Source organism: Pteronotus mesoamericanus, unplaced genomic scaffold, assembly GCF_021234165.1.
Source record: "Pteronotus mesoamericanus isolate MK-2021 breed Mesoamerican mustached bat unplaced genomic scaffold, CSHL_Meso_final scaffold_36, whole genome shotgun sequence".
Taxonomy (NCBI): Eukaryota; Metazoa; Chordata; class Mammalia; order Chiroptera; family Mormoopidae; genus Pteronotus; species Pteronotus mesoamericanus.
In genome coordinates, this window is record NW_026555313.1 from 10137152 (window position 1) to 10693139 (window position 555988).

At 35.5% G+C, this 555988-nt stretch overlaps 2 protein-coding genes and 2 pseudogenes across 12 annotated transcripts; 1 reads left to right on the forward strand and 3 right to left on the reverse strand.

Annotated features, from left to right (window-relative positions):
- The first annotated feature begins 56837 nt into the window (after window positions 1-56837).
- GRIA4 (glutamate ionotropic receptor AMPA type subunit 4) lies at window positions 56838-443128 on the forward strand. Of its 9 annotated transcripts, none has more exons than XM_054592511.1 (17): window positions 56838-57107; window positions 57634-57805; window positions 59052-59210; window positions 200644-200883; window positions 327750-327934; window positions 345686-345739; window positions 358247-358405; window positions 371700-371867; window positions 373802-373906; window positions 379272-379382; window positions 387179-387385; window positions 393364-393734; window positions 395715-395913; window positions 401897-402144; window positions 427814-427928; window positions 436390-436524; window positions 440661-443128. In XM_054592511.1, exons 2-17 carry the CDS (start codon window positions 57718-57720, stop codon window positions 440823-440825), a joined length of 2709 nt encoding a protein of 902 aa, XP_054448486.1. In that variant the 5' UTR covers window positions 56838-57107; window positions 57634-57717; the 3' UTR covers window positions 440826-443128. The 9 variants fall into 9 exon arrangements, with proteins under 9 accessions (XP_054448486.1, XP_054448485.1, XP_054448488.1 ...); XM_054592510.1 differs by lacking the exon at window positions 427814-427928 and adding an exon at window positions 434032-434146; XM_054592513.1 differs by lacking the exon at window positions 427814-427928 and adding an exon at window positions 434032-434146 and having other exon boundaries at window positions 57664-57805.
- LOC129086018 (60S ribosomal protein L23a-like) lies at window positions 92235-92736 on the reverse strand (annotated as a pseudogene).
- LOC129086017 (dicarboxylate carrier SLC25A8-like) lies at window positions 116044-116973 on the reverse strand (annotated as a pseudogene).
- A 13484-nt stretch (window positions 443129-456612) lies between the features above and the next one.
- On the reverse strand, window positions 456613-467845 carry MSANTD4 (Myb/SANT DNA binding domain containing 4 with coiled-coils). Of its 3 annotated transcripts, XM_054592551.1 has the most exons (4): window positions 467777-467832; window positions 466719-466806; window positions 458476-459118; window positions 456613-458137 (listed from the first exon to the last, which is right to left on the reverse strand). In XM_054592551.1, exons 3-4 carry the CDS (start codon window positions 458935-458937, stop codon window positions 457562-457564), a joined length of 1038 nt encoding a protein of 345 aa, XP_054448526.1. In that variant the 5' UTR covers window positions 458938-459118; window positions 466719-466806; window positions 467777-467832; the 3' UTR covers window positions 456613-457561. The 3 variants fall into 3 exon arrangements, with proteins under 3 accessions (XP_054448526.1, XP_054448527.1, XP_054448528.1); XM_054592552.1 differs by lacking the exon at window positions 466719-466806 and having other exon boundaries at window positions 467777-467845; XM_054592553.1 differs by lacking the exons at window positions 466719-466806; window positions 467777-467832 and adding an exon at window positions 461744-461821.
- Between the last annotated feature and the right edge of the window lie 88143 nt (window positions 467846-555988).

The following is a 555988-nucleotide window of genomic DNA, read 5'->3' on the forward strand; positions in this document are numbered from 1 at the left end:
CCAATTTGCCTGTAAGGGTGGAGGCGTGTAACGCCCCAGAGAAGGTATCAATAGAGACATGAATAAATTTAAACTTCCCAAAAAGGGGGTAATGGGTGACATCAGTCTGCCAAATTACTTGTGGCTCTAGGCCCCTGGGATTAATTCCAACAGAAGGGCTATGCCTTACATAAGGCCTGCCAATCCGGGCATTCTTTAATAATTTGTTTAGCCTGAGAACGAAGGTAAACTCCTTGCAAAGTGCATGGCTATTCTGATGAAAAAATTGATGAGAGGCAACATCTTTTTGAAAAGTGTCTACTGTGCTCACTAGAACGTCAGCTTGGGTGTTGCCTTCAGACATAGGTCCAGGGAGACCTGTAGGGGAATGCATGTGAGTGACAAAAAGAATATGTTTCCTTTTATCTAGTGAAGTTTGCAAGGTTAAAAATAGGCTGAGCAGAGAAGGGTCAATAGACTCCTTAAGGAGAGCTTCATCTATATGAAAGAGAGTATATACAGTATAACCAGAGTCACAAACTAAATTCAAGGGCTCATGAGGCCATTGCTGGAGAACTGTAATGGCCCCTGAGAGGTCAGCTCATTGGGTAGAAGCATGACCAAAGGAAACATAATGCTTCCATTCCTCATCCTTCTGCCTGGTAATGGCAGCTTTTCCTGTTTTCCCTGGACCTTCAATAAAAACAGTCCTTGCTTTGGGGATAGGGGTCTCACTAATTTTTCTTTTAGGTGAATATATAATATGGGGATGTTTTGTAATAATTTATCTGAGGGCAGACTAATCTCTATTTGGCCTATAAAATCTGTGATAACACATTGAAATTCTAGAGATTGACTGTGTACCTATTGTAAGTAAATATGAATAACGGATGTGAATGACAGCTGGATCATAGCCAAAAGTTTGTTGAGTTCTTTCATGTCCTTCAATAATAAGATGGCATAAAGCTGTAATATAAGTAGTAATGCTACATTGAGGTTGATGAGAGAGAAACAGCCACTCTATCATGCCCAGCGGAGGCAGCAATTGACCAAATAACCCTGTGGGGGTGCTTAGAGTTGAAAAACAGAAAAGCCTAACTGGGGGTTCATGGTCTATTCTTGTGAGCTGCCTCTCAGTGATATGTTGATTGACAGGTCTAATTCTTGGAGAGCCTGGGGGGATAAAATTCTAGGGGAATTTAGATCAGACTCACCTTTAAAGGTGTTGAATAAATGAGTAAGCTGGTAGATAGTAATTCCTAGGCTAAGTTGAATCCAATTAATAACACCTAACAGTTGTTGGAGGTTATTAAGAGTTGATGGTTCAGGTGGACTGATTTGGAGTGTTTGAGGCCAAATTGTCCGGTGAAAAATAATGTGCCCTAGGTACTTCCAAGGCTCAGATTGTTGGACTTTTTCAGGGGCAATAATTAAACCAGCATGAGAAACTGCTTCCTTTAAGTAAGCATAGGTTTTTGGCTAGTGTTTCAGAGGATGGAGCAGCAATTAAAATGTTTTACATATAATGATATATTATTGAGTGAGAAAACTTATCTTGGACAGGTTGTAAGATTTGGTGAATGAAATGTTGGAAAATAGTTGGGCTATTTAACATGCCTTGAGGCAGAACTTTCCACTGAAATCTCTATAATGGTTGAGAATTGTTAAGGACCAGGACAGAGAAAGCAAATTGTTCCCTGTCCTTTTCAGCTAAAGGAATTGTAAAAAAGCAATCGTTTAATCAATGACTAAAAGCGGCCATTCCTTCGGTAGGCAAGCTCGATTGGGAACTTTGGTTTGAAGAGCACCCATGGGCTGGAGTACCTCATTAATTTTTCTAAGATCATGTATAAGTCTCCATTTCCCTGATTTTTTAGGAACTACAAAAATTGGAGTATTCCACGAACTGCTAGAGGGTTCAATATGTCCTGCTTCTAACAGCTGTTGTACTAATTCACGGTTTTTTTCTAATCTCTCCCCTTTCAGTGGCCACTGATTGACCCACACAGGCATATCTGAAAGCCATGGGAGGGGTAGAGGAGATATTTGAACCGTGGCCATTAGTGAAAAGACAGGAGGGTGATTTTCATTCCCCATGGGTAAGGTCTTTTCCCCAAATATTAAGGATAAAATATTGGATGTTGCTCATAGCAATATTTTATTGGGTATATCTCCCCAAGTAAGGAAAACAAAAGAAAAAAATAAACAATGGGACTACACAGCAAAGGAAACCATCAATAAAATAAAAAGACAATGCATAAACTGGGAGAATGTACTCACAAATATACCAGATGAGGGGTTAATGTACAAAATTTATGAAGAATTTTTACAACTCAACACCAAAAAACCAAACAATTCAATTAAAGACTGGCAAAGGACCCAACTAGACACTTCTCTAAAGAAGACATACAGATGGCCAATAGACATATGAAAACATGCTCGACATCCCTAATCATCAGAGAAATAAAATTAAAACCACAAAGACATCACCTCATACTGATCAGAATGGCTCTCATCAATAATTCAACACATAATAAGTGCTAGCTAAGATATAGAATAAAGGGAACCATTGTGCACTGTTGGTGGGAATGCAGATGATGCAACCACTGTGGAAAGCGGTATGGTGATACCTCGAAAAATTAAAAATGGATCTGCCTTCTGGCCCAGCTATCCCACTTATGGGAATCTATTTTTAAAAACCCAATACTAACTCAAAAGGACATAAGCACCCCTATGTTTAATGCAGCAATATTTACAATCACAAAGACATGGAAGCCACTCAATTGTCTGTCAGTAGATGAGAGGATAAAACAACTATGAAACATTTAGACAATGAGATGCTACTCAGCTGTAAAAAAGAAGAAAATTTTACCCTTTGAGATTGCATGGATGGACCTGGAGAACATTATGCTAACTGAAATAAGCCAGTCAGAGAAAGACAAGTACCATATGATTTCGCTCATATGTGAAACCTAATGAACAAACTGAACTAAAGCAAAATAGAGACAGACTCATAGAGAACTGGATGACAGCTAAGGTAGGGGATATTAGGGGGTGGAGGGATTGAGAAAAAAGAAAAAAGGACTCATGCGTATGGACAGCAATATGGTTTTTCAGGGAGGAAAGCGGTATAAAAGGGATAATGGTAAGGGAAAAAATACAATATAAAAGCAATGATTAAAAAAATGTTGCACAATTTGGGAGAACAAGGGATTCCAAGCTCCAGGTCACTCTCTTCCATAAAACACAGAAAAGATCCATTTGTTCCCAAAAAGACTGAAACCCAAAACCATTCCCAGAGATCCCTTCATCCTTATCTGTTCTGCTGAAGCATGAGGCTGCTAAGCTGACAGCTGTCTGGCTCCAGTCTCCAATCCTGGAGTCTGGGTGTATGGAGCTGGTGCTGCCATCACCACTTCTGCCACAGCCACTTGGCTGGCAGGGCCATCTATGACCACTCCAGCCAGTTGGGCATGGGCTCCATATGTGGAGCCTGGTGTCTGGTCCTGTTACCTGGTCCTGTCGCCTGGCTACATGGTTTCCAGGGCCCATCAGGCCCTGTGAGTACTTAGGCCTGTCCATATGTGTACAGATCCCAGACGAGAGATGCAGAAGTCTGTCCTCCCTCTGTTTAAATCTCCAGGTACAAGCTTCCCTGTGCTCCACAAAGGTTCAGCTCCCAAGCCAATCCCATCCTTTTCCCAGGCTAGACTGGCAGGTTAACACTTCCTCTGTAGCTATGTTCCTTCAGAGTAGGAAGCCTTTTCCCCTTCACCTGGCCAGCCTGAGCAGATTCCAGTTCAGGGTCCCCTCTTGCAGCAGCATCTCAGCCAGAAGATAGGAAAATCTTTCACACACTACAGCCACCTCCAGTGTTCTCTGCAATCACTCCCTCTCTGAGCCCCTCCTCTGCCCTATGGCATGGCAAGGTCCGAAACAGATCTATCTGCATCAATACTACAAGATGTAATTAAATCAAAGTAACAAATTTTAAAATTAGAATAAAAGTTCCTGCCCTGACCAGTGTGGCTCAATTAGTTGAGTGTCATGGAGCAAAGCAAAAGGTGTTCATTTCCTTGTCAGGACACATGCCTAGGTTGCAGGTTTGGTACCTGCTCAGGGGCTAATATGAAACACAACTGACTGACGTTTCTCTCTCATATCAATGTTTCTCAACCTCTCTTTCTCTCTCCAAAAATAAATAAATAATAAAATCTTTAAAAAAGTAAAAGCTTCAAAAACTAAAGGAAAAAAAACTTCAACATAAAATTTTAAAAAGCGAAACAAACTAAAGACATCAAAAATATATAAAACATGGACAAAAGACTTGGACAGACATAAGAAGTTAGGTATCTTGATTCTTGAGGAATATTGATTTAAGAGCTTAAGATCCATAGGGAGATGTTATCCTCTCCCTTCTCATTCCATTTTGGATACAGAGTTTTTGTGTGTATGAATTTTAGAATATCGGAGAAAAAATTCCCAGAAGACTCTGATCTCCTTTCAGCACTGTACACCTTTCAGAAAAACATTAATTTCATTAATTTCATTAATTTCAACCCTGCCAGGTTGTTCTCTTGGTGGTTAGATCATCCTCCCAATATACCGAAGTTGTGGTTTTGATCTCCAGTTAGGGCACACACAAGAAGCAACCAAAGAATGCATAAATAAGTAAAAAAGCAAATCCCTCTTTCTCTCTCTGCACTCACCCCCTCTTGCTCTCTCTCTCTAAAAATGAATAGTTTTTTAAAAAGGAGAAACAATTTTAAAAATATTCATCTCAAAATTCATACAATAGATTTGCTCATATGCAGTGGATATAGGTGTCTGTAGATATGTATGTAAAAATCTAAAATCTGTAATTACCATTTAAACAAAATTATGCATTTGAGTGCATCTACGTGTGTTGGGGGAGCGGTATTGATAGCATTGTTAGGCCCTCCAAAGAATGTATTAAAACATTATGTTTTAAATATCTCTATAAATCAAATGTTTGGAGTAAAAACATACATTCTAAATAAAGAATGTGATAAATGATGGTTAGGTCATCATATAAGATTAAAGTAAAATAAGAAAAAAAATAAAATTGTTGAAGGCAAAATATATGCCAGATTTTTTACATGCAAGGGTGGGCAAAAATCTGTTACAAATTGTGAATACACAAAAGTTTATTCTTGTGTTGTTTATTTATTAATTATAGCATTCTTATTGTATAATTATTGTATTATATTCACTGTAAACCTACATTTGCTCACCCCTGTATACTATGTAATTTACCACACTTGCTTTCTTATTACAAATTGTGAATACACAAAAGTTTATTCTTGTGTTGTTTATTTATTAATTATAACATTCTTATTGTATAATTATTGTATTATATTCACTGTAAACCTACATTTGCTCACCCCTGTATACTATGTAATTTACCACACTTGCTTTCTTACATTTCAACTTTAAAATGCACCAAGGACTATTTGATCATATTTCCTGTGGGACTATATACTGTGAGTATAGTCAAAAAATGTTACTTGGAATAGAGAATTTGGTAGTCAAGGGTCTGGGAAATGCAGAATATCCTGTGTTCAGGACTCTACATGTACAGAATAAAATCCTGAAATGGTAATAAATGTCAGCCTCTTTTCTTTAGGGTTGGTGTAACATGGGGTGGATTTCCCACTGAGATTTCCTTTGAGATAGTTTATTTGCAAATCAAGTATTTGTATATTCTGACCTAACTGTAGCTGGAATTTTTATAAATTCACATGGAACCAAAACCCAATCATTTAAAATTAACTATCTTTTACTATACTTGTAATTTTCTTGCAAATAATTTGAGAAACATCTGCCCTTTATTTTTTTTATTGTTGTTCATTTACAGTTGTCCCCATTTTTCTCCCATTGTTCTCCCCTGCCCTGCCCACCCTCTTTCTCCTTCAATCAATCCTCTCCCCTGTTGTCCTTGTCCATGGGTCCTTTATACATGTTCTTTGACTTGCCTCCTTCCTGTCTTTCCCTTGTTATTCCCCTGGTCACTGTCAGTTTGTTCTTTATTTCAATGTCTCTGGCTCTATTTTGCTCGCTTCTTTGTTTTGTCAATTAGGTTCCACTTACAGGTGAGATCATATGGTATTTGCCTTTCATTGCCTGACTTATTTCACTATAGTTTGAGAAACAAATAATTTGAGAAACCTCTGTCCTTTAAAAACTAAAAATTATATTTAAAAACCTGATTTTACCATAGAGAACCAAAAGGAAACTAAAGGTAAGAGAAAAACTGGTGTAGGTAAATCGAAAGTAAAATTTTAAAACTTAATGTGTTTTAGTTTTAATTAACTTTAGAAGCTATTAGGAGTCATGGAAATTTTCAGAAGTTTAGGTTATTACTTATGATTGTGGTCATTTTTTTGGCAGTTTTTTTCTTTTTAAAAATTTTACTTATTTATTTTTAGAGAGAGGGGAAGAGGGGGAGAAAGAGGAGAAGAACATCAATGCGCAGTTGCCTCTCGTGTGGCTCCCCACCAGGGACCTGGCCCACAACTCCGGCAAGTGCCCTGACTGGCAATCAAGCCCAAAACCCTTTGGTTGGCAGGTGGGCATTCAATCCACTGAGCCACACCAGCCAGGGCTAGTTGTTGTCATTTTAGCCATAGTGTATTACAAATCCCCTGAATAACTAAATGAGATGCTTCTCCATTGGAAATGCAATTAGAATGCAGCTAAATAGGGAAATGTTTTAATCTATAGATCCCTAAGTAAAAGGGATCTATAGATCAGAAAAGAGTTATGCTTTCTAACTTTCTTACTAAATGAGAAATTATTTTCTTTTACCAGGCCAAGTATTTTTTAATTTAATTTTTTAACCTTCTTAGGAGACTACATGATCTTTTATTATATTTTCTATATATGTATAATATTTCCTTCATGTTAGCCTCTCAAATATATCTTTAATTCCTATTTTTAACTGGAATTTGAAATGCTCATCATATATGACAGTGGCTAGAACAAAACTAATGTTTAAAGATGTTAATTATGAGTGTATTAATGAAGGTAGGTACTGACACCAAGTTTAGAAAAGGTGGTTTGCACAAATGTTATTACACTAATATAGTATTCCCCTCATTCTAGATTTATCATTTTTGTACTCATCTTTACTTAAAATAATATAGTAGGTAAATATAGATCTATTTACATATATAGATGATTATAGATTATGATGACAATAGATAGATAGATGGTAGATAGTACAGATACAAATATAAAGTCCTTATTGCCCACTTTCCCACTAGAATGTTTGTCTACTAAATGAATTTTAAATAAAAAGAAGCCCATGAGATTTCAGTGATTTGAAAATAACTCAGGAATAGCAACTTCTTCTTCACCCACTTATTAAAAAAATGTGAGAAGATAAAATCCTATAACAATTCAGATAAGATTATCAATGAACAAAATATGACAATAGTTCAGAAAATATATTATAATATTCTTAAACATTGATAAAAATATTTTTTTGACTGTGTGCTTTACAAAAAACCACCTTGAATAAATTTGAGCATTATTATTTAATTTCCCAAATACTTCTGGTAAGAATAAATGCCTAGAAGAGTATATTAAATATATGTGGACATCAACTATTTTAGGAATCAAAGCTTTTATTATCTTTAAAATACAACATATTTATGGCAGAATGCAATTCAAAGTGTTCCAAATACTTCCATTGATACTGATACAAATAGAGTTTTGATCTCAATGATTTTTTTAACAGAATACTATATTTCAGAACCTATATTTATTTAATGTATACATGTACAGATATGTATATTTATAAAACTATGCACAATTATAATAAAATACACATATAAGTGCACTATTTTTCTGTAGAATATTTTCTTTAATCTGCTATCTACCATTTTTTGGATTGTAGGTTATTTTATAATAACAGGAATCATAATCTTAATTACCTAACACTTATCAAATGTTTCTATCGGGCAGAAACTGTTTTATTCTCTTTAAATATATTTCAACTGTAAGTCTGACAGAAGTATTCTTTTCATGTTGTAAATGAGAACAAAGCCAGAGTTAGTTAAGCAATCAGTACTCAATCACACAGTCAGGAGGGATGCCGAGATTTCACCCCACACAGTTTGGTACCAGGGTTTGTACTCCTGCAAATAAGCAAAGAAGAGATATTTAAAATAAAGGACAAAATATTCATGGAACAATAAGAAAAATAAGGATAATAATGTGATCTCCAAAAACTAGATTACCATTTTTTTCAGATCTAATGAAACATGCCCAGCTATCATCTATATATTAAACTTTCACTGACACTGATTCTTATTTATGAATTGCTGACAGTATAAAAAAACCTTCATCACCTGGGGTTGGAGCTAATATGTAGAGAAGTGTACTGTATATATATTCAGCCTTTTAAAAAATTTCTTCAATTTTAAATGCATTTTGTTAAAAATAATGAGATAAATATTTTATCATGTATAACCTGAGGTTAATATAATTTTTAATAGCATGATTTCATTTCTGCTTAGTTACATCATGTCACCAAATTTTTTATTTAAAAGAAAAATATGATATAAAGCCATGGTCAGCTAGCTCAGTTGGTCAGAACATCATCCAGATAGGCCAAGGTTACAGGCTCAGTCTTTAATCAGGACACATATAAGAAGCAACCAATGAATGAATGAATGAGTGAATGGGGTGGAACAACAAAGTGATATTTCTCTCTCCCTTTCTCTCACTCTCTTTCTCTCAAATCAATAAAAAAAATTAAATGGAATAAAAATTTTCAAGTTCTGACAAATCTAATATAGAATATCAAAATTAGCTCTTAAATGTCCATTTTATTACTTATGACTTTTTATTAATTGTTTTGTACCAAGTCCTTTTTGAAACCCAGTATTCATTTTGATTGCAAGACTATGATGTTATCCTTCTAAGGGAAATTCTAGGAAAATAAATAAAAATGGGAAAATTCTGTCTTTCCTAAATATGTTTTGTTTATTACTTAAAAGTTTTTAAAATATTGTACAGTATTTTCTGAAATCTTCTTAGGAAAAAAAGAATTCTAACAAATATCTGTAATTGAAAGTGTACTTTACAAAAGACTAAAGATCATAATAAAATATTAAGAAAATTTTATAGAGGATTACTTAATGTTATACTATTTCAATATTAAATTAACATTACATTTTATTTTATTTTGCATTTAAATTATAACACACTAAGTGACAGATTTCCAATGCAGAAGAGTTTCAAATACTTTATGGACATATCCTGCACTCAAGAAGGTGGAACTCCTCACTTTTTTAGAGTGGGCTATTTATACAGACTTCTTTTCTAAGAATATAGTATGGAAACATGGGGGTAGAGGAAATAATTCTACAGTGGAGTTACCTGGCAAGCACTAGCTCACCCAGGTGATCAAGGTCAACATCAACATATATAAACCATGTTGATAGTATATACCCTTGACATGATGTGATAAAAATGGCTCTTTATGACCTTCTCCTCAAAACTCCTAACCTCTAGTAATTATAAAAGAAAAAAAATATCTGCCCAGTGCTCCTAAAAATTGTCAAGGTCATCAAAAACAAAGTCTGAGAAACTGTCACTGTTAAGAAGAGCTTAAAGAGAAATGAGTGCTAAAGTTAATGTAGTAACTTGGACAGGAAAAGTACACTAGGAAAAAACTAACGATAGCTGAATAAATTAAAAATTTAAGTTAAAATAACAGATCACTGTCAGGTCATTAAGTGTAACAAGTGTAGCAAAGTAATGTAAACCAGCAATAATAGGGGAAACTGTGTGCAAGACATACTGGAACTTTCTGTATTATGTTTGAAATTTTTCTGTAAATTCAAAACCCTTCTAAAAATAAAAGTTATTAAAATATGTCCCAAAATAAAAAAGTTAACTAGAGAATAATACCATCCATTAAATATGTATTAAATATAATGAAATATATCACCTGTAATTTCACCATCCATGTATAACCACTGTTAATGTTCCCGTGTGTTTCTTTCACATTTTTTATTTATAAATAATCATAAAAATGTTTTCAATTTGGATCTTGTTTCCAATACTTAAAACTGTTTGAGCATTTAACTTTTGCACAGAACTTTATATTTTAAGTGTTATCATGCCATTGCATAGTCTTTAAAACAAAATCTTAATAAGTGCATGATACTGGTTGGGCTCATGTATTATAGTTCATTTAAAACAAACATTATCAGATAAGAGAATTTTTTTAATTTTAATTAATTTTAAATGGATAATTATTATTCTAGTATAGGGATATTTACCTACTCTACAATTATTTCATCACTACAAATTCTGACAGTGGGTTACTATATCAAAGAATAATAACATTAGACATTTGATAGCCATTGCCAAATTTCTTCCCAGAAGATTCATTTCTCCATTTACCTTTGCTATTTACGAGCTTTGTGTCTATTTTTGCATTTCTTACTAACAGGATAGTTAAACAACAATATCATATAGGTTTAATTTTTATTTCCTTGCTTATTAGTAATGTTGATAAGTATTTTTTTTTATTTCCCCTGTGGAAATTACCTGTACAAGTTCTTTGTCTTTTGTTCTTTTTGTTTTTAACTCAAAATTGGCATTTTCCTTTGAGGTTTTAGTAATTTTTTATGTAGTAAAGGCCTTAACTTCTTGAAATTCATGTTTATATCTAGCATTCTATCATATTTTTTCTTAAATTTATTTAGTATTAAATTTGTATGTATTCAAATCTGTTTTCCACTTTTACTATATCCACAAGTTTTGTGTTAACATAGTTGCTTTCATCTTAAATTTTCATAAATATTTATTTTATAGTTTTTTGCTTCACATATTTTCTATTTGTTTGTTTGTTGAATTGTTTATTTTAAACTGAGTACTTAAGTTTTACGTATCTTTTTTTTTTTTTTTTTTTTTTTTTGGCTCAGAGAAGCTATACCAAGCTAAGAATGGACAGTTTTGCTAACTAACTGAATTAATGTTAAGTGAAGGAGATGTTCAAGAGAGAAAATATTACATTTAGGTGGACAACTTTCTTTGAGTTGTCATTATTTATAAAAATTAGCCTAGTCCTTCTGAAGGAGTCAATGAAGCTGCAATTACACTCTGTCAGTAAGAGAAACAAAGGGCTTGAGGTGAGAAAGGGCATGCTTTTTAAAAAATTTTTGTTGTTGTTATTTTATTACAGTTGTCTCAATTTCTCCCTGTAGGGTAGGTGGAGGTGGCTCCCTCACCCAAATGTGTGGGTAACTGGAGGAAGCAGCTCCTCACAACCTTGAAGGAGTGTGATAAAACAGTGTTCTCACAGCCTTGAGCCCAGGTCTCATGGCCTTGAGCTGGATGCTATAAACTGCACTATAGCCTTAAGTAAGCTCGCATGCATGGCTCATGATAGTTACTTCATCTTCTGGCCTGTAGCCTGCTTTGTTTAGGGCTAGTATTTAAGGGGTAGGAGCTTTGGATGAGGTGGGGAGTTGGGGCGCCGACTTGGACATGGGCTTTGTGACCTGTGTGATTTCCCCAGACACGGCCTTGTGCCTGTGTGACTCTCCCGAATAAAGGCATGTCAAGCATCCCCAAGGCTCCACGCATCTTCTTCCATCTCCCTGAGCCTGGAGCAGACCTGCCCAGCCTAGAGAGGCTGCAACACACTCCCCCTTTGCCCTCCTCCACCAATCCTACTTCTGCTTCCTCCCATGCTTATTCATCTAAAACTTGTAAATTCCTTGATTTTCTTGTCAAAGAGCAGAATTTTTGCCTCAAAAATTTGCATCAAATTCTACTTTGGCTCTGTCCTATTAACTCATTGGATGCAGCCTTTTCATTTACTTTCTTCCAAGACAGAATGGGCAGAAATTTCTCCGGCCACAAGAAACTTCAAGTTTTCCTTCATATGATTTTCAGCCCCTGACCTAAATTCTGAAACAATATTTCAAACTTGGAAGATCCTTTCAGCATTAAATTTTGATTTCTGGGGTCTTCAATCACACATTCATCTTTTTGACTTTTGTCCCGCTCCTGCATAACTAGTAGCTGGGTCCTAGGACACAGGATATCTTTGGTCACAATCTCCAATCTTACCCTCCTACTAAGACGTACCATGCTAACTTAGGACCTATCTGTACTTTAATTAGTGGAAATTATACCTCGTTTTTGTAAAGGACAGACTGCTAAAAAAATTGATACAACATTATATTTGACATTATCCTCTTTTTATAATCTTTAAAATTAAAAAAATTTGTTTTATTGTTGTTCAATTACAGTTGTCCTTTTTTCCCCCCGTTACTCTCCCCTGCCCTACCCATTCCTACCTCCCACATTCGGTCCTCTCTGACCTCCCCCCACCAAGCCACCAGTTGTCTTTGCCCATGGGTCCTTCATACATGTTCTTTGACTTCCCCTTCCCCTTTCCCTTTCCCTATTCCTATATCCCCTTCCCCTATTTTCCTCCTCCCCTCTTCCCTCTGGCCACTGTCAGTTTGTTCTTTATTTCCATGTCTCTGGTTCTATTTTGCCAGCTTGTTTGTTTTGTTAATTAAGTTCCACTTATAGGTGAGATCATATCCTATTTGTCTTTGACCATCTGGCTTATTTCACTTAGCATAATACTCAAGAATAAAAGTGAGGTAAATTCAAACAAACATTTCAGAAGTTAATTTTGAACTTTGAAAATATTCAGTACATATTTGCATAAGTAATTCTGTGCATATAAATGAAACTGACGCATCAATATTATATAAAAATTAAAATATTTTCATATATGATATTTAAAATGTACAATATCATGATGTTGACAAATTGAAATGTGAAAGGTATAAAATTTTCATAGCTAGACATTCCAGTAAAACATTGTTATAAACACCATAAGGGCTCCAATTAGTTTCTCATTCATAATAAAACAAGGAAAAAAGGACAACTTAGAATAATATCTAGAGCTGTTTTAAAGAATTAAAAAAAATTGACATAAATTCACCCTTATTTGATCTTTTTTAATGTGTTCTTTTATGTCTGAAGTCTGACGCATGGACAGGGACAACAGGGTGGGGGGCTGAATATGAGAGCTGGGGATGGGCAAGGTGGGGGAGAGCAATGGGGGAAAAATTGGGACAACTGTAATTGAACAACAATAAAAAAATGAATTGAAAAAAATTAAATTAAACTTTGAAAAAGGAACATACAAGGACTGTTTTAATGATTTGATGCTGTTGATGTAGTATTAAGTCATATTATGCAAAATATGTGTCTAAGTAGTAATAGTATTTCTTATCTTAAATGAGTTGGTCTTTGCCAAGTTCTAATGAACCATATAGTATTTGAACCAGAAGGAATGAAACTATTCAAAAATGAGAAGGATTTGGAATTAGAAGATTCAAACAATAGTCTCTACAGGTTCGTAGGCAATAATAGGTCATCTTATGCTTTTTGCAAAACAAAAAAGGATGCTGAGAATGAGCTAACAGACAAAATAAATGCAAAGGAATCTTTAAGGTTAGTGTTAATTGAGATACTGCAATGCATTGTGTTTAGATGCTGGCAGAAGAGTCATTGATTTAAACATGAATGTTATGCTTTGAGTTTTTTTATCAGAAGTCAATTAAAAAATAGCCTTGTAAAAAATTTTTAAAAAGAAAAACATAAAATAATGAATATTTCTGATAAAAATCCTACTTATTGTTTTAATTCATTAGAATTTTCTTAAATGCAATATTATAAACTCCCATGTCCTTCATGTTCCCTGATGTTGTTTATGACATTAAATACTCCATGTTGTCTAATCAAGTAAATGAAGAAAATATTCTTTGTGACCTACTGCTCAAAAGTGACACCTTCTAAATGATGTAAAACCAAGTTATTTTTTTTAGTTTGTGTTTGATCTATAGTTCTACACGTTTCTTAAGATTAACAGTTGGCTACTCAGGCAACCTTATATAACCTGTTATTTCTCATCACTCTTTAATTACCAGTAGGCACTTGTATAGAATGATCCTGTCTAGCTTTGAAAGTTATGCATATTAAACATGTCTATAAACATCAGTTTTGTTGGCAGAGAATGTCATATACAGCACTCACTCTCTGAAAAATCTCCAATTTTCTTTTAAAATTCTATTTAAAAGTCATCTCTTCTGAAAAATTTCCTTGTAATATCTTCCCAACACATTTAATCACTTCTTCTCTTTTCTGTCCTTGTACTACACATGCATCCAATATTGCATTCATCATACTCTGTTGTATTTTATACCTATACATCTGTATTCTCTCTACTAACAGCACCTTAAAAAAGTACTATTTCATTTTTTTCTATGTATCTCTGAAGTTTAACATACATTCTAGAATAGTACTAGGTGTCTCATCTTCCTGGTGGGTAAGGCATCTCAGGATAAGAAATTGTAAATCACAAGGTTCTTTCTTGATGAACGAAAAGCTAGAGTCTCCTTGAGACAGAGCTTCCTGTCTGAAACCTTAAATTGGTAATCCAGAATCAGATAATTTCTTTCTGAATAATGCTTAATAAGTTGGAACAACTCTTTTAGTTAAAATCATCATTTTCAAGACTTTTAGAACATCTCCTCCAATCTGTTAACAAATACTCTCCTAACTATTTACAAGATACCTTATGCATTTGCAGAGGTTTCTTTTTACATGTTACTCGTTTTATGCATACCTCTTATATTAGTTTAAGAATTATGCTATCTGGATTAGATTAGGAAAAGATTTAGTCTTCATATTGAATTCAGAAATCTTGTTCTTATTGGAAGCTTGTTATCAAGTATAAACAGGTTATAAAGTATTTGTTTATATTGTGGGTTTTTTCTTTCCTGATTCATAATGTTTTTTAGATTATTGCAAAGACATAAAAATAAACACACAAAACCTTATCACATTAGACTAACCTTTTTGGGGGACTGTGGTACCTTTATTTCCTATCTCCTTTTTCTTATGTATTTTGTTTTTATTTGTGGTATATTTATTAAATCTATCTATCTATCTATCTATCTATCTATATATATATATATGCCATTGGAGCAATATGGTTTATTACCTCTATAAGTTCTTTATATATTTTAATTTCCTATCCTCAAGTTTGCAAATATTTTGGTCCAGAGAACTATTTTTTAAAAGGATCACTTTATAAATGATTAATTGATCTCATCTATATTAGCTGATGATATGGAAGATATTGATCTTCCATAATTCATGTAGTAATATTTCCTGAACATGTTTCCAAAATGAAATAACACTGTCAGGAAATGGATTATAGTATTCTAAGGACTATTTATTATAGACTTCTAATAAAAATTTTGATTGACTTATTGGACCAATTCTTTGCAGCTTAATGGAACCATGTGCCTTCTTTACAATCACCCTAACACCATCTTACACATGTCATAAAAAGATGCCAAAATTACTATACTGTATATTCCTATTAGTGAAATAAAATAAATTTACTAATTACTGTTTCTAATAAATTGTATTGTCTAATAACTATAAAGTAAGAGATAAATAATAGGATTTTAAAATGACATACATATATTTTGGTTTACTATTACTGGGTGATAATTTTAGCACATAACCATGCATACAAAAAGCTTAGATTATGTAAATAAATATTTCAATAAAGTACACAACTTTATTTCCACTGCTGGAAATATACCCTAAGAATCCTGAATCACCAATTCAAAAGAACTTATGCATTCCTATGTTCATTGCAGTGCTATTTACATTAGCCAAGAGCTAGAAAGATCCGAAGTTCCCATCAGTAAATGAGTGGATCAAAAAACTGTGGTACATTTACACAATGGAATACTATGCAACAGAAAGAGAGAACTTCCCCCTTTTGTAACAGCATGGATGGAACTGGAGACTATTATGCTAAGTGAAAAAAGCCAGTCGGTGAAAGACAAATACCATATGACCTCACCTCTAAGTGCAATCTAGTGAACAAAAAAACCTAATGAACAAAATGGAACCACAGGCATGGAAACATGGAACAGACTGAAAGTGACCAGAGGGGAGGGGATAATGGTGGAAAGAAGGGGAAGAGACTAGACAAAAAATGACTATGAATGACACATGGACATAGACAACAGCATGGGAATTGACTCTCAGAGCAGGGTGGTGGGCTGGATGGAGGAGGGCAAAGGGGGAAAAGTGGGAACAGCTGTAATAGAATAACAATAAAAATGATTAAAAATGAAGTAAAATAAATTTGGAAGTATTTATTTTTTCTTTAAAAAAATTTGAAAATGATTGGTAATAATTCTTTAAATATTTGGTAGAACTCACCTGTGAAGCCATCTCATGATAGATTTATTTTTATCAGAATATATTTGATTATTGATTTAGTCTTTTTGCTCATAATTGATCCTTTCAGATTTTCTATTACTTCATGATTCAGTCTTGGTGAGTTGCATGTTTCTAGGAATTTATCATATATTTCTAAGTTATATCATTTGTTGGCATATTACTGTTCTTGGTAGTCTCTGATGATCTTTTCTATTTCTGTGTTATTACTTGTGATGTCTTTTTATTTATTTATTATTTTATTATTTTCAGTCCTCTCTTTTTTCTTAGTCTAGCTCAGAAATTTTTAATGGGTATAACAAAAGAATTTTTAAAACATGCAATACTTGACTGTTTAGTTAGGGGCACTGAGCTCTTCTTTGTTAGGTGGCCAAGCAAAACAAATGACAATGGTCAACACAACAATAACCACCTTGTGTGAATACTCTGACTTGAACCATAAATATATATGTCATATAATAGAGTTGCATCTTATTTGTCACATAGTATAATAAGGTACACCTGATTGGTTAATTTTTAGAACCAGAAATCCTTATAGACAAGTATAGACTTCTAATTTTATAAAAAGTCACTTAGCAAAAAAGGTAGGTGATTACTATTATTTTTAAAATCATCAAAATTATACCAGGTTTTGTCAGATCAGCAAAAAAATATATTTTTGGTATGCCTCAGAATTTTAGTTATTAGTTTATGTATGCCATGAAATGAAAAATGATGTAATTCATTTGTTTAGCTAAAGATTTGCCAATTTTGTTTATCTTTGCAAAAGCAGCTCTCATTTTTGTTGTTATTTTCTATTGCTTTCCTGGTTTCTATTTAATTTATGTTTGCACTAATCTTTATTATTTCCTTCCTTCAAAAAAGTTAAGGCCTAGTTTATTTTTCATTCTCTAGCTCTTTGAAATGTAAGGATAAATTGTGTATTTGAGATCTTTCTTTTTTCTTAATGATGGCATTGTCATTATAAACCCCTTGCTTAAAACCATTTTTGTTTCATCCTATGAGTTTTAGCAGGGTTTATTGTGTGTGTGTGTGTGTATCAAAATTTTTCAAAAAAAATTTCTTTTTTTTCCCCTCTGTGATACATTGGTTATTCAGAAATATAATTTCTACATATTTGTGAATTTTCCAGTTTTCCTCCTGTTATTAATTTCTAGTTTAATACCATTGTTGAAAAGATAACTGATATGATTTCAGCTTTTTAAATTTGTTAAGACTTGTTTTGTAATATTGATCTATTCTGGAGAAAAATGTGTATTCTACTTTTGCTGGATGGAATGTCTGTGTATGATAATTAGGCCTATTTGATCTGAAGTGTAGTCCAAGACCATTATATTCGTGCTAGTTTTCTGTCTGAATGATCTATTCATTATTGAGAATGGGGTACTGAACTCCCCTGATATTATTGTATTGTTGTCAATTTTTGCTTTCAGATCTAACTCATTTTATAAGCCCAGTATTACCCTGGTAACAAAACCTGATAAGGACACTACAAAAAAAATAAAATTAAAGGCCAATATTCTTGATGAACATAGATGAAGAAATCCTCAATAAAACACTAGAAAACAAAATTTAAGAGCACATTAAAAAGATTATATATCGTAATCAAGTGGGATTTAACCTTGTGATGCAAGAATGAATCAACATATGAAAATCAATCAATTCGATACACCACATTAACAATATGAAAGATACAAATCATATGATTATCTTAATAGGTGCAGACAAAGCATTTGAGAAAATACAACATTCTTTTATAAGACAAGCTCTCAACAAATTGTATATAAAGGAAATGTACCTGAACATAATCAAGGTCTATATTTAAAACACCACAGCTAATATCAAACTTATCAGTGAGAAGTTAAGTCTTTTTTCTAAGATTAGAAAGAAGACAAGGATGCCCATTCTTACGACGTCTACTGAACATACTACCAGAAGTCCTAGCCATAACAATCAGACAAGGAAAAAAATAGTATCAAAATTGAAACATAAAACTATCTCTGTTTGCAAGTGATATAACCTTATATATAGAAAACCCTAAAGACTCCACCAAAAAACTGTTAAAACTAATAAATTATTTTAGTGATATTGCAGGACTCACAATAGATAGACAAAATCAGTTATGTTCCTATGTATTAAGACCAAACTATCTGAAAAAGAAATTAAGAAAGCAATCTCATTTATAATAACAATGAAAACAATAAAATACTTAGGAATAAATTGAACTAAGGTTGTAAAAGACTTATCCAAATAAATTGAAGAAGACACAAATAAATATGAGATATTTCATGTTCTTGGATTGAAAGAATTAATATTGTCAAATGTCCATACTACCCAAAGTGATCTACAGATTTCAGTATAATCTATATCAAAATTCCAATAGCATTTTTCACAGAAACAGAAATAAAACTATCCTAAAATTTTATGAAATGCCAAAGAACTTAAGTCCTCAAAGCAATCTTGAGAAAGAAGAACAAAGCTAAAGACATCACACTTCCTGTTTTAACCTATTTTATATAGGTTTTGCCATTAAAACTCTATGGCATGGGTATGAACACAGATGCATAGACCAACGGAACAGAATAGAGAACTCAGATATAAACCCACATATATACATGCTCTTAACAAGGATGCTAAGAACACACAATAAGAAATAAATAGTTTATTCAATAAAAGGTGCTGAGAAAAAAGGAAATCCACATACAAAAGAGTGAAATAGGACTTATATCTTATCCACTCACAAAAATTAAATTGAAATGAATCAAACACCTGAAATGGAAAACTTATGTAAATTGCTCCTTGACATTGGTCTTGACAATAATTTCTTGGGTAAGAAAAAAAAGCCAAAAAGCTAAAATAAACAAGTGGGGCTGCATCAAACTGAAAAGCTTCATTACATCTAAAGAAACAATCACCACATTGAAAGGGCAACCTACAGAATAGGAGACAATATTTGCAAACCATATATATGTATATATATGTATGTATATTTGCAAACCAAATATATATTTGATATCACTTTGTATGCTTTACATCATATTTATATCATTTTTTGTAAATTATTCATTAATGAACTTGAAAAATAAATTAATGAAGTATATCATATATAATAATGTTTATATGTGAAAATTCAAATTAATTATCCTACTACTGATTAAGACACTCAGTTCTTATTATTGAGATCACCTCTCATTTGGTATATCTCAAATCTTAGACTCCTAAGTATTTAAACCTTTATCATCATAGCCTCATTTAAGATGCTTTAAGAAGGGAAACTTGAATTAGAAAAAAAAGGTATTCTAACCATTAATCCATTTCTACATGAAACTATAAAACTGATTCATTGAATCACTTTGTTTTTAATGTCTGATAAATGAAATACTAATCAAAAAGTTGTTACTATCAACTTTCCAAGTCTGTAAATTGAAAAGAAGAACTCCAATTTTATGAGGGATTTGATCCTAAGCCTTCTTTAGAGAATTTTGAAGGACATCTTTTGAAATAGTTTAATAATCTTAATAAAATAGCTTTAATATAAATGGAATATTTTCAAATTAGATAAATTCTTATCTGTGTTTCTTTTATTTATCAATTAAAAATTCAACTCAACTTGTTTGCAAGTGAGTTTTTGAGTAAAATATTTATATATAAATATATTGACCATGATAATGCATCTTACATAGGAATAAAATTTATTTGTGAATATAATTATTGTCCTCTAAACATGTAAAACTTTAATAAGAGTGGATAATGCAGATAATATTTAAAAGATAATAATAAAGCCAACATCAGGAAGCAAAACCTCAAAATATGGCAACTTTCTTCTGACATTTAAATCCAACTAACTGATTCTGACAAAATAATTATCCACCTTATTTACAAGTATCTCAGATTATTGAAAGGCAAGTACTTCTCAAAGCAGGACATTTTTTTCTTGGATGGTTCTACATATAGAAATAAATATTTCTAAACTCAGTGAAACTATGTTCTTGAAGTGTTTGGCACACTGATCATATCCCTAGAACATGGTAGCAGCATTCAATAAAATTTATCTTCCTCATGACAGCCCATCCAGATCACTTAATTATCCTCTTCTACAGTAATTTTTCTGGACTAAACATGACTTAGTTTGCATTTGTTCCTATTTCTAGAGTAATCACCACTTTAATTGCTCTTTTAGTATATCTAGCTTATCTACATATATCTTAAAATGTGGGGTCCAAAACTGGAGACAATATCTCTTGCAATGCAGTCACATGGGTTATTACATCCCTCACATAAGATACTTTTTATGGATTGAATGTTTATATCCTCCCCAAATTCATATGTTGAATTTTCATTTCCCAATGTGATAATATTTAGAGTTAGGGCCTTTATGGAGGTAATTAAGGTTAAATGAGGTAAGAGTGGGACACTAATCTCCTAGAATTAGTGTGTTTATAATGCCATACAGAAGAGAGCGCTCTCTCTCTCTCTTTCCCTCTTCTCTCTCCTCCCATGTGAGGATACAGCAGGAAGGCAGCATCTGCAAGCTAGTAAGAGCCCATAACAGGATTCAAACTGCCAATACCTTGATCTTGCTTTTCCCAGTTTCCAGAACAAAATTAATTTCTGTTGTTTAAACCATCTAGTCTGTAATATTTTGTTATGATGGCTTGAGTAGAATAAGACAATACATTTCTTTTCCACTTAAAGTGTCAAAAGAATATACTGAATTTTTGGTAATCATATTACATATTTTTTGTAATCATATTATATTTATTAAATTAGTTATTACATAAAACGTTCAGGCATGTTCCATACATGTTACTACTAAGGTGTGCATCCTCTATTCTAGATTTATATTTGTTTATTTTCTATGGAGATCTTCTGGGTACTGACTTATCAGCCTCTATTTTTGCAAACCTATTCACATCTAATGAGTATTCCTTTACTTCTTCATCCAACTCATTAGTAAACATGTTCAGTAAACTTGAACACAGAGTTTTCTAGAATATCAGTAGAAAGTTCCCACCAGGTAGGCATCAATTGATTAATGAAACTTAAAATTAATAGTATCAAGAAGATTTTCATGGTTTATAGGCTTTTAAAATTTTGCTTATTTTTAGCTAGTTTTATACTGTCTTATGTCATGGTAGAAAGATGCTGCTGCTGCTATGGTGGTTACTATTAGTAATTGTAGAATGCTCTTGCAAAGTTTCTCTATGGGTATTAAACATCTAAAGAATAAGAACATAATTGCTAACTCTTAAATTTCCAGTGTCCGGAACACCATGGCATATAATAAGTGCTTATTAACTATTTTTTAAACTCAACTATGTGTTGGACATCTCTAATGATACTACAAAAGCAATCTAATTGGAAGAATTGGCATTTATTAATAATAGACACACAATGTGGATAATGGCAAAAGTGCCCAGAATTGTTTCTTAAGTATTTTGAAGTAGTACTTTTATTTTCAAGTTTGGCTAATAAATAGTCTACTTTACCTGTTATTATTTACTGGAAGTTCAGTGAATCATTAAAAATGCAAAATTTAATTTGTATTTATTATTTATTTTATGCCACATATTTCAAAAATGATTAAGATAGTTTACAAGAATGAAAGTAGCTCAGAAAGACATAATGTATATTTAAAATAAATAAGAAAAATGAGGCAAAAACCCCACAAAATTTACAAAAGCAATGGAACTAGAAATGAGGTCAGTGTATTACATGCATATCTTTAAGTCAAATACTTTTGGGATCTGGGCCACAATTTACCTTTAATATTGGAGCAATCAACAGAAACAGGAAACATGATTCACAATACAGTTCTGAACAACCAATTCTCAAATATTTCCTATGTCAGGATTTGGCACCAACCACCCATCCAATATGATAAAACTGGCACAGGAGGTACTTATTGCAATACCTGTCATAGTCTGCATATCTTATCTGTCCCCAGCCGAGTGATTTCTGCCTCTTAAATATCAATCTGAGTAGTGTCCTCTGCTAAAACATCACTGTCTAACCCTGAGAAATGGAATAGCTTTGCAACTGGTTTCTTCATATCCATGCTTACCCAACCCCCAGCCCTACTCATACATTTTCACATTTCAGCCACAATGAATTTTTCAAAATGAATTTTTTTAATTGTTGTCAGGATAAAGCCTCATTAAGGCATGAAAAATTTTAAGTAATGTGCCTCTGCAATGTTGAACCTATCTCATTTAACTATTTTTGTGGGGGATGGGAGTTAGCTAAATGGACCTCAGTTTAGTTCCATGAAGGTACCCTGGTTCTTCCCAACTCATATCCTTTGCACTTGCTGTTACCTCTGCTTGACTATGTGTTTCTTTTTCTCATTATAAAAACATCATATATTTACTGGTGTCCAGAATCATTTCAGGTAAACAGATATTAGAACATTCATTTATGGCAGCAATTTTCAACCTTTGTCATCTCAAAGGACACATAAATTAATTATGAAAATTCTGTGGCACACCAAAAATTATATATTTTTCGCTAAACTGAAAAAAGGTATAATTTTAATTGATTTATAAAAAATAATAATAATAGTAATTACCTATACTTTTTGTTCCAAAGTGACTTTTTAAAAAATTAGGTGCTTGTACTTGTATAAAAGGATTTCTGGTACCAAGAATAAACAAATCAGATGCAAATTTATTATGTAACAGGACAAGTAAGATGCAACTCTATTATATGGCCTATATATGTATATATCTAGGGTTTAAGACAGGCATTCACACAAGACGGCTATTGTGTTTAAAAGACGATTGTTATCATTTATTAAGTTGAGTGAGGTGTTGTATTTTTTAAAAAATTTTTATAACACACTAGTTGAAAAACCACTGATTTATGGTTTACATTCAGTTGCTTACATGCTATAAACATTTATATTTTAAAACAAAAAAATCCTTTTTAATATGTAAGATAGTTTTTAATAAACATGCAAGTGGTTTATATTAACTAAGCTGTCTAAATAACGCTAACATTTCAGAACAGTTAGCCTAACTAATATTATCAACTCAAAAAGTTTCTTTTCCTTAGCTAAAAAGTAATGTTCTGCATTATAAATTATTACTTGCCTAATAAAAACATCATGCTTATATATCATAAATATAAAATATTGAACACTGAAAGAACAGTGTAGACAAAAATATTAAGAATCCAAAAGCTGATCTTGGACATAAAGAAAAATTGACATTCTATAAAAGTAAAATTTATTTAACAATCACTTTTCCTACTGCTTATTCTACAGAGCTATACTTTAAACTTTCCATTTCATTTCTTTTCACCTTTATGAAGTAATCATCTAAAGATGCTTTGGGGAAGACAGACTGTAAAGTCTTTTAGCTCGAATCCAACAACCCTATAAAACCCAGGGTTAATTTATTTCTAGTCACCATGCAGAAATGGCATATAGGATACATAGGCATTAATAACACATTGTCTTTTGCAGAGAGAATTATAATTGTTAGAAATGATCACCCTCCTAAAGTTGTATTTCTTAAATTACTTTATAAAATGATAGTCACAGTAATAAATTATATTTATTTCTCTTTTTATAATTAAAAATGCATTCTACCATAACATAAGATGTATTGAAAACACAAAGTCAAGGGAAAATGTCTACTTTGTAAACTTTATTTTTTTCCAAATGGAAAGGGAATGCCACTTTAAAATCAAATGTTAAACACAATAATTTTTTTTTATGATGTCTGATTTTCTTATACTCTTTCCTCTCCAGAGAAAAGCTTTTTTTTAATTCTTCAAATACATTTATCTCCATTTTCCCGCAACCACTTTCGCCTGCTTGACCCACCACACCTCCCTCTCTTAATCTTTCCCCACTTTGGTTTTGTCCATGGGCCCTTTATACATGTTCCTTGACTTGATCCTTCCTCCTCTCTTCCCCCCGTTATCCCCTTCACTTCTCCCCTCTGGTTATTGTCAGTTTGTTTTTTTATTCCACTGTTGCAGTTTATATTTTTATTGCTTGTTTGTTTTGTTGATTATGTTCCACGTATAGATGAGATCATATGGTATGTGCGTTTCACTTCCTGGCTTTTATAACTTAGCATAATGCTCTCCAGTCTCATCCACGCTGTTGCGAGGGATAGTAGCTCTTCTTTCTTTCTGCTGTGTAGTATCCCATTGTGTAAATGAACCATAGTTTTTTGATCCACTCATTTACTGATGGCCCCTTAGGTTGCTTCCAGCACTTGGCTATTGTAAATTGTGCTGCTATGAACATTGGGGCACATAGGTTCTTTTGAATTGGTGTTTCAGGATTCTTAGGGTGTAATCCCAGCGGTGGAATTGCTGAGTCTAAAGGCAGTTCCACTTTTAGCTTTGTGAGGAAATTCCAAAATGTTTTCCACAGTGGCTGCACCAGTATGGATCCCCACCAACAGTGCACAAGGGTTCCCTTTTCTCCACAACCTCACCAGCACTTGTTTGTTGATTTTTTTGTGATGGCCATTATGATAGGTGTGAACTGTTATATCATTGTGGTTTTAATTTGCATCTTTCTGATGGCTAGTGATGCTCAGCATCCTTTCATATGTCTCTGGGCCCGCTGCATGTCCTCCTTGGAGAAGTGTCTGTTCAGGTCCTTCACCCATTTTTTCATTGGATTGTTTGTCTTCCTAGAGTGGAGTCGTGTGAGTTCTCTATATATTTGGAGATCAAACCCCTGTCTGTGGTATCCTTGGCAAATATATTTTCCCGTATGGTTGGTTCCCTTTTCATTTTGCTGATGTTTTCTCTAACCATGCAGAAGCTTCTTATTTTGATGATGCCTGATTTGTTTATTCTTTCCTTTATGTCCCTTGCTCTAGGGGACATAGCTGTGAAAATATTATTGGCGGATATCTCAGTTTCCTGACTATGTTCTCCTCTAGGACTTTTATGGTGTTGCAACTTACATTTGACTCTTTTATTAATCTTAAGTTTATTTTTGTATATGGTGTAAGTTGGTGGTTGAATTTCAATTTTTTGCATGTAGCTATCTAGCTCTCCCAACACCATTTGTCGAAGAGGCTGTTTTTCCTCCATTTTATGTTTCTGCCCCTTTTGCCAAAAACTAATTGACCATAGAGACATGGGTTTCTTTCTGGGCTTTCTATTCTGTTCCCTTGATCTATGTGTCTGTTCTTACGCCAGTATCAAACTGTTTTGATTACAATAGCCTTGTAATATAGTTTGATGTCTGGTATTGTGATCCCTTCTACTTTGTTCTTCTTTCTCAAAATTGCTACGGATATTTGAGGTCGTTTATGGTTCCATATAATTTTTTTTACTGTTTGCTCTATGTCTGGGAAATACACCATCAGTATTTTAATAAGGGTTGCATTGAATCTATAAATTGCTCTGGGTAGTATGGTAAATTTTGATGATGTCAATTCTTCCAATCCATGAACATGATATGTGTTTCCATTTACTTGTGTCTTCCTTAATTTCTTTTGTGAGTGTTGTGTAATTTTCTGAGTACAGATCTTTTACCTCCTTAGTTAGTTTTACTCCTAGGAACCTTATTTTTCTTGTTGCTATAGCAAGTGGGATTTTTTTCCCCTGATTTCTGCTTCTGATATTATGTTTTCGCTGTACAAAAATACCTTCAATTTCTGAATATTAACTTTGTATCCTGCTGTTTTGCCAAATTCATTGATTAGGTTGAGTAGCTTTTCGGTGAGTTTTGGTGAGTTTCGTGTAGAAAACTATAGAGTTTTCTACATACAATATGATGTCATCTGCAAACAATGACAGTTTTACTTTCTCCTTTCCAATGTGGATGCCTTTTATTTCTTTTTCTTGTCTGATTCCTGTGGCTAGGACTTCCAATACTTAGTTGAATAGAAGTCGTGAAAGCGGACATCCTTGTCTTGTTCCCGATCTTAGAGGGAAAGCTTTTAGTTTTTACCATTGAGTATGACATTGGCTGTTGGTGTTTCATATATGGCCTTCATGATGTTGAGATATGCCCCCTTTATGCCCACTTTGCTCAGTGTTTTTATCATACATGGGCATTGTACCTTATCAAGTGCTTTTTCCGCATCTATTAAGATGATCATGTGGTTTTTGTCTTTCCTTTTATTTCTGTGATGTATTACGTATACTCATTTGCAAATATTGAACCATCCTTGCATCCCTAGGATGAATCCCACTTAATCATGCTGAATGATCTTTTTGATGTATTGCTGGATGCAGGTTGCCAATATTTTGTTAAGGACCTTAGCATCTACGTTCATCAGCGATACTGGCCTCTAGCTTGCTTTCTTTCTTGTGTCTTTATCTGGTTTTGGGAGTAGAATGATACTTGCCTCATAAAAAGAGTTTAGGAGTCTTCCCTCTTCTTGGATTTTTTGGACTAGTCTGAGAACGACAGGGGTTAGCTCTTCCTTAAATGTGGTGTAAAATTCTCCTGTGAGACCATCCAGACCAGGGCTTTTGTGTGCCGGGAGTGTTTTGATTACTGCTTCAATTTCACCATCTGTTGTCCGTCTGTTGAGGCTTTCTGCTTTTTCTTCATTCAGTGTTGGAAGAGTATGGTTTTCTAGAAGTTTGTCCATTTCACCCAGGTTTTCAAATTTCTTGGCATAAAATTGTTCATAGTAATTTCTTACAATCCTTTGAATTTCTGTGGTACAGTTGTAATTTCTCCTCTTTGATTTCTGGTATTATTTATTTGGATCTTTCCCTCCCCCCCCCCCGTTTTTTTGGATGAGCCTACTTAAAGGCTTGTCAATTTTGTTTATCTTTTCAAAGAATCAGCTCCTAGATGTATTGATCTTTTGAATTGTTCTTTTAGTCTCTATGTCATTCAATTCTGCTCTGATCTTATTTCCTTACTTCTGCTTGCTCTGGTCTTTGCTCATTGTTGTTTCTCCCGTTCTTGAAGCTGGAAGGTTAGGTTGTTTATTTGAAATATTTCTATCTTTTTAAGGTAGGCCCGTATTGCTATGAACTTCCCACTCAGAACTGCCTTCGCTATGTCCCATAGGTTTTTGACTCTTGTGTGTTCATTTTCATTTGTTTCCAGAAACTTTTTGACTTCTTCTTCGATCTCATTATTGATCCTTTCATTGTTTAATAGCATGCTAGTCAGTCTCCATGAGTTTGAATATTTTTGAGTTTTCTACCTTGAGGTTGGTTTCTAGTTTGAAGCCACTGTGGCCTGAGAAAATGCTTGTTATCATTTCAATTTTCTTGAATTTGTTGAGGCTTGTTTTTGTGTCCTATCATGTGGTCTATCTTTGAAAATGTTCCGTGTGCATTTGAAAAGATGGTGTATTTTGCTTCTTCGGGATGAAAGGTTCTATATATCTGTATCTATATCTATATCTATATCTATATCTATATCTATATCTATATCTAATCTATCAGTTAAGTCCATTTGATCTAATGTTTCATTCAGTTCCGCAATATCCTTGTTGATGTTCTGTTTGGAAGATCTACCCAGTTTTGAGAGTGGGGTGTTAAAATTCCCTACTATCAGTGTGTTGCTGTCTATGTCTTTCTTGAAGTCCTCCAAGATTTTCCTTTTGTATTTGGGTGCTCTCATGTTGGGTGCTCATAAGTTTACGGTGTTTATGTCTCCTTCATGGATTCTTCCTTTAAGTATTATGAAGTGTCCTTCTGGGTCTCTTTTTATGGCCTTTGTTTTCAAATCTATTTTGTCTGATATAAGTATTGCTACCCCTGTTTTGTTTCCTGTCCATTTGTTTGGAATTTTTTTTCCATCTCTTTACTTTCAGTCTGTGTAGGTCCTTTGTTCTGAGGTGGGTTTCTTGTAGGCAGCATACGTATGGGTCATGTTTTCTTATCCATGCAGCTGTCCTATAACTTTTGATTGGGGCATTTAACCCATTTATATTTAATGTTATTATTGATAGATACTTACTCATTATTTTCCCTTTGTACCTGTGTTTCTCTCTTTTTCACTTGTTTTCTCCATCTCCTTAAAGCAGTCCCTTTAGCATATTTTGCAGTGCTCGTTTGGTCGAGGAATGTTCTTTTAGCCTTCTTTTGTCTGCGAAACTCCTTATTTTACCTTCCATTTTAGTTGAGAGCCTTGCTGGGTAGAACAGTCTTGGTTGTAGGCCTTTGCTTTTCATTACTTGGAACATTTCTTGCCATTCCCTTCTGGCTTGTAGTGTTTCTGTTGAGAAGTCAGCTGCTAGCCCTCTCGGTGCTCCCTTGTATGTTACTACCTGTTTCTCCCTTACTGCCTTTAGCATTCTCCCTCTGTCTTTGATATTTGCCATTTTAATTATGATGTGTCTTGGAGTGGGCCTCTTTGGGTTCCGCTTGAATGGGACCCTCCGTGCTTCCTGGACGTGTGTGACTTTTTCTCTCCTTCAATTAGGGAAGTTTTCCATCATTACTTTTTCAAAGAGGTTCTCTATCCCTTGCTCCTCTTCTTCTCCTTCTGATGTCCCTATTATACAGATATTATGATGTTTCAGGTTGTCCTGCATTTCCTTAAATGCCTCTTCATTCTTTTTGAGCCTTTTTTGCATTTCTTGCTCTTTCTTGGATCCTTTTTCTACTTGGTCCCCCAGCTTGCTGATTCGATCCCCTGCTTGATCTAGCCTGCTTCTGACTCCTTCTATGGTGTTCTTCAATTCAGAAGTTGTATTCTTCATTTTCTCTTGTCTCTTATTGATAGTTTTGTTGTCCTTTTTCATGCTGATATAGTTTGCAGTAAGTTCCTCGTAGTTTCCCTGTAGTTTTTGGTAAGTCTCACTGAGTTCACTGAGCTCACTGAGCCTCCTCATAACCATTGTTTTGAACTCAGTATCTGATAGTTCACGTGCCTCTCTGTCATTTAGTACTCTTTCTGAGGATTCTTCTTCTCCTTTCAATCGGGTGTTATTTCTTTGTCTTCCCATTATTTGTGAGCCTGTTCTTTTCTGCTTCTGCTTCTGCTTCTTAAATTTATACGTGATGACTTCCTGACTTTGTGGTGTAAACCTCTATGATAAGATACCTGTGCGATTGTGGTGTAGTCTCCTTGACCCCCTGAAGCAGATGCTCTTTAGATGCCTTTTATGCAGTTTATATCAACTCTCTGGAAATAATTGGTTTTAATTGTTGTTCGGTCGTTCTTTGTTGGATCCTTATCTCTAGCTGGTTGACTGAGTGTCACTCCATCTCATTATTTTTAAGCTATCTGTACTTTTATATTTAAAAATGGATTTGTAGGCAGTATAACATGTAGTTTGGTCCCTTTTTTTTTTCTTTAAATCCACTCTGACAACTCTATCTATAATTGGTGTATTTAGGTCAATTAAAATAATTTATGATAATATATTTTATTACCTATATTTTAGAAAGAACTTTCCACCAAGCAAAAGTAATATATAAAAGGTAGATGTTTATATATGTATCAAATGTTTATATCAAAATTCTATAAACAGAGTAAAATTAAATAAGTTAAAATTGTTTATACATGTACTTAAAAGATACATATTTATAATTTTTTTAAAGTTTTTAAAATTGATTAATGTTTACATCAAAATTCTATAGTCATAGTAAAACTAAATAAGTTAAAAATGTTCATACATGTACTTAAAGGATACATATTTATAATTTTTAAAAGTTCTTATAATTGGTTATTCTAATAGAGCAAAAAGAAAATACTAAGAATATACAATTCAGAAAAGTAAATAAAATGGTGCAAAATATATAGTGAGGTACTCCATTTCTAGAAAAAACACAAATTAAAGGGACAAATAGATGTGACATTATATGGTAACATTTATATTTGGTAGTTTGACACAACATTATAAAAGGTAATCCAAAGGACATTGCCAGTCAACTCACAAGCCAGCATCCCACTCTTCCCTTGTCCTTGAAATACATGTTCTCCTCCCTTTTCCCACAGTGGGAGCCATATTCAAGGGTTCAGCCCTGAGCAAGCAACAAGTTATTGGGATCATTTGGAATGAATGTGAGGCTGAACCCAGTTAAACCTCTATATAAAATTTTAAGATTCTGGTGGAAATGTGCAGAGATCTCTTATTTTGCATCTGCCAAGACGCAAAGCCTCCTAAGTTCCCTTACTTATTAAACGTGCCACCTACCAAACTGGAGTGTCCTACCTTTAGAGGTCTCTCCTTGCCTCAGTGTATGGGGGGCCAGTTTTTATTTTTATCTGGGGAGGTTCCAAGTATGCAAGCCAACACAAAAATTAAAGAATACCGCCATTTTGTACTACATAAATTAAAGATTACTAACATTGTACTGACAAAAAATGTGCTATTAAGTATTGCTGCAACCATATTCAACAACAATCTCATTACATGTATTTCGAAAGCGCCTATACAATTTGATGCACCAACCCAAGTCCTATGGTAGTATCCTGTAGGAAAAAGTGCATAAATTATATACAAGAAAATATTGACTATAACATTTTTTAGTATTAACAAAAAAAGAGGATAATAAAGGAGGAATGGAAGGAAAGAAAGGCTGGCTGTAAAGAAAATGAATGGCTGCATGAATTGTGGTACTTCCATACAATAGAATGGCAAGTATAGAGTGGTTTCTATTCTTTTTCTCTAAAACCAGAAAACCAACACTCAGAGATATTAATATACAATTATTTAATTTCTGTAATACAAACTCTGAAAAAGGTCTGTATGTGTGTTTACATACACATATATAGACATGTAGACTTATATGCATATTGTGTTTATATATTACATATTACACATACATATACACATATATACAGTATATATTATAACATATATATGCATGCATATGTGTGATAAAATGCATACTTATAGAGAGGATAGAAGGATTCATACCAGGTTATTTACTATTGTAACCTGGAGTGTAGTTGGAAGTATAGAGCATGGGAGGTGGGGGCGAGGGAGGAAGAGGGGAAAAAAGCAAAATATAGTTGTCCATTATAAGAACAGAACATATGTATATACTTAAATTTATGCATTTATATATAATTCATAAATATGTTTATGAAAGAGTATTCACTAATTTGTTGACTATTATCTCAGGAATAATTGAATTTTAAGTGATTTTAAAACTTTTTTTCTTATATTTTTATATGTTGTATACATTTTTACAAAAATTACTTTGTAATTTTTGATGTAATTTTAATCAAAAATTATAATCAAATACATGAACTGTAATTTAATCTATTTGTAATTAATTCCATTACATTTTGAATTGTATCTTGATTTCTAAAATTGTTTTAAACAATATTTTTAAATTTTAGATTACATGGTCAGTATTTTACTGATAACTGATTAATAGTAACAGCTATTTTATGACTGAAAAACTTAAAAATCAAATCTATCTCCCTTCTCTTTGGTTTCCTCTGTCTATTCAATGACATTTTATTATCTTGATATAGATTTTTCTGACTTTAAACAATTAGTTTTTAATTCTTCTAAAGTGGTAGACATTTCCATAATTTAAGCTTTTTATTAATCTTAGCCTTAATTGTATATGTTAAAGAATTCAGAAAGAAAAATTAGCCAAATTAATATTTTTCTTCAAAGTTTAAAACAAGTGAAGTTATTCCACCTAGCTTAAGTGCAATACCATTAGAAAGTCAACTCTGTACTTTGAAGTACATTACAATCTTTAACTCTTTTTATTTCATAGAGAAAATAAGATAAATATTTTAAAGTTTTGTTATCTCTAGGAAAAGGGCTGTATAGCGTCTCAAAGACATAATCTTTAATAATAGAAGTGCACATGAATATATAATGGATTATTTTTCTGTCTTGATCTACCTTTAGCCTATTGTAGTGTTTAATCCTATCATACAAATTATGGAGGGCTTGGCCTGTGAAGTCCCTCAATTCTCTATGGATGGAAAAATGAGTTGTCCCAGACACTGTTTGCCTGTCAAGGAAAGGGGAAGGTGATTCCCTCTACTGGGGAATGCCCTGAGCCACCATGCTCAATGGCTTTTATTAAGAGGGTTACAAGAGGGGGATAGGTAGCAGGAATGTATAGGTAATCTAATTATATCAGTAATTTAAGCTTAAGCAATTAGTAATTACTAATTATATCAGTAATTTACAGAGAGTAGGTGATATTTAAAGAAGACAATGGCAGGAACTCCCCTAATTGCTTGGGTCTGAGATTAGCAAACATTATGGTGCAAGATGGGATTTGGATCAGGGTCCAGGAGTTTTGCAAATTTCCTTCCCAACCTTGAACTAGTTATCTGGTATAAGATTAACAGAGCTTGAAGGAGAAACAAGGCATGCTTCAAGGAGTATAATTTACTTCTAGGCCTGATTTCCCCTTGGTGCCCTCGGAGCTATTATCAGGTCCTGCCTATCAACCGCATTACCAGTGTTCTGGCCAAGGTTTATGGGGCTTCTCCTAGGCCCCAGCCTGCACAGGACTACAGTCTCCAGCACCACTCAAAGAGGCCCCCTACAACAAATATCATTGCTAGACTCCTGATTCTGATTAATAATATTTCATTTCACCTCCTTTCTTTAAAATTCTGCTCTATGATCATCCCATTGGCCATAGTACATTTAAAAATAATCTATCTATTTTAGTTACATAACATTATTTAAGGGTTAAAGTAATGATTTCTGTATTGGGGGAGATAAAGAAAATTATTACTATGACACCAGATTAGACCCATGTTAGATTTTAATGCCTAACCTATCATAACTATCACTAGAGACAAAAACTGGTATAAAAATGATTTAAAGTAATTATCTCAAGTCAAGGGAGGTCACAGCATCAATGCTGTGCCATTCATCTTAAAATCTGACACCTTTACCTGAACACAACGAACAGTTTACTGAGCTGCTTCAGCTCCAAAGCTCAACCACTGGGGAGATAAATGTTTTCAATTATTCAGGAATTCACTGGAGACCCCGTGGAGCAGAGAACAATTAAGAAACAGATAAACCTAAGGCATAGGACATGAGCATCAATGATAAAAACAACAAGTTGTCTATAATGCTAAACAGTAAAAAAATCTCTTCATTTTATTCAAATTTCTAAATTTATCCTCCTTAAATGCAATCTTTTAATCCCTTTGTACATACATTAAAGTCACCAACTACTGCTGTTAAGTGTTCAATATTTTTATTAATTATTTGATGCATGAGATGTCTAAACTGAATCATCTAATGGAGTGAAACCCTATGAATAATCCAAGCAATGGTGAATACACATAGTTATTTTGTTTGTGTGTGCTGAAACTGTGATGTAATAACATTATGTTCTGGAAATAGAAAAAAAACAGTCTAATATTACTATCCTGACAGGGAAATACTTTTCACTTCTGTATATTCTCTTCAATGCTTCTATGATCCTTATAACCATTGCCACTTTTACATATTCTGCTGTCATTATTTTGAATTTCTATGGAGTTTCCTTTGGATTGGTATATATTATACCCACTGAACATGGTCAAAATAATGAACTCTTAAAGAGAGGAACTTAAGGGTGCAAAGTAGCAGCTGGAAACAAATAGCAGAGAAAGCCAGCACTTCATATCTGACCATTGCTCCTTACTTAATTTTTCTCACAACTCTTGATTCACATGAATGGAACTATTTTCTAGCTAGTGAAATGGCTTAGGAGATATTTTCTGCTAATGTAGCAGCAAAATATGTGATCAATATTCACATATCCATTCTGGGCATCTTCTATGTTTATTTTGCATTGTTTTTCTCCAACTAATGCTATAAAACAAATATCAGTGAGCTAAGTGAAATAAAATAGAAATAATATAATAAAGATTCATTAACATACAGACGAAAAATTTGAGTGCTAACTTTAGAGACCGCTAACACATGTGTACTTCTGAGTGTGTACAATTATTTTTACCATGTTTACTTGTCACTTTCAAAAGCAAATCCAACACCTACTATTAGATAACTTGTCTTTTTATTTTGATGAAGATTGGCTTTTGACAAAATGTCAGTATCAATAACCACAATTGTCATGATCCAGTAATTGCTTTTGATATGGCATTCAGATTGTATAAAAACATTTTCTTTGAGCACTGATAACTTTTGCTAATTTCATTTTCTTATCTTCCTCCATTCCTTTTGTACAAGCATACTTTTCAAATTCCAACACTTACTCATGCTTTTGATAATTTAATAGTATAAGTTTAATTGATTTTGTTTATTATTGCCTGATATAACATTACTCAGGTTATGTAAATTGATCAGGAATCCAATTTTCAAGAAAATTTCTTTTGGAATAAAATATTATAATAAGACTATTAAATCCATTGTGTTTAGACTTCAAGATGGTGGAGGAGTGAGTGGAAGTCACACTGACCTCCTCCCAGGGCCAATCTGGAATTACAACTAAATTGTGGAGAAATTGCATGGAAAAAAAACTGAACAATAGTGAGAGAGGTGGCTTAAAACCTCAGAAAGACAGAGGAATCAGCTTCAGCACAACCTAAATGGTAAGGAGTGCAGTAGAGATTTGAGAAGGCGGGATGGGAACCACGGGCGGCAGTGCCAGAAGGATAGTTAAATGGCCAATTGCATCCCCCTGAGAAGAGAGGGGTCTGAACCATAGGAAGGGGTCTCCATCCTATAGCACCAGAGCATGTAAAGTACTCAGATAACAGCCAGCTGTGAAAAGTGTTAGGGTTGCTGTTTGTCAGAGACAGGGAGCTGGAGACACAAAGAGCCATGTAAAGGACCTATACATAAATTTGTATTGGCAGCCACTTACCCTGGGCTCTGGCAAAGGTTGGGGCAGAGTGGGCTGTAGCCACTTGATGAGAGCCTGGGGAAGGAGGTTTTGGGGAGAGAATGGAGAGAGTAGCTGGCAGGGTCCTGGTGCTGACTCATCCCCCATTCATCAGTGACCATCTTACTCAGGGAGGCTACTCCCCTCAGTGGCAGCAGCGTGAGGGGACACAATAGCACCGCCACCAGGAGGCTGTGCCCCAGCCCAGTAGTGTGCAATCCCAACTGTTGAGTACAGAGTGGGGGTCACAGATAATAGATCCCTGACCAGAAGGAGCACCGAGAGGTCTAGAAAAGGTTGAGGAGAGCCTGGAGATGGAAGCATTCAAGAGAGAACAGAGAGGGTAGCCAGTGGGAAATCGGTGCTGACTCCTCCCCCATATGGCACCTGCCATCTTGCTCAGGAAGGTCACTCCCCTGAGCGGCAGCAGTGTGAGAGGACACAATAACCACACACACAGGAGGAACTCTGCCCTGCCCTCTGGTGACTAAGCTTGACTGCAAAGAGAAGAGTAACTAGATTAACAACTGAAAGAGAGAACCATGGAGGGTAGGTTCCTGGAAGTCTCTAAAAGACTGCTTAAAGTCAGCCAAGATCAACAGTTGACATCATCAGAAGAAGAAACAGAAGCAGCCTCAGATTCTCCTTAAAATATGCTTGTCTGTTTTGATATGTTCTATTTTCTTAACTTCTAAATTATTGATTTGGTTTTCTGCTTCATCTTCTATACTGTTGATTTTCTATTATGTAATCTTCATTTGAGCTATTATATTCTTTATTAGATTGGTTCATGTTTTCTGTTCTGTTTTTATTTTTATGTTTCCTATCTCTTTGTTGAAGTTCTCAATAGGTTCCTTTACTCTTCCCCTGTGTTCATGGAACATCTTTATAAATAGTCTTCTGAAATCTGCATCTGGAAGATTGCTTTTCTTCCATTTTGTTTAGTTCTTTTCCTGGAGTTTTGTTCTGTTCTTTCATTTGGGACATGCCTTTTGTCTCCTTATTTGACTGCCTACCTGTGTTTGTTTCTATTTATTAGGTAGAACTGTTATTTCTCACAGTCTTGGTAGACTGCTTTTTGTAGTAGGTATCCTGTAGAGGTCAGTGGCATAGACTCTCCAGTCAATCAAGCAGATCACCTCAAGTGAGCCCCCTGAAATAGACTGTGTGAACACTCCTGTTGTAGTTGAAAATCCTCTGGAATAAATTTTCCCAGGTTGATTGGCTGCAAGGATTGACTGGAAACACCATGGAGGATCTGCTGTGTATGGATGACCCCACAAAGCAGGACTTGCTTCAGTGGATCTCTAGTGACCTCTAAATCCATACCTTAAGTGTGTTGCTTGTGGAAGTGCTTCTACATAGTCTAAATCTCTCCACCAGGTGTACTTGCTCTGAGGTCTCTTTAGAGGTGCAGGCCAAGGTCAATTACCACCTTTGCTCTGTGCCCAGGAACACATAGAATGAGCTACAAAGAGATCTGCAGATGGCTTCTACATGTGCTGGGCTTGAGGTGCCCATGAGTGGCTAAGCTACAAATCAAAATGGGCTGCTGTTAATGGCAAGCCTGGGGCCACTCAATAAGAGCAGGGCACACTGAGGCCAGACATTGCTTGTTTGAGATATTTTAGGAAAGTATAAAGCCAAGACAGGCTTTTTGTATGGAAAAGACACTGGAAATGGATTGGGTGGGCTACAAGTTTGGAAGAGTTACTCCTCAGGGAATCACCAAGGCAGTGTGAACAGCATTAGCCAGGTTGATAGAGACTCAGGTATGGTATCTACCAAGTCTGTGGAGAGAGGGCTTAATAGAGGAACAATGATCTCTGCCCGTACTTCTTTTTGGGAGAAAGCTGTGCCCCCAGCTCTGGCTCTGATGCCAGATAATTCATTTCTTCTCATTATGTCCCTGACATTTTTTGGCTGCTGCCCCAGTGCTGGAGTTCAGAGAGAGTGAATCTGAATAAGTCCCTTTATTTGCCCTTTAAGAGGATCACTTGGAACTCTAGCAGCCTTTTGTCTCACTCAGCCACAATTTCCCAGGTTTTCAAAGGTAAACATCCCTGGCACCTCTCTTCCTGGCTCTGGAACCCTGGGCTGAGGAGCCTGATAGAGGGCTGGGACCCTTCACTCACAGGGGTGTGACTTCTGCAGCCTAGATACCCCTCTCGATGTTTTTTAAAAATATTTTATTTATTTATTTATTTATTTATTGTCTATTTATTTATTCATTCATTTATTTATTTATTTATTTTAGAGAATGGGGAAGAAAGGGAGAAAGAGAAGGAGAGAAACCTCAATGTGTGAGAAAAACATCAATCGGCTGCATCTTGCACGCCCCCAACTGATAGCCTGGCTGAAAACCCAAGCAGGTGTTCAGACCAGGGATCGAATTGACAAACTTTTGGTTTGCAGGCCACCACTCAGTCCACTGAGCCACACCAGCCAAGACACCCTCCCTCTTTTTAACCAACACAGGTAGTATAGTCCAGCCTATGAGGATTCTCCGCCCTTCCTATCATCTTCATGTGGCTTCTGCTTTATTTTCTCAATTATAGGACTTCTTTTCAGCTAGATTTTAGGTGGTTCTCAATGATGGTTATTCTTTAGTTCAGTTATAATTTTGTGTGGTGTAGGAGGATGCAAATATTGCATTTACTTAAACTGCCATCTTGACCTCAGGCTAAAAATTTTTAATTTGTTAAGTCTATAGGAAGAAATGTAATTAAGTTACAAGATATAAAATATCATATTTTATAATAGCAAATATATCTAACTAGCAAAGCAGACAATTTGACTACATCAAATGTTAATTTTTATTATGAAATACATTTTAACACTTAATTTATTATTTAACTATAAATAAAATGAATAATCTGAGAAAATATTTGTAGTATCTCTATTATAGTTCTTCATTTCCTCTTGATGCTTTTCTTTTTTTTTAAATTTTTTTATTGTTGTTCACTTTCAGTTGTCCCCATTTTCCTCCATTACTCTCCCCTGCCCTACCTACCCCTCCATCTTCCACATTCAGTCCTCTCCCCCACTCCCCTCCCCTGTTGTCTTTGTTCATGGGTCTTCTACATATGTTCCTTGATGTGACCCTTCCCCTTCTTTTGTCTCTTATCCACCACCCCCCTCCTCTCTGGTCACTGTCAGTTTGTTCTTTATTTCCATGTCTCTGGCTCTATCTTGATGTGTTTCTTAACAGAATCTTTAAAGGTTAATATCAATGTTCATTAAAAGTAACAGGCAGTTTCATGAATAGCAAATGTGACTGTGAAGGATTTAATGTTTATTAAAATGCATTCAAAAACAAGAAAAAAATCATTGCATAAAATGTCACCTAACAGATCAAATTTTTATTTGTTGCAAGTCAATAAGAAATCACTCAATAAATTATTTTATAAAATGGTAATATAAATATTTTATGACAAAAGTGAATATTCTCCTGCTGACAAATGATAACATCATTGTAACATGTGCTTAGATCTAAGTTTAAGGGAATATGTGGCTTAAAGTTTACCTGATTTCAATATCAAGAGCTTTCAGTAAATTTCATAGTCTTCCATGCAAACAACACAAGTTAGTATTACCCTTCTGTAAAAATAAGTTACATTTAGTAACACGGGCAATGTTTTATCTTCTAACACTATATGAGTCTTCTTAGAATACTTTGAGCATATGAATTATTGAAGAAACTCAATATTGGGATACTTTTACAATCCAGTCAGAACAAGAACTAAGAATTGTTTCATAAATGAGACTTATATTATTGGTATCCCCAGAGTGTTACCAAATTGCTGAATATGATCAAAAGATTTTTTTCTGAATCAGGAAGAAAACCACATTATATTTTTAATTTTAGGTATTTATTTACTGTCATTTATCTTTTGTAAACAAAATTGTACGTTTTTTAAAAATTAGCAAACTGGATATTGCTGTGTAAAATATGAAGAAGCTCTTGTTTGAAACTCTCATTTTATATGATGTGTTTTATACATATTTAAAATGGTTTAATTACTGCATAAATATACTAATCTTAACTGCATCCTTACAGCACTTAGTTCTTACCTTCATTATGTTCACTGTACTGTATCTTGTACCACAGTTTTATACAAGACATGTATGTCTCTCAGCAGAACCTTTTTATATATTTTGGAATTCTTCTCCAAACACAGCATCCTGGTATTGTAGGTGTCCAATGATGACATGAACTCTTGTACCTTTCAGCTCTTTATGAAAATGGCTGTCCCTCTTTCTTCTTTAGATCATAGTCTTTATGAAAAGGCTTCTGAATTCTGAATTGGACAGTGTGTGTTCTGCAGCTCGCGAATGCAATAGCTCCTGAACTCTTCCTTTGCTTCCCATCCTTTTACTTTCCATCTTTTTCCTTTTCTTCCTCTATGAATAAGATATATTGCTATGTGCTATAGAGCAGAGCTTCCCAACAGCTCAATGTCTCTGTGGAATATATAGATATGTCCGAAGATACTGACTTCCCAACAGCTCAATGTCTCTGTGGAATATATAGACATGTCCGAAGATACTGACTTCAGTCCTGGAGATGGACAAGTAGGGCTTAGGAACTTCCAGAAACTCTCTGAACAGTACCTCTGGATTAAAGTAGACTGGTCCCTGACTTCTCTGAGGAAGACTGGGATTAAACAGAGTCAAACTATACTATTGTTTAGGCTGGAAGCATATTGAAGATAATGAGTATTCACTGCTCAGATTATACTTAACAAATTAAAACAAGGCATTGAAGACAACCACAAAAGTGTTCTACCACATGGCTGTCTATCTTAGCAGTCAGCTACACAACACACACTATCTACTACAGAAGGGGGCCTGTGGAATTTCTCAAAGATTCATCTTCCCAGCCCCCATGGAGTTTGCCCCTTAGCCCAAGATACTGCCATCACCAGGGAAGCTGAGTGTGACTCCTGACAGGTAACTCTTCAGGTGGCCACTCCCAAATTTTGAGATTATGTATACTGAACAATTCTGTCCCTTTGCAGTTAATATGTCTTGTACTTGGCTGTGGAGTGCCTTCTCCAACGATGCATGGACATTCTATAAATCAAGGATCACTATTTTGAAATAACATGAAAAACTTTGATTATGTCTAAAATCCATACCCATGGTTACAAGAGAGTTCAATATAAATCTAATTAAGAAAACGTAAATATTTAATAACATCAACTCAGGAGAAGTGGTAAATTATCATTAAATAAACAGCTTATATTTTTTATCACCAACCACTAAACAAAATGTCTCAGTGGTGAGAACTAACAAAAATGTAAAGAAATCATGAATAAAAGTTGTGAAAAATTGTATTTAGCCATTCAATGCATAAAACCTGATTTGGAAAAAAAGATGTTTGCAAGAGGTCGTATCTCCTTTAAGGAGAAAATATTATTTTGAAATTTGATATAATCATAGCTTACTATTTTCTTTACTATTCCGTAATTAATTATTCTTATAATTATTTAATTTATTGAATAGTTGATTATCCTTTTACCAAGCGCACTACTAACACCTTCAAAAAGTGTGAGGTCCTGTTTCAATGACACAAAATCAATCACAGGTGCACCACTAGCTCTGAAGGATCTTCACCTTTCAGAAGTTATGTGAACATAAACTGAAATGTCTGCAAAAACGTGTGAAGCTAGAAGCACCTGGGTGCCATAGAAATGCAGACAACAGAGCAATTGTATTTAGCTGGGGAATCAGGAAAAGAGTGAGGATAAGGGGAGAGAAATCAAGGAAAAAGACATATACAGAAGGAAAAAAAGCCTGTTTTAGATTTTTTAAAAATGATGTACTTAAAAATATAGCAGCAGATATTACTTTGTCCATTTCTACTGATTTTTATGCCTTCATTTTTTATTTCCTCTACCCACCAAGACTGGTTTTTGTCAGTCACCGAGAAGCTAAAACTTCTTTTGGAACTTTACTTATAGCTTTTCACTGCTAATGAACGTTTCAGACTGCAAAATTTTATATCTCTGTTGCATGTGGCACAGTTATTATTATCTTTTTTTCACTTGAAATCCATGGCACCGTTGTCTCCTGGCTGGCCTCTTAGTCTGATTTGTCTTTATCTTCCAAGGGTATTTTTCTTTCCCCACTCTGTCTCTCCAAACTAAATCCTTGGTGCTCTTCTCTTCCTTCCATGCACCCTCTCCTTGAGTTTCCTTGTCCCTTCTATGGTGTGAAATGCCAGAAGTAGGATGACTTCTCAATTTCCCTGCCTGATCGAGGCCTCTCCGCTGAGCCTCCGATCCATTATACCATATTGTATTGCCAAGTGAACATCTCCATTATGCATCCCTCAGGATAATCAATAAATCACACATTTTTCATTTTATAACTCTTCCATTGCAACACATAGTCATGAACCTGTTCACTAAATCCTACAGACTTCTTTTTCTCTCGATCTCTAAATTCTATTTCCTGAGTCCAGCCTGTATTGTAGTTCTACCAACATTATCTCTGGAATTTGTCTGTTTCTCTATTCCAGTTCAATATCTAAAAATGACAAAAATCAGTTTATGGCGGTTTAATATATGGACTTATATTAGAGGATAAAAACACAGTCTATGTGCTAGCTGGCCATATGTCTATTCATACTTCTTGTATTTTTTTTAAAGAAAATAATGGGGTTTATATAGTCTCAAAGGGTTAATAGTGACACCATGAATCATTGCTTTGTTTTCAGCATTTCTGCGTAGCTTACATGCTGCAAGAATCTTTCAAGGTGGTTAATTGTATAAAAACAATTTCTTTAAGTAGAATATTTGCAGTTTTTTGTAATGGAAAAATGACTGCTTATACAAATCTTTAGTATATCACAGAGGTTTGTTATTTATATAGAACAAATTATTTAAAAGAGTTGGAAAAAATTTTTTAAAAAGGCAGTGCTCAAAATGTGCTGAGATGTTAGGTAAATTGTTGTCATAGGATACTACATAGAAGATTTTTAAAAAATATTTTTGTAGCAAGTATTTAAACACAATCAATTTGTCCCTTTAAAGTATAGATGATATTTTAGCCCTTGAGAAAGCAACTGCATTTTGAAAAAACAACTACACTATAGAAATATACTTTTGAAAAATAATGCTTTGAAGTGTTTCCATGATCATGTGAGTTGCTGAAAAATGTGTCTGGGTCTCCCACAAGTCAAATTTACATGCCTGAAAAAACTCAGGAATATAATATTCAAATAAAGAGTCTCCATATATTTTAAAGCTATTATAAAGTATTTTATTAGAATATAATTTAATAAAAGATTTCACACATTAGTTTTGAATAATTAGTGGATTGGATAAAAAATAAATGTGGTGATTTATTTTTTGTGACTTGTTTATCAGAACAAGTGACTTGTTTATCCAGTGTTCCATTTGGATCTATATGTCTTTATGGAGTATTTTCAACTTTGGTGGCGATTAAAACCAGTACCAAAGCAAACTGAAAATATAAGCAGATCTTAAAATACCTGTACCATAAAGTATTAAAGCAAAATTTCAAGACTAATAAAGCATATCTGGTCACACTGCTCTCATAAAAAAATAAATTAAAAATACAGTAACACAAACCACACAATGTTATCAGATTTTACTAACAGACATTTAAAATAGTATTTTAGGGAAAATCAAAATATTTAACTGGTCAAAATAAAATACACTTGACATATCTATGCCTTATTTTAATTTCTATATTTTCATGGTTTAATACCCAAATACATTAACATGTTGGGGTGATAAGAGTAAATAATTTATAAATTCTACTAAATACATATTGGAGTGTATGCTCATTTTTATTTTACTAAGAAGGCTGCATTAAAATTTGCATACCACTATCATCTCTATGCAATGTTAAAAATCTTTCATAAGATAGAGGTGTGCATAGGACAATTGTAGCTTCTTTGCCTATAGTCTACCTCACCCAAGTTCTAGCTTACACTATGCACATAGAATAAACAACCTAAGAATGAACATATAGTCTACCATTAGAAAACATACTACCACTCTTGAACTAATTTTTACAGCCTATCTGATCCTCAAATTTTTCTACCCATCTGATGTGTTCCTTCACTGTCTGTCTTACCGGAGATTTCACTTATTTGATATGGATTCTACTCCAGCCAAGATATTCTGCATGCTTTTATGTTTGTTTTAGATGTGTTTTGGTTTGTTTAATTTTGTACATTCTATTTCCTCCAATTACAAGGCAAACTTCATTTTTTCATTAATCTATTAACTTTTACATAGGGTGTGAAGTAATTTTATTTATTATATTCATAGTTTTTATTTTCTTAGAAGATATTTCATCTTCACTTATTTATGGCTTTATGAAGTGATCTCTCAAATAAAATTTTATGTTGTACAGATCAAGTACTTTATTTTTATATAGTACATATTTTTACCAGCAACATCTCTATGAGAAATCTGGTTTTGAATTTAATTTGTAGCTATACTCCACTATTTCAGATAGTAAATAAAGGAACAGTAGATATTATTAATCTATTTTCTAATAAAAACAGAAAAGTTTAACAAATTTGATATAGTATTAATGTTCATGAGTTTAAAATTTACTATTTAAAAATCTATAATTATTAATTATTGTAAAGATTTAAAGGCCACAAAAACCAGTACCATCACTACCACATAAAAACTCTAATTTGAATGGTGTTCTTTGGGAAACATTCAGATAAGGCAAAGATTTTTTTCCCTAATAATTTGAAAATGATGTTTTTATGCTTATAAAAAAAGCAACACAGATCAATTTTTTAAAGCTTAGAAGTACATAAATTGTATGCAAAAATGCAAATTATGTATTATCCCACATTCCACAAATAACCACAAATAATATTTTTGTTGAGATCCATCTAATTTTATATGTGAAATTATATTATATGTGATATAATTCATATTGTCTTACACTATTTTTTAATAAAATAAAGATATTTAGTCTAGAATAAAATAAAGATATTTAAACAATCAATTTCAACATATGCCTGGAAATGGTAGTGATAAAGCCCTTTCATAAAAGTTTATCTGTAATTTATTGCTCAGTTGACAAGCACACATCACACAACAAAGCAGACAGGTTTGTGAGCAGAGTCATCTCAAAAGTGAAGTTATTATGACTCTATGTTATTTTTATTTAAAATGTTATTAAAAAATAAATAATTTAAATGTTATAAAAAATAAATAAATAATTTAAAATTTTAAATAAAATAACCAAAATTAGTGGACATTGTAGGATGAGGTTTTCAGAAAAGGGAATGAAATTAGAATAGGAGAATGACTGTAAGTATAAGTTAAAAAGGAATAAATATAATGAGAATTAGTTTGAAGTTTTTACCCTGAGCTCCATGGAATACCTGAAGGTCAGTTTTAGGGGGTCTGTAAGCCTCGTGAAATTTCTGCAAACATTTGTGTACATGTGATAATGTAATTTTTTAGAAGAGAGAGTTCTGTTCTTTTACCAGATTCTCAAAGAAACTCCAATGACCCCCAAAGGAAAGTAACTGTGACTCCAAAGGAAAATAACTATGGTTTATTACCAATAATATTACAATTGAGTTTCATAAATTTGGGCCTCATAAACCATTTTTTTCATTAGCTAGGCACACAGTTGAAGAAGTCACTTCAACCTCTTTGGGCACCAGTGATTTCACTAACTCGTAGTGTGAGCTCCAGCTGACTGTGGTCCATGCCATGCACAAGGGTGGGACTTAGAGAGAGAACTAAATGACATTATTCTTCCCCTCCAGAATTTGGAGTCATGAACATAAAATATGTGAGTAAACAAGATGAAAACTCAATTTCATTTTATAAATTTCAATTTTATAAAAACTGGATTGTAGGAAATGGTTTAGATCTACAGACAAGTGTACTTCCTTACGCTTCATTATATTGCTTTTCATCCCAGTGCTTTGATGCATTCACCAGAACAACAAATATGCCTCTATAAATTTACTGTGAGGAGAAGCAGAGAATATATGCATCCCAATAGCACACCCTTCCAAAAAGATTATCCAGAAGGCCTTGAACCAAGTGTCCATGGTTCCTTTTCTCAATTGTATCAAAAAGATAAGTGAAAGAGTTCACAGAGACTATTCTGTTCCAGGGGAGTAAACCATCAGCTTCTTGCTTTATGTAACAGGGTGGAAATACTGGATAAAGGTAAAAAGCACTACCTTATAGATAGATGCAACTTGCTCATACAAACAGAAAGGCTGTTTAATAAAATAGCTTGAGGAAATTATTTGGGGTTAATGGATGTCAAACATTTTCTCTAAGTCCAGGAAAGTTTAATTCGATCAAACAGAATATAGTTATTTACCTTTTAAAACAAATGTGATATAACCAAAAGTTTTTATATAAATTAACATGTGATGATTATTATACAATATATTATAGTAAAAATAGAAAGATAGAAACATAACCATAAAGCTATTATACAAATAATGGTGTTGGGTGATTCCTGACTGACGGTAGTAGAAATTAAGATAAACAACTGTTACGGTGATTCACTGAATGCTGGGAACAGAAGGGCTATGGAATGAAAAGAATCCTGGGCAACTCTAAAGGTTAGGCTTTTGGAGGATGAAAACTGAATAAATCAGCAAGAAAGCTTTTGAAAAAAATGTTATGCAAAATATATTGTCACAGCCAAGGATATTTTCAAAAGAAGGTAGTTGGGTAGGGTATGATGAAATACACACAACTCAGTCCTCTTAGGTGCTAAAAAAGGAAGGAAAAAAATCAGAAAAAAAGGAGACAGGATGTCCAGTTTAGGACTTAAACCCAACAGATTAATAATGAGGGAGAGGGTAATTCTAGTATCAATAATTTAAGTTGCTTTAAGTATCAGATGGTTATATAACTAGAGTGTTTACCTGTATTTCCCTTTCTTTAGATATTTCTTTCCTAACCAAACAAATATATCTACTTGTTAAATGAAAGAAATAAATGATATTGATCTTACTTTGCTGCCATGGCATTTGTGTTAAATTACTCAGTCAATAATAGCATTTCTACAAATGCACAAAGTACTTAATATTTTGTTCATAAATGGTGTATAAGCTTCAGCGTAAGTCAGAGCCAAGGCAAAGATAACAGGTTCAAATCAATTAAAGGAAATAAAATAGGATAGTCAACAGAGCATAGGCTTTAAGCCAGAATGATGTTCCTTTGAATCGTGCTGCACTATTACTGACTGTGTGACATTGGGTTGTTTATTTCATCTCGCTAAGCTTAATTTTCTTGTCCCTAAAACAAAACTAGTATAATTTAAATTGAAGGACTGTTTTAAGAGCTGAAAGTTATTTATATCATAGTAGCTTAATAAAGTACAATTATAACTATCACTATTAAATCGTCCAAAGTCAAATAAAAAAATATTGAATATATATTTTGTGAACATGTTTAGTATAGAACTTTAAACTGTAAATCTCAGTCTAATATCTACTTTCTATAACTTGAAATATAATTTTTGAAAGTTTGGTTATCCAAGTAATTTCATAAATTCTTCAACAACTATCCATACATAAATGAAGTTAAGCAAAATTGATTGTTTGTGACTTCATTATTAGAATACAAAAATATTTGTAAATAAGGAAGAGGAGAAATGTGTAGCTGAAAACTCCATTTTTGTGTCACTTTCTAATTTATTTACCATATACTTATTTAATGTTTACATGCACCAGCCTCTTTAGTGTCTGGTTTTATTCAAACTTCTGAGCTTTACTGGATACTAATTCACATGATGATTCCAATCTCTGGGCTACTCATTGTTCTTAATGCACATCCATTTCTTCCTTTTGCCTGGAATGCTCTCCCATTTCTTAACTAGTGACAACCTTCCAGTGTTTTATAATGAAGCTCAAATATTTCTCATCACACTTTATGTGGCCATTCCTATCCTGAAATAGCTACACAGATGAGGAGCTAGCACTAGGTAGGGGGAGATCAATGATCCCTGCCTTGAAGATCACATCAGGTTTCTACAACTAATGCAGGGTTTGCAACACTTGTATGTGTGTGTTGATGCACAGGTGTCTGTGTTTGGGATCCTTTAAATGTAAGAAAGAAAGACCCTAATAGATAAACCACTTTTTTATTCCCTTGTGATATCCTGATCCTTAGTTAATGCTCTATGAACACATGGTGAATGAATGAGTGAATGAGGTAAAGACTGACAGGTCCTACTCGGTAACGCCTTTCAATTACAGTGACCCCAGAGAGAAATGAGGAGCATAAAACAAGGAAAGTAATCTTTTTTGGTAATGAGGATTCTGTGGTCCTGGAAGAGAGAATTTATCAGCATTAAAGTCACACACAGTGTCAATCAGTTCATGGAGGGACTATGTTGGATGGATAGATGACAAAAGATTAATCAAGCAATTGCCATAGGGCAAGATTAGTGTGCTGATTTCAAGCAAGGTTGACAGATTAAAAAGGTGAAGCAGTGCACTCCATGAGGCACTGGGATATTGTTCCTACTGCTAGAAAGTGCAGCAAAATATGTGAAAATCAAGAAAGTATCAGCTCAACTGGGGAAAAATATATACATATTGGGAAAAAAAGCTAGATCTTGCCAAGAAATGATTTAACTAATAAATACATAAACAAATTTATTAAATTGTTGGTATTGTTCTTGATAATGCACTGGTTTCTTATAGGGCAAATGCCAAAAGTAATATCACATATTTATATTATGTCTATATGGAAGTCAGTGTTTTCCATGCATGCAGATAATTAACAATAGACATGGCTTTTCAGTAATCACCAATGGTTGAAAACAAAAATATGATATAAGCATTCCAATTGTTTTTGGAAAACTTGAGGTTGATATCATAAGTGGATGTATTTTACTTGATTGTGCGAGAACCAGGTTTCCCACTACTGGAGAGAAATTATGAATTGTTCTTATTACATAATGGAGAGCAATGAGGCTTCTATCTGTATTTTTAAAATCATCATTATGATGGCATAAATTTAATAGTGATATTTTCTAATACAGTACAGCTACTACTCCTTTTGCTATCTAAAAAAGTAAACAAGAAAGGAAGCTAAAATTAATTTTGTAGTGCAGAATTTGAGTTGGAGTTATCAGTATGAACTCATGTTTAGCTCAATACATATATAGGGAAGCAACACAGATACACACACACACACACACACACACACACACACAGGTTAGTATATTGTCTTTGTATTATGTGAGATCCTGGAAGGAATGACAACCCAGTAACAATGAACAAACACATCAAACACATTATCCAGATTTTGATTTTTAAATAACACTCTCCAGCAAAAGGAAACGGGACTTCTTTAAGTATCACATTAAGGCTAAAACAGAAAATATACACAATGATCCATACTTCACTCATGACTCACTTCCAAAGAAGATAATAGAGATACTTCATAAAAACATTTTAACCCATAGATGAATGATATCATGACTGATGGCAATGGAAACAGCATGGATCCCCTTGTAATTATGTGATAAAGACATTTAACTTTTATGATATTACCAAAAAGTCATAACCTCAGTATAATCATAAAAAAAGGGTCCAACAAATTCAAGGTCATGAAAAACAAAGATGATAAAACTGTTGCAGGATCGAAGAGACCAAGAAGATATGGCAACTAAATGCAAGGAAGTATCCTGAGTTGGATCCTGGGACTGAAAAATATGCAAACGAAAAAACTGGTAAAATCCAATAAAGGTCTAGAGTTAAGCTGATAGTAACATGCTAGTACTGGTTTCTTAGTTTCAACAAATGCGTCAGAGTAATGTAAGATGATAACATTAAGGGAAATTGAAACTGGGTGAGGATACATGGAAACATTCTGTAGAATCTTTGAAAACCTTATGTAAATCAAAAATTATTCCAAAGTGAGTTTTACTTCTTTAAAATTATGATTTGGTTTCTTAGCATATAAAGGCAACCAAGCAGGCTTCTGTCTGTTTTTTTGTAATTATCATTTTAATGTCATGGATTTAATAGTAACATGTAATAATATAGGCATTTTTCCTTTTGATATCTTAATTTTCTGAATTTTAGCTAATTTTCTAGTTGGCTCTTGAAAACTTTTGACATAATCGTAGTATTTATAATAGCTTTACTGCTTTCTCTTACTACCAGGGGCTCCAGGGGCACCTTGTCTAATTTCTTCCTTGACTTGGAATAAATGATTTTTCCAAGAAACTCCAATGTCTTTCAGTAGGAAATAGTATTAGACACTATAAACTATGTACATAAGTGCTTATTTTTAATAGGTTATTCATGTTTTTCTAAGTCTTTAGTGTAGAGAACTAAGAAATACATATTTTGTGGAATACATTAAATATACTAAAACATCCAACCCTGGCTGGTGTGGCTCAGTAGATAGAGCACTGGCCTGCAAACCAAAGGGTCACTGGTTTGATTCCCAGTCAGGGCACGTGCCTGGGTTGCAGGCCAGGTCCCCAGTTGGAGGAGCACCAGAGACAACCACACAGTGATGTTTCTTTCCCTCTCCTTCTCTACCCCCTCCCGTCTCTCTAAAAAACAAATAAATAAAATCTTTAGAAATAAATAAATAATTATACTAAAACTTCCAGTTCAAATTCAGAATTACCAGGCTTTTTACTTATCTTTTTCAATCTTAAGGTGTATCACCTTCCTTTAATGCTTTTTCCAACAAAACCAGCATAATTCATTTGCTTTACAAAACAATATATACATAACAATTTCAGAATAGCAATATTAATACAGGTGTCAACAATATGATTAGTGAAATGCATGTATTTTTTTTGCAATTATTTTTGTCTTTAGGAGCTATCCCACTCGAGAGGCTAAGCCAAAATTTTCTTTTTTAAAGTAAATTAAATAATGCAACTCTGAATAGCAACAGAACGTTTGTTTCTTTTTTTCTGCTCTGATTTTTTGTTCCTTGAGAAAATACTTCTCCCTTTAGATAAAGGCTGGTGTGTCACACTCTTGTCTCTACCTTGTTTTTTTTTTTCTACCTTGTTTTTATCTCACATAGTGTATTCTTGAGATCACCCTGTCATGGTATGTAGAGGTGGCCCTTTTTCCTTGAATGACTATATAGCACCCCATTGTGTAGATGCACCATAGCTTAGTAAGATAGCCTCCTCTAGATGGACATTTGGGTTGTTTTGTGTTTTGCTATAATAAACTGTACTATAATAAATAGCTTTGTGTATGTACTTTTATAATTCTGTCAGTGTATATTTAGGTTAGAAACGTACAGATATAATTTTAGGGTCAAATAACTTATTATTATTTTTTTCACCTACTCATTTTTAACTTAGACTATTTCTTCAGTTTCCAAATTTCTCTCCCTATCTCCAACCTCATTGTGTATCATTTACCATGCTTATGCCAAGATTTTGGCTTTAAAATAAAAATCTGATCATTTTACCCCTTTGCTTATAGACTTCATGATTTCTCCTTCTCTGTGAGATGAATACGAAACTGTTAAGTGAGACAGTTCAAAACCATCTTGCTTTGCTTTCTAGCCTCACTTTCAGCACTTCCCCCATATAACTTTAACTCCAGTTCTACCAAACTTTTAGAAGCTTCCAAAAGACACATACCCTCTCATGTTTTACACATACTTCTCTCTACCTCATAATGGCTATACATTAATAAAAATTTAGTTCAACTTTGTGAGTCCTCTTGAATTCCCTCAAAATCAGAATTGAACTTCTTAGTTTGCTCATATGGCAAAGCACTCTGCACCTCCCTCTACTGGAGCCTTGATCACATTTTAAGCAACTCTTTATTAAAAAGAATTGTCTATGATGTACCAGAGCTGTGCTAAAGGTTTACATATATATTCTACCAGAACAAAAAAATTGAATAACATATGCAGGGTACAATAGCAAGGAAGGCAAGGCCCTGTATAATCTGAACCCAGTTGTTATTATTCTAAAAGCTTGAGATCTTTAAAGCAGACCACACTACTCTTCCAAATGTCGTGGATTCTTCCAGTTTACTTTTCAGTTTCCAAACCCCTCATTGCGCCTTAACCTCATTAACTCGGCAGATGTTAATAAAGACAGCATAGTCTCTGAAATAAGCCAAACTGAATTTTATCCCTAGCTCTTACTTGAACATTTACTAATAATAAAATCATGAAAAAGAATTTTAACCTTTAGATGCATTTCATAATCAACATAAAAATACCTAAATTTTTCTGTAGCTCAGGTGATATACGTAAGGCCTTAGCATAATTCTTGGTACATTGGTGAGGGTTCACAAACATCAGGGGTCTTCTAATAATAGCAGGGGTTTTGCTTTGTTCACCTTTAAGTCTCAAGCACTTAGACAGTAAACACGTATGGTAGGTGGTCAGTATATAATTGCATATGAGTAATTTAATTAAAAAAAGAAAAAAACTATCCCCTAGCAAACTTGTTCTTCTTCCTATTATTTTTCCTAATTGAAGATATCACCAACCTTCTCATCACTGCAGCTTCTATGTAGAAAATTCAGCTTTCAAATGTAGAGATATCACAGACCCTAAATATGGCCACACTCCCCAAGACCCCCAATCAGCTGGTGAGTGAGCCCTGTCAGTTTTGTCTAGGTAATTACTTTTCTTTCTGTCTCCCTCATCTTGTTTCTTTTCTATGTCCTACTCCAGTCCAGTCCCATATCACCCGCTTTTCAGAAAGGTCAGCCTATAAACTAATCTTGGCTCCTGCCTTTCCTGGTCTAAGTCACCAACTCATACCCTCATCTCCACTAAAAAAAAAAGCTCCCCTTTGAAAAGTGTTATACTTTAACTTCCAGTCAAGATGGAGGAGTAGATAGACCTTCTTCACCTCCTTGCACAACCACAAGAAGAATCACAACTAACTTCAAAACAAAAAGCACCCAGAACTGCCAGAAAATCTAACTGTTTGGAAGTCTGACAGCTAAGGATTTAAAGAAGCTACATTCAACCAGATGGGTAGAAGAGGCTAGATGGGGAGCCAGGGCAGAAAGGATGAAGTGTGACATCAGAGAGGTGGCAGCAGCAGTGGAATGGGCAGTCCCCAGTGAATGTGGGACTGATAAAGATCAGAGGGATACTTTGGGAGTGAGGGATCCCAGCCCCAGGCCAGACCACGCAGCCCAGAGTTCCAGCACCAGAAAAATAAAGCTTCATAACTTCTGGCTGTAAGGACCAGTGGGGGTTGGGGTGGCAGAAGAAACTACCAGTCTCCCATGAGAGTCCTTTAAAAGGGCCCAAACTATGCTGGAATGTATGCAAACCCACTCACCCTGGGGACCACCACCAGGGCAACAGCTGGAAGGGCACCAGTTGCACACAGGAGTGGGTAAAGTGACTGGATATGGGACTCGTGCCAGGCAGGTCTTCAGAATCCAGGCAGTGGCATTGTCTTTCTCCAACCCCGCTGCCGTGAAGAGAGCCACAGAGCAATTGGAGCTGTTTGCCTCCTCGTGGTGAATACTTAGGGCTCCACCCCATACAACTTAATGGGTACACTAAGACAGGGAATCAAAGCAGCTCTACATAATACACAGAAACAAACACAGGGAGGCTGCCAAATTGAGGAGACAAAGAAATATGGCCCAAATGAAAGAACAGAACACTACCCCCCAAAAAGAGCTAAACAAAATAGAGATAGCCAACCTATTAGGTGCAGAGCGCAAAACACTGGTGATCAGGATGCTCAGAGAACTCATTGGGTATTGCAACACCATAAGGGAAGAAGCGAAGTTTCACTAAGTGAAATAAAGAAAAATCCACAGAGAACCAACAATGAAAGGAAGGAAGCTGGGATTCAAATCAGTGATTTGGAACCAAAGGAAGAAATAAACATTCAACCAGAACAGAATGAAGAAACAAGAATTCAACAAAACAAAGAGAGTATAAGAAGACTTTAGGACATCTCCAAAAGTGCCAACATTCAAATCAAAGGGGTGCCAGAAGAAGAGGAAGAGCAAGAAATTGAAAACTTATTTGAAAGAATAATGAAAAAAACCTTCCCTAGTTTGGTGAAGGAAATAGACATACAAGTCCAGGAAGCACAGAGAATCTAAAACAAGTTGGACCCAAAGAGGACCACACCGCAGCACATAATAATTAAAATGCCAAGGGTTAAGGATAAAGGGAGAATCTTAAAAGCAACAAGAGAATAATGGAGAGTTACCTACAAAAGACTTTCCATAAGACTGTCAGCTGATTTCTCTAAAGAAACTTTGCAGACAAGAAGGGACTGGCAAGAAGTGTTCAAAATGATGAAGAAAGGGCCTACGACAAAGATTACTCTATCCAGCAAAGCTATAATTTAGAATGTAAAGGCAGATAAAGTGCTTCCCGGACAAGGTAAAGCGAGTTCATCATAACCAATCCCTTATTATATAAAATATTAAAGGGACTTATCTAAGAAAACGAAGATCAAAACTGTAAGCAATAAAAGGACAACAAATACAACTATCAACAAGTGAATCTTAAAAACAAAAACTAAGCAAACAACTAGGACAGGAACAGAATCATGGATATGGAGATCATTTGGAAGATTATTAGCTGGGAGGGGGAAGGGGAGAATGGGGGAAAAAGTACATGAATTAAGAAGCATAATTGGTAGGTACAAAATAGACAGGGAATGTTAAGAATACTATAGGAAATGGAGAAACCAAAGAACTTATATGCATGATTGATGGATAGGAACTATGGGGCGGGGAAGGGGCATGGATTGCTAGAGGGAATGAAGGTGCCAGGCAGAAAGGGATGGTGGGGAAATTAGGACAACTGTAATAACATAATCAATAAAATATACATTAAAAAAATAAAAAGGGTCATACCTGATTATACTAGCGTTCTCTCATATATATATAAGACAGTTTCCAACAAAACAAAGTTCACTCTCCTAAGCACTTTATTCAATTTGCTTCATAATGGTCCAACTTAACTTTCTGTTCTTATTATCCTCTACATGCTCAAGTTTGCAACCTAGAACATACCAGCAACATGGACTTTATACCTTCAGGCCCTTGGGCAACTTTTTCTACCTAGAAAGCTCTCTCTTTCTCTCTCTCTCTCTCTCTCTCTCAATCTCTTCTCACTGAAAAATCTAGACAAAGCCTTCTCTGATGTACTCTATGTGCTATTTCTCCTCTGCTCCTTGACAGTGATTCGTTGACTCTGTGTGATCACAGAGTGATCACATTTGTGAGAATTTTAAGTACAAGGTTGTGGCATGTTCCTTGTGGAATCCCCACTGCATCTGAGCCTTCAAAACTGCCATAGCAAAACTGCCAAATGATGGTTGAATTGACTTCACGGGATCAGAGGTTTGGGGAGTTTTAAAGAATCTTAGAAATCTTCTGGTATGACAACTTCATTTACTATATTAGAAATTTGCAGTTCAGAAAATTGTGAAAATATTTACTTAGAATAACACAAAAGCAATAAAATCAAACGTATATGTCTTTGGTTTTCTTAGCTAGGAATAATTCTTAGAATTTTTATACTTATGTAGCATGATCTTTTAACTCTGCCTTTACAAATGCTCCAAAGAAAGGCTGAGGTCATTGTTTTCTATATGTAAATTCACAGTTGGGGATAATAGGAGGTACATCACAAGTCATATTTATATAACGGTTCAGAGGACCATACATTCAGGATTAAAAGTCCAGGTGCTGGTTCTACCATTCCTAGCCACAGATTTATTCTTCACTATTTTGTCTTCAGCATTGTTTACTATTATTTCTGTTATTTATGAATGCATACAATCTGCTCCCATCCTTCACTTGCCTTCCTTGCTATACCAACTCCAAAATTCCATCCTTTTTGGTGTATGTAAAAGACAGGTACAACATAAGAAGATTTCTATAGGGATATTCAGAGAACGGTAACAGATTCATGAAGTAAAATGGAGATTTTAATTAAATGGAAAAATAGAAATTCAAAAAACTAGATTAATGTCTTCAAAAAATACATTTGTGTCATTTGTGGTCATACTAGCTGAGGTACCATCAAGGCAATTAGATGAAAAATAAAACTTGTCTTGCATTTCTATAGATGGTGGTGTTATACCATATGAAAACTCAGATCTTTCAGTTTGGAGAAGAATAAAAGGTAATTATTACCTCTGTGCATTAGGCAGAACTTCACTAGTTGCCCAACTAGGTGATGGGTTTAATGATTTAGTGGGCTTTGAAATTTTAATTTCACTTAAATTCAGCTTGAGTTTTATGTGGCCTATTTTATTTTATCATTTTATAAAAGAAATAGAATGATATTTACAGCCTTGGTTTTTACACTGACAAAAAAAAACAAACAAGAAAACATTTCAAGTCCCACTTGACTTGCAACACTAAACCGTTATAAGCTGAAATGACAAATGTATGATTTGTATAATCCAATTACTCACAATTAGGTTGTTTTTGTCATAACAGTCTGTGGTGAAATGTAACAGGAAAGTAGATAAACAACAACAACAAAAAAAGATGTGATTTTAAGAGCAAAATTCAGAACTTGGAAAAACACCCTGAAGTTTTAGTGGGGAATATTAAATATCATCTACAACGACAAATACAGGTGATATCTAATAAAAAGAGGCTTGAAGGAGTAAAGGTAGTACATGTTTAAAAAAAAAAAGTCTTTACCAGGTCAGGCAGATGTAAGACTTCCACATTAATTGATCCATTCTCCACCTTTCCCAAATGTTACATGAGATAAATATAAGCACTAACTCTCTTCTCTCTCTGATTTCTCAGAACCTTGTGTTGAACTGACACAACCCAACATGCTGAGCTCTAAAATGACAGGATGCAACCAATGACACCCAAAGGACTGTAAAGATTTTAAACTCTTTCTCTCACAGTTTAATGAAATTAAGCGCTTGTAGCTACTGCTTAAACCAAGAGACCTCAAACCATAGAGAGGGATAGAAACCTGTCATTCATTGCTACCACAATCATGTCACTCTGCCTTCAGACTCCATCCAATGCAGTCAGGTGAAATGAAGTCCTAAAGGTGACCCTGGAGAGGACGTGACATCATAGCTCCAAAACTTTCCAGCATAATTAATATTATTGTACCCAGGCAGAACAACTATTGACATCAATGTGGTGCTTAAATCTTCTGGGAGGGGCATGGACTAGAGTATTCCAGAGGTCCAGCTAGCGAAACATGTGTGCATAAAAAATACCCTGTTTTTCTATCAAATTCTGTGCCCCCTGTCTCAAACACTAGCTTCCCCATCCTCCTTCACCAGCCCCTGAACCGAGTCCTCAGGCTCCTGAAGTGGGCCACAGCAAAAGAGGAAAACTGTCCTCCTGAATGGAGGCTGGAAAGAGAGGAGTCTTCGATTACTTTTCCTACTTGTCACTTCTCAGTTCTTATTTCTACTTGAGTTTCATGTCTTTAAAAGAATATGTTACAGGACCTCAGTTTTCATTTCTCAGGCTCTTCTTTCACATCGTGTTCATTCCCTAAACTTTGCTATTTCAATTAATTTGTTTCTTCCTTCCTCTCTTCCCTAGGATGTTTCAACTTCTCTGGTTCTCTTCCCTAGACTTACCTCCTCCAATTCTTTCCTCCCGGGTCCCAGACTCTTACACCTGCCCGGGCTGCCCCTTTGCCGCCTTTTCTCCTTCTCTCCCTTCCTGAGTACCTTAACCTCAACCGTTCCGGTCTCAGGCTCACCAGATTCTCGGGCTGTTTGCTGATGAGAAATCTGCTGCAGCGAGGACCTGAGTCCCCCGCGCGCAGCCCAGTGGCAGAAGAGGGCGAGGCTGAGAGAAAAACGAGGGCTGTAGGAGAGGGAGGCAGCCGGTCCTCCTCGCGAGCCTGCGAGAATGCGGCAGGGGGCCGGGGGCCTGGGAGGCACGAACTCCCCGCGCCCCTGAGCCCGGCAGCCGACCTGGCCCGCGGGCCAGTTTCCTGCGAAGTGCAGTCGAGAGGCAGAGGCACCGGGAAAGCAAAGAGAGGGGCGCTGGGAGTGTTCATCCCCAGAGTAGGCCCCTCTTCGGACGGGGGAAGAAGAGAGGAAGGAGCTCATGAGTGGTAAGGAGACTGAAAAACCTGTTTCCAGAATGGCTCAGGGGCGTCGGGAGAATAGGGCGCCCGGGTGAGCACCCAAAGGTGAAGCCCGCCGGGCGGTGGTCAAGGGGCGCGCGAAGGGAGTGCGGCGCGCTCGGGGAGGGGACGAGAGGAGCACAGCAATGCTCGGGGCTGCTGCAAGCTTGGTGGGGACGCGAGGCTGTGCGAGCCGGGGAGCGCGTGCGGCGGCCGCGGCGCCAGCGTCCGTGTGTATGTGAGAAAACGAGGGGCGAGCACGAGTGCGAGAGAGGCAAAGAGAGAGCGCATGTCTCATCCCTGCAAGCAGCCACTAGACGCTCCACCACCATCTTTTGCATGTGCAACATTTGCAGCCGGACAGCAAACCTCTCCCAGGGCTATGGAGACTGCGGGAAAAATCTGGCAGCTCGCTATGGATTGCTAAAGGGAAAGAGTCAGAATTACAACCCACCCAAACATCTCTCCTTTTCCCTCCTTTTTTTTTTTTTTTTGTTATTGTTTTTAATTTTAGCGCCATCGTCTTCAATGCCTCTTTGAACAGCCTTTAGGAAGAGTGCGAGAGAAAGAGCGCGCGCCAAGGAGAGGAGAAAAGAAGATGAGGATTATTTGCAGACAGATTGTCTTGTTATTTTCTGGATTTTGGGGACTCGCCATGGGAGCCTTTCCAAGCAGCGTGCAAATAGGTAAGCTCAGCCCCGATGGGGTGTGCATCTGGGTGGCTGTAGCAGATATCCGAAAGTGAGTTAAATGAGTTGCTGATAAGCAATTCAAGGAAAGCTTCAGCGGTTCCCTTCCCCTCTGTTCCTCTCTTTTCTCCCCTTTACAAGAAAGAAAATAAATAAATAAAACAAAAGCAAAAACTACCTTTTTGGTTCAGGTTCAATTGGAATATACACAGAACTGCCCACCTTCCATCCTCTCAGCACATACTCTCCATGTCCACCTTTGATTAAAGCCACTTAAGTAGGATACTCTCCATTTCTACCTTTGCTTCAAGTCGTTTAAGTGGAATTGGAATAAGTTGGAAAAAACCTCTATGGGATATGATTACATTTTATGTGCTATTTGTTTTCATCCATTTCTCTAGAACATGAAGAGATGTCGAGTTTATTTTTAAAAACACACTTCTTCCCATGCTGGACGCCGCATCTTTCTCTCTATAATAGAAAGGCACTGTTTGGAGGAGTGGGGGGAAGCGTTTCTAGTTTCTACCTGCTCCCCCTGCCTTTGGTTAACCTAACCAAAGTTAGATCCCTTCCCCAGAATTTTCTCTCATTTTATTTTGTTTTCCTCTTGTATCTTTTACCTTTATTCCTGCATCTCGACTCTGTTTCTGGGGAACTATCCATCTTTGGCTTTCTTGCTATTCTCCTCTCCTGTCTTAATGGGACGCAGCTATTGAATTCCTTCCAGCTAAACCCAGCCTCAACACTGCATCATTTCTCGTGGACTGTGCACAAAACAGAGCTAAGTAGGCTGAGTCCACCAGCTGCAGAAAAACAAAGTTCACGTCTCCTTTCTGATTTCCCTCTTCCCTGCTTGACACCACATCCTTTCATTTCTGTATTTTAATGCAAATCCTCTGTTCTGTTCATCTGCATGCATCTTCCAAAGAAATGCCCCGAGCTGGCTGATGTAGCAGTGTGCTGGGAATCATGGGCAGGGTGAGAGAGAAAAAGGAAAACACACTAAATGGTCTCAGAGGTCATTGTGATCATGACAGATTGGGACAGGAAAAAGCTGAGCTATCCTAAAGACTAAAATACTAAGCATGTACCTCAGGGACAAAGGCCAGTCTCCCAAGATATGGCAGGGATAGGTCCTTAATTGTATGTGCTGGGGAATGGCAGTGCATTTAACAGTGCGTGGGGTGGCAATAACATTTACAAGAGGAAGCATTGAATGTGCTTTTCCTGTCATTTTTAATAGGTGGTCTCTTCATCCGAAACACAGATCAGGAATATACTGCTTTTCGATTAGCAATTTTTCTTCATAACACCAGCCCCAATGCGTCGGAAGCACCTTTTAATTTGGTACCTCATGTGGACAACATTGAGACAGCCAACAGTTTTGCTGTAACAAATGCTTGTAAGTAAAACATAAACTGTGGATAAATTAGAAGAGAATTAAAATGAGGCAATTGAGTGCCTTTCCTCTTTATTATTATTATTATTTTTTTTTTTTTTTTGGAAAGGAATTCAAGCTTCCCACATGCAGCTGGTTCCAGGGCAAATCAGAGTTAAAAATCAAGATTTAGTCTTGAGATAGTGAGATGGTCCTTCCTTCCTTCCTTCCTTCCTTCCTTCCTTCCTTCCTTCCTTCCTTCCTTCCTTCTTTTCTTTCCTTCCTTTCTTTCCTCCTTCCTTCCTCCCTTCCTTTCTTTTTCTTTCTTTCTTTCTTTTCTTTCTTTCTTTCTTCCTTCCTTCCTTTCTTCCTTTCTTCCTTCCTTTTTTTCTTTCTTCCTTTCTTTCTTTCTTTCTCTTCCCTCCCTCCCTCCCTTCCTTCCTTCCTCTTCTTTTTTATTTCTTGTCTAGATAATTCAAGTTAATTTCCTCTTTAACATTTCAGTGTTATTCCTAACATCTGAATGTCAGGTCAGTGAAAACTGTACTCAGTCTAGTTTTGGTTCTGTTCTTTTGTTTTTTCTTATTTGTTTTCACTTGAGTAAGCATATATCTTGCTGTTAAGGTAGACACATGCTCTCTTACACTGATGAAAGCAATGGAAGGTTTGTTAACAGTGAGAAAGAGAGGGAGGCAGTGATATGGAGGATATATATTCTCGACGGTTGGCTGATGCTGCAGATGATCTGGTGATGTCACTGGAGGCTGCCCTGCTCTTATATTCTGGGTTGTAAATGTTTCTTACTATCACATAATGCATGTATCCTGTGGATATAACTCCATGAATCCATACGTTGGTGCCAAATCACGTTAGTTTCCAATCCACCTGAATTCACAAAACACACTGAAACTTTAACAGGTGACCTCACCTAATGCTATAATGAAACAGCTGTACAGTGCTCCCCCATCAAAATACTGTATAATTTAATGTAATAAAATTATAATCAACTGTGGGTTGACAACTCTTTAAAATATGATCAGTCAGTATAGCATTTATATTGCATTTTCACTGTTGAAAGAAATACATGTTTCAAATATCTCCTTAGCTTTACATGCTAATTTACTACTGCTTAAAATTTATGTGTTAAGATAATGGTTATAGATTACATAAGACATTTAGGAATAGTTTCTACATAAAATTTTGCACAAGGGTAATAAAATGTTTAATCTAATTGTAGAGTATCTTTATTATATCAAGTTAAGTATATTTTAATTTTAAAAGCTCTCTCTCAGTCCTAGAGATTGTACTGAACAAATAAGTGAAATTGAAAACAAAGTTTTTAAATGTTTGGAGGATATCCATTTAATTTATTTTAATTCATATTTATTTGCTATTAATTCATCTAACTGATAATATGATCAATTTTCTTAATTTTTGGCATCTAACCATTACTTTATTTTAGAATTTGGCTTCAAAAGGAGGTCAAAGCATTTGACATTTTTGTGAAGTGACAAACTCGTATTATTTTGTGGGAATGCTGTAGTTCCTATGAACACAATTTAAAACATTCACTATTTAGTGATAAAATCAATATTACATTATAGCAATAGGTAGTTATTTTTAAGCATAAATGCACATAAATTAGACCTAGGTTTGTGGATTTTCAGTTTTGCAAATTATATAAATTTCTAGTTTTGTTTTGAAAGGTGTGTCAACAATTGAAATAATTCTAGGTATAAAACATTCTCCTTTGTATATAAATATTATGTGTTTATTTAAAATTTTTACTCATGTTTTCCCTGAGATTCTGTGGACAAAAAATTACTAACTTTGAAAACAATTTATGATCCAAGTATATCTGAAGGTATTTTGTCAACAGTAAATTACTATTTAAACAATAATTTTTGTTATTACATTTTGAAAGACTTTCTTAAAAGTGTCAAATACATTAGTTTTATTTTCTTTTGCTTTTAGAAATTAAGTATTTAAATATTCTAGAGTTTGTATTTTGTCTTTCAGCTATGTAAACCATAAAGTACTAATCCTTCCTTCCTCCTTATCGTTTGTTAATCTCATTCAGGATCATTTTAATTAGTATTATTCTATTTATGTAATTAATATATTATGTAAAATTAATTGTTACTAGTAACACTTAATAGGAAGCCGCACACAATGAAAAAGGTATAAGATATAGATAATATGTTATTCTTTCATATTTAAGGCTGAGAAAATTGAAACTAAGTAAACTTTAGGTTTGCTTATTTTGAATTCAAGTGTAACACAATGTTAGTTATACCACATTTTTTCATAATCACATTAATTGATTTTGTGTACATATTTAAAATATATTTTTAAAAAATACATAAATTTTAAAGAAGGACAAAATACATTTTCTAGTGAAGAAAATGAATTTTAGGGGTGAAATGGGTATGCTGAATGTCTGTAAGGCAACCTAAGCTGAATTTGGGAAAAATCAATGATCAGAGATCACAGGTCAGGTGACTTGTCTTTGTTGAACAGACTCTCCAAGAGCATATACAGCCTGATTTTCCATTCTATTTAATGGTGAAATGTAAGCAGTAAGTATGAGACAATGTTATATATCAAGCTTTGTTCCTTTGAGTACAAAAGGATAAAAGTAGTACTCTGGGGAATTAACATAGTAATTATTCCTCACAGTGATACACACTGGGTTTTTAGATTTTTTATGTTGAATTAAATATAAACATGTAACAATATGTGACTGGCTAGGTTCATTTGAATTGTGAATTTCCTGAATTGGATTCTTGTAAAACTGCATGATCTAGTCTGAGAATAAAGGCCATTAAAAAGGATATGTTCATTTTATGGAATGTATAATCAAAGACAAAAACAGATTAAAGGATAAAACTTATTGGTTAGCACTCTAAGATTACTTTGGGCCATCTAAACATTCTGTGATAGAGTCTATACACTGCTTATGTCACTACCTGATTAACACAATTTACCACTTTTGGTATAACTCCTAAGTATCCGAGGGAGAAAAAAATATTTTAGTTCATAGTTTTATTTTATTTTTAACAATGTTCATATAAGATTAAATTAAAATATTTTTAATTATTCACATTGTTGGAAAGTCACACTTCGCTCAATGTAAAACTGAAATTCTAGGAAATGCAGATAATATAAAATTATGACTTATTTTAATAACAAAAAAATAGATGTAATAAATAGCCCATGTTAAAATTTCAAAGTGTAACTAAAGGTATACACTTCTTTTCTGTGATCTATCCAATGTATGAGGAATAGAAAAAGATATTTTAAAAATAAATTCAATATGGTCAATGTTTTTCAATAAAATATACAATTGACCCAAAACCGTTTGCAAACAAAGATGCTAGTTCAATCGGATATGTCTTCTGCAAAATATCTGAGACAACCTGAAAGCAGGCTCTTATCTTGTATTTTTCAAATAGTTAATTAATGATGATATTTTTTGGAGGATGATGTATATTTAATTTGACCAGAAGTAAAAAACAAAATACTAGTTTATCACCAAATTTTCTAAAAGATAAAAATATTGGACATATTGAAATTACCAGTTTATTACAGTTACATTAGAAACCTGTAAAAGAACCAGTCCTTTAATAAGGCAGCCTTTTACAATATAAATTACAAATATTCAGTTTCTGAAATGACTTTTCTAAATATCAGAGGAGTGGTAGAATATACATAATAAAGCAAGTTAATTAGTCATGTATGGTCACTTTGGTGAAGTAACAGAAGTATTTTATGGAATATTTCCACTTTTTTACCTTGAATAAGAATAATCAAATAATTAATAATTGTGTTTTTAATGGTGTTTTTCCTTTCCTTTTCTGTCAAAAATCTGTCAGATCAGTGGTTTAAAATATGATGAGTTGGAAAGTTGTAACAATCACAAATAAACTAGAGACTGGATATTATATGAAAATATAATGATGAAAAGGTTTTGTTTTTTTTTTTTTTTAGTTAAATATCAGCTCTATCCGTGGTCAGTTTACTTGTCAACTCTAAGTGTCCAAGTGACTGCCACTTTGTAAAAGTAAGCTGGTTGTAAAATATACTTTAGTTCATCTAAATTCATTGAAAATGCGACACTGTATTCCATAGGTTCTGTGGGTTTTCCCACTTATATACTTAATAAAATCTCCTTGAATATAAGCGTGCTAAATACTAACAATCTTCTGGCTTTGATTAAAAAATATTTGAACATTGTACATATTCTCTTTCACAGACATGAAGCCATAAAAAGACATTCTGATTTTATTGACTGATGTAGTCATTTTAAACATGCTAAAAATAAAATTCTGATGGTTTCACTTGCAAAGTTATTAGAGATACATTAGAATTAAATATTGTTTGGCTTTTGACTATTTTTAGGAAAATAAGTGTTGTAACTCTACCATAACTCTCATTAGGTTTCCTTATTTTGAATGGATAGTAAGATTCTATGTTGATTTGAAATAATTCTCTGGTTTTAGAATATTCTCTTTTTTATTTTCCATGTGAGGTTAGTGACAAAGATGAGTCATATTCTTATGTTTCATGGTAGGATGACCTGTAATTTGCATTGATATATTTCAGAATTATCACAGGATTATTACATCTTTCTAAAACTATTAGAAAAAGTCCTTAAACATTTTTTAATCTGGATTTTTCCAAGTGCCATTAATTTCTCAAAGAGGAAAATTTTTACTTTCTCATATGTATTGGAAAATATAAATGGCTCTTATGACAGAATTTTATTATTGTTCAGGAATTTAAAATGAAAGATAAGTATACCTTACATTTTATGACATAATATAGTTTTACATGCTTTCATATACATAATGTTATTTGACCTCAAACTAGTCTTAGAGTATGACAGTCTGAGAAGAAAAAGTCATTATTTTGTAGTGCAGGCAGATTTGATTCAAAGGAGTTATTTAACTTGCCCAGGATTGTATGACTAATAAGCTGTAGAGTCAGGGTTCAAACCCAAGTCTTCTATTATCCTAGTACTCTTACCAGTAGGCCATAGAGCGTGAAAAATACGTCTATATTGATATTACTTGAATTAAGGAAGAAAAAAGCAGAGTTGTCATTAATCTTTTCTTCTAATTTAATTGCAACATTTTGAACAAAATAGAACAAGACTTTTCTGGGCAACTTATTCATTAATCATATGACATTGAGTGATATAGCAAGGACTGAAGTCATATTACGTAATGAATTTATCCATTCATTCACTAGGTTAGATAATGAATGTATCCATTAATCATTAAGCACACTCATTAAGGACAACTGTATTTAAGACTCTATGCTAGAAATGAGAATCAAAAAACTTATAAGAATAGTTGCTGCCCTCAGGAGCTGATAGTCCAGTGAAAAAGATAGAGAAGCCGGTTATTACAAGTACAGTAAGATTAAGTGCTATGAGAGAGAAGAGTGCTGTGACAAAGGCGTACACAGGAAGGATAATGACACCAAACCTGGCATGACCTCTTTGGAGGGATGTCACCTGATCTGGGTGTTAAGGATCTAGTTGAGTAATTTGAAAAAGAGGGTAGAAGGAAGGCATGCTTGACCAAAAAAGCAACATATGACAAGGCACCAAGGTGTGGGAAAGCCAGGTGTGTCTGAGCCACTTGAAGAGATTTAGTCTGGTTGTGGATTGAGTGTGAGGAGGAGAGATGTGTTAAGGGGTGAAGCTTTACAGATACACAAAGAATGTTGTAGCTGCTGTAAGGAGACTCAATTAAAAAATGGGACCCAGAAAGCATTTAAACACAACAGTGACGTGTTCAGATTTATATAATACAAGGAACAGGCTGGTTGCAAGAGGGAGAATGAACTGGAAGGAAACAAAACAGGAAAAAAAAAGACCAATTAGATGAGTCTTGAAGTAATACAATTTAGGGTGATAGACACTTAAAAGTAAAAGCATGGAAGAGAGAGAAAAGCACCTAGATATAAGAATATGGCGCTGCTGGTAGAACTTCATGATGGATGTGATGTCTGTGTGGGAGGGTGGAAAAGAAGTGTGATAAGAATGGAAGATGATTTCTTTGATTTCCAAACGAGTGACTCGATAAGATACCACCGATTAGGAAGGGTCACACAGGAGAAGGAGCAGATTTGAGTGGGGAAGGTAACTTTAGTGTGAACGTACTGATTTAGAGTCGGTTAAGAGACATCGCAATGTAGATATGCAATGTAGAGAGTTGGCCGTACGTATCTGGAACTCTGGGGCTTGGTTTGGACTCAGAACAGACATTCGGTGGTGGTTGAAGCCATCGATGTGGGTGAGATCCCCTAGAGAGAGCAAGAACTGAAAAAAATGCTGAGGATAAAATCCCAGGAAATTCTACAATTTGAGGGGCAGAGAGAGCGAAAAAGAGACTAAGGAAAAATAAGTCAGAAAATTCAGAGGAAAATTAGGCAAGAGTAACTTAACATGAGCAGGTGGTGGGGAGAATTTCTTCTAAATAGTGATCAACCTTGCAAAGGCTACAAGATTTTAAAAAATGAACACAAGGATAATTGTAACATCTTTAACATCAATCATTTCTTTTTTCTTTTCAGTGTTCTTTTGTGTTTTGACGGGGGGTGGGGTGGGAAACAGTATTTATTAACCCCACACGGAGTCTATGAATACATACTCTTGTGTAATATTGGCCTAGAATATTCTTATCTTTTATTTAGAAGTAGGAGGAGGGCATTTTTTTTTTGTATTTTTGAACGAGGTGGCCTTGAATTTATAACCCAATAATGGATAAGTCACTTAATACATTTGAACCTCAGTTTCTTCATCTTTTAACCCAGGGAAATAATACATACCACACATGAATTTTATGAATCTTAGAAAAGTGTTTGGAAAGTATTTAGCATAAAATTAGAATTCAATTAAAATCAATTGTGTTACATTTTCTATGTCATATGGAGTATTTATATCTGAGTCAGCCTTTTAATTTTAAAAGTTACTTTTATTTTCTATTTATGTTTTTAAAAGGTACTTTATGTTTTGAATAAATACATTTTGTTGTTATTTCATAGGAAGTTTCTTGACTTCTTAATGAGTTTTTAAGTGTAATTTATGTACACAAGTTTAAATTCATATTTGTCAAAATTATTTCTAAGTCCTAAAACAGGATAATTTTATCTAGGATTTATCTGGGCAGTTCAGAAAAGAATTGTTTCATGGATTAATTAAAGAGGTTGATGACTTCTAACTATATGCAAAATTCACTGTGCATGTGTGTGTGCTTACAGAGACAGTCCAAACTTTTAAACAGCTTCTCAATGAATTTCAATCACACAGAAAGGCCCAGTACCACAGCCCTAAAGAAACTACATACGAGTTAGAGAAACAAACAACATTTCATCCCTAACTTCATCATTTTAATAGAAGTGAAGTGAATTTTGTCCTTGTAACCAACCAGGAATTTTTACATAAAATCTATCTTTACTGGCTTCAGTGTGTTCTAGCAGGCAAAAGCCTTGGTTTGGTCCTGTGCCTCTCAAATTGTTCTGTTATTTTATTTATTCCTCCTCTTACTATCAAACTTTCTACATATTCCACATCAACTACTTCTATTTTTGTCATGTATTACCTTTTCCCTTCCCACCACCACTCCTGTAATCTTGTGTTCTTGAAGGTCATCAGTGACTTAAAAATTAGTAAATCCAATTGTTGTTCCTTAGTCCTCATGGTCTTTTTATAGGTCGCAGGACTTGACATTGCTAACAAATCTTTGTTCTCTGAAACATTTCTTCTCTAATAATAAAAACAAGGGCTACTAAAATGGTGTACTAGCTATGTGCCAAGGGTGTTGCATTACCTTAATTCTTACACAACTCTAAGAAGTAGACATTATTATTGTTATTATTATTACTTTATTTGGAGAAAGTGAAGATTTGCCATTAAGAAAATTTGCATAACCATAAATTATCCAGGACATCAGATCCTAACGTCAGATTTGTCTGCCATTCTGCAGAATTTTGGTTAGTACAGGATCCACAAGATAACCATCACTTGGTGTGATAGCAGCTAGGCAACTCTTAACCTAAATAGAAAGATGTTTTTCTCAAAGCTACCTCTTTAACACCTTTCACTTATGCATAGCATTTCACGTTGCTTATCAATTCTTCAATGCGATTTGTAATGCAGCACAGAAATTTGAGAATTCTAAACAGTGACACTCCCATCACTTTATATTGCCAGATTCTTGTCATATATAGCACCATGTGGGAAAATGAATAAGTGACTCTTTTAATTATGCAAATAGCAATGTATAGGTCACTGGTTGGCCAACCCAGGTATTTGTAATAGAAGTATTATTTGATTTCAGAATCAGTACAGCTATTCTTAACACATTTTCCCAAGTGCTTTACTTTAAGATTTGCTTTAGCTGTCAATCTCTTTCACATTCCATTTAAGAAGTTTTTGGATTCCAAATAAATATAGCGATGACTGCCTTAAAGAGCATCACCATCAGTCAAAATTGCTCTAGTCTTTATAGTGTCATCACTTGCCTCCAACTTAACAAAACTAACGGTGTCATCAATCAAAAGTTTAGTGTTATCTGAGAAATAAAGGGAGGAAAGTTGAAATGTAATGTTTTCTTTGAATAAGTCACAATATTTCTCCAGATACAGCAAAATTTACACCAGAACCTATAATCAGTGTTTACTTACTTTTGTTGCTTATGTGCCTATTCCAAAATGAGCAGTTTTTATCAGTAACTAAATATTTTATGCAGTGTTCCTTCCGTTTTTCATACTTTTATCTTAGAGAAACTAACACATGCTTGTGAAAATTTCAAATCATAAATCTTAACAAGTCAAAATATTCTGCAATCTCCCATTTTAGAGATAATCATAGTCAACATGGTCTATAGATCTTTTCAGACTTTAAAAAAAAATCTGTATAGACCTAGATAAAGAGTACTATAAACACAAGATGCTAATATATATTGAGAGACAAATTTAATAAACCAGCCCTTGCCAGGTAGCTCAGTTTGTTAGAGCATTGTTCCAATATGCCAAGGTTGCAGGTTCGGTCGCCAGTCAGGTCACCTACAAGAATCAACCAATGCATACATAAGTAACTAGAACAACAAATTAATCTCTCTCTCTCTCTCTCACTTCAAAAAAAATCAGTAAAATAAAAAGTAATAAAACTAATACTCAAAACCTGTATTTTAGTAATGTTTTGTTATATTTATCATAAAAAATTTTCTGTTGGTATATAAGAGCTATCTCATTTTCTTTTCCTGCCACTTTATATATCACTGTGCAAAGGTATTGTGATAGATATACTCAGTACCCTCTTGATCAATAGTTAGGCTGTTTCCACATTTTGAGTATTACAAAGAAAATAGCAATAAAACCACTTATATACCTGTGTAAATACTCTGTAGAATTAATTTCCTGGGAACAAAATTGCTATATCAAATAATGCAGATTTTTGCTATTAATAAATATTGTTGCATTTTTTCTTAAACATGCAATAATATTTAAATATACAACTACCAGGATGTGAGAAGAATAGTTTTTCTCTGACCTACCAACAGTAGCCATTATCAGTCTCTTGACTCTTCTCTTGTCCCGATGGGTGAAAATGACATCTAATTGCTACTTTAATTTGCATATTTTGATTAATAGTGAATTAATATTTTGATTAATTGAGAATATTTCCTTGTATTTTTAAGATGTGTTCTTTTTTCCTGTGAACTATCATTTCTTTTCCTTTACCAATGTTTTCTTCCTTATTTGTGAATATTTTATTTACTATAGAAATTAACGCTTTGTCATCTATGTTGCAAATTATTTTTCCACTGTGATTTTGGCTTCCAGCTTCATTTATGATGTCATTTGTTACATGGATACTTTATGTAGTAAAATCTGTGAGTCATTTTTATGGCTTCTGGGTTTTGTGCAGTGCTGACAAAGATATGTCTATTATTAAAAATGTAAGAATATTATCCCATATCTTTAGTACTTTTATGATTTTTAATTTTATACTTATAACACTAACTTTTTTGGAATTTATTTTCTTATGTGTGTTAAGAATTAATGTTTTGCATGTGTGTGTACACACTATTTATTTGAATAAGCTGTTCTTTTACATGTACTTTGAACTGATACATGTGTACGAAAGTTCTGCCCTTTCTTGATTGAATTTGATCTTGGGCAGAAATTCCTTATTTTGATTTTTCCAAAGTTCTCCTATTTGCTGTTCTTCATCTACTCTTTTCTGATTGTCCCTAGTGGATATGTTACTAGTTTTTACATTTTTATCATATGCTTTCTTGTTCCTTCTGTGACTTTCTAGAATTTTTTCCTTAGTGCTGCACACCATCTGACCAAGTCCTCTTCTAGCTCCAAAGTACATCACACTTATTGTCACCATTCTAGATTTCTACTCCACCATCCTCATCCAAGTCAATTGTACTTTTCTAATAACTTAATAATTAATTTCCTGCTTCTACTCACTATGTCTTTCCATCCACTTTATATACTGAAGCTTGGGGCATCTCTCTGAATATGTAAATCAGAGACTGTCTCTCGCTTACTTAAAACCCTCCAACGGCTTTTCATTCTATTTTAACATGGCCCTTCCTGACGTGACTCTGGTGCATCTCCTTGCCCTGTTCACAGTGCTAGAATCTGTAAGGTGTCTTTTTTTATTCCTAAGCATACTTAACTCCTTCTTTTCTCTATGTCTGTCCTTGACATTCCATTTTGCTCGACTCCTCCAATCCATTTATCTGTTTGACTAGCTTTCTCTCACACAGGTGAACGTAACCACCTCAGTAAAACTTTTCTAGCCAACTCCACTAGAATAAGCCCTTCTGCACCCAAACTACAATTACTTTGCCAACTCTATGATCCTCTTTGTTTTTAATCATAACTTGTGATTATTGTTTTAAGCATTTTTATTTATCATTTATTCTCATTAGAATATAAGCTTCCAGAACATAGATTATTAATTATCTGCCTTGTTAAACCATATAGTCTCATAACTTCACAAAATTTCTGGTACAAAGTAAGAATCAGTAACTATCCTTGTATAATGAGCTAGCAATATGAGTTTTCATTCATCTTTGAGGCATCCCTAGGATAGTTAAGACCTTTCATGTGTTAAATAAAATCAAAGGGAGGCTATAAAGGCAATGAGGTAGTGTATCCAAAATAAATGTTATGTAATTTTATGTTAAACATGTTTTATTCTCATTGTTTCTGTTAGAGTCAACTTACAGGATGGGATAAGTAAGGAAGAAAATTAGCCCTAGAAGGAAAGTAGGACTGTATATGCAATTGACATACATTGTCCTGGTCAGATTGCTCTTTGATAAATTTGAGTCTGGTAGAAGAGAACTTCTAGATGCTTTTAACATGTGATGTCTGCTGACAAAAGAAGTGGAAAATGCAGGTTCAATCCACTTTCAAAGTAGGCAAAAGCCCATGTGAGAAGCCCAGGCGAATTAGCAAGCACATTCAAGAGAATCCCATCTGTTCAGACATTGACTGCCTCCTTAGCACTTCTTAAAGTTCATGGAACTGCAAGAATTGTGAAAAAGGGAGGATGGCGTCTAATGTATGATGTTATTCCTGTCAGTTCTTGATCATCTACAATGAACCTTCTATAGAAAATTTCACAGACAATTTGCTAGTTTCTATGACCTTTTATCCCTCTTTCTTTTGACATTAGATATTTGGTTAGAATACTTACTTTCGATTACATATACAGTTTAACCTAGGTATGTTTGAGGCATTTTCCCACTTTTTACTCCAAATGTTAAAATCAAGAGAAATATTTTATTTTTTTCTTGGAAAAATGTGTATGCTTCCTCCTTTTTTAATGGAAAACTTGTAAATCAAAATGTTTCCATATTTATTCTGATAACCAGGGGGCTCAATTCTGTATTTACTATTCAGTAACAAATGATCTCTCTTTTTAAACATTGTACATTGTTTTTATGTCCTTGATTTTTCTAAAATAATATGTAACACATATATTATGTAAATAGTATGTTTTACATAAATATACCTTATAAGAGTATGCACATCACTTTAGGGCACTGGCTCTGAATAAAAAGTCTAAATGTTTCAATGAACACAGATGTTAGATTTTGCTTGAATAGTCAAATTCCTTGTTTAGTACTTCTCATATATTATATATATACTTTGGAAGGTAATAAGCAGGTAGATAGATGATAGATGATTGATAGATAAATAGATGATGATGATGATGATGATGATGACAAATAGATGGATAGATAGATAGATAGATAGATAGATAGATAGATAATCTGTGAACTCTATTAGACTGTGAGCTCCTTGAAGACACAGATGATGTTTTATTAGTACTCCTACATTGGGGGCCTATCACAGGCCCTGGAACATTTCTGGAACATAATAAATGTCTGGTTGAGAGAAAGGAGAAAAGAAACGCATTTATTGGTTGGGTATTTACAACTAATTCTTGGCCAGAATTGAATAAAGCAACACAAATCTAGTTTATTTTCTATATGACTCAATCCCTTCACATTTTTAAAAATAGTTATCACATGTCTCCTTTGTACATTTCCAAGCAAAATAACATTCATTTTCTTATGCAGCATAGTTTCTAAAACTTTTAACTCCCAAGTTCTAGCATTCTAAATATCTTCTGGACCCAAATTAACCTCATATTCTTGTCATGATCTGTACAAAATTAAACTTCATTAAACTTCACATTTATGACACTCAAGATCATGATCTGATGTGATCTGTCATGGTGAGAATATTAATTCTGATTACTTAAACATTATGCATATAAAGCATAGGTCAAGGTAATTTTGGGTTTTAATTAGTTACATCACTTTGTTCATGTTAAGCTCATAGTCAATCAAAACTTAACACTTAGCTATTTTTTTTCCACATGAATTGCTACCAGTCAACCCCCCATGGAGCCCATAGACTGTTTTAGTTTTTTTAATTCAAAATGAGAGATTTTTACGTATACACAAATTTCCACTTGCTTGGAAATATCAAGACTATATTAATTCATTTAGCTACAAACTATTTTAAATTCTAAGCAACTCTTTACTGCATGACTATCCATATTGATTAATAAAATTAAGACTGTGAGAAACTAGATACAGGATGACACCAGGTGATAAACCAATACTTTTTATGTATGTGTGGTCAGTTAAATGTTTATTCTGCTAAAATAATTTATTTGAACAAATTTCTCCATATTGTTCATAAAGATTGTCTTTTCATAGTATCTTTACTTTTTTTAACATTAGAAGAAACTCAGAAGTTATCAGTTCTTGAGAAAATATCTTATGAAACTATATTTTGGATAAAGGATAACACATGCACCTGTGTGTGCGCGCGCACGTCACTGAGATGGAAAAGGATGGACAAAAGGTGTGTAACAGGAAATTCATATTGGGAAAAAAATCTAGTAAAAAAATAGAAAATATATTTAATCAGATAAAAACAAATTAAAATGAGATATACAGTTTTACATAATAAATTAGCTAGTATTAGTGGTAAAGATAGAATTTTAAATCACTCCAGGGATAAAGCATTTAAAATTGATACAATGCTTTTGAAAATCAATTTCTTACGATTTATCAAAAACCATAAAAAAGGTGAATATTTTGAATTCATGAATCTTGGAAAACCTTTCATTATGAAAATATTCATTAAAGTATTACGTAGTAATATATAATTGTGGAATGGTTAAATTAAATAAAGTCCAGACAGACTGTTTAAGAAAGAATGTCAATCATGAGAATCCTCTAGCAGACTTATGCTAACAGTTCTGAGTTTAAGGAGTTTCTTCCATGTATATAGATGTTCTTTGTATTTTTCTTTATATTCTTTTTTTTTCTTCTTAACAGAAAAGCCAGTGTAATAATAGGGGGGAAAAAGGTATCTAATAAAATGTAAAAAAGAAAAAAGATGTCCTCAAAGTGTTATAATAATTTATGAAGTTGATAGAGCTAGTTGAATGATTTTTTTTTTTTTTTAAGAATCAATTGTTTGGAGGAGCTTGGATCTTCCCCATTAGTTCTGGCTCATAGCCAGGTAAAGATAGGTACATTGTTCTGGAGGTAGTAAACAGCAGGGATCTGTGTGGATATTTGGATATTCTTGTCAATGAATGATATGGGAAGTCACAGTTGTCGATTTTGCGCCAACCCCTCGTTTATTCTTTCTCCTTACCTCTCATCCTCCCAAGCGCAGGTGTTAGAGGAAGATTCAGAAATAGTGTGACAATCCACGTGAGTCTTAAAAGATGCATGAGATTTTGCCATGCTGTAAAAAGAGATAAAAATATTCCAGGCAGACAAAAGAGCATCGCAGGAAAAATGTAAGGTGTAGGAACGACTTTAAGGATCAGTAGTGCTGCAGGAAAATGGAAGCAGGGATGGCGCTTTGGGGTCTGTAGAGTGGACTGACCGGGAGGGGGCGATAGCACTGCAGAGGCTTGGAGAAACCTTGCAAACAGACTTGTAAACCAGAATAAGGATTTTGTTTTTTCTTCTGGGCCAGAAGACAAGAATCATTTTAAGCAGTTTATGACATAATTATGTTTCTGTTTTAGAAAGAATTCTAGCGCCACTGTTCATCATACATATATATAATAAACCGTGGTTCCTTTCCCATACCAAATGCACTAAAAAACCATTTGTTAGATAAGAAATGCCATTTGCTACTTCAGTGCTATTTGTGGAACCCATTATTGTATGTAACTCGGCCCACTATTTTCCATTTAAAACGGTTATTTTCAGCAAAAAATACTCAGTTTATCATCTCAACCACGTATCTTAAGACTGAAAAACAAGGCCTTTTATGATAATAAACAGGTTGGAAAAGAGCAGGTATTGGTGTCAGGAAATAAGTAAATAAACAGACATCTTTATAATATGTATAAAGGCAATTACATTTCCTTACAGATTAGTATCATTGCTGGTAGAATACTAAATATTTTACTCTGAAGTCAATTTCAGATTATCACTTTTTTAAAGTTATTGCTCTTGGTAGAAGTGTATTATTTCATTTAGTTAGCACAAATAAGCATCTTTATTAAAACTGTGACTTTCTACTCAATCACTGAATGTAGAGCAGTAAGAACTGGTTTAATAAAAGTGAGTGAGTTCAACAATTTTAAGACTAGAATAATAATTAGTACAACTACCACCATATATATGTATATATGTATATATACAAATAAATACATAGATGCATACACATACACACACAGACACACTCATGTATACACAGGCTTTACCAAAGGAAAAAATAGAATGAAAAAATAGAAAATATAATTTGTAAAGTGTGCTATTTTCTTGCCTTCAAAATACTGAAGTATGAATTTTCATGTACACACTTTTTCCCAATACTGCTTATGAATTTATTTATTTTTTGAAAATAAAAATGCAGCAAATATATATATCAGAACAACTTTGTAAATAAATTTATATTTATTAGTTATATAATATAGTATATACTTTAGAATCTGTTGTATACATATTGAATATAGATATGCATACATACATGTCTTTAGCATTGATTTTTATTGTTTTCACAAAATTGGTAATGATAGTGTGTTATGGAAACAAGTGACTGTGAAAATAAACTTTATTATACAGAAGTGATAAATAACATCATAGATTAGATACCAAGTGTGAATATTTAATTAAGTGAGAACTTTTGATGAAATGTTTTTATTTTCAAATAATAATGTCTTCACCTCTCCTATACTTTTACTTTATCTGTTTTATTTCAAAGAGATATTATTCATTTAGTGATAGTAATACTCTTATGTTTTTCAATCATTGCGCTACAGCCAATCTACTGTCTCCCTGGAAGAATACTATGTAACTATTAAACACCATGATTCAGAGACTTTTAATATACAAGAAATATAATAGATATAATGGAGAGATAAATTGTCTTTTGATTGTAATTTTATAATTTTATAAAAACTAAAATATTGAAGAGATTGAGAAGACTACATCAAAATGCTGGTAGTGATTATTTTTCTGTAGTACTATGCAGAATTTTAACTTTAATTGACATATTTCTGAGTTTTCCAAAAAGTGTACATTTGTACTTTTCTTATTAACAATATCTAAAGAGAAGAAAATGTAGTAATATTTTTCATTGAATTTACTGGGATGACACATTGGTTAACAAAATCATACAGGTTTCAAGTGTACAAATCAATTAAGACATCATCTGCGCACTGCATCATGTGCTCGCCACCCAAAATAAAGTCTCTTTCTATCCCCATCATCTCCCCTTTGCCCTCTCCCACCTCCCCGCTTTCCTCTGGCTACCACTGTGCTGTTGTCTGTGTCTGTGTGTTTATATAATTTTTTTGTTTAATCCCTTCACCCAGCCCCTCTTTCCCCTCCCCCCTGAGAGCTGTCAGTCTGTTCTATGTATCTATGCTTCTGTTTACATTTTGTTCATTAAATTATTTTGTTCAAAATATATGTACTCTTACCACAAACTATTGAGTTGTCTTGCTCTTTGCAAATGGGACAGATGGGAGATCTTTAGACATCTGAGCCAATATCAGGGCTTGTTGTCAGAGTATCATGTCCACTTAGCAGTTGTCATGTTTGACCTCTTTGCTTACGTACTTTCATTATTTTAAAATGATAATACCAGCCTTAATTAAAAGTATTACATTGAGTCATTTTATTTACTTATTAGAGCTCACTTAAGAGAGCCAAGAGAATGACCGGTAATGACAAGGACTTTTCATTGTCAATTGAAATATATAACATACCAAGTCTGGTTGCATATATTAATTTTAATTCTGTAGAAAGGATAGTAGCTGCAGAGGGGAGCTGATGGCTCTTGGATATCTGGTCACTTTCTCCGGGTAGTCTTTTCTGACCACCTTCAGCTGGTTTAGGATCCACTTTTCCATGATCCTGTGGCACCTTGAGCTTACCTTGCCGATAATATTATTTCATGTTTTCCTGGAATGTAAGTTCCTGGATGACTGGCTGCCACTGTATTTGTAAGCAAATCCTTAGTGTTTGACTCATGGCACAATGACTGGCACTAGATTAATACCTGCTGAGTATATATGAATATGAGAATGGAGGAATTTTGGAATTGATGGTTAGATATTAGAGTTTTAATTACTATTTTGAGCATCCAGTTAAGGACTTATTTTAGATTCTATATTAGTGACTGTAGCAACTACAAAAATAAAATAAAGAAAACAATTTTTATGGACTTCATATGAGTAGGTGACTGATAAATATTGTAAAGATTATTACTCATTGAAACACATTCCTTCAGGGTTTAGAGGCTAAAAGTCCAGTTATGAGAGTCTCTAAGTGAGAAAGGACAGTCATACAGGTTGTCCTCCATCCTTCCTCTCAGTTCAATTTCTTACAAGGATTATTTCACCTGAATGGTGATACTGCCAGGAGGCCAGCCCATGGATCGGGACACCACAGCTCTCCAATTGAAATTCTGATTCAAGCATCAACATTTCATTCTCATTTCTACCCTCTACCTTGTTTTTACACAACAACTAGACCCTCTAAAATCCTTTTGTTTCTATCCAAAGACCATTTTTGTGTGTCTACAGTACCAAGTAGTATTCCACTCTGGGGACAGAGGCCTCTTTGTTCTTAAGTAGCACACACTCTAGTGATGACTGCTGAAAACCTTTTTTTTTAAATATATATTGTATTGATTATGCTATTACAGTTGTTCCATTTATTTTTCCCCTTTATTCCCCTCCACCCTGCATCCCCTGCCTTAGTTCATGTCCATGGGTTGTACGAATAAGTTCTTTGGCTTCTCAATTTCCTATGCTATCTTTAACCTTGTCCTATCTATTTTGTACCTACTATTTATGCTTCTTATTTCCTGTATACCTTTCCCACAATTCTCTGCCCACCCCCTCCCCTCTGATCTCCATTTCTGTAATTCTGTTCCTGTTCTAGTTTTTTGCTTAGTTTGTTTTTGTTTTTGTTTTTGTTTTTTAGGTTCAGTTGTTAATAGTTGTGAGTTTGTTATCATTTTACTGTTCATAGTTTTTGATCTTTTTCTTAAATAAGTCCCTTTAACATTTCACATAATAAGGGCTTGGTGATGATGAACTTCTTTAACTTTACCTTATCTGGGAAGCACTTTATATACCCTTCCATTCTAAATGATAGCTTTGCTGGATAGAGTAATCTAGGTTGTAGGTCCTTGCCTTTCATGACTTTGAATACTTTTTTCCAGCCCCTTATTGTCTGCAAGGTTTCTTTTGAGAAATCAGCTGAAAGTCTTATGGGAACTCCTTTATAGGTAACTCTTTCTTTTTCTGTTACTGCTTTTAAGATTCTCTCCTTATCTTTAATCTTGGGTAATGTAATTATGATGTGCCTTGGTGTGTGCTTCCTTAGATCCAACTTCTTGGGCACTCTCTGAGCTCTCTGGATTTCCTGCAAGTCTATTTTGTTCGCCCATTAGGGCAGTTCTCCTTCATTATTTTTTCAAATAAGTTTTAATTTCTTGGTCTTCCTCTTCTCCTTCTGGCACCCCTATGATTCAGATGTTGGAATGTTTAAAATTGTCCCAGAGGTTCCTAAGCCTCTCATTTTTGTTGAATTCTTGTCTCTTCATTCTGTTCTGGTTGAATGTTTATCTCTTCCTTCTGCTCCAAATTGTTGATTTGAGTCCTGGTTTCCTTCCCTTCATTGTTGGTTCCCTGTATATTTTTCTTTATTTCACTTTGCATCACCTTCACTTTTTCCTCCATTTTGTGACCATACTCAACCAGTTCAGCAAGCATCCTGATTACTAGTGTTTTGAACTATGCATCTGAAAAGTTGGCTATCTGTTCATTGTTTAGTTCTATTTTTGGAGCTTTGATCTGTTCTTTCATTTGGGCCATATTTCTTTGTCTCAGCAGCCTGTTACATTGGGAGGGGCAGAGCCTTAGGTATTTGCCGGCGGGGGGGGCAACCCCAGGTCACTGCATTGTGATGCTGTATGTGGGGGAGGGGTCCAAGAGGGAACAATGTCACTTGCTCAGCTCTCAGCCGGCTTTCAGTCAGTTCCCTTACAACCCACAAGGAAATTGGGCTGTTGTAGTGCTGATTCCTGGGTGGATGGGTTTGTGTACATTCTAGGACCCTGTGGGTCTCTCCAATAACAATCCTGTGAAATTGGGAGTTTCTCCCCCTGCCGCAACTCCCGCAGATTTTTACATCCAAAGTTTTTGAGACTTTCTTTTCCCACACTGGAACCCTGGATTGCACAGTCTGTCTCACTCCCCAGCTGTTCCTCTTGGTTCATCCGCATACGAATGTGGGACCGCCCAGTCCGCCAGCCACAGCCTCACCCACCTACCAGCGGCCTCCTTGCCCCTCATCCTCTCCACCCATGCTGCCCGTCTCTGTCCCTCCTGCCAGTTCGGATGAATGTTTCTTCCTTCTTGGTTTTTGGACTTCCCTACAGTTCAATTTTCTGGCAGTTCTGGTTATTTTTTGCTTCAAATTTGTTGTCCTTCTTTTGGTTGTGCAAGGAGGCAAAGTATATCTACCTACGCCTCTATCTTGGTCCTGAAAATCTCAACAGAATGTGACAAAGTTTATGATTATATTGGGGAGGAGGCAACTAACTCTGCCTATATTATTATCTTTATAATGTATTTCAAAAAGCATTCTTTTTCTGTCCTCATGAGCCAGAAAGACAGTTTATCTTTTATAAGGCCAAGAAAATAAGGTAAAGAAAAAGAATCTATTATTACCCAGACTAATTTGATTAATGAAGTATGATTGGATTAATTTACTTACATGCCAGAATTTGTATGGAAATAATAAAAAAAAATCCTTTGTCAGGCTCCAGTTAGACTCAACACCTATGAATTGAATCACTCTTATTGTCTCAGAGAAATCAAATTACTTATCATTTGTATATTCTATATTCCTTAAGCATCTGTGTGTTTGTTACTAAGTTATTCTGCTCCTACTAATATTCAGCTTTTTAAGTGTTTCATTGTCACTTTAGTTAATTGAATGTTCATTTGGCAACTGTCTTGCTTCCTTTATTGTGTCAAAGACTTTATTGAAAAGAAATATTAGATGTGATGTTGCACGTTAAAAAGCTTATAATCTGGTAGAAATGCAGAATTAATTTAATATGAAATAAGAGAGTAAGTTTAAATTAAAAGGTACAGTGTAATCACCAAAGAATGAGTATGAGAAGAGGGCCAGACTTTATAAACATAAACCTTAATAAAGTAGAATTTAATCTTCTCATAAAAGGAATGGAGTGGAAAGAGAGAGGCATAAAGAGAGTTGCACAGAGCAAGCAAAGCGCCAGCCTAGCAAATGGGATGGGATGGCACAGCCTCGTACCTCATAGTACCTGAGAAGAATTAGAGTGAGGGAAAGCAGGTGTAGGGAAGACCATTATAAATTCAAGACTATACAAGCCAAGAAAATAATTTTCTGGCAGGTACATTTGAAAGTTTAGGTAGGGGACTGGTATTATAAAAAGTAGAATTAAAGGGCCATTATTCTGGCATGGGTATAAAGGATCAACTTCGAGAGAAGAGAGGACAGGTGTAAAAAGACAAAATGAACCCAACTAAAGTCTCACTCATCTCTCATCATGCCTCATTATTCTGCATTCCTTTTGTCTACGGCTTTAACTGATTTCTCATCTTACCTCTTCAGAAGAATATACCCTTTAGTTATACCTCTCACCTTCCAGCCTCTGTTGTTTCTCACACTCAGTTTCAAAGATAACGGCACTGCTTTTGCTGGGTGGCTCAGTTGGTTGGAGCATCATTCCATACACCAAAAAGTTGTGTGTTTGATTCCCAGTCAGGGCACACACCTAGGTTGTGGGTTTGATCCTGGTTGGGGCACATGAGGGAGGCAACCGATCGATGTTTCTCATATCGATGTTTCTCACATTGATGAATGTTTTTCTCTCTCTTTCTGTACCCCCTTCCTCTTTCTAAAATCAAGAAACATACAGTTGGGTGAGGAATAATAACAAAGGTAATATTACTGCCTTGAGCATCTTTCCCACCTTCTTTCCTCATCTAGGAACACTTATTCTCCCAAACCCAGCTCATTGGTAAAGGGAATGAGTGTAGGCTCTGGAGCTAGACCCAGATTCAGTTCCCAGGTTTTTTGCTCACTAGCTATGTGAATTTTTCATAGGTTAATGAAATCCTTTGTGTTTCAAGAGTGTAAATCACACATTAAAGAGAAATAATACTTAGCTTGGTTTTAATTAGAAATACGTAAAACAATGTGCGTTAAAATACATCATATAAAGTGTTTAAATATTGTCCTCTGAAAATTAGTGTAAGCACAGTAATCATTGAAATAATTAAATAAATCATTCACTGAGCCTCATGTGTACAAAATAAAATGCAGACTTTTATGGTCGATGGAAGAGAAGAGAAGGGGGTCTCTAGAATTATGACTTAAAATATAGTGGAATATGTTATAAATATATGAAACGAAGATGGAATAAGAAGCTTTAAAGCAGTATTATGCATTCACTTTAAATCTAATTTTGTTAGAAATTACTGTCTAGTGAAGTTCTATAGGCAGTTGAGTATTCAAGTAGCTGTAGAAATACCTGGGATGAAGATACGGGTTTTAGAATTATGGGCATGTAGATGACAGTTAAAACGATGAAAAAGAAGGAAATTGTCAGAATATATATATTTTACATTAAAAAATAAGATTTCTGGGGAAGATAACATTGTGAGAAGGAAACTACAAAAACTGTATTGTTTATTCCAAAGACTTTAAGAAGTTAATTTGTTTCCAACCTAAAATTGGTAGCTTGTACAGAAACTTTTGTATTTCTGACTTTCCTAGAAAATTATAAAATCCTTATTACAATCACTCAGAATTTCCTAATGGCAATAACTGGTTGGAGCTTAGTAAGTGGCCCCAAGTTAATATGCAATGGAATACTGCAGAGCAGAAAGAAAGAAAGAACCCCTGCCTTTTGCAACAGCGTGGATGGAACTTGAGAGTATTATGCTAAGTGAAATAAACCAGGCAGTGAAAGACAAATACTGTGTGATCTGAGCTATAAGAGGAATCTAATGAACAAAGCAAATGAGCAAAATAAAACCAGAGTCATGGAAACAAGGAACAGACTGATAGCACCCAGAAGGGAAGGGGGAGAGGGATAAGCAGGGAAAGAAAGGGGCAGAATCTAGTCAAGGAACAGAGTAACAGGTGTAAATAACCCAATGGGCATTGACAATAGGGTGGGGATTGACTGGGAGCTGGGGAATGGGATGTGCTCAGGACAGGGGAGAGCAATGGGGGAAAGTTGGGACAACTGTAATAGAACAACAATTAAAAAGTCCTAAATAAATAAATAAATAAGGTTTGCTCTCTCTATCTGGGTCTTAGAAACCCAAGGCCTACTACCTGTATTTTTATTTTCTATTTAGGTCTATAAGCATTTGGCTTTATGACCCCTGAAAAAAAGAACAAATTAAGTAAGCAAAGAGCAGTTTCTCAGAAGTCATCAGAGAACGCATGACCCTGCTATATGCCTCAGACTGGGGTGGGCCATAAGACTGAAGTGTCTTTGATTAGGGGGAGACTTCTCAGCTTTTGAGATATTTGCTGAGTCAACCTCCCTAGTACCTTGCAGTATTTAAAACAAGTCAGAATGTAAACATGGAAGCTCCTTGAGGATTGTAACTCCACGGTGTTCTAGCTTGAATTTTCTATATTATGAGAAATAGTTCAATAGTTGTTTAATGATGACTAAATACACTTTAAATAGAGGAGCTTTACTATTCCATTTTCATGTATTACTTTTTGAAATAGACCATAAACTTAAGATTTTTTTTAATGAACATACTTTTCACAACTGACAATATGTCATTTATTTTAAGATATATTTTATGTATATATATATCCATCTCGAGTATTATTTTTTCTCACTGTCAAATCTAAAAATCTGATTTTAAAGTGCAAATTATCTATAAATTGCAAATCTGCTCAATAGACTGCAAGCAAGCTTCTTAAGGACATAGTCTCCATCTATTTTCCTTGGATCCTCCGAACATAGAACACAGTATAGTGTATAAATCATAATAAACTCAGAGTAAATGTTGCTGAATTTAGATTTGGTTATTATTCAAGCTGTGAATCCACAGATCAAGTATAATTGCACTGGCATTTAGACACTATTAAGAAAAACAAACTTGTCTGCCATGACAATGCTTTCTTACAAGTGGTCTCTAGATATACTTTATTGGACTAATTGAAGCCAATAATTGGAAATCTCTTGCACCACAGAAATCCAGAGTCTCCAAGTTAAAAGAGCTATATTTCATACCTAATTCAATAATAAAATCAGCACTTTTGGAAATCACTTAAATAAAAACCAGTTTATCATTTATAAAACCTTTTATAATAGCCTGTGTTATTTAATTCTCAGTACAATCCTGAGAAATAACTAGAAATATTAGATTGGAACACAAGACTCCAGCAATAGGCCGGTGCTTTGTGTTCTTAAATTGCAAATGGATTCTGCTACATCCTAGACATCATGGCTTTAGGCAGGTTATTGAACCTTTCTGAATCTCAGTTTTCAGAAATGCAAAACACAGACAATAGTAGTAACCTGAAGGGCTGCGGTGAGCTTTGTTTGGGATTTTGCCTATAAACTATCTAGCATATTGCCTGCTTCCTGCATCAATCCAGCTGTGACTAGGGCTACATTGCTATTGCCCAATGTCCCTCAGCCAGGAAGTGAACTCCAAATTCAAATCTTTTTATTTCAGTTTCCCAGCCATTTTCCCTATTTCACAGCAGACTACACGTGCTTAAGAGTGCTACTTCTTAGTGTCTCAGATTCTGACATTCCTCAAGTTTCCTAGGTTGCCTATATTGACTTACTATGTAATACATGGGAAATATATTCCAGACTGGCTGCATGATTGTGATAATAGAAACTTGTCAGTTGTAATGTTTATATAAATGAATGGTGGAAAAGTTTTTCTTTTTTTAAATCCATTATAAAAAAAGTACACACACTGTAGAGTATGCGCCAGTATTTATCAAATGATTTTGGAATGTATAATTTTGGAGTGGAATTTGACAAATATGAATGCCTTTGTCTATATACCTATGATAGTAATCCCTCACACACATATAGTACTTCACAGTGTTTCAAAAATGAGGCATTAAGAAATTAGATGACATACAGGGTTTCTGATGTGTACTGATAGTTAAAACTATAATTTGTTTTTTTTTAATCTGCAATCATATATAGGAGCCTTGTATTTGAATATTCTCTAAAATAATGTTATCAGAGATTTAAGAAATAAATTACCTTTAATTTTCTTTAGAATGCAAAATAAAACTGAGGAAATTAAACTTTTAACCTCTCTGTAGAAAATTAACTGCTTAAAGGTAAAATAAAATGTTAGTATTTGAATTACAGTCATACTAAGAAAGTTCAGTATAAATATGTAGTTTGTGACTGAGGAACAAATGCCAGTATTTGAAAGGAGGAAGGCAGTATAAAGATCTGTCACAGTGCTGATGAATGACAGTTCCACAGTAAGTGTCAAGCATAGAATTTACATGACAAATTTCATTGGTTTTACTTTAAGAGAAGTGACTAAGTAAACTTGATATTAGCATTGTGGAAATTACATTTTGACAAAGGAAAATACTAGGAAGGACATTTTTTAATTTCTGCGAGACTCACAGGGGTGAGTCTTGTCCTAGATTAATGCCATTTCACAGATCATTAGACGCACTAGAAGACACTGCTCTTTCTCTCCATGCAGAGCCTTCCAGCCAAATGGTCCCCTCAAGTGTCCCTCACCATCACTGCACTTGAAATTGTGTTAGCGGCTAAGGGAAAACTTTGACCTTCAAGATGGACTAGTATGAAATATTTTTGTATTTTAATTTATAATTTAATTATCATAGTAAAAAATCTAACCTTACTTATTTCCATTATTCTGCATAAACTCAAACCCTAAAGGAAAAAAACATATATATATATATATATATATATATATATATATATATATATATATACACACACACAAGCATATACCCAAGGTGGTTTAGAAACAGGTAGGTATTGAAGACAATCCCTGTAGTCTGACGTGGACTATTGCCGGAAGACACAGCTGCTGACTATTCACATCAACCAGAGACAGCTCTGCCTCACATTTCTGTTACCATGCATGTGGGCAACTCTAACCGCCGGCTTTCAATTACTGAGTATATTTGTAATCCATTACACATGAATCAGTAAATACAACCTGAGCAGATTCCAGTGCAAAGAAAAGAGAAATGCCTTCTTGCTTTTCATTAATTCAGCTTTTATTCATGATTTCCCACATAGAATGTTTAGTAGTATAAAATCTTCATATTATTAAAGGCAGATAATGTTAAAGAAATGTACATATTAAGACAATTGTAAACTAAATTTGCAAAAGTGTAGATAGTATAATTTTTATGTTTTTCTTATAATTTCCTATTCTTATCCCTCAAGGATTCTTTGCCATCTTTTTATTTTTTTTGAAGTTTAGCTTTTTCAAGTACAAAGTAGGTTTTTATTGAGTCTCATTTTCTTTTGTTACCCCACGTGACACACATACCAAATCAAAACATCCTATAATTTCATTCTTTTCTATTCTCCATAGATATAATACATAAGTAACCTCTGCATTATCAAGGCTAACATGGAAAAAGCTAATCTCTCCATTTTTCCTGTGTTCCCAAGATTCAGAAGTTCATGTCGACAGTCTAACCCTATTTGGTACATGCCATAGGGTGATGCTTCCTCACTGCTGATACATCATTATAAACGTATGTCTTTGGAAAAAGGATGCTTATTTAACCCACGAACTTATTGTAAAGAGCAATCCTAAAACAATGACAGTATCTCTCAACAATGAATCATATCAAACAAAGCAGAGAGGCAGAGGCACATCGTTCTGACTGCGCGTGGCTAACATTGAATCAGCGCGCTATCTGTCACAGCCATCAAACCATCCTGTCCCCCTCCGTCTGATGTATTGGAATCTCACCACATGATGATTCAGTTTCTTGACTTTTCAGCTGGTGTTACTAGAACAGTGACCTCAGCATGTATTAATACAAAACAATGTTTTTTTCTTTAACCTGAAATCTTAAGCATAGAGACAGAGGAGAATTTAGAGGATTTGTAAGATTAAAAACTATACAAAATGCTATTTAACTTTAATATTTGTACTCCCCATTATTGTAGAAAATATAATCAACCATTTGGAAATATTTTCCATGAAGCTAGCTAATCTGAATAGTATGAAGAATAAAAAGAAGCTTTGTTGCCCTTAATGTTAGAAATGGAAATACATATCTAATTTTAATGCATGTATTAACAATAGTAGTCTATCCCTGTATCCTTTAACAAGCCTTTTGTTTACAACAGCATAATATAAAACAGTTTATTTTAATATCATTGCTGTTTTAAAAGTGGTACTTTTAAATTGCACTGAATTTCTCTGGGGAATATATCTGCATTTTGCTCAAATTGTATGATATGAATCATCTCAGAAAAATATGCATTTGTTAACACAATTATTAATAAATATTTACTGAATGTCTACCAAATACATCATATCATAGTAGGCACTATGGAGGATTCAAAGGAAAGTCAGATAAATGCTCTGCCCTCATGAAGTCTGAAGCCTGGAAAGAGAAATAAAGCATGTGAATAGATGACCATCATGTTAACCAGATAGTGGTAAGCATGCTAAATTAAACATCGTGCTTTGCAGATTCTAAGGACAGAAAAAATTCTAGTTAGGAGCATAAGGCACTGTATCTAAAGCCTAACAGGTTTTAACAATTTATATATAAGTGTTATTATAGCATATTGTTACTCTAGAATGTAGGTAAAATAAAAAGTAGTTTTAACATGAAGATTCTTTTTTTTAAAATTTTTATCTTTTGTTCAAATACATTTGTCTCCACCTTCCCGCCACCACCCTCCCCTTTCCTCACCCCCACCTCCTTCCCTCAATCCTTCTCCACTTTGGCTTTGTCCATGGGTCCGACATACATGTTCCCTGACTTGACCCTTCCCTTCCCTTTCCCTACCCCCCTCTCCTGCCCCCTTGACTCTGTTAGTTTCTTTTTTCTTTCAGGTTGTTGGTTAATATTTTCCTTGCTTGTTTGTTTTGTTGGTTAGGTTCCACTTCTTAAAAGCTAATCCATATGAGAATGATCACAAAGGAAGATGGTTCATCATCGATGAAGTACTAGTTTCAGTTAATGTGGATTTCTGAGATTCTGAATTCTTATAATGGTTTAGTTTTGCTACCAAAACAGCATGCAAGTTCGAACTAATTTTTCCGTGTCACCTGACAGACGATATTGATTGCATGTTTTGAAAGAACTGGAGTAACTCTTAGGCTGAGTTCTTATGCAAGAGTGAAATTGTGAAGTGTTTCCCCCAAAGAAATTTTGTAGTTGTCCATTGAAACACTAATGAAAGCTGTGCAATATTGACAGTGATGGATGTGAAATCAAAGCAGCAGAAAGATCATGCTGCTGTGAACAGTATGAGATGTGGAAGAGATGGATCAGAAACATTGTGTTAACTAGAACCTATCAAGGCCTGGGGCACCTACGAACACTACCCAAGAAACAGTGTATATGCAGCTACCCTGAATCTACTAAATACCTGTTGCTCTAAATCATGTTATTCCATTTCATCAGTAATACATATAGTCATTTTTAAGTAAATTTGGTTAAGTACATTAGTAGTGATGTTATCGAATACTTTTCAGGAATCTGTGTTTTTCCTCCATGTTTTATTAGGGCATATTATTTCTACCCATTTTTAAATAATATGTTTGATAATTTAGCCTTTTTTTAAAAACTAAAAATCACTATTCTTGCCCTGGCTGGTGTGTCTCAATTGGTACAAGTGTCGTCTCCTCAACCAAAAAGTTGCGGGTTTGATTCCCAGTCAGGGCATATACCCAGTTACAGGAAGACAACCAATCGATGTTTCTCTCTGGCATGGAGTTTTTCTCTTCTCTCTCTCTCTCTCCCTTCATCTCCGTATAGAAGCAATAAAAAAAATGTCCTCAGGTGAGGATTAAAAGAAATTTCTATTCTTCACGCTAATATTTCATAGTCTCTTTATAGATCTTGGTTTTTATTTTTTACACTTTTACCTCCATTAGATACCTTAAGTTTATGTCTTTTTAGAGAATTGCTTTCTCCCTTTATTCAACTTTCTTTGAATTATGAGAACTCGCTTTCTTCCTCTGACTTCCCAGGATAACATTCATGCTTCCTTTCCCTTTCTTATCATCTTTAACCTTTTTTATTAAGTGAAGTTGTGTGCATATCCTTTTTTATTATCTGTTCTCAGTTTTCAAATCAGTGTAGTGCACATAGCAGATTATCAACAAACAAACTTTTGAAGAAAAGTTTTTTTCAAGTTTATTAATGGAACTAGTAATGAATAAATGCAAAGTATATTTTTAAATTCTGTTTAAACAGATGTTACTAATTTTATTGATGAAGTACACTCATGGCATCTTTCAGTAACTGCAAAAAGGATCAGAGGCCTTTAGGCCCAGTGGAGGTTTCAGCATCACATCACAATCATAGGTCTTGTTGATGATCAGAGTCAACCATTTCTACACTTCACAGTGTTTATGAAAATAAGCAAAATAATATTGTGTGAAATAACCCAGAGAAACTCATCTTAGAAGAGTTGAGGATATCCCTCAACATTTTCCTTCAAAATTGTACAGTGTATAGTTTTAATTTATAATGATGATGCTGTCATATTTTCCACAATATAACCATGATAATCAAAGTCCATTAAATTGAAAAGGAATTATTAAATGAGGTAGTTTCTTTTATCAGAAAAGCTAAATGAACTTTGTAAAGTCATATGCCTCCTTTTTGATACAGCTGGGACTATTTGTCCAAGTCTCTTTAGTTTAATTCCAAACTTCTTCCACCGTTCGCAGTACCTTACTAATATAAAGAAAACAAAGAATCATAAAATTAGAAGATAGCAATAGGATTATGCTTTCTATGCCCTTTAGTTTACAGATGGCATCTTAACTTTCACTTAAATATGAAAATGAAAATAAGTCCATGTTTCCTGTATTCGTACATGGCTTGCATCTTATGTCACATTTGTCATGATTTGATTAATTCCATTAACAATGGCTACAGGTATTCAAAATGTTTGACATTTCGTAATTTAAAAAAAATTAGAATGATTGGAATAAATGATTAATGGAGAATATAGTTAAAGAATTCTTTATTGTTATGAGAATTTCAACATTTATATTAGTAAATAACTATATTTTAGCTTTTGAAATGTAATATAAGGTTTATTTGTAATAAACAGACTAATGTAAATTGTTCCTGAACATTCAGAAAAGGTAATGTAAGAAAAGACATTTGTTTTTACTTAAGAAGTTGGATATTTCATAAGAATTTCAAAATCATAAAAATGCAAAAAATAATTTACATTATCCTTGTAGTCTCAGAATTTCTTAGCAACACATTTAAAGTTGGTGCTTTATCCTGACAAGTATTTTAATTGAAAAAGTTATGTTACTGTGGTAGGCAATTTGAAAAATATACTTACAGCAAACTAAACTGTTAAAAACCCAGTGATCTTGCTATTGAATAATAAAAATATAAATATTAGTTTTACTTTAATAAAAACACTCATTTTTAAAGTTTGTTGTGCTGCTTTGGATTAAAATTTTATTTTAGCCATTTTCCCAATAATTATTAAAATACTATTTTAATTTGCCTGTAATAATTGAGTTTATGGATGTCAATAATTTAGTGAATTGTTTTTAAGTCTTTTATGTTTTTTCACTGTCTAACAATTGTAAATAACAATTTTATTATGTTTTGACTTATCTCCATTAGATATATTTCTAGAAAAATTACTGGGCAAGGAGGCATGGGTGTTTTAAAGGCTGTTGCCATGTCCTGTGAAGGTGTTTTCCAAATAAACATGCTTGGCCATCAATAGTGAGTGATGATGCCCTTTACATCATACTTTGTGCTGATTTTTATTCACTTTTAATTAGATAGATGACTAGTCACAGCTAATCATTTTCATTTTGTTTTGCTAACATACTTCTTAAAATTATATTTCTTTTGCTTAATTTTAATTTTCTATTCACTTAACATGTAAAAAGTGTCAAACAGAACATGTTTTGTAGCACTATTCTTCCCTTAATTATTATATTTGTTGTAAATCTCTATTTTCAAAATCATGAACATCACTTTGTAAGATTTAATGAGCACTTACAAATGTTTATGAGTGTTAATTTATCCAATATCTGTCATAATATTAAATAAGTAAAATAAAACACAGCTTTACCATTTCAATATAGAACTTTACTAACACTTAATAATTAATATAAAATAATTATTACTTCTATATGTTTAATAAAATTCCAAATTTAGCAACAATATTAACTTTTAATCTGTGAGTAATAATATTTAGATCTAGTGGTAGTTTAACCTAAATTGCTCTGTTGTATTAGTCTTTTTCTCTCCACTCACCCTTGTCATTACCTTTTCTTCAGATGTTGTTGCCTAGCTGTCTTTTCATTGATGTGCATTTTAGTAGTTACATGAGCAGAAAATTGAATATAATATTTTTGTTTACTGACTTAACTAAAGCTGGTATAGAGAACACTTAAATGGCAACAGACTTGGCAGGTAAGACATTTCTGATTTGGGAAGTTTTTTTTAAATCTCTCAAGAACGCTTAATATAACAAGATAGAGTATATTTTGCAAACATATGGGCAACCATATAATATCATTCTATGTCATTCCTAATTTTGTTGATGTGAATCCTAAGGGCTCTTTCATGTTATTCATCACTTTCACTAAAACCCATGCACTGTTAGCCGCCTCTCTATCCTTCAGTACCATGTTGGAGCAGAAATGTTCTCCAGTCCATGTTGAGCAATGTTACTTGTGGTCTGTTTCTTACAAGACATAAAACTGCCCTTTACAACCCTTTTTCTGTGCTTTCACAGGAATCCGCAGTTGAGGGAGGAGAAGTGAGCCACTTACGGAAACTTAATATTCAGGAAAAAAACTATACACCTTAACTCTGTTAAATATTATGGTGATATTCTATCCATGCAGTTGGGTGACACCCAACATTCCTTGGAAAGTTAAGGGGTGATCCTTATTCCTAAATCTTGACAGTCATATAAAAGTGGCAAAGGCATTAACTGGAATACCATCAACATTATCAATTCTTCTGCAAATACTTAACTGGTACTGTAAGACTTTCTCACCTATCCACCCAACCAGTAAAGTTCTAGAAAAAAACTAAATAAAACAGATATGTCTAAAGTGATCTGGACCACATGTCTTCATCCTAAGGAGATATAATAAGAGTACATTGGCATAAGATAAACATAAAATGAAGAAATTCTCTTTGTACTGAAAATAAGGAAAGGGTAGCCCATACCACAGAATCATAATGTATTACAGGTATTACTTTACCTAGGCAAAAGAGGATGAATGCTGACCCTTCATATATGTCACGTAAATTGATTGGAAAGTGAAATGTATAAGAAACATGAAATTGTTTCTAGAAGACTCTACTAACAAAATCTACGTAGATATAAGGCTTGGGAGCTAAGCAGTGGGTGGCCCACAGAAGAAACAAGAAACTCCTAATTTAAGACATACACCCTACACCAGCCAGACAATTTCAGGTGCAGCAGAATTGAAAAGAAGTGATGTGGTTAGGCTATTTTGGTTTGCTGATTCAGCTTCTTAATCAGGAACTGCAGCATGAAGGCAAAGCTGAACCAGGAAAGATATAAACAAAAAGAAGCAAGAGAATAAACTTTGTAGCTGCAAAAAGAGGACTGCACAAGTCCAGTTAAAAAGGATTTTGTGACATAATATCTTGCTTGATTGGGTGACTACGCCAAAGCTGAAGAGTGAAAAAAATCCAGATATGTTCTTTGTCAGATGAGTCAGCTGATTTGGAAAGAATATGGGCAGAAGTAACAACTAGAATACAGCTGCCCATTGCCTCAAGCCTTGCTTATGCCCTCCTTCAAGTAACAGGGTAACTAAATAAAGCCCCAAGTTGAAAGAATAAGGAAAAGATTCCAAGAACATCTGTTTAAAAAAGGAACGGAAATAAATGATGATCTATCAAGACTATTTTGGGACAATTAACAGGGTTGGGTGGGTCTTCCCAGATTTATCAGTAATGAATATTAAAAAAAAACAAAAGCAAAAAAAACGCAATGGTAACTCTAAAATTTTTGTTAAAAAATATGCAAAAGGGAATATAGTATAGCATACAAAAGACAAATGAGAAGTATGTGTTTAAATAGATATCAAAAAAATTAGAAAACATTATAAAATCAGGCTTTTGATTTTTAAGAAAATTAACCATGAATTCTGTGAAGTGAAGCAGAGACAAGAGACTTCAAGAGATAAAAGGAAGCAGGCAAAATTAACTAAATCACTGGATGATAAAAGGAAAATCATTTCAAAATTTAACCCATATTAGCAACACCAACAACTGTATTAGCATTTTTTAAAAGTTGAATAAAACATAAAGATAATAGAGTGGAGAAAATAGCACACAATGTAGAGTTACAGAACCTAAGTAATGATGGAGTAGATGTTATAGCTTTGAAAGATAATGTTGATTGAATACATAAATAAATGGCACTTCTGAAGACAGGAAGAAAATGCAATAACTGGCAAAAGAAACCTTATCTAGAACAATGTTCTTAAGAAACTATCTATGCAAAGTGTTTGTTTTTTAAAATATATTTTATTGATTATGCTATTACAGTTGTCTCAATCCTTCCCCCTCTACCCCCTCCACTAATTCCCCCCCATTTCCTCTGGCAATCCCTGCTTAGTTCATGTCCATGGGTCATGCATATAAGTTTTTGGCTACTTCATTTCCTATACTATCTTTCTTTTTTTAGTATAAAATTTTTGTATTTAGAATTAGCCAGCTGGACTCAGTTTAGATGATCCCAATTTTGTTGGCAACATCCAAAGCATCATAGTCTGGAGCCAGTCGAACATATGTCTTCTTCTCCCCAACAGGCCTGATCAAGGTGTTGACCTTGGCCACATCAATGTCATACAGCTTCTTCACAGCCTATTTGATCTGGTGCTTGTTGGCCTTGACATCCACAATGAACACAAGTGTATTAGTGTCTTCTATCTTCTTCATGGCTGACTCCGTAGTCTGGGGGAACTTGATGATGGCATAGTGGTCAAGCTTGTTTCTCCTGAAAGCGCTCTTCCGAGGATATTTAGGCTGCCTTCAGAGCCGCAGTGTCTTAGGTCTCCGGAAGGTGGGAGACATGCAGATCTCTTTTTTGTGTGTGTGTGGCTGTGGATGCCTTTTAGCACTGCTTTCTTTGCTTTCAAAGTCTTTGCCTTGGCTTCGGCTTTGGGGCGGGGGCGGGCAGAGGCTTCCTTCTTAGCTTTCGGCGCCATCTTCTTGAAAAGCTCCTATACTGTCTTAACATCCCCCTGCCTATTCTGTACCTACAAATTTGTGCTTCTTAATCCCTGTACTTTTCTCCCATTCTCCCTCTTCCCCCTCCCAAGTGGTAACCATCCAAATGATCTCCATATCTGTAGTTCGGTTTCTGCTCTTTTTGTTTGCTCAGTTTTTTAGATTCAATTGTTGATAATTGTGAATTAATTGCCATTTTTATGTTCATAGTTTTGATCTTTTTCTTTAATAAATCACTTTAACATTTCACATAATAATGGCCTGATGATGATCAACTTCTTTAGCTTTACCTTGTCTGGGAAGCACTTTATCTGTCCTTCCATTCTAAAAGATACCTTTGTTTGATTCTAAATAGTAACTTGGTTGTAGGTCCCAGCTTTTCATCACTTTGAATACTTCTTGCCAGTCCCTCCTAGCCTGCAAAGTTTCTTTTGAGAAATCAACTGACAGTCCTATGGGACTTCTTTGTAGGTAACTAACTGCTTTTCCCTTGCTGCTTTTAAGATTATCTCTTTTTCTTTAAACTTTGGCATTTTAATTATGATGTGTCTTGGTGTGGTTCTCTATGTCCATGTTGTTTTGGACTCTCTGTGCTTCCTGGACTTGTGTGTCTATTTCCTTTGCCAAATTAGAGAAGTTTTCTTTGAATATTTTTTCAAATAAGTTTTCAATTTATTGTTCTTTCTCTCCTGGCACCCCTATGATTCAAATGTTGGTACTTTTGAAGTTGTCCCAGAGGCTTAATTACCCTATCCTCAATTTTTTAATTCTGTTTTCTTCTTTCTGTTCCTATTGAATTTTTTTTTCTTCCTTGTGTTCCAATTTATTGATTTGATTCTCAGCTTCATCCACTCCACTGCTTATTCCCTGTAATTTTTTCTTTATTTCACTTAATGTAACCTTTATTTCTGTCTGGGTCTTTCTTCATGCAGTTGAAATACCCAGTGAGTTCCTTGAGCATCTTAATAACTAGTGTTTTGAACTCTGTGTATGATAGATTGTTTATCTCCACTTGGTTTAGTTCCTTTTCCAGAGTTTTGATCTGTTCTTTTATTTGGGCCATATATCTTTGTCTCTTCATTTCGACAACCTCCCTCTGTTCCTTTCTGTGTGTTAGGTAGAGTTGCTTTGACTCCCTGTCTTAGTAGTGTGGCCTATTGTAGAAAAGTACACCTGTATGTTGGATGGGGCAGAGCCTTATCTCCTGAGCTGGGCAACCAGTGTGGCCCAGGAGATGGAGTCTCAGATACAGCATTGATGCTTTGTGGCTCTGTGTCAGGGAGGGCTCCGAGTAGGAACAATGATTGATGCCTGGCCTCTGGAATTTTTTCTGGGAGGGAGCTGTCCACCAGCTCTTGCCTTGCTGCCAGATACCTTAGTTTCTCCCCATATGCCACTGGTGCCCTTCAAACTGCTGGAGCCCAGAGAGCATGAGTCTGTGTAAGTCCTAAGATTGCTGCAGACGCTTTAAGAGGAGACTCCTGAGAATCCTGCAGTTTTTTCAGCCCCACTGGTTTTTACAGCGAGAAGTTATGGGGACTTACCTTCCTGGCATTGGAACCCTGGGCTGGGGGGCCTGGTATGGGGCTGGGATCTCTCACTTCCAAGATTCCCCTCCCAATTTTTATCCACCACATGTGGGTGTGGGACTTCCCATTCCATGTCTCTCTCTTCACCCCTCCCACCCATCTGAGTGAATGTGATTTCTTTAATTCCTTGGTTGTTGGGCTTCCATACAGTTTGATTTTCTGATCATTTTAGTTGATAGTTGTTTTGTAGTGTAGCTGTAATTTTTGCTGTGGTTTTGCAAGGAGATGAACCATGTTTACCTATGCCTCCATCTTGACCAGAAGTCTAAGAGTTTATTATATTGTTAGAAAATTCAATAGAACGTGGCTGAGATATACTCTGGTCAACAGTTTGAAGCTGGGGTGAAGAAATATTCCTATAGGCCATGAGGAAAAATGGAGGTCACCTACAAAAAAAAATATATCAGGTTGCTCTCACACACCTTCTTAGCAATATTAGCTAAGAGAAAGCAATGTGACATAATCTACAGTTATTGTGGGAAAAAACAGTTAGTTAAGCATGTGTTACCAAGCTACGTGGTTACTTCAATATACAAACAATATCAAACATGCAATAATTTAGGACATAAATGACCAGTTACCGCTTCCTAAAAGTAATATTATAAAATGTATTTCAATAAAGTTTTATAAAATACTTAAACTTAGTAGGAAATTTATGGTATTCAAGATATGTAGATAAATATAATTATTTAAATACTATTAGTCATAAAGCTCTAATTGTTCAAAGTGGAAGCAGGTTTAGTTCTTGATATATAGTATAAACTAATATTAAATATATTTCACTATTACAAAAAGACAATATGTTTACAAAAATGAACAACAGAAAGAAAATGACAGAGGGGATGGAAGTATGATAACAGACACTGTTAATAACTGAAGTCAATACAATAAGAAATAAGCATATTATGTGGAGGTAACTACCAGATCACATTTTTCCCCAGGTTACTAGTGGAGAAAAGGCTAAAGAACGTATAAATCATAGAAAAAGATAGAAAATAAAGAAAATCAAGAAAATAAAAAATATGGAATAAGACAATAGAAAGTGGACATTTTTATTAAAAAAATTTTATATTGCCAATTATTAGGAACGGTTTCTTACAATATATAGGAATAGCATTTTATACTCTGAAAAGGACACAATATATTCAAATGTCTCAGAGAGTTTAAAAAGATAATATTTATAAAAATAGTAAGAAATACAAAGAGAAGAAAACAGGGAATAAGAGAGGGAGAGAGAGAGAGAGAGAGAAAGATTCTGGAGGAAAAAAAAGGGGAGAAGTAAGGAAGGTGGGAAGGAAAAAATTAATTATAACAAGGAAAACCAACATGGATGCACCACTTTTGTAAGCTTTCAGCTTGTGCCTAATAGCTCATTTAATTCTTTTTACCCTTTGAATAGGGTCTATTATCATTGGCATTTTACACATCACAGAAGAGAAAGCTAACAGGTTTTCCTAAGGTGTCACAGCTTATGGAAGGCAAGAATGAGGTCCAGTTTAGGCAACCTGACTTTACTGCCCATGATCCTCACTCTCATGCACATACTATAATGCTGATCAGACAAAGTGGATGTCATTGCAAACAGCATTAAATAAGATGAGAAAGGTCAAGCTAATTCCATCAGACCCATTGCACCGCCGCCGTCCGCCCAGTTACTAACCATCCCACCTTGTGAGGAGCTGTTGCCCAGGCTCCCTAGAGTCACCCTCGTTGCAACCATGAGCAGCTAGGCTGGGAGCCAGAGGCTGCCTACCCCCGACTCTAAGCAATGCAGACACCAAGCCGTGCGTCTGAGGGCAGCAGTGAAAGGACTGGAGGCCAGAGAGGTCTCACATATCTCATATATGAGGACTGCCAGGGTTGGAGGGAGTGAGAGGGACAAGATGTTCATTGCAAAGCAGGTTTTGGGAACAGTAAGATGGTTCAATGTACGAAACATATATAGTTTCATCGGCAGGAATGACACTAAGATGTATTTGTGCACCGGACTGCCATAAAGAAGAATAACCCCAGAAAGTACCTTGCAGTGAAGCAGATGGAGAGACTATGGAGTCTGATGTTGAAGGAGAAAAGGGTGGAGGCCACAAATGACAGGCCCCAATGGAGTCAGAGTACAAGGCAGTACATACGCAGCAGACTGTAACCATTATAGATGCTATGCATTACTGCTGGGGTTCTCCTCGAAATAAACAGTGGAATTGCCAGAATCGTGAGAGTGGAAAAAAGAATGGAGGATTGGAGAATGCTCCAGAAGCCCAGGCTGAACAGTGCCAGGCCTATGGCAAGTGAGGGTTCCCACCTTACTACACAGGGAGACCCTATTGGTGTCCACCACAGGATTCCAACCCTCCTGTGCAGGGAGAAGTGATGGCGGGTGCTGCCAACCAGGGCGCAGGAGTACAAGGTAGACCAGTGAGACAGAAATATGTATATATATATATTTTATATATTATATATATGGGGCTATACACCAGATTCCACAGGGACCCTCCTCACCAAAGACAGCCTAGAGAGGACAGCAATGAAGAAGATAAGGAAAATGAAGATGAGGCCCAAGGTCACCAACCACCTCAATGTCAATACCATGGCAACTTCAATTACCGATGCAAACCCCCGCACACAGAAAGAAATCCTTAAACCACCAGATGGCAGAGAGACAGAAGCAGCTGACCCATCAACTGAGAATTCATCCCTTTCCTAGGCTGAGCAAGGTGGGGCTGCATAAATGCCAGCTTACCATCTCTACCATTATCCAGTTTAGTCATCCAACAAGAAGAAATGAATATGAAATTCCAACAGTAAGAAAGGAACAAAAGATTGGAGCTGAAGGCCTTAAATGGTTGCCTTTTGCCCATTGACAAGGTAACTAGAATTATCTTCCCTATGTATGTAATCTGAGGTTTTTATTATTTTTTACCTAAAAACATCTCTTTTTGGTAAAGGCATTTTGTTTTAAGGCCTGATTTTTCTCAATGTACCTTAAAAGATTTTTAAATTGTTACACACCTGCTCAAGTTCAGATTTTTAAGAACCTTATTCTTAATTTGTAATAAAAGTTTACAACTTGATTTTTTAAAAAAGTCAGCAAACTGCAAGCACCTGTTAATAAGTATTTTTAAAAAGATAAGAAAGGTCACTTGCTAATTAGAACTCTACAAATTATAAGTCACAGTGAAGATCTTCTGATTCTTCAGACACCATATTATTGACATATATAAAGCAAATAATTGTAAAATAGATTAGAAAGAAAGAAATATAAATGCATTCATAATAATAAACCATAATAGATTAGAAAAGGAATAAATCTATAATGTATTTAAATATATAATTTTCTTCAATTTGGATTAGCTAAATATTTCTGAGACACTTTTGGCATTTTCATTTATAAGGTCTTTGAATAATTAAGGATAGAACTTAAATTCATTTACAAAATAATGTGTGTTATTGAAATTATTTCATCCAATTCTTGGCCTTTGATTATATTTTAGTAATGTTTATTATTATTCCATTTGTCTGACAGTTCTTCTATTTGACAAATTTTGAGATAGGAATAAAGCACTTTGGCTTACATTTTGTTACATATTAACATTGGCTTATGAATGTCATCTTTATTTATTGTCATAACTAAAAATAGCCTATGCAAAAGCATATGCCTATTTATAACAAATTAACTAAATTCAAAAGAAACTAAAAGTTAAGCCTTGTGAGATTTCATGCATCAGCTTAATCAATGTACAACTAGGGGAAGTTTAAATTGGTTTAAGCTTTCTGAAACACAACTTTATTATATTTATCAATAACTTTTAAATATTTATAATTTCTGGCCATAAATTAGTAAATACTTCAGCAATGTGGAAGTAGATTTCAGCATTATTTATAATATTGAAAATTTGATTACAACCTAAAGGTACAAATATAGTGGAATGACTTGAAATAATGAATCACCCACACAGTCAACTCATATGAAAAGGCAGAAAGGATGATACTAATAATTTTGTGTTACCTAATAAAATAGTTTTTAGAGAAAATATTAAGATAAATATGAGACTCCAAAAAAATGTATATAACATTATCTCAACTACATAAACAATTAAATGAGGAGTTTAAGGAAAAATTTCCAGTTTATTTATTCAATCTTTCTGAATGTTAGGAAAATAAATAAATGATGTTTCAATAAATTGTTCTATAAATGTTACAAAATTAAAATTTGAATATAGTGGAAATATTTTGCTTTTGCAAGTTTTACCTTTCTGGAGAGAGGGACTGTCAGATAAAATAAAGCAGATTTTTCTTTATTATGAAAATAATGCAGCAGGAATTCCTAGCATCTACACCACCTTTTAGGCTTCCTTATATTTAAAGTAATTCCTGAGAATGGAAAATAGGACACCAATTATGAAAATGTATAAGATTTAAATATTTTATTATATAACAACCAAAAAGTATAAAACAAGTTTCTATTATTGAAAAAGACTTGACAACAATATAAAACTCTTAAACATCAAGACAAAGTCTTTACAATCTGCACAGGGAGTTTTAACTGTTAGCATACTTAAGAATCTCTGAGTGGAGCGGAGAGACACTTTTTAATGATATGAATTCCTGGACTTTACCTCAAATATATTGATTCAGCTGGTCTGGGATAGGGCACAAAAACTATAGCTTTTAACGAGTATTTAGGCCACTTATTCAGATGGTACATGAAGCATGTTTACTTTAAACTTTCAAATTACAAGCTGGCTTTTCTTGTAGAAATCTCAGGAAAGAGAATATTGTATATAAATGTCTCACTAAAATAGATGCTGTATAAATAGTATATAAGTTATCTTCAAACAGGCCCTTCTAAGAGAAAAATTGTATCAGTCAATAAAGTAGACCCAATTCTGAAAATATATGGCTATTAGAGCAAAAATTCTACAATTTAACTGATTAAAACCAGAAACTTATAAGACATACAAATCTTATAACTTGTATATTTTAAAAATGAAATTTCAGGCAGATCAGTAAATATAAGCAGAAAAAAATCATAGCATTGGTAAACATAGAAATTCACAAAATATGAATTTTCATGCTTAATTTATAGTCAATGAAAATACTATTCTGCAAAGACAATCAATGTAAATACTTCAAATACTACTTTCTTCAAATAATGTCACACTTTGAATTGGCATGCAATGCCTTTGTAACACACAGCTATGTTGAGAGGCCTGAAGCATGTGTACTGAATACTTACGTTCTAAATTTGTGGTTCCCAAACCTGCGTCCCAATCACCTGAGATATTTATAAAAATAAACAGATATATCAATTCAGAAATGGTGGTGAGGAAATGGAAGGAAGGAGAAGGACACAAAAATCTCAACTTCTTTTTAGAAAAACGGATAATTTTGATGATCGCTCATGTTTGAGGAACACTTTTCTAGATATAACTGGGTGGGATGTACTTGAACCGTTTAAGTCCATCTTTAATGAAGACCCATATTTTGGCTTCATTAGGTAGAGAAGAGAGTTTCTCAAATTGTTTATGACACTTTGATAACACTTTATATCATTACCATTCACTGCAGTGTTTTCCTTAGCACACTTTTGTTTGCAGTTGTGTTGATTTGGCTCAATAGATAGTAACCATTTTAGTAGCCTGTTGTCATTTATCATCCCCATATCAGCTTTTCTGTAATTTGAATTGCTACAATGCCAAAAGAATGACTAATGCGAGTCTCTGAGCTAATTAATGGGGGTGTCACTTTAAGTCCAATACAGTAATTAAGTATTGCTGATGAAACAGGTCCCAATTTCACACACAAAGTGGGCCATTTTACCAACCTTTAACTTAATTTGGAGCTTCAAATAATATTGATGCCAGAGATGCATGTTCCACAAAGGAGGGGCTGTTTTGATATTTTACAGTTATTATTAGGCATAAAGATTCCTTTTCTATAAGGGACACTAAGACAATTACAGAAAAACTCTATGCCCTTAAAAAGGAATTGAAATTTAATATTATTTAAAGAGATATATTCAACATCCCATTGTATTGAGAAATCAATGTTTTTTAAAATTTTTTATCCTAATCCTTTTTTTCATTATTGTATTTTTTCCATTATCACTTAGTCCCCTTCCCCCCCCGCCGACCACAACATTCATTACACCATTGTCCCTGTCCATGAGTTCTTTTTCCTCAATCTCTACACCCTTAACTTCCCCCCACCCTTAGCTGTCAGCCTGCTCTCTATGAGTCTGTCTATATTTTCCTTGTTCTTTAGATTCCGCATTTGAGTAAAATCCTGTGGCATTTGTCTTTCTCTGGCTTATTTCACTTAGCATAATGTTCTCAATGTTTGTTTTTTTTAATCAACAAGCAATAAACATATAAAACATAGTTATCTTTCAGATGACCCTAAGTTGAAATAGGAATGATTAAAAGAAAAAAGGGAAATGGGACTATTGAGAGACAGCATTCCCGGGAAGACACAAACAACTGGGAGAATATCTCTACGTCCTCGTCAGATTCCTTATCTAGGCTGCACTTCTCAAGGGCTTAATTTTTGTCTAGATATTTTCCATTTTATCATAGGCTTCCAGTGTAACTAGTAATATGAGGACATCAACTCCTAACTCTGAGGGATTTTTTCAAATATGTTTCTTTATTTGTACTTAAGATGAATGAGAAGAGGAATAGACTAGCCACCCAACGGTCTTAGAAAATTGGTTCTCCAGGTGATGTAAAGCCTCCTCCATTCAGAGAAGTTCAGAGAAGAAAAATGGTCTATTTTTTTAATGACAATATTAGGTCATGCTTATCCGTACATAAATCCAGGGTATTGATCGATCCAATATTATGCTACACTGACCAACCAACCAGGTCATATTCAGTTGAATGTCCATGACGATTTCCCAGAAAAAGCTTCCTGAGTGAACCTAGTACAGTCAGTGCTGTGATAGAATGGTATCCAGGATGTGAAAATGGATGGAGGAAGAAAAGTTAGGAAGCATGATGTCAAGAAAAGCATCCTAGAGGTAATATATTTAAATCTTGGAGAATGAATAAAAACAAGTGGGTTGGAAAGATGGTCTGTGAGAAGTGTTTTGAGTTGCTCTTTGTTTTTATTCCATTTTCATTTGTTCAATTCCATTTTGTAGGAAAAAATGGTTTGAAAATAATAAGAATAATAAGAACAATAATGTTATCTGTATAACATTATGTGTGTTAAGATAACATTATAGACTATATTGTTCACAGTGCTAATTTCCCTCTCTACTTATTCTAGCTTTTGGGAGGGGGGTGTGGTTTAGAAGTAAGAAGGAGGACGAACAATTATGATATTGATTTTGTAAAATTACTAGTCACCCAAATCACACATCCCCAATGACCAGGAGAATGTCCTAGTCCAGGACTTTCTTCTATGCGGGAGTGACCACCAGATAAATCAGCATGGCAGCATGGCCTGCGTACATTTCTTACAAAGACTGAAAAAACCCTCAGGGGAAGTAACAGGTCTGAATATCTAGTAAGTTTCTGAACAAGAAGGCTCAGGACACAGCACAAAAATCCAAGCTCAAAAGCACTGCCCTTTGTCCTTGTCTTTTGTCCCACTCCCAAACCCCTGATAAACTCCTCCTCTGCCCTCTCCAAGGTGGAACTACTGAGATAATTTATACTTCTTTCCCTAATATATTTATTTAATTTGCATCTGGCTTTTCTCTTTCTAATGTCACTAATAAAAGGATGGGTGTTTGAGCATGGCAACCAGCAGGGGGCTTGTGCAACCAAACTTTGTAGAGATCTCTTTCTTAATTGTGACCAGAGCAATATCCAGGTCATATAATTCTCTTGGTATTCTCTCCAAATTACTATCACTCCCTTTTCCCTTTCTAAATAGGTTTTTATTAATAATAGAATTATAATTTATGAGAGACTTCTTTTTTATATATACTATAATTATTCTTTTAATACAAGAGGTTTCTTGATTCTTTGGATATTATCACGTAAGGCAAATAACTGTAAATAACACTGTGACAGAAGAATTATTTCTGCATTACTAATGTCAATGGGAGAGACCTGCTGGTTCTTCTTGCTGGCACATGTAAAGAATTACATACCTGCAAATCTTTTAATGCACAGTCAGAGTTTATTAGTGATACGCTCCCATGGAAGAGAACAGCCCTAGCTGAGATGGGGAGGGGGAAGGCTCAGGGCAAAGCAGGGCAGCAAAAGTAAGAACAGCTGAAGGCTGGGGTGTCAAGGCTCCCGGGAGGCCTGAGGCTGGGCGGCCAGAGCGCCCAGAGCGCCCAGCGCTCCAAGAGAGCGAGTCCTTTGTTCTGAGGACTTACATAGTTGGTAGGATGGGAGTAAAAATGTTACATATTGATTAACAGGTGAGTGTGGTGTCAGTTTTCTTGGGGGAATGTGACTCCCCAAACTTAGGTATGTGTGGGGGTCTGTTAGTCTGAATCCTTATCTTGCTCCAGACTCCATTTGTTCATCTTGTAAAACAGATACTTGACAGGAGGCTGTTAATTAAAATTGAGACAATTACCCAAAGTTATTTATGGGTTGCTTCTTTGGGCGCTGTGGACCCTCTCCCACATTTTAGGCTTTGGGATGAAAGCACGGTTTCAAGGCCTTCTTTCCCAGGTAGTGGAAACGTTACATAGAATTTCAAGGACTTCCTCCTTCCTTGCTGACATAGTGTTTCTTGTGATGTTGGAACACCTGGCAACATTATCAGACCAGGCTCAGGACGACTGAGTGAGTGGGTGAAACATATCTTCCCCCTCCTTCCTGCCTTGGTCTACTATTCATTCCGCCTAAGTGATAAAAGGCGTTTCCTGGCAACCAGGATGCTAGACGCTGGCCAGTAACAGCGGTGCAGCCTCAGAGTTGTTCCCATGCTGTCTCCTGCCTCACTAAGACTTTAGGTAGTCACATCTATTCTTGTGTACAGTAAGAGAAAATTTCTCTAATACTTTTAGATTTTATGTTTATTTCCCTTAAAGTATTTCCAATTAATGTAGTTATTGAGGTTTCTCATTGCAATTAGTTTATCAAAAATAGGAATGTGTTTACAGTTTGTGATGTCTTTAAAAAATAATATCCCCATGTATTTTATATTCATAGCCATCCAAAGAGGAAACAACTTGATTTACAAAGAAAAAAAATTGTATGTTAGACTGAATTGGTGGTGGAAGACTCTCTATCAGAAAACATGTACTTATTAATTCAATAATGAACCAGAGAGAAGAATGTATATACTAAAGGTACAGTGATAATTGATTGAAATGGTTTAGAGTCCTGAGTCTAAACTACCATTTGATCTGTGCATTTAAGAAAATGGGTTTATATCTCTAGGAATAAAAAAAAGGAGTATAAATTAAGGATGTGCAGGCTGTAAATCCTAAAGGCTAAGAGAGGCCATAGAAAATGTATAGAGAACCAAGGAAACAACACTGGTAGGTATGACAACCCTCAGTTCCAGCAGTTAACGCCAAAATAAACCAAATATACCTTAAGAAAATAATTATTAGTTTGTGTACACTTAAGTTTTTCCATTTCTCTTATTTGTAAGAATTATATTATTAAAAAATATTTGACAGCCCTGACTGGTGTGGCTCAGTGGATTGAGGGCCGGCCTCCAAACTAAAGGGTCGCTGGTTCCATTCCCGGTCAGGGCACATGCCTGGGTTGTAGACCACATCCCCATTTGGGGGTGCACGAGAAGCAACCACACATTGATGTTTCTCTCCTCTCTCCCTCCCTTCCTTACTCTCTAAACATAAATAAATAAATAAGTCTTTAAAAGTATTTTACAAATATGGAGATACATTTTTCTTTTCCTTGGTTAATAAAGGAATATTGTGATTCTTAGATGTATTATTGGCCTTCTGTTAATTTGTCCTTAGTATTCTTGGTTAAGAACTGTTAACATTAATGTTAGAAATGACTGCAAAACCTGGAGAATAGGTGCAGGGTCTCATCTATAACACTGCTGGAAAAAGCCATTGCAAAGGCCTCTTTAGCTACTATTAAACCATCTTTCAAAATCCCTTGGAAAATTAGCTCAGATGTATCTCAGAGAATTCTGATTGCGGCAACACTTTCCAGGTTTATAATCAGCCACCCACTAATGGTATCCAGCAATGTTTCTAATTTTCATCTGATCATAACAGTGTTTTCAACTATCAGGTTGTCTGAGATGTAAACTTTGTGATTGTATATTGCCCAGAAATTTGTCAGGTAGACACAACAATCTGAAATCTAATCAAAAGAACAGCACAAGGCTTTCTATATATAGTACTTTGAAGTTTAACGCCACTACAGTTTCTGAAAAAAAAAAACCAGAAGAGTATTGTACAAATAAATACAAATAAATAGATTCCAATACCATGAGGACATAATCTTAAAAATGGATTTTACTTACCTAAGAGATATCTAGTACATTTTCACTGTAGCATTATTGACATTGTCAATCAATTTGACATGACATTTTTATTATGAATTTGTAAGAGTCAAAAGTCTTCACACTTTAACCTTGACAATTTGTTTGCATGACTAAGATAATAATTCAGAGTGAGTAGAATTGTGTTCTACTGTTTCCTTCCATTTTTTGATTTCCATTTGTCTTCCTAAGGATCTATTTCTTAAAACTTTGACATATTCTTGAGACTTTCCACTAAATAGTAATTCATAATTTCATAAAATTAGTCCATTGCTTTCGGTCAGCAATAGTTTATCTTTCATTGGAAAAATGGAACCCTGTCAGCCAAGTAACTCAATGGCTATGTGAACTGAGAACTAGAATTAGGGAACAAATATATCTCATGTTTGATACATACATGACAGCTTTCTTCTTCAAGAGAAAAATTTTGATTTTTTATGTTCTTTTACACTCAGCAATTTCTCCTGGACTCATATCTATATTTGGAGAGCAGAGTAGCTGCTTTATCTGTTTACAGTTTGTAAATACTGACATTTTTTGTCACATAAAGCTACTTTGTAGTCATCCTGTTTTGTAAAAGTCACTCTGAGAAGGTATGTAAATTCCAAAAGAACGTATATATCTCACATCCTAATCATAGCGCTCCGATGTGTTTTGGACAGCCACAAAGTAAAGGACAGTGAAAAACAAGAAGCAATTAATTATAAGATATACAAAAAAATATGGACTTTATTGTTAAGAATATTAGAAATTATTTATTGTTTACTGTTGTAAAACTCTTCATCTATAGGAAGCTTTTAGCTTCAAAGGTTTTAACTTAGAACAGTTATGGAATAAATGATGAGATAGTGGCATATACATTATGTAGTGTGTGAACAACATATACAGTTGCATAATAGACTTTCTAATTCAGGTTTGGCATGAATATCAATTTATTTAAATTTAAATCAAAGCAGTGTATCTGAAAGGAATACATTTTGTTGTATACGAAAAATTTTAAGAAACTAAATATGAAAAGTAAAAATAAGATTCAGATATTAAAAGAAAGTATAAATAGAAATCAGTTTCCTTTACATCAAAAATAATTTTAAACTTTTATTGTCTTCTAAGATAATTATCTCTGTTTACAACTATTTTATCATTAAATAATTTCTCATTTTTAAAAATTATTTTAGATAAAATGCTACCTAGCATATTTCATAAATATAGTAAAATATAAAAAGTTAAAGAATATATAAATGTGAATGTCACATAATCTCAACTTAAAAATGTTTGAGCATCTGGTCTTTCCTAGTTTACAAGTAATCAGTAGTATTACTGGAATATGTATAGAAATCAAAATGATAAATACATTTCAACATACGAATTATGTAGCGATATTGTCATCACATCCCAGAAAAGATTAAATTTATTAAACAATTTATTCTTATTCACATAAATTTTCAACTTAGTGTTAACTAGAGAATTATTTCTAGTGGTGAAAACATTGTTGACTTGTTTGAAGAAAATCAGTAAACCTAGTGTTACAAAGTACAAAATATATTTTGTAATTTTTTTTGAAACTATGTTGAATTTATTATTTTAAGCACTTAGGGGTATAGAAATGTTTAAAAATTATACTTTATGCTGTGTATGAATCTAGAAACATGAAGCATTTGATAATGGGAGGTAGCTGAGTTTGGACGAAGTGATCCTTTGTAAAAGAGCATCATGATTTTACACAGAGGAGTACCATTGATGCAATAAGGTATTTCAATAACTTACAAATATTGATCAGTAATAATTAAGTACCACTTCTTAGGTTTAAGTCACAGTACTACGGATGAAATGTATCTTTAGATCAATTAACTGCTTGCTGTGAGTTTATAAAGTAGGTGAAAGAACTGAATTTTTAGTATTCATAATGAATAATTTTTTTAAAAGCTGTAGTCTATATTGTAAAAATAAGATTCAGAATAACAATTAACTGAACTTTAAACAGAGGTTTTAAAATAGCCTGGAACTTACAGAATGATCTACTTTATTACAAGGAAAATCTGTATTATGTCTAGAAAAGGAAAAGAGAGTTAATTTTTTTTAATATAAAAGACATAGACATAAGATTAAGAGAGGTGATTTCTGTGAGGACAAACAGGCCGAGGTCTATGAATGCAAAAGGAGTAATTTCATGCAGAAAGAAATGAGGGTGATATGGGAAAATGACTCATAACTAAAAAAACAGGTGAGCTAAATTATTTTGGCAGTGACATTCGACAATGTCGGTACAGGAAGAAATTTATAGGGATATAAGATTCAAGTATGAAATGAACAAAGACTTTCTTAGGCCTTTGTAAATTTTTCTGAGGAAGTGTCTAAGAGGTGTTTCTATGGAAAAGTAGCAAAGTGTAATGAATGTATAATTTCTTTCTTAAATGTATATTACAAACATTATGTGAGTCATCAAAACTGCTGTTGTAATTGAATTCTGAACTTCCAAGTCAAAATGATAGATTGAATTTACATATTAAGCTCTCCTTCAGAAACCCTAACAAAATGATATTCAAGTAGTAATAAGACATAAGTCCACATTGATGAAGACAATAGGAAAAAGCCAACTCCAGATCCTACGATATTCACAGAAACAAAGCCAAGAGCAAGCCAATGAATTTAGCTGAACTCCAAGGAGATTCATGGAAAAAAAATACCTGGGGGTTCCAGAATATTGATTGGTTCCTCACCCAACTGCCATGTGACAGCTGCAATGGGTTGTTTACCTCAAAGTCATCTATGCCACCTTCAAGCTTTTCCCTATTGCAAGGGCTTGTCTGTCACCATCAAGGCTTAAGGTGTCAAATACTCACTTTTGAATACTCCTTATATCTTGACAATGAGTATTTGACCCAACCCTGGAAAATTAGATGTGACAATGTCTTGGAACACTTCTGGGAAAGGTTTATGGAAAGTTAAAAAAAAAAAAAAGCCTTAGAAGGAAGCACCTTTTGCTTCACCATATTTGTCATACCTACCTAGGATACCTGGAATTTTTTATAGCCATTTTTTGAGTAAGGGACAAGCCTATGAACCTCTACTTTAAATAGCACCATTGAATTTATGAATTAAACCTGAATAACCTACCTCCCTGTCTATAGATGGTCCACACTGTTTAAGCCACTTCGTTTAATTATCCTGCCACGTGAGGCCAAAAGACTTCTGACAGACAGCCTCAAATAAAGCCTGTCAATTAGCAAGTTCCTACTATGTCCACTGAGATCCAGTATTATGTTTTTGCCTAATTCTAAATATGAACAGGAAAGTGTGACCAGGCTTTTGAGGAAAGCCTGTAGCATAAGGCTGGAGGAAGAACTGGAAGAATTACCATAAAAGCAAAAGGTACAATTCAGTGTAAAGAATATAAATGTAAAACGAAAGACTCTAATTGGGGGTGAAGGAATTAAGCAAAGGAAAAAAAGACTCCTTCACACAGATAGCAGTATGGTGATTGCCAGAGGGGAGGAGGGCTTGGAGGAGGTAAAGGTGAATAAAGGGGGTATATATGGTGATGGAAGGAGACTTGACTTGGGATGGTGAATACACAGTACATCATAGAGAAGATGTAGTATATCTTCTATATGAAGATATAATAGAATTGTATATCTGAATCCTATGTAATTTTATTAACCAATGTCACCCTAATAAATTCAATGAAAAATAAATTTAAAAATATCATTGTCTCTGGAACGTCTCAAAATTAAGAGACTGAAGACACAAATAATTAAATGTAATGTGTGTTATGTGGATCTTGTTTGGGTTCTATTTCAAACAGCCTTTTGAAATAAATAGGAAAATATAAATATGGGCTGAATTTAAGATGAAATCAATGAATTGGGTTAGATAAGATAATGTCATCATATTACATAATAAAAATTTTCATACTTTTTAAAGGAATTCTTGCTTAATTCTTTTTAGGGACTGGTGTATAGAATAACAAAATAACATTATGTCTGTACTTCACTTTTAAATATAGTCCAGTTGATACAGGGTAAGAAAGAGAAGGGGATGGATAAATAGAATAGCAAATTGTTGGTAACTATTAAATTTGGGTGACTGATATAGGGCTACAACATTTTTTTTAAATGACACAAGAGATTTTTTTGTCATTATAGAACTTTCTATTCTATTTGATTTTGGAAAAAAAATTCTTGTATATTTCTCTGAAAAAAAAAACCCTTAATGAATTAATTGTTACAGTATAACCATTAAGGAACTGTCAGGTTGAGTTAATATAAAACTTTCAACCACGCAAAATGTGTGTGTGTATGTGTGTGGGTGGCAAATGAATGTTAAAAATACTACTCAGTGGTAGTTAACAAGGGTAAAAGAATGTTAATGTGACAAGTCAGGCAAGACTTAACAAAGGAGATGAGATTTTATTTGAGTCATAAAATAATGGGTCATGTACATATTGGCTACTCTATACTTGATTAGAAATTTGGCAATCAAATATACCATCTTAACTAACCCTTATAAATATCAATTTTATGAATGAGAACACTGAATCAGGTAAGTTGAGTATTTGCCCAAGTTCAGTGATCTCTAAGTGGAACAGAAAGTCAACCCCACATCTACTGATCTGTACACCCCATGCTTTTTCCACTGCTAAAATAATCAAGATAAGAAATAAAAGAATGAAGAATTGCATTTTATGACAAAGAAAAACATGGGCACATACAGTGATGGAGATGCACCTAGCAGTTGGCAGGGAGTAGGATACAGTGGGGAGTAAAAAGGCCAACAGACGCAAGTGAAGAGGTCAACATCAGAAGGAAAGGGAAATCTGTCCAAACTATAGGACAGAGCCACAGCATTTAAGGCCATAGTCATGTGAAAGTATTGAATTTTGGGGAGTACAAATGTTATTCTTCATTCATTCTGAAGTATAATTTTCAGAAAAATGGAAAATATTACATAATAGTAAAGCAAATGCCACCTAACAGAGAAAGGATCCATTGTAGAAAGATACTTTGATGACAGTAAATGATGTAGGAGAAAGCGAAACATTTTTAAAAAGATGGCTGTTAAAAGCAGTTCCAAGCTGAGGCAGACATTTTGTCAAAGTCAGTGATAGGAATGATAGACGGGCCCTCTGTTTTATAAACTCCAGATATGCATATCATTGTAGTGGCACTAACACCATAGCTCATACCAAATTCCCTGCTGCTTTGTAGCTATAACACAGAAAACAAACAAACACAATAATAGTATCTAAAAAGTTGTGAACAAAAGCAATTTTGCCAAACACTTTACGTGGCAGAAAATCCAAAATATCCATATACCTTTATAATGAAACATTGCCATAGAATACCAATAATTAGACTCATGCCTTTGAGAATAAAAATATTTAAAAATATAACTATTAAAAAACTATATGAAATCCATCAGTTTACTCAATTTTTAATATAAAAGTTTATGTAGTATAATAATGCTGACATATAGATAGCTATGTAGATATAATGCTGACATATATCTAATATCCCTCATGCACATGTGTGAGGCATGTTAAAGGGAGCTGTTATATGTGCAGGCTCTGGAATCAGACTGCCTGTTTTAAATCCTGGCTTCAGGAATTATTAGCAGGGAAAACATAACTTTCCTAAGCCTCAGTTTCTCCTTTTGGAGATGATCAGAAGCCTATATTCAACAGGCAATATTGTGAAGTAAATGAGGTGGTCCATGTAATGCACCTAGTGTGGGACCTTGCACATAATAAGTACTTAGTGAAGGTTAGCTACTATTTTTATCATTGCAATCAATCCCTAGAGTTGGACTTTTCCAGGAACAGCATCTTTGTCTTTATATTTTGATAGGTGCTGCCAGTTGCTCTCCAGAAGTAAAACCAAGTTACACTTTCCCCAAGAGTGCAATTTGACCCTCACCTTTACTAACAGTAGATTTTTTTGCCAATCCACCAGGGAAAAAAAAGGTACTCATTGGTATTTTAATTTGCATTCTTGGATTACTTGCAAGACCTTTGATTGTTTTTCAGCCGTTTGTATTGCTAAAACATAATTGCTTGTTCAACTCCTTTGTCTTTTCTTCCTTTAGAGTTTGAAATTTTTCTTTCTGGCTGTTTATGCACATTTAGGATGTTAAATCTTAGTCTAATATATATGATGTGAATATTTTGTTCTAGCCCATCATGTGCCTTTCAACATTTTAAAATTATTGGTTTTTAGAAGTTTATATTTTTTGCGTAGTCATATTTGTGAAATATTTTTATTGTGGCTTCTGGATATTCTTCTTAGAATAGTGTTTATTCAGGATTTATGATATACATTTGCATTTTTCTGTTTAGGGCTTGGTCACTCCTGGGTTTGAGGCATACCATGCAGAGTTCCTCTTGGACATTGTTATAGACTGGGCCTCCCAAGAGCTCTAGCTATATTATATATATTATATATATATAATATGTTAATATATATATATATATAATATATAATATATTATATATAATATTAATATATATAATATATATATTATAGCTTTGATGCACTTTGGCACTATTATTACTTTGCACTCTCTTATGTGACAGAAGTAGTAGTATTCTTTTCTGTTTGTAAAATAACTTGCTACAACATCCAATTAACAATCTTATTTGGTTAAACTAGTGATTCAATTGGCCCTCTGTAAAAGACATCAATATTCTGACCAGTTCAGAAATTACTGCAGGACCAAATGGTTATATTAGTAAGCTGTCAAAGAATCTCAGGTACTTTTGTTTTTGTGGATCGAGAAATAACCTTACCTTTAATTTTTTTAAATGTGCACCTCACAACTGAACCAACTAGGTGATTTTCATTTTGTTTAATAGTGCCCCGAGGATCCAAACATTTGATTCTATTTCAAAACTGATAAAGAATTATAAGAAACACCTTCAATTAATTTATTCAAATTTAAACTGGCACTATTTAGAAGATAATTTGGCAAAATTTAGGAGATAATTCTAAAGGAATTAATTTGGGATAATGACAAAGCACCCACCCATAATTTAATTAAAACTATTTTTAACTTTATCTAGCAGCTTCTAAAAGAAAAAATATACTTTGATTTTAATAAAAAGACATTCTTGAAATTTTCTGTTATTGATTTTATGAGAATTAAATTATAATATAAGACAGCTTATTGGCTTCTTAATACTTTTCTCAATATCAAAAAGTACCATCTTGGAATTATTATAGAATTATGATTTTTTGGCTACTTCAATATTTTTATCTCTTCTTATTTTCTAATGCCTCTGTATGGCAAGAAGTTTCTTTGCTGTAGTAAATTTTTTTTCATCATTAAATACAAAGTCAGTAACAATGGTATGGGCCTAGCAACAGAGGCAGTAGGTGATTATATAACCTTTCAATTGTAATCTGTAGGTACTTATAAAGAAGATCCCTTGACCTTCTGTGACTCATGAACTTTTCTAGAAATGTGTTCCTTTAGCTTGAGAAATAAATCATTGATTATTCTCTATTATACATGTAAATAGGTAAAATATGTCCTTGTGAATACTTTATCTGAATACTTATCTGGAAAATAATGACTAAAAACTGTATGATTCTTTCTGTGTACCAAACATCATTTTCAGTGCTTTTAGCATATGAACTTAAGACTCACAACTATCTTATATTTTTATTCCTATTTGACATAAAGAAACCGAGCCTCTCTGAGTGTTTCAATAATCTGTCCTAATGATACACACATTAAATGGCAGAGCCAAGATTTGGACCAAATATGCTGGCTCTGATTCCAGGTTTTTAACTATTAGTCTATCCTGGAGGAAGGCTTAGCCATGGAGAATGAGACAGGTGGCAGACTTGGTGAGACCCTGCAAGTAACCAGGGGATAGTATGAGGCACTGGCAACTGGAGGCAGAAGGAGCCCAGAAAGTGGGAAACGCAGGTGTAACATGATTTGGCCAAGTATAGCATATAAACAAAGCTATGCCTTCATGTGCTTAAGAGAGCCAAAATAAAATATATAACATACTGCTACTACCTCAATTCTCACTGGAATATAAAAACTCCCCTTTGAGGAAAACTTTGTGTCAAAATAACCCCATAAGTATTCGAGCAACATTACGAATATGTTAACACATCATATCTATTTGTGAGACACTTACTACAATAAATTTAATGTTGATAAAACATTTACACAGGAAGAAAGTAGCTCATAATTTGTCCCCATGCCATTTTTCAAGGTGTGCTTACTTGCATATAGGTGTGTGGTGGATGGCTGCAGCTGCCCACAAAGGAGTCTGGTCATAGCTTGCATCTGGACAGGGAATAACAACTAGTGATCAGCCAAATGAAATGGAGTTATTCATCAACCAAGTGCTGTCTCAATTTGTATATATGATTTTAATGTTTTTCTGTATAGAGGCAAAGTAGTAGCTATTAATAGGTGAGGCTGTGTATTGGATAATTTTGAAACATTTCCTGAGAGTTTTTTAAATGTAGATATTAATGACAATGTACTAATAACCATTGTCTCTCTCTTAAGGGACAAAAACAAACAAACAAAAAAAAACAAATGAAAGAAGCCATTCTGGTTAAATTTAAATCTTAAAGAATAATTTATTATTTTTATTTAGTCTACCTTATTTGTCCCTAGTCAATTTAAATAATATTTGTTGCATATCTGTTATGTGCCAAGTCCCGTGTTACTGCAAAAATACATTTCTCTAAATATTTATAATATTTTTTACTCTCTATGGAAAACTGGGAGCAGGTGGAGGGGAGATGACAAGAAATAAACTATATTTTCTCAATGAGTCAATCATGTTGATAACTTAAGTGCATTCTTTCATGATTTCTTTTTTAATGTATTATGTTTATTTTTTTAATATTTTATTGTTCTATTACAGTTGTCTCAATTTTTCCCTCTTTGCCATCCTCTTCCCATCCCACACCCCACACCCTCAGTCAATCCCTACACCATTGTTCATGTCCATGGGTCATTCATACATGTTCTTTGACTAGTCTCTGTCCCTTCTTTCCACTGTTGTTCCCCCCTCCCCTCTCTCGTCCCTTTCTGTTTGTTCCATGTTTTCATGTCTCTGGTTCTATTTTGCTCATTAGTTTGTTTTTGTTCATTAGGTTCCTCTTAAAGGGGAGATCCTATGGTGGATTATATATATAAGTATGGAGGCTTATACACATAAGCCTTTCATCGACTGGCTTATTTCACTTGACCCAGTGATTCCTTCATGATTTCTGAATTGACTGGAAAACCTAATCTTTTTTTTTTTTAAATATGAGATAATGCATATATCTGACTGCCACACTGTTTAGCACAGAGTAAGCTCTCAGTAAATGTTTGCTGCCATTTTTCTGTTTTTATTATTCTAGTTGTATAATTAAATTACTGAAGAGAATTCTTTTGGTACGTGTTTGTTTTTTTCAGCATTTTTGAATTAGTCATTCATAAAAAAATAGCTTAGTAAAAGCTGTGGTTACCTTGCCTAAATTATACTAGCTTTCATTTTTTTGTTGTTGCTTTTTTTAACTCCTTAAACTGATCAACTCTTTGCCTTATAGTAAACGTTTTTTAATTTCCTCCTTTGTTTTACTTCTGAACATTGCTTAAATTTTAGTCAGGCTTAAACTTCCAAGTCCTTAAGCATCTCCCTAAATCAATTAAGGGCTTGCTCCACTGCTTGAAATACATGATCTCAGGATAATTTAGGCTCTTCATTTGCTTGTGTGGAAGCACGAAACAAAAGACATGAAGTGGTTCCTACAATGGGCTTCTCTAGCTATAGTGCTGATACTTCAAATATACATACCCTAGATAAGGTAATCCAACTTCTTAATATTTTTAAATAAGAAAAGCCCAAGGAACTATGTGGAAGGCAGTGAGAGCCTAGAAATCATAGTGCTGCAGAGTGGAGAGGGAGTTGTTAAAGTCAGGCCGAGCCCCCATCATCCGAGAAGACTGCTTTGAAAAATAGCTGAGAAAGAAGTGGCCTCTTGTTTTATTTGTTTTCTAACTCTTTAGAATTATACAAGTAATCTGTTAAAAATATTAAAATATTAAAGTATAACTAACAGTCTTTTTTTGAGCTCTACTACCTTCTAGTTTTCTGAGTCTCCCCAAAATTTGTTACAATTTTTGAATAAAAATGAGTTCATGAAATAACCTTGGTAGTACTATAGCTCTCATAAAAATGTATGTTAATTAACAATTTATATCTGTCACTTTGATCAATTCTTTATCTTTTGTGTGTATGTCTGTGCTAGCCAAAGTGGTTAAAAAGGTAAATAAGACATAAATTCTTAATTCCATAATCTTTCCTGGAGCTTCATTCATCTGTTTCCAGCCTTTCACTGGACATTGCCAGCTAGTCGTCCCAGGCACCACAAAGTCCAAAAAAATGTACCCTCTATCTTTTGCAGCTTTTTCTTAGAATTTATACATTTCAGTCACATATATAACAGAAAACTTGGACTCACTTTTATAATGTCTCCTACACTTGCTCATTTAGTCAGTCGCCAAAACCTGATCATCACTCTGATATCCCTATCGGCCCTCTTTTATTCTGTCTCCCCGCTCTACTCTTGCTTCACACTAATCACTTGGAACCTCAGTCTACTCTCCATACCAGTTAAATATCTAATTTTATATGTACAATAATAATATTATATGTACTATATATAGTCTTATACATATAACATGCATATATATATAGTGTCATACATATGTATTTATACACAGATACAGTTTGTTTGCCATACCATTACTTTCAATTATTTCATTTTCCTCTTTAAGCTGTCATACAAGACATGCTGTCACATCACAGTGCCTTGACTCATGCTGTCCTTTCTGTCTGTAATACTTTCACCAAATTTTTTTTTTAAGGTTGAGTTTTTTTTTAATTTGTTTTCTGTTTTTTGTTTGCTTATTGTTTTTAATGGAGATGTGTTCTCTGGGCTTGGAAACAGGATCTTGAAGAGCTGGGTTGAACTTTTCAAGGGACTGAGAAGCTTGGGATCCTGGCTGGCGTGAGGTCTCCCACAGTATCAGCTGGGGTCAACGCCAACAGGACCGAGAAGCAATAAGCAGATGAGGTAGAGAGGAGAGGGGAGAATGCGGGAAGAGGGAAGGGAGGCAGTAGAAATGGGAGCAGAAGTGGGGAGTGAGGGGAGGGAAGGGAAGGAGGGGAGGAGGAAAAGGGAAACGGGGCCTGGCTGGAGCGGAAGCCAAGCCAGAGGTGGTCAGGTTGGCAGCAGGGGAGGCTCAAAAGGGATCCTCCTGGGAAGTGCAGGAAGCCATGAGGGCCTGTTTCAGCTGCTCACAGGTAATGAACATCACCACATTCCAAGAACCCAGAAAAAGGAGGTAATGAACCTTTTGCTGAGAATGCTCAGGGACCCTCCTTCTGGAGCATAGCGAGGGCACAGTGGCCAGAGCTTCTGTACCGGCCCAGGGCAGAGTTCATATATCTCATCCTGACTACATCCACAAGGGAGGCAACGATGTGGTGCAGAAGCCTGTCCTAAGGCAGAAGTGAAGTGAAAAGGAAGATCATTTGTCACAAGGCTAGCCTTTAGGAGGGCATCCTTGGTGAGGTTGTAGGTCACCAGCTCAGCACAGTTGCTAACATTATGAGCAATATTGGGAGAGGGCCCTTTCCAAAGTCCCCGGAACCCTTCCTCTTGGGCAGTGGTCTTCTAGTGGGCATCAACAGTGCTTTGGTGTTTCTGACTACCTCCAGCGTGGGCCTGAGCCTGGAGCGGGAACTTTACCACATCTGGGAGCTGAGTGAGCTACAGCCACAGCCAAGGCACCTGTGGCACTGCCTGTCAGGAGGCGGCTCCCAGTGGCAGTATGCTCAGGGCCCTTGGCCTAGAACTGCTTGACAGAGTCGTAGAGGCCTATGCGGGCAGAAGCGAAGCTCATCTGGTGCTGCAGGCTGGCAACCAGCCAGTTGTAGAGGCTGCAGGGACAGTGAGTGCACACCGTGGTCAGGATGGTACCCAGCAGGCCACGGTACTGGATGCTGGCTGCAGCTCGCACTGCCCCCTGCCTTTCTCCTTCGATCTGCAGCCCGACTTTAACAGTATCCAGGGGGAAGTTGATGAGATCTGCAACGCAGGCAGCTGTGCCAGCCACCAGGAACTTTACAGTGGCAGTGGGGGGCACATCTGTGGCCTTAAGCCCAACCATGATGCTGATTCCCTGCTATTTACCAAGAGATGAAGAAAAATTGGAGAAGGGTTAGGGTCATGTTCCTCTTTAAATTCAGCCATACAGGACATGCGGTCACATCTTTGTGCCTTTATTCATGCTGTCCTTTCTGTCTGGAATACTTTGACCAAACTTCTAGATTAATAAAATCTCATACTCTCTTTCACAAGACCAGCTGCGATTCCCCAGACAGAATGTTTTGGTCATTTTTCACAGGACTAATCCCAATGCTTGTACTTCACGCGTCACTTATTGGTCTCCCCAGCTCTATCCCCTCTGCAAACTTGGATTTCAGAGACTTTACACACATGTATATGACATACATTCTTCTGTACGTCAGGAACCCAGCAGACTGCCAAGTCATAGTAGGAAAGTACTAAGTTTATGAGTAAACATTATGTGTAAAAGTGTTTTGTATTCCACTTGATTAGTATTGTTAGTCTCTACTCATCATTAAAGAACTTTCCTAGGTGGGATCCAAGATGTACATTTGTAAAGCTGTTTCCACAGGCTTCTGAATATGGATGAGTACACCTATTTTACATATTTTAAATAGATGTCTGTTTCTCTATACCCAATGGGAGACTTGTTTAAAAAACACCCTGCAGACTCCCAAATAATCACCTGTCTTTCCTTAAGATGAGATGGGGATAGTAAACATAAGGCATAATAGATGTACACAGAAAGTGGAAGTGTGTGGCTAGGGCAACCAAAGCTAAGGTCAATGATCTAGGTCTACTGTTGATTAGTTCTACCTCTATTAAAATATTTCAACTTCTCAGCAGTTACAGTTATATGCAACAAACATAATTTTGGTGAGGAAATCTTCAGTTGTAGATACCTTTGTGTGTTACACGCATTAGTGTATTTATTATAAATCTCTAACAACTTTAGCTAAAATTTTAACAGTTGAATTGATAATAACTAGCATCTTTTTCTTATGACAACTACCAGTCATATCAGTATTTGTATTCTAAATAAACAAATATAGGTGAGATCAAAGCCAATGCCTTCTATATTTGTTTTCTATTTCTACTATAACAAGTTATTGCAAATTTAGTGGCTTAAGATAGCAAAAATTTCTTACCTTATAATTTTCAGGAAAGTCTGATAAGAGGTCTTACTGGACTAAAAGTCAGTATTTCCATAGGGTTTTGTCCCTTTCGTGCAGCCCTAGAGGAGGACCTGTTTCCCTGACTTTTCCAGCTTCTAGGGACCACCCACAATCCTCAGTCCCTGGGTCCTTTTTCCAGGTTCAAAGTCAACAGCAAGGCATCTCTTTGCATCTTTCTTCCACAGTCATTTTGTCCTCTCTGACCACATCTTTAGATAAAAATTCTCTGCTTTATGGTTTCATGTGATTAGATTAAGCCCATCTGGCTAATACAAAATAATCAATCTCCTTATCTCAAAATTGTAATCATTTTTGCAAGATCCCTTTTGTGCTGTAAGATAACATAGTCACAGTTTCCCGGGATAAAAATATAGACATCTTTGTGGAATCATTTTTATATCTACCATGCCTTCTTATCAAAATAGACCCAGCAATGGCTTGGGGAAGAATGAGAAGGAGTTTAAAATGCCATGCAGAGAGGATAGTCAAAAGATGTTTCATTTTCGACCGTTATAATAGGTCAAATGACATTCAAAATAAAAATTTAAATAACTCCAGAACTAACCATATAGTTAATATCATCATATTATGGGAAAAAAAGTTAGACAAGATAATGATTGTAATATAACCTACTCTTTAGGAAATATTTATTACTATGTGTAAAGTTCTATTCCATTATGACCATTGATATTGAGGGGCTCTGTTAAAAATGTACAGACTCAGACTTCACCCACCACAGAAAGTCTTTAACAAGGTTTAGAATTTTGCTTTCTCAGGAGAACATCAGGTGACTTACATGACTGTGTTCATTTACCACCACATGTCAAGATGTTCTGCCATAGTATTTATTTCTTTACCACTGGAGCTAAACAGCTTAATTACTCTGCCTGGAATTTAAACCCCTAACTCTGGTGAACATATATTATTCAAAACTGATATTTAGTATGAAATAGCACAAAATGGAATTTTAAGTTAGTGTAAATAGAATGATTTAGAGTTATGAAAAATATAGTTTTTTGATCAATGACTATAATTCACTCACCATTCAGGTGTGTATACAATTAAAATAAATTCAATAATCATGAATTTTGCCTCTTATCCAGAAGGCAGTCATTCATTGCCCGCTGTACTCATAGACTGGGCCAACTGCTATGGGAGGCTTAAATGAGTATTCTCAGTAGTCACATCTTCAAAAAGCATATTGAGTCTTATCCATTCAGCTTAAAAGCTAAGGAAAAAAGGTGTTCTTTATGTTAATGGAAAGTGAAGTTAACTACCAAAGAAAACATTTGTTTTAATATTACCATATTTGGTGTACTATAAATATAATACAAATTGAAGGACACTTTCTAATGTTAAAATCCAACTTTGAAATTTTTCCAGACAGACAAGTCCAGTGGCCCCAGTAGAAAGAGACTGACTATTTAAACATAAAGTTGAGAACAACTTTTCAGTGCAGAGTTCAATATTAACCTGTAGTGCTAATAATAACAGCTTCCTCGAAGTGAAATGATTTGGTATAATTTTATTTTACTGCATTATCACCTGTTATTTTAACCCAGAGATGCAGACATTACCATGAGTTAGTTCATCTGGGAGTACTTAAAGAAATATAGAAGTTAATTAAAAAATTCATTATTAAATAATGAATTACTTTTCATTAAATAAAAATAAAATTACTTTTGCCAATTTTATTACATTAACAATCTAAAATATGTGGTTTTTATTCTTATATTTTTCTTATCAGTTTATCAAACACACACATGCTAGATACCTTGTTGAATACTAGCATTCATTTAACATTTTATTTTTAGCGTAGGTTGCACACTTTCTTATAGTCAAATTAACTTTTCCTAATTCAAAATCAGATTATATATTTTACTTTCCTGATGAAACCATTCTAGTCGATCTCCTTTACTTTTAGAATAACTCTAACCTTCTGAACATGGCTGAAAATGTATGTTCCATCTGATTCCATCTCACTTTTCCAGCCTGACTGAATACCACTCACCTCCACCCACCTATGTTCTAGTCATTATAATTCATTTCTTTGATGCCATATTTGTTTTTACCTTATCTGGATCTATGTGTATGCTTTTGTATGCCAAAAACACTTTACTCTTTCTCCAAATCTTTCCTGTTTACCTGTCACTAATCTTCAGGACTCAACTTTATATCCTTAAGGAAGCCCTCCCTGCCACACCACATCCAGATTCGGACCCCACCTACGTAATCCCAGGACCTCAATGCAAATAATCATATTACCTACCTCACTGTATCATACTTGCCTATATTGCCCATAAACCGTAAATTTGCTGAAGATAGAGATCAAGAACAGATTAAGTGAAAGTAGTGCTGTCCTGGGTGCTGAAATCACAGAGGCTATGACCAGCCTTTCACTTGGAATTTTGAAAAATAATAATAATAGCAATAATGATGTGTAAATACACATTAAAGTGCCAGATTGTAAATGACATTAACAAAAAAAACTATAAATGCATAAATAGGATATCTAAATCTAGATAAATTCACTGACCTTTGCATTGAAGTTGGGAAAATACAAAATCAGAAGGAATCCCTTTATTTTTTTATGTTAAATTTGAAATCAGTTTCATTTAAAAAATAATCTTCACATTGAGACAGATAAAGCATAGAACCTTATTTAATGTGAAACATTAAAATCAGATCAATTTTTAATCCAAATGCATACTGAAGAATTGAAAGTTAATCAAGATTAAACATGGCGTAGGAAGAGGGCAACATTTGATGCGGCCACATCAAATAAGAGCCGAACCTCAGATTACCGGATTAACTGCCCTTCCCCCACGCTCTGCAGGCTGTCACGCTGACCTCCCTCGGAATGATTTTCTTGATGAGATAAAAACACTGCTCATCCTTCAAGGCTCCTTCCACAAGCTGCTTTCCTGTGAGGTTCACTCGGCCTCATGACTTCTTTCTCGGAGGAAATTAATCTTCTCCCTCCTCTGGGGACTCCTCAAGAACTGTGTGTTGTCACCATAGCACTCTTTATATGGTCATATAGCTAGTTGTAAAACTGTTCTTCTTGCCACGTTTTAATTTCTGCAAGAACACAGAATATTGCACACTCTAAGTTTTGGGGTCATTTTTTCTACTATAAAAATAATATATACTCAATAAATGAAAACTTAGAAGAATGCAGAAAAGTTAAAATAAAAAAGAATCCTTTCATTGATCTATTCCTCTAATATAGCCAAAGTTTAGAATCTGAAATAACTGATGCTGATGTTTCCTGGTAGAAAAATAAATGTTGAGTTGGGAAGACATTGTTGATGCTAGAAGGTGTACGACAGTTTTATTTTTATACCGCAAAGATGTGTTGCTTACACTTTGAACACAAACCTTGAAAATTATTTACCTTGAGAAGGAACCCCTTTTTAAGTTGATGCAAATACGAATCTTTAATTCTGTATAAATAAAAGCAGCTTTACCTAGTACTCCTCCTTTCTCTAAGACTTGGAAAGGGCTTTTATCCATTCACTAGGAATTTCATTAATTATGACAAATGGCATCTCATATTTTACCACTCTTACTTTTTTCCACCTTCATCTCACATGAACTAACTGGACTGCATTTATTTGGAAGTTATCCATTTTACTTAAAAATAAAGTTTAGACACTTAAATAACATTTACTTAATAAAAGATAAAATATTTAAAACATGTGCAAAAAATATTTATTAACGTACTTAGAAATTTTATCATAGATAAGACTATTTCTTAAAGTTATCCACATCAAATTATGAGGTCTATTGAATATAACTTTAAAGACAGAAATATTAAATAAGAAAAATATATCTACCTTTTTACTGTTACTGGGTTTTAATGTGTTCCAGGACTTTTTTTAATTTACAGAGATTTAAAAAGAAAGCTATTCATAACAACCATCCATATGCAATCAATTTTAAGTTCCATTTTAAATCTAAAGTATAATAGATTACTTATCTGAAAGGCACCTAAAACATGGAGAATGCATGTGGAAATAGTTAGCATTTTAAATATTTATTTATCTTATTTAATGATGAAATATTCTACCAATTTACTATAATTATGTTTATGAAACCTGCACATATTTTATAGTCTGTGTTTTCCATGGTATGTTAACAATTTACCATGCAAATTAATTTTATAGTTAATTTTAGCAATGTTGGATTGGGATGAGTTTAGCAAAGTAGATGATGTGTGCCTGAGTCTATGAATGGGGCAGGGTGATTTCTTTTCAATTACTTTTTGTTGTTGTTCAAGTACAGCTGTTTCCATTTTCTTGCCACCACTTTCCCTTGTCCCACTCACCCCCACCTCCCACCCTCAATCCTTCCCAACTTTGGCTTTGCCCATGGGTCCTTTATACATGTTCCTTGATTTGACCCTTTCCCTTTTTTTCCCCTATTACTCCCTTCTCTTCTCTCCTCTCATTACTATCAGTTTGTTCTTTATTTCAAAGTCTCTGATTATATTTTGCTTGCTGGTTTGTTCTGTTGATTAGGTTCCACCTATAGGTGAGATCATATGGTCTTTGTCTTTCACCGCCTGGCTTATTTCACTTAGCGTAATGGTCTCTAGTTCCATCCATGCTGTCACAAAGCGTAGGAGTTCCTTCTTCCTTTCTGCTGGGTAGTATTCCATCGTGTAAATGTACCACAATTTTTTGATCCACTCATTTACTTTTGGGCTCTTAGGTTGCTTCAAACACTTAGCTATTGTAAATTGTGATGCTATGAACGTTGCAGTGCATAGGTTCTTTTGAATTGGTGTTTCAGGATTCTTAGGGTATAGTCCCAGCAGGGGAGTCACTGGGTCAAAAGGCAGTTACAGTTTTAGGGTTTTTTTAGGAAATTCCAAACTGTTTTACACAGTGGCTGCACCAGTCTGCATTCCCACCAACAGGGTTCCCTTTTCTCCACAGCCTAGCCAGCACTTGTTTTCTTTATCTGTTTATGATGGCCAGTCTGCCCGATGTAAGGTGGTATCTGATTGTGGTTTTAATTTGCATCTCTCTGATAGCGATGCTGAGCCATCCTTTCATATGTCTCTGGGACCCGTGTATATCCTCCTTGGAGAAGTGTCTGTTTAGGTCCTTTGCCCATTTTTTAATTGGATTGTTTCTCTTCCTGGATTGGAGTCATGTGAGTTCTTTATATATTTTGGAGATCGAACCCTTGTCTGAGGTATCATTGGCAAATATATTTTTCCCATGTGGTTTGTTCCTTTCCATCTTGCTGATGTTTTCTTTAGCCATGAAGAAGCTTCTTATTTTGATGAGAAGTTTCAAAATATTCTTTCTTTTATGCTCCTTGCTCTAGGGAACATATCAGTGAAAATATTGCTACATGGAATATCTAAGATTTTCCTGCCTATGTTCTCCTCTAGGACAGGGTGATTTTTAAGTTTGTTCCAGTAGTCAGGTTCACACCTCAATAACATAATAGCTGCTATATGACTTAAAAATCCATCTGCTTTTGATAATTTTCATATTATTAATTGAAAGAAAAAAGAGCACACAACCGCTGAAGATAGCAATAACACTGCAGTCAAATATAAGCTATCTTATAATTCTAGTCAGGAACTAAAGTTACAAATTTCTGTGTAGTTAGATGACATGGTTTCAATATGCCAGCAAATTTGAAATTGTCTGTATAAGCGTAAACTCAGTTATTCTAGCATTTCCATTAAAATAGGATGTCCATATACATTGAATTATTATAGTTATTACTATTGGGAATTAAAAATGTATATTAACAAGAAAACCCAATTTCCAAGTTTATAAAAGGATTATTGCACAAAGAAAATGTAAGATTAGTATCACTATCTGATAATGTAGAACAAATTTTTTACTCCATGAAAAATAAAACAAATGCTGATCAGGCAATGAGTTCTGCTGTAAAATCAAACCTCCGTGGCACTAGGCCATCGTCTTACCAAAAAAAGTATTAACCTTCTGTTTTTAATCCTCAGAGACTTGTAACGAATTGAAGATATAAGTGCCTACGTAAAAAAGGAAATCTCTGCCTGGAGACCATTTTTCAAGTACTGAAAGAGCTCCTTGGGGGATATGTTCTTACAGTAGCTGACAGGCAGACGGTTCATGTTCTTTTCAAGATGTTCATTATAGTTGAAACTCAGGAAAGCTAGTCAATTAGTGGCACAGGTTTTGAGTTGGTTTTTACTTTCAAGTATTTAGATATGAACTTATGGCGATATAGAGCAAATTCCCAAGAATAATCAATTCCTCTTATGCTGATGCTGTCGTTGTAAAAAGCTCACTGAATTTATGTATATGAAATATAGAAAATTGGTGTCAACCAAATTTTCTTAAGTCTTCTACACATTTTGAATTCCATAAAAATGTAATTACTTGAACCACCTGCATATTGACATGGTCAAGGGATAGTACTTCCAGAATTTAAGATTCAGAGCAGTTTATTAACCAGTGAACTTAATAATTTTAGAGTTCATTTTTTGCTTATTTTTAATAGAAAAGTTTGAGATAACATAACTTGACCCTTAAAAAAGTCTATCTCATGTCATATTTTGCCCCAATAAGAATTCAGTTTTTTCCTTTGAACTGTGCTTTTAAAGAATACGATTTATAATGATCTAGATTGAAAATTACAGTCATTATCCCATTAGTTTCAGGGTTTCCTATGATCTTGAATTCAGCAAATCTATGTCTCTAAATGCTCGATTGCTTGTAGTAGTTAGTAGGAATGATATACCATGTGCTGTATTTTACTTTTTCAGAATCCACAAACTATTCTAAATATTTTGTGGTTATAGTTTTTGGCAAGTCTGATAATTTAGATATTCTGATTGTTATACTACTTCAATTACACTACTTGAAAAATGAGAAATTTAGGATATAAACATATATCAGACATTTTAACCCATTTTATTCATTTCTTGGCTAACTATAATAATTTAAATAATATAATTACAGTATAAAATATCATCTATAGAAGTTGATACTCTCACATTAACATTTTCACATATATAAATCTATTTATTCAAGTATTTAATGAACACCAGTGAACCATATATTTATGATGAAAATATATTCATCATAGGGGATATGTTAATAAATAAAAGAGAATGTTTTTTTAAATATAGTGTATTACAAGCATATTAAATAATGGAATGAATAAGAGGAAGTAGATAAGTGTTTGAAATATTGATGGATATAAAAATTGTTATAGGTGCTGTTTAAAGAAGATGTAGCTTAGAAAAATCTGCACATCTCATACCCAGTCACGAGAAAACAGAAAAGTAGCCCTTATCTCAGAAGTGAGGGTTGGATTAAATGAATGTGTTTGAAATGAGATAACTACTTGTAATACTAAGATTAAAATCTCAAAGCAATGGCTCTCAGACCCCTTCCCAATTTTCTGAAAGGGAAAAAAGGGTGATGATTTATTATATAGAGAAATGTGAGAATTTTGTAAAAATTGTCTATATGATACTAAACTTTTACCCTCATTTACATCAAATTTCCCCTGCCTCTGCAACTTGACTATTAAGAACTATATTCTTCAACTTAGAAGGCACAAAAGAATGTATGTAGCCCTCCCTTTCATTGTCACTATAAGACACTGTTTAACAAACATACTAAAAATCACTTAAGTTTATCTACAAAATTGTAAATGCGTGTCATTTGACTTCAGAGTTTACCATTTGATGAGAACCCATACACTGCTACATGTTAACTTAGTGAATTGTCTGGTAGAAAAAAACTACCCCCAAAGGTGTTGTTTTTATTTTGTCCAGTGAAGTATTAACCAGTTTTGTTTTTTTTTTAGTATTAACCAGTTTTGTATCTAACCTAAGCAATCTTATTTTAGCATTTCTTTTATAGCCCTGATGTTCTGTATAAACTGCTTGTCATTCTTGTTGGAACCAATTTTACTCTCTGCCTGGATCCCTAATTTATTACTGAATTGAATAAAATCTTTGACACATATCCAAAAAAAGACATTTGGTAGTAAATAACAATTAAAAATACATGCATATTCTCTAGGAACCAGCTTCTGATGTCTGTTCTAGAAAAATACCTGCATAAGTACATAGAAGGCAGTTTCAGTATTTTACTGCAGAATTGTTCGTATTAGAGAAAATGCAGAAACAAGTCAAATACCCTTTCATCAGAAATGGCTCAATACTATGCATTATAATAATACTATGCGTTATAATACTGTGCCGCAATTTGAGTGAATAGAAGTTTCTTTTAGTTTGTAGAAAAGCCGAATTAGATAACATATATAAAAATATCTACAAAAAACAAATGAAGATTTCTACAGGTTGTGTGTGATGTAAGTGCATAGGAAGATGTCAGTAAATGTATACATGAACTGATAATAGTTACTTGTGGGGAAAGAAATGGGTATGTGGGTGATGGTAAAAGTGGATTTCAGCATTCTTTTTCATATAATAATGCCACATTTATAAAGTTAAAAATAAATAGCAAAATAAAGTTTTATGTTATGAATTTAATTATACGAACATAAAGGTTTAACATGAGTGGAGAACAGGAATTAACTAATTTTGAATAGCTCTAGAGAAGAGAAATAGTTTATACTACTAGTTCAGTAGACATTCAGTAAGCTCATATATAACCCTACATGTGTTACTCTCCACAGTATCTATTACCAATTTATATCTTTTTCCAAATTCATTTTAATGGTTTTTGAATTTGTGCCTTTGAAATTAAATTTATGGTTCCAAAGTTTTTATTACTAGCGTTAAAGAAGTAAACTTACTACCAACGTGGTAAAAATCAAATACAATATTTTTATTTAGTTCTTTTTTAGGTTTTTATTTTGTTTTATTTTATTTTTAATTTCATCCATCATCCTGACTTCCCTCACCTTTGGCAGCCATCAGTTTGTTCTCTGTATCTGTTTTTGTTTTGTTTATTTCTTTTTGTTTTCTTGCTTTGAAAGCATTTTTCTTTTTTAATTGTTCTATTATAGTTGTCCCAATTTTTCTTCCTTTTTTCCTCCTCCACTTAGACCGTCCACTCCTCCCATAGTCAATCCCAACACCATTGTCCATGTGCATGGGTCATTCGTATGTTCCTGGACCAGTCCCTTCCTCTATTTTCCACCACTACCCCCTTTCCCCGGCCCTCTGGCTGATGTCAGTTTGTTCCATGTTTTCATGTCTCCGGTTCTATTTAGATTGTTAATTTATTCTGTTCATTAGATTCCTCTTATAAGTGAGATCATATGGCATTTGTCTTTCTCCACCTGGCTTATTTCACTTACATAATATTTTCCAGTTCCATCCATGCTGTCACAAATGGTAGAAAGGAGTTCCTTCTTTCTTTCTGCTGCGTTGTATTCCCTTGGGCAAATGTATCGCAGTTTTTTGATCCACTCATATGCCTATGGGCACTTAAGCAGCTTCCAGCACTTGGCTATTGTAAATAGCACTGCTATGAACATAGAGGTGCATAAGTTCTTTTGAATTGATGACTCAGGATTCTTAGGGTACATTCCCAGCAGAGGAATCACTGGATCAAAAGGCAGTTCCATTTTTAATTTTTTGAAGAAATTCCATACTGTTTTCCACAGTGGATGCACCAGTCTGTATTCCTACCAACAGTGCAGTAGGCTTCCCTTTTCCCCACATCCTTGCTAGCACTTATTTGTTGATTTGTTAATGATAGCTATTCTGAATGGTGTGAAGTGATATCTCATTGTGGTTTTAATATGCATCTCTCTGAAGGCTAGTGATGTTGAGCATCTTTTCATATGTCTGTCTTCCCTGGAGAATAGTATATTCAAGTTTTTTGCCTGTATTTTAATTAGCTTGTTTGTCTTCCTGGTGTTAAGTTACATGAGTTCTTTATATATATTAGGCATCAAACTCTTGTCTCAATACATCAAACTCTTGATGTATCATTGGCAAATATGTTCTCCCATAGAGTTGGTTCCCTTTTCACTTTGATGATGGTTTCTTCAGCCATACAAAAGCTTTTTTATTTGAGGTAGTCCCAAAATAAACATAAAAACTACTTATTTTTTATTTTATTTCCCTTGCTCTAGGAGACATACTGGCAAAAATATTACTGGCTGGGATATCTGAAATTTTACTGCCTATATTTTCCACTAAGATTTATAGTATCATGACTTATATTTAAGCTTCTTATCCATTTTTATTTTATTCTGGGGTATGGTGTAAGTTGTGGTCTAGCTTCAATTTTTTGCATATATGAGTCCACTTCTCCCAATGCCTCTGGACCATTTATTGTGGAGACTGTTTTTACTCCATTGTATGCTTTGTCAAATATTAACTTACCATAAAGGCATGTGTTTATTTCTGGATTCTCTTTTCTGTTCCATTGATCTATGTGTCTGTTCTTATGCCAGTGCAGGCTATTTTGATTAAAGTGGTTTTGTAGTATAGTTTTATATCAGGTATTATGACTCTTCCAGCTTCATTCTTCTTCCTCAAGATTGCTGAGCTATTTGGGGTCTTTTGGTTCCATATAAATTTTTAGAGTTTTGTTCTAAATCCTTGAATTGTGCCATCGGTATTTTAATAAGGATTGTGTTGAATCTATAATTGCTTTGGGTAGTACAGACATTTTAATGATGTTAATTCTTTCAATCCATGAATAGGATATATACTTCCACTTATTTGTATCTTTATCAATTTCTTTTGTCAGTGTTCTATAGTTTCCCAAGTCCAAGTCTTTTACTTCATTGGTTAAATTTATTCCTAGATACTATTTTGTTTTGTTTTTATATTCCACATGTAAATGAAACCATATGATATTTGTTTTGAGCTATAAATTGTAGCAAGGCTTATCTTAATTAAAGTTTCATGGAGATATGAAAGAGGGTTTGTACCTTTGGTATTGTTTATGTCAGTCTCACATGACAGCTGCTAAAAACCTCTCCACTCCACCAGCCTGTCCCTACCCAAGCTGCTGCCTCTTTGGCATTCTCCTTCCTAGTCTTGTGACTCTCAAAGTAGCCAAAATCTTCTAGCTACCATACATGACCTTCCCACCACGGTGTAATTTGGAGTTAAGTATCCTATCTGGTAGCCTGCTACTTTCCACATACAGAAAAGCTCTCCCTGGAATTCTGCACAGCTGGAGTGGTTCACCTTGTTATACATTGTATCTGCTAAACATTATACTAGCTGAAGTGGCTACCAAATGAGTCAGATACAACCCATCTTCAAGAGACTTTATTTTTAGAGGAGGGAAAGAGACATACTGACTAAGAACTGGACTAGCATTGTGCAAATATATAGAGAGAAGCATGTAAAGAGGACACTGAACGGAGGGAAACATTTAAATGACAAGGATGGAAAAGGTATAAAGAAGGTGACATTTTAAATGACCTTTGAAAGAGTAAGTAATGCTTTTTCTGGGCCCTGAAGCATGAGCTGTATGGTTCAACTCAAAGGGAAATATAAGGAAGATATCTTAAAAGCCACAGAAATGTTCAAACACTTCAGTATTGCTAGAGAAAAGAAAGTCTTGGGGAGCAGAAATACAAGGAGGTGAACATTTCCCGTTGCATATCTGCTATTGAATATTTGGTTATTACAAATGAATAAAAATAACTTGCATACATAACATTTTAATAAGAAAACCTGTATTAAGTTTTCTAAATTCAGCTATATTATGTATAGAATGTATAAAAGCACAGAAGTAGCTCTAGATGATGTTATTGTCAAATGAAAGTACATGTATAAAATCATCAGGATGAAATTATTGCTTTCATGATTTCCAAATGAGTGACAGCCAAGTGATCAAACCTCTTTCTTTTATTTATCTTCAGGATAGTCACAGATTCATAATTAAGCTATAAAGCCTTAACAACAAAGTGCCTTTGAGCAATCACTGTAACTCTCTGGTGTGCTCTCTCGTGAATTAAAGAGAAGGACAAAGTGATAACCACAGTCAAGCAATGTACTCTTGATACTTGCAATGTTAATTGAGCAAGAGGTTAACTGACCAAAAATAAATTGATGTAGCATTGGCCTAATTTCTCTGCACCAGAAAAACATTCCTAATGAACTGCATGACCACTTAATAAAATAACAATAAGAAGATGCCAAAAAAGCCAGAAAACAGAAATAATAATGTAATAGAAATAATAATTTTTAAATGAATTTACAAATTCAAACAAAGAAGCTTATCCAGGTATTCATTCCCTAAGCAAAAAGAAAGCAAAACTTTAATTCAGAACAAGAGAAAGTGCTGGATATTGTAACTATCTTTCTTTTAGAAAAAATAATTTAGTCTACCACCTGTCAGACTTATCTTTCATACCTTCTATTCCCCTTGAACTCAAAGTAGCACAACCATACAGGAATCCCAGTCAGAAAAGGAGAAAACTTTTGAATGGAGACCTAAATGAGCAGAAGAAACTAGCCGTGCAAACATGTACAGAAAGAATTCTAAGTTCAGGGAAGAGCCATTGCAAACTCGATGTGGCTACTGTGCATAAACAATGGGGGTATTCCTAAACAATCATGTGACACAGATCGAGTGTGTAACTATGTGTAAATCGATAAGGACTTTGGACTTGTTGTGTTGTAAATCACTTACATGTCTGCATCTCTGTCCATGAGTTCCATGGGTGCCATGAGTTCCGTGGGTGCCAAAGGCATGTCCGTCTCTTCTCCTGGAATATCACTGAAGCTTCACACTGTGCCTGGCACAAAGTGGAGACTCAACAAATGTGGGATAAAGTGATAAATGAGCAATATCTTTTATTTAATTTGGTGCTTGCATATATAATTCCTATTTGAGTATGCATTTTTAAGAAAATATTGTAGAATATGTAATTTTTAGCCTTGGAGCAAGCTCTGCTTAAGCCAGGATTTGGGTTACTAACAATAACTGAAAAGTCCTTTATGAGTATATGTAAAGTTCATTCAGAGGCCCAGTTATGTCTGTGCGTTGTAATTAATCTATTTCAGCATTTATGATGACGCTTCCCTTTTCACTTAGAGCTGTAATAGGCCTTACCCATTATCTTGATCATTACTGAGCAAACATTTCAGGAGATTAAAGAGAGTAGTAATAGCTGAAAATTGTCTCACTTGTTTTATACACTGTAATTTTATGTTTAATTGGAGAAGCTAATGCTTTTCTATTTCAGCTTTCTGAAATTGTTGAAACAATGAACAGTGAATTCTGAAACAATTCATAACTGTTGCTCCATGAATGCAATATAGTTTTTGACATTTTATGTAGGCAGCACTGATTTTGTATTCCACACTTATTTAAACAACTCTCATAGCCTTTGGAGATTACACTTAGAACATAAACTCTATGTATAATCTCCACAGTTTTCCTCTAAATTTTAGCTTCTGAGATTAATTTGTAAGTGTTTTTCCACAGAAGCCTCTCACTGAAATTGCCATTCAGACTGATGTTAGTGAAGCGTATCAAGAAATTCTAACCAAGAGAAAGAAAGAAGAGGAAAGAAAGAAAGAAAGAAAAAGAAATTATGACCAGAGGAAACCCTGAATAAGCCACTCCAGGGTAATTTTATCAAAAGTGTGTGAGCTAAAAGCATATTATTTCCAGAAATAAATAAAATGAAGCTAATGATTAATCATGGAAAGTAAGATGTGGGGTTTTGGGAGACAGAGGTCATAAGAGTGAAGTGAAGACTGCAGTTAATTTTCTGACTTGAAGGGATACCAACTCTGTGTCATCAGAATGCTCTGGTGAATATTTTTAAAAAAAGAAAGAAAAAAGAAGATTCATAGTCTACTAAAGAAATTTTGATTTGGAGGAGATATTAGCATTCTCTAGAGAAACAGAACCAATTCTAAGGAATTGACTCATATGATTGTAGTGGCTAGTAAATTCAAAATCTATAAGATGAGCCAACACCCATGTTGCAGTTCAAGTTCAAAGGCAATTTTTTGGCAAAATCGCTTTTTGACTGGAGACCAGTCTTTGTTCTACTAAGGCTTTCAATTGATTGAATGAGGCCCACTCACATACCACCAAGGTAATCTGTCTTACACAAAGTCCACTGATTTAATTGTAATGTCATCCATAAAAACATCCTCAGAAAAATCTCCAGAATATTTGACCAAATATCTGGGTTACAGGGCCTATGCAAGCTGACACAAAAATTAACCATCACAAATTCACCCCATGTCAACATGGTACCTATATGCATCGCCTAAACCACATTTTATTTTTGAATAAAGACAATAACAAGGTCATGCTTCTGCCTATCATGATACAACTATCTTGCAACAACTGAAGGTGACTAACCCTTCCCTGAGAAAAGGATGTAAACACCACTTGTGAGTTATGTTTCTTCTTCTCTTTGATGTCCTATAACTTAAATGTTCTGATGTAAAGTTAGCAATGCTTGAATATCATGACAGGAAGTCAGTGAATCTTATGTTACATGATAAGAGGGTATGAGAGGACAGAAAACAAAGACATTATGTACATATAAACACACATAAATGTGTATGAACAAATATTCTTAATAAAGAAAAACTCATGGCAATTTCCACCTTTGTTACTGTAACTGGTCACGTTGTCTCAGCAAATATTTACCTCAGCAAGCAATTCAGCTGGTCATGATCTTTTTCCTGGTGGGGTGACCCACACTGAAAAGAAATATCCCCAAAATCTTAGGTGATTTTATTTTCTGAGAAAAAATAAGTTAAATGATACAACATAGAAAAAAGTCAGTCTTTCTTAATCTTACTTCAATGGAGAAAGGATAGAATCTGGTTAACATAAACCCTGTCTATTTTAAAAGTAGGTGCTTTGGAAATACCATTATATTTTTAAGAATTGTTAATGTTGTTTTTACTGATACATTACTATTTTCAAAGCACTGGAGAAGAGTACATTGACTGATGTTCTTATAAAGATAGTGTATTTTAAAAATATAATCAACCTTACTAACTTTGTAAAGATGACTTAATACTTGGTATATGCTTTCTTTTCCATAAGTCATGTGAAGATTCGAAATTTTGAATAACTATATGTATTGATTCTTTTTGTGGGTAAAAAAAATAATATGACTGGTCTCCTGGATATAAAAGGACAATAGTCCTAAGTTTGTCTGGATAGCAGCATTCATGATTAGATAATACATCTATTTTTTGATTACCTGCTACCTTAATTCCTCTGAATCAGTGGTTTTGTTACCAAAATCCTGAGGAGAGAGAGAATAGAGATGAATTCTCCTTCTTCACACGACCAAAAGACTGAAATACATTCTCCACCTGCATCATTTTGCCCATAAAATGCAATAGAGATTTAGCTGATCCTTAATGTTTTTACAAATGTTTATAAAGTCATCTTTATCAATATTTAGTTCTCTTTACTTTCTTTTCATTCCTATCATCAGCACCAAGCAATCCATTTGTTTATAAAGAAATGACATTTCTAGTCATCATCCAAGAATGAATTCATATGCAACTCTAAAAATAGAAGAAGTTGTGACCTTATGAAGAAACCACATAGTCCCTTAGGTTTAATTTCATTCTAAATATTTATCTCTCTCTCCTATATATGAGACAGAAAATATTTGGGACACAAATATATGTACCTGGCATATTGAACAGATCTTCACAGTCTCTGGTAAAGAATAAGAAAAGTATGATGAAAATAAAGTGAAATAAAAAACAAATCCATACTTTGGACAATATACATTAAGCCACAAATATGCAAATGATTGTGTTAAGTGCAAGAGATACCCTGTTTAAATAGAAAGTATCATTCTCGTGGTGCTTACAATTTGTTCATAATTCCTGCAGCACAGATGCATTGCGCACATCTGTTACGAGAAAGAGATTCTGTTAGCAGGGAGTAGTTAGTAAACATAATATACATATAATACAATATTAACAAAGGTGGTGGGGCTTGGAAGGAAAACTCTCAGATAATGTTTATATCAAGAGGATCTGAGCTAGTCTAGGTGATCATGTCTAATGAAGAAACACATAAGCTGACACCTGAAGAATGATTTATCCAGTGGATAAATTGTGGCAAGGACATTCTAGGCAGATAAACAGCAAGTGCCAAAGAGTGAGAGAATGGGTTAGGTAGGAGATAGAACATAGATGTTTAGATTTTTCCCTTTTATATGGCATTATTCAAAATATAAGATTTACTGCCTTTAATCAATCTCTCTCTCTCTCTCTAATCATGAAGATAGTAAGTGGTTCAATTATTCATGACCCTGGTTATCTGGAGGGCCATAAAGGAGAGATGGAATTTGATTAAATTGGAGGCACTTTAAGGACAAAAGGAAGAATGTATTAGGTTAGGGGACAAAAGTTCTCATTTAAGATACAATTAAAAGGTCCAAATGGCTTTCTCCAAGCCCTTGCTTGCTCTTTGATGCCAAAATTTAACCTTTGCACTCTAATGAAAAGCAAATTCTCCAGTAAAATGTGTGAGTTGTATATATCCTTTCTGACCCATTTTATGACCCAGAACTTGGTGTCTCAGTTCTAGTGTACAGTCATACAATTTTGAATTAAACTGAATTTCAGATTAATTTAACCCAACAGTGTATTTCTCTTACTCTAAACAGCCTTCTAAAGTTGTCATTGTCATAATTATTTTTAAGCATATTTAAAGTTGCATTGTCAAGGTATTGTCTTATTACTTACAGAAGTAAACTATAATATATATCAAGAGAGTACCACCTTCAAGAGTAAAGGTTTTCAAAAATACTTAACAGAACATTTAGTTTTCTAATTTAAAAGGCTGATCTAGTTATACCTCAATTACAACTGTATTTTCTTCTTTTTTTTCTCAGTCTCAGAAAAGTCCCTCTCACAGTAAACCCAGAACTCTCTGCTTCAAGTCCAGCTTTGCCAGCTTTTGCAGAGTAGGACCTCATGAGGTTATGACCTGTAGATACTGGAAAGCACAATTATTTCTTAACTTTGAAGCTTAGTCTAGCTTCACTGAAAAGCTGTCAAATTCCTGCCAGCAGCTCCTGGGTACCACTTTTTAATTAGTGCTTATCCTTACACCTTAGCTAACCTCCTTATCTAGAGTGGCCTTCTGCTAGCCCTGGCAGAAGAATCATTTTACTTGCATTTTCCCTAGAGCTAGCGCCTATCTTTATGTCTTTTTTTCTTCAAAGTCAGAAAGAGGGAGACAAAGGGAGAGAAGAAATGCCATGTCTCCATTCTTCTTGATCCTATGTCTTTTCTGCTCCGTCTCAAAGCAAATATACTTTGATGTCTAGGGCAACCCTGTTGTCCCTTCATTTTTATATTTTAGCAAGTTTACATTTTACCTTCCCATATATTTAATAGAGTTGATACTATTTTTCTTAACCCAAATCACGTTCATTTGTTGACAGAATCTACTTTTTAAAAAAGATCTAACAGTTTGGGGGCAACTTTAATATTTGACCAGTTTGTAATACATACATGGTTAGATTTAGATTTGCTCTGTGTAGATTAACATAGTAAGTAGTAGTCATTCACTTTTATTCTAATGGAAATTACAAACTCTAATAAGGTTACTTTTAATAGAATTAAGGGGAAAGAGGGTGTGAACAGGGTTGAATAGAAAGGAAAAAGGACTCATGGACAAGGACAACAGTGTGGTGAGTGCTGGGGAAGGGGCTGGCTATAAGGGGACTAAATGGTAATGGAAAAAATTCAGTAAAGATTAAAAAAAGGATATTTCTGAAATAAGTGTTTGAAATGAAGGGATTGGGGATGAACATAAAGCTTATTTCACAATATTCTCATGAATTCATGATCAAGATGTTTCAATGACAGAAATATGTAACTTTACATGCTCTACCTCAGATTTTTTAGACTATTCACCTACCCACCATAGATAGTCATTATCTTTCCAAAGCTGGAGATTGATCTAAGTGACCTTTCCAGAGATTAAAAAACTTTCACTTCCTAGAACCACTCATTTTTAATAAAAGTGAAGTTATGAAAGAATAATAATCAATGCCACGATTAAATATTTACATTATATGGGTTAATTATTTTGATCAACAGTTTTCTCATTATCTTTTTTTGTGTGAGTGTGTCTCATATTCAATTTACTTCTTCTCCTTTAACTGAAAAGGTTGAATTTGTCATTGGATCCTGAGGTTTACATGGAGATCAGTTAGAACCAGCCTTTTATGATTGTGTGTGTGTGTGTATACATGTGGAGAAAGAATCATTGTTACCATTTTTATATACAAATAGCTCTATCAATTGTCTTCAATATAAAGAACTTTTAAAAATTAGGCTAGAAATATGAATAGATGAATACGTATCTCAGGTGAAGCATGTCTTCACTGTATGCTAGTTCTGCACTGAAACAGACAAGGACAGAGAGCTAAGATCAAGAAGCCAAGTGGTAGAACCCTGAGGGAAATAAACTAAGTCACATGCTTCCTGGAGAGTTTGTACTGATGCAGGAGAAAACAGTCATGGTGCTCAGACAAAGATGAGAGGAAAATCACATACACCTTGTTCTTTGTGGGGTTTTATTTTTCTAGTTACTTGGTTGGTTGGTGGATTATAGTTGTCTAGTAGTTGTTTCTTCAGTTTAAGACTAGCATACTGGGAAGTGCAAACAGCATGAATCTGTGATACAGATTTTTCTGTCAGTTACAACATCCCAGTTAGATTGAGGTAGGTTTGCTGGGGGTGACAAGATGAGTAAACAAATAGACAAAAAAATTGAGATTCTAGGCAGTGGTGTTTAAATATAGAAAATAAAAGAAATAGGCAGTCAGAATTTTTTAGAAAGAAATATATTAATATTTCCCTTGTATAACTTAGCCAGAAGGATAAATTACATTTTCTTATGAAAATCAAACTTGAAGTCTATAAAGATGTCTAGATAATAAACAGTTTGCTTGCCTTTAATTGAAAAGCTTTCCATAACTGTTCCTTAGTTCTCTCATCGGTAGAGTGAAGATAATAATAGCACTTACATCATAGTGTTATTTTGATGACCAAGCTAATTACCATTTCTACTAAAGCACAGTTTGAAATGTTATCAGCTAATGTTAAATAATACATGTATAAATATATCTTGCTAGATTATAAAACCATACACTAAAAAACATACCTGAAATTAACACAAACTGAGTTATAGTTTAACCCCATAGTGCTGACCTGTTTGAAAGACACATGATCCCTAAGATGTAACAGAATTTAGGAACTGTATAAATTTGTTGGTGGTGGTGATAATGATGATCATGATGATGATGATGATGGAGATGATGATGAGAAATAAAATGTCATCATTTATTTGGTTAGATTTGTTTCAGAAACATTACATATATAATCACTTATTTTTTTTAGGCTAGCATTTATTGAGTGATTTTTTAGGTCTAAGTCTCCATAATAGACAGTATTATTGAGAGCACTAAGATTTCAATGGAGCCTCTGCCGTTAAAGCACTCAGTGCTATTGGAGAGAGATGATATGAACTAGGACAAGTTAAATATCAATGAAATTTTGCTTTAGCTCCAAAATTCTGTAGCTCCATCCCTTTGACAATGAGAATAGTGCTGTTTTTGAACTCAGATCAACCAGGAAAATATCCATCTTAACATGTTCCCTTTGAAACCTAAATCAAAAGTATAGGATATCATACCCAGTCCTGGCCGGGTAGCTCAGTTGGTTAGACCATTGTCCTGACATGCCAAGATTGTGGGTTCAATCACCAGTCAGGGTACATATAAGAGGCAGTCAATGAATGCATAAGCAAGTGGAATGACAAATTGATGGGTCTCTCTCTCCCTCTTTCTTCTCTTCTCCTTTCTCTTAAAAAATCATTTAAAAGTTTCAGAAAAAGAATATCATACCTCAAAATAGCAATTGTCTAACTATGCTTTTATATAACTTGTTGGTAACTCATTATTTCAGCCTTATATTTTAATCCCAAGGGATATAAAATTCTGAAACTGGAAACTGTATTTGTAAGTAACTCAGGGTATGAATTGAAATCATCCAAAAACACAATGGCTTCCTCAGTCATATAAATTGGGTAATTCTTTATTTATAAAGTAATATAAATAATTTAATACAACTTACTGAACTAATTTATTGTATTTTTTTTAGTAGTTTAAGCAATTTATTGGAGGAATAACTCTAGTGACAGATAAAGGAGAGAGGGTAGCTGAATGGAGCAGCGTAAACCCTCCACCTACTCTGACACCTGAAAGAACAGGGAGGTGGAGAAGGATGGAGTGTACTTTAGACCAGGATACAGATCGGAAAGTGTGTCGGATAACCCAATGGGGAGTTCTAAATCAAAGGTGGCCCATCATTGAAATCGTGAATTATTCTAACCTGCCAACTGATCTCAACCATGGCTGGAAACTGCCCAAGGACTGTTGTTTTAGGCTTATAAACTGAAGCTTATTCTGAATTTCTGGAAGTGAAGCTGTTCAGCTTTATTCTTTTTTGAAAGGAGACCAAGTGCTGCATTTCTGTGGCCTCCACAGGTAGATAATTTTATTTGAACAAAAACATTGTTTTCTTTTTTTAATTTATTTTTTCATATACATTTGTCTCCACCTACCCCCCACAACTTTCCCCTGCCCCCCTCCCCCATCTCCCTCCCTCAATCCTTCCCCACTTTGGGTTTGTCCATGAATCCTTGCTATATGTTCCTGGACTTGCTCCTTCACTTCCTTTTCCCCGCTCTCCCCTCCCTCCTTCCCTCTTGTCTCTGTTGGTTTCTTTTTTTTTTTTCAGTGTTGCTGGTCTTATTTTCCTTGCATCTGTTTTGTTGGTTAGGTTCCACTTATAGGTGAGATCATATGGTATTTGTCTTTTGCTCCCTGGCTTATTTCGCTTAGCATAATGCTCTCTAGTTCCATCCATGCTGTTGCGAAGCATAGTAGTTCTTTTTTTCTTTCTGCTGCGTAGTATTCCATTGTGTAAATGTACCGTAATTTTTTGATCCAATCATCTACTGATGGGCATTTATGTTGCTTCCAACACTTGGCTATTGTAAATTGTGCTGCTATGAACATTGGGGTGCAAAAGTTCTTTTGAATTGGCGTTTTGGGATTCTTAGGGTATAATCCCAGCAGGGGAATCACTGGATCAAAAGGCAGTTCCATTTTCAGCTTTTTGAGGAAATTCCACACTGCTTTCCACAATGGCGGCACCAGTCTGCATTCCCACCAACAGTGTACTAGGGTTCCCTTTTCTCCACAGCCTCGCCAGCACCTGTTGTTTGTTGATCTGTTTATCATGGCCGTTCTGACCAGTGTGATGTGGTATCTCACTGTGGTTTTGATCTGCATTTCTCTGATGGCTAGTGATGCCAAGCATCCTTTCAAATGTCTCTGGGCCCTCTGTATCTCTTCTTTAGAACTAATTTATTGTATTCTTTATTTCAGCTAAATGATGCAGTTTTGAGCATTGCTGAAATATAAATAAACATTAAACATTCTAAAGAAAACTAGTTTTCTAATAAACTAATAAACAATCCTAAAAATAAACAACATAAGCTAGACTCTGGAATTATAGTATGTATTCTGCTATTAAATAGTTTGGTCATTAGAATAACCAGGGAATTAGAATAACTATGCTGTAATTTGAATGTTGTAGTCTTAGAAGTAAATAAAATACTATATAACCTTCAGTAAATTATTTAACTTTTTCTAAGTTAAATTTTTTTTGTATAATGTGGATAATAGGCTCTATAGGACAGTGCTATTTTGATGATTATAAATACTGTATGAAAAATATCTAGAGCAAGGGTCAACAAAATAAAGTCTATGGACCAAATCCAGCCTGCCACTTGTTTTTCCAAATAAAGGTTAATGAGAACACTGCCATACTTATTCAGTTATGTACTGTCTATGGCTATTTTCACATTACAAAGAAGAGCAGTTGTTACTATATTGTTCACAAAGCCTAAAATATTTACTATCTGGTGTTTAAAGAAGTTTGCTGATCCATGGTCTATGGAATAACAGAGACTTAATAAATGGTAATTATTTTAAATTCTGAATATTTGAGTGATTACTTATTTTGCATAGAGCAACACTCTCCAATAGAAATGAGAGCTATGTTTTAAATTTTCTAGGAGATACATTTTAAAGGAGAAAAGAAGCAAATTAAATTAATTTAATATTTTATTTAATTTAATGTTATCATTTTAATATGTAAAATATTATTTCAACATATAGTCAATATAAATATTTTTAATAAAATATTTTACATTTTTATACTAAATTTTCAAAATTTATACTAAATTTCAATGTAGGATACCTGGTATGTACCCTACACTGACTGTACATTTCAATTCAGATGCCAAACTTTCATTACATGAAAATTTTCCCTTTTAATACTTACTGTATTGGAAAGAGCCATTTAGACCATAGATTTTATTTTTTATAATTAACAACAACAATAATAGCTACCATTAACTGGCCGCTTAGTATGTCACAAACTCTAAACAGATATGGAATTTAGGTACTAAAGTTAACAAAATAACTTGTCAAAGGTACATGTCTAGTAAGTACTGATCTGAACCCAAAATCTTGAATTTTCTTACCTTTTCTCCAAAGATCAAACTCTGAAGCCTCTAGTTTATGTACTGAATGATTAAGCACACACTGTTTTTATTTGAACTGAAAATCTCTAAGAAAAATAATTTTGCCAGCTGCAAATCAGCTTTGCAGAGCACTGTTTTGGCATCACAGATTTTTCCGTTTTGTTTTATGTTGTTTTGTTTTGTTTTTGAAAAGCCCAATTACAGACTTTTTCTATCTGCCATCTATTCCCAACCAAATGTCTTACCTATTGTGATTGTTTGCCAGCCGTGGCTCTATCAATCTCCCCCAATCCACGGAATGACTTCATGGCCAATGTCACTGCTGCTCAGCTGAATTGCCTTCTTCTCTTCTGTTGAACTCCTTGCGTTTTCATCCTGGGGTGAGGGTGAAGGAGCAGGGTGGGCTCGGGGAATGAGGGTTGAGGCTGTGGGTGTTGCCTTCTTGCTGGTCCCATTTTTCTTACTTTGTTTTGAAAAGTGTGGTCTTCTCAAAACAATGTCAGTTAATTGATGTTACTTTACCAACCTGGAGAGAACCAATCTATAACTCTTTGAAATATAGCTGTGAAGTCCTTTACTCTTTATAGCCACTTTTATTTGTTTTTCTTTGCTAAGTGACTGTTTAGTTGACAGGAAATGGGAATTTAGTTTAGGAGTTTTATTTAACTTATCTTTTGGCTGGGAGCCATTTCTAAGACCTAAAGATTATGGAATCCAAATTCTAGAGGCCTAAATTTAAATGAATTTTTACATAGCTACTAACTTCAGAACACTTCAAATATTGAATAGCATTGTATTCTTGTTGCAAATTTGCATTCCCTTGTTTAAAAGTCTTTAGGAGATCCTCATTTGCTCTCTGAATAAGAGGTAAGCAAATTTTGAGTAGCATAAAAATTTAATCCTTTATCATTTAAGTCAATCTGAAGAAATATTTTGTTCCTTGAAGGCATCAACTTCCCTGACATGACTGGACTTTATACTGGCTGCCCCTACTGCTGGGTTCATTGATTCTTCACTGTCTTCTCTCCATCGTATCTCCCTTGGGTCTGTTTTACTCACACTGGTCAACTCAGGAGTTTCTTCCTCTATGAACTTTCCCATAAACCCCCGAAGATTTGTTAGGCATTTGAACTTGATTCACACAGGACCCCAAATGCACTTTCAGAATAAGAGTTCTACTTTGTACTGTCCTTGCCTGTGCCCACCACTGGATACAACCCCAAGGAAAAGGTTGATGTCTTATTCCTATTGTACCTCAAGTCTAAGATATACTCTAAAGCCTAACAGCAAAGCAAGACTTCATAAATATGTACTGAGTCAATTAAATTGTTTGTCTTTAATGTGCAAAAAAGTTCTATTGAATATAGTCATAATGTCCTACTTGCGGGCTTTTAAAATGCAACCAGAAGGTACCAACGTGAATTTTGTCTAGGAAGTGTTTAAAATTTCATAATAATAAGCACTCTTTAGTTTCTAGGATAGTACATCTTCCTAAAATTCAGCTAATTGAAATGCTTGCACTAAATAATAATTTTGAAAGTTCGTTTTATTCTGCACAAAATGTAGTAACCAGGAGAAAAAAAGAATAGTGTTGTTTTATTGTTGTTGTTAACATATTTCCTGTTCTAAATAGCTATTGTTCATATTTTCTAGCATACTTATTACTTAGTTATTTTCTGGGAAGAAAAAATGAAAACAAGCACTTGAAAGAACACAATGAGTGGCTCTTTGTTGATATGTGAAAATACATTTAAAGGTAATTCTTTACATGTGTTGGAACACAGCATTCTTTTAAAAAATTAATAAAAGCAATAGGCGCTCTCTCTCTCTCTCTCTCTCTCTCTCCTTTCCAAAAAAAAAAAAAGTCCAAGGGCACATATGCTCACCAATTTCGCCTACAATTTTAGGAATTGTGTGTTTCATTAAATAGAAATAGGTTAAGAAGTTCTCAGCTAAAATCACTTTCAACCTATTCCATGTTTCCATGCCTGTGGTTCTAGGGGAAGGGACTAGACAAAGAACATGTATGAATGACCCACAGACATGGACAACAGTGTGGGGATTGATTGTGGGAGTGGGGGGCGGGATGGGCAGAGGAAGGCAAAGGGGGAAAATTGGGACAACTGCAATAGAATAACAATAAAAAATGATTAAAAAAATAAAAAATACAGACTTAAAAAAAAGAAACTCTCAGCTAAAATCAGTCCAAAAAGAACATGAACTCCACTGAGAAATGGAATGACAAAATTGTTAAGGAAGTTCAAGAAGCATGTAGTTCATAAGAAAACAATGTGCTATGCTTTATAAACACTTGTGAAATACTAACTAACTTGAATATTCCCTAACAACATGGCTCAAATTGTTTGGAATAAAAACACATTCACTTATCCACCCTTTCAACTATTTGGTTCCCACTGTGTACCAGGAACTGTCCTAGGAACTGAGAAAGTGCAAGGAGGTGCAACTGTGGAAGAACAGTTATTGTTTTAAACTAGGCAATTCTTCTGCATTTCTCACGTAAACTAGCAAATCATGCTAGAAATAAGGAAAATAAATTCATTTGTTTGAAAACTTCTACTTACAATGCACTGACTTTATACCCAATAACCATTTTTCATTCATTATTACTATTGATATTATGTGCAAAAACTGAACTTTTAATGAATTCTAGAACCATAAAATAGAATTTAATTATATTAATAGTGAATTACTGTGATGAAAGTTATTAATGTGACATATAATCAATGCAGTGCAGTAATAGTGTTAAAGTTATGGTTTTAAGCATTATAATGGTGTCCAAAATAGGATGACTGTTTTCAGGGAAATTTAGTGAAAAACATTGCATCGTTGATTCCTTTGAAATTATTTATCTACATAAGGAAGTCTGTATTAAGTTAACAATTAAGTTAACAGTCTGCATATCCAGTCAAACTCAGGTGGTGCTGGAGGTAATTTTAATTCTCTGTGCCATGCATTGAGATTCAGACTCAGGTCTGTTTCTCTAGTAACTCCTTCACTATGAGACCCAAGGAGAGACTTTGATCAAATCAATGTAAGAGTAATTGTGGCCTCAAGTAAACTGCAGTGAAATCATGGAAAACTTTTTGTATATAATCTGTCAGAAAACCAGAGAGGATGTGCATAAATAGGCACCCTGGAAAGGAGGACACAACACCATGAGCATATGATAATGTTATCTTTCATACTTGGGATGACACTAGGCACCAATTATGATCTATGTGCAGGTGTGGCTGAAAGACCTATTTATGAACAAGGACAATTCTCTCAGCACATGCCGTGATGATTCTTTTGATTTACAGCTGCAGATTAAAGAACATGCTGTGTTGTTTAAAGGTCATCTATTTAAAGGTGAAGTTGGTCCCAAATCTTTGCACAAAAGAGCCACACAGTTCCTGCACATATGCCATGTCATTTAGTCTGTTTTGAGTTATACTAACTTCCTACATATATATATATCATAACTTAGAGAGTATATACAAAGCTTTTCCAAGTACTCTACCCTTTACTAATAATGAAATTGACAAGAGTTGTGTTTTCATGAAAACCACTTAATTTCTGAGCATTTGTTTTCTCTTCTTCTATCCATTCATTTATAAAATAGTATTTGAAGACCTACTATATCTCTGTTGTTTTCCATATACCACATGTTAAAAATAGAGCAGGAAGAAGACAAATATCATACCTGGGCCCTATTTTGGGGTGCTCAAATAGGTTGATTTTAAATAACCTGTGAAAAAGTTGCTATAATTGCTCAGTAAACTAGGTGTACTCTGTGGGACAAGATCATATCACATGATGATTCTGAAATCTCAGCATAGCCATAACTTCAGGTATTGTCAACCTTCTATGTCATGTGAATATGGATACAACAATGATGTCATTTGTACTCCAGTTCTTAATCAGTGTTTTGTTTCTCAATCAATTCTTCCATAAATAATACCATAACTTTTTTTTCTAGACATCTGTTTTCTACCACTTTATTTCTCGTATTAAGTTTCTTGAGGGCAAGGGCTATGTTTATTTATTTTCATTCCCCTTGCACAAAACCTGCCATTTATACATGCATATATAAAACCTCTTGCTGTTCCATGCACACAAAGAATATGTTCCCTCTTTGAGTCCTTAGAGCTCCTTTACTTGCTTTTCCTTCTGCCTGAAACACTTGTCCCATGGATGTCTACATGGCTCATTCCCTCAGCCCTTTACTTGGCTCAAACATCACCTTGCTAGAGAGGCTTTCCATAACCATTCAACTTAAGTTTGAAACTAGACAACTCTTATCCCACCACTGACCATACTTTATATTCTTACCGTGCCTTATTGTTCTTCACTGAGCACTTATTACCATCTGACACTTTTATCATCTCTCTTCAACAATCAAAGCCCTGTGAAGATAGGAATTTTGTCTGTTTTATTCCCAATGTCCAGAACAGGGCCTAGAACCTAGCAGGACACTCAACAAATATTTAATGAAGGAATGAATGTTATAAATCCATACATATCATATACTATCTAACGAAGCACAGAAATGTGATAGCTTATTATATGATACTGGTAGTACTTAAAGAGTGCATGTAGATGCTCTTGTAAGTGTCCCTCTGGAATTACAACACAGCTCACAGTAGCAAAAACATTTTTTACAATGACTTACTTAATTTGACACATTAATTATGTAACTGCAGAGAAAGAGAGAGAGAGAACGAAAGAGAGAGGACTAAATCAGCTCATTACTGGTATAACAACTGAATCTTGAATAGATGAAAATATTTCCAAAATTTTACCATATCATCTTGGTCTTCTTTAATTAGTGAGACAACTGCTTTGGCAACTGCAAGCTGATACCAGGCACATCTTGCTAAACCAGAGTAGATCACTCCTGTTAGTAGTTCCAATCCCATGTGGCTTAATTAATTTCCTCCATATTTAAGCCTCACTGCCAACAAAAGTGCTCTAATCCCATGTGACAATTACTTAGACAGATCTTGGCAAATTTTCAATGGTTCTGTCTAATCCTGCATTCAATCTCTCTTTTCCTCTTCTCTCATTTGTCAGTAGATGTCTATACACTAATGGTAATACTCATTTACATACATGCCCAAGCCAGAAGCTGGGCTACCATCTCTTACTCCTCTCTTCCTCCCTCCCAGAATCCTGGCATGCAGAATGCAAAGTCAGATCTGTCTTGAAACTGTCCCTTTCTTCTATTTTATAATGATATTAAATTAGTTTAAGCCACTATCACCTCTTGTATAGACTACTTCATTACCCCCTCATATGTTTTCCTGCCTCTGGTCTTGTTTCTCTCCAATGCATTCTCCTAACAGAATACAGGGTCTTTAAAAAATGCAAATCTATATTGCTTCTCATTACTCAGAATAAAGTCAAATTGTTCAGCATGGAACGAAAGGCCATTCATGAATAGACATCCACCTCATTTTCCAGCTTCCCAACTTGTCCCAGTCCCTTAGAGCTCCAGTCATGCTGAGTTACCTGGGGAATCTCCAAAGAAGTTTTGCTCTTTCTTGACTCTACACTTTGCACATAGTATTCCCTATACTTGGTTACATTTTTCTCCCATTTTAGTAGGTTTTAGTCCCCCTTCTAGTTTCAGCTGGAAAACTGTCATAGCCAGAGTTTTCTTGATCCCCTGAGACTGAATTAGGCCTGTTTTATCTGTGTCAATTTGTTATGCTGTGATCATTCCTATCACAGGGTTTATCACGCAGTGCTGAAATTGCTTCTTCCCTTCCTCTCTACTCAGTATTTCTTCTGTGCTCAACAAAGTGCTTGGCACCTAGTAAGTGTTCAGCATTATTTCTTGAATAAGTCCTTGACTGCAATGAAAGTGTATTTATATGTCTAGAGATGGTATAGGGTATGCCTTCATATTACATCTTCTTAAAAGTCACTTTTAGAAGTTCACAGATCCCTGAAAACAATCATGGAGGTTTAGGATATGCACCTGTATGCTTTTAAAATATAGTATTTCTTTATTGCAAAGTAAGGTGTACTAATGAATGTGATCAAGAATTTAATTCCACTAAAGGAGAGACTCTGTGTGTTCATACAAATATGAAATAAGATTTATTTAAGGCATTGGCTGGTACTTTCAGCAGGTGTGAGGCAAGCATAAATTTTAATCTCCTTAAATGCAATTAAACAGTGTGGGAAAATCATTGATTAAGGTTGCACCTTTACTTGGGCTCTTCCACCTGGAAAGCGTTCATTGTTGAATGTGTGACAACATGAAAAGAAGAAGAAGAAATTAATAAGCATAATACACATTCAGAGCTGATATTATAAAAAATTTTAAGTGCCTTCCCTTAAAATAAAGTGTGTAACTTACATTGTAATTTTTACATTTATGTTTTTTCTTGAGTAAATATTTTATCGCAATAGCATGTTGATTTTATTAAAGTTACAATTGTTAAAAATACTAGTTTTTTCTTAGGCCTTAAGTGTAGCTCACAAATCTATTATTTTTCATTTTTAAACTCAGCAGATACTAGCAATTTCTTTTAAGGGTTCTTTGATTTAAAAAAAAAAGCACTTTACATACTTATACCAATGTTTTTATTTCTAGTTATTGAAGAAAAAACTAACTTTATCTGTATCTTTAAAGATAAACTACAAATATGTTCCAATTAATTGAACAGAAAATAAAACAATTGAAGACATGTATATTCAAAGAGATTGAGACGATTCTGGAGGAATGCAAGAAAATACAAAAGTAAAATGATCCATATAATTGTATGAAATTTTAAAATATAGTTATATACATATATAATTAAAGACCAAATAAATTAAAATAATAATAAAGATAGAAGTAATAAAATCAACAAATGAGAAACATATACAAAATAATGGGTGACAGAAAAGGAATGAAAAGAAGTCCAGATAAATAAAAATATTTTTAAGCATTAACAAATCACAGTAATAATAAATAACATATGCAGTGTTTTTAAAATCATATTGAGATACAATTGACATGAACTGTGTAAGGCTAAAATGTCAAACATTGATGTGATGCATTCATATATAGCAATGTATTTACCACCTTTACATGAGTGAGCACCTCTATCATGTCACATAATTATCATTTATTTTTTGCAGTGAGAACAGTTAAAACCTAGTCTCTTAGGAACTTTGAAGGTTATAATACAGCATATTTTAATTTATATAATCATTATGCTGTACATTAGCTCTCCAGGACTTCTCTGTCTAGTGTGTACTCTTAAACAAGCTTCCTTGATTCCTCATCTCTCAGCCCCTGGTAAATCACCTTTCTACTTTCTGTTTTTATATGTCTGGCTATTTTATATTCTACATAAAAGTAATACCATACAGTATTTATCTTTTGTTATGAAACATGACTTATCTTTCTTAATATAATGCCCTTAAGGTACAGCCACATTTCACAAATGTCTGGATTTCCTACTTTCTCATGCCTGTATATTTCATTACACACACACACACACACACACACACACACACACACACACACATACACACACACATCATGTGCTGCAATAAAAACATGGTAGTATAGGTATCTCTTTGAGATCCTGTTTTCATTTCCTTTAGATTACACAGAAGTGGAATTGCTGAATCATATGATAATTATATTTTTAATTTTTTGAGGAACCTCCATACTGTTTTCCATAGTAGTTGAACTAATTACATTCTCACCACAGTGCACAAGGGTTCCTATTTTTTCATACCCTCAATGATGGCCATTCTAAAAAGTGTAAGGTGACATTTCATTGTAGTTTCATTTTTATTTCCCTGATAATCAGTGATATTGAACATCTTTTCATGTACCTCTTAACAATATGAATGTTTTCTTTGTAGAAATGCCTATTTAGTTTCTCAGACCATTTTTTAATCAGACTGTTTTATTTTTGTTATTGAGTTGTATGAGTTTCTTATGTATTTTGGATATTAAACCCTTATCATATACATGGTTTGCAAATATTTTCTTTCATTCTACAGGCTGTTTTTTCATCTTGTTGATTATTCCTTTTGTTGTGCAGAAGGTTTTTAGTTTAACGTATTTCAGCTTTATTTATTTATTTATTTATTTAGCTTGTGTTTTTGGTGTCATAGCTAAAGAAAAAATCATTGCCAAGACCAATGTCAAGGAACATCTTCCCTGTTTCCTTCTAGTAGCTTTATGGTATTGGGCCTTATGTATAAGTCTTTAACCCATTTTGAATTAATTTTTGCGAGTGATATAAGATAGGGGTCCAATTTTATTTTTCTGTATGCAGTTATCAAATTTTTCCAACACCATTTGTTGAAGAGACTAGCCTTATTGAATGTTCTTGGCTTTTTACTCAAATATTAGTTGACCATAAATGTGGGAATTCATCTGGGCTCTCTGTTCTGTTCTGCTGGTCTGTGTCTAACTTTGTGCCATACTGTTTTAATTACTATAGCTTTGTAATATAGTATGAAATCAGGATGTGGGGTGCCACCTGCTGCTTCTTTCTCATGATTGTTTTGATTGAGATTGCACTGGCTCTATAAATGATTTTGAGTAGAATGGCAATTTTAACAATATTAATTCTTACAATCCATGACATGAAGTTTCATTCTGTTTATTTGTGTTTTCTTCGATTTTTTTCATCAAATACTTCTAGTTTTCATTACACATATCTTTCACTTCTTGGTTAAATTTACTTTTATATAAGTAGTTTATTGTTTTTGACACTATTGTAAATGGGATAGTTTTCTTTGCTCTTATTTATTTTGGTTTTTAGTGTATAAAAATTCAATGAATTTCTGTATGTTGGTTTATGTATGATACTGAAATATGTATATATTTATACTGACAGTTTAATGAGTGTCAGTATTTGTCAATTGCAATTCTTCTTTCTCTAGCTGTTTTTGGAATTCTGTTTATCTTTTTTATTTAAAAATGACATTTCCATTGTAATATGTCTTATAAAAAGTCTTTTTTGAATTAAGATTTGCATTAGGGTTATTAGCTTCATAAACCAAATCTCCCCAGGTTTATGAAATTCTTAACTATTATTTCTTTAAATAAAATTTCTTCCCCATTGTCCTCTCTACTCCTTGTGAATCCCTTATTGTTCTAATTTTTGTAACGAAATTTATAGATCAAATAGGCTTTCATTGCTCTTTTTTATTATTTTTCTTTGTTCTCCTCTAAATGGGTTATTTCAAACTTGCTCTCCTGTAAATCACTTAGTTTGTCTTCCATTTGCTCTAATCTACTGCAGATGATCTTTATTGCATTTTAATTTTATTCCTTGAATCCTTCAGCTCCAGAATATATTTAGTTCTTTTTTATGCTTTCTATATTTTTGATAAATACTTCATTTTGTCTGTTTTTTTAATGATTTTGTTGCACTATCTCCCTGAGTTTTCTTGTAGCTTACTGAGTTTCTTTAAAACACCTATTTTGAATTCTTTATCAGTATAATTGCAAAATTTTGTTACTTTGAACTTTGTTATTGTGAAATTATTAACTTTTGGTAGTGATATAGTACTTGATTTTTCATGTTCCTTGTAATTTTGCGTTGCTGCTTCTGCATTTGAAATAACAAACACCTACTTAAATTTTTGCTAGTTGCCTTCAGCTGTGCTTCTGTTCCCTTCATTGGTGATGTTACTTTCTGGGGATTTCTCCACCATTTTAAGCCTATATCTGCTCCATTCTTCTTTCTCCCTCTTCTGGTAGAATTCTTAACCTTTTATGTCTTCTCTGGTTCTTAGAACTCGCCAAGCTGGCTATTGGAAACCTCTCAAATTTGTGGTTTCTCCCTTACCCACAGACCCTGGCCAATTTCCTGAGTGCGCTCCCAGTCTACTGGTACACAGGCTCACTGCCAGACTCAGGAGTGCACATGAGGAGCTGGATGCAGAGTTGTGGGAATTGTGGGAGTTTGCACTCAGGGTATTGGGCTTTCCTGCAGACCTGGTAGGGAGATCCATGGGTGAGGTACTGCCAGAGGCTCATGGATGGAATTCCTGCTGAACTCCTGAGTGCAATCCATAGGAACTGCTTCTTTTTAATGCCTTTTGATATTCTTATCTTTACTTTCCTTATGCTCTCCTTCTTCCTAATAATAGAGGTCACACTTCAGTACTCTGGGGCTGCTGAGGTGAAATCGGTTTCTCCAGCTGCATCCCACACCACGAGAGTAGCTAGGTAATCATAGCTCTCCTTTTCCTGTTTTTAAGAGGTCACCACTACCTGATAGTTTAGCCTCTGGAAATGTTATCATGTTACCTTGTGGGGTCAAGGAACAGCACTGGTAAAGTTCTTACCATTTCTGCTGCATCCAGACTGACATATACACACATGGATGGGCAAACGCAGGTTAAATTACCAGCAATCATTACCTAAAAGATAAATCATAATTAAGGATACAAAATAATAACAATAGTAAGAAAAGGAAGAGGACAAATAATACAAATAAATAATACAATAATCAATAAATAATAATACAAGAGTAAATTGTGTTTCACACAAAACTAAACTTAATTTGACTACCCATGATATATATATCATATGTGTGTGTGTATATATATATATATATATGGTGGGAAAGGTAGGTTTACTGTTGTGAGTACAAGAAAGCGCTTATTCTTGTGTTATTATTCATTAATTATTGTATTGTTAACCTACCTTTGCTCACCCCTGTGTGTGTGTTTATGTATAGATGTGTGGGTATATATAGGTATGTGTGTATGTATGTGTGTGTGTATATATATAGGTATGTGTGTATGTACGTGTGTGTATATAAATAAATAAATAAATAAATAAATAAATAAATTTATTTCACCTCCAGTAGGGTGCTGGATTCTTCATTAGGGAAGCTGGACTTTTTTATTTCTTTCTCACCTGTGGGTATCGACCCAGGTGAGCACTCTCCAGGTTTCTTCTCAACCACAGCAAAAAGAGCTAAGTCACATACACTGCTTGCTGGTTCTACAGTCCAAACCTGGATCTTTCTGCCTATTACTGGATTCACAAGAGAGCAAGTCTTCTCATAAGCTTGCATTGTGCTAGATCCCACACTCTCACAAAAGTGCTTTTGTTGGTAGACAGGTGTCTGATTCTTTGTTGAAAAGGAGGAAGTGGGGGGAGGAAAAATCTTATGCTGCCATGATGCTGATGTCCCTTACACATACAGGATTTCATGTGTGCCAGGAACTCTTCTAAGCACTTTACATATATTAATGCATGTGATCCTATAAGATATGTGATATTGTTGGGTTGGCCAAAAAGCCCATGTGGTTTTTTCCATAAATAAAAGACACGTTTTTTATTTTCTCCAATAAATTTATTGATTTGGACATTTTGAGAATGTTGGGTATCTCCCACATGGTTTAACCCTGACTGTTCTGAGTTAATATCTCAATTTGATCACTATCAACTTCAACACGTCCACCCAATCATGGAGCATCGTCCAGTGAGAAATCTCTGGCATAAAACTTTGCAAATCACTTTTGACATGTTCGATCAGTCACAGCACCCTCTCCATGCACTGTACAAATCTTTTTTTTGTGCATTTCAGTTATGTTTTTACCTTTCTTGAAATAATAAAGCATATATCCCAAAAATGTTTTGTATTTCCTTTCATCTTCAATATTAAAATGGCTACACAAATATTCACCAATTTTGATGTTTCTTTTTAAATTCATGCTGATATGACAGCTGCCACAACACAATCTAACAAAATTGTTTCTAATGAAGTTAAAGACAACTAAGTGCTACTAGAGCCATCTTACAGAAAAAATAAAAATAAAAAAATAAAAACAAATGAACTTTTTGGCCAACACAGTATTATCCCCATTTAAAGATAAGAAAATTGAGGAACAGAGAATATAAATGACTTGCCCAGTGAAAACTAGCTAGAGAGGGGCAATGCCTAGATTGAATGTAGACAGGAGTTCTTTTTCACATCCAATTAAGTAATTAAAATAAAAATCAGACTACAGCGCTTGAGTGTGGCTCAGTTGACTGGGTACAGTCCTGCAAAGCCAAAAGTTGCCAGTTTAATTCCTGGGCAGAACACATACTTGGTTTGCACATTCAGCTCCCATTTGGGGCATATACAAGAGACAATTGATCAATGTTTCTCTCACACCTTGATGTTTCTCTCCTTCTCTTTCCCTCTCATTTCCCCTTTCTCTAAAAAAAAATCTTAAATAAAAAATTCAGACTACAAATGTGAAGAATAAAAGGATAAGAATAAATAACTGGTTAAATAGTGACTTCTTACAGTTTTCTTGGAGAATTATTTGATAATAAACAAAAGTATTTTATTTTACCCCGTGATTCATGTCATTTTTTATAACTTATTTTAAAGAAATAATTTTAAAATTAAATAATTAAATAGTTTTGCATGAGGATATCATAGTATATTTGGATGTGGAGGTGAGTATGGCAGGGCTTGGTAGTTGCAATACTTCTTATAAAACAAGGAACCTACAATTGGGGAATAGTTAAATAGATCAGAGATGTCAGTATATGAAATTTATATTGCCATATAAATAATGCATTTCAAAATACAAAGCAATACTGAAAATTATTTAGGAAATCACATTAAGTGACAAGACAAAATACAATTTTTAAAATGCAGTCTTATTACAACTATATTAAAGCTACATATTCCAACAAATATATATCATAAGTAAAATAAAAACAATAGTTATTTCTCACTAGAGATAAAATGATAAATTATTTTAAAGGTTTCCTTTTTAATATTCTAAACTTATTTTAAAAATAAATTCATTTTTTGATACATTTACGAACAGGAAATAAAATTAAGACTGGCGTTTTTTTTACTTTGCCAAATTATAAAACCCATTATACTTTGTGCCCCTTATGCCTTAGATTCCAAAGCCTAACTGATAAACAAAGAATGGACAGGTTTTTGTCAACTTCTAAAGGATTAATCCATTTCATTTTACATTTAAGTCATAGTACTTTCAAATGCTAGCAATGCATTTCTGTGAAAATAAAATTAAAATAGTTTTATTTTTTAATGTTTTAATAATTTTTCATATTTTAGTTACAGTTGACATACAATATTATATAAGTTTTAAAACCAAGTGATTAGACATTTATAACTTACTAAGTAATCATCCTGGTAAATTTAGTACCCATCTGACACCATAGAAGGCTATTAAACTATTACTGCCTACATTCCCTATGCTGTACTTGACATCCCTGTGATTACTCTGCAACTATCAATTCACACTTCTTAATCCTTTCACCTTTTTCATCCATACACCCTCAATCCCCCTCCCATCTGGCAACTATCAAAATGTTCTCTGTGTCTGTAAGTTTGCTTCTGTTCTACTTGTTCATGTATAATTTTTTAGATCCAGTTGTTAATGGGTATGTATTTATTACCATTGTATAATTCATTTTTTAAATTTTTTCTTCTTCTTCTTAAAGAAGGTCCTTTAACATTTCAATTAATACAGGTTTTGTGGTGATGAACTCCTTTAGCTTTTTCTTGTCTGGAAAGCTTTTTATGTTCTCACATTCTAAATAATAGCTTGTAAAATTTGTTTACAAGTGCATTGACTAGAAATTCTGAAATATGTAATGTGTATAACAGGATTGAGCAAAAATATTGTGGATATTAAGAGCTAAGTTACAAATAATAAAAAGGGAAGGGCTAGATTGAGTCCTCCAGTGTTGGGTTGAAATTAGAGGTATAAGTATGAATACATTGTTTTTAATAAAAGAAGTTTTAGATATAGAAATAAATATGTGTGTGTATGTATCCAAACATATATTTTCTGCTTCTGTTTACTGAAAGGGTTTAGAAGCAAGAACATCCTAGTAGTAACAAACATACCTGGCACCCAGATCTTAATTTCTGAATATCATTCTCTAATTAAAGGAGACAGTGATCTCTGGAAGAATGACTAATTAAAAGCTAAGTAAAGGAAAATATAAGGATTATCAGGTGGTGTCAGAAAGTAAGGAAGTGCTTATGACATGATTTGGAGAAACATTGAGATTTAGGAGACAACTTAAATAAGCTACCAATGGCCAAATGTAGGTGAAAAAATAAGCAATGGTCATAAAGTATGACAACCATAAAATAAAATATATATCAATATATCCAACAGATACAATTGAATAATTGAATAAATAAATAAATAGGGTGAAGAATCCGGTCTCTATTTTAGTAAAGTTGCAACAAATAATGTAAAAAGAAGGATGGAAACAAATATTTCAGTTAAGAAAACAATAGTCATTATTTAGGAAAGAATAACCGATGGACATTAACGTCAATAGCTAAAAAATAGGATATTGAATAGTCTCAAAGCATTTCTGTACAAAATACTCTTCGATTTTTAAGGGAAAAATTCTAACTTCACAGTGGAGAAACCTGGCAGACACCATTTTAACCAAGTGATTGGAGATAGTATCCACGGTAGTGAAACATACCAACATCATGTACTTCCTCACTGAGAAGGGCACAGCATCAGTTTTGTGGTATGTTTGCCACATGTGAAAATATCAGAAACCAAATTTAGGAAACATTCTAGAAGAAAGAGAGAGGGGGAGGAAGGAAGTGAGGGAATTGGAGGAGGGGAGTAGGGAGGAGGAAAAAGGATAACCATTGATGGTGGATGTCCACAGTAGAGATAGAGAGAGGTGGAGGATGAATTTTTTAAAAAAAAAATAATGAATTAACAAAACATGATGATCAATATAAGATGTGAAGTGGTGGGCTCTATAGATAGTAGAAGAAGGTTTATGGGTAAATGTCCAGATTTGTGGGTTGCACAACAGATGGATGATTTTCCTATTTATTAACTCAGGTACATTGGAGGTGATCAAGTTTTAGTGGGAATTATCCACTAACTTGGAAAAACTGTCAATTCATCAATACTGCCCTTCCAAATATGTAGTGTGCCCTTACTAATGATGTGTTTATTTTATTTATTTATTATTATTTTTATATTACATCCACAGGAAGCTAGATTCTGACTGACATTTCGCACTGGCAGGCCTACTCACCTTGAAACTTTTGCTTCGTGAGGCTGGGGGCCAATGCATGAGCAATCCTATTCACCCTGGTTTACCCTTTGTAGTACAAAGAAGCACTTTTTCAGCTTCTCTTTGTAACTTTGGTAATGTGTAGGAGGCATTAATGGCTTCAGTTATGTCATGCATGATACCTCTAAAATGAGTTGTGGTCTCATGGTATAAGATCAGAAAAGTCCCTGACCCCTAAGCCTACCACCTCAGAAAGTTTTCTCTCTGAAACATGTGAAAGGAATGTTGACCAAGTTAAAAATACTTTATGACAAGCATTCTGAAATTTTTTTAAAAAATATGAAAAGGTTAGCCAAAGAATATATATATGCATATATGGATAGCCATATAGTCCATGGATACAGACAACAATGTGTTGAAGGCTGGTGGGACAGGATGCTGGGGGAAGGGGAGCCAAGCAGGGGAAATGAAGGATATCTGTTATAGTGTGAACAATAAAAAATGAAGTAAGGAACTTATAGCAAGGACTCATGGACAAAACCAAAGGGGAAGAGCTGAGGGAGGGAAGGTGGGAGGGGGCAAGGGAAAGAGGTGGGGGGAAGGCAGAGACAAATGTATTTAAAAAGTAAATAAATTAATTAAAAAGAAAAAAAAATAAAGAAGTTTACATGGAAAATAATAGAATAATTAATAAATAGTAATATAAGAATAAAAAAATGAAATAAAAGTAAATAAATAATGATTAAGCTGTTTAAATCAGAAAATATTTCAGGGATTTAAAAAAATCTTTGCTGGGGCTTCCAGTCAAGATGGTGGCATAGGTAATGACGGCTCACCACCTCACATAACTGCGTCAACAATACAACTAAAATATAGAGCAACCATCACTCAGAACCATCAGAAATTGAGTTGAATAGAAATCTGACAACAATGGAATTAAAGAAACTACATTCATCCCGACTGGTAGGAGGGGCAAAGATGCAGAACAGGCTGGTCCCACATTCACATGTGTTGAATAAAAATTCAGGAGGGATACCTCAGGAGCAAGGATTCCCAGCCCCACACCAGGCACCCCAGCCCAGGGTTGCAATACCTGGAAGATAAGTTCCCATAACTTCTGGCTGCAAAAACCAGTGGGGATTGAGTCAGTGTAAGAAAATTCTGGAGTCTCAAGCACTTCCCCTTAAGGAACCCACAACTGGACTTACTCAGACTCTCTCCCTCTGAGCTCCAGCACCAGGGTAGTAGCTTGAAAGACACCAATGGCATGCAGGTAGGAACTGAAGTGCCTGGCATCAAGTGGGAACTGATTGACAGCTTTTGCACAGACAGAAAGGTAGGCAGAGGCCACTATCTCTTTCCTGAACCCACCCCACACAGAGCCACAGAGCCAGCAGGTGAGTGCAATATATGAGACTCCATCAACCTGGCTAACACTGTTTGCCCTGCTCTGAAGATGTCCTGATATTCTGTCCCACCCAACTTGTGAGCCCATCCAGACTGTTAACCATGACTTTTCCATATGAATGGCTGGTCCTGGCTCATGCTTCACAACTTTCTAAATCCTATCAAATAAGCAACAGCCGGCCTCAGTAAATCTCCAGCCTCCCTACCTCTTGCTAAGTGGCCACAGTCTGGAACTAGCAGCAGCCAGCCTAGATTCACAACTTGCCTTTGCCTGAGAATCTCCAAGCCCAACACAAATAGCAGCAATCTCAGATTGTTCTATGCCTCATACAGGGTGTGGCCACGCGCAGAACACAGATGGGGGCTGACTTTAGCCCACACCACCTGGGAAACCCCAGAGCCTGCACACCTAGTAGACAGCTACAGACCACACCATGCTCCTGTACAACTAGTCCTCCATAGTTAGTGGAGGTTGGTGGTCAGTGGTCACAGCCAGTCCTTTCAGCTGACTGGCCTGAGTAAACCCCTCCCATTGACCTGCCAACAGCAATCAAGGCACAATTACAAGAGAAGGGTATACTCAGCCCACACAAAGGGTGCACTTGGGTACACAGCTTGGGTGATAGGGGAGGCTGTGCCACTGGACCCTACAGGACACCTACTACATTAGGCCACACTACCAAGACAGGGAGTCATAGCAGCTATACTTAATACAAAGAAACAAACATGGGAGGCAGCGAAAATGAGGAGACAAAGAAACATAGCCCAAGTGAAAAAACAGGTCATAACTCCAGAAAAAGAACTAAATAAAATGTAAGTAAGCAATTTATCAGATGCAGAGTTCAAAACACTGATTATAAGGATGCTCAAGGAAGTTAGTGAGGGCTTCGACAACATAAAATTTTACAGTCAGAAACAAAGTATGCATTAACTGAAAGAAAGAACAATTTATGAGGAAACAGTAGTAGAGTGGATGAAGCCAAGAATCAAATTAATGATTTGGATCATAAGGAAGCAAAAAAGAACCAATCAGAACAAGAAGGAAAAAAATCGGCCCCTCCCAAAGAAAAACAAGGATAGTATAAGGAGCTTCTGGGACAACTTCAAGCACACCAACATTTGCATTACAGAGGTGCCAGAAAGAGGAAAACAAGAGCAAAAAATTGGAAATGTATTTGAAAAAATAATGAAAGAAAACATCCTTAATTTGGTGAAGAAAATAAACATGCAAATCCAGGAAGCACAGGGAGTCACAAATAAGATGGATGCAAAGAGGCCCACTGCAGGACACATCATAATTAAAATACCAAAGTTTAAAGATAAAGGGAGAATCTTAAAAGCAGTCAGTTATCTACAAGGGAGTTCCCATAAAACTGTCAGTTGATTTCTCAAAAGAAATTTTGCAGGCTAAAAGAGATTGGCAAGAAATATTCAAAGTCAAGAAAAACAGGGACCTACAGCCAAGATTGTTCTACCCAGCAAAGATATCATTTAGAATCAAAGGACAGTTAAGATCTATATGCTTATTTATACTTTTTGTTAGCCTTTTAATTCACCTGTTTTTAAAGTCTTATTTGTATGAGAAAATACCATAAAACTGAAAAAAAGGGTAAAGAATGCAAAATTTCTTCCCATGAAATTGAAAATTACAAGGTCAATCATTTTACTTCTCAATAAAAAGAATATCCCCACACTCAACAAATCTTATTTTCTGTGCATGATTTTAAAAAATTGCATTACTTGTTACCTTTACAACACTTAGTGAATCTTTTCCACATAGGTTTTTTGTTTTCTTAACATTGAAAAAGCTTTGAGTGTATTGTCTATGAATAAAGCATTGCAGTCCAGATTTAAAAGTACATTTGGCCTTGTACCATTTCTTATAATTAGTCAATAATGCTCTAAAATTGTGAATATAATGGCAACAAATGGAAACTAAACTTTTGGTGGGGAGCATGTGTAGTGTACACAGATACTAAATTATAATATACACATAAAACTTATATAATGCTATCGACTAATGTTACCTTAATTTTAAAAAATGTGAATATAGTATTCAAAAAAGAAGAAAAATATTTTTTTCAAAAAGAGCACTAGAAAAATGATTTTATAAAGGGAAACCATATATTAAATTTAAATATATGTAGAAAGGTAAATATTATTTAATATTTTATATATGATGAAATGTTGAATTTCATAATGGAGATATAAAAATACGTGCTTATATTTAGAAATCTAAGCAGAACTCTACTAAGTAACAGTTTCTATTACAATATAATATAGTAAAAGTCTGAATACATTTAATTGTGTATGTATGGACACTCACGCAAAGGAAATTTACATAATGAAAACACTGGTTAAAATGATGGGATTATTCCATCTTTTATTCAAATTTTTCTCTAAGGCTTTCATAAACAAAGTCCTGCTTAATTTACAAAATCACCATCATGCATTATATATTCTAATTTTACCTTCAAGTGTTTGTTCCTTCCTGCATGGTCTGTGAGGGACAGAAGCACTCAATATATTTTTGACTACTTGATTTTCTACCTTGTACAAGAAACTTTTTAATTTTAATTTGGGGTTGTTGTTGAATTACTCAGGAAAAATATTTCAGGGATTATTAATATGTGTTAATTAAGAGAAAAAATATTATAAAGATGAATACCCAGAAACTGAATGGAAATTAAGAGTAGCTTGAGGTCATTGGAGAAACAAAAGGACAATTGAAAATTATTAGTAACTGACCCAGAGGCCTGGCAGTGGGTGGCGTTGCAGAGAAAGAATGACATGTGCACTGGCAGGCTTTGGACCTTGTGTGGTACTTCGGAGAGCACAGTGCAAAGCTATTTTGTTTGTTACCGTAATAAAATAGAAACCACTAAATTTAGAAAGGTCTTGATACAAAAACTACAAGATTTAGGTTTTCTTTGAGCTTCCTGTATGTGAGTTGTAGAAATTATGCCTCAACATTCAAATTTAAATTTACAGAAACATTATTATTTTGAGACAGCATTTGACATATAAAGTAAAATTAATTATGTTTTGCTTTTTGGGAATTAATTATCTTAAGCTTATTCTAGTAAATTTTAAACTAAGAATTACAAGAACTAATTGGGAAATACTCTAAACTTTAAGAACAAATAAGAATGAAATAAGCATTTGGAGACAAAGTTATTAGTGTAATTTTTATATAAAAGATATTGTGCTAAAGAATGTCATAAAATTAGACTATATTTAATTTCTTAAAATTTTAATTTGATACCACTTTTATATAACCTGATTGACTGCTTCCCTGATAATAAATAGGTAGACAAGTTCTCATAATACAATAATTAGCAGTGACCTCAATTGACATTTGATCCTTGTACTTAAACATTATCAGACATAAGCCTAGTATAATTTATTTTAAAATAATATCAATCATCTTACAAAATGTAAATGGTTCATATCTAGTAAACCCATCTTGAGAGATGTATTTTGAAAAAAATATTTTTTCAGATAATACTTGGAACCTCTATTGCTCCAACAAGGTATAACAATGCAGATAATAATTGAACTGTGATAATAACATCTGCTTTAGAAATGTAATAAAATTATACTCTACAGAATAACTCTGGTCTTCAGCAAGTTTTAGGCTAAGTTGGAATAGGCTCAGAAATTCTGTGTGTGGGGGGTGTGTGTGTTTATGGCCATTTCAAAAAGGTGTTTTTGAGAGCCTTTGACTAATAAAGAGTCTAGATTAGTTTCCCTAATATCCAAAAAAAAAAAAAAAGGATAACAGTCAAACCATCTGCTTCTAGTCTCCAATGTAATGAATTGGCCATCAACCAACTTTCATCAAGGTCAGGCTTGATGACAATCACAATTGATTGTTGTGCAATTCTTCTTTTTTAAAAATCTGGTGCACATGAATTTTATGAAGAATTTCTAAAAAGTGTGCTGTCAAGTAACTATAAGCCTAATCTTTGGATTGAAGCCAAGAAAACAATTACATATTTACTACATACTACCTTGGCACCCCAGAGAGCTGCCAATTACCACAATGGTTATAATTAAAAGATACTATAACTTCCATACTATTACATATATTAATTACATTTGCTCTAGGCAGGTTATTGAGGATTTTTTTTTTATTATATCACTGCCTTCCCTATATGAAATTTCACGTTTTCAACACCTTTTAGTATTTAACATTAGAGGAAGCTTTCTTCCACCCATAAACTGATATGGTGTTTTATCCCCACTGGAACTAAGAATATTTAACTGTACATTTCCCTTTTTGTTTTGATGGCCAAAAAGCCTACAGATACATGTTTTATTCTCATAGACAGTCAACTGATTAGTACACGATTTCCAACCAAAAAAAAGGTCATTCACATCAAAATAAAATAATCAAAGAAAACTGTACAGAAGATACTGAATTTGAGTCAGTTCTTACAGTATGACATATATTTGGATATTAAACAGGCATAGAGGATTCAATATAAATCTATTCTAGTTATAATAAGCCAAGCTGCAGTAACAAAAAGACCCAAATACTTAAGAATCAGTAAAAGAGAAGTTTTAACTCTACATTGAGTTTTCAAATCAGTGGGGGAAAGGGTTTTCCTCCACTTGGTCTTTGGAGACCCAGGATCCTTTCATCCTGCGGTTGCTTGCATCCTACAAAGCATCCCTGTCATCTGCCTTCAGCTGGCAGAAAAAAAAAGTAAAAGTACATATGGGAGATGAAATGTGTTAAGCCTGAAAATGGCTCATATTATTTCTACTCAGTTTCCATTCGGAAGGGCTTACTCACTCAGCCACCAGTAACTGCAAATGAGGTCTATAAATGTGAGGCTGGAAGAAGAGGAAAGTAGATGTTTGTACACTCTGCCACAAATACTAAAAATAATAAGGGACTAATCAAAGAATATATATGAATGACCCATGGACACAGACAATGGTGTGGGGATTGATTATGGGATTGGAGGGCAGGCTGGGTGGGGAGAGCAAAAAGGGAAAAATTGGGACAACTGTAATAGTATAAACAATAAAATATTTAACAATAATAATAAACTAAAATTAAAATACAAATAGTCTTGGTTATAGTAAAAAGTAATTTTATTAGACAATGACTATAATTTCCCTATAAATTTCTTATTCATTATAAATATCTCTTTTTCGACATATGCAAGGACTTTAATTACATACTAGTTTTCAGAATCTTTTGAAAGATCCTAGATTGACAGGAGACCATTCTGTACTGTGGGACACATCTCAGCTATGATTAAATGCATATTTCAGTGACAGCATAGAAGAGAGACAATAAAAAAAGTCTTATTTATATAATTAAGTCAAATAATCTTTTTCTACAGTTCATTTGGTAATGTATACATTTCAAATGACTTTCAGAGGTTTTATTTTTAACTGGATTCTCAACTTTCTTAATTTTAATAATTTTAAATGGTCATAAAGTAGTTAAAACAGAATGGAAAATTTAGTTTCTTAAATTAAAATTATTGCAGTCACTGAAAATCTATAATGTCCATCTGTAACAGAAAGTGATGTACAACAGCTCTGGTTAGAAATGGATTGGTGGACAGTTTCCCAGAGACCTCTGCACGGGACATCTTCATGGTACCGATGTGTGCATTCTGCCTCTACATTTTTACCAGTATGTAAGTGCACCCTAGGACAATTCCCTAGAGAAGAATGTTTGTAACATTAATGCTTCTTTCTCTAGACATGTCATATTATGAGGTTTTATAACTCAGCAGAAATGTCTGTATATAGCAAAATGCAAAAATTATGTAAAAATGGGGAGCAATTGAAAAGTTCACACACAAATATATTGTAATTCAGTACTGAACTAGAGAAAAAACACCACATTATAATGTAAATTACCTTGTTACCTTACTTTCAGAAGAGCAAATTGTTCTCACTTTTCTACTCTATAAAATTTACTCTCAATCTTTGTTTTTCCCTACTCTCTATAATCCTTATTATTAAGTTTTTACATAGATGGGGGTTTTTTAGCAAAATATACATGGATATTTATTCATTTATAGAATGAAATACCTAAAAAAAGTGATTACTTTCTTCATTATTTTGAAAATAAGATTGATATTATCTTTAACTCCATAGAAGGAACCACTACAAAATGAAGACTGGAGCTCAGAATTCTAGAAATGCTAGTCCTAAGCCACCTTTTTAAAATTTATTTCCCATGCTAGACTATGGCAAACTCCAAGGCAGGCAATGTTTCTATGTGACAATAATAGATCATATTTACTTAACAAAAGGTAAAAAGAAAAAAATATATAAGTGGGAATTCTGTTCTTAACTGAGCTATTTTAGCAGTTCCTTTATGAAAGCATCCTTAATTATGAATCTTTAGAAAATGTGAAATAAAGCTAAAGTTCACTCCCTCCTAACGCAAGATTCTGCCTGAGAGATGTTCTTTAATTAATCCAATGACATGTTCCAAATTCCTAAAAAAGACATCATTACAAATTAGTTTCTTATCTTGGAAAAGAGGAGTAGTCATCCTGGGAAAGAGAAATACAAATGCCAATGATAATATATTGTCCCTATTTGTAAGCCATCTCACTAAGACTTGCCAAAAAAAGAGGCGATATAAATTGGAGTAAAACAGACTAAGGTATTCAAGTGTACCCATTATTCTCCTGAGAATAATGTACGCTATGGTTTACCCCATACATGAACAAAATAAATGTAGTCTTAAAACATTAAAGGATGACAGTACTTGTGAAATCAGTGTACAAAATTGTGTCATTACACAAGTATATAGAGTACATATGTTGCACTGGCTAAGGGAAAAATCAGTTGAGCTTTGCCAAGATTTCATTAGTGTAATTATTTAAAGGGGCATGATTGGATCCATGGTAAGTTCACAGATGACTGAACCTTGTACAAGGCTCCATGCAGAAGTACCAACCATACGGAATCACAAGGGTAGCCTCTCTCCCACCTCAGCTGTGATGCTTTGCATAAAGCAAAAGTCAACAAATTTGGTTGGCTGGACAGATATTCAGTTGGACACTTGAGTCAGGTGAATATTTCAAATATTTTGAAGCCAATATATATAACAATAGAAAACTATTGCTGAACCATGATAACACATGTAGAAAAGAATGAGGAAAACTGTTCAGTCCACTGCAGATGGAACAATTACCTAACAATTACCTAACACATGCAAACATGCTTCTTAAGGCATATGATGCAATGCATATATTAACTATCAGTATCATTAGTTTTCAAAGAAAGTGTGGAATATGTCACAGGCTATGATATGACAGAGCGCCATTATTCCTAAAGATTGATAGTTAGAATCTTCAGAGATAAAATATTTGCCTCTTTGAGGGACTGTGAATTTAATAATGTGTAGGTAACTCTATTAAAAACTCTTTTGTATACTAACTACTACAATGAGAAAGCAATTTATTAAAAGAAAATAGATGGCAGAGAATTAAAAAGACCAGCCCCATGAAATAGAATTGATTATTTTCTTACCATTTCTTATGCATATTTAAGGTCTGAATGAGGTCTCTATTTTTCGGTTTTGATAATAGTGGTTATTTTTTGATCTACTTAACACCTCTTTAAAGAAGCAAGTCTGGAGGCCTGAGGTTACCGGTAGCATGCGTGCTGAAGGCAGGAAGGATGCATTCAGGCCTTCCCATCCCATTGCTCTGTTGACAGCTCATTCCTTTGAGTTACCAGGGTATTGAAATGGAAAAGATCTGTGTTTGCTGAAGCTGCTGGAGCAGAATTCTTGCGCACTCTAATCAGTGTCTACTCAGAAATTTGGAACCAGTAAAAGGTCACAAGGTGAGCTGTTAAACATGAATGAGCTTACATCATAGGTATGTCTTTGAGCTTCATATCTGAGTCATTTACAGTGTTGCGGCCCTTATTCTTAAAAAGTTAATCTTTCTCCCTGTCTTCCTCTTTCTCTCTCAAACATCTAATTATCTGAAGAATTGACGATTTGAGTCATTTTTTAAAAGGAAACTGACTTATGATAGTAAAACTGCATGGTGTTGATTTCTGAAACCGACAAGCTAAACCTCTTTAGCCATTGATACCTGGTCTTTGTTCAATACTTTCAAATTGTAAATTTACAAAGTGCTATAAAGAGTGCTAGTTTTCATCAAAGGTGGAGGAATGACTCAGTAGAATTCTTCATTCTCCCCACTATTCATTGTGTTTGCTGGAGGAAATTGTGATCAGCATTAGGAATCACCAGAATGATTTAAGTAACTATAGAGTTTTCCCATAAGATGCTATATTTTGGGAAGGTAGGCTTCCTGGTCTGTGGTAGACATACCTCTCACCAAATCAGCAATTCTTCATGCATGTGTATGCTTTTAAGTTTTTGTAAATATTTGAAACATGTCATTGAAGAATTCTGAGCAAGCAGATGCATGTGTAATTATGAACCGCTTTAGAACAGGAACTCAGTAGGCTTCAGAACATGGCATACAGGGCAGCAGACACATATCTAGACAGAGGCTTTCTTTTTAATAAAGAAAGCTCTGGCCAGGTAGCTAAGTTGGTTAGAGTGTCATCCAATACCCCAAGATTGTGGGTTCAATCCCCACTCAGGGCAAATACAAGAATCAACCAATGAATGTATAAATAAGTGGAACAGCAAATCAATGTTTCTCTCTCTCCTCCCTCTTCTTTCTCTAAAATCAATAAATACTTTTTAATTAAAAAAAATGTATGATCAGTTTATACTGAAAACTAATGAGAGCACCCTTATTACTCATGGGCTTTGTTTCTTGAGGTCCCTGAGTAAAGAGATATAAATATATACCATAAAGCTATTTCATTTTTTTCTTTTTAAAGAAAAATGGGTTTTGGCTAAGTGGGAGGGAGAAAGTTGATGGGAAAAAGAACATGACTTGGCATGGATAATATTCCAAATAATGACTACTAAAACTACAAATGTTAAGGGTTTTCTGTTCTATATTGTATTTTTCACAGCAACTAAAATCCTTTAAAATTGCATTTCCTCAGATTACCGTAAAAAATCTGCCAATTAGTCTTTTACTCAGATTATTTCATCCTCAAATAACTCATAAGCAGTACTATTGTGCTTTGTTCCTTTTTTAATTTTTATTGTATTTTTTCCATTATCATTTAACCCCCTTATACTTTCTATCATCTCCACCTACCCCTCTCCCACCACAGTGACTACATTATTGTCCATGTCAATGAGTCCTTTTACTTTTTTGCTCCATCCCTCCACCCTCTAACCACCCTCCAGTACTGTTAGTCTTTACTGCATTGAGAAATATATTCACCTCCATCTGTGAAAAGAACCTCTTCTGATTTTCTACACCAAAGATGCAAAGTTGTGTCAATGTGACAAATTTGACCTCCAGAGTAGTATTTTCTTTAGCCAACAGTGTTTTTTTTTTATTTTAATTGTGGGTTAATATTTTTAAAGTTGAGGTTTCTCATAAACTTACAAGTTCCTAGATTTTCCCAGAATATTTTAAGCTGTGACATTGCTGGTCCTATATATCTGCATAACAATTACAGCTCAGAGCAAAGTGGCATCCAAAGTCCTCAGACAACCAACCAGTTTCCAGGAGCCTGGTGCCACAAGGCATCTTTCTTTAACTCTGTGTTTCTCATAAAGTAAACTAAAAAGTGAAATTTTACTTATACCTGTGATTATATCCAACATGAGAATAAAAAAGATAAGGTATAGGAAATTATGAATTTTTTAATATAAAAAGGCATATATCTTGGAAAATGAAGAATGTGTAAACAAAATGTGTCCATGTCTAAAGAGCACACTTATGCTGTCATTAAGGACAAAGCAGAGTAAGAAGTTGGCTGATTTGACTTACAAAAAAATTGCTTGACTTACTCTGCTTGCTAGGTCCCTTAAGAATATATGTTTTAAACTGATTCATTAACATAAGTCTTGGTCCCTGTACATCAAATGGGAATTCACATTTTTGAGAAGTGTGCAAAAAATTGGGTAAATAAAACTCCAATCTGTTATGTCACAGAGATACTGCAGGATTGCATGTCACAGATTTGGGCTGCGGAATTGGACCAATTTGAAATTTTGTCCCAATACCTCTAAGGGATATCAGGAATAAAGTATATTTGAGGATTTGCCTGCATAGAAGCAAGTGAGTGCTCAATAGCCTCCAGTCTTTATCCTAAGTTTTAAATAGAAACAGATGCTAGTGCCCAAACGTCAAGTGAGAATGGACTTATCTTACTTGAAAAATACAGTTTCACAGAGTGTACTGTGTGGTGCTTCTTAAGATCAGAGCCCTGTTTTTGGAATTGGGGCCTGCTTCCTAATTTCCATCTAGCATTGAGATTAGGGCTCTATGTTTAGGTAAGCTCTTTTGTTAATCAAGGGACCCTTTGAGATTCATCGCAAAAATGGCCATTTTAAGAACAGATCACTATTGAAGTTAGAACAGTTTTAAAGAGAGAGAAAATTCCAATTTTTCTGTTGGCGGTGTAGATTTATTTCTGAGTAGCACCTGACAACCAAAAATGACTTTTCCCCTCCTATTCCAGTTTGTCTGAATTTTCATTTCCCTTTCACCTCTCTCCTTCATTCTCATAAGCTGGCTGGGGAAATAACCAGATTCAAGGACTGTTATAGTTTAATTTCTATTCTCAGCATAACATTTGGACACGTGTCTGTTGTTTATAAAAATAATCTATGTACCTAGACTCAAAGAGAAACATTAAGGAATATTCTATAATTATATTTCTGTCATTAATTCTACAAATATTTATTAATGGTGCAAAGTGTTCTATAAAGATTTCTGCAGATGACCCCACCCTAGTGGGGGTTAACAGCCAAACAAAAAAGAAAAACTTAAATAAGTGATTGTACAAATTACTTGTGCAATTATTAACCCTGACCTCTATAGTTTTCATCCTTCTTTCTCGAACATTTTCCCTTTAACTACTGATGGTGGGGAGAGTTTTGGTCTTCAAATCAAAGGCTGTTTACTCCACAAAGATTATATACTCCACAAATTGTGTATTCAACCATAAAATCTTTCAGTGTTAGAAATTTAGGTAATTTTCAATTCCCCACTACTGCTGTTTTATTGAGGTGAGACAACTTTGTGTTAGTCTTTTAGGATGGCTTCCCAGGATCTACTTGGCAAGCAAGCTTTTAAGACTTTTTATTGGTTCTCATATTTTGTGTTCCTTCTAGGTTATACAAATTTATTGGCAATAAACACAAGTTCCCATCTTCATCATGTCTTTACCAATATTGCCTATTATTATTCTTTAAATCTTCTCTAATTTCAAAGGTTAAAATCATATTATTTATTTTGTAATTCTTTTAATTATATTTTATAGTCATCATAGTTGTATACAGTATATGTATTTTATTAATATATCATAACTGTACCACATGTCCATTGAATTACACACATAAAAAAGTAAAAATTGAGTTAAATATTTAAGAACTTAAATTTTAAACTGAATTTAAATGTGCAAGACATTTTTATAATAAAACAATATTGCCACTAAACCAATATTATAATCACACTCAGAATCTGCTATTTCTATAGATCAACTTATTAAAATGAATATTTCTTCTTTTAGATGATTTTCACTTAATTATTAAAACTTTTAGAGATACAGCAGCTGAGTTTTAGTCACCTTATAATTTACTTTCAGAAAGAAGGCAACTGGACACTGGAATCAGTCAATGAAAAGATTGAAGAGACTAACTGTCTAGAAGAGAAAGAGGGAGAGAAAACCCTCCTAATTACACACAAATGTCTCAGTAGTGAGCAATTATGAGAAAGGAAATGCTGGAAAAGCACTTGACATTTAAATGTCAATTTAATCAGATCATACATTTTTTAAAATGTGGCTGAGTGTAATAGGCTCTGTAAATTGTTTAAATCATGCTTTTTTAAAAAATTGTCCAGGGACTGAGCATTTAGTTTCCTCAAGCTGTCTTTTGAATTAATATCTTTAAAGAATGACTTACTGAATTATATCATACTTTCAAATTTTAAATTTTTGAAAATATAAATTTTACATTTTTTCAGTAATAAAAGATGTCAACATATCTAATGAAAAATAATGATTGGTCAGCACGTATAGTAAGTTAATAAGATGATGTTCCCCAGGACAAATTTAGAGAGTTAATGTGTATAAAGTTTAAGAAGGAAAATTATCCAGACTATGAGGAAGTCGGGATACAGTATCCTTACTCTCTACTAACCTTATTTCCCTTAATTTTAGTAAGAATTAACCTTAACCTCAACTCCCTCTTCTTCCCTAATCTAGAACATTCACTGGAGAGAGAACTATTAATTATCTCACACCAACTTCCCAATATATCGGCTCTTTGTAGAACTATCAGAAATAGGTAGAAAATAATCAGAAAAAAAATACCCAGTAAAATAAATGACTCAGTTTGGACCCAAAGATCAATAAAATTCGAGCTTTGGATCTGAATTCTAATAATACAGAGGTAGATTTTTTTCTCTCTATCTTGACAGTCAAATATAATTCTTAAGTTGAAAGGGAAAAACATTGAATAAAAATCTGTGTTTGATCACATTGCAGTCACAAAAATAATAAACAGGATGACTGTAGGTTGAATTAAAAGCACCAGAAGCCAATGTCTGGATTTTACTATTATTTCTATTACTTAGTTCTAAGAGTTTTGACAAATCTTTTCTCTTTGAGCTTTGGTTTTCTCATCTGTAAAATGTGGATAATCAATACCTTATAGGATTTGTATGAGGATTAAGTGTGATAATACATATGAAGTAATTAGTACAGTGCCTGAATAATTTAAGCACTCAATATATAATAGTTCTTTCTAACAGTGTTCTAGGACGCAAGCAAAAGAAACTAATTCCAGTTTATTCAAGTCAAAAAATAATTGATTAAAAAGGTACTAAGTACTTCCCAGAATTAACCAGCAGACCTAGTTAACTAGATCTAAGACAAGAATATATGAACATTGCCCAAACTGACCACAAAACCATCCAGTGAGGTCTTGCCATTGCCTCATTAAAACCTGCACACCACCCCATGCAACTGCTTTCACAGGGACTCATTAAGGCTGAAACCTGACCACTGTCACCAAAGGCATCCCTGCTGTGGCTACTTCACCACATCATTAACACCTGCTTGGCCTAGCAGAATCCAGATCATGGTCTGTATCAGTTAGAGTCTACTGTGAGTCAGAAAGTACGCAATTTATTCGTGGGGATGGTGGTTACTATAAAGAACTATTGGTAGGAGGAAGTTAAGAAGGAAGTAGAGTGCTTATAAGAAGATTCTAAGGTGTCCAGAATTAGCAAAAGAATAGCTAAGATCTCTAGGTTGACATAGAGCGAACATTAGGAATTGATGACTAAGAGAGTGTTCCCTGCCAAGGGTGAAATTCAGACCTCTTTGAAGGCTCTTTGAAGAGAGTGTGGCTACCATAGGAAACTGCAGCCTGAAATGGGCAGAGAAATTTGTCAGAGGTCACAGCCAGTGCTGGTTTCTAGAAGTGGCAGAGTAGATATTGTTGAGTGGAAGGTGTGAGCCAACAGGATCAGATCTCCAGAAGCATTTGAAGCTGCTGTTGTGTGGAGGATATTCAGGTTTATAGAAGAAGCTAGGAGTTGCTGAAGGTTCCTGGTGGGCTGGAGAGGCTGAGAACCTCCCGTGGAGAGACTGTGGGCTGACGTTGCTGCTGGAGTGCTTCCGAGAAAGCTGCTGAGTCTTGCATGAAAAAATAATAATGTAGGTCCAAATTCCAAAGAAAATGTCTGCCTGCTATTAACACTTTGTAGCTTAACTATGGTGTCTTCTGTTGACCAAACCTGGTGTCCCATCATCCAGCTGGCAAAGGAGAATGGGAGAATGTTCACAGGATGGGAACCAGCACAGGTATCACCCCCACCCCGCTGCAAAAAAATAGGTTTGGAACTGAAGGAAGTGAGTTGATACCTGACACATCAGTCCATAGCTGAATTTCCAGAGAAATTGGGAAAACAATATCTGGGATTTTCAGGGTTCAAGACTTAGGAAGTGGTAAATTCCCTAAACACAGGAAGCATTTCTGGTATCAGGCAACCAAAAACAAAAAATTAAAAATTACTAACATCCACTTATATAATACTTTACAATTTACGCATTGCTTCCACATTCATTATTTCATTTGATATGTCTAAATTTCCAAATTGTGTAGCTCACATATAAACATATCTTCATATCCTATTTTATACCTTCTTCTTTGTGTCCATATCAATGTTGATGAGTAAATTCAGGACATGGGCTAACTATCTTTATCAGATACATCACGTACATTAAGGCATCATTGTTAGTTCTAAACAGTTAACATAACTACCGCATTGTTATAGAGATACGAAAGTCTCAGAAAATAATTATAACCAATGATGCCTTCAGTATCACACTACTGGATGAAGCACATTATTTAATTTATTGTATTTATATATACAGAAATAGAAGTGAGAACTCCATATATGTGAAGGCATTATGAAACTAAAGTTTATTTGCAAGTAGACATTAATTGACTCCCACATAATATGTAATTGATGTATTCTTTGTATCATTAAGGATTTCTTCTTCTCATTTATTGGTTTCTCTTCGGTTGTCAGTAACTTCTTTTCCTATACTGCTTGATATCCCACCACTACCTCAGCAGCATTTCATATTAATGACTCCCTCTTTATTTTGAAGCACTTTTTTTTCTGTTGAATTAAATGATATCAGATTGTACTGATTTTCTTCTTATTCTTATAACTTTTAGGCAGAGGTTATTTTACTAGCCTCAGTCTACGTGTTTTCCCTAAATGTTTGTTTCTGCTTCTCTAACTTTATTTTTTTATAAGTCTAGAATTTCTATATCCAGCTATAGATGATGTACCAGATGGCCTAATTGGTATTTCTCTTTTAACTTTCTCCAGGCATCTATAACTCAACACGTACAACCTGGGCTCTCTAAATCTCCCACACTTATTTCACCTTAGTGAATGGTGAACACACCAGCAAGCACTTAATCAGTTGCTTTAGTGAGAGACTGAGGCATGAGTTTTGCCTAATGTTCATGTGTAAGTAATGATCAAAACCTATTCATTTACTTTACAAATATGCCTTGAGTCCATGTAATTCTCTTCACTTTCATAGTCTCTGAACCCTAAAGTATCAACAGTTTTTAGCTGGACTACTACAATACTGGCTCTCAAGTTTTTCAGGATCTAATACTAGCCCTGTTTAATTAACTTTCCACATAGCAGCTAGGATTATAAAAGCACAAAGCAGATTATTTTACTCTCCTGCTTCAGAACAGAAGAATGGCTTCTCTTTACTCTTAAGATAAAGTCAAAAAATCCACACTATTCTGTTTTTTTCATTTTTTTTTAATTTTTCAATTACAGTTGACATACAATATTATATTAGTTTCAGGGGTACAACCCATGATTAAACATTATATAACTTACGTAGTGATCATCTGGATAAATCTCGTACTCATCTGACACCATATATCATGATTAGAATATTGTTGACTATATTCCCTATGCTGTACTTTATGTCCCCATGACTATTCTGCAACTACCAATTTGTACTTCTTAATCCCTTCATCTTTTTCATCGATCCCCTCAATCACCATCCCATGTGGCAACCATCAAAATATTTTCTGTATCTATGAGTCTGTTTCTGTTCTGTTTATTTGTTTATTTTGTTTTTGATATTCAATTGCTGACAAATTCATATTTATTGCCATTTTTTTATCTTGACCTTTTTTTCTTTGTATTCTTAAAGAAAACCCTTTAACATTTTATATAATATGGGTTTTGTGGTAATGACTCCTTTAGCTTTTTCTTGTCTGGGAAGCTCTTTATATGTCCCTTAATTCTAAATGATAGTTTTGCTGGGTAGAATAATCTTTGTTGTAGGTCCTTGCTTTTCATTATTTGAATATTTCTTGCCAATACCTTCTTGCCTGCAATGTTCCCATTGAGGAATCATCTGGTAGTCTATGGGAGCTCCCTTGCTGGTAACTAACTACTTTTCTCCTGCTACTTTTAAGATTCTCTCTTTTTCTTTAATCTTTGGCATTTTAATAAATATGTATTGTGGTGTAGGACTCTTTAGGTTCATGATGTTTGGGTCTCTCTGTACATCCTGGACTAGTTGGTTTATTTCCTTCACTAGATGAGGGAAGTTCTGTCACTTTTTTTTTCAAATAGGTTTTTAATTTCTGGCTCTTTATCTTCTTCTTCTGGAATCCCGATAATGCAAACATTGGTATGCTTGAAGTTGTCCCAGAGGCTCCTTACTCTATACTCATTTTTTTATTTTTGGAATCTTTTTTTCTTTTTGCTGTAATGATTGGGGTTTTTTTGTTTGTTGTTTGTTTTGCTCCCTTATATTCCAAATCACTAATTTCATTCTCAGCTGTAAATTATACTTCATTTCAATTAGTGTATTTTTATATCTCACTGGTTCTTTTTTATGGTTTTCATGTCCTTTATTACTCTGTTGAAGTTCTAACTAAGTTCATCTACTATTCACCTAAGTTTATTGAACATCCTAATAACCAGTATTTTGAACTCTGCATCTAATAGATTGCTTATCTCCATTTTGTTCAGTTATTTTTCTGAGTTTTGTTCTGTTCTTTTATTTGGGTCATATTAGGATGGATATTTGTTGTAATGAGCCTGGGCTACTTCACAGGACTTACAGGGCACTCTGATGCCAGATGCTGCTTGTTTGAGAGATTTTACAAAAGGCTGACATATGAGACAAAGCAGGCCATTTGTATGGAAAAGTCACTGGGTAAAGTTTGGGTGAGTCCATGACTTGGGTGGAGCTTTGTCTCAGGGAATCCCCAGGGTAGGCCAACAGTGTTAGCCATGTTGATGGAGACTCAGGTATGGTACCCACCTGTGGGAAGAAGACCCAGAAATGGAGAAAAACTTTTCTCCTTTTTCCTCTGCCAACACTTCTGTCTGGGAGAAAACTATCCCCTAGCCCTTGCCCTGATGCCAGGTAATTCAGTCCCTCCCTATATGTTCCTGGCACATTTTGAGCTGCTTCCCCAGTGCTGGAGGTCAAACAGTGTGAGTCAGAGTAAGTTTGTGCCTGGGCCCTTTAATGGGAACTTTCTGGGACTAAAGGACCACCCCCCCCCCCCCCGCCAATCTCACTCAGCTGCAATCCCTGCTGGTTTTTACAGCCAGAATTTATGGAGACTTGTCTTCCTAGCACTGGAAGCCTGTGCTAAGGGGCCTGGTGTGGAGCTGGGGACCCTTGCTCCTAAGGAGGAACTTCTGCAGATGAGGTATCCCTCCCAATTTTTATCTTCCTCACGTGGATGGGTACCAGCCCTTTTCATGTCTCTTCCTCTCCTAAGTATCAATGTGGCTTCTTTTTTACATCTTTAGTTGTAGGACCTCTGTTCATGTAGATTTCAGGCAGTTCTGAATGATGGCTCTTCTGTAGTTTAGTTATAATTTTGATGTGGTTGTGGGAGGTTCCAAGTAAAGCATTTACCTGCACCACCACCTTGACTAAAAGCCTTGTCCACACTGTCCTTTACACTGTTCTCCAAGATCCACACTTCTTCTTCAGTCTTATTATTTACCATATCCTCTTCCCCTCCAGGCATGAATCAAAATAGTCTTTCTTCAATTTCTTTATTGCTCTTTGTAATTTTCTATTGTTATATCTGAAACAGTGTTTCCCCACTTTGTGACTGGCATACCCTTAGTTAATACTCAGATAAATATATATGTGCAGATAGCACCCTCATGTCTTTCTCCTTTTATAAGCACTTATGCCACTTGTTACCATTTTTTCAACGAAGCAGTAGAAATCACAGGAATTCTTTACTGGGGTTTCCCCTAGCATCTATCACATTAACTAACTCAGAATAGATACTCAATATTGTTGAAATGTCCTGATGAAATTAAATACTCTTAAATAAAGTTCTAATTTTGCATATTCCAAAAGTTAATGAATATGTTTACTTATTTTTGTTGTCTCAAACTCTAAAATAGTACCTGAACATAATATGCATGTCAGAAATTATATGCTGAATTGATATAGACCTACCTTAAACACAAAGTGTTCCTTAAGATAATTAGCTTTTAGACTAAATCCCTAGACACTATCCCATTACATCTATGAACATTAAGACAAAAGTAAAAGAACTCTGCATCTGATAGGTTGGTTATCTTCATTTCATTTAGTATTTAGTATTTTTTCTGGGGTTTTGTTCTGTTTTTTCACATGGGCCATATTTCTTTGTCTCCTCAATTTGGCAGCCTTCCTGTGTTTCTGTGTACTAGGTAGAGCTACTTTGACTCCCTGTCTTAGTAGAGTGGCCTATTGTAGAAAATCCACCTGTAAATTTTGTGTGGTAGAGCCTTAAGTAATTGCCAGGGTAGTGCAACCTGCTTCACTGCTTTGTGACTTTGTGTGGGGGGAGGGGTTAGAGAGGGGACAATGCTGCTGCCTGGTTTCTGGACGTTTGCCCAGCACTCACTCAATTTCCAGTCACTTCACCCACTTCCTGTGTGATACTGGCAACCTTCCAGCTATTGCCCTAGTGGTGAGTCCCAGAGTGGGTGGGTTTGTGTACATTCTAAGTGCATGCGGTCACTTTAAGCCAAGTCTTAGGAAAATCCAGCAGTTTCTGGATTTTCCTAAGACACCCCAACCCCCACTGGTTTAACATCCAGAAATTATGAGGATTTATCTTCCTGGCGCTGGGGCCCTGGGCTGTGTGGTTGAGCCTGGGGCTGGCGAATGCTAGCTCCCAAGGGATCTCTCCCAATTTTTGTCCACCATACTTGAATGTGGGATTATCCGTTCTACCGCTGCCACTACCTCTCCATGTCACACCATGGATCTAAGCCTCTCCATGCCTCTGCACCAATCTCCATGACTCTGCCCTTCCTACCTGTCTTGTGATCACAATGCTCAAAGAACTCATTGAGTATGCCAACAACATAAAGAAAAAAAATGACAGTAATACTAAGTGAAATAAAGAAACATCTACAGGGAACCATCAGTGGAAGGGAAGAAGCTGGAATTCAAATCAATGATTTGGAACATAAGGAAAAAATAAGCATTCAACCAGAACAGCAAGAAGAAAAAAGAATTTTAAAAAATGAAGATAGTATAAGGACTCTCTGGGACATCTCCAAATGTAACAACATCTGAATCATAGGGGTGCCAGGAGAAGAGGAAGAGCAAGAAATTGAAAACTTATTTGAAAAAATAATGAAATAAAACTTTCCCAATTTCGCAAAGAACATAGACATAGCAGTTCAGGAAGCACAGAGAGTCCCAGACAAGTTGGACCCAAAGAGGACCACACCAAGACACATCATAATTACATTACCCAAGATTAAAGATAAGGAGAAAATCTTAAAAGCAGCAAGAGAAAAGCAGAGAGTTACCTACAAAGGACTTCCCAAAAGACTGTCAGCTGATTTCTCAAAAGAAACTTTGCAGGCAAGAAGGGACTGGTAAGAAGTATTTAAATTGATGGGAAGCAAGGGCCTACAACCTAGATTACTCTATCCAGAAAAGCTATCATTTAGAATGGAAGGGCAAATAAAGAGCTTCCCAGATAAGGTAAAGTTAAATGAGTTCATCCTCACCAAGCCTTTATTATATGAAATGTTAAAGGGACTTATTTAAGAAAAAGAAGAAGACTAAAACTATGAGCATTAAAATAGCAACAAATTCACAACTATCAACAACTGAATGTAAAAAAAAAAAAAAAAAAAAAAAACAAGCTAAGCAAATAACCAGAACAGGAAAAGAATCATTGATATCATTTGGAGGGTCATCAGCTGGGAGAGCAAAAGGGGAGATCATTTGGAGACTCATTCAGCAGGGAGGGGGAAGGGGGAGAATGGGGGAAAAAGTGTAGGGATTAAGAAACATAATTGGTACGTACAAAATAGACTGGGGGAGGTTAAGAATAGTACAGGAAATGGAAAAGCCAAATAATTTATATAGTTCTTATATAGTCCATGGAAATGAACTATAGGAGGAGGGATTGCTGTAGGGAAAGCAGTGGGCATAGGGGAGCATAGGGGAAATCTAGGACAACTGTAATAGCATAATCAATAAAATATATTTAAAATAAAAAAGTAAAAGAGAAAAATCAAGTGTAAAAACAAAAATCTGCCTAAGGACTCAATATAGTGGACCATACTTATTAGCCTGTCTGCCTGTAAGAGAAGAAATAAGGAACCCATTTGCCTTAATCAGCAAAAGGAACAGAAGAACAGTTTATATAGCATAAAGTACTACTGATTAAATATTTGAGTAATTAAAATGTGCTCAGACAAATTAAAATTTTAAAAGCATTTGTCATATTCTCTGAGCTCAACAACTTCATGAAATACAGTATAAATAATACCAGGGCACAGAGAGAATTGTGTACACTTTCCTTGCTCACACATCTTTTCCCTGATCTGAAACAAATAATACACTCTGTAAGTTTTAAATATTTATTATTTTATAGGTTGGATCTAGCTATGGAATTGTTCCCCTCATTTGAATAAATTTTTTTAATCTCTAAGTTTTGTCCATGGTGAAGAGGTCTACTTTCTCTGTGTTTTAAGGCCTTAGGCAAGTGACTTTATATCTTAGAAATTTATTTTCCTCCCATGTATAAGAAGATAGTCCATCTGGATGGCTTCTAAGTTCTCTTCCAGCCACAAAATTTCATAATCCAGCAAAGAAATTGTCTCCTTAGCACTAAATAGATACACACTTACATGTACTTTTTAATACTGACAATAAACAACTCAAATTGAAGAGCATCAGGTTAAAATGAATACTGAACATTTAATTTGGCAATATAGCACTAAACCTAAATGAACAGATGGCAGATATAGCTCCAGACAACTCAATTGTAAGCAATATACTGCCCACAAATAAAATTTGTCTTTATGCACTCTAAAATAAATTACATTTTTTAGGGAAAAAAGTTCTACAAACCTTCAATCAACAAATGGATAAAGAATATCAAAAAGGCATTTAAAGCATTTTTTAAAAAAATAATAGAAATAGGCAAGACATATACTAAAACAGGTTTAGTTTCAACAAATAGTAAAGGAACAATTAAAATAACATCATTGTCACAATCAGATTAATGAGTATTAAAAATATTGGTAATATCATTGGCAACTCTGTAAGGAACTGGGTATTCATAGAAACTTTTTCTTCATCTTAAAGCAGTCCCTTTAGCATATTGTGCAGTGCTGGTTTGGTGGCGGTGTAGTCTTTTAGTCTTCTTTTGTCTGGGAAACTCCATATTTCACCTTCCATTTTAATTGAGAGCCTTGATGGGTAGAGCAGTCTTGGTTGAAGGCCTTTGCATTTCATGACTTGGAATATTTCTTGCCATTCCCTTCTGGCTTGCAGTGTTTCTGTTGAGAAGTCAGCTGCTAGCCGTATTGGGGCTCCCTTATATGTTACTACCTCTTTCTCCCTTGCTTGTTTTAGGATTCTCTGTCTGTCTTTGATATTTGCCATTTTAATGATGATGTGTCTTGGAGTGGGCCTCATTGGGTTCCTCCTGAATGGGGCCCTCTGTGCTTCCTGGACTTGTGTGACCTTTTCTCTAATCCAATTAAGGAAGTTTTCCATCATTTCTTTTTCAAACAAGTTCTCTAGCCGTTCCTCATTCTCTTCTCCTTCTAGTATCCCTATTATGTTGTAGATGTGTTGCAAATACTTTTCTATTCTATTCCTTGTCCTTTAACTTTTTTATATGTATATTACTATATAGTTAGTGTTTAATGTAGTCATATTGTCAATATTTACTTTATAGCTTCTGGGGTTGAATATTTTACTTCAGTTCATGAAAAATATTAGTTCTATTTTCTTCTAAAACTCCTTAGATTCTACATATTGATTTTTAACTCACCTGAATATTTCTTGTATAATGTGTAAAATAGGGCTCTATATTTGTTTTATTTCAAGTAACAGTGGTCCATGCACCTTATATGTTGAATAAGCCTTATTTTACCCATTGATTTGAACTATCAACTTAATCATATATGATATTGTTTGACACATATATACCTTTGTCTCTAGAATGCTCATTATATTTCATTGATATGCTTGATTATTTTTGTGCTGGTGTCACATTGGTTTAATTGCTGAGACTTTATAACAGTTTTAAATTTTTTTAATATAATTAACTTTGACATTTAAAAAAAAACAGAATCAATCTGCATTTAAGAAAGAGAGAGAGATGGAACTCCTACCTTTTTCAACAACATGGGTGGAACTGGAGAATATTAAGCTAAGTGAAATAAGCCAGTTGATGAAAGACAAATACCATATGATCTCACCTAAAAGTGAACTCTATTCAGTAAAATAAACTAACGAACAAAATAAATGACAGGCACAGAAACATGGAGCAGACTGAAAGTGACCAGAGGGGATGGGGAAAGAGGACAATGTTGGAAAGAAAAGGAAGGGACTAGACAAAGAACATGTATGAATGAGCCACGGACATGGACAACAGAGTGAGAATTGACTGTGGGAAAGGGGCCAGGGTGGAATGGGTGGAGGAGGGCAAAAGGGTAAAAATATAGACAACTATAATAGAATAAACAAGATTTATAAATTAAAAAATTAAAAAATTAAAAATAAATAAAATAAAATAAATTGTTTTAATTGGTGCCCAACATTGAAAAATGAACAGACTATTCACAAATATTTATACACTGACAAAAATTCAGAATTCTTAGCCACACTGGGCCATTAGTCTCTCTTGGCAATAATAACTTAGAGATGAGAGTAGATACCCCTTTTTGGTGGCTATGTAGTCTCAAGTTCATTGCTGATGTCACCACCCTTTCCTTGGTCTGGATCACCCATTCACATACCCTGCCCAGCCTTTGTGGGGTTGGATTTAACAGTCTTCATTTAGAGGAAGTTAATTTTAAGTGAATGATCAGATGGCCAAAGATTCATACTGAAAGAAAACTTATGAATTCTAGACCTCTAAAAAATATAGTTGGATATGTTAGAAAATAATTTTATTTGAAATGTTTACAATCAGTCTAAAAATTGTGAATCTTAATTTTATATTATTTCTGAAATATATTTGTTTCTTTCAAAGTATGTCAAATAATTAAGTTGTTTAGAAAAATTTTAGAATCTCACTGTATAATATATAGTATAATACACGTCTGTCAATCTTAACACTTGACATAAATTCCTTTATATACATAATGAAACATTATTAAATATTTTTCTTTAGCTAGAATGAATAAATTTCTCTTCATTTTATTTGCTGAGAAACAGATGTACATGCATTTGAATTTTTTTCAAAATATATTTAAAAATAAAGTCTTTTTTTTGGTCATAAGGAATTTTAACTATTCTAAAAAGGTTATTAGAAAAATATTATTTTAGTGTAAAGACAAGGAAATGTATACTTCAAGTTTAATGCTTTTAAAAGGATTGTGATTATAGTGATTACTATACCAAGGCATATTCTAATTTTACGAAACCAAAAAGCATTTTCTATTTTCATCACATTCAGATGCACACTCAGACATACACACAGATGCAGTCAGAACAAATTATTAATAGTATTCTTTGAATAATGAGTCATGGTTTAATATCATCAAGAATGACATGGCATTTTTATTAGAAATCATTCTATTTCATAATATCCTAATAATTTATAAGGAAGAAGTAAAAGGCTTTATAAATCAGAGTTTATTTAACTATGAAAACTGTGGTAATGTTTCTGAGAATTCAAAAAGTTTAAAAATATAACTTTGACAAAGTAACTAGAGTGGCTAATCATTTCTATTTTGTGTTTTCTGCCCTAGTGTACAGTCCAGATGTTTGAAAATTGTTCTTGAAATTTGAATATAGACAAAATAATATATCACAATGCACAACTAAACCAGCTATTTTGTGATCTTTACTAACATCTGGCTAATGTTTCTAATATATCTTAAAATGGAAAAAATATTTTAGCATCTCTTTTTATATATGAAAAAACTAAACCATGCAAATGTTTAATATTTCCATGTAGTTATGGTTACCTGTAAATTATCTCAGGATTTTGAGCTGTGTGTTTTACAAGGCACAGTTATACACACACACACACACACACACAAAAGAAGTTGAAACACTGGATATGCCAATTTTATTGGTCTGAGTTATGTAAGTGTTTATTCTTTATAAATTGACAGCTAAAGCTTGGTTTGCTTTAAGAAGTGGCTTTTTTAACAAGAAATCTGTATTTCATAATCCATTAAGAACTACTTCTGTTTCCATGAAGTATAAGTATTCTTATAGTGCCTCTTCCAGTAGCAATGAAGGTATAATGGCTAATATCCCTTTAGCACAGCAGGATGGAAGAAGTGCTTAGCTAGTGATTTTCTTTTCAAGTGGTAGAGTGAAATGAGCATGGCCTTTGGAATCAGACTTGGGTTAAAAAATGCTCTTTCCCCACATAAATGTATAAAGTTATACAGGTTGTATAACTTCATCAATTTTTTTAAATACAAAGAAAAATGAGGAGAATAATGGATACCTTGTAGGGCTGACATGAACTTTGAACAAAGTAATGACTACTATGGAGCCTGACACACAGTAGGTATTTAATAACTGTTTCCTTCCATTCTCCCTTTCCTAGCTGGGTACCTGGATAGCTCCCTCATGCTCAGGACATGGCATTAGAGCATTTGTAGGTGTATCCTTAGCCTATAGCACAGAGAAGGCTATCTTACTAAAAGCATGTTAATTGTGAATTCCAAATAAGTTGTATGTATAAATTAACTGTCATAAAATTTTGTCATATTAAGTACAATGAGGCATTATTTTCTTTTGAATGAAACTATGGCTGCTAGTTTCATTCAAAAGATTGGTTAGGCCAAATACCTTCACAAATCTGAAATACTTTTCACATATGACTTCTTCTTTGCCTCCAATACATTTACACAATGGAATACTACTCAGTCATAACAAAGAAAATTTTACCTTTGTGACAGCATGGATGGACCTGGAGAACATTATGCTAAGTGAAATAAGCCAGTCAGAGAAAGACAAATACCATATGATTTCACTCATATGTGAAAACTAATGAACAAAGTGAAATTGCAAGCAAAATAGAGGCAGTCTCAGAGAGAGCAAGCTAACAGCTCTGGGTCAGAGTTCAGGATTGGAGGTTACTGAGCCAAAAAGAAAAATACTCATAGACATATGCAACAGTGTGGTGATTGGTGGGGAGAGGGGAGTGAGCAGAAGTGGAAGAAAATACAAGGGGGATAAATGGTAATGGATAAAATAAAATAAAAACATTTTAATCAATAAATAAAAATATTTATTGACTAGCAACTCTGTGCCAAGCATTGTGCTGGATGCTGGAAGAAAATTTGATGATTATGTCCTGACTGGTGTAGCTCAGTGGGTTGGATGTCAGTTACATTCCCAGTCAGGGCACATGCCTGGGTTTCTGGCCAGGTCCGCAGTTGGGGGGTGCACAAGAGGCAACCAGTTGATGTTTCACTCATATATCAATGTTCCTCTACCTCTTTCTCCCTCCTATAACTTCTCTCTAAAGAATAAATAAACAAAATCTTTTTAAAAATATTGTGATTAAGGCAGAGTCCTTGCTATCACAGTTATGTCTGGTAGTGCATACAGACATTAAACAAATGTCACAAATTCTGCATCCAAAATAAATGATGACACTTCAATTATTCAGAAGCCTAATATTCACGAGAAGAGTTATTCCTAAAACCCACTCAGATATCTGCCAAATATTATTTCATTCCATTTTTAATTGAGGTTATCCACTTTCATGATGTATTTAAAGGCTTTTCAGAAGACAGCTGTGTCTACTCTGATAAAGAAAAGCTTTCAACGTATTATTTAGATTTTGAAAAAGTGTCTTTCTAGCATAAAAAGAATCCTACTGCTGAGAATCAAGATGGAGGAGGAGTGAGTGGAAGTCACACTGACGCCTTCCCAGGACCAACCTAGAATTACAACTAAATTGGGGAGAAATCACCTGGAACAAACAACTGAACAACAGCGAGAGGAGGCTTGTAACCTCGGAGACAGAAGCATTGGCTCTAGCACAATCTAACTGGTAAGAAGTTGGGTACAGATCTGAGAAGGTGGGTGGGGCACCCACAGGCGGCAGCACCAGAAGGATATTGAATTGACCTATGGGATCACCCTGAGAAGAGTGGGGTCTAAACCAAAAGCAGGGATCTCTTGCCCACAGCACCAAAGCCCAAAAAGTACACAGAAAACAGACAGCTGCGAAAAGTGGCAGGGTTGCTCTCTGCCAGAGACAGGCAGCTAGAGACGCAAAGAGCCTTCTATAGGGCCAATGCAAAATTTTTATTAGCAGCCACTTACTCTGGTCTCTGGCAAAGGCGGGGGCAGAGTGAGCTAGACACTCATGATGAGAGACTGGGGAAGGAGGCTTTGGGGAGAGAACTGAAAGAGTAGCCGGGGGTTTCTCAGCTGACTCATCCCCCATGTGGGAGCAGCCATTTTGCTCAGGAAAAGACCACTTCCCCTGAGCGGCACCAGCGTCAAAGGACCACATAGCCCCACCCCCAGGCGGGATTCCACCCCGCCCTGTGCTGTCTAAGCTGCCTGCTGGGTGCAGAGTGGCAGCCACAGACAGTAAATAGATCCCTGGCTAAAGGGGACACAGAGAGGTCTGGCGACACTTGAGAGACTGAGGATGGAGGCTTTACGGAGAGAACTGAGAGAGCAGCCAGCTGGATCCCAGTGTGGACTCCTCCCACATACGGCAGCAGTCTGAGAGGGCCCAATAACCCCACCCCCAGGAGGGACTCCGCCCCACCCTGAGCTGTCTAAGGCAGCCTGCTAATTGCAGAGAAAATAGATTAACAGCTGAAGAAGACAGGCACTGACAGCAGATTCCTGGAAGTCTGGAACAGATTGCCTAAGGTCACACAGGGTCAACATCTGATATCATCAGAGGCAGATCCAGAAAGTAAAAACAGCAGTCTCAACCATAGAAATTCACACCACAAAGTCAGGAAATCAAGACAGATCAACCTAAGAATCAGAAGCAAAAGAGAAGAGTCTCACAAATAATGGGAAGACAAAGAAATATGCCCCACTCGAAGGGAAAGGAGGAATCCCACAAAGAGAATAAATGAAATAGAGGCAGGTAAAGTATCTGATATTGAGTTCCAAACAACAATTCTAAGGAAGCTCAATGAGCTCAGTGAGCTAGAGAGAATTACAAAAAACTATAGGGAAACTATGAGAAACTTACTCCAAACTATGTCAGCATGAACAAGGACATAGAAACTGTCAATAAGAGACAAAAGGAAATGAAGAATACAATTTCTAAATTGAAGAACACAGTAGAAGGAATCCAAAGCAGGCTAGATGAAGCTAAAGAATGAATCAGTGAGCTGGAGGAGAAGGTAAAAAAAAAAGCTCCCAGAAAGAGCAAGAAAATGAAAAAAGACTCATAAAGAATGAAGAAGCATTTAGGGAAATGCAGGACAACCTGAAACATGATAATATCCATATAATAGGGATACAAGAAGGAGAAGAGAATGAGGAAGGGCTAGAGAACTTGTTTGAAAAAGAAATGATGGAAAACTTCCCTAATTGGAGGAGAGAAAAGGTCACACAAGTCCAGGAAGGACAGAGGGTCCCATTCAAGAGGAACCCAATGAGGCCCACTCCAAGACACATCATCATTAAAATGGCAAATATCAAAGACAGACAGAGAATCCTAAAACAAGCAAGGGAGAAAGAGGTAGTAACATATAAGGGAGCCCCAATACGGCTAGCAGCTGACTTCTCAACAGAAACACTGCAAGCCAGAAGGGAATGGCAAGAAATATTCCAAGTCATGAAATGCAAAGGCCTTCAACCAAGACTGCTCTACCCATCAAGGCTCTCAATTAAAATGGAAGGTGAAATATGGAGTTTCCCAGACAAAAGAAGACTAAAAGACTACACCGCCACCAAACCAGCACTGCACAATATGCTAAAGGGACTGCTTTAAGATGAAGAAAAAGTTTCTATGAATACCCAGTTCCTTACAGAGTTGCCAATGATATTACCAATATTTTTAATACTCATTAATCTGATTGTGACAATGATGTTATTTTAATTGTTCCTTTACTATTTGTTGAAACTAAACCTGTTTTAGTATATTTCTTGCCTATTTCTATTATTTTTTTTAAAAAAGCTTTAAATGCCTTTTTGATATTCTTTATCCATTTATTGATTAAAGGTTTGTAGAACTTTTTTCCCTAAAAATAAAAAGCAACAAGAAACAAGAAACCTATTAACCATGTTTTAGATGTGTTGCAAATACTCTTCTCTTCTATTCCTTGTCCTTTAACTTTTTTATATGTATATTACTATATAGTTAGTGTTTAGTGTAGTCATATTGTCAATATTTAATTTATAGCTTCTGGGGTTGAATATTTTACTTCAGGTCATAAAAAATATTAATTCTATTTTCTTCTAAAACTCCTTAGATTCTACATATTGATTTTTAACTCACCTGAATATTTCTTGTATAATGTGTAAAATAGGGCTCTATATTTGTTTTATTTCAAGTAACAGTGGTCCATGCACCTTATATGTTGAATAAGCCTTATTTTACCCATTGATTTGAACTATCAACTTAATCATATATGATATTGTTTGACACATATATACCTTTGTCTCTAGAATGCTCATTATATTTCATTGATATGCTTGATTATTTTTGTGCTGGTGTCACATTGGTTTAATTGCTGAGACTTTATAATGGTTTTAAATTTTTTTTAATATTTTATAATTAACTTTGACATTTAAAGAAAAACAGAATCAGTTTGCATTTAAGAAAGAAAGAAAGAGAGAGAGATGGAACTCCTACCTTTTTCAACAACATGGGTGGAACTGGAGAATATTAAGCTAAGTGAAATAAGCCAGTTGATGAAAGACAAATACCATATGATCTCACCTGTAAGTGGACTCTATTTGACAAAATAAACTAATGAACAAAAGAAACAACAGGCATGGAAACACGGAGCAGACTGAAAGTGATCAAGGTGAGGAGGAAAGAGAACAATGGTAGAAAGAAGAGGGAGGGACTAGACAAAGAACATGTATGAATGACCCATGGACATCGACAACAGAGTGGGAATTGACTGTTGGAGTGGGGGATGGGGGTGGGATGGGTAGAGGGGAGTAAAGGGGGAAAATTGAGACAACTGTAATAGAATTAACATGATTTATAAATAAAAATAATAATAATACTAATAAAATCACATTTTGGAAAAAAAGAATCCTACTGTAATTATGTCATGTAGTTGTATACTCTATAAATTATATAGACAAGAAATCCAATGTTTCCATTAAGGAGTCACTAAAAGATAGAAATATATTCCAAGTCCTTGAATGCTAAACAGTAAATCCAGTGGTACCTTTTCCTCTACACTGTTTCCTGATTGGAAGTTGACAAGAAAAAAAACAAATATACACCTGTTACAATTTAGGTGCTTTTTAGAATTGGTGTCTATTCTCCTCTCACCATACTTCCTTCTAAAGGCTCACTTGTTGGAGTCCTTATGTTTATATATTAGCAGTATAAAAGAATGATATGATCTTTGTAGCCCCCAAAGTACTGCTAGGAATGCCAACTTTACATTGAGTGGAATTTTGCTTTTCATGCTGAGTATTGCAAATAGTCTTCTGCTTATTCCTTTATGAGGCCTTGAAAGAAAAATGAGCCATGTGTTTCCATTATAATGGCCTGACTCTGGGAGGAAATGTGCAAACAAGCCAGTATATTTTTACTGATCTCTCAATTAGTTTAACTGAAAATTGAAATGTGCCTTCTAGCTGAGATGTCATAAAACTGAAGGCACGTGTGTGCAGGGCTGTGTGAGTGCTGCCCGTGATTGTATCTTTTTGTGATCCTTGATGGCATTACCTAGACCAGAACATCTTTGGAGCAGACGCCTGAGAAAGTGGAAGTACTTCATGTGGTAGAATTAAGGAGAAATATTTTTGTGTAATTTGAATTTCAACTTATCATTTATGGTGATTAGCTTCAGTAACTTCATGTACTGTAGCTAACCACCGTTTAGAAGTCTAAGAAAATTAGCTTTTACATATTAATAACCTATGATAACGCCTTACGGACATAAATTAATGAATTCTGGGCTCAGCGTGTTCTATCCACCATCTGATTGAGCCTTTTCAAATCTGAGCATGAAGAGCTTATCATTTAATCAGAGAAAGAAAGGAGATGTTTAACTAAAGCTTCCTGACTTCTTGTAAAGATGTCAAATAAACTGTTGATGTTTTAAGAGAAATTATTTTAAAAATCTAGATGGGTGATAAGATTTCTTTTAGAAGAAAGATAAATGGCAAGATTCTGAAAATTAACAGGTATAAATTATATAAATATAGGGTGGAAAGCAGTAATCGCACAACCTAGGACCAAAGACTGTGCAGTGGGGGGCTGTACAGGGGCAGGCTGGGCAGAGGCTGGGAGAACTGGAGTTAGCATTTCACATGCAGCTGCAAACTCTATGCTGCTGGATAAACTCACAGCTTTATGATAGCCTGTGAAAATTAAATGTATAAAAATGACAATATAACATCATCCTGATAAAAATATAAACTATGGATTTTTTTCACTTGTAAAGATGATTGTCTCATTACCTGATTTTCAATTGTTAAAAATATATTCATAATACAAAGTTATGCATATATTGGATTTTCCTCATGATGAATCATTAAATTTCTGTGTAGTAATAGCTGTCCGTTTTCAGAAACTAAGCTTTAATTAAAAGCTAATGGTGAGTTGGTGCACAGTTGAAATGGGGCCGAGGCGAATACATGAAGAGACTGGAAGTAATTGCCCCTAATCTGAGTAGAAATAAAAACTTTAACTTCGAGGGAAAACTCAGAAACCCAAAAGTAAATTTCTGTGGCTTTCAGGTAGTCAGTCTACACTCTCTTAGTATCTCTTCTTTCTTTATTTCAGAAATGAAGTTTTACCAGAAACTATGATTTCATCCATTGAAAAAATAATAATTTAGCACTTCCTTATGCCAATTTTAGAGCCTGAGAATATATCAGTGAACAAGTCAGTCAAATTCCCTCTTATACCAGTGAAAGTTGTTGGGCTTACAGTTTACTGAGGAGTGCACACTCCACCATAAAGCATTCATATTCAATTAAAGCAATTTCTTAGACACAAATAAGGTTCATATTCCCTAGATACAGGGTGTCAACTGGTGAAACTTGCTGCAGATGTACTGTAACAACTCATAAATCCTGTTACCTTAGCTCCAAAAATAGAGACTCGGGCAAATGTGTCCTATACATATACAAGTTGTATATGTATATTCAGTATATACGGATACAGTATAAAAGGTAATTTAAAGAGTTTTAACTTTTTTTTTCCTTTTCTGTTCTGCTCTCTTCTCATTTCCAAACCCAGTGTGACCGCATGCCATACATTACACCGTTAGTTCTAGGTCCAGCTTTGCATAGTGCTTTAGTTTTTATTGATTCCATCATTGACACTTTTTCCAGCTTCAGTTTCTAATCATATTTCTGTTGCAGTACATATAGTGAATTTCTAAAGAGGAAAAAATAATTAAGACACTTTACAAAAAAGAATTTTTTTTTAAATTGTACTTTTGCCAACTCAATAGGAAAAAAACAGCAGACCCAAAAAGAATAATTTTAAATGTTAGATAAATTTCTACAGCCTATCTTTTCACATACTAAGAAATAAGTAAAATTTCCTTCCTTATAAAATGTAAATGATAATAGTAACAATAATAAAATAATAATAATGAATGAGGTAATACAGGTGTTCTTTTTGAAATGTAATATCTATGTAAAGTTGTTATTCTTTTAAATCTTCTGCCTACATATCCAAAACCTTCTTAGTGTCAAAAAAGACTAAGGAAATTATTCACAACAGTAGACTTTCAGAACTGCTAGCAAGTTGGACCAATTTGCAAAAACTATCAAAGCATAAGAATGTATTTACTTTTGGGTTTTAATCCATGCAGTAATGACCGGTAGTTTGGACAAGTAAGGCAACATGTAAGTGATAAACATCTATTACGTTTATACTGAATAATCCTTGAGAAGGGAGAAAAAAATAGACCTGTAGTACCAAGAGAGTATACCCAGCACAATGCCTTTTATTTTCATTTACAATCCTTATAAATTTACCTACATTTGTGCACAAACTCATCTCAAATTCTTATTTCTATCTTCAAAGTGCAGTTGCTAGTTTACATACTGTTCTAATTACCACTTTTAACATTATTTGCATTTGTAAAATATGAAGAGGCTTATAACCATGACAACTAAGAATTGGAGCTGTGGAGTTCAGTCTATATTGAGACTTTTGTCCAACTTGATCTGGTTTTAACATATTTTTAGGTTACCTCACTGCTCTAGTAATAGGCACATTCTGTAGTTTCCTCTCATCTAGGTTCCTGCTTCTCCTTAATGTTTTCTTGACTCTTTTTTCCCTGAGTTTATTGACTCAACACATTCTCCTTCTGGTCTAAAATTAATACATTTCCCTCCTCCAATATTAATAGACAAGATTTTTATTAATATTATCCAATTGTTGCTGTAATACTTTTAAATATTATTTTTATTTTTAATTAAAGTTGATATACAATATCTTACTACTTTTAGGTGTAAAATCACATGATTAAACTTTATAACTTACAAAGTGATCACCCTGATAAATCCAATACCCATCTGACACCATACATAGTTATTTAAATATTATTGACTGCATTCCCTATGCTGTAATTCATACCCCCATGACTATTCTATAACTTTCAATTTTTGCATCTTAATCACCCTTCTTATTCATTCTCCCAATCTCCATCCATCTGGAAACCATCATAACGTTCCCTGTATTTATTAGTCTGTTTCTGTTCTGCTTGTGTGTTTATTTTGTTTTTTAGATTTCACATATAAGTGAAATCATAGAGTATTTGTCTCTCTCTGTCTGACATATTTCACTTATCATAATACCCTCCAGGTCCATCCATGCTGCTGCAGATGGCAAAATTTCATTCTTTTTTGTGGCTGAGTCATTTTTCATTGTATAAGAGTATATACACACTCCTTCTTTTTAATCCATTCATCTTTTTATGGACACTGAGATTACTTCCATATCTTGGAGATTGTAAATAATGCTGCAATAAACATATGGATATATATGTCCTGTAGGTTTAGTGATTTGGGTTTCTTCAGATAAACACCCAGCAGTGGAATTGCTGGGTGCTTTGTTGTTTCTTGTTATAGCCTTTGTTTTAAAGTCCAGTTTGTGTGGTATAAATATTGCTACCCCAGCCTTTTTCTTTGTTGTTTCCTTTTTTATGATATATCTTTTCCATTCCTTTACTTTCTATCTCTGTGTTTCTTTCAATCTGAAGTGAGACTCCTAGACAGCATAGTTAAGAGTCTTGTTTTGTTATCCATTCAGCCACCAAATGTCTTTTGATTGGAGCATTTAAGCCATTTACATTTAAAGTCATTGTTGATATATATATATATATATATATATATATAGCCATTTTATTATTCATAATTTTCTCTTCTTTTTCTTCTTCTTAAGGAAGACCCTTTAACTTACTTAGTGAGACTGAACTCTAGGTTTTCCTTACCCAGGGAGCTCTTTATATTTCCTTCTTGGTTGTTTGTCCTTGCTTTTCATCACTTTGAATATTTTTTGCCAATCTCTCTGGCCTGCAGTTTCTGATGAGAAATCAGCTGACAGTCTCATGGGAGCTCCCTTGTAGGCAACTTTCTTCTTGATGCTTTTAAGATTCTCCCTTCGTCTTTGGCATTTTAATTACGATGCAGTCCTGTTTGGTTTGTCTCGTTTAGGTTTCTCTGTGCTTCTGTATGTGTATTTCCTTTACCAAGTTAGGGAAGTTTTTCAGTATTAGTTTTTAAAATAGGTTTTCAGTTTTCTGCTTTCTTCTCCTTCCAGCACCCCCATGATACAAATGCTGGAATTTTTGAAGTTGTCCCAGAGGCTCCTTAACACTATCCTCCTTTCTTTGGATTCTTTTTTCTTTTTGCTGTTCTGACTGGGTGTTTTCTGTTTCCTTTTCTTTGAAATCACTGATTTTCCGGTGCTTCATCTAATCTACTGTTGATTCCCTGTAATGTATTCTTCATTTCAGTTAGTGTATTCTTCATTTCTGACTGGTTTTTTTTTATGTTTTCTATCCCCATTTTTATGTTTCCCATCTCTTTGTTGAAATTCTCATTAAATTCCTATACCTTTCCTCTAGGTTCATTTAGCATCCTTATAACCAGTGTTTTAACTCTGTTTCTGGTATATTACTTGTCTCAGTTTTGTTTAGGTCTTTTTCTGGAGTTCTCTTTTGTTCTTTTATTTGAGACCTGTTTCTTTGTTGCTGTTCGTTTTTTTTTGTTTGTTTGTTTTGTTTTGTTTTGTTTTGTTTTGTTTTTCATTTGGCTGCTTCTATGTGTTTGTTTCTATGTGTTATGTGAGTTTCTACATCTCCCGGGTTTGGGAAAGTGGCTTTATGTGGTAGGTGCCCTGTAGGACTCAGCAGTGTAGGGCTCAGTGGTGCAGCCTCCCAGGTTATCCAGGGTGCACTTTCTGGCTGAACCCCCCATGTGGGCTACGTGTACCCTCCTGTTATAGTTGAGGCTTGATTGCTGTTGGCATATCAGTGGGAGGGATTTATCCCCAGGCTGATGGACTGTGGTGACTAGCTGTGATTATGTAGGATCTGCTGTTCAGTGCTGCACCCCATGAAGCAGAACTTACTTTTGGGGGCTCAGGTACCTGCCAAGTTCACACCTTTAAAGTGTCACTTGTAGATGTGGTTGGGGTGTGATTTGGTGTGGTGTGAAGCTGCCCACTGAGTGCACAAGCTCTGGGGCTTCTTGGGATGAGCTACAGAGCAATCAGTAGATGGCTGCCACTAATGTCAGGCCTGGAGTCACTCAGCAACAGGCACAGTAAAGCCAGATGCTGCATGTTTTAAGAAAAGTCATCAGCATAAGCCAAGATGAGCCATTTGTATGTAAAAGTAACTAGAAAGAGATTGGGTGGACCTGCAAGTTGGATGGGACATGGTCCCAGGGAATCACCAGGGTGGGGTGAATAGTGTTAGCTGGCTTGATGGAGACACAGATATGGTGTCCTTCTGCCCAATTTGTGGGGAGAAGGTTCTGCAAAGGAACAAGACCTCTGCCAGCACTTCTGTCTGGGGATACAGCTGTCCCTCCTGATGCCAGACAATTTAGTTCTTCCTGGTAAGATCCTGATGCTTTGTTTTGAGCTGCTACCCCGTTTTGAGCTGCTGCCCCGGTGCTAAAGCTCAGAGTCAGTGAGGTTGGGACAGACTTCAGCAGCCCTCTAGCTCACTTAGCTACAATCTCCACCAGTTTTTACAGTTAGAAGTGATGGGGATTTTTCTTCCTGGCACTGGAACCAGGGCTGGGGGGCTTGGTGTGGGGCTGAGACCTCTAGTTCCTCATGGGAGACACCCACAGCCAAGATAACTCTCCTGATTTATAACTGCCATACATGGTTGTAGGACCAGCTTGTTCTTCATCTGCCCCCCACCTCCGCACCGGTCCCACTGTGGCTTCTTCTTTGTATCCTTAGATATAGAACTTTTGTTAAGATAGATTTCTGGTGGTTTCGAATGACGGTTATTCTGTAGGATAGTTGAAACTTTGATGTGGTTGTGGAAAGTTCTAAGTACCATTTATACCTAGGTTGCCATCTTGACGAGAAGCTCTGTAATATTTTTATAAAGACTTATGTAACATCTAATTTTAATTGTGTATATAATCTCAGTAGCTAAGAGTATAAGTAGTTTTATAATAATAATAATAAAATAATAGTTTCTGAAAGAATAATAGATAAGATTAAATTAAATGATACTTTAAAAATATTATTGTAGATTGTTCATTCTCTTGTTCATTCAATAAATATATGCATTAGGGAATGTAAGATTAATAAGACTCTAAGAAACTCATGGCTATTGTTAGGGATGGGCAATATAAAAAAAATTATGAGGAGTACAGTTAAGGAAATTTAGTTTTTTTAAGAAAATCATAGGATTGTCAATTCATAGGACAATAAATATATCTCAGGAGCTTTAGATGAAATTTCTCTCTTAAACTACAATATCTAAGTAATAGAGGGAGGCAGCAAAGACTCTTAGTTCCAAAATTATTACTGATTCTATAATATAAACATACTTTTTAAAAACAAAGTATTAAATTTTTAAATTACATTTTAAAACTGCATGACAAGTTTACAAGAAAGTAAATACCTAAAGGATAGAACCAGGAAACTGAAAACAATTATAATTTTAAAATGAGAGTGACACTGTGGCTTCCTTTGGGTAAATTTGATTTAAAATGATTTTCAAGTCATTGGATCAAGAACTGGCATGAGATTGGAGCCAAGATTACCATAAAGACCATGCTATGATCTTAGTGAAAAAACATAGCTTTAGTGGCTTGCCAGGAGCTCTGCTCACAGAAATAATAATAATAATGATCTCTTGTGAGAATTTTTACATAATTGTCTACTCTCATCTGAGTTTTCTGTACAAATTTATATACTCTGAATTTTCTAGGAGCCCATAACACACATGTGCACACACACATCACATACAACACATTGGGGTACTTGGCAAAATATTTCTCCAAAACAGCTTTATCTTAATTCTCACAGGTAGACTTTGCTAAAAGGAGTTCACAATTAAAAATTATGAAACAAATATGTTGACAATCCACATACATGCCAATTAGTACACAAAAATGAGTGTTAAATTACCAAGGATTTCAGATCATTGAAATATCCAACACAGGCTCTGATATGCTTAAAATGATTAAACTTATATGGAACTACAAGATTGGACAACAATAACACATATTACAGGAAGCAATTTCTAAGGTTAAAATGCTTAAATGTCCTTGTATCATTCAGATCGAGTATGGAGATAGTTATCAATATTAGAATATTATAGCCAAGATGGGGGAGTAGGAGACCCAGACCTCTATCCTTTTATAAAGAACAAAAATTAGACAGCTATTCAAAACAAAAATGGCTCTGGAAGACCTCAGGAAGCCACTAACAAAGTTTCAGTGACATGTAGAGCAAAAAAACCAAAATATAACCACACAAAAAGGGCAGGAGAGAAAATTAAATTTTGCCTCCATTGCCCTATATCCCAGGCTGGCACTGTTTAGTGCCGTGAGAGAACTCCTTAATCCTAAGACAGTTCTCTTGTCTTGGAAAAGAAGCACAGGATGAGTCACCAGCTTCCCCAGCCTTTGGGGAAGTACATGAAAGAGCCAGTTCAGTTGCACCCGACCAAGACACCAGCAAAGCCAGAACAATTAGGAAGAAGTAAGAAGGAAAGAGTCTACACAGTATCGGCCCTGCACAGGAATGAACTTGGTTTCCAGTATCTTACTTGTCAGGGATGTTTCACTGACAAATATGTTTCACTGCTGTAAACCTCAACAGCTCCTACAAACACAACAGACCCCCACAGCTTTCATCACTGAGAACCTCATTGGACCCCAGCAGATGGCTCCACAAAAGACCGTACGTTTCTCTGCTAAGAAACCAACAATTAGAGCAACCACCAGAGACACCTGTTTAAGTTTTTGTCCTACAGATTTTTACATTCAGAGATACCAGTAGTCTGAGTCCCTACCCTCACCCTTCCTTTCTCCTTCTGCTGGAACCCGTGCTCTGCACTGACAGCCAGTTCCAACCTCTGCAGCTGTGAGCACGCAAGATGCCTGCCTGGGTCCCTGCAGCCATTTCCACTGCTGCGGGCACACTCGTGATCAGCCCTTTCAGCCACACACGCAAGTGCCCACTGGCAAGCAAGGCCTCCACAGCTGCTTACGAGCTTGGATCTGGCACTGACCACGTCACTGGCCTGCACTGTGTGCTTGCTATAGCTTGTCCCTGTAGCTATGTACCTAAATGCCACCAGCCTTGACTCCCATGAAGTATATAGAAATTATTCAGTCCTCTCCCCCCGCAGAAAAGACACAGATGAATGAAACTTTAGGGCATTATGCTAAATGAAATAAATCTGACAGAATACTATATGATCTTACTTATATATGGAGTCTAAAAGAGCCAGACTTAGAAACAGAAAATTGTTGGTTGCCAGGGGCTGCAGGTGGAGAAAATAAAGAGCTGTTTTTCAAAATTTACATTATAAGCTAAGTTCTGAGATCTAATGTATAGCATGCTGACTATAGTTAACAATTTTGTATTATCTATTTGAAAGTTGGTCAGAGAGTAAATCTTAAATGTTCTCACCACCACAACAAAAAATGCTTTTTACGAGGTGATGAATGTACTAACTTAACCTTATTGTAGTAATTATTTCACAGTATGCATGTATCGAGTCATCATGTTGTATACCTTAAGCTTACACAATGTTGTATGTCAATTATATCTCAATTAATATGGGAACAATTATAAATTTATAAATACATAAAATTAAGGGCAACACGAATAAATTGAAGGATAAATATTGCACATAGAATTTTCCAAAGTGTAGAGGGGAGAAAGGAAAATTCTAAAAACTTATTTAACTAAGTGGATGGTATACGGTTGAGAAAGTAGTAAATTAGTCTGTAGCTGTGGAAAGAAATTTAGTGATATTTACCAAAAGCATTAAAAAATATTATACCTTGCTTCATAATTTCACTTCTAGCATATACCTTGCTTCATAATTTCACTTCTAGCAGTTTACCTTAATGAATAATCAGAGATGGTTGCCATGTAATTGCAAAAAAATCCAAATATTCGATATTAAGATTTTTAAAGTAAACATTGGCACAAATATCAAATAACATTGCTTAAAAATTTCTCTATAAAATATTTATTGAATACTTATCATGTGTAGGCACAACCCTAAGTACTAAATACAAAAATTGTGTCAGTTTTTTGTTGCTATGTAACATATTATCTCAAACTTAGAGACTGAAAATTACACTTATTCATTTTGCTTATGCTTTTACATTTGGGGCAAAGCTTATTCTCTAGTCCATACAGCATTAACTAGGGTAATGTAACTGAGAGCTCAAATATCTGTAACTAAGGTGATTCTTTTATATTGCTGTTAAATTCATTTTGACTGTCAACCTGCAACCTAGCTGGTGCTGAGGGACGAGAACAGTGGTTCCTTCTCTGTGGGCCTCTTCAGGTCATGTGGTCTTCCTCACAGCGTGGTGGCTGGGTTAAAAAAAGAAATGTGTCTCCAGAGAGAGGCAGCTATAGTCTCAGATGTCACATATAATCACTTTGTCATACTTTAATAGCTAAGGCAAGCAAGCTCAGGTTCAAGTTGAAAGATCAGACTCCAATTCCGAATAGGAGAGTATCAAAGTTTTGGAATATAGTGTGAGACAGGAAATACAGCTATAACCATTTTGGAAAATTCATGATGGCATGGAAGTGATGAGGTTAAGTACGTAGATCTGGAGTTCAAGAGAAAGATTTGAAGTAAATGGTACAATTGAGGGATCACGATTACATGGGTGGTAATTAAAGCCCCAGGACTAGCCATTTTCAATGGAATTATATTGAAAGTGAAGAGGAGAATTTTAAGGTTTACCAACTTTAAAGGAGCAGAGGGAAAAAAATGTTCAAAGACAGTAAGAAATATTTTGAAAGAATGGAAGAAGGCTAGAGTGTGGTGTTAAGAAAGAAAGGGAAGGAAGTATTTGAGAGACATGTCCAAAGTTTTCAAAGACAGCAAAGGGTCCCAGTAAGATAGGAGCTAGAATGTGAGATTTAGGATGTAGTTGGTCATCAGCAAAACTGATGAGTGGTTTTGGTCACTGGGGAGTGTAGGTGTCAGATGAATTGGAAATAGTATAAGTAAAAAAAGCCTTTAGTAAAGGTGACGGAAAAGGGGCAGGAAGAGGCAAGAAGCATTGGATCAAGAAAGTTCAATGTTTTATAAAATGAAAAAGAATTAAGCATGTTTAGAAGCATTTTGAGAAAGCATTTAAAGAAGAGGGAAATTGAAATGCAGGGAAAAGGAAAGAGCGATAGGTGAACAGTGGCCTGTGTCCCTCCTGTCCATGCTGCAGTGGCAATTGATGGCAGGTTCGGCACGTTGCCCTGATGCCCCACAACCTGAGAAACTTAGCTAAGACCATGTCATTTGATGTGTATGTGATACAGGGCTATAAATTATCACAAACTAGACAATAATTTCGGTTGGTTTGGCATCTGAAATATAGAATCTGGGATGAAATGGATGACTACTTGATGTGAAGACATTTAATTTTTGACACCATCAGGTGAAAGACAAATGGATTATTGCCATGTTTCTATATGTTTAGTTGCATTATACGGGATCCAAGTGATCTCATTAGTGAAGCAGAATACAGAATATGCAATTAAAATTATGGTTGGATTATTTCACTGAAAGTCCTATCTTGATTAGTGTTTGTATCCCAAAAGATGTATCTATCTAATATTATTACATCTATTTAGTGACTTAGCATTAATTCTTCTTTATTTTATTTAGCTATCTATATAAGATTCATTTTATTCTCTTTTTATACTCTGAACACATTGATATTCAGTTTAGCTTACTCTAATTAATTAATGTATGCATTTATATAGTTTAAGTTAAATTGTTTGAATAATTATTTTTATAACAATAAATATAACATATAACCAAGCAAATTTTGATTTGAGTATTTTCAAATCTAGATTATAATACTAAATATGGAAATAATTATATTTTAAAATTTAATCTATTGGACTAAAGAATACTATCCAGAGTATCACATTGAGATAGTAACATTGAATATTTGACTGACAACCTATTTACACACATAGGAAAATCAATAATCCTCATGTGCCAGTCATATAATCTACATTAAGTAGGCCGAAAGTATTTCAAAAGAATAATATTAAAACTGTTCTCTTGCAAAAGGAAACTAAATTTTGAGTGACATAAGATAGCCAGAAGCAAATTATTAATCTAACACTTACCTATAGTTTCAAAATTAGTTTATTAAAGGCAAAATAGCTGTTTTAGAGAAGAAATGCGTATTTATAATGATGCTCATGGATGAAAGAAGATGATTAAATATCATGAAAAATTAAGTTTGTTCAGTATCAAATGCAATAAATTAAGTTAAATAGTATAGCAAGCACCAAAGTAGTGGAAAGTCATAATGGTATCTGAAAACATTATATTAGGAAAAAACTGTAGAGGACCTTTGTTCAGGGTATACCAGTCATTTCTGACTTTTTGTACAAGTGTAATATTTTTTGCACATAAAATTTTATGTTGGCTCAATATTTGAAATTGGTGAAAACAGAAGTTCTATTGGGTTTTGCGGGGAGAGAGAGATGCTGTGGGAAGGGGTCCACACTTGCCCACCCATTCCTGTCTCACCAAAGGCTCTCATGCAAAGCTATACAAGTCCTTCTAGAGAATTTGTGGGGTTCCTAAAAATTCACCATCTGAACACCAAAATTGACAATTGTAAGTTCCATAACAGAAAAGATTTGTAAATCAAAAGATTTCATTATATGCATGAAAGACTTAAAGTGTCTGACTTATGAATCCTGTGTGCTTACATTTTCTTGAACAGTATTAAAACCTGTGTGTAGTTTCTGAACCAAATTGAAAGTCAGCATCTTAGATATGGTTTCTAATGCTCCTCAACTTTTTTTTTCAGTAAAGTAAAATAACATTTAATTGAAGCAGATTATTTACAATGTAAAAATTGAAAATAGCCCCTCAATTTGCATGAAAATCAAGAAAACAGAAAATACGACAACACAGAGGAGTACCTTAATTTTGCTAAGTGTGCAGCACTTAGAGAAACACATCCGAAGTCTTGATGAAACATTCACAAGGTTAAGGTCCGATCCAGCAGCTTGACTTATGAGGTCATTTAAGGTACAAAACTAAAGTCAACTGAAACCCAAGATTCCCAAATGTTGCAATACAATGTCTCCTATCTTGCAAGAAAATTACAGCCAGTCATACTGCCAGATCAGACTTTCCAAGTTGGTCAATCTACTCAATGTGATCAAATTCCAGTTCCCGGGTAAGAATAGAACATATACACTATCTCTTAGAGCACGTCCTCTAAAGAAGACCAGCAGCACTCATTTCCTGTTCATTGTTACCCTCTTACGTTTTAATTATATTTGTTAGACTCAATCTCCAATTTCAAGAGACACAATAAACAGGAACAAAAGAAACACCTCCAGGTTTTATTAATTTATTTAATTATGCTCCATAATTTCCAAAACCTATTATTATTTTAACAAAGCAAAATCTAATTTCTTTGTATCACTATGAATTACTCCTAAAATATATACCTTCAGTTTATCCAATATTCTAGGCTTCTTAATGAACTTAGCAATTACAATCAGTAACCAAAATCAGAAAACATAAAAATTTTATAAAACTAACAACTTCTTAAACTAGCTATATAAGCCTAGGAGAGATAAAACCTTTAGCCCTGTGATACGCTATAAGAATTTTGAATTCAAAGAGTCTCAGTTTATGTATAAACAGGAAAAGAGTATCCCTCGATTCAGGTTTATATCCTTTAAAATGTAAATTTTAAAAAGTCACCCATGTTTGAACTAGAAAGTAGTCATATTGAAAAAGAGATCAAAATATGACTGGGCAAGAAACTTGAGAAAAATTTTTTTTTTCTCTATGAATTTGCCCCATTGTCCTTTTAACAACTAGGAAGATGGAAAAGAAAGGCAAGGTTAGACTGGGCTCCTGTATACCTTGAGTTCTCTTACTTCAGGAGAACTTGGTTCTTTTGGATTTGAAATTTTTGTCTTTGCTTTATGTCCTGCCTGGAAGCTACACCAGTTGGCCGCTACTCCACTAAGCATGCAGAATATCCCAATACTTTCTGGACAGCATGAATTTTATTTTCTAAAATGATTCAAGTGAATTTTAAGGTCTTGCTTAAAAAATGAAACTGCTACTGGAAAAAAATAATAATTTAGGTCGAGTAGCAAGCAAATGCAGTCCATTTCAAAATAGAAAAGATAAACTTATAGCTTCCAAAAGATGGCATGCTGATAATTTAAATGTGTTCTTCTAAATATACTTAAAATTTTTCAAAGTACAATGTTATATTTTTACATGTAAGAAAAAGAGAAAAATTTGAACTTGTCACTTAAAAGATCTCCCACGTAAGATTTGTCATATTACCATGGAATGCCATATATTACTTCATTTTAGTTAAATTTCCCTTTAATTTAAATTGGCTTCTTGAGAAAGGAAGCATTTGGCACCAAGTTATCTCAATTAACTGTATACTTGACTATTACCCTTTTCTAATATTCCTGACATACCAATGATTCAGAAATACCTTTTTAATTTCATAGGCTGTAGATGTGGCAGTTAACAATTTTTGAGTGTGCTTATGTTTTTTTTTTTCTTTTCTTTCAGTCTGTTCCCAGTATTCTAGAGGAGTATTTGCCATTTTTGGACTCTATGATAAGAGGTCAGTACATACTTTGACCTCATTCTGCAGCGCCTTACATATCTCCCTCATCACACCAAGTTTCCCTACGGAGGGGGAGAGCCAGTTTGTGTTGCAGCTAAGGCCTTCCTTGCGAGGAGCACTCTTGAGTCTTCTGGATCACTATGAATGGAACTGTTTTGTCTTCCTGTATGACACAGACAGGGGTAAGTTGCAATTCTACCTCTACATAAGTAAAACTCTAGTTTCAACCAGAAATGGTCTTGTATACTTGTGATTTAGCAAAATATTTTAATCTCTATGTAGCTAAAAATCAGAAAATGGTCAGTGTGTACCATCACTACTTTTATTTTGACTCTGGAGGAAATTTTATATTAAACAAGCTTTAAATTCACAAGGTTATTCATGAGCAAACTATGCTTCGTTACGTAGTTGAAATGAAGAGAAATAATCTTTTAAAAAATTCTGTAATGACATTTCAGGTACCATAAAATAAATATGTCTTTTACTTCAAATGCAAATGATTTGATGTTTTTAAACATCTTAAAATAATATCATATTGAGCTATGGCTTTGAGTTTGAAATACAAGACTTTAAATGAGTAATTGAAGGATCCTAACAATGACAATGGATTTGGTAGTAAGGTTCTGCTTGCTGTCAAGCTTTCACTTTGTCTTTAGATATCGGCTATAATGATTAATAAGGGACATCATATGACCCACGTATTGGAGAAACAAGGTGGATAACTAATATTAAATTATTGACAATCCATATATTTTTGTAAAAAGTGCATTGATTTTTAAGTTGGAGACAGAAGTTAAGGAGTGCCTATTTTTTTCAATTCTTTTTTTAAATTGATCTTCAAGTACAGTTTTCTACATCTTCCCCCACCGCTCCCCCTGCCCATCCCATCCCCACCTCCCACACTCGATTCTACACCCTTTTGGCTTTGTTTTTGTGTCCTTTATACATGTTTACTGATTACGCCTCCCCTTTTTCCCATTATCCTCTCCCTCTTCTCTGGTCACTCTCAGTCTGTCCTTTATTTAAATGTCTCTGGTCATATTTTGCTTGCTTGTTTGTTCTGTTGATTAGATCCCATTCTTATGTGAAATTATATGGTATTTGTCTTTCACTGCCTGGCTTATTTCACTTAGCGTAATGGTCTCCAGTTCCATCCATGCTGTCACAAAGGATAGTAGCTCTTTCTTTCTCTCTGCTGGGTAGTATTCCATTGTGTAAATGTACCATAGTTTTTTGATCCACTCATTTACTGATGGCCCCTCAGGTTGCTTCCAGCACTTGGCTATTGTAAATTGTGCTGCTATGAACATTAGGGTGCATAGGTTCTTTTGAATTGGTGTTTCAGGATTCTTAGGGTATAATCCCAGCAGTAGAACTGCTCAGTCGAAAGGCAGTTCCATTTTTAGTTTTCTGACAAAATTCTAAACTGTTTACCACAGTGGTTGCACCAGTATGCATTCCTATTTAGTTCTTAGGATAATGGCAACATGTTATATTTCAAAATAAACATCAGGGACTCACCTGTGCAGTTTTGTCTCTGGTCATTTTTCCTTAAGTGTAAGATTTTCAGTTAAAATAAAAACTGAAACAGGCAACATTTTAAGACCATACTTGAATAAAATTCTATCTTTGAAATAAGTAAAACAATAAACAAGCAAGATAAATCTTTTGAAGATATAATTACCTTCAAAAGTCCAAAGCATAATTTTCTATTCTCAGATACGAAAATTCATTGAAAGAATTTCTCTCATTAAAATTCACCTGTTTAATCAGGTGGGAACAGTACGTCATATACGACATCTCATCAACAATGCTCTTAACATATTACTCATATTGCATTCATGGTAAATTTTATTTTCAGAGATAAACTCAGAAAATTTATATTATCAATGTGTTTTATATGTGAACAGAGCGTACTCTAATTCACAATTGGAAATACAGGAATATACCTATATTTTATGACATCATTTTCCAGGAATTAATAATCCAAAGCATCCTAGAAAATGTTTTATAGTTTAGAGATATCATCACTCTATTTCTAACTTTTGGAAAAGTCCTAAAGAAGAGGACACTGAAATTTGAAAACATAAATCAAAACAGTGGATAACACTAGATATCTATTAGAATGGCCAAGAGTCAGGTTGTTGAGAAAAGCAAATGATGGTAAGGATGTAGAGTAACAGGAACTCTCATTTTTTGTTGGTGGGAATGCAAAGAGGCACAGCCAGCTTTGCCTTTTCTTATAAAACTAAATATATAATTAATATATGATCCAGCAATCACTCCCCTTGGTATTTACCCAAAGAAGCTGAAAACTTGTGTCAACACAAAAACCTGCACACAAGTGTTCATAGCGGCTGTATTCATAATTGCCAAAACTTGGAAATAACCAAGATGTCCTTCAATAGGTGAATGTATAATTAAACTGGAATATATGCAGGCAATGGATTATTATTCAAAGGTAAATAATAATGAACTATCAAGCCATGAAAAGACATAAAAGAACCTTAAACACAAATTATTAAGTGAAAGAAACCAATTTTGAAAGGCTACATACTATATGATTCCAACTATATGACATCAATAGGAAAGGCAAAACTATGAAGACACTGAAATAATCAGAAATTTTCAAGGGTAAAGAGAAAGAAGGGGTGAATAGGTAGAGCACAAAGGAGTTTTAAGGCAGTGAAACTACTCTCCATGATGCTATAACGGTCCTTATATATTTGTCCAAAACCACAGAATATACACCACAAGGAAACCCTAATGTAAACTAGGGATTTTGTGTGACTATGATATGTCAATGTAGGTTCATCAATTGTAAAATATGAGTATCAAATGCAAAAAAAATTACACTTCAGTAAATTAATTTAAACTTTTTAAAAAACTGAATCATAATGTCAAGAATTATGTACTGGGATGTGGATAATAAGTTTATTCCTATGGTTCATTATGACACAGCTCAGTTTGCCACTTTAAGTAGAAGACCCTTGTTTTGTAACACCTTTGTCTCATAGGTCTCCTAGAAATACTGGTGGTATTTTTCTCTCTCTCTTTTACTCTGCCCCTGTGTAACCAACCTCTATCAAGGAGAGGATGTTGGCATTTGTGTGTCAGTCTCCCCACTAAACAGGGATTAAAAGTGATGTGTTGCTTTTGCACCCATTTATAAATTTCAGTATCCTCACTCCTGCATAGCAAGTGAGATGCTTCAACCTTGAGCCACCTCCCATTACCCCTCACCCTGGTTTCCCACTACTAGAAGCAGACATACCGTACATAGAGAGGTGGGGGGAAGGCAGAGACAAATGTATTTAAAAAGTAAATAAATTAATTTAAAAAAAATAAAGACTCTTTCTCTTGGTTAAATTCATGCCTTCAAAGTTTTAGGCCATCATGGTACAAGCACTATTTCTTCCAATATGACATCTTGTAAACTTTAATCACTTACTGACTTGCTGCACAAAACATACTTTTTCCTTGTTATTGCCCTAGAATTTAACTGTTTTGCTTCTAACTGACTAATGCAATCATTCTGGAATTTCTTAGGTTTCTCCAATAATTGCTTCAGGATGACTGGCAAGGCTTTTGTATTGCCTTCTATTATACTAATCCAACTTAACATTAAGATAAACACCTTTATTTCAAGAGGTAATTGAAATGAATGAAAAATAACATGTCAGGAAAACGGCCATTTCTTGATGCTCAGATGGCTTACTCTGCCATCATACCACCATGCTTCCCAATATTCTGGGGCTTAATGAGGTACTTATAAAAGATAAAAATAGTTTTTCTCCTTTTGTTATTGTAATCATTTTACAAGTTTACAATAACAGATTCAACTTATTCCCTCTTAGATATTGTGCTGAATTATGTATCATTATTATTAACTGATATATGAACCTCAGTTATGAACATATGATTAACTTCTATCATAAACATAATTGGCTAAGAGTAATCCATATTTTCGCATCATGAAGAAAAAAGAATATACATCAACATTAAAGGTCAGAACATTTTTAAAATTATGTACAAAACCAAGTGTAATGAAATAAAATAATATAAAACTTTTTGATAGTTTAATATTTTACTGTTACCATAAACTGCTTTTCTAAACATTTTTCCTGTTATAAGTAACTGCTTTAATTATGACCCTGAATTTCTCCACAAACTTTAGTAGTACATGGCCTTCTGATGTTTCATAAATCCTCATTTTGGAGTAAGTTATTTCATTGATCCACTCACTTGTTCCTAAAATCTTAATCCCTGTAGTAATATAATGAACTCTTAAGATACAAGAGCTTTATCATCCTAACTTAAAAAAAATAGTGTTTTTATGTTGAATTACAGTCAGTAAAAGGAATGACATTTTATTTCCTTTGATATAAGACCTGTGTTCTAGTCCGGGTCTGCTATTGATGATCTGTGTAAATCTGCCTACATTTTTTCCACATCAGAAGGAAGGAAGGAAGAAAGGAAGGAAGGAAGGAAGGAAGGAAGGAAGGAAGGAAGGAAGGAAGGAAGGAAGGAAGGAAGGAAGGAAGGAAGGAAGGAAGGAAGGAAGGAAAAGAAGAGGGGAGGAAGAAAGTTGAACTGCATTATCTTTAAGTCCCATTCAAAGGATCTTTAATGGGGTTTTTTTATTATTGTTTTACATTCCAAATATTCTTTTCCTTTCCTGGAAATATTGTGCAGAAAGAGATAGTAAGTGGCATAAGTGATATCTGTATCATCAGGTGACTCCCTGCTTCTGTTCATTTGACTGCCTTCAAAGAAAAAAAAAAGTTTTCATTTAATTCAATTTATTCATTTAGTGTTCAATAAAAATTATATTGTTCACTTTGTATCAGGCACTTTGATAGGTATTGCAAATGCAATGATGCAAAACACTATGGAAAATAAATTAACTCACTTGCTATGACTGTATTAGGAAATAGTACACAACATTCTACTTGACAACCAGAAAGTTGTCTTTGATACATAGCTTGATGTTTTTGCAATATTAATTTGGAAAACAACTGTTCTCCAAATATAACAATGTCTCTGCTGAAATAGATCATTTAAATACAAACTTGATAAGATTTTTTATTTGATAAATATGAACTACTGAATGTGTGAAATGTGGTTTATGTACCGAGGAATTAAATTTTAAATTGTTTCATTTTATGTGGTTAATTTAAGTAGCCACATTTGCCCAATGGCTACTGTATTTGGACAACACAGCATATCTAACCACTGAACTCATATGAAATAATACATTTCACTTTTTGTGAGCTTTCCAAACCTCCTCTTAACTCATATTTTACTAGTAAGAAAACTAATAAAATAACTTAGAGAACACTTTGTGCATAATCTTTTTATAGTAATTTTCACATGCCTTGTGTATACATTGACATATCTTTTTTTCCCCAGAAATAAGCTCTTCTCCAGTAATTATTGTATCTTCTCACATTTATACTGCTTGTGTCTAGCACAGTGAGCCCTGATAGGCATATTATATAAATATGGAATGAACTAATGAATTAATCAAGTGAAGTTCTTGACAATAGGTATCAAATAATTTAGTTCTCTAGTAACCAATCATATAATTCATTTGAAATAGGTATTTTTAAAGAAAAATATTTGTTACCTGTGTCTGTTGCCCAGAATTTTAAATACTTATGATATGTTTATCGCCATACCTAACACCACAGGTAACGAGGTGAGTTTATGATTAAGGAAGAGATGAGGAGATATCAACCTAACATTTTTAAACTTTTAATAATCCCTGTCATTTTTTTCAAAACTGTTATGATGGCCAGCAATTTTGATCTCACATCCAGAGTAAGCTACTGTCCTTGTTTTATTTCATCTTGGTTCTCTTTAATGTTTAATGCTCACTATTTTACTCGGATTAGTGTTTTCCAGGCTAATGGTGTTATTTCACAGGTTGTTAACTATCTTATATCCAATATCTTAATAAGTATTATAATATGATGTTAATTGCTTTTAGGAAAGATATATTTGGCAAGGCCATAGAGAAAAAAAAAACTTTGACTTATTTTGGCTTGTTTCCTTTGATCTTTTTTTTTTAGCAGATTTTAACAAAAAGAAAATCTATACATCACATATTTTGAGAAACCTAGGAAACAATGTTGCAGAGGGCGTAATATGCATATTCTGTTATTCCCTGCTGAAATCAGTGCAAGAAGTAATGAGGAGATGGAAAGAGGAGTATATTTGTGGTGAGAAGGAGGGATCTTGCTATTTTGTTCCTACTTACTGAGTTTTACTGTTTATATGCCTTTTATTTTTAAACTGCCTTAAATCCTTTGCAGAAAAAAAAAGACTTGAGATTTAAATAACAGATGAAAAGGAACAAGTGAATAAGAAAAGGCATGAAACCTTTAAACGACATTTCCTTTTTCCCCAATAAATATGCCTGTATAAATCACTCCAAAGTACTGTCCTATCTTCCTCTTTGGTTCTCAAATCCAAGACTCTTCCCTATTTTCTTCCTATTTTGTGCCGTTCCATTGTTCTTTCCCACTTTCTCTTCCTTCCCTCCGAACCTAGAGAGGATAGGCTACATGATCTCAGGTGCACCGGGAATCTTAATCTTCTCTTGTTCATTACCACTTGCAGACTCCTAAGAGTCTCTTAAGCTTGCATCCATAAATTACATAGGGGGATGACAGAGCAGATAACGCTAAGGAAAAGAGAGCATAATGACTTCAATTCCTACCAAAGTAAAATTACTGATATCTGCTGCGTCTTTGAAATCGCTTTCAGATAGGAGTGGGATAAGGAGGATCAAGGGTGCACTGTCAACCGGACTTGGAGCCTCTCAGAGAGGAACACTCCGTGTCTAGAGGGCTGATTATAAGCACCTTTCATTTCCTTGCTCTCCCCACCTCCAGTTCCTAATCACCACACATGCTAATACTCCGCCAGCGCATGTCTGCCATTGATTTGTGTCACTTAAAATGCTTCTGGTTGACTTTTTTTTAATTAAAAACAAAATTATAGAGACGATAGCAAAACAGAGTTAATTGACATACAAATTTTGGAGAAATAATAATCTTTCACATTTTAACCCGTATTATCCAAGAGGGGGTGAATAATTTATCTTTAATTCTTGATAGTATTAAGCCCTTATTTTCACCTTATTTGTTAACCCTGAAAGAAAAAAAAAAAGTTAAGTCTAAAACCCTCAGCAGAGTGAACAGGAGTTTCCTTTTTGCAAACCTCCCATAATGACCCTCAGGCAATTATCTGTGTTTATAGTGAACCCATTAGGATTTAGACTATTTTATAGCTCATTCAAACATATTTGCCTACTGACTTTTATTGCATTTATGGTCAGGCTGACAACACCAACTATTTACTTACTGTCAGTTGCCCAGTGTGAGCATAATCCATTCCACAGGGAGGACAACCTCACTTAACTAGATCTCTCAAGCATGTATCACTGCCCTCTCGCTGGAACCAGGCCAGCCGGAGAGCAAAGAAAAATACAGGTATAAAAATAACAATGGAGCTTTCTATGGAGATTCTCACTTGTAATTGAGGGAGTCACAGTAATCAGATACAGGCAAGGCAGCTCCTGCTCCCTTCACAGCCTCTGTTTGATGGCAGTGCAATGCTCACTCCCTACCCTCATTAACCCAGCTTCCACAGGCTCTTCCCACTGTGGGTTAGAACTAAGAGGTGATTGGATGGGATGAAGGAGCACCAGTGGGTGTTTATAAAGAGGCTTCTGGGTTGGATCCCTTTTGCCCTGGTGAGAGGAGGCAAAGGGAAGGCCATGTCTGTCACCTCCCACTTTCCCTCGTTACAGAGTGAAGGATTGGAGGTCAATGCTGGAAGCCACAGTCATATTCTGAAGGACTGGTGAAATCAAGCAAGGAGAATGAATCAGGACAGGACTGCCAACTGAGGGGATTAGCAAAGAACAATGATATGAAGCTAAAACAAAGGTAGTCAAGGAAGGCACCAGAACAAGGAACAGCGGGCTGACAAAGTGGACAGGAGATGAGTACAGAAGCCTGCAGCCGCTTTGGGGGTGCCAGCAGCCTTCCAGATTTTCATTTGAAAGTTGGAAGAGGCCCGAGTGTGATGGGCAGGGAAACACAGTATGCAATTCTCGAATACTTGTGCTGGGTTAGTTACTTGTCACTAGGCACTAGATAAACATTGTTGGCTGACTGACATTACCTGTCTCGATACTCTACTTTTCCTGTTTCTTTCCTACTGTCAGTGTTCAGTCTCTGAATAAATGATAAGACCAGATGTGGATAAGACCTTCAGAAGCCCTGCTCACTAGAAAAGTGATCATGTGATCGTACCCTGACCCATGGAAATTCAAACAAACAAATTACAAAATAAGGGAAGGGAAGGGGAAAGTCGGGGAACATATAGCAAGGACTCATGGACAAAACCAAAGGGAAGACGAGGGAAGAGGGGGCAAGGGAAAGGGGGGAAGGCAGAGACAAATGTATTTAAAAAGTAAATAAATTAATTAAAAATAAATAAATAAATAAATAAAGATAAAAAAAAAAAATTCTAAAACTTAGGAAAAAAAAAAATAAGATTTAAAATAAAAATGAATCATACAGAAAAAAAAAAAAAAAAAAAAAAACAAAATAAGTGTATGGGAGTCCAACAGAGTTCTGATTTCCCCCAATGGTGATCATTTCAAAGCTTTATTTGGAAATATTAAATTTTTATTAAAGATATTTGCTATGATAAAGTCTAGAGCATATGCTGAAGCTGTCAATGGAATTATTCAGCCATGCCTACCGAGCAAGGGGCAGCGGGGGAAGGGAACATGTTCCTCGAGAATCAGATGGGTGGAGGGTAGGTATAATGTTTTAGTGATCTATTTTATCCAAAAAGGACAAATGACAAGAGCTTTCTCACTGGTTTTATATTTTTAGTGACCCAGACTTTTTTAAAACAATGAATTTCCAAAAGACTTGTAATTTCCTGAGAACTTCTTCATTTAAAAAAAAAAAGTTGCTGCTTATCTGAAGATCTGGGGGAGAATCTCTCTTTCAGAGCTCTGATGAACATATTGGTTAAAGATAACTTATGTTGTGTCAATGAATTTTCCCACAATTATAAAAGTGGAACAAATTTTTACATAATGACAACTCACAATTAAGGCTGAAATTCTAACAATGTAAAACATGTCAAAGGTAAAGTTTACTCAACTGATGTGTTTTGTAGTATATTCACCATGTTATAACACACATGACATAAGGGTTATGGAAAGAAAAGCATTAGCTTATTATTTGATGCAGAGGAAAAGAGTTCTTAGATATCAATTCCTTACAGCTTGAGCTATGAGAGCCCTGCTAATCTTTAGCATGTCGAAATAGAAATACATAGTGCCCACATTCGTTCAGCTCTATAGCTCAGATGTTGACCGTGGAGGACAGTCATAAAACCACACTGTTATGTGATTGGATGCAAATCCAGCTGTACCACTTATTACATGTTTGACCTTGAGTAAGTTCCCTAACATTGCTAGATCTCAATTTTCTAGTCTGAAAAATAGTACAAATAGTCTAATATACCAGGTCACTATGGTCTAAATGTGAAGTGCTTATAAAGTTCCTGGCATGGAGTAAACTCTATATGTTACAGTTATTACCCTCTATGTTATTATCATTATAATTATCATCATCCTTACATTTTAACTCCAAAAAATATTTATCATTTTAAAATTATTAACCATGAATCAAAGGATCAGTTAATACTTATATAATGAGAAACAAACTTTCATAATACACAGGCATTTCTGAGTATGAATGCTAAGTTGATGAAGAACAAACAAGCATGCATTTGTGATTTCTTATGCTTACTTTCCTTCATAGTCCTTTCTTCCTCTAACTTCTCTTAAAATACGGGCACTCCCCTTGGGCTCTGTCCTCAGCCACTTTGCCTCTGTAAACTTCTTAAATTCAAACCTGCATATGTTCCATTCCTATCAGATTGATTTCATGACTTTTATTACTCTTACTATAAAATCTATTCTTATGTGATGCTCCACAATTCATCTATTTTTATTGTATTTATTGGGGTACAGCTTTTATCTCTTGATGGTTTCTGCAATCTCATGAGATAGTCCGCTTCCTGCAAAACACCAAGCCCCAGTGAAAACAACCTTTCTAATGATTTTGAGCACTCTAGATTCTTTCCCTGGCCAAGACAGCTCTCTGCAAATGCCATTCTCTCAACAGCAAACGTTCAGTGTACATCTCCTTTTCCTAGAGTAACCCCTATTCATCCTTCTGAGCAAACCTTCCTTCAAGAAGCCTTTTTCTACACAGTTACACTCCGATGAGTTAAACCCCCTGCTGTGTGTTCCCACAGCACTCTGTACTTTCTCTATCAAACACAGTGTTCCATTTGTTTCAGTCCATGATTTTGTCATCAGACTTTTTTAGTTCTATTATAGCAGGGACTATTGCTTAAAATTATGTATCACTATGATGATAGTTGAATGTTGATACTATTGCTAAACATAGTACTCACTGCCGTAGAAAAGATTACACTCTATTTTCCAAACTTTATTTTAGTGGTTTTATTCTGTTTTGATAGATGCCAGATTAAGATCATAACAAGTAAGCATTCTTCCCCTGTAGGAGAAAAACTGCATAAGTACCCATCTTTATAACATCCTGTCACTTTAAATTGAAAAGTAGAGAAAATAATTTTGTGAGGGATATTGCTTTCTGGGCCTTTTGCATTTTTGCCAGCATATACCCTGCCAAAACGAATTCCATGTCATGGGGAAATTTACATGACTGCACATTTCTTGCTCACTCTCACTCTGTTGGGAACCACTTAGCTTTTTCAATGTGGATTTTAGAAAAGGATATGTAAGTGGTACACTTCTATCAATTCTAACTTAGGGAAGATTTGAACTATGATTTGTTTAAAAAGTTCTTCTATTTTTAAGTGTCTTAAAATACCCCTGAATACAACTTTAAAAGGTCAATTCAGAAATAGACAATAAGTAGAGTATAAAATTAAAACTTACCTTTTTGTCAGTGATAAATACTGAAGAAATTATTTTGTCTTTTCATATTAAACTTAATGATGTATGTTCTCATGTACATTTTTACCGGAAACATATCTTATTTGAAGTATTGTAGTTACTTTATTTTTTAATTTTATATTATCTATATTATATTAAGTTTTCACTCAAGTATTTAGAAAATAAATATAGAATCATAGCCTCCATATTCCTCTTAAGTCTAAAAACACCTTTCTAAAGTAAATTTATATTAGAGTTCCTCCCCCACTTCACCCCCAGTATCTGCATTGGTGTACATAGTAACTATAGGATAGTGTACTAAGGAGTTAGCAGGTTTTAAATGACCAAAATAGCTGTGTAGCTAGAATGACAAATTTGAGAGTGAGTTGTGTTCTTCTATATGAAGTATATGTTGCCTTCATATTATTGTAGTGAGGGAAAGGCAGGTTGTTTTTGAAGGAAAGAACAGAGAGAAGAAAAGGCTTAAAGAAAGAAATTTTTACTTTCTTAAAACAGTCTTCTCAGTAGCACCTGGACTGGAAATCATTGTTTATTGGTTAAAAACATGGGACGAAGATTCTTTATACTTACTAAATCCAAGAGCTCTATTACAGATTAGCAGTTTTACCCATTGGGCAAGATGTTGCTATAACCACAGAGTTCAGCTCCAAGCAGAATGTAACCAATGGTACCTTCTATGCTTATAAAGAATCTAAAATGTTTCCTCTGAGGGAGAGGACCATAAAAGAAGTACAACCTTGAAAAGTGGATTCAAAGAGCATCCTATGTTAACAGAGGCTATGATGCAGCTAAACTCAGTACAGATTAACACAGGGTACAAAGTGAAACAGACCATGGAATAGTCAACATTTTTCTGATCCTACATAAAGAAATACTTGTATTTAGCACTGTAATTTTGTACACAGATATTTAAATTAAAAAGGCATAAAGTAATGTTTTCAAAAATAACAACGATAGAATTTCAATGGGTTTCTAGTCAAGAGGGCAGCATAAGTAAATGCAATATCCAAATCATTTCCCAACTACATAAATATTACAACTAAACTACAGAAAAAACGTCATTCAGACTCAGATGAAATCTAGCTGAAAGGAAGCCCTGCAGCCAAGGATATGAAGAAGTCACACCAAGACTGGTAGGAAGGTCTGAAACAGCCCAGTCCCATACCCACATGGCAAATAAAAATTGGGAGGGACAACTCCACTATAGAGGTCCCTCTTAAGGAGCAAGAGGTCCCAGCCCCACATCAAGACTCCCAGCCCAGGGTTCCAGTGCCAGGAAGAGAAGTCTCCATAAATGCTAGCTGCAAAAATCAGCCGGGATTGTGGCTGACTGAGACAGAGGGCTTCTGGAGTCCCAGACACTCCTTTTAAAGGGCCCTCGCACAGAAACACTGCAGTGCTGGGAGAGGAGATTGAAAGGAACCAGGGACATACAGAGAAGAACTTAATTGTCCAGACAGTTTTTTTTCCCATACAGAAGTGCTAGCAGAGGCTAATGTTCCTTTGCTAAGCCCTCCACCAACAGAAATGGGCAGACAGGCACTATATCTCAGCCTCCATCAACCTGGCTAACACCATTTGCCCCACCTTGGTGATTCCCTGAGACACTACCCCATCCAGTTTGCAGGTCCACCCAAGCCCTTTTCCGTGGCTTTTCTATACAAAGGGCTTCCCTTGACCCATGCTACGGACTTCCCAAAAAACTCTCAAACAAGAAGTATCTGGCATCGTGGTGGCCTAGGTCTGGCAGTAGTTGCAGCCAGCCTCAATTTTGATCTTGGCCTCCCTCAGACACTTGCAAACCCAGCCAAAGTAGCAGCCATTTATAGACTGCTTTGTAGCTTATGCCAAGTGGCCCTGGGGCAGTGCACAGGCAGTAGTAGATCTTGGCCTGCACTTTCTGGGAGGCCCCAGAGTGAGTGCGCCCAGTAGACAGCTTCAGACAATGCCAGATTACAACTCAACCATGTCCATGAGCATTATGTTCAAGGGGTGAACTTGGTAGGCACCAAAGCCCCACTGAAGCCATTCCTGCTCTGTACGGTCAGCCCTTGCACAGTAGCTTCTCCATTGTAGTTGCAACTGGTTTTCACAGGTGAGGGGGCCAGGGATCAGTCTTCTCCAGTGATGTGCCAAAGGCAGTCCAGTCTCAACTACAACTGGAGTGTTTACAAAACCCTTGAGATAGGGAATGCATACCGGGAGCCGAGCTCAGATGACTGGAGAGTCTCTGTCACTGAGCCCTACAAAACATCTACATAAAGCCACTCTGTCAAGACCAGGAGACTCAGCAACTCTACCTTGTACAAAGAAACAAACACAGAGAGGCTGCTAAAATGAGAAGAAAAAGAAACATGTCCCAGATGAAAGAACAGGATAAATGTCCAGGAAAAAAGAATTAAATAAAATTAAAGCAAGCAAATTACCAGATAGAGTTCAAAACAATGGTTATAGGGATGCTCAAGGAACTTAGTGAGAACTTCAACAGCATAAAAAAAGGACATCAAACCCATACGAAAGAACCAACTAAAATGAAGAATACATTACAGGGAATCAGCAGCAGAGTAGATAAAGCAAAGGATCAAATCAACCATTTGGAAGATAGGAAGCAGAAACAACCCAATAAGACCAGAAAATAGAAAACAGAATCCAAAAAAAAAAAAAGAAGAAGAAGAAGAAGATAGTGTAAGGAGCCTCTGGGACACATTCAAGTATACCAGCATTCATAACACGGGAGTACCAAAAACAGGATAAAAAGCAAGAAATTGAAAACCTATTTGAAAAAATAATGACATAAAACTTGCCTTACCTGATGAAGGAAATCTGAAAGGTGAAAACAGAAAATTTGCAGGTGAGAAGTGATGAAAAGCAAGGACCTACACAACCAAGATAACTCCTACTCAGCAAAGCTATCATTTACAATCAAAGAACAGATAAAGAGCTTCCCAGACAAGGAAAAGTTAAAGAATTTCACCACCAACAAGCCAGTATTACAAAAAAATGTTAAAGGCCTTTTTTAAGAAGAAGAAAAAGAAAAAAAAAACCTGAAAATAAAGGGATGGAAAAGGATATTTCATGAAAATGGAACCACCTCAGCCAGAGGCAGCTGCAGCAGCTACTACCCCTGTCCCTGCCACTGCCTTAACAGCCTTTCTGTGATTACCCTTCCAGCTCCTAGGCACTGGCAAGACCGTGAAGGAGGCAAAAAAACTCCCACTGACCCATGAAGACAGAGATCCAAGACTGTGGAAGAGTAAGTGGAAGCTACACTATCCTCTTCCCAGGACCAATCTAGAATTACAACTAAATTGTAGAGAAATCATCCCAAATTGCTAACTGAACATTAGCTGGAGAGAAGCCTTATAACTAAGGACAGACAGAAGCAACCACTTTACCACAACAGGACCAGTAGGGAGTGCAGAGGAGGTACGAGGGGGCTGACTGAGTTCCCACAGATGACAGCTGAAGTTCCTGAGGGATATTTGAACAGCTGGGGGTTTCCCCTGAGAAGTGTGGTGTCTAAACCCCAAGCTGGGCTCCCCAGCCTCACAGCACCAAAGCCAGAAAGGAACCCAGATAACATCCAGTTAGGAAAAGCAACAGAGTTTCTGTCTGCCAGGGAGAGATGGAAGAACATGCAAAGAGCCATTTAAAGGACCAGTGCACAAAATTTCATTTGCAGTCACTTTGCTTGGGCTCTGGCAGAGGAAGGGCAGAGTGGAAGAGACTATGGAGGAGAGTCTGGGGTTGGTGGGTCTGGGGAGAGAGCTGAAGAAACAGCCACCAAAATCCCTGTGCTGAGTCATTCCCCATACTGTAGAGGCATTCTCCCCAGCAGAGTCCTCCTCTCAAAGTGACATCAGCCTGAGAGGTAACGATAGCCCCACACAAAGAAAGTAATCTACCCCACCTTGTGGAGTTTAAGCCCTGCTGCTTATCACATATTGATTAGTTTAATATCTGATCAGTTTAACAGATGATTAACAACTAAGTCAGAAAACACAAAGAAGCAGCCAAAATGGGAAGACAAATAATGAGACAAATGAAAGAACAAGAGAATTCTCCAGAAGAAAAACCTAGATGAAATAGAGGCAATTGATTTATCAGAGAATTTAGAGTAATGTTTATAAGGATACTCAACAGCATGAAAAAAGACATAGAAGCCATAAAAAGACTAGTCAGAAATAAAGAATGCAATATCTGAAATAAATAACATGCTGCAAGGAATAAAGAATAGGTTAGATGAAGCAAAGAACTGGATCAGTGATTTGGAAGACAAGGTAGAAAACATAAGCCAGGTAGAGAAGTAAAAAGAAAAAAGAATTTAAAAAACTGAGAAGGGCTTAAGAAACAATTTGGAATGTTTCTTAACATTCCACATAATGAGAATACCAGAAGAAGAGAGCAAGCAAGGGCTCAAGAACCTATTTGAAGAAATAATTACTGAAAACTTCCTTATCTGGTAAAGCAAAAAGACATACAAGTCCAAGGAGCTCAGGGAGTCCCAAACAAGTTTGACCCAAGGAGGCCTACATCAAGAGAAATCATAATTAAAATGATAAGGCTTAAAGACAAAGAAAAAAACCCTAGAGCTGAAAAAGAAAGCAAGTAGCTACCTACAAGGGAGCACCAATTAGACTGGCACCTGATCAATCAACAGAAATATTTCAGGCCAAAAGGGAGTGGTGTGAAATATTCAAGGTGATGAAGAGCAAGGACCTGAAACCAAGGCTACTTTACTCTTGACAGCAAGGCTATCTTTTAAACTCAAATGAGAAATAAGAAGCTTCTCAGACAACAAGCTAAAGGAGATTGTTAACACCAAACAAGTACCACAATAAATGTTAAAAGGATTGCTTTAAGAAGAAGAAGAAAAAGAGAAAGAAAAAAAAACAGAGGAAAACAGTCTAACAATAAAATGGTACTACATATGCATCTATCAATGATCACCTTAAATGTAAATGGCTTAAATGCTCCAACCAAAAGACAGAGGGTAGCTGAATGGATAAGAAAACAAGATAGATAGATAGATAGATAGATAGATAGATAGATAGTCTGCTACCTCCAAGAGATGCATCTCAGATCAAAGGATAGACATATAATAAAAGGAAAGGTATGGAAAAAGATATTTCATGAAAATGAAAAAAAAAGAAGAAGCTGGGGTAGCAGTACTTGTATCCAACAAAATAGATTTTAAAACCAAGGCTATAGTAAGAGACAAAGAGGAACACTATATGATGATAAAGGGAGCAATCCAAGAAGAGGATATAACCCTAGGAAACATTTACTCACCCAACATAGGAGACCTAATATGTAAAGAGAATCTTGATGGACATAAAGAGGGAGACTGACAGAAATACAGTCATAGTTGGGGATTTTAACACCCCACTGACTACAATTGATAGATCTTCCAGGCAGAAAATCAACAAAGAGACAGCAGCCTTAAACAATACACTAGATCAAATGTATTTAAGTGATATCTTCAGAGCATTTCACCCCAAAGCAGCAGAATATACATACTTTTCAAGTGCACATGAAACATTTTCTAAGATAGACCGCATGTTAGGACACAAAACACGTCTCAATAAATTTAAGAAGATTACATCATAACAAACATCTTTTCTGACCACAATGCCATGAAACTAGAAATCAATCACAAGAAGAACACTGAAGAATACACAAAGACATGGAAGCTAAATAACATGTTATTAAACAATGAATGGGTCAACAACAAGATCAAGGAAGAAATCAAATGATACCTTGAAACAAATAAAAATGAGGACAAAACAATCCAAAATATGTAGGACACCAGGAAAGCAATCCTAGACATGTAATTCATAGCATTATAGGCCTGTCTCAAAAAAAAAAAAAGAAAGAAAGAAAAACCTAAGTAAACTATCTAATTTTACATTTAAAGGAACTTGAAAAAGAACAACAAACAAAGCCCAAAGTGAGGAGAAAGAAGTAAGGAAATACTGAAGATCAGAACACAAATAAATGAAATAGAGTCTTAAAAAATGATACAAAAGATCAATGAAACCAAGAGCTGGTTCTTTGAAAAGATAATCAAGACTGACAAATCTTTAACCAGACTCATCAAGAAAAAAAAGAGAGAGGACCCAAATAAATGAATTCAGAAATGAAAGAGGAGAAATAACAACTGATACAAAAGAAATACAAAGGATTGTAAGAAGATACTGTGAACAACCATATTCCAAAAAACTGAACAACCTGGACAAAATGATTAAATTCCTACAAACACACAATTTTCCAAAACTAATTCAGGAAGAATCAGAGAATCTGAATAGACAGATTAGACCTCATGAAATTGAAGCAGTAATCAAAAAAACAGCCAACAACCAAATGCCCTGAACTGGATGGCTTCACAGGTGAATTTTACCAAACATTCTGAGAAGAACTAATACCTCTCCTTCTCAAACTCCTTCATAAAATTCAAGAGGAGGGAAGGCTCCCAAACTCATTTAATGTGGCTATGATTATCCTATTTCAGAACCAGATAAAGACACTACAAAGAAATAAAATTATAGGCCACTATCCCTGATGAACATAGATGCTAAAATCCTCAACAAAATATCAGCAAACCCAATACAGCAAGGCATCAAAAAGATTGTACACATGATCAAGTAGGATTTATTCCCAGAATGTAAGATTGGTACAACATACAAAAAAAATCAATAAATATGATTCACCACATAAACAAAACGAAGGATAAAAATCACATGATCATATCAATAGATGCAGAAAAAAGTGTTTAATATATCTAGCACCCACTTATGATAAAAACTCTCAGCAAAGTAGAAATAGATGGAACATACCTCAACATAATAAAGGCCATATATGACAAAAGCACTGCCAGTATCATATTCAACAGGCAAAAACTACAAACCTTCTCCTTATGATATGGAACAAGACAGGGATGTCCACTTTCACCTCTTATTCAACATAGTACTGGAAGTCCTGGCCACAGCAATCAGTCAAGAAGAAGAAATAAAAGGCATCCAAATCGGAAAAGAAGTACTAAAACTGCTTTTATTGGCAGATGACATGATACTGTACATAGAGAATCCTAAAGATTCCACCAAGAAACTTCTAGAACTGATAAATGAATTCAGCAAAGTAGCAGGATACAAAATTAATATTTGGAAATAAGTTTCATTTTTATATGCCAATAAAAAAACTAACAGAAAAAGGAAATTAAGAAAATAATCCTATTTACTCATTGCTTCAAAAATAATAAAATACCTAGGAATAAACCTAACCAAGGATGTAAAAGACTTGTACTCAGAAAATTATAAGACTGAAGAAAGAAATTCAGGAAGATACAAATAAGTAGAAGCACATACTATATTCATGGATAGGAAGAATTAACACCATTAAAATGTCCATACTACCCAAAACAATTTATAGATTCAACTCATTTCCAATCAAGTTTCCAATGATATATTTCACAGAACTAGAACAAATAGTTCAAAAATTTATATGGAACCACAAAAAGCCTCACATAGGAACAGTGATCCTGAGAAAGAAGAACAAAATTGGAGAAATCATGCTACCTAATAGAAATTAATACTCTAAGGCCATAGTAATCAAAACAGCATGGTATTGTCATTAAAACTGACATATAGATCAATGGAACAGAATAGAAGAGCCTGCAAATAAGCCCACACATTTACAGTCAATTAATATTTGATATAGGAAACAAACACATACCAATGAACTAAAGATAGTTTATTCAATAAATGGTGTTGGGAAAATTGGACAGATACATGCAGAAAAATGAAACTAGACCACCTTCTTACATCACACACTTGAGTAAATTCCAAATGGATCAAAGACTTAAATGTTAGACCTGAAACCATAAAAATTGTAGAAGAAAAAGTAGACAGCAAAATCCAGGACATTGTAGCGATATTTTACCAGATATATCTCCCCAGGAAAGGGGAACAAAAGAAAAAAATAAATTGGACCACATCAAACTAAATTTTTATTCACAGCAAAGAAAATCATCCACAAAATAATGTGTGTGCAATCATATGTGGAATCTAATAAAGAAACTAAACTAACAAGGAAAATGGGGACAAACTCATCGATGGACAGAAGGATCACAGCTAGTTGTGGGGGAGGGGTTAGGGGTTGGAGGTATTGAGCAAAAACGAAAAAGGACTCATGGACATGGACAGCAGTGTGGTGATTGCTGGGAAAGTGGGGTATAAGGAGACTAAATGGTAATGGAAAAAAGCAATAATGGTTAATTTAAAAAAAGAAGAAAATGGAAAGTAAAATAAATTCTGAGAAAGCAATACTTATACCAGACAAAATAGACTAAAACAAAGGCTTTAACAAGAGACAATAAGCACCCGGCAATGCTTCTGCTGGGTATCTGTCTGAAGAAACCCAAAACACTAAACTGAAAGACATACATTCCTATGTTTATTGCAGCATTATTTTCAATAGCAATGATAAGAAAGCAACCTGAGCATCCATCTATAGATGAATGGATAAAGAAGAAGTGGTGCATATATACAATGAAATATGAGTCTGCCATGAAAAAGAAAGCTGTCTTGCCTTCTGCAACAACATGGATGGACCTAGAGGGCATTATGCTAAGTAAAATAAATAAAACAGAGAAAAACAAATGACAGATGATTTCACTTGTATGTGGAATCTGAAAAACAAAATAAATAAACAAGCAGAACAAAAACAGACTTATAGATACAGAGAATATTTTGATGGTTGCCAAATGGGTGGGGATTGAAGGGATTAGTGAAAAAGGTAAAAGGATATAGAAGTACAAATTGGTAGTTCAGAATAGTCTTTGGCATATAAAGTACAGCATAGGGAACATGGTCAATAATATTGTAATAAGTGTGGTTTCAAGTAGGTAGTAGATTTATCAGGTTGTTTACTTTGTAAATTCTATAAATGTCTGATCACAGGTTGTATACCTGACATACAATTATATATGTTGCATGTCAACTATAATTTAATAATAAAAAAAAGAGTTATGTTTAGTTAAAAAAAAAAAAAAACTTGTTTCAACCACCATAGCAGGAGCAAAATACCAATAATTCATGTATATTAGACAAATCAGAACAAGGGCGAAGAAGCACTGGGGCCAGCACATTACTAAAGAAATAACTGATGAGAAAATAAGCTGCTTAGTAGAAGTAAATGTGGAACAATTAATCTGAAGAACACAGACAGCACCATGTCTGAGAATTGTGCCCATGGGCACTCATAATGGCTAGAATTGACCAGTTACCACAAACTCTCATAAATTTAAGCTTTTCACTACTAGCCTCTAGAACAGAAGTCAGCAAATTATAACAGACGAAAAGATCTGGCCAACATTTTTTTTTTTTTTAGCAAATAAAGTTTTAAGGGAACACAGCCACACTCACTCATTTATATTTCCTCTGTGGCTACTTCCAGAATACAGTGGCAGAGTTGAGTAGTTGCAACAGAAAGTGTATGGCCTGAAAAGGCTAAAATAATTACTACCTGACCCATGACAGAAGCTTGGCAACCCCTGACTTAGAACTTTCAATGGAAATTGATTACTTCAGTTGAATCATCTTATCTAAAAAAGGTTTAGATAAACTTTTTTAAGTACCTAAAAAAGGTACTTAAATTTGTGCTTGTTCTATGTATGCTTTCATTGCTAAGTAAGCCAAATTTTCATAATACAAAAAAAATTGTTAAATTATTCATAATAGTAACTCAATACATTTTTATGAAGTTGATTTAAGTATTTACGTAAGAGTTTTAATGTGAATGCCATGGAAATAGTATTACTGTATATTCATAATATCATGAACATAGGTGCTTGCACCTGACATGTTACTGACCTAACAAATTCTTAGTTTTCTTACCTTTCACAATAATCATGAAGCATCCTTTTCAACTACTGAATAAATAGGAATCCAGCTTTTCTATTTAAAGACTATTTCCCATTCTTGATCCCATTACCCTGGAATCAAGGCCTGATCAAAGTCTCTAATGCAGAATATTAAACTAGAGAATACATGTAATGCGAATTGTTTGTTTGCTTTCATGCAAAAGATGTGTCCATAGAGGGGAAAAACTATTTCCCAAAGGCCCTCAAGCATTTAGAAATTTTTGCTGTTTTTTATACCTGGTAGTTAAAGTAAAACTTTACAAAATATGAGTTTTCACTTATATCATTTTAGAGTTTTTTTGTTTTAAGCTGCCTTATATTTTATGTTTACTAAATAGTAGGTATGGACTTTGTAAATTAAACTTATAACCACTGTAATATAAATACACTTTTAAGTTTAGTATAAATGTAGACATTTCGAAATCCTAATTAGGTCTGTACATATGGCTTAGTTCTGTTTGATGACTTACATAATTACTAGCTCAAATGAAAAATAGATCAAAGGCAGAGGCACCATCATCTCTAAACTGGATTGTTACCATATCCTCTGAACTGATTTCTCTGTTTCTGTCCTTACTCAAATCTGTACCTTCTCACCACAAAAACCAGAGTGAGCCTTCTAAAACATCCCCTGCCCAAAAGCTACCCTGGCTTCCTACTCACTCAATGTAAAATCAAAGTTTTTTTGATGGCATTCCAAGCACATTGTATAATGATTTTTGTTCTGCCTGGAATACTCTATGCACATATAAAAAGAACTTTTGTTTATTTATTCACTGCTGTACCCCAGAGTCTAGAAATGCACCTAGCATATAGAAGATTCACTATATATATGTGGGTCAAGTGAAATTTTATAAATAAATTGAAAAATTGGCAAGAATAATAATGAAAGTAATAAAGAACTGGAGCATGCATAACCATCTAATTATTATCACAGGAGAGGGTGCTAGTCTAGAGGTCCTGAGGCCCAGGAATAAATGACTAGGAGTGCTCAGCATCTTACCTGTGTGGGATTCATGGAATACCTAACATCTCTGTCTCGTATTTAGTTGTTTATACCTGAACCAGAAAAACAAATTTTAATTTTAGCACAATAATTTGTTACTATTTAAATAATTGGTATAATATGTTCTTAAAATATCCTAAAAGAGAACAAAACTCTACATTTTGTTCTAAATTCACCAGTGTTAGGCATAAGCCCAACATGTTTTTGATGATCCTTATGCATTTTTTTGATAAACAAAAAGCATATGCCACAAAATTCAACATGAAAAAACTATGAACAAAGAAAGTGGCTGATCATAGTTATTATGAAAAATCTATGAATATACTTTCAAGTGATATCTGAAGTTTTTCAAGAATTTAGAATTTAATAATAATAGCAAGTACTTACATAGTGCTTACCATGTGAAGATATTGTTCTAAAAACTCTCTATATAAACTCATTTTATCTTTACAGCATTCTGAAGTAGGTAGTATTATTGTTCCCATTTTACAGATGAGAAAACAGAGGCCTCAACAAGTTAAATAATTTGTTCAAGATCATACAGCAAATAATTGACAGACTTCAAATCAGGGCAGTTTGACTTCAAAATTTATCCTTTTAACCAATATAATATGACACCAACGAGAACCTCCACCATTAATTTGAGTCAGAGATAGCCAAAGATTACAAAATGAGCAGGCTCTATACGTTTAGCATATATCACTATGCAGCACTGGGAAATCCCAAGAGTTCCTGAAAGCCTCAAAAAAAGAACCAGTCACAGATCCAAATATTTCAGCTTTAGAAATTTATTTCAGCATGGGTGTCTGGGCCCTGCAGCTGCTGTGTATGGGCTTTTGTGTGGTCACAGGTGTTGGCTGTACCAGCAGCACACTTAATGGAGGATGACAAGGCAAGCTTAGTGGGGACTGCCAGCCCCAGGAGGTAATGCCAAGTTTAATACTGAAAGTCAAACATATGCAAGTGCCAAATTTCTTCTAAATGCATTTTTATTGAAGAAAACAAAGTTGTCTTCTAAAAAACATCATCTGTGGATGGATAAAGGAAGATATTGGCATAAAAAATAGTATCACTAGCAGGCTTTAAAATTAAAAAATGTTTTAAAACTGGAGATAATAGAGGGATGAAATTAGACAATTATATTAAGAAATGGTCACTCGAATACCAAGTAAACAACAATCAGAACCTACATATTTAAAGTGTAGGAAGTCAAAGTGTGGCTACATTTTAACATAAAAAAATTACAAAAAAAACAAAGACATAAACCATACCCAGAGCCTTAAAAAATAATACTGCTGGTACTTTCTATGAATGGATGTTTCAATGACCATAATAAATGATGCTTTGGTGAATGATGGCTAGAGCTTTCCTTATATGAGTTGAGTCATTAAAACAAATTAAGCAAATGTTTGTGGATCATCAGGTAACTGTGCCATAGAAGATAAATATAAACATAACCTATAGAGTTTGATACCAAAGAGAAAACGGGACACAAATCACTGTAAAAAGTACATTAGGTAAGTAACATAAGAGAATTACAAAGAAAATTCTGGGATTCAAATAAAGAAGATTTCATATCAGATTTGGACTAAGAATGAACCCCAAGGGTAAGGTAGAATTTGAATTGGTGCCTAAGAAGTTAATGTAGGTTTTCTTTTTTTTTTTTTTAAATTAATTTATTTACTTTTTAAATACATTTGTCTCTGCCTTCCCCCCACCTCTTTCCCTTGCCCCCTCCCACCTTCCCTCCCTCAGCTCTTCCCCTTTGGTTTTGTCCATGAGTCCTTGCTATATGTTCCTTGACTTTCCCCTTCCCTTTCCTTTCCCTGCCCCCCCCCCCTTCCCTCTTGTCTCTGTTGATTTCTTTTCCTTTCAGTGTTGCTGGTCATATTTTCCTTGCTTCTTTGCATTGTTGGTTAGGTTCCGCTTATAGATGAGATCATATGGTATTTGTCTTTCGCCCCCTGGCTTATTTCGCTTAGCATGATGCTCTCCAGTTCCATCCATGCTGTCGCAAAGTTTAGTACTTCTTTTTTTCTTTCTGCTGCGTAGTATTCCATTGTGTATATGTACCATAATTTTTTGATCCAGTCATCTACTGATGGGCATTTAGGTTACTTCCAACACTTGTCTTAATGTAGGTTTTCAACGAACAGAGAGGAAAAACATTCCAGGGAAAATAAATTGAATGAATAAACAGGCAGAGATGGGAAGGTAACTCAATATAAATGGTGAGCTGTCTACATTTTCTGGAATATAGATTCCATAACCTGAGAATCTTAAGCCTAGTAAGGGATGTGTGGACCAATAGATAAGAAATAAGTCTTATTCTAACTCCCCAAACTTCTCTGAGTGACTGGCATATAACAGGTGTTCAATTAACATTAGATGAAATGAAATTGCATGTAGGTGAAATGGAATGGTTAGTGAAATGTAGATGAAACACAATGTATAATCATATCTATGCAGATAACCATTACACCATGTAAACCATGCTCTAATTGAGACACATACAAGGCAGTACAGAGGTACAGAAAAGGCAGATCATTTTACCTACGGAGTCAGGAAAACTTCAGAAGGGGTAGCATTAGAGCTGAGTAGATCTTAAAAAAATCACTGAGAGATTTCAAGATGAAGTAGAGGGAGAAGGGCATTTCTTGGAGGTAACATATGTCCAAGATATATGTCATGCAAATGGCAAATAACTCATTACAGCTTAAGAAGAGAGAGAATGGGAGATGACTGGCAAAGAGAATGAGCTGATAAGATTGTTTAGGACAGATGAGACAGACAACATGGAATTGTGTAATCCCACTTAAGAATTTAGATTCTGTGCACTAGGTAACGAGATGCCAATAGTTATTTTAAAGTAGAGTACTGACATGATGAAGGTTTATGCTTCAGAAATATACACTAAAGCAGTATGGAGATGAACTGGAGGTGGTGAGATTTGGCAGGCAAGAAAAAGCAACCAAGAAAAGTACAATTTGACACATAAACAAGAGAAAATAAGCATAGTAAAACCTATATGCGTAAATGCTAGGAAAGTGTCAAGTACATGAATCATCAGAGTAGGCTGACTTTAGTCAAAGTTTGTCACTTGAGATTTAAGGCCAGATCTTATTTTAAAGATTCCCCACTTTCCCCACTTTAACTTAAAAGTAAAAACAAGATATAAACTACTGTTTACTTTTACTCAAAAATTTCTTCATCTGCTATTTTTTCAATATGTGGTAAATATGCTAGTAATATCAACATATAAATTTTCTTTATATCATAATACATTATTTATATTACTATTTTGTATATTTACATAATATGACATGGAACATAGATGATAGAGTGCTCTAGTTTGTTACAGTCTTATAATACATATAACATCCCGATGCAAGAAGGATTTAATCTGTGATGACTTCTTTCTTGTATTTGAATGTCCCCTATTTAAGGACAGATTTTAGTTGGAGTTTTCTGATTTGATTGTGTAGCTCTGTAAAATTTTGAAATTTTATGAAAAAATTAATTCCTTTTCAAGGCCCTTAATATAAAAAGTGTTTTGATCAATATCATTTTCCATTTCTGATGGTATATTTTTGACAAGTTTTATATATTTTTTCTCTTAGTTTTTCTAGATAAATATTTTTCAACCCCTTCCCCACCTACACAAAATTTAACTGTTTTAATATATGGTTTAAGAATAACTTCCAATTTAAAAACTAAATAAGTTTTTAAATAAACCCTATCATCCAAATTACTTCCTATTTCCAGTCCTGGAGAAAGACATAAAACAGGATCTTTTTGTTTCATTACAAAATGACTCAGACCCTCGCTTCTACTGAGCAATTCTTCTACTTACCTCTAGTTAAAATCCCATTTGTATCCCCAAAGCTCTTGTTCAAAATGTTTTTCCAATTTTTCCAAATACCAAACTGGACTTTTTCTACTCCCTTAATTTTCTTGAGAAAAGAGTACTTTTACTAAAACCATTTATATAGTTTTACAAACCATTACAAAAACCATTACAAAACCAGATATTAAACCATAATGAACTCCCTCAATAGTCTTAGAACATATTCTAGGTGCTCTGAATACTCATCATTTCCTCCTCTGTTCTTTCTGCCTTCAGAAAATATCCCTTACCTATGTGATGTATTACACTTATTTATTTGCAAATATTGAACCATCCTTACATCACTGGGATGAATCCCACTTGATCATGGTGAATGATCTTTTTGATGTATTGCTGGATGCGGTTTGCCAATATTTTGTTGCAGATTTTAACATCTATGTTCATTAGTGATATTGGCCTGTAGTTTTCTTTCTTGTGTCTTTATCTGGTTTTGGGATTAGGATGATGCTGGCCTTAAAAAAATTGAAATTCAACCACCAACTTACACCATACACAAAAATAAACTCAAGATAGATAAAAGACTTAAATGTAAGTTGCGACACCATAAAAGTCCTAGTAGAAAACATGGACAGGAAACTCTCGGATATTCCATGCAGGAATATTTTCATTGATATGTCCCCTAGAGCAAGGGACATAAAGGAGAGAGTAAACAAATGGGACTTCATCAAAATAAGGAGCTTCTGCATGGTTAAAGAAAACATCAACAAAATGAAAATGAACCCACCATATGGGAAAATACTTTAGTCGATGATACTTCAGACAAGGATTGGACCTCCAAAATATATAAAGAATTCACACGACTCTACTCCAGGAAGACAAACAATCCAAATGAAAAATGGGCAAAATACCTGAACAGACACTTCTCCAAGGAGGACATAAACAGGGCCCAGAGACATATGAAAGGATGCTCAGCATCACTAGCCATCAGAGAAATGCAAATTAAAACCTCAATTGACATACCACTTCACACCTGTCAGAATGTCCATCATAAACAAATCAGCAAACAAGGAATGCTGATGAGATTGTGAAGAAAGGAAAACCCTAGTACACTGCTGGTGGGAATGCAGACTGGAACAGCCACTGTAGAAAACAGTTTGGAATTTCCTCAAAAAGCTAAAAATGGAACTGCCTTTGACCCAGAGATTCCACTGCTGGAATTATATCCTAAGAATCCCAAAATACCAATATTCATAGTAGCACAATATACAACAGCCAAGTGCTGGAAGCAACCTAAGTCCCCTAAGTAAATGAGTGGATCAATCAACTCTGGAACATTTGAACAATGGGATACTACTCAGGAGGAAGAAAGAGCGAGCTACTACACTTTGAAACAGCATGGATGGAACTGGAGAGTATTATGCTAACCAAAATAAGACAGGGGGTAAAAGACAAATACCATATGCTCTCACCTGCAAGTGGAACATAATCAACAAAACAAAGAAGCAAGAAAAATATAATCAGCAACACTGAAAGAAAAAGCAAACTGACAGTAACAAGAGGGAAGCAAGGAGGGGGGTAATGGGGAAAAGAAGGGGAAGCGTCAAATCAAGGAACATGCATAAAAGACCCATGGACAAAGCCAAAACGAGGAGGGATTGAGGGTGGAAGGTGGGGGTGGGTTGGGCAGGGGATAGTGGTGGTGGAAAAATGGAGGCAAATGTATTAGAACAATAAAAATTTAAAATTTTAAAAAAAGAAAATATCCCTTGTCTTCAATCAAGGTTAACCCTCCAAGTGAGCCAAAGATGTTTTTCTTCAAGTATCTACACTTCCTCTTTGACGTTCAGTTTGTTCCCCTCTTCTGCCTATACACATAACCAAAATTTTCCCAAACTATAAATAAATACTCAAATACCCTTTATAATCTGAATTTCCCTGCTCCACTATTCTAAGTCTCTCATTATCACAATTATTGAACCATAGTCTACAAAGATCCTATATTCTTACTCCTTCATCCTTTGCATTTTGGATTTAATCTACCCCCACTCCACAGAATTTAATCTCTTCAAATATTAACCTTAAGCTCTCTAAATCTAAAAATGTTTCTAATATTTCACATTCTTAAATGTTTCTTATTCTTTATCCCCTTAAATTTTTCTGTAGTATCTGAAACTATTTTGTGTTTCTTTCTGAAACATTGCATTCCCACAATCCTCTTCAATGCTGCATGGACTGTGCCTTATATACCTGATCCTACAGATAGTATTCTCTTTCTTCAGTTTTACTAATACTCAACTCAGCTCTCTCAACCTTCTTCCAGAGCCATTGCTATTTTTGCCACTGCTCTAACTATCATTTTAATCTGAAGGATTCCAAAATCCCTATCTCTATGTAAACATGCTAAAGCTTCCATACTTTTTTTTAAACAAGTTCTGCTAAGAGTGTATAATTAACATTTTTTAATAAATCAGATATGGATTCACAGAATTGGTATATGTGTTTGGTTAATTCTTAGGAAATAGCATTAAAATGATTAGGAGTAAAGAGTTATGATTTATACATTGTGCTTCAGAAAAAAATATATACTGCCTATGGAATATTTACAATGTGTATTTTAGATAAATAGATAGATATGTGTATTTGTATGTGTAAAATGTTAACAATACACTAATTTGTGTAAAGGGTATAGGGTTTTTTCTTGTCTTATTTTTTCTCAGATATTTCTAGAAGTTAAAATTATTTCCAAATAAAAATTATAAAAATATGTGGGATGTAACTAAAGTTTCAGGGAAAAGGGATTTCATAGCTTTGAAGACATTTATTATAAAACAAAGAAACTGAATAAAAATAAGCTAAGTTTTCAGCTCAATGAGCTTTAAAAAAACAGACTTCATAGATCAAAATCAAACATGGTGAAAAAATTAAATAATGCAGATAGGGCAGAAATTAATATATATGATTAATAATAAAGCCGCAGGGAATTCTCACCTACCCATTCATTGCTAAATAGATCCCCATTCCCTCCTTCACCCTCCTGTACTATTTTTTCCCCTCATTCCTTTATATGAGAATAATTAACTATGCTTTAAATGTGCTTTTCTCTGTATTTACTATTGAAATTGCACCATCTTTAAAGTACAAGGCACTGAAAGACATATACTAATAGACATATACTAATGGGGAGATATGACCTAGTTTTGAAAATTAAAAACAGTCTTTTCTAAGGCAGTGAAGTGAGAACAGTCATTTAAATGATGAATAAAGAGTCTCAAGGCAAAAAGAAGAAAGGTATAAGATGAGCATGTATAAAAGTGTTGAAATAAAAAAGTGGGCATTCTCAAAAAGTAGAGCAGAGAAAAAAGAGGTAAATTTAACAAAAAGTAGCAATAATTTAAAAAAGAGTTGAGCAACTATTTAGAAAACCAAACAAAAAATAACAGGTATATATTAATTTCATATAAAACAATCAATTATACTAAAAAATTTAAATGAAGTTTTATAATAATTGAATTTATAATTAATATAAAAATGATATTATCCAGGAAATGATACAATATCAAATTAATATATAATCAGAAAGCAATAAAAATAGGGTTTAAAATATTACTTTTAAATCATTATTTTACCAATAATTATTATTATTTTATAAATAATAATGAGTTTCAAAATAAGGAATTTGAATATTGTAATATATTTTGTTTAAAAAACAAAATTAATTACTCCACAAAGAAAGTAAACATTCTTTTATTTTCTTTTATAAATGTTCATGGGTGGGGTGGGGGGTGAGTGATGGGGGGAAATGGAGACAACTGTGCCTGAACAACAATAATAAATAAATGTTCATGGAACATTTATAAAAATAGAATATATTTAAGCCCATGTATAAGATGAGAAATAATAGATTTAAAAAAATTATAGAAGCCATATTTGCTAATATACTGTGTAAATGCATATAGTATATTAATAACAAAAACGTAAGGCATACAAATCAAAATTTATGTAAATTTATAAAGTAAAAATATGCAAAAGAACTTGTGAAAACAAAAAGAACTACTAAATTTCATGACAGCGTGGATGGAACTGGAGAGCATTATGCTAAGCCAAATAAGCCAGGGAGCGAAAGACAAATACCATATGATCTCACCTATAAGCGGAACCTAACCAACAATACAAAGATGCAAGGAAAGTAAGACCAGCAACACTGAAAGGAAAGGAAACCAACAGAGACAAGAGGGAAGGAGTGGGAGGGGCGGGGGAAAAAGGAAGGGAATGGGCAAGTCAAGGAACATATAGCAAGGACTCATGGACAAAACCAAAGGGGAAGGGTTGAGGGACGGAGGGGGAAGGGGGCAAGGGAAAGTGGTGGGGGGAAGGCAGAGACAAATGTATTTGAAAAAAATTAATTAATTAATTTAAAAAAAAGGATTCAGTGTCAAACTACTATCAAAAATAATAAAAAGAAAACAAAAAATAATAAAACTTTAAAGATGAACCAGAACTATACTGAGATGTAAATTATAGCCTAAATATTTTAGTAAAAAATAAAAGATTAAAATAAATCTACTACATATAAAATCTACTACATATAGAAAACAACAGTGCAGAAGAAAACGTGGCAGCATAAAATAATAAAGATAAAAGCAGAAATTGAAGAAGTGGGAAGAAAGAATAGCTCTTAATTTCAGAACTGGTTGCTTCAAAAAAGCAAAACTATTTTAATGCTCATCTTGAGGTAGTATTAATGTTTAACGCTAATGAAAAAATTTAAGAGTGTTGGCTGGTACAAAAGAGTTTGGCAGGAAGTGGATGCCTCCTTCTCAGATGTTAAAATCTGTAAGGCTAAACTATTCTAAATAAATACACCCCCAAGTCAATAGATAGACATGTAGACAGATGATATATGTAAATGTTATATAACAGATCAACAGCTATATGAAATATTTTTGACCTCATAGTAACCAATTAAAATGAAATACTATACATTTCAAATTAGAAAAGATCTTTGCTAATAGTTTTAACGGGAAAGAAGCCTTCTTAATCATTCTCCATTATAAGTGTTAATTTGCACAAATTCTATTGTACAAAATTACTTTAGAAAATTTGGTAATAGAGATCAGAATTTGGTAATATAGATCAAAGCCTACAATGAGAACTTTCACTTGTCAGGTTTTTGTAAATTGCAGAACAATTGAAATTTGTATAAAGACCAATATTAAAGTTGATGTGTGGCAGAGGCTCTGTTGTTTGAAGAAGAAAGTTAAGTAAGACAAATAGGAAATATGCCAGGAACCTAGGATATCTGATAATCTAATAGATTATAACTTCTATTTAGTGGGAAGGACTATTATACACATTGCAAACTAAACAGTATATGTTTCTTTAATGTAGATATAAACTAAAGGCAAAAATTGTTATTTTTGAAAGTGGAAAACCTTACTAAGAGTAATGTCTTTTTCTTTTTGTTCTTACTATTTTCAAATGAACATGTTAATTTCTATTACAAGTTTTACAAGATGAAATAAAGGAAAAATAAGTATAACCATAATTTAATAATGAAAAATTATATACTTTAGCCTGCAGGAGCTTGGTACACTCAGAACACTAACATTCTTTTCATGCCTTTCAAATACTTAAGCATCCAATTTCTACAGATTTGAACAGTGTAAAATGACAGGAAAAAACAACAGGAGACTGCTTTGTTGTACCTATATTTTTCACATCCACATATCACATTTGAAAGTTCAACTTCTGATTCATGTCAACATTATCTAATTCATGTGATCAGTAGCCATTAAGTTTGACTCAAGTTAAAAAATGAAAGACAAAAATAATTATTTGATTTCTAAATCAGTTAAGTTCAATCTATATTCAAATTGCTAATAACTGCTATTCTTTGTACTGGTTTAATTATGGTAATTTTAAAATTGACGTTTATCCTTTCTAAATTTAACATTTGACACACACCCTTTGGAAATGTTAACATTAGTCGGACACAGTACCTGGTCTCCCCATGACCAATTTCATCATTATTTCGCTTCCCTGGAGTTTTGACAGTACCCTGTTATAACCTGCAATGCCATCACACAACACTCCCTTGACTGTAACAAGGACATCTTAGCTGTGTATCTCCTGGTTCTGCTACTGCCTTTATTCATACATACACACTTCAGTTCTTTTCTTTCCCACAATGTAGAGCTAAATTTTGTTTTTATCAGAAATGAACTTTCTAGAAAAGTAAATTGCATACCTAATATCTTTTTATTTTTGTTCCCCAATTTCTGGGCTACATTTCATTTTATATTGGTAATTATTTTGTTCTTCATGGAAAGTAAAAATTAATGTCTCTGTATAGGATTAGTTTTAGTCTCTAGAGACAAAGCTATTTTTTCATTGATATTCTTGCCATCTATAGCCAGGTTTAATTCAACTCACAGTTCTTTTATTTCATTTATGTTTTGTCTGTCGATGAGGCTGTTTTTTGTTTGTTTTTGTTTTCTGCTTAATCACTTCATCTACAACTCACAGTACTTTTAAAAATCACTTATAATCCCTACAAGAATCAGACAGGCAATAATATACAATGTTAAAGTCTGTTTACTTTAAAGTTCTAATGAATGCAAAGGTAATTCATACCCAGGGGCCCCGAAAGAATGGTTATAAAAATAATATCCCCCACCTTACAAAAAGAGAGGCATTTATTTCTTCCCTATAAATGTGTTTATTTTGCAATTAACAAAAAGATATTACACTTTTTAAGGATTTTTTGCTCAAAAAGGAGACAGTGCCTTCTTGTTAATTGTAAAATAAACAAATATGAAGCAGAAGAAGATATGTAGGAAAATCACAGGTGAAAACGTGTACTCTTCCCCTTAATGAACTTAAGAACTGTTGTATTCAGGTCTCAAGAGGAATATTTGGGTCTGAGTTCTCTCATCAGTTCCTGTATCAATAACTTTCGACCTGCCAGTGTAGATTTCTTTCCCAGAGGGAAACTTACCTGGCCTATGCTTCATTCCCTCAGAATTGTTCTAGGTATTTACTAATTAATCTCATAATTTAATCAGTGCTAACTTTTTAATGAATGATTCTGACTAAATATGTCATCTGCCAAGATATGTATGTGACATTAACAGAATTATTACAAATAAAATTTTGTATCCCAATGTTTCATACTAAGAAATTCTCAAGTTTTTATACTGAGAACTTCTCAAGTTTAATAAGACCTTATTAGATATCAACTTATGACCAAGTAGGACATGATATCAATGAATTTTTATTCTTCATTACATTGGTATCAAACCATAAAACAAGATATAATGTTTAGTTTTAAAACTGGCATTGCTAACATTAGAATGTGAGGTCCTGGAGATCTGACGATACCTTTAGTTCTGTGATTTCTCAAGTTTGAGAAATGCTAATTTAAGTTGAAATCTGAACCCATTAAGAAGGACATGGCCACGACTGGTGTGGCTCAGTTGGTAGGGCATTATTTCGCAAAGTGAAAGGTCGCCAGTTTGATTCACAGGCCTAAGCTGCAGGTTTGGTCCCCATTTGGGGTACATCTGAGAGGCAACCATCAATGATTATCTCTCATATGGATGTTTCTTTCCCTCTCTTTCTCCCTTCTTTCCCCCCTCTCTAAATAAATATTTTTTTTTAAAGAAAGGGGGTATGGATTTAAGCATCATAGTAGGTAGGCCTTTGCATCTTTCTCAGATGACACTGAGGAACTCCCACTCTTCCTCTACACAAGCTCAACGTAACTGTTAACAAACAGAAACAGCTATGCTAGTGTGCTATAGAAAGGCCAAAGAGCTTAGGGTTCAAACAAAACTCCCCAGGTTTGTGTTCTGACGATAGCACTTATACTGGCTGCTTAGTCAGGTAGAGCTGAGGACTGAATGAGATAATAAATATAAAATTATATCAATACTAAATACCTGGCTCAAAGTAGCTGCTCAATAAAGTCTATGCCCACCTTAGTTAGAAATGAGCTTTAAAATTGTGATCTTTTCACACTAAACCTTATGGTTTTACCTTTAGAATGCTGTACTTCCTTGGAAAATAAATCAAGGTTAAATTACTTCAGGGAGAAATGTCTTTTGCTGTCTTTATTTCCCAAATATATGTATTAAAAGGAAATATATGTATTTTCTTTGCTATTGTTATGTTTTAAAAAGTACTTTGAACTCATCTAATATGAACAATTTAAGGTCTGCTGTTCCCAAACATTTGGGAAAGTTTAAATACAAAATTAAAGGAACACAAAGTCACACAATCTCCTTGTTTCCAGAGTCACTTTCAGTCAGCTCCACACAGCTGTTACACTGGGAATTATCCAATTGCACACAGATAGATCTCTTTCCATTCATTCAGATAATTCTGAATTCCTTTCAGAGGAAGCAGAACGCCAGAGCAGAAGTACAAAGACTCAATAACCGTCATCCTAAGGACAGATTCAACCAACTACAACAGCTGCTCATCAGAAATGTTGCAAAGCTTCCTTTTTCACCCATATGTTTCTTCCTGAAAGTTGAAATTTCAAATTATATTGAATACCTTTTGTTCAGACATAGTATTGAAATATTTTCTGAATTGTGCTATTCAAAATATGCCAGACCTTGAAATAAGAAGAGGTAGAACAGCCCTTGTTGTTTGTGTATGTGTGTGTGTCTGTGTGTCAAGGATTAAAGTTCTTACCACTCTCTTATAGAATTGAAACTATAAGGTACAAGGTCAAAAGACAAACTTAATTTGAGAAAATGCACCGGCATCTAGCTTCACATTACTCAACTAGATTGAAATAGATTAATCATTTAAATGATGGTTTATAAGTAACAAAATCATTAGAGCATAGTGGACTTAAATGCAAGTCTACCTGGATTATATCCTGACTTTACTTCCTCTATCTGTCTGATCTTGGGTTGCTCCTCTCTTTGAAACTCAGCCTCACATGCCAAATAGAGACAATGATACCACCTTCCTTGTACAACTGTTTTAAAAGGTTAATTGAGTCCATTTATGAAAAATGTTTAGAACAATGCCTGAGTCATCATAAATATAATATGTTATAGTTGTCATCATTAGTGATATTAATATTATCCCAGACATGCATTCCTATATTGTAAAAGAAAATTTATTACAAAACAATTTGATGGTCTTGTAATCAGGATTAATTTAGAAGACATTTTAAAGCATTTCTTTTAGATATCCCAACATTTCTATAATTTACATATAGCCTAGATCAATAGCTATTAAAATTTATTTTTATTAAAAAAATATTCAAGTCAATATTAAATCTTAAATGTGAACATTTCACTCCTTATGTGGCATGATTATAGGAGTCTGGCCCACCTTACTCATCTTTGTAAACCTGATAATTAGCAGACTGCTTCACACATGTGTGTGTCAGTCAGCATGAACAGAAGGTATGTGAGCTATTTAGTCAATAATGGGGATTGTCTCACTTTTTGAAATTTCTTATAATTTTTTTTACAAATATTCGTTCTGCTGTAGTACAACAAAAAATCAATTTTCTGTGGTAAGTTATGCAAATTTTTAATTTTATAAGGTTTTCTTACAATTAAAGTTCTGGCCATACTCATTTTGCTGGCATGAATAAGATTTATGTTGTTTAAAGAAAATGACCTGTTAAAACTCACTATAACTTCTTTTGCAAGGAAAAATAATTTTTAAAGGAGGTCAGTATCACTTATTGGAAGGACTACAGCAATTCTCAAATAGAGATTCGGATTCGGTACACATGGGATGGGGCCAGATACCTGTGTCTCAGGCACCCTAGATGATTCTAGATACCATGTGTTGGGAAACACTAAAGAAACAATAAGCAGTAACATCTTGAGCCCATACTTACTATTCTAGCTACTGTCTAAATGCTTTATATAAATTAACTAATTTAATATCCTGACACACCCATGTACCACAATTAGAACTCAAGCAAACCAGCCTCAAAAATCCATGTTCTTGTATTGTATACTGTAAGACACTGGGGCTCAGGTAATCAGGGAAATCAGCACTAGTCTTTTCATTTCTTCACTTGCAAATTCAAAGTGTATTCATTTGGGTGAGAAATACATGAGGTGAAATTCACCAATACATGCTTTCAGTGGTTTGTATGTACTATAAAGTATGAATATATTAAATATTACTATTAAATAGATCAGTCATATCAGTCCAAAAGACAATAACTTTTGTTATGAATATCAAATGGAGAAAAAGAAAGATATCACTAAGGGAAAAAAATTTTTAAAGATAAGCAAATAGAACATTAGTTAAGATTGATTTAATTTATTAAGTTCTAAAGTGACACAATGTGTTTCTTGGACTATTGGGACTAATCAACATCAGACATTTCTCTTATATCTTATACTTTAGCTCTTCTTCAAATTATAGTCCTTTCCATGAGAAAGTTACAGTATAAATCAAATCATGCTCATATCTTTAAGGTTACATGACAACAAAAAAATCATTAGTTTCATATTTAATATCTGATAGTTAACTTTTCTTAATGGTTGTTATCTATTTTTACTTTAGTACTCAAATCAAATTATTGAAACAAAAGAAATAATAGAGTACCCTTGTCATTGGTATCAACTGACTGGGATAAAAGTGTTCATGCTTAGAATGAAATATTTGCTATTCACCAGCAATATATAACAATATCTTGAAATATAAATGCTCTAGTTATGATACTGAAGATCACATTATTAAGTAGACTCTTTTATTATAATCTTTTGCCTTAAGCCATGATGGAAGTTAAGACAATAAATTGTTGTTTCTTTTAAGGTTCATTCATTATAACAAATTTCAAAGTCGAATCCTTTGATTTCTAATAATTGATAATCTATTATTATTGATTTTTGAAGCATTTATACTTCTTTTGCTTGAATTTCTCCTCATGTGATTTTTTAAGGTGAAGCATAGCATATTAAACAGAATCTAATACTGGTGTATAATATTCATTAATTCATTTAACCAAATATGGTCATGTGCTGATGTCTCATGGGCTAGTTGCTGAGGATTAAACGATAAATAAGATAAAGTGAATACTCTACTCTTTCTCTTCTAATTCAGTAGGGGGGAAAAATCTTGCCTGCAGGCAAGGTCTTTTATTAAATGTGGTTCTTTTCCTTTTTTTGTAAGGTGAGCTTAAAAGTAATGTTGCTATTACTCTGCAGGAGAAGCTCTGTAAGAATCTTTAATCTACAAAACAGTGGTTTTAATTGAACCACTAGCAATTCCACTGTGAATTAGACTGTAAACATGCTGTTATGGGTATCTTGGACTTTCAGAAAAGAGAAATGGACCCCCTCATGCAAAGAGAGAATTTGCCTTCTTTGCAGAGGTAAATAGAAAGCTGTCAGAGCCCCCACTCACCCCCAAGGAGATGGAGGCATTGTTTCTGACTCCTCAGCTTCTCAGAAAACAAAGCTGAAAAGCAATCTTTTTCTCAGTGCATGTTTTAAACATTACAGTGATTTCCATTCCTGCTATTCTGGTGAATAGAATACAGAGACTCTAATGTGGTAGTTGAAGCCAAAGACAATTATATTGAATATCGACCTCAGTTCATTTCATAACTTTTCAAAACCTTTTTCTGTGTATAAAAGTATTGAACTCAATGATTAGTTCATACTCAAAATAATTAATAAATGATCATATAAAGCTTTATTCTGTAAACATGAGCTGCCTTAGTAAATGAGCAATGGTGATTATTTTTCCCCAATCAATTAAAAGTACATAAAGCCCCATTGTTTGTGTAGTGCTGTATTAGACTCCTTAGAGTACACATAAAGCATGAAACTTTGTCCTGCAGTCAGAGAGTTTAGGGAAATCTAACCCAAGGGAAATATTATGTAAAGAACATAATATAGTCTATAAAAGGTGAAGAATTCTGTACATAAAGCTGTTTTACAACTTCTGAAATAGGAAAGCTGATGAAGACTGGGAGAATTATGCAAATATTATTGATATCATGCAAGTACAATATTTTAAAATGTCGCTTAAGTACTACTTGTAAAATAAAAAGATGACTTGTGATAGTGCTCTTAGTTCATTGTATTTCATTTTATCTGTTTTGTTAGTATTAGCACTAAATAGAACATCTTTGATCTGCCACTATTTAATGAAATGGAATAGATTGATTTTACATTACAAAGAGGAAATTCTCTCCCCAAATCAAAGAAAGAAAAGTACATGAAATTAGTCTGTTTGCCCAATAACATAATACTAAATATTATTTTGACAATAAAATAATATTTTATTTAAAAGTCAAAATTGAATGACTACTTGACAAAACTGTCATTTTAGAAATTGCAACATGTTTTATTTAAAATGACATTAAATTCTAAACCAGCCCATTAGACTCTATGTGAAGGTTCTAAAACTAATAGAATTAAGATAGTCTTCAACATCACAATTACCCTCTAAGAGCAGCTGCAAATATCCATGCAAAGAAATGGTAGAACAAGAAAGACTTTCCACTGTTTGTCAGTATCTCCAGTATTGGTTGGATTAAAAACTAGAAATCAGTTACTGAAATAAAGACAATCTACTAAAGACCTTGAAAATTCTCATAGTTCTCACAATAATATATTAATATAAAGACTAGACAGTGACATGAAAATTACACTAAGTTGAATGACGAATGCTGGAATTCTTGAGTCAAGGAGAGTTTGGGCTTAGGACTAAATTGTCTACAGTTAAATGTGGGAGTTAAACATTTCTAGCCATACAGAAGTAGATGAAGGCATTTAATGGGCTCTACCTCATTCTGAAGGTAAATCTGATGAACGTAAGCATTTTGGGGGACAAAGAACATAAACTTTGTACTATCATAAAATGAAATTTATAAAGACCAAGAATGTGTAAAAATCACGTAAGACAAATTAAGATGTTAATTCTTTGATGTGATAAGATATCAATCTACAAACATAGTAACAGGCTTCTAGTCTAACCAATTGCATCTATAAAAGACCACTAAGTATAGAACCTTATTAATGGTTCAAGGTTTATATTAGATCTCAGACTGCTGATGAAGCTTGAGCTTTCCATGACTACTTAAGCCCCCATTGATTTTTTTTCTCTGAATTCATGTAGTACATAAATAACATAACACCAAATGTAGCATGTGTGTATGCCAAGTAAAATGCATATTTAAACAAATTTTCTGAGTGCTCAGAGACAGGGTGTGCCGGTCCTACTTCTCCTGTAGTGCCCTGGTAATGGGACCTGCCTCCCTGCAGACTCTAAGGCCCTTACCTAACTTGCCATGTGGCCATAAAGTGCTACCTTTTCCAACCTTATTTTTTCCACCTGGGAAATGGTTGGAATCAATCATATCCCGGTTCATTATAGTTCCAACAGTCCAAGTTCTGTTATCTTATTTCTGTTGACATTACTTAAAAAAAGAAGTTAATGTTTTGACCAGTTAAAGTGAAATTTAAGCTTTCATAAGCAGATTCTCTAAATGAATGCCTTTAATTTCATTGTTGCTCAGGGTGACTTACTAACCAAAAGAAGCAGCACAAAAAATAAAATTGCTAAGTGAAGTCATTGTAGTATTCTTAACAGTCCTAAATGCCAATCTGAAGAATAGGCTGCTTCTTCTGAAGCACTCCTATTTAAAACAGAGTGGACAGCAACATTGATGGATGACCAAGGCAGTCTGAGTCACACAAGGGGACTTTATGTTTCTGCAAGTAAGGACGAAGATGCGGAATTTTTTTCTATCACTCTCACACAGCTATGAAATGCTACTAGCTATTCAAAATGCAGAACTGTCTACCAAAATCTGAGAGTAGATAAACCATTCTTTCCTTCCACCTGCATTGGTAAGAACCACAGGCTGGGTGGGAACTTCTCCAAATTTCTTTATTCTGTCTCCCTTTTTACATCCTTGTACTATACAAACTGTTTTCTCTAGCTAACCTGTCGGAGAGACATCTGCTACCTTTACAGAAGCCAATGCACATGGGTGTGTGTCATGCTTTGCTTATTCAGCGCCAATATTCTGGGGCAAATCTTTTAACCAACTTTTGTCTGGAAACTCTCTTTAGCTCTATCAGGCACTAGAAGCACACCTATTGCCCACCCTCAACTTTAGACACCAAGTAGCAGGTGATCCTTGAGCTTAGTTATTTTCTCCCATGCTGCCTCTATAGCTCTCTTGGCAGTTTTAAACTGCCCTGTCAAGCACAAATAATTTAGAAAAAAAAGTGAAGCATCCGTAATATAGCCTTAACGCCCTTGGGCACCATTCTTCCATTACTTTTCATGTCTCTGTCTCCAGCCAAGAAACTAAAAGGATTAGATATAACGCTATAAATTGAAAAATGTGGCAGTTCACGGAGGCCTTACTACACATTTGCAAGACAGAGGAGAATTATCATGTGACTACTAACACTTTAAATTTAACGCTTTGATGTATCAAAAATAAAGCTTTTGAGATCCAAAGAAGGTGAGAAAAGCTAGGGCCTGAAAAGGCAAGTTAACATGATGATCATTGCATGTGAAATCATGTGTACTTCCATTTACTTTTTATGCAGCTTGATCATTTGCAGGCTTTTCTGTCCCAAAGAACCTTTGCTGCCCATTGCAAAACCCTCTTCACATTGACAGCATTCTACCCTATTTATCATCACCCAGCGTCTGTGTCAGCAGATCCGGTGACCTCTGTGAGTGTTCCCCTCCCACTGGGTGGATGATGAGCTTGACTGTTCCATCCTGAAAGTGCTGAGGGAGCTTCCAGCCCAGATGGCCTTCTTGCTGATCATGTCTAAGGGTTGTGCTATTTTGTTATGTTTTTCTCCTAAGCTGGCTCATTTAATACAGAATACATCCGAGGCAGTTTGGCTGAGACAACAAAAAATAATAATATAGTTGACTTATGAATTGCAGTGCTGCCTTACAAACCAATGACAGTCACCAAACTTTAAAAGTATTTTCTCTAGTGTTACTGTGAAAAAAATGTGATAGTGCTCATATATATCAATAATAACAGGTCAAAGTGTAGTCTGCTTTGTTGTTTGGTATCAAAAAACAATGATTATATATTTAATATGTACTTTGCTTCTGTAGAATACCCTTGGATTGTTTTTCTTATTCACTTTTTAAAGGTTAAAAATACTGCGCACTCAATATACACATGAGGCTGCCACCGTCATTGTTAGGGAAGGTGCCCCCATTTCATTCCTGAATCCTTAGAGGTTGTTTTTCTTCAACAATCACTAAGTGTGCCTTGGAGTGGCACGTTCTAGCCCTGCCCAGTTTTCTCAACTACCTGGAACATGTGTCTGCACAAAAACTTGTTCATAGTATTATTAGCCACTCAGTGTTCCTTTTAACTGTTCAAAGTAATAACTGTCTCAGCTAATAGAGAATGTGTCATCATAAAGGATGCAGGAAAATGATATATTTGGGGGTCAAAAGATGCTACAGCAATATGAATTTTGCTATCAGTTGAATATCCATTTGAAATTAAAATTCGATATTTAATTCCAAAATGAATTATACTTGAGCCGTATCAATGACCTAAAACATTAAAGCTTAGTAAAAGAATTTGTCTCGATATGATCCATAGCAGGTATAGACAGCTGAAGAGGTTCTCAAGGAATGTTATGTAAGAAAGTTGATTCACATGGAATTGATCTAATTTTGGCTGAAATGAAAATAGACTGAAGCAGCAGCATCACTTCCCCTTAGGTAGCTGAATGCTTTAAAAATATTATTTATAAATGCCATATGTTAAAGGCACTAGAAGAAAATTTAGGAGTGCCAAAGAGCAAAACTATACTCAGTTCTTCTCATATAAAAAGCAGAAATAAAATAGTACTGAACTTCATATTAAATTTGTAGGATGAAAGTCAACACCAGGCTCTGAAATACGAAAAAAATAAACATAAAGCAAACAAGAAATAAACCAACACCAAAAGGTAAAAATAAAATATTTTTAAATTTAAATGTATTCAAATATGGAAAATAATTTGCAAGTGGAATAGCCATAGTCAAATATGCAATTTATTTTGTTTTATTTATTCAAAGAATTCCCATGAGAGAAATTTGACGTTAACAGTAAAAACAAAATTCTTGCACCTTACAATTAAAGTGTTTGTATATTTATATCATAAATCTTTTTAGAGATATCATGTCAAAAATAAATTATGTACTTTTCATATGGAAAATGAACACAACTCACAATAATAAATTTGATAATGTTTAATCACTCCAATATAATTTTGCATTCAATATCTGTATTTTGAAGACACAAGCTTTTAAAATTATGCTTAGGATACCTGAAAATATTTCCTTAGTTCTTCCAGCAATTATCAGTAAGACGAAGACACTTACAGCTATACATATTGTTTTTCAAATCTATCAGGTTTAATTTTAATTTTTAAATAAAGTCCGCATCTAAACTGTTTTGTTCAACAAATTTAGTTGGGTTAAGCCACTACCTTCAATATGGTTTATAGTCTAGAGCAGGAGACAGACACGAAATTGATATTTAAAGTTCTACCCGGGCATGTAGTCTGGTCTAAGCCAGTTTGTCCATCATGCCAAGATAAGTTGGGTGTCATCTCTATTGTTTGCATGAGATATTGAAGTGTTAAGACTTTAAACAATACAGCCAAACTTATATCAGACTTTCAAAGGTCCCCTTCATTCTCTTGTTTAAGGAAAAGTTCTCAAAAGTGTACAGAAAAAACAAGTTCTTGTGCCAACAGGCTTGTAAGTCTCATAATTTCATTAAAATCATTTTGATTCCATTTAGGAAACATTTACAGACAACTACCATATTCTGGGCACTTCTAACTCCTGGAGATGTTTATAAGATTTTGTAGCATGGCGAGCGGGTCGAGGGAGAGCTGCGGCTGGTTGCCGCTCTTCCTAGGTCCCGGCAGCAGCTGCCTCGCAGGGAATGCAGCACTCCGGGAGCTGAGGGTCACTGTCCGGGGCCAGCTGAGAAAGGAGCAGGGCTCTGGATGCCACAGAGCCCCTCCCGGGGTTGTCACAGCTGGGGGTAATAAACGCAGGTCATCGCAAACACGTCTCTGTTTGCCAGGAGAGGGGACGTGGCACATCCTTCTAGTGGGGGTGCCAGAATCCCTTTGTTGAAAAGTTTTTTTGAAAAGGGTATCAGTGGGGCTAGGTAACAGGAATGCACAGGTGATCTCATTACATCAGTATGTTAATATTCACAGAGAATGGGTGATGTTTTGAAGTAAACAAATGGCAGGAACAAAGCACACTTTAAAGAATTTACTTTTAGGCCTGAGTTCCCTGGGAACCAACAGATCTGGTTTAGGACTGTCTCCGGTATTGTTTCGAGCCTGAGCCAGGAGTGGGGAGGGAGCCACCAAGGGACCAGGAGACTGCTTTCGGCTAGAATGAGGACTCCGGCCATGTCCAAGCCAAGCTGAGGGGTGCGGGCCCTTTTGCTTTTTCTCCATGTTCCCCAATTTCTTGTCTGCTGCCAATACTCGATCAGAATCTGTCTTAGGTTGATATCTCTTGCATGAGATAACTTATCCGTCATGGAGTACCGATCCTCACGCAGCAAAGCAGAGGCAGGAGCATAGGTTGCATCTCCTCAGGAACATGTTTCTCCAAGGCCTCCTTGATTATTTCCAGCCGTGGGGCCCTCCAGCCTTTCAGCAGGGTTACTGTTCCTGAAACCAGACAGGGTGTTTCCCAACAAGATTGGGCTACTAATCCAAAGAGGTCCTAGGTTAGACAAAGCAGATATAAGTATGGTCCAGAAAGTCTCATTAATGCATATCTGAAGCCAGTACCATTTCCCTTTGTTTTAAAGATATTGACAGTAACAAGATAGACACATACCCTGTCCTAGCACTTACTCCAGGGAAAATAGAAGAAGGCAAATAATACAGGTAAAGCATTAAATATTAGGATCACCATATCTAGACACAGTCCCTGCCAATTCTTTCTCCTGCGGGGAGCTAGTCCCATAGAATACCACTGTAGGGAGCTCAAAAAGTGCACATAATGCCACTCTTGAAGGGTTCTGAGAGATCCAAAATGCAGGTACTCTGCTACCTCTCTTAAAATTGACCTTTGAACATTCTTAAAAGCAAAAATGGATATTCTCAGACTTAGAAGCCTCTTGTAAGGATTTCCTTCCCACAAAGAATTTGGAAGTAGTGTTTCAGTTCAGACAGCAATATGTTTGCTTACTGAGGCCATTGTAGCTCTAGCAGAGAAAAAGGGTCACAGAGTTTAGAGGAAGGAAAATGAGGACATGAATACACAGGCAGATAACTTCACTCCTGTTTGTCAGCTGTCCAAAAACAGAGATATACCTAAAGCACTACCTGAACACCAAAACAGGATTCTTATCCATAGTCATGAAGCTGTGTGAGGAAGAGCAGAGAGGTATCATCTCAGAGTGATATATCAGTCTCGAAAAGTTAGTAGTTCACCAGGAGCACAAAAAACTCAATAAAGGAAGAATTGTATTAGTAAGGACACGGAGATGTAGGAATTAAAGTTCAGTATACTAAGGAGCCCTGCATGTAGCAGGCAGTTATGAAAATGTATATTTTAATGGGTAATAACAATCTCTCCCAATTTTTAAATGATCTCTTGATTATCAGCCAATTATTTCAGAACTTCAATACCTGATTCTTAAAAGAACCGTTACTGTAGGTGTTCAGAGGCAATTTAATGAGATCTTAGAAGAGGACAAAGCAATAGAACATTCAATTTCATGAACAATATGGGTGCCTGTGATTAGTTAGGCACTGCTTTCCCCTCCCCCTGGAATAAAAGCTCCATGACACATGTGTTTTGGGGGTTTTTTTTATTACCCACTGTTGTATCTCCAGCACCTAGAATAAGAACTGGTATATATAATTATGGTTATATGGTCATATAGTAAAAATTTGGGATTTGAACAAAGGTCCAAATTTGAACAAAGGTCCAAATTTTTGTTCTTCATAGGATGTGTTCATTTATTTGGGTCTTTTTTGTTGATTAAATGTTAACCTGTTGTTTTCCCTCCTTTCTAAACCCTTGAGGCATGATATAACTTTCATTTTTAAACATATGATTATTTTGTTTTTATATATCATTCATATATGATTTTTTAATGATTATCTTGGAGGCAATGAGTGACGAGATATAGAAACTGTGTGAGTTGGCCTTAGAAAGCATCTAGTTTCCACTGTGACCAGCCTCATGAATACCAATGCTCATTATTGTCATATATTTCAACATTTGATAAACATGTGTTTTCACTCCATTTACCTTTAACCAATATCTTTTGTTGTGAGGTTATTTCCATCAGTGTTCTGGTTCTTCCATCATCCTGTGAGGTACAAGAGAATACAAGGAGCCCTGGCTGGTGTGGCTCAGTCGATTCAGTGCCGGCTTGCGAACCAAAAGGTCACCAATTCAATTCCCAGTCTAGGGCACATGCCTCGGTTACAGGCCAGGTTCCCAGTAGGTGGCTTGTGAGAGGCAACCACACATTGATGTTTCTCTCCCTCTTTTCCTCCTTTACCCTCTCTCTAAAAATATATAAATAAAATCTTTTTTAAAGAGAAAGAAAATTTATCTTTTTTATAAAATAAAGTAATTCTTTAAGTAAGTCAATAGAATCTATTTTCCTTTGAACATATCCAAAATAGTTGTACCAAACTTACACTGAGCAATAAATTATTTTATAGTCATTGATATTTTTGTCTTTTAAAAATCTCATAGAGGTTTTATCATTTGCTTTTTGTTTCCATACAATTTAAACTTTAATATCTTATTTTGGTGATAAGATGAAAGAAGGCCAAAATAAGTTAGAGACTATATAGTAGACACTGTATCAAAAATATTAACTTATGAAAATACTAAAGAACTTGTGTTTAGATGAAAAGCAGGACACAAACAAAACTCAAAATCAATGCACGATTATAAAATAAAGGCTTAATTAGTAAAGGCATAATTATCTTTTAAAAGATAATTATGTTGTATGCGTAACAAAAACCAAAGAATTTTAGTTCTATAAATATGAATAATCATGAAACCCGACTTCATAGTGAACTTTTGGGTCTGTAATTACACCCTGACTCTCAATTTACCACTGCAAAAAGTTTCAACTCTCCTGTATTTTTCTTGGGATACCACTATAATATTATAATTTATTCTCCAATTTTACTTCTAATTTATTATAATTAGGTCTCCAGTATCTTTCTGATCTAACTAATGCTTTGTTCCTATATCCCATAATCTGGTTAAATATCACCCATCACTTAAATCAGTTAGTCACACTATGTTTTTAAAACCATAATGGATTCTTTATATCTTGCTCATTTCCCTGTTTAGGATTTATATCCTGCACCACACCATTAGCAATTAATTATAGAACAATTTTTGCTATTTACTATTGGCTTCGTTTGCTTTCCAGCAAGAATGTAAATTCCATGTCAGCATGCATTTTAAGGCACAACACAGAACTCAGCACATTTATTTAGATAATTGCTAATTAAAACTCAGACAACAGAAATGACATTAATTTTTGGAACAAGATAATTCCAAGTCTGAATTCTGCCTCCTCTGTATATTTATTTGCTCATCAAATATGTATTGATCACCCACTATGTGCCAGAACTATTCTCTGTTTAGCAATAAAAGCAAGACAAGTACAATTACAATACACACACACACACACAAAACCACATGCACATGGCAACACTACCTATACTCATGGAGTTTACATTCAAATTGGTGAGGTAGAATAGACAATAAAAAAAAAAGATGTTTTGGGTGACAAATTGACAAAAAAAAATAAATCAAGGAACAGAGATATGAAGTGTTAGAAGGAAGACACAGTCACCTGTGGAGATAATTCTCATGAAGATCTGAAGGAAGTGAGGGAGTTAGTCTTATGGGAGAGTATTCAAGCAGGAGGACCATAAATTGCAAATACCTAAGAGAGTAAGCATCCTTTTTTTTTTAAATTTCTAAATGCAATGCCTATCTTTCTAATTAAATTTATTGGCATGACATTGGTTAATATGGTCATATAGGCCTCAGGGGCATTACCACAACACGTGATTTGCCTACCAGACTGTGTGCCCACGCCCAAAGTCAAGTCATCCTCCACCACCATATATTAGGCCCCCTTTACCCTCTACTAAATCCCAAACCCCTTTCCTCTCGTAACCACCATACTGTTGTCTGTCTGTGTCTATGAGTTTGTTTTATACCCCACATATGAATGAAATATGGTTCTTAGTTCCTGCTAACTAACTTACTTCACTTGGTATAATATTCTCAAGGTCCATCCATGTTGCTGCAATGGAAACAGCAGTATTCCTTTTTTTCTTATGACTGAATAGTATTCCATTGTGTATATGTACCATATCCTTTTTATCCAGTCATCTGCTAAGAGACACTTTGGTCTTTTCCCTGTCTTCATCACCATGAACAATGCTGAAATGAACATAGGAGTACATATATCTTTGCAAATACATTTTTTTGAATTTTTTCAGGTGGATTCCCAGAAGAGAGATTTCTGGATCATATTATAGTTTTTTGAGGAACCTCCAAACTGTTTTCCATAGTGTTTACATTCCCACCAGCAGTTAATGAGGGTTCCTTTTTCTCAACATCTTCTCCAACATTTGTTATTTCCTGTCTTGTTGATCATAACCATTCTAACAGGTGGAAGGTGGTATCTCATTGTAGTTTGGACCCCAAAGGCAAGGGGAATAAAAGCAAAAATAAATGAATTGGACTATAACAAACTAAAATGCTTCTGCACAGAAAAAGAAACTGGCGACAAAACAAAAAGACAACCAACTGAATGGGAGATCTTGTTTACAAAAAACAGCTCAGACAAGGAATTAATATCCAAAATATATAAAGAACTTATACAACTCAATACCAAACAAACAAACAATCCAATTAAAAAATAGAGGACTTGAACAGACCTCTCTCCCAAGAAGACACACAAATGACCATTAGTTAATTATGTGAAAAGATGCTCAACTTCACTAGCTATTAGTGAAATGCAAACTAAAACTACAAGGAGTAATCAGTTTATTTAGAGTGTTTGAGGTATAGTGACAAACCAATATGGCTAGAAAGACAAAACAAGTAGGAAAATAGGTAGTTACCTCAGATACACACATGAGACTTTGCAGGTCATAGTAAGAATTTCATTTTTAATGAAAAGAGAAATGACATAACCTGATTTACATTTTCACAGGATCTATCTCATTACTGGTTAAGAATGGGAATGGGAAGAAACACAGAAGCCATTGAAGAGACTATAGCAATAATCCAGGCAAGAAATGTTTGTCAGAAGTGGTCAAATTCAAGATATATTTTGAAAGTAGAACCAATAGGGTTTGTTATTATGAAGTGTGAGGGAAAAGATGGACTCAACAATTACATCAGACTTTTAAAATCTAGCAACCAGGAAGTAGAATTATCATTACTGAGATGAAGACAAACAGGGGAACCTTCTTGAGGAGTTGAGGATAGCTTAGATTTTAACATGTTAATTTTGAGGTGATTATTGTTAAACTTCTAAGTGAACCTGTTAAGTGTACAGATATGTTGGCCTGGAATTCACAGAAAAGAACCAGGGCAACTTGGGAATTATTAGTAGTAAGATGGTATTTAAAATCATCTCTAGATAATGTCAGCACCTAGACGGTGAGACTAGAAAAACAAGAGAAATCCAGGTAACAAATTCTGCTTAAGGGCACCGTAACCTATAGAAATGGGAAGGAACCAGCAAAGAGACTGAGAATGAATGGCTAGAAATACAGAAGGAAAACTAAGTAAGTGTGGTAGTTTTAGATGCAAAGTATCAAATGGTTTCAAGGAAGAGTGATCAACTAGGTAAAGTGCTATTTATAAATTGAGTATGATTAGTTCTGAGAAATTTCCATTGGGTTTAACAACACATTGGTCATTGGTGACCTTTACAAGAGCAGTTTCACAGGAGGGGGTAAAAACCTAATTTGAGTGTGTTCAAAGGAACAGAAGGAGAGAAATTGAAGACAGGAAAGATAGAGGACACTTTCAAGGAGTTTTGTTCTAAAGAGAAGAATAGAAATGAAGCAGCAGATTTAGGGAAAATGGTATCAAGATATGAGAAAAATAACAGCATTTCCTTTATGAACACTAAAGAGGGGAAAATGGTGATGCTGGAAACAAAGGAGAGAATGCTGGAAATGTCCTTGAGTAGCCAAGGGCAGATGAGATCCAGGGTATATATAGAGGACTTGACCTTACCGAGGAGCACAAATCATTCACCCATAGTAACAAAAGAGAAAAGTAGAATATTTTCACACAGGATAAGATGCATGGGTAGATATAGTGATAGAAGTTTGTGGAAATCCTTCCTGAAATCTTCAATTTTTAGTAAAACTAGAGTTAAAGTCATCTGCTAAAATTGAAAATGTGGAAAAGTTGTGGTATATTTGAAGAGAGAGAATAACAGATTTAAAAATCATCTAAGGTAGTAGGAAAGAGTTGACTAGGGATACAGAGCAGTTTCCAAAAACCATTAAAGGGAAACTAGTTGACATGGTTGTGAGTTTTAATCCACCCCATTCAGCTATAAGGATATAGGCTCAGACTAATGAAGAATTGAATTTAATCTGGGTTGTAACTTTGTTACATGAATACAATAAACTGAAAGGAGGTAAAGGATTTGAGCAATTATGACTACTCATGATGAATTTTAAGCTGGTTTAAGAGGCAATAAATCCCATTGCACAAAAGAAGTAGAATGAACAGATTGATGGTCCAAATGGGAAAAAAAGGATTTTTGGAGTCTGGCTTTCGAAGCAATTAGTTAGAGGGACAGTAGGTAAAGTTTAGAGGGTGACTAATTGAAGCTGATTATGTAGAGTTTGCAGTTTTTGTCAATGTCAAGACTATAACCATGGGAGAGAGTAGACAGGGAGTGACTGAGTGAAGTCAAGGTCATGGGGAGAAAAGAAACTAAACTGAGCTAGCTTATTTTAATATTGAATTACAATTTACTAACAGTAACTTTTGGCAAGTTACTTACACTTTCTGACACTTACGGCTTTCTTTCCCCTGCTATATTATTTTCCATGGATAGAAACATCTTTCAGTTCAAAACTTTGAGTTATAAATAATAACACTACTATTTATTATATTTATTAATAATAAGCCATTGTGCTCATTGTTAGTGAGTCCAACTAGGGAAAAAACTATAGGAAGGTGGATTTTGACTCAAAATAAGAATGAACTTTTCAACAGTAGGTGTAATTAAAATGAAATTGAATTCCTCAGTAAATATTGTTCTTGTGATCACTGGAGTTGTTCAGGGAAGATTTCAAGAGAGCTAAGTAAAATTATCTTTAGCACTAAGAGTGTGATACCTAGATATGAGTCACAAAGAAAAAAAGCAAGGTTGAAGAAAAGGCCAGCATCTGTAAAGCCAATTCAGGCAAAACTAGACAGGCAATTAGTGGATATCCAAGAAAGGGAATGACTTAACAAAGGCCCAGATGAGCAGGTGACCTGTCTGGGTCCAGATGGGCAGATGCTTCCACATCAAGGAGATTCATCAGTTTGATCAGTGACCCAAAACATACTTACAAACCCAAGGTGTCTGAGTTCCAGAGACTGGCAGTGGAAAATGGAATATAAGAACAGAAATCAGGAGAATGAAGGTGGTGGCCAACTGGTGGAAGCTGAGTTCACTTGCTTTTGCACTAATTTCAGACACTTGCCTAATCTTCCAAAAAATTAACTGAACATTCAGTGGAATCCTAGGTGATATGAATTTTGAAAGCCAAAGAGTGCAGAAGACACTCACAGTGGGTGGTAAGGAGATTTTATAAGTGGAAGGGCAAATACGCTGTGCATGGCGCCTGCAGCCGCAGACAGCCTGGTCAAAGATAACAGTTTTGCAGCTCCATTCTTTCCCAGAACATGGAATCCCCAGACACGGGCTTGGAGTGACTTGGATACACAAAGTCAAGGAGATACAGGCTACATACATACACAGTGAGCATATACCCATAGCAGCAGCAGCAAATGCCAACCAAAGGGTGCCAGGGAGAGAGGGATACTACCTGCCCCTGGGTCAGGAGGAGGAGGATGACAACAGCCAGCTGTGACTTTGGAAGACTCTTAACTTTTGGGGAGAGGTGGTGTGTACAGGAAGCCAGACGGTGACTCAATGCTGCAGTGGGAGTGCGCAGAGACTTTTTAAAAGGGGAGCTAAGGCATGGTGCGCAGGAACACCATGAACAGCTGCCCTGCAAGCAAAAGGATTGAGGGCACGGTTTGCCACTTAGTGCATCTGGGCAGATTGATCAGAAAGGTGCAAAGCGAGGGGATTTCTCAGCCCTAGTATGGCACAGCTGGCATGGCAGACAGTGCAGAGTAGAGAATGTGGGCCTCTGTACGCTACTAGGGCAGTGGGCTGGGACCTATGCTCCTGAGATTATTTAAAGCCAGACAGAGCCCCCTTCCCTGGAAGAACCTCCAAGAAGGTTGTACCCAGCCCCCACCTTCTGCAGGAGCAGGGAAGATCTGTAAAACAATCAGAGTAAGTTCAGGAACACTGCAGGGTGCATTTCCACAAGAGAAAGACAGCAAGAACAGCAGGAGGAATGCCTCAAGGGTCCATTGTGAACTTCTCTCAGGGAAACAAAATGCACTGGTTCCTAGGGCCCTATTTCAGTGAGGCCAGTAAAGCTGGGAGAACAGAAAGTGATGGAGCAAGGGGGAGTCAGGGGCCTGCCCAGCCTTGGCTTGCACATAGTGGTGCTGTCAACACCAAGCGTGAGTGAGCAGACTGTCTTACAGAGATTGCCCCCACCACATGAAAAGGACCGCTAATTAATCAGAAACAATACGTTATTGAAAATAAACTCAGATAGACCAAGACAGGTGGTGCAAAGTCAGGGTAACACACCCACAATTTTCCCAGAAGACTGAACAATGACCCCCAGGGGAGACCTTGGGTACCATCCTCCTAATGGCAAACAGAAGCTCACTTGAGAGGCAAGTGAACATGATACAGGCAGTGTTGCCAGAAGTTAGACGACACACCCCGGGACCTTGAACTGATAAAAAGCCAGATGCAGATCCAGAGAAGTCGGAAAGCAAACACCAAATGGCTGAGATGAATTTCACCTGACTCTTATTCACAATTTGTGTTTTTTTCTTCTTTTCACATAGCCTTTTCATATTTCTTCTTTTGCTTCAATTGTATACCAAGTAACTTACTAATCTTTGTCTTTTATATTTTACTCAGATTTTATATTATTTTTTATTTTCTGTTACTTCAAATCTCACATTGCACCCTTCCCCTGACCTACTTAATTTTGTGTTCCTCCCACCCTTTCTTATTTTCACTGTAAATTTTATTTTCTCCAATGCTATGCTTGTTCTTATTACTTACTCTTACCCTTATCTCCCTATGTCCTCTCAAAAGCATTCTTTCTTCCTTTAATTGGCTCACATTCTTCTTCACCCTCTTATAATATTATTATTTTCCGTCCACCTTTATAACTGTGTGGCTTATTGAGCATGAATATTACAGTTATTGCTGTTCTTCATCAACAGTATTCCTATTTATTCAATACTTTTTGTACTTCAAATCTCAATGGTTACTCTCCCCCTGTTTTACTGCATTTGCCTTCCTCCTGTCCTGGCTTATTTGAGTTAGAAATTTTTTTCTCTTTATTAGCCTGGATTCTATTCCTTACTCTTATATTTCCTCCCTCATCCCCTCAAAATCATTTTTCTTTACTGTGAATACTTCATGTTCTTTTTGATCTTTTGTATAATATTCTTATTTCCTTTCCACCTTTATTAATCTTTGCTCAGCTGTTGTTGATATTGACCCTGCTGTGATTTTCCTGCACTTTTGTTCCCTTTGGTACATTACCTTTCTATTTTTATTTCTAACCTCAGAGTATACTCTTCCCTTTTTTTACTCCATTTTGCCATTGCCCTTCCCTGTTTTATTTATGTTGTAATTTTATTCTCTCCCTTTTTTCAACTTGTTTCCATTCCCTACTTTTATTATTTCTTTTCCCTCTTCCCACTCAAAATCATTTTTCTCCCCTTTTTCATATCTTAAAAGATTCCTTATATCCCTCTACCTTTCTTAAGATTTGCTTTATTGCTGTTGATACTAATGATGTGGTACGAGGTATTTTTGTTGGACAGCGTTTGGTTTCCTGGTAACATTTCTTTGTTAACCGGAACCTATATAACAACATACAAGATGTGGTGGGAGTTTTGACTCTCAGTCAGCAAGTGAGCCACCAATAATAGAAGCCCAAATACAACAAGAGAGCTCACATAAACTGCATAAAGTGCAAACCTAGAGCATCCAGATCATGAGATCAAAGAGACTGCACCACTGAGTCCCACAGGACTTTTACCAGAAACGGCCATCCCATGAAGACAAGTAGGCAAAGCACAGCAACCTGAGATATAGAAACTAAACAAACGAGTCACCTAAAATGGAGAGACAGAGAAAGGACCCCCATTTGAAAGGAATGGAGGAATCCCCAGAAAAAGTGCTAAATGAAATTGAGGCAAGCCATCTCTCAGACGTAGAATTCAAAATAATGGTTATAAGGAAGCTCAAGGATCTCAGTGATAAAGAACTACAAGGAACTTAGTGGAAAACACAGCAGCATGCAGAAGGGCATAGAAACTATGAACAAGAACCAGGAAGAAATGAATATAATATCTGAAATAAAAAATAACACTAGAAGGATTTAAAAACAGACTAGATGAAGCAGAGGACCAAATTAGTGAACTGAAAGACAAGGTAGAGAGAAATGCCCAGTCAGAGCAAAAAAAAAAAAAAAGACTCAAAAGAATAAGGGTGGTTTAAGGGAGCTTAGGACAACATGAAACATAGCAACATTCACATCATAGAAATATCGGAAAGAGGAAAAAAGGAGCAAAAGATAGAAAACCTGTTTGAAAAAACAATGTCAGAAAACTTCCTTAAGTTGATGAGAGAAAAAGTCATGCAAGTCCAGAAAGCACAGTGGGTCCCAATCAAGATGAACCCAAAGAGGCCTACTCCCAGAAACATCATAATAAAAATGGCAGATTTTAATAACAAAGACAGAATCTTAAAAGCAGCAAAAGAAACTCACATAACATACAAGGGAGCTCCAATAATGCTATCAGCTGATTTCTCAACAGAAATGCTACAAGCCAGAAGAGATTGGCACAAAATATTCCAGTTAATGAAAAGCAAGGACCTATGAACAAGACTACTCTACCAATTAAGGCTGTCATTTAAAATGGGTGGTGAAATGAAGAGCTTCCCAGAAAAAAGAAGGCTAAAAGAGTACATGTCCACCAAGAGAGCACTGTAAGACATGCTAAAAGAAATGCAATAATAAGGAGAAGAGAGAGAGAGAGCAAGAGTGAGAAAGAGAGAGGAGAGAGAGAAACATAGGTATGGAAAAAATGGCAATGAATAAGTACCTATCAATAATAACCTTAAATGTAAATGGATTAAATGTTCCAATCAAAAGACATAGGATAGCTGGATGGATAACAAAACACACCCCACATATATGCTGTCTACAAGAGACCCACCTCAGAACAAAATATCCACATAGGTTGAAAGCGAAGGAATGGAAAAAATATTCAAAGCAAATGGACACAAAAAGAAAGCTGGGGTAGCAAAACTTATGTAAGACAAAACAAACTTCAAAACAAAAGCTAAAAAAAGGGATAAAGCAGGTCACTACATAATACTTAAAGGAGCAATACAACAGCAGGATATAACTCTTGTAAACATATATACACCCAACATAACAGCACCTAAATATATAAAGAAAATCTTGGAGGACTGCAAGAAAGATATCAACAACACAGTCATCATAGGAGATTTTAACAGCCCACTGTCAACAACGGAGAAATCTTCCAAACAAAAAAATCAACAAGGATATTGTGGCACTGAATGACACTCTAGATCAAATGGACCTAATTGATATATACAGAAGAATTCAACCAAAGAAGCAAAATATACATTATTTTCAAATACACATGGAACATTTTCAAAAACAGACAACATGGTAGGACACCAAAAAAGCCCACAAACAATTCAAAAAAATTGAAATCATATCAAGCACGTGTTCAAATCAAAATGAATTAAAACTAGAAACCAACTTCAAGAAAAAAACTCAAAACATTCAAGTGCATGGAGACAGAATAACATGTTATTCAATAATGAATGGATCAATGAGATCAAGGAAGAAATTAAAAAAATATCTGGAAAAAAATGAAAATGAACACACAAGAAGCCAAAACTTATGGAACACAGGGAAGGTAGTATGGACAGTGAAGTTCATAGCAATACAGGCTTACATAAAGAAAATAGAAAAATCTCAAATAAACCATCTAAACCTACATCTAAAAGAACTAGAAGAACAACAACAAACAATGCCTAGAGAGAGTAGAAGGAAGGAAGGAAGTAATCAAGATCAGAGCACAATTAAATGACAAATAGACAAACAAACAAAAACAAAATAGTTCGAAGGATCAAAGGATCCATTAATCCAGGAGCTGGTTATTTGAAAAGATAAATAAAATTGACAAACCATTAACCAAACTCATCAAAAGGAGAGGGGCCCCAAATAAATTAAATCAGAAACAAAAAAGAAGTTACAACCAATAACACAGAAATACAAAAGTTTGTAAGAAATTACTATGAACAATTATATGCCAAAAAATTGGATAACAGGGTAAAATGGACAAATTTCTAGAAACAATCTTCCACACCTAAATCAAGAAGGAGCAGAAAGCCTGAATAGACCAATAAAAATGAGTGAAATTGAAGCAGTAATAAAAAAAAATCCAGGGACACAAAAGCTCTGGATCAGACAGCTTCACAGGTGAATTTTACCAAACATTTAAAGAAGACCTAAACTCCTATCCTTCTCAAACTATTGAAAAAATTCAAATAGAGGGAAGACTCCCAAACTCTTTTTATGAGGCTAGTGTCATCCTAATTCCAAAAACAGATAAAGACACAACAAAGAAAACTACAAACCAATATTGCCGATGAACATAGATGCTAAAATCCTCAACAAAATATTGGCAATCTGGATACAGAAATACACCATGATAAACTGTGATTCATCCCCGAGATGCAAAGATGGTATAATATATGCAAATCAATAAATATAATAAACAAAACAAAATGAAAGACAAAAACTGCATGTTCATATCAGTAGATGCTGAAAAAACATTTGTTAAAGTAAAGCATTCATTTATAACATTCAGCAAAGTGGGAATAGAGGGAGCATACCTCAACAACAACAAAAAAGCCATATATGAGAAATCTACAGCCAACGTTCTACTCAATGGGCAAAAACTAAAAGTTTTTCCCTTAAGATCAGGAACAAGACAAGAGTGCCTTCTTTCACCTCTCTTATTCAACAAGTACTGGAAGTTCTAGATACAGTGCTCAGACAAGAAAAAGAAATAAAACTCATCCAAATTGGAAAGGAGGAAGTAAAATTGTCATTGTTTGCCGATGATATGGTAATGTACATAGAAAACCCTATAGTCTCCACCAAAAAACTACTTGACTTAATAAGTGAATTTGGCAAAATAGTGGATACAAAGTCAATATTCTGAAACCAATGGCATTGTTTTTACACTAACTATGAAATAGCTAAGAAAATAAACCCATTTACTATAGCAACAAGCAAAATGAAGTACTTAGAAATAAATTTAACCAAGGAGGTAAAAACCTGTACTGGGAAAACTACAGAACACTGAAGAAAGAAATAAAGGAAGATACAAATAAATGGAAGCATATACCATTTTCATAGACTGGAAGAATTAACATCATTAAAATGTCCATACCACCCAAAGCAATCTAGATTCAATGTAATTCCTATTAAAATACCAATGGCATGTTTCATAGAGCTAGAACAAACATTTCAAAAATTTATATGGAACAAAAAAAGAACCTAAATAGCCTCAGCAATCTACAAAGTAGAAGGTAATACCTGATATCAGACTATACTACAAGGCCACTGTAGTCAGAACAGCCTGGAATTGGCATAAGAATAAGCACATAGATCAATGAAACAAAATAGAGAACCCAGAAATAAACCAAAGTCTCTACAACACTCAACTGATATTTGACAAAGAGGGCAGGAGCATACAGTGGAATAAAGATAGGCTCTTCAATAAATGGTGTTCAGAGAACTAGACTGGTACATGTGAAAAAATGAAACTAGACCACCAACTAAAGCATACACCAAAATAAACTCAAGATGGATAAGAGACTTAAATATAAATCACGGCACCACAAAAGTCCTAGAGGGAACGTAGGCAGGCAAATTTCAGATAACCCACATAGCAATATTTTTGCCAATATATCTTCCAGGGCAAGGGAAATAAAGAAAAAAAAAAGTGGGACTACAGTAAGTTAAAAAGCTTATGCACGGCTAAAGAAAACATGAGCAAAATGAAAAGGTAACCAACTTCATGGGAGAACATATTTGTCAATGATACATCAAGCAAGGGTTTGATCTCCAAGATATATAAAGAACTTGTATGACTCAACACTAGGAAAACAAACAATCCAATTTAAAAACTGGACAAAAGATCTGAATAGACACCTCTCCGACAAGGACATACAGATGGCCCATAGACATATGAAAAGATATTCAACATCACTTGCCATCAGACAGATACAAATTAAAACCACAATGAGATATCACCTCACACCTGTCAAAATGGCCATCATTAATAAATCAACACACAAGTGCTGACGACGGTTAAGAGAAAAGGAAAGGTAGGAATGCAGACTGGTGTAGCCACTGTGGAAAACAGTATGGAATTTCCTTAAAAAACTATAAATGGAACTGCCTTTTGACCCAGTGAATCCACTGCTGAAATATACCTTAAGAATTCCAAGTCACCAATTCAAAAAAACTTATGCACCCGTATGTTCATAGTGGTGCTATTTACAATAGCCAAGTGTTTGAAACAGCATAAGTGTCCATCAGTAAATGAGTGGATCAAAACATTGTGATCGTTTACACAATGGACTGTAAGTGTCAATGACTATATTTCCTACGCTGTACCTTATATCCCCACACTGTTTTGTAACTAACAATCTGTACTTCTCAACCTCTTCACCTTTGTCACCCATCCCTGCAACCTTCCTCCCATCTGACCACCATCAGTCTGTTTTCTTTATCTATGAGTCTGTTTCTCTATTGTTTGTTTGTTTATATTGTTTTTAGGTTCCAGATATAAGTGAAATCATATGGTATTTTTCTTTCTCTCATTGACTTATTTCATGTAACATAATAGCCTCTAGGTTGACCCATGCCATTGTAAATGGTAAGATGTTCTTTCTATGGCTGAGTAATATTCCATTGTATATATGTACCACAGCTATTGTATCTACTCATCTTTTTATGGGCACTTGGGTTCCTTTCATAGCTTGCTTATTGTAAATAACTGTAATTAACATAGAGGTGCATATATTTTTTCAAATTAGTGATTGGGTTTCTTTGAATACATATCCAGAAGTGGAATAACTGGGTTATAAGGCAGTTTCATTTTTATTTTTTTGAGGAACTTCCATATTGTTTTCTATAGTGGTTGTACCAATCTGCATTTCCACCAACAGTGCATGAGAATTCTATTTTTCAACATCTTCACCAACTTTGTTATTTGTTGTTTTATTGGTGATAGCCATTCGAACTGGTGTGAAGTGATGATCTAATTGCAGATGTAGTTTGCATTTCTCTGATGATTAGTGACATTGAGGATCTTTTCATATGTCTATCAGTCATTTGTATGCCCTCTTTAAGAGAAATGTCTATTCAGATCTTTCGATCTGAAGTGAGTCTCTTAAGGATAGCATATTTAAGGGTCTTGTTATGTTATCCATTCATTCAGTCACCATATGTCTTTGATTAGAACATTTTATCCATTTGCATTTAATAAAGCACTTGTTAATAGATATATATTTATTGTCATTTTATTTTTTATATTTTTGATCTTTTTCCTTCTTCCTAATGAAATCCTTCAATATTTCTCATAATACCATTTTGGTGGTGATGAACGCCAGCCTTTTCTTGTCTAGGAAGATTTTTTCTGTCCTTCAATTCTAAATGATACTTTGCTGGGTAGATTAATCTTGGTTATAGATCCTCATCTTTCATATCATTGAATAGTCTGTTCCAATCCCTTCTGGCCTGAAGAGTTTCTGCTAAGAAATCAGTTGACAGTCTTTTGCGAGCTCCCTTGTCAGTAACTAACTGCTTTTCTCTTGCTGCTTTTAAGATTTTTTTGTCTTTATTGTTGGCATTTCAATTATGATGTGTTTTGGTGTGGGCCTCTTTGAATTCATCTTGTTTGAGATTTTTTTGCAGTTCCTGGACTTTTATGTCTATTTTCTTCACCACGTTAGGGCAGTTTTCTATCATTATTTTTTCAAATAGTTTTTTAATTTCTTGCTCTCTCTACTTCTGGAACCCACATAACCTAAATGTTGATACACTTAAAGTTGTCCCAGAGACTGCTTAGACTATTCTCATTTGGGGTTTGTTTTTTTATTTCTTTTTGCTGTCTTGACTGGGTGTTTTCTGCTCCCTTACCTCCCAAATCACTGATTGGATTCTCTGTTTTATCTACTCTATTGTTGATTCCCTTTAGTTTATCTTCACTTCAATTAGTGTACACTTTATTTATAACTGGTTCTTTTTTATGGTTTCCATGTCCTTTTTTATGCTGCTGAAGTTCTTACTAAGTTCCTTGAGCATTCTTATAACCAGTGTTTTGAACTCTGTATCTGATAGTTTGCATACCTCCATTTAATTTAGTTTTTTCTGGATATTTCTTCAGTTCCCCATGGAGCAAAACTCTTTTTAGTGTGGCTTTTGTGCTCACTGAGTCTCCCCCTTGATGTATTGCTCATGGAAGTGGCTGGGTTGTAATCTTATGTGGTCTGAAGTTATCCATTGGGTGCCCTGTTTGGCCCAATCACCCAAGATGAGCTACAAAGCAATCTGCAGGTGGTTGCCATTTGTTCTGGGCTGGGAGGTGCACAGGGAAGGCCAGGCTGTGAACCAAGGCCAGCTACCACTACTGCAGGGACTGAGGCCACTTAGCAGAGGTACAGGGCATGCAGGTGCCAGATGCTGATGGCTTAAGAGGTTTTAGGAAAGCCTGAAGCATTAGCCAAGACAGGACTTTTGTATGGAAAAGCCATTGGAAACAGCTGTGTGGGTCCTAAAATTAGGTGGGGCAGAGTCTCAGGAAATCACCAGGGCAAGGCAAACGGTATTAACCAGGTTGACAGACGCTTAGATATAGCAGCCACATGCACATTCTCCAGGCTCAACAAAGAAACAATAGCCTCTGCCAGAACTTTTGTCTGGGGGAGATAGCGACCTCACCAGCCCTTGGTGAACAATTCAGTTCCTCCCTGTATGCTCCTGGCACCTTTCAAGCTGTTCCCTCTGCTCTGGAGCTCAGTGAATGAGTTCAAGTCAAAGCACAGGGTGCTTTAAGAGGAATGCCAAGGGCTCCAGAAACCCTTTGTCTCACTCAGCAACAATCCCTGCTGGTTTTCATAGCCAAAAGTTATAGGAAATTCTCTTCCCGGCACTATCACCTTGGACTCGGTTGCCTCATGTGAGGCTGGGACACTCTCCACTCCCATCCCCTGCCTTCCTTAGGGTGGACCTCTGCATCCAAGATACCCCTCCTGATTTTTATCTGACACACGTAGGTTTGCATTCACCCTTGTCTGCATCTGCCCGCTTCTCACCAGCTTCATTGTGTTTTTTCCTTTATATCCCTATAGTGTAGGGGGAAGAAAAATCAAAAACCAGAAAGCCCGATGCTATTAACCAGCTCTGCTCTCCCTTCTGTAAATTTGCTTAGCCCAGGAACCGCCATCAGCTGCAATAAGCCCCCAGACAAAGGGCTGACCGTTCCAATCTACTGCCGCATTCCGATCCTTTTCCCGCCCAGCGCTAAGGCTTACTCCATGACCTCAGACAAAGCGGGGAGTTGAGTCAGACCCAGTACCTAAAGCAATTGGGCAAGAACCCCGGCCTAACCCCAGTTCGGGGCTCAGAATTTGGAGACTGCCTCCTCTGAGCCCGCGGGAGCGAATAAAGGCTTACTCCGTTCCCTGAATCGTGTCTGAGTCTGTTTTCCCGCAACAGTAGGACTCCCGTTCAGCTAGATTTCATGCATTCTGAATGATGTTTTTTTCTGTGTTTTAGTTGTAATTTTTGATGTGGAGGTGGGAGTCTCTGAGTACTGCATTTACGTATACTGCCATCTTGATAGAAATCTATATTTTTACTATATTAATATTTGCATGCCTTAATGTATATTTACCCTAGTATATTGCTTATAAAAATAACTTTTATATATTTACTGTGACTTTCTCATTTCTCATTTGTTAGACTGTTCTTATATGTAGCTCTATATCTGTGGAAGATTACCAGAGCCTTGCAAGAGGCAAGGGAGGCATTTGGTATTATTTCCATATTACAAAAAAGACAGGCTCTGTGATTTTAGTTTACTGTGAAGTCTAGAGGTGTTTTTTTAGCTAATGACACATTTATGTGTAAATAAATACATCTGCAATATACATACGTATAGATGTACATATGTAATATTTTATATATATTAGAGTGTTATGGGTGATATGCTTCAAAAAGTATAGCATTTATTATATATTAATGTGAAAAAATTATAATCAAAGTTATTTACTTCAACTTCGTTACATCATAATTGTGGTAATTAAATTCATAGATCTTTCCAAGCAATATTTTAGATCAATGTTCATGAACAGCTAAATAAATTGAGGTGCTACTTCCATTAAAATTTTTAATTAAGTTAGCAGTGCACATTGTATATTTTCCAGAAAAGAAGACTTTATGAACTCCTAATGGGCTTAGTTTGAGGTTTTAAAACTGTAGAAGATGTGGTCCTAGTCTGAAACTAAACTTACAATAAAATTGGTAAATTGGATATATAGGTGATTGTAATTGGTGCTATACCAAAAAAAGTAAAGAACTATGATTAGTAATATTTTGAGGGTCACAACTGAGAACAGCTCTGTTTTGTATGTTCATTATTTCCTAAATTTGAACATGAAAATTTGGAGAAGAATGAGGAATTTGAGCATGAAAAATTAACAAACCTATTCACCTGCTAAATAGAGAAACTTTATAGAATGTATTGTTACCAACTTATTTTCGATGTTACATGTACTTAGGTGTAGACTAGTAATCTGGTGGTTCACTCTTACATTATACACATAGAAAATGTTAACTAAACATCCTAATTAACAAATTTTTATATAACTTCTCAAAATAAATTCATCTAGACTTTTAAAAATATAATCCTGATTATTAAAGTCATATTATGATTTAAAGCTATCTTCAGTTTTCCCTAACAAATAATCACAGTTTTCTGAACATCAAGTATTCTTGCTTTCATTTAATTAAAACACACACATACCATATCATCCTCAGGAAATGAAACATTCCTAATTTAAAGAGAAAAATACATAGCTTCCTTCTTAATATATTTTTAAGACATGAATTGTATTGAAAAGAGATAAAATGAATTCTGGTTTTATACACTTGCACAGAAAAATGACAGTAGACATGAGAACATCTTTGTAAGAATTGTTAAAGATGTCAAGAGGGTAACAAAGTAATAGCTAATTATAATTGGTTGGAATAAAGGAGAAAATTATTATAAAAATAAATAATTTTTACATTGATGATTGCACAATTTTTAAATTCTAAGTGCAATGTAGTAGCTGGCGGTAAATTAATGTCTTCATTTTTTCAATCACATTCCTTTTCCTCTTTGAATGGTTGAAAAGTATGCTTTACTTGAAAACTATTCCTATCAAATGTGAAGATCATTGCAAAGGTACTTTCAGTTAAATGACACAGTAGTTTTCCTTCTTCCAAGGAGGACGTATCTGACTCTATCAAAAAAAAAAAAAAATACTGCTTCACACATGTGAGTATATAATAGAAAAATACACCTTAAAGTCTATCTGTATCCTCATAAGCTAATGCAAATTATTTTAGGGATTTTTACTTTTCAGCCACAAAATTTTTACATTTGAAACAATTTTTTACTGGATTGAAAATTCAGTTGCTAATATTTTAAATTAGCACTTTGTTTAATTGATTACTTTAAGCTAGCCTCTCCTTATTCTATTTCTGTAATGCTGATATTATGATATTTATTTAGGAATAAGTAAGAGTGTTCAGTGTACTGTTTCATAAACAATCTGTATTAATTAATGTGACTCATCTGTGAAAGATTGTTCAGGGAACAGAAAATAGAGTTAGTGAAGAGGTCATCCATAATCTAGTAAAACAGCCCAGTCACAAGCAACTGCGGTGTAAAAGGGAAAGTAAAAACAATTAAGTCTAAAATGGTTTTCAAGTCAATATAAATTTTCAAAATGTCCAAGTAGTGTAATGCTTAAGTGGATAGGAAGAAATTACAAAAGTAAAAGAAAATGGCTACAAAATGAAAAACCCATTTCAGAAGCCATATTTTTGAATAATACAAGCAAAAAGCAATCACAAAAATCAAAGCATTGTTATAAAAGAAATGGCTCAATTAAAGAAATACAACATAAAAGCCAAAAACAAAAATTCTAAAAAGTTAAAGGTCAGTGTATGTGATCAGCTGTACTTCCTTCTGGCTCTGGGCTTTCTTGACCATAATAATTGCTAATAGCTTGAGAGGTTATCCCATCTGTAGACATTTACATTTTAATAAGGATTTGTGATATTTTAAAAGCCTTTTAGACACAAAGTTTATATTCCATTATTAAAGGACAGAATGTCAGACCCCATTAAGGTTATCTTGTGGCAAAGAGCTATCCTTAGTAACTCATGAAAGTGGCCTAACTGGAAACCAAGGATCTGACTTAAGAGTTCATTTAATCAATAAACTTAGGGGGAAATTGACATTATCTAAGAAGCAAGGTGAGAAGTAAAGGATCAGAGAGACCTTAAAATAGTACAAAACCAAAGAAATCTGAAATTACAGAAGACAAATCCAAAGCTTTCGTGATTGTTTACTCTCATAAAAGCAATCTGTTTTTTCTTTGTCCTCCATAGGCCAAGAATTGTAGGATTCTATTTTATTTAAGTTAAAGCATTTAAACTTCTAATTAAGTGAGAACTGAACTTATTACTTTATCATTTCTTCCAAAACCCTACTAAACTGACACTAAAAATGATAAATAAATGATGAGCTTGTGATCATAGACCCACATGAACAATGAGATTAGGAAATGCAAAACAGGGAGATTCCAAATACACAGCTTATAGAACAGAGGAAGTTGATGCCTAGGTGGCAGCAAGAAGGTTGATCAAAAGAGGCACAATTAGAAACAAGAGAGCCCATCAGAAAGGTTCAGGAATGGAGGCACCAATTTCAGTGAAAAAGTAATACCCAGAGCTGGAAATAGGTATATTGTGTGAAAGTCTATTTTTTATAAAAATTTCAAACTCATCATTTCTTTCCTAAGAAAGATAACTGGCATTTCTTCATCTCCCACCCCATGTAATACGTTTTAAAGAATATAAAGTAAAGATGTTCTAGGCTTGAGGACAGAAAGCAGAGTTTAGGGCAAATGTGCCATAATGAAAACAGCCAGTGAGCTGAAATTCTGAATATTGAGTAGTAATCCCCTTTTAGGTTTTTTAGTGTTTTACTTGCAAATATAAGCAAACGCTCCATAAGAAATTTGGGAAGCAGCCCAGCTGGAAAACTATTCACCTAAATGAAGCACAACAACAACAAAAAAGATAGTTTTGGTGTGAAAGATTTTAGTGCAGGAAACCAAAGATTGGTTTCCTTATATACAAATGAGCCAAGAACGGGAGACAATTAAAAAGGAATATTTAAAGAACAAAACAAGTTCTTGAAAAGTAAAAATAAAAAAATAAAAACACCAATAATATATGTATGGAAAAGAAATATAATACTGAAGTGGAACATTAACAAAAATCTCTTAGAAGGTGCAACCAAAAGACAAGAAATGAAAAATAGGAGTAAAAAACTAAAGAAAATTGAGATTTGGTCCATGACACCCAATGTCGAAATTATAGGCATTCCTAAAAGACTACAGCAAAAACTAAAAATTTCATAGACTCCCAATTGAATAGACCCATAGGTGCTTCAGAACAATGAATGGGGGTCCGGGTCAGAGGTGGAACTTAGTCTTATTTATGTCCTCTTTCAATGAAGAGCACTGAGAATGAAAAACATGTTAAAAACTTCCAGAGTTGGTAATAAAGTTGCCTAATACAAATAATTAGGAATAAAAAACACTATGCATTGAACTTACTCCAAATTATAATGATTTTATTGGAAGAGAATGGAGGTGAGCATGCATTGCAGAGAATCAGAATAGCTTAATCTTTACTTTTCATAGCAAAAAAACCAATAGATAATATTTAGCGTTGAAAAAAACCACAAAACTAGTAGTATAAGTAGGAAATTTAGAACTTATATATTTAAGTATTTAGAATACAGTAAAAATCTGTCAGGAGTTTCAGCTGCTTACCTCTGAGGAATAAAAACCTCTGAGGTTAGAGAGGAAAGAGTTTTTTTTTCCTATGCTTTGCATAACTAATTGTCCTATTAAACTGGCTCTATGCATAATTTTTATTTATTTTAATGAATAGGTATGTTTTGATGTTAATTTCTAATGGCTTGGTATTTATAGAACTCAATGAGATCTGTAACATCTAATTTAAGAATCTTCAGTTCTGAAAAGTTGATGGGTTTTTTTGTCCTACTCTATCACTCATTAATAAAATCTAACTATGCTCACTATTATTTGGAGATTTTGGTTATTCATAAAGTAGCATTTCATGTTCATTCCTTCACTGATCACCTTTGTTCACAATTTTTTGGATTATTTGTTTACCTCCTTCATTTTCTAGGTATTTTAAAAAAAATTTTTCAATTACAGTCAATAATTATTATTATATTATATTAGCTTTAGGTGTACAGCTGAGAGTTTGGACAATCATATATTTTACAAAGTGTATGTGCATCACTGATGGAGTAGTGATGAGTATAGCTGCCTTCCAAAGTGTTCCCCCCAATATTTCCAGTATCCACCTGGCACCGTACATATTTATTACAACATTATTAACTATATTTTTTATGCTGTACTTTACATCCCTGTTAATATTTTTAACTACCAATTTGCGCTTATTAATCTCTTCACCTTTTTCATCAGTCCCACAAACCCCCTATCATCTGGCAACCATCAGTTGTTTTCTGTATCCATGAATCTGTTTCTGTTTTGTTTGTTCATTTATTGTGTTCTTTAGATTCCATATATAAGTGAAGTCATATGGTATTTGCCTTTGTGTGTCTGACTTATTTCACTTAGTATAATACCCTCTGGGTCCACCCATACTTCTTTATCCAATTGTCTATTGATGGGAATTAAGGTTGCTTCCGTATCTTGGCTATTTGAGATATTGTTGTAATGAACACAGGGATGCATGTATTTTATAAAATTAGTGTTTTGGATTTTTTTGGATAAACACCATAAGCAGAACCTCCGGGTCATAAAGTAGTCCAGTTTTAAACTTTTTTGAGGAACCTCTATAAGGTTTTCCATAGTGGCTGCAGCAATTTGTAATCCCACACAAGAATGCACAAAGGTTCCCTTTTCTCTGCATCTTTGCCAACATTTGTTTGCTGATTCATTGATGATAACCATTCTGACAGGTATGAAGTGATATCTCATTGTGGTTTTAATTTGCATTTCTGTGGTGAGTAATGATGTTGAACATCTTTTCATATGTCAATCGGCCAAATATATGTCTTATTTGGACAAGTGTCATTTTTTAAACTGATTGTTTTTTATGGTGGTGTTGCATTGTATGAGTTCTTTGTAAGTTTGGAATGTTAACTCATCAGATGTACCATTGGCGAATATGTTCTTTCATTTAATAGGTTGTTTTTTTTCATTTTTTTGATGGTTTCCTTTGCTGTGCAAAATATTTTTAGGTTGATATAGTCCCATTTGTTTATTGTTTCTTTTGTTTTCCTTGCCTGAGGATATACATTCATTAAAAAAGTATTACTAAGAGCAATGTCAGAGATTTTACTGCCTATGTTTTCTTCTAGGAATTTTGTGGTTTCAAGTCTTGCATTTAAGTCTTTAATCCATATTCAGTTTATTCTTGTACATGGTATAAGAAGATGGTCCAATTTTTTGCATCTGTGTGTCCAGTTTTATTGAAGAACTGTCTTTACTCGATTGTATATCTTTGCATCTTTTGTAATAGTTTAATTAACTACATAAGCATGAATTTATTTCTATGTATTCCACTCCATTGTTTCATGTGTCTATTTTTATATTAGTACCATGGTGTTTTGATTACTCTAGCCTTGTAATATAGTTTGATATCACATAGCATGATATCTCCAAGATTGCTTTTCTTTCTCAAGATTGCGGAGACTATTTACTGTCTTCTGTTGTTCTGTATAAATTTTAGGATTATTTATCTAGTTCTCTTAAAAATTCCATTGGTATTTTAATAATTTTCTTGATATTTTTTACAATTATAATTTTTATAATTTTTTTCTATATAACTTAAGATCATCTCTACTGCCTGTTACTTTTTACTGTTTTCAGTGTTAATTTTATTTGGTCTATTTCAAATTACATATTATGGTCCTTACATTTCTTATTATATGTCTTGTTCAATTTTTAAAATAACTATTTCTAATATGTATTTATTAAATTTAATTAAGGAGATACATCCTCCTCCACATTTTCCCATTGTTGTCCATCTTTTTATGTGTTCGCTAAGAATATTTTCCATGAACCTATGATTATTTTTTTTGTATTCATCCATGAGTTCAATTTATTGTTTGTTTGTAAATTTCAATTTATCTTCAGAGCTAGTTTAAACCCCCTGCTCCCCAGATTCTTGATTGAAATAAAAAATCTTACACAAGTCTGGGGCCAGTTTGGGGGGAGATAAACAATAAACAGGGAGAACTTTAATATTTTCCCCATATGGCCTCTTTTCTCTGGATCCAAGAAAACAAACTAGAAAAAACTGCAGGTAGAGATCCATTTCTACTGGGAAAAGTTATGGTACTAAACCCTCTTAGTATTGTAACAATCCCTATTTTATTTCCATTATTGTTGCTTGATCTAAAGTATTTAAATTTTGATACAATAATTGAGGAATGGTAAGGTGTATGTGCATACCTATAATTCACTCATTTCCCAAGAAGTGATAAAACCAGATCAATAGACTAACAAATTTAAACTAAGTTGATAGATATTTTTGATAAAAATATAGTTAACTCACCTTTTCCCCAAATATGAATAAATGCCAGTGTCTACCCTGTCTCATACATAGTAAAATACAGATTCAAATTATATGCCCTGAAATTTAAAATAACTACTGAAAGCCTGCTAGCTAGTAAAAATAAAATATAGATAACAACTTGAGAACAAAAATAATCTGTGACCAACTCATAATAGAACAGCAAATGTAGAATTAATTCCAAGGGAAAACAAATATCTTCACAAATATATGGTGTAAATGCGTATATTTAAAATTTCTTATTCAGATAATGATCAAATAAAGGTGATACTGGATGTATTAGGCACCATTTCTAATAGTGTGTAAAGAGCTTGCAAGGATTTAGCTAAGCTTTGTTATCTTTTATAAGAAAGTGCAACTCATTGATTTTTACTTTTACTCAGTCTGTTCTGCTGATCTGTCACTGTTGACCTATAAGGACAGGACAGGCTTTCTTTTGCCTTGCCTCATACCTTTCATCTGCCCCACCTGGAGGTCAGCTTGGGTCTTCCATGTTTGAACATTTTGTCTTCTTTGAACCCAAACAAATAACATCCATATGTTTTTATTTTCCACCTGAATTAATAGCAATAATAATAATCATCATGAATATTCTGGGATAAGGATAGATTCCTAAAAACATAGCTACATGATAAATGTAAAGCAGTATAAGATTTGTCACTAATATCTTTAAAAAATTAAACATAAAGACAGATGAAGAGAAACACTTCTGTTCTACGCAAAGAAAAAGATTAGGTTTGTTACTGCACTCTTACCTAATGGATGAATTAACAGTCCTAACAGCCTGTTTTAGTCATATAACTTAGTTTTATGTCTGGAACACAGAAGACAGCTTGCCAATTGCCAGCCTCTTTCTTTCCTCTCAGATTCAGAAGAAGAGTCGGGAGCCAGACCTTGACCTGACTGAGAGCCGGGTCTGTGCTACTTTCTCTAGCCATCTGGCCACCTACTGAAGGTGATTTAAAGGACCCCCGGCAATGACACCTGCCACACAAATCAGTTTAGTGAACCTGTCATAATGAGAGCCCATCTTTAAAAGCCCATTCCATTATGTCTTAGCAGCATCAGTCCTCAGAGGGCGAATACCCTGTACATCTTACTGTAACCAAATAGTGTTTCTTGAGGGTGAGTGATCCAGGTGAAGAGGAAAAGAAATGCCCTGAAGAAATTTTTCAAAAGGCCCCTATCACCCACCTTCTTCCTGAAGCCTGGCTGAATATTTAAAGAAGAGGTTAGACATAAATATTAAAGCTTGCCCAGATATTCAGGTAAACTTCTCTCACTATCTTCCCCAGCACCTTTCAGAATTTCACCTGATACCTGAAGACATGAGATACAGACTTTTTCTTTTTTTTCTTTTTCTTTTTTTGCATAAAACACAGTAAGGAAAAAGGTAAATGTTCATAGGCTGTCTTCTTCAAAATTATTTTTACGAGAAGTGTCCGCCTATGTTTAAGCATTTTTTAAGTTTTTATTACTACTTGCTTTCTTTTAAGGCTATTTCTGAAGCTGTCTTGCATGTACTGCAATACTGTTTGCAATGCGACAACTTTCAGCAAATTATATATATGCAAGATGAGATCTTACAGATTTAAGAAGAGTCAAGAGAGGGATGAGTTAGTTGGGAGTGATGAGTTGCATTTTTACATGAGAGCAATCGCCCCTTCTTCCAATTTTAACATTGCCCGTGCAGGGATCCTGAGGCGGTAAGAAGAGAAAGAAAGCTGTTTCATGGCTGGTGACAGAGAGGGCTGCAAGGAACGTCGCGGTACCACTCAGAGGGTCCGTGGTGAGGAATCGTAATAAAAACATGTAATTTTCAGATTTCCTTCAAGAGTCTTAGACTCTAACAGAGATAGAAATGAAAATTCTTACTGCAACTTATCCCTGAGGCAGAGGTAGGGAAACCTTTAATTCACCTCTTCAGTTCCTTCTTCTGTCACTCCATCTCCTATGTTCCTTTTTGTGTGTCAAGTCTCAAATGTCACATCTCCAGAGGCAGCCTCGGATGGTGGCATCTTCTAAGCCCCAGCCTGGCAGTGAACAAAGGGCTGCCTTAGATTGCTCAGTCCAGGCAGGATTCTCAATGCCCTCTTATAAATGAGAGAGTAAGCGATATTTTCAGTACGCTTTATTATTTATGAAACTGAAACTCCAATTGGGTTGCCTGATAAAATACAGGACACCCAGTTAAATTTGCATTTTAAATAAACAATGAACAACATTTTTCAGTATTTCATGGGACATGCTAACAATTATTTTTTAGATATCTGAGATTCAAATTTATCTTAGCATCCTGTATTTTTACTTACTCTATCTGGCAACCTTAGATTCAGACCACATTACAAAGCTAGGCTATGACAAAGCAGATAAATGACAGTCAAAGTTTATACTCACTATCCTTAAGTGCTTTTGTGGAACTAGAATTAAAAAAAGCAGCAACATCCTTGTAGATCCTCTCTGTCCCCACCTCCCTTTGTTCAATTCTCCCTCCTGCACCTTTCTGAAACTTTCATTAGTGCACCTAGAATGGGCACCTGGACAGGGAGAGTGTTTTGAGAGGAGGAAGGAAAACACCCACAGCAAACTTTAAATAGTTTTAAATATCTTACTATTTTGCCAAGGACCATCATTTTTATGTTAGAATTATTCATTTATGCACAAATGCTTTTGAATTTCTAATGTGAGCCTGGAGTCCTTTCTTTTTCTCCACATTATTGCCCACTTTTTTCCTCTGCTCTTCCCCATGTAACATTCAGGGATTCTTTCCAATTTATTTGATGAGCATTTATGGATAAACCAGGCTTCATGCACATGTTTTGGATAATTGACCAGTTTGACGTAATGGGACCTTTAGAAACTATTTCCAGCCATCTCATTCTCAATACTGGAATACTGAGAACAGGCAGTTCTAACTTGTCCTTCCCACTACCTGGTGTTGTCTTCAAGTGTGATGTTTAGGACCGCGCCACATCACTGATTTGGGCTCTGTCACACCTGAGTTTGAATCCCATATGGCCTTTATGAACCTATTTTCTTCTGTTTGAAACAGTGATAATAATGACCTATTTAGGTTTTGGAATAAATTAAATAAGACATGAATATCAAATCACTAACACAGGGTGGGAACTCCATTTCCCTTTCTGTCACTTCCTTCTCCCTTATATAGGCATGAGTCAAAACTACATAATGTTATAGTCGAAATTACTCCAGTCTTCTGATTCTTACCTTTTCTCTAAATCATTCTGCTTGTAAACAGAGGCAATTTCATGGATTTGAGAAAAAAAAGATAAAGGAAGAGGACTTTGGTTCTTATTTAAAATGTCATTACAAAGAAATTAGAAATGACTAGCTAGTTTCTTCATCTAAGTTAGAAAATAAATACCAGAGTTAGCCTGAAAAGTGAGACATACTATTTTTAATAAGGGGAGGGTGTAGGGAGAAAGGAGGAAGAATCATGAAACCACATCTGGTCTATTCATATACAGATAATGGATTAATTGGCGATGCTCAATAAGGAGGATTCTATCCATTATGTAATTTGTTTTATATTTAGCAATGTTATGTAGAGCTTGAAATATTTTCAGGAATTGAACAGTTGTAATGAAATTCATGTTATTGGTACTGAGTCACTAAAATGTCAAGAGTGGTTCTGCAAAATAAAGAAAATTTCTAGAAGTTGAAGACAGAAACATTCCTGTTTTATAGTTTATAAATGACTCAGTAGATAAGCAATTAAAAATTTTCCCATGGGGAAGAATGGTACGGGACACTGTTACTTAGTTTTAGCTCTAACTAGGATATAGGGAAACCCCAAACCAACAAACATGGTAACTATACAGGATCTGGAGTCGGGTAATAAGACTTTGAATGTGATCTCTGCCACTTACTAGCTATGCAACGTTTAGATAACTTACCTAAGCCCATCTAACTCCCCATTTCCTTATTGCTACAAACTCAGATTCGAATAACTGTTCAGTTCCGAGGACTTTGTGAACAATCCGTCTGTCTTCAGAAAGTGCTGAGTGCTTTGTATGTACCTGGCCCTGCACTCAAAGTGCTGAGAAAACATGAATGTCACAAAATAGATGTTTACAGACTATAAATACTATGAAGGAAACAAATGAGAGGATGTGACAGAGAGTAAAGAGCAGAGCGGGGGAGCATGCTTTAGATAGGTGGTCTTGGAAAGATTCTCTTTCAGGTTGCTTTTCAGCTGAGACCTGCAGGCTAACAGAAAACCAGCCCTGCAAAAATCAATGGGAAGAAAAAGAGGGTAGAAACTTTCCAGAGGATGAAATAACAAGTGCAGGTGTGCTGAACTGGAAAAGAATTTAATGCTTTGCAAAATGAACAAGAGAAGGAGGGGTGTAGACAGGAGCTAGCGGGAGAAGCAGAGCCTTTTAACCTACAGTAGAGTTTAGGTTTCATTTCGGTGCAAAGTCAATCAAAGAATATATTTAAAAGGGAATGACCAAATCTGACTTATTCTGATTTGTAGTTTTAAAAAAAATCATTGTGGCTGCTGTAGAGAAAATGAATTGTAGGATTCAAATGAGCAAAATATATAAAATGCCTAACAGAGAGGCAAATAGCAAATGTTACTTATTATCATCATTTTATGTGTATACACAAAAGGAAAAAAGACAAAATTGGATACATTCTTCAGCCTCAAATCTTTACGGACACATGTAATATATACAGAAACAAATGCATGACAATTAGTGTGAACATCTATTATTACATATTCCTGTCTAGCTCTTCCTCTCTTTCTCTTACTCCTTCTGCTATGAAGAGTCTGTACAAATTAGTGGAGAGTGCCTACCAAGGATTGGTTAGATCTTGGCCCCCATTAACCCTAGAGATGAGCATGTGACCCAAAATTTCAATATCCCCCCAGCCACATAGATGGGCATGTGACCCAAGCTTCACCAATCAGGGACTTTTCTGCACCAGCAATAAAAGCTTTTTGCTGGAGTGAATAACTGGATAAGGTGAGCCTGAAGCTGCCAACAGTCCTTTTCATTTACTGAGAAAGACAGAGACAGAGTCCTGATAACAGTGTTTCAGCTTAAATCAAGCAATACATAAAGCCAGCCAGCATTCCCACTGAACATCTCTGGTTACGTGAGTTAATAAATCCCCCTTCTTGCTTAAACTAGTGTCACGAATCGAAGATTCCTATCTAATAGATCACTGCAATTGAGGGCCAGTTCTGGAAGCATATTCATTCATTCTGGACATAAATTTGTTGTTCCTCTAAGCAAATTCTTTACTCGATTCAGAAGAAGGGATTTAGAAATATAATCAGGGAAGACAAGAACTGTCACTATCAAGATTCTTTCATCTCACAGAAAAGTAAATGGAAATGTCCTTCAGTTCCCAAAGCTCTTCTGTCCTTCCCGCTGTTCAAGTGCCCTCTCACCTGACTCCTGACCTCCCTCACATGCCTGGGCAGCCCCAGCTCGGAGACTTCTCTGGGTCCTTTCTGTTGCCTAGGCCATCTGCTGTTGATGCCACTCCAGCTGCTGCTGCTGAGGGTTTAGAAAGAAACCTTTAGGTGCACTGGCAGGTATTTTTAAGGGACTTGGATGAATCCTAATACAAGATCTTCTTTCTCGGTTTCAAAGCATGAGCAGTTGATCATTTGGAAATAATTTCTCTTATATCTAATTTTTAATAAATATTTTAGGAAGTCAAATAGCTTCAAGGAGCATATAACTTTAATGGGAAAAATACCATGTCTTTTATAAAATCTCTCAGTCACTTCAGAGTTGATTGAGTTTGCTAATGTTTCAACATGTTTATCCGATATTCCACATGTCTCCAGGACTTAATTAAGACACAACTCCTCCTTACTGCCCAATATACCACCTCCATATCATGCACCCCACTTTGGGTCTGTGTGAGACAGCATGATGTAACAAGAGACCACATAGCATAATGGAGAGAACATAGACTTTGGGTTGCCTGTGCTTAGGGACCCTGCCCACTCATTGTAGGTCTATGACATAGAGCTAGGCACTTCACTTCTCTTTAACAGCTTTAGTTTCTTATTCATAAAAATAATACCTGTCCTATGGGGTATATGATATTTAGGAGTATTCCTTGTATGATTTCTAAAAATGTCTTACATATAAGTGATTGAAATAGATATACTTGTAAAGTTTAATGTGCCTTTTTTCTGCTCATTTCTAATTTTCTTGGAAACTAACCTAATTACTGTAAACTAATAAATACATAAACCAAATATGATATATCTACACAATGGAATATCATTCAGCAATACCAATAAATGAAGTGCTGATACATGCTACAATGTGGATGAAACTGAAAAACATTATGCTATGTGAAAGAATTCAGAGACAAAAGACCACATATTGTGACTCTATTTATCTTAAATGTTCAGAATATGCAAATCTATAAAGACAAAAAGTAGATTAGTGGTTGCCCGGAACTGTGAAGAAGAGAGAATACAAAATAACCACTAATGGGAACAGGGTTTCTTTATGGAATGATGAAAATTCCTGAAATTAGGCAGTGGTGATGGTTGCACAACATTGTGAGTGTACTAAAAAGTATTTAACTATACATTATAAAAGACTGAATTTTACGTGATTTACATTTCAATTGTTTTAAAAAGATAGCATGCTCAGAAAGAAAAATATAACTACAATGTTTAGGTAAACAAAATCTTGTAGAATATCTATAAATTTTACTTTAAAACATTTACCACATTCCAGTCATACTTAATATGTTGAAATAAAGTAAGCTACTTCACTTCTTGGAAATTTCCCACAATAACAAACAAGAAAATTAAAAACAATTATAAAGCCCAACATTGGTAAAACTAGAAAACAACAGAAAATTTAAAACAAAACAAAACAATGTTTACTTATTTGTTTATGAAAAATTTGCCCAAAGCATTATCGGGCTGGGTTGTGGTAGAAGACTATGGGCAATGTAGAAAGGACTTCAGGGCCACAGACCTCAGAAGTCCTGGAAAATTATGTGTCTTCAAGTCGGGTTGACAGACATAACCTAAAGTCTAAAATGTAATTCTATGTCTGTGACGGTGGAACAGGGTGTAAGTAGATCATGGTGGCAGAAGCTTCCTTGGGCTGTTTTGTTCCCAGAAGTAGAGGAGACATGGCTAAGTAAGGACTGACACACAGATGATCTGTGCTTGCAAGGAGACAAATCCCCATGGCTGGCAGAGGAGGGGATCGGGGAAAGAGAGGCTTTACCTTGCCAACTTTGTAGCATCTGTCTTTTCCCACTGGATGGAGAGAAGCAAAAGCTAAGCAAACTGATAGGCAAAATGCAAGCTCTTAAGGAAAACTGCTGCTTCCATAGAAAAGAGTTCTATCCGTCTTTCCAACACATGTTGCCTACAAATAGCTACTACAGGAAAAAAATGACTTCCTTCAAAAGTTAATCATCAAAAAGGGTATGGAAGGAGATGAGGAGGATAGAAAGGAATAGTGCAAACAAGCAACTAAAGAACATGTGTCGCAGACAAATTGAATCCAGTGAAACTTATGGCAAATATTTTAATTTAATGATACAATTTTTAAATGAAGTAAGAGTGCAAAGCAGATACAAATGTTCAAGACTAAAGCTCAAGAAAATAATATAAGGGAAAAATAACAGAAATATGGATGAAATTACAAGGACAAGAGAGAATTGATGTTCCTAAAAATACAGTATTAGTCATCAAAAGTGAGCAAAATAAAACGGTTAGCTAAAAATTTTCCAGTGATTAGACAGCAAATTACAGTCCCCAGAGATCCACCAGTTGCATAATTAGAGTCCCAAGAGTTAGTTAGGAAAAAAGTGATGTTTGGGTTGTAGCCTGGCAAGTTAGAACTGCCATGGAGATGTCCTACAGAGAGCTGGAAGTACGGGTCCCTTACTCAGGAAACAGGTAAATGTAACTTCAGTGACATTTTTACACATTCAGAGGGGTGGCCTGGGTAACCTTCCTTGCAGCAATAACCTGTACGCCTGGTGATAATTCTACCCACCATAACCACTGATACTTACAGGCAAAGAGCTAATCTCCATCTTCTTTGCTTTTTATATTATTTTCCCCAGAAATTCAGTTATTATTTTATTATACATAATAATAGTGACAGAGATAGTTTAGATCAGCAATTTTCAAAAGCTTTCATTTCATGGCATATATAAACTAATTACTGAAATTGTGCAACACACCAAAAAATATATTTTTCGCTGATCTGACAAAATAAAAAGCAGGTGTAATTTTGATTGATACACACTGGGTGGCTATTGTTGTGTTGACTGTTGTTATTTTTTTATTTGAAAATCTAAGGGGAAAAGGTCAGGTACTAGTCAGGTATTGCATGTTTTAAAAATCCTTGTGATATGCCAGTTGAAAATCACTGGTTTAGATGGATGACATTCTCAGAACTGTCACAAACTCCCTCTGAGTGAAGTCTCAGTCACCCTAGAGCACAAAATGCTTTTTGTAAGCAATTTCATGACAAGTGCAGCTTCCACATCGGACATCTCCACTTCATGAGCACAGGACAGAGCATAATGGGAACCAAATTATTAAAGGGCAAGCAAAGGGGCCAAAAAGGCAGCCCAGAAGGGCCTGTGCTAATAGCCATAGAGAGGTGACTTTTAGTCCGTGATGCCAGTAGGCATTTTATATGTGCCTCTGAGAACTGCTACAAGTTTGTTATAAGATTTTAGAAATCAAATGTTTTATCTTTTAATTATACTTTATCATGCTATTATAGTTGTCCCACTTCTTCCCCCTTGGTCTCCCTCCACCCAGCACCCCCGACTCTATCAGGCAATGCCCTCACTATTGTTCATGTCCATGGGTCATGCATATAAGTTCTTTGGTTACTCCATTTCATACTGTACTTTACATCCCCCTGACTATTTTGTAACTACCTATTTGTACTTAATCTCCTCACCTCTTCACTCATTCCCCCACAGCCTTCTCCCATCTGGCAACCATCAAAACACTCTCCATATTTATGTTTCTGTCTCTGTTCTTCTGGTTTCCTTAGTTTGTTTTTTAGATTCAGTTATTGATATGTACTAATCACCACTTTATTGTTCATGGTTTTGATCTTTTTCTTAAATAAGTCCCTTTAACTTTTCATATAATAATGCTTTGGTGATGATGAACTCCTTTAGTTTTTTTCTTGTCTGGGAAGCTCTTTACCTGCCCTTTGATTCTAAATGATAGCTTTGCTGGGTAGACCAATCTTGGCTGTAGGTCTCTGCTTTTCATGACTTGAATATTTCTTGCCAATCCATCCCAGCCTGCAAAGTTTCTTTTGAGAAATCACCTGACAGTCTTATGGGTGCTCCCCTTTAGGTAACTAACTGTTTTTCTCTTGTTGCTTTTAACATTTTCTCTTTATCATTACCCTTTGGCATTATAATTATGATGTGTCTTGGAGGGGGCTTCTTTATATCCACCTTGTTTGGGACTCTCTGTGCTTCCTGGACTAGCCTGTCTATTTCCTTCACCAAATTAACTAAGTTTTCTTTCATTATTTTTTCAAATAGACTTTCAATTTCTTACTCTTTCTCTTCTCCTTCTGACACTATTATGATGTGAATGTTGGAACACTTGAAGTTTTCCCAAAGGCTACTTATCCTTATTTTTTGGCGGGGGATGAGGGGATTCTTTTTTTCTTCTTGTTGATTGGTTGTATTTTACTTCCTTATGTTCCAAATCATTAATTTGATTCTCAGCTTCATCCACTCTGCTGTCGTTTCCCTGTAAATTGTTCTTTATTTCAATTAGTATATCCTTCATGTCTGACTGGATCTTTTTTATGCTGTTGAGGTCCTCACTAAGTTCCTTGAGCACCCTTATAACCACTATTTTAAACTCTGCATCTCAGAGATTGCTTATCTCCCTTCTGTTAGTTCTTTTTCTGGAATTTTGATCTGTTCTGTTATTTGGGCCATGTTTGTTTCTAAGTATTAAGTATAGCTGCTTTGACTCCATGTCTTGGTATCATGACCTAATGTAATAATTGTCCCATAGGTTCCAGTGGCACAGCCCCCCCCCATCACCCAAGCTGGGTAGTCATGGTGTGCCCTTTATTTTGGCTGAGTACTCCCTCCTCTTGTAGTTGTGCCTTGATTGCTGTTGGCAGGTCAATGGGAGGAATTTACCCAGGTCAGTCAGCTGTAAGGACTGACCACCAACCTCTGCCCTCCATGGAAGATCAGCTTTGCAGGGACAGGATGGTGATATTCCAATATGGTCTATAGCTATCCACTGGGGTGCAGGCTCTGGGGTTCCTGGGTGGTGCAGGCCAAGGTCAGCCCTCTCCTGTGTGCTGCCTGTGGCCACCCTGCATGAGCTAAAAAGCAACTTGAGATGTGTTGGGCTCAGAGATTCCTATGCAAAGTCAACCTATGAATCTAGGCTGACTGTTGCTAGTGCCAGGCCTGGAACCAGTTTGCAAGAGGTATAGGGACTGGGCGTTTACTAAAGCTGGCTGTTGCTTATTTGATAGGATTTAGAAAGTTGTGAAACATGAACCTTGACCAGCCATTCATATGGAAAAGTCACAGTTAACAGTTTGGATGGGCCCATAAGTTGGGTAGGACAGAGTCTCAGGGGCTCTCTAGAGCAGGACAGAGTTAGCCAGGTTGATGGAGTCTCAGATACTGCATCTACCAGCTGGCTCTGTGGCTCTATGTGAGGAGGGTTCAGAAAAGCGACAATGGCTTCCACCTGCCTTTCTGTCTGTTGAAAGTTGTCCCCAGTTCCTAACTTAATGTCAGACACTTCAGTTCCTCCCTATATGTTACTGGTGCTTTTCAAGCTGCTACCCAGGTGCTGGTGCTCAGAGGGGGTGAGTCTGAGTAAGTCTGTGGGTGTGTTCTTTAAGGGTACTGCTTGAGTCTCCAGAAGTTTCTTCCACCGACTCAATCTCTGCTGGTTTTTGCTGCCAAAAGTTATGGGGACTTATCTGCCTGGCATTAGAACCTTGGGCTGGAGGACCTGATATGGGGCTGGGAACCCTCACTCTCCAGATATCCTTCCCGAATTTTTATTCACCACATGTGGATGTGGGACCAACCCATTCTGCATCTCCATCCATTTTACCAGTCTGGATGGTTGTTTTTTTTAATTCTGTACTTGTCAGACTTCCATTCAATTCAATTTCTAACCCTTCTGAGTGATGATTGATCTATATTTTAGTTGTAATTTTGATGTGGTTGTGTGAGTAGACAAGCTGTGTTTACTTCGTATGGCCTCCATCTTGACCATAAGTTGCCAGAAGTCATATATTTTAAACCTAAGCTCTTCCTCTGTTCTTAATCCAATTTCTTATTATTATATTATAATGTCAAGCTATATGAAATAGGTTAGATTTCATGGCCATGCATTGTAGATAAGGAAATTAGGACAATAGAATAATTTTCCCCTTCTGTTTATGAGGTACATGGATTGAGTACCTTAAAAGCAGCCATTCACCTGTTTACACTGTCAGTTTATTTTAGTATATAATTTGTCCCTCGAGGCATGATGAAACATTTTATGGTTTCAGGAAGAGCTAATGCAGCTACAGGTAGAAAAAAGAAAACAGCTTTTTCTCTCATAGATTTATCTGTGTGCTCTTGTCGAGAGGCATACAAGGTAGAATTCTCAAACCTGTGTCTAAAGTTTTATGTCTAGGTTTTGGTTTTGGATTCTAGCTTACCCTCTCACGATTTGTGTGACCCTTTGCAAGTCAACTAATATCTCTGCACCTCACTTTCCCCATATGAAAAACTGAAAATCATCATGGATCTATCTCTGTGACAGTTTTCATAAGTTCACTCACACCAGTGCTCAGCACATAGCATGCACTCAATTAATTTTGTATTTTATAACATGCATATATTATCATACATTATCATACATTATATGTAAACCTCTCAACAATACTATAAAATAAGTAGATATGACTGTCTCTCTTGTAGGTTGAATTGTATTTCCTTTTTAAAAAAATGTTGAAACTTCAATGCGCAGTACCTTAAACATGACCTTATTTGGATTTACAGTCATTGCAGGTGTAATTAGTTAAGAGGAGGTCATACTGGAGTCGGGTACCCTTAATCAAATATATTTGGAATCCTTATAAGAACAACCATGTAAAGGTGGAAACACCAAAAGGGAATACCATATGAAAACAAATGTAGAGATTTAAGGTATGCAGCTCCAAGCCAAGAACACCAAAGAGTGCTGGCAAATCACCAGAAGCTAAGAAGAAGCAAGGAAAAATTACCTATAGGCTTCAGAGGGAAGCAGCCCTATCAACACCATGATTTTGGACTTCTAGCATGCAGAACTGTTAGATAATACATTATTATTGTTTTAATCCACCATATTTGTGATAGTTTGTTACCATAGCCCTAGGAAACTGATACAGTCCCCATTTCACAAATAAGAAAATCAGTCCTAGAGAGAAAGAGATTTCTCTAAGATTACACAAATCATTAGGTAAAAGAACACCTGTGCTTTAGGTTCAAGACCCAAACCAACTCCTCGTCCCTTTTCATAATCTCTTCACACACCTTGCACTCCAGGCATCCTCCTCGACTTAGCTTCCCTCAAACAGGGCAAGCAGAGGGATACACTCTATCTTTTACCATGGTCAGGAGAATATATTTATTGACAGTCTCCTCCATGTCAGGCACAACACTGGGAAAATTCCATATGCAATGTTCTCTCAACCTGAAATGACTTTTCCCTTTACGAAAGTCCATATCTTTCAACTACCAAATGAAACACCCCAAGTTTATGTTTCTAATCTACCTAATCAGAATTACCACTTATTTTTCCTGTTTAGTAGGTAATTAGCAGCCTGTATAGTGTTTCACCCCCAGTGAACTTAAGCACTTTACGGTCAGGATCATAAAATAGCTACTTAAGGAAAAACGAAATTCTGAAAAATTTTATTTAGACCACTTAGTTTTGAAATGCAGCTTTTGCTACAAATGCTTATGCCATATGTAATCTCTGTCCTATTCTCCAACCCAGAAAAATAATTTAATAAGCAGTTAGGAAGACAGGCAAGACTTCCATGACAGTATATGAGGTTGTTTTTGTGTTTAATTGAATCTCCATTTACACCACTCTTGACCCCTTTTCCTCAATCATATGCCTTCTGTTAAACTTGAAATTTTACTGAATCTTTAGAAGATTACAAACTGAGAGCTCATTTTACCTCAAAAGAATTATGATGAAAACCTAAAGAAAGAGTTGTATTTTCAGAAAATAATCTACTACTGGGGAAAAAATGGAAAAATCAAATCAGAATGATTCAATTCAAAATGTATATGGAAGCAATTCAATTTGACAATACACCCATTGTGAAGTGAATGTCAGCAAATCTGACTAATTTGAACTCTGTAATTTTTTTTGTTATTCACCATTTCTTTATAAACTTCATCTTAAAGGAAACCCTACACAGCCACAAACCACATTAGGCTGGTGGCTGTCACAAACCATGAAGTAATCACAAAATGCAGTAGAACTGTTGCATATTGCAAATGAACTGGTCTCACTTTTGTTAGCCCTGAAAGTTCCTAGAGCTAGAAAAGTCCCTGTACTGTAGAATGATTTGTGTTGCAAAGAGCCTTACTACCTAGAGTTTAAGTTGAGCTGAAATGCTTATCTTAAAGCCAAGCCATTTCTTTGTAGACATAATGTTATTTTAACTCTTGTAACATCTTTCATTCTTTAAGACAGTAAGACACTTAACAAATAATATAAATATAGTTTTGTGACTGGTACATAATAATAACCAGGTAGTTTAGATGCTAGCCATGAGACTTTGGTAGTGTTACTCAACAAAAGTGGGATTAAGCTGCTTGCTGCCAAACACAAGGATAGGATGAAGTTTGGAGGGGAAGGAAAAAGGTCTTTATTAATATGTTGCACAATTTGGAGGAGCTGGGGACTTCCCGACTCTAGGCTCCTTTCTTCCCCAAAACACAGAAAGAAACCATTTGTTCCAAAAAAGACTGAAATGCAAAACTAACCCCAGATATTCCCCTCCATTCTTATCTGTCCTCAGAGCACAGGGCTGGTAAGCAGGCTGCTCTCGGGCTTCAGGTTCCCTCCCTGGAGTGTACACATGTGTGGGGCCAGCGCCACCATTGCCACACTGCATCTGCTCCCAACTCTGGGGGCCCAAGGCCACTGCCAAATGCTGCAGCCCATTGTGCAAGGGCTTTGTATGTGGCAAGGGCCCACACCCGAGGCTGCTAACACTTCCACGTGGCTAGCAAGCATCCAGCCCACATGTCCTTGCCCTGAACTCAGAGCAAGAGAAGGGGCCCAGTCTAGGACCATCCATGCAGCGTGGAGCCACAACATCTCACGGACCACCACCAGGGCATGTGGCTCTGGGGCACTGCCCAGCATGTGGGATTCAGCCTTGGTGCAAGCCAGACCCCAACTAGGCAAGTTTCTACCTTCCCTCTCTTTGTCTCTGGGCCCAAAACCCAGAAGGGTCCAACTTTCTTAGCCAATCTATCCTTTTGCCAAGTTAGACTAGTAGGTCTGCACCTCCCACTGGAGCCATGTTCTGGGAGGGAATGGGAGTTTTTTCTCCTTTGTCAGTCACCCTGGCCAGCCTGGGCAAACTCTGTGCAAGGTCTCCTTCCACCACCGTGTGCCACGTTAGCTCAGTTGCTGGGGCAATGTGATGCTGCTGTGCTGGTTTGTTTACCCTTTTCCTGGGGGTAGGAAAATCTATTATGTGCCATGTGGCAGCTTTAGCCCCACCACCTCCAGGATTTCCTGCCACCCCTTCCTCACTCCAGGGCCTGGGCAGGCACCAGCATCACCAGGAGGACTGCCCAAGAGTCACCCCAAAGGAAAGCAGAGAGCATCTTTCACAAAAGGAATCTGAATTCATTGACTTTTCTGTTTCTTTCTGGTTTGATTATTTTTAAGTGTGTGAAATTTAGGTACTTACTGTAAGTTTTAATGTTTATGTGAGTCAAGTAGATTTTAAACTCTTGGGAAAGAAGCTGCTTTATCTACTTTTGTTTGTGATAACATTTAGCATAATGTTGGCAAATAGTGTGCTCACTAAATGCATTGATTTTTCTATCTTAAGCTTTCTTTTACCACATTTGCTCACATTCTATACTATGTTCTTGTAAACTTTTTACAATTAAAATTTTGTTGTATTTGGTAATTGAGTAATTAATTAAAGTGTGATAAATTTATATATGTCTTATAAATTTATCTATGATATGTCTTAATTAAATATCTTCTTAACACAATAATAGTATAATGGCAATGAAAAGAGTGAGATCATCTAACAAAATAGATGGAGTTAGTTACTATGCCACAATTGTATATAACAAAAATGGATTTTTTATGGGCATGTGTATTTGGGAATTACTGGATACAATAAAATTTTGAATAAATAAATTTTTGTTGGTCAATCCCTTTCTATTACCTTTAATACAATGTTGCTTCTGAACATTTTTATTCTCAAGACTTTCTAAGTACTCAGGTCTTTTCATTATTTATAGGCTATTCCCAATGTTTTATGTTCTCTTAGAATGGCAGTGTGCTAGGAAATATATTAACTCTCAACTCAACCCCATTTCATATTTCCCCATTAATTTTGTTCAGGATCTCTTTCAGGATCTTCTCAAATGCATTGTGATAAAGCAAAATTCTTATCACTGCATACAAAACTTCATTTGGAATCACAATGCATTTTGGCAGATTCATATATGTCTCACAAGAGACTTAACCAGAGCTATTTTTAACTTATTAATAGAGTACATCTTGAATTACAGAAGTACCATTACCAGTTACAGACCATTAAGGTATATTTTTTTCCTCTTATCATAACTGTCAAATTTTATCTACAAGAACAAGCAAGAATTCTGTGTTTATGTTCTGATGGGAAAAAAAAAATAAGGTATTAACCTAAAAGCAGAAGAGGTCAAAAAAGGAGAGAGGGAGGACAAAACAAACAAAAAATAACATGGCTAAGAAGCTTGAAGAGCTGCTGGTGTGAACTTGAGAGAGCAAGTGGTGCAAAATGTATTTTGCAAAATTAAGTAGAAACAAATGATGAAAATAGTAGGGGTGGCATTCTCCCAAGATACTGTGGTTACCACTATATTACTTGAAACACGGTAAATAAATCTAAAATTAAATGTCATTTTTCAAGGCTTGCATGTTGTACAAAACATAATAATATCTATGGCTATTGCAGTTGGAACTGACAATGAAACATGGAGCTCCAGGTAACTATTAAGCTCTACATGGTTTAAATCTGATGGATTTTTTTTTCAGGTAGGATTATCATTTTAATTAAGCCATGCATTATGAACTGAATGGTGTCCTCTCAAAATTCGTATGTTGAATCCCTAACCCTAAAAACCTCAGAATATAACCATGTTTGGAGATAAGGCCTTCAAATAGATTATTAAGTTAAAATGAGACCACTAATGTGGACCCTAATCCAGTCTCGCTGGTGTCCTTATAAAAAGAGGAAATTTGGACTCACAGACACCAGAGATGCAGAGAAAAACGATAAAGAGAAGGCAGCCATTTACTAGCCATGGGAAGAAGCCTCAGAAGAAATTGAACCCTTTGATATCTTGGACTTGCACTTCCAGTTTTCAGAGCTGTGAGAAATAAATTTATATTTTTAGATACCCAGTGTGTGGCAGCATTAGCCAACTAATAGCATGCATATAGTTTCAAATGTCAAACAGTTTAGATAGGCTTAAATACACCCCCATAATCTCCTGTTCCACCTCCTGCTGATGCCAATTTTTATTCCCAAAAGGTCATCACTTTCAGTTCTTTTAGTTGTTTTTTCTGGTATATACCTCCTTATTTTTAAAAAAGGTTTTTAATTATTTCATAATTTTTTATTAGGCAGTACCTAATGACTACCTTCTAAGGAAAATGGGGGCTTAGATCTTCAGCAGTTTATTTCACTATCACTAAACATAGCCACATCCACTTTTCTTCACTTCCCCTATATTCACAGTATAGATCTATCACAGTATTTACTTTTCTATGCCTGTTTAAGTATTATTCACAGTTGAGCTATGTAAAGGATAGTGATTATAATTGTACAAAGTTTTATTTTTTCTTGGAGTTAATAATTGCCCCATGGATTGTGCTAAAATAACAACTCAGTTATCCCTCTGGGACAATTTTTCAATAAACAAATTGAAATATCTTGTTTTGGAGAGATCTCAAGGCTATATAATCTACTGTAGGCATTCTTTTAAATTCTTGGGACTCTCTCTTTTGTGCCCAGCCTGTGACGGTGAATGTGCTGCTGTGGCCAGGGTGATGATGCGTCCATGGAACAGTGGTGGCAATATGAGTGCTATTGTACATTGATTCTATGCTTTAGACATGTGTTTTCACCAAGAACACAGTAGCAAACCAAAAGCTACTGTACAAAACCTTGTACCTAGTAGCTGTGTCAAGTAGACAAAGATTCCCAAACTCCAGTGGGATGTGTCTGCGTAGAAGCTACTTTTTTGCCAGAAGTTTCAATCAGCAAAATCATCAGTCACTAAAAAATTTCTCTCAAAGTTTCATTAGCATTGTGGGGCCACAAAGGCACTAGCTCTCCTCCAGCTATAGAATTTTTCATTTAGGAAACCCCCTCTGGTCTCTGTGAACCTTCATAGTACATGCATACAATTCCCATAATATAGTCTGCAGTGGAAATGACAAAAAAAGTACATTGAATGGCCCAAAGGCCTTATTCATTCTAACTTTTCTTCCCATTTTTCCCACTGTGACTCTGTCCACATACGTCAGTGGAATCTGAGTGTCCTCTCTCCTGCCAGAGCAAGGTACGATGGTAGACACCTATATGCAACAGAGCTGTAAAAGTTTGAGTCCATTCCCTTGCTAACATGCATGCATATGTATAATATATGTAGTTTTCAGTTCTCCTTGTGGACTGGGAGACCTAACCTCACCCCTAAACATCTTTCTCCTTAAAGCTGCTGAAGGTGGGGTAAGGTGGAAGGCAGAAGATGTGGACTGGAGAGGACAGGGCATGGAGGGAGAAAGCAGCTCTGTGTTGGTAAACTAGGTATATTTTTTCCTTAAGCTGTGTTGCTGCTAGAGTGTTCAACTTCTTTCAGTCAGTTTTCCATTCTCCTGTGAGTCACTTGCATCAACATTACAAATGCAATACAGGGCGGTAAGACCTCAAAAACTCATCAAAGCCTCATGTTTGGTTTCCTATTGGAGTTCTTCTATCTCAGAGTAATCTACTCTGAAAGATAAAACTCCCTTAGAGCAGCCAATACCCACTGTAAAGTTAAATAAACAAACAAACAAACCCTTTGACCTTTCTTATTTCCTCTAAATATAATTAAGTTGGATAGACTGCAAGGGGTGTTGAGCCCAGCGATGGCCTTACTGTTGACGTTCTTTTTAGTAAGCATGCATGCCCTCTCCACCCAATCTTTCAAGCCAACCAAAGTCGTAACAATTCATTTGTTTCTGGCCATAGCGTCACAAATTTCTCTTCTTTCTCTATCAGAGTACACAACTCCAAAACTTTTATGTGAAAAAGAGGAAAAAACTTTCTTCCCACAAGGAAAGAATATTAATAATGTTTGGTACAATAGTGCAGATCTAAAACTGATTACCAGATTGACAAAGAAGTCTCCTGACTGAAAGAGAGTTAAGGTGAACTAGGGAGCTATTTGTGCAGCTGTCTTTGAATCTACTTCCTGTTACACAATCAATCACTACCCCAGTTCCTTCTCATTAGTAGGCAATGGAGGATCATTTATTGCCTGGTTAACCATGTAATTTAGTCAACATTTTGCTATTGACTCCTATGCATTTCCTTCAAATCTTGTTTATCAACCTATGAGACTCTCATCCTTCTACTTTCAGAAAACCATCTCTCTCAGTACCCATCCTCATGCCACAACTGTCAAGAACTGTACAGAGTCTGAAATTTTAATCTGTCTGAAAGCTAACTAGTTCCCTGCCACAGTTTCATGGATGATGGCAGAAAGCACAAGACTCCTGCATCAAAGACCAAGGACAGTTTCTTACTCACAATGATAAAGTCACAGTACCTAGCATATCATTCCTGTTCAGTTACTCAAGCCCCAATTTCCAGAGGGTGAAAGGCAGAGGGTCAGGTGACAGACACCTGCACACACAATAGGTTGCATCTACATATAGGAACCTGAGTTTAGGGATCCTGAGTCTTTTATTATTGACAGTAAGCTGTAAACAAACCTACTCTGCCTTCTGGGGAGAATCTATCTTCGTTTTCCAAGGCTATTTGCTATACAAATATCCATGAAAAGATAGTCTGGAATAAACACAGTGAGTTCTCACAAGATGCACATAAATGTGAGAGACCATGAAGAATTATCTACCAACAGTAAGTGTGAGATAAACATTTATTCTTGAATTAAATCTTTTAAGTAAATTATTTCAATATTCAAGTCCTTCATTTCTAGGATGTTTCCTTATTGTTTCTTTGGTAATTTCCTTCCCTGTGTCCTCTATCTTTTCTTTCTGAAACTATTATTCAATGATAAGATTTTCTGGATTTATCTTTTAATTTTATCTTTCCTCTTCTTTTTGTCTTTATGACAAATTTTCTCAACTTTCTCTTCTACCTCAGTTATTAAATTTTCTGCTGTCTCTTTTTTAATTTCCAAAATCTCTCTTTTTATGAAGTTTTTAATGGTTCTTTTCAAAAGCTTACTTTTTTGTTTCATGGCTATATTACTTGCTCTTACTTCTCTGCGCATATCAATTATAATGGCTTTTTATTTTCTAAGCCTTCTGTTCCCTGCATGAGCATGTTTCCCTTAAGTTCTGGGTGTGTTTATTCTTTATCTCTTTATTTTGCATTTTATTTATTTTTTTTAAACTTAGAAGTTTTCTTAAAATGTATGACATCCATTGCCTATTTAGCCAGTGAGTCCTATTTAAGATTGAGGGCACCGTAAAACTGAATAGAAGCTCTGCAGGAGCTTGTCAAGGGTTTCGTCTCACTATGAAATGACTGAGCAAGAATCCAGCTATTCTGGTTCCCTCAGCCTTTCCTCTTGGGCTAGTGAGTATTCCAAGAGAAGCATCATCAGTCTCTTACTTGTTTTATGTAATCCTGGCTACCATAATTCTCAGACAAGTGCTAGAGAAAGGGACTGAGGTTCTTCACCTTCTAACATACAGACTTTCACCTCTCCCCTCTCTTCACCGCATTTGTGCTAGTGTCCCACCCAGACAGGAAACTACAAGTCTCATGCCAGGATTAAAGACAGAATCTGGAATCCTAACCAATTCTACTTCTGTTATGTAGCCCTACCAATTATTCTGTCTTCAGAACTATCTGACACTTCTAAACCCTGAGACATTTTGGTGTTTTGTAGCTTTTTTTGTCTTGATTCTTGCTTTCCCCACCACGGACATTTAGTTTTCATCTTCCTCTTCTCATCTATGTATATATGTCAACACTTGTCCATCTGCTTTCCAGCTTCTAATGTTTTGTTGACATCTCTAGCATGCTTATGTAGCTTCTCCAATTTTCTTTGATTTTGTGTTTTTTTACCTTAGTTTTCTCCTTTACAATGTCATTTTAGTTGGACTTAGTTGGATTTTAGTTGGATTGCAGGAGAAAGAAAAATTATGCATTTGTATTCAGTCTGCCATGTGTAACCAGAAAAATGTAGATTCTTAAGGGAAAGGACCTATGGAGACAGAAAGAAGCAAAATAAGAGTCTCAGTTCCCGCAGTTGAAATGCGGGCTTCAAATGTTAATGGTACAGCTCCAAAGGTGCCAAAAATAAAATTTTTGAGCCCAGCAATTATTTTCAAATGACCTAGCAAAATATCTAGTCTTCCATTTAATAACATGAAGTGAAAATGGTTTTCAGGCTTGGGTAATGCAAATTATTTTAACTATTTACTTGAAGTCTGAGCAGCTTATAAAAATACACACTCAAAGCATAAAATAATGATACTTTGTTATATTCAAGTGTTAAAAATAATTAAACAAAATAATTTAATTAATAAAAACCAACTTTATTTAACATTTCATGAAGTGAGCAGTCTCCATCTACCAGGGTCAGAAAGGTACACTATGGGGCACAAGGCAGCAGGCTTTTATAAGATAAAGAATAAAGGCCAAGGAAAAGAAAAACAAAATAAATATGGAACAAGGCCATAGTGTAGATCCAGGAGTTTCTTTGGTAGTTGAGGTTGGGCCGACTGGATGTACAATGTTTCTGGGTACAGTGGAGCATTTCTAGAGACATGGAAGTTGTCTAAGTTTTGGCTTGCTGAGATAGCACTGCTGGTAGGTGCGGCTCCATATTGGGCCTAGAAATTTATTTCAACACAAGATACCCATGTCAGTGACATTGCTTTACTGGTATTTGTTAAATTACATTATTAATTGATTACTATTAAACAAAATAGAAAATCTTTAGAAAAAAGAATGAATTTGGTAAATAACATAAAATTAAATCTCAATTTCAGAAAATTTTCTCACATTAAAGCAACTTATCTTAAAATCAATCTCCTTCACTTTATAGGTTTACTAAAATATTCTATAGCTTTATTTTATATTCAGAGGAACATAGATAGGAGAATGGTGTAACTCTTCTGGTACCACTGTCTTTCACAAAAGGAAAGATAATGAGAGCTAAAAATGGTTGAAATTTTGTTCCATCCATCAGTGCCACAGAGTTAAGGAAGTACAGCTATATGATATTATTACTGATTAGTTTATTATTTTTTTCACCATCAAAAGACCAGAAGAAAAGTTAATGGGGATACCAAAAGAAAAAATATGCATTTATAAATAATATTATACTGTATAAATATTTTAATCCACAATTTTTAGTTACATCAATAGAGTACTAACTAAATTTTCTTTCTTAAAAATGCAGGGATTAAATTATGAATCACAGATTCTGACAAACAACCTGATATGTTTCTGATGTAAAGAATTTTAGTGCACTTATGAAAAGACCAATGCTTCCTACATGTTGTGCCTTGTTAAGATACCGTCAGTGAAACACAGTTGATTTTTCAGTTATAATTTTTATTGTGATACTATTTTTAGTGATTAAAAATAGGTCCACCATATGATTTCACTCACATGTGGAATATAAAACAAAAAAGTAACAAGCACGTATAAAAGAACAGAAAGGAATTCATGGATACAGACAGTGCAATGGTGGTTACCAGAGGGGAAGAAGGGGTGGGAGGAGAGAAAAATGGGTAAAGGGGGTTAAATTTGCATTGAAAAATGGAAACTAGACTTTTTGTGGTGAGCACAAGATAGATTATACAGATATTGAATAATTGTTATATACCTGAAACATATAATGTTAACCAATGTTACCTCAATTTAAAAGAATGTTATAATGAGTTATGCAAAAAAAAATATATATATATATATATATAAATAAGATCCACAGGATCTTATTTTGACCTGAAAATTGACATCACAAATGTGAATTAAATCAGATTAATCATTTTTCAGGAGAAAGACATATCTCAAACATATTACCATTTCTCCTTCACAAAATTTAATTCGATTCTTAACTGAATGAGTGCCTCTTGGCATTTGTACAGGAAAAATAAAATCTCCCAAGCTGTTTTGTTCTATATAAAAGCCTCTGTATTCATGCTGAATCCAGAATGACTTTAAAGGTGGACAAGTGACATAGCCAAGCATACATTTCTTATGCATGAGAAACTGTGGTTGGCACAGTAGCCACCACCAACCCTGCATGTGGTATGTACCCAGATGATTCCATATGTTGGAAATGCTACCTAAGCACTGTTGGCAGTTCCTACCTGAGACAGCCAATGCAGGGTACTATCTGAGGCTACCAAAACAGATTAAATTATATTTGGGAAAGCTTGTACTTCCCACTCACAATTTAAAATAAAGAAAGACTTAAGCATGATGTTTTGTCAGTTAGTGGACTTTCTAGAAGATGAAAGATTGGTGAAACAAATCCCAGTGTTTTCATAGAGTATAAGCCTTAGGTTTTCAGTTTTTCTGTACCCCATGATCTGATTTTTAATACATGCTATAACAAAATTCTCAAAGGGCCATAACATCATTCTTGAGGAACAGTTTATCTGAAAGCATCATAGCCTCATATCTTTGGGGACTGCCTCTTGCTCCATGTGGAGTCACAAGATATGAATTTTGACATGAGGTTTCTTATATTCAGCTACTTACAATGCTCCAAATATTCAGAGACAATTTTCAGATTTACCTCAGAGAATAGCTTGCTGATATTACAAATTGGAGACTGGAGAATGGGGAGAAGAAATAGAATCCCCAGTAATTTCAGACAGACCTGCAATAGGCAACGCCATCATAGAATGGCTATGTTTACTGTGTGCTATGTCAAGTGATGCACACACATGCACATGTGTACATACACACTAACCCCCCACATGCACACATGTAGTCTGATAATCTCTGATTCTCAGTAGATATCATTATAATCCTTTTACAGGTGAAAATAATGAAATTCATTTAGGCTCAGAAGCTTATGGAAGACCATATAATTAGTAAGATAGGCAGATATTCAAACTGAGAACATGTCTAAAATGAGGAACCAAAACATCAAGTTCCTTCTGAGCTGACTCCCGACTTCTGTTGATACAAGGAAAATAACTAGATCTTCAATTTTATTTTTTATTGATTTGATATAGAGAGAGAGAAACTGATTTGTTGTTTCATTTATTTATGCATTCATTAGTCAATTCTTGTGTGGGCCCAGAACAGAGTTCAAGCAATAGCCAACTCTTTAGCAGGAGCTACATGGAATCAAGAAATGTCTCCTAGGGTTTAATCTTCTTACTCAGTCAATCTGCTACAAATTGAGAAGACTTCAGAGGATGGCTGTTGAATGATTTTAATTACCAGCCTCATGTGCCAGTGACAGAAGTAGCAATGACTGCTGGTCTCTAGAAACACCCCCTGCAATTGTGTTTGTAGAAAGTGAAGGGACTTTGCCAGTCAGTTTAAATTAAAACATAACCATCTACCCACAGAGGGTTTGTCCTAGTGCCAGAGGGACCAATGAAAGTGTTCTAGTTTTAAGGCATGTTTCCCACACCATGATAATATATACTAACGTAGGTGCTGATATCTATTTGGGGAGATATTTGAAGAAAAGGAGAATCATTATTTGATCCATCAGGACTGGCTCCACTTTCTTTAGATGGTAGAAATTGAAAGGAGATAAGAGTTTTATGTATGTAAATGTAAGCTCAAAGTTATGAACTCAAAGAGAGGTAAGTATAGGGATGGCTGAGCTGGTGACACATGTGACTACGAGTGTGAATTGAACCATAACCCAACATGCAGATAAGAGTGGAAAAGTATATAAAAGAGGTCTGCAAAACATGATTTTAGTTGCTGTGAGCTATAACTAGCAGACTGGTAGAGCTGTTTAAAATCAAAAGCAATTAATAAATCTAATATTTAGAAGGTAGGAAAGACATTTTTAAAATACTGCTTTATGTCACTCCCCTCCTCAAATCATTATATGGTCCATATTCCCTGCTGCATAAAACCCAGCTTCCTTAGCCTGACATCCAAGATCTCCCATTATTGCCCTATCAACAATTACTCTATTTGTGTGTTGAGAAATTCAGTGGCAGGTTTCCCAACTGAGAAGTTGGGTGACAGGTTTGTGTTTTAAAAATATCACTGACAACAGAATGGATTATTAATGGAAGGAAATAGAAACTATAGACAGTATAACTATTTAAGAGTTGAGAGTAGTGACAAAGTTGAAAGGGAAATGAACTAAAATAGTGGAAGTGAGAATGCAAATACTACTGTGCTTGCATTTCAAAATACCAATTAAGAGTCACCCAAGTTTTCTCAGCTGCGGAATGTTTAGTCTCAGGGCTATTTGAATAAAAATCTGGAGGATCTTTATGATGTAAGGATGTGAGAAGGGAAAAGCAAACTCCTCCCTGCGGTATCCTAGCTCCCAAAGAGCTGATGAAGGCACCAATCCCATAGATTACAAGCTACCTCTCAGCAGGTTTTCTGCTCTTACAGACAAGTGACCAGATAACAGACAGGATCTCTACATACAGAATTTCAAGGTGTTTGAAGCTTCATAAACTTAGATTTTATTTACTTGCTTAAAGTTTTATCTACTAAATTAGACATAGGAGTAACATATAAAAGGATAGCAGAAACTTAGATTATGAGATCCATTTTCCACATTCTACATCCAGGGTCAGGTCTGGTCATCTCTGGGGCATTCTCCTCTTGCTTTCACAGATGGTTTTACTGAATATTGCAAAGAATTGTCTTGGAAACTATTTCAACCAAAAGTTTACATACCACTTTTAGCTAATGGTCTTCTTTGCCTTTATGTTAGACTTTTTAAAGAGGTGAATTAAATACACACTCATCAGTACACATACACACATATATGCACACAGCTTTACTTATCACTCATTGGGTAACAAATTACCCACACTTTGTGACTTAAAAGAAGCATTTATTATTCCTAATGACTTTTTGTGGGGACTTGCTCAGCTGGGTAATTCTTCTGCTCCCTGTAATAGTGAATTGGGCCACAGCATTTGACTGGGTTAGAATGTCCAAGATGGTTCATTCACATGAGTGGCAGGTTGAAGCCAGCTGTCAGTTAGGATTTCAGCTGTGGTTCAAGCAACATTGAACCACAGCAACATGCCTTGGTTCTCCATTTTGTGTCTTTCTTAAAACTTCACAGCTGCGTTCTAAGAAATAGTATTTCAAAAATGACAAGTCCCAATGTGCAAACACTGTGTTTAAGGCTTGGCAAGTTTTCAGTTGCATCTCCCTTGGTAATATCCCATTGACCAAGGCTAGTCCCAAGATCAGCACAGACTCAAGGGAAGGAGACATAAGCTCTACTTCCTTAATTTTTATCTTTCACTGTATTTTTTCCATTACCATTTGTCCCCTCATACCCCCTCCCCCACAATCAACACACTGTTGTCCGTGTCCATGAGTCCTTTTTCCTTTCTGCTTGATCCCTCCACCTCCTAACCCCACCCCCCATAGCTGTCATCCTGCTCTCTATCTATGAGTCTTTCTCTATTTTGCTTGTTAGTTGTTTGCTCATTAGATTCCACATATGAGTGAAATCATATGGTATTTGTCTTTCTGACTTGCTTATTTCACTTAGCACAATGTTTTCCAGGTCCACCCATGCTGTCACAAAGGGTAAAATTTTCTTCTTTTTTATAGCCAAGTAGTATTCCATTGAGTGTATGTGCCATAGTTGTTTTATCTACTCACCTACTGATGGACACTTGGGCTGCTTCTATATTTTGGCAATTGTAAACAACACTGCAATGAATATAGGGGTGCTTATGTTCTTTCAAATTGGTGTTTTGGGTTCCTTCAGATGTATTCCCAGAAGTGGGATCACCAGGTGATCACAGGGGCTGCACCAGTCTGCAATCCCAACAGTGTAAAGGGATTCCCCTTTCACCACATCCTGGTTACCAGCAATAAATCAACAAACATGTGATGGCAACCGTTCTGACCAGTATGAGGTGATATGAGACACAGCAATGAACACATGGGGAGAGGGGATTGTTGAGGGCTATCTTTGGAGACTCTCTACTAAACACACATACACGCACACTTATACAGTGTTAAAATGTTTGTTTAAATTAAAACAAAAAATCATCTTGCATTATACTTTTCACACATAACAATCCATACTCAGAATATTGTCCTCTACTTATCAACTAAAGATAGACCATGATAAAGTGTCATGAATGTATAAGAGGACCTCTAATAAATTGAGAATTGTCCCCAGACTTTTCTCTGTTGTAGAAAATGAAGAAGTTAGTGATCATTGAAACAATGGAGCAAGTGCTTGAGCTGTTGGGAGGCTGCAACGGTCAGTTATACAGGTTGTACACTGGACAACATGGGCTCAATTCAGAGACAATGTGAATGGCATCACTTAGAGTTATGCAACATAAAACCATCCACCACATCCTTTATTCTATAGTTTCCAAATTGAAAGACTGGGCAGATAGTAATACACTTAACTGAGATAGAAAACCCAGGAAAAGAAATTAAGTGTAGTGAAGAAGACAACGAATTTTATTTTGGACATAGGAGGTTTGGGGTGCTTGTCCAACATCTTTGTCTAGCTGCATGATGGACAGTAGGAAATGTTCATTTGGAGCAGAATAGGCAGGGGAATAGATGATATCATAGAAAGATAACAGGTTTAGAAAGAAAAGGAAGAGCTGAAATGAAACCCTGAAAGGAGGGGAGCCAGTGAAGCATTCGGAGAAAGAGCAGTCCAAATGATGAAGCATCCTGACATGTATCTGCTGTAATGAGACAGATTAGTGAAAGCCATTTTCTTAAAACAAACTTAAAGATCTCTGCTTAAAACAGTGGCAATCAACTTTCTATTACTGTCTGTACACAATCTTTCTGAGGGCCTCCCAAAGACAAGGTGTTAAGTCACAGAAAAGCTGCTTTTTCTTGCTTCCTGCTGTGGTGCTTAAATAATGATAAGATTGCCTCACATAGTGACTTAGAGTTTACACAGCATGTTCACTCATTTTACCTAATTTTTTCTCTATCATCACCCTCTGAAGTATACAAGGCAGGTATTAGTATCTCCATTTTACAGATGAGCAAACCGAAGCCAAGGAAAGTGATTGTTCTAGGTGAAGTCCATCCTCTGACTCCTAATTCAGTTCTGTTGCTGCTGAGCCTCTTGATCACATCAAAGATCAAGTCCTTACTTTTCAATTCAGCCCCCAAGATGCCTAAGTTAGGAGTGTTCTGCCTTAGAGTGATAAGTCTTGACAAGCAAGATGGGGCAGGAGCTGGAATTCTAAGGTGACTGACACCTGTCCTTCCACATTTTTGAGGCTATGCATTCCATTTTCTCTCTGTTGTGTGAATTTAAGAGTAGATGTTATTTTGTTTCACATGATGAAGAAATTTAATTGGTTATCTCTGCTTTTAGGAATACATCTGAACAAGGCTTACAACCAGAACCTCAAATATGCTTTTTTGAGTCAAATATGAGAAACATCTCTTCTTATTTTTTCAACCCCCAAATTTAAATAAACATTCTTAACAGCTTAAAAATACTCTTTCCTCATTCCATTTTCCCGGCCCCCATTGTCTTCATACATGGGTCTTTTATTCATGTTTCTTGACTACTCTTCCCGTTCTTTCCCCCATTCCCCCTTCTCTCCCTCTGGTTGCTGTCAGTTTGTTCTTTTTTTTCCATGTCTCTGGTTCTATTTTGCTTGCATATTTGTTTTGTTGATTAATGGTGACAACTGTAATTGAACAACAGTAAAATAAAATAAAATAGAATAACTAGGAAAAATTTTCTTTCCTTTAAGTATCTTTAAGCAACATCTTCTTTTAGAACTCCCATATCAAAACTTAGTTCTGAGCATTGCCACTGTTTTTATCTGTACCTTTAAGCAGAGTTTTTCTTTCTCACCACTCATACAACAAATATTTATTGAATTCTCATCAAGTGTTGGATACTCTGTAACATTATTGGGTTATAATTCATTATAGTATTTGGTGAACATTATTTCAGCCAATGATAGATAGATAGATTGATATAATCTCCATATTCCTGCTCCATATCTCAATTCTTCTATCTTCTTGTAACATTTTAATTATTTCAGATAATAATTATTAATCTTGCAAAGTAACCTGTGCAAATGTAATGAAAAGTATGTATGGAGATAATTTTACAAAATTGAATTCAAACAATAATATTATTTTTATATATAAAATTAATAATAATTCTGCTCAAATTCATTAGAAGACAAGGAAATATGTAGTTGATGAACTTCTAATAAATTTATTTATGACAAAAGATATTACTTTCCACAATATTCTTTAATATTAAGACAAAGACTATGAACAATATTAAGAGTCTGGACACTATGGCTGGTTTTGTTTTTGTCTGAGCTACATGTTTCTATTTTAAAGATGCTGATTGGCTCTATACTATATCAGATGTGAAATATAGTACCCTTATATTTTCTCCTATCTGTCTTCCAGTTTTGTTTGCTATGTTATTTTTGCATGATTAATATTTATTACAGTCATATTGCTTTTCTATAGCCATAATTCCTGGCTGGTAAGACTCAGTTGTTTTCAATGTTCATCAGAAATCATTTTATTATGCCTTTCTAGTCCAAAATACTTTATTTTAATTCAAATGTTGATTAGTTGATTATGTCAAGATAGTCAATATAATGCATAGCTCTAATAAAGTTCGGTACTCCCTCTTATCCATGGTTTTGCCATGGTTTCATTTACCCATGATCAACAACAGTCTGAAATATTAAATGAGAAATTTCAGAAATAAACAATTTGTAAATTTTAAATTGTGTGCTGTTCTGAGGGGCATGATTAGATCTTACGCCATCCCTTTTCCATCCACCTGGGACATGAATCACCCCTTTGTCCATCATATTCATGTTACATATGCTACCATTAGTCAGTAGCCATCACTGTTATCAGATCAATTGTCTTGGTATCATAGTGCTTGTGTTCAACCAACCCTTATTTTACTTAATAATGTCTTATTCACCTTACTTCACATGACCACATAGGCATTATGTCACAAGAAGAAGCGTCAGTACAACAAAATATGTTGAAAGAGAACACATTGACATAACTTTTATCCCATTGCATTGTTATAATTGTTTTATGTTATTATTGTTACTCTCTTACTGTGCTTTAACTATAAATTAAACTTTATCATAGGTATGCATGTATAAGAAAAATAATATATATAGGGTTTGGTACCATCTGTGGTTTCAGGCATCCACTGAAGGTCTTGAAATGTATCAGCCACGCATAAAGAGGTAATGCTGTATGTTAATTGCCATGATTTTGTAAGTACAGAATATTATGATATGGCAATATGAACATCTAAGACTAAATCATAGATGAAATGAGAGGAAGGACAAAAGAGCTGACATTGTTTCTAAAGTTGCTGTCTTTTTGTCTCCATGCAAATATATAGATTGATATAAATACCCTATATCTCAATTCCTCCATTTTTTATAATATCTAAATTATAAAGACAGTTATTTTTAACATGGTAAATTAATCTGTACAAATATAACAGAAGATCAATGGGAAATTATTTAAGGACAATTGAGGGCTCAGAGCCCAAATTACCCCACACATGCTGCCCATTCACCTGGACCCAGGCATTACACAGCTCTGCTCATTTCTTGTTGAAATCAGTATGGACAGCATAAGAGTAGAGCATCACTAAACAGGGAGTGCGTGGCTGCGCCTGACCCCACTGATAAAATGTGTTTTGAGAGAGCAACGCTAGTGTTCTCTGTGGGACGTATGCTGGCATTTTTAGTATAAGAAGACAAAAAGGGTCTCTAATGAATCAAAGAATTTTTGAAAAATATGACTTTCACATAAAAATATGCAGTAAAACATAAAGAGTGATTTAAAGGAACTTTCAGATATAAGTATTACTGTCCTGCTACATAAAGACCTTTTTTAGCTACCGTGTTGTATGGCAGAAGCTGATAAGTTCAGTTCCCTGTAGGTTCAAGCAGACATCCAGGCCTTAAGCATGCCTGCAGCAAGTTGATATATGAACAAAGAAAAAACCTTTTCAGGTTAACCATTTAAATGTCAGCTTACTACAGTCTTCAATACATTCTAACATCACCCTCGTTAATATAGTTCATTAGTGTAATGCATTTAATTCAAGAGTTTCTGCTCAGTGTACAGGGTCAGACAAAAGTAGGTTTATAGTTGTTTGTATAGAAAAATAATACAATAATTAATAAATAATAATACAAGGATAAACTGTGTTTCATGTGCTCACAACTGTATACCTGCTTTTGCCCTTCCCTGTATATGTAAAATCAGGGAATAATTAAGATTTCCAATTATTTACATTTTGTTATAAAATTTAAATGAACATTACTTTGTAAAAATGTTAAATTGAAAATTCCAAGGACCTGAAACATATTATTCTTTATTCCATGTAGAACATATGCAATGATTTATTTTAATATTTTATATAATTTTATTATTAAATGTACTTAATTATTTTAACATTTGAGCAAAACAAAGCAAAAAATAATACATTGTATTGCTAACTTTTAAGTAGATAATTTTCCTTATCAATTAAAATATCCTTTGATTATATTTTAAAATTTGTTTTACACATGAGGAATACATCTATTACATGATATGGTTTTTACTAATATTTTTGTGGAATGCTATGTTACAAATTTTATAAAGATCCAAATCCACAAAAACTGGTATAATGATGTTATTTTTATTTAATTATACCATACTGTGGTTTTCCATTCTCAAACTCTATTTTAATAAATAAGAAATAAATCTATGAACCCACAGTGGGCAAAGTCAAATGGTGATGAAATGCAACTTTGTACATCCAAGTAGATATCTGCAAATCCATTGCTTTTATTGATTAATTAGCAGTCTGGCTAGGTGGATTCACAGGTGATACACATTAAACTCTATTATTTTTTATGGTTTTCAATCAACAATAAAAAGAGCAAGTTATTAGATTTAGAAAAGCAGAGACTATTGGTGCTATTTGAGAGACCAGTGGTGTTAAACTGGGGCCAGGGAGATAAAGACCGCGGGCTGCAAGAAAATGATCCCAGCAGATGAATGCTTGTCATTTGAGAAATTTTTTAATGAAAGAAGAAAAATAAGATAATAATTAATACGATAAGACAGAGGAAGTATAAAACAGTTTAACAAGATGGAAGAGTCTCAAGTCTTGGTATGTTTGAGGATAGAAGGTAAGCACCAATAAAAGTAGATTTTGGATATCATGGAGAAGAAGGGGATAGAAGTGATAACAAAAATGTCTTGACACCCCAAGCTGGTGAGATTGAGTGCCAGCCTGTGAACCAAAGGGTTGCCAGTTTGATACCCAATCAGGGCACATGCCTGGGTTGTGGGCCAGGTCCCCAGTAAAGAGTGTGCAATAAGGAACCAGACATTGAGGCTTCTCTTCCTCCCTTCCCCTCTTTGTAAAAATAAATAAATAAAATCTTTTAAAAAAATGTTTTGTGAATTAATAGAATTTCAGTTCACCAATTGTTGCCTTAACTTTTCTCAACAGTAAAGAGTTTAAACCTCTAGGCTGGCAGAAAGAAAAAATAAATAAGCATAGCAGCATGGGGCTCTTGAAATGGAAATTTTATTGTACTCCTCTCTTTTTTTTCCCACCAGGACCAGAGCCAAAAGTGGTGGGGAGGGAGTGAGTGGGGGAAGAAAGTACTGGATGCTGACTTGCTCTACTTAACTCACTTATCTTGTAGGCAGTAGTGGGGAGACCTAATATTGGAACCACCTCACTCAATTTTAGTGTTAAGGCTGTTCAGGGAGATGTTTCATTTTGCAATGTCTGACTCAAAGCTTTTAGTCACTCAATTGGAAATAGTGACGAGGTGATACAGTGATATAAGAAGCATAGACTAGACTAGGTAATGGGTAGAGTTCCCATTCTCCCCATCAGGCCATCTGCCCTCTGTTTACTCTGGGTTCCCAGGCTTGACAGACCTTCATTTACTTTACAGAAACTTTTTCTCATGTTAGGCTTCAACTTTAGAGCACTCATAGCTTATACTATCTCTCCATAATATTAGCTCATGCCTCTCAAACCTTATTTCTCATATAAATCACAAGGGAAGGCAGTGAGCCCCAAATACAGAGATTCTGATTCAGTAGGACTGATGTGGGGCCCAGGACTATTCTTGTTAACAAGCGCATTATTGATTGTGATGTAGGTGATCTGAAAAATTGCTCTGGAAAAAAAAAGAATTAAGTAATATACGAGGATGAATATGTGTGTGCATTACTTCTAATACTGATCATTTTGAATTTATTTTATACACACACACATATGTAAATTAATACTCCAAACAATATTTGTGTAGTACTCTTAAACTAACAGCAGGATGACTCAAGTGGCATACGTAAAATTAGCGATTCCCTCTATTGAGGATGTTCCCACAGACACCTTACAACCACATTGAATCTTCACCTGCTGGGTCCAAAACCACAGCTGCAGACATTGGCAGTAGAGAGCAGGAAGTGTTCTAGTCCCTTCACTATTGAACAAAGGGTAAGGAGTACAGTGTACATTCAGCTGTTTGGTAGTACTTAAAAGTAAAGAAGACACATCTTCCCAGATGTCCTTTAATCTTCCCAGACTTGTAGAATAGAAAGGCCAACTGCTGAAGCTAGAATTAGTATAGGACAGAGGGAGGCTAAATTTGGAAATCAAAAAGAGAAAAGAGAAAGTTCCACCCAATGGAACTCAACCAGGAATCAGTAAGTTCATTCTATGCTAGCATGAAATAGGTTCTCTTGATATGAAGAAATTTTCCAATGAAATTTGCATGATTTTTAAGTTCTAATATATTTGTTATCTCCTTTTAAGTCAAAAATATCGCAAATTTGAGTGTTGGAATATTATGATTTCCAAATAAGAATTATCACTGGGATGTGCAGTGCTAAACAAGAACACGACAGAGTGATTAATTCTGTTTCTAATACAATCGCTTATCTTCCCAAAACACTCGTAATGGGACTCAAAAGATAAAGCCAACTCTCATTTGAAGACGCTTTACTTAGATTGGTTTCATAATTATTAACCTACTTCTGGCAATTTTCAAGTTTACACTAAGGTTTTGATAATTAAAATAAATTAAATTTTGATAAAAAGCTGATTACAGAACACATAAAAGGTGAAGGTAAAAAAAAGTGAGCATTTAACATTAGTATTATTTTTCAATAAAGATAAAATCACCTAATCAAATAATTACAGGTCTCTTTCTGTGAGTTAAAGTGTTTTAAGTTTAAATAAAGCCTGGAAGTTCCATTTCTACAAACTAAGCAGGAACATCAGCCCTTTTTCTTCAAGGCGATGCAGCACATATACCTACATAGGACACAGGCCTGTTTCATTCTTTGCAATAAAATAGGAGTTTCTTCTACTGTGACTTACAGAACAGCCTATTACTTTATAGTTACATACCTTATACTCTCCAGGCCCAAATAATTGTTTGACCGTAGAGTTCTGGCTCTGGCACTACGGAATGATGCTAAAACACTGCAGCCAAGCTAAAACTCACCTGAACTCGGAGGCAGTCCCGAACCTGCCTGGGGCAGAAGCGCTGCCTCCCCTGTCAGCTCAGAGAACTACTGGACTGAAGAAGACGTTTCCTCTCACCTTGGGAACAGAGAGGATTGTGCTTAATGAAGCACCCCGAAAACTTGACTACTCCAGGAAACTGACATTCAGGCTCCCACTAGCACAGCTTTCTTCTTTGTGAACTCGTCCGGTTCGTGTTACCGGCACTCTTTTATTGGCTTCTTCATGTCTCCAGTATCACCACCTCCCAACCTATTTCGACAGACAGACCCATTACCCTACCCCAGTGCGTACAGGCCTCCTCCAGTCTGCCCTACAGCCATGGCTGAGTTCCCTCTCTTTCTCATGTTATAAAGTGTACATGTGGTAGATTCTACTAACTCTAGAAAATGAGAGACATAATTGTTACTGAACTTTTACAATACTTTATTTGGAGATCTCAAATTATCTCTGCTACTCTCTGCCTTCTATAGAAATCATGGACATGTCATCTTTCCTGCTATACAATAGGATTCCTGCCTCTCCTAATATGGTGTGAGCTGTTCATGGGCATGGCCAGTTTTAGTTCTCTTGGCAAATCACTGTATCTAAATATAGAAAGGTGTTCAATAAATATGTATTGAAAATGAGCACTAGAGAAACAAGATTTTCTCAATTCCTGTTTCTATTATAATAATGAATGCTTTTTTAAAAAACTCTTTCGGATTATTTAATCTCTATCTCATTTTATTTGACTATAAAATAGAAAAGACGTCACTCTGAAAAAGTATCATGTTTGGATAAGATCCTATATCAAAATCTTATATAAGCACAATCAATAAATTTAAAAAATTAATGAATGAGAGATTGAAAATAAATTTCACACTTTTTCTTATCTTTAGTTCACTGCTAGTGATTGATACTTAATTCTTACAAACAGCTTCTTGTGAAATGAGAATAATCATAACTCCTGCCATGCCTTGTATTTAGAGGTGTTCTAAGGATAAATATGTGGGTATGAATTAATATATTATTAGTTTTTAAAGACTATGTTTTAATGATAAAGTATTGAAAGTTTAGTAAAAATAATGAAAATATACTTATTTCTGATACCTTCAACTTTATTAATACAAAAGAAACATAAATCAGAATTATAGAACATTTTAGCAAAAATAGCATTTTGTGTATACATAACCAAGCATATTCCATAGCATGCTGTTTACCAACAGTTGAGAGCAAATAAAATTCCTTAGGGGTCTTCTATAGTATACCTAAAAATTATTTATAATTACCATAATTATTCTTATACAGAAATGTTTTTCCAGTGTATAATAACCAGGATATTATAATGTTTATAATCATCTTATAAAGAAGTGTTTCCAAAGTATATTTTAACCATATAAACTTTTTTTATTATTTTTTAATATTATTTTTATAATATTTTATTAATAGCTAAGGGAAACATAAACCTGGGCCTTCATTATCTAAATGTTTTACAAGTGTTGAATTAGTTAAGTCTGCAATAAGTAGGTCTTTCTAGATTGTTCATGTTATTATTGACAAAATAAAAGTTATATATCTTAAAACAATTTGACTATTTGGCAAGGTTTTATAGACGATATTACTATATTTCACACAATTCTTATTTACTTTGAATGGTAGGTTAAAAGCAATGACAGCTTTTATTCATTTTAGAGTCAATAAATATTTCTTTTTATAAATTGAACTAAAGTTTTCTGCCATATAAACTCTAGGATACAAGCCTTTCCTCATGTATGGATCTATCTGAAATCTTCAATAGTCAAATTATTACCCATGACAAAGTGGATCATATTATTGACACTAAAATATATTTCTTTTACCATAGTGTATGAACCACTAATAAATGCTCCCAAAGTACATTAGTTCTGTTTAAACTGCTGAGACTCTTCCCCAGACTAACATCATAGCTCATGGGGAATTTAAGCATGATAGAGGAACAGAAAATTATTTGTTTTGGCAGAAACCTCCAAATACACCCACAGCATGTGCACTCAGCATTTTAGAATGCTGTATTGATATATCATAATGCATTTCGTCATGCTGTATAATACTGGTGGTAAAGTGCCATATTCTCTGATAACTAGAATTTTTGAATAATGCAGTTTCTCTCTACATTATAAGAGTGTCTGGAGAAGGCTCTCAAGCAATTTCAGTCTGGCTTCTTTAAGTTTAACTTTTGACATCAAACAGTACAAACATGTTAGATACTCAAAAAATCATGTGAAATATGCTTCTATTATAAAGCCAATCTTATAAAGAAACTGAAATCTGACTGTCCCTTTTAGTGTGCCTGTAGCTTCATAAATGTCCCTTTTCATCTATCACTAACCAAAAGGTTTGACCTTTTCTTACTTTTGTGGACCTTTTCATAATCAACCATCCTAAATCCTCAAAAAAATACACTGCTACACCCCATGGCTTGAGAGAAGCTCTAAAGTCAAGCAAAGGAGTTAGCCTATGTAGAAATGGCTGCTTACTTATTAGGAAGCTCTACAAATTTGAATTTTATTTTGGGTTTCTATAAGATTCTAATTCGCTTCATGGCAAAATTTCAGTTACTAACATTCCTCCTCTTTATTTTAATGATTTTTAAACTCTCATTTCTCAAATATGATTTTTTTCAAATATGTCAGCATTCAGACACTTAAACTGAAGTGAGGGTACAGAATGGGTAGTCCCAAGAAAAGTTCTTTAATCTTTTAAGATCTTTATTTTTGTTTCTGTTTCTACATATAAATCTTAACCTCAGTACTTTTTCTTAAAACTATTTGTCTTTTGATGGCAAAATGAAGGCACATCACTGTTCTCTGTGTGGCCCTGCAGGCAGAGGGAGCCGGCCTCTGGGTCTTGGGACTCGTTCACAATGAGACCGCAAAGCAGGAGTCCCAAGCCCAGGTTTCCTAAGAATCCACCTTCCAGAGTTGGCAGGAGAAAAAAAAAAAACAGGACAGTCTAGAGAGCTTCCCTGAAGCAATCTTTTCAACATTAAGAAATGTTATTTATCCTAAGTTTATATTTTCTAAATCTTTTAGAATTAATATGTTTTTCTTCTTTAAAAGGATGCATGTATAGAGGGTGGTTACAAGGTTTTTGTGTATTTTTTAATCATCCTCACTTGTTAAAATAAAAACTTGGCAAATTCAAGTAAGTGTCCCCATTTTTGTTTTTGCTGTAGTTCCAAAAACTGTAGAGCCCTTGAATTCAAAGTCACTCCAGTTCTGAATATGCAACCCTCAAATCTACGCAAATTAACTTAGTCTTCCCAAGAGACGCTAGAGATAAGAAGAGATGCCTAATGCGGGTAGCTGTGAATGTCACAGTTGATGGGGGCACCAGCCACTGTTCTTCTTAAGTGAATTAATATTTATTGAATGCCTACTATGCACTAAGAACTGGAGATATAGGTTTTACTAGCTGATGTAACTGTTTAAAAAAATTTTTATTATTCAAATATATTTGTCCCATTTTCCCACCACCACTATCCCCTGCCTAACCCACCTCCACCTCCCACCCTCAATCCTTCCCCACTTGGTCTTTGTCCATGGGGCCCTTAGACATTTTCCTTGATTTGGCCCTTCCCCTTCTTTTCCCAATAAGCCCCCCTCTCTCCTTCCCTCTTGTTACTGTCAGTTTGTTTTTCCTTTCAATGTTGCTGGTTATATTTTTCTTGCTTCCTTGTTTTGTTGATTAGGTTCCACTTATAGGTGAGATCATATGGTATTTGTCTTTCAACCCCTGGCTTATTTTGCTTAGCATAATTCTCCCCAGTTCCACCCATGCTGTTGCAAAGGATAATAACTCTTTCCTTCTTTCTGCGGTGTAGTATTCCATTGTGTAAATGTACCATAGTTTTTTGATCCACTCACTTATTGATGGGCACTTAGGTTGCCTCCAGCGGTTGGCTATTGCAAATTATGCTGCTATGAACATTGGAGTGCCTAGGTTCTTTTGAATTGACGTTTTTGAATTCTTAGGGTATAATCCTAGCAGTGGAATCGCTGGGTCAAAAAGCAGTTCCATTTTTAGCTTTTTGAGGAAATTCCAAACTATTTTCCACGGTGGCTGCACCAGTCTGCATTCCCACCAACAGCTTACTAGGGTTCCCTCTTCTCCACAATCTTGCCAGCACTTGTTTGCTAATTTGTTTGGCCCTTCTGACCGGTGTGAAGTGGTATCTCATTGTGTTTTAATTTGCATCTCTCTGATGGCTAGTGATGCTGAGCTTCTTTTCATATGTCTCTGGGCCCTGTGTATATCCTCCTTGGAGAAGTGTCTGTCCAGGTCCTTTGCCCATTTTTTAATTGGATTTTCTGTCTTCCTAGCGTGGAGTCATATGAGTTCTTTATATATTTTGGAGGTCAAACCCTTGATTTAACTTTTTAAATTTCACTTTTAAACGTAGTTCTCAGGGAAGGTATCATTGAGAAAGTACTATCTGAGTGAAACTTGAACTAGGTGACAAAGCCCTGTGGCTTTCTTGGGGGACAGCATGCAAGGTAGAGAGAACAACATGTGTAAAGCCTTAAGGAGAGAGCATGCCTTATATAACTAAGGAGTAGCAATGAAATCAGTTTACTTGAGCAAAGTGAGCAAATTGGTGAGAAGAGGTCCAAGACGTATAAGAGTGAGGGTAAAATGCCATTGAAAATCTTCTTTTTCCCCTTAGTGACATGGGAAGCTACTGGAGGATTTTGAGCAGAGATGTAGCAAAATATGACTTTCAATTTAACAGGATTAGTGTGTCCACTGTGATAAGAATAGAATGAAGGGGGAGCAGGGCCTAAATAGGAAGAGCTGTTGGGAGGCTACTGCAATAACTGAGGTGAGAGATGATGGTAATTTGGATCATGGCAGTTATAGTAAAGATATTTAGAAGTTTCCACATTTATTTTGAAGGTAGAATCAGGAGGATTTATTGTACAAGATCTAATAAGATCAGGTCATACTTTCCTAGGTCATTCTACCAACAAATACGGCATCTGTAACTTTGCTGAAGCTGCTCATTAGACAATCACATGATAATTCTCCATGTGCACTGAGAATTATCTTTTTAACTTTTCCAAAGATGTGACAGCCACTTATTTATAAGAAGAAATGAAAGACCAAAAGCAATGAAATACAATGAAAAGTAGAGTTTTAGTTCCACTGAATCTGAAACCAACCAATCATTAAAGGACTGACGAATTCTTAATGTCAGTCCATTCCTAGAATATGACATTGAGGAGAAAGAAAACCAAACTCTTGGATAATTCTTAAATGCTTTTTAAAAGGATTTATTCTAATGGGAAATCAATAGGCATATTCTTATTTTATTATTTTTCTTCTTTCACTCTGTTTTGCACAAAGCTAATGGGAGTTTGCATCCTCTTCAAGAATGTCAAGTTTTCAGCTTTGCCCTGTCCAGATTTCTCCAAGGACAAGTACAATGTTGTCCAGAGACACAAGATAGGACTTAGTGGACCCTTCTCTGCCTCCAACTTGCTCTTCCCATGACTAGCTTTCAGGCTTGGACAAGTCACGTAACCACCTGGGTCAGCTTTTGTGTCTACGATATGTCAGAAGTTTTATTAAATTGCACCATGATTCCTCCCAGCCATAAAGTGCTGTGATTCCACATGATTAAAATCAAAAGTAGAATTTGCTTACCTAATAGAGTCACTTGATCTTCAAATATACTAGTTTACACTGTTTTGTGTTAAAAACAACTATTATATTTATTTTTAACACTTAAATAGGTTTGAAAAATATAAAATATGCAGTAAGGATAATTCAATAAATAATGTATTAAAGTCTATATTTATGTTCATATATCTTTTCAGAAATAGAATTCTTTGAACCCATTCTGTAACAAAATACATCACGGTTCAATGTCTCCCCAAACCAAGAAACCCTGGCTTGCTTTACAATGGAATTCCTATGAAATTCCAATACCTACAAATACTGGAGGTCCAGAATTCTCTCATCTCAAACTCTAGCTCCTAGTTCCTGGAACCCCAGCTACAGCCACCTCACAGATTTTCTAATATTATAAGGTTCTGAGGTTTAAAAAATTAAAGTGTTGAGAGGATCACATGTAACTCCTCAGAGACATGGATCAATTAACCTTTGGCCAGGTAAGAACAAGTAAAACGATGAAGGGGACTCTGGAAAACCTGGACAAGGCCACTTCACAAGTAATACCTCTGTACTTTTCCACGACCTCGCCCACTCGTCATTTTTTCTGGCAATGTTTTCTTTGTCAGTTCTCAGTGACAACATAGAAGGAATTTGAAGATTATGAGCTATTTGCAGGCAGTGCCTCACTTATTTCTGTTCTTCCCTCAGGACCTAGCCTGGTCACTGGCCTGTACATCTTGGTTTGCCTACACAGTTCTGTTTTATACCTGATAGCCTAGTATAATGTTAACAGTGCCCTCTTTTTACTCTTGAAAGTGCCTCAGTTCTTGTGATAAATTGTACAGTTACTCTACTTATAATAAGCAATCAAATTTAAATATGTTTGGCTAAAAACTTAATGAAATATATAACGTCCCCTTAAAATTCTTATGAAGTAACCAGTGCAATCTGAATGAGTTTGAGATACCGGTCACCTTCAGCCATGCTTGAAAGGATTGCAGATTGTTCTATGGGTAAATAGTCTATTATTAAACATGCTCCATGGTTATTTTTTTTATAGTATTCTCCTCTGACTTCATCAGACTCCAAGAGCTCCTTCAAATAAAATATTAAGACCTAGTAATTAGGAATTCTAATGAGAGTTATGTTTTACAACTGTAAGTCTCAGACCCTAAGTGCCCTTGAAGGAAAGAAAGTGAAAATTAATGAATGGCAGAGCAATTGTAAAACAGGACCTTTTACACTAAGAACCAACTATTTAGTAGCAACTTTTAATAAGCTAACTATTCCTTCATAGCATAATGTAGTCTTTGTAACTTCTAAAATTTACACTATTGGGAAAATGCATTAATGACATAGATATTTCTCCAAAGACCTCAAAAGTTAAACTTTCCATTAAATGTTTCCATTTATCTAACATTTTTTAAAAGAATATTCACTGAGGTGTTATCCAAAGATTACTAGTACTGCTGCTATCAAGTGTCTATTACTGGTACTGCCACTGCTGCTAATACTAGTTCTGCTGCACACACAGTATTCCATGTACCTAAACACAACCTGTGCACCTCTGTCCAGTTTATAGTAGGCAATAAATAGGATGCAGTGTGGTGCAATGATTAAAAGGCAGGTGATGAAGTAGGGCTATCTACATACGTGTCCAGCCTCTGCCTACTAGCTGTGTGACTTTGCTCACCGTTCTGGTAATCTATTGTTGTTTAAAAATCACCCCCAAATTTAATAGCCATCAGTGTACCATTGCCTCCTATGGTTCTGGAGGTGACTGGGAAGCACTGGGGTGATCTCAAAGGCTCTGTCCCCCTGATGCTGGTGTATGATTGTGGTTATCAGCTGGAACTTCATCTGGGATTGTCCCATTAATACTTGCATGTACCCTCTGCACTGGCTGCTTGGGCTTCCTCACATTGTTGTTTTCAGTTTCAAAAGCAAGGATCCCAAGGGAACCAGGTGGAAGCCATATTAATTTTTATAATTTAGCCTTGGAAGGCACTGGCCTACCTAGATTCAAAAGGAGGAAACTAACCCCACATTTCAGTGTGGATCAATTTCAAATTGTATGAAGATGTGCGAGAAGGGATATTTTATTGTAGCTATCTTGGAAAACACAATCTGCCACTAAGTTTGCTAATTTTGTTTCTTCATCTGAAAAAATGTGGGTAAATGCCTATTTAATTAAGTCGTATTGGGGATTCAATAAGAAAAATCCATGTGAAGCCCTTAGCACAGTACATCATAAGCACTCAGTGAAGGTACGTGCAGTTCCTTCTTGGAACACTTTTATTTGTATAAGAACATATTCTGAAGACAATATATGAATATTTTGGGAATCTGTATATACTATTTCTGTATATATAGTATTCATTAATTCTAAAAATTAGAAGACATTTGGAATTAGGGGGGGAAGTTCATTTTTAAATTACTGGTTTTCTAATGGCTATTGCTTATAAATTGTTTTGAAAATGCTTTTAGTTAATTTTGAAGAAGAGCGGGGGAGAAGTATTGACTGAAATAACCTCAGAAAGTATTTCTATATGTATTTATACCTTGACTTCTACTAAAAGGAGCTGAGTTGGTTGTATAATATGATGGAATATTGTCACATGGGGGGATGAAGAGCGTCTCAGGGCGGAGCGGGGGGGGCGGGGAGAGTACCGCACTCCAGGAGCTGAGGGTTACGATCCAGGGCCAGCTGAGATGGCGCAGGGACTCTGAATTCCACAGAGCCCGTCCCTGGGAGTGTCGCAGATGAGGGGAATAAACACAAGTCGTCGCAAACACCTCTGTTTGCCAAGAGAGGGGACATGGCACATCCCCTTAGTGGGGAAGGCCCAGAGTCCCTTTGTTAAAAGGCTTTTATTGAAAAGGTTATCAGTGGGGCCAGGTAACAGGAATGCACAGGTTATCTCATTACATCAGTATGTTAATGTTCACAGAGAATAGATGATGCTTTGAAGAAAACAAATGGCAGGAACACACTAATTTACTTGGGTCCGAGAGGAGACTTGTAAATGAGAGACGACTAAACATGAGAGTGTAGTAAACATAAGAGCGCCTAAGGGTATAGGGTTAGGGTCTGTGAATAATGTATATTTCCTTCCCAGCATAAGCTGGCTAGAGCTTCTGAGGGAAGAACAAAGCACACTTTAAAGAATTTACTTTTAGGCCTGATTTCCCTGGGAACCAACAGATCTGGTTTAGAACTGTCTATGGTATTGTTTTGAGCCTGAGCCAGGAGTGGGGAGGGAGCCACCAAGAGACCAGGAGACTGCTTTCGGATAGAATGAGGGCTCCGGCCATGACCAAGCCGAGCAGAGGGGTGCGGGCCTTTTTGCTCTTTCTCCGTGTCCTTCAATTTCTTGTCTGCTTCCCATACTGGCCAATGACTGGCTTAGGTCACCCCTCCATTGAGGGGTCTTACCCATCATCAACAAGAGACCATCACAGGGCCGAGCAGAGAGGCAGCAGCTGTGCCCCTGCGGGGGGGACAGGTTATCGTCTCCTTAGGGGCCTGTTTCTCCAAGGCCTCCTGATTATTTCCAGCCTTGGGGCCTTCCTGCCTTTTAGCAGGGTTACAGCTCCTGAAACTAGACAGGGCATTTCCCAACAGAATATATACATACTATACTGTAAAATGAACATTTATGGAATTTACATTTATCTGTAATTACACACATATGTATATATGCAGTACACATATATCTGAACATTAGACACACATATATGTAAAATATTTTTAAAGAAACTAAAACCAAAAGCATGATGAAGGAAGAAAAACCTATGAAAACACAAGATTAAAAACAATTATAATGAATGAACATAATATTTGCCTTGACCTGCTTGGTACTCAGTGGGGGACAGGGGAGGGAACATCATTGATTGTGTAACTCCTGTTACCACAAAATACTGAGTTTACAAGTTTCCCAAGAAAAACTATCCAAATGATGAAGTCATAAAGAAAGGTTAAAAGTGAGACTTTAATTGGAGGACATTGGGTAAAAAATATTTTCTTTAAAGATATTTACAACAAATGCAGAAACTGTCTAACTAGTATTGCTTATTGTAAAGACCTTCCATAAAAGTTAAAGGTATAGCATTATAGCATACTTGTGCACCCAGTCAGTTCTGCCAGGTGATGCTGAGCAGGTGCCATCTAATAACCCTATTTCAACACAGACTGTAAAGTAGATAACCAACTAAAGGGGAAAACGAACCTCTTTTTCTCTTCAGCAACTGGATGACAAAAGGCCTTGTTTTTTCAGACCATATTTGACTCATACAAATGATATATCACTACCATAAAGGAGAACATTTGCTTATTATTTATTATAAAAAAATCCTTTGTCTAAAATGTAAAAGGAGTGCAAGATTATTAAGGTACAACCCAAAACTAAGGAAGGCCGAACATAACTCATTTTTGTACTCTTTGAAATTATAAACTATTGTGTTACATCTTAACTTTTGAAGCAATGTTGAAATGAAGTATATTTGGAAGTGCTGGTATCTGGGGACATAGCCATAGGCTTTTTCTGAAGATGGAAAAAAATGATTACACAGTAAAAGTTACAAGCTGTCTCATCCATTTATGGAATTTGTATTAAAGTGAGAGATAATAAGGGATAGGTAGAACAATTACACCTACAAATTTCTTCTACAAAGCATGTATTTCTTTTTACTCAAATCTACTTCTGTTCTGTTCTCCTCATGAGAAACAAATGGCACACTTTAACTGGGTAATTGATAGGGTCTAAATGTTTTGTGTCCACACGAAACTCGTATGTTGAAATCCTGACTCCCAGTGTGAAGGTACTTGGAAGTGGAGCCTTTGGAAGATGCTTAGGTGACGATGGAGCCCTCATGACTGGAATTAGTGCCCTAAATAAGAGACAGGAATTCAGAATTCCCATATCTCGAACTACCTATTTTCCTCTCTTCTCGCCTTCTTTCCTTCTTCTCTCATTCTCTGTCTCTCCCCGCTCCATCTCCAATGATGGTTTTCTCACTGTAATCTGTAGCCTCACATGGTAAAAAGGGGAAGGGGACAAGTTAGCTCTTCTGGATCCTCATTTCATGGGTGACTTTTTCTAGTCTCTATTCTTCAGGTTTAGAACTTGTTTTTCCATTGACTTCTTGAGAAGTGTCTATCATTTCCTCTCCCTAAGATTCAGTTCTTTTATCTGTAAGATGAGATTTGAGTAATTTTATCTTTAAACTTTTGTGATTGCTAAATATAATTATAGGACTCAGCCACATTCAGTATGTGCTCAGCCATCTTCAATAATTTTAAATTCTTTTCTTACAGGGCTGGTACATCTGTAAACACACATGTCCATTCTCTACTCTGACACACTTGTGACCATTAGCTTACATTTAGTAACATAGTAACAGCTGTCAGCATTTAGGGCAATAATATGGGGAAAAAATGGTATCTTAAGCAATAGAATGATATTCATCAGGGAAAGATATACCTTGACTTAAACCTTCACTTTTATCTTTCTTGGGTTCAAAGGGAAAAAACTATACATGATCGGCAAGATATGTATTCATATTATCTTACAAAAGGACCTAAATTAAGAGGAATTAGGTTAAGATCTCAATTAAGAGAGACAAATTTTTCCTCATTCTGCATTATAAAAGAAAGTTATCAGGAGGTTCTCTCTTATATGCAAGGAATGTTAAGAATGTATTGTTACTTTGCAAAATATTTTATTCTAAGGTCTAAATAAATAAGACATGTCTGAGAATTAGATCCTTGTAGAATAGCATATTCTTTAGATCACCTTCTTCAAATAGCAATTGATGAACTTGAATTTTACTACGAACCAGAAACAGTGGCATGCACAAAAGCATACTGGTTTAGGAGCCAGGAGACTTGTTTAGGTCTCTGTGTCTCCTAGTATTTATATCTTGTTAAGTCTTTGGGGAGGGTGAAGTACTGTTTCCTCTGGTTAAAAAGTGAGATAATCCTTAAAGTCTCTGGGCTGCAAATGGTCAATGAGCTTTTAGATTCGCTAGTGGAGTAGGAACTTGCCAGCTCTGCATTCCCTGTTGCAGAGAGAGCCTATACACTGTAAGTAACAGATGAACAGATGGCAAGCTGACATTCTGTTAAAAAATTCAGAAACCCAACTTATAATCTCTTCTGGATGCAAGATCATCTCACATTTACAAAGAAGTGAGTCCAGGGTAAAATAAAAATCATTTGAACTCTAGAATTCTTTAGTTTCATTGATAAGAAAAGCTATTTTTTCAGAATACATTGAAATAATGCTTAAGAACGGTCAATCTACAGAAATTGTTAGAACCCTCAAACATGGAAAGAGGAATTATATAAAAAACAACCTAAATTTCGAGAAGTCAGCAGGGTTTGGGGAACATTCCATATGAATACTCATTTAACTCTAAGTATCTATATGCATGTAAATGGGCACATTTTCAGAACTGGACTAAAATATATTTTCACAAACACTCAGCACTAAAAGCTTCTCAGAACGAAGATAATCATTGAAATTTAAGTTTTTTATAATTACATTATAACACTATGACCTTGAGGAAAGAGTTGGAGGCTAAAATAATCAGAGAACATAACTCAAATTTTACATTTTAAAAAGCACATAACAAAGAAAGTTGTTATAATTATACAGAATGCTTTATGTGATAATAACTAAAAAATAAAAATCAAATTTACAACTTGATAGCAACATTGGTTTAACCAAAATGAACCTTGAAAATCTTAATGAGTTTCAATTAAGTTGTCAGTGGCCCCTAGTATAGGCTGTTGATTCAGAAAGCAAAGCAGACACTGATTTACCGACTCATTGCCTTATTGTAAATATTTTATGAAAAAATACATAGTCTGAATTGACATTCCATCCTGATAATACAAAGTTGGCTCAAATTTGTTACAATTATAAGACTGTAAACAAATGTTTCTATATCCATTATAATTTTCAGGCAAACCTATTCTAATTAAAAATCAAGTACCGTTTGATTTTACTGCCTTAATTCCTGTTCAGAAAACTCGCCTATGTTAAACCCTGCGTCAGCAGAAGTCATTCCATACTGTGATTCAAATACAATTTTTGAAATAATCCTGTAGGGTTTTTTGACTCTTTCCAAAAGGGAAGAACTTGGGCAAGCATATAAGTAGATTTAAATAGTAATTCAAAGCTATCCACCAGAGTTGATCTAATTCCATGATTTCATGTTTGATATCCTTACAGAGAGAAGGCTGTGCTGGGGGGACCATTAACTAACTTGACCAGAGGGCAGCATTTGCAGGCTACTGTGAAGGAAGACACTCTGCTCATCAGTGTAGTGTTCTCAGCAGATCTGCCAGGGACTGCCGGGGAGTGGGTGCGGAAGGGAAGGGGGTTCCCTCCCCGCCCAGTGAAGCTGCAGTGAAACAGCAAGCAAACCCGCAACAAGAACAGCACAGCCACACAGCCACAGCGCTCCTCAGAAATACCAATAGCGCCCAGGAGAGAGCACCGCCAGAGATGTTCTGGGAGCAAAAATGAATTCTTAATAAGGGAATATAAGTAACCCGAACAGAATGGAATTAAGTGTACCTTGTTTTAAAGCCCATATTATAGAAGAATAGAAGAAGTAGACTTTAAAGTCAGACAGCACAAAGCTCTATCAGTTAATAGCTAAGTAACCTTGGCCAAGTAAAACCATGCCCATAAAGCTCTTAATACAGTATCTTCTTTGGATTAGGTAGGCCTTTAACAATTGTTAGTTATTTTTATTATTATCTTTATTGTAATAGGCTTGATCAAATGGATGGTTAATATTTAAAAGCAGAATTTTTACCCTTGCCATTCAATTCAATCTCTTATTGAGCTTACTCTTTTATTTCTGTGTGGAAAAAAACTAAAAAAACAAAAACGACTAAGAGTTCATCTCATACTTTAAAAACACTAGGCAAGTAAACTAACAATTAAAATTACTATAGTTCAACATCCTTGAGATGAGTTACTGACTCACTGTATACTTAGTACTTTTAAATTACCATATAATACTTACTTGATAAATAATTTAATTAATTTAGTGAGATAATGAGCTGTAATTACTATACAAACAGATAGCTAGGGAAATATAAAGAAAAAAGTCACCTCAAAGTGAGGTCAGAATAGTCTTCCCAAATCACCTAACACTAAAGCGGAAGCTTATACTAAGATAGGAAGTTGCAAGTGAGGGTAAATAACATAGATTTTCTTAGCACAAGGAGTAGCCATTGCAATGCACTAAGGCAAGAGAGAACCTGATTTATTCATCGAACTGTGTGTCTTTAGTATGACTTGTGTGATGCATGCCGAAGATAAACAGTGAGAGACTGGTGTGGGAAGATAAGCACCACTCCCATTGTTACTTCCAGGCATTTCTGCCCCGTTCTTTCTTCATTTTTCTTCATAGCACTGACCACCTGTTGTTGTTATACTCACAATGTACTTGTGTGTTTGTTTATTGTGTGCCTCGGCCACTGGAGTGTAAGCTTCATGAAGGTGGGCACATTTTTACTGCTTTTATTATTTCTATGTCTGCAGTCCCTACAGCAATGGCCTGTCCGTCCACACTCAATAAATATTCATTGAATAAAAACTGAAAGAATGGCTAAATAGGGAGTTGCTTATAAAAGATCTTAAATATAATATTTAGGAAGAAATATCAGGATGACTAGGGATGAGGGTGAAGAGGAATGAGTAACAAGTCTGAGAGTATCTCCTGGGTTTCTGACTAAAGTGCCTGAAGAAATGGTTGAAAACCGCATAGGAAATTTGAGACCAAGAGTTAGATTTTGGTTTGGTTTTGAGAGTGTGTGGGGTGTTGTTATACATTATGATTCCTCTAGATTTATAGGGAGGAATTCCCTCACCCACCAAGAATTTACACAATGTTTCCCTCAAATGGACAATAGCATTCTGCATTCAGTCTACCATGGGGAATGAAACTGATTCTTATTAACAGCTATAGAGCAGATTACTATAACTAATACAATCCTACATTAATCATCTTCGTTGCATTGAAGTCAAAGTAAATTATTTAAGGAATTCAAATAACCTGCCTCAGAACCATATCGCTGAAATGAGAACCGCAATTTTTGCCATTGAAAGTAACCAACTTTACCTCTGAACCCATCATTTATCATCTGGCGTGCTGTTCAAGAAATCATTCTTTATTTAGGTGATCACCCCACAGTCATTTCCCCACTGAAGAAAATTAATAGTGAGTAATCAAATGTATTCATTCTCACAGCCACTGACAGGAGTTTGCAATTACATCTTGGAACTGAGCTAACCTCAGTGGGATATAAAAATTAGGCTAATCATATGGTGAATACTTACTTCATCCTGTGTTTGCTCCTGCTAAGAACAGAAATTGTCTCCCTGATGGTTATGCAAAAATCCTTTCACCAGAATCATCACAGGGAAATTATGCACTGCTACTCCTTTTCTAAAGAAAAGACAAAAGTAACATTTTAAAATATCACTTTCAAATCAACCAAAATGAATGCTTTTGGCTTTGTGTATAAAAGGCAGATTCAAATTAATATTATTTACAGTACACAGTTTGGCATGTGAATATAACAAACTGTTATTTAATATGTTGTGTGGCACCTCTGTGTGTTTTGTTGCTAGTGATTGCCTTCATGATTAATTAATGGGCTCTATTGGACTCAAAGTTCAACATAGGGTAGAATAAATTAATTCATCTTTTAAGAACCTGAATTCTATGTAGAGCATTGGCTATCTTGCACCCTCAACTAACGAACCAACTTTTAGCTGACAATTTGTTTTTATGAACCAAAAGTATTTCTGTTTTTATCATTTACAATAGAGTCTTTTTTCTAAAATAGATTTCAGACTTCATTTAATTTTTAAATTTTTTTGAAGCTTGTTTTAGCCTTTATCAATGTCTCAAGTTAGTTGCTATGAAGGCTGATAATGAAGACTCCAGAGCAATTTTCACAGAAACGCTAGGAACTTGCTGAGGTGCGTTGGACTGGACTCTTGGTTCCTACAAGTCATGGCTTCCATCTGCCCCAGTTTAGAAGTTTATCTACCACATTCTTTGGTGGTCAAAATGTATAATTTAAGTAGTTTTCAGGTCACTGTAATTCCACTTAATATTCTTTCTCGTCAGTTCAGAAGCTATCTCTAGGTTGAAACATAAGACATTGTTGAATTTTGAATATTTTAGACTAACAAAAATGGTAATCTCATCTGATTCCACCTAATGTAATGAAAAAATCTCCTGGATCTTGTACAGATAAGTACAAAGTGGGGGAATAAGTATAGAATTTAGAGTATTAGCATGATTAGCATTTTCTTTTTTTCCATTTTTTTTTTCAGAATCAATCTAATCTAGAGGAGTCATTGCATTATACCTGAATTAATTTTAGTAACCTCTTTTTTTGATTATTCCATTTCTTCCTTCTCTTTCTACTTGAATCTATCATTTCCATTAATATTATGAAAGCATTTTGTAAGTTGTCTCATCTCTGCTCCAAAGCCTTCAGTGTTTCCCTGTTGCCAAGAGAGTAAAATTGAACTTTCAATATTTAATTATTCAGAAGTATTTATTGAGTGCCTTTTAGTTGCCAGGCAGTCTTCCAGCAGAGTGAACAAAACCAACTCTGCCTTCATTATCTTACATTCTAGTGGGGGAAAGAGACAACAAACAAGATAAGGGAATAAAATGTGTAGTACATTAGATGGTGGTATTAGGAAAAAAATAAAGCAGAGACGGAAAATAGGAAATCTCAGGAAGGGAGTTGAAATTTTAGAGAAAGTAGCCTAGGACAGCCTCACTGAAGAGAGGACATGTGGCTAAAGACCAAAAGGAAGTGAAAGAGTGACAGACAGACTGTCACAACTGCAGAGAGGCCAGCCGGCTGGTGATGTGTGACAGTGAGAGAGCAATCGGTGAGGTCAGAGGTGTGGGCCATACAGGCCACTGGAAAAAGGCACTGGGAGAATTTTGAGTTATGAGTGATATGCCCTGGCTTGCTGGCAGTTCTGCTATTCATAGTCTGAAGGGGGCAAAGGCAGAGCAAGGACACCTATAAAGAGGTCATTGTAATAGACAGACGGGAGGCAATGGTGGTTTGGTTCTGGGCGGTGGCAGTGCAGAGAGTTTCTTGATATGTTTTTAAGACAGCACTGACAGAAAATGCTAAAATGTGAGATATATTGAGAGAGAAAGAAGAGAGTCAATGATAACTGCTATTTAAAGGTTTTCACAACACAACCTCAAACTTCCTTTCCCATTTCATCTCCTGCTATTGGCTAAAGTGTGGTGAAAAAGTCTCTAGACTTAATTAAGCATGAAAGGCCTGAGTTCAAATTGTAGCTCTGACACTTACTAGAGTTAAGATTGATATAAATTATGTAACCTATCTCTGCCTCTTCTCTATAAGATGAGGATAATACTTCACAGAGCTCTTGTAAGGTGCAATTATATTATAAAATGATAGCAGAGCATAATATATGAATTTATGAGTCTACTACTCTAACAAACTCATCTGTTAATTATTAGGAGTATGTGGTTAAGTGTTCTCAGTCTCCCTGCCTCTCCGCCTTTGCCTTACGCTGCAGTACGTAGCTCATCCGTGAAACCCTCTCATCCTCTAAGGACCACATCATATCCCAGGCCCTTCTCCTTCCAGTGAAGTGTTTTCAATATGTCACTTTGTTTTCCCAAAATGTTGGCATATTGAATAAGTTTAAGATGCAAACTTAGGTCTTAGTACTTTGTTTAATATGAGACAAATATCGTCTAGGTATCTGTTAATTCACAAATGTATATTTTGATCCCCTTTTAAAGATACAATGTTGCATTTTATGCTTCTGAATTGTGAACTTTACACAGCGTGGTAAAAAAACATATAATCAAAATTCTGAATTTTACATGGGGTAAATAAAAATATTTAAAATACTTATGAGAAAAATAATATTTATACAGAAATGTTAGATATTTGGTCTGATTAGGAGACCAGTCATTAGTTATTTCATTTTAAAAATATGCAAAACTTTAAAAGATTCCTTTCTTGCATAAAGAAATTGTCTTCTATTATAAAAAGATAAGAATAGGCACCCATAATACTAAGGAGATAAGAAATGCTGGAGGTAAATTTGAAGAGATTCAATTTATTTTTAGAAAATATTCAAAATCTACAGAGATGATCGTTAGAAAAATTGATGTCTATAGCAAGGGGAAAAAATGGGTGTCTCAAACGTGTGTCATAATTTAGCATCCTGCTTTGGGCAATGAAGAAGGTAGCTGCGAAAATGGAACTGCCTTTTGATCCAGCGATTCCCCTGCTGGGACTATACCCTGAGAACACCAAAACGCCAATACAAAAGAACCTATGCACCCCAATGTTCATAGCAGCACAATTTACAATAGCCAAGTGTTGGAAGCAACTTAAATGCCCATCAGTAGATGACTGGATCAAAAAATTATGGTACATATACACAATGGAATACTACGCAGCAGAAAGAAAAAAAGAAGTACTAAACTTTGCAACAGCATGGATGGAACTGGAGAGCATCATGCTAAGCGAAATAAGCCAGGGGGCGAAAGACAAATACCATATGACCTCACCTATAAACGGAACCTAACCAACAATGCAAAGATGCAAGGAAAATATGACCAGCAACACTGACAGGAAAAGAAATCAACAGAGACAAGAGGGAATGAGGGAGGCGGGGCACGGAAAAGGAAGGGAAGGGAAAAGTCAAGGAACATATAGCAAGGACTCATGGACAAAACCAAAGGGGAAGAGCTGAGGGAGGGAAGGTGGGAGGGGGCAAGGGAAAGAGGTGGGCGGGAGGCAGAGACAAATGTATTTAAAAAGTAAATTTAAAAAAAAAAAAAAAAAGAAGAAGGTAGCTGCAAGGACTGTACCATCAAGGGTCAATTGACACCTGAATCCAAATAGAAAAATATGTGCTTCTTCAAGAGATTAAAAAAAGATTTGAGTTCCTTCTGAAAACAAAAACAAGATGACCGTCAGTAGAACAGATGTTGCTTACACTCTTTCCTCCTTCCCCTTAGCCCTACACTTCATCAGTCATCAAGTTACTTTATCCTGCCCCCTTGATTTAGAATCTACTCTCATCTGGATTGCTTAAATATGGCCTACTATCTGGTTTTCCCATTTCTTGTGCTAAATTCATCTACTGCATTTTCTACAACTCAGCTCAATGATCATGCTAAAACACATTCAATCATGTCACTCCCTTCAAGTCCCTGAGGAGTAATGACAAAATTCTATTGGAGCGAAGGTCCTTATGATATGTCCATTGCCTGCTTATCTCTCCAGCCTTTGAAGGTCTTTTCACAGATGACATAAAGTCTCCACACACCCTCCTTGTTTTTCCAAACATACGAGATAAACTGGAGTATTTGAAGTTCCTGAATGTGCACAGCCATGCTACTTTTTACTTCTAAGATTTTAGACATTCTGATTCCTCAAATTTCCAACTAATTTATTCATGAATTCAAACAACTCTACTGAGCACCCACTGGATCAAGTAGTGAGCACAGAAATAGAACTTAAACCTTCATGGAGTCATAATGGCTCAAAAAGACACTAATAACATCATTCAAATGTGTAGTTAGAAACTATGGTTGAAATATCGGAAAGAAATATACAGAAGGCTGTAAGAGCTTATATGACTAACAAGTGATGTAATGAGAAGGTGAGTGATACCTGCAATAAAATCTGAAAGAAGGCAAAAGCAGGGGAAGCAGTGTTAAGTGCAAAGGCACCGCGGTGGAACGATATGGTACCTTCTACAACATCTGAAAAGGCCAGTTTTGCAAGATGGTAGGTGAGGGCAGTGGTTTAAAACTAGGCTTTAAAAGGGCAGGGAACAAGAATGACCATATTTTGATATGTATCATAAAAGATTAAGAAAACATTGAAGCTTTCATGCAAGCAAATGCCATTGGGTTTCAGTTTACAAAGATCAATTTAGTTGCTATGTAAACAAGTGCACATATAACAATGGGCCCACCCATTCTTCGTACTGAACTAAAATTCTCCAGTGGCCCAGTTCTAGAAAAGCCCTAAAGAAATAAGTAAAAATCTTGTTAGAGCATGCCTGAGACGGCCTGTTGAGTGCCTGGAACCTGGAGAAAATAGTTGAAACTACTTGCTATATGCATATGATAAGAGGGTTAAGTTCAGTTGCAACTGAAAGAAAACTTGAAAATTTTAAAGTATCAAATTGCCTTATATGATACTTTACATACGCTGAGTTACATATGAACACTACAGTGTAAGAGTCAGGAGTCACCAAGTGTTGTCAGAAAGTATAAGGGGTTATAAGGAGAAATTAGGACCCAGAAGACCTTTGAAGATAGATTTTTCTATTTTTATTCTTGATTATTTGTAGAAAGGGAAAACTGAAGACATTCCGTCCTATCTTAGATTTAAGTGTATGGCTTCAGACTGTATAAGTTGGAATATCTTTGCTTATTTTCATCATGCCCTTCTTAAACTATGGCATAAAAAAATGTAAGAATCACCGCTGCCCATAATTTTATCCCAGCTACAATGTTAGTCACTCCTGGTGTGTGCCGAGACCTTAGAGTCCAGACCGCAGCCTTTGAACATGTTATTTTAGGATCGGAGCTGCTTTGGAAACAGTCCAAACTAAACGGTTACTAAATCTGCTCTGCAGTTCCAGCACAGTGGCATTAAACGGGGTGAGGTTACAGAATCCCATTCCTCTCTATGGCGAAAATCACACACAGCATGAAGTGTACTCCCAGACATACACAACTTTCTCTTCAAGTACACTGGTTTTGGATGCTGGTAATTGTGCCAGACCAGAGAAATCAATGGTTAATAGTGGGAACCTGCATAGCAATTTAAAAAATTAATGAGAGCAGCTTTAACTTGAGTGAGCCCACACTGCTGCTACCTCCCTTTGCCACTTCTTTTTCAGCTCTGCAACTCTGCATGGGACCCACGCAGCCCTCTCATTCCCATCCAGGGCCAATGGCCTAGATATTTATTTATCCGGTTTTCATCCTAACAGCATACTCAGCTCCTTACTTCATGATCCTGATGATATCCCTTGATAATTTCTAACTTCTCACTTCTTCTCACTTTCTCCTCATTTTCTCACTCTTGTGAAATACGACTTCTCTACGCGGCATTCCACTGACGCTGCTTCTGATCAGTACACCAATGACCTTCTAACTATAAAACATGATAAGCTCTTTTCTGTTCTTAGCTAAATGAAGTTTCTTTGCAGCACATGGATAACTCCCTTCTTCTTGAAATTGCATCCACCCTGACATAAATTTCTCCTAGTTCTCCTCCTGCCCCTCTGTGCACAGAGAGTTGAATCAAAAGAGAACATCAAATAAATAAGCTCAGCTTGTTGCCAGCAGCCACAGCTCTGGATGGTATTACTCATCCAAAATGGGTCATTATCCATAGATGACACAAAAAGTGCTGATGTGTAAGGCTGCAGCGGCTCAAGGCTGCTTATAGCACTACGATTCTATTTAACATAATGGATGATATAAGTGCATCACATAATACCAGTTTAAAAATATTTGCATGTATAATTGACAGTGTTCTTTAATAACTATGAAAAAGTCTTTAACTATTTGTTGTAATCTTATAATAGGATCTTGCACACAGTATGCACTCACTACAATTCTAATAAAATTATTTTGGTCCTTTTGAAGTTATTTGTACAATAGTATATAATTTATACAATAGTTAGTTACCTAAATACCAGTTTTTCCAGACAGCTAATTCCTTGTGGAATCAAAATCATGTCTTGTCATACCTTAAAGAATCTTGGATGTAGAATGTTTTCAATAAATTAGATTGAATAAAATGTTAGACAACATTTTTAAAGAAGGAGACTTAAAAGATCCTTTACAGTAGTGAATTTTCCATAAGTCTTATAATATTTACCCAAAACTATAGTATCTATTTTCTGGTCAACAATATTGCATTGCACATTGTCTAATAACTAGAAGATACAAATCATAGCCTGATGTAGAATTAGTGCAACTTGACTTGTGATTTTCCAGTTTATATAACAGTTAAGTTACATAATCACAGATTCAACAGCAGTACTTTCTGTGATTTATAATGTATTCCCAACTACCTTAGAAAATAAATAAGACATACAGATCTGAGTAACAATGTAAAAGAAAGCAAAGAATTCAAGTTTTCACCTCGGCTCTGATACTGCAGTTGTGTGTCCCTTGCACTGCATTGAACAGATGCCATTTATTTCTGATTACAATTAATGGTTCTTTTTAGGCAGCCAGCTTTCCTTTCCATGTAACAAAGGTTGTGTCTTAAGGTTTTGTCTTATTTCAGTTCTAGTGTAATCTGTAAATCTGAAAAATCAGATAACGAAATGTGAAATATATAATCTTATTTTATTAGTGTAAAAGTTCTGTAGGCAGGAAAATAACAACCTGGATGCCTAATACTCATATGAAGCCTGTAAACCACCTGATGGGGGTGGGGGTAGGGGGGACGGCAAGAAGGGAAACACTAACTAGAGAACTGTGCCAAGCTGGGAATTGCTCCCAGAGAGCAGAAAGGCTACTTTGATGTGTGGCAAATGTTTACCATTTTTACAACATGCAAAAAAAAAATTTTTTTTTAAGTATTTTTTTTTGGTATAAGAATAAGTAATAGGAGAAAAGAATAGTAAAATGTCAGTTGGCATTTTTAAAAAAACATGTTCATAGGTGTCAAAATGAATAAAAGGAACATTGCCTCACTTACTATCAGAGAGCAAGTCCCAGCAACAGAATAAATGAGGCATGAACATGTACATTAAGATAGGACTCAGATCATCACCTTGCATATGCATCAAATAGGAAACAAGGAAAAGAGTATTGGTTTGGGGGTAGGGAGGTGGGGATAATCTAGGTAAGATTTGAAAAGATAATTACAGGCATACATGACAAAAGGAAAGACTAAATGGAGCAATAGATATACCAGAATAATTATATAGTAATTAACATGCTCTCTTCCTTTCCCTTTGGAGAATTTCTTCTTCATTTAGATAAAAATGAATCCTAACTGCCACAATATTGCATTTGGCAGGATGTCAGGTAACTTATATTTCAAATATGATCTCATCATCAGATCCATCTGTCGATATTAACAGAACATTCATAATGTTTGAAACTCTGACTTGTAAAAAACATACCTGAAAACCAGAATCTTTGAATCTGAGGCTCACATACCAGTGAAAACCGATGAGTGTGCCCTTATCGTACATATGTTGTATAGTCATTTTCAGTCTTCACTCTTAACCCACCCATCTCTCCACTCTAACTCCAGGGACCAAGGCAGGGAGAATCTGTAGGCAGCTGCCACAGAATGAGCTCAAATAAGTGTCAGATCTTTAAAAAGACGAGCATATTTTGAATGCCGAGCCACAGTGGAGTGGCGTGGGGATAACTGCCCAACAGGCTCTGATCTTACCCGATCCTTGTTTTAAGGGCTTGTCATAGATTCAAAGAATCTTTGCACTTTCTCTCACATTTCATTTTAAAAGTGAAAGCTGGAAAAAGTGAGAGGTCAAGACACTGTTGGCATGAAGAAGTATTCTAAGTGCTGGATTCACAAGTTTGTCCTTAACCCAGACACTAAGATCTGTGACTTCCCTTCCCTATTCAGAGAGAGCTGAACCAAGTAGAAGGCAGGGACGATCCAATCCTCTCTGGAAGCCTGTCTCCAGCTAACAAACACCTTTCCTTCCTCAACAAGCTTGTCTGTGCCTTCTCAACCTTCAAGACACAACTCAAGTTGTTTCTCCTCCATGATATTTTTCCTTGTCTCATCCAGACAGATGTAACCAAACCTTCCTTGGGGCCAACACTTTACCTTGAGTATAGATATCATTTTCCTTTTTAAACTAATGTACAGTTGTATATTTGAACATCTATTTCCTCTACTAGATTGTGTTTGAGTACCCAGTGCCTCACCTAATGTGTCATTCAATTTATCCCCATTCAACATTATTCCCATGCCAGGAGAGTCAGAAGAGTTAAATAATCCTTCCCCATTTACAGTACTGGGTCTTCCCTAAATACTGTTGCATTGCTGTTACTGAAAACACAGGTTCAGCTGCCTGCAGCAGGAAAATCAAACTTGTGAGACAGGTACTGGTGCAAAAGGAAAGTCACCTGGGAGAATGGTGGACTCCTGTCTCAAAGACCATCCCCTTTCCTGCTCAAGCTCGGTTCTTACAAGGATAGGAAAGGGAGGGCTTTTTTCTGTTCCCAATCATCTTGCTAGCTGTCAGCATCCTGGGGCCCTGTCTATTCATCTTTCTAGCTCTTGGCACACTCTCTAAGAACATGCCCCTGCACCATCTTGGCCAATGGGGGAGACTTTCTGGTGCTCTGTCTATGGTAACATTGTTCCTTTTAATCTTATTTTCCACAGATGAACTAAAAAATGCTCTTGCTACCTTGCCCAAAGGAAGAATCAAAACATATGTTCAAAATTAATTCTATCTAGTATGTAAAATTACCAAAAAAACACTTGGAAAATTGTTATTGACTACAGGTGGTGCTGTATTTGATTTTTGGTTTATATTATCAGAAATGTGTCTAAAGCAATGTAATATTCAGTAGAGAGATCTTGAGAACTTACTCAAAATAGGATGTTGCTACTTCATTTAACCAATGTTTCAGAAGATGTTGTTGCCCTGAGTAGAACAAAATAAAACAAAACAAATGATTTGGAAATAACCACTCAGATTTTTAAATTTCTAAGCATCCATTGTATATTTTGAAACATAAAAATGTTGAGAAAGAATCGGTGTCTGCATACATTATTACAGGGAAGTACAAGGATGTTTTTGTAACCCATCTGATTTTTTTCCCCATCTAGGATATTCAATACTTCAAGCTATCATGGAGAAAGCAGGACAAAATGGCTGGCATGTCAGCGCTATCTGTGTGGAAAATTTTAATGATGTCAGCTATAGACAACTTCTAGAAGAACTTGATAGAAGACAAGAGAAGAAATTTGTAATAGACTGTGAGATAGAGAGGCTTCAAAACATATTAGAACAGGTAAGTCCTGGGTTTTATATTATTATTAACCTAGACCATATCAGTATCTTTTTCCAACCATTTATTTTGAAGTATGTAGTTAGGGAGTTTTCATTCTATGATTTGTCTTCAAGACTAATTCTTAATCATCTATCACCAAAGGCCATTTGGGTTCTTAAGTTTCAATGCAGGGAGAACCACTATTTCTCAGACATTTTAAGATATACAATACAAAGAACCTTTTGTGAACCCTCAAGATCTCTTGGCCTCCAATCATCATAAACATTAATTTTGAAGATTAATGCCATCTAAAATATTTGAAAACAGTAATATTTGTGACTGAGTTTTTTCTAACATTTAAAGCAATAGCTACATGAAAATAGCGACATGAATTAGTAAAGCAATGAAATAAAATAAAATTAAGTGGCATACTGTGCATAGCATATTTTCTTCTAGATGTTGTAAGTAAATACCTTACCATCAACAGGAAAGGTGATTTTCAACACTCCACACAAAAGAAGAATCCTTGAATAAAGTTTCAATAAATATTTGTCGATTAGCTTTGTAGGAAATTATAAAATAGAGCTCTGTCGTTGTGTTAAGTGATGGGAAAATATCGTCAAATAACGGATAGTATTCCCCTTCCTCTTAACGTGCATATCCTGATAAGACTTTGAAAACCTGTACTTGGCCAAAATTACAGTGAATGAACGCCATCTAGTGGTTTTAGAAATGCTTGTCCACTTGATAGTAGGTTGGCTAGACAGTATTGGAACAGGACAGGTTTGGTTTTGTTAGTTTGCTACATATACGTTATCTACATAATTATATAACTTGATCTGTAGTAGTACATTTACAAATTATCAGGTTGATCTATAAAAATAACATAAATATGCAACTATTCAAAACCAACCTGTGTTTCAGATTCCTCTTTATTACAGAAGGGCACTACACCAGACGCCTTAAGTTTCCTTCCTCAACTATATTAGAATTTGTAAACATTAAAAGTAAAACAGAATGTGGCATTTCTTCTACAGGTCTAGTGAAGCCAGAGTATACTGTAAGAGGCAATGTCAGTGCATTCACCTTCTGTTATATTTTATAGAAGAAAAAAAGCCCACTTGATTGAAGAAATATGTTTATATTATACTGAAAAATATTCATTATAAACATGTACATTACTCAGGTTTATTCCTGAGAGAGTCCAAAATTATTAAAGTTTTAATTATTCAAGATATATGAAATTTTTTAATGTGTATTTACAGAAGCCAAGGAAAAACTTTCTTACTTTCTTAACCAAGACTGTCACTTCAGCTCAAATTCTCATCCTTCCTCTCTCTCACTCCTCCCAGTGTTGAGAGTTTGAGCTGTTTGACCTGGGCAGCTGAAGCTTTGTAAATAATTCTTCATGAATCCCAAAGAGCAGTCAGTTCTAAGAACTGCCTGGATTGCAGTTCCTGTCAGAGCCTGAGCAAGGCTCACAAAGACCCTCCACTTAGCACCTGTGCTTAAAAGACTGTGTCTGGAGAAGGCAATTGAATGCCTAAAGCACACTGACCCGTTTCAGAAGCTTAGCTATTTTCAAAGAAGAAAATTGGCACACCTGATTTGGACTGACTCTTTTACTAAGTCTTAAGCTCGTGCTAAGGGAACCAACTGTACATCTTAATTTTTCTGTCATCCAAAAGAAATTATTTTTGCCACCCTTATTAAGATATGACTTATGTATAACATTGGGTGAGTTTAAAGTGTAGAATGTGATAGTGTGATACACTAATAAATGGTGAAATGATTACCACCGTAGAACTAGTTAACAGGTTCCTCGCTTCACATAATTATAATTTCTTTAGGTGGATGAGGACTTTTAAGGTCTATTTTCTTAGCATCTTTCATGTAATGCAGTATTGTCAACTATAGTCACCATCCTGTACATTACATCCCCAAAATTTAGAAAACTTGAATATCTACCTTTTCTATTTTTATTTCTATTATTCTTGCTGAATCTAAAAGGTTTCCATCATGACTGCATAGCAATAATGAGACTAGTAGTAGACCTTTGTCCCCTTAAAATGCCTGTCAGGTATAAATCTCATAAATTATAACAAAGTCTACTGTATTGTGAAAATATAATGTACTCTTAATTATCCTATAAAATTTAAGTAAAGCTTATTTCTGGTTCTGAAGTGATTTTTTTACTTTCTATATTTTAATTCATTGTACCTCTATGCAAAATCACTTTTATTGTTTCTAGTTTTATGCTTGACTCATCTAAATACAAGTGCAAATCCAGATTTTGTCAGAAATTTGTACATACATTTCAATATCTCTGTGATTCAACATCTTAAATAAATGGGGATAACAACAGAAAACCATTTTAGAGAATCAATCAAAGCATTTTAAAAAACAAGATACTAAGGAATCTTGATCAGAAAAATATTTGAAATTAAGTAGCCCTCTCTCTGAAGCTGGTAAAATTAATACAATAAAGATCAGAGGAAATTTCCAGAAGGATGGACACTCTTCATATTGTGGTAGCATGCTGTTAATAATTCCTTTTTTGATGTTTCAGTTTGCATCAGTTTTCAAAATTATAATGTAAATAGCTCACACAGTTTTCTCTCTAAATATGTTACTGGACAACTGTAGTTAGAGAAATACTTCATCTTCAGTATACATTTTCCAAATTATTTTTATTCAATGAAGTAATTAGTCCCTTTTAAAATTTAATCTTTCTGGTATTCTTTTCCATTAACCCCCTGCCCCCAGCAATCACCACACTGTTGTCTGTGTCCACGAGTCCTTTTTCCTTTTTGCTCATCTATCCACCTCCCAACTTCTCCCCCACCCAGTAGCTGTCACCCTGCTCTCTATCTATGAGTCTGTCCCCATTTCCTTGTTAGTTCAGTTTGTTCATTAAATTCCACGTATAAGAGAAATCATATGGCATTAGTCTTTCTCTGACTGGCATATTTCACTTAGCATAATGTTCTCCAGGTCCATCCATGCTGTTGCAAAGGCTTATAAATTGTATTCCTATTTAAAATAGAAGTTAACCATATTCTCATTCAAACATTCCAAAAACTGAGCCTCGAAACAGGTATTTGAAATTGTAGTTTAAGGGATATTGATATTTCATAAAATTACACCATAGGAAAAAAATGGAGGAATTTATCTAAATATCTCTCACTGAGATATATAAAGTCACTAAATGGTAATGGGGAAAAAACACAATAAAGATTAAATAAAAAAATAAAATAATAGAAAATAACAAAACCACATTAGATTTTTGTCATTTTGTTTGCATCAGGCTCCATTAAAAACAATTTTATTTTTGGCTCTCTAAATCTAATGCACAGTTTGGTCTATTCTTCTGCAAGGAAAAAAAAATTTGGAAAGCAAGTTACAACTAAAAATATTTTTGAGTATTTGTTGAATTGTTTATCAATTATTGAAAGAATCTTAATATTTACTAAAATTAATATAATTATTTTGGACAATGGCATTATTCATCTCACCATGTTTTCTTGCTGTAAAAATACATCAATTATGTTGTAGAATAGCTCAGAATAGTTTAATATAACTAAGAGCAAATAAATTGTTTTCATATCAAAATAAATGGTTTATAGTGGGAAACTGTCGAACATTATCTTCACACATATCTATTAATTTTAAATCTTGAACTTGGTTACTCGAAAAGAGTCCCTTGAGACTTACTTGATCTAATACCTCATCTGTTGAACACTGAAGAACCAGACTTCAATTCACATTTTTGACCCAGTAACAAAAAAGCAACAAACTCTTGTTTTCCTGTTTCTGGCATCAAAAATTATTTGAGCAAAATAGTACTTAAAGCTAATGGTTGCTTACAAATTTACTCCATCATGAATAAACCTAAGGGTCCTACAACTAGATTTCTGTCTTCCTGCTGCCAGGAAAACCCTTCTCTCTTGAACACTCAGCTCCTCCTCTGAAGTACACAGTTGTCACATTGGGCAGCGGGATGGCTTGTATTCTCCTAATTCATTCTTTGACCAATTTACTTATTGCCTCAAAATTATAATTTTTCCAGGAAAGGTAAAGGTTTTTACTTTTTGAGAGCTGGGTAAGAAAATCTTTAATCTTTTATTTTTCAAAAGTAAGTGAATCAGTTAACACATGATTCTTCTTTCTTTAAATAAGGAGCATTGGGCTGAGATGACCTTGAAAAGCCTTGCTCACTCTCAAAGTCAATAATGCCATTTGCAATGAAGACTTTCTGATCATTGTGTTTCATCCTGAAGCAATATGTAATTTTACACATGGGGGATACACTGAAAAGAAGCATAAAAATAAAACTTCAGTCAAGTGGCCTTTTCTGTATATTGACTCATTCTACAAATATTCATGAGTGCCCACTTTGGGTCAGGCACTGTACTCTGCCGAAGATAAAGTGATGAGCAAAATAGATACATTTTCTCTTCCACTTAGTAACTCTTTATCTAGTTAACTGTGGTTTAAACAAAAAGTGTTTGCTCAACTCCTACTAAAACATATTCTCTCCTTTAGAAAAATAGTACATAAAAAGTGATCAAATATCTCATATTGCCTCAGTGACTTTGCTCTGAATGCCAGTTCTTACTGAAGAGATGAACTCAAAGTCAACAGATAGAGAACTGCAACTACATTGGCCCTCGGACATACCACAGATGTATTTAAGAAGTCCAACCAAGTATACCAGGTAGTTATCAGAAGAGGTCAAGAAGTGACCTCATAGCACAAAATAGCCATTTATCAAAATAATGGAGAGAGATGGCTCTATAATTGGCTCACCGGTATCTCCAACTGTCTTCTAGCACATACCTCAAATTTCATTGGTGCCCTCTTCAGCGGTATTCTTACTTTCCCCACATCAGAAAAATTCAGTGTTCCATTAGACACAATGTGAATCTCAGATAATTAGCAAACCCAGTAACCTTCCCCTACTGCTTGCAAATTAATCAAAAAAGCTTAAAAGCCACAATTGACCTCTCAGAGCTTCATTCCATCACAGAAGGAAGCCAATAATCCTTCCTTGGAGCACAGTTAGAAAGTGGAACATTCCTCACAAACAGAAATGTTGCCATTTGCACATAAGCAGTGAAATGTAGGAGTGGCCCCAGTTAACTTATTCTTAGTCCAAGGCTGTCTCCTTGTCTGGCACCACCTAAGTGATATGTCAGGTCTCAGACAGGATTTTTGACAAATTGCTAAAAGTGTGGCAACACTGCTTAATAGATAAAGCCTGTTTACCTACAGTCCACATTTATAAATTTCCAGAATTCTCTAACATAAGGAATTGTACTAAATCTAGAGCTCTACCTGGTCCACATATGCTTCCAAAAACATCTCGGACACTAAATAAAACATTAAAAAGAGCCAAAGGCCTAAAGAACCTGCCTCTGTGAGCCATGTTTGGTTGAGCCACTCATTATCTAAAAGGAAAGGAGAATTATAATTAATGGCTAATGGCCATAGTTCATTTTTTTCACACTAAAACAAAAGAAAGCTAAGTAAACAAAGAAACAAACAAACAAAAAAAACACCTCCACATAGCATGAGATAAGACACAGAAGAGACTAAAAGCAGCAGCAAGAGAAGAGGAACTCTAGCTTCAGTTATGAGGAGTAGTCATTATAGAGAGATCATAGCTTCAGTTATTTGCATCATCTAGAGAAAGACTGAGCAGCATATATTCTGAGAGTAGGAATGAGCCATCAGCAAGGGGCAGGATGATTCGGGACAATTCTGCACTTGACTCCTTATTTATCCATTCAACATCTATGTGCCAGGCATCATTCCAGGTACCGCATGGCTGAACCAAAAGGAGCCAAACACGGCCTCTACGCTGAGTACCCACAAACATAGTTACAATTAGATGGGTTCAGAAACAGAATTATTACCAAGTGTATTAGGAACCCAAAAGACGTAGGGACTAAATATGATCAACAGTCAGAAATGCCTTCTGGGGGAAAAAAAGACATTTAAATAGAAAATGCACTGTATTTCCCCAGGAACGGGAAAGGGGTGAAAGTATTCCAGATAGAAACAGCACAGGCAGGGGAGTCTGAAAAAGCTCAGAAGGTGGAGATTAGTTCAGTGGGGTAAAAATAGGGTAGAGGGCAAAGGTGACACTGGAAAGACTGGAGGTAGAGGGACCAAGGATTGCTTGTAGTGCATTAGTTTAGCGATTTGCTTTTGCTGTTGAAACCTTATCTCCATCAAGGCAGGGTCTATATTTATCATTTACCGATATATTCCCAGTGATATGAAAAGGGATCGAAATCATTGTTGAATAAGTGAAAATCTAAATGAGCTTCACATGAAGGCACAGGCAGGTGAAATATCTCTTTTATGTGTTCAGAGAAGAACACCCAGTAGTACTTGAAGTTGCAGAGGGTAAGTAAACCCTCAGTCATCTGAGAAGCTTTCTTATCTAGAATATCTTCCCCACCAAAGACTATCGGAAATTTAGGCTTTCCAGAGTTTGTTGTATAAGCTGAAAAAAAACACAAGAGTTTTTATTCCTATATATTAAAGTAACAGTGAGTAAGATACAAGGGGAACAAATCAGGCACTCAAATAAATTACTATAGCAAAGAAATCATATCAGCAATTTACCGCACTGCAGTACTGGCAGAGCTGGCTGCTTTTGCGTCATTATAAAGCTACTTTTGCATACCAAGCTTGGCACAGTCAGGAGCTGCAACAAAGTCAGGAGAAACTTAAAAGACATGAGATTATGTTTTAAAAGGTGAATTTTACTTCTTTAGTCTTACCATTCTTTCTTTCTTTCTTTTTTTATTGTAGCTGAGTTGATTTGAATGTGCAAGTCCCACTATGATGCACTGGGTTTGTTATTTTCACAGAACACAGAAATACCTTTACAGCTCTCAGTCAGGCAAATGGAATTGGTGGGAGTTATAAAGGCTTCTCTAATTATCTCTTAGCAACTGTTACTATGGTTGCACCTATTCTTCACTCTTATAAACACGCTAAAATAAAAAGTAAAGAAAGGAAAATATATAAGATTTTTTGAAGAAAAGAATATGGTTGTCAGAATAGAAGTACTTTTGTGTTCAACTAAATTTGTTTTAGTTGATACTGTAAGAGAACCCTTATTAGAATAGTTGTCATTATTGTTGACTTAAACATTCAAAAGCTCAGCATCTTCTAAAAAGATAAAGGAAAATCTGCTTGACAATTTTAGATATATAAAACAAATTATTTTTTCTTGCCTGAAAGATAAGTCAGCTGCATAGACTTATCTACTATGATTTATGGATAGGTAAGTAATAGTTCTCATTAAACAGAGAAAAGAAGAGTATAATTTCATAACTTATTTCAGTAAAATTTTGTAGCTACTCTTTAAATGTTTAAAAGGCAGTGAAATTAACAAAAAGGAAGAAAAAATTTCAATGATACCTTTGGGGACACATTTCTGAGTCTTGTAAACATTATGAATACAACTATACTTTATAAATTCTAGAGTATTTATATTAAACAGTTTAGTGATTGAGTGTATTACCTGATAGTAATGAAACAATGCATCATTTTAAAAAGATAATGGAACAAATTCATTCCTAATCCTCTCCTTAAGGTTAACCACATTATTGTACAAGACTTCCTGCCAATTGTCTAGATTTTCTCTGAACTCATATATAATTGGTACCAAGATTAAGGTCAGATTGTAGAAGAAAATAAAGCAGTGTCATTTTTACCAAAAGAAGTAAGTTTTATATAATCACTGACAAATGGAAGGATGATCAAGACTGTACATAAGACATTTATTTTCCATTTTTTAAGGTTCATATATAACACATGATTGTTTATTCTTCCAAAGTCCAGGCTTAAATTGTCTCTGTACTTGCCCTATGTGCTCCCTTTAAAGCCACAGGACATATATTGGAAATATATATATACACACATGTATATATCTATATAAATATATATATATTTAAGGTCTGTCCAGAAAAAGTCCAGCCATTGTTAATATAATGAGAACAGTTTGTGCGACATCAATGTAACCTGGCAGTCAAAGAGAGTGGACTGAAATGCACATGCATGAACAATGATGACTTCACTGTACCAGTCAATGGGGGCAGTAGACGCTCTTGAATAACTGTGTGTACTGTGTGACTATTGCATTCAAAATGACTGAGTGAGTAGAGCAACAAATCTGCATCGAATTTTGTGTTAAGCTTGAACATTCCTGTGCAGAAACTATTCAGATGATTCAGAAGGCCACAGCTATGGGCAACTGGTGATTGGCAGCTTCATCATAGCAACGTGCCAGCTCATGTATCACACCTCATGCAGATGTTTTTGGTGAAACATCAAATCTCTCAGGTGACTGAGACCCCTAACAGACCAGATTTGATGCCCTGTGACTTGTGGCCTTTCCCAAAACTAAAATCTCCTTTGAAAGGAAGAATTTCAGACCTTCGATGAGATTCAGGAAAATACGATGGGACAGCTGATCACAATTCCAACTAGGGAATTCTCAGAGTGTTTCAACAGTGGAAGAGACACTGAGAGAACTGTGTGAGGTCCCAGATGCCTACTTTGAAGGCGGCTGAAGTATCATTGTCCCGTATACAATGTTTCTTGTATCTTGCATATTCTTTGACAAATGTCTCTATTTTTCATAGTACACGGCTGGATACTTTCTGAACAGACCTCATATATTTGAACGTTATTTTTATAATTAATTTTTGTTCATTTTTTCTGACTGTTGTAATATAAACTTAAAGTCAAATATTCTAATATAATAATGTAATTTCTTGCAAGTAACACAAGATAAACCAATTTCCTTGTCTCTGCCCACCCCACCATTTATTTTCCCTCCTTATAAATGTTTACAGCATTCATCCATTTGCTCATTTATTCAACAAACATTTATTCAATACCCATGAACCTGTCTATTAAGTTAAATCAATTTCAGTGCATCCCTTGAAGAAATTTCAAACGTAAAGGAAAACAAAGGAACACAAGCAAGTAATACAGCATAATGTGGGAAGGTGTAATAAAGATGAAAGTAGATTATTGAAAAATGAGTCAGAATTCCCTAGGGCGAAAAGCTGGGAAAGGTCATTCAAGGCATGTAAGGAAGCCACATGTGTAGGGGAAACAAGTGAATGTGATTGGAATATCAAGCGCAGGAGAAATGAGAAGGCAAACTGAAGACAGGTTGTGAAGGGCCTCGTAGGCTTTACCTAATAGTTTTAAATTCGTAATGTTTACATGTCATTGAATGTTTTCAAACATTATCAAATTTGTATTTTAAAAAGATCATTTTCATAACAATATAGGGAGTGGACTGGAAGGGGACCAACCTGGTTACTAAATAGTATAGCAAAGGCGCAAATGTTCTTAATCTTTATACTTTATTTTTTATGTGTCATGTATAACAGTGTATAACTTCATTTATTTGACATCTATGCAACAAACATTTATTCAGTGCTTTACAAGCCAAAATTGTAAGCTCAGTAGATGTCCCTACCCCATAGAGCTTACACTTTAGTGAGAGAGCCACACAATAAACAAATAAATATGTAATACCAAGTAGTGATAATGAGATGTTATTTATTAAGTGCATTTATTAAATGTCTACTTTGCAAAACACCATGAAAGGCACTTAGGCATTCAAAGTCTTTATTATTTTTGTTAAGATTTTGAGTTTACCTGACCTGACTGGAATTTAAAAGAATAAAAATATTTGATAACATTAACAGTTTTCTCAGTCATTATGAATAAGTCTTTAAATTTTTACTGTAACTATGTGAAAACATGGACAAAAGACCTATCCAGTGAAGGTGCTATGCATATTTTGCATACCAACATCAAATAGGAAAATCTCATTTGTTAGGGAGAGGCATAATTTTTTCTGCCTTTTCTCTGTTAGTTATAACTGTTCATTTGTTCATTTTTTAAAATGATTTTGGAGTTAATCATTTGAATAAATCTGAAGGGTTTACCCAGAAAAATTTATACTCCTTTATTGAGACAGGATATCTGTTTATATTTATGTCCTCTCTCTCTAAATCTACTTCATAAGAACCTGGCTCTCATACCAAACTATTCAAAGTAGAATATTACCCATAAATTTAAATGCAAAGAAAATATTCTCTTGCTATAAAAGTAGAGAGGATAACTCTGGGGCCATATGACTTAGGTATTTAATCACAATTTATCTGTCAAATATAATTACAAACATGTCAATTTAAAAATTCATGACCAAAAATTACTAATTGAAGTTACAAAACAGTAAGGTGCTTTCACAAGAATTATGGGCAGAACTTATCTTAAATATGTCTCAAATGGTTTAGGCTGTGCTTTTACTGTGGGTAAAGATGATCAACGCTGAAGAGAAATAAGAAAGTGCCGTTAAAACAACTGGAGTTTGAAGTGTATGTGAAAGTGAAGGGAAGATGTGAGTGAAGAATAATGTTACAGGAAGGATGAACTTAAACAACCTTTTAAAACTGTTTTACAGAACTGCACACTCTATCTGGCTCATGGGATTTTAGTGCAGTTTCGGTTATTAAAATCTCTAAAAATTCCTACAGCAAAGAAACATCTTAAACCTTATTTAACCTAGTGTTCCCTGCAACAGTGGCCACAGAGCTTCTTTCTTTTTACAGTCACCTCTTTACTTTTTCTTTGCCCGAAGATATGATTCCTCAAATTTTTTATAACCTAAGATATTTTTTCAGTGTTGATATATTCAACTAGGGACAACTCAAGAAATAAGATATTCTGATTAATAAAAGTTAACTGTATATACTAGCACTTACAGAGTTCTTGTCTTCAAAGGGAACATCATAAAATATATTTAACACTAGTATAGTTAAAATGTATTTGACTATATTGTACATAGTTTAACCTTTAATTGGTCACTTTGAGCTTGTCTCATAAATAGAATTATCTATTTTATTGAGTTGAATTGGCATTAAATTCAGGATGTGTATTTGAACTGTTGTTTTAAATATCCACTTGGTAAAGTACAAGCTGTACAAAATTGAATCCAAATTATTTAAGCCTTTCTGATAATTAGCTTTATTATGGATATATAAAGAATTTGCAAACCTAGACTTGGATATGTTACATTTTACCTGGTAATTCTTCATCTGTGTGTTCCTCACCCAGTCTAGTGAAAAATGGAATTAGGAATACCTTGCATGTATGCTTTTATTCAAATACATGGAGCTAGTTTGGCATCATAAAAGTCTAATGTCATAAAGAATGTCACTCTCACAGATAATCTGTTTTACTCATTTTGCCTTTATTAAAGCAAGATTACCATTCTGAAAGATAGATTACTATTGAATTGCTATGGTCTAAGGGAGACAACAGGGTACAATAAAAAAAGATGAAAATTGTAGTCAAAAGACCTGGGCTGAAGTCCCAGTTTCATCACTTACTGCTTGTATTTATTTAATGCATTTGTTAATGAAAGCACAGGATTAACCTCTCCACCTATAACTCATTGGAATTATTTTTATATCGCTTCTTACAAAATGTCTCTTTAATTGAAGAACTTGCTGCTCCCTGTTTCTTTCAAGCTGTTATGTGAGTTTCAAATTAATACTTACAAATTCCATAGAATCTTTTATGCCTCTTTGCAAACATTTTAAATCACTAAATTAAAATGTTATTAACTCAGAAAAGATCTCTGCTAAGAGATAGAGTTAACTTAATGAGAATTCTAATATTACTCAGGATTTGCGGATGTAGAATTTTTCACACAACCGCCATTGTCAGAGAAGAGGACGTGCAGGTGTGCTCTGCCGTGTGTTTCTCTGGAGCTGCTGGCAAGTACCCTGACGGGGTGGAGTGGCACAGAGTGGGAATTAAACACCGGAATTTCAACACTTGCTTTTCACTTAAAGTTCTACGACCCTATTCAAATCATATAGCTCTCAGTGTGGGAGAGGTAATATATAAAGGTATCTACATTCTTTGATCTGAAAAGATAAAACTGAAGGATTTTTTTTATCATTTAGAATAAAGTTGAAGAAAGAAACAATGAGAACCAGTGCTATACATAGGCATCCTTAAAGATTATAAGACAGTGTAAAGAGGAAAATCGTGTTCCAGGAATATAAATTATTTATTAAATAAAAATACTGATTCATTCCTATTTCTCTGTAAAAGAGAATAAATGTTTTAAACCAAATCTAATATCCATATAAAAGTATTTTGTGCAACTGGAGAGCCTGATTATACATAGAGATTAGGGACTCAGAATATAACAAAGATGTATTACACTACAGATGAAAAGGTTGGCACAGTTAGTCAACAAAAGCATTTTTTACATTATAAATTACACTACCACATTGATAGTCATTTTTAAATTGGAGACTGTCTAAGTTTGGCTTCCCTCAGAAGCAGACCTTAAGGCAAGGATTGGTGTGTAATCAGTTGGTTTGCTAGGTGAAGAACACACTTGAAACAGAGTGGAGAAATGCAGACCAAAAAAGGTGCATTTATCTAGCAAATTACCACGTGGGTGAAAGGGGCTTAATCTCATTTGAAATTAGCGTGAACTAATTACTGGAGCTAGTGTAGAACATACATGTCAGAATCACCTCATCTGTGGGGCAAGGGGCTTGGATTCTCTGCGCACCAGCTCCTGTCAGACATTGCATGGGTGCTGCTTGGGAACAGGGTGTTAATCCCCTGACTCTTCTGACCTAACCCCCTGCTACCCCCAAGGCAAAGCAGGCTCTAGGGACCACAGAAGCCTGAGTCATGGAGACTCAGCCGGTGCTGCCAGTTGGAAGTTATAAGCCAATGCACATTAGCATGTACAAGGGGAAGCATGGAGGGCTCCAGCCGTGTCTATTACAGTGCCTGACAATACAGATATAGAACTTCTAAGTCTGTGTAAGATTCTAGAATCTGAAGAACTCTATCCCAACATTTTTTAGTGGCCATGAGTCAGCTTCTGCTGCATCCTTCCAGTGAGGGACAGATCATTACTTTGAGAGGTAGCCATTCCTTTTATGGGCAACTCTCTTCCTCTCCCTTTCTCCTAAAAAAGAGTTGGTCCTGATTAGAAGTTTTTAAAATTCCTAACATCTCCAAGTATAGAACAAAATAAAAATATATGTACATACACGTGCGTGTGCACGTGTACTTCTTTCTCTTAAAACACTTGATGAGACCTCTCATTCCTTTCTTCTCCCTTAATCCCTTCTCATACTGAACAGCCTTCGTTTTGTCTGGTCTGGGCTCTTTACTTTCCTCTCTCCATGTGTGCATCACTCACTCCAAACTAAAGGCCCTTTTGTTGTCTTACAAGATTGTAGTTTAAGTCCACAACTTGTGTGCAAAAGTCCCTTGCCTTATATTTTTCTTTTTATAGAACTGAAGAAAACTAAAGAAACTGAAGCTTTGGTGTTTATCTATAATAAAATGCGTGGAAACATCTTTAAAATCTGCATTCAGGGGACATTTGGGAGCGTGACATTTTTATAGAATACAAGGATTAGTGAGAGCAACTGCCTTCATTACGATAAATTTCTTACATTTATAGGCATCATGTCTCTAACACCACCAAATACGTTGTACTGTTTTCTCCATGTCACTGAATTCTCTGGAACATAACTGGGAGAGAAATTTCCAGCTGACTTATACAATCTAATTAAGAGGGAAACCAGAATCATTCATATTCATACTCAAGTGTGTCAGTGCAGATCTTCGGCTTAAAGACAGTGCTCAATACTACAATCACAGCTTTGTAATAATAGTTTCAGGTAATATGTATCAGCTCTTATCTCAAAAGACCCCTGAGTGCTATATAAACCATTGCCAATACATAAAGGACTAACATAAAATGTGACTGTGGATTAAAGGCCGAGTTTTATTCATTTTCCATTCTCAAATTGATCTTAATATACTAGTGCTTGTGACATTTATATTCTCATTTACTTCTTTATTCACCCAATCAATATTTAGTAGGATCTATTCTCTCTTAAAAACTACCTTGTATTCCCAGTCATACAATAACCCTTCTCCTTCAAATGCACATCACCTCCTTTATTCCACTTTGTATTGCAGCCGTAATAAACATTCCTATAACAGCAGCTCTGACTTACTTATCTTTATAATCTTTGAATGTCCTAACCCTAAATTTATACATAACAGACATTTATTACATCACCTTTATTTAAAGGTAGAGACAAGATGAAAAAGTGTCATGGGCTCATTTTTCTCTAATTTTAGTAAATAAAGATTTAAAAGTCCCGGTCCCATTCATAAAAATTGATTATGCCATAGTTTGTTAATAAAACATTGCAGTGATGCCACCTAGCATTTTACCTCATTGATACACATAAGCCTGATTTTAGAATTGAATCATTTAATCAACATCATGGCTATTTCTAAACAACTGTTTATTTCCTAAAAAACAAACAACAAAAAGTAATGAAAGAAATCATTTAATCACTTTTCCTATGTTTTATTCTTGTAAAGATGGGCTCCTTTGAAAGTGTATCATCAGTGTAAGTCGTATATCCTTCCTAACCCACTCTTAGAACTCTACTCCAGATCATTATTCTTTGTTTAGTTTCATCCTGGTTCTTTTAATAAGATAAAGCATGAAAATCCCTATTTGCTACTTTTGCAATTTTCTGTCTCTATGAAAAGACATAATTAATTATTGTAGCTAAGTCCTCACCCTAGACAGCATTTTCCCTTGACAACTCAGCCAAAACACTTGAATAAGCATAGTGCTATTTTATACTAATGTCATTCACCTCAAGCTATTTCATTCTTTATAAAAGAATAGCATCAGATATGCAGAGACATGTTTGTTTTACGTTTGAATTCAAGTCACTCAGATTTTTTTTTTTTTACATGAAACAGTCTTTACTTTGGTTAAGATGATAGAAGATGTAAAACAACATCCATGACATCAATTTTACACAATCATTTTTCAATAATTAAATAAACAACACTCTAGGTATAGGATACTTTACTATGGAGTATAAATTTGATTTTTTTCATAAAGCAACTTCAGTCTAGTGGTAGATACTTGGCAGAAGGATCAAGATTTTGCCCTAAACCGCAGCCACTCCAGGTCAGGGTGGTGAGTGTTCAAAGACAATGAGGCTTTTGCAACAATGTGTAGAGTGCATTTGGTTTTTCCCAGCCAGGATCTGACTCAGCAAAAATGGTATCCTTTCCACCATTCTCTAGCATCACCAGCAGGTAAAAAGAAAAACTGCAGATGACAGTTCTCTGAGGCCCTCAGTTCCCAAATGGTTGATACATATTAAGCTCTGCAAGGCCTTTGCTACCAGGACTTTTGTCACTTTCAGTTCTTTGTGGTTTCTATAAGTCCTCATCCCTTGAAAATGCATTGCATAACCTTTAATTTATTATAGTTCTTTGCCAGGAAATCTAGAACTGACAATGATTTTTTTTTAGGAATTACCCAGTGCAGAATTTCCACTGGTTTTACATCTTTTTAACATTTACAAGTGTTTACACTTTAAAGTGAATTTAAAAGAAAGCAGAGGTTCTCAATGGAGGCCACACACAAATCATAAGCTGAGGGTGTGAGAGAGAAGAGACAGAAGGAGTATGAGGGCTTAAAGAGAGTGCAAAAGGGTCTAAATAGCCACAACAGAGAAAGTTACAGTGAATCAGTAAGAGAAAAACAATGGATTGCCCAGAGACAGCAATCTCTGTTGAGGTCAAATAGTACAAATCTCTGTAGTAAACAGAACAATAAGATGCAGTTTCCCTACTGAGTACCAAACCATTGCGTTCTCCTTGGTAATTGTCTTTTGCACAAACTGTACCTGCGATGCCCCAAGCTACTCAGTCCATGTCAAATCACTCAAATTTGATTTACCCATTGTGATGACTAATTAAGCTGTTTCTTTACTGAACTTTATAAACCCAACTACTTATTGCTTGTCATCATCTGTATAGTGAGATTGTCAAGGGAAATTTGTCTTAGATAAATAGTGAACAAGATAAATCTGACAAAATAAAGCATGTAAAAATGCTATGGAAAACATTACAAATGCATAGCTGAGCTTCCAAAAAAGCAAAGGAATCCTTCAGGGGCCAAGAACAAAAGATGACTGCACCAAGGGAAGTTGTCAGCTGCGTTCCCTGACTAGGAATTTAATGCTTACACAAGAACAGAAACTTTGGGCTCAGTCAAGGCAATCAATGTATACCCTAGATCTCATATTAAGCCAGAATATTTAAGGGTACCACCCCAATAAAAGAACAGAAAACCATCTGCTACCTGTATAAGGAGTTGACTGTTTTCTGACTTGGTGTGGGTTTAGTATGGTGAGGGAGGTATCTTCTATGAGAATTTGTCATTGCAGATTGTATTTTGAATTTATGCACACACTATGATTGGGGAATCTGGAAACAAATAAATTATTTTAAAAATGACTACGCCAGTAGTATCAACATGGCAGTATCTGCTAGAAGCAAACAAACAAACAAAAAACAAAAACTTTGAAAGGATTTTAAGAGATTTTGGTAAAGAATTTCCCAGAATTGTTAAAGGGCAGTCTCATAGTCAAGAAGCAAAACAAGTCTTAAATAATATAAACAAAAATTAAAAAGTAAAAAATCCAAACTCATTGTAGTGAAATTACAGAAACTTAAAGACAAAGAAGTCTTAGATGGGATCAAAAAAAAGATGAGATGAACAGCAATTGCATTTAACTGATAGCCTTATGTGCAAAACTGTTTCCTGGCACAATTCATATGTTATGGATTTAAATAGGGTTTTCCTGTATTTCATACACAAGTCACTAATTTACAAAGAAATATTTTAGAGGATATTAAAATGCTAAAAACAATTTAATTTTTTTCTTTGATGATGAAAGTACATGAAAATCTTATGTTGTGTTGTTACATTTGAGGACACCAATGAGGTTACAAAGCTGCTCATTATTCACTGTCATTAGATTTCCTCTCGTTGGAAAACATTTTCAGTTTAATAATAAGGCTTTTATCTTTTAGTGCAGAAATAAAGTTGTATTTTTTAAATATTTTTAAAATATTTAAGATATTTTCTTAAAATATCTGTATTTCTCATTTTTTTAAACTTTCAGAAATATTCTTAAGGGAAAAAGTGAATCTAGCACAGAGAAGTATCTAGACGATGTCTTCTCCTTATTTTCTGTATTATAATGAAATATTGCTATATCAATATGCAGGTGAAAATTAACTAAGTGTTCTGTGTTATCAGGGGTATCTAAAAACAGAGATCGGCCTTAGAAAAATATTGCTTGCTGCTCACAATAATAATATAATTTACTCATAGAAAATCACTCTTTCCAGGTGAAGACATCCAATAGTCTATCATGCATTTCTATAAATTATCAGTAAATTAAGTATATATAAATCTTTTGGAACAAAATCATTTAAGCATCTTATGTTAATATATATTTCCTATAGCAATATAAACTATTGATTTGTTTTGTAACATTGGCATTGTCTTTGGGGGAATTATAGCATAGTAGTTTTCTGAACAAGGTACAGTATAATAATTGGTCTTTTACATTTACAGTGTGGTTGAAATTAGAAGATTTTTTTTACTTTAATTCATGTGGCTTATGAATTTATTTTCTTTAAGACAAACCACTTTTATAAGGAAAACAATTTTCTCTCATCAGTTTCTACAAAGAATTATGCTAAAATAGTTAAAATTCTACTTCTTAAAAATACAGTAAAGTTAATATGGTTTTCTCTTATTTCCTTATATCTTCACAGATTGTGAGTGTTGGAAAGCATGTTAAAGGCTACCATTATATCATTGCAAACTTGGTAAGAACTCTTTATTTTCTATTTTTTATAAGAATTTTTCAAGCATTCAAAATTATTTCAATTGTGCCTTAAAATAATGTTCCAATAAGTGATTACACTATATTACTTACTAAGTTTTTTATAAAATAAGATAATCATTTTATCCCAATGATTGTTATATTTCTAACGTAGAATTCAATATATTTGATGCAGATTAGCTTAATATCTGCCAAAATGACCTTTAAAACTAATTACAATGTTTGTTTTACTATGCTATCACTTGGCAAATTAAATAATGGCCTTTTCTCTGTGTAAATGATAAATGTGCCACTCTGAATAAAGACTGCCAATACTTATGGGTATTACAAGAATGTTAGAAACTGGTGACACATGTCTCTAATGTTAAAAAAAAAAACAAAACCCAAGATGAAAATGACGATTTAAGAAAGTTTATTTGCCCTGGCTGGTGTGGCTCAGCGGAATGAGTGCTGGCCTATGAACCAAAAGGTCGCTGGTTTGATTTCTACTATAAGGTACATGCCTGGGTTGCAGGCCAGGTCACCAGTAGGGGGTGCATGATATATTACCACACATTGGTATCTCTCTCCTTCTCTTTCTCCCTCTCTTCTCCTCTCTAAAAATAAATAAATAAATAAAAAACCTTTAGAAAAAACAGCTTTTGATTGTAATTCAAATATTTAAAAATTATGTCAGCTTTTCCCATATTAAATATAGTTGGTTATTGAACTAGATTCATGCATTAAGTATAAAATTCTTAAAGGCCTAAGGCAAGTGGTTTTAAATTCTTGGCAAAACTTACTAGGTATTTCCTATTAAGTCTGCCATGTAGGGGTAAGCTAGCCATGCAGAAGGCCATTGTCCTTGCTTTATTTGAGTACCATCTGTCCCAAGGGCTTGATCTCAAAAGTGGTATATGTTAGAGAAGTTCAGAATGTTTTCTTCTTTTTCTCTTTCCTCACCACATAGTTCTTTGGTAAGGACCTTGTCCTTGAAGAAGGAAAAGCACCAAAGGCTGCAAAAAGATTGAGATGTTTCCACTATAATCATGTGGAAAATAGACCCTCACACCTTGAGACAAATTTTTTTCTAGTGAACTGGGCTTCACTATGGATTTGAGATATTAAGATACAGCAATAGACTGTAAAGTCTTATTGTATTGTGTTTCTTGAATAAAGTATAATTATACTATTTAAGGGATTATCATGGAAATACTGAGAAATTTTGACTTCTTTATTACTTTTAGTAGGTTCACAGTCTGTTTTAATATATTTTATAAAAATATAAATATATATAAATCTTAAAACTTATATATTCTGGTATTAATCACTATAAGACAAAAATATCCTATGAGATATCTGCATTCATAATATTATGCAATGAGATTCTAGCAAATAGAGAGTGTTGACATCAATTCTTTCCAAACAATGGAATTCAGAAAAAGAAAGTCAACATGCTATACATTGTCATGCCATAACTTAATTTCTAACATTGCCAAACTAATATAAGTGGAAAGAATTAATAGTTATGGCATCCTAATGGGTATCACAGCCTGTCTTCAACAGCCTCAGTAGATGGTAGCATATTATCTGTATAATGACTAAGTAACAGTATATGATGTAGAAAATATATTGCTTGTATCACTATCGTTAAAAATAACCAAGATTTTACCATATGTAGTTGATATTATTATAATACATGACTAGGCCAGTAATTCATGCATACTTGCATTATAATATAGTTTATTAACATGGATTCTATTGACTTATTCAATTGTCCCTAAAAAACTCTGAATTTAAAAACCAGTGATTTTTGTTACATTGGGCCAATCAACAGCAATTTCTTGAGAACTATGTGCATAGAATCCCCAAATGTGAAGTCAATTCAGTGTCAAAAGAAAGATTATATTAGTATTATACTTAATATTGAAAGACTAAAGGGCCCTCTACTAAGATTGGGAATAAGACAAGAATGTCCCTCTCATCATTTCTGTTGAACACTGTACTGAAGTTTCAAGCAAGGGATATTAGGCAAGAAAAATAACTAAAAGCTGTCCAGTTTGTGAAAAACAGGGTTTATGCATAGAAAATCCTAAAAAATCTAACAAAAAACTATGAGATCTAATAAATGGGTTTAGCTGAGTTATAACAGATAAGGTCAACATAGTAAAATCTATGTATTTCTATATACTAGCAACAAACATTCTGAAAGTGAAGCTATGAAAAGAATTCCAGCCCTGGCCAGTGTGGTTCAGTTGGTTGGACTGTCAACCCATACGCCAAAAGGTTGTGAGTTCAGTTCTCGGTCAGGGCACATACCTAGGTTATGGATTCAGTCTCCAGTTGGGGTGCATATGGGAGGCAAATTGATGTTTCTCCCTCACATCGATGTTTCTCTTTCCCTTCATCTCTCTCTAAAATCAATAAATATATTTTTTAAAAAGAAATAAAATAATTCCATTTATAGCTTTCAATTACAATATTCAATTAATTGGGCTGCTACTTAACCAACTCATCAAGACTGATTTAGTTGGGGGGATCAAGATGGAGACATAGGAAGCTCTTGGAGATCTTTCATCCCGCAGATGCACACATGGAGCAGTTCCTCTGAGAGAAATCCAGAAAGTACCTGAGTAACTGCTACTCATCAGGCAACTAAAATAATAAACCCATGTCGAAATGATTAAGAAAGTCTGAGACACATTCTCTGCATAAACACCATCCCTGGCACAGTGCCATACAATTGTGAGGGCATCTCTAACTTTCCAACTTCTCCATGAAGAGCAAAGATTTGGACTACATATTTAGCACCCCTATGACTAATGAGACAGACCCCCCCAAAAAATATCTACCCCTGAAAGCCAATGGGACATGAATCCACAACACTCAGGGAGCTATAGAAAATAAAGAAGCCATTCTTAATGGGCACATGAGCACTCAATGTGACTATCACAACAAGCCTCAGCACATAAGGAGAAGGCAAAAATGCCTATCTCCCAGTCTTTTCCTGGAAGAGAGTTGACTGTATACATTTAACCTGCTGTCTGAGAATTCATCTTCAAGGGTCTAGCTTCATACATTTAGGGGCTGACTGTGATCCTCCATGGAGCCCAAGGGAGCTGGTGAGCATTTATGCCATTTTCTTTTCTCCAGCTTCCCCTAACTATAAAACCAGGTTGCTCCCATGTCTCTAGAAGGAGCTTGTACACATGCCAATATTCTGGTTATGCTGTCCAAGGGGCAACCAAATCTGACAGCCAACTAAACTTTCACTCACAAGTCCCACAAGACTGTAGCAAACAATAAAGCAGATCTTAACAGGTAATGCATGAGATTACTTGCCAGGGCTATCCCCTCAAGGCTCAGTGTAGAGTAACAGGCAAATTGTCCATTTTCCAATCTTTTCTTAAATGGATTTGACCACATACTTTACAAGTTGCCGCCTGAGGGTCAGACTTATAGTCACCTGCATCCTCTCTTTAATCACCTAATCCTCTCTTTTGGGACACTGACAGAGCTTGGCACACCCTCAAATACAGGGAGCCACTAAAAACAATGAAAGAAGCTTGAGGAATTACACAGGTTTTAAAGACAACCAGGAGCTTAGTCTAGACTGGTCTACCCAAAAGAGATTAAAAAACATTCATAAAGATGCTTCCTGAGGTCAGGAAAGCAACACATAAACAAAATGAGAATCCCAACAAAGAAATAGAAAATTTCTTTGAAATATAAAAAGATACCAAACATAAATTGTAAAGCTGAAGAACACAATAAGTAAACTGCAAAATTCAAAATAGGGACAGCTGCAGATTAGATTAAGTGGAAGAAAAGAACAACTAATTTGAAGCCAGGACAGTGGAATTCAATCAGATAAGCACAAAGAAAACAATGAAAAAGATTGAAGATAGCTTAGGGAACTTAGGCTGCACCATCTTATGGATTGATATACACATTATAGAGGTCCCAGAGGAGAAGAGAGAAATAAAGGGGGAGAAAGTGTGTTGAAAGAAATGATAGCAGAAATTTTCCTAGGCTGGGGAAAGAAACACATATCCAGATCCAGGAGGGCCAGAAATACCAAATAAGGTGAATTGAAAGAGGCACACTCCAAGATGCATTATAATTAAATAAAATAAAAACAAAGAGTAAATAAGTAGAAGTAAAGCAACCTGTTATGTACCAGGGAACTACTACAAGAATAGCAATGTATTTTTCAGCAGAAATTTTACAAACAAGAAGAAAGTGAGCTGATATATTCAAAGTGCTAATAGAGGGGAAAAAATACATCAACCAAAGATACTTTACCTGACAAAGCTGTCATTCAGAATTGAAGGAGAGTTTTCCCAGCCAACAAAAGCTGAAAGAGTTGACCATTATAAGTGACCTTAAAAAAGTGTTAATGTTTCAAGCTGAAATTAAAGGACACATATTACTAAGATAAAAACATGAAAGTATAAAATCCACTGGTAAAACTAAATATACGGACAAATTCAGAATACTCCAATATTGTAATGGTGGTGGGTAAATTACCTCTTATTCTAATAAAAAGGTTAAAAGATAAAATGATTTAAAAGAATTATAATTACAATAATTTCTAAATGGATACATAATATAAAATGATGTAAATTGTTAAACAAAAACATAAAATGTAGGATGGAATGTTTAAAATTGTAGAGCTTTTGTATGTGTTCAAAGTTTAGTTGTTATAAGCTTAAATTATTATAACTATAAGAGGTTTTATGTAAGCCTTATTGTAACCACAAAGCAAAAACCTAGAGTATAACACAAAAGATGAAGTGAAAGAAATCAGAGCATACCACTACATAAAATCATCAAATCACACACATACGAACACACACAAAAAAGGAGAGCAAGAGAGAAAAAAAGGTATAAAGGGCCTATGAATCCCCTGGAGAAAAAATAACAAAAGGTCAGTACTGCCTTGGCTACTGTGACTCAGTTGGTTGGTGGAGCAGTGTCTCATAGATGGAAGGGCCATGGGTTCAATTCTTGGTCAGGACACATAGCCAGGTTGTGAGATTAATCCCGAGTCGGGTGTGTGCAAGAAGGCAACCAATGGATGTTTCTCTCTCTCTCTCTCTCTCTCTCTCTCTCTCTCTCTCGCTCTCTCCCCCTCCCCCACATCCCTTCTCTCTCTATAAACAATGAAAAAATGTTTCCAGATGAGTATAACAAAAAAAAAGTTTCCAGATGAGTATAACAAAAAAAAATTTTATGTTAATAGCAAGTTCATTTCTACCAATAACTTTAGATGTGAATGGATTACAATCTCCAATTAAAAGACATACAGTGGCTGAATAAAATACATAAAATAAAGAAGACCCAACTATATGCTGCATATAAGACTGTTTCAGACTTAAGGGCATACATAGACTAAAAATGAAGGAGAGGAAAAAAGAGAGTCCATGTGAATGGAAACTGAGGAAAGAAGGAGAATCTATATTTATATCAGAAAAAAATTAGCCTTTAAGCCAAAACAAGAGATAGAGAAGTTCATTTATAATGATAAAGGAATCAATTCATTAGCAGGATATAACATTGATGTATAATCTGTATGTATATATAGAATAGTATGTATATTATTTTATAATTTATATATCCAACATCAGAGTATCTAACTATATAAAGCAAATATTAACATATCTGAAAACAGAAAAAACAGCAATACAATAATATTATGAAACTTCAATACCTGCTTTTTAACAATGGATAACATTGAGACAGGATATCAATAAGGAAGTCTTGGACTTAAACCATTCACTAGACCACATAGACCTACAGACATCTGCAGAACATTCCATTCAACAACAGCAGAATACATTCTTCTCAAGCATATATGGTACATTATCCAAGATAAAGCATGTGTTAAATCATAAGACAAGTCTTAATCAACTTAAGAAGTTTGCAATCCTATCAAGCATCTATCTGAACACTATGGTGTGAAACAAGAAATCAACTATGGAAAAAGACAGCTGAAAAATCTACAAATATGTAGAGATTAACCAAATGCTCATGACAACCGATGGGTCAAAAAAGAAATCTAGAGAAATCAAAGAATGCTTTGAGACAAATTAAAATGGAAACATAACATACCGGAACATATGGAATGCAACAACAGAAGTTCCAAGGGGGAATTTTATAGCAATAAATACCTACATTAAGAAAAAAAGAGAGACATCAAATAAATAACCTAACTTTATACCTCAAGGAACTAAAAAAAGAACAAACTAAGCCCAAAGCTAGAAGAAAAGAAATAAAGATCAAAGTGAAAATAAATGAAATAGACTAAAAAGACAATAGAAATTATCAATAAAACTAAGAGTTGTTTTTTGAAGATAAACAATATCGACAAACTGACCTAGACTGACTAAAAAAAAGAGAGAGGACAAAATCAGAAAGAGAAGAAGTTACATTACAACAGATACTATACAAATAGTAAGGATCTTAAGAAACTATGTACAATCATACACAAACAAATTAGGTAACTTAAAATAAATGGATAAATTCCTAGAAACATACAATCCACCCAGCAAGAATGATGATGAAAATGAAAATCTGAACAGACCAATAACAAATAAGGAGTTTCAATCAGTAATCAAATCTTCCCAACAAAATGCCTAGGACCAGATGGCTTCATGGGTAAATTCTACCAAATATTTAGAAAATAATTAAGACTGATCATTTTCAAATTACTCCAGCACATAGAAAAGGAGGAATGCCTCCAAACTCATCTTACAAAGCCAGTGTTACCCTGATACCAACATCAGAAAAGGACAATACAAAAAAGTATATTGCAGGTCGATATTCTGATGAACGGAGATGAAAAATCCTCTACCAAACATTAGCAAACTGAAGTCAACCATCCATTAAATGGACCCTGCCCTCTAAATAGTATGACTGTGCCTGATGTCTAACTGCATGGACATGCCTCATCTCCTATTCTTGAAGTTTTTCTGAGGTTATCTCTGCCACTGCCATTTACAATTGCATATTTAGAATGAGTAAAACTTACAAGAAATGAAATACTGGTGAAATCTTTCTTTTCTATGTCCTCTTTATGGTTTGTGTGTGGATGCACGTATTTTCTATTTAGACATACCCATCATCTAGAGGTACTGCAGAAAGCACATGGTCTCTCAATAGGTTAAACTCTATCTTAGAAATTTCCAAGAAACGTAAAGGAAGGAAAACTTTATCTCTTGCTTCACTGTAGTCTGCTTTTCAAAGATTTAAAGAAAATTGCTTCACTGCTTTGCCACTAGACTTTCTCTTTTCCAATTTTCTGTTCACTTTGCTCCCTGCTATTTTTTAAAGAAAGATAAGAATGAGGTCATTACCCTGCTTAAAATACTTCATTAGCTCCAAGCTGAAAATACAATAAAAGAATTCAGCCCCTTCATGAAAGGAAAACCCCTGTGGTCTTTCCAACCCTACCTGCTAATACTTGTCATCTCACTGGTCCACAGAATTTCTCTCCATTCTCTAAGAACTGCATACTGCTGTTGCCCCAACATTATCATCTTCTACTAGAGTAAGCATTTTTAATCTAAACACCCTGCTGCTATAATCCAATAGGACAAAGTATTTCCTCTATTTACCTTAATGAACAAAGCCCGTTAAGACTTAGCCCTGCTTAACCCCAGGGCCTATTTCCCACTCCATGCCTAACGTGTCCCTTCCAAAAACCAAACTAATTCCCAGGCACTAATACTGCTGCTTTGATCTTCCCAGCTTTAGTTTATGTGTTGTCTCCACCAGCAGGCACTTACCCTACCCAGTTCTAATTAACAGTCCCTCCTTCCAGGAAGCTGTTCTTATATGCCCAATCTGCTAAGCCCATTACTGGGTTCGCACATCACCTGTACACCAATAGTACAGAATGCATTCATTCTTTTTTTAATCATGAAATCACTATTTTATCTATTTTTTAATTAGTCTTTATTGTATTTTTTTTCCATACCATTTAGTCCCCTTCTACCCCCTCTCTCCAGCCATCATCATACTGCTGTCCGTGCCCATGAGTCTTTTTTCCTTTTTCCTCAATCCTTCTACCCCCTACCCTTCCCTCCGACCACGTCTAGCTGTCACTTGCTCTCCATCTTTGAGTCTGTCTCCGTTTTCCTTGTTAGTTCAGTTTGTTCATTAGATTCCACATAGGAGTGAAATCATATGGTATTTGTCTTTCTCTGACTGGCTTGTTTCACTTGGCATAGTTCTCCAGGTCCATCCATACTGTTGCAAAGGGTAAAAGTTTCTTCTTTTTTTACCACCAAGTAGTATCCCATTGTGTAAATGTTACATCACCTCTGTACCAGGTACTGTCCAACATTCTGTGGCCCCGCTGCAAATAAGACACCAGTACACTGCAAGCTCATTAAGTCAGGAACAATGTCTTTGTTGACCTTATAAAAAGGACTCTTATTCTTACTCATTATCTGTTGAATGGCTGCTTATTCTCTAGCACCCTGCTTATGTTATCATATTTATTTTGTTCCTGTAATTGTTCTAATTAATCCTCAAAATAGATGCTTATTCTACAGGTCGTTATTTATCCACGATCACACAGATCCTAAGTCTCAAAAGCAAGCTTGAAACTCTGTCCTATTGGATCTGGCCTTACAAACATTTTCTGTATTTTGTTTAAATCTTCTTTCACCCCTCCTCCAGCAGTCAGATGACTTAAACATAGCCACCAATAAAGAGCAAGGAGGAACAGTTGACGGTTGTTCTACCAGCAAGGCAAATCGTTAAAATCCTGTTCTCATTTAGATTTTTAATTTTTTAAATATATTCAGTTTACATCTAGGAAAACACCTGGCTTTGTCATAAAGTAGTACAAAATTATAGAATGCTTACAGTATATCATTAAAGATTAACCAAATCTATTCCTTACCTCTCTCTTACCACACCACACACAGACACACACATGCACACACCATTTATGCCTCATTTATAAGGTAAGAAAATTAAGATGCAAAGAGTAAAGTGGCTTGTCCACATTTAGGCATCTGGTTAGTGTCGAATGGGGACTAGCACTCAGTTCCCAAAACTTGCAGTCTAACGCAGTTTTACTCAAATGCAATGACCCTAGTTAAGAGATTATGAACTTGAAGACATGGCTTTACTTTTTTCTTTGTGTTTCTTATATTTTTGTTCATTGAGCATGTCTGACTCTACCAGATATCTACTTTGATTATAAAAAATGCATATTTTAATCAACTTCTTAACAACCTACATTTTAAGCATGAATTTAAGAGTGAATCTTTCTCATTCGACTTGATGTTTCTTTTCTTAATTGTACCAGAGCTGCCTCAATGATTTAGATAACTAGCGAACATGAAATGCAAAACAGCACAAATGTTTTCTGAATTAGATAAAGCTTAAAGAATGAATGTTTATTAAACCTATGGTAAGATGAACCTATATAGGTTTATATCAGTAGTCATCAGATTATCTGAAAACCTATAATTCATTAATTTCTTTTCTCTTAGGAGATATATGGAAATTGAAATTAAAAGGAATACCAAGTTGAGATAATCTTTCCTTAAGAGGTTACTAACCATTGTGACATGCAAGCTTTGTTGAAAAACCCATTTCAACAAGTAGGAAGACTCTTCCCTGTCCTCCTGGCTGCCACCCTAAGAGGCATTGTTTGTTTAGTTTCTTAGCTTCCCCAATGTAGAATTACAATTTTTCTGCAATGTTACCCAGAACTTTAATTTCCACAATATTCTCTGGGTAAAAACTAAAATCTAAATGACCACTGAAGTAACTGTTTACAAGAAAACAGCTTCATAGTCCAGATCAGAGATTTTCAACCTTTTTCATCTCATGACACACAAAAACTGATGACTAAAATTCTGCTAAAACCAAAAAATATACTACACTTTTTGCTGATCTGACAAAAAGTGAGTATAATTTTGATTCATGCACACCGGATGGCTATTGTAGTGTTGGCTGTTACCTTTTTTTTTTTTTTTTTTTTGTCAGTCTTGGGGAAAAGAAATCCATGGCTCTGACTAAGTAGGCAGGTATCACATGCTTTAAAAATTCTTGTGGCACACAGGTTGAAAATCGCTCATCTAGATCCTATAAATTTTCCACATAAAATTATTTTGAAATCTACAAAATGAAAAATATTGTCTGTACTCAAACAGCCATAGCTAAAATTAACTGAGCCAGCCACCTTTCATTTAGATCATAACTAGAAGGAATTTTTCATCACATGTGACAATATTGTTTCCTTTACCTTCATCATAGCAGCAGGATGGAACCAGAGAAATGAGGATTATTACTTATAAGATGTTATATCAGATGATTTTTCTGACGGCTGCAGCTTTGCCCATGTGTCTTGCAGCTGTGGGATAACACTAGGAACGAAAGCTTGGCAGGCTTTCTATTTTAGCCACTGTGGAAAGAAAATAAAAATGTCATCAATTAGCAGCTAATGCAATGGCTGAATCACTGTGGCTTTTAGAAAACTGAAATCATTTGCTTGTCTATGGGTTTGCCCTATATTCTTGTAGAAGTAAACAAATGTTCAACTGACATTTAACTAGCTAGAGATTGATGGAGAGCATTTTCCTCCATTTCAAAAACATAGATTGGCTTTCTGGCATCTAGCTTCTTTCTCAGTGAAATGAGAATGTTATTGATGAGCTCTCCAAGTAGCTGGCACATAATAGATGTGAAATAAATATTTGTTGAATTAATTAATTAATAATAGCTATTATTACTGAATTCAAACCAGATGTGTAGCTCCTTGAGCATTATCATTCTCATTGTCCATGTGGGAAAGTGACTGAGGTGTGTTCTAAAGCCTGGGCTGTTTTCTGCAGTGTTGCTACCCTGCCTCTCCTAGGGACATTATGAAAATACCAAAGTTAAAAATACACATATTTGCATAATAATACACAGGAGCATGGGATTAAAAAGGCAAACTCAAGAGTCATCTTGGCTCTAATATATGCTTGCTGGGTAAACTTGAATAGTTTTGCTGTATCCCACTGAACCTCAGTTCTCTTATTTACAAGGTAAGGCTTATAATAAGATCTACCTCATAACCTTGTTTTGAGAACTACACTAGATAATTTGAGTAATGCGCATAGCAAAGTGCCTGATACATAAGAAGCCCAGCATCAATATTAGCTATTAATACACACTCCTGGGGCTTTCCATACAACTTAGCTGAGTTGCTGATAGATTGGTCTATTTCCTTTTAGGTAGCCAAACAGCAATGTGCATGTATTGGCTAGTAAGGCAAACTGCTTTGTTATTTTTTAAAAAACACAAACAAAAACAGAAGTTTCCAAAAACATATCTGAGACACATTCAGAGGATAGGCAACAGCAAGTTTCCTTCTCCTCCCTGATTTCGGCACTGATTCCTGTTATAACTGCAAGTTCCCTACTGCTTGTTTTACTTTCACAAAAAAATAAATAAAATGAAATGAAACATTTTCTCTTCATTCCCACAACACCAGCAAGTCAAATTCACATTTTCAAAAGCGACTTTACTAAATCTAAGAGAAAATAAAAGAATGCAAATACAGATGTAAAAACCTGTGTTCATGTGTGTATTGTTTACTTTTCTCTGAGCTAGTATCTTTATCTTTGGTTTTATTAATTCACTTCCCTAATATGTTTTTTTCATCCTCTTCTAATTTTTATCATTTTATACTTTGTATTGAGTGTGTATTTTTGTAAGTCATCTTAAATGCTTAAAGGCGTAAAGAGGGAATCAGGTTCAAAAACAAATTAGATAAATGATAATAGGTGGGTAGATAGGTAAATAAATAGAAAATAACTTTTCAGTATTATTAAAATTCAGCTAACTTTCTCTGGAGCAAAAGAGAGAATATCCTTCCCTTCTAACATGTTCACTCCACCTGATGGACACCCTTTTATCCCACCACACACAAGTCCATGAATGGCTTATCTTGCTCTCCTTTCTTCCTCTGCCATTTCCCAGATTTATGAGGGTTGTAGTGACTGAAATTATCAAAGCTTTTACCCTCCCTGGCTCAAATGATCAGCTCTACCGGCTTTTAAGCCACTTTGCCATTAAACTGAACCCCTAGAGACTCATAGTACCTTGATACCTTGATATTACCTTCTCATAAGACACATTTGTACGTCTCTGCCCCAGAGGGCCATTATGTTCTCAACAGGAGACTTTTTGATGATATCATTCATATTCATCTCCTACATCTACCTCCACGTTTCCTAAAAGGCATTCAGGGGAATTTAAGAAATACTTGTTAAATTAAGTTAAACTGAACTGAAAAACACTCATGTCCTTTCTTATGTATTAGATCTTAAATGACAATGTAATAGCTAAATTGATATAATTGGATCTTCCACCTGTTTCCAATCATCATTTTGTTAGAAATCTAGTTATATATACATATTGGTTATTGATTTTTTACCATTGAACAGCTAAAATGTAATAATGAACTGAATTTAACAAACTGCCATATTGATTTTTATAGGGATTCAAGGATATTTCTCTTGAGAGATTTATACATGGTGGAGCCAACGTTACAGGATTCCAGTTGGTGGATTTTAATACACCTATGGTAACCAAACTAATGGATCGCTGGAAGAAACTTGATCAGAGAGAGTATCCAGGATCTGAGACTCCTCCAAAGGTATTTGTTTGATTTTATCTTATGTATGTTATAGTATTTTTACAATTTAAGGTAGAAAGTTCATGATGCAGTTTTTCTAGTAATATTTTGTCAGACATAGTGTGGCAGATAAAAGCATTTTGTCACTGTCACTGTGTTGCACTAACCCTTAATAATTTCTAAATATCTATATTGAAGAGTAGAATTGGTAGATATTACCTCAAACAGTTGACTATTGTTATTACTTTACATATGAATTTCCATGGAAGATATTGTATGCTTTTCAAAATTTCTTTAACTAAAGATTTCAACTTGAACATTAGTAACTATACCACTCAGGAAAAGAAAATTATATTTTCAAAGTGATTTAAAATGAGTATATAAATTAGAAAATTGGTAGAATTTAAAATGTGCATGTTTCTCAAAGTTTGTCTTTCAAATGAACAGTAAAAGGCCAGGTTTAATTTTTTCAACAGTCATTGCATAATTATGTTACTGATATCTGCAAAGGAAGCTGGTAAATTTCTGATCACAAACACCTTTTCCTACCCTAGAAAGATAGATGACTTTCTTGGATATTGTGCAAATAATGGCATAATGTTTCTTAAGCTCCATCTTAGTGGTTTTGAGCTCCTACATAATGTCATCATCATTTTTAACAATTTTCACTAATCTTTTACTGATCTTTCAGTGATCTTAAAAGAATACTGATCACTAATCTTTTACTAGTGTATTCTAGTTAAATATTTTCAGAGGGAATTCAGAAATTTGAGCCAAGAAAACTACAATCTCACGGTAGAGAGGGTCAGTTTTTCTTTACCTATTAGCTATGTAATTTCCTCTCTGTAATATAAGAATTTGGCTAGTTTTATCATATTTACCACTCTATAGAATGGAATTTCAAAACAAAGCATTTATAAAGTGTCCACTATGTGCCAAGCACTGTAATCCAACCCTTTGGTTTTATAGATTAATAAATCCAAGATATTAAACAGCTATCCCTGAGTCTAGGACCAGGTTTGTGGAATTCTCAGGATCAAATCATGGGCTTCCCAAGTCTCAGATAAATGCTCTGTCTGTTCTATTAAACTACTCCTCATGTTTAGATACCATATATGAATCATTAAAAAGCCAAACATTTTTTCAAGATGGAAATCATCTTCAGAATTAAAAGAAACTTGAGAAGTATTTTAGTCTCTCTATTGCCTTCCGGTACATTCAGAGATAAATCATGCCAAAAGCTCAACTATATTGTGATAATACACAAAGAGAAGAATGTAAGGCTTCCATTTAAATGCATTTTTAATCTAGATGGTTTGCTAGGCAGCATATTCCCTTCATTCTATCACTAATCTATATAGAGACTCTCTTCCCTATGAAACAATCTAATTTCTTCCTTCCTCACACCTTATATTATCAGACTATTATTTGTGTCCACATTTCTTCTGTAAACCATCTGTCAAGTTTTTGTTGCCCTTTGACTTTTTGTAACTAGAATGAGCTGCAAACTTTCTGGCAGAGTTTTGTAGCTCTTTGTGACAATTTTTCATTTCAGTGATAATACTTAGTGTCCACTGTGGCTTTCCTACCTGGACATTTAAATGTCATTAGTCCTCCTTTGCCTATAGTCCATCCCACTGTCTCCTACTTGCTAACCTGTAAATAAACTTATTTATGCCACAGCTGTGGGAATTTTTTATATATTGATATAAATATATATAATGTCCCATCTTTCACAGCTCTTAGCATGATGCTAGGCATACAGTAGCCAATTAATAAATACCGGGGTGGGCATAAATAGGTTTACAGCTGTTCATATGAAAAGTACAATAACAAATAATACAAGAGAAAACTGTGTTTTGTGTACTCACAACTATAAACCCACCTTTTGCCAATCCCTTATATGAAGGCCATTCTCATTATTCACAGTAGTTATGTTCTATAATGCTGTGATGAAGACTGAATGAGTGAACACTGAACCTTTGTTCCTAGGGGAACTATAAGATCAGTTTCCTGCAAGCCTTCTGAACACAACATTTTTATCAGCTGATCAACATATAACACATTTTTTAATAAAACTGCCTTATTTAATACATTTTGATTCACTAACATTGATTTCATGGCCAATAGTTCTATCACCCATGCCTGAACAAAGCTTACCTAACATGTATTTACCCATAAAGCACTCCATGGCTTTCTTGCACTGAGAAACACTAGACAGAACTTCAGCACTACTCTGAGCCATTTTAAACAGTGAAATTATCAGCAAAAAGTACAAAACTGTGAGAAACCTGGCACTACACAGATCACACAAGGACACTTTTATAGCATATGAGAGCTGAAATAGGAAGGCAAGTGTTGCCTTGTCTGCCTGCAGCTGGGAACATGTGCGTTGGGGATCTCAAGTTTTTTTTTTTGTTTGTTTGTTTTTTATTAATTTATTTACTTTTTAAATACATTTGTCTCTGCCTTCCCCCCACCTCTTTCCCTTGCCCCCTCCCACCTTCCCTCCCTCAGCTCTTCCCCTTTGGTTTTGTCCATGAGTCCTTGCTATATGTTCCTTGACTTTCCCCTTCCCTTCCCTGTCCCTGCCTCCCCACTCTTCCCTCTTGTCTCTGTTGATTTCTTTTCCTTTCAGTGTTGCTGGTCATATTTGCCTTGCTTCTTTGCATTGTTGGTTAGGTTCCGCTTATAGGTGAGATCATATGGTATTTGTCTTTCGCCCCCTGGCTTGTTTCGCTTAGCATGATGCTCTCCAGTTCCATCCATGCTGTCGCATAGTTTAGTACTTCTTTTTTTCTTTCTGCTGCGTAGTATTCCATTGTGTATATGTACCATAATTTTTTGATCCAGTCATCTACTGATGGGCATTTAGGTTGCTTCCAACACTTGGCTATTGTAAATTGTGCTGCTATGAACATTGGGGTGCATAGGTTCTTTTGTATTGGCGTTTTGGTGTTCTCAGGGTATAGTCCCAGCAGGGGAATCGCTGGATCAAAAGGCAGTTCCATTTTCAGCTTTCTGAGGAAATTCCACACTGCTTTCCATAGTGGCTGCACCAGTCTGCATTCCCACCAACAGTGGACTAGGGTTCCCTTTTCTCCACAGCCTCGCCAGAACCTGTTGTTTGTGGATCTGTTTATGATGGCCATTCTGGCCGGTGTGAGGTGGTACCTCATGGTGGTTTTGATCTGCATTTCTCTGATGGCTAGTGATGCTGAGCATCCTTTCAAATGCCTCTGGGCCCTCTGTATCTCCTCCTTAGAAAAGCATCTGCCCAGGTCCTTTGCCCATTTTTTGATTGGATCGTTTGTCTTCTTGGAGTAGAGTCGAGTGAGTTCTTTATATATCTTGGAGATCAAACCTCTATCTGATGTATCATTAGCAAATATATTTTCCCATAGAGTTGGTTCCCTTTTCATTTTGCTGATGTCTTCTTTCGCCGTGCAGAAGCTTCTTATTTTGATGAGGTCCCACTTGTTTATTCTTTCCTTTGTGTCCCTTGCTTTAGGAGACATATCAGTGAAAAAATTGCTGTGTGGGATATCTGAGAGTTTCCTGCCAATGTTCTCCTCGAGGACTTTGATGGTGTTGCGACTTATATTTAAGTCTTTTATCCATCTTGAGTTTATTTTTGTGTATGGTGTCAGCTGAGGATCCAATTTCAATTTTTTGCATGTAGCCGTCCAGCTCTCCCAACACCATTTGTTGAAGAGGCTGTTATTGCTCCATTTTATGCTTCTGCCCCCTTTGTTGAATATTAGATGTCCATAGAGACCTGGGCTTATTTCTGGGCTTCCTATTCTGTTCCACTGGTCTATGGGTCTGTTCTTGTGCCAGTACCAGATTGTTTTGAGTATGGTGGCTTTGTAGTAGAGTTTGATTTCTGGTATTATGATCCCTCCTACTTTGTGTTTCTTTCTCAAAATTGCTGTGGCTATTCGGGGTCGTTTATGGTTCCATATAAATTTTTGAAATGTCTGTTCTATTTCTGTGAAATACGTCATTGGTATCTTAATAGCGATTGCATTGAATCTATAAATTGCTTTTGGTAGTATGGACATTTTGAGGATATTAATTCTTCCAATCCATGAGCACGGTATATGCTTCCATTTATTTGTGTCTTCCTTAATTTCTTTTTTCAATCTTGTATAGTTTTCTGCATACAGGTCTTTTGTGTCTTTGGTTAAATTTATCCCTAGGTACTTTATCTTTTTTCGTGCTATATCGAATGGTATATTTTTTCTGATTTCTTCTTCTTCTATTGCATTGCTGGTGTACAAAAACACCTTTGATTTCTGAATGTTGACTTTGTATCCTGCTGTTTTGCCAAATTCACTTATTAGGTTGAGGAGTTTTTTGGTAGAGTCTACAGGGTTCTCTATGTACACTATCATGTCATCTGCAAACAATGATAGTTTTACTTCCTCCTTTCCTATTTGGATGCCTTTTATCCTTTTCTCTTGTCTGACCGCTGTGGCTAGGACTTCCAATACGATGTTGAAAAGAAGCGGTGAGAGCGGACATCCTTGTCGTGTTCCCGATCTTAGTGGGAAAGCTTTTAGTTTTTGCCCATTGAGGATGATGTTGGCTGTAGGTTTTTCATATATGGCCTTTATTACTTTGAGGAATGCCCCATTTATTCCCATTTTGCTGAGTGTTTTGATCATAAATGGGTGCTGTACCTTGTCAAATGCTTTTTCTGCATCTATCGAGATGATCATGTGGTTTTTGTCTTTTCTTTGATTTATGTGGTGTATCACGTTTACTGATTTGCGTATATTGAACCATCCCTGCATCCCGGGGATGAATCCCACTTGATCGCGGTGGATAATCTTTTGAATGTATTGCTGGATGCGGTTTGCCAATATTTTGTTGAGGATTTTAGCATCTATGTTCATCAGCGAAATTGGCCTGTAGTTTTCTTTCTTTGTAGGGTCTTTATCTGGTTTTGGGATCAGAGTGATGCTGGCCTCATAGAAGGAGTCTGGGAGTCTTCCCTCCTCTTGGATGTTTTGGAATAGTCTGAGAAGGACAGGGGTTAGCTCTTCCTTAAATGTTTTGTAAAATTCTCCTGGGAAACCGTCTGGCCCTGGGCTTTTGTGTGCTGGGAGTTTCTTGATTACTGCTTCAATTTCCCCAGCTGTTATCGGTCTGTTCAGGCTTTGTGTTTCTTCCTCCTTCAGTGTTGGAAGATTATACTTTTCTAAAAATTTGTCCATTTGATCAAGATTTTCAAATTTCTTGGCATATAATTGTTCATAATAGTTTCTGATGATCATTTGTATTTCTGTGGTATCCGTTGTTATTTCTCCTCTTTCATTTCTGATATTATTAATTTGGGTCCTCTCCCTTTTTGTCTTGATGAGTCTGCTTAAAGGCTTGTCAACTTTATGAATCTTTTCAAAGAACCAGCTTCTGGATGGGTTGATCCTTTGAATTGTTCTTTTTGTCTCTATGTCATTCAATTCTGCTCTAATCTTGACTATTTCCTTCCTTCTACTTGCTCTGGGATTTATTTGTTGTTGTTTCTCCAGTTCTTGAAGTTGCAGTGTTAGGTCTTTTATTTGAAATGTTTCTATCTTTTTAAGGTAAGCCTGTATTGCTATGAACTTCCCCCCTCAGGACCGCCTTTGCTGTGTCCCATAGGTTTTGGACAGTTGTCTGTTCATTTTCATTTGTTTCCAGAAATTTTTTGATTTCTTCTCTTATCTCATTATTGACCCATTCATTGTTTAATAGTGTACTGTTCAGTCTCCATGAGTTTCCAAGTTTTTGAAGTTTCTCTTTGAGGTTGATTTCCAGTTTCAAGGCTTTGTGGTCTGAGAAAAAGTTTGGTATTATTTCAATTTTCCTGAATTTGCTGAGGCTTGCTTTGTGTCCTATCATGTGGTCTATCTTTGAAAAACTGCCATGAGCATTTGAAAAGAATGTGTATTTTTCTTCTTTGGGACGTAAGGTTCTATATATGTCAGTTAAGTCTCTTTGATTCAGTGTGTCATTCAGCGCCATGATATGTTTATTAATGTTTTGTTTGGAAGATCTGTCCATTTTTGACAGTGGGGTGTTGAAATCCCCTACTATCAGTGTGTTGCTGTCTATATCTTTTTTGAAGTCATCCAACAATTTCCTTATAAACTTGGGGGCTCCTATATTGGGAGCATATAAGTTTACAATGTTGATGTCTTCTTGATAGATTCTTCCTTTAAGTATGATAAAGTGCCCCTCTGGGTCTCTCTTTATGGCCTTTGCTTTGAAATCGACTTTGTCTGATACAAGTATGGCAACGCCAGCCTTTTTCTCATGTCCATTTGCTTGGAATATTATTTTCCATCCCTTTACTTTCAATCTGTGTAGGTCTTTTGCTCTGAGGTGGGTCTCTTGTAGGCAGCATATGTGTGGGTCATGTTTTCTTATCCACTCAGCTACCCTGTGTCTTTTGATTGGGGCATTTAGTCCATTCACATTGAGAGATATTACTGATAGAAACTTACTCATCTTTTCTCTTTGGACTTGTGTTCCTCTCTGTCTCATTCTTTTCCTTCATCTGCTTAAACCAGTCCCCTTAGCATATCTTGGAGTGCTGGTTTGGTAGAGATGTATTCTTTTAGCTTTCTTCTGTCTGGGAAACTCCGTATTTCTCCTTCTATTTTAATGGAGAGCCTAGCTGGGTAGAGCAGCCTTGGCTGTAGGCCCTTGCTTTTCATGGCTTGGAATATTTGTTGCCATTCCCTTCTGGCTTGGAGTGTTTCTGTTGAGAAGTCAGCTCCTAGGCGTATCGGGGCCCCCTTGTATGTTACTTTCTCCTTCTCCCTTGCTGCCTTGAGGATTCTCTCTTTGTCTTTGACATTTGCCATTTTAACGATGATGTGTCTTGGAGTGGACCTCCTTGGGTCCCTCTTGAGTGGGGTCCTCTGTGCCTCCTGGATCCATGAGAGCCTTTCTCTCCTCAAATTAGGGAAATTTTCCATCATTACTTTTTCGAGGAGGTTCTCTATTCCTTGCTCCTCTTCTTCTCCTTCTGGTATCCCTATTATATGGATATTATTGTGTTTCAGGTTGTCCTGCATTTCCCTAAATGCCTCTTCATTCTTTTTGAGCTGTTTTTCCATTTCTTGTTCTTTCTGGGAGCTTTTTTCTACCTTGTCCTCCATCTCACTGATTCGATCCTCGGCTTCATCCAGCCTGCTTTGGATTCCTTCTACTGTGTTCTTCAATTCAGAAATGGTATTCTTCATATCCTCTTGTGTCTTCCTGATAGTTTCTATGTCCTTTTCCAGGCTGATATAGTTTGCTGTAAGATCCTGATAGTTTCTCTGCAGTTTCTCATAGATATCTTTGAGCTGGCTGAGCTCATTGAGCTTCCTTAGAACCATTGTTTTGAATTCCATATCTGATAGTTTCCTTGCCTCTATTTCATTTAGCTCTCTCTGTGGGTAGTCCCCTTTTCCACTCCTTTGAGGGGAACTTCTTTTTCTTCCCATTTTTGTGAGAGTCTGTTAAGTATTTTTGTCCTTTACTTTTCTTTCTGGGCTTGCCTCTGATGATGTCAGTTGTTGACCCTATAGGGCCTTGGGTTGTTTGTTTGAGCCTTTCAGGAGTCTAATGCCTGTGTCTGACTCCTGCTTGGAGCAGCTCTGTGACCCCTTCGGTCAGGGCTGGGCTATATTTTGGGATCTCTCTGCGCTCTCACGCGGGCTCCTTGAGCGCGTTCCCAGCGCGGCCGGGTCCCCCACCTGCCTGGGCTCGCATGTGTTTGCCCCAGACCAGGGGGCTTATTCGCGACCTCCCGCATTCATCTGGCCTCCCTGGCACGCGAGCTTCGCGGCACTGGTCAGTTTAGGGTCTTCTATTGTGTGTTTTCCCCGCTTTTGGCTCTTTGGGTGCGTTGCTTGCCCTCGCCAAATGGGGACTACGGAAATGGGAGGAAATCAGCTCTAGGACTCTCCGGTTAATCCTGTTTCTGGTCTCTCCTCCAGGGACTCTGGGCAGCTCTACTTATTTTGTGGGCCGCTCCGCAATCACGGCTGGTAGGTCAATTTACGCCTGCCCTTGCCCCTCTGTGCAATCCCTCGCAGGCCGTATGGGTGCCAATCTGTGTGAGGCCTTGCCAGCAGGTGCAAGCGTTCGCCAGCCCGCGTGGGTCACACACACACTCGCCAACCCTCGCCAGTCACTTGGCACAAATGTGCGCGCCTGCTCTGGGTGTTTTGGGGGTGTCTATGTTTGCTTTTCAGCTTTTGGCTCTTTGGGGGTGTGGCCTCTCCCCACGCAATGGAGACTACTGCAAGGAGAAGGAGTCGGGACTCCCCGGTTCCTCCTCCCGTTCTTTCCCCAATGCCTCCGTTTCTAGTCTCCCCTCAGGGGCCTCTGGGCAGTTCTGTGACCCCTTCGGCCAAGGATCCAACCCCTGTGCGGACTGCGTTTCAATCGCAGGCAGTCTGGTTCATGCGCGCCCCGCTTCTGCCTCTTTGGGGTCGCGCCTTTCCAGCCCACAATGGAGACTACAGAACAGGGAGGGAGTCGGGACTCCCCGGTTCCTCCTCCCGTTCTTTCCCCAACGCCTCTGTCTCCAGTCTCTCCTCAAGGCTCTCCCAGACAGTCTGCACTCAGCCCCGTAGCTCACAGGTGTACAAGCTCTGTGCGGAGCGCACAAAAGGCAGGTTAATTGATTCCCTTATGCCTGAGCGAGATGGTAGCTGCAGAGTGGGAGGTGCGTTATCACCCGGGCTCCACCGGCCGCAGAGTCAGTTTTCTTCACAAAGTTTTCCTCACCAGTCTTTTCCCAGGCACCAGCCCACCCTGCTGCCGCCTCTACCCAGCGATCAAGGAGGGTGGCTGCCACTGCAACTTTTGCGTTGGCCCTTTAAATGTCTTTTTGCATCCCCAGCCACCTGTCTCTGGCAGAGAGCACCCCTAAGCTTTTTGGGGTTGCGTTTTGTCTGTATTTTCTCGGCTTTAGCTGCTGTAGTTTACGGGTCCCTGTTTATGATTCAGACCCCGTTCTTCTCGGGGGGAGCTAACTGGCCCTTTCAATGTCCCTCTGGTGCCAGTGCCCGTGGGCACCAGCCCACCCTCTCAAGCCTCCACCGCAATTCTCACCCGTGGGGATGTGTGAGAGTCGAATCCACTGTCCGCGGCACCAAGGCTCCTCTCCCACTATCGCTCCACTGCTTTCCAGGTGATTACTCCATTATTTAGTTGCAATTCCAGTTTGGTTTGGGGAGGAGGTCAGCGTGACTCCCTTTCACTCCTCCGCCATCTTTCCCCCTCAGATCGGGATCTCACGTTTTCACCACACTACACACACCTGCGAGTGACCTGTCATGATGATTGATTCAGGGATTACAAATTTTAGCAAGTAGGAATATTTGCAAATATTAAATCCATGAATAATGAGAATTATATGTACTTAATTAAATTATACTTGATATTTTTAGTGTCTCAATCAAGATTTAAAGCATAATTTCTGATTTTGTCATGCTCTGCCTTTAAAAAAAATCTGACATAAAGGTTTTCCACAATATATGTCTCTTAAGCCTTCCCAGTTATATGTCACTCTGCTCCATTTCTAGCCAGAAAAAAATTAACTGTCCTAAAATTTTCCATATCTTAGTCCCTGTGCTCTTGATCCACTTAGGCTGTCATCCACCTTCATTTCCACCTGCCCAAGCCTTTATCTTGACCTCACTTTCTCTCTGAAGCCTTTCTTAGTCCTCTGGCAAATATGATCCTTGTCTTCTTTGTGATCATCCTCATATTTAATTGTGTACTTTTCACCAAGGACTCACCATAATCATTTGTTTATTGGGCTGGCCAAAGCATTCATTAATTTTGTTTTGTTTTTCTTCTGTAAGATGGTTCTAGTAGCACTTAGTTATTCTTAACTTCATTTGAAACAATTTTGTTAGATTGTATTATAACTACTGTCATTTCCGCATGCATTTAAAAAAAATCAAAATTGGTAAATTTATGTGTAGCCATTTTAATGTTGAAGATGGAAGAAAATATGCAACAAGTGCAACTGAAACACCAAAAAAGATTTGTGCAGTGTATGGCGAAGGTGCTGTGACTGATTGAACGTGTCAAAAGTGGTTTGTGAAATTTTGTGTCAGAGGTTTCTCGCTGGATGACGCTCCATGGTTGGGTATAACAGTTGGAGTTCATACTGATCAAATCAAAACGTTAATTGAGAACAATCAATGTTATACCACATGGGACATACTCAAAATACCCAAATCAAGCATTGAAAATCATTTGCACCAGCTTGGTTATGTTAATTGCTTTGATGTTTGGGTTCTGTTTTAGTTAATTGAAAAATAACCTTCTTGACCATGTTTCCACATGTGATTCTCTATGTAATGAAAACATCCCATTTGTAAACAAATTGTGACAGGTGATGAAAAATGGGTATTTCACAATAATGTGAAACGGAAAAGATCATGAGGCAAGTAAAATGAACCACCACCAACCACAGCAAAAGCTGTGGTTTTTTCCAAAAACCGTTCTTCATCCGAAGAAGGTGTTGTGTATATGATGGAATTGGAAGGGAGACCTGAATTATGAGTTCCTTCTGGAAAACCAAATGATTAATTCCAATAAGTACTGCTCCCAATTAGACCAATTAAAAACAGCATACAATGAGAAACGTTCAGAATTCATCAACAGAAAATGTAGTCTTCCATCAGGATAACAAAAGACCACATGGTTCTTTGATGACCAGGCAAAAACTGTTACAGCTTGGGAAGTTCTGATTCATTCGCTGTACTCACCGGACATTGCACCTTCAAATTTCCATTTATTTCAGTCTTTACAAAATTCTCTTAGTGGAAAAAATTTCAATTCCCTGAAAGACTGCAAAAGGTACCTGGAAGAGTTCTTTTCTCAAAAAGATGAAAAGTTTTGGGAAGATGGACTTATGAAGTTGCCTGAAAGATGGCAGAAGGTAGTGGAACAAAATGGTGAATATGTTGTTCAATAAAGTTATTGGTGAAAATGAAAAAATGTGTCTTGTTTTTACTTTAAAACCAAATGAACATTTTGGCCAACCCAATACTTACTGTTTCAAGTCTATAAATGCTTTTGGGCAATAACCATATATTATGCATTTTTGTAATCCAGTGTCTAGCACATTTTTCATAGAGCTCTCAAAACTACCACAGGGTTTTTTGAGGGGAGGAGGGGGAAGTTGCTTTGTTTTGTGTTCCACAGCTGAAAACTGTGCTCCACATTCCCGTAAAACTAAGAGTAGCAGAATGAGAATTCTTCTAGTTCTTTCTCCTCAAAACCTTTACTCTTGTTACTGCCCTATGATTCTGCCAAACTCTCTTGTTATCTACAAACCTTGGTAAACAGAACTCATGTCACCATTCGAACCACTGGTTAAAGCAGTAAATATCTCTAGGCCAAGACCTAGTCTTACCCTGCCTAAAATGAAGTAAGTGTTCATTTAATGAGAATTTTATAGATGCCACCCAGAAGTGTGTGTGCCCAAAAATATGATTTCTTGAACTTTAGCACAATAAGATATGTGGATAAAAGGTAAATCCTTTGGAAAGGTAAAACTTCTTTCCATCTACCATCTCAGTGACCTGTCAAAAGTCTTTGCTCCTCTGGCTGAATATCTGCAGTGCTCTGCTCCCTCAGTATGATATCTCCTCTTTTTTATAATTCACCTGTTTCACAGGAAGGGGTGGACTTTTTAAAGCACAGTAAGTGTATTTGCTCTTTGGTGCCATGTCTTCTCAGATATTTTCCCCCTATTAAAACAAGTAACAATGGCCATTTTTTTTTTGGTCTTCTCTTGATCCTAAAATACTAGCATTGTATTTTTCTCTTGCCTTTTGTCTTTAGCAAGTTCTATTTTATTTTGTTTTTATTTTCTTGCTCTACCAAAAGATGATTTGAAGGCTTCCTCTACTCAAAGATACATTGTTCTAGGCAGCATTCATTTCTGGTTTATCACCTTGCTTTAACACCTTAATTTCCTTCAGCCAGCCCATCCCAGTTGTGAGGGCCTCTGCCTACCCTTAAGCCTATTTTGTCGTGTCCTTGAGGAATGTGTAGCAAGGCTCTGAATTTACAAGTCTCACACATATCTTTCTGATGAAGCTTTTTAAATCAGGTTCTCTACCACTGAAAGATTCATTGTTAGAATTTATATTCTTTAGCTTACCTATATTTTAGTTCTCTGTCATGGAATGCCAGCTCCTATGTCTAAGAGTTATATTGCCTAAGCTTACTTTCTATAGTTCAATTTTTATATTACTTTTCTTTGTTTACAAGCAGCAAATCATGGAGATCATCTTTTATATTATTGAGTACAAAACTACTCTTAACTCATTTAGAATGTGTTAGTCATGTAGAATTGACCATATGGAATTCCTGAAGGAGATCATGTTGCTTTTTGTCATGATTGGCAGCTGATGTTCTGCCAGGCTTCAAAAACTAGTGCCATGTTTTCCATGTGATTAAGAATTCTCTGGTCAAACTCTACAAGGATTCCCTGTTTTGTTTTGGTTTTCCTCAGGTTTTCATCACTTCCTCTCCTAACCTTAATAATCTTTTCAAGAGGGCTTTGTCTTTTCTCAAAGAGAAGCATTGGGAAATTATCAAAAAGTAGATATTCTATACCTCACTTCTCCACTTTGATCCTAGTTATGATGGGAACTTAGAGAAATGGTTTAACCTTCCTGAGCATACTCAACAGGTATGGACATAACAATACTCATTCCTATTTAGCACAGTGACCAGAGCAAACACATATGTTAAATTTTAAGTAGATGCTTTTTCTGGCATCCAACTTCTGAATAACAATAAACATTCCCACTCATTCTTCTGAGGGACTGAATAAACATATACATTTGATGTCAATAAACATAGATTAAATGAAGGAACCCTGCTAGGCATTTTGAAAGAGGAAGAGTAAGACACCCCAGCCCTCCTGAGGCTCAACCACACAACAAGCTACAAGGTATTTAGCTATAGATACTTCAGTGTTTCTAATTAGGCATAACAGAAAGATCTTGTCTAAAGGTCTGGTTTCTTCCAACTGTTGGACAACTGTTCTTTAGAATGTCTGCTTTTCAGTACATGTTTTCTCTTTTTTCAATCAGAGTCATAAGATTTGGTATATGGCCTTTGTAATGAAGTGATAATAGAAATTTCTGAAGCTAGAGGCAAATAATTATCATTAATTTAACTGCGTTTCAGATAGGCTGGTGCTTTATATCATAAGCCCACAGAGCCTCTAGGCTATTCATAATGATTGATAAGATTTTAACATTTACAATTATAATTGCTTTAATTTTGTTAGTACACATCTGCCCTGACTTATGATGGAGTGCTTGTGATGGCTGAAACTTTTCGAAGTCTTAGAAGGCAGAAAATTGATATTTCAAGGAGAGGAAATGCTGGGGATTGTTTGGCGAATCCTGCTGCTCCATGGGGCCAGGGAATTGACATGGAGAGAACACTCAAGCAGGTAACTCACAATTTGTTTTAAATTCAATGTATTTCATACTTCTTTTTAAGTGAGTTATTCAAGAAAACAGAATAAATTATCTGAAAATAAATATATACAAGGTCTGTTCAGAAAGTATCCAACCATGTAATATGAAAAACAGAGACATTTATTAAAGAAGATACAAGAAACATTGTTCATAGGACAATGATGCCTCAGGCTCCTTTATAGTAGGTACCTGAGGACCTCACAGAGTCTCTCAATCACCATCAGCTGCCCCTTTGTACTTTCCTGAATCTCATTGATGGTCAGAAATCTCTTCCCTTTTGAAGGTGATTTAGTTTGGAGAAAAGCCAGAAGTCACAGGGCACCAGATATGGGCTGTAGGGGGTCTGAGTCACCTGGATGATTTGATGTTTCAACAAAAAATTCTGCACGAGACATGATGCACGAGTGGGTGCATTGTCGTGATGAAGCTGCCAATCACCAGTTGCCCATAGCTGTGGCCTTCTGAATCATCCATAGTTTCCACGGAGGAATGTTCAAGCTTAATGCAAAATTTGATGCAGAGTCATTGTTCTACTCACTCGGTCATTTTGAATGTTGATGGCCACACAGTATACATGCTCACATAACAGTCTCTCCCACTCCCACTCATTAGTACAGTGAAATCATCATTGTTCACACATGTACATTCAATCAGTCCACTCTTTTTGGCTGCCAGGCTATATCTACATTGTGCAAACTGTTCTCATTATATTAACAATGCCTGGATTTTTTCATTGTCTGTAAATACACAGACAGACATTATGTATATTTAATAATTGCCAATTTAATATATTAAACCATTATCATTTTTGAGACATTTCTAAAAAATAATACTGGGTAGAATACTGGTGTTTATATCCTATGTACATGTTTAATCAGGATAAGCTAGGTTATGCTGTACTAATAAACAACCCCAAGTTCCAGTGGTTACAACCATGAAAGAGTGGCTCCCACTCACATACACACACACTAAATTAGCAGGGATACTGCTTATTGTAATCACCCAGGGGCCCTGGCTGACAGAGCAGCTACCATCTTGAATGTTACAAAGATAAATAAAGTTGTGAGGAGGTTTCAAACTGACAATTAAGCTCTGGACCTGTAGTGGCACTCATCTCATTTGTTTATGAATCATTTATCAGAGAGAGTCACGAAACCTCACTAATCACAAGGGGTTCAGGAAGTACAAGTTTGCCTGAGGCCCAGAATGGAGAAGAACCACAAATATTTGGCAAGCACTACTAATGACTACCTCAGTAGATCTTTAAATTGCCGTGCAACCTCAGATTCAATAATTTCTTTATTATTATCTTTTATGGTTATACTAACATTAATTTTCAAATGTTTAATATGTTTATATTTTTAATATTACATTTTAAATGTTCTAAAATGCCATGAGTTCAGAAAATGTTACATAAAAATTAATAAAGTGTGGAATAAAATACATGTGCATATTTTCAAGATATATTTATATTTTGAATCTTCATTTCAATGTTAACAATGAGAAATATTATTTGGTGGAGTTATCAGGGTTATTTATTATGTGAATCAATGGATAAAACTGAAAAGTAACTGCAAACAAACCATACTTCCATTCCTATACACAATACTTCAATACTGAGAAATATTCTGTCAATTAAAATGGAAAATTTATAATATAAAAAAACAAATGAAACATATTCATCTTCCTGGTGTATAGTAGAACTGCTTATATATTCCTCTGATGTTTCTTTTTTAGATTCTATCCCAGTAGCTGAAATACCCCATGGTGTTTCAGTGAGTTGCTTATAGTTTCTGGTTCCACACCCAAATGTAGTCATAAACCTAGCAGATGACGTTGAGATTTCCATAAATGAAATGGCAAATAAACACATGTTTGTTTGTTTGTTTGTTTCTTTTATTTCTAGGTTCGAATTCAAGGGCTGACAGGGAATGTTCAGTTTGACCACTACGGGCGTAGGGTCAATTACACAATGGATGTGTTTGAGTTGAAGAGCACAGGACCTAGAAAGGTGAGCCACACTCGAACTGTTTTCCTACTTTGCATTGATATTTTTCAAAGTTTATAGATGAAAGGTAACTGGTTATTCTACATTTTTAATGTGTATACTTACAAATAGTATTTTCTTGATAATTTATGTTAAAATAAATTTTCGTGTCATGCATCATATAACATATTTAATCATGTGCAAAAGCTGAAACAAACTACAGTGTCCAATACAAATAATGCTCCTTTTTTATATCACAAAATCTCTTATTACAAAATCATAAGCATGTAATTCTGTCACATAACAATATCCCACTCACGTATACCATATGACATTTTTGGTGAAATGTTCAAATTAAAACTATAAATTACTATACCCATATTATTACCCTACCAACCACACTCAAGCAGGCCCTGGGTCTCCGGACCCTGTATGTAATTTATACACTCTTTACATCTTTGTCAGAAATGGAAGCAGTATATTTTTTAAAGGCTTAGCAAATTAAAAGGCTCCACAAAATAAAATTCATCCTGCAAGAAAACACAGTGCCTCCATGCAATCATTTGTAAAAACAACAGAGAAAACTGTTTCTAATGTGTGGACATATTTATAACAGGCTGAATATTCTCAAAGTAAACAACTAAACACAATAAAATGAGGAAAGGAGAGAGCAGATAGAAGGATTATTAAGATTAGTGTTACACTGAGGAGGGAGAGAAATACCTAAGACCCTATAACTGAGGGGTCAGGGAGATTGTTGAGGAAGCTCTTTGTGACAGATCCTTGAACTTCAGGAGGTAACTCTGCTGGTCTTATAATGTGACTAAGCATATCAGCAGTGTTCCCAATATGCAAAAAAATGTAAAATGAAGCTGTACCATCCCACCACAGTAATTGGCTATAAATATTTTATTCACATGTATTTAACACAAAAAATTCTTAACATTTTGTTTCTCTAGGATTAGCTAAAATGCTCAAGGAAAGAGATATTCAAATTATTTATCTAAAATCTTTATTTGTTTTATCACTTGGCTGTTTTAAAAAAACTTTCCCAAATATGCTTTCCTCCTTTAATATAATCATGATAGTGACAGTTTGTGAAAAGCCTTCTATGTCACAAGCACAGGACTTGGTGTAATTTAATCCTAACAACCATATAATGTCAGTACTATTACCTTCCTTTTCCAATGAGAAAATTTTGGTCCAGTAGGTCCTGCTTACTTGTTCAAGGCCTGTAAGAGAAAAAAACAAAGTTTTTAATTCAGATATGTCTGACTCCTGAAACTTTCTACATCATTACCTCACCTAAGTAGACCCTGCCCTAAAGGAGTTTATTTTTCTAGAAGGGTAGAATGCAATAAGTTCCATGTGATAGTTACAGAGAAGACATGTGGAAATTCCAAGGAGGAAGAGATCACTTCCAGCTGGAGGAAAACAAATCAAGGAAGGCTGCATGGAAGAGGTGGGATTTAACATTAGCCATAAAGTTAGAGTTTGAATAGGTAGAAATGAAAGAGGCAAGAACGTGGACACAAGTTTCAGAAGGACAATTAAGTCATAAATGGGAATGGCAAAGGCTTTCTGAGCTGTATTTGGCTCTAGTCTTTCATAGTGTGTGCTTCTGCATATTTGTGAGGGAGATTTGGAGCTGCCATGAAAACCTTCTCCAGCTTTTCTGCCTCTTGTGGCATCTCCTTAAGTTCAGGCTGACAGCTACTATAAGGCAGGCTGGAGTCTACCTGATCCAGACCAGGTCAGGCAAGAGATGGACAATAGCCAGGAAGCCAAACTGTGTGGTGGCCTCTTCTAAGGACCCTGCCTGCTGCAAGGGACTGAGACATACGAGCATTCCAATGAGAAATTTAGGGGGTTCCATGTGCACACCTACTTCACCCACTCTGCTAGCTGTGGAGCAGACAGACTACTTCCCAGGCCCCTAGAAACATTGGCAAACGGATGAGCAGAGGTAAAAATAGGCACACCTTCCACCACAAGCCAGATCTTGCAACAGTAGCCATAAGAAGCAGCTTTTTAAAATGAAAAAGACAACTCCATATTTCACCAAACAGTAAGTGCAAAAAGTAAAATGATATTTCTATAAAAGGAAGAATGGAAAAACAGAAGCTGGCAGTAACAAGTGGACTATTTACAGTGCTGAACATTTTCATGACATATTGAACCACACTGGTAAAAAAAAAAAAAAAAAAAAAAAAAGCTTTTTTGAAGTGAAAGTTAAATAGTAATTTGGGAGAGTCAGGAGCGATGCATCTTCACACTCAGCTGACATCTGAGACTCTTAAAAATAAATATGATGTATAAAATTGTGTGGACTCACCTGTCTTCGGTTTTCTGTGGCAATGATCAACTTGGGCATTTGGTCAGGAATAATTAACTTAAAAATGAGCTAATATGAGAAACACTATGCTGGTGAGATTCAGCAGTATGTCTGAAAAGTGAGCAATCATTCCTGCAAATGGAACACTTGCCAGCAAGGGAGTTGTCTTCGGAAATAGATCAGAGTCAACCTATCTGTTGGTCTGACTTCTGTAACAGGGACACAGACTGAGAGTCTCATTAAGCAGAAGCCACAAAGCTCAATCAGAAGTTCCAGTTCTTAACTATAGTAGGATCTTCTTGTCATTCTGGTGGCCCCAGAGGGAACCCTCCAGGACCAAACTTGCATGGTTTCAGGAATTCTTAATTGTAAAAATTATATTTATAAAGCAGGTTATATCCTAGACACAGTACTGGAAAATTAATGTACATTTTTATATTTAATCCTTACAACCACTAAAAAGCAAAATGTATTTTTCTAATTTTATCCAAGGGAGAAGGAAGGCTCAAAGAAACTAAGTAATCTGCTCAGGAATATTCAGCCAGAAAGAGATGGAGCTGCAGCAGAAGCCAAGGCTCACCCAGCCGCAGAGGTCACTCTCTTGACTGCTGAGAAATAGTATGAGTCCCAGGGCCCAATCAGGTTCTTTTTAGGGTTGGAATTAAGCCCTATTTTCTTGAGGACAAGATTGATCAAATCAGCTCTCCAAGAAAACTACTATGAATGGAACAGGGACTCCTCAGTTCCTCAAATCCAGCTCCATTCCCACCTTGCAGGCAAAGTCCACCAAAAATACACAGATGTTTACTGTTCCATTACATTAAAATTAGATTGGCACAAAATTCACCTAATTAATGAAAGAGGCAAGAACGTGGACACAAGTTTCAGAAGGACAATTAAGTCATAAATGGGAATGGCAAAGGCTTTCTGAGCTGTATTTGGCTCTAGTCTTTCATAGTGTGTGCTTCTGCACATTTGTGAGGGAGAAAATTAAAATTAAAATTAAAATTAGATTGTACACAAAATTATTTGAGTACAAAAAAGACAAATATTTTTCTGACACTCTTTGACAGTTTAGTGATTAAAATGCTTCTGTGTTTTTGTTCTAGCATTACAAAACTACTTTTCACCCAATTTCTGTCTCTAGGAAAAATAACTAGTTTTCTGCTCGGGTAAATGAGATCAGGCGTGGGGCAAGGTCTTAGCATATTATAAAATGCTATGGAGAACTAGAGAGAAAAACGCCATGTCATGTAAGGTTCTAGGTCCAAATTTTCAGATTCTTTTCTCTAGGAAGTAAACCCTGTATCACTGCCCATTTAGGATAATCTTACTTTCCAATAAGTCCATGACCCACATGACATCTACCATTAATTAGTCCCACATCATAAACTATGTTGTTTTTTTTTAAGCATAATTGTAAATAGATATAATGCAAATAGACACAGTTGGTTAAAATTTGCTTATTAATTTTCCAATACTCTAAATCATTTATCTTTTGGAGGTAGATAGTTGTGAACCCACAGGTTGTTTTTAAATGCAAAATGCCAGGGTCAGGCCAACATGTGAGGACCCTCCAGGGTCTGTCCCAGATCTGTGGTTATTCTGTTGTGGCAACTCATTAACAAAGAAAAGTTGTCTTTCCTAGAGAATAGGCTGCTGAGATCTGGAGGGAGGCTGCATCTTAATGAAGTGCTAAACTCTAAAACCCATTTTCATGTCACAGAACCGCCATGTGGAAAGGAGAATTAAAAGGAAGCAACTGACATTTTTTTGTTTATTTTTAAGTGCATGTAGGAATTGAGCGATGGTAGGTCTCAAAGGCATACTTGTTTTTAAATTTAACTTTTAAATTAACTTAAAAGCTACGAATGAATGCATATGAACAATTGAGAATATTGCTGAATTCATACACACTCATAATTTTGAATCACACTAAGAATTACAGCAAGCCATATTAATGAAAATTATTTTTCTCATCTATTCTATTATTGAGTTATATCTACAGTATTTGTAAATAATATAGTGCTTCTTTCTGACATGTTAATGCTTATTTTATTTTAATATGTGCACAAACATAAACACAGTTAAGAAACTTGAAGGAAACAAGAGAGACTTCCAAGATATATTAAAACAAATAGTGAGCAGACCAGTGAGCTATTACATACATTTTATGGACACATGAGTTTTATGAACTGCATCCAGAAATTCAAGAAAAAAGTGTTGGCAAGTATTAAAAAAAAACACCCATTTTGGGAGGCTGTGTGGCATAATAACAAAGTATATATGGATTTGATGTCGTAAAGACCTGAGTTTTGCATTCTGGCCTCACTAGAGTATAGCCTTGTGAAAATTTATTTAACATTCTAATATGGGTTCTCATCTCTGAAATATAGATAATAACTGCACTACTTCTACATTTCCTTTGTTTATAAACTTTAAGAAGCATATTTTAAAAGTGCTGAATGCATCCTGGCCAGAGTGGCTCAGTTGGTTGGGCGTTGTCTTGCAAAGCGAAACCTTGTATGTTTGTCCCAGTCAGGGCGCATGCCTGAGTTATGGGTTCAGTCCTGGTTAGGGTGTGTATAAGCGGCAACCGATTGATGTTTCTCTCTCACATGAATGTTTCTCTCTTTTTCTCCCTCTCTTCGTCTCTCTCTAAAAATAAATTAAATCTTTAGAAAGCACTGAGAGCAGGGTCTGTCACAGAGCAAGCAGTCAATACGTGGTAGCTGTCATCTGCATGGATACATAGCCCCCCAACTTTCCTTTAAGACCCCATTAGTTAAGCACTTTATAAAATATCCACATTCCTTTTGAGCAACCCATTCCTAATGTCTTGGGCACTCCATAATTCTAAATGGTAAAGTTGCCATATAATCAGGCAGTATCATTAACATCAAGAAAACTGTCTCATCATCAATTTTAAAAAACTTCCAAACACTTTTATCTACTTTTTAAATTTCTTTTTTAATTAATACTACTCATTGTTCCAATAAGAATCAGAGAAAACTCTTCTAAAATGTGTTTTCATCGATTTTCTCTATTTGACAGGTTGGTTACTGGAACGATATGGACAAACTAGTCTTGATTCAAGATGTACCCACTCTTGGCAATGACACAGCAGCCATTGAGAACAGAACAGTGGTTGTAACCACAATTATGGTAAGTTTTGGTCTATGCTTTCTGCTATTCCGTTTTGTCCACAGGCAGTTTTAATTCCCAGCTGTGGTGAACGGGACAGATGAAAGCAGTGGGGACGCGGGTATTCTGATCCACAAAAGTCCATGAGACTTTAAGTACATTCGTCCTGAGTTTTGACTACATTCAGTACTTTTATTTGTACTATTTTCTGCTGCATTATTGTTCTTGGAAAAATGCTCAGATGTCAAAAAATGAAACTGTCATGCCCTAGTTGCAAATGTGTGAAATGCTAAGATTCCAAAGGACAAAAGAATGACCCTGGAAAAGATCAACAGCCAATAGCGTAAAATATCTGGTAGTAAAATAAACACCCTATTATTATTGTCATTATATTTAAAACATCAATGTAAAAATAGTTACTGGTGTTTAAAATTATAACTTCCAAGTAGTTTGATCACCGGCTAATGATTTGCATTGTCTGTTTGTAATAATTAAGATATGAATGTGAAGATTTTAATAAGTATTTTTTATATAACTGGATGCTTTAGAAATAAATTCTGTTTTATATTTATTTTTAATGCAAAAAAGAATTTTTGCACCGATTATTTTTCTCATTGACCAGTGACAAATACATAATATAATTTATAGGACTTCTAAGAATTAAGAAAAATATGATTGCTTCATTCAGTCACATCATAAAATGAAATATATTTTAAATTTTAAGGCTACTTTTTCAAAGAGATTTTCTTGAAATTACCTTTTAAATAACAGAAAATCTTATATTTTTTTTGTTCTAAAGTCAAACATGCCCTTTCGAGTCAATGCTAGTCAAAGGAGATCAACAATCGGTGACATTTTCCATCTAATTTAAAGTTATATATCCTCATCTCACTGTCTCATTAGCAGAACACATTTTTAATTATTTATGGAGCCCCAACTCTAAATAAAGTAGAAGTGTTTTATGTATTTTAATTTTTAGCTTATGTAATTTTAGTTTTTGAAATGCTATTTCCAAAATTCTGGCATTGATGTCAAAGCATGAAAATGCCAGAGAGTTTTTATATGTTGCAATTAGCTTCATCTGTGTTGATCAGAAGTTTATCATATTAAAATGAAACCAACCAACAACAGTTTTTGTACAACAGTGCAAAGTATATACCTTCTAACTTAATTGTGTAATGTTTGCATGGGACTTGAAAATCAATACATATATATATTTCTTTTCCTAAAAAAGACACAATAATGGAAAGTCATACTTCAGTACAGTCCTCCTCTTTTCAGCCTCTGATGAAGAATCCTATTTTAAGAAATTGATCAAGAAAGAAATGAGTTCCACGTGGTTCGACTATTCCTAACAAGGCTCAAATCTTGTTTTCCTGTGTAGTAAATTTAATCTAATTTTTCATGTGAGATTCTTCCTGGATGACCAACACTGGACTATCTGAAAAAAATTTTTTTTAAGTTCTGTGACTTTTCTGAGAAAAAAGAACAAAAGAAGAATTAATTCTCATCTTTCTGAAGAAAATAAATAGATGTTGAAAAAGAATTACTTAGCAATTCTGACATATCAGTTCCCATACCTTGAAATGAGGTCATTGTATGTAAATAATGCAGCTATATCAGTCCTAATTCTAAGTAGAGTTCTAAAAGTAAATGTCTATGAATCTGTGTACTTGTTTTCTGAATATGCAATGTTTTCTTTAAAGATTTTTTAAAATTTTGCCTGTTCTGTGTGAAATAAAGTGTTTTAATGTACATTATAGATATAATGTAGAGAATCTCCTTTCTATCCCTGTTAAGAAAGGGGCTGGAGATATAATTCTTAAAACAAAAGTACTGAATTAATTTTGAAAGCATGGCTAGTTTTTTTTGGAAGCATGCTATCAAAGGTAGGGAATATTGATTTAAAAATCCAGTTGCTTCCCATATATATCAAAAGAATAATCTGTAAAGTTATCTGTTGTTTGACAGTGATATTATCAATATTTTTGCCATCAGAATAGTGCAACACCAGTATTTCTTTCTTATAAAAAATGTAATCTTCATGTACATAATAACCCTGGTCTTTACAACTGCGTAGTTGTTCAGTAATTCAAAAGAAAATTTATATCCAAATTCTTTCTCTGAAAGGTTTTCTTGTATTTGCTTTTGTTGAAAATGATAACCTGGGACCTGTGACATCTTTACCACCTCATTCAGTTTGAAAAAAATATATAGTTCCTTGTAGGTGAATGAGATATAGGCATCTGCATGTAATAATCCCCCAGATTCAATTGAAAACTCCCAATACAGATGGATTTGGTTAGACATGTAATACGTGCAAGACAGATATCTAGACACGGAAGATGGCTGAGAATGTTGTGGCGCTGGAAATCGTTCATTCTGATTGAATTGATATGGCATTGCTGTTCTCCCATTTGTCTTTCCTCTGTGTATGTTTTTATTTATATGTTGCTACACTGTAATGATATATGCTATTGTTAAATAAAATTGATTGATAAATTTATTTATTCATTCATTCATAAATATTTATTAAGCGTCTGCTATGTGCTAGGCACAGTTAGAAGTCTAGGGATATGTAGGAGAACAAAAAAGACAAAAATCCTGCATTCAAAAAAACATATTCTAATGAGAGAAAGCAGACAAGAAACATAACAAATATGTTATGGATAATTTTTAAATAAAATGCAGCTTCAGGGTTTTGCACTGTTGAAATTCATTTTTTGTAACAGCATATATATGTATAATATGATCTTCACTTTAATGTCTAATTCATTCTATCTGAATATAGCCATACCGAATTTAACTTAGCTAAATCTAAACAAAAAAGTAAAATTGACAGTAACATCAAATGAGAAAGAATCATGACCGCAGTGTTGAAAGGTCTAAGGTCTTGGATTCGGATGCTCATGGTTCTTTCTATTTTAAGTCTTAGTGACTGAAAACTTTATCAAATCTATAAAACTTATAAGAATGTTACCATACTAATTTAACTTTTTACATTCAAAATAATAACTTCTGCAAACCACCTAAGGAAGCCAAATATATGTCGTGTGGTTTGGACAAGTGCAGCAACTGGGAAAAAGGCAGTTCACAGGAGACCTTGGGGGAAAGAAAGCATTTTGCTCCATAATCTCACTATTTTCTTTGCCTGCTGAACTTTCTGGAAAAAGAAAAATGATGAAATGATATTTCAGCCAAACCCATTTTTCCCCAAATCTTTACTACTGAAGTTAAGTGATGCTATGATGCATTATTCAACCAAGAAAGTATTTCTTATCATATAAACATAACAACTTTTTGGACAATTTTCCATAAATCCAAATGCATTCATTGCAGTATCAGAATTATTTTACAAACTAAAAAGCTGTTTTATTTACCACATTTGAACCTCCTAGAGGTAGGTTACTTTTCGTAGATTAGGAGATGTTTAATATTTTATCTTCTCTATGTAGAATTTTGTAGATGTACTATACATAGATACATGTGCACATACAACAATCTATACATGTATATATATAAATATATTTTTTGTAATGGTGGACAAAAGTAGTTTTACAAATTGAGTATGTGAAACACAGAGTTTATATTCTTGTATTATTATTTATTAATTATTGCATCATTTTCCATATGAGCCACTGTAAATCTACTTTGCTTACCTTGTATATAAAGAAAATACAGATATATTTATTTTTGTTTCTGCACCAAATATTACATACACCTGTCTCTGAAAGGGTTATAACTCAATTAATTTTTAAATAAGGTACTTTAAATAAATTTAAAATGGTGCAGCTATTAAGTGTATTATTTTTTCCCTGAATTTAATAATAACCTTTTAATTTCCATTTTTTAAAATTTTGCCCATGGGATAAATTTTCTACATCTACTAAGATTCTGTGTAAAAAAAAAAATCCACATAGCAAATAACTTCAGTTGACACTACTAATTTTATGAATTGTTATCAATTGCAATTCTAATGATATTTATGATGTTTAGATAATTTGAAGGTTTTCTAATAATGTTTATTTCAGTTTCACCTTTGCTAAATGAAAATAAGCCAAAAAAAATTTTCTCAATATGAAATGGGTACTTCATCAATTGAAATTCATCTTAATTCATTTACACAAGCATTTTCTTAAGCAAGCCCTAACATAACATATTTAAATAGCATTTTTCTTTTCTGAAATAGCAGAGCAAATGTGGACCATCATCTATCCTGGAGATTGTAGTAATAAACTCATAATTACTAAGAAGTAATGCATCTAAAATAACTTGTAGGGCATATTGTCCCACAGGTCACAGTAGTTGATAATAAAGATGACAGGTTATACTCTTAAAAGTCAGAGGTTATATTACATTTCTCTGATCATTCTATTTGTATTCACAACTGAACACCTGAGACACTATAAGGCTGCCTATCAAAATGCTCCACAAATCCCCGTAATGGTTATCCAGACTCATTTTTATCATATTGAAAAGATTTGGTATTTTCCTCACCCATACTAGCCCCCAAATTTTGTATTAAATCTCCCCTATCCTGCAGCATTTGAGAAGCTATTTGTGAACAAATTGTCAGATTGGAGCAGGGGCAAGAGGAGGTTGGGAGACTGTTGAGGATTTGCTACTCATTTGGAAAAGGAAAATGAGACCCACTCAAAAGAAATGGGTAGAGCTGAGCAACAGAGAGCGCTTTTGTTGGAAAGCCTAACCTCTCCCTCCCTCTGCTCTTCCACCTCACTGTGTAAGTTCCTCTTATTTCTCTTGTGCTGCAGACACCACTCACCTAGATCTCAACAATTGCACAGACACCTGGTTATGCAAGGGGCCTGGCTAAATTTCTAATCAACATCTTCAGTTAACTGAAGGCTCTCCTAGCCTTAGTTTGTTTGGCAGGAAACAAATACAAGAGAGGCCCCTGGTGTCAAAAAGAAATTGAAAAAAAAGACAATACTTTTTAAATTTATGTATACATATGTTTGTTTCAGAAGAGCTAAACTAGTACTTGTTAATGTTTACTTTCTTTATGAAGACATGAATCAAAGTTCTGATATTATTATTTTGCCATGATATTCCTGTTTAGGAAGTCCCGAAAGACCAGATCTTTGTATTTATTGAGTGCTTTGTATACACCAGACACTACGAGGCGATACAAAAAGGTTTTATCTACATTGTTGACTCAAGATTTCATATAAAGGACTTCATTCTCTAAAAAAACAGAAATTCACCTCTTTAATTTTGTCCCTTTTCTTGTTAAATCATATGCTCAAATAATTGCATATATTTTGACAGATGCCATAACGGTTTCAAATATTTTCAGATATTCCAAAATATAGGTTCGACTCCTGCTTCTGCTAGTCTATGAAACTGAACAATTAATTTGCTTAACCTCCTTGAGCCTTAAGTTCCATCTGCAATATGGGACATGCCTACCTCAAAATGTCAATGTGAAAAGTAAATAAAGAGCATAATTAAAGAACAGCATTGTACGTGACACAGAGTAGGCATTAAATAAGTAAGAGCTGTTACTTTTCACTGCTCTATTTTATTATTTTCCTCCACCACTCTCACTTCTTTACTCTTATTAAAAAGAATGTAACCTTTATTAATCACAAGAAGACAAGGGATATGTGTTACTTATTTTTGTACCCTTAGTTCCCAGCAAACTCAAACTGCTTGGCACAAAATAGGTGCTTAATAAATATTTGAGTAAATAATAAAAATAGAGCTGTTAATGAATCAACAGTTCACGAAATAGTGTAAAGGGAATTTAGCAAATTATATGATAATACTAGCTAGAGAAATTTCTGCACACAAATATATATATGTATGCACATAAATATATGTAAATATATTATTTATAAAATGTGTTTATTAATAAGCATATAAAATTCATAAGTGTTCAAATATTTCCAGACACTTTAAAATAGATTTTTCAGCCTTAGTACTAAATGTGAGTCTTAGCTACACTTCATTTGTAAAATTATTAGGTTTGTTATACAAATAGTTATAGGTGACAGCTATATAGCCATTTCAATTAAAATGTTGAGGATGTTACAAATGTGCACTTCCTGCTTTTTTTCTGCATATTCTTTCATATTTTAATTAGCTATTACAAGAAAAAAGAGAACAATTAAAAGATTAGCTCATTTTAACTATTAATATTTTATAGCCTGAGAAATTAACAGTGCTTTGCAACAACACCAATTTTCATAACCACATTTATAACTTGCAAAACTTTATATTTAGAGACTTTCCTGTAAACTAATGGTTTTCATCTATCTAAAGAAGAGACAATTAGTTGCCTTAATTTTATAGATGAATAAACTTTCCAGTGTTAAAATATTCATCAAATTCCATGTAGAGGACAAATAAGAGATTCCTGGGTTACTTAATCATGTCAGCCTAGGGCAGAACTTAAGAAAATAATACAAAGACCAATCCTGGACAATTGCCCACAATAAAGTTCTTTAGGGCTTCTCTATGAGAATATCATATACCATGTGCTTTACATTCTTATTAAATTTTTAAAGTAGTTTCCGTATTTACAAAGTTCTTCAAAAAACAATTAGTGTAGACTGCCACAATATGCAAAGTAAATTACCTTCTAATTCAGAGTTCCAAGAGAAAGTTAAACTTTGGCAATTACAGATTTACTGAGATAAGAGAAAGGATTCATATCAAAATTACTACATAAATGTTATCATACAATTTTGTAAAATATAAAAACATGATATCAATGGTGTTGAAGCCAAACGTGGTCATTTCTTGTCTGAAAATAACTAAAATTTCTGGGGTGTAACCAAGAGTTCCCTATGAAATGCATGTTCATCAGGGCTATCTTTTAGTTGGTGGCTTTAAGTTCCATTTATAAAATCAAATGTGTTTTTGCTAACATGTCTTTTAGTTCGCAGCTTCAAACAGTTTGGATTAGGGGAGTTGAGTGTGTGTGTTTGTGTGTGCTTTAACTGAAAATTGTCTACTTAATATTGCCACTAGTAAACTTTCATTTTATATGGACTTTGACAATAATTCTTAATCCTATGTTCTTGCTTAGTTGCTTCAAAAACTAAATGAGACTATCACTTGATGTGCACGATAGTTAGCAATTCGAGGAAAATTATTGGCTTCCACTGGAGACATATTGTGTGATAGAATAAAACTTCATGGAACAAAATCTTAATTAAATCTAAAATATCGGACAATTGGACAATTTTAGGCAGGCCAATTTAATCAAAATAACTATATATAATTTTTTAAATCACTTATTTCTTCTTTGAACTTGCTAGTGCCTGCCCTGAGAAAGGCTTATTGCTAAGTGCTAGAGAGCAGAGGAAAATGATCTAGCTCTTTTCCCAAAGGAAGTTACAGTTGACTGTGGCTAAATGAGATGCAGAATATGGAGACAGGTGGCCTTATAGCAGTGTTTTATTACATGAAATTGACTACTAAATAGTCTTTAACTCCACATGATAATTTGGGACCAATGATTTTATTGCTAAAAGTGATAACTATGCTTCTCTAGATGATTATTAATAGCTATATTTCTTATCACAGTTACAGGGCTAGATATGTAATAATTACTCAAAGAAAATTGTTTTAAAGACTTCATATTTCATATCTAGTGTAAAGCAATTTAAGGGACTTTTAAGCATATTTATTTATATATTCATCTGTTTTACTACTGATTTCTAGCCACACAAAATCAATGTGTATACAATACTAAATAGAATATTTTTGTCAAATTCTGAAACTAAAAAGTTACATATTTTTGAATGTTTTATAATTTCTCCTTTACAGTTCTACTTCTCTCATTATAGGAATCCCCATACGTTATGTACAAGAAAAATCACGAAATGTTTGAAGGAAATGACAAGTATGAAGGATACTGTGTAGATTTGGCATCTGAAATTGCAAAACATATTGGTATCAAGTATAAAATTGCCATTGTCCCTGATGGAAAATATGGAGCAAGGGATGCAGACACAAAAATCTGGAATGGGATGGTAGGAGAACTTGTTTATGGGGTAAGCAAACCAATTTATTGAAGAATTTACTTACATAAACCTGAAACTTTTTTTAACTTGGGCACATATCAATTTTTAAACATCTATTACTGTTTTTTTAATTTGCAGTTTCATTCAAAGGAGACATATATGATGTTCAACTGTTTCTCTATTTCATTAATAATGCAATTCCAAACAATGAGAGAAACTAACACTTGATAACTTCAAAATCAGAAAAGAGATATAAAACTTTAGAATATGATGTCATATTTAAAAAACACTAACTTCAGTTTCTGTAATGATTATTCTTTTAAGTTTGATTCTTATATCCCATAGATATGTTGTTTGGAGAACTACAAAACAAATCCATTAGGAATCTGCTGTTTGATCATCGTAGGAACAGATTTCCTTCGATATCATAAAGTTGGACCTTATTTTAGCTAGTTATTTATATTCCTGTTGGTTGTATTTAACGGTAATATTTTTTTAAGTAGCTGATAAAGTGGTTACTAAGCTACATTAGCACCTATAAAATATTCACCAGTAATGTGAGATTCTTACATTTCTGAACACAGTAAACTTAAGCTTTATGCAATGCCATCATTTTTTCATATCTAGCAAAACACAAAAGCTAGAGGTTATTCTATAGTGGGCCTCACATGAAAGTATGTAATACCCTAACTTTTATGTTCACTAGATATTAAGTGTACATATTCATGGCCAAGGGCAAATTCAATGTAGACATTCCTGCCTGAGTCAGAACAAGATTGTCCTCTTCAGCTACCACTGCAAAACATCTCAATCAAACCAGCAGTTATCAAATGCTCGGGTGCTGTGATGGTTCCACAGTCCAGGAACCCAGCATAGAGTAGTAAGTTTTATTCATTGAGTAGTAGTGAATAAAAGTCACATACACTTGAAATGTATTCTGAAATTTCCCATAAGCTAATTCATATTTCACAAAGATCACCTTCAAAGCATATTCTGTCTGATTAATACTCACAAGGACCCTTTGAAATGAAGAATTATATGAAATTCATCTTTCCCCAGAAACGAGTAAAGGTAGAATGATTTAGAACATAAATGAAGTCTTACACAGAGGCTTACTTTCCAAGCCAAAGCGCAATTCAATAGCTTCCTGATTCTGCAACTTGCTTTTCAGACGAGGCAATGAACATTTTCCACACAGTCCAGTTTAGCAGCTGTAATCTCAACAGAAAGAGGAAACTTTGTCATTAAAGAGTAATCAGTTAGTTTTATATCCATTTGAAAGAACTGCTGACTAGTTAGGTGCCTTAAACGAAGGGGGTGGGGAAGAAAGTTGTAAAAAATCAAAAAGTATTTTACCACAGGCCTCATGATCAATTTAGTATTGAGCTTTAAGTTCCAAAGGAAAAGGGTTCCTAAAGTTTGTGTTCCTTGGTAATATTTTTAACTTTCAATGCAGTAAGCTTATTTGAAATGTGAGCATTATCTAAGTTGTTAGAACTACTGTAATTTTTTTCCTTCAGAAAACATTGAGTATTTCATCTAAAAATATTAGATTGCCAATTAGTTATGTATGGGAAAACTAACCTGAGTTACTTTCTAAGGCATTTGTTACATACTTCTCCTCTGGAGTCCCTACCATTTGGGCAGCCCAGACTCACCCCTTTGCAAAGGTTCTGACCATATTTTATTAAGGAGATATAATGAAAACAAGTGATATGGAGATAGTAACACAATTAAAAACAAAATTTATCAGTAGTCCATGTGTCACATTAATCAAAAGTCTGAAGTTAGGCAGTTCTCAGAGATAAAGAATATAACATAGTAGTTATTAATACTCTTTATAGTCATTCATTCATGAGCCAATCTGAGAGTAAATATCTCCATCTCTGCCACTTCAGTTGTCCACCTTTTTCCCAAAAGGAATCATTTTCCGTGTTTCTTACACTTTTTGCAGATTTTGTATTTTTCCTTCTGGTGTCTGCAAAGTCTGTATTTGCTCCTCATCTTTCTTTTTCTGTCTTACTGCTAACACATACACAAATGTCCAGTTTCCAGGCCCTAAGTAAAACTCCATCCATTCTCTTCCACCCAGCAAAGCCTGTTAGATGACAAAATGACTAACTTTGAATTCTTTTTTTTTTTACTTTATTCTTTGTGAACTTTGTTACTGTAATTGCTAGGAACAGTTGTCTGTGAAACACCTATGATCTCCATACATCACCATTTAGCAACTCAGAAGCTCAGAACCACCCTTACACTCTCAGGTCCTTTCTGCCTATTGCACCTGCTCCAATCCTATGCTATTGCGGTGCATTGCTCCAGGAGCTTCTGGTCCCTGGCAAACCTGTGTGTTTCAATCCAAGGGGATATGTCTCAAAGTATGTTCTATCGCCTTCCAGCACCAGAATTACCTGCGGTATGTGTTAAAATGCTGGTTTGCAAATCTCACTCCAGAGATCCTCAGGAATTCAAATATTACCAACCTCTTGCAGGACTTATTTTACAGTTAATTGTGGGAATCAATGAGAGGTTATGGAACAAGGCCCACACAACATACCAATGTTAGTAGTGAAAGCCCAGATGTATCTTCTCTGTTCACTGGCCTGGCCTTTCTCAAAACTCAAATTTGAGACTTCCAAAGTATCCTCATGGAACATTACTATCACCACCTTAATCCAATGTTTGTCTTCCTTTACAAGTAGTTTTATTTTTTATGCTGGAGACTCTTTAATTTCTCTCCATGATTCTTTCAAAGTTTTTACCCTCTTTAGTGGTAACTTGTACAATATAAATAAACAATTTCAAAATATAGATACTACATAGATCAATGTAGTATGTAAAAAGTGACATTTCAAATCAGTAAAAGGATTCACTTATACCTGTTGGGATAGCTGAAAAACTACTGGGAAAATTAACAGTTTTGTAACATCATCATGCAATATACCAAAATGTTATAGAGAAATTATAGATCCTAGACTAAAATATATATGATTTAAAAAAAATAAAATACTATATGATCTAGGTTAATCATATATTATGGTGTTTTTTCTAAGCATAAAACCAAAGACTGAAAACACAAAAAGATAATTTCCTATGGCTTCAACAAAATTTTAAACACATATATTGCAGTAAAATACCATGGACTAAGTAAGCAGTTTTCAACTGGTGGACCTCTTTTCCCCTCTTTTCTTATCAAGAACCAACACAACAATAATCATCCAGTGTGAATGAATCAAAATTATAGCTATTTTTGTCAAATCTTAAAAAAAATATATTTTGGGGTGCCACAGAATTTTAGTAATTAGTTTATGTATGCCACCAATGAAAAAGGTTAAAAATCACTGATATAAGTTATGGAAACAAAACAATTAATAAAGAAAATAATTGTAACTTACATATAAAATAAGAGAATTTTTTAAAAGATTTGAAAACACTTTAAATTAAAATGTAAAAAAAAAAATGAGAATCCTATATGTGATACGGGGGCGGGTTATGACAGGTAATACATAAAAGAAGCGAAAGTGGCTATTTGTTTAATAAACACAAATTCAAATTGGTACAATGTGATCTAATTTTCTATGCAGCAAACTGGTGAAGACAAATGAGAATACAGGTAGACAGGGAGAGTCCAAGAATTAAAGCTGCAGGTGCATTCACGCAGTGCTGTTGGAAGTAGAAATTTTGCATGACCTTTCCAGAGAAAAGTTGAGCAAACATATTATGAGCATTAAAAAGGTTGTTACCATTTAGACTAGCAATCCTATTTCTAGAAATTTATCTTAAATAATTAAGATATATGCAAGGATTTATCTTCAAAGATGTTCACATCATTCATGTTATAAATTGTATAAAACTGGAAACAATACAAGTATCTCCCCAAATAATAAATTGAGTAAATTATAATACTTTCACATGAGATACTTGCAGTCATTATAACTAATTTTAATATGTATTTTGAAATGAAAATGAATTCATCATATTCTTTTAAGAAGAGAAAAAGAATTATAAAATATAATGTTCTGCATTATTCCATTTTAAAATCAGAAAAATATTATAAAACAATATCTAGAAGGGCATATATAGAAAAAAATAAGAGTAGGTAAAGGGAGTGGAGATTTCTTAATTTTCTGGTTCTATTTTTATATACTAATGTTTCTATACCTAGTGCATGTATCACTTGTGTAAAGTAATTATTGGGAAAATATTTAACAACTTCCCAGCAGTGATTTTGGCTTTTACACTTGCGGTGTTTATTCTGGGAATGAAGTTTCCTCCCACTTAAAGGCATGTACAGATAATTCTCAGTCACCCAATGGACAGCACGATGGCCAGAGTCCATTCCCCAAACTCACCGTCCAGGTGCCCTTCTAGCAAACTGCTGCCATCTCAGCAAACTGAGGACCTGAGGATATACAGGCATAAATGTAAGGGGCAGCATCTATATAAGAACATATATGTCCGGGTATGTTTCAGATTCTATTTTAATGCCAAATACTTTCAAACCATTTTTTTTTCATTTTTATATCAGGTAGCAATTTACAGTTTGTTTCACCACACTTTATTTCATTTGATTTTAGAGATGGTATAATTTAATGGAAGAAGCACAAGGTCAGATCACAGAGCAATCATGACGTATAAAGCTCACCTGGGTCTTGGTTTCAGCATCTATAAAACAATGATAAACATAAGATTGTTATGAGGTTAAATTAGAAGTACCATAATTTGCCTTGTACAATGAGCTCCTGTGTATAATGTGCACTCATGTTTTTGGCCCAAATTTTCAGGAAAAAAAATCATCCATTTTAATTCTATTTCTTTATTTATATTTAGAAACAAAACCAATTATCATATTCCAGGGTATTATTTTGTGTACAGATATTGTTATTGCTCTCCAGAGTTACACCTTTAATGCATCAGCCTAAATAAAAGAATTAAAAACATTTATATAGATACAGAAATTAGAACTACCCATGTATAATGCTCATCTATATTTTTCCCCAAAAAATTTGGGCAAAAAAGTGCACAGTATACATGACAAAATATGGTATTTAAAATATTTAGATTAATGTCTAATAAAAAAGATTGTTATGAGAGTTAAATGGGAAGCTATTTAAAATATTTACATTAGTGTCAGACACATACTCCCTGAATAAATGTTCATTGTTATTTTATTAAGGTTTTTTAATAGACAATCACAATAATATAATGAGATAAAAGAAGAAAGTGTTCTCATTTCAGAGATATGGAAACAGGCCCAGAAAAATAGCTAAAATTACATAACAAAAATGGAAGCTGGTGTCTTATGATCATAATACTGTGAATTGAATCCACTGTTTTCCAATACTTTTTTTAGAAACTGAAAGTGAAAAATCAAAGTATGTGAATGGGAAGAAACAAATACCAATTTCCAGATTTTTGTGTGTGCACTTAATTGGAAACTTTTATCAAACAATGGGTTTCTTCTTGCTTACAAAACAGATTTTATGATAACTTTTCTCATAACTTGAAAGGAATAAAAAAGAAAAGACTGTTTGAAATTTGCGATGCATAATGTTATGGGATGGCCAAGCACTAAGTCAGTGGCAGCATTTCAAATGAAACAGAAAAAGCTGCAACATGACATGCCTGGTCAAAAAACTCAGAAAATCAGCCACATGGAAAAGTTATTAAGTTTCTTCCTCTTGCTGTCCTAGATCCTTAAAGACTAATACAGTTATTTAAGTTGCAGTTATTTTTGCTTATGTCTACTGTTTCTCCATTTCTCTTTCTCTTATCTAATTACAAGGACCAACGTAAATAATTCATGCATTTTAAATGATATATTATCTTACAAAAAGAAGTCAACTATTTATCTTTGTATTTATCAGTGGCCTAACTCACTGTTGGCATTCGGGAAAGAAATTGTAGAATTGATGTGTAGCTGGTTAGCTTTGAGTGGATCGATCCAGTGCTAACTGCTTCATGAAATCCATTAACTTGTGTGTTTTCGTGTGTCTTTTCTCTTATAGAAAGCAGAGATTGCTATTGCCCCTCTGACAATCACTTTGGTCCGAGAGGAGGTCATTGACTTCTCTAAGCCTTTCATGAGTTTGGGCATATCTATCATGATCAAAAAGCCTCAGAAATCTAAACCAGGAGTGTTTTCCTTCTTGGATCCTCTGGCCTATGAGATCTGGATGTGCATAGTCTTTGCCTACATTGGTGTCAGCGTGGTCTTGTTCCTAGTTAGTAGGTTTAGTCCATATGAGTGGCACACAGAAGAGCCAGAGGATGGAAAGGAAGGACCCAGCGACCAACCTCCCAATGAGTTTGGCATCTTTAACAGTCTCTGGTTTTCTCTGGGTGCTTTTATGCAGCAAGGATGTGACATTTCACCCAGGTTAGTTTCAACAGTTCTTCACCAGTTTCCCAGTAGTTCTAAGTGTCATGCAGGACATCTCTCTACATGTCCCCCCACCACCCTGGAGGCAGGGCATTTCTTGAAACACAGAAAAAACTGGCAATTCTCAAATTAATCTAAGTATATTCATAGCCAAATTTGCCAACTTAGCATAAAATATGGGCACATCGCAATGGAAAATCAACACAAGCAACTCATCGGAACCCTCAACAATTACTTAGTATTAATATTGTCTTCAGTGGTTTGACAGATGGAAACTAAAATCTAAGTTGTAAAACAAGATTTATTTTCATTGTATCAGCTTTTCAAAATCAAATGTTTTTGTTATTGTTGCTGTTCTTAATTATTAAAAATTAATGTTGAATTTAACATCCCATGTAACTTAAGGGAGATTTCTGCCATGGCGTGAGCTAAAAACTGAGTCAGTCTAGTAGGTGCCAGATAGACATCGTTCTGTATAAGAGTACATAACAACTTAAGCAGTAGGCGACAAGTCAGCAATGTAAATACTATATTAGTTTTATAGAGGTGATTTTCACTATCTGGGGAGTCATAGCTCGCTTTCTTTGGATGCCACTGAGACATTTTTTGTGTGTGTGCCAAAAATTCAGCCAATCTGATATTGCAGAAAAACATATCGATTTTGCCCATAGAAAAAGGAGCTGAGAAAAGAACTGAGAGTTAAATCTAACAGCGACTTTTATTAACATTGCAAATATATGGGTTTTTAAAAGAAATGTATGCATTTTCTTAAAGAGACAATTTAGCCACAGTACAGCTTGTGCTCCTTAAGACCCAGGGAAGTGTGCTTAAATTCCAATGTGGAAATAAATCAATAACTCTCAATTAATAAATTAAAAAGAAATCAAAGCAAATTGAGTAATGGTTTTTAAAGCCAGAACTAAGGAAATAATAAGTTAGAATCAAGGTGCCACCCGCTTGATAATGGTTAAGACAAGAGCATTTTAAAGCTAGAAATACCATGGAAAACATGAAATTTTCTTATATTTATTTATTTAAGAAAGAAAATGTTTAAATACAATTTGTCACAAGAATTTAAAAAGTTTGATTGGCCCCAATGAATGAGAGCAATTATGACTATGCCCTGAATTTTTCATTCATCCCATGCTCACTTTTTCTCTGCACTCATACTTACCCACACATACCTGATAGCCAAAGAAACGGTCCAAAGAAAACTTTTATTTTGGGATTTAACATCAGTTTTTAATGCTGCTACACATTGACAAGGCACACACTTTGGTCTCATGTTGGTGGTGACAGAGAAAATATTTTTATAGCAGTATGTAAAGATTCTTTAGGACAAAATTCATCTTTCACTCCCATAAGAAATGGGTTCTCAACAAATCCTCAACTCCAGTCACTTTGAGAATGAATAATCCTTGATTCTCATCTGATTCAGCCCTGCCTTGGCGTATGTCTCACCCATCCTGGCAGGACTCTGACTTAAGATAAAAACAGAAAGACATCTACCAAGTTGTTTCAAATATAAGACCTCACCCACTCTTCAGATGTATTGCTATTTTATGTACCAAGAGAAAAACATTGCTACCAATTAAGCCATGATACGGTGTTTCTTCTCAACTGTAGGCTTCATTCTAATATCAAAGATGCTACAATGTTAAGAAGAGAGGTGGTACCAATGATGTTAAGCAACTATTCCTCTTCCGTACCTAAAGGAAAGGCATAGAGTTCCTCATTTCTACCAGTTAAACAATAAAAAGAGAAAGGTTTTCACATTTTCAGTGGCATTTATCCATTTGATAGAGCATAAACAACATTAACATACACAGAAATACTAGAATCATCATTGATTAAATTATCAGAAAATAAAATATTGCAATTGTTATTTTTAAGCATATGTGGTGAACTGATGGTATTTTTTTCTTTCTCTATGTTGGTTAGAGAAAGGAAAGTGTGCATTATCTTATCCATGTTTAGATCCCTCTCAGGTCGAATTGTTGGAGGTGTTTGGTGGTTCTTTACGCTCATCATTATCTCATCTTATACTGCTAACCTCGCTGCTTTCCTGACGGTTGAGCGAATGGTCTCCCCCATAGAAAGTGCAGAAGACCTGGCCAAACAAACAGAAATTGCCTATGGAACATTGGATTCAGGGTCAACAAAAGAATTCTTCAGAGTAAGTTAAGGGAAAAACTAGCAATGAAATGTTCATGATTTTGAAATTCAGGCAATTTTGCCAACAACTATATTTTGGGCTCTAGCCATTGTAGCTTTTGCAAACGCAATGGCAGTTGCTGTGTTTAATGCTAATACTTCTACGTGGATTTTATGATCACTTTAATTTTCAAAAACTAACAGATTTATTAGCATTGCAAGAGGGACCTTCCCTAAGGAAGAGTAACAACAAAAAGGTAATTAAAACAACTTTGTAACATTATCTATCCAACAAAAAGATTCCAAATCTGATAATGCTGTGATACTGCATCTCGCACGTTTGTATATTTATGTATGCTTTGCAGCAAAGGACTTAAAAATAAAAGCAAGGTTTTATTAAAAAGACTACATTTAACTTCCTGCACGTGAAGCCCAAAACCTGAACTGGAGGTTATCCTCCCTATATGAGGTATATTATTCTATAATCTCTTATTTTAACAATGAATTTCAAAGCAATATATTTGCACTCTTACAAGATAGCAGTGGCAAAAACTATTAAGTTCTGGACACCTCACACCTCTGTAAGACATTGTGTAGAATTTTGTTTGTGCTAATTTCTCTACTTTGGCAGATAAAATTATTCAAATTGAAATAATTACACTTTACATACGGATATGATTCCTTTGGCTTGCCACTGGTATAGTAGGTATTTTGTTTTTGCTTTTATTTTTATAGTTGCTTTTTTCATTATGAGGATGATTGTTTTTTATAAGCGGATCTCCATTACTCTGGTTCTATGTAAATCCAGAGATACATGCTTGGTAATGTCTGATCAGGGTTCATTTTGTGACTTCAAAACTAAAAAAGTAAAAAAGGAGTCAGAGTGACATTTTTACAAACATATGGCTAGATAATAATAAAGATATTTCATGTTACTTTCACTTGCTTATAGAAGACAAAATACATTTTACTTATTTCCTAAGCTTTTGTGGAAAAATGATAGCCCTTTAAATAAAATTTCATGTTTATATACAGTACTTGAGAGATTACACTTTCATTTTAAATGCACATATTTATCATTTTTCTCACTTAGGAATTAAATGCAACAAAATGCTCCACTCCTTAAGCAAGCCTTAACTCTTGTGTACTAAAATTTCAGTAATACAATTATCTGTTTAAAAATGATTTGATTATATTATCCTTATATATTACAGATGTTTACATATTACAGAATCAAAACAAATCACTCAAAAGCTCAGTCAAAACTATCACTGTGCATTGTGTTAAAAAGACATGAGACAATGACAATGCCCTTGACAACAATGTGGAGTGTGGCTAAGAGAGATAATATAAAATTTATAAGTTAATTACAAAGTAGTTGTAGTTGTAAATAATAATCATGACTATAAATTTTACTAACAATATTCTGTGAATAAACATAATAAAGCAAAATTGCTTAACTTACTAAGTACCTCCCAGTCTATAAAGCTTAATAATGGAAGCACACTGTTCTAGCACATATTAGCATAATTTCATTACCCTGCTGGAAATCTGTAAGTTTATAACTGTTTCCACCCAAAGTAGGTAGGTAAAATTTAGTAACTTTGCCTAGAAACCATAATCTATATTCATCAAAACAGAATACAAGTTTGTATATAACTTGCATTTTACTGAAAAAACAATGGCTGATATTCATGTAAATAAAACATATTTGCAGATTATTATTTTGTCTTGAAAACATTTCAAAATAACTCACAGTAAAGCTCTTTGGAATCAAGCATGATGACAATATTTATTCTAATTTTTATAGAGCTTTAAAATATTGCTCAAGTTCTAAAATCTGGGGATATAGATAGCAGAATATAGTGATAAAGAACAGAAGAATAAGGAGAGTTGCTTCCTAGATTTGCACAGCCTTTCATACAAGCTGTGCGCTCAACAGGCCCTGTCCCCTTTCTCTCCCACCCAACTTCCCTTTTTAAACTGGAAGAGCTTTATATATATATATGTGTGTGTGTGTATATATACGTATATATACACATATATATATACACATATATATATATATATATATATGTATTTATTGTTGCAGGATAATCTGAGCCTTAATGGGACAAGAAAATAATCTTCCCTTGCAGCATACTTTCAGAATGCATACATTCAACCTCTGATAAAAACTTACTCATTTTCTTCCCTGTGTTCTCCCTTTCCCATAGAAGATGACTTGGATTAATAAACCATTTGTCTAAAGGGTTAAGGAAATGGAATGTGAAGGGTATTTTTGTACTTGTCAAAATGTTTTCTCACAGGAACACAGTAAGGATACATCTGTCAGCTCCACTCAGCTGCCCCAGGCAGTGACCTATACTCTGCGCTTCAAAAAATGTCGTAGTTATAACCAACTGTGAAAAGAATTAGGCCATTGGGGGAAATTCATCTGAACTGGACTGTTGCCTTGGTTTTGTTTCATTATGGAACTTGATGGGATCATGTTCAGTGCATTCAGTGCATCACAGTTAAACATAAACATAGGGGTATTTAAAGAAAGTCTGTATTTGTCACTTAATGGCAGTCTTGCTGTTTAGGTATTTTGATATTATTTTACAATATTTGAATGCACTGATTTTCATTTCAGAGTAAATTTTATCCTGTGCCTACTTCAGTCATAAGTAAAATTATAAATGCGTAAGTGAGGTAGGTTACTATCTCAGGGATTATATTCTTATCAAATAGTGCATTGGAAAGCTCTTACTCGGTCTTGCCGCTTAAGCTACTAGAAACAGCAAATAATTCACCTGATAACAACACAAGTATTTACTATAATGAATGACATTCATACATATTTTCTACTAAAAGCAGAAATGGAAGAATACTTAACTCTGGAGAAATTAAAAAGACAGCACATTTATAAAAATTGTTTTAATTAATGAAATTGTGCTTTATATGAGAAAGTTTCCCATGCATTGAGTTTAACAATTAAGATGAAGCAAATAAATCTGAGATTAATTTTCTAATTTAAAAAAATGACTTTTATATTAGATTGTTTATTACCTTGAGTATATTCACTCTCCAAACCTGATCTTTAAGTTAATAACACAGTTGAAGTTTTTAGGGACTTAAAATTTCTATTATCGCTATATTTATAAGCTTGCCAGCTCTGCAGAAAAGTCATTATTTTAGTCTGTCTTATCAACTTTATGAAGATTTGCTTGCCCTCAGTCCTTAGCAGACACCCTCTTGTAGTTGCAGATAAAGCAAAGGGATATTATTTCCAGCCCTGCACTTCACCACATGAATGTGAGCTTATCTAAGCCATGCCTTCAAATCAAAATTCTAAATATTAACATATTGACAAATCATGTAAATGTTTTTCTCCCAAAAAAATTGCTTTCATCTTTCCTTTATTTTCCACTGGAAATTTATTTTTTACCATTTCTATAATACCTAAGGCCTGCTAAGTTTCACATAACCACATTATGGATTCCTCTTCCAGGTTTTGGGGTAATTAATTCAACTTCCTTTGAACTTAAGGTATATGCAATTCAACCTAGTTAAACAAATGTAGCAATAATATTCCTCACATTAATATTATAGAAATGGACTTCTAAAAAAATCAATGCCCTGATTATTTGCTTTAATGTTATGTTTCATTCTATAGTTAAATTGTCTTCATAATTACCAAGCTCTAAAAATACTCTTTTTCCGTTTTGCTATGTTAGTTTCATTTAGCTATTCCCTGCTCCTTTTGTAAGATACTGAATATTAACCGGGAAATTGTCAAGTAACTAGCATGGTTTCAAAAAATATTTTTAAAACATATTTCCATTAAAATAATACCCACATTGTTCTCATTTTTTTTTGTTTTCAACATAGTACATAATGTGAAATATACAATATATGTGGAACTCTATATCTTTCTGGGTGAAACTCTCAAGTTATCAATATTTTTTTAAAAGATTTTATCTATTTATTTTTAGAGACAGGGGGAGGGAGAGAGAAAGAAAGGGAGAGAAACATCAATATGTGGTTGCCTCTCCCATACCCCCTACTGGGGACCTGGCCTGCAAACTCAGGCATGTGCCCTAACTTGGAATCAAACCAGTGACCCTTTAGTTCTCAGGCTGGCACTCAATCCACTGAGCCACACCAGCCAGGACTACCAATATTTTTTAAAGTCATATGCCTAAAGGATGTGTAGCAACACTTCCCTAAGTTGAAATGATCAAACTAGATATTTAAGGACAAACTGTATCAAGTGACTCAAGAATTTAAATTTTCAGAAAATAAAACTTGTACAATGAAAGAGTTAGTTCTCTGGGAGATAACACAATTATTAAGCTGGAATGTATGATGCCTGGGAACACAGCCTTCTTAGCGGATCCCATTCTGAATCCAGACACTCCTTTATCCTGGAAGCACATAGAATCTTCACAACTGAATTATAGTGGTAACATGGAATTTCCTAATGGGAAGGTTTCTGTAGCCAGAGGCAACCTGTTGTTACCTAAACACACACACCCACCACAGTTTCCATATCATGAGATGTTTTTTCAAGTGCTAATAATAGAAAACATTTCATAGAACACTACAGGATGCCTATACCCCATCTTGATATTTATCACCACTTGACTATACATTAATACAAAATATCTGGCTTTTGCGGGGGGGGCGGTTTCAAGTAAGGACTTCTCTTACAGTGTGTGGCTTGTTATATAAGTTTATTGACTTAATTCCCCTCTTATAAATCCAAAATAATGAATACAACTTTTATTAGCTTCTCTCTTTGTCCACCTGAATTAGCTTCTCTCTGTTGCCCTAAACCATATAGTCTTTAGTTTTTTATTCAGAATACTTAGTTTTTGAGGATCTGGTTCTTGTTGAATTCTATAGACTGGTAAACAAAAGAAAGCCAATGTAAATAAATGTACATTCTCATCAGGATTTAGCTTAGTGCACAAATTTAAGTCTAAATGACGTCCTCATTACTGTTCATTTAGATCCAGATGCAAAATTTCAGCATCTTGTTATTGAACAAATGCAATTGCACCAGATAAAAGTCTGTGTGTATGACATTGCAATATCAAACAAGGATCAGCCTTTTTTGTCTTATCAGATATATTTTTGGGAACATTTGAGTTCCTTTGCATATATTTTCATGTTTAAAATGTCTATGTGATGAAAAAAATTCTAAATGAATGCAGAGAGCAGCAAACAAATCTGGGTGAAGTTATGTAATGATAGTAATGCAGATAGAGCCCAAATGCACAAAAATAAACAAGTTTTTTGGCTAAAATCAGGGAGTCAGAATGACTAATTCTCCAAAATATAAAGTACAAAATACAGGAATCACATCTCTTTAATGTATGTTTTATTTGGATATTTTGCTAGGAAAAACTTTAAAATGTTTTGTTAGACCTAGAGTTTGATTCTTGTGTTATGGATATTTGGTTTGTAAACTACAGTGATTTCTTCTCTTGTGCTCAATTACTGACTTGATATAGACTCTGCACTTTTTTGTAAACATCTTATCAGAATGGTTTTCATTAACACTCTGAGGCATGAAGAACGATAAACAATACAACATATCCTTTCTGTTACGATTCAAGTAAAGTATTAAAAAGTATCTTACAAAGTTAAAATTAAATCTTACCTGGTCCTTTTCAAGTTTCCATAAACATGTTACAAAACATGATTTTAAATGTTCAACTCTATGGCTTTCTGAATTTAAAAATAATAAGTTTTCCTTTAAACAGTTGAGGAGGATAATTATTATGACAAGTGGTATCAGCTTCTTCAAATATCACTTTTAAATGTCATTTCAGTGATTTCCTTAAAGAGTTGTAAAGGGCCATTTTCTAATTATAAAATAATAATGTTATTATGCCAAATTGGAACTAGAGGGCAATGGAAAGGTACTAAAAGGTTTTATCCTTATCTTAGTTCTATCAATAATAACATGTTGTTCCCTTCTTTCCTGTATTTAATTTTATTTTAATTTCCTCCAGAGATCAAAAATAGCAGTGTATGAAAAGATGTGGACCTACATGCGATCAGCAGAGCCGTCAGTGTTCACTAGGACTACGGCTGAGGGAGTAGCTCGCGTCCGCAAGTCCAAGGGCAAATTTGCCTTCCTCCTGGAGTCCACTATGAATGAATACATTGAGCAGCGAAAGCCGTGTGACACGATGAAAGTGGGAGGAAATCTGGATTCGAAAGGCTATGGAGTAGCAACGCCCAAGGGTTCCTCATTAAGGTGGGTGGAATAGTATAACAATATAACATGTGTTGTTATAGTATTCCACCTTCCCTGATGTCCCTGAGAGAATTATTTTGTTTTGTTTGTGGACATGGTATGTTTGTTTGTTTTGTTTTGTTTTGTTTTCCTCCATTTCATATTTTTGGTCGACAATCAGGTAATTTTCTTTTCCTATTTTAGAGTGATTAATCATAGTTGACGTGTATTTTTTAAGGCCATATAAAAACCAAACTGGTTGAACACTAGCTGTTTCCAGTGGGCCTAAAATATGGGTAGCATGTGCTTCTATAGCTCATTAGCGTTTTTTGGCCACTAAAATCTACACTCTCATTGTCTCAGTAATAATTCTACATTTTATCATTATTTTTTAATATTATGCCTGCCTACTAGTTTTTGAGTAAGAAGACATCGACCTCTTCCCAGAAAACCCCTTTTTTTCCATTTCAGTGTTTCATTTATTACAGCATTATTTTTTTTAGATTATCCTGAGATTGTTTTGGTGCTAACTTTGTAAACACATCTATTCTAAATGCAGTCATGATCAGAGGGAAAACTGAGCTCTGATTTTATGGCACTTACTCAAGTCACACTCTCACCTGTTACAAAGGGAGTGTGGTATAAGTAAGATCTGTAAAATTAGACCCAATGGCAATCCCAAATTGTTCACACATAGACCCCTAAAATGTGATTCTTGAGCAAAGTATAACATACGTAGACAATGTACATGTGTTAAAAGTGAGGCTTTCATTCTTACGGAAATATTGGTAAAATCTGCCCTTTTCACCCTTTTGGTCCTGGACATAGAGAATTCACATGTTTATGTCCAGGAGGCAGAATTTCCTATTTTCCTTAAGCAATAAAGGCTACTGTTGACTTACTGGGGCTTGAGTAAAGCTGGAGGCAAAGGCGATGACTTACAAATTACTCTGGTCTCAGCGCTGCTCAGGAGAGATTCGTACAAACCACAGATACAGATTCAAGAAGAAATCAGAATCTTTTCTAAAGGACTTAACCAAGAACCTGGTCTTGAAAAATGATGTCTCTGGTAAGCCTTTGAAAAATGAAGGTAATGAGACCTGTATTATTGCCCAGCAGGAATGAAAGCAACATAAAAATTATATGGTTGTTTTCATTGGTTTCAAAAGGGAACTGCAATGTGTTTTGGGTATGTGTTGGGAGGAGGAGGGGTTGAGACAGATCTAAGAAACAAATGCTATTGCTGGGAAGGTTGTAGTAAATCAGTATTTTGTTTGCAAGCTACACTGGAATGGTTAGTGAGGGGCTTTATGTATGTTCATAAGGAACAATTTTAAAAAGAGATAGAACAAAATTAGCCAATGAAGACAAATTTGGGTGTGGACTTTGGCAATTCTGAAATCAGGTTTCTGTGACTATCCTTCCCATATGAAAGTGGAGAAATGTGCAAAGAGAAAGCCAAACTAATAAATTACCCATTACAAAATTCTACCCAAAAAGATTTCAACATTCAGAAACTTAAATTGGCACCAGGATGTTGGGTCTTTGAGGATATATTTTGTATGATACAATGTGAAAGCATGTAAAGTCAATTAGGCCAACTAGCAAATCAATCTCTATTGAAACAGTAGTTGTAAGAGCATCTTAGCGTAAATAATTTAAAAGAAATAGAAGGGGAGAAAGCAATGGTGGTTGATACATATATCAGTGTTCAGACTATTGATTATATTCACTGGATGTCGCTTTTGCTCTTAATTAATTCTCTGTGGATGTAGCTGCCTTGTCTTCTGTCTTGCATCTACTGATAAAGTCAAGTTCCAGGGACTGAATTTGGCCCTCAGATACGGGTGCGCCTGATTCGCATTGATGGCGAGAGTTCCCTCTTAAATGTGCCACTTTGTCAAATCCACACTACAGGGATTGTTTGGGGAGAAGCTGAAGGGCTTCATCTGTCTAAAACTGTATAATAATCAGCTATTGGCTTCCCCCTCTTTTCCTGTCTTTCCCTGGATCTTGTTAATGAGGCAATTGTTAAACTCAGCTTCCTGGATGGAGAGTGTTTTTATGTGCTTTGTTTTATCCGTGCCACAATTTCCTGAGCAAACTGGGCCCTGCATGCCAAAACCAGTCGTTTTGTCCGTCTTTGAGAACATTGGAAGGACACTGAAGGCTCACCAGCATTCACCTAATCTCCTCACTCCCCTGCCCCCACCCCAGCTAAGCAAGAAGTTCATTAAGTTTAAATTCTTATTCTTATTTGACTATGATCTATCTGTTACAATAAAGGCAAACTAATACAGAGATGGGCTAATAGGCACCTTCTGAGGTAGAAGCAAATTCAAAACAATTGCATTCCTCAGAGAAAGATCCAGAAGGCATACATACCTGCTCCAAGGGTGCCTTTGGAACATTTTTGCCTTATTTGTTGAGTAAAGACTAAGTCTGTTTTTCTTACAAGATATATCTTTGTTAACCAGGTCTTTAGGTTAATAATTATGCATATAGTGAGACTTGTGTGTTTCATTGTCATTAACTATGGTTTTCTCACAAACTCTGCTGTTTTGATACAATAGGCAACACGAGGCTTTGAGAAAAGGGGAACAGTAATTGTTCCTTCTACATAAGCTTAACCAGAGAAGGCAGACAAGTGACTAGCAATCTTCCGTTGGTCCAGGGTGTTTTAAACTTCTAGACCTTGCTGTTTGGTCAAAATACTTCAGAAAATAAGAAGAGTATGGCAATATAATCAAGATAAATGTTAGGACTTGGGTTGAATGTAGATTTTTAAACAAATGTAATCAGGATCATCACAGAGAATATTTCTGTAACTGGTTTAAAAATATTACAACAGCGATGACTAGTGCCCACCTTTATGCTAGAGAATGATATTCAGTGCTCTTTATTGTTCAAAGAGACTATTTTTCAAAGAGACTTTATTTCAGACAAGTGTGTTCTGGGCAGATACAATGAAATGTAAAAATGATTAAGCTATCACTAAGAGTTCTCACAGAAAGTTAATATTATACTATGTTTTATTGTACTTTGATATAAGTTCTCCAATTTTTAAGTGATAACTAATACCAGGTATACTGATGCTGTTAAACTTAGCATCTATGAATTCTAATATAAAAAATGGAGATAGTTATCAGATGTACCTATACACTATAAATATCAGTGAGTGAAAGAATTTAGATTTTGCTGTCATTGTTATTTATTTTTTAAGTTACCTTCTAAAGAAAACTTTAAGGTCTTATGAGATTTAAAAAAAAAGAAAAGGTAGAATCTCTTTATATTGTCTCTCAACTTTCTCCATCCCTTCATATTTCTTCTGACTCTTCTTTCCACATGCACAGTAAAATTTATACTACTACCAATGTTATTTCTTTCCTTCCCATGCCTTCTTCAAAGTTCATGAAAATCCTTCTTTGGCTGAGAAATATTTAAAGGTGGTTTTAAATATATATACTTTAGATGGTATTGCAATGGAACATAAAGTTTAGATGTCAGAGGAAGTACATTTATTTTGACTTTCCTTTCAACTTTACTATTGTATAAATATCTACTATATAATAGTATTCATTGCCCAATAAAGTTGTATACTTTATTATCAAAATACTATCTTTGCTATATTACCTATATTACATTAACTACTATACTCTTAATTTTACTATGCAATAAATAAAACTGATAAAGGTTGTTTAAGGTGAACCATAATTTAGTTAGTACAGATTTATTGACTACTAAATAGTTGTTAGATGCAAATACCCCATTTAAAGATATTCCTGGTATCTAGTATCTCTGAGTACCTCCAGGGAACAAAGCAGTGGATCATATTTGAAGACTTCCCCTAGAACTTTATAAGGATTTCTATTCTTGACCCTAATAATCAAAACAAGTTTACAAAAACTAGCCTCCTATAATTCCCATTAAAATTTTGCCTTTTCTAAAGATGTTTGTGGGACTGTGTCTAAAATAAGACAAACATTCTGACACTCAGCCCCCCCAAAAAAATGATGTTTCAAAGGAAAACAGTTCCAGAAGAACTTGATCAGTATTTGATCTAGAAAAATGAAGCCCATGGGACTTGCTGATGCCTGTGACAACGGGAGAAACCCATGGCAACGGGAGCTGACCCTTCAAAACCAGACACATCATGCTTAGTTTATAACGGGCAAGTCAGAATCACAGAGTAACAGCATAACAGAAGAAGAAGTCCTAAGAATGAGAATTAGAATGGCACATCTTTCATTAGACTTTTTTCAGCATTTAACACAATCATTGCCCTCAAAGGATAATTGGCCCAAGTCTAGATCGTTATCAGGGTACATAGAGTTCTCTGTAGGAAATGGACTTTGGAGGATTTGTTAGGGCAGTTGCATTAAGCTTAATGTTAAAGTTCATGTATGAAAAATATATTATCTTTAAGGAACCACTTTTCCACATGAAATTTGTGAGACGTATTTAGTCATCAGTTCATACATACATGGAAGATTTAGAAAAAAGGGTTTTCTGAGTGTTATAAGAATAAAGCTGTAGTCTATTTTTGGTGTTAGTGACAAGTCAAATATTAATACTTCATGTAGACACTAAACGAACATAAAATTACATATTTATAAAAATGAAAACAATATTACTGAGCAGCATTTGACCTCAAAGTGAATAAACTTTTAAGTTGTTTTCTGGAAATGAGTTGCAAGTGATTTGTACACAATTTTTATTGTATTTTAACTATTATGGAAAGAGAGATATTTTTGCTCATGAACATAACTTTTTTGGTCCCATATTAAAAGATGCTACAGATAACTTACTTTTTGTGATCCCATTATGTTTTAGAATGTAGTCTGTTGGACTAAGGATTAGAAAACACACACAACACAAAAATCAATCACACCTCTCAGCATACACACACAAAAATATACACAATCCCCACAGCTGTGATATGCTTAAGCACTTACCCAGTTTACCATTAGAGATGCTGATGTTTATTGTGGATACCGAGTATGTTGCATTCACAGACTGAGATGTTACATGGTAAAGTAGCAGGGCTACATGTGTCTTGGGGAAAAGATGCCCCTCTAGAATCCAAGTACTTCATCCTTCCCTTCCGAAATGTTGAATACAATAGGAAACATAAAATGCCCAGTGCCATTTGAAATTCTAGATTTTTCATTAGCCTCTTTCCTGTAATTGAAAAATGATTGAAATTACAGTTCCCCATGAAAAGGGGAAAAACGTTGCATTTTTCTGCATTTTTTAAGATTCGCCAGGCATTATACATTTTTGCCATTCTTTCTACTAGAAAGAAAAAAAAGCTGGTATGATTTCCCTTCACTCATGCCAATTCATTCAACTGGTAGTTTTTGAGTTTGAACTGAGTATTCACCAGGTAGTTCGTAAGTTGTTCATTCTGAGGATGCGTTGTGGGTACTGTAGGGAATGCCACGGTTGGAATGTTTCTAAATTCAATATTTTCCTCTGTGTAACTTCTTACTATTAGGTTTAGAAACTGTTATAATAACTTGACTAAGAAAATGTGTAATTTTGGGCTGTTTTAGTTTTTACCACTTCAAAGAGAATTAAATTTAAAAAGATAGAACTGCTACAAAAGAAGTTTAATAGTTTAAGCTCTCACAAACTGATTTGATGACAGACCTAAGACAAAATATCAATTCTGACAGTTCTAAGAAAAGCCAGCATTCCAACCTGTTGCTCTTTAGTTCCACATAACTGTCTTATAAGCAAACTCTAAAAAGATAGTCTTCCAAAAAATATCTATATCCTAAACGATTCAAATTAATTCAGCGTCATCCTGCAACCAATGTGAGTGCAAACCTGTAACCGAGCAACTCAAGCAGCCTTGATCTGTATACACCAAGTGTACTTGGGAAACATAAAGTTATATCTAAAACCACAGTTCATATAAAGTTATATCTAACACCTAAGTTCATAATCTGATCTGTGATAAATGTGCTGTAGATAAATTTATGTCTACATTCATAATGTATTTAAGAGTTTTCTCCTGGTATATGGCTGGCAGCTAGACAGGTTCTATATGGTATCACTCATCTTTAAGGTTCAGTTCATTATGAGGAATGGTTTACGGAAGCGATTCCAGTGCTAATGATCAGGTTAAAAAGGGGACACAAAGGAACAGCCGAGCAAGTGCATGAAGGTCTGTGTGTTTGGATCCCTCTTTTCTGTTCTGGTGGGTGGAAGTCCAGATGAGGGTTCTAGAACTGAAGCTAAAAACACCAGGGCTGGAAAGGACCCACACCCCTGCCAAGGCCCTGGCAATACTGAAATTTAGGTAGAGACACAACTAAGACACTTTAGTAAGAAGATAAAGTCCAGGTATTCAAAGCAAATTATCTCAACAGATCTCCAAAACAAAAGAACTGATTGTAGTGGGAAGAGATAGAAGGGAAATTTATGAAACTGGGAATCCTGGAACTTGGAAAACAGCAAGAGCAGCAGGTTAGTGTGCCTGGATCTGCTGCTTCTATTTTCACATGGAACCAGATAAGTCAGGATGAGGCATGCATATAAAGTCTCAGCAATAGGACAAACATTTGACACCAGAGAAATTATCCATGTGGGGCTTCCAACGTCCTCAACACTGCCTGGCAAGCATGAGTTGACAGGATGTGACAGGATGTGACAGCATGAAAAGCCTTCACTTCCATGACAGGAAAGGACACTAAGACAATTTTGTGATGTCATTGTGATAGTATGATCAGATCAAAGGCAGAGTTGATTTACGCATGGAGCTCATGTGCAGAGGACAGAATCCAATGTAGATTCAAATATATCAGACTTCAGTGCTACTCCTTTTCTGTTGGGTTTGCTCCATTTCCTCACACTCATCCTTCTCTGGACCAATAGTTAAATTCTCCCCAAAAATTGGTGTTCTGTTATGCGTAATGTAGCTTTTGATAGTAGCTATGAAGCTGCTCTTTGGCCCTCAATACTCAATTAAGAAAATGTGTCAGATTAATTTTCTTCCCTACAAGACCTTAGATTGGACCATGACTTCTATAGATAGTAAATGCCCTTGAAATGTACAACCACGAAGTTGCCTGCATTAAGCTTAGGAGTAGTGCTAATTTATCTTCAGAAGAACAGCAAGGACAAACGATCAGGGGTTTTATTGGTGGTTGCTTTTACTTTTTATGCATTATTTGTGTAGGATCTTATTCGCTAGATTTACCTTCCTAATGGAAAGGACACTAGGAAAGTTCCAACCCGGTAGACCTCAACCCAGGCTGCAGGGGGAGGAGCCATGAGAATTCTCAGAGGTCATAACTCTCACTACCCTGAACAGTTCTGTAGAAGCAAAAGGAGAAGCATGATAGTCATGCAGAGTAGACTTTTACCCCTTATGGACCCAGGGCTCTCTTAGCAGAGAGTGTGGAGGTAGGGTGAGGAGGGACTGCAGAAGAGAGGGAAGAGAGGGGGTCTTTATACTTGGAATAATTAGTTATATAAAGGGTATTTTAGAAAATATACGCACAGAGGACTTTGGAGGGAGTGTGGTAATCAGTTACCATAAAACTCCAAAATACCTATAATAAAATACTATAAAGCTCACTTTATTTTGGAGATGTAATATACTCCTAAATGCAGAATTCTATATGATGCTGTTTTAATGCAGTTTTATACTAATAATAAACATCTACTAAGCACATCATAAGTAAGTAATGGTTTTCCATAAACATGAAAATGTATCCATTTCTTTTAGCATAGTATATAAGAAAGCACTCATCTAGAACTTTAGAAGTTACTAGATTCCTTTTGTGTCTAAAGATACTATCAGCCAAGATGGGGCTAGTTTATGATTCATATTTAAGAAAAGGAAAATAAAGTGTTCGGCAGTTGCTTGTAATGAGCTGGAAAAATAGTAAAGGCCCTGGTTTAGAATTATAGTTTATTGTAATTTAGCTGGGAATAAGAAACTATAGGTCACTTATTTTAATTGTCTTCCACCAACTCAGTCCCATAACTTTTCTTTTCTGATCATTTTTCCACAAACATAGTATTATATGCAACTGGTAACACCTGAGAAAAAAATCACCATTTGACTCTCAAAAATAAGTCCTGGTCCCAAGCCCTCTCAGATCAAGCATTACATTGATTATGAAAATATTTTATATGTAATAATTATATTAACAGAAGTTACAAATACTGTGAACACACAATATAGTCTCCTTAATAACACAAAAGTGTTTTTCATGATCAAAAGTAGTTTATTTTAAGTGGACAGATTTCATACTTTCTGTAAACCCAAAAATCATTGTTAGGACTCACCCACAGAATGAAATACTTTTTCAAAACCTTGCAAAACCATTTCAAAATGCCCCTCTGATATCACACAACTCAACATTGAAGAAAAAATTAAAGGCCTAAAATTATGCCTACCATCAAGTCTGCCTTTCAAAATATGCAATACTGAAATGTGAGAGAAATCTACTATTTTAAATACCACAGGCCATACAAAATCACATCACATCACACTGAAATAAATTAGATTTTACATAGCTTACTTTTATTCCTGGGATACTCAATGAAGAAACTGACACACTGACAATATTTTACAGAAATGTTTAAAATTCCATCTGTTTTCTCTAAGTGTTAAATATCTGGGTTAGCCAAAATAAGAATCAAATTGGAATAAATCAAACAAATGTGACACGAAGAGCTCCTCATGTTCACCAAAAATGTGAATGTGTGGACCCCTTTCCATTGCTGTTTCGCCGCACGGAAGACTGTATAAAACTGCCAAGAACTGCATAGGAGACGGGTCTCTGCTGTCACGGAATCCTAGTTGTTTCATATTTGGGGCTGACAGATCAGCAACTTCTGAACATCTTTTTTGAAATGATAAAGGGTCAAAACCTTATTAGTGACTAAGAGACCATATCATTATTATATCTCCAGCTGCTAGCCTCCCATCTTTTCAGGCATTTGCAACTAGGACTACAAAAAAAATAAAATCAGAAAAGCATTATCAGCAACAATAGCTGCTCTGTGTTGCTAGTGCCTTTAGCATAAAAAGAAGGAAAAAATGAGAAAAATAAAACTTAAAATGAAAGCAAGTATCTAGAGCCCTAAGTCAGTACCCTAACCTTGGGCATATATTTGAAGCTAGTTGGAGATAAATAGAAGTAGATAAGATCTAAGGAAATCTGACTTCAGGTTGTCTCCCAGAGGAAAAAGTAGAGAACACAGGCAAAAAAAAAAAAAAAAAAAACTTTCTATTACTTTCTATTAAACAATATCGCAATGATAATATCATATAGAGCAAAGAATCAGATAATGTATAATTTAATGTCTGTAATTTTTTTCAGCTTTATGAGACAATGTTTAAATTTGGCTTACTATGAAATGCTAAAGTATACTGAGCAGTATATTTCTAAAGTGAAACAATAATAGTAACAATATAGCATTATAGTTTTCAAACCATTTCCATATGTATTTGTTTACTTGCTCCTTTCAATCTTCCAATAACGTCATTTTATTTTAGAAGAAAGCATTATAAATTAGAGATGTTAAGTGACTTGCCCACAGTCCCCCAGCTGAGATTAACACTGAGGTCTTCTGACTCTCTCCAGTGCTCTTATGGAAAAAGAACTATATATAATATACACCTATATTATATATAAATAGATATAATTTACATTGAGAACTTACTAAAAAGTTTCCATCATTCTTCCATGCTGTAATTTCAGCAACATTGATAATTTCCAGACATATTGAAAATACCCATATAGAGTTCTAGAGACTATAATGTTTAATTTATATTAAAAAAGAGATAAACCCTTGTTAGGTTGAGGAAATTACACATAGGGAGATTTTAAGTCAGCACAAAGAAAGATTTTACAATTAAAACTGGTTCCCAAAATGGGAAAAGTTGGCAATGATACTTAACAATGAGTTGTTCAGGTAGAAGCATAGGGGTTTTGAACATCTCTTAGCACACTACACCAATGACATCTAAATTCCCTTCCCTCTTTGAGAGTCTGACATTCTGAGTTATGCCCTGAACTATCTTTAGGAAAACAACCAAAGAATTATCTTATACCTCTTTGAAGTTGCAGACAATAAGACGGGAAAAATTCACTCCCAGAACTGCAATAGAAGCTGGTCCAGTTTTGGAATTAAATAAATCACTTCTTCAGTGAATAGCTGCTTTTGTCACAGTTGTCTACATTGTGAAATGAAAAGGTATTTAAGGAAAGCACTTCCCTGTAAAAACCATAGAACTAGAAACAGACACAGGTCTCATATGCCTATATATAGACATTTAAAATTATATACCAACACCAAACTTTTGGCAAGGTAGAAATCTGACCAAATTCGTTGGATGATATAAAAAAGGGAATAACACAGCAAAAGTAAAGCACATGCACAGAGAAGGAATTGCTTTGATTTTTTAAATAAAGCATGTATTTTCATATTTAAATATGATAAAAAGTGGTCCATGTAATGTGGTATCCTGTGGTGTTTCAATATATCATGCTTGAGAGAGTGATTTTTAAGAGCATCATAATAACACCAAGTATTTCAGTACCATTTCATTTCTTTTTCATTTTTCCCTCATCACAAATAACTATCATTTTATGCCCTGAAGCATGAAGACTGTGCAGCTGCCATAATTTTGCTCAATCCAGGCAGTGTACACAGTTATTCTTGCTCATAGATTCTCAGATCATTTCAGAAGATAAAGATATTTCCTTCAAAAGTCTGTCATATAAGTGGTTTCCATGAATGAAGTAGGTGTTTCATAAAACACAATTTGTTTGCTCGATTTATAGCACAGCTTTACAATTTCTGAATGTATTTGTTTCAGAAAAAAATGAAATGCTCTATTTCTGTATATGTTCTTTGGAATTTATAGAGTTCACTAGATAAAAGTCTGGTTTACCAAAAAAAGCCACTTTTAGAATGTCTATTAAAGATAATGAATGAAGTCAAAGTTCCCACCCAAGGAAGAACAAGAGGAAAACGTGTGTTTACAGTTATAGGAGTTTTATTATGTAACTTCAAGCTGATTAAAGTTTATAAGATGAATGTAACACTAAACAAATGGTAACAGTAATAGAAGTATAACATAGAACCTGCCATAGAGTGTTTTTGTTTTTTTCCTGCACCTTTCATAATGGCCATTAACGTAATGATTACAACATCCTTCATTTTGACATCTCTGGAACATATTGTGACAACCCAAGGTTCCAAAGTACATCCATTTTCTCACCTGATGTCATTTACTTGATAAAGAATTTTAATAAGTTACCCAAAGTTAAATAACAATAGCACATGATCTTGTATTGGTTCAGGCTCATTCTTGGTCTCCTCTTTCCTTCATGTCTCACAGAATTCAATCAATTGTCTGGTATTTTATTATGGGACCCAGTCACTGTCTCTGAAATTATGCCAAAGGGTAACTAGGAACTGACTCTGAGCTCAGTTAATTAAACAGTAGTTTCAAAAGAGACAAAGTAATTCAAATAAGAAAAAACTGCATCAGAGTTCACATAAAGGAAAAGGAAATAAAATTTAACAACTACTGTATAGCAAGAATATGTATACGAATATATTTTTCCCCACAATTTGACATTGGTGCTACTATATCTTCAGCTGGACAGATGATACTGCTGAAACTCAGGTCAAAGAACTGATTAATGATAGAACTGGAATAAAAGGCCATCACTGTTTAATTCCCAAATCCGTGCTGCTTTCACTATGCTGCCTTGTTTCTCTCCAAAGACATTAGGAGTCTATTAAGAGTCTTTCTTCTTTTTTTTTTATTTAAATAAATAAATAAATAAAAATCCCACCTTTACCCTACCTGTGATTTCCTGTTTAAAAAAAACAAACAAGCACATAGTTTCTGGTAATACCCATCTCTCAGATTTATTCCTAACCCTTCATCTAATCACCCTTTAAATTTTTTTTATTTTTATAATAATTCTTGTCCATATTAGATGTAGTACTGCCCCTCCAAACATGCCGTTGCTTGTAGCGCTATCATTTCACCCTCAAAAACACAGAGAACATCAGGGAGACAAACTGGAACGCCACAGTATGCCCCCTCCCTAAGGAACTCTAAGTGTTCCCCATCATACACCCCCATGACTGACTCTGACTGATAACTATTACTCAAACAATGTCCTTCCATTAATCCCCTTAATTTTAGTCATTCTTCAGTTCTTTCCCCTTTGGCTTAATCCTTAAAATGGATTTAAATTCAATTCAATGAACCCCCAGTATATCAGGCAGTTGGTAGTGTCTTGTGAGACCCGAGGAAGGGGTTGGCCAGAACTGAACTTGACTTTAATACAAGACCATGTTCTATTATTGTTTAACTTTGGGTATTTCTCCCCTAGGAGGAGGACAGAGGAGAACTAACGAGCTCCAGGACGAAGGTAAGAGGGGAGTTTTCTTTCAAAAGAATGGGTTCCATCCATTTGAAGGAAACCCCTCCCCCACCTGTTTTTTAATTCTTTTTATTATACCTTTTTTATACCATTATACTTTTTAACCCACCAGCATTAGCAAAACAGCTTGCTATCTATGTATATAGTTAATTGAACATCCACTTACAGATGGTATAGAGGAGAAAAAAAATAAAACCTTTAGACAAGTCATATCAGTTATATGCTAATATTTTCCATCATCATTAAATATCAGTGCCAGTCTTCCATTAAAGATTAGATTCTTCCATAGGCCTTAGGAAATGGTCATTAACTATTAATTTCTCTGTGTGTAGAATATGGATAGTAACTAGCAATCAAACCATAATAAATAATGGGATTGCAAAATATTAAAACTAAAATCCAGTGTTTCTATGGCAAATATATCATTATAACAAATTTTTTATTAAAATAATCAGCTGATTTAATTTAGATGATATAATTTTAAATATAAACAGGCGAGACTTCTGATGTGAAGTTGTATAGACTTAATTAGATTTCTCAGGTACCATATGAAAACTATGGTTAGAAAAAGAAAAGGAAGTACTATTGTCATGAGCAGTATTTCTTCATGCTTATAGATCCTCTCTCCAGGCCTCTTCTGTTGCTTTTAGTGGTTTCCATTGTTACCTCTCATGTTTTATGTTGTTGTCCATGGAAATCATCTGTATTGCCTGCCTTTGGTACTGTTTCAAATTGCCCTTCCATAGGGGAGAAAACCAGGGTGAGAAACAAGTTAGGTAATTTAAAAAGCATCCAGAATTTGAAATATCAGAAGAAAGGCAGACCGTATGGATTATGAAGGGACCAGCTCCCAGATCCTATGCGGCTGTAGTTCTTTGCTATCGTTGCCTTCCAAAGAGGCTAGATCTTGTGTGACCGAAGTAGATTTTAGGAAAGCTTTGGATCAGGTAACTAAGACAATCAGGGCTCAATAAGAAGGAAATTTTAAGAAGAAGAAATGTGTGAAAAATAATGAGAATTCAGGCAATTTGTTGCCAGTAAATGGTAATCATTTTTCAGAAGCACAGGTCTGTGGTTTTGTGACAAACATCCTTGAATTTTGCATCACTTTAATGTTGGATTGTTGAGATTTTTTAATGAAAGAAATAATTTTGGAAGGGTATATTTTTGTTAAAGACTATTGTCTTCTGAGCAGGAATCATAGTAGTCATATGATTGGGAACATACATAAGAGGACACATGAAATAGGTGATTTATATACCAACATACACTATAATGATATTACACTAGGCACCAAAACCAGGAACCTAAGCACAGAACTTCTTGCAGGTAATGCATTTTGTTGTCACGTATCAAATAAAACCTGATTTTGACTTTCTCACTCATTGAGTCTTTAGCAAAAAGTATAGGGTATATCTGAGGCATATTGTTCATACCTGATTTATTCATTCCTAAATTTTAAGATGCCAGATATATGGATTGCCTAAGCAATCATGAAAGAAAAGTGCCACAGTATTTTTAGCAGACTATTTATGTATTAGAATTTGATATCCACACAAACATTAGTTATGTCAGGCAGACTTGCTGTGTACTTTAAATTCTTATGAAAGATTTCATGGTAATCTCACTCAGGGGAAGAATGATGGTGGTTCTATAGTGTCTTAGTTCTTTTGGAAAACCCAAAGTTGAAATGAACACCATTTTTTGTTTTGTTTTGTTGCTCAGTACAGTGAAAAATATTAATCTTATATTAATTTATTCAATCTGTTAGGTATATTAAAACAGTTAATGATAGTGGCCAAATTGGTTACTTAAGAAGTACCCAACTTCTGAGGACAAACAAATAACTGAAAGACTATATAAGATGTCCTAGCATTAACACTAACAGAAGCAACTGTGGGTGAGGGTATTTTAAGAATTTAAACATTTGGTCACTTTTTCTCATTTAACTTGTTTAATAAAAATAAATGGGGGTTAGAATATATTTGTTTTGAAATATGATTATGAGCCTTGTTGCTCTCAAAGATAAGCAACTCTGTGTTTCACTTAGAATGGCAAAAACTTAAAACCTTTAAAGATACATGGACTTATAATGCTTAAGCTTCAGCCATTTTCAGAGAATAACAGAAAAGCTATATGCTCTCTTGTTTTGAGCTCCCTTTGAATGGCAGGTTCAGACAGCTTCCTTTCAAGACCCCATTAGCAAGCAATCCCTAGATCTACAATACCTATTTTTATCACTCAATTTTCTTTTTTTTATTTGTTCCATTCTCCCATCTAAGCAAAATCCAAGCCAGAAGTGAGGGTAGATAAAACAAGATCAATTAAACATGAAACCTTTCTTATTTAAGAAAGAAAAATTGAAAGTTTAATTTTTTTTCTCTCAAGAACTTGATGGGAAATGTAAAATATTTGCATATAAATCTTAACTAGACATATTTAGTGAATTAAATAAATATTTACATTTAAAGTAAAATAAATCTTAAATTAAACCAAACATAGTTGGCATTTAATATGTGTAGATGATAAATGTAATTTTTAATTTCTAAAAATGTGCTGAATTACACTGTTCTAAGTAATAAATTTAGAAGCAGAAGTATTTTCTAAATGTGATATGTTTGCTGCACATAAGTAGATTAGAACTGAGTTGAAACATACCCTTATCTGGGAATTTTCATCTTACAGTTTGGTTGAAAGTATCCGATTTTCCTTGATACTAATAACAAATTTTTATTTGATTTTATCATTTAGTATTCTTTTCTTGTCCATCTACACAAACTGAACTGATGGTCCCTTTATTTTAACTATCTTTGATCTGACTGAAATACCTCTTTAGATAAATTTTATACAATGGGCCAAATTGCTTCCATTATTCATAATGATGCTAGAATCAGCAATTTTTATGTCCCTCTTGCCAATATTTAATAGACAGTTTTGAAGCTTTTTGCTTTTTTATTTTATTTTGTTTTTGTTTTAAAGTGCTTTTTATATGAGATCTTCTCAAAATTCATTAAGTTCCATGGTCAAAAGATTTCCTTTTATTGCCCAACATGCTGTTCTTTCATTTTAATAAGTTACTTGAAAAGTAGCACATTAAGTTAACTCACTGAGAGATCAATTCTTCATGTAGTCATTGCATGCCAACTATATTTCTTGTCCTGTATTAAGACTGAGAAAGGTATAAGGTACCATAAGACACAGTTATTGTCCTCTAAGAAGAAGAAAAAAAATGTACAGAGACAACATTGTAAAATAATGTGTGACTCAAAGCAAATGTGAGTGTTCCAGATAACAGACCATTTAAAGAAGCAGGAAATAAAAAAGAATCTAGAGTATCTGGGGAACACCTCATAAAAAAGGTTCAGGTGTACTAGCTAATAAATATCAATTGAATGGTAAGTCAATGAGTGATTACTAGAAAATGATAAGAACTTCAGAAAAGCTAAGAAGGAAATAAAGAAATCCCTGTAGAAGTTTCTGTCATAAGACTAGAGTCATTTCTGTATAAAATGTCTTTGGGAGTATATGGAAACTAGTAGACTGGCTGGAGGGAGAGAAAGCTATTTGGGGAATCAGAGTGGTTAGGAGGCTGGCTCTGCATTACACAGAACTGGATGCCAGCCCCACTTTTGTCATTTACTAGCCATGTGGATTCAATGAAGATTCAATAAGAATATTAAGAAATTGACACAGTGCCTGACTCAATAAAACATAATAAAATTATGCTTTAAAAGGTATGTGTAAGATGAAGTGTTGGGAAGACTTGAATGTCTGAAAAATTAGAATAGAATAGTGTCTTGGAAACAATCATGAATCACTGAAGGTTTCTGACAAAGCACTGAAAAACAAGCAGAGAGGCAAAGTGATTGTGACGTTGGCAGCTGAGAATGGATTGAGAAAGTCAGTGGATCCTGGCTCAGATGACAAAGACTTTGACTAAGTTGACGCCTGTGTAATACTAATGAAAATATAAATTTGAAAGACATTTCTCAGAAAAATTGTTCTTGATAGATAATTGGCTATAGGAAAGGAGGAATAATGAAAATTCAAAGATGAGATAAGTTTTTGTGATTGGTTTTGTTCTTTCATTATCTGTTTTTACATTTCTATGTCTTCTATGAAAATTTTTCTAATCTAATATACTGAAGTTTCCTTATAATGTTAATCTTGGGGATCCACGATTACATATCTTAAAAGATTAGAACTTAAATCATTATAAATCTTGCATGTATCAAAGTACACCTATTTTGGAAGAAAATGAATGTTACATTCTAATCAAGTTATCATATAGGTTATTTGTATTGTTTTCTAAAGGAAGTTATCTACCATACTTCCTTCTTGAATATTTAAAAAGGGTGAGATCAGTTGACAAGATTACCTGCCTTTGAGGTTTGGTCTCAGATTAAAGGGCATTTAAAGGGTCAGAGAGGATAAAAGTTGCCAGCTTGCTAGTGAGGGGAATAGATGACTCCAAGCTTAATCAGGCATAACCCCTACCAAGCCCGACAAACTTCTCAGGAAAAAGCGAAGTTCCCTAAGAGAGCTATAGAGGGGTGAATAATAGTTTAACTACACAGGAAAGTGTACTAATAAAAAGGAAATGTACCCTAGTGGGAAAGAGCACTGGACCAGAAGGCAGAAGACCTGACCCCAGCTGGGCTTTGGTGAGCAAGTCACCTAACTTTCGTTAGACCCCAGTGACCATGTCTGTAAAATGAGAAAGCTGAAGTCAACCTCTAAACCACATTTTGACTCAAGAAATTCTAGGATTCTAGTCCTTTAAAGCAATAATGGGAGTTTCTAAGAATCAGCAAAGGATGGAAAACAGAAACATGATCTTTGGCCCATGGAATGGTGTAGAATTCTGGAAATCATATAAAGAGAATAAGGAGCATGGTCTAGGAGATGAAAGAACCTAGCCAGGGAGCGGGGCAGTCCACACAGCAAACAGCGGTCCGGGCCCAGGTGAGGCATCTGGTGAAAAGCCTAGCTCTGCTGAATAGTTTACACTCACTGAGTAACAGACACCAGATCCTATGTTTTTGATATTTTACTTTAGAATAATAATAATCACAATTTTTAAAGTGAATGATATTCAGAGATAATCTGAAGCACTTCACAATGCAGGTAGCTGTGGTCTCCCTTTGAAACCTTTTTCTCCCTTTTTTGTATGATTTGTTCCCAGATGATGATAGTAACCATAGAGTGGTTTGGGGCAGAGAATTTATCCCATATTATCTCAAACATCACCCCAAGGTGACCACAAATAAAATAAAATTTACATTATTTAATATGAATAATTGCTGTTTTCTCAATATTATGTAATGGTAACTGAAAGAATTTTTTGGCAGTTTTATTTCTAATTTTTATTAATTTAATTTACAGTCCTTGAAGAAGCCCTGCATATTATATGCTTGCAGAATGATCACAGATTGAGGCTAGTGCTTAGAAACTTCCTTTCCACCAAATTACAGTCTAATAATCTCTTCTCCGTTATAATTCTAGGGCTCTCATGGGTCGTAGAAATATTTTTATTTCTTTTACCTTTAAAAGCAATACTTGAAAGTAGTCATTAATTGATTTTAAAATAACTGTTATTAGAATCTAGAACAGATATTTACCTGTGTTCATGATTGCCCTTCCAAAGTCCATGAATCACTTGAAATTGTATGCCAGTCTGTGGTTTCCTAAGTTTGTGCCTTTTTCCTGAAAAAGTACCCACAGCTTTCATCAACTTCTAAAAGAGGTCCGTGTCCCAAAGGAGGATAAAAAATTGTACTCTGTGACCAAAAATTGACAAAAATCATAAAACTTAACTGTCTGATATATTTGTTATATAAAAAAATACACTCGACACTAAAAATATAATTAAATTTTTCATTTGTCACAATCACTAGCTAGTGCTCAAATTAAAATTACTGGTAGACATCTTCACAAAAATCACAATGTTCCTTCAAAGAATCACATTCTTCAGACCTGGTTCACAAAAAGGAATTAGTCAGGCAAATTCTAAACAGCACACAATTTAGAGACAATGCCTACAATCCAACCTAGTGTCTAATTTGTTCTGTTCTCTTTGATTCACCTGGAGTATGAAACACATAGATCTTTCTATATACTAACTTAGTTGCCTATATGTCTTATCAAAGTGGGTTTCAAATGATCTTTATAAATCATGTTGGGTCTGACTTGTCTTTCCACAAAAAAAAAATTTCCTCCTAATTTTGATACTAAATTATTTATCAGTCGTGCCATTTAGGCAAGTCTTGTCATTGCCTAAGCAAACTGGAGTGAAAAACTTAGTATCTTTTCTAAAAAATGTTTGCATAGTAATTTATCTTAAATTTTGCTTTTGGAAATGAGGGCACAAATCCAATGAAGCAAAGAGAGTCTTGTGCTTGTTTACTGAAAGGAATAATTTGGGAAGAAAAATAATATGGCAGCTACAAATTAAATGGGAAACTTAGTGAAGCATTGTTAATGCTGAGAATTGATTACTCTCCAGGCCTAAATAGCTGATAGAGGTTGAAACTGAACCCAAATGCCTTTCCTTAAGATCAGACATATTTAGTCTTTAACTCTTTATCATTTGACAGCCTATTGATTTTTATTTAATTTTTATAATTTCTTGATTGATAAAACAGTTCTTTTTCTCAGTGTCATGAATTCATTTTATACAAAGTTCTTGGGTTTTTTGTAAATTCTCAGTTTTTCTGCTAATTTCCTCCATTCACCTTTATTTGGGGGGATATCATTAATTAAACCACAAAAGTCAAATCTCATGATTTTTCACCTCCTTGCCAATGTATATATCGCTTGTTACAATACTGACAATGCAACCTCATGTAAATAACAGAATGAATAGTATACATAGTTATTATTGATTTTTTATGAAATTACTACTTTCTTATTAGAGTAGTCCAGAAAAAAAAATTCTTTCTATACTTCCCTGCTAGATAAAAAAGTTTAAATCAAATTAGTTTTCCAACCTAGAATTTTAGGTTGCCTCCAAAAAAGAAAACAAAAACAAAAGGATACAGTGAATATGTAGAAAATATTCAAAAACTGAATTTTTAAAAATTTTTTCAAAGAATTGAAATATATTTTTTCTCTTGGGGGCTACCATAGTTTCTAGGCATGGAATCTCTTTTTGTAAAAACAGATAACACACACACACACACACACACACATTATTTTTAATGGCCACTTAGCAGGACTCAAGTCTATTCACCATCACAATCATTTAATTCAGCTTCAGGGAAAAAACTCAACTTTTCCATGTAACTACGTATGAAAACATCAAGACCTCTCTAATCCACTTAAAGTTCTATTAACCTCTTGCAGATCCTATCTGATAGGGTAGGCCCCCTAGTATTTCTCTGTCTGATCTGTTCCCCTCAAAAGAGGTAGAACTTTAGTAGAAACCAAATTTATCACATGTCCTCCAGCCTATGGCTAGAGACACAAAACCAAGTGGATCAAATCAAACCACATAATCAGGAACGATGAATGTTTTTCTGAGATTCTTAAGAATAATCCCTAAACTCTACCTCTTCCTCAATTTTTTTTTGATCAAAATTAAAATATGTATTTTGGTTTGCATAAAAACAATTCTATTAGAAATTATATTATAAAATAATTGAGAGAGCTTTTGTTTGTTTTTTACTGATTACTAAAGTATCTCTTTTCATTGTAGAAAATTTTTGGTGGGTGGAGAAATTTAAAGATTAAAATGCAATCCAAATTAATTATAATCCCTCCATAACTATATTTTCCCATTAATTTATATAATATTTTACTCTCAAATTAAGATCACAATGAATATACAAATTTGTTTCCTTTTTTCACTTAACTATAAGCATTTTCTCTTGTTATTAAAAATGTAATAGTTGTAAAACATTCAGTCAAAAGGATCATTGGTGCTTATGAATACTATCACCCAGGGTGCTCTGTAAAAATGTAGAAACATTGCACCCAATTCAGAAGAATTTCATATGGCAAGGCTAGGCTCGACCATCTGCATTCATAATAAGTGGTTCTGATACTCAAATTAACTTTGAGAACCACTGTTGTACACCAGAATCTAATTACTTCTCCTCTTTCATTGGGCATGTCAATTGCTTCCAATGTTTTGCCATATAAATGTACTATGAGATTTATTTTGCTACTTTGTCAACATCATTGATTCATTTCTTAGGATTGATTCCTCAAAGGTGAATTGTCAGTGATTATCAAGGGTAAAAATTGTTTTTAAGATTTTATTGTATAAAGCTGTATTACTTCTTCCCAGTTTTTAATTCTATCATCAGTAAATGAAGACACCCATTTTATTAAATCCTTGATTATATTGAACATTACCTGAATTTTTATCTCTTCCAAGATGAATGGCAAAAATGCATCTGTACTGTTTTAGTTTACATTAGCTTAATTCCAAGTAAGGTTGGATTATTTTCATATGATCTCTATTTCTTCTTGCATGAATTTTTTACCAATGCCTTTTGCTAATTTTAAAGGATTTCCTTATTTGTTTACACAATTTCTTGTTGATTCACACAATTTTTAAGTTTTGTAAAATATATTAAGATTTATTGGGGACTATGAAAAAAATCTTAGCATCATTCAAACAAATATTCTGGACATTTTAATACCTGATATTTCAATTTTATAGAGCTTAGTGTGAAAAGAGCACTCCATTAGGACAGCACAGATCACAAACTAAGGAGATTTTCTCATGTTTATATAACTAATGGGTTCTTTCTTATAACTAAAAAGCACTAGCAAAATTATACAGTAGTTTAAACAAATAAGCTGGATTAGGTCCATGCATTACTGACATCTTCACCAACAATGAAATGTTAACATTTTTAAGTAAAATGTAATTGAATTTGTTTTAACCAGACTCAATATAATATTATAAAACTTTTATTCTACAAATAAAATATTTAATATTCTGTGTGCAGACACTGACTAAACCTAGGGCTTGTACAAGGTCTGTCCATAAAGTATCCATCCATTTACTATGAAAAATACATTTATTGAAAAAGATGCAAAATACAAGAAACATTGTACATAGGACAATTACACCTCAGTCCCCTTGAAAGTAAGCACCTTGGGACCTCACACAATTTTCCCAACCGCCTTCAGCTGCCCCATCATATTTGCCCAAATCTCAGAAATCTCTTCCCTTTCAAAGGTAATTTTAGTTTTGGGAAAAGCCAGTAGTTGCAGGGTGCCAAATGTGGGTTGTAACGGGGCTGAGTCACCTGGGTGATTTAATATTTCACCAAAAGACTCTGCAGGAAACATGATGCATGAGCAGGCACATTGTCCTGATGCAACTGCCAATCACCAGTTGCCCCTAGCTGTAGCCTTCTGAATCATCCGAATAGGTTCCGAGGAAGAATCTTCAAGCTTAACACAAAATCTCATGCAGGTTCATTGTTCTACTCACTCAGTCATTTAGAATGCGATGGCCACACAGTACACACGCTCACTCAATGGCATGTACCTCCCCCACTGACTAGTTCAGTGAAGTCTTCATTGTTCACTCACGTGCATTCCAGTCCACTCTCCTCAGATGCCAGGTTACACCTGTGTCGTGTAAACTGTTCTCACTATATTAACAATGGTTGGACTTTTTTTGGACAGACATCATATCTTTACAATAATATTCGCAAACCCAGGCAATCATAAAAATACTTTACCGAATTTAAACTTTTAAATTTTTTCTTTTACTTAGATAGACATTTTATCAGATGTAAATTTTTAAACCTCACCAACACAAAAATTGCACTATAATAAGTACTGTTTAGAAGTACCTATAATGAGTAAGGCATAAGGTAAGCATAAAAGCATGTTCATGTCTATAGATTTTAATGATAAATTATATGGAAAGAGAGTAGGTAAAAGGTAAATATTTAGCCTGAATTAAGCATCCTATAATAAGAATGTCTTAATTTGCACTAATTAATTTACCCAAAATTAATACATTGAAAAAGTTTACTTCTGTTAGGTCCCATCCCAAAACTTTTGTTTTATGTGGTATTTCAATAAGATTCTTAATAACAAAAATTGGCTCCAGATGCTAGGATAATAAGATATGAATTTTAATGACCCCAAATTCAATTGAAGAAAATTTTAGGAATAAAAATCCTTGGAAATTTTCTAGAGATCCTGGAATTTGTCCAGGTGAGGGTTTTCTTTCCATCCCTGAATCAAGTTCTCCATCATCTGACTACTATGGAAAAAGGTACAAATAGTCTTTGTTTGTTAGTTTGTTTGTTTGTTTGCCTAACCTAGAATTCTCCTGTGGCATAAGACAAAGGCAGATGAGTAAGTGACCTGGGACTGTTCTCAATCTGTAAAAGGTCATTGTCGGTACACGTGGGCTCTTAAATGCGGTTTGCACATTCAGCAATAATATGGCCGTTTGTTTCTTCCTCTCTTCAGATATTAACTGAAAACGATCCATTTCAGTTGAGTTTATTCTGGAAAGGCTGCATTTAGTAGAATAAAAAGAATAATTAATGTAAGAAAGAACCCGTAATATTTTCTTCTAACTCTTATCTGCTTGGCAGATCACTATTACAGCTTCTCTGATGCTTAATGAGGACAAGAATTTCCCTTATTATCAATACATATTTCTGAAAACTATGTCTGAAATACATGAAAGAGATTCCAAAGGAATAAGAAAACGTACAGCAGCAAGGATCTGCCTCCTATGTCCCTCATTTACCTGACTCCTAATAACTGCCTTAGGCTTGCTTACAATTACTCCTTCATTGTCCCTTTTTCCTTTTGCCTGGATAAAAATTTCTTTTTAATCTATTTTAGCAAAATGAGTGAAGTAATTTTATATATATAGATAAAGTCATTTGATGATTCTTATTATTAATAACATGGAAAAGTATGCATTCCATAAAATAGAACACATGCTCTAATGGTCCTTACATATGTGGTTTACATTGAAGTTTAAATAGCAATTTAAAGAGGCCGTTAGACCTAATCAGATTATTTTAAGAAATTACATTTTCAGACAATTGTAGAAAACAGGCAGTTCTAACAAGCAAGAAAATCTTGAAATCCTGAAAGCTTTCTCTAAATATTAATTCTAAAAATGCCTTTTATACATCATTAAAAAAAGTTAATTTTACATTTGATAGTATAAAATGGACTTTTTTGAAGGATCACATTTTCTGGAGGAAAAACATGGATGAATTGTAAACTGAGCAGTGAATTACCTATTGGTCAGGTATATTATATTAATCAACTACAGATATACATACACACATACATGGATAGCAGTGTGAAACTAAACTGTTTTTACATGGCCTATTAGATGATATTAGAAATACAATGTCTTAGAATAATTTTGTAGAAAGCTAATTCCAAAAAATTTTCTCAATTTTTCTTTATCCATTCCTTTATTTTGCTTTTTTGTTTCCTATTGTGCTGTGAAACTGTCTTTGGATATGGCTAATAACCCTGTTAAATAACCCTCTCATGAAATGATTTTAGTTTTATCAAAGGAATGGTCTAAACCAGCACATAAAATAATTGGGATGTCACTTTATTTTTTAAAAATCTAACATGAATATTTAATGCTAAAAAAGTGGATTATAAAAATAACTTTCTCCAAAATAAAAAAATAGCAGTGAGGTTTAAATCATTGAAAGACAAATTTAGTTCCTTGTGAACACAAAATAAATTAAAACTTACACCAGCAGCATTTTTTTTAAAAGTAGATGTCTATCATCATCGAGTATTCAGCCTACATTTCAGTCTGGTTCTTTTGGTGATTAAACTAACAACCTGATATTGTTTACTGTAGGAAGTATGTTAATTATTTTACACCACTAATGTGGCAATTATTTGGGAATGTGGGAATAGCTAATTATTTAATTAACATTTAGTAAATGGCAGTCTAACTCTTAAAAGAGTCCAAGTGTGTGGTTTACTAATGGGAAATGTTTACTCTCCAAATGGATCAGACCATCACAACATAAACATCATGGAAAATGAACATTGATTACCTGTTATATTACAAACACATTTTAAGAGAATAAACGTATTAATAGACTGATTAGTAGTGAAATAAGCAACACTTTTTATTAGTCCACTGAATGATTAATTTCAAGTGTTACTCATTAATATGGGGTTGTTTTATTTTTTAATTCATTTGGCATTAAGTAATCACCAAACTCAATTTTTATGAAATAACATAGCACAAGCTGTACCCAAATACTCTCAGTATCTTAGCTATTCTCTAGATTTAACAGAAATTACATTAAATGCTGGGAAAAAAAAACTCTTGAAAGAGATAGCTTATTTTAAAACTGTAACTTGAAGCAAGAAAGAAACCAAATGCATGGGAGGCAAAAGCCCATGAAACTTTTTTTAAATCCTTTTAGAGAATAATTGGAAAATATTACCTCTATTCCTCTATAAAGAATAACATGGAGAAAATCTAATTCAGAGAGTTTCTTTTACAAAGTTCACAACACATACGACATGACTTCCTAGAGTTCAATTACTTAAACAGTCAAATTGGCTGTAAGATTTCAGTTTCTAATTAGCATCTAATGACTTTAAGAATCAACACAAAATTCAAATATAAAAAACTTTTCCCTAAAATCTGCTACTACATTTTTCCTGACCGTCCTGTGACTTCTAGCCCAGGACACTGAACCAAACATGGAAATCCTAGATTCTGAGACCAACTAAATTAAGCAAACAAACTAAACTCACAAAAAATCATAAGGGGACTAATAATTAAGCCAGTTGTCAGAAAATAAGTGCACAAAATTTATTGGCCATTTGGTTTTGGTTTTGTTTTGTTTTGTTTTTTTTTGTATGCCATCTTGTTTTTCCTTCTGGGAATGAATTTTCATTTCAGTCTCTTTTAGATCATTGACATTCTCGGCAAAGGAATTCAAGATACAATTCTTTTGCAATTACTAGTAAATTCAAGTTATTACTGTTTTGAAAAAAAATCCATGTAATTGGTTGATGATGTCGGTTATTTGACAATAAATGAACTGTGAAAGTAAACAGCACTAAATACAACATGTCCGATACACTTTGAAGACAGTCACAATTGCCATTGGTTTGGGCTCTGGTGGAAAGGGCTGTAGGATTGCAAAATGAGAGGTTTATTTAGCGTCTGGGAGAAGCTTTTAAAAGAGCTTAAGTCCTCATTCCTTCTAACATCTTAACAGCTGTGCAGTTTCTTACAAAATATGTTTTATCGTTTCAAGAAATGCTGTTAACCTCGCAGTTTTAAAACTGAATGAACAAGGCCTCTTGGACAAATTGAAAAACAAATGGTGGTACGACAAAGGAGAATGTGGCAGCGGGGGAGGTGACTCCAAGGTTAGCCTCAATGTCACCAAAAGCGGGTAAACAGTATGTAAAGTAATAGGTGCATCTGCTGGGAGACTTACAGTTCAGACCTATAAATACCATCAGAATTGCTAGTCAAGTCCCTTCACAACCTAAGTATGCAATTACTGTCAAAGCAAAAATATTTGCAACCATTATGAATTTGGGGACACACTAACAAACAATTAAAATAGTCACTGAAAATTTCTAGCTCTAAAGAAACTGTGGATCATATATTGTAGTTCTATAAACCTTGATCTTTGGAAGTCAGGAAGAAATGCTAGTTTTTGAAAAAGCAATTTGGCAAAGAGAAGAGAGCAGAGAGGGTACGTCTTTCTTGTTCACCAGAAGTCCAACAGAGTGTTTTAAAGTAATAGCAATAACTTTAGTCCACCTAGGTCTGTGTACTTAGCAGAAAATTATTTCTCCATCTACACCCCACTGGCTTCCATTAAATAATAAGTTAAATAGTAAATCAAAGATAGTCATGTGAACTACAAATTTTTGGCCTCCCATAAATGGATCAAATTACAATAAGATCAGGCTGTAAAAACAAGACCAATTCAGCTCATTTTTACTGCCTCAGTGTAATATTTTCAGCTTCATTAAACTGTGGGGTTTTTTTTCATTTCTAAACAATGTCAAAAGAAAAAAAGAAATATGCAATTAACAGAATATACTATCCAGTGTCCCAGGATTCTTCTTCACTATGTATAGACTTAAAATAGTCCAGAGATGGGAATATTCTGACTGAATTTCCTTTTCTTACATACCTCCAATTGGTATATAAGAATATTGAAAATATAGAAGTCTGCAGTCTTGTCTTCATTTTAAAATATAGAGAATAACCCAAAACAAGATGTCTTGCTTCTCTTCAGTTTCTTACATGGATTATAAATTTTCTCACTCAGCCCACAAAAATATGCTCTTTTCAGGGAGTACCTGTCAAATAGATGGCTGTTAATTTTACTCTCTTTCAATGCTGCAAACTTCCCCTGCCCACTCCCAATCTGAAGAGGCTTTCATATTCACCTCACTCATATATTCCCATCTAACAACTAGCCTTACTGCAGGAGGAGGGAGGATAAATCTTGCCAAATGAATATCCTGGCCACAGAGGGAGACATGAAAGCAAAAGAAACAACAGAACTGTGTGGACCCAATGCTGATCATCCATCTCCTTATTCTGAGAGGGAATCTGAGTTCCCGGAGAAAAAGAGCACAGAAAGGCTAGAGAGAGTTCTTAGGGCTTTTTTTGGGGATGGTGCCCCAACAAGACACCTCTATTTTGAGGAACCAACCATATGTTTTCTTAAGAGATATTAATTCTCTTATGTTTTGGACCCCTAATTTGCCTACAATGTTTTGATCGTTTCCATAAAAATATAAATAAATATATGTATGTATATATTAATATATATACATAGAGAGAAAATTATTCCCATTTACATTAATAATCTATTCCTTCATGCAAATTAGAAATGTACGAAAATGTGCTCTAATAGCACCAGAAAAAAAACAAAAACAAAGATGTTGTATTCCATCAGAGTATCTTCCCTTGCATATTTTATTTCTTTTTATGACAAATAGGAAAGAAGTATAACGCTGCTTACCAGATAAGATTTTCCCCAAAAAAATGAATAATGAAGTCCTATTTTTACTGTACATTAAAGACTCTTTCCGGAGGAAAAAAATAAGCAAGCAGAAGCAGAAATGTATACAAAGTAGAAAAATATACGCAAGGAAATTCATTTTAACTTACTTAAATAAGGTTGAGCAGCTCAGATTTTAATTTGTTTGTATCTAACACATTGTTTGGTACATAATGGACATGAAGTAAATATTTGTTGACAAAAAAATAAATATGAATTTAACCTTCTAATTTTCAAAAATCAAACTGCTTGTTTTCATAGGTATTTGGTACATTACTTTCATCAAACATGAACTACCAAGTAATATTCTAAAGTGTTATTTGAAATCTTAACAGGCAATTTTCTAAAATATTATGAAAAATCAATCTGAAATGCTCCCCCAAATTAAATTGCATTATGTTTTATTTTCCCTCAGGAATTTTGTTTTCATACTAAAAAACATTCCTAGTAGCTTGTATATTGACATATTATTTACCACTAAAATAATAGGTGGTTACAGTCTAAATGTTAATAATGCCCAACTCTGAATTTGTAATAAAAGGTGATATTTATATGGCTGCTTAACCTAACTTAGTTCAAAGCAAATTACTAGGAGACAATTGTTGCTTTTTCATTTTTGTTTTGCACCTTCTTCAGGTGACTGATTCTCTTTTTAGACTTATCTTGCACCTCCTGTTTAGCCTGATCTTTCTCAAAAAAAAGGTAAAATAAGGAGCAAAAGTACTGACTTAGGAAATAAAGATAGATTATAAACCTTTACTGAGTGTAAAGCCAAAGCAGAAAAGCCACTTAAATACTGTCAGGAGAAAATGCCCATTCAGAGATCTCAGGACAAACACCCTGGAATTGGTGTTATCTGAGTTCCAAGTACAGAATCTCAGTATCAGAAAACTAAGGAGGAAACCGTGGAAGACTGCCCCACACGTGAATAGGTTTAGCTTATGAAGAGACAACTGACTCATATTCACAGGATTGTAATCAGGGAGGACATGTTCAGCCTTCTAATTAGCAGCAAATATGAAACCTCTGATTTAACTGGGCCATGGCACCAATATCTTTGGGGAAAAAAACAATTACCCATTGTCCTTTCCCTCAAGGAACTAAGATTTGTATAACCAACAGCCAAACTATTTGGAATCACTGTGGCCACTTCCAGTCCTACTCTGAAGCCACAAAATAATTAGCATCACCACTTGCATGAGAGACACTCCCAGGGCATGAAGTTCTGAGCAAAGCAGCCCTCAGCCAAGAGTCTTCATACTGAAATTAAAAATTTTACAAAAGAAGCAAGGAAAAGGGACCTACTTCTTTAATGAAATAAAGTGGAAAGGCAAGTGGGGGTAGTAATTCATTTGTCTGAAAAATCATTTGATGCTGTTAATATTATTGCAATGTGGTGTTTTTTAGATGATCATAAGAAATTCATACTAATTCTTGTGAATAAAATAACAGAAATTCACTAATTGACAGTGAACCAATTTAAGAATATCATTACACTGTCTAAAACTCATTTTCTCCTGTGTTAATCTGATATGATTTAGCCTGACCACAAACCACATACAGAATTTTCTGCCATTTTTTTTATGTGAGTTGTTTAATCCTGGTTCCAGAAAGAAAATTTGGCAAATGTCTGTATTCACCCCATGATGTATAAAATTATTGGGTTTTTTGTTTGTTCATTTTACACTTTATTATCCTTATATGTATATCAAAGTAGTCACACTCATGGATGTGGATATTCATTTAAAAATCATTTTGTAAATGTAATTGACAACACATCCTTCGGGAATTATATGAGATCACATAACACCCAGTTTTTAACTTAACCCCTTGAAAAATACAGCCCATTCCTGACTTTAAATTATGTTATATTTATAAATGGTCTACTTCCCTCCACCACAGAAATGGGAACCAATACAAGAACAAAGGAATTGTGGAAAATGTGACTTCATAAACAGGGGAAATTGTTGTGGTAAACAAAAACCACTAAGGGGAGCTAACTCTTGGAGAAGGGAAGGGATCTTCCAGTAATGAATTCCTTGCTTAGTGCCTGACATTCCACCAGTTACCATTAAGTTTGGTTAATAATAAGGATTTTATATTCAAAATTCCAATCTAATCTTACCTCTAAAACCAGACTACTGAACTGAATTGCAGAAGGGACAAAAGACTCAAAGGAAAAATAAAGAGAGTTGGGAAAATTAAGACTTGAAGAAAGAGAGATAAACCAAAGGCAGTCTTTATCCAATTCTCAATTTTAACTGCTCCCCGCTCTAGAAGAAACTCAGAGACTGCTTTTACTTTCTTTTTCTTTTGAGCACTAAGTCCTCCTCCTCCTCCTACTATACCTATTCAGAAGTGTAATATAGGCTAACATAATGTATTTCCACAGGTTTAAAAAGGCTTTGGCAAGCTGGCTTAGGAATATAAATACTCTTATAGTCTCAGCTAAAAGGAAAAAACTTGTTCTGGATTCAAAATAATTTGAAGGTAGCAACTTTACAGAGCACTTACTTTCTGTGGGTACCCTGGTAAAACACTGTTTTACAAAGATAAATGAAATGTGGCTTTCGTTTTCAAGGAACTCACAGTTCACCAACCAACCTGAAGTGTGGCTTTGTAATAGTCACTTCATAAGGAAAGGGGAGGGGTGAAGTGTGGAGGTGGAAGGGAAGGCTGTATAGATAACCCCTAGGAGCTAAATTAACCATAATCCTCACCCCGCCTCATCCCTCTCCACCCCAAATTCAGCTTTTAGTGCAAAGTGTTAAATCATGCTTATGTTAGATTTTAATACACAAAACAATATTCCAAGAATACAACAAATTCATTGTTTAGAAATCAGATAAATGAAAAGAAAAAAATATTTTGGAAACATTAGCAGAACCAACAGTACAAATAAATAGGTTTTTCTTTAACTGTTAACGAGAAAACTCAAATAACCAGAAACCCCATCTCCTAAGTCTTCTGTTGTTAATGTTTTTAATTGCTCAGCTATGAAGTCAGGCTATTAAAAACCCTGACTCCACTACTCCCTAGTTAAGTGAATGGATGAATTAGTCTCTCCATGCCTTGGTTCCTCATTTGTAAAATGCAGGTGATAATAGTAACTAAACATGCAAAATGCCTGGTAGTAGTAAGTGCTTTGTAAATATTAGGTATCATTATCATTGTCATTATAAATTGTTTTGTAGATAGGCTTATGGAATTCATCCCCTGATAACCGAATAAATGCAAATTATGTTTCTCTGAATGCACTCAACATTTCCTAGAAGAGAGGCTTTAAAAGGACAGACAGCCAGGCAAAATGATTGCAGCAGCCTTAGAAATGTCAAGAGGAATGCAACATCTCTCTCTCTGAATGTTTATAAAAACTAAAAACCCAGGCAAAAACAAAACAGTAACAATGAAAGATACTAGGAGTTACTGCTTCCCATCCATCTTCTTACCCTTTATTTTGTATACACAGAGGTTAAAATGGGAATGAAAACAAAACAAAAAAATCCTTAGCTTCCTTGGACCATTGATACTGAGTGCTGTCTGACCCTTTTCTCCTTGTGACTCCCTACAACACATTTAGTATTGAAGGCCTTAAAGATAGTAGAAAAGAAAAAAAGAGGATTTTACAGTACAGGGAGTTTGTTTATTGATAAAAATCTTGTTTACATGTAACCTATCAGGTTTTTATTGGTAAGACTTAGTAAAGTGTATAATAGTCATTTCCCTGTGTACTTCAAGTAGATGAATATGGTCAGCACAAGATGGATGAAAGCCGCTTCTGGTGATGTCATGTAAGTTAACACTGAAGTTCAGAAAGAAAATGTCAGCATGGGCTTATACTTTAAAATAATAATTTACATATTTTTGTTTAAAAGGACCTATATAAGCTGGAGTCTAGCAACATTCAAATCACCCTCCCCTTTCAATTCAGTCCTGGATGAGAGGGGTGAAGGAATCTATTCAGTGATGGACACTGCAGACGTCCTTTTATGCCATGAACTAAAATCCCTCTATCTGACCATAATGGATGTGGGAAATGAAACCAGTCCTATCTAGCTTCCATGTAAGTCTGTCTGTCAACCCGCAGCCACTTGTATTAAATTTGAAAGAGGAAGAAAATAGCTCTGGGCTTTGAATGGCTCCCACATTTGCGTCGGGAAATTACAACTGCTCAAGAAACCCAACCCAGGCCAATAGTTTTGGATTCACAGTAATTGCATACATTTTATTTAAAAATCCTCCCGAGCAGTATGTGCCTGTTACCTAAAGCGATGGAGCAGGCCCCAGTTTTATGTCTGATTCTAAACCTGGGCCTACGGTACAAGACATAGCAACTACTGCGGCCTCTGCTCTGTCACTTTGCCATGCGATTCTAATGTAGTTTTACTTGAATAACATAAAATAACATATATAATGTTATTTATGTTATTTTCCACGTGAAGAACTCCTGTAAACCTTGCCGTTTTGAAACTCAGTGAGGCAGGCGTCTTAGACAAGCTGAAAAACAAATGGTGGTACGATAAAGGTGAATGTGGACCCAAGGACTCTGGAAGCAAGGTCAGTCGCTGCAGTTCGGGGCCTCCTCTTGTGTTCACAAAGCAGTAAACGGGAGCAATTGTCAAAAAACACTATATGGACTCAGTAAAAACTAAACATTTTCCTATACACTGCCTAAATTTGAAGCCGATGCCATAAATTTTAGCCACAGGGACAGTCTTTTCAGGAAATTGCAACCTGCTCCCCGATAGAAGCCTTTTAAATAACTTTAAATTAACTACAAAAATACATAAAATAATAAAAATTCCTTATAGTATTCTCAAACTTACGTACCACTAATAAAAGTAGTGCTTTTGAGTTAAGGTTTTGATTGTTTTGGAGGCAAAGACCACAAGATATCTTAGTTCGAGAAAAGATGCATTCTCAAAACAAAAAATGGGATGTTGATCAGTAGTCATTCAGAAAAAGACTTTAAATATTAAACATATCTTATTCAGAAGTTCATTCTTTTGTCACTATATTGCCAACCATTCCACTTTAGTTTGAAAAGGTCATATTATGTTTTTGTGCTGACAAACCAACAGAGTGAAACTTTCAATTCTACTCTATAAAAATGATTTAAATAAATCAATGTCTATGAATAATAGCCTCGAGTATCTTTTGTTCATATATTCTTTTTAGAACAATGCAGGAACTTATAGCCCTGATTCTATTGAAAATAATATTAGAAACATTTGCATTTTAATTCTAAAGAAAAAAAAGTAATAACTTATCAGTGAATCTAAATACTGCACAAATTAATAAACTGTAGTAACCAGTGCCTGAAAGCCATAGTTGAGGATGCCTAGAATCTTCTTTTATTTTTTTCTATGTCTTCTTTTAGAAAGAAAACAAATAGATGATAGACAGATAGATAGATGTATGGTGGCTAGGAGATAGATAATTCTAAGACTAAACAAGTGACTGGCTTAAATGGGAAAGCCTCAATTATTTAACAAAAAGACAAAGTAGTGTTAAGGACTCCTTTTTTAGGGCTATTTGTCTGCCTTTAAACCAGAGTGGAATGAGACAAGCTCGACCAAATACTGACAGAGTCATCTCCAACCCTTATGTAAAATCTGAGAAGTGTAAATATTTGAGTGATAATTTTAAAAATGAAATTACCCTAAACTTGTGGCCCAATCAACTGATGTCATGGTTAGTGGACCGTGTACATACTATGTCTTTGGAATTTAACTTTCTCCTAATGAAATTATTTGTGTCTAAGCCACATTTTGCACAAAACATACTGTGGAGAAGACTATGGCCAGATGGCATCCTTCATGTAGTCTACCAAAAATACTTGTCAAATAATGTTATATAATATGTATTTTTATAATTTATTTTAAAAGTTACGAATTCTTGTTATAATTTTAATATCCGCTAAACATATGCTTGACTATTTCTGAATTTATTATGAGTATTATGTATACTAAGGCTCTAGAGAATAATATGTCCAAATATTAACTAATTAAGCATTTTAAGTGGAAATGGAATCATATTTTTAAATCAATCAAATAATTATAAATTTGTCCATACATAATTTATTTTTCCGTTGACCATAATTCATGTATTTTAAAAAGTTATCTTTCAAAAATCACCTGTGTGATGCATATATAATTATTCCTAAATAGTTGGTAGTATGCAAAAGTGATACCTTTCAGAAAATTTCCCATACAGATGTGACTGAAAGAACCAATAATGTGTGCCCTAGTGCACTATTTGTATATGTTTGGTAAAGTATTGTTGAACAAAATGTGAAATTGCTAGCTTAAAAATAAATAAAACTTAGTTCCTTAATTAGAAAATGTGAAGTTAGATTTATTCAAGAGAAACTTCAAACATGAAAAGCATGGTTTAATGGCAGAAAAACCAAAAGAGGTCCCCTTTCCATGCAATTGTGTTTTAAACATGTCATTCTCAAACTTAACAATAAAAAGCCCACCTCCACCACCTTATGTAAATATATAAATGCTTATTATGGTGAAGTATAGTGGTCTTCGTTGCATAGTTAATAATAACAAAACGTTACAGATTTTATTGAATATAATTACACCCAATTTATTGGTAATCACCATAATTTCACTCCTGAGGACTATAAACTTTATGTTTAAATATGTGAACGTACATCAGCGATTTATACACATATATAATTTTCAGTCAAATTAAGCATTTATGTTTATTAGCTATTTGGATTTCATGTGTTCTTTTACCTTCTGGATGTGACATTTCCACAGTTAACTGAAGCATTTTATCCCCCACAGGACAAGACGAGTGCCTTGAGCCTGAGCAACGTAGCAGGCGTCTTCTACATTCTGGTTGGCGGACTGGGCTTGGCAATGCTGGTGGCTTTGATAGAGTTCTGTTACAAGTCCAGGGCAGAAGCGAAGAGAATGAAGGTGGCAAAGAGTGCACAGACTTTTAACCCAACTTCCTCGCAGAATACTCAGAATTTAGCAACCTATAGAGAAGGTTACAACGTATATGGAACCGAAAGTATTAAAATTTAGGGGTAGGATTTAGGGCCTACTACAGTGAGTGGGTGATGCATCCTGTAAACGCAGTGTTGTGACCTGTCTGTCCAGTGGTGGTATTGCTTGCTTCTAATTAGAGCTTTATATTTTTGAAAACCTCAGTGCAAAATGGATCGGTTTTCTTTGGCTGCACTGTTCGAAACTTTATGTTGCCAATAGATATCTGCATTGAAAGGGTCAGAAAGGCAAAACAAACCAGTAGAATTGCTCTATGAAATGATTTAAACAGTATATTCTACCCAAAATTTGAAAGAAATTGGAAATTAGATCTAGGTTTTCTTATAGGCTAATATTCTCTGGAGCAATCAAATTTTTTAAGTAACTATTAGCAAAGTAAGCATAAAACCTGATTCAAATGATCAAAGCTCATTGTTTCTTAGATGAGGTTTTTCTGAGAAACAATATATGCAAAAGTTCCAAGACATATAATCAAAGCTCAACAAATTTTAGCTCCTATTCTAATTTGCTTTACATTAGCCTTCATCCTATGTTTTTAAAGAGTAAAGCCCAAGTGTTTGCTCATCTGACAGTAGTCCTTGAGCCAGACCTTGAGGCACGAGTGATCATCAGGATATAGACTACAATTCACGTTTATTAGATGAAATTCAACTTTTATGTTCACAATATCACTAAGGTGAGCAGACATTTTAGGCAATATAACAGTTCCTCCATCATGGATGTCAGCAATATGTGTGCTCTTTAGGAAGAGCACAGTAAAAGATAAAAATTGCCATGAGTTATTATGGATTTTTTTCTTTTAAGTAAGCCAGATCAGCCCCACTTATGTGCTCTCATTGTGTCACAATGGAAAAAAATTGTAGGCATTCGGTGAAGTGCAGGAGCTGGAGATCATTTTTTTAAGAATCTAAATGTCCACTACTTTTTTCCTCTAATGTTTGAAAGTGGTTTTAAAATAAGATCTAAAAGCTTTTGTTACTGCTCTTTCTAAAATCAGGTCTCTAAAACACATTTTCTAAAATTATATATAATAGCCAACTAAATAGGCTGCCCATTCTGACTAAAATGGCAAATGAGCCTTTAAACTGACAAGAGACATTCTGTGCTTGATGTGCCTTAAGGTCAAAAATCTCATATAACTTTGATAATAAAATGTATGTAATCCGAGGTTATGCCAGGTAAATATGCTTGGTTTTAATATTTATTTATTCATATGAAAGCTATTGAAATACCTGTGTCTTAACAATATCTAATTGCTTTTATCCATAACCTAGAAATCAATGACTGAGTATAACTGCACATAGGTAAGCTCAAAGTGGTTCTTTCTGAATTTTGTGGAAAATAATTAAGAACAAAACCCTCAATTCACTCAGATCAGAATGTTTTGAGCATGTTTTCTAATAATGAAACAACAAACCAGGATGATGTCAAAGTCACTAGGCCATTATAAGAATGATTTCATCTTAATATTTACAGAGTTGAGGAGATACTTTCCCAAAATGAGAAAAACAAGACCTGACAAGTTTTCAGAGCTAATTATTTTGGCTTCATTTTGAGATGAATTTTATAAAATGTCTCATATAAGATTTTTAACCAGTCTATTAAAACTAACTTTTCTTTGGCATACAAAAAGCATTCCAACCACCAGCAAGGTCCAAGGGCAGCAAAGGCAAAAAAGAAAAAGGAAGGAAGGAAGGAGTTAGAAAATTCTAGAAAGAAATACACATGGATGTCAGTTTATTACAAAGTTCTAGGAAGTTGTTTAAAAAGAGATGTAAATGGCCAGGCTATGTACATATAATTTACGTGTAATGATTCTGGAGTTAGAAACTGGCACTGCAGTTCTTCACATGAACTGCCTCTAGAACTTGGTTGAACTTTTAAGAAAATAAATTTCATTAAAATAAAGCATTCATATCTTTAGAAAATAAAATAAAATATAAATAAAATAAAAAATAAAGCATTCATATCTTTAAAGCATTAAGTCTTTTCAAGTCATGTGGATGACTTCAAAAGACTTAATAGAATTCAGGGTAAATGAAATGAGCTGCACCTGTGGAGAAGCCTTGACAGTAAGTTATTTTACTACACTCTCATATTAAATGGCTTTTCTTTTGAAAAATTCTGTTGGCCACAATTATGCAAATACTTGATAATTTAGATAATATTGTCCTAGAACATCAAAAACAAAACCTAAAACCTTCAATGTAAGGTAGAATTCAACTGTAAAAGTGATCATCCCTCCAGGACAACACATAAAATTAAAGGTCATGGTCATTTGCCACACCATTCCAACCAGATGCAGACTACAATGGAAATTTATTTTTGACCATATAGAAATTTTTAGGAAAGTTTCCCAGTTTGAGCAGCCTCAGTAGATTTACATCAACCTGAACAGAAGTGACCTTTTATGGAAGAATTGGATGATATAAGTATAGGAAATAAAAACGCAGAGAACTAAGAATGCTGAGATATAAAGGGAAAATAAGAAGTTGACAAAGATTTATTTGGTTGCATGAATCTATAGAGAAGGAGAGCACTCAGAACTGTGGGGAATCTTTCTTACTTTGGATCTTTTCCTTTCCTCACAAAGACAGCCAAAAAAAGAAAGGAAACAGAAAAAGATTTTATGGCAAAAGCCTTCTGCAAAAATTCCTTTTAAAAGTCATACTGCTTTTATTTATTGTATTTTAATATTTCCTCTTCAAAAAACTAAAATAAAACAGAAATAAACTACTAATTAAAAAATAATTATCTACTTTACTTAATATTAAACATTGAAAGGGAATCTGAAGTAACATCTTGGTTTGTTATAATTTAGCAGCGAGTGGGGTTTCCATAAAGATTCTACCCTGACTTCTGATTATAAGATAAAAATTATTGAGACTGTTCACTAAAGCAGAACTATGATAATGACCTGGTTTTTATCATAAATATGTCATTAACTAGCAATTTGATTTCAGCTTTCTAAGTTATCAGGGTGACTGATCTATAAACACTTTCAGTATAACAGTTTAGTCCAATTATTAATTGGATTATTTAATATATAATTATTTAAATACGTAAATTTCATGGCAGAGTAAATACAGGATGAAATTTCCTAAAGAATTAGGTTAACTTAAATTCACAATAAGGAATTAAGATACATTATGTGTTACAAGAAAATTATGATCTAAACCATAACAAATTCAGGGAATATCTTGTTTACCTTATTTTCCTCTTGAGCTAACATTAAAAGTTAGCTCTAGAAATAATTTAAAGGCAATGAGTGAACAGTAGATTCACATAATGCTGCCTTTCTTCTCCACTGTGTAATATTATTATCTGCTACCTAATACGACAGAGAACAAGATTTAATGAGGATTTCAGAGACCTGACCCCATAATTTCAATCTGGGAAGTTCCCCAGTGATGACCACTCATGAGGTATTGAAATATGCTGCCTCTCAGTGCACCCCCTTTAAGCACATACAGCTTCTTAATGAGCCTTAGCTTCCATATTAGGCACAGAATGAACTTTATGTCACTAACTGTGCTGTTCTGGGTCATGTCTATAATGGGTGTGAATGAAAAGTGTAGATAGATTTGTGTTCTGAAAACAGGGAAATCTGTCATGAACACTCCATGTATATAGTTTGTTTAGATAATTCATCACAATTTTTAGAGTATAATCCTTGAAAAGGATTTTATAAATCCTTGTAAAAGCAATTGTAGCAAAACAAAAAGTCTCAAAGGAGCTTTTTAGCTGGACTAGAAGCACTAGTTAAAAGATGTGCTCCACCAAGATTTGCTAAACAAAACCTAGTACGATGATTTTCAAATAAGTTCTTACACAGGAGGACCACAATCTCTAGACTGATTCATTCCTTTCTACAGTTGAGCTTTTCTTTCTCATGATACCAGTTTTCACATGACCCAAAGAATATGAAAAAAATGCAGATGTCTACTAATGAAATTTTGGTGTTTGTTGTGTCATATTTTGTTGAAGAAACAGAAATATTGTAACACTCCACGTTCTTTCTGTTTCCTTTCCATGCAACTCAGCTGACCTTTTCTGAAGCCATAAGAAACAAAGCCAGATTATCCATCACTGGGAGTGTGGGTGAAAACGGCCGCGTCTTGACGCCCGACTGCCCAAAGGCTGTACACACTGGAACTGCAATTAGACAAAGTTCAGGATTGGCTGTCATTGCATCGGACCTACCATAAAAACCAAAAAAATAATTGAGTGCCTTAATTAAACTGTGTTGGTGACTGACGGGAACGCAGCCCAGAGGGACACGCCACACGCGCGTCTTGCCTAACCCAACCCTTGGGCTGAGAGCGGGAAGTACGTCCCAATGCCCCGGACAGCAGCAGCAGCAACGTGTGCATGAGCTCAGCTCGGAGACCCAAACTCAGATTTTATATCAGGAAAACTCACAATTTAGGTTTTCTCGGGAAGTGGGTGGGGGGATCTGGGATGGGTGTATTAACAGCAACAAATTTCACTCGAGTGGACTTAAAAACTAATCATACTCGCGAGATAGCGCATCAACTGTGAAGTTCTTGCTCAGAAAGGCCTTGTTCTTCATAGCAAGGGGTGAAATCGCTGTAGAAGTCAGCGAACATGCTAACCTGTGTCTCCAGAACACCCATATAATCAACGGAAGACCATCCAGCTGAGAAAACAAGTCACTAAACTGTGATAAGAAAAATAATAAACAAACATGTAAATCCTGTGAAAAAAAATTTAAAGGACGTATTTACACTTACTTTGGAGAAAAATACTGAAACATGCTTGCTTTTTAACTGACGTAAATTCTGTAGAGGACAACACAATTCTTTTTTCTAACCATCTTAGGGAACAATACATTGCAATAATTGATATAAATGCCATCACTGTAATAAACTTTAGAAACTTTTTTTTAATAAAAGGTGTTGGTCATCTTGTTTGCTGTAACCTTCACTCTGTCACATGAATCGGTGTCCACAGATTGCATTTGTCTCACTACCCGGAACAAAAACAAAACGAAGGCGACATTAACGTAAAATCATCAGTCCGCGATGTAGAATCAAGAGACTACGGGTCACTCATGGTATCGATATTATTTATACTCTTGTTCTGTGTACAAAATCGTGGTTTTTGTACCCACCAAAAAGAATAAAACAACAGACATTCTTACAATATCTACAGAGCTTAAAGTTTTTTTTCTTATCATTATAAAAGTTATTTGAGAAATTATACAACTATAGGAGGAGTTGTAAAATATGGGCCATATTGGAAAATATAGCTAGCCCTTATTATTTTTGCATACTAAACTACCCTCTTTTACAGATCTTTGCCTCGTTAGCAGGTTAGTGTCAAAGATGGAGTGTTTGAATTGGGGAATTAACCATTGTCATAACAGCAACTCATAACAGCAGCCATCCCTGTAATTGTGTTGAAATTTTACTTGACTGTATTTTGCTGCATAAAATAATGTGTCCCTTTGGGCTTCTCCCACCATTTTCATTACTCCATTTAAATCATTTGAAGGCACTAACAATAGTTTGTGGTAGAAAACGAATGAGGAATATGTCCTTGTTCTCAGCTGGAAATCGTGAAGAAAATTATATCATGTTTATTTACAAAACTCACCTTATGTTGTGAATGGATTAAATTAACATGGTTCAAAAGAAGTTGTGAATCATTTGAAATAATAAATAACACAGATAATCATCATAACACTTAGAGGTCACGATACTTGACAGAAAGCACAAGTCAGAATTATTTAGGAAGTCTGGTCTTGAAGGATGAGTTGAGTTTTCATAGGTGGAGATGGTGTTAAGAGCCTTATGGATGAGCAGTTGCCCAAAGCTGTGCATGTCAATGACTTGTTTTACTGAATAGACTGGAGAGAGCACGGGGTGTGTCATCATGGAAGATAACGTTGGAAAAGGTAAAGGACTGATCACCTTGCCTCAGTGCTCAAGATTCCCATCCCCCATTCAATCTCTGTGCTGCATTAAGAGCAATCTGTAAAAATGCTCAGATCTATTGACACACACACACACACACATGCACGCACACTGTTCCCTCAGGAAAAATTCCAGGCTCTTGAGCTGATCAGATGAGTCTCTTTACGACCTAGTCCTTATCTGTCTCTTCCAAGATTTCTCTCACCCCTACCAAACCTCTCCCCCCTGCAAATGAACCTCAAAAGCAGCACACGGGACACTGCATTTACTGTTTCTTCAGTGCATAACTCTTTCCTATCTCCTCTTTTCCTGATTAACTTGTACTCATCCTTCAGTACTCAAATTGAATTTTACCTGCCCTGGGAATATTTTCATCCACCATCCCCTGCATACAAGACTGAGTTAGGTGCCCTTTTAATGTTTTCTCCCCATCACTGCACTTACCATACTGCATTGTAATTGCCTGTGTACTTGTCTGTATAACTACTAGACTGTAAGCTCCTTGAGGGCAGGGACTGTGTCTATCTTGTTCACAGTTGTATCCCCAGCACCCAGCACAGTGCCTGGCATATTGTAGGTGCTTAATAAAATATTTGTTGAATGAATGAATGAATTGAATTGGATTAATTTGATTAAGTGAAAGCAGAAAGACACCTTTCCTCATTAACAGTCCCTAGGGTGTGTATTAAGCATATAATGAGTCAAAATGAAGGCTGAAGGTTGGCTGATTTCATGACCTTATCTACCTCACTGAAAGGATTATGAGGGAAGAAAGAAAAAGAAGGAAGGAAGGAAGGAAGGAAGGAAGGAAGGAAGGAAGGAAGGAAGGAAGGAAGGAAGGAAGGAAGGAAGGAAGGAAAGGGAAGGGAAAGAGGGAGGGGAGGAAGTAAGGAAAGAGAGGAAGAAAAGAAAGGAGGAAGAAAGAGAGGGGGAGAGAGAGAGACGACCTGATGAATTTTCTGATCCAGTGAAAGATATTCCATGTAATTGTATTTAACTGTGGAAAAGTTTGTTTAGCTCGAAAGATTGTCATAAGGTAATTAAATAACCCCAAACAGGGTTTTGCTTTGGTTTTTAGCCACACTCTAAAGATATCTTCCATTTACATCTGAGTGAATTAGTGATTTAGAGTTAAGAAATTCCACTTCTTAGAGTTTTATTTCTATATTAGTTATAGTATTTCCTGCTTAAATTTTTATATTTCTTATAGAAAAATTTTTCCAAAAACAAAATTTACACTTAACTTTAGTAAAAAGAGATGGCTATCTGAACTCCAGTCTGAGGAAATGCTACAAAGCTAGGAAATGTGACTTGAAAACATTTATGTTTAAGTTAAAAAACATGTTAAGTTAAAATACTCAATTCCACAAAGTAAAGAGCTCAATTACTAAGTAAACAAGATCACCATCTACTGCAGAATGTCCTGAGTATATCAGGCAAAGCCAATTTTGAAGCTGTACCAGCTAGTTAAAAGTATATAATGATCACATTTGAAAGACATAAAGAGCCTCACTCGATTTAATAGCTACCCACTGAACATGCCAGTCTCACTGTCCCTGCACTTGCTTCAACATTGCTTCTGGCTGCTCCTTGGTCTCCATACCTGTTGACTGTCAACTCATTCCACTTCCCTAAAGCATAGCACACAGTAGGTATTCAATGTATATTTGTCAGTGCATAAACACAACTTTATATATTAAATCAGTATCAGTGAAAAAATGTTCAAATAATTTTCCCAGAGAACAGAATACCCCAATTTAATACCAATGAAATGCTAATAGGAATAAGAACTAAATAAAAATGACATCCAGGAGAATTTCTGAAAAGACAAATTAAAATTGTACAGATTCGTTTTCCTTATTAATATAATGCGGCATGAAAAGTATGCCTTCTCATGCACATTCATAAAGAGATTTTAATTTCAGATAGTCCAGCAGGCTGGAGTACTGAGCATTTGTAAAACTAAATGCAAATATAATAGATGGTGTGTTTATGTATTCTCTAAACAGTATGAGTAGTCATTTCAAAAAAGAACTATTCTTCTTTAAGAAAAAATTTTGATAAATTATGAAGAGAAAAAGATGAGATTTAGACATTATATCTAAAAAAAAACCCAGAGAACTAGGTTATTTTCATGAAATAAGAACAACCTGCTTTGATTTCATTTTCTTTGGGGGAGATTGTGGGCAGAGGAATGAGGGAGGATAAAGTTAAGGGGAAAGACACAATTAAAAAAACAGAAAACTTGGTCATGGGATTTTGCCTTGAGTGATCAAAAGAATTTATGAGAACAGCGATGTTTGACATACGATTTCTTCATTGTTAAGTGTGTAATGTTTGATTTATTCTTCTTCCCGTGACCTGCATATCTCCCAGTTACATTTTCCTACACGCCACAGACTGGTATTTATGGTTGGATTAAAGTAGGGAGTCGAGAAAATTCTAAGTCCCATGTTTGGATTGATACTAAGCCAGAAATAATCCTAATAATGTGTCTCCTTTCCACACAAATGCAGAGATTTAGATTGGGACTTGTCCTTCCACATGGCAAAAAAAAATATATGTGTATATATATTCATTGATTTTTTTTTCTAGATCTGAAGAAGATGGTAGGTGGAAAGGACACCCAGAATACATAACTGTTTTCTAGCTACCTGTGTTGACTGCAAAGTCTTACAAACAACAAAAGAAGCATAAAACAGAGATCATTAATAATATATAAGATCATTAAATAAATATTCTCTTAAATTACAATGTCTAATTCATGTCTTGAGTGAAGGGACAATATAGGAGTTTTGTAATACTGTGATAACAAACACAGAGAGTCTGTTTAAGTGGATAATTATGGTTTTCTTTTCAGATTTCCTACATTTGACCAACACTTCTAAAATTCATAAACATTTAGTAATGGCTGAACCCTGTCTGTAGAAAGTTAGTTCTGAAGTTGACAAGGTCTATAATCACTGACAGTCAATGATTCAAGGTATGATTGAATGAACTGATTGACTACATGAGTAACGGAATGAGGGAATGAAGACACTCTAAAGAAATTAGTAATCTTGATTAGTTGAGAGCAAGTCCTCAATAAATATTTGTGGAATGAATTTTGAAAATTAAATAAAAAATAAAAAAGTTGGTGATCATTGACTACAGAGAAATTGCTGCCAGCACCTTGAGCTAATTTCCTGAATAAATGTGAATGCTTTCAACATTTTTTAACAAAGAAGGTATTTGGGAAAATTCAGGTCATATCTGCCTCCATTAGAGATTTACCTAATCCTCCTTCAGTCACCTAAAACTGTTGCCATCGCACACTTCTAGAATGTGAGAGTTGGTGAATTTCAGTGGTCTGAGACTTTCTCAGAGCCACACTTCCCAACAATATTCTGTTTTTAACTCTAAACTCAAAGACTATCACTGTCACTAATCTAAGACCTCCATTAGAACAGGTTAGATCTTCTGAATCTTTGGGCCTCAGACCTTTACAAGAACTTTTGACACTTTGACTTGAGTGTCATTTGAAACTTTCAACCCATTAGGTCTATCCATCTCATCAACCCATCCATCTCATCATTGGTCACAATGAAACCATCTCAATAATTTCTCTCTCTCATCCCACATTCTTCTCCCAATATTTTTCTGCACTTATCTTTTTCTCTCATTTATTTTCCCACTGCTTCCCTCTCTCCCTGACCTTGCCACTGTTCTCCTTATTGCCCTCAGTATAGAGTAAGGAAATTTCCAACATCTTTAATCACTCCCTAGTGCATTGTCCAATCTCCTGATAACATCACTCTCTCCTGATTATGTCACTTCATATACTACAAATTTGGGGGAGGTGGTTAGGGAGGAGAAGGAATGGAAATCCTTAGAATTATATTTTTGACACATGGATAACCCTCCCTCTTTGAAATGCATGTCATCTAACCATGCTAACAAAATGGACTGTCTACTGGCCTTCTAACTTCTGTCTCACTGCCTCATATTTGTCAAGGACTATGGAACTTGGCTTATGTTTTTTTTACACCCTAAATTCTGTTGTCATCTTAAGCAACTTCAAGATGAATGCAGTTCCTGGATTCCCATTCCTTAATAAGATTTATATCTTATTAAGTCTCCCCATACATATAGACATGTAGCAGACCATATAATTATTTATCTTCTCATCTTACTCTAGATGATGACTCAGGTCTCTCCTTCCTTTCTTACCCTAGTCACTGAAAATAGTAGCCTTTAGTTCCTTATTGAACTCCTCTATTTGGTTCCATCACTTCAGCAAATTGTCCTTCTCAAGGCAGCGATAAACATCTTGTAGCTTATTAACTAAACATTCTTAACATGCAACTAAACCAATTGATCTTTTCATTCTTTAGTCTTTCTCCTAGTCCTCTGTTTCTTCCTTCTCAGTCTATTTTATGTTCCTCCTTTCCTCCAACAAAAACTTGAATGTTGTTATTACTCAAGATTGCACCTTGTGCCCTTTCTCTTCCCATAGGATATATTTCACCTGGTTGATCTCACCATTATCAAGATGTCTACATTCGCCTATACATTATTAACTCAGAAATCTCTACCTTCTAATCTAGTCCCATGTATTCAATTTCCTACCGGTCATCTTTTTTTGACTTCTCTGTTGCCACATGTCAAACTCCTCCTTTTCATTTTACATCCCTGCCTCTTCTTGTATTTCACATCTCAGTGAGTGGCAAAACCATTTATCCAATCTCCAAAATTAGAAAAGTGAAAATCATTCTACAAACTCCTTTTCTTCATTATTCTCATATCCAATTAATCAACATGTTAAATTTCTTGTATTTCCCAAATACCCTTACTCTGTCCCTTCCTCTTCATCCATGTTATGACTGACTTAATTCAACAACTTATCATTTCTCATCGTCATCACAATGTCTCTTAATAGGTATTCTTGATCTTTGTCTGACATGTCCCCTTTTGGTTTCCTTTTTTTTTTTTTTTTTTTTTTTTTTTTTTTAGTGTATTTGTTTGTCTGTTTGTTATTCTCATCTGAGGACATTTTCATCTGCTTTTTTAGAGAGAGAGGAAGGGAGAGAGAAAAACATCAACGCAAGTGGAGCACCAATCGGTTGCCTTGGCATGCAACTCGACTGGGGATCCCCACCGGCCCTGGGGATTGTACCCGTCTGTACTGGGGGTTGCCGCACCCCTGCCTAGATTGGGGATGAACACGCAGGCTAGGTACGTGCCCTGACCCCGCAAACTTTCAGTTGCCAGAGAACACTCCAACCACTGAGCAACACTGGCCAGGGCAGATTTTATTTATTTATTTATTTATTTTTAAAGACGGAGGGAGGGAAGAAGAGAAGGTGAGAAACATCAATAGGTTACCTCTCACGTGCACCCCAACCCAGGGACCCGGCCAACCCTCAGGCACATGTCCTGATTGCGCATCAAACCGGCCGGCCTTTCCCTTTGCGGGACGACCCTCAGTCAACTGAGTCAGGCCGGTCAGGGCCCGTTGTGGTCCTTTTTCTACATGGCTGCCAGATTGATTATCCTAAAATACAAGCACCATCCTGTCACCTTCCTGGCTAACATAACTTAATGTCCATTACACAAGACCTATGAACATCTCTAGTATCTTCTCTTACCTACTTTCCACTCTATTAACATCAAATTAATATTCACAGCTCCAGGTGTCAGAATGCGCCCTGCTTTTTCCTTTCTAAATTTGGCAATTTTTGCCTCTAACTGGAATGCCCCTCTTTCAGACAGGATTTCTAACTATAACCAACAGGACCCACTCTAGTTCAGTTAAGTAAAAAGTAAATTTATTAATGGATACCAGAGAGTTTACAGAAACTCAGGGAAAGGCAGTGAATCAGACCTGAAGGCAAAGCAGCAGAGAATAACGCACAAATTGTGTCGCTGATCCACTGCCATGCCGTGTCCAACATCCAGTGAACAAATATATCAGAGCAAGGACACTGGAGAAGGGACACTGCCGCCACTGCTTCTGTTTCTACTGCCTCTGAAGCAGGGAGCCTGCCTAGCAGGCTCTGTAACATTCTCAGTAAACGGGTTCCAGGTGGTGCCTTTTTCCAGTTCTATCATCAGGCAGGAGTATCTAACTGGCGGTGCTGAATCATACGCCTGTCACCTAAGTGCAAGGGAGAGAGGGAAGTAAAATACTGCCTTACACAATAGGGAAGCATAAAATAAATATAGAAAGATATTCAAAAGAAGCTTGAGTGGACACAGGTGTTTATATATCTTCTATTCCTGTATGCCCGATTCCTAGTCATCTATCAGGAAGCAATCTAGAAATCATCTTGTGTAGACTTTCCTGATTCTCAGTGTGGTAATCCCTCTTTTTAATTTTCCTGTGCCCTGTGCTAATCTCTATAACAGATACTACTGTCCCATGATTACTTCTATAAATTTCTCTATTTTATCTCTCTAGACTCGTTAGTTTCAGAGGCCACACGGAGTAATGAAAAGAGCTTTAGAATCAGAAAAAAGCTAGATATAAATCCTTGTTCTGGCACTCACCGTCTTGCCTCTGGGAAACGCCTTTTGTTTCACTTGTAAAATGGGAACAAAAATACCTAGCATTTGATGTTGCTGTGAAGTTGAGAATGAGTGCCTATAAGTTTTGTGAACACATCACAAAAGCTGGTAATAGGAGTTCAATAAACAAAGCGGTGTTTACTTAATCTTTGTAGCCGTGGGTTTCCGCTTCTGCCTAGGAAACAAAAAGCTGGAAAAAAGTCATTTTCACCCTATTAATAAAAAAAAAATAATCTACAAAATTATAACTTTTCTTGTGCTAGAAGAGAAAGCTCATGGTAGCCAAGTAACTAAATTCCAAAGGACAAACCCCTTTCTAAGCAGAGAAGGGATACACAAACAGTTTCACACTTGATATGACAAATAGGAGGTGATGCTGTTCTGGAACCAACACAAGTGGGTATGAAGAGCTCAGTAAAATATTGATGAATTCTTAAAGGGCAAGTGTTGGTTAGTATGTAACTCTTACATAGCTAAGGACCCTAAACCAAGATAATTTGAACTCACTTGAAAGCTCTTTCTCATTACTCTTCACTGAGTGCTCAGGAGAGAGCCTGGGGACAGAGTGGGACAGTGGATAGGGACTCCTTTCGTGGAGCTGGATCAGGATGTCATTGCTGCTATCATTACCTTCAGGATAGCACAGGCTCCGAAATCGTCTAGCGGTGGGCTGCTGCTACCCTGGGTTTACTCTCTGTATGCTTTTATTCCACCACTCAGTAGTAGACAAGTGTTACATGTTAATCAGCACTGGGCTTGTGATGAGAGTAAATTAGAATTTCCTGTTCAGCGTATCTAGAATCAGGCAGTTTTCACTTTGACATTGAAGATGGGACTTTCTCAATATTCCTACCCTTCAGTCTCCTAGAATCAAAACTGTATCCCATCTTGGGTGGAAAATTTTTGCCTCTTGACAACAGTAGTAGATGTCCACATGGTATTGCTGGATCTGGGGCCCCTGACAGTTCCCTGCCTCTCCTGCAAGAGATCTTTGCTTCAATTCCTTCTCTAGAAGTAGCAGTTCTTTGTGCCACAGAGACAAAAGAGGGTTTTTGCTCCTCTTCCAGTAACCTAAGACTTTTGATTTGTAGAAGAGAAGGGCTTGGGAAGTAGAGGCATGACTCCTCAGTAGGTGCTGTTCACCTCACACACATCTGCTCAATTCAACACAACCCCCACTCAAATAAAGTTCTGACCGCGAGAGAGAGAGAGAGAGAGAGAGAGAGAGAGAGAGACCGTTCACAAATGTAAATACTGCTTACCTGAGTCTCTACTGTACTTTTATAATGTTCAGCATTTAATAAAAAAATTACAGGGCACACACAAAAAGGAAAGAAAAGGTAACCCACTGTCAAAAAATTAAGTAATAAACAGAACTATACTCAAAGATCCAGACTTTGGAATTATAAGACAAGGTCTTTAAATAAATGCACTAGGCAGAATTCTAAGGTTACCCCTAATGATGCAAACACTTATAAAATGTCTTTTTCTTGAGAGTGGGAAAGACTTGCAGATAGGAGAGCATTCTTGAGTATGGTACATTATATGAGAAAGCAGATATTTTTTCAGATGTCATTTAGTCCCCTAACCAGTTGAACTCATCAAAAAAAAAGGAAGGTTATCCTGGATGGGTCTGACCTAATAAGGTGAGCTCTTAAAAAGAGTACAGAAATTGGAGATTTTTAAAAAGTCGGGGAGATATCCAAAAAGGGGACATGGATGTTAAGCATACCCCAAAATGCCGATTAATCAAGGTTTTTCATATGGCTTGTACAGTACTTACATCACAATAATAAATGATTCCAGATTTCCTTTTGATGCTAGCCTGAAAGGACAGGCTAGCATGGCTTTTATCAGGCAGTAACTCCACTTATATGGGGATGTTTAGTCAAAACAAATGAACAAACCTGCCTCACACACAATTTATTAATGTGTATTCTAACAAGTAGAGCGAACAGATATTGTCAATATCATTTTGGTTACACTGGAGCAGTAATTTTGCTATAGCCATCTTTCACATTTTGCTTGACATCAAAATGCTAGTATTAGACATCATTTTGCTAGTATTTTATCAGCGCACTTAAACTGGAAGATAACTTTTTTTTGTCAGTTTGTTTGCTTACCCACTATTCCCAACAAAGGAGAGATAATCTTTCTGACTTCTTGATAGATGACATCAACCAGAAATGTTATTTGCACATGTAGGTGATTTTTTAAAAAATTTAAACCATTTTTACAACCATTCAAAATTTTATAACTAAAATTATACTCAAAGGCTACAACAAATCTTTTTTGTTGACAAATGTAATGTTAAAAGTTCTTGCTAAAATGTGAACGTATTTAAATCCAATCAAACTTTTTCATACCAAGTATTGTAAAATATTGATGCACTAATGTGAAGAATGTGCAAGCTTTACTGGAGCAGCCACCCTGAAGCTCTCTCTGATGCCCTTGAAGAGCTTATGTGCCCCAAAGGGATGGAAGAATCAGGTCGATGTTTACAGGGACAGAGATTGTTTGCTACTGCAGCTAAGAGCTATGCTTTGCAGAGCCTCTCTCCTTCCACTGCACTTCCCACCCACAGACAAGACAAGACCTTGGGTGAGGTGCTGTGACCTTGGGAATCCTCTGCAGCAGCTTTGAGAGCCTCTTGTCCACTATGGGCAGTGTGACACTCTTCATGTGGTTACTAAACTAGATATCCAGAGGACCACGCTCCTTGGCCTCATTTATACCTATTGGCAGAGCAGCAGGTGCCAGGTGAATCAGCAATGGCTCTGGGGCTTGCCCTCAGAGATTTCCCTAAGGGAGCAACTCCTGGTCGGAGGCCCTTCATCGCCATGCCTAGAGCGGAGGTGCACTTGCAATCCATTCATGAACACCTACTGGGAGGCATTGCCCTAAAAGTACAGATGTTAAGATGTTAAGAACATCCCACATGACATCCTCCTAAATCCCTCTAACAAATAAAACAGTAACAGTGGGGGAGGTAGTACTCGCAGCAAAAACTGTTATCATCCCACAACATGTATTTCTCTTTCAGAATGTTTGAACCCAAATCCTTGATTTTTATTTGGGCACGTCCCACTTCCCAGTTCCTTCTGTGGCCATGATTCTATCATGTAACTGTCACTTGAAAAACTGGATGCCTCCTAAGGACATAGCTGCCCTCAAAGCCCTCTAAAATGATGGCTCTGTGCATTCTCCGAGTCTGAAGGTGGGATCCGTGCCCTCTCCCTCCTTATTGTTGCTACTAGATCCTTTTCTTTTCTTACTAAAAGTTCAGCTCCACTGGAGCACACGCCTTAAGATTATACCATCTTTACCTCCATTTATTGCAATTGACCACCACCTTCCTGGCTGCTTCTCATGTATTCAAGAGGTATTTTAGCCCCTGACTTTCTACCCTTCCTTGACATTCTTGTCACCATCCTTAGTGATTTCAGTAACGCATATAGAGAAGTCATCTCATCTGTGGCATTTCCGGTCATTGCCCACCGGTCTGTGGTTCTCCTTCCAGCACATGGGCTGCCCTGTCATGCAGCCCATGTTTTGCATTCTTCAGGGGCTATAAGGAACGCCACACTCTACAACAAGACTGCAGTGGTCCTCCAGCAGACAGACAGATGCTGTTCCTTCATGAGGAGCTGCCACACCAAACAGCTCTGGAACCATCGAACCTTGGGCTTTTTATAGAATCATAAATTACCTTATCATTTGAGCCATATAAGGTTATTTTTCTACTTAATTGGAGTTGAAGTTATCCTAAGTGATACAAAATATAGGTGAAACAGATGTATCATCCATTACTAAGTAACACCCAAATTTGTATTAATACAAATCATCTCCTTAACTGGGAATGAAGGATTGGGAGTATGCATTAGTTCAAGTGAAACAATGTTGAATTTGGGATAATATGTTGACAATGGAAATGAAAGTGTACAGAATAAAAAATTATTAGAGGTAAAATACACAAGACAACCATGAATGATTGGATTTCTGTGTGAAAATCAGGGATGAGTCAAAGATGAAAGTCAGGCTTCTAGCTTGAAGCCCTGGGAGAAGGATGCTATCATTTAATTAGTTCCAGGTTGGATGCATTGACTTTGAGGTGTCTGTGAAACATTTGAAAAGAACAGAGTATAAATCTGGGTTAGAGGTTTGACTTTGAGAGTCAGTATACATATAGTAATGGAAGCCATTGGAATGGCTGAGCATCTAGGTAAAAATTATAGAGCTATAGTTTCCAAACCTTAGTGTGCATGAGAATCACCTGAAGAACCTACCTAAAATATGGATTGTTGAATCCTATCCCATTTTGATTCAGTAAGTGTGATGCTTAGTTTTTTGTTAACTTGGTTTAGGAACTTCACAGTTCAAGATGCTGAAGGAGAATCTGTCCCATGCCTCTCTCCTACCTTCTGGTAGTTTCCAGCAAGGGCATTCCTTGGCTTTTAGTTGCATCCCTCCAATCTCTAAATCTAGCTTCAAAGGTCCTCCTCTGTGTGTATTACCATATCCAAATCTCTCCCTCTCATACAGATAACAGTTGTCGGGTTTAGGTTCCACCCTAACCCAGTATTGATTACATCCATAAATACTATTTCCAAATAACATTACATTCACAAGTACCTGATGTTCCAATTTCAACAAGTCTTTTTGGAAGATACAGTTTAACCCAGAGCACATGGTTTTGGAGAGTGGAAGAGGGTAAAGAACCAGAGTAGGATTGGCAGGCAGTGTTGAGAGCTCAGAAGGGGTTGTGAATTCAGTGTCACCAATCTGCCTGGGTATGTGAGTGAAATGGTGGTCACGGAATCGGAGCTGGGGGGAAAAACATTTGTGAGAGGAGAAATTGGACGGGGAATTGGACTCAAGTGCTGAGGATGATAAACACTTGCAGCAAGCTGGATTAGAGATTGCGGTCACTGAGTTAGTGTTTGAATTAGTTATTACAGAGGAGAGGTGGCTGGACCCAGAATACTGAGACAGACAAGTGATTAAGATGAAGTGGAAGAATTGGAACTGGTGACGAAAACACAGAACTAAGTGGCCAAAGCTTTCAGGGTTCTTCACTTGGACACTACAATTGCCTGGGAACTTCTTAGGATGAGCAATGGTAGGCCGATAAGTCAATGAATGAATGTGCAGCTAAGAGTAATAAAAAGAATGAATACAGTGACTTTGGGGGTGCACCTCAAAGGTGCAGGGTATTTTTTCTTTCATAAAGGAATGAAGGAGCAAAGATCTGGAAATAGCATAGAAAGCAAAGAGAACCTAAACTCAACAACTCATCCTGAGTCTCATAGGAGGGCACCAGAGTACATAGTGAATATATATGAATTAAAATCTTTGTTACTCTTTTTATATGTAGAATCATCAAAAGAAACATGAGATCTGGGTCATGACATAGATCATCTTTAACGGGAAAGAGAATCCTCCAAATGGTAGTTACCTCAGAGAATGCAAGGCCACGCCAAGTTCACTTCTGGTGCAAGTGGACACAGTACATCCGAAGGGTCAGATTCACACAATACACACGTGGCTGCCACAGCCCACTGCGAAGGTTTAGGAGCAGTGTTCAGACAAGTGGGGAGTGACTCATAAACTGAGCAGACTGACATTGATTTTAACATTTCAAAAGTTCTCCAAGGAGACTTTGAAAGACATAATGCCAGTTTTATATGATAAAATATTCCAATTTTATTCAGCAGAATTCATTTTAATATTTTTAAACTATGGTAGAGAATGGTAGAAATGATGAAGTCCCTGGATCTGAAAAAGCTTTGCTTTGCTGATTTTCACGCTAAGATAGAAAATGGAAAGGTCAAGGATGAAAGCAACAGGATCAAAGACAAAGGGAAGAAAAATTAGTGGAGTATTTGGAGAGCAGCTTGACAAACATTTAATTATGTTGGTAAAGAAAATCTTAAACAAAGCAGGACTTTACACTTGATACAAAAGGAAATGGGAAACTAATTTCAGGTAGGACACATCTGTCGTATCTTTAAGATGCTTTCTAGTTTTAAACTGCATTTTCTTAATGTTATTATTCCATACATGGTAAGAGTTAAGCAGGGCATATACATATTCAATGTAACAGAGACAAGAACAATGAGGCTCAGAGACACCGATGGTCCCACATCACCCAGCTGCTAAAGTGGAGCTGGGGCTGGACCTGCCATCTTTCCAATGCTCTGCTCCTCTCCCACTTCTTCATGCTGTTTATTCTCATGGCATAATAAAAGCAGTACTTGAGGGATATCTATTCTGGAAAGTGGCAAACTGGGAGGAATAGGAAGAAAGGAACTGAGAGACAGACGGCTGCTGAAATACGCCTTGAAAATGCCACCATGCTAAGGACTACATGTGAGGTGGGACCATCAAAAGAAGACAAGACAGGACTTGATGAACAACTTGAGTAGAATAAGGAAAGCAAAAAAGACTACGAAGCATAGGTAGGCCAGGTACCAGTAAACCCATTTTATAGATGAGGAAATCAAATCACAGGGCAAGTTAAATGACTTTCACAAGTAGTAAGTAGCAAAGCTACATCTAACTACACCGACAAGTTTTCACTACTTCTCCTTAGAGTTCTTATACTGAAATATTGGATCAGGACTGATGTCATTTTTCAGGCATTTAGTTAATTAACAAGGCACTGTTTCCTTTCTTATAAAAGTAGGCATAAGATGACTTGGCTCAAGGGCTGTTCTGAGGATCAAATAAAATAATGTATGAAAAGCACACAGCCTAATGCCTAACACAAATGTTATGTCCCCTACCCCATTCACAATGACAAGGCTCCCTTCCAGGCTTGATAACCTCAACACTCACAGCCCACAGCTTCACTTGAAATAGGCCTTCAGACAGTTAGTGTAGGCAAATTTTATTTCTAGAGTAGAAGCATTTATTTCAGTTATAAAAAAATAACACTATTTCAAAGTCAAGGTAACTAAACAGATGTGTATTTTTTCCTTGTATACCCATACTCCAATATCACATGATTTCAAGACATTCTTAAATTAACAATGAACAAATGCAGAATCAAGGTAGTATCTGTCAACAGAAGAAATGTATTAAAGCTACATACATATCAGCCCTGGAAATCAGAAAATACAAAGTGATCCTGCAGTGATTCTCAACTTTCGTGTGCATTAGAATCACCTGTATTGTGGAAAAAGCACCTTCAGGGGACTGAAGGCAAATCACCAGGTTAAGCAAGTCCTCGGTCTCAGAATACATATCGATAGACTGAAGATAAAAACTTCCTCAGGAAGGGGCAAAGACAGAATACACAATATATGAGATTCGCTATGCGACTTCTCTGAGCCCCAATTTAAGGAATAGTATTAGGTACTATTCCCAAGAATTGCTCTACAGATTAGGTCAGATAGTGCACGATGTTTCCCTAATTCATAACACACAGCTACTACCGTCATTATTTCATCATCATCATCATCATGATTCAGGACATTCTCCCCCCACCCCCATTCCCAAACAGCTGCTATTATGTACCTTAGAAATCAAACAACCACTCGTTGAGTTAAGCTCATGGAGTATTAGTACCATTTTCATATCATTTTCACTAGCTTCAATCCATGCACTTACCCGAAGATTTCAGTACACAGTTGAAATGACAAGTTTTATATCTAAGCTATGAAAATGGATTCCAAGAAGAAAGGGACCTAAAGCCCAAAAAGTGGGTTGCTTCCAAAACATCCATAGTCAGAGGAATGAACTGCTTTTCAAAGTGACTCATTCTGGACAGTTTCTGATGTTCCCTGTATTGTTTTCTGAATTGGGTTATAGATAGACACATGGAAATAAAATACCTATCATCTTCACCACTTCCTAAATTCTATCTACTACACAGTAATGTTTCATAAAGTTTTTTTGGCCATTTAAGTTAACGACCCACATAAATATCTGAGGTTTTAATATTCTGAAACTGTAAAACAAAGCTATCAAGGTGCACAGTCAGGCCGGGGTAGGGTTTCTCACTCTCAGTAATACTGACACTTTTGGTTGGACAATTTTTTGCAGGGGTTATTCCGTGAGCTGCCGGATGCGGACACTCCGGGCCTCTACCCACCACATACCAGTGTTGAAACCAAAAATGTCTCCAAACTCAGCCCCCAGTTGAGAATCACTGAGCTTGAATTTTACAGATATAATTGTAAACTCTGAGTGCACAGATTATACACGCTTATGTAATTTTACTAATATAAGGAGCATAGCACAATAGCTCCTGCTATACTGTTTACGCTAGGGCACATAATTTTTATATAATATACTACTTAAATATATAGTTACCCACATATAACTATCTTTTCCTACTGAAAACACCGACATTAAACAAGGGAAAAAAACAGCTAATCCTGCAACCATTTTCATGTTATCTGATATTGAGAAAAACCTGTGGATTACAAACATTTGCTAACAGAGACCTAGAGAAATCACTGCAAGTGTCCTTCCTTCTGAATTCGAAGTCTCTCTTTCTCTACTTGTAAGCGTTCCTTTTCAATCTGCAGCTTCTCCGATTCAAATTTCAAAAACTGCAGCCTATCTTTTTCCAGTTGTAAGCGTTCTCTCTCAAGTTTTAACTTCTCTGTTTCTATGTCCTGTGGCTGAAGTAAGGACTTTTCTCCTTGACCAAGTTCATTTTCCAAAGATGGTTTCTCTGAGTTGACTATCTGTAACCTCAACTTCTCTCTCTCAATCTGCAGTCGCTCCTTCTCCAGCTGAAGCCGCTCGTGCTCCATGTCTAAATGCCGCAGCCTCTCTTTCTCAATCTGCAGCCGTTCCTTTTCTACCTGCAGCCTCTCAGCTTCAATATCCAGCCGTCGTTTTTCCAACTCTAGTTTCTGTTTCTCTATGTTTACAAGCAAATGGGGCTCATCATAGGCAGACCTTGACGGTGCTGAGTTTAGAGTAAAAAACTCATCAATGTGGGGGAAATCAGGAAGTTCATTTTCCCTCCTGGAATCTGGTATGACTGATGACAGTATTTCTTCTTCCTCCTCAATTTCAAACTAAAAAAAAAACAAAGAGAGAGAAAAGCAATTTACAGTATTATTTCTATTTCATGGTTGTTTAAATATTTCTTAAAATCTTTTTTGTATTGAGGATATAAAACCATGAACTTTGAATTTGGAATATTTACAATGAATCAGCTGATGTCACTAACATAGTATCAAGAGAAGTATATTTAGGTGAAAAGAGATCAATGATAAAAAGAAAAATGGAATGACTTTACATGCTAGTTTTAAGTTAGCCTCAAAATCTCGGAACTTCTTAACTGCTCCTGCGCTACAATTAACTAACAAATCAGAACTGAAGATATTAAATGAATAAAAGGGCTCTTACTTACTTCAGGACTCTGGGGATCTCTCTCTTCCTCTTCCACTTTGACCTCGGTTAAGGATCCACCTGCATCCCTAAAATCTGCCACATTTTGCCAATCAAAATTTGTATCATTTCGGAATCCAATCTTTTCATCTATCTCTTCGGTAAGAGAGTCATCTAAATCGGATGAGGGAAGGGGAAACCCAGAACCAACCAGCTTAATGTTCGCCTTCATCCTCTTTCTTTTCATAAGTGCTCGCCAGTCAAGGTACCTCCTTTTCACTTCTGTCCCTGTCCTCTGCTCTCCTTCTCCCACCGCATTTACACACTGTGCAATCTCCTCCCAAGCCATGCGCTTCATCACGTTAATTGTTGTGTTGAGCTGCTTGGAAAAAATGACTTCTTTCCTTTTTGTGATTTCCTTCAAAAGAGTCTGAGTTTCTTGAACACTAAAATTGCTTTTCCTTTTCCTTTTCAACTGCTTCATTTTTCTAACTTAAATGTAGTTTTTTTTTTGGTTTTTGGGGTTTTTTTTTTACTGTAAGAGAAGATGTGACAAGAATTTGAGGAATGCTAAAAAGCACAAAAATCAAGGACAATCCCTTGTTGGCACTTTGTTTAAGTCAGAGTTTTCAGTTCATTAGTAGCAAAAGCAGGCTGGATAATTCCTAAAGGGAAAAAAGTAAAAGTAAATCAACCTGTAACTTCTGCAATGTCCCTCAACCTAATAAGCTATATGCATAATTTTAAAAACTATTTTATTTTTTAGAGAGAGGAGAAGGGAGAAAAAGAGGGAGAGAAACATCAGTTGGTTGCCTCTTGTATGTGACCCAACCAGGGACAGAACCCACAACTTAAGCTTGTGCCCTAATCAGGAACTGAACCAGAGACCTTTCACTTTGCAGGACAATGCCCAACTAACGAGCCACACCAGCCAGGGATATATATATATATATGCCTCTAAACGTGGCTCAAAACTACCTGCATTTATTTCTGGCCCTGCCAGCACCATCATTTTCTCACCTGAGCTGCTGTAATAATTCCTAACTAGGTGCCAATATTCACTCTTAATCTACGTCCCACTTCTCCAGCTCCTTCTCCCACCCTACTCTCCCCAGTCGATCCTCTCTATTCCAACTACTCTGGCCTTCTGGTCGCTCACTCTTGTCCAGCCCTTTCCCTCTTCCGGGCATTTGTGCACACTGTTCCCTCTGCCTAGGAACTGGACTGCTCTCTTCTTGGCCTACTAGTTCCTCCTCATGCTTCAGCTCCCAGGTTAGACGTCCTTTCCTCAGGGTGGCCTTTCCTGACAAGTCGAATCATTCTAACAAAAGCTAGGACTACAAACCTGCCTTTCTTTTCCTAGTCTAAATGTTACACTTGTGCTGACAGAGCCAAGAGTCTCTCTCTCCCCCCCCACTGAGCTAGAAGTTCCATGAGGGTGGCAAAGTTTCTGCTCACCAGCATCTCCCTGGAGCCTAGCAGAGTTTCTGGCACACTGGCAGGCACAGCATAATTTTTTAACCAAGGAATGGGTCACTTTGCCAAAATGACCACTAGTTTGAGACATCAAAAAGAAAAATTCAGACTCTGTAGAATAATATTAGAGGAACATTGACAGGCTGTGCTACAAAATCAATAAAATTTAGAAACAACTTTAAGCAATGTAATTTGATCAAAGAAATGACAATTGCTTATATTTTATTATTTCCTAAATAATTAAAAACTCATTTTTAGGTTAAGCCTACACATAAACTCTAAGCTTGGAATAAAATTTCCCGAAACAATAAAAGATTTGTAAGGAAACAACAGAATTAAAGGGGTAACATAAAAATGGCAAGGATTTCGCCCAGCCACCCCACCTAAAAGATCACCGGGGCGGGGCGGGGGGAATATATATATATATATATATATATATATATATATATATATATATATTCTTAAACCTTGTGGAGACCAATACACAATTTCATGGTTTGCCACTGAAATTCTGTCCCTCAATGCTCACCAAGTCCTCCCCGCTCTTCCATTCAAACCACCTAAGCCAAAGATCCTACCACCAAAGTTGAATGCTATTATTTGTTTCCAATTAATCCTTTTTAATTATTTGCCTTTCTTTGAAGAACTTCTCAGTATTTTATAATGTCCTACCAGGGCTGTCCAACCTTTTAGCATCTCTGGGCCACACTGGAAGAGCTGTCTGAGGCTACATATTAAATACTAACGAAAACAAATGCGGGGGTGGCGGCTGGTATTTTAAGTAAATTTACGATTTTGTGTTGGGCCGCACTCAAAGCCATCCTGGGCTGCATATGGCCTGTGGGCCACGGGTTGGATACCCGGTCTGGCCTAGGCCATTTTAATAGCAGAGTTGAGGATCATGATATAAGCAAGTAACTATACTTAGAGACTCTATGAAATTAATTTTAAAATATTCATGTCAAAATTTTAATATAAATTCTGAATGGGAAAGATCCTCTTGTATACATTTCTCTTAGATGGATGCAAGACAGAATGCTTCTCCAGTTTCCAGAACCCATGCTGTCAAAGCATCAAAAAGGGTATATGCACCTGAAACTTGTTAAGAAAGATAAGCTTTTCAGGTCTGCCCCAGACCAACTGAATCAGAAACTCTAGGGGTAGGACCTAGTATACTAATCTGTGCTTCAATAAGCCTTCCAGATGATTCTAATGCTTGCTAAATTTGAGAACCACTGTGCTAGACCCACCGCAGCGTAAGGCTCAACACACCTAACTCTCTCGGACAATTTGATTTCAGGTCTGAAACAAATGCATCTGATGGGCAGAATCTGTAGCACAGCCCAAATCCTTCATTACGGTGGTGATGGAAGATGTAGTTTTTCTCTTATCGAGCCTTTGCCTTAGGAGAAGGAAGAGTATGAAGTTGGAAAAGATGTTTAAGTGAGTCTTTTCCTTAGAAAGATTTTATAAGTAGGTGATGGGAGACAAGGGCTCAGAAAGAGTAAAGGTTATGTACACAAGTCGTGTTTTTGACTTCAGATTCACTGACTGACCACTGTGATACAGCTGACTTTTCCTCCCCTACAAAATAGGGGAGGACGAGACTGCTAAAGGCCCTTCCAGCTCCATCACTGCGTGAGCATAAACATTTCCTACCACCATGAAGAAAAAATACCAAAACTCCGCTAAGCTTCATGTCCTGTCAATCCCCACCATGGCACTGAACATGAGATACCAGCATTTTTACTTATAAAATTCAGAGAAGTTAAATACTTTGCGCACTACACAGCCAGTTAAATGATAGAACTTACATCCATGTTCCCTTAGGTTATATCTCCTTCCACTTTATATGCAGCGTATGATTGCTAAATCTTAGAAATGTGTTGCCAAGTTTTGAGATTCAAGTCTTTTAGTAGAAATGTTCAAAAACAGCAGATTCTTATATCTGTGGAAGGTTTAGATCGTTATTTATATAGGCAGAAAAACACCTCAAAGCTTCAGCCAGTTAGGTTTCACTTTGTCATGGTTTCTTCTCTTACATACTTTAGTATCAATTTAAAATTTTTATCAATGTCAAAAATATTTCCCTAGTAATTGGCAATTCAAATAGTATCGTCTACTGAAGCAAAATATATCAAGTGAGTGAGGCTAACTAAATTTAATTGAAAAATGCATAAATATTTCTTACCATTGTTTGAGCCTTTTCTGTTTAGGACTTAAAAATGGATGCCAATTCCTTATTTCTAAACTCAAATAAAAAGGTATTTTATATGATTTCACTAAATTTTTATACAATTTTTCCTTTTAAAGATCCCAGTCATCTTTAACTGATTGGGTATTTAATAACTTCACCAAAAATATGCACATCACTATCTTTTTTGTTTCCAATCATTCATGTGGCATAACCATCTCCTGAACTGCCTCTTGCTGCTGAAGTGAGGGTCAGAGAGAAGTAAAGCTTCTAAAGAGGAGAAAATGAATTTTCAAAAAATCATTGTGAATTTCACACTCCCATAAAAAGAGCAAAGCATGCACAAAAAAATTGCAAGCAAACTAATTCTAATATAGACTTCCAAAATTTCCCAAAAGATATTTAATAAAATTGAAATCCACTAAACTGGAACATATAATCAGTGGCCGCACTTTTGATCTTCTTAGGTAAATACTAACCTTATAGTCAAATATAAGCCTCTTGGCAGTAGACTATTAAGCAAAGGTATTCATAAATTAAAAGCATCAAAAGAGACAGTGTGTGTAGTAGCAGCTATGAGCACAAAGTTAGACTTCCTGAGTTAGACACCTGGCTCTCCATATCCTAACTGTATGGTCTTAGTGACTTAACCTCCCTATGTGCAATTTCATTTGTAAAATAACAGTGTCACTTCACAAAGACACTGTGGATTAACAGATTTACTAAAATATAGAGAATAGTTCTTGGCACACTCTAAGCAAGTAATGTTAAGTTTGCGATTATTGCATCAAAGGCAAACTCTTTAAACAGTTTTGACAAAGGAAACAGAAAGGTCACAATAATATTGGTATTATTGTTATTGGTTTAGTTCTTAAGACAAGTGGCAGATCCATGGGTCTTTTATGCTTCATAACACATATGCAATAATTAAGGGTATGTTGGAACCTGCTGGTGTGACCTGGCAAAAGCCAACTGTGCACATCCTTTCCCAACTCCACATTCGATGATGTCATGTTGGAAGCTATAGAAACTGGCCAAGATGGCTGTATTTACACCACAGAAATGGACAAGTGTTACATACTAGAATTTATTTTGTTCAGTGGTCAGGGCACTGGTTTACTAGCACACTTACAGCTAATTATTTTTGCACATCTCAAATATTACCTAATGAAAATTAAGAATGTTCAATGTTTTAACATCTGATCCCAAGTCAACTTCGTGAACATTCTCGAAGATTTGTAATTTTAAAGGAGCACATTTCACTGGCACTCTGGCCTAACATTCCTTATGTATTATAATGCAAGTGATCAAATGGGCTGCATAAGTATTCCCCTTTCTTTCACAGGAGACCATAGAATACTCAGGAGATACAATGTTTATAAGCCACATATAAAAAGAACTTAAGCAAAATGATTTATAAATAATTAAACCAGCCCACATGTGCTTTTTGTTAGTATCTATGTTGCAGCATACCTCAAAGAATTACTTAAGTCAAAATTTGACTTTTTGCTTGCTCAACCAACTGCTCCACCACTATGTGGATCTGAGATAGACAGCCCAAGGACAGTACGTTCAATACCTAACACTATGCCTAAAAAGGAGGAGGTAAAAATATAACTTAAAATAAGAAGGTGACTGGGGGATGGGAAAGAGTAGAATGTGAAACAAAATAACTCAAGGAAGGTAAGATAGCAAAACTGAAACTTCTATGGGCAAAACATATGCTTTAAAAGGCATCCCAAGTTGATACAGGCAAGAAACAGCTTATGAAGATAAAGTAAAAACTTTAGGTAACCTACCCACCCTATAATGATGCTGAAGAACATAACAGTCAACAAATTATACAAAATCTGAAAAAAGTTTTAAGTAAACGAGTTATATTGTTACTTAGGCAGTATGGTCAATGATGGGCAGGTTATTAGATACATTTTTAAATGGAATCAGCAAGTTAGATGTCCTTAAAAATAAAAGAGTGCAAGTTATATCAAATTACATATCAAATTAAATACTCTGTATAAAGATGACTTTTTGTTTCCAAAACATAGAAAAGGTCTCAGACTATTTAGTTTATTGAATCATTTACAAAGCACTATCATATTTTTAAGGCAAAAGCATGGTAGAAGTACAAATATTCATCAACAGGGGACTAGATGAATAAACTGCTACATAATGGAATATATGCGATAAATCCACATGAGAGTGTGAATATGGCTTATTGCAACATTATTGCCGTGTAAATGCTAGTTAATGCGCAAGCCAACAAAGTCAGAAAGGGAGTATGTATGTCTATGTGTGTGTGTACACTATCAAAGAAGCTCAATTTTCAACTTAGGAACATTTACAGACAGGATACACTATGCTCTGCAACAGGTTCTGCCCAATCACCAGCTCTAGGGATCTCATGCACAGTCATTTCTGTCTCAGCCATGTAGCTGTTTGTTAGGCGACAGCACAATGGTTTTATTTTACTTTCAGGTGATTAACATTATGTTAAAATTATGTTATACTTATGAGGATTTGTATTACAGAAAAATACATTTTTTAAAGTCCCACAAATACCCAAACTTTGTTGACTTAAAAAAAGCAAAATATACATATGTGGTTAGAAAACCTATATAAAGGTACAAAACAAAGGAAATTTCTACCACCAATGTAATATTAATAATTTTCTGGGATTCCAGAAAATCATACATTTATAATAGCATGCATGTACTTATGAACACACATCATGTATTACATATTACATGAATACATATCAATTTCATTCACATATGCAACCAAAAAAGCAGTGACTGCTGAAATGTAGAGATGTAAAAATATACAGAAGTGAAAGAATTCATTGAAAACAGAAAAATGAAATGTCTATGAATGATTCTATAAAGGAAATGAAGAGTCAATGAGGAAATCATGAAAGTAAAAACTTACCAGCCTCTACAATAAAAAATAATCAAGAAATGAAGAAAAATTATGAAATTCTGAAGATAATTGGTAGAGCAGCATCTCTCAAACTTTATGTTTATGAACTGCCTGGAGCTCTTCTTAAAATGAGATTGAGATTCAACAGGTCTGGAGCGGGGCCAGCAATTCTACATTTCTGACAAACTCCCGCCTGATGCTGATGTTGCCAGTCCTTGAACTATACCCTGAGCAACAAGGATCTACAATAGTACAGCTCTATCCATAGAAAAATGTGACCCACATATGTATTGATAATTTAAAGTTTTTCTAGCAGCCACAGTAAAGCAAAAACAAAAGGTGGAATTACTTTTAACATATTTTATTTAACCCATATATTCTTAATCCAATTAAGAATCTCACAATGCCTAAGATATAGTAAGTCCTCAACAAATACCAGCCATTATCCATTTCCTAGTAAAGTGTTTGGATACAGTAAGTGAATATATCTTTACTGAATAAATAATGTGAATATATGAAAAGTGCAACAAGAGAAGTACTAACAAAATACACTGGTGTTAAATAAAGTACAAACTTTTGGTGGGATCAAGGATGTTGTCAGAAGAAATCAACATTTGATTTGGATCTTATAAAACAAATAGATTAATGAGAGGTAGTAATAAAGGGGAGAAACTAGGTTGGGGGCAAATGTCAGCCTATCTTTAATTTGCTGGTAGAAAACTTACTACAAGAGTCAAATATATCTGTGAAAATTCAAGCAGATTACCTTCTATATGGAAGCAATGTTACTATAACAACACAAAAATTATATAAAATGATATTACAGTTGTCAAGAGATTCCTAATTTATGCAGATACCCATCATTAGATTTTGCTGCTCTTAGACTATGAGATTTAGTAATTGGAATGTGGTGAACTGACTGGTACCTGGAAGGAGTAACAGTCCTCTTAAAACTATGCCTGAGTAAACATTTTTTAAATTTTGGTCGCAGTCATTGTTATTTGCATGTCCTATTTTTTCCAACAATTTGTAACTCCATACCTCTGCCTCACAAAAGTGGTATCCCTTTGTCCCTGCCTATTCTATGCTAAACTGCTGGATTATTGCATTGACCAAATGTACTTTAACACAGAGTTTTCACCTCACTGAAAGTGATATTAGGTTGTATCTTCGATTTCTAATCAGTCATGGCTTAATTGTGTAAAACTCCTTTGACAGCTTCTGACTGATGTTAGAAAAGTATCAAAATTAATGCACTTTGAGCTTAAATTTGGTAGCTATGCTTGCAGGGATAGAAATGAACCTTTATTTCCAGGAATGTGCATTTTTCCTATCCTCTTCTTTACCTTTTGGTACTAATAAAACAGAGCTTGGGTTTTCTGTCATCTCTTACCCAATATTTTACTCAAATTATTTGTTGAGCTCCTACTATATGCCAGGCACATATTCTTGGTGCTGGGGATATAATGCCTCATAAAATGTGAAAAGATCCTCTTTTAGATATAAAATACTATCCCTTTTATATTGGTGGTTGTCCCCACCTTTACAGAAGGTAGTTGCAAAGGCTAAAAATTTATAGATCTTACATGCCCTATCACAGAGAACAGCCATTTTCCCTAATCCTATCTCACAATCATTCTTTACTGATTGCATGTGAGTATAATAAGTAGTTCACTTACGTAATCCTTATGAAGATGATGTACCGCCAACGGCATTTATATAACTGGGCAATTTTTTTTCAAGGACTAACACTGGAGAATGAAGTTCCTAAATATTGCATAATAAGACACAATTAAAAGATGAGTAAAATTAGGCAGTAAATTCTGGGTCCAAAAAAACTGGGGAGCAGGGGAGCAAATTCATTAGGCTATTCAAGAAAAGCATCACAAAATCTGTGAGTTTCCCCCCGCCACCTATATTCTCATAGGACAGCAACTTTTAATCTGTGTGCTGGGACACTGGTGTATGGTGAGAATATTTAAAACATGCAATACTTGAATATGCAATCAAGGGCACTGAACTCTTTTCCCTTAGCCTGTAACAAAAATGAATAATAGTAACACGACAGTCGTCTGGTGTGAACAAATCAAAATTATACCTATTTTTTTCTGGTCAGGTGAGCAAAAAATATACTTTTGATTTACAGCAGAATTTTAGTAGTTTATGTGTGCCATGAGATGAAAAAGGTTGAAAATCGCTGTTACAGGAAATTAACTTCCCTGCCTAATAAAATGCTCTTTCGTAAAACCTGTGGTAGGTAAATAAAGTTTACTTAAGGTCGCCAGTTACTAGATTAATAAATCATTCTTCATTCCCTCCTTGCTGCTTCTCTTCGGACAGCCCAGCCACAATCCCTAGGAGGAATCCAGGAAAACTGAATTCCCAGGAGGCCTCCCAGGAGCAGCGAGCAGGGGGAGCGCACCTGACTCGGTCACAACGCTGCTGCTGCGGCTGCACCTGGTGGGAGAAGGGGCAACCAGCAAGCGGAGTCCTTTCTCTAAATACCGAATTAAGAGTCCCCATCAGGTGTCCGCAAACTTCTGAAGTCTTGTTTCAGGGTCCGGGGCCCTGCCCACCCTCCCAGGTCAGGCTGCAGCCCCGACTGGTACTTCTCCCAAGCGTTGTAGTCCAGCTACGCCGCAGAGCCAGGGCCAGAGCCCGCAGTGGTGTTGCGGGTAGGGGGACAGCCACCTGCCGCTGACCCCGTCCGGACCTTCCCCGCTGCGAGGGCACCCACCGTCCAAGGAACCGCCGCGTCCTCTGGGACAAAGCCGCACACCTGCGACCCCACGGCACCACCGCCCGGATGCCTCTAAAGGGATAGGGAAAAAAAAGATGCTTCATTGATTCCCCACCCCCCTACTCGCCCGCCCCCTTGCCACCGCCTATTGGGTGACGCGGCTGCCGCTATTTCGATGAGGCTTGTCTATTGGTCCGGATGGTAAGCCTTTCTGGCTGACGGCCCGCCCCAGGTCTGGCCTCACAATGGGAGTCGAGTCCCAAACCGGTTCCGGGTTAGTGCCCTGGAATTCCTCCCCCTTGTGATTCGCGGCCTCCCGCTATGCGCTCAGTCTTTGGCGCCCAGCTCTGTCAGTCAAGTGTGCTCTGGGAAAGGATTGGACCTTTACGATCAGCCCGCTCCGTTGTACAGACTGTGGGATACTGGCTTGCTCCAGCTCCAAACTCTACTCTTGTCCTTGACCCTCAACTTCTAAACGGGCCAAGGGGACGTGGAACCCTGGCGTTGCTTCCGCCGGTTCCTAGCACAGCATCACCTTCTTCTCAAACAACTGTAACCTAGTATGGCCTCACCCATTTCTTGAGGCTTCCCTTCTCAAGGTCACCGGTGATTTTCCTACAGTTAAATCTAGGCATCACTTCTCAGTCCCTATCTTAATTGACTCCTCAAGAAACATTTGACTCGACTATTTCTTCATTGTTTTCCATAATGTATGCTTGTCCTGCTTTTTCTCCCTCTAGGTCCTCTTTTCTATTCCCGTTTGCAGTTGCCTCTTTCGTTACTATCTCTAGTTATGGTGTTCCTAATGGGTCTGCCTCCCCACATTGCCTTTGTTCAGGCTTCTGTTGAGATCCCGAATTACAGCAGTAGCCTTCTTACTGGTCTCAGTACCTTGCCAGCTCGACTGTAGTCCATCCTGCACACTGTAGCCGGAACAGGCTGCTTAAAGTTCTTTAATGGAATCACACTCATCTTATGGTAAAGTACAAAGTCTTTATGAAAGTGTCTTCTGCTTTTCCCTCAGGCTTTATCTTTCACCCACATCCCCCCGTCTTCCCTCTTCATTTTTTCTTTACCACAATTTCTTTGCCTCTTTCAGTTCTTAGATTGACAGTTACTTTGGGACTTAAGTTTGCACTTAAGTTTGCATTGTTTCCCCCGGAATGATTTCTCGCGGCCTTTTCCCTGCTGTGCTCGGGATTCCTTTTGGAAGGCATTTTCTGGTGGAAGTCTTCCTTTCTTTCCATTCACTCTACCTCCACTTCCAAGCTGTCCCTCTAATGTAGGTTTGTGAAATAAAAGATAAGATGCTCAGCTAAGTTTGATGTTCAGATAAATAATTTTTAGTATGAGCATGTCCCATGCAATATTAGGCATCGGTATTTTTATTTGGTAAATCTGGCAACTGTACTCCAGCGCGCTCCCATCACACTCAGTACCTTCCCTCTGACAGCTTCATCACTGTCCCATGGGGGTGGGTCTTTCTAGTTCACTGTTGTAATTTCTTTGCCTAGCAGGTCACCTGGAATATAATAGACATTCAAAAGAGATATAGTAAATAAATAATGGAATATTCTGGATGATTGGTGAATCCTTGATGGATATTCCTGGAGGAACCCTCTTTGATAAAATAAGAAATACTTATGAAATAGTCTCTTTGAAATGTAATGATCAGTTTAGTCTTTCCGATTTTTATATAAGACTTTGTGAATGAAGCATATCTATACTTTTGCCTAAGTAAAACAAAAAATAAAATTTTGTTGGAAAAACATTAGAACATGTATTTTATAATTTTGTTTTTTGTGTGTCGTGGATGGTTTTTTGGGTGAGTGTGGTCAGTAGGAAAACTATCCCCATTATGTTCACCACTTGAATCTATTTATTTGCTTCAATAATAGGGATAAGGCCTAGAATGAACTTTCTGCTTTACATCATGGACTTTCGAAGCTTTCTCCAGTTAACATCAGTCTCCTTGCTGTTTGCAAGACCTTTTCCAGATATCCTCACTTCTAGCTCTATCTTGTCTGAGTGGATGCAGACCCACAAAACAGATTGAAGGTGATCTAAAATGCCTAATCCTAGTACCCCATTACCAACCTGATAATCTGTTTATTGATGTGGTTTTTAATATTAATTTTAGGCTAGAGATTTGACCCACACTTATTCTAGAACTCACCTGTCCAACTACAGCTGCCACTAGTCCGATGGGCCCTTGAAATGTGGCTAGCACCACCAAGTAACTGAATTTTATTCAATTTTAATTAAAAAAAAATTCATTTCAGTGACTAGGTAACTTCTAAGTATGTTTGGAAAACGCGAATTTACTTTTTCAACTAAATTTTTTTGAAATCCAAGTATAGTTCAAGTATTTCTGATAGATGAAAAAATTACCATCTAAATTGAGATGTATTGTAAGTGTAAAAAAGATATTAGAGATTCATTTTACAAATCTAAAATATATTCTTGATAATTCTTATCTTGATTCTAAATTGAAATGATAAGATTTTCATAATTAGGTTAAGGAAAATTTATTATTAAAATTAATTTTACCTTTGTCTTTTACTTTTTAAAATGAGGCTAATAGGAAATTTAAACTTATATATGTGGTTTGTGCTATATTTCTATTAGCTCTGTTCTAGTTTGCCTGGCTACAGCTTATTAAAAGTCTTAGAATGAAAATATAATAAACTAAAATATTTCTGTGTCATAGCTTATTTAACCAAAGGGAAAGAAAAAAAAATCACTTTCCCATCTTTTCTCCAAACTCAGTTTAGTTAAGAATAAAACAACCCAGGGAACACTTTATAACTTATATACCAGCAATTACACTTAACTGTATTATGCTGTTCCCAGTCTCCATCTTTGTCTTTGCATCTGCTTTTTTCCCCTTCCTTTGACATGCCCTGCTTCTTCCTTGTCTTGTCCTTATGACATGCTGTTCTTTCCCTTCAAAGCCTGCTCTTTCCTGACAACCTTAGAACAGATTTTCCTTTTTAAAATGAATTTTATGCTTATATATACTCTATTTAGGTACCATTCCGTGTTGCCAATACCTTTTACCTTTTTATCTCTAGCAGCCAGCACATTACCTGTCACTTAGGCTGGCAGAAGATACTTTGATGAATTGAACTGAGCACTAACAAGATAAAACTCACTCTGTCCTCTGTGGTGTTCCATCTCATTGCTTGCAATTTTTATCATCGAGTAAATTATTATGGTTTGTAAAATGACATTGAAAACTTTTCCCAAGTAAATTTCATGTTTCTAAAAAATTTACAGTGACTGTAAAACCAGTGTGGCTCCTGTGGACATTGTTGCAACTATTTTTTCTTTAGATTTTATTTTTCTTGTGAGTGGAAAAAAATAGTTGATGTTAGAACATGAGTTATTTAAAAATGGTAACCATTGTAGCAAGAAGTAGCATTGGTAGAGTCTAGTTTCAAAAGTCAGTCTGGTATCAGACTTTGAGAAGTCAAATTGTCCTGGCATTTCAACCAGCGTCACTATGGTTAGGTTGACATTTTTGTTTATAATGGGAGATTTGGTTTCTACTGGGTTAGTCTATGAAATAGTATGGGCCAGTGGTTATTAAGAGAATCTCTAACAACACTTTTTCAAAAAATCATCCTGTGTTTTTCAATACCTATAAATAAAGTTGCCCATAGAATAAATAGATCAATTGTAAATCTATTCTTGCACTTTGGAACATGTGCCCTGGTGACTTCCTATTTGAAGCTCATTTTTAAAAATCACTTTTGGAATATATACATATTTGGTTTCTCTCTCCTGTTTGGCAGTCAAAGAGGCCTCCTGTTGAGTAACAGTTTTAGCACTTTTGTAGGATGACCACCTGTTTGTTTCAGTCCCCTGCAGAATGTTTTATTTATGTAAAATAGCTTATATTTTAGATCACTCCATACTAAATATATCTTCAATATTTAGTGAAAATTGATCTAGCTCTTTTTTGCATGATGCATCAACAGGAAAACATGCATACATTTTGTTTTAGTAATAAAGATTAATCACACTGTTTTCTTAACTTGAGAAATTACTGTGACTTTTTGTAACCTCTTGGTTATGTTTATGCATGAACATTCTTGAGTTCCTTTCATAAGAATTGCACAGATTTTTGGAGTTAGGAGCTTTTCATTTATTGACCAGATCTCTTTCTTCAACTCACTTTAAAAAATAAATATTGAATATTCTGTGAGGAATACTGATCTAAAGTCTTCATATACATTAATTTATTTAACTATTTTAATAACCCTATGAAAGAATTACAAGTATTCCTCACATTTTTAGATGAAGAAACTGAGGCAAAATGATGTTCAGTTCTTTTCCAAGGTTGCAGTTAGTAAATGGCAGAGCTGGAGTGTAAACCCAAATAGTCTATACACTTAAACCACATAATGTACTATCACTCTAAATGGATGTGATTGCTACCTCCAGGGAGATTGCTTTAAAGGTGGCCAAAGCATTTGACAAGATTTTAGTGGAATAGGAAAACAACAAAGCCCCCTCCACAAAACACTGATTTTTTTCCTTACATTTGTTGGACTATGTTGTAAGCTCCTTAAAAGCAGGGATCATGTCACTTGTCTGTCTTTTATTCCCAGCACCTACCACAGACTTTGCATGTACTGTTTATTCCCAAATAAGTTTAGATTTTGGATTGTAGAATAGACAAATTGTATAATTTCTTTGAACCAGTAGCCTTACTCAGTGAATCTATCATTGGTTAGCAACTGACTGAAAGCTTTTCTGTACTAACTTGTCTATTGCTTTTACTTCTTCACCAATTTCCATGGAATAACATTTACACAACAGCCTGTTTTGTCCGTTTCTTTTTTTAAAAAAAAAATTGCTTATGCTGTTACAGTTGTTTCTGCTTTTTCTCCCTTTCCCTACTTCCAGCCAGCCCTACGTTCTCCCCACCCCAAGCTAATTCCCATACTGTTGTCCATGACCCTGGGTTGTGAATAAAGTTCTTTGATTAATCCTTTCACCATCTTACCTTGTCCCCCCAACTCCTTTCTGGCACCTGTCAGTCTGTTTTTGTAGCTAAGCTTCTGTTACTATTTTGTTCATTGGTTCATTGTGCTCCTCAGAGTCCACATATAAGTGAGATTATGTGGTGTTTTTCTTTCACTGACTGGCTTAATTCAGTTAGTATAATTTTCTCCAGGTCCATAGGCAAAGTTCTTGATTTTTTTTTCTATTCAGATTATTTTCTGTGGGGAGTAATAGCGGTGGTGATCGATATACATTGACAATAACACACGTAAATATAAACCTGAGCTGGCCTAGCAAACTATCCTTTGGTTACTTAACCAATTTAAATTTTTCAGAGACAGAAGATATGATTCCTGGGAAGGCTTTTTGGATTGTTCAGCTATAGAAGAAAGAGAAAATGCAAAGAGGACACAGAAAAAGTGGAGAGAGAAGCATATCATAAGATCTAGAAATAGGGAATACCTCGTTTTAACCTATAAACACTGTCTTTATACCATTTAAAACATTATACCATGTATATGTACTTATTAATTCAATTATGAAAATACAGACTTAAATTATAGTTAACAAGATAATATGGGGGATCATGGTAATGAATCATTTTTCAAAATAATTTCTAATTTCCTGAAAAGATAAATGAGTGTTTTATTATTATACTTTTATTTATAACCTGTATCCTTTTATTTCTGTTCTCAGGATATCTTTTAATATCCATTTTACAAACGACAAAGCAGGTCTAGAGTGGTATGTGACTTGTCCAGTCACTAATTAGTGGTCAACCTGAGACCACTTCATGTGTCTGCTTAGCTTCTGCTCTGAGTTCTCTTCACCATACGTGTTCTACTTCCAAGAGTCATGTTCTGTCACTTCAGAGAGCATGTTCTTCTATATCAAATCATGTGATTTCTTGAAAACTTCATGACTTGTGGAAAAAAAAATGTAAAATATATGAGACAAAATCGACCTGTGTGGGGTAAGTGGAGGCAGTCTGTCTTCCTCACCCAGGTGTCTGGGTAACTAAAGGAAGCAATTTCTTACAGCCTTAAAGGGGTCTGATGAAGTAATGTTATAGCCTTGAGCCTGGGTCTGATAAACAGTTCCCATAGCCTTGAGTGGGCTTGCATGCGTGGTATGAAGCTCTGTGGCATAACGTCTGTTGACACCCTGCCGGTTTTGTTTGTTTTAGTACTTAAGAAGGTAGGGGCTTCTCACTGGAGGTGCAGACAGAGACACGCAGGGGGAATGCAAGGGCCCACACTTGGTGCCACACAGAGGGGACAAGTGATGTGCAGTGTGACACGCAGCTTGCAGCATGCGTGGATCCTCCTCCCTTGAATAAAGGCATGTCAGACATCCCATTGGCTCCGTGAACATTCTTCCATATGCACAAATCCCACGAACCTGTCCACCCCTGATCAGTTGCAACACAACCTGCATTGTGTCCCATTTCCATAATTCCTAGCTTGGAAGTATAACAACCACTGTACTAGGTAAATGCTTACTAAGTACTAGACACTATTAAGTACTCTGCACATATCCTCTCTTTAAAGGCATTCAAAGTTAGGGCAACTGGGACATCTATTATCTCTTTAAAAGGATTTAAAGTTAGGGAAATTTAGGGCATATCACCATTTTAGGAAAGAGAAAAATGAAGCTCAGGTAAGTTAGGAGGCTTACTCAAGACCACATGGCAAAGAAGCAGTGGAGCTAAGAGATCTGTCTCCCTCTGATTCCAGCCCTGTGCTTTGCCCAGCCATTATGAAACCTTCTGAGTAATTTTCCTAAAGTACTATAGAGCTGAATAAACTTTTAGAAATCAATGGCAACTTATATAGCTGTTGATAATTCCAAAGTTGATAATGTATCAGTAACCCCTATAGCCTAAGCTATAGGTCATATAAAACATCCCTCTCAGAAATTTGGTCTCTGTCTCCTTTCAGGTCCCTCTGTCTACCTTTTCATATTTTTTATTCTTCTGATGCTACCCCTAGTTCTATTACATTATTACTAACTTTCCTTTGTAATATCCCTTCTTTTACACTGCAGTCTCACTACTCTCAACCTATTTTTCCTTCTAAATCTCTTCCTATTTTTCTCCATTAACCAAAAATGTGTAGCTAAAGTATGTTTCTACTATTGCATATACTAATTTAATAGTAATGTAAGAATATACTCATTTTTATTCAGATGTGTAAGAATAGATGAACAGATCATAATAATACTTTCTTAAACATAGAAAGCTCCTCAAAATCTCAATTTCTTTACTAATTTTTGTGGCTCTAAATTGCCATTAGTTTACTGTTTATTTCTCCTAAAATGAAATAGAAAAAATTTTTCTCTATTAATGTTTGTTATTAATCTCACCATGACATAAAGCTATTTTATACATGCTTAAAAGGCTGATTTTTAAAAACAAAAGAATTGCTTCACTTTTGTCCTACTTCAAGGTTTTTTTCTATATTTTTCTAATTTTTCAGCAATTTTTTCAATTTGATTCAAGTGCAGCAAAGTGTGTCTCATCTATGTCTTAATTTTAGAAGACATTCCCATACATCATATGCAAGAATAGTACTGGCCCTCCCTCCTTCTTGGGGGCTTGAAAGGGGCTTTATTTTAATAGAATTTGGAAATGGTGTCAGAATCTAGGGTTTCATTACTATAGCAACAGAGAATGGAAAGACTAAATGTCAAACATATTCAATGTTGCCATAGTGACAGCCAGTTGCTTTACCAAATAAGTTTACTGTTCCATCCTGGACAATTTTTAAAATATGCTCATCCATATGAATGTTCAAAAAGGGGAGCAAAAGTACAAAATCACTTAAGAAAGAAGCTCTTCAAGAGATGAAAGCAATTTGTTTCACTACTATTTAATAAGAAACTCAGAGTTCACAAAAAAAGCTATAAGGGAAATAGAAATTCTCATTTCTGTTCCAAAAAGCATTCTTCCTATTTGCAGTCAAGGAAATTAAAGCATGGAGTCTGAGGCATGTCCATATTATCATTTCATGCTATTTCAAACCATTTTTCCTGAACTTCTGAAAATGAGGAATTCTGCTACTTTGAAATGGAAAACTTTTTCTTTTTAAGCAGTAGCACTTGAGGGCACATGGCTGCCAGAGAACTGAGCCCTAGACAAAACCATTAGGGCAGGGAGTAGTTTATTCTAGCCCATTCTCTTCCTTTCCTTTCAGCATCTCCTTCCCTTACTGATAAAACATTCTCATCCTTGCAGTAACTCATCAAGGCCCTCCCCTTCCCATAGGTTGAGAAGTGACCTTTTGTACCTTTCTCTTCCTCTTCCCTTAATTATCCCCACAAGACTAAAGCTGGGGAGGACAGGAACCATGTTCATTTTCACATTGAAAATATATCTCCTAGTATAGTGCCTAGCTCAAAATAGGACATAGTAATTATTAATTGAATGAATGAGCTTCCATCAAATAATGTTCTTTATTTTATTTTAGTCTTTCTAAGACTACTAGATGGCTCAAAACAAAATTTGAAGTAATGTGTGAATAGGCAGTAATGGCTTAATGAGTCATTTTTATGAAAACACAGTCTACTTTTGAAGTGACTCATATTTATAGGTTCATTTGTTGGAGAGTCAAGATGCAATTATTCTACAGGAACATTGTGCTAAATGTTTCTGGGTCGACCAGCAAAAATACATATAATGCAAATTGTACCTGAGCTATAAAAGTAACAGTACCACTTCCATAATTTCTAGTCCCTTTTATAAAATAATTTGAATTATTTAAGATTAACTTCCATTTATTTTAAGATTTCAAGAGCTTCTCTCCACCTGACAATAATTGTACTTCTGGCAACAGAACACATTCTTAGGTACCAGTAATGTGTTGGCTAACTATAGTTCTGTGTTTGGCAGGACATAGTTTTCTCAAAGATGCCCACATCCTAATTCCCAGAACATAGGATCATGCTCATGTTATCTTACATGACAAAATGGGCTTTCTACATGTAATGAAAGATTTTGAGATGAGGAAATGTTCTGGATTATCTTGGTGGCCCAATTTAACTACCAGCGTCCTTGTAAGTGAAAGAGAGGAGGAGCATGTATGAGAAGACTTGACCAACCATTGCTGGCTTTGAGGAGGGAGTAAGGCAACCATGAATCAAGGATTATGGGCAGGCTCTAGAAGCTGGAAAGTGTAAGGAAATGAATTTCAACACGGTAACTCAAATGTTGGAATTCTGACCTCAAGAACTATAGAAGAATATATTTGTATTGTCTCAAGCCACTAATTTTGTGCTCATTTTTTATAGCAGCCATAGGAAGCTAATGCAATTTCCACATCTATATAAAAGAAATGAACTCTCAAAGAGGAATGGTTCTGATTTTAATTTGGCCGACTTCCATGTTAAAACTCTTCCCTCAGCCGCTATAGCTTTCCTTACTAATGAGCAGAAGAACTTCAATCACATTGAAAATGTACAAAGTAACAATAAAAGTGAGAAATAGCAATCATTAAAAGACAAAACAGAGCAAAAGTAAAAATTTTATAAGTATATTAACAAGTTAATAGCAATCAAAAACTACAACAAAGATAAACCAACACAAATGACTTAATAATAACAATTTTCCCTCTAGACAACATTGGTGATTACAATGATCTGCTTATGCTTGTACACCAAAAGAAAGTTGGTATTGAGTTGGCCAAAAAGTTCATTTGGTTTTTTTCCGTAAGATGGTTCCAGTAGCTTTTAGTTGGCTTTAACTTCAATTGAAACAACTTTGTTAGATTGTATTATGACAGCTGTCACATCAGCATGCATTTTTTTAAAACATCAAAATTGGTGAATTTTTGTATAGCTATTTTAATATTGAATATGGAAGAAAATATGTGACATTTTCATATTATGCTTTGTTATTTCAAGAAATGTAAAAATACAACTGAAATGCAAAAAAAAAAATGATTTGTGCAGTGGATGGAAAAGATACTGTGACTGAATGAACGTGTCAAAAGTAGCTTGTGAAATTTCATACTGGAGAGTTCTTGTTGGATAATCTCGACAGGTAGACCAGTTGAAGTTGATAACAATCAAATTGAGACATTAATTGAGAACAATCAATTTTACACCATGCAGGAGACAGCCAACATACTCAAAATATTCAAATCAATAAATTTATTATTGTGTCTTTTATTTTATTTTATGGAAAAAAACTAAACGGATGTTTTGGCCAACCCAATAGTATTGCCAAGCCTTATAGGAAGTCTCAGTGAACTCACAATGTACTAGTTTTAGTTTATGAGCATCAAATTTCCTTAACTCTTAATAACTTACTAGGTAGGTTACTGAGAAATAGCCCTTATCCAAATGATAATGTCAAGCCTTGAAATGGAACCTTAAGACTGAAAACACCCTCGGTTTGGGAACACCTCTAGGACAAAGGAGGGGACTAAACTTTGAGGAACTGTGCATAATCATTCTTCCTGCAAGTTTTATGTAATGAATTGGAGAGGAAATGCCAACTGTTTCCATAAGATGAGGAACTGTGAAGAGGGAGTTGAAGGGAGGTAAAAGAATAGAATTTGAAATTTTGATTCCTGAGAAATGATCCCATTCATTATGTAGGCCACTATAAATTGATTTTTTTCTAAGGACACTTGTTTTGAACTTTGGTTTTTAATTCATCTACAACTATTTCAAAAGGTATTTCTAGGTGATAAATAATAGAATATTATATTAATTTACACAATTAACAATTGGAACAATCTAACCTTGGTACTAGAGTTACCCTGCCAGATAAAAATGTAGCTGTAATGCTGTATTTTAGAAAAGCTCCATAGAAAACTGATAGTAGATGTTCCAAATAGTAAGATGGGAGCCACTGAATCACAAGAGTGGAAGGTTCTGTACAAGTCATCTAATTCAAATAATTGAATGTTTTAATCCCACCTCCCCAGCGCCACTAAGAATTTTCTACCTAAATTTTCCCATTTCCTTTAATTCTCATAACAGTATTTCAATCATCTTCACACCTTGGCCCTTTAGAATATTTCTAGTGTTCTCTTTTAAAATGTAATATGCAATAGTCTAGATATGAAATGGGATCTCCCCATAGTAGAATAATTAAATCATTATATTTATTCTGTTAATGAATTCTAAGATTTCATCAATCTGTTATCTATTTTGACTGCCACATTTGTTTATTCAACAAAAAATTCATTGAGGATCTACTATGAGCACAAAACAAACAAAAATCCTTGCTCTGGTGGACTGTATCCTCCTTGACCTGTATCACTGACATGTAAAGTGTAAGTCCTAAATTTATTTTAAAATCTATTCAGCTACGTTCTTGTCAGCTTTACATCCTCTCTAAGCCATTGCTTGTTTGTGAGATGCCTGTTTCCGCTCTGTTCTGAAAACATTTTTAAAGGCTTCATAACTTACCATGTGTAAGGATTGCCATTCTTTCACAATAAGCATCTTTCAATGAAAATATTTCATCTACTTTTTCACTTGTCATTTAACTCAAAATTATTAACTATTTCCTTTCCTTCCGGAAAACAATAAAATTAAATGAAAATCTGAAGAACTATAGTGATCTATTTTAGAAAGTAAAACAACGAAAAGACACAACCACAGCACAAAAATACACAACCACAGCACTTTTTGAAAATGATGAAAAGAAGAAGAAATTGTGCACAAACACAAGAACCGAAGCTTGCTTTGTAGTTAGTTGCCAAAACAGGAACAGTACATTACTGAGGATACTTATTAGGAAACATATCACCCAGCACACTCTATGTGGGCCATTTGATTATGCTTGCTTCCATTCATGCATATAGAGTTTGGACACTATTTTAAATTATGCCATAAAGAAAGCCAGAAAAAGAAGAAAGCCAAACATGATTTTTGTTTTATGCAGAAAACAAAATGGTTTTGCAGCATCACTGACTAAAGTAATAACTGTTATTTCAAGGCACTTTTTTAAAGGCATAAAACACACCCTGACCAGTGTGGCTCAGTTGGTTGAGCATCATCCCACAAAGCAAAAAGTTGCTGGTTCAATTCCTCGTCAGGGCACGTGCCTGGATCACAAGCCAGTTCCCAGTTGGCAGCAGGTAAGAGACAACTGATCAATGTTTTCTCCCTCTTTCTCCCTCCCTTCTCCTCTCTCTAAAAATAAATAAATAAAATCGTTAAAGAAAGAAAAGTATGAGGCCCTACATTTGCTGAGAAAAAAGATATCTAAGGTCATTTGATTCAATGTAAACTAATCCACAGGAGTTTCACAGCTTTGGAAAGCAGGACTAAACTAAGATGGCATCAGTCCTTTCAGCTAAGGAGCCATGTTTAGAGCATGCACAGTAGAGCAATGACTCAGAGGGATGATGCAAACCCTCAAGCATGTGGAGCACAATGTGGTAGACAACATGTGCTGCTCTGAAGGATAACACCACCCTCTCAGGGCATGTGCAATGTGAAAGCAAAAGCCTTTGAACAGACAGTTGAGACAGCTGTGAGAAGCTAAGATATCCAAAAATGCCCCAGTGGTCCAAACGGCCTAACCCCCCGACCAGACATGAGCTGGACTCTTGGGACCTGGGTTCGTTATCCCCCAATTCTCTCGTGTGATGTTATTGATGATTGCTTTTGAATAACATTATTGTTATTGGTTTATTACAGATTTGCATTGAGTCTGCATTAATAAAAGCTGAGTGAATAGCATAGTCAACTGTGTTGACTCACTGTTATTTCTTGGTCCCCATGTTGCCTGTAGGGCTGGTAGCCGTATAGGTGGCTTGGCACCTCCGGTCCATGACAAAGACTGGAGGCTGGCTGTAGGAAAGACTACAGAGTGGATCATTGTAAGGTTAGAGTATCGCCTGTGACAGCAGCTAACAAAGGAAGGGCCCCTATTCAGTCAACATTCTAATGTGACTGGTTGTATTTTTCCCACTTCCCAAATCTAATCTTTTGATTTTCTTTCTTCAGTTAAACAAACAAACAAACAAACAAAAACTATTACATTCTGTCTCCTCTGTGTTCTGGTTCTCAACATATGTTGCCTATAGGAAGGAATGGTTGCCACACCATCCTGTTCACTGCAGTCAAGATTCTCATCTTCCAGCATAGAGCCCATCTTATCACTTTCTTCCTCAAGAACCTGTTTTTACCCCTAACAACAGCTCATTTACAACTTCTGAGTCTTTACAGGTAACTTTTGTTTTGTTTTCTTACCACTGACTAAACTCTTTACCCTTCCTATACCTTTATCATGTAATTTATACATGTGAGGATTGTGTCTCTTTGTGTTGTTTGCTTAGGCAATAAGGGGGGTGGTGAGGGAAGGTGGGGGGCTCTATGTGTTTTTAGTCTGTACTACATACTAATGAATAAGTGGGTTCCTGTCTCTTTGGCAGGAAGGGAGATTAGAATAGCTTGGCAATCATTGAAAGTTGGTGAGAAGAGTAGACAAGAGAGTAGAGTGTGTCTGACAAAAATTAAACAACTCATGGACATTTTAGGAGGAGAGGTTTAAATGGGAAATAATGAAAAACATCAGGAAGAGTTGAAAATCTGGTGAGTAGGACGGTGGGCCTCATTAGACAAATTGCTGTAGGAATCACAGCAACACAAGGATTTATAGTAGAGGTTGTGTAAAAAGGGCTTGGGCCATTTCTCTAAGCATAATTAAACCAGCTTGGTTAAGAAAAGCAGTACAAAATACTCTGCTATCCATGGTTGAAAGAAATTTAATCAGATGCATATGTGTTAGCCATTAAAATGCAAGTTTAAAATCACATGCATTTATTGATTCATTTTAGTTGTTCCTATAGAGCAATTTGGTACGGTAGAGGTATCACTGGATATACATTAAAAGAGATTTGAGTCTGTGGACGATTATATTTTCCAACAATGGCCACAACATCTCCCATCCCCCATGTTCTTTTGCAATGTGTCCTTGCCACCCCCTCATTAAGAGAAAGAGTCGATTTCTCCTCCTCGAATCTAGGCAGGTCCTACAGCTACCTGGATAAAAAATAAAAACAAATACCAATGACAGGAACAAACCAGCAGAAGTCATACTATGCTAGTTCCAGACATAGCCCTTCACTGGATTGGTAGCTTCCATTTCTGCATTTTGCAAGACGACCACTACATAAAAAGCATGACCACCCTGAGAGTCCTGGAGGATAAAATGTGATGTAGAGACGGAAAGATACCAAAGAGCACTGAGGTGGCAGACACGTGGGTGAAGAAACAAATCATCTTGGGAGTTGAATCCTTAACCATCTACGCCAGCTGATGCTTCATGAATCTGAAACAAACCAAAAAGCCAAACTTTCCTTGAATTTCTGATCCACAAAAGTGGGGAGGCAGAGATATAATGGTACTTCTTTACCATTAAATTTTGATATGTATTGTTACAAAGCAATAGATAAAATAGGATTCTTGTTCCATTTGTGTTAGTTAGTAATCCAAGTGACTATTTAGTGACTATTTTACGTATTGGAGGTTTGCATTATAGCTGAAATCAGTAGAAGGCGTTGGCATTGGAGAAGAGAAGAGAATGTGTTCCATTTTTTTCAAGAAGCACAAGGAAATATAATCCAGAGATTTGGAAACTCTAGAGAGAGAAAGGGGTTTTACTCATTTGTGAATAAAAAACTGTTAGATAATAGTTAATTGTGGAGCACTAACTAAATGCCAAGTCTTTTACATGCACAATTACACTTAATTCTCACAAACAAAATGATTAGATATGTGCTGTTACTATCCCCCTTTTATAGATGAAGACACTGAGACTTAGAGGGTAACTTACCCCAAATTACACAGCTAATTAGTAGTAGAACAAACCTCAAACCCAAGTCCTGCAGAGCCTTTTGTAGAGATGGACAACAAAATATGGTAGCGAGAAGCAGGATGAACTCAGATATTTTTGGGTGTTTATGGCTTCAGTTAAATAGGATGTAAAGACAGCTGCTCCAAGAGTGGTGAAAGGAATGTAGAATAGGCCTGAGCCTGGCATATTGAACAAGTCCGTATCTTATCACGCCTGGCATCTTTGTAAACATTTGTCATTCTTCTCTAGGATTCAGGTTTGAACAGAAAAAATATATGACTATGCAGCTGTATCAGAGGACATGGAAATATCAGAAAACACTTCATATAAAATATTTATGAAGAACCAAATTTTACTGGACTATCACGTGATTCCACATATTGAATAAAATTGTAAAGTACTCTTTTATTTTTTTCAGCTGTTGCCTTTCAAACCCTGATTCCATAAGTTATAGTCAAGAGATAATTTATTCTGACTGGAATGACATATATTCTTGGCACAGAATCTACCCAATTAAGTAAGAAGATTAAGTAAGAAATGGAACACTGGTCTGAATATAGTGGTTATAAAAATGTAGAAATTACTCCTGGTATTCTGAGAAACTATAATATTCTAACAATCACACTTAAAAATATCACACTTACGTGCAAAAAAATCCTCAGCTTTTCTTTTTTAAAAAATATATTGTTATTCTATTATCATTGTCCCAACCCCTCCCCCCAACCTGACTTTTTTTTTTGAAGCATTTTTTATTTGAGCACTCATGTTGAGCAGAACTCCTTTTCCTTATATCAAAGGAGAAAAGGGAAAAAAATAAGGAAGTAAGGCAATATAGCAAATTCTTTTTTTATTAAGAAGCAACAGGCTTACTAGAAGCCCCCGCCCTAGTCGCTTAGACATTCTTGAACAAAACTGGGTCACCGGGCAGCCCTTAGCTAAAAAAACTAGTAAAGTGAAAGTCTGTCTTTCAGCTTCCACCGTGGGAGGAATGGGGGACTGGAAACGGCTGTTGTTGGGCCAAGGGACAGAGTCCATCACAGCCTCCAAGTCCAAGCGCCCTCCACTGCTACCCGTCATCACACTTATCACACTGTATCTTTAAAAATCTGTCTGTAATCTGAGTAGACCAGAGGCTTTTACCCCAAACTATAAAAAAATAATCAGTCAGGGACCTAAGGTATATTTAAGGAAAAAATCCCGATGTATTGAGATATAATTTACATTCAAATTCACCCAAATTGAGTGTTCAGTGAGTTTTGACAAATGTAATTTTAACTATAATTAAGAGATAAAGCATTTCAGTCACCCCAAAATTGTGCATCTTTGCAGGTAGGATTGTCTCTCTTCACCCTAAGGCCCTGGAAATCACTGATCTTCAAATCACTACAGTTCAGCCTTTTCTAGAATGCCATATAAATGAAATGATACTACAGATAGTCTTTTTTTGGTCCAGCTTCTTCCACTTAGTATAATGCTTTTCAAAGTCATTTCCATAGTTCTTTCCTTTTTAAATGGCCACTGTATGGTTAAACCATAATTTGTATATTCATCCACCAGCTGCTAGACATTTGGTTGTTTCTAGTTCAGGGTCATTATGACTAAAGGGGCTATGAATATTTATGTCCAGGTGTTCATGGAGACCTAAATGGTTTCATTTCTCCTGGGAAATACTTGGGAATGGAATTTCTGAGGCAAGCAATAATTATATATTTAACTATTTTACAATAATGTTTTTCCAATGTGACTGTAATCATTTTACAGTCATTTCTACCAACAATGAGTCAATTCCAGGTGCTCTAGTTGGTTTCTGTCACTTGGGGTTGCCAGATGTTTTAATTTTAGCTGTTCTAGTGGATTTATAGTGAATAATCTCATTGTGACTTTAGTTTGCCTTTTCCAAATGGCTTTTGATGTTGAGGATCTTTAATGTGCTTATTTGCCTTTGGGTATCTTCTTTGGCAAAGTGTCCTTTCAAAGCTTTTGCCTATTTTTAATTAATTAAATGTTTAATATATTATGTTGTTAAAAGATTTTCAAATATATTCTATTAACAGTTTTGTTAATCACATACTCTTTTGTTGTTCTGTGGCTGGTGCTTTCATTTCCTTAAAAATATCTTTTTAGGAGAAAAGTTTTTAATTTTAATGAAGCCCTAGTTAATCACCTTTTCTTTTATGGTTCATGCTTATTGTGTTTTGTCTAGGAAGTCTTTGCTTAAACCAAGGTCACAAAGGAGTTCTTATACATATTTCATAATTCTAGCTTTCATATTTAAATATATCATCCATTTCAAATTAATGATTGTATGTAATGGGAGGGAAGGTTTGAAATTCATTTTCTTGCATGTAGATGTGTACTAGTTTTGGGAAAGACTATCCTTTCCCTATTAAACTGCCTTGGAAACTTAACTAAAAATCAGTTAGGCATGTATGTTGGTCTATTTATGGATTTCTTGTCCTGTTTCATTGATGGTGGTGTCTTATCTTTAGGACAATACCATCTTCTATTTGTTACTGTCAGTTTAACTCAAGTCTTTCAAATTTGCTTTTTTCTTTTCAAAATTGTTTTGGCTTATTCTAGTTCCTTTGCATTCCTGTACAAATTTTACAATCAAATTGTCAAATTCTAAAAGAAACCTTCTGGGAATTGATTGTATTGCATTAATTCTATACATCAATTTAGGGGAGAAATGCTGTCTTAAGTTAATATCTCAAGCCATGAACATGGTACTTATCTCTGTATATTTAGGCCTTTGGTTTCTCAGTAATGTCTTGTGTATGTTAGTGAACAGGTATTTCATATATTTTATTAAAATAATGCCCAACTATTTTATGTTTTTGATGCTATCATTTTTAAATTTTATTTTCAAACCATTCAAAAGAAAACTTCAGACACTCAATTTCCTGATCTAAATGGCTCTTATTTAGCAATTCATGAATTGGAAAGCATCCAGTCTAGAAAACAGAAAGAAGCTTCCAAGAGTTGTATAAAGTGAGACGGTTTCATAGATCAAAGTAATCAGGAATAAGAAAGTTATATTGGGCATTGTTAATTGTTTAAAACAAGGTTACTTTCCTCATATGGAGCAAAGGGAAGTGTTGGAGTTATGTTAGGTAACATGTGCTATGCATCAAGTGCTGATTGGTTGGCCTAAGCCCACATTTTCTGGGAGAGCTGAGCATAGAAACTTAGATAAGCTTCAGTTTGCTGACATGGAGCTTAGCATAGGCTACTCCATCTTGTGCCTAATCAAGACACTTTAACACTAATACATAGAAATATTATTGATGTTTTGTATATTGACCTTTATCATATGATGTTTAACTCACTTGTTCTAGACTTTTGTTTAAAAAAAAAATCTTTAGAATTCTCTATATAGATGATGTCATCTGCGAGTGAAAATAATTGTACTTTCTTTACAAACTGTCATCTCTTTCTCTTTGCCTTATTACATGGCTGTAAACTCCAGAACAATGTTGAATAGTCCTGGTAAGAGTGGCATCCTTGCCCTTAGTTTATTCACAGTGATTGATTTTCAAATATGAAGCCAACATGGTATTCCTGGAATAATGCCATTTGGTCATGATGTCATTTGGTCTTTATATATTGATGGAATTGATTCACTAATATTTTCAAGAACTTTTGCAACTATCTTCATAAAGTTTATTGGTCTTTAGTTTTCTTTTCTTCTAATGTTTGATATAAGAATAATCCTGGCCTCATACATTGGCATTTTATCTTCCATAGAAATAGAAGGCATTGACTTGTTAGGATTGTCCTTTTCATGTCTTGAATTTGTTTAGAGGCTTATGAAATCCACTTGTCCATGTTGTTTTACTGCATTTAAATTACTGCAGTAATTTAAAACAAATCTGCAACCAGCTGACTGATGACCATTTCTTTCTTAAAATATTTCCAACTCTTACAATCATGAATATCCAAAAAAGGTTGTTTAAGAAATAAGAAACACTAAATTGAGGAGGATCTATAAAGAATTATAAGTCTATAGTGAATATTTAAACACAAAGGAACATTTGGGGTTAGTTTTCAACTTTATTAAGATCTACTAGGAAGGTTAACAGCACTACACAGAATCAGGTTTCAAAAGTATGAATTGAAGGACATATTTTGCTTCTAAAACTCATTTATTGCAATGCCACTAATAAGATCTGTATAAAGGAAACAGTCTTTTTACTTGTAAGACTGACTCACCCACACCAAGGATGACTACCATAAAAACAAAAACAAAGACAGGTATTGGTGAGAATCTGGTGAAACTAGAATCCTTGTGCACTGTTGGTGGGAATATAAAATGGAATAACTGCAATGGTAAATAGCACGGTGGCTCCTCAAAAAATTAAAAATAGAACTACCATATAATCACCAATTCTACTCTGGGTATATACCCCAAAGATTTAAAAGCAAGGTCTTAAAAAGGTATTTGTATACCTAAGTTCATAGCAGCATTATTCATAATAGCCAAGAGTGAAGCAAACCAAGTGTTCATCAATGTATGAATGGATAAATAAAATGTAGTATATACATACACTGGAATATTATTCAGCCTTAAAAAGAAAGAAAATTCTGAATTACAACAGCCTTAAGGACATTATGTCAGTTCAATAAACCAGTAACAAAAAAGACAAATACTATATGATTCCACATAGAGGAGGTAGCTAGAGTGATCAAATTCATAGACAGAAAATAGAATGGTGATTGCTAAGGGCTGGGTGTAGAGAAGTTAGGAAGGTTGTAGCATGGGTATAGAACTACAGTTTTGTAAAGTGAAAAGAGTCCTGGAGATTGGTTGGACAATAATATGAATGTACTTAATACTACCAACCAGTGAACTTCAAAATGCTTAAGGTGATAAATTTTATGATATGTGTATTTTACCACAATTTTAAACAATATTGATTCATCCATTAGTAGCAGACCGGTTACTGTTTTATAGCATAACAAAATCATGGCCATTTCTCTCTTACATGTTCCTGTCTCATTTGGAAATGCTGACCTTAACTGTCAACACTACAAGTCAGTGTTTCATGCTCTCCCCATGTCGGTGACAACACAAATGTCTTCAGAGATTGCCAAATGTTCTCTGAGTGGGGGGGCTGTGGGGAAGCAAAAACACTGTTTTAGAATCATACACTGTGTATTAGTGTAAAAAGTATACATTCGTACATGTTGCTGTACATTTAAAAATTATGCATGCTCTATGGGCAGAGGAAGTGATTAGTTAGGGAATAATTTTCTTATATGAAATTTTCACCTTACCAAATTCTGAATCTAATCTCTGTTGTTAAAACTTTGACTTTACTGTATGTATTTATGCAAAATTCATTCTTTTTCCAGAAACAAGACAAAAGAGCCTGAAACTCTGAAGATGACTGATTTTTTTTTATTGAAACGATAACATGTCTTCAAAACTATTAGTAAACTGAATCCAGTGTCACCTTAAAGAGATCATACACATGATCAAGTGGGATTTTTTCCAGGGATACAAGTTTGGTTCAATATTTGCAAATCAATAAATGTGATACATACACCACATAAACAAAATGATGGATAAAAATCACATGATAATATAAATAAATGCATACCGAGCATTTGTTAAAATCCAGCACCCATTTATGATAAAAATTCTCAGCAAAGTGGGAATAGAGGCAACATGCTTCAACGTAATAAAGGTCGTATATAGCAAACCCACTGTCAGCATCATAGTCAATGAGCAAAAAGTAAAATCATTTCCTTTAAGATCAAAAACAATGCAGGCATGTCTGCTTTCACCAGGCTTATTCTACATAGTACTGGAAGTCCTAGCCAAACCAATTAAATAAGAAGAAGAAATAAAAAGTATCCAAATGGAAAAGAAGAAGTAAAACTGTCATTATTTGCATATGGCATGAAACTGTATATAAAAGGCTTTAAAGACTCCATCAAAAACTACTAGCACTGATAAATTAATCCAGTAAAGTATCAGGATACAAAATTAATTCTCAGAAATCAGTGGTGTTTTTATACACTAACAATGAACTATCAGAAAGAGAAACTAAGAAAACAATCCCATTTACTGTTGCAACAACAATAACAACAACCAAAAAAATAAAAAATAAAGTACCTAGGAATAAATTTAACCAAGGAGGTACCTGTACCTGGAAAATTATAGGATATTGAAGAAATAAACTGAGGAAAATACAAGTAAGTGGAAGCATATACCATGTTAATGGATAGGAAGCATTAACATCATTAAAATATCCATAGTACCCAAAGCAACCTATAAATGCAGTGAAATTCCTATTAAAATACCAATGGAAGAACTAGAAAAAAATATTCAAAAAAATTTATATGGAACCATAAAAGACTTGAAATAGCCTCAGCAATCTTAAGAAACAACAAAGCAGGAGGTATCATGCTACCTCATATTAAATGATACTACAAGACCATAGTTATCAAAACAATGTTGTACTGGCATAAAAACAGAAATATTGGTCAACGGAACAGATTAGAGAGCTCAGAAAAAACCCATGCCTTATGGTCAATTAATATTTGACAAAAGAGGCAAGAATATACAATGCGGTAAAGACAGTCTATTCAATAAATTGTGCTGGAAAAAGTGGACAGACACATGCAAAAAACACGAAACTAAATTTTCTTCTTACACTGTACACAAGAATAAACTCAAAATGGATTAACAATTTACATGTAAATCATGAAACCATAAAAATATAGAAGAAAACAGTGGCAGTAAAATTTCAGACATTTCTCATAGCAGTATTTTTTCTCTTAGAGCAAGGGAAACAAAAGAAGAAATAAACAAATGGGACTACATCAAACCAAAAGGCTTTTGCACACAAAAAAAAGGAAAGAAAAATCAACAAAATGAAAAGACAACCCAAAATGAAAATGTATTCCCCCCGATACATCTGATAGGAGGTTAAGTCCCAGTTTATAAAGAATTTATATAATTTAACACCAAGAAAAACAAATAATCCAATTAAAACATTAGCAAAGTACATAAATAGAAACTTATCCAAAGAGGACATACAGATGACCAAAAGACATATGAAAAGATGCCAACATCACTAGTCATCAGAGAAATGCAAATTAAAACCACAATGAGATACCACCCATGCCTATCAGGATGGCTATTAGCAAGGATGTGAGAAAAGGGAGCCCTCAGGCACTGTTGGTGGAAAAGCAGATTGGCACAGCCATTGTGAAAACCAGTATGGAGTTTTCTTCAAAAATTAAAAATAGCACTGCCTTATGACCCAGCAATTCCACTTCTGGGAATATGGCCAAAGAAACCCAAATTGCTAACTTGAAAAAAATTATGCACACCTAAGTTCACTGCAGTATTATTTACGATAGCTGAGAGTTGGAAGCAGCCCAAGTGCCCACCAGTAAATAAGTGGTTAAAAAAGCTTGGTACATTTACACAATGGAATACTACTCAGCCGTAAAAATGAAAGAAATCTTACCTTTTGTGACAACATGGATGTACCTGAGAGAATTATGCTAAGTGAGATAAGGCAGTCAAAGAAAGAAAAATACCATATGATTTCACTTATATGTGGAATCTAATGAACAATACAAACTAAGAAACAAAATAGAAGCAAACTCATAGATACATAGAACAGAATGACAGTTGTCACAGGGGTTGGGGTTTTTGGTGGTCTGGGTGAAAAGGGTGAAGGGATTAAGCAGAAAAACAAAAACAAACAAACAAAAAAACCCAACAACATTATGATGATTGTCAGAGTGAAAGAAGGGTGGAGGGAGGTGGAAGGAGGCAAAGGGGGGGAAAGGGTGGCAGAAGGAGACTCAACTGTGGGTGGTGAGCGCACGATGCAGTATGGAGACGGTATGTTATAAAATTGTACACCTGAAACCTGTTCGGTTTTATTAACCAACGTTACCCCAATAAATTCAATTTAAAAAAAGTAACAAAAAAGAAAAAAATAAACATGTGGTATACAAACTTCACATTTAAGATACTAGGATCTTTGTCAATTTCCAGTATATATAGTTTAGACTTTAGAAATGTTAACTAGGCCCAAAAACATTCATCTGCCTTGTTGTCATGGGTTAATTAAGAAAAAATACCAGATTATTTAGGCTGAGATGCAGCGTACCAGGCTGGTTCTGAGTAGCAGGCTTCCCAGTTCACACAGCCTGTTAGGTTGCAGGTCTGACCCAGACTGAACCCCGTCAGGGCTGGCTGTGCCTGCCCTGCCCGCAGCGGTTTCCCTCGGAACCTGCCTTGCCTGGCACACAGACCACACACAGACCTGAGTAACATGAATGAGTCTTGGCATACATTTTGTTTTAGAAATATTTATTCAGAAACAGGTAACAGAATAATAAAGATATACATTCAATAGTAGAATGTAAATCAATGTAAATATATAATTTCATTAAGGTGCAATTAAAATACTCGCAATGATACATATCTCTATTATTTCAAGCCAGTATACTCGCTTTCTACATTTTTTAGAGACTAGCTTACTTAGGTTTTTAATAAGTCTAAAGTTTTTCCCCTTTGCTTTTATTTGCTTTAGACCATACTTAAATTTTTAGCTTTGCAAGTCAAGGATGGTCCATAAACTTTTATACATTGGATTTACTATATTGTGGCCTCAATATACTTACTTTATTTCCCCAAATTTTACTTTCTCCATCTGTAAATTAAATAACACCACTAATTTTGCAAAACATGCTGCATATAATGTATGTAAGGTACTCAGCATATAATGAATATTCTATAATTAATATTTTAGGAACCTACTTTTTTTGTTATAACTACTGTTTGTTCCTGATAAATTTCTATCCTATTTATTTTCAGACAGTGTTCCAGCCCATCAAAATCTTTTAAAATTCTAGAATTCTAATTTCCTTACCTGTAAGTTAAAGATTTCCCTAGGTTTGTTATCTACAAATTTGGTAAACTTTTCAAAGCCATTAATAAGAATATTTGAATAGGACAGGAGCCGTATGGCACAACCTTTGAGGTTGAAGAGGGGGTTCATGATGTTATTCAAAGCTCCTTGGATACATCAACTACCAAGAATTAGTTACAAATTCATTTACTTATACTATCATCTAACTGATCATTTTTTATTCCCCTATGAAGATTTCAAGGTTTTCTTAAAGATATTCTAAGTTTATTATATTTGCTTGATTTACTAACATTTGGTATATATTGGTAGTTTTATTACTAACAAAGGCAGCTTATAAGAAGATACACCAGTTAAGTTTGTAATTTGAAATGCAAAATAATTTTAAAAACAGTGCTCTGAAAACCAAACCAAGAAGTGTACAGTCCACAAAGTTCTAGAGATTATTTTGGAGGGAGAGGAAGATGGGGAGCTCAGATCTGAGTGAGCACTTGCCATTGGCAAGAGACAGAAATGCTAACCCTTCAAAAGAAAAAACTGCATAAACTGGTTATCTAAGTAAATAAGAAGAAAGTTCAACCGCCCATTTCTCAATCTCTGCAGCAGAGATGATCATATTCCTCAGGAGGAGGAGGAATTCTAGTCACCAATAGATAAGTCAGTAGTTTTACTTGTTTATCTGATGAAGTAGGGGGGCAGAAAAGTGTTTCACTTCTAGCAATATAGAAAAGTTGATACCTTAACCGTACCTCTCCAACAAAACACAGAAATGTTGAATAAGTTGTAAGAAGCAATCTATTAACGTATAGCAGAACTTATAAGGAAACAAGGGGAAACCCTGAGGGCTAAAAATGGAGGGACCTGAGGAGGAGAGAGGTGAGCTGTGAGCTGACATTCTAGCTGGCCTGGCACACTTTGCCAACTCCTCATTAACCTATGGGTTTCAGCTTTAACACCTATAAGGCAACTAATGTAACCCTGGACTTGCAAAAGGCAGCAAGCAGGTGTTAAATGCCCCTCCCCTCAAGCCCACCATAAAGGTGGGACACATGGAGGATGACCCCTCAGTGAAAGGGGGTAAAGAAAACACTATGCCACTCGCACAGGAAGATGATGAGGAAAAGTGTCTGTCTTGGCCTGGGAGTCCTCTTAGTATTCCCACTTCTTTTCAGGTCTGGAAACTCTGAAGCCAAAAAGTTAAAACAATAGTGGTCCTTTGTCAGTAATAGTTCTGGGAATATGACATAAGAGACACAAAACTTGTCTGGAATGAATTATTCTTAATAAAGCTCACTCAAGATTTGCACAGAGAAAGTCCTGCTGAAGATAAGCTCACCTTTAAAAGTTACAAGATATCTGGATAAACAGTCTACCAAATATAAGAATCAACACATACAGACAACACGAAGTTGATTTAATAGAGCTGTTAGTAATACTATAAAATAACAATGTTTAATAAAGTGATTAGTGGCATAAAAGGAATTGAAAAGTTAAAAAAAAATGACGTACTGAAACAATGGGCAGATCTGAAGAATGATACATAGATAGAAATTAAACACAAATTTGAAAAGAAAAAACCCAGTGAATAATTTTAAAAGGAGATTATACAAACGGCTGACCAGATAATTCATGAACTAGAAGACAGATATGAAGGCATCACAGAAAGATAAAGTAATGGAAAACACAGAAGACCTTCAAAGATAAAGAGAAAAGAATGAGCAGGTCCAATACATATTTTGAAAAATAGTATTCATACTAGCTGTGTATTTGAAATTTGTTCTAAATAGCATAACTTTTTTATTCAGTAACACTGGGTGGTCTTGCTACTGAAAATCCAAACATATTTCTTAAGTACTAATTTGTTTTCAACATTGCTTCTTATTTTTAAGGTACTTTTACCATGATATATAGATGATTGCTATTTTGAAGGGTTTCTCCTTTCTTTTATATGTTAATAGTATAATTTTCTTTCATGCGTAATATCTGGGAAACAGATTTTAATTAAAAGCCACCTCAAAACCAGCAGTGCATTTGTTCTCATTCATCGCAGAGGGCCAGCTGTCAATGATGCTCCTGCGTTCCTGCTGCTCCGTTTTCAGCTTAAGAGTAAGTCAGAGGTTCTACTGAAAATGATACAGTCTGTACTTGAAAAGAAAAAATGTTAGGCCTAAAAATGGAGCATGAATGACACTTATTTCTAAAGTGTGCGGGAAGAGATGTTCTTTGAGACTCTCAGAGTATCTTAAGGTGAATGAAGCGAGTATTAAACATTTTTTTTAAAACACAGTAAGTAGTTGGCTTAGTTAAATATTAATACCATATATTTAAAGTATGTGGGTGGGTTAAAAATAAAGGCCAACATATAACTTCTGAAGGTTGAATTCAAGGGTGATTCATATGCTGAGTATCACACCCAAGCTTTCCATCCTGGGAGAAGTCGGCTGAGGTTCTGGGGGTCCATGGCCTGTTGTAGGAGCAAATTCACTTGTCCACCCACACTGAGCACAGTTCCTTCCTCCACTGCTTTGAGTTTCTCTCGCAGTCTCATCAAGACACATTCAGCTACTCTGACAAAACTCTGGTCCTTTTCACTAATGACAAAAACATAAAGGTATTAATGAGGTAGAAGAGCTCAAAGGACCTTAGGAATAGAAAAATAACTGAAGAACTAATAGTAGCGCTTCCTAAAATACTGCTCACTTAGATTTCGTTTGCATTCCTGGTCATCTGCATTCAGCATAGAGTGGAGTTCAGGCTTATCTCCCAGTTTCTGCTATAAATTCAAAGCTTTCAAAGAGAGCATCTACAGGAGGACCTAGATAGGAGAATATACATGTCAGAAGAATGACATGCAATTCGATGATGTATTTAGAAACAGTAGTACCAGTGTTGTAAAAATAACAGGGGCCAGCCATATGGTAGATAACTGGAGGGAGGGACAAATTCATTGCACAAGCTTCTTGTTTCCCTGTGGAGGAAACTATACTAGCATGATGCTCTGAGCTCCTTATTCCATTCTGGATTCATTCATCCTCCAAGTGACATACCTTGACCCATGTTTCCTTGCTGGGTGAAACTAATCTAGTAAAAGGAGATAAGCACTAGTCACTTTCCTTCCTTCTGTCTCCCCATCCTGGGAAAGGACTTTTACTTTGCAGGCCCAATTCCCTCTAAGGGGGGATAGGTTAGGTTATGGGAATTGGAGAGCACCAGCAAGCCTATTTGGGCCTCCCTCCTAAGCTACATTCTCTAAAAGTTTTATCAGCAATAGCCTGAAATTTTGATTTCTATTCCTATTCATAAGGTTCTTTCTTTTTCCTCTCAAATCAGGACTTGCTAACAAGATACAGTGTATCAGGGAGAGGAATAAAGATTTCCTTATAATATACTTTACCTCTACAATGGTTAACAGGGTTTCCTGAGTTTCTTAAAACTTCCATGGTTTTCTCACACCATCTACAAACACATTATAAATATAGGTTTGATTACACACCAATGTTTTCAACATATGTCTATCTACCTATCTTCTATGTTACTGTCTAGTAGTATACTGACTGTTCTTCTTAATAGTTTCCAAATTAATATCTCAAAGAGCATAATACTTGTCAGAGTGAGCTTTCAGTAGATGTTTCCAAAATGAATACAAATACATATCTAAATGGAACCAAACAGAGAACCCAGAAATAAACCCACACTTACGTCATCACTTCATCCATGGCAAAGGAGGCAAGAATACACGGTGGGGAAAAGAGGGCCTCTTCAATAAATGATGTCAGAAAAACTGGACAGATCCACGCAAAAAATAAAACTGGACAACTTTCTTACGCCATACACAAAAATAAACTCAAAATGGATTAAAGACCTAAAGGTAAGACCTGAAAACCATAAAACTCCTAAAATAAAACACAGGCAGTAAACTCCTTGATATCAGTCTCAGCAATATTTGTTTTTTGATATATCTCTCCAGGGAAACAATAACAAAAACATTATAAAAATAAAAAGCTTTTGCACAGTAAATAAAACCGTCAACAAATGTAAAAAACAACCTACTAATGATTTATCTGATAAGAGGTTAATATCCAAAACATATAAACAACTCAAACTCTACATCAGAAAACAATCTGATATATAAATGGGCAAAGGGACTGAATGGACATTTCTTTAAACACATATGGGGTGGGGCAAAAGTAGATTTACAGGTGTTTATATGAAAAATAATACAATAATTAATAAGTAATAATACAAGAATAAATTGTGTTTATGTACTCACAACTGTAAACCTACTTTTTTCCCAATGGAAAATAATACAATAATTAATTAATAAAAATACAGGAATAAACTCTGTTTCATGTACTTACAACTATAAATCTACTTTTGTTCCATCCTTTACAGATGGCCAAGAAACATATGAAAAGATGCTCAACATCACTAAACATCAGGGAAACGCAATTCAAACCACAATAAACTATCATCTCACACCTGTCAGAATGGCTATCATCAAAAAGCCAGAAAACAAGTGTTGGTGAGGATGCTGAGGAAATGGAACCCTCATGCATTGTCAGTGGGCTTGTAAGTTGCTGTAGCCACTCTGGAAAACAGTATTGATGTGCCTCAAAAAAATTAAAAATAGGACTTCCATACAACTCAGCAATTTCACTTCTGGGTATTTATCCAAATAAAATAAAAACAAAACATTAATTTGAAAAGATATATGTTCCCTCTTTGTTCCCCCCTTGTTTACTGCAGCAGTATTTACAATAGCCAAGATGTGGACGCAACCTAGGTTTCCTTCAATAGATGAGTGGATAAAGGTGGGAATATGACATAAGGAGACACAAAACTTATCTGGAATGAATTATTCTTAATAAAGCTCACTCAAGATTTGCACAGAGAAAGCCCTGCTGAAAATCTCTTTAAAATCACAAACACTCACACACACTCTCTCTCTCTCTCTCACACACACACACACACACACACACACAATGGAATATTACTCAGCAATAAAAAAAACAAAATCTTACCATTCACAACAATGCAAAAAATATAACTGAATCACTCTCTTATACTATATATAAAAATAAACTCAAAGAGAATTAAAAGATTTAAATGTAAGACTTAAAACCATAAAACTCTTAGAAGACAACATAGGAAGTAAACTCCTTTACATCAATCCTAGCAATATATTTTTTTCAGATGTGTCCCCACAAGTAACAGCACAAAAAGCTATTAAATAGACTTGGAGGGTATTACACCAGTGGAATAAGTCAGAGAAAGAAAGACAAATACCCTATGATTTGATTTATATGTGGAATCTAAAAAACAGACAACACAAAACAAAAACAAAATCAATAAAACAAATCAGAAACAGATTCATAGATACAGAGAACAGACTAATGGTTGCCAGAGGGGAGGGGCAGGTGAACGAGAAGGTGAAAGAAATTAAGAGGTATGAGCTTTCAGTTATAAAATAAATAAATCACAGGGATGTAATATATAGCACAGGTAATGTAGGTAATAATGTCCTCATAATTTTGCATGATGACCTATGGCTACTAGATTTATCATGGTGATCACATAGTAAGGTATATGAGCATAAATGTTGAATCACTACGTTGTACCCCTGAAACTAATAAAATACGGTATGTCAACTATACTTTAATAAAAATTATATATGTGAATATAATAATAATATAATACTTGAAAATATTTTTCACTCTTTAACTATTATAGTAATTATTAGTTTACTTTGACTAGAATCTGCATGATTAAAAATTGAGTACACTGACCTATGCAACAGGGAACTGCAAATTTCTTTTAGCAGGCACTGGAACTGGATCATCAGCTCCTTCGGGAAAGTGTAGAAGCCCAACAATGAGCACCCAACAGGAGTTTCAAGCAGTAAAAAGAAAGAGTTAGCTAGAACAGAGGCATTGAAGGTACAGGTAGAATGCTTCCAGAGAGGTTAGGAAGGACAGCACATATGATATATTAGGTGAGGTCCCAGGTGATCTGAAAGAGGGGGAAACTATTATGATATTCACCCACGGTCTTTTCCCTTAGTACTGGCAAAGCACTGACATGTAATTCTAGTAATGATTTGTATAATGTATAGAGATCAATAATCCAAATAATTTTGACATCAAAAATCATCTCTGCCCTACCATACCTTCCATCATTTACCTTCTGAAGACAACTTCGACACCAGTAATGCCCATCCTATCCATAGTATCTCTGGTGAGTCTAAAAAGAATGGTTTCAGAAATAGGAAAGATTTTCTCTGTTAAAAAGCAACTCCTAAGTAAAAAGTACATTGAAGTTAGGAGGTTCCATAGCTAACTGATTTCCCTCCCAGCTGGCACATGAACTTTGTAGAGGCACCAAATAATATCTCACCTATATCTCCTCAAAAATACAGCATCCGGTACTTTATTCTATTTCTGCACTGCCTGACTTCCTCATCTGAGGTCCACCTCAAATTAAACAAACATTAACTACCTCATGACAATGCAGTTAAAATGATCATTTTCTAAACTACAATATTTATTATTACATATATCCCTGACCACAGGGTACTTGTGACAATAAAAGATCATTATAACATAGGTAAAAGTATCATGTACATTACAATCAAACTTATACTATAATACATATTGCATTACTTAATACTGTAATACATCACAGTCAATATACTCTTACGAATACAGAACTTTTTAAAACAATAACACAATTAGGAACTTTTTTGCCAAGGTAAAAATTAACCTTGGCATAAGCACATGGACTCTTTCCTTCTTCTGGCCAGTGAAGATAACAGTCTATAGACCGTCTTCATAAGAAAGACAGGAGGCATAATACTAAATGCAAAAGAAAGGAAAGCAGAAGTGGCCTTTAAGTAGTTTGAGGCCTGAGCAAAGGAAATCTAATAATGAATTAAACTATAGCTTGAAACAGATGAAATTGCCAAAATTTAACCAGTTTGACCAACAAAATAAAAGTAATTTCAAATGATTTAACCTAATTGAAAGAAATTTAGTTTAATAAAAAAAATTAAAATGGTGAAATGGTAAATTATCTTAATTTCCACAGTAGGAACAACAACCTCTTCTAAACTCTTAAATTTAGTAATTGACTGGTCTGCTACAATTTTTATGCCTTCTGTATTTAAAATAAGGAGGTTTTAGTGACAAAAATTAAGGAATAGCACTGAAGGTACAGCACAATTCTGCTGGAATTTTTATGCCTTTTTTATTTAAAATAAGAAGGTTTGCCCTGGCCTATATGGCTCAGTTTGTTGGAGTATTGTCCCGTAAACCAAAAGGCTGTGGGCTCAATTCTTGTCCAGGGTGCATGTCTAGGTTTTGGGTTCAGCCTCTGGTCAGGGCATATGCAAGGGGCAACCGATCGAAGTTTCTCTCTCACATTGATGTTTTTTCCCTTTGTCTGCCACACTGCGCCACTCTCTAAAGTCAATGGGCGTGTCCTGGGGTGAGGAAAAATAAAATTAAAATAGTAAAGTAAATTTAAATTAAATAATAAAATAAAATAAAATGTTTAAAACTAAATAAATAAATAGGTTTTAGTGACAACTAAACATTGAGGAGTAGCCTGAAGGTAAAGCACCACTCAGCAGATGCCACAGACCTAACCTGCAGCTGATCCCTGGTTTAGAAACGAAGACCCACAGGCTCAGGACCCAATATAGCTCAGGGTCAGAGCATGCAATGTATTTGCACATTACCTGACTCTGGTAATTAGACCACAATCCACCTGAGGGGGTATGTTGAGCACCTTAAGATAACTGTGTGCTGTTTAAAAATAATTATGTAAGATAATTATGTAATATACTTCTGTCATATTACAATTAAAAGTGACTAAAAGACATGACAATATATTTGTTTGCTTAGAGAAACACAATGAGAAGTCTCATTTTCATTTCAAAGTAATCAGAATTTAAATGTGAAACTATGATTCTGAACAAAAAAAGAAATATCATTATTAAAGTATGGGAAAAGAGATACTTATAAGTGAATGCATATAACCAAAAATTACAGCAGCTTGTAATTATTTGAACAGACACAGCAAAAAGAGTGATGGATTACATGCAAGACATTCCATGGAGGAAATGAAGTCCTTTTCATCTTTAAGCCCTAGGGCACAATGAGTAACTAACACCATTTTTTAAAAAACTTTGACCCTAAAAACTCCCAGCTATTCTAGTTTCTATGCAATTCTCTGGAACAGAAAATTACCCAGACAAATCAAATAATTGAGTGCAGTCATCTATAATCAGTACCACAAAAAGATATTAAGTGAAAAAATGAAGGGTATTGAAGCTATTAGATAAAAATTAAGTTTTAGATCACATGTGACTTGTAATCATCAGGACTTTCATATCTGTAATTACTGTATTGTTTGTGATTTTAAAGAGATTTATATGTAACTCTCTACAATTAATATATCCCTATAGAGAATAACATAGCAAGAAAAGAACACTCATTTTTTTTTAAACATATACTTCTCTGAGTCTTCCACTGAGTGGCAACCAAGTTTGCTAACACAATATAAGCATCACAAAGTGCCTCAACACTTCTAACCATCTGAGGTCTCCTACTTCCTATGGTATGCATTATTTTGTTTGCAGCCTCAGTTCAATCCTATTATTTAAAAAAATGCATAAGGAAATACCTGATACTTCAACTTTTCAGTTATAATAACAAAAGAAAAAAAGATTGTTTGCACACATGTAGACAATGAAATGACTATAATCCCTCAGATCCAAACAAAATAATCCCCTTAGGAATGAAATACATAAAAGGCATAATAATCTCAAGGGTAAATGGTGTGGGTATCTTTCAAAATCTACTTTTTATTTGCTCATTGCTATGAAAAAAAAATGTGAAATATTATTGGTACTTTCTGTGCTTTGAGGAATACTCAGAAATTTTAAACAAATTTTAGGCGGCATCATCATCACAAATAATTTACAAACTGAATATAGTCACAACACCTTCTTAAATTCCCTGGGATTTAAGAATAGAATATTCTGGAAAAGTTTGGATACCACAATTCAAAAGTTATGCATGTTAAATCCAAATACCTCTTCAAGCTGAGAGCTTTTGTTTAGGTGCATTTTTAGTTATTCTGCTGATTGCTGCCTCTGGTTTGGTCGAAGACTCATCTTTGTTTGTATTTGCTAAAGTCAGATGAAGCTGCCAATCACCAGTTGCCCATAGCTGTGGCTTTCTGAATCATCTGAATAGTATTCATAGAGGAATGTTTGAGCTAACAACAAAATTTGTTGCAGATTCATTGTTCTACTCACTCAATCATTTTGAATGCGATGGCCACACAGTACACATGCTCACTCAATGTCGTCTACCAACCCAACTGAGTAGTACAGTGTAGTCATCATTGTTCACACACGTGCATTCCAGTCCACTCAACTTGGCTGCCCGCTTACATCAGTGTTGTGTGTACCGTTCTCTTTATATTATCAGTGGCTGGACTTTTTCTGGACAGATCTCATATATAACCTATGACACTGATGGACTTAATTCTAAGCTTTTCAAGCATGGGGTAAAATATTGAGTTGAAAAAGACAACTTGCCTTCACCATGCCATTGACTTCAGAAACTACAGAATTTTCAAGACAGAGGGAACAAAGATGAAATATCCACATACCCTTCTCCATTCAACAGGTAACTGTAATTTTCTATTGCTTTATATAAGAAATGTTTCTGATCCTCTTTCAGCACATGGAGTGGAGTGCACATTTAGCCAGGTCAAGCCATCAGATTTTATAGAACTACAAAATCATATATGATATACAACATGAGTGAAAAATCAGAAAAAGCAAAATTCTAAAGATTTAAAGGAAACAAACTTAGTTTTTGTCTTAAAATAAGTTTGTGCAATTCAAAAGCTATTTTAGGCAACCGAAGACAAAATGGAATATACTTATTTAGTTAACTTTATTCTCCATGTACACTAAAATATACAGACCAAAGGCAGGCTTGAATGAAAAGTTTAATTATATTAAAAAAGGTAACTCTTTTGTGTTTAATTGGAACACCTATCACTTTTTATCTGTGATACCAACAAACCAAAAACCAAAACAAAAAGCTAATATCCTTATACTCTACCACGAGGTTAGAACGAGAGCATGAATTCATCCTCTGGGTTCTGTGTATCTGCATACATAGTTATGTATGTCTGTACATCTTGTCAGTTGTACATACCCAATTAGTGAGCTTTTGTTGGTCTGAATTTTATGTTCCCTAAGAAGGCCCACGTCTTCTTTGGGCCTTTTTAGGAAAGCTTGTTTGTTTCCAAATTCCGATGATTCCATGTAATTTTCAATTCCCCATGCTGAGTAGCTGAGAACTCTGCTAATGAAAGAAATGCCTTTTTTTTCCATTTTATTTTTATTATTGTCACTGTTACAGATGTTCCCCAATTCCCCACCCCCCTTTTCCCACCTCTACTCAGCCCCCACTGTCCCCCCGCCCTGGCCTTCGCCACACAATTGTCTGTGTCCAGGGCATATGATTGCTTTCTCTATCATAATTTCCAGCAACTTCCACTGCCTTCAAGAAAACACAATCTTGTTATATTTACAGGTACTAAAGAATCGCTCAGGTCAAAGAAATTCATATACTAACATTTATCTTATTTATGTATCAGCTACATTATAAGAAGTACAGTGTTTTCTTGACTTTTCAGAACAACTCTTGATAGCGACCGCTAATATCTGTAAAGAACTGTGCAAAAAACAAGAAGCTCTATAAAAGACATACGATTTAAAGACAATCATATTACCCGATTCCCGTTATACTTATTTAGTGAGGTACTATTTATAAAATTAGTTAAACTAAAGAACAAGCTGGAGTACTGAAGTCCAGTACTACTTGTTGGGTGGTTAGACTACAAATGAACAGCAAAGATTGATTTGCATATTCCTTAATCAGCTAGTTTTATAGATAAACACATGGAGAAATTATCAGAAACTTGTTGAAAGGGTAGCTGCTGGTGGGGAGTAAAAGGAAGACACACTGGAGCTTACTTTCAAAATATACTTCTTCTTTTGTAACATTCTGTTTCATTCTGCCCTAGAGTTATATACAGCTTCAACTGTAATAATATATGGAAAAGTGAAATCAAAAAAATTTATTTGCTTTTGAAATAAATTTAATCTTGAGAAACAGATCAAGGGTATTCATGCTAAACAACTGCCTTAGGGGCTGCTGGAAAGTCTTACCTTTTCTAGATAGGTCTGCATGGTGACTGCAGGGTTGTCTAAGCAGGTTTCTGCTAACCAGTCGCCACAAACCCGCAGACACTCTGTGTATATAAGCTTAAGGCTGGGATCATTCTGTGTATGAGAAGCAAAATTTTAAAATGTAATTCATTGTCAGGACTATACAAAAATATCTTCCACTTAATGAAAAAATGCAAGTTAACAATGCTTTTCCTCATCCGCTTTCACCATATAATTATTTTAGTAACCCAAGCATATAACTTTATGAAATAATTATCCTTTACTGTTTTTCTTTATTATTACTATCATTGGAGCAACTCACAATTATTGGGTACTTGTATATGCCAGGTATTTTCTAAGGGCTTTATATATATTAATTCGTTTAATCCTATGAAATTAGTATTAATATCCTTAATTTGCAGGATAGAAACTAAAACTGAGGTTCAAGAGAATAGGTAACTCCAGGCAGCCATGCTCCAGGACCCATATTGTTAAGCAATGTGTAAACGTCATATCATATTGGCTCCCAGTGCTTTGGTATAATAATGAATTCTCTAATAATGGAAGATGCCAAACAAGTACCCATTACCAAAAGTACAGTAAGCTGATATTCACTAATCAGGTGTATGACAGAAAGACACCATTGTGACAAAAACTTCTAACACTTCATGATTCCTACAAATAGGTCTACTTTTGTCCCCTGTGTGCTGGAAATAAAGCTGTACAAGCAGCCAAATAAGTAATGTTAGATAAAATATCAGACAGTATATTTTTGAAGTATTTCTATTGACAACGTAATTACTCTAACCTACTTTAAAAAAAACTTTTCTTCTCTCTTGCATTTTCCCTTTCTTTGTGTGTGTGTGACTCCAAATTTATAATAGCTATATTTCACATTTGTTTCCCACATACACTTATGGAACTGTAGAGAAAGGTTTTTTTTTAAAGGCATTGGAATAAGTCAAATAAATCTACCACAAGATGGACTGATAGAATGGTTGCAAATAGGAAAATGATGACTTTCTAAACCTTGTACAAATATTAATTTTTCAGACTCATTATGCAATTTCTTATTCATGGATCAGTAATATCAAGACTTTAATAAAATTGTGAATTTATTAAATGTATTTAAACACTAATTTTTTTAAACAGTAAAGTTCTAATTCAGCCAATAAAAAAAAAATAGTAAACCTCTGAACAACTGGCATCCAACTTTTTGTTCCTTCCACCCTGCACCACCGCCCCCCCCTTCCCTCGAGCACTCCTCTCCCCCCAACTGCTTAGTTCATGTTCATGGGTCATACACATAAGCTCTTTGGCTTCTCCATTTCTTATATTATTCTTAAACACCCCCTGTCTATTTTGTACTTACTATTTATGCTTCTTATTCCCTGTACCTTTTTCCCCATTCTTCCCCCTCCCACGCCCTTCTGATTTCTATTTCTGTGATTCTGTTCCTATTACAGTAGTTTACTTTGTTTTTGTTTTTTTTTAGGTTCAGTTGTTGATAACTGTGAATTTGTTATCATTTTACTGTTCATAATTTCTCATCTTCATCTTTTTCTTAGACAAGTCCCTTTAATATTTCATATAATAATGGTTTGTTGATGATGAACTCCTTTAACTTGACCTTATCTGGGAAGCTCTTTATCTGCCCTTCCATTCTAAATGATAGCTTTCCTGGATAGACTAATCTTGGATGTAGGTCCATGTATTTCATGACTTCGAATACTTCTTGCCAGCCCTTTCTTGCCTGTAAGGTTTCTTTTGAGAAATCAGCTGATAATCTTATGGGAACACATTTGCAGGTAACTGCCTCCTTCTCTCTTGCTGCTTTTAAGATTCTCTCCTTATCTTTAATCTTGGGTAATGGAATTAGGTTGTGCCTTGGTGTGTGTGCTTCATTGGGTCTAACTTCTTTGGGACTCTCTGAGCTTCCTCGATCTCCTGAATTCTATTTCCTTCACCAGATTGGGGAAGTTCTCCTTCATTATTTGTTCAAATAAGTTTTCAATTTCTTGCTCTTCTTTTTCTCCTTCTGGCACCCCTACGATTCATATGTTGAAACGTTTAAAGTTGTCCCAGAGGTTTCTAAGCCCCTCCTCATTTTTTTGAATTCTTGTTTCTTCATTCTATTCTGGTTGAATGCTTATCTCTTCCTTTTGCTCCCAAACATTGATGTGAGTCCCAGTTGCCTTCCCTTTAGTGTTGATTCCCTGTAAATTTTTTCTTTATTTCACTTTGCATTGCCTTCATTTTTGTTCCATTTTGTGACCATAGCCAACTCTGTGAGCATCTTGGTTACTAGTGTTTTGAACTGTGCATCTTAAAGGTTGGCTCTCTCTTCATCACTTAGTTCTATTTTGGGAGCTTTAACTTGTTCTTTTATTTGGGCCATATGTCTTTATCTCAGCACACCTGTTACGTTGGAAGGGATGGAGCCTTAGGTATTCACCTGGGTGGGGCAACCCAGGTCACTGCCTTGTGATGCTGTATGAGGAGGAGGGGTCCAAGAGGGAATAATATCGCTTGCTTTGCTCTTGGCTGGCTTAGTTTTCAGTCACTTCTCCAACTATCTGAAAGCAAATTGGGCCCTTCTAGTGCTGATTCCCAGGTGGGTGGGTTTGTGTATGTTCTACGACACTGTGGGTCTCTCCAGCAAACTCTCCTGTGAGGCTGGGAATTTCTGACACTGCCACAACCCCCCTAGGTTTTTACAACCAGAGGTTTGGAGGCTTTTTTTTCCCCCACACTGGAACTCTGGGGTGTGCGGTCTATCTTGCTCCCCTGTTGTTCCTCACAGTTTATCCGCACATTAATGTGGGACCACCCGGTCCTCCAGCTGCCACCTTGCCAAAAGCCCTCTCTACTTTGGTTGCCCGTCTCTGCCCTCCCTGCCATCCTGGGTGAATGTTTCTTCTTTAGCCCCTTGTTTGTCAAACTTCCATACAGTTCAATTTTCTGGCAGTTTGGTTATTTTTTGTTTTTAAATTTGTTGTTGTCCTTATTTTGGTTGTGCAAGAAGGTAGAGTATATCTACCTATGCCTCCATCTTGGCTGGAAGTCCAGCATCCAAATTCTTGACCGTGTACTGGAGAACACTCAGGGTGAGACTCTGCTGCTTTTTCATCCGGAATACTGTGTTTCCTCCAGCTGCCACTCAGAGACTCCACAACTAGTTGAATTGTACTTTTTTATTTGAACTATTTCCCTTTCAGGAAGCCACAGGGAAAATAACATATGAAAGTAAATACTTTTACTGGTATTATTACTACCACTAATAATAATAATAATAAAGCTGTAACTACCATTCATTGAAGACTTGTCAGAACTGTCTTAAGTACGTTTCTACCTGCCTTCCCCAGCTACCACAGTGCCTGTCTTTCTCACATATATGTATACATATGTATATACATATATGTATGTGTGTGTGTATACATACAGTACATAAAACCACTGAGTTGTTAGCAATATAAGTTAGGTATCTTTTCATTTTATAAATAGGAAACTGAGGCTTAGAGAAGGTAAGTACATTGTCCAAGGCTTAAACTCAGGCCTAATTCTAAAATGGAAAACCTTAGCTTAAACAATTATGCTCTACAGTATTTCAATACAAAGCTCTTGTCTATGACAAAGCTTTTTTACTCATGCTTTCTATTTTCTAGGTAATAAAAGGAAAGGTCAAGAGGTGAGATGACATAGTTTTATATCCTATTACTTGAGTGTTCTTGAAAGTTCGGCTAGTGTGGAGAGCCCTACAAGTGCTTGGTGAGAATGTCCTTAAAATATTTTTTTCAGGAGCTTTCCATTTCATTTCCCATCAAGAGCTCCAAAACAAGTGTGCATAGAGTCATGATAGGCTCCTGAAAACTAAAATCACTGTTTTTGAGAAGCTAGGAGTGTTTCTGCCACTTATTGTGCACTTCAGAGGGTTGTCTACCCCCATGACTGGTCTGAAGGCAAAATCATACAATTCGTGTAAGCAAGAAAAATAGAAATAAAATTGCTATTATGCAGGACCTAAATTTAAGATATAACACAGAGGTGCTTCTACAGTGACAAGACTGGAACTTCTAAATGATCCAAAATAAGGACCAAAGTTTAGGAAACTACAAAATGGTCCAAACTCTCATGGTCAGCATAGAGGCCACAGACAATGAACACTTTAAAAGATTTTCTTAAAAACACTCAGACTTGAAAAAAAGCGGCATTTCTAAATATACTGTCTTCTAAAATGAGAACATCAGGCCCCTCATACCAGACACCTAGGCCTCTCATCCTGCTTCATGCTCCCCGTGGCAAAAGAGGCCATGCCAGCAAGGAAATGAAATCAACCCACTAATTCCCCACAGTACCCAGCAGGCACAGGGGAGGACTCCATGCATTGCTGCAGCTGTTAAAGAAATTACAATTTAGTGAAGGAAATGCTGGCAAAGTTTTCATACACCAACATTACTTATTAAAGGAAGAGAAAATGAATGTTGTACAGGTAGTTTACATGAACAGTATGCTTTCTAGATATTTAAACTGGGCAATAATGTCTAATCCTTCAGGACCACGGTATTGAGAGAAATTAAGATGAAGCAGGGAGAGAAAGAAGATGACAAGGTGCTGACTAGTAAATGAAAGTTCTTCTATTGTTTATTAATAAAGAAGGACACAGTGATTCCGATTCATAAGAACTGAAACTAATTCCTCCTAAAGTGATCCTGGAGCAGGGGGTATCAAATTTTTTAATCTTCCCTTGACATGCTTACAAATTGTTGAAAACTCTAAAGAGCTTCTGTTTATTGAATTATATCTATCAATATTTACCATATTAGAAACTAAAACAAAGAAAGAATCAAATATATATTAATTTACTTAAATAACAATAATAAATCTACTATATACTTTTTAATGTTAAATAACATTAAAAATAACCACAGTTCTCAAAACAAAATTTAGTGAGGAAAAGGTGCAGAATTGTATTTCTGAAAATCTCTTTGATGTCTGGATCTCTAGAAAGAACTGAATTCTCATCTTTACTTCTGCATTTAGTTTGTTGTGATAAAATGTTTTGGTTGAAGTACATGAAGAAAATCTATCCTCATACAGGTATGTAGCTGTAAAAGGGAGGGGTATGTTAATAGTCTTTGCAGACATGTGAAAAAACTTTCTCTGATAACTCAGAAACTTCAATGTACCTCATGAGAGAATGAGAGGGAAAAAAAGAACATCTTTCTGTAAGTATGAAGATAGTTTTGATTCACGGAACCCCTGAATAGTTTTGGTGAACCTCAGGAATCTCTATGCAATGGTTTAAGAACTGTTGTTCACCAGCTCATCAAACTTTCCCTCTGCCTTTTCCTTACAATTTCCTATCAGAGAAAGAGTTGGTATTACTCTCTGGGCATTTCTTAAGGAATCCCATCCTCTCTTTAGTGGAAGACATCTTTCATACAGAAAGTTCCTAGATTTGTGGCACTAAGAACTACAATTATGCTTATTAACGAAAGCAGAAAGCAGTTTGTTCCTTTCTTCTCCAGTTAAGAAAAGCCACACCAATGCCTGTGTCTTTGATTATGCAATTTTGAAAAATCATATTATTTCCTGACTTTAAAATTTCCTTCTCCTTTCTACTCACAACCTGTATTGATTTAGTTTAGCATAAAGGTATGGTGGTCTAGTAAATTACACCCTCTTTCCTTCCTCTTATAATTAACAAGAGTGACTCAGAATGACAGGCCTACTAGGGGCCCAAGAGGCCATCAAATATAAATCTCCCATTTTAGAAATGAGGAAAGTGAGGTCCCCCAAAATAAGTGACTTTCTCAGCATCACAAAACCCAAGCTGAAATCTGTAGCATCCTGAATAGGAGCTTTAGCTCATTTCCCAATATTCTGGATCACTTCCTTCTCACCGTGATAAGAACGAAACCTACGTACTCCACACCTACACATCTACACGCCTACTCCAAATTCATTGACAGTCACCGAATGACGACCGCTGAATGTTTAGTATGAATCAGCAGCAGGGAAATGCACTGAGGATAGAATGATAAACAAGAGACTGGGTCCCACCTTTAGGGAGCACAGCAGAGTCTCTATAAGATGACACTAATGCCAATGCAGTGCTAAAGCAGAATGGAGTATAATATGCTACAGCAAAAAAACATAAGGAAACTCTGGGGTAGAAATGGGATAACATTACAAAGAAGAAAACACATAAAGCTAAATATCAAAAACTTGAATTTTTACATTCAATATTTTTGAAATTTTTTATTTGAATAAGATCACAGTTCACTAGACTAAGCAACTTACATCTCCATAGAAGGAAAGAAACAACCTACTGCTGGTCTCTGTTGTGATTTTGAAGTCACTGCTGATAACAGAAAAACCACAGCCGAGGATGAAAAGCCATCTGAATCAGACACCTTGAGAAGAGCTCCCCGATGTCTTCGAGCTCCCCCATGGCCTCAGATCTGCTCAGTGTGGGCAGAGCAAATGCACAGACTCAAGGCTGCACTTCCACAGCTCTCCCACTTCTTTTACTCTACTGGCAAAGAAAACAAGACTATTAAAAAACTAAGAAGAGGTTTTCAGGAAAGCAAAAGTTCAAATCCATTGTTAAAGAGCTCCCATCATGGGCTCTGATTTTGATCTAACATTATTAATATTCACAAGCCCCAGGACAATGCAGTGAAAACAAAGTCTGGAATCAGAAAGACATGGATCTAAGTGCCAGTTCTGCTCCTCACAGTTGTATAACTTGGGCACATTACTAGTTTCCTCTAAATTTAAGCTTTTCCCTACCAGGCTTATTTTAAAGATTACAGAATACATATGGAAAGATCCTAAGTGGCTAGAACATAATAAGCACATAAATGGTAGCAATATTATATCTGTAACAAAATACAGGATTTAATAGGTAACTAGCTACTATTAAACAAAAAACAATGTTACAATTGCTTAGTCTATTACAGATAATTATTTTCGGGTACAATGTTTTTCATTTGTGCCCCATAACAAGCCTGTAAGTATTGATCATTAGTGACCACTTTATTAAAAAAAAAAACAAACACTAATACTGAGAGAAGTAAATCCCATACAACTACTAAAGGAGACAAGATTAAATTCGGAGTGTACTGGACCAGGATGAAAACAGGGGACCGTCAATCAACAACACTGTCTTGAGACTTCAGCATAAAAAAATGACAGTGGGTCCCAGAGAGAATTGTTTTCTAAGGAAAGACTATATTTAAACCATGTAAACAAAGAACAACATATTGCATAAGAAAATGTAATGTAACTATTTGTGTAAGTACCTAGCATATGACCATGTTCCTATATCTAAAACAAAAATAAATAAACAAATAAAAACAATTATTTATGTGTGTGTATAAATATACGACAAATGTACTTTAAAGAATTATCTATCATATAACTTTAAAAAAAAGAATATATTTTTTCAAGAAACCAAAAACAATTGTTAAGATAGGCACACCCACCACAGTTTTCGTTAAAACATGTTGCAGAAAATAAAACTCACCTGAGCACTCATTTCTCAGATGTGCACAAGCTACAAAACTTATTCACTGGATATCGCCCACCCCCCACCCCCAATTTGCACTGTTTGACTGCAACACTAATTCGTATGCATTTTTATTACATAGGCAACTGTTTCGAGAGGAGGGTGGGGATGACAAGGAAGCAACCTGACAAGAGCCATCAAGTCCTTATCCCTTCACCAGTGCGAATCCTTACATTGAAATCATTTGTTGAGTTTTCAGAAAAGAAGCCATGACAATAAATGTTAAAGTACCATAACTTTATTTTATACTACTCTGGCATATCTGAGACTTTCTTAAAATGTGGAGAATTCTCTGTCTCTTAGAGACTGCAAAGCATTGTACAATGATTTGTGGTAACTGGCTCCTTCTGTTTCTTTGCTGTGAGATTATTTTAAAAATAAAAGAAAAAACATTTTAAAAAAGAATCTTGATATATGCATGTATAAATAATGTCACCAAGAAACAAAATTTTTAAACTAAAATTGAGATTTCTCCATTTTAAAAAAAAGGCACTTCTAGACATTTTGGTAAGAAATACAAAGAATTAGGTCATTTAAATTCTTCAGGCAAAAAAATAAATAATTAAATTTCTCCCATATTATATCTGGTTCCAAATACGCTATCATTCTCACTTATTTATTCATTACACACTCCCTATGTGCCAGGAACAAGGTACCTACTTCTAGATGCAGACAAGTCAGATCAGGACAATAAATAAGAAAAATATCAGGTAGTGACAAGGAACGTGCAGAGAATTAAAATAGAGTAACAAAAGAGAATGGCTAATTTAGAATGGATCGTCAGGAAACATCTCTCTGAGATGTGACATTATTAAACTAGAATCTGAATGACAAGAAGCCACACACATGATAATAGGGAGAAAAGAAGACACATGTAAGTAAGGCCATTAGTTAGAAAGCTCCTGGCCTGATGCAAAAACAGAGAAGGCCTGAGGCCGAGATAGAGCAGGCAAAGGGAAGAACAGTATATGGTGATTTAGGGACTCAGGCAAGAACAGCTCACAGATTAAAGTGTTTTAAAAATATGAAAGCATATATCTAATTTTGCAGCAAACTAATAGTTTGAAATTTGAAAGATACTCTAATTAATGATTTAATTTTGTTGTTCACATCTCAAAAGACTTTTTAACATAAATACAAAATATTTTATTAATTATTTGGCTTTACATTCAGAAACCATGGTGATCTTACATATAGGTTATAAATTTTATCTTCCTGTTTTAGTAATTTAGCAACATTTTTTATAAAAACTATGTCATAAATAAAGGAAAACAGTCTTTTATGTACTACTCAGCTAACAAAAGTGCTCTCTGACTAAAATGTTTGCAGCAGGGTCTGGGGAGGGAATTGCTTATATTTTTCTTTAGATTTATAAATATAAGTGAGAAGATTCTCATGAGAAAATACATTTTATATTTCTATTTTCAAATATATTTGGAACTAGGGTACATTTGCCCTAAAAGAAGAGGGTGAAATTCAAGCCTAGGTACATTAATTGCTATTGCTACCTTATTTAAGCATTGAGGCATATCTATAGTTTGCAAGATCTCAAAAATATAGAAACAGAAATATTGTTACATTCATAGAGCAATATTGAAAACTGTGTTGTTTATATCGAGAGAAAGGACTATTAAAAATGTCAGAGTTCTTCTTACTTAACAGAAACACAGTGGTCCCACTGCATATTCCTGCATGCTGCCTAGTAATGAAGTTCCTGTAGTTCATCAAAGCTCTCTTTATTTTCATGATTTAATCCTCTTACATAGAAAGAATATGGTAGAGTCCATGATTCTTCAAGGCCTGAGCAGGAGTTTAAAAAAAAAAAAAGAGTAAGTAATCAAAGACAACAGAAAAGTAGAGAAATTTAAAAAAAAAAACCCCACCAAATATGAAAAATGACTTTTAAAATATTTTAATAGTATCTAATATACCACTTAAAATTCTAAAATATCAGTTGCTATGTTCCCCCAAAAACACAAACTAGAGCTCAAATGAATCTAATACATGGTGGAAGAATGGTTAAGGAATATTAGCCAGTAACACAAATGATGTCTTCTGGGCCCAACTCTAATGCAAATTCTGAGAAAGTTTACATGAGATTATCCAAGTGAGGGATTTATTCACTACCTGGCACATTGTACACAGTCAAGAAATTTCTCCTACTGTTAGCTAACACTTTAATGATCAACAAATCTACACTGCCTTTTAGGTAAGTGACTTGTTCAGTTTATCTGTGCATTCCTCTGACTTTTTCGACCAATGTCTGAAAAACAGGTAATTTTCAGTCTTATATAGAACATCTAGAATTCATCTGGCTATGTAAGTATTCTCTGACATACTGAAATAATCTCAGCGCTGAACTTGTAGTGCTTTTCCAAAGCAGAAAAAGAAGTTCCTAAATTATTCCTGCCTGGCAACTTGATGAAGAGATTGCTGTCTCAGGGTCACATGTTACTGGGGCTTTCTCCCCATGGCTTTGTGTCCATGTGTTCATGGTTTATAATTAAAGATTTTAAAATACCTTTGAGCTTTACATGCATGTACTTCTTGATTAACAGGATTCCCATACCATTACCTGGAAAAATGTAATTCACCTAATCAGGGGTTGTAGAATCTTCCCTCCACCACAGTCAAACAGACTATCTGGCTCTCCTATACTTCTGTAGATTTCGAAGAGCAGATCCAAAAACAATGGATCAAAAATTGGAAAGGAAATATATCACTTTATGAATTTAGCAAATTGGAAATTTACCAACATGTAAATCCAAACTCTACATGCTATGCTATCAAGTCAAATATGATATTGAAATATATACTACAGGTTTGGATTAGCAATACAAAAGGATCACAGACAGCCAAAATGATAATGTAATTAATACTTGAGAAGAGTTGCTCATAATTTTGTGAATTACATAAGGAATAAATCCCAACCAACCAGGCTTTTCATACATGCAAAAATACTCATTAAAAAACAAATAATCTTATCAACAGCTAACACTGTAGATGGGGAAATGATGTTCTGAAGAAAAGTCTGACTCTTGACAGCAGAATTTCGTATACGTAACGTTCATGAATTTTTCTTGGGAAGAAAACTTAAAATTACATTGTTATAATTGGTAACAATTATATACATACAATTATATCCATATAACAATGTAATATGGATAAAGAAGTGACTTGATGATCAAATTTTTGCTTTAAATTTACACAGAAAATATTTTTTCTGTTTAAATCATCACAATAATATAATAATAAAAATTGAAAAACTTAAAAACTGTATTGCATAGAGAATTGATCAGGCAATTTAACTGCCTAACTGGTGATTGTTCTGGACAAATTTTCCTAAATAAAACTTCACTGATATTGGCATCATTCTATAATTGTCATTAAACCATTTCTATTCATAAACATGAACTCAAGCCCTCAATGTTGGAACATTCAGTACTTAAGCCTAGCACAGTGCCTGGTACACAGGAAATATTCTGAAAACTCAGTAAAAGAGTCTAAGACAATAAAGAAGCAAAAATGGGGAAAGACAAAAATTGGCAGAATGGAATAAAAAAAAGTTTAGATAGAACATATTTCAAGCAAAGCATGATTGATGGCCGTTAAGTGTTAATGAAACACTGAGAAATATGCTGAATGAAAGGTGATCACCAGACTTAATAACAGGAAGTGTACAGGGGACATTAGCAAGTGCTATGTCAGTGGAGAGAGTGGAATGAGAGGAAGTGGAGACACCAAATACAGATAACTCTTTCACAGAGTTTTTCTGTGAAGGGAATGGAAGGGGAAAAAAAGTGACACAAAAAGAAAGAACCTAGGGCCAAGGGAAATGATTTTATGTTAGTTTGAAGGGAAATATTTTTCACAAGAAAAGTTTTTAAATGTTTGGGTATGTTGAAAGAAGGCACAGCTGGCACAGCACAATAAAAAATAAATTTTCTGAAAAAAAGTTGATGAAAAACAGTGCACAAAAACAACACACAGGAAGGAAGGTTAGTCTTAGAAAAAAGGACATACTATTTCTTTGCTTTAACAAGAGGAAAGGTTACGATGGAAGCAGATGCGGGGAGATTTCTTGTTTGATATGGTTGTGGTGGGATTTCCTATCTATGTCTCCTGTTTTCTCCACAGGTAGGCAGCAAGCTGAAAGAGAAAGCAAAAGCAAATGAAGATCAGAGGTTTAAGCAAGTGGAGAAGTTGAAAATCTCATTTCGGAGGAATGAGTTGACCCAAGAAATTCAGTAGGAATAGCCCAATTTAAGAGCAAATACTAACAAGTTTATAGAAAAAGCAGTTTTCCCTGAGATGTCACATACAAAAAATAAGTAAACAAATAAATATGTAGTTACAAAAGTTAAGAGTTCTAAGGAAAATAGAGTACTGTGGCAGAAAATATATGGTATAAATTACCCTATGATAGAGGTGGTTTTATGTTAATCTTTTCAAGGAAAAAAAAAAACCCGCAAGGTTAGAAATGTTAAGTAACTGCTGCAAGGTTATACAATTTAGTGGTACAGTCAGGATTAGAACTCAAGTTTGTCTACTCCAAGGCCAAAGCTGCAAACCATGAATTTATGTGTGTGACATTCAGTCCAAAAAGTACCTTCGGTTTGCAAATCAAATGACATCTCTACAGCATCTATGACAAAATAATCCTAAGTACAAAATAAATATTATCTCAAATAATAGGGCCTATAACATTTACCTGTAAACTTATTCTAATTTCTTCTTTACTTTTTTCACTCAAGATAGAAATGCTTGTACTTTGGCTTTCTTCCTCTAATATAGGATTTTGGTTTGTCAAAGAACACTCCTTTTAATGAGAAAATACTATTTTGCTACTTGTGAATATATATACCATAGACTTTGATGGAAAAACTAACAGGGGTCACAAATAAAACATAGTGAACCATTTATACTTTAAAACATAATAGCATTTAGGCCTAGAATGAAAAACAAATTTGTGAAATTAATTTTTCAGTGAGAATTACATTGTAATAACAATGTCATACATAGGAAGGCTACCTGCCAAAATATGCTTATTTATATAGGAAGGCTTGTTTAAAAGTAGAGCAGCTGACCCCAGTACAGCTCTAACTGTTCTTCCAGTGGTTTCACCTAAAGTTCAAGCTCATTAATAATCACAGGCACACAAATTAGGATCATACTGAAACACCACTTAACAACTGACAAATTGGTGAAAATTAAGACGTTCGAAATAGAAGGTATTGAGAAAACTACACCCAAGATAATAAAACTATTAAGTGACAGTAAGGATTAGAATGCAGATTTCTTTACTCTAAGTCTTTAGCTTTAAGTCATGCATTTATACATGATATTCAGTCTTATAAGTAATTTCAGTTCTAAAATATTGTCACCTACATAGTGTCTATACATGTGCCCTTGCCAGGTGGCTCAGTGAGTTGGAGTGTCATCACATATATCAAAAAATTCCAGGTTCCATCCCCTGGCAGAGCGCATACCTATGTTTCATGTTAAATCCCTGGTCAGGGTGCATACAGGAGACAAGGCCACAATCAATTAATGTTTCTCCCTCACATCTCTTTCTCTCTCTCTCTCTAAAATAAATAAATCACATCTTTGGGTGAGGATCAAAAAAAAAAATACTGTATGTGTCAGCACCTCTCTTTTTTACCTATAAACTTATTCTAGTTTCTTCTTTACTTTTCCCACCCAAACTAGAAATAGTTGTATTTTGGCTCCCTCCCTTCTTCAAACGTAAAGCTTCTGACTGATCCATTTCCTCACAAACTACACTTCTGAGAAGTGTGCAAATTGGTATAACCACTTGAAAAAGCAATTTGGCACTATCTTACATGGTTTAAAGTTTATGTACTCTGCAACCTAGTAACTCTGCACTTAGGTATATATCATTAACGGGAAGGGGCAAATTAATTGTGGCCTATTCTCCCACTGGTACACCATGAGGCAGTGACAAATTAATGAACTACAGCAGCACACAACATAAATAAAATCTTACAAAAATATATAGTGAAAAAACAAGTTGTAGAAACACATAACATTTCTTATAAAGCTCAAAAATAAGGAAAACTACCATATATTTAGGGGTTCACACTCACATAATGATATGCCTAATGATGATAACCACAAATCAGAAGGCAACGTTTCCCTGTCGGAGGGAGCACAGAGGGATGGGACAGAGACCACTGACCGATGTAATGGTGCAGACAACGTTCCACTTTGCTTCACAGCCCTTATACACAGATATTACATAGATTTTCCTTATTGGCAAGGCATACAGAAAGGAGCTTTTAGGGGAGAAATTTAGAAAGTAGGAGAGACAGTATTAGAGACTGTGACTCTAAGCCTAAGGCTGTAGTAATTCATCCAGACAACAATGGAGTTGCCAGGACTTCTGTCAGGAACGCTGAAGTGACTGAGGTTGTGAACTAATTACCTGTTGTCTAAATCCCATTTGAAGAAGTTCTGACTTCTTTCTAAAAAATTATGGATACTAACCTTTGAAATTTCATACTTTCTCGGGAGCAAGTTAGAAGTACACAAAACTTCATATGCATTTTTGAATATCTAGTATGGAGGTATTTTTGCTATTAAATACCTTGAATAGAAAAATTAAGAAAGCAATTAATTTCTTGGACCTAACAGTGTTTGTAAACTGTTGATTTTCCTGATCACCTTAAATTCACAGCCTCTCAGTTCACCCGAGTTACTGAACAATACTGGCATTCCCTTAGCTCTATATACCTCGTATCTCTATTTGTGCTCCCTTTCCCATCAGGCATCTGAAAAAAAAAAAAGAACAGACACTTAAAATAAACAGCAAGCAGCATTTATCTGTCAGGCACTTTCTTCTAACATTAACCAAAATAAAATCAAGATACTCCTGCTTGTTAGATAATTAATTTTGCAAAATTTTGCCGCATTCTATATAATCACCTACTCTCAAATTAAAGGTGCTTTTATTTGTACTCACAGAACTCAGTTACACATTCCAGGTAGGAAGAAATACCATTCTGTGGAACCAAGATACTGAAGCATATTTGGATTACAATTACTACTACCGAATATAAGGCTTGGCTCAAAATTTTAAGATACTAAAAATAGGCAATAGTCATTTTTTTATTCAATGCATACCTAAAGGACAGCATATTTGTCTTCACAGGAAGCCTACAGTAATTGTGAACATACCAATTACATTATTATACACATAATTTACCTATTGTAGGTTTTTACCTGTTTTCAGTTGGAAAATAGAAATTAAATATCAAACCAGAGAGTGAAGTAATCAGTCCAAGACTACTACATTAATTATGTTTGCACTAAGATCTGAATTCTGGCTGCTGGTTTTCCACAGTCTGAAAACCACACCGTTTCCCAGCTTAATGGCAATCCAAAGTAGAAATTGTAAGTAGCAAGTATGAGAAATGTATCAACATAACACATATTTTCTATTTTGATTTTTCAATAGGTGGTTTTGTGGTGGGAAAGTGAGGCTAAGTATAACAATAAACACTAGGCTATTTCAAATGAATAAAAATTTCACTAGTGCAGTTGGGATAATCAACTCTATCTTTTACTCTTAAATTTTCTTGGCTGTTTATTGTTTTCACTATTATCTAGGACTATACTTACTAGATTCTTATGAGAGTTCTAACTTAGAGGATAAGCAAAGTAAAGTATTAGAAATACAAGTAGGTAACAAAAACAGTAATCAAAGTGATTTAGTTATAAAAAGAAATCAGTTACTGTACTTTAATCAATAAGTAAAATGGGTTTTGACTAAGCTGAGTGAAAAGTGGTAAGTTTAATTTACTGAAATCAGGCAATCACTCAACTATTTGAAAAATATTCAGTGTTCACTTATATTAAGTTTCCAATGCCAGTTGCTATGGGGAATACAGGGAAAAAGAAGTATGGTCTCTCCAGAGACAAAGAGAGAGGATCTAAAAAATTAAAACTGGAAACAAAAAGAGGAGAAATTACAACCAATACCACAAATAAAAAAGATAGTAAGAAATTACTATGAACAATGATATGCCAAGAAATTTGACAACCTGTGTGAAATGGACAAATTTCTAGAAACATATTATCTTCCAAAACTGAATCAAGAAGAAGGAGAAAGCCTGAATAGACTGGTAACAGCTGGTGAAATTGAAGCAGTAATGAAAAACCTCCCAGAACACAAAAACCCTGGACCAGACGGCTTCACAGGCCAATTTTAACAAAACATTTAGGGAAGAGCTAATCCTATCCTGCTCAAACTATTCCAAAAAATTCAAGAGGGAAGACTCCAAAACTCTTTTTCTGAGGCCAGTGTTATCCTAATTCCAAAACCAAGTAAATACACAACAAAGAAAACAATAGGCCAATATTGCTGATGAACATAGATGCTAAAATCCTCAACAAAATATTGGCAAATCAGATTCAGCAATACACTAGAAAGATCATACACCATGATCAAGTGAGATTCATTGAAGGCATGCAAGGATGGTACAATATTTACAAATCAATAAACGTAATGCTCTCATGAACAAAAGGAAAGACAAAAGTCATGTGATCATGTCAATAGATGCAGGAAAAGCATTTGATAAAGTTTAATGGAATTTCCTCAAAAAACTAAAGATGGAACTGCCTTTTGATTCAGTGAACCCTCTGCTGGGATTATACCCTAAGAATCACCAATTCTTAAAACACCAATTGGTAAAACACCAATTTGAAAGAACCTATGCACCTCAATGTGCATAGCAGCATTATTTACAATAGCCAAGAACTGGAAACAGCCCAAGTGTCCATCAGTAAATGAGTGAATCAAAAAACTGGTACATTTATACAATGGAATACTACGTAGCAGAAACAAAGAAGGAACTCCTACCCTTCGCGACAGCATGGATGGAACTGGAGAGCATTATGCTAAGTGAAATGAGCCAGTCAATGGAAGACAAATACCATATGATCTCACCTATAAGTGGAACCTAATGAACAAAACAAACAAATGAGCAAAAAAACCCCAGAGACATGGAAATAAGGAACAAACTTACAGTGAACAGAGGGGAGAGGGGAATAATGGGGGAAAGAAGGGGAAAGGTCTAGTCAAGGAACATTTATAAAGGACCCATGATAATGGGCAACAGAGTGGCGACTGACTGAGGCAGGAGAGAGTGGGAGAGGCAGGGGAGAGCAACAGGGGAAAAATTGGGACAACTGTAATTGAACAAAATACATTAAAAAAAGAGATTAGATAAAAAAAATAAAAGAAATATAGTCTCTGTCTCCCAGCTCCTTATCTGTAAAATTTTGATAATTCTTAATTAATAAACATCTCTATTTCAGAACAGAATTATTTATTTCTTTTAAAAAATTATTGTCATTTCTCTTTAAAAGATAGAAAACTTGTATCTAAAATATCTTCTAAATGGCGGGGGGGAGAATCCAAAAATCTTTTATAGCTTTATTGAAACAATGTCAACACCAGTTTTAAAAACCAACACTTGAAAATTCTATTACCTTTTCTCTTGATCATCCATGTTTTTCCTGTCTGCATAGATTTTTGCATAGAGTAATACTGTAACATGAGCAGCACAACATTGAACTACCTTGGCAACCTCCAGGTAATTTAATTCCAGCCAGAAAGCATCATCAAACACTGTTCCTGAAGAAGATCTAAAGAACATTTCTAAATGAAGTCATGCCCATATCTTTAACTCCAATATTAAAAGAAAAGTATGTTGATATAAAATACAATGGTAACAAGTACTAGTTTAAAATGAAAATTACATTCAAGTAACCCAAAATCCCCCTTCCCCAGTACACACAGTCATCCTTTGGTATCTGTATGGGCTGGTTCCAAAACCCTACGCAGATACCAAAATTCACAGATGTTTAAGTACCTAATATAACATGGTGTAGTATTTGCATATAAACTATGAAAACTCTCCCATATACTTTAAATCATTTCTAGATTATTTAAAATACCTAATACAATGTAAATTCTATGTAAATAGGTATTTTACTGTATTGTTTAGGGAATAATGACAAGAAGAAAAAGTCAGTACATGTTCAGTACAGATGCAACCATAATACGCCTAACTACGTATTACATGTTCAGCAACAAGGAAAAATTTATTTTTCTGAATATTTTTGATCTGCAGTTGTTGAACATGCAGATGTGGAACCTGCAGATATGGAACCAATGGATACAAAGGGCGATGATAGCTATAAACAACTAAGATAACATGGCTGAAGAGCCCAACCTGTCATTCTTTTTGGATCACACACTCCTTAGAAAATCTGATGCAAGTTATACACTATCATCCCATATAAATTTGAGATTCATACTTCCTCTCCACCAAGTGATCCATAAACTAGAAATAGGCTGTGTTGAATAAGTAATAATACATACAAAAATCTTTTTTTTAAGATGGCCAATTTCATGAAAATATTGTTTCTTCTAATACACAGTTATAGGTCCTTCCTATCTGAAGTTCAAATTTTCTCCTTAGTTTTTTTGTCTAGGTTGAGTTATTTAATAAAAACCTTCCACTGTGATAACAAAAGGCCAGAATTGGAAAGGATCATAGATATTATGTTTTTCAAAACTAACATTAGAGAGATGTGACCTAGTTAATGGTTAAGAGCACTGGTTTTAGGATAGGATGCAGCTAAGTTCAAATCCAGCTGAATAAAAAAGAAAAGAAAAGAAAAACAGGATCACCTACTACAAACTGTATGATCTTCAGTAACATAACTGCTTAAGCTTCAGTTTCCTCATTTGTAAGGCCTGGGAACAATATACACCTCAGAGAGTGGTTGCAATGAGTAAATAATGCTTATAAGGCTAACAAAGTGTGTTTATTATTTAGTTAACATTTTATTGTAGCTATTCTGAGGAACTTGAAGTTCAGAGATCACAAAGCTTCTAAGTATCAGACTTAGACTTGAAATCACGTTCCTACCCTTTATTTTATGTCTCATTCATATTCTCTCAAGGAACTATCTTTAGTCTTACTCAGAATTGAAAGTGAATATTAAGATTTTTCATCTTTTTTAAGGCCTACCAATATCATACCATTCTTCTCAATAGTAAATCTGAAGTGAATGATTTAAAGGTGAACCTGCTTCCCAACACCAACAAAAGAGATGCCTCCAGATATAGCTAAAGCTTCTTATAAGCTTTCTCAGCATAGAATCTGTTACGAAACAATAAGGTGAACTAGTAACTCTCCAATCAGAAAGAGAGGCACTGAGAGGCCTAGCACTTCTTTCTCTAAGACTGGAGTGGAATGGTATGAAGAGTATGTAGAGGAGTTAATTTTTAAGATGTAAATGCATTCAGGTTAACCAATTTTTCACTTTTCTCCCACCTGTTTCTCCCACTCTTTATTAACTACTGCCACAACCACAATACACACTCATGAGACATAAATTCTTACCTACTCAAATTAGAGGCCTAGCACATTATTTCTTCCAAGTTCTAGTCAATGCTGGAGCACTAAATATCAATCAGACAACTGACTCACTCTAGCCATTCCCGTATTCACTGTTAAAAATATCCTGGGAATTAATAGGAACAAAGATACTATATTATAAAATAACTTATCAGAAACAAGAAAACAAACACTGCCATAGCACAGTATTACTATGTAGCACCAGAGATTTTGAGGGCCATGACAGACAGTAGAGTGACAAAGGTGATAACTGAGACCTACAGCAACATGAGTGTCCCGGAGGGCCCATCAGAGGAGGTCGAGCACTCTGTGTCATTTCAAGAAGCCTACAGGAAGAGCTCTATGTTCGCAACAAAGCTCTGTGTGCTAACTACCCCTTCCCTTAACTCCCCTTTTCCCTTCTATAAATACCTCTCCACACTGTGCAGTGTGTGCAAGTGGGTTGCCATGTCTGTGTGCACTGAGTTGCAACCTTTGTTTTTCTGAAGTAAATCCTTTTTGGTGACAAAACACCTAGTCAATACTGTTTTTCCATGGACAAAAGAAACTTACATCTTATAATAAAGGTACATAAAAGAGACTTTTACGTAGTTATAGTTACTTTTATGAGCTAAAAATAAAGAGAAAATTTAAAAGTAATGCAACTGAACTTAACCTGGAACATAAGTTACTCCAATGTAGATGAAACAAACTAAAGCCTCAAAGGATGCATGACTTAGCAAAGATAACCTTGTCACTGGTACAGTTAGGACTAGAATTCAGAGTTCCTGACACTGATTTAACCAAAGTACTACCTTAAACATGAATTATTACACGGAGATAAAAGTACCACACAAATTAAATGCAGCACCTTGAGGCCACATTACTTCAAATAATCATGTTAAAATTCAGCCAGCAGTAACAAGCTAGACTTCCAAATCCCCAAATTCAAAAAGCAATATTCATTAATCACCTCTTTTGTCTCCTCATGTAGTCCATAACAGCAAGCACTGTTCTTTGTGACTATTTACCCACGCAGCATTGGGATAAGTGCTCTGGCTCTGACAAACACACACCCCGCCTCTCAGTCCCAGGTGGACCTGCTTAAGCACATTCTCCCTTTTGTGTGTGTGCCTGTCTCCTACACAGCAGAAGGTTCTGGTGGGCAGTACCGAGCACAGAATTGGTTCTTAATAAATTTAATGGCATTGTTTTTCTTTTAAGAGAAACTACTGTGGTTAATAAAACTGAGAAATTAGTTATAATTTACATTTTATTTCTGAAAGGGACTAATTCATCGATTCAATAAATACTTATCTAGGATCTTTTATGTTCTAGGTACTCTATACAACTATGAATGATAGTATTTCTGACCACCTAGAACTCACTAACTAGACTGAGAGATTATTAATACAATGTGATAAATACTATGACAAGAAAAGTTTAGAATACTATAGAGGAGTATGGAAAAAAACATAATTTCACCAAAAATGTTTCACAGAAAAAGTAAGACCTGAAATAAGAGCAATGGTCCAGCAGGAGGAAAATAAAGGACAGCGTTCCAGGCAACAGTGACTACCTGAGATGGCTGGGACAAGAAAGAACTTGGAGAATGGACTGAAAAGAAGTTCAATATGGCTGAACCACAGAGACATAAAGCAGTAAGGACACTGGGGATAAAGTTATTTAACACAGAATTGTCAGGGTTTTGTGATGAGATGTGACATGTGAGAGAGATTTCTGGCTGGGCAACTGCATGACATTCATGAAGAGTGAAGCAGGCTCAGGGAAGAGAAGGAAGACATTAAGTTTCCCTTTGGACAGTTGAGTATGAGATGCATGTGGGACATTCGAATGAAGGCAGTGAGACTTACAGATATCAGAAAAGATAAACCACTTAATTTGATAGAACTCTGTCTTTACTTTCCTTTCAGTAATAGAATTTTACATGTAAAGTTTAAATTTTCAGTTAAGGTAATGAAAATATCAGCAGTCCACACAGAATTAAAATAAAATTGACTGACTTTGCCTTTGAATGTTTGTAGCATAAATGTATGTGTACAAATGATAAACATGAAAAAAGGCCCATGGCCATGTTTATGATAATTAATTGTCAGGTTATCATAGGTAGTGATTATATTAAACTTGGTAGATAATAAAATTGTGTTTAATACTGCTTTAAGTTACATAAGATTTAAAGTTTAAGTGCTCACTAGCAACTGTGAATTACTTATACCTGTATTTCCCAAATTAAGGAAAGGAGATACAGCCTAAATAGTTGGCAAAGTCTCCATGACAATTTTTATTTTAGGGCTTTCATTACTACTACCTAAAGAAATTCATTTAAGTATATTCTGGACCATTTCCATGACAAACTTATAATCCAATAGGACCACAGAATGGGCATCCATATCTATGTTTATACTTATATTACTTTAAATACTGGATTTGTAACTGCTGTTAGCCAATAGAAAAGAACACACCAAGATGAAGCAGAGTAAAGTGAAGTCTAAATTCCATCATAGTCGTGTCACATTAAAGTTGTACTAGTAAAAGTAAAAGAAATAATAGGAGTGTTGGGTAATCATGACCTATATGCCAAAGTACCTAGGAAGTGATTGGGAAGACAATTTAATTAAAGCGAATTTCATATTAAATTAATACTTTTCTTATAATTGTATTGGTCTTACAATACAATAAGTGAATTTGTATCTAGATTTATGTTTGCACGTAAAATACATTAATACAGTATATTAAAGATAGTAAGTTAACATTAAAGATCTATGATATTCCCTCTTCTTTAAAATTTGGTTTAAAAACTGACCCATAATGAGCCTTCAACTATGCATATACATATAAAGTGCACCATATTCCTGATGGAATTTTTCCTGCTGTGAGCTCTTACCATGGGAAATACTTATATAGCATGGAAGGAATATTAGGTTATAAAAGTGAATAATGTATAGTCTAATTTTTGTTTTAAAAAACTGGAAAGATACAAACCAAATGTTAACTGTCATTATCCTAGATCATAAAACTACGGGTTATTTTTAGCTTATGTTAATTTTTCCATACTGTCCATAATAAATATGATTTTGTAACAAAAAAGGCTGTTACTAAAGAATGAGTCAGGCAGAGCTTTAATGTGAAAATCCCATCGTACCTCCAACACAGTATCCGTAGTATTTGGCTGCACATTTGACTGCCTTTTCCTTTGCTAGAACATAGGGCGTGTCTTGTTCACATCTATCTTGCCAGGGCCAAGCACAGTGCTTGACATATACTGAATGCTCAGTGAGTTGCTCCATTATTAATAGACAAATTTTGCTGAGGGAATACTACCCATCAAGTATTATCCTAGGTGCTTTACATCCATTATGTCATTAAAAACTTTCTACAATTGTTATCTCTATTCTATAGATGAAGAAATAGATGTTTTAAAGTTATGGAATTAAGCTTACAAAGCATCTTGATGAGATTCAAACAAATCTATCTCTAGACCTGAGACTTTAACAGTATAAATGTGAGAAATGTAACAGAATAGCTGAATCCAAACTTGCAGGGGTTATGGATCAGTTCATTTGTGAGGAGCATCTGAAACAGTTAGTGGAAAAATCCCTGAATATGTGCAAAAAGTAGATTTCTCCATGATTCATTTGTATCGTGGAGTAAAATATCATGAATCAAGTATGGAAGCACAGCCTGACCAAGTCAGTTTTTACCTACAGTACACAAATACATTCAGTGAATATTTTAAGTAAATACAATGTATTAAAAATTTCATTTCATATTACTGACATAGCTTTCAATGAAATGATGGATGAATATATCATAAACTCAATCTACTGCTAAAAACATACAAAAAACATGTGTGACAGATAGATTTTTTTTAAGAAAACAAACTAACCCAATATCTATATTAAACATATGTGGTTAGCTACAATGTTATTTCTAGTGTAGGCCATTTGTATATAATGAAACAGAATATTGATTACAAATAAAATTACATCACTACTATAAATAAAATTTCATAGTTGATAAGTGTTACTAATAACATAAGTTCTCTAATTTTGTATAAAAGAAAATGGGGATCAATATGTATGAAAAAATTGAAAATTTGATTTTTGCACATTTTCTACACTCTGTGATGAGCTACAACAGCCATGTTGCAATGTTTGCTTTTTTAATAAACCACAATTTCTGCATATAAAATTTGAGTATTTATTTGTTGTATATCCCAAAGTATTAAAAAAATGCTTAATATGTCTGGTGTGTTAAAACAGTACTCAACCTTATTTCTGCCAATAAACCATCTCCATATAGTCATCACATGCCACACACATAAGACAGGGTGTAGATTACCAATTTCCTTGTTAAACTAAAGACAAAGCAAAAAGCCAGTTTTGGAAAGAAAGAATTTAAAAGACTAGGAACTCAGGTAGACATAAATGTATACTTGGAACATTTTATCTTCCAGCCCAAAGTCAGAATTCTATAAACATAGAATTCTTAGGTGCTCACTAATGAGGAATGAGTTGTGGGCGTGTCCAGGGTTCGGCTCTGCTTACCTAGTAAGCGCAAAACAACACTCCAGAGAGTGCGATGATTGGCTCACTGTCAACCCTTTCTCTGTGAGAAACAAAGACAAGTAGTAAAGTACTTTCAATGAGTGCACCTTACCAAAATACTCACGCCTCTATCAGTTACCTGTAACTGATAGATGTTACCTTCTCAAATACATTGTTTTCACATTTCTGATGAATCATGTTTGGCAGTAGTATAAATTAGGTGGCTCTTAAAGCCTTAGAGCACCATCAGAGCTGTTTAGGATGAAATATTTGATAAAAGCATGTAACATAAACTTTGTGTTTGATTTGGTATGTACCTTTATTCTCAATTGAAATAAAGTGTAGTGTACCTTCAAAAATGAAAAAGCAATGCTAACAAAACTAGTAAGAGAAAAATCAAAAGATACAAAGGGATTAAGTCAGACGAAGCAGTCTTTTATTTTACATATTGGCTTTAGTAAATGAAAAAATTCATTTTTTTGTGCTTCCAGTATCCAAAGAAGCACAAGTCAGTGTCTTTATCCAAATGTCATGTTTCTTACTTTGTGAAATCCACAGGCTTCTACCATCCAAACCCTTTAAAAGGCTTTTTCTGTCAAGTCTGGGTATAACTAAAAACTAGAAAGAAACTGATCAGAAAATATAAATAAGGTAATTATAAATACATTTTTCTTTTCCCATGGAAAACAAATACTTAAACATAAATAAATCTGTTTCCAAATAAAACTAAATATAGTTAAAGCTAAATCTGGAGGCCATGGCTACCTTTTAAATTTAAAATACACTTATGTTTACAGGAGAGGCAGACTGGTATGGTAAAAAAATCACTGGTCTACACAAAAGAGAATGAGTTCTACTCTCATCTCACTAGTAGTATATATACAGATCACAAACTCTCTGCATCATCTGTCTTATGTACAAAATCAATCCAAATCTACCACACAGAATTGAGTTCAGAATCTCCAAGGACTTCCTGGCAAGATGGAGGTATAGGTGAACACACCTTGCCTCGTTGCACAACTACAGCAAAAATTACAACTAGACTACAAAATGAATATCACCCAGAATTGTCAGAAAACTGAGGTCTATTGAAGTCTGACAACCAAGAATTTAAAGAAGCCACATTCATTCAGATGAGTAGGAGGAACAGGGATGTGGAGACATGGGTGGAGAGTCATGGAAAGGTGGAGAGGCATGGAGGTGCAGAGAGGCATGGAGACACACAGAGATGTGGAACAGTCAGTCCTATATCCACATGTGGTGGATAAAAATTGGGAGGGATACCTCAGGAGCAAGGAATCCCTGCCCCAGACCAGACCATCCAGCTCAGGGTTCTAGCGCCAGGAAGATAAGTCCCCATAACTTCTGGCTGTAGAAACCAGTGGAGGGTTGGGGTGGTGGAAGAAACTGTAGGATTCTCAAGAGACTCCCCTTAAAGGGCCCACAACAGAATTAAGACTCACGCAGATCCACGCACTCTGGGACTCAGCACCAGGGCAAGAGCTAGAAGTGCACCAGAGGCATATTGGGAGAAATTGAGGTAGCTGGCAACAGAGCAAGTGCTGGGAGACAACTTCCTCCATGGCAAAACTCCAGAATCAGGCATGGCTTGTCCCCTCTCCATCCCCCTCCCCCACATAGAACCAGAGAGTGGTGACACGGGTTGTCCCACCCTGGTGATTACCTAAGGCTCCACCCCATACAGCTTACAGGTCCACTTTTCTACCATAAGCCAGACTACTAAAACAAGGAGTCAAAACAGCTCTATCTAATACATGGAAACAAACACAGGGAGGTTGCCAAAATGAGAAGACAAAGAAATATGACTCAAATGAAAAAACATAATAAACTCCAGAAAAAGAACTAAGTGAAATGGTGATAAGCAACCTATCAGGTACCGAGTTCAAAACACTGATTATCAGGATGTTCCAGGAACTCAATGGGTACTTCAACAGCATAAAAAAGACCCAGGCAGAAATGAAGGTTAAATTAAGTGAAATAAAGAAAAATCTACAAGGAACCAACAGTGGAGGGGGTGAAGCTGAGAATCAAATCAACAATTTGGAACAAAGGGAAGAAAAAACCATTCAATCAGAACAAGAAAAAGAAAAAAATTCAAAAAAACAAAGGTAAGCTAAGGAGCATCTAAAACATTTTTAAACATACTAATATCTGAATCATAAGGGTGCTGGAAGGAGAAGAGGGAGAGCAAGAAACTGAAAACTTACTTCAAAAAATAATAAAACTTCCCTAATTTGGTAAAGGAAATAGACATACAAGTCCAGGAAGCACAGAAAGTCACAAACAAGAGGGACTCAAAGAGGACCACACCAAGACACATAATAATGAAAATGCTAAAGTTTAAAATTAAAGAGAGAATCTTAAAAGCATCAAGAAAAAAGCAGAGAATTACCTACAAAGGAGTTCCCATGAGACTGTCAGCTGATTTCTCAAAAGAACCGTACAGGCAAGAAGGGACTGGAAAGAAGTATTCAAAGTCATGAAACGCAAAGACTCTCATCCAAGATTACTCTATCCAGCAAAGCTATCATTTAGAATGGAAGGGCAGATAAAGTGCTTCCCAGACAAGGTAAAATTAAAGGAGTTCATCATCACCAAGCCCTTATTATATGAAATGTTAAAAAGACTTACCTAAGAAAAAGAAGATCAAAACTATGAACAGTAAAATGACAACAAATTCACAACTATTAACTGAACCTAAAAAAAAAACAAAACCAAGCTAAGCAAACAACTAAAACGGGAACAGAATCACAGAAATGGAGATTACACAGAGAATTATCAGTGGGGAGGAAGGAGTGGGGAGATTGGGGAAAAATGTACAGGGAATAATAAACATAACTGGTTGGCACAAAATAGACAGGAGGAGGTTAAGAATTGTATAGGAAATGGAGAAACCAAAGAACTTACATGCACTTCCCATGGACATGAACTAAGTTGGGGAGAGGAGGAGAATGCTGGAGGGAAGGAGGGTATAAGGAAGCGGGGGGAGGAAGGGGAGAAAAAATAGAACAACTGTAATAGCATAATCAATGAAACATACTTTGAAAAATAAAATGGCAATAAATTCACAACTAGCCATAACTGAATGTAAATAACAAACTAAGCAAACAAGCAGAACAAGAACAGTCATAGATATGGAGATCATCTGGAGGGTTATCAGTTGGGACAGGGACGGGAGACAAGGGGAGAAAAGTTTCAGGGATTAAGAAGCACAAATTGGTAGGTATAAAATAGACAGGGGGATGTTAAAAGTAGTATAGGAAGTGGAGAAGCGAAAGAATTTATATGCACAACACATAGACATGAACTAAGGGGGGATTACTGGAGAGAAGGGGGTACCTGATGGAGGAGGGCAAAGGGGAAAAATTGGAACAACTGTAATAACATAATCAATAAAATATATTTTAAAAAAGAACTAAGTTCAAAATGAAATAAGAGTTTAAAATGTTATGACTATGATGTGTACAGGTTATATTAGCAGTTTTATTAATAGTTTATATTACCACTAATTTCATTAAGGCCAAAATTATATTTATGATACATTAAAAGTACTGTTTCAACGCTGGGTATATACCCTGAAATTAAAGCAGTGAACACTCAATTATACATTTCTCAGTCACTTTATGAAAAGAAAATATTAAACAAGAGCGTTTATGCTAAAAGAGAAGCAAGAGTTCTTAAGTGTCCTTCGGAGAGTGCTTTCAGTGGAATCTTGTTATGATATTAACATGGAAAAAGGGAGACATCTATAGGTCATCTTATATTTCACTGCGGGGTTGTAATACTTAAACTTGCTATGGAAATAAATGCTTGTTGATTTCAGTACCTAACAACCTACACCCAGGGTCAATGGTTTTATGGGATCAAAGTCGGAGTTTTTTACTCATGAGAAAAAAGGCCTATATTAAGGATTCCCCTTTTCCCCAAATCAATCATCACTTCTCTAGGCTACCTATATCTCAGCTTTTCTACACCACCATAATTAAAAACACAAATACCTTAGATTCAAGAAGTACAGTTGTAATTATTTCTTAAAAAAGATTAAATGTTAATATAATACTATTTAAGCAATTTGATATTTCTATCCTAGAGCAAAAAGAACTATTCTAGATTTGTGGGTATTCAATAAGCATTTATTATTTGAGAGACATTTCTCCTCGATGTTCTAAAAGGGTGTAGATAGACCAGCATGGGATCAGTTATCCTCTGTAAATTTCCCAGAAAATATGACCAATCTTTGTGGCTAAAATTTTTTTCAAACAGGTAACAGCAGCTGATCTCATTTTGACACTGAAAAACAAATATAATTCAAAAGCCTATAAAGTATATCAACTATTATTAATAAATAGTAAACAACTCCAATGAGAAAAATTAAAATCTAAAATGTATATCATTAGGGAAACTTAACATTTATTAGGAAATTTTATATCAGTAAAATTCTATTCCATCCCAGCCAAAATTATCAAAGGTTTTTAAGTATTCTTTCATAAGCCTGAGTTACTAATTACTGCCATAGCAATGTCCTTCCTTCAATAGTTTATAGTATTACTACTAAAAGTTAAAAGGACTCATAAAAATAAGTAAAATAACACTGACTAATAAAAATGGGTAATGATAATGACAGAAATCATTCACCTGAGAACACAATATTTTGATAATATTTTTTCTAAGAAATACAAATAATATTTCCCTCCAAATGATAAAAGTATTCTCTAGAACAATTTTAAACACACAGTAAGTGCACACTTATTGTGACCAGAAACTACCTGGGAATCATTATATAAGGTATCGAAAGCCTCTCATAAACATAGAAGGGCCTTATCTTTTTGCAAAAAAAAAAAAAAAAAAAATTAAGAAAAGAAGAGCTGTAATACAAGAGCATGAAAATATAAGAGCTCACCCCCCAAAAACATCATAAAACCTGATGCTGTAAATGATGATGAGCTACCAAGTGAAGGCCTAATTCCTTTTAGGTTCCTCAACTTCAGATATAAAAGCATAAATCCTAAACTTGGACTTATCCTCCACTCCTCTCTATTTCCCTGCTCCTCTATATCCAATTAGTCCGGCAAGTCCGGCTGGCTTTACGTTAAAAATATACCCTTGTTCCATCCATTTTCCATCTCATCCCTATTACTGCGAACCTCACCCAGGTAGCCATCACTTGTCCTCAGGACCACAAAAATGGTTTCATAGCAGGGCTTCCTTTTTCCACTTTTGCCCTATCACAATCCATGTGCCATATAAAAGCTGAGTAAATATATAAGCAGCATCATGACAGTACTTTGCTTAAAACTCCATGGCTTCCTTACACAATTTCAAATAAAATCTAAATGTCTGTATCAGAATTAGTCTTACCTTTCTAATTTTGTTTCATACCATCTTCTTCCACACTACGTTTCTTTCTGTTCTTCAAACACAACAAGCTTATTTTGACTCCAGATGTTTCCCATCTGGAGTGTTTTACCCCTAATCATCTTGCAGCTGATTCTTGATCATTCAGATCAGCAAGATGCCATTTCCTCAGCAAAGCCTTCCATGACCAGCTGTTGTGGGAATTCCTTGGCTAACACCCCCTCCACAGATTTGAGAGGCTATAAACCTGTGTTTTTATTTTTCCTCTTACAGAAACATAGGAACGACAAATTGTACCTGTTCCCTAGGTCTCTCAAGTTTAAGTCAAACTTATATATGTGTGAATCTTTTTAGAAAAAAAACAATTGCACATTATGTAACAAATGAAACACAATGCATGCAATTTTTTTGTGGAAAACCTCTTTAAAAATTGTGCCAGATATACTTCAAAATACATTCTTCAAATGAGAGGAATTAATAAATAGAAGGATGGCTAGATATGACAAAGTAAGGACAGTAGTAAAATATTAATGGTAGAATCTAGGAATAATCTAAGTGGTAAATATATGGGTATTATTTTAAAATTCTTTCAACTTAGCTCTACATTTGAAAATTTTTATAATAAAATGTTGGGGGAAAACATGCCAGCCTGAGTATAGTATCAACAAAAGAGAGAAAGACACATGTCTATTAAATCAACAACAAAAACATGGCAGGTAGACAGTACTGTCAATCACTTATTTCCTTAAGAAAGAGAAGGGAGGGTTTGGAAGGAAACAGATGCAAAACACCTGCTGACCTTAGATAGATGCCCAATTGTGGGTCAAAATTCTTTGAACCCTCAGCCTCCCAAAAAATGGTGATGAAGTGCTTAAATATACCAAAAATAAATAAACAGACAGACAAATGGGAAGTAGGGAGAAGAAACCAACAGTAATCTCATAGCCAGTAAGCTGAAATTATTATAATATGTGTTGCAATTTTGTTTTGCAGGGACTAAGTGGGTAAAAGAAAACTCTGTTTATCTTAAGAAATTTTTGAGTTATGAAATTTCTGCTCTATAACTTATTTCAAAAGGATAAAATAGTCTATCTGAGAAGAACAGCACATTTGATTTTGACAAATACCCCAAATATCTTAATGTTCTATACAGAACCACCTGGCATTTTCTTATTATCTATTTGTCTACTCTTACAGAAATTTCACATGGACCTTGTCTATTACATTCATCACTATATCAAATGCCTGGTACATAATAGAGTTTCAGTAATTTTGTGCATTAATAAAAATACAATTTTCATTAAAATATTTGAGACTGAAAGAAAAGTATGGCGATGTAAAAGGGAAAGCTTTAAAGTTATTGAAAATGTTAATTTATGTGAAGTATCACTTTCCTTGAATGTCAGATTAAGTAAATGCTACCAGAAATAAACTATAATTAAGTACTCACCAATCTTCCACCAGTGTATTATTCAGGTAGATCAGCATTAGGAGGTCCACTGAAGTTCGTTAGCTTCAAGTAACTCAAGGACTTTGGTATAAGATGTGTCTTTACTACGTTGTATAGCTATCATAGAGAAATCTACAGGACCCACTTCTCCCAAGCCACTTCTAACAACCTTTACATGTAGAAATTACATTTCAATAGAGTTATAGCTAACAGATCATACATACAACAGAAATTTCCTGATTTCCAAAATATGATGCTGTTTAGTCATCCTTCAAGAGTTATATCTCAAAGATTTTGAATAAATTAAAGAAGCAACAAAATATTGTATCATTCTCTTTACATATCATCCATGTGGGCAATATTTTCCCCTGTAAAATTATATTTGAGGGCTAGATTAAGTAGTAACAGAATATAAATATTAAAGATGAAAGTTTAAACATAGTTACTGCATGGTAGTATCAGAAGGCTTTAAGACTTACAAATACTTTAGGTATTATATATAAGGATCACAAACCTTAAACACTTAGTTCAGCAAAAAACCACACATACATAAACACATGCATGCACACACATAATGTTTTTTTCCTCTCTGTGTTATCACTACCCAGTTGACAATAGAACATTTTCAGCCTGCCAGAAGACTCCCTCATGCTCTTTCCTGCTCATGGTGGAATTTATCAAAATATGTTCACAAATTTTTTCATAGTTCTCCTTTCAAAAGGTGAAGCCTAATTCTTCTCTTTCTTGAGTATGAACTGTCCTTAGTGACTCATTTCTAACAAACAGAATGCGTACAAGTCTTTTACATCCTTGGTTAATTTATCTGCACGTATAATTCTTAGATGCTATTATAAATTAAGTAGTAAATGAAATGGAATTTCCATTTTAGATTGTTTACTGCTGGTGTACAAAAACACTACTGAATTTTGTGTGTTGATCTTGTATTCTGCAACTTTGCTAAATTCATTCATTTACTCTACAATAGTAGCTTTCTTGTAGATTCTCTGGATATACAAATATTTATATGTACTTATATATATTAAATTTATATATAATATATATTATATAAAATATATATTTATTTATATATAATATGTCACCTGTGAATAGAGATGATTTTACTTCTCCTTTTCCAATTTGATAATTTTTTATTTCTTTTTCTTGTCCAATTACTTTGGCTAAAACTTCCAATACAATGTTGAATAGCAGTGGGAAGAGTGGGTAAACTTTTCGCATTGCTGATTTGAGGGAGAAAACATTCAGTTTCTTACCATTAAGTATGATGTTAGTTGTGGGTACAAAGATTTTGTGCTATGCAGGAAAGTCACTTAGGGTTCTTGTAGCAATGCATTTTGTCCCAAGAACCAGTACTACTATGGACAAAGGGTTAAATTTCTTGGGTAAAGAAAACTTCTAGGACAAGAAAGTGGTCTGTTGATCAGCATTTTAGAAACTACAAATATAGGTTTGAATTAAACACTCAAGTGAGAAAAAAAAAAAGGAAGAAAACTTCCAGGGTACTGTTTCTTGGTCTCGGTGCTAAATGCACAGGTGTGTTCTGCTTGTGAAAATTCTTTAAATTATGTACTTATAATCTGTACACTTTCTTGATATAAGATCTATTTCAATAAAAAAATTACCAAAAAAGTAAGTACTCTAGATATTAGGCTCCCAATAAGAAGTTAAGACTCTATTGAAAGATACTAACATCTGTGAAGCAGCTCTTATTCCTCCCACTTTTCTTATTTGAAGTATGCTATCATGACAACTTCAAGCGGATTTTAATGTGATTTTTCCCTCTTGTGATCCTCAAACATAAATATTTACACTAGGCAGGATACTGGCCATTTATCTTACATTAGGTTATCCCCAAAAGGTGATAATAAAGGACTTGAATACAGCTTTAATATTTGACTTTAATCCAGCACTCCAAGTCCTCATTCTTATTTCTGTTATATAAAAAGGATATTAAATACCTGTCCTTTATAACAGATATGTATAGCAGAAGTCAACTTATTGGCAACTTTGCTACAAATAGGTATATCTGACTTTCCTAAATATTTACAAGACATTTTCAGGTTGACAATTATGCACATGTTACTGCTGGTGTATAAAACAGTAGATGACTGACCGTTTACATATATATGAATGTCTAAGAAAGAAAAATATGGAAAGGAGGGTGGCTTAGAGATTCTTGAACTAAACAGAAATGTTATTTAGGTAGCACCTCACATTTCCCCAATATCCTGAATGACAAACATTTTCTGATTTTGAAATGGCCACTCAAATTAAAAACTCATAGCTCATAGTCATTCAGCCAAATAGTTTACCTAAAACTCATCATTCACCGGCATGGTTTAAGGCCATCTAGGATAACTGCAACAAGCTGACAACCAGTGTCACCATTATGCTGCCTTGTGGGTTATCTAGGAGCAGTGTGAAAAATTAAACTATAATGGAGACAACACTCTTCTTTGCAATATGCTTACATATTAAAATTATCTGACTAGAAAACTCATAAAGTTTTTTGAAAAGGTTTTAAATCATGAGCACTTCAAAAATGTTAAGTGATACCAAGCATACTCTCTGACCACAATGCTTGGACATTAGAAATCAACTGCAAAAGGAAGTGAAAAAAGCTGCAAATATGTGGAGATTAAACAAGCTACTAAAAAACAACCATGTCAAAGAAGAAATAAAAGGTGAGTAAAAAAGACATATAAAAACAAATGAGAATGACAATACAACATATCAAAATTTTTGAGATGCAGCAAAAATGGTAGTAAGAGGGACCTTTCTATCATTATAGGCCTATATCAAGAAACAGGAAAAAGTCCAACTAAATAACCTAACACTGTGTGTTGAAGAACTATAAAAAGAAGAAGAAAAGGAGCCCAAAGTCAGTAGAACAAAGGAAATAATAAAAATTAGAGCAGCCCTGGCTGGGTGACTCGGTTAGTTAGAGTGTCATCCCATATACCAAACATGGGTTTTATTTCCAGTCAGGGCACATACCTTGGTTTCAGGTTCAATCCCCAGTCATAGTGGGGAAGAGAGGCAACCAGTCAATGTTTCTCTCTCACATTGATGTTTCTCGCTCTCTCAATTCCTTCCTCTCTCTCTACAATCAATAGGCATATCCTCAAGTGAGGATTGAAAAATTAAAATTAAAATTAGAGTAGAATTAAAGGAAATAGAGAAAAAAACTATACAAAAAATTAATGCAACAAAGAGGTGGTTTTTGAAGAGATTAGAAAATTGACAAACCCCTGACAACACTCACTAAGAATAAAAGAGGAAAGACTCACACAAAGTCAGAAATGAAAGAGAAGTTACCACAGACACAACAGAAATACAACAGATCATACAAGAATACTACAAAAGACTGTATGAAACCAAATTCAATAACCTAGAAGAAATGGATAAGTTCCTAAATATATAACTTTTCTAGACTGAATCACAAGGAACTAGAAAATCTAAATAGACCAATCAGCACTGAGAAAATTGAAACAACCATCAAAAACTTCCAAAAAAATTAAAAGTCCACGATCTGTTGGCTTCACTAGTGAAATCTACCAAACACTCAAAGAAGACTGGATAAGTACCCTTCTCAAACTCTTCCAAAAATGGGAAGAAGAGGAAATGCTTCCTAACTCATTTTAAGAGGCCAGCATAACTCTACTACTAGAACCTGGCAAGGATAACACACAAAAAGAAAACTATAGATCAATATCTCCAATGAATACAGATGCAAAAATCCTAAACAAATTACCAGAAAATCCAATACAACAACACGTTGAAAAGATACCATTCAATACGACACTGGTCAAGTAGAGTTGATTCCAGGGGCACATACGAAGGATGGTTCAACGTACAAAGAGAAATCAATGTGAGGTACCGTATGAACAAAATAAAGGACAAATATTATATGATCATAACAATAGGTACAGGAAAAGCATGATAGGATGCAACATTTACTTACTATGAAAACACTCAGTACAATGGGTATAGAAAGAAAGGACCTCAGCATAGTAAAGGACATGTATGACAACACTCAGTAAACATCCAATCAATGATGAAAATGTAAAAGCTTTTCCCCTAAGATCAGGAACATGACAGGGATGGCCACATTCACTACTATTATTCTACATATTACTAGAAGTCCTAGCCACAGAAATCAGGAAAGAGAAGTAAGAGGCATGCAAGTTGGGAATGAAAAAGTAAACTAGTCACTTTTTGCAGATGATATGATTCTTTCTACAGAAACTCTAAAGACCCCACACAAAAAAACTGTAAGAAACAATAAACCCATGCAGTAGAATTGCAACATGCAAAGTCAGTGTACAAAACTCCACTGCATTCCTCATCTTGAGTGAGTGGGAACCTGGTGCAGGCCTCCCAGTTATGGGCGGTGACAAGAAGCTGAAATGGCAACCACCACTGCTTGTGCTCAGCTCCCATGAGGTAAAGCAGTGCGAGTACCTGAACAGCATCCAACGCTCAAGGTGGAACAGAAGGCGGCCGGGCAGGAGATCAAGCAGCAGCTCACACAGGAACAGGAGAAGCTCAAGACGAGAGCCACCAGAAGCCCTTGAAGAGGCGGGCGGGGGGGGGGGGAGAGAGAGAGAGAGAGAGAAGTGGATGGAGGAGGGGAGGTACTGGGCCAGCTGGTGACTGCAGAGTTGGAGTCAGAGCAGAGGGACCACGCCAGCCACACAGTTGCCAGCCACAGTCAGCAACCTTGACTGCCGCACCTGAGCATGGGCTGGGCCCAGGTCTGAAGAGGAGGTGTCAAGCCCACAAAGCCTTCCCCAGGAAGTTCAGAGGCCCCCTGTGGTCCTAGCAGATCTCCTCTTTCAGGGCACCCTTACAGGCACACAGGCGGAAACAGGCAAGAGGAAACAGGAGAGCTACCTGAAGGCTGGAAGAGTTACAGGTGTTGCTTCAAATCATAAAGCTGGCGACAACCCAAGGCTACCTGGAGTCAAAGATTGCTGTTGACTCCAGATTGCCTACCTCCTGGGAGCAAAAGCTGAAGAGAGAGTTTTTTTGGAAAATTAAAGCACTTCAAATTGCCCACGTATTTGGGGAATTTAGAAGGCCACATACATGACCAGGGTAAGATGCATGCTCTAAAATTACCTTTGAAGACATGAGCTTTTGCTCTGGGCAAGTCCCTAAAGCTCAGAGCGAGCTTGGTGATATGCCCAGTGAGAGTCCTAGCACAGCCAACCTGCAAAATCTAAGAAAGCTTTACTCTCTCTTTACCTGGCTCCTGGTATTCAAGGAAATCTCTGTCACAACACTCCTGAATATAACCTAAGGAAGTTTTCAGTGACCAGGCATAGTAAGAAATACGTTCTCTATAAGAATAGCTGACCAAATTCATGAAGTGAATGGACTCCTATAGCCTTCAAGAGTCACAGAAAAATAAGTCAAACCCTGGACAGGGGGAAAACCTGATTTCCACTCTTAGGGTATAATAGTCAAACGTCACATTCTCAAAAAGAATATAAAAAGGCATTAGCCAATTAGGAGAACATATAGGAAAGGATGGCCCATTCATAGGAATAAATACAGTAACTGAAACAATTCCTGACAAAGTTCAGATAATTTCTCAAAGACTTCAAACAACTGTCTTCAATATGCTGGAAGAGCTTAGACACCAAGGAAACAGAACACATGGCCTACCGAAACTTATGGGATGCAGGAAAAGCAATGCTGAGAAAAACTAAGGAGCAGAAAACACATACATGAGAGAAAAGAAGTGTTTAGCCATGGCTGGCATGGCTCAGTTGGTTGGAGTGTCATCCCATAATCTAAAGGTAGTGGGTTCAATTCCTGGTCAGGGCACATACCTGGGTGGCGGCTTCACTCCCCGGTCCCAGTGCGGACAGGATGTCATCCAGTCCATGCCTCTCTCTCCCCGGTCTTCTTGCCCTGGGCAGAAATCAAAATATATCAAATGAGGAGGAAAAAGAGATGAAAATGTCTTGAAGAACACTCTCAAACACTTAACAAAGAATTAACTCCAGTATTTCTCGAACTCTTCCAAAACAGAGGAGAAGGCGACTCCTCTTGCTCATTTGGTGAGATCAGCGTTCGCCTTATTCCAAGGCCAGATGAAGACACCACAGGGAAATCAAAATCTCCAGTACCGTTTATGAACACAGATGGAAATCTTCTCAACAGACTACGAACAAACTCATTCCGAAGCGTGGAAATAAAGATGGTGTGCCAGGCGCTAGTGGGATTTTATCCCCGGAAGGCAAGAAAAGGTCAATCGATACAGGGAAAGCAATCTACGTCATAGATATATTAGTTTGAATGAACTTAACCAGTGATTACTGCAATAACACAGAGAAGGCCTTTAACAGAATCCAATCTAACGCCATCACAGGAGGAAAACACTGTAAAAAAGCATGAACAGACAGGAACATCCTCCACGTAGGAAAGGGAGCCTGTCAAAGCCCCGGTGATAATGACGTCATCAGTGTCAAGAGACCGAAAGCTTTCCCGCTGGGATCACGAACAGAACGAGGATGCCCATATTCGTCACCGCTATTCACCATGGCAGGAAACTTGCAGCCAGAGCAGTTAGACAAGAGGAAGAAATGAAAAGGCATCCATCTCTGAAAGAAGAAGGAAAATTCTACTGCAGCCGGCATGATTCCATAGATATACAGCCACGCAAGGACTCCGCCGTGAATGGGCCAGTGGTAACAACAAACACGCTGAGCAAATTTGCACCTCATAAGAACAACACACAAAAATCAGTAGTGTGTCTCTCCACCGCCAGTGACCATCTGTAAAGAGAACGAAAGAGCAACTCCATTTTTCAATAGCATCTCAAAGAACTGAACACTTGGAAATCGACTTCACCAAAGATGTGAGAGACTTGTACGCTGACCACTGGAGAGAATGCATGAAAGAAATTTCACATGTCCAAATACAGAGAATGACATCCTGCTTGTTTGGACGAAAGGACTTGGATTAGAAGACCAGTGATTGAGATGTCAGCACTGTCTGAGTGCATAGATGTTCGATGGGATTTCGATCAAACTTTCATCACCCTTTTTTACGTCAATAGAAAAGCTGCTTATCAAACTCACCTGGAATTGCAGGGAGCCCCAAATGGCCAAAGCATTGTTGAGAGAGAACCAAACTGGAGGACTCGCACTTTTGATAAAGAATATGGGCCCGGGATATGTTACACGCTTTTCAGTGAAAACTAACATACAGACAAACAAGCAACTGAAAAGACAAAAACAGCAACAACAACAAACAAACCAAACACCTGCATTTTCTAAAGTGAGGGAGAGATCTGAAGATTCTGCCCCAAAGAAAATGGATGAATGGTATGAAGCACATGAGAAAATCCTCAGGAGTCATTAGGAAACTGCAAATTCATACCCCAGTGAGACACCACGTTTGCTTATCAGAATGGCTGGTGCGAGGAAAAATTTGGAACAGTCAGCTCTGTCATGGCACGTGAATAAACACACGGTGGTATGTCCATACAATGGAACACTACTAAACAATACAAAGTAACACGCTGCTGACTTCACCGGGAAAGAACCTGAAGCAAACTCCCCTCGGGTCTTCCAAAAGATCAATTGTCAGCAAGGAACCGTGCCCCTGCTTCCCTGGGGGGCTCTGCAGCCCTGGCAGGAGGACCGGTGCCAAAGGGGCGGAGCGGCGGGTCGGGCTGAGCGGGAGCTGTGGGGAGAGTGGGGGAGGGGCCGGGGTCGGGGGTCGGGGGTCGGGTCCCCGGCCCCGCCTCCCCACACCGGGCGCAGCTTTGCCATCGCCACCCCTGAGACTGCGCCAACCTCTTGATCTCCTCAAGCCATGCATACGTGGCATAAGGTCAGAGGAGAAAGCAGGCCATTACATCACATTGATCCAGGTCCTTAACCAGTTCTGCTTCTCTCCCTTCGTTTCTGCGCTTGCCCGCTTGCTTCTTTCCTGGGAAGACCATGAAGCTTCTTCCTTCTCAGGTGCCCAAACCTCCCCTTTCTTGCTTACCTCCTCTTACAGAGAGCACCACTTCCCGGACCCTTCTCAGCGAAATGAGAAGCAGACTTGAGAGTTGCAACTCCCTCTTGGCCGTTCCCTGGCCACGGAACGCAGCCTGGGCCGCGACGCTGTCTCGGGTTTCGGGATTGCCTCTGCGGCGCCCCGCAGGCAGAAGACCCAGCGCTGGGGCTCCGACGGAGTTCTCAGTGGTTCCGGACGCCTCCGGTGTGGGCCCAGTGGGGTTGTGCCGGTGCGATGGCGGGACCCTGGCCAGAAGGCTTTCCCCGCGGGAGGCAGCGAGGAGCCACACCCCACCCCGGAGGACAGCGAGATCGGTGGGGTGGTATCCATGGGGGTGACCCCGGTGTCCCAGGCGGGCCGGGCAGCCAGGCCTGCCGACGTGCTCGGTGCCGGGCCCGCGCTCACTGCCCAAGTGCTTGGTGGGCCTGCGGTCCCACCCGTCCCCGCCGTGCCCACGGCGGAGGCAGGGGAGACGGGGGCAGAGGCCGGGACGGGCACCCCACTTGAGGCCGCGTTGCTGGTGCTGGTGCCGAGACCCCCGCGGGACGGATGGGGGCTGCGCTTGGGTGCCCCACCGGGGAGAGGACTCAAGGTGGGGGCGGCGGTGCCGCCAAGCACAGGGTGGTGCCGAGGGCTGGGGCCTGTGCTCTTCAGGAGGCTCCCCGCGCGAGCGCGCTCACGGCGGTTCCGGCCCAAGCTTCCCCCAGAGCGCTGAGTGTCTGAGCCGGGGGCACCCAGGGCAGCGGAGGCCGGCCTGGTGCCGGCCTGCGTGCCCAGGGCCTGTGTGGTGCCGCCCAGGGCTGGCTGGTGCGGAGCAGGTGCCGGGGCCTGGGCTGTGGCCGAGGCGGCCTATTTTGCACCGGTGGGCGCAGGGTGAGCCCCCGCGAGGAGAGCGTAGAGAGGTGGGGTGGTGTTCATGGGGGTGACCTCCCTGTGGGAAGCAGGCCTGGCAGCCATGCCTGCGGGCCACGTGCAGGCTGAGGGGCCGGCACGCAGTGCGGAGGGGCCCGGCAGGCTGCTGGGTGAAGGGCTGCTGGAGCGGCCACGGAGCCGCCCTCGCAGCAGGCCGCGGGCAAGACCGCCAAGGCCCCGCAGCACCGCAGCCCGCGCTGGCCTCCGTGTGGGCCCGCAGGGCCCTGGCGATGCGCTGCCACCGTGCTCGCTTCTCTGCATTCACGTCTTCGGCCGTCACCCTGCAACCAGGCTGAGGAGCCGGTGGCAGCCTCAGGGGTTCTCGCCGGCGTGGCAGCCGAGGAAACCTCCGCCTTCGCGGCCTGTCGCGGGCAGGCGAGTGGTTCCTCGGGGATGGCTTCTGCCCTCGGCTGTCACCTGGGCCCTCGTCTGGCTGGCTCTTCCTCTGGGTAACCTGCAAACTTGAGGAGGGAGCCTGAAGGCCCTGCTGCCTCACTGTGTCGGACGGACGGGCTGCGGGACGGCCTGCGGGACGGCCTGGCGCGGCAGCTGGCCAGGGGCCTCCTCCTCTCTGCTGGCGGGAAGCCTTGAGTGGAGCTGTAGGAGCTGGTGATTGTTTCCTAGAGGGCAGGAGGAGTTCTTTACTCCTCTTGGCTCTCCGTGTGTAAAATTTTCTGCTGAGTCCCTGTCCTTGGCACGAAGGAATAGAGGCCTTCCTTAACTCCAGTGACCTGTAGGCAGAGAGTGCTTCCTCATTGCCATCAGTGTTCCCGTTCTAATCGGCCTGCCTCTCTGGGACAGTGAAGTCTTTCTCCTGCTCACCTATCTTTTCCTTGTTCTTTCCAAATGTCATATTGTATGTATCCCCTGCAGACTGAGGTAAGATTCCCCAGGAATAGGCACAGGTTATGAGGGATCTTGAAACAAAGTCTCAGAGTTGGGCATGGAAACTAAGTAGATAGATACTTGGGGGATGGTCTTGGAGTTGATGGAGGTGCACAGACAGCTGGGTGCTGCTTGCCTACCCATGGAAGACTGTGGGCAGGACGAGCTCTGTGCTGACCCCTTTGTACCCTAGAGAGGGGGCTGGGTGCAGAGTCTGCCCAGGAAACAGCCCATTGGGTGCTTAGGTGAATTATGTCCTTGAATATAAAGAATGAGGAGTGGGAAATCAGCAAACTCTTTCAGCAGCTAACAACATGAGAGCTGACTGTTGGGTCTGTTGCTAGGATACATTTGGAACTGCCAGTTGAGGGCAGGGTGTGGGGGTACTCTGAAAGCACTGCTAACAGTCAAAGAATCTGAGGGGAGGGGCACACGCAGCGGGCCCTGGACAGAGGATGTCCCAGGACCCAGGGCCAACAAAGGGAGATCCACCCTGGACTCTTAGGTACTTCTGGATCTGATAAGGGTTCATGATGTTGGCTTCAGGGCCATAAGCAAATTGACAGGCAGAGGCCCCTACTTCTCTGACCAGACCTGCAGCCCTAGGAAGTAACTGTGGAGTGCTAAAGAGAAGAGGATTTCTCTAGAGAAACTGCAGAGAAAGCAGGGGTCCTGGCCCAGCCAAACACACACAGGTGACAGCTTTCGCATCAGCATCTGTGAGTCCTCCTGCACTTTACGCTAGGAACACTGGAGAGGGAGTGGGAGAGCTGCAAAGATCAAATGTGCCCATGCTGCCTTAAAAGATCAGTCAAGCTGGGGAGTCTCCCCCATTACTCAAGAGGGCAGCAGGGTGAGTTTCTAACACTAAGTGCCAAAAGCTAGAAATATGAATGGGTAAGTCTGAGAGCGCCAAAAGCTAGTAAGTATGAATAGATAGGATCCAAGTGAGCTGAAAACTAGGAAGATGAATGGATAGCAAACCTCCTTCAGCTTCTGCCACCCCCTAGCCCCAAAAGCTAGCAAGATAATTAGATAGGGAAAAAAAGGCCTCCCCTCCCTACCCCTATAAGAACTGGAGGCTTGAGCAGGAAGATTTGAGTCCACCATTCTTCCAGGTCATGCAGCACCTGAATAAAACCTCTTTCCTTTTGCACCAGCACCTTCCTGGAGTTTGGCTTTTGTTGCTGGCAGGAGGCTGAGTCTCCACTTTGGGGGTGGGGGTGGGGATTACACCCACACCACTCATTTCCCCTGGGGTGACACCTGAGGTAACAGCCATCACAGGTTGAGGGCTTAATGTATGACCCTAAAATCCATCAAGGATATTGGCCTATATTTTTCTTCCTTTGTAGTGCATTTATCTGGTTTTGGAATTAGGATAATGCTGGTGTGTAAATGGATTTGCTTTTGGGCCTCCCGGGCTCGGAGCTAAGCAGGGAAGAGGGCCTGCTCAGACACACTTGTCACAGCTCGTCACAGCTCTCAGCTAGGGGCTTTGGACACAGGGCTGCTCCCCATGGCGCCGTTCATCTTTGGCGGCCCCCATCAGGGTGTTGCTTCCCAGGATAGAAGAGACAATGGGCCAAACCCTGTAGCAGGGCCCGGGCTGGTGCAGGGTGGCTCCTCCTTCAGCTCATCTTTGTTAGGAGCCTCCCTGCCCAAGGTGAGCTCCAGGCCTCCTACAGCCTCCAACAACATCAGCACCCCCTTTGCTACAGTGTTCGAGCTTCTTCCTCCTGCATCTTCCACAGGTCATCAGCATCCACCAGTGCCATGCACTTGGGCAACCCTTGGCCTGGGGCACCCGCTCTGCCGACTCAAAGGTCTTCTGCTGTTTGGGGAAGGGACAGCTGCTCCAGGGTTGGCAGTTGGGCAGTCCTGTCCTGGGGCAGTGCTAGCCCAACACAGCGGGGAAGGTCCTATGGACCTGCTTCACATGGGCCGGGGTGGGGGAGGGAGGGTGGCAGAACGCATCTCATCATCTGGGGAGGGCCAAGAGGCAAATGCAGGTGGCCAGGGAGAGCAAGGGGCCTAGACCACCTTCCCTCCAGCAGCCCCAGTCGGTACCCTCTGAGTGCTACAGCGCTGGGCACGGCAGCCCAGCCTCAGGCTCTCCAGGCTCCAGTCCGTGGCCTCCGGTCCCCACTGCGGGCCGGTTAAGGCAGCTCTTTCTCTTGCTGGGGCCCTCAGGGCGCAGCTCCTGGTTGAAGGAGGGGATGCTTTACAGAATGTTCCGGCCACTGATGCCTGTTCCAAAGGTGTTGGCAGTGACGCCGGGAACACCTCGGAGGAGACCGGGGTGGTGCTGGTGTTGAAATCCTCACAGATGAGCACTGTGAGGGTGTCGCCTGCCTTGTGCAGCACTTGTGCAGTCCTTGAAGTGCATGAGGCAGAGCGGGCCCCCTGCTGGTTCACCTCTAGTAACAGCACCCTTCTCACAGGCAGCCACAGCTCCGTGGCTGCCGCAGTGGGATGAGGTGGGGTGGGGAGAGGGCTCACCTTGGAGAGAATGCAAGGTCAGCAGGGAAACAGCATGGCCGTGAGAAGGTGTGTATCAAGAAGGAGGGAGTGATGAACTAGGTAAAAAATTGCTGATAGGCAAGTAAGACAAGTTTTAAGAGACGACTAGTGTTCGTGACAAAAGCAGTTTTGGTGAAATGATTGGCAAAAACCTGAGAGAAGATATGTAGATGCATAGAAAGGAATGGGGCAGTTGCTGGAAGGCATATGGAATCAACACGTTTGTATGCTGATGGGAGTGTCCATAAGGATGGGGAAATGGACGCTGAAGAAGAAAAGAGGAAGAATTGCTGGAGTGAGGAGGGATATGGTCTATTCAAAAGTAGGGAGTGGACATAAGAAGAATTCATTTATTGTGGAAAAGGGGCAGGCAGAGTATATGGGTAAAGATGCTGATAGGTGAGTAGATGTGGTTGGTTGTGGGAATTTATTGAAGTCTTTGCAGATCACTTCAGTTTTGATTTTGCAAAATAAGTATGACATAGACAAATGTCAGAGGAGACAAAAATTTCAGTATGTAAGCAGGGCAGTTTGACAGTGGAATTTAAGCAATTTTTACCTTACAACATAATTTTACCTTGCAATGGGGGAGAGAAAGAGAGAATATAGAGGCAGAGGTTACAGGGACATGGCTGCCCAAAAAAGAATAGTGCATGTAATGCAAGACAGCAAGTAAGGAGAGAGGAGGCTGAGAGGAGGCCAGCTTCTGACATGTGAGTACTTACTCCTCTAGGCAGAACTCACAGCTGAATTTGAGATGGGAGAAGATTGTTTAAAATGACTCCCAGTGAATCCTGACTCTCTGTTTTGCATCCTTGACAACATGTTTTTTGCTCTTTCTATGGAGTCTATTTCCCACCTCTTAAATCTGTGTCATTTTGTGAATTGCTTAGACCAATAGAATGTAGAAGCGGCGTCTGAGACATCCAAGGCCGGGTCCTGAGGCCCTGTGGTTCTGCTGTCAGAGACAAGCCTGGCCCCATGAGAAGTCCAGGTTGTCTTGCTGGGGAGAGACCACATGGAGAGAGTAGGAGCCCTAGAGTGGTGATTTCCAACAGAAATTTCTGCTGTGATGGGAATACTAAACGGTGTCCAGTGTGTCAACCACTAGCCGTACACAACTACTGAGTACTTGAAATGTGATTTAGATACTAAATTTTTAATTTAAAAATTTTTCAGTAATATAATTTTCAATGTAAATAGCCACATGTCATTCGCACCATATTGGACAGTGCAGCCCCAGAGAAAAGAGGCCACACAAAGAGAGAGGCCACATGGAAGAGAACAGAGATGTCCCACGGACTGCCAGCACCAAGGAACCAGCTATGGGAGGCCTCCAGCCCTCAGTGAATCTCTCCAGCCCACACCATGTGGAGCAAAGCCAAGCTTTCCCTTGTGAGCGCTGCCCAAATTTCTGACCTGTAGAGTCATGAGCAATATGATTGTTTTAAGCCATTAAATTTGATGCAGTTTGTTATGTAGAAATACATAATATAGACATGTTGGCTATAAGCTCCTGCCATTGTAAGAGGACTTGTCTGGGATAGCCTGCTGGCCTGTTTTAGGTGACATGTAATACTATGTGCCCTTTCATTCAAATGATGGCACTGTTATTATACAGAAATGCTGAGTGTGCCTATGCCCCAGCTTAAGAAAGTAAAGTACTTGAAGTAGAATGTGCAAGAAGAAACCATTTTCATTTCTTAAGCATTAGGGGTCTTCCTGTGCAGCTTTCCTCTACTGCTCAGAGAGATTTTTATGATACACTGAAAATTTATAACAAGGAAATCTAGGCCCAGCCAATGTATTTGAATGTCTCTTCTTCGGACCCAACAGAGCCTGTAAATCCAGATCCCTCCTATTCCCCACAAAATACCCTGTACTCTTTTTTGCTTCTCAGAGGTATAGATTGTCATAACTCCTGGATATATGTAAGCATAACCCACTTAAGGCCAGAGATTTTGGCTGAGCAGAGCAGGGTTGAGAATTACAATTTACAGCAGCCGTTAATATAACTCCTCTTACAGAATCACTGGTTTCTATCCTTCATCCCTCCCCTTTCCACTGTGGTCCTGACTCAGCATTGCAGAGATTCCCTAGATATTCCCAGTCACATGGAATTTAGGCTACTTGTCTCTACTTCTTTTTACTCCCCTGATGCTGCATTAATTTCAGTTTCAGGATCCAAGAAGACTCTTAAATCATTAATGAGAGGGATCATCATATACAAGTGGAATTTTTCATGTCTGACCATCCCCAATTTTATTTCCAAATATAAATAAGCTGACCGCTGCACAGTTTCTCGAGTGTGTTCTATTTTAGTGAAGATGTATGCTTGGGGATATGAGGAGAAACGGTAATCACACCCAATTTACCCGGTGAAAAAACATTAAAGTACTTTTCTGCATGATGATATCTGAGAGTTTGCCAACATAGCACATTATAGAGGGCTGGATATATGTACCAGGGTGGGAGATTATTGAGTAAAAATTTTTAACTTTGTTCAAAGATTTACCCATCTTTCTGCATTGCAGCTTGTCAAATAAAGTATTCAATGGGTTTGAAATTCCTTGTAGACTGCTAAGAGCTCTCACCCATTTTATGATCACTCTAGGGTTCTATGATCAGGTGGTCTGACCTCTCCACTCGTGTGTGCAGATCTGGACTTTATTCTCCATCTAGCATCAGCCACAGTGAGCCACGGTTGAACCTGAGAGCTGTGGTTCAAGGGGGAGAAGGGAGTTTTCATCTGGGCAGGGCAGACATAAAAGCCAAGGAAATTACTAATGCTCAAGTCCCTGAGAGAGAATGCAAAACACAAATGGGGCCAAGTAGAAAGTGTAAGCAACAGAGAGCAGGCAAAATCGAGTCTGGAGAGACTTGCAGAAGCAGCCAGATACTCAGTGAGTTGAAGGAGAATGTGGAACACATCTGATTTTCTTGCTGATACCCTTAATCTTAGAATATAGCGTTGACACACAGGAGGAACTCAAGAAATGGTTGTTGAATGAACAAGTAAGAAAGTCATGGTTGAGCCTAGAGGGAATGTTTAGGGCCAAGCCAAAACTTAACTGTGTATTAGGCAGTTTTACTTTGTCCCATCAATTCCCTCTGTCAAGGTAAAATTGGATGCTTTTCAGATCTAAAATTTTCTCTCTAATTGTACAACGTAAGACTATGGTGGCATGTTGGAGAGTTAGGAGAAGATGGCTTCTGCTGAAATCAAACAAGAAAAAAGAGAGGAAGGAGACAGACATTTACTGAACATTTTCCATTGCCTAGTTACTGTACCAAGCACATCACATGTATTATTTGATTTAATTCTCACAGTAAGATTTTGTGGTAGGTACAACTACTATTCCAATTTTACCAATAAAGAAACTGGAACACAGATTATTTAAGTAACCTGCCCAAGCTTATATGGCTTTTAAACTACTGTCTACAGTAGAACTAAGATTCAAACCCAGGCTTCTCTGACTTCAAGCTGGATTCTTAACAGTTACCTCAGGATGCTTCCTAACTTGTTTACCAGTGAGAGTTATTTGCAGTGCTTGTTGAAAATATGAGTTCTGAGGAACTAACTAAAACAACTAAATCTAGAACTAACTAAATCGAAGTCTCAAAGAATAAGGTCATCAATTTGGTATTTTTAACAGATGCCACAGATGATTAGTTTTTTGAAGCAAGTTTGAGGGACACTACCTGATGCTATATTATTGGTAGACATACCATTACAAAAAGTATTGGTTAGAACTTTAGCATTTCACTTATCAATGGAAGAAATTTAGATGCTTTAAACTGCCGAATAATTTTCTTTATAAAAATTCTTGGAAATAATAGTGTGTATTAATTTGTGCTTGTAATAGAAATGTGTACTATATTTAAGTGGAAGAATACTGTGACAATATTCACTCCTTCAGGAATAGATAGAAGGTAAATACTATCTGTAAAAGAAACAAAAATTTACTGATTTGTTAAAAGGTTGTTTTTAAAAAGCTATAAATAATTTAAATTCCAATTAATTTTTCATAGCATAAAAGAGTGGTTAATCTCTAAAAGAAAAACATTAACACTAATGGATTTTTAAATCTGAAAAGCCTAAAGGGAAAGGCTTTCCTTGATTAAAAAGTTTAAACTCATTTTATAGCATATATTTGGTCAGGGTAGGGAAGGGTAATTAACGTCCCATGGGAGATTCACTAATTACCACTAGAACAAAATCAGGTTCAACAAGCCTTGAACTTGAAACAAATGCAAAAAATATTTATCAGGTACAGTGAAGCCTAACACTATAAATACTAGAATGGTCTGTTTAATATTTATGCCTAAATTCCATTTTAAGATTGGTCCCACAGATTTCTTTAGTTTTATGAAGCCCAGAGAAGTCTTTAAGATTATAAAATTCAATAAGGGTGAAGAAATTTTTTTTCAGGAAACATGGATTTTATAAAGGTATTTAAAAATATAGTTTGCTGTCTTAATTAACATTCATTGGGAAGATTTAATGCTGCATTGCTGAAAAATTAAATATTATGTAGTTTCAAAAATCTCAAAACACTTTATTAACATGATTTTGAAACTATATTCACAGTAAAAAGAGTATTACTTTTTAAGGATTACTTTTTCTGGAAAATATATATGTCAATTAAAATCGGTATATTGGTTAATTGCTATATATAGTTTTTGACAAAACATATTTTGTAATCTATGGTGTAAATGCATAAGCGTCTGCAGCACAATATTAGGTAAATCTTAGTGATTGGAAAAGGGACAAATTATTAGTTTATATGCTCTTTGCAAATTATTTTCTGTCAGTATGGAGATTAAATTTTGAAAAGACAGGTTTGCCCCTTTTTTCTCCTGTAGTGGGGAGAAAGGGGCAAGTTCATGCAGGCTCAGGATTCAGGGAGAGAACTTCAAATACTGAAGCATCAGACAGATTACTGACCACGCTGTTTAATGACTCAAGAGGAAAGCTTCACTGGAGGCCTGCAACTATTAAAATGTTGACAGAGAGATCTCCGATTTGAGGGGAGCATCCTCAACAACGTGGTAACAGGTTAGGTCTTATATTTTTAGAAAACTTTGACAAAGGCTTTTGTCTAAGGGGATTAAAGAAAGGGATGAGTCAATGTTTGAGGGCAAAGTGAAGTGCAGAAATCTGGAGGCACATGGAGAACTGGAGGTAAAGAGGGGAAGAGTCTGGAGCAGGTATGTTTGGACCAAGGACTAACCACAGCATCAGAGAGCCTCAGATTTCAGAGAAGAAAACTGGCCTTATGCAGTCATGTGGGATAAAAACAGAGCTAGGTTTTCAAGAGTTGCGTTTCCAAGGAAGAACTCTGTTTCTGCCTGGGCAGTAGTCTCCAGAAGAGAGACTTGGGAGCCAGGTCATTTAGTAAATCACAGCTCATCACATAAGAAAACCAGAAACATGACAGAAAAAGAAAAATGACAGGAACTGCCATTGAAAGCAACTGTCCAATGTAAACATTTTAAAAGTCTTTTAATTTAATGGTGCCTTCAGATTTTGATCTACCCCATTCACTAGCTCTACCCCATAAGCATTTGGGCATATGAGGCAGGGAGGAGGCTTATACCCTGGCAGCCACATGGTCCAGGGTTGGCCAGTCCCTGGTCCTTTGCTTCCAGCTAGCTCCTGTGGCAGTCATTTGTGGCTCATAGATATCTGATATGTTCTTTCTTAGCGTGGTCAGGGCCTGGTGGTCTCTTCCCACCTACGGCTCATCTGAAGTCTAGCTGGTACTCCATTCTTTCAGATCAGGGTGTCCCCTTGAAGTCTATGTTATAGGACATGATATCATAGCTACAGAAGTCTCTGTCCTCAACCATTGAAAACTCAGTAATTCTGAGGCTCACTTGAGCCATGCAAGATATCTGGGGGAGGGGATGTCAAGAAAATAAGAGCCTTAGTTTAGCATGCACCTTTATACACCTCTTTTATTTCTAATAGCAATAAATACAAGAAGAATATATTTTTGAGATACATTTTAATAAATTAATAAATAGTTTATAGAATTAAATATTTTATTACGTGTTAATCTGGTTAACATGGGCCTACAAAAAGGCTGATTTTGTTTCTCATAGCATATGACAAAAGCCCACATTCCACTAACAGAAAAATGAAGCAAATACTTATGTATGCAATGTAAGTAGCTTTGAGCACAGTCCACCAAATGGAAAAAAGGTCACTAAACTATTATGCTCTATAGGCATAATGGTCTGCTAAAGAAACTTGCAATTGTTATCAACTATTGCCTTTGAAAGGAAACAGATAATTAGATTTTATAAATAAAATTCACTGAAAACAATATGAAAGCACTAAAATACTAGGTGGGTAAATGACTTTAAATCTGTAATTTTACTTTCAAGAACAACTATACGTATACTATTCAATTATACCACTATACATGTTCTCCAAAGGTGGGCAGTGCACTGCATAATGCAATTTCACTCTCAAATAAAATATGCTTCATTACTAACTTTTCCATATACTAACAAAAAGTGAAGTTGTATAAATTATCTAATCCAATTTCTTAGACTTTAACTGAGAAACATATCAAATACTACAAAAGAATTAACATATACATTAAAAACTAAAGTACAATGTGATACCATTCTAAAATGTAAAATTCTAATGTAAACCAAATTTCCTTTGTAGATGAAAATAAGCTGCAAAATGTACAATTATAGCAAACCCTTTCAGTAACAATAAATATATTTTGCTTCACATATTGGCTCAATATCAGTTTACTGGATGCCCTATTATATGCAGGCACTGTGCTGATTTCTAGGTCCAGAAATGGATGCCCTATTATATGCAGGCACTGTGCTGATTTCTAGGTCCAGAAATGATGACTACATGTCCCTATTCCTAAGCACTTACAATTAAATGAGGAAGACAGACATGTAAAGAAACGTTTATACAACAATGTGATAGTCAGAGAACTGTTGTTATTCCAGCAATTTTGTTACCCTTGGAACCAAATTAATAATTTGCTGAGTGAGTTAGACAGTTAAGGTTGAGAATGTGGCCAAAGTTACTGAAATGAATAAAGCTACGTGACCCATTAAGCTTTCTTTTTTTAAATAATGGCATTATTTTATGGAAATGTCATAGTCTACCCAACTGGCTAACAGAAGAATGTCCAAACTTAGATTGTTATTACCATAAGCTTGGTCTTTTTTGATTTGTAAGCAAACTGTCCTCATTGAACAACGTGGATATGACTGCTTTGTTTTCTTTTTTTGTACACTTTTGAGGGTTTTTTTTTTAAGTTTTTAAAATTCTGAAAAGCATATCCAATGACAAATGATTGAAAGAAATCAAAATTTGGCTTTAGAATTCCTCTCCCAGAGAATATGTGTTTGTGATTATGCCGATGGAGGGTAGAAGAAGCAAGAGAGCAAGGCTCCAGGCTAAACTGGATTTATAGGAGCTAGAGAGCTGGTTAAGGGAACAAGATGCATGAGTTATCAAGCAGTTCTGCCACACTGGTCAGGGAAACCCACTCAAAAGGTGATTAGCTAGAACAGAGGCAATTATCCAAAGAGAAGCATGTAACCCTCACCATCATGGCAGGTTTTAAAATGCTAAGCATTTAAACATGAAGGAAAATGAGGCTTTGATATCAGAAATGTGGAATACATGCTACTTTTTCAAACACTTGTGGAGACAGCAACCTAGAACCAACGACTAGAAATTATTACAGGGCGGCAGAATTGCTTTTAATCTTAAGAAGAACTTTTTAAGAGCACTGTTCAAAAATTAAGGTAGTGAGCTTTTTACCCGTGAAAGCACTGAATTAGAAATTGAAAAAAATCATTAGAGGGTGTTTTTGAATTTGGAGGGGCTTTCTATACCAAGTTGAAAGCTGTATTAGATTCCAAGGTTATTTTTCAGTATGATTCAGAAGAATTATATTTTAACATGTGTAATAGTATCATCCTCTGATTTAATTCCACTATTTAGATATTAAATTTGATTAAGCATCATAGTGTCATCAAATATATCTAGATTTTTAAGACAGATATTCTTTCAAATCACACAATATTTAACTAGAATCACTACATTTAGTTACATAGCTACATTTGCAACTATAAGAACAACAATTTAGAAGAAAGTTTTAGGTACTGGTCTTTCAGTTTCTAATTACTGTAAAACAAACGTGCACCTATGGTAGACAAAAGGAAAAATCCTTATTAGCAGCTTACCATAAATGTCAGCACCAATTACAGACTTTTTCCTGAGTAATTAAAAACAAAGAACAAATTTCCTTCCATAAGAATATTCCTGAAATGATGTAGTTTTAAGACTCAAGTCCTACTGAAATCTTAGTGTGCAGAACCGTTGAAATCAAGTTACAAAAATGCTGAATAAATTGGAGGAGGAAGCCATTAGTCTTACATCAGAAAACTATTTAAAGATAAAAATGTATAAATATAATGTAGAAATCTTTGGTTGTACATTCCTGTGTAGGAATTTATTGGATTAATCATCTGACACGTCAGTTTTCAATAATTTGCCTTACTCTAAATATGGCTTTATGAAATGGAATAAAGTTTCTTACATTGAATAGAAATCTGCTTCCCTGCAAATTCCAGCCTTTGTTTTTAGCTTGCCCTCTAGAGCTGCCTATTGGAAGACATATTTGAGTCTTTCAAATTCCATTCTAAAGACAAGATATTCCAAACACTGGATCCAATTAAACTGAGAATGATCGAATAGTAACATTATATATTCAATATATATATACAATATATTTAATCATTACTTTTTTTTGCTTCCAAATCTCAAAATGCAAACCAATGCTTTCTTCTATACTTGATTCTGATTCCCCGAAGGTATAACTTGAGCTAGGTATACTAAACACGTACACAATTGCCCTTCTTGATGTCTAGGAAAAACAAATATATTGCAGGATGCGGTCACATTTTATCTGTGATAAAGACCTCTTTCCAGCCTTAGACTAGAGTTGAGTGTTATAGGAATGTAGTAATTTTGCTTACTCAAATATTTTTTATATGCTCAGTCTCTAGGCATCAGGTGGACAAAAGGTGTTCACATTTTAAATCAAGTTTGAAGATCACTCTAGGAATGCCCATTAACTTTGAATTTATTTCATAAAAATGTTGAATTTAATCTTTCTTATTGTATATTTAATAATGAACATATACCTACTTTCAATTTTAGAAGATATTACAATATTAGATTTGTTTTCATGTGAATAGTCCAAATGCAGTGGATCAAGACAAATGATAAAGGATTAAAAATGTTAAATAGAACTTTTCCACAAGACTGAAAGCAGTATGGTCTCTTACACTGCAGCAGTGGCTGAAGGGTGATAATGAAAGGAAATCAGACTTTAAAGAACAAAGACTTAAGGAAAGAGCCCAGTGATGAAAGAGTATTATTCCCTCTTCCCTAACCTTACAGGCAGAAAAAATAGCTCCTTCTGAGGGTACTGAGAATAGATTACTGAAACTTGCATGTTAGAGATCCATGTGTTAGTTTCCACTTTCTGGAAGAAATTAACAATTCCTAGAGTCAGTGATTAAACAATATTTTAAACATGCTTTATTTATATATATTAACAGTTCAGAAAATCCACATGCGTACAGGTCATCCAATGTTATGGTCTGAATTTGTTTTCAGAGAAAGAGAGAGAAGGGGGGGAGGGTGAAAGAGAGCGACAGAGGAAGAGAGGTGCAGAATCAGCTAAGGTCAGCAGGGAGAAGGCCACCAATTCCGCTGAATAGTGTTTATGCAACTGTCATCTGATTAAAGACAGTCTGTAATTTTGTAATTGCATAATATGGTCTAGTATCCCGTTCTATTTTTTAAAATATATTTGAAACATATTTTCAAATACATTTCAAATACATTCAGCATACATTTATATGGCAAAATAAAAGAACCTTCACGTAGGTATATTTCCACTTTGAACGTACTTAAAGAATATGTACATTTACAACACATTAACATTTACTACAGAGTGTGGGAAACTATATTTGTTTTGATTCCAGAGAAATCCAATCTGCACATTACCTGGGCTGTAAATAGTGGGTATTAAAACCTAAAATGCTCATATCTTTTAAACTGCTTAAAGAAATATATCCTTTTGCAAAACAGAATAATCCTAGCTGAGAATATTGTTTCAGTTAAAAGGGATTAAACATCTACACAGATGTAGGTTGTAAATACTATTATCAATACCAAAGTCCAGTCATGTTTTAAATTTGGAAAATCATCACTATGAATAAAATTACTAAAGTAATGAAACATGGTGCTACACAGTGGGTATGTATCATCACAGAAAACTGAAATGGGACCGATTTAAATGCTGAAATTCCTAATTGCAACACAAAATTGGACATCTAATGGTTTAAGAAATTCAATGAAAATGACCCAGAAAATAATTATCTAGAGGCCAGATTTTCTATAT

Bases quoted from the DNA above. Each gene is read 5' to 3' on its own strand.
- GRIA4 (XM_054592511.1), top strand. From the start codon at position 57,718: ATGAGGATTATTTGCAGACAGATTGTCTTGTTATTTTCTGGATTTTGG. The intron at 387,386-393,363 runs GTAAGCAAACCA...TTTCTCTTATAG, and splicing joins TAGGAGAACTTGTTTATGGG to AAAGCAGAGATTGCTATTGC. The intron at 436,525-440,660 runs GTGGCAAAGAGT...CATGCAACTCAG, and splicing joins CAGAAGCGAAGAGAATGAAG to CTGACCTTTTCTGAAGCCAT.
- MSANTD4 (XM_054592552.1), bottom strand. From the start codon at position 458,937: ATGAAGCAGTTGAAAAGGAAAAGGAAAAGCAATTTTAGTGTTCAAGAA. The intron at 458,138-458,475 runs GTAAGTAAGAGC...TTTTTTTTTTAG, and splicing joins GAGATCCCCAGAGTCCTGAA to TTTGAAATTGAGGAGGAAGA.